The 576,716-nt window shown below is 37.1% G+C and overlaps 2 protein-coding genes across 2 annotated transcripts; both read right to left on the reverse strand.

Annotated features, from left to right (window-relative positions):
• Positions 1 to 153,726: 153,726 nt before the first annotated feature.
• SIM1 (SIM bHLH transcription factor 1) lies at positions 153,727 to 200,138 on the reverse strand (the record flags this gene model as incomplete). Its single annotated transcript, XM_084203608.1, has 11 exons — positions 153,727 to 154,457; positions 157,117 to 157,522; positions 164,820 to 164,985; positions 185,646 to 185,793; positions 186,670 to 186,776; positions 186,886 to 187,085; positions 188,254 to 188,339; positions 188,448 to 188,556; positions 188,669 to 188,758; positions 189,766 to 189,848; positions 199,964 to 200,138. The coding sequence occupies 11 exons, from the start codon at positions 200,136 to 200,138 to the stop codon at positions 153,727 to 153,729; spliced, it is 2,301 nt and encodes a 766-aa protein (XP_084059734.1).
• A 20,066-nt stretch (positions 200,139 to 220,204) lies between these two features.
• Positions 220,205 to 471,457, reverse strand: ASCC3 (activating signal cointegrator 1 complex subunit 3). Its single transcript, XM_084201554.1, has 42 exons — positions 471,366 to 471,457; positions 457,184 to 457,327; positions 456,380 to 456,530; positions 452,921 to 453,504; positions 429,292 to 429,412; positions 426,309 to 426,516; positions 425,441 to 425,582; positions 424,752 to 424,877; positions 404,867 to 405,067; positions 404,283 to 404,423; positions 377,440 to 377,604; positions 366,185 to 366,361; positions 362,976 to 363,047; positions 346,895 to 347,029; positions 319,160 to 319,351; positions 318,610 to 318,834; positions 312,209 to 312,328; positions 308,055 to 308,219; positions 307,115 to 307,201; positions 304,726 to 304,902; positions 302,517 to 302,742; positions 298,656 to 298,810; positions 294,886 to 294,984; positions 294,269 to 294,437; positions 292,205 to 292,425; positions 290,764 to 290,849; positions 289,151 to 289,317; positions 288,867 to 289,012; positions 288,659 to 288,779; positions 286,498 to 286,640; positions 276,460 to 276,597; positions 276,236 to 276,356; positions 272,684 to 272,816; positions 269,989 to 270,114; positions 260,758 to 260,869; positions 260,360 to 260,494; positions 242,114 to 242,338; positions 229,816 to 229,967; positions 229,154 to 229,304; positions 223,009 to 223,212; positions 221,046 to 221,221; positions 220,205 to 220,953 (listed from the first exon to the last, which is right to left on the reverse strand). The coding sequence occupies exons 2-42, from the start codon at positions 457,271 to 457,273 to the stop codon at positions 220,818 to 220,820; spliced, it is 6,621 nt and encodes a 2,206-aa protein (XP_084057680.1). The 5' UTR covers positions 457,274 to 457,327; positions 471,366 to 471,457; the 3' UTR covers positions 220,205 to 220,817.
• Positions 471,458 to 576,716: the final 105,259 nt, after the last annotated feature.

Consider the following 576,716-nt stretch of genomic DNA (forward strand, 5'->3'; position numbering starts at 1 on the left):
ATTCAAACTATAAAGCTAATGGATTCACTTCTGAGAAAAAGAATCCTTCTGTAAGACAGGCTCAAAAATAGGTTTCTCATATCTCAGACAAATGACCTACCATTGAACCTGCTGATTTTCTTTTATAGGTTCATTTTGATAAAGAGTCAAATCAAATTCCAACATGTAGAATTCATGACATATTTTCTTTTTTGCATGGTAAATGGCACCACTCTTTAGTTTCATGCCATTTGACTTAAAATTCCCAATTTCAACTGCATAGTACATTAGAAAAGTCTTATTTTTTCCATACATTACAAATCTTGATTTTTTTCCATAGGTGACTGAGGCTGTTTCTCCCTTGGTCTACTCTGCTCTTCTGTCCCAATGAGTTTTCCCAGCATGGTTTCCATGCTTGTCCCCAAACATGCCAACACACCAGAAGAGACAAAATAATGTATGCATGGCAGTAATAGGGGGTTTTCAGAATCATGCAAATAACATTTAGTGTATCAGTGTACAAACTTTTAAAAAATACATATTTAATATCAAATAAAGTTAGCTTTTATTCACAAAATAAGGAACATATGCCCAGCTTCTTATGAAATGTCATCCTGCTTATTCCCCCAGCAGGATTTTCCTGTAACACTTCTTAAAATAGAAATAATTATGGATTTCATCTACTTGTTCTGCAGTGACATTTTTATTTTTCATTTCTCAGCTTTGCCTCCTGTGCAACAGGCGCTTCACCTTCAGCTCCAGAGGATTGCTTAAAGGCTTTTTCATTTAACTGCTGCTACATGCCAGTGCACAAATTACCTGGCAGGGATGATGTGGAGTGTTAAGGCCCACATCCTACAGCAAGAGATTTACCAGCTACCTGGGTTCTTAGAGCACAGAGAACCTAGTTCCACACTGGATGTGGATCCAGGTGTTTTTGTAGCATGATGTGCTGCTTCAGAGCAGTGGAATTAGTTTAAGATGTCAATAACAACAAGTAAGTGATGACCAAAAAAAAAAAAATTGAATTGCACTGTCTGCTATTTGTGTTTCCGTGATCTGGACCCTCCAAAATAATTTATAAAAATAAACCACTATTCTGATGCTACAAAGTTTTATCCAGAAAGTTTTCAAATATCACTGTGGCACCCCAAACACAACACTGGGATGATTTGCATGAAATCAGAGAATGCAGCACCACAAAGCCTACTTGTAATCTTGATGCTCAAAGATTTCTGTGGGTGTATAAGCTGTGCTACCATAAACGCCCAGAAAATGTTTTAGTTGCCTTTCTTGTAAAGATGTTCAAAAAAAAAATCTTCACTGCTTAATACCTATGCTGAAGCTTTTGGTTCTGCTCAGGACATAGCCAGATGTGCATTGTGTGGTGCTGCTCTCCCCCCAGCTTTGGCTAAAGCAAACCCTCTAGTAAGTCTCCAGGCTTCAGGGGGTAGGAGAGACCTTCTGATTTCATACTTTGCCCCATAATTAAGAAAGCAATTTTTGGAAGCACTGCCACTGTGTCTAAACTTGTGTGTTTTCAGACTCACCCACTGCTTATTTTTCACTCTTTTCTCCTGAACTAATAAAAGCTTGAGCATCTAGTTGCTTTTCCCCCCATTTCCCAGAATAGTATTTTTGCATTACTATCAAGTCATTCTGCAACTTTCCTTTTAGCATTAATAATGGAGTTTGGTTTACAGCCAGTTAAAATATATCCTAATCATTCTTCTATGTAAGTTTTCTAATAATTCTTAAAACCAGAATTCTATACTGGTTTTCAATAGCATGCCAAACATGGTACTGGTATGTGACCATTTAAATCAAATTAATTTTCTAGGTTTGCTTTTGTCAGAGATGGGTGGACAGGGAAGGGGTTCTGTGCTGGTCCCACCTCCAGGAAGTGTTCTTAAATACTCACCTGCAACATTCAGCTCCTTAGAAAGCAGAGGAAGCCTGGGTTCTGGTGGACAGTGCTCAAACTTGCAATCCTACAACTGCTTAATTTAAAATAAAAATAAATATTAAAAACCAAACTACAACAACAACAAAAACAAAAAAAAACCCCAAATAGCAAAAAACACAAAACAAACCAAAACAAAAAAACTCCAAACCAAACAAAAAACCAAAGCAACCAACCAAACAAAACCAACAAAAAACAAAACAAAGCCGAAAAAACTAACAACAGCAGCGCATAAACCAGAAATCAGTTTATAGGAATACTTTTTTTGCCTTATCTAACAGGCTCCTATTCAATATGCCATGAGGTAAAGGCAGAAATAATCCACTCATGTCCAACTCTGGCTTTCATTTTAGTGTGCCAGTGTGGAGGAGAGTTTCTCCTGCACTGAGGAGTTGTGGCAACAACATCCTGTAACAGAGTTTTCTGAGCCCATCAACCTAGAGGACACTTGCCTAGACCAAGTCATATCCTTGATAGGTTAGTGTCACTGTTGTATTTGTTAAAGACTCTGGAGGACTGAGCTCCTCTTCACTGTTTATCTTAAGACATTACGTTAATTTTGGAATGGATAGTATTGCCTAATAAATAACAAAGAAACAGTTGTAGGAATTCAGGGGGAAAATGAAGGTTCAGGCATTCCTCCTGCCTTCAGGTATTCCCCATCAGCCTGACAGAGGCAGTTGTCTGCATACCATGCCAACTTTCCAAACTTTTGCTTAACAGTTCTTCCCATCTAATAGATTGGGAACCTATGTCTTTAAGACTATGTCTTCTCTTTGAGACACTTTCCAATGGAAAGGTGTCTTTTGTATATACTGAAATGACATTTCATGCCTTCTTGTATCTTATTCTTAGTTTCTACAAGGTAATTTCCTTTTTTTTTTTGCCTCAGTATAATGATTTCAAGATTACTGGTCCTTCAAGCAACCGCAGATATCTAGTAAATGAATCTGTGATATCTGTGTAATGGAATCCAGAGTAGAGTTACTTTAGATGTAGTTGTCTGTCTTGTTACATTAGGAAAATACCAGCTCAAACTGACATCCCCCAGACAGATATTTCTAGGTAGTGCAGACAGGTGCTGAAGGAATAAATTGTCTTTTTCTCTGACTTGATTCCATGTCCTCCACCAAGCCCCACCTTGAGTGATGTTAGTTAATACATGAAGGCACAGGAATAGATGAAATGTGTGACAACATTCTCACAATAAAAGGCCAGCTCAGCACCACCTTTTATGCATGCTAAACTTCCTTATCAGATTATGACCAGGACTTTTAACTACCCAGGTATGTGGATTGTCCAGTTAGGTTTCAGAAAATGGCAATTGCATCAAAATTCCTTTCATCTGTCAGACCATTTTTTCTTCTTTTCATTTCTCAGATGTCTAGGAGTAATACCAGTCATTACAAAGCTTCTCCATTTTATGCTCTTTTCCAACTTGTGCTCAATTTGTTCACCACATGCTGAGTTAGACTCATGACTGTGTTAGCCTTTTTTTAATGGTTAGTCTGATGCTCTCATAGCTGCTTCTGATAATATTCCAGTGTGATTAACTATCATTGTGATCAGATTCAATCCACACTCTTTGCCTCACCTACTATTACCCTGCACTGTGGTTCTGTGGTCCTTTACTGCCATCACAATTGATGCTCATAACTGTCTGTTTTTTTCCTATCTTTGTACTCATGCAAATCATTGGTTTCTCAATTTCTTTCTCATTATTCAAAAATTCCCACAGTCATCTTTTAACCTTAGTGATAGTAAGATTCTTAGCCTTTGGTATGAATGTGTACTGTCATCTGTAGTGGATGACAGCATAACCCCCTCCAGTCCTGCAGTTGCTATTCATATTTACATTCCAGTAGATAACACTATATGGTTACCCTGATTTACACTGCTGATTTTGTGGCTCACTCTTCTTACTATCCTGATAACTAGAGCCAAAGAAAACAATTTTTAGAAGAAGTTGATATGCTAAAATATTTCATTTTATCTCTTAGCTGCCTACAAATTAAAGTAAAATTTATTGAATAATTTAGTGAGAATGAAGAATATAAATTAAGTCAAAATATGAGTACCAAAAAAAGAAGGAAGGGAGAGACTTCATTCATTGAACTGTTCCCCAGCTGTAAGCACTCTAAACATTTCATTTCCCTTTCACCTGAAGAGATTAGAATTCACATCATGATGCCAAGCATCATCATGCTGTTTAGCTTTTTGCATTAAGGCTCCAACAAGAAAACAAACCTCAGAATATCATGCAGCCTGTAGTGGTTACAGCCCTCAGTTGGGTGAAGAAAACAGAACTCCAGATCTCCCTCAGAGGCATTTGAATGACAGTGTCTGACCTCCCACTCAAGTGCTCTAACTGCAGAGAATTGCAAGGTCCATTCCTGCCTTATATGCTTGTGTGAGTTATTTCTTATTACAAAGCATTTTTCAACTCCTGTTGGAGTTCTGAACTGATTCAGTTAGCTACTTCCTGGTCTTCTTTACTAGTGCTTCTCCATTGTGTATATATTGTTTTGCTTGAAATTGTCTCTTCCAAAGATAGAAGCGATAAAACCTTTTTCTTTAGGTTCAAAAATTTTACACACAGGAAACATGCACTTTGCAGCATGGAATAGAAACTATTTTCCTCTTTTCAAACTTGTGCTGGCTGTGCCTTCCTAATAGGTAGACAGTAAACTTGAACAGTGCTCTTTTACGTTACCTTGTCATCTGCAGTGAAGTTGTTTGAGTTTTTCCTCTTTCATCGAGCTTCTTCTTTCCCAATTTGCAATTATAAGAATCTTACTTGTTCCCTACAAGCATCTAAAATATTTTTACAGGACTTGGGATCTGTTTCTCAAGGTCTTCAAGCTGCTTTCTGCATACTGAGCCGTGGGTTGTCACCACGAGCTTAATCAGGGCAATGTGGAGCTCCTACTGCAAGAACACAAGCTTCCACTGCTCAGTGCCCATTTTTTAGCAATGCAGAGAGAGAACAGTGTTAGAGGAGGATGTCAGTAGCTTACGCACATAATAAGCTCCCTTACAGGATGCTGATTTACATATTTTAATTTCTTCACATTTCTTTCTACAGAACTTGGTTGGTTTCATTCCAGCAGAGGAAAGTACAAGAGAAGAAGGATTGCTTTACCCTGGCAAACACAAACTACTGACAGGTACACAGCAGCTGTTCAATCTTAGCATCAAGATTACAGACACACACACACGAGGCTCAAGCAGGCACACTTATTTCAATGCTGGTCACAATGCTCTGACAACAATATGTTATAAATCCTTTCACAGTCAGCCCAGATAAGGTGAAGGCACTTTTGCTGTTGGTTTCAATTTTTGCTCTGAAAAAAGAGCTGGGAATAAAGATTTCTAGGTTATTAAACTCCTAGGTTTAGGTATTTATAAGCCAACACCCTTCCCTCATCATCATCAAATTTTTCCTGTCATTAGAATATTCAAAAACTCATGACTATTATAACAATGTATGCAACCTTCACATATGACTTCCACATTCCAATGTATTAGGCAAACACTAGGTAATTTAACAATATCACTCTTGGACAAATAGGATTATGACCACCAGAGTTAGTGCCTGCTTTCCTGTGCCTTTCTGTCTTGTCACTGGCTTTAGTATCTAAGCCATGCAAACACCCAGTTAAACATTTCCCTGCCTGGGGTAATTGGAAGAACTTTCTCCCATGTGAGCTGTCTTGGCCTTCAATATCACTGGATATGGAGTTCTGGAACTGAAATTCACCCACCAGCCCATTCCTCCATTCTCACTCCCATTCCAGTCCCTAATCTAAAAGTCATGCTTCCATAAGAAATTTTTGATATTATTTAATAATATTTTTATTATATTTATCCTTGAATATGTGTAAAAACCAAAACTACACTTACCATTGCCTTCTTGTGGTTAATATTGTGAGAGATCAGTCCTTTGGATCAAGTCAAAATCAAAGTGGACATGGCGGCTGGGAGCTGCCAAAGATGTCATTAGCTCCTGTCAAGGCACTGTTTTTGAAAAGACTTCTGGACTATCTGTACAGCAAGTTCTGTGAACTCTTAACTCATCAATACCCAGAGAGTCAGTGTGCAGCAGTGAGAGCTGAGAGAGCTATGATGGAAGTTACTGAATGAGCAGGAGATGAAATGGCAGATTAAATTCAGTATCAGCTCAATGCAAAATAATGCACTAATGGTAAACTAACTGTAAGCAATCAGCCAGAGATGGGACAATGGACTATAAATCAGATGCTTTCACTTGTGAAAGGGACCTCATAGTCACTATGGTTTTCTGACTTTATAACCTCAGTATTCATCAGTGGCCAAAGAGAAAGCAGGGTACTAAGACTTAATGTTATGAAGACAGAATAGTCAACTAAGCAAAAAAAGTATTTAATGCTTCTTGGAGTAGAGGCAGCACCATATCAAACAGGATACTGTAAAAACAGTACAGAGGAGGATGAAAGGGATGACAAGGAGATAAAAAGAAATTAAATAGAGCAGAACAGATCAGTCTGGAAATGACTCAACAGAACAGGCAATAGATACAAAAGAAAAATATAACATCCTGAATGCCAGAGAGAAGATGAACGGAAAACAATTATGCGATGTTTCACATAGCTCAGGATGTGGAAGACACTAAATGAAATTATAAGATAGCACGTATTAAAAAAACCAAAGGAAGTTCTTGTTACTAAGTAAAAATCACAGGCAAAAAGTATAAGTGAGATCAAAAAGATAGACAATATCAAAGAATAAAACTCTGTTGAGGGCTATTAAATGACATGAGCCTGATACAGTTAGGGTTCCAGATACCTTCCAGGCTGGGAGCTAGGAGAGACTATCAGGGAAAGGTTGTTTTGGACTTCTGTCATTCTGTGGTGCGTCCCTTACTGGTCACAAAGCTGCATGGATTTCTGCTCTTATCCATCAAGTTTATTCCTATGTCCTTCTATAATGTAATAAATGTTTGACTTGAAACAACAGAGTTTTGCCAGCAGAGACAGTGAAATATTTACATGTCCAATACCTGGCTCGGTCTCCTGTGATACAGGAAACCTTCTTCAGACCAGGCTCTATGTCAGACAGAGAAGGAATTCAGGCAGGGGTATCTCCTAGCCAAGGCATGCATATTTTGGGTATTACAGTGTTTTCTACAGATTGCTTTAAGAAGAAGCAGGTTATAGTTGTGTCACCCATGTAATAAAGTGAAATTTTAACAAGTTCTCTTACAGAGTTTGATGGAAACAAAGGAAATATTGCTGACTTAAAACCATAATATTTTGTGTTTCAAACTTGGAAAATTGCAATATTTTAATCCTATTTTATTGCTCTTTTAAAGAAAATGAAAATGAGTAAATATAGAAAGGCAGCTGATATTTTCATGCATTCAAAATTAAACGATCAGTAACTTTTCTGTTATTTCTTTCTCTCCATCCCCAATATAATCAAAGTTTTCAAGTTAAAATATGAGAGAAATCATAGAAATAAGGATCTCATTCACCTGACCATGTTCATTGACAATCAGGTTGTGCTTATAAACTCAAGAAAAAATTATTGGTAGTAGGTTTCTGTTCTGAATTAATTGGACTACTGTAATTTCTTTCCAGCTGAGCCAATGGTGTGTGGTTCTTTTGTGTCTCTTTATTGCTGGGCTAGAATGCTGCAAATCATAAAGCTCATATTTTATACCAATATATTGCTCAACTAAAAACTCATAAAAGAAATAGATTGGAATATATGTTACTTTTAAACTCCCTCAAGAAACAGATATTAATAGAAAAATGCAGTTAAAATTATAAATCAGAAACAATTTTATCTATCTGAAGTGATCAGTCATATAAGACTTGAAAGGACTTTAGCGCTATGGAAAACAAATTTGAAAAAAATTCCAAAATTATCAACTGAAATTATTTTGGCAAATACTAGAGGAACATTGTTTCCAGAGAGCATGGCTGGTATGGAAATTATTTGCTAGCCAAATGTTGCTAAGCAAATAATTCAACCAGCTTTGTTTCACCAGTTAATGACACCCTCTGAATGTTTTGACAAGCAAAGGGTGTTCACAAAGCGTATATTGAATTAAAAGTCCAAAAGATATTTTCACACAAGAATAAATATTAGTAATAAACTGATCATGCATCAAATTATTTTCATTTTAGCCTAGACATATTACCCATATTTCTAACAATTTCCCTTTTCATAGCTGTGAAAACAATCCATGCAAGCTGAAACACCATCAAAGAATGTGTCATGTTTCGTAATGTGGGTGAAAACTTCTTCCAAAAGCATAGTGGAAAATGTGTGGGTTTTGTTAATTTTGCTAGTGCCAACACTACTTTCCAGTGATGGACAAAAACTTATAAAGAAGAATCTAACTTAATTTTACTTAAATAACCAGGGCGCCTCTGAAAGGTAAACAAATACTCTTCTGTGGCATTGCTTTTACCACAGTATTTCCTAAATTTAGAATGAATGTGTGCCACGGGACTGTATTTATATCAAGTAAGGGTAAATTTTTGCTTTTTAATCTGGCCGGTTCACCATGTATTTATAAAAAAAGTACTGAAATATAGAATTAAATATGGATAAATATTTGGGGAGAAACTGAATATGAAAGGAAAATCAAGCTATACATAGAGAGCAAAAATACAATGTGTATTTAGCTGCAAAAATAGCCCATGAATATCACCACGTACAAATTACTCCACGGTGGAAGGTAGCATAGCAACTTCCTCTACAAAGCAAGATAGGTCCCTGCAGAAATAATTCAGATTATAACAGGGGTTAAGTGAGGCAGAAAGTGTCAAGAAGAGAAACCAGAGCAACTTTACCCTATTTTGAGTATGTATATTTAGCACATGTCAAAACGTCTCCACTGAGTTTTGCAGTCTTGAATATTAGAAGAAAGCAGTCACATGGTGGGAAATTTATCACAAAGTCAGTCAGCTGTATCATAAAGACTAATTTAAACTTTAGGGACTGGAAAAATATTAGTTTTTCTTCCTCAAAGCCATCTTTCAGAATGAAACAACCATCTCAACAGCTTGGAATTCTTCTGTTCATGCCTTGGAACCAGCTTTTGCAGGGCCTGATCAAAAATTAGACATCAGATTCAGTAGAAAATTAAAGGCAAAAAGTAGCACTCATGCCCCTAAATTTGGATATAGAAACTGCCTGGTAATTTTCCATGGAGAGAAAAATCCAGACATGCCCTAACATTTACATAATCAAAATACTTTGTTCTGAAAATGTAGTCTCAGTTATAGTTTTCAGCCCTCCTAGGACTAAGAGGAATTGGCTTCACAGGGAGTGAACCAGGATGCCTGGGTACCCAAACACTCAGCTTTTTGACAGAGAGACACAAATCCCAGATGTCTCAACTAACACATCAGGTAAGCTGGCTGGACTTCAGGCTCACCTGGTGTTATTTCCACACAACAGCAAGAACAAAAAGAATTTAGTTGTGTTAGCTTCAGAAGTTTTTAGAGTTACTAAGACTAAGATTTGGATGCAGGACAGAAGCTGTAACCCTGAAGAATCTTGTGCTAAACATCCCTCTGATCCTGAGAAAGTGAGGACATGATGTAGGACGCTGTAGTCCTATCCCCCTGCTTCCATAAGAAATAACTATGAAAGAGGTTGAACTGGGTGAGAGACTACTACTAAAACCTGTGTAGGTTTAAATGTTATGTCAGGGCCTGAAAAGCCCATGAGGGTCGTTATTTCATTACTTCATGGTATTCCATAAGAACAAAGTGCTCAGGTGGCAAAAATCGATGGCATCCTACTGAAGTCCTGGGAGGCACTCTCTGACACAAGGCCAGACTACCTTGCTATTCCTTTCTCCTTCTCAGGAGGAAGGTATTCAAGGGATGCTTCCCAAGAGTGGAAAGCTGTCTTTTGGGCACATGGCTGTGGCTAGACAGGACAACAGCAGGGCATGTGTTAGGTTTATGTGGCACCATTGCCACTGCCTTGACTGATAGCCGGCGGTGGCCTCAGCTGGCCAAGGCAGCAGGTGCCACAGCGCTGCTTTTGTTGCCTGCTGTGGCAGTAGCTATTTCTTCTGGTTGTGAGAATGGCATCTGCTCAGCTTGCTGGAGCAGAGGTAGGGGCACAGCTTTGTAGCTTGTCTAGCATAGCTGACACAGCACACAAATCACTGTTAGCAATGGAGTACTGCCTCTTTCCTTCATACCGCTGTACTAGGTAAAAGGACTCAGAAGCAAAAGTCAAGATGGATCTTTTGGCTACTATTGATCACATCAAATATAAAATTAAGCTGAATGCTCAAATGCCCCATGATATCATTTTTGTTAATTTGTTCTTCTATTTACATGGACTAATGACCCAATGTTCTGTCTTAGTTAGCAAATGGTGTAAATTATATAATATTTGATCATGATTTATTTTCTCAATCTGGAGTCCTTCTTTTATACACAGATTTTCCCAAGAGGCCATTTACAACCATGATTCAATGGGCTATAATCACAGCTCTAGGAATGCTAACATGAACTCTTCTCTACTTTATACTGAATATTCACCAGCATCTGCTATGAGATTAAAATAAAAAGATTTTGCCACACATGGCAGACAATTAGCAAACAATATGCTGATATAGTTTAGGGCTATCCCTTCATCTTCCCTGCAGGATCTGTTGTGGAGATATCTCCAGGGGTTTAAATTGCAGTCTTCAGCTTCTGAATTTACATATGGCCTTTCATTGACTCTTTGTACCTTAATAGTATACTTTTTCATTTTTATACAAATATTATATGGAGGTTAACCAGGATTTCCTGTTGTGCTCTTTGAATGTCTAAGTCTACAAGGATGATGAATTGTTTTTTCCAACTGGGTGTCTTTAAATTGAAATTGTTCTGTTTAGGAAGGTAGCACACAGAGGAATGAGCATTGGTTATTTTTGGGTTTGAGTTGATTTTTCTTTCTTCTCCATTTATAGTAGAAATAATTTTATATTGTGTTTCAAAGCTCAGTAATGCTGCTGCTTATTTAGATTTCATTTTACTCAAATGAAATACCATTATTCTCCACTTCTGCGTTAGTTTGCCTGAAATGTATTTTTTACTATGCCTGTTTTAAGGTTTATTTTCAAATTCCCTATTCTTTACTACCTATAAAAGTAGATTGCTACATAGATGTATTTTTAAACATTGAGGTCAGTATAATTTTCAATAGTCTCCCACTACAAAATTGGCTGCATCATTTATTCCAGTTTTCAAAACTTTTGATTCCCCATTGGCTTGCCCCCACTTTCTCTCACATACAAGTGGCCTTTTGACTTGTGCAAAACTACAAATATGCAACATATTTTTGTTCTGCCAAGATTTAATTTCTCTTATTGCCTCTATCAGGAGTTGAAAATGCCAAGGTTTAGGAGTATCAGATTATAATTTTTTAAAAAAGAGCTAGGTGTAGCTGATTTAAATATAAGATTTAAATGTAATCTGTACTCATTGTTATAATGAAAATATTTTTGCTTCCTTTTCAGAAACTGCAAGATTGGGAATTGTTTATTTGGTCTTCAGCTACTTAAAATTTAGGTACTGAATATATTCTATATCTTTAATTAACAACAAAATCAAATTTTGATGAAAGTTTTCCATCATAAATGAGTAGTTGAATTTAAAAATTAATCTGGGCTCAATTGACACATTTTAACATGTGATATCGGGAAAGAACTCAGTTTTGAAGTTCTATTGAGAGCAAAAAATTGAGAGGCTTTGCTGGAAAGAATTTGAAAAGGTTTATTACCTGAATGGCTCAGCTGACTTGTGCTCTTTTTCCATTGCAAATGGTAGGCAAGAGAAAGAGGAGAGGAGGAAAACATGAAACAAATGAAAGGAGATTAAAACCAAAAGCTAGCATAAGTAAAAAAAAGTAAAAAGTCCCCAAAGGGAAAGACTCAGAATGCATATGATCTGGATCCAGTTATCAACCTCCAATGAAAATAATGAGTTGTTATTATTTTTATTATATTGGAATGAATAAAATGAACATCTTTAACACTGTTTATTTATCTCAAAGCTAGGTCTGAAGGGAAATTCTCTATGAAAACAGAGGACCAGAGTCATTTAAAAGCGAAATGTAAAGGCACTCATTGTTGCATGTGACTTTGTTTATGTTTATAGGGACATGGGCTTGGTTATATCAGTTGCTAAACTAAGCAGAATTCAGGAAGACACATGAAATAGAAATCTAGACACTAAATATGAACCTTTGAAGAGTTCAGGGAACTTCCATTTTGAAATAAAACAAAAGTAAAAATAAAGCTCTACTGCCCTGGAACAGTTTCATTCCCTTACTAGATACCCAGTTTTCTTCACTAACCTTTTTCCTTGCAAGCTCTGAAAATGAGGAACCACCGAAAAAATGGTTCCAGCAAGGCTTGAGCATTTGCTCAGGAGTCACCTGAAGCCTTTGCATTCACGTTTTTAGAGAGTACAGTGAATTTTGAGCAGCCGTTCTCAAACCCATCTCTGGCCAGGTCTGCTCTCACTCTGGAAGGCCAACACACAACATTCAGCATTTCCACTGAGCTATGGCCAAAGTCAAGTAAAATTTGTTCCATTTGTCCCAAGGTGTCCCATTTCTTGTTAAACGTAAAAGGTTTTGCAAAACCATAGTTTTCCTGTGCTGTGAAACAACAGAAACTACTCAACTGTAACTTCTAGTGGAATGTGACAGCAGATGATGAGTGAAATTATACTTAAGTCTCAGGGGAGAAGTCTCTTAGGAAAGGGGAAGAAAAGCCCTCAAATAATTTGTTCAAGACTCTTGAGGAAAAACTATACATAGAATTATCAACATTGTCTGACAAGAGAGAAGAATAAGGAGAATAGTCTAGCTCAGAGAGAAGAGCTGAGTAGAAGCCAAGATCCAATTTCAACTTCTTCAGGTTTAAGAACTGAGAGGTGCCAGGGAAGTTTATAAGTGTCTGTTGCCTATTGTTTTTATTCTGCTCAGTAAAATAAAACTTAGCTGTGATGGGATTTCCATTTGACCATGTAGGGAAGGGAATTTAAACTGTAACTTAATATTTACTTAATATTTAATGTTATAATTCGACATGCCAGATCAATCATGTCAATGAATGCTGACTCGTCCCAGTAGCATTTGTTACTATTACTACAATAATGAAGACAGGTGGAATCATTTGATGATGTCTGTGGGGAAGGAGAGCCTTTGCCAAAGGTTGAGGTGACTTAGATTAGGATGGTGCACTCAGTCATTCTTATGGTAGTGACAAAGAAGTTTTCAAAATTCTCTCCAGTTAGATAATTTAATTTTTTTAATACATTAAAATTATGGGCCAAAGACTGAATGTTGATAATACATCTTTACTTTTAATAGGAACAAGGATGTTGCACTGTGTTACCCGAGCTGTAAAAATTTAAAGTTTAAAAAAATTTAAAATGCTATTTTGTTCTACCTTTGCCAATATAACTCTGCTTTTGGCCCTAATTCTTCTGCTATATTACTCTGTTTTGGTCAGTGGAAGTTTTTGAGTCTAGACTCATTTCAGCAGGCATCTCAGTAAGCTTTGAATAAGCCTAATATTTAATTTATTTTTCTGGTGTTCCTTGTTCAAAGGATCAATAGATCCGCACAAAATTTTTTAAAAAGTGTCAATCTATATATAATCATTTAATATATCAAATAATCATGGACTGAATTTTCTAATTTAAATTTTGATCACTCACTGTTTTAAATGCTGTCCAATGCATTTGAAAAATGTTTTCCAAGTCAGGAAACTATTAACTTATTTAATACCTACAGATTATAAAATATTACTTCATAAAACTGTACACTTTGGCATAGATGAAGAGAAATCACACCTTTTATATTATATCCTATTACACTATGACTAGCATAGTTTCAAGATTGAAAAATTCTATCCCATTGCAAAAAGGAAAGCTGATGGGCTTTTTTTCCAATCCTGTTTTTTCACTTTATTTTTACTTGTCCTTCCTTCATTTGATGCCTCCATGATACCTTGTCAGAGAGCACAGGCCCCAGAGGATTTCAAAGATTTCCTGAAAGTTCAGAATACAGGAAGAGCCTTGAGGGTTTTTAGTAATGGCAAAAAAAAAAAAAAAAAAAAAAAAAAAAAAAAAAAAAAAAAAAAAAAAGGAAATAACAAAAATTATGGGATCACTAATACAAAATGAAAGATGTGGTTGTATAGTCCTAGACCTTTAGAATTAGTGAAAAAGTAAATGTCTATTTGGAGCTAAACACTACAGAAAGCTCACTATTTGAACTTAGAAGAGACTTTTTTACATCTATTTTGCCTCAGCACACATCTCTTCTATAAGAGCTGCTTTGCTCTTTCCTTCACATCTTACCTTTCCTGTGTCAGTTTGATGCTGAAAGAACTGAGAGTTCTAAATAACTAATTGTTTTCTCAGCCACAGAATAAACATTAAAGATGACTTGTGTTTTATCCTATAAATTGTGGGGTTGTGTAGGGTGTGTAGGGAAATTTACACTGGTGGGTTTTCCCAATGTTGATGCATATGCATGCATGTGTTCAAAACTTAAGTTAGAAGAGTACAGATTTTTTCCCATGGTTTGGATGAGCCCCCTAGAGTTTCCAGCATAAACTACTCTGCCTGTGGATTTAAAGGATTGTTTCTGTCTGGAATTATGCATATCTTTCTGAAATCGGTTTTACATTTGTGACATTCAAATTCAATTTTTCCAATGTTTGCAGTAAATCAGTGCACACACAAAGCATATTCATTGTCATATAAAATAAATTTTAAACCAAATATTGACGGAAAAGTTTTGTCTCATTTGTCAAGCTCTCCTTATTTTTATTGTTGTAGAAATGCCTTTTCATTTTATTCAGGCTTCTGTCTGCTGGAAATTAAAAATTTGACTATGTGCTGATAACAGGACCTTTTCAAACATAGCTTTACCTTTCACCTTTTCACCTTGTGAGATATAGCCTATCTGTGTTTGAAGGCTGAACTAACTTCAAATTAAAGATTTTCTACAGGAAAAAGTAGGGTTAAAAAAATAAAGGAGGAGAAAGTTAAAATCTTATCTTGGGTTTATTAATCAAATTGCTGTAGATTTTCATGTATTTTTCTAACTCAAAAATGAAAACTGTGAACCAAGAAGCTATAGGCAATTTTGGATGGTTACTGCTCCATAAATTAAGCATTGAGTGCAATGCCCAAATCCCCCTACAACTTTATGAGATAAATTGATGGAAATATTAGTGCAAATATATAGATAACAAAGGTGTACAGATGTTGAGGATGGGGACAAGTATCTTCAAATAAAATGAACACAATTTTATTGAGACTTTAGATTAAGACAGTTCCCGTTCTAACAGCAGTTCCTTCCTCATGGTAAGCTTCAACCAATTATTTGATCTCAGACTTAGCCCTGTACATTCTTATCAGCAGCTCTGTCAAACCAACACTGGACATTCTCTGGGTACTACAGCTGTCCTAGCCATGAGTGGTGGATACAGTCAAGGGATGAATGGTGCATAAGACCACTCTGACAAGATCCCAGCATTCCATATGCTGTATTGATTCTGGCAGAGTTGCTTGGATCAAACTGAGGTGGGAGCTGTGGCTTTAAAACATGAGTTCTCATATTAGCTGGGAGCAGCTGTAATTTGCTCCACCCTAAACAGTCTATATGTGGTCTTCCGGTTTGCAGCAAAAACCCAGCATATTCCCCAGCTGGAAAAAATATGTGGATACTTCTACCCAAGACAATTTTGAAAGTGTTGCCTCCTAGGTAAAGCTGTAGAGACAATAAATAGTGATAAGAAAAGCAGAGCATGCTGCTATAGGACACCTCACTGACTCCCTCAAGCTGCACACAGATATGGTTACATACTTCAGTGCAATTTTATCTGCATGAAATGACTTGTGCTGGAGCAGCACAGTAGGCTGCCAGTGCGTAAACAGTCTCTTAACATTTTGCAGCCCATTATATTTTGCTGCCCAAGGCAACCTCCTGCTCTGTGTGGTTATACAGCCCTGTTTTTATTTTCTGTTGTTGTCAGATATGAGCCTATATATCACTCCCTTCGGCAGAGGCTGGGCTAAGCCTCTCCATACGTAGCTTTACATCGGCGACTCTGATGGCAGGCAGCTACTCAAGGATCCTGCTTCACAGTCCAAAGTTACTTTGTGAGAAACATGAGGAAAATAGCACTCATAAATAGATAGAACAAGTGAATAATATGGTTTACTAACTATTTTCATTTCTATAAATAAGATGTGTGGGTAATAAAAGTCTATTTCCCATGCCCTGTGCCTGAAGTGCCATTTGCAAAGGACCAGCCCAGAGTTGGCAGCGATTCCAAATATGTTGTTTTCATGTCAGCAAGTCCATCTTGGGGATTAAAATGACCTTCCCAGATGGAGAAGCATTTGGTACTTCCCAAACCTGCAGTCAAAAGGATTCTAAATGTAAACATGAAATTCAGAGAATGGGCGAGCATTGGTTTGGACAGTAAAATAAGCAGATTAGTGAAAGGACACAGTCCTTGTGCTGAGAAATATTGAAGCCTTTACAGCAAAGCTGCTACTAAAATGAATCATCTGCTAATTGTTAACACATGCTGTGACACAACTGCTATCTACTGTTCTAAATGTGACAAAAACATGGTGTCTTAAGATATATGGGCTAATATTTCATCCTTTTCATCTTGAACCACGCACCAGAAGTATCAAAGCATCACATCAGTAGTTATTGACATATAAAGAAAAGCAATAGAAAGATTAAAAAAAATAAATATTTTAAGGGAGAAATGTTTAATTGCACATTAGGGAAGACATTCTAATATCTGTAAATAAGAAGCTGAATGGGACATATTATCATCAGAAAAATGTGATTATTAATTAGATTAAATAGTTTCAGATAAACATTTAGGCAATAGTCAGGACTCTGTGGGCTGTGTATTGGGAGGAAAAAATGCATCAGCAGTGTTCCAGAGGTCTTCCTGTTTATTTCCAAAGGAACCCAGACCTATTTCCTCAAGGCAGCAAGAATCAGGCAACAGAAAGGAGTTTTCATATTTGCAATTGCAGGCTCCTTTCACGGCAGTACTTAGCATTCAGTGCTCTGTCTTTGTAACTGCCTCTCCACTGCTCTTAGTTCTTCCACATTATTTCTCCTGCTTCTCTCTCACATGCACAGGCACATCTGTTTCAGTGTAATCAGTTCCCAGCCTGTGGATCAAATGACACAGTCCTGGAGGAGATGCTGTGGGTTACTAGTCCTTGTTTTTACACTGTGTAGTCAATAACAGAACTCAATGTCTTCTTTCGCCTAGTTAAAGATGTTAAGAGTTACAGTTACGGACAATTCTGTTAACTTAGACTCAAAATCCTCTTTAACAATTGTTTTTCTGGTGAACTTATGATTTTTGACTGTGTGTGTTTTCATATGCCTAAATGGTAATACTTTGAGGTCTACTGCATGGTTGGTGCATATTGTTCCATAAAAATCATGGCCACCTTACACATTAACAAGTTTCATATTGGCCACACAGGAATTTCAGCATCAATTCTTGGTTTTGAAAGTATTTGTTGTTGTTTTCAAAACTTTTATGTTTACACCAAGGGCAAGAAATATTTCTCTTCTAAAGAGAAATGTTTTTGAGTCACCAGTCTCTAAAGAACCATTTAATTTGAGTCTTTTAACTTTTGTCTAATATTTTTAGACTAATAACTACATGTTAGTCACCTCAAGTCTTCCAGATAGTAAAGCACCCTGAATAATTTTTTTATTTGAGTAAAGGATTTTAAAATATTTTTTAATAATTAAATTCCTACAGATATTTCCAAATCAACATCTTATTTCCCTAGAATCAAAATAATTTTTCTGCCACTGACTTCAGTGTGAACAGGGCTCGACTGTGCCATGTAAACTATGTGTAGCTCAATGGAAAAGTGAGGAAGGAAGGAAGGAAGGAAGGAAGGAAGGAAGGAAGGAAGGAAGGAAGGAAGGAAGGAAGGAAGGAAGGAAGGAAGGAAGGAAGGAAGGAAGGAAGGAAGGAAGGAAGGAAGGAAGGAAGGAAGGAAGGAAGGAAGGAAGGAAGGAAGGAAGGAAGGAAGGAAGGAAGGAAGGAAGGAAGGAAGGAAGGAAGGAAGGAAGGAAGGAAGGAAGGAAGGAAGGAAGGAAGGAAGGAAGGAAGGAAGGAAGGAAGGAAGGAAGGAAGGAAGGAAGGAAGGAAGGAAGGAAGGAAGGAAGGAAGGAAGGAAGGAAGGAAGGAAGGAAGGAAGGAAGGAAGGAAGGAAGGAAGGAAGGAAGGAAGGAAGGAAGGAAGGAAGGAAGGAAGGAAGGAAGGAAGACCTCTTTTGTGTGAATGCTTCCAGTTCCTCAGTGAAACCATACAAACAACTGTTAGAATATATATTTTTAAGTTATTTTTTTGGTAATTCTCCCATCTAGCACCTTCAAGTTCAACAGTAAAATGCCACAGAAGAACTGGAAGCACTTCAACTAAAATCTCAAAAGTATTCAGGCACCTAACTCTGTTGGAAACATATTATTTTAAATCCCTGAAAATTCTTAAGGTCTCTTCAACTCCACACCAGGTAAGTTCATGTCAGTGGTGTGCAATTCAGGACAGAAATGTACATCCTCTGAGTTTTCTGACTTGTATCTTTAAAAAGTTGTCCCGGAATAAAATCTTCATACCTCCAATGGAATGTGTGCATGTGCATCTGAGTGTGCATGTCTGTTTTATTCTATTTTACTATTCTTGGTATGAAGATTCAAGGCAGCTTGTGTAAATTACAGTCCTAATTGCAAGAGCCTCTCTTCTGAATGGACCACTGGTTTTGGCTTTAATTATATAAAAACAGGAGTCTACCTATTCAGAGTTAGTGGGGCTAGTTCTAGGAAGGATGTGATTAAGACATTTGTAAGTGTTCTGTCCCTTCTTTATCTCTTTATGATCATTTTCTTGCTATCCCCATACATTTTCTGCAGTCCTTGAAACTAAGCAATAGGCAGGAGGCGTGGGTCAAGGCATGGCTGAGACCTAAGGCTGATGGATCAGTTGTCTGCTGGAGAGATGCTGCAGAACACTTTCCATATGCCTGTGTTTACACATAAGTGATTGAGCTCTTCAAAAAGGTTGTAGTGAAAACTAATTTCTCCACATTCATACTTTTCATTGTAAGTAAAAATCTCTACAGCTTTACCTAGGAGGCAACACTTTCAAAAAACTTCAAGCTTCAAGATATGATGCAGAGAAGACAAATGCAGAGTATGGGAAAAAAATCCTTATTTACTATTAATAAAAACTGAACAGTCCATGGGTTTTTTGTAATGCTAAAGCTGAAGTTAAAGCATAATGCTACATTAACAGACACATGAGGTTAAACTTTATTACAAAGTCAAGAACTCAAGGCACAATCACCTGATCAAAACCCTTTGTCAACGCTTAGGATGACATCCACAAGTTCTGAAACACAGTTTCTAGACATCCCAAATTAATCTCTTTCTAAACTGATCACAGTATTTAGTGAAAGTACAGACATTTTTGAAATGAACAGAGGAGAAAAAATTGTTCCTCAGAATGGTCCTAAAGTTTTTCCTCCATGCATACATTGCCCTTCTACAGAGCTGTCTATACCTTAAATTAGCCTGGGACCAGTGGTACCTTTGTACCTTGCTGCTGGAGGTGAATACACTCTGGCAAATTTAAGACTTAGGAGGAAAGTGCTTTTTTTATTCTTCAGTCAGTTCCCTCTTTAGAGATGTGTAGCATGAATTTTATCACCCTCGTATCTCTTCTTTTTATTATGCTGAGAAACAGCCAGGCCACAGAGCAAGAGAATGGTTCTCTGATGTGTTTTTCTATCACTTCCTCACTGCCCTTTGTTCATATAACATTATTTTCCTATGACACTCCTCTGTATCTCTATCATTTCCACACTCACAATTCCACATCTCCTCCATACTACACTTTTCAATTCCCATATGCCTTTTATAAATGTTATGCTAGAGGTTTTATTACTTATTAACACTGTAGGCTATTATTAATTTCTGTGTTTATAGGATTGAACATAGGTCTTCAACAGGGTACTTAGGAAATGAAATGAGAAATGTTAGAAAGGGCAGCATGGTTACCAAAAACTAATTAATCAATGCACAGAATACTTGCACAGAGATGAGAGGAAAAATGTTGGTTATGCAGTGCTATCTTCAACACCAAACTCCTTCTGTTTAGAGAAAAGCATTCAGTATTAAAATATGCTGAATTTCTTCTCTCTCTTGCCTTTCTTACCACATTGCATTGCTGCCTCTTGAGCCTCCTCACTGCTGTATCCAGCTCAAATAGACAGTGTGTAATAACTTTAATAATAATCCCTGAGATGTTTATAGCTACATTTCATCCTTCCCTATGAAGGACAAACAGCCAAAGTTTTTCTTTCATCTCTCCAAATAAGAAGCAAGGCATCCTACAGTTGACCACTGCACTTGAATCCAGTTTGAAGGAGATTAACAGATTGATACTCTTTGGTTGTTCTTTTCCATTTATTCCACTTCCTTCGTGGGAATAAATGCCAAAATTAAGGCTTCTATTTTTAGGGCTATTCCCTACTAGAGAGAGGGAAAGGCATCTTCAAAAGCAATTCAGCTTCCCTGAGATTTGATCTGTACTTGATGGTACCCTCAGATCAGAGTCCTAATCAGGTAAATGCCCAGAGAGGCATGGGAAGAAGATGGTTTCCAGCTTTGGAAGAGTCCAAAAGAGAAAACAAAAGATGATATCACTAGTGGTTTCCATTTTGATTAATATTATACTTTTTTTTAATATTACTTTATGGTAGGCACTCTCAAAATTCTAGGCGTAATTTTTTCTTTCACGGTGTTTTTCTTGTCTCACAGATTTTCTAGGTAAGGATTTTTTTTTTTGGTTTAAAGCTTATACAACTCCTAGTTTTCAGTATTTCATTTCAACATTATGAAAAATATGTTATGTTTTGTTCATTTTACTGACCAATATTTGACAAGCCATCTCACCCTCAGGGAAGGCATGTCATGCAGGTACATGAAGCCCCCTGATGTATGTGTAAATATTATTGGCAATTCATCTTGTGTATCACACATTTTCACTGCCACCAAAGGCACTTCAGCTTATTGTCTAAATGAATAAATTAGAAGAAAGGAGAGGAATGTCTGGAGCAGTGTAACAATTGTTGGAGACTTATCTCTTTCACTGAGTGTAGTCTTGAGGGCAGCTCTTTTGTGAAGGTATTTCACATCTCCTTTTCTTTGTTCAGGTGCCAGTGATAGAGGTGGGTAAGTGGCTCATAATAAATCATGCAAAAATATTTTCAGGTATTTACATTGCTGTTCTGGTAGAGTCTTAGAATTCTTAGAAAGCCTACACCTAGCATGAGAACTGACTTAAACCATATCAATTGATTGTAGTTAACTTTCAGATATGTTCTAAGTTACTCAGCTCATGCCACTTGGAGCAGAATCTTCCTCCATTGACTCCTTGAGATATACCAACTAAAGGACATTCCAATGTTTCTCATTAATGTCTCATATTTTCTGTGAATATAGTAACAAATTATGTGTAATGCCAGGAATATCCTCCAGAAAATAATTTGGGGGTTTTTTTTCCCCTTTTGTATGCTCTTTGTTGTGCTACTGTAACACCAAGAATCTCCTACTGGCTCTGGAGCCCTACTGTGGAGTGGAAGATGTGAACCCCTGAAACAATTAGCAAAATATTTCAAACAAGCCAGAAAAGTAAAATCTAAAGTTCTGTTAATGAGCATACAGATCAGAACTAAATCCTCATAGATTTGCTCACCACTTTAAATTTCCTTCACAAAAAAAACCGATTTGGATTTTGAGTGTATTAATTCTGTTTATTCAGCAGGTTATGGATTATGCCGAGAACTAATGAATAATCTTGCCAAAGAAGATGTGAAAGTAAAGTTCTTGTTCAAATAATTGGGGGTAGGGGGCAGGGAACTACAGTTATTTAAATTAATTATTAATTAATTCACTAATCATCATTCACTGAACTCCATTTTCTACTGAAATGGAATATTCTATTCTATTCTATTCTATTCTATTCTATTCTATTCTATTCTATTCTATTCTATTCTAGTCTAGTCTATTCTATTCTGTTCCTCTCATTTTTCTGTTTAAGTTTTGCAGCCTTGAGAAAGGGGAGCTACTGTTAGGTGTCATTTAATATCACAGATGTAGATAGCTGGGGTGTAGGTGTGTATTTAGCACTGTCTCTGCCAGGGCCATTAGGAAAGTTTTAAGGAAAGCAGAGCAGAGCTTTGGCACAGCCACAGGAGCGAGCACCAAGCACACAGGGTCTTTTGGCTGATACAGACTTGCACAGCAGAGCATCTGTCATGCTGCCTGAATATGAGGGATGAGGGAGATCAAGGAAGTGTACCTTTTCTTCCTGAATATTCTCCAGGATGCCATGCACACTACAGCTCCTTACGGATGAAGCACATTCCTGTATGCTTCATGTCAGTGGATTAGGGGAAAAATTAGTTTTGTGGTAAAAGACATTTTCCACATGAGCCCACTTCTCTGCATAACTTCCATGCTGAGCAACCACTTCCAAAATAAGCTGTGTCTTACCACCTTAACTGCCTTTACTGCCAGTCCATCTTATTGCTTAACAGGGTTTGTCATACATGTTGTTAAATATGTGGCAGGCATAAACCCACTAGAAATAATCAGGAGATCACAAATACTTTTATTATTACTATAATTATATACCAAGAATCTATTATAGCTGAGAGATCTTGTGACACTGATTAAATGAATAGTCTAGGTTCTGGTGCAACTTCTCCAAACATCCATGAAAGCAATCAAGAGTTTTGGTAAAATAAAACTAGGCAGATATTAAGGCATCATATTGAAAAATACAAACATACTTGCTTATGAAATAAAATACAAACAACATTTTCAAAATACATTTTCAACATTCAAAAATGTATCTAAAGTTACTCTGTTGAATGCATCTCTGTTATATTCCAGTGGAGAAACAGCAAGACTTATCCATATATTCAGTGCAAATGCATGCTTACCTAGGGATCTAGAAGTACAGCTGAAGTAGTTCACATCAGGAAACAAGCTCCAATCATACAGGTCAATCATTTCCTGTTTTAAAGTAAAAGTTTTAAATCTCTAGAAAGCAACATGGTCGCTGGAGAAATGCAGGCACATGGTCCCCATGGGACTAACTGAATGCAGACCTTGAAGAAAATAAATAGATCTTTATGACAACAATGAAGTTCAACAAGTCATCACTGCTCTGAAAGAGCTTTTATTTTATTAAAAAAATACATTGGCTATCAGGAAAAAATATGTCAATAATCATATTATGGTGAAACAGTTTAAAAGTAAATGTAGATCATCTCTTTTATACTAAAGAAAAAGCTAAGCTAGGGAAGACGGTTTCAATAAAAACTAATTCCCAAAAAAATTCTGTGAAATAACTGAAGTGGAGAAACTTTTAAGCAAAGTACTACTGATCAGGAAAAAATAAATCAACTGGTAGGTTATATGCACTAATAAACAGTCAGCACAATTGCTCACACTCCCTAAAATTGCATGAAAGCACAGTTTAATGACAAACCATGAGCTACTTCAGAAATGAAGAATGGATGGCTTTTCATAATCCTCCCAACTTTCTAATGCACTGTGAAGCTGACGAATATAGGTCTTTCTCTGAACTGTAGCCAGCCATTACTCATTAATAAACAAATTGTCCTTTATCACTTGTGCTTAGTGACAGAAATATATAAATCTATATAGTGAGATAAAAAATAATCAAAGTACACCTGGTTATTATTTGTAAAGACTTAACTGTAAGTTTTTAATGATTAATTTATCTGGCATCTAATACCTTAATAGATCATGAGAAACATCAAGGGAGGAATGTGGTACTGCATTTTTAAAGTCTCTTTCACTCTCACTGAATGATAATAGGCATGGAAGCCATCATTAGTCTTGTTAGATGATGGTTCCTTTAGGAATCTCTTATATGTTACCTTTTAGAGGGAAGGTCAGAGAAAATCCCCCTGGGAGTCCCCTTGCAGGATACAGCTAACACAAGCGTAAACTGTATGGAAATGGCTAAATTATCTTTAGAGAGACCTTGGTCTTTCACATCAATCAGACCTTTCTGAACTAGTAAAACAGATAAGCATCCTGCTTGTAAGACTGTTTTTATCCATATGTTTGTCATGACTGTCACAACAAATTTGGAATAAAAAGACCATTGTCTTACTTTTCTAGTCTGTTGATAAATATTAAAGGTAAGCTGCAATTTATTTTAGTAGGAGCTACATGAACTGCTACAAAACTGTAATATTTTGGGCAATAGTTAAAATCCAGAGAGTCAGGAAACATAAAAGTTAATGCTACAAGAGCAACCTTGATGCTACCTCTGCGCATATCTTGTATATTTTATGGTCTAGGTTTTACAGCAAAATCAATAATCTATTAGGATTCACATTTAACAAGGAAACTGGATTAGAAATGGAGTATTTATGATTGGTAATTTTGAAAACTTAGTGGATTTCTTGACTTTTCTTGACTTTGGTTATATAACCTTGATGTTCTGCACTCAAGTTTATTTCAGTTTTGAAGATTTTTTGGAGAATAGGCTACCTGCAGTGTTTTGGGATATTTTTGCTTGTAGTTTTTGTTTTGTTTTGTTTTTTTAATTTTATTTTGTTTCTTTGTTTTTAAAATTCTTTGTTTGGTTGGTTTTTTTGTTTTTTCTCTTGTCAAAACTTTTAGTTTCCTGTGCCATCAGAAAAAAAGATGAAAGAGGAAAAACAAACTTTATGGTCATCCACTCTTTTTGCCCTATCAGAATACCTTAAATGATTGCAAAATAAAAGTAGCAATAGGTCATTTGTATTTGGCCCACAGTGACTGTAAATCTGCTTTGGTGAAGGAATTTCAAATGATGACTTAAAATTTTCGCTGTTGCAAAATCCAGATGAAACTCTGGAGAGACTCTACCAAATGATTGAAAATGCAATGATAAGTTGTGTTTTCAAAGCAATACACTAAAACTGATAGAACAAAGAATAGTTTTCCTATAAATATCACCACTTTGGCAAACAGCAAATTTTTCTGTAGGGGAATTCTGATTTTGTATTAAAATTTTGCTTTTATTTTAAGTTTCAAATTTCTGCATCATAGGGATTTTCAAACAGCATTTTCAAATTTCATTTTTTGTCTTTACAGTCAACATGTGAGATATTACCAATCTTCATAATTTGGGCATTCAAGCATTACAGAAAAAATAATAATTTCTTAACCAGCTACTTTAGGGCCATACTTGAATCCTATTATGGCTTCCAAGGGGAACCTAGCCATGTGCCACTGAGGGGATGAATAATTTGAGCCAATAAATAATCAGGGCTCCTTGTTGCCTTCTGGGGAATAATGAGGAATGCTGGACAGGCTGCACAGGTTTGTATGAGGAACTCTGCATATGAGGCATAAAGGGCTGCTCTTATGAAATCTTGGCTATTAACCCATCTCTTACTTGTAAGAGTAACTTTCATTTACAGAATACTTTAATTTCAAAAGGAAGCTATCCCTCCTTAAGTGAATTGTGAATTTTCTATGGTGTACCCTACTTCTCTCTGATGACTTTGGCCCTGTGAACTTATTGAGCACGCTCATATTTATTGGGTATTAAGGTTATGCTGGCAATATTGCCTAAATAAGTGTATGGCAGGTGCTACTCCAAAAGTATTATGTGAGTAAGGTAATTGCTAATATTATATGCAGGCTGTGTTGGGACACATCAGAGATACACCTTATTCTGAGAACCCTACCAACATTAAAACATAAAATAACCCTGACATGTCTTTCTGTTATGGCTCAGGACGTCTTTGTTTGCCTCTGGACACCCTTTCCTGTTACATTTTTATCATTTTTGCAATATATGAGGTATTTGTAAAAAATTTGGTGTTTCCCAGGAAAGATGAATTCTGAGAGATTTTATTTATTTCTCACCTAAAGTAGAAGAAAAATTCTAAAACGACATTTCCTGAGATTCTGTGTTTAAAATAGTATGATCTGCGTATGAGTGGCAGTAATAAGCTTTACCAAATCCACTGAACTCAATCCATCTTCCATAATTCTCCATGTATGTGATACATTTTAGATTCCTTAATTTAATTCTCACCATGTCCAGATATATTCTCTTTCCCCTTTTCTCATTCAACATTTTAAAGGTATCTTTTCTCTACCACCCCATGAGGTAATGGCTATTATAAGGATTTTTTCAATGGACTAGAAAGGCTCACAATAACATTTTAAAAAAAAATCTCTCATCTTTCCTGTGAGAGATGTTATAAGCAAGCTAAAAAACTACAGAAATCTAAAAGCAGACTTAAGCCCAGCGCAGTGTTTTACTCAATATTTAAATAAAATTAACTTCTTGATAAATATCCTTCACAACAGTTCTCTGGAATGGAAATATATCCAGGTGTTGATATGGAAATGAGGATGATAATATCTTTTTCAGCTATTTTTCCATTAAGTCTTCCATCTTCTAGCTGTATGTGATCTGATAGAGAATTATCATTTATTCTCAGGGTCTTGGCCATTGGCTATTTTGACTCTTTCTCCAGCCAAATAATATGCTATAGCTTAAAGATCAGGAACTAAAGAGACAACAAAAAGAAACATTTTTTCCCATTTCCAGGATACTATTATAATCACCTTAGCCAAATGTGAATTGGGCTCCTTTAAATCAGAAGATCATCTCTAGGACATGAGAGTGAAGACATGAGAGTGAACTTACTTGAATGATTAGACCTTGCACCAACCCAGCACAAACATGGATAAACTCCTGGAGCCAGCATCTCAGCATCTCTCCCTCAGTTCATGTATGGCTAATTCTGCTTCTTTTTTTTTTTTTTTTTTTTTTTTCCTTTGGATGAACCCACACTTTCTCATCTCTCTCTACCTCTTTTACTTGTTAGGCAATTACATGGCACATGGGGCATGCTCTGTCCACAAAGGACAGTTCTCCACTTCTAGGAAGAAGACTTATTTTGTGCTTTCAGCATGGGAATCTTCCTGTGATATCAAAAGGAGTGCTCTGTCAGAAAATGTTGCTGATGATGTGGCAAAGAAAACTAGAAAAAAGAAAAAGAGAAGGGAACATACAGGCAAAAAGAAGAAAAATGGAAAAAAGGAGGATAGAGAAGGTACAATGAAGGAAGAAAAGAAGGCAAAAAGGGGGTGGAAGAAAAGAGAGAGGGTGGAAAGAAAAGTGAAAAATCACTTGTCATTAAGATCCCCAAAAAAATCTTTCTTAAAAGAACTCAGATACAAAAATCTTTATTTCCTTGTGACTCTGCTTACTTGTCAGTGAACTCAGTGAAAATATTTCTCCATGTCCTTCACTTCAGCCTAAGAGAACACAAACCTGAGACTGAAATAGGATCTCAGGTAGTAATTGGGTATCCTTGGACTCCAATATTGCTATTCAGGGGATATTCCTCAAATTCGATTTCTGTCTCAAGGTACAATAAGTGCCATTTATTTGTTGGGCTCAGAGTTCAGCCTGTTCCTGACAATGGCATCTTTTTCCCTGAAGCTTTTTCAGGGGGCTCCATATGGAAACTGAAATAAAGATAAATGTCCTCCAGCAAGACTAGGCTGGACTATTTTGGTTCCAGTGCAGATGCCCAGACATTGCCTCAAGTCAAAATAGGCTACCATCAAGACTGTATTTGTTCAAATAAGGCTCAAGATCTAAAATAAGTACTACTCCATGAGAAGAAAAGAGGAAGTCTTTCAATTTTCCTTGTAATTTCCTACTGTTGTGTAACTGTAGCTGTTTTATATATAGTAACAAAGATTATTTTTCTGAAATTACCAATTAGAAAAAATATTTAAAATGCCATTACCATCTGCTTTGACAACTTAGATTGGGACTGTATTTAATGTAAGAAAAAAAACATTCTATTTTAATGATGGCAGCCTCTACATTACATCTACATTGTTTTCTCTAAGGTTTTGTGTTAAAATATTCTCATTTTTTCAATGACAAAATTTAATATCAAACAAAAGCTTTCTCACCCATCATGTAAAAGGCCGGGTATGTTTTACTTCTGGATTATTACATACATTAATAAATTAGAATTGTATCCGCATAAAACTGAATATAGAATTATGTTAAATGAAATAACCATTCTTCCATTAAAACCCCATTTTTAGTAAAATTATATAGTGAAAATCCTTTTGTATATTTGCAAATAACACATAAAAGCTCTTCTTCCTCAAATATTTATAGCATCTTTATATGTCCTACTACCATTTCCCTAAAACCGTATTTAAACGAATGTGTGAAATGCAACCAGAATCTGCAATTTAGCTTCACAGAATATTCAGTGTAAAGATTTAAGGTGCAGCTGTTTCTGCCATTCATTTGGGTAATCGCTCTAAATAAATTTATACACCATGAAAAGCTTTATTCATGTTCATATGGTGTGAAAATTGAAAGGAAAACTCTAAATTAATTACCTTTTTAAGCAAAGCAATTTAGATTTATCACACTCAGCAAGGGAATTTGTTCACATATTATAAAGTTGCTGTGAAATAGTGAAACGAAATATGAGTTAGGAAAAAAGGTTTACGCTCTGTAGAGACTTTAGGATGTGAAAAGCAAATTAGCTGCCCCTGACTTCAATCAGCATGCTCTCATGAGTTTGGGCAAAGCCTCCCTTCCGCAGCAGCCTGGTGCCCTGTGGAGGCTCCGGAGAAACGCAGAGCGGCACAAGTGTTTGTCCAGAACCGCCTGAGACTTCTCCATCCCCAGCAGCAACTTTGAGAATATGAACTTCAGCTTCTGAGGTAGCACATTATTATTTTTCCTTCACACCTTACTAATAAATGTCAGTCTAAAGCCATTAGATAGCAATAAGTCTGCCTGAATACAATAAAAAGAACTTGCTCTCTTCTGCCAGAAAGTGTCATTTTCTTCCACATGAAATAAGTCAGTGGGTATGTAGAAAGAATTGCATCTTTGATTTCTGCGAATCTTCCATTATTTCTCATTATGAGCCTCAAGTTCCTCACTGCATATGCTTGATTATATCCCAGTAGACGACCAGTTATTTATTCAGGTAGTGTTTGTCAACATGCATCCACCTTTAATTTACACTTGGAAAAGGAAACATCAGTTGGTGAAATAATTTGCAGCCCAAAATTGAACTCCAAGAAAATAAAATACACTCAAAGTCCTTTGCCATAGGAAAACTATGCCATAAACAAATAGTCACCAAAATATGGAGAGTTAAAGAATTATTTTTCCGTTTCTTTCAAACACAGCCATGTTTGCTTCATAGAGAATATAAAATTACCAGAGGATATCATTCTGGGAAGGAAAATATTTTAAGACTTAATTCTTCAGCACTGTTGTTCCAGCATGCTAACAAAATCAATGCTAACAAAAATAATCTCCTTTTAATCTGTTATTCTTTTGTTCCATTGAAGTAACTCAAGATCAATAGGTATTGATTTGCTCCCTAATTATATTAATTTTACTTTAGAAATTAGGGAGGCCATAATGAGAATGTGAAGTTACTTGAAGACAGTACATTATAGGTAGTCTAATTTAGCAGGAGTCTGTGCATGAGATTAATTCATTAAAAGAAGCCAATTACCATACAAATAGGGGAGATAAATAAGATTTTCTCCTTTAATTTGCATTTTATATATTCCTTTGTAATTTTTAAAAACTTAAATGAATTTACAACCTTACTATACTTTTAATGTATATCCATTTTATTCCTGGGGAATATAATTGCATTTAATTTTAACCTTTAGCTTTGTCTTTTAGACAGACCATTTTAGAAAACGAGATCCTGGCACCTAGGTAAAAGACATTTTATGTGACATTTTTATTAAGAAAAATAATGAAATATTAATGCTTTTAACAGTCCAACTTTTCTTTCCACTAAACTTATCTCCACTTACAGATGGTAATACATTCTGTTGATAGATAATCATACAGAAGATGAAGGTAATTTGGCCTGTCTTGGCTGAGGATTTGGCTCATTAATGTGTCTCAGCCATAAATGACTATCTATAAATGTTATAGAAATCACTATATCAGCTGGATAGCCACATATTTTATCGATGCAAATTATTGCTTGATTATATGATTTCTTTGAAGACCTTTATTTGTTCTTTTATGAGGTTAAAATGGAATTGCTTATTTTTAGAATGACTCTCTCCTTGCTGATTTTGCATTATACACCAGCATAATCCAGAGAATTGACATACTTGATTCTTTGTTGCCTTACAGCTGAAGGACTGGGAGTATCTCCAGTGAAATATCAGAAAAGTAATCACACTTGTGTAATTTAGTGTCTGTAAAGACAGAATCAGACCCAAGGGATCTTTAAAAGAAACTTACTCTGACATTAAGCCATTTGTAATTGTCTTAAAAACTTAACAAAAAGTCCTTTAGCTAACTGCAAAAGGACTGCTTTTGTCCAAAGAAGATAAATGGTGTCATTCATTTTTTTTTGGGAGTTAGAAAGCTGACAAAAAGAGGAAGAGAAGAGAAGAGAAGAGAAGAGAAGAGAAGAGAAGAGAAGAGAAGAGAAGAGAAGAGAAGAGAAGAGAAGAGAAGAGAAGAGAGAAAAGAAATGTCATTAAACAAGAAACAATAATTGAAAATGTGTATGTCTTGAAATCCATCAATAATTGTTTGTGTAATACTGTGTGTTGATACTGGTTGTTGCCACCCACTCATGATGCAAAGGTTCAACGCAGTTGATTTTCTTCCTTATCTCCCTTTCCAACTCTGTTGCGTTAAACCTGTAAGAAAATTATGTTTGAAGGTCTCTCTACTCAGGAGCATTTGAGGAATTAGTTGCCTCTACAAGATGTGGAACTTGGGAGAAATCCATGGAAAATACATGCCTTGGACAAGTGGCAGCAGTCTCTTAAGTGGGAAAGTGAAGTTCATATTTGGTTTCAAGCATGTATATTCTTGAAAAGATGACATTGAAATGGACACTCAGTGAAACCTCTGACACTATGCTACTAAAACTCAATGCAAAATATTTTTAGAAAAGAAAAGAAATTTTGTTTCAAAATTTTCCAGCTCCTTACCTCAAGCTGAGGTATCCTTTGGTATTGGTCCCACTCAAGGTCGTTCTTAATAAGGTAGATACTGGCTGCCATGAATATTTTTAATTGATACCAGTGGACCACAGAGAAGACCTGGATGAAATTTACTGTCTTCCTTGGATATCTATGACACAGACATTGGTGCTAAAACATGACAGAAACATCTGAAGAGATTAGGCTACCAAATTGCTGCAATTTCTCTGTATGCTGCAAGCTCCAGGAAGCAACAAAGAGGAATTTAAAAGCAGTTTTACCAACATCTGGTGCCTTCTTAAATCCAAGCTGCCTTTCTCTGCCAGCAATAATTAGATGCTTCATGGAAAAACACGACCAATATGAAGAATTGTCATTCATATTGCAAGCAGATTGCCAGATAGATAACACATCATGATAATAATGATGACGATAATGACATATAAATGTTATACATACTGCATTACTATTACATTCCTGCACTGAATGCTGCATGCAGAGAATAAAGGAACCCCCTTATAGAGGAGTTCAGTTAAAAACAAGGCTGAGATTTTCAAAAGTAATCAACATCTATTTGTCACAGGCTTTTCTACTGTTGCCCATGAGTGTAACCACTGAACACATGCTCCAGCAGTGGAATGATTCCACTGTATCTGGGTGCAATTTGAGAACAATGAAAAATGTCATCCTATTAAGCTTTTCTTCCTTTTTTGTTCCTGACAGTCTCAATAAGAGACTGAGGGTGTATCTTTGCTTGACAGACCTCAGTTGTAATGTCAGAATTATTGTTAAATAAGATAGAGAGTAAAATAACTTGTGCAAACCCTTGGATTAGGATCTCAGCGGCATGTGGGTTAGCTAATGTAGAGTTTCAGCATTATTCCTTGTTTCATGTCAGGACTCATCCTTATCATAGCCATTTTGTACAAAATTTTATGTTTCTATGTGCTTACTCCAGGGTAGTCACAAAGCAGCTGACAGCAGCATTTCATCCTTCTTTAGCCTGTTCATCCAAATTTCCAATCCGGTCAGATCATAGACTTTTTCCAACGCTGACTGATCTGGTCTCTTCTTCCTAGTGCTGCTCCTGTAAACCAAAAAAGACTTGCTAAGGCATCCATCCATTCAGAAGGAAGGAGTTACACCCTGCTCAGGGCTTTCAGATTAACTTCCAGGAGTAGCTTGTCCTAAAAGTGAATACAGTTCCAGTAATGTAGCTGTGACTTGCTCACAGTCAAAGACAACTTGAAATTTACAATAACTTTGCAGTTTCATACAAAGTACTGAGGGAAGCTGGTGTAGAAAGCCTATTATTCTGATTTTATATCTTCTGTCTTTGCTTACTACCTTCTGAACCATAAACTAATTCAGGTTACAAGGGGCCCACAAGATGTCATCCAGTCTAAACTTCTACAGAAGTGCCCCTAGCTAAGCTTTCTGTAACTTTCATGTCAAACAATAGGAAATAACTGTGGGATTTCAAAAAAAATTTAGGATTGCTAGTGAGAGGCACCTCTTAGTGAGGTAGAAACCTAGCTATCTATGGAATCAAGTTTTTAAGCTATCAGCTAAATTAATGAATGAAACTCAACAGCTACTTCTCAAAACTAGCTTTGTCAGGCCACTTGTCTGCTTGGGTGCCAGACTGGAAACCTCTTGATCTCTTAAGCAAGGGCCTGATTCTCTGCAGTCTGCCAATTTGTTTAATCTCCACCCAAAAGCAGCAAAAGCAATTTCAGCAAACAAAGGAGAAAAAAATCAGGCTTTCACAGGCTGACAAGAGTTAGAAAGGCTGCTTTTAAGCTTTAATGCGCAGATACTATGCACAGTTCTTGGATGAAGATCTATTGCTGGAAATTCTGCTCTTTTGCCTTCTGATTCATAGCCCATTCTCTTTATTTGGAACCATCGGGGCACATTTGGGTCTTGGTATAGAAGTATTTCTGTTTTTGTGAGTTCCTAACTTGCAAAATTATAGCTCTGAATCCCTGTTCCTCCACGTACAGCCCTGAGTGAGATAAGTCTGATGTATTTTGAATGATCTTTCTCTTCCTTTACATTCTTCTGCTGTAACCAGAAGATCTCTGACTATGGAACTTGTACAGCTGAAACCTAAAACAAAATGCAATTTAACCTCCACTTGTTCAGCTCCTGGGGCAACAGCATATAAAAGGGCCTAAGATGAAATACACCAGTGTTTCAGGAAAAAGGAACAGAAATGGAGTCTGACACCCCTAGCTCTAACAAATAGGCTATGGAGGCATGGGGCTTGTTTGTTTCCTCCTCTTCTGGCCTTAAGATCCTTGCACTCTTGCCTGTGCTGATGTTCATCTTGAACATCTAATAAATGTAGTAGTGAAGCATCTGCCAGTGCAGACTACCCTTTTACCTTGGTAGATGAAGAAGTCTCATTTGAGTTGTGGCTTTAAAGCCATTTGGACTGAGGCTGGAGGGGTTAACACAGGTGGAGAGGTCTCTCCAGCTGCATGGATTCTTCTGTCTGGAAGCTGCCATGCAAACTACATTTTCCACTGCTTTCCCAATAAAACAGCAATCAAGTTATACACAGGTCTGCAATGATTGTGCTTCTGTCCAGGGTGTACCCTGAGCTGCTGCCACATCTTCATGGTTTTGTGTGTAGAGTCTCCATCCCCAGTGCAGTCACTGGGGGCTTTCTAAATCTGTGCCTCATGTGCATGGAATGTGCTTGTGTGATTATGGATAGCAGGGTCTGGGTAAGAGCAAGTAAATGAAAGTGGAGAGTTTTTTAAGGATGTATGGCTTCCTCCATCACTGGACTTTGTGAGTGATCATTTGTTTGGACAATCCCATCACGAAGAATGAAACCAGAGTAGTCTAAATCACTGCTGGGGGTTGTTTGAAATAACCAGAATAACCTGCTTGACTTTGCTGTGACACATGCTGGAAGAGTTCCTCAGGCTGCTACAGCTGACAGGCAATTAGGAAATTGTTCCTTGCCATTTCACAAGCTGTCAGTTAATGACTCCCAGCTGAAGCACAGACACTGCTGAGGGGAGTGCTAACCCCATCTCACCAAAGACCACTAAAGGAGCAGAGCTGGAGACGAGACTCACTTGGAGATTTGCAGGAAAGCAGTAATGTCACTGTTAAAAACAGTGGCTCCTGGCCCTGACACCTAAGACAGATTGGGCTTGTGTCCATCACCTGTAGCAGCTTGCAGGGGGACAGGCTGGGGGAGAAGCATGGATGCAGTTAGTTCAGCTGGAAGCCATTAGTGTACAGCTGAGAGGCAACAAGGAGCAGCTTCCTAAACTGCTTCCCAGCAATACCTCTAGGAGCTTTTCCTTTTCAAGGCAGAGTCAAGATGACAACATAAGACTAAAACTGAAGTTGAATTTGCCTTGTGCCAGAATCAAACAAGCAGGTTGGAAGTGCTCATATGTTTGGGAATAAGTGAGAAGGGGTTTATGGACCTGTTTTCTATCATCTCTCAGCTGTTTGATCCTGGCTCCCAGCTAAGACCTCGTAACTGACTGTGAGGATGCATGCATTCCCTTTGAAAGCAAAAATCAAACAGGTGAAGACTAAATTGAATGACTTTCAGTGATTTAAACTTGCATCTTTAACTTTGCTCTGAAACAGAGCAGAATAGCTTTTTCAGAAACCAATAAGGAAAATTTAAGAAGTAAAAAAGACCAACCTGTTATATGCTGCTCTCAAAAATGGCACAGAAGTTCCCTCCAGCTGCACTCTACAGTAAAAATACTGAAGTCCAGTTTAGAGAGTGAGCACATGTATTTTTTTCTCCAAATTCTCCTCTGTGCTCCGTCCCTGAATAATGTTTTTTTTTTTTGTGTGTGGCAAAGATGGTGAACTAATAGAATAAGCTTGGTGATTTACTGATGTGGTCAGTTAGAGCAGACTGCCAGATGCCTTTTCTTCAAGACTATTTCTAGGGTTTCTCAGTGTAGGTGGTTTTGTTTCTGAGCACATTCCCTGTTGTAGTACTCATCCTTCAGCTCTACCTTTCTAATTTTTCTAATTCATAACAATAGAAGGCACTTAACTAGAGCCTTGTGTAGCCCACCTCTAGTAGCAAAAGCTGTTATAGTGGCGACTGATTGGCTTTTGAAAGCTGGGCAGAAATCACTCAGCTGGCTTTTCAGAATATTGAATTTTTCTGAATGATATCTGACATGCTTGGTACTGCTGTTTAACTTTTTCTTTTAAGTAAACTGTAAATCAGACACCATGAGTTTTAGTCCTGCAAAATATTTGTGAATTTGAGTAAGAATTTTTAGATCCATATTGATTGGTCTTGACAGATACATATTTATGACAATTTTAATATATCATGCTCTCTTCTATTTTCAACCATATTAGAAAATTATTTCTCCTATGAGAATGAATATGTATAGTACTTTGTTCAAGCATTCCCAAACCATAAAACCAAAAAGTTCATATTTATTTTACTAAAGATTTTAGGACAATTCATCTGTCACAGAGCATTTCAATTACAGCCCAGGTACACTTTCAAGCAAACTGTAATATTACAAATTTTTATTTCTTTCTTTTGTGGTAGAAACTGCATGCATAGAACACCACAGGCATATATCAAGAGTGCATATTAATGTTTAATTAATTGTGTAAACCAGTCAACAAAAGGATTTTCAGGCCTGTTTCTGATTTTTATGATGACAGTATAACAGTACAAGATTTTATCTTCTCACTAGAAAATTTGAGGCTTGTTGTGTGAATCTTAACACTGAATTAATATGAATCTGAACACACTAAACGCTCTTCAAGCTTAATTATTTTGTCCAAAGATTTATTTTTTCTGAAGTCCTATGTGAATTCCTAAAAAGATTTATACAGTTAAACTTATTCCCAACTGGCTTTGATCTGAAATATCAGCTTCAAGACATAAGTTCTATTATAAGCAAGTAAATTTTCCCTTCTCTTGTTATGAAAAAAGACAACTCAGCTATAGTTTTTTGCTCTACCATGATTTCCTAGGAGCTAGGTGCACTATTCTATTTATCTACACTTCCCATATGAACCTAAATTTTTTTTTTTTGTTTCAAAATGCATTATACCAAGCTTAATAGTTTTTCAGCTTATTTAGTATTTTACCCTTTAACATTTTACACTTGGCTAATGTTTCTGTCAGTACATCTTGAGACAGATATTCTGTTAGAGCAAACTACTCATCTTCCTTGTATATTGAAAGGTCTCCTACTGGTTGACTCTACAGAATTCCTCCTTCAACCAGACTCACATATGCTTTTAAATAGTTTGGTTAAAATTAGGAAGGTAGTTAGTTATACTTAGAGGCTGCTATAAGCAGTATAAACACTAATTAAAAGTACCATTCATTCTTGTTGTTTTGATTATAGTCTCATATGTAAAATTATGTTACAGTCTTATAAGCATTAATTTAATTTTGCCAAATACTACCTCTGTGGAAATACACCGAGTTTCAGTGTGAATGGATTGATATTTATTGGGCATTTTTCCACACTCAAATGAAGAAGTACCCTTAATAAATCCAAACTTGGGAATTTAAGGCATGGCTCACAAACAGTTTTAATCAAAAGGAACATTTGAGAGTGTCAAATAATTTTTAATTGTTTTGGAATAAAAGCTTCTTGGCTTTGAGTCTCAAAATTGTCACTATGAATAATGATAAAGGAAGAGCAGTTTTCCTGCACATGCAGATGAGATAGCTCCTGAATAGGGGCTCATGAAAAAGACTGAAGATCAATCCCTCCTTCCCTTTTTAAGATTGTGAATCTCAGCTCTGGACATTCAGGCTGAAAAGCTTTATCACAACAAATCCATAGTATTTGAATTCTTTTTAAAAAAATATTTATATAAAATTTTAATACTAAAAAAACCCCTTGTTTCAAAATTCTCTTTACAAACATTTATACAAATGTGTCAGTCTTCAAAGAAAAGCAGTAAAAATTGAGTTCAGAGTTTTTCTTTCTCATTCACATGCAATGACAAATTCAGAAGAAGGAATAAACTTCTTTGTCAGTATCTGGAGTGTTTCTAGGTCATAAGAAATCAGCTCATAACCTCTGGCTTCCATTTTGTGAAAACAAATAACAGGATTGGAAATAACCTCAGAGTGATATGAATCTTCCAAGGTAGAATATCAATAGCAGTACTCAATCGATATTTCAATTATCACCAGAATTTTCTCAGTATTTCTAAGCCATTTTTCAATCAAGTATTGTGAAAATAAATAAAGTAGCTCAGGGATTATGGAATATTGCGAGACATAGGTGGAAATGAACACTCTAGTCCTGCAACTTTGCTGTGTGAAATCACACACCAGTTAAATCAGTGCCCAAAACAAAGGACAGCTTGACCAGTGCAATCCCTGGCTCTGGGTTGTAGCCCAGTGATGGCAAACAAGGCACTAGCCAGCACTTGGATGGCCTGGGCTTTCTGTGGTGAGCCAGAGCAACACCGAACCATACAGAAGCCAGGTTGGAAAGTGGAGGCTAAATGCTGAAAGAAAGGGTTGGGTTTTTTAATTTCCCCACTACCTTCATTGACTTGAGGGGAAAGGGGAGCACTGGACCGAGCAAGGAACTCTCAGTCAGATGCCCTAAGGACAGAAGAGAGAAAACTGGAATAAAGAATGCTTAGCTGTTTTTCAGCAGGTAGTTTCTGTCCTCTTTAGTGCTTCATGAGATGGCTGCTTGAACACAACTGTAGAAGGCCACCAGAAACCCAGGCTCAGGGTCACCTCAATTAACCAGGAAAATATCAACGAGGCACTGGCACAGGCAGGGACTGTATTTATTGCAGGCAAAGCTTTTGTGATTATGAAGAGGGCCATAAGAAACCTGTGCAATGTCAGGACTAGATCATAGTGTCATTCTTACTTGCTGCATCAAGGGCAGAAATTTTGCATTGATGCAACAGCAGGACAACATGATTTTTTATGAGGAAATGGCAAAAAAAAATCACCAATTAAACACTTTCCAAATTTCCCCAAATGTTAATTAAAAAAAGGAGATGGAGATCTTATCTTCAGAACTATACACAACCAAGACATAATTATGAAAAAACCACAGCCCTGTATGATGTAGCATTGTTAAACACAACAGAAGGAAAGGGCTTGTCCTTTTGAGTATTGTCTAGGTACTAGGCAGCAATGGGGTCATGGAAGATGTATTTTATTTAGTAGTACTGATAAATGAAACCAAATGCAGCTTCTTACCACAGTCACTGGAATGAGTCATTCGGAAACACAATATCTTAACAACTTCAAGTCAAACCTTAAGCAATCCAAGAATGCTATAAAACAATGGCCTGTTTATATCCCCATTCAGTCATTCTGTTCTGACTTACTCATGGGTAGCATGGTACACAACTTTTGGATGGAGTCCTATGAAAACATATTTTTACTAAAATAGTAAATTAAAAGGAAATAGAAGAATGCATAGATTTATAAGGTCATCTCTGGGAACACTGTGGTTCTCTCAAGTGGTTCTATGCTAGCACCTATTAGCTGTGAGGACTAAAATGCTGTTACTGGAGTCAAGTGCCTGTGTTTGAATATATTGAAGGGAGAATATAATTGTGCACTAAAGTCATGCACAATAGCCAGCATGTTACATAATCCCCTTCTTCTCCACTTTTATTCTTTAAAAAATAATTAAAAAGTATAATAGGACAATGTGGAAATGTTTTTCCCGTAATAAATTGGGTATAACACGATTCTCTCAAATGAAAACAAGATGATTTCATGAAAAGTAGACGGGCCATTTGTTGCTTATAGATTTTTCCAAATTAATCTCTTCCGCGTCCTCTATAGTTTTGAGTTTTTCCATTGTATGAACACTACTGATCACATCAGAGGGATTATTCCTTCTAGAGTAAGGCTAAAATGTTGCCAAAATTTTGTTAATATTCTTATGAAGATAACAAGATTTGGTTTGGGTTTATTCATATAGAGTCTACTCATCAAGTTCCAATCCATTAGTGATACTGGTTCTTCAAGGAATACCAACTTTTCCTGAGATTATATACCTTCCTTTCTGGAAGGATTGTATACGTTCTAACTTCTTATAGTGCGTAACAAGTTGTTAGGCAAACAAAAACGCAACAGCAAAATAATCTGTGTCATTGGATAAAGGATTTACATCTTCATAATTTAACCACCATATAGCTCTTTAAAAGTACAAACCAATGAATTTTTGTCAGTCTTTCACTTTTAAAAACAATGTAGAGAATGATAAATCTACAGTTTCCAAGGATTTTGTTGATTTTACCTGATGTTTTCCTGGAATGCAACCACTGTTTATTAATAAAGTGGACTAATGATATGGTTTAGGAAATAGTAGTAGGCTTTGGTGTCAAAATCTCAATAACAAAAGGAACAATGTTGGGTTTCCTCTAAGCACTCTTAAACTAAGTACAAGTTATAGTGAAGCAGCACGTATTCTTCCTGGTTTGGTCAATTAATAAAGCCTTAATTTAAAATGTGGAACCTGTAGATGGCAGAAATTATTTGCAAAAGTTATTTTCATTACCAGACAGCAAGGGATTGCAGCTGCTGATGCTGTATCTGACCTTCTCTATGGATATTCCTGGATGTTTACTTGTACTTATAGTGAACAATCAGTGGCTTATCTTCTGCTCTTAGTCTAAGAGAATGCATTTGTAACAGGCAAAGAAAATAGATTTAGGCAGAGATTGTACAATATAATGGAATTATTTTAGTTAGAGTAAAATTTTAAACAAATATAGCCTAGCTGAAAATGGGAACAAAATATGCTGCATTTCTGTTTAGTTAGAGAAGGAAGAGATCTCTGAAATCTCCCTCTGTTCTTAGTCTACCACCTTCTTAGTCTATTTAATTTATTTCTTTTTATGGCACAGCAAAAAGCATTTTTTTAATCCAAAGAAAAAATTAATTTCTGGATGTGCTGGGTTGTCTGCATTTACAGTAGTCCATTATCAAATTCACACCCCATAACACTGTAAACAATCAATCACCAAATATCACCAACTCTTCAACTAGTAGAATCTTAGATACATGTGAAGGATAACTTCTCATCAAGGCACTTGTCTCAATAATAATAATACATGACATGACAGGGAAAGCAGTGGGAATGAAAAGACAGATGCCGATGAGGATCTTTTGCCACACACTCTGTCATATTATAATTCTAACAATTTGGTACGGAACACACAACAGGGATGATTGCTATTGTTTTACTGATTAGCCATTCTCTCCCTTTTTTCCCAGAGGGCATCCTGGCCAGCTCTACTTAGTAAATATTGACACCTGTAAACCAAGCTGGCTGATGCCTTTGGCTCTTCAGCTCTCTTCCCATCTGTTGCCTGGGAATTTTAAGTGAAGTATTTTGGGACACTTGCTCTCTTTGCATTGAAAACTGTAAAAAAAAAAAAAATCACTACCCAAAAGCTAATCCTAGAGCCACATGGCTCTAGAGCGGCCTGTAGTAACTGAAGGGAAAACATAGCATATGTAAAATGCATATGCCACTGGCCTCTTCTGACTACTCTTCTTTAGTTAACAGCATGCCAGGGTAATCTGCTTAGTTACCAAGTGGAGCTTTCTTCCCTTTTCCCCATGAGATCACCCTGACCACGATCAAAGTCCAAACACATTCTCGGCTAACTCTATTGTTCCCAAGAGTGGGATTAATGACTAATTATGTCAGGTCACTCATCCAGATGGCCTCTCAGATGTTCCTTTGTCATTGCCTGACCTTCCATATGCCCCTTTGACCTTGAGGTTTATTTCCATGGCAACATGAAGCCTCAGTTTCCTTGCTGAGATTGCCAAGAAGTGGCCAAAAGGGGGAATATGGGATAATCTACCCACACTTTGTATTCTGCTTCCATCTCATGCCTTGTTAAATCCAATGAATAGATAAAAAATGCTATCTGATCCCAGCTGAGTGATGACCATGGTCATGATTCTATGTTACATGCTATGTTTTTTAAATTAGCAGACAGCTTTGTACATGGAAACGTGCATTTAATTTGAAGAACATCAATCGCCATAATGTGATCTTTTTATCTCATTAATGTTAAGCAAGGGTAATAGAATGGAATTACAAAATATCACTGTGAAAGGAATACAATTCAGAGAATTATAGATATCCCCCATTAAAGCCCTAGAGATGTTTAGATAAGTCTACTTGTTCAGTTTCATAAATTAAAGATTCTTTTACTTTTCCCGAGATTTAAATTTAGCCTTAGGTGTTGATCTTATTCTAAAGAAGGATTTTAATGTGGTTAATGCAGTGAAGAAATTTTCTAAAACAACCAAATAAGTAAGTAAAAAAATAAAAGGCTAGTGGGTGATGAACTCAAAAAAAAAAGGGCTGAATGGTAGTTCTATGAGTAGAACTGTATTTTCTTCTAGCATTTAAAAATTAATATTCAACAAGATATGAATTTACTACTCTGTGCTGTCAAATGTTGCAAAACTGGTTAACCCTCTTACTAGTTGTCCATATAACAAAATTATAATTTGCTCCTTTATTTTAATCTTCTTAAATATTATTCATTAATTGGTTAAAAACAATGTTGCATTTGGAAGAGTGAATATCAGGTTTACTGCTTGCTCACTGTCCTAAAAAAGCATCTCAGTGGAACACTGACTCTATTTACGCCACATCCCTAATTGTCGTCACTGATTATGTTTTGGTTTTGCTGTTTTTTTTTCTTAAAGAGCCACTTATGTGAAATAAATAGGACATGGAATATAGGAGTCAATCTGCAGGGTCATATGAGCCCTCTTTCTTCCTATATTTAAAGAGTATCAATACATACTGTATTATAAATTGCTTTGCAAATGCATTCCAAAGATATTGATTGATCTTAGTACAAATTATTTTAAGATTCAGAAACACCTACAAAGCTAAACATAATACAGTGCCCTCAAACTCCTTATTTGCTGTTCATTTCTAGTCTTCATTTCTGCAATGGACACCGATAGTATGTCAGGGAAAGTTATCTCTATGTATGCATGTCTGTATATGATTCCATAAAAACTAGACTGAAATAATAGTATGGCTTTTAAAGAAGAATGCAGACAGGTTCAGAAACAAAGTTGGCACTTTACTGCTTCCAGCTCTGGCCTCTATATCTATATGTGTGTTATCAGCCAGCCTTCATCGAGGTTATAATTTCAGTTTTATAGTGGTATAACTCCATTATAGGGTCATGGCATTTAACTGAAAAAGACACATTATTCACATAAAACAGTTCACATGATTCCCCTCTCAAGCACTTACATTCTGTAATGAGAAGAAGGATGAAACAGTAATGTGTCATCAAATTTTTCATTGTTCCATACAAGAAATTTCTCATATTTTGTCCCCTGCACAAGACCAGCCCTGATGAAGAGAAATAAAGGATCTCTGAGCTACAACACTCTTTCATAATTTCCCCTGAATCGGTGAGCTGGACAAAACCAAGGACCTGAACAGAGGCTGATACATCATCATAGCTTCAAAGACTTTACCATAATATTTCTGTACAGAGGATAAAGTTAACATTGTATTCAATACCTGCAGTCTGATCTTTTCAATTTTTAAATTCTCCACTTTCCAACCTTTGCACTCTAACTGTTTTTACCTGGGATTATAAATGTTTCTAAGGAGAAATATGGAAATATTTCCATGAAGGAAATTCCATTATATGCTACAATTCTCTAAGTATCAGTAGCATTTCCTGTTCAAGAAAAAAAACAACCTTAGTGAAGCACAGATGTACAGTTCATTCAGTAGGCAAGAAGCCCATTCTCAAAATTCATACTGTGAATAATCTTGTACCCTGGAGTAATGTACCACAAATACAGATTAGAAATGAAAAACTACTTCATTGTTATATACACAAATACATAAACCCTCTACAATCACTACAGCTTGTTCACTGACAAGCTTAGGCATAAATAAGGGAGGTAGCACAATGGCAGTACATTGTACAATACAAAGAACAAGTTAAAGTTTTCAGAAAATAAAATAACATTTTAAAATACTACAAACAGTACCAAATTGACACACGTATTTGCATACATTTAAAGGCATTGTATAAACAAATAAATACCAACATACATTGTAAAAAGAGTTACATGGAATAATGGGAATATTTTGGAGGTACTTCATAGTCCTGACTACATGTCTCAGAAGCCAAGTTTGAATTGAGTAAGAAGAAAACCCCTATATTTTCCAAAATGGCCTCTAATCATGGGTATGAAAGCTCTTTTGACATCCAAATGAGTTTGGATGTGTGCACATTCTATTGATTTTTCAGGAAGTGACAGGGTGCTGAAAGACCCATAAAAATGATTAGTGTGTAAAACTTTTGTTCATACAAATGCAGGCTCCATCAAGGACCAGTGGAAAGTTTGCAGGATGACTAACAGGCTCAGAACAAATTACTTAATCAATTCATCTACTGGGAATAATGAGAATAGTTTGATGATTTACCGTAAGCATTAAGCCAATATATAATGGCATCCAATCTTTTAAAACAGAGAAGTTAACATGAACGAGATGTCTGAAATATAGCAACTAGTTGTTTAGTATTCAGAATATCAAATTCTTTAGAAGTAACTCTCACGCAGAATTGCCTTAGCAAAGAAATTCAGGAATGATACATAGAGAAATCCATATAGTAGATGGGAGAGACAATTCCATCTTTATAACATAATTAGTTACTTACAAAGTAATGGTAGTGGCCAATCATTAATACTTTGAAAGTGTCTGTTTCATCAAAGTTTAATGGCGAGTGTTTTATCATGGTCCAAGAAGTAATTAAGTAGAATTCAGTATGTCTTTTTCAGGTCTGGCAGAATTATCATGTGTTTTAGGATGGATGTAGATGTTGTTCATTGCTTTTCCATTTAGCTGAGGTAAGTCTGAAAAATTGCACAGATGTTCAATGTCTGTTTTCCTGCATAAAAAATAGAGCTGATAATGATAATTGTTGATGTTATATAGATATGCAGTGACATTACATTAAGTAGTGAGTGCAAGGCACAGTAAAAAATAAAGTTTTATTGCAATTATAGAATTGTTATTTTCCTATGACATTGTAATCTTCCCATGAAGTAAGGACAGTTTGGGGTGTGCAAGGACTGTAGGACTTTGCTTCCCATTACTAAATGATTACATCTTTTACAATCTAACTGGTTTTTGTAGGATACTCTGTTCTGTGTAGAAAGAAAGAAAAAAAGGAATAAATAGATGTGTAAATGAAAGAAATATGCAGTTGCACATCTAGGTTCATCAGGAAAACCCTGATGTAATGCTGAACAAAATGGAGGGTACTCATATCATCAGCAAAATAATTTCTGAATGTTAAGTGGGAAAACACTTTCTACAAATTTGCAAAGCAGCCAAACTTTTTCCTTAGCAAAATGCAATGCCAACAGAAAAAAAATAGAGGAAAGTTGTTTTATCTCAAAAATCTGTATGTGATTTTGAACATTAACTGTGCATCAGAATGACCAAAGCATGCTTATTCCAGACTGTCAATGCATTAAGGCATATTTTCCAGGTATTTGATCAAAGGAATGCAGGAGTTTAAGCGAGCTGTTTTGAAGTGTATAGAGTTGGTAAGTCTCTGCAATGTTTTTTCTGCAGTTAAGAACATTGGAAAGCTGTTTGGTATGTTGATATATGCGCAAGGATATTCTGTACACTTTGATGTTTACTAATTCCATTAAATTTATCTTTAATGAAGTACTAATAAGAGTAAGAAATACCAGTGACTCTCAGAAATACTCATGCTACAATACTTGTACTTTTGCAGATGTACACCCCTTAAACTATGTGTATAGAATCATAGAATCATTTCGATCAGAAATGACTTAACATCAGTAAGTCTGTTAATCCAGAACTGCCATGTCCACAGTAAACCATGTCTCTAAGTGCCCCACCTACACATCCTTTGAACATTTCCAGGAATGGTGCTTCCTACACTTCCCTGGGCAGTCTGTTCCAATGCCTTAACACACCTTCAGTGAAGAAATGCTTTCTGATATTTAATCTAAACCTCCCCTGGTACAACCCAAAGCCATTTTCTCTCATCCTATTGCTTGCTACTTGGAAGAAGAGACCAACCACCACTGGACTACAGCCTCTTTTAATGTTTTTGTGGAGTTGTAAAGTTCCCTGGAGTCTCCTTTTCTGGGCTAAACAACCCTAAACTGCTCCTCGTACAACTGGTGCTCCTTCATAAGGCTCTTCACTAGCCCTGCCCTTCTCTGGGCAAACTGCAGTGCCTCAACTAAAGTGAGGGGCCTAAAACTAAGGGAGCATTTGAGGTACAGCCTTATGGAGCCAAGTATGGAGTGACAATCACTTCCTTGATCCTGTTGGCCATGCTATTTCTTTTAAAAGTAGGATGCCTTTGGCCTTCTTGACCACCTGGGCACACTGGTGGCTCATGTTCAGCAGCTGCCAACCAACACACCAGGTACTTTTATTCCAAGCAGATTTCCAGCCGTGCTGCTCCAGCCCTGTAGTGCTGCATGAGGTTGTTGGTAGCCAAGGGCAGGACCTGGCATTTTGACTCTTTGAGCCTCAAACAATTGACATTGGCCGATTGATCCAGCCAGTCCAGATCCCTCTGCAATGCCCTTCTTCCCTCCAGCTGATCAAGACTCCCACCCAACTTGGTCTCATCTGCGCTTTGACTGAGGGAGCACTCAACCTACTCATCACAATCATTCATAAACCTATTAAATAGAAGCAGCCCCAGTACCAAGCCCATTTGTGACCAGCTGCCAATTGGATGTAACTCCATTTCTTTGGGATCATCCATCCAGCCAGTTTTTCACACGGTGAGCAGTGCTCTCGTCCAAACAGCCAGTTTCTCTGTTAAGATTGCTGTAGGAAACAATGTTGAAGGTTTTACATAAGTCCAGGTAGGCAGTACCCAAAGCATTCCCTCATCCACTAAGCAGGTCACCTTGCAAAGGAAGGAGATCAGGTCAGTCAAGCAGGACATACCTTTCATAAACCCATGCTGGCTGGGCATAGATACTTTCACTGAATTGTTTTGTGATGAGCAAAGAAGGAAAGAAAGACAAAAATGCCAACTTATCGCTGCCACACATAGAATACTTGTTTCTCTAACTTTTAGTATGCATATAGTCAGTTTTCCAAGTATTTTTATACATAATCTTACAGACAATAAAGAATAAGACACATTCTATGCTAACAGCTATTCATTCTTCCCCTTTTCCTACCTACAACACATGCAAAATGTTTTTCTAGAAGTACTTTTAACATTGTTTACCTATAACATTATGTGGACAATATAACAACAACACAATATTATCTTCATCACTTTACAACTCAAGGTTCTGATCCAAAAAGATGCTGTAGTGTACAGGAAAATATTGGAAATCAATTCACTTGGAGACACTAAAAAACCTATGCTCTAAGCTGGGACTGAGAAGAACAATATTCCCGATCCTGCAGTGGTGAAATCATGTTTTTATTCAGAATGAAAGAAAACAGAATGTATCTTGACAACAATAGCACCCCGAGTACTCATCTGGGATGTGGGAGACTTCATTCCTGTGAGCTGGATCACTGGCAAACTAGAAATTCCTGAGCAAAGGCTTCAACCAGAGCTACAGGAAAGGCAATACAATAAAAGATTGTCTTAGTCACTCAAAGGATTCACAAGATGGTCAATCACATAAGAAAGGTATTTGGGTTTGTTGCCAAAACCCATTTGGATTTGTTGCTAAAATAAACAAACAAACAAAGCACATGGAGAAATCAAATCCCAGTTGCCCATACCAATCCCTTAGCCAGAAGCTAGGTTAGAAGTTAACCTTCTCTTTTTAAAGGAATTTCCTTTTCTCTGAGGGTCCTCTGTGGGGAAGGAGCCAAGAAACAGAAGTGCCTCTCCTCCTGAGGTAGCTGGTCAGGGAAAATTGGATACTGGTGTTGAAGATGTTCCTCTAAACCTGCCTGTTTGAGCTATGCTGTTTGGTAACAAAGGGTCTCAAAGCAGCAGGATCACCATACTGCCTGATCATCAAAGCAGCAGGATTACCATACTGCTAGATCATCAATCTGCCTTGTCTGCAGAGAAGCCTGTGTGGCTTTCATGTGGGAAGAAAAGGGTGTTGGAAAAAGGGTGTTGGACTCTCTCCTGTCCCCTTTACAGGAAGCAAATCTATCAACTGCACAAATAGGGTACAAATGTGTAAATGTACTACACATTCTTGTTCAGTCTCAGCATTACTGATTCTCAGTGCCAACAGTTAACTTTTCTAAATATAAATCAACCCTTAATGTGAATGAAACATTGAAATGGTCTCATCCAAACACCAGGATAAAATGGTCATAAAACTAGGCTTAGGGATAGGCCTGATTAAAGCATAGGTACTTATGCCTAGCCTACAGACTAAATTCCTGACTTCATATGGTTATATCTCAATCTCAGTTTTCATTTCAAAAGAAATTTCATCTTTTCACTCCCTGCAGTTTTTAAGGAAGAGTTGAAATTTGAGCCATCTATAACCAACTCAGCGATGACTATCTGCGTTTTGAAAGAAATTCTATGAGAGGCAAGCTATGTTCTGCAGCTTAGTAGGATTTTACTCTCAAGACCGCTTTCTTCTGTAGCCCAGAAAGTAATACCCTTGCAGTGAGGAATGACATGGTGTCAGGTGGAGAAAAGAAGGCTCTGAACATTCTCATCTAAGGTGTTGGGGTGAACATCAATCTTTTCTTTCCCATCAGAAGAGGACAGAACTACTTCTACAGTTTCCCAGGGCACAGTGGCTGTTTCTGCTCTTAGAAGGAAGAATATATGCCAATCTTCAGACACACATTTATTATCACTCTAGATACACACCAAAGCCATGATGCTAAAGTGGAGTCATGGGTTTGAAAAGTATATGCTTGTAACTACTCTTTTATCTATCCAATTGTCTGAAGCATAATACTTTGTGCTTCAAAGGCTGTCACTGTGTAATTAAATGTATAAACCAGTCAGAAGGTTTCAATGCAATTTCTCTTTTATCTTAGTGGCATTGCTGAAATGGCCTAGCAGTATATTGCTAATCTTCCCAGCCTCTCATATATTACTGTCAGCCTGGCCTATAGTTAAGAAGCTATTTATTTTCTCTCTGCCTCTCTTTGTCCCATTACAGTTACTCACTCCTCTTTCTCCCAGCTCAGACTCACCAACCACCAGCCACTGCAAGGCATGAAATAGGGAGCAATACTTTTTCACTGAAGATTTCACCAGATGACCCTCACTAGAGAAGTCAGGGTTTTTCCAGGAAGAAACATCTCCAGCATTTTTCCCTAGCAGTATTAACTTACAGCTTCACGGGAGGACCTAACAGCTTTATGGAACTTTGCTAAGATGCAGAATTTTCTTTAACAGCTCATTTTAAGCATTTGATAAACCTGTGGATGAGTTATGGAAGCTTAAGAACTAAATGGGATTTGACTGTTTAGTAAAGAAGCATTTTTTCTCTACTGAAGACATAATGATTAACTCCACTTTATGGCTTTGTTTTATATTGCAGTTTGTGACATAATTGTTTGAGTCTACAGTTGGCAATGATTTATATGTTGTTGTTAAAAATGCTCTTGATCCACTCTTGATAAAGCTTATTTCAGGAGCTAAAATCTTCATTTCCACTGTTACTATTGGAAGAGATCCTGTTTGTAAAGACTGGGAGAGAGAATTTTCTAGAGGGAAAAAAGGTTAGTATTTCTTTCAAGATGATAAAATATGTTTCAAGCTGCATAAAGTGAATATATATCAGAATTCTTTGTCTGTAATAACCTGTGGAAAATCCAGAATATGAGAAAATATGAGAAAGAAATGATTTTATCAAGTGCAGCAATTAGAATGACGGTGAGAAAACACACCTACACACACACACACAGACACACACTCACAAGTAATTTAAAGGGCATATATTTCTTTCCCCCACCCCAGAAAAAAAAAATATATATTCCTCAAAGTAGTTTGAAACCCTAAGTGTAGCCAAGAGTATAGAAAAGGATTAGCTAAACTGCCAGCTAAATGTAAGCATTTTCCTTTCCTAATACTGCAGGTGATAGGAATGTGTCTATCTTTTTCGACCTAAGGAGTAATAAACAATTAATGTTAAAGTGACAGCTTGTTCTCTCAACAGTGTTTGGAAATTGTGGCCATACTTTATCCTCTTTGCTACTCTCAGCTTCAAACTGAGGTCCAAAACTGTAAAGCGAGGTTTTGGAGTTACTTGGTTAGGGATGTGGCTGACAAAATATTCCTTTGAATGGTTTCATCATGAAGACAATATAAATGATGACTCAAAGACCCATTAACTGAGCTGCTATGTCACAGACTATTTTACTGAATTCTCTTGGGCCTATATATTTTTGAGGCAAATAAGTTAGAGGTATAGCTGAAAATAGAAGATATCTAATTTTTAATTCCTCCGCACAAGCTTTAAAATTATGACTGCAGATATGTTTTTCAAGTCCTAACATATTCCTTTGAAGAAGAAAGGGATTACCTTGAAGTTGTTTGTAGTTGTTGGTTGCTGTGAAAACATTCAGATGTTAACTCTGGAATTCTAAAGTGGGAGAGAAAAGAAAGAATTGAAATGGATTGCGCGTGGTTCAAAACTGCTGTTGTCAGAGAGACCGGTTTCATCACCAGGCATCTGTGGGGATCTCCGTCTGTAAAAACAATAATAATAATAGTAATAATAGTAATAATAGTAATAATAGTAATAATAATAATAATAATAATAATAATAATAATAATAATAATAATAATAATAAATAATAATAATACCACACAGAGTGAGGCAAAATAGACAGACACCCTCATTTTATCTGCGTGCACACAAAGAGAACCAGCCCAGGCTGATGCAGCAGGTAACTGGCCTGGCCCTTCCCCGAGCCCAGAAGTCAGATACAACTGACAAGCACCCATCAAACCCCTGTGCTGCTCCATCGGTGATCAGGTTTCCCCCTGTACAGTGCATGTGCATTGATTGACAGCGCTTCCTCTCCCCACGGGCAGGGCCCCGGGGTGGCAGCTTGTTTTGTCAGCTGTGGCTGGCTGCTGTCAGCCTGGGCAAGGACCCTGCACCCTGCGGGGAGCCTGCGCCAGGGCTCGCCCCGCCTGGGCGGGCACGGCTGGGGTGCCCCCAGCCCTGAACCCTGTCAGAGCCCCCGACACTCTGCCATAACCTCAGAAGGCACAAAAGGCAGAGGAGAGGGAGGGCGACAGCAAAGCCTTGGATATCTGAATTTGCAGCTAAAATGCCTGTGCAGACAAAGATGAAGTCTAGAGCTCCATCGCTGCCTATTTCTTTGAATACTTGTTCAAGGCTTGTGCTTACACCTGCTGTATATCAGGGATAATGCCTATAAAGAAGAGATATTAAACCCCTTGGCATTTTGCACTATAAAATGGAAAGAAGAGAATGAACTAGAAACTCAATAGAAACATTTTGGGGGGTCTTATAATTGTTTTTCCCAATTTTCCATTTAACTGTGAGCACCAAATTCAGAAAATAAGCTGGTCTCCTTTTTTCAAGGCCCACAGTGATCTTACTTTTAAATATGCTTATCTACTCTTTACAGAAATCTAAAAGGTACAGCTGGTGTGCTAAAAACCTAGGTAATGGAACTCCAGGAAACAGATGCTTTTTTCCAGTCTCTTGGAAGATAAATGAAATCAACATAGACTCTTCAAAAGGTGTAAGAGCTCTGTTTTTGCAATACCTTCTGTATTATTTCTAAATTCAATGCACAATTTTCAGGTTTAAGTATTTGCACAGTGCTATCTGCAGCTTAGACACCTTGAAACAATTCCTTCAGCAGCAGGGCACAGCGTGGTAATGTTCTCCTGCCCCCCAAGGAGCCACGTCCTTCCCCATTCTCCTCTCCAGTTATTTCCTAGCTCTCCTGAAAATGTTGCCACTCAAAATTGCCCATGAAATACTGTCATTCATTCTCCTGCTTCAATCTCAGAGGTAGGGATAAAACTGGTCTGAAAATTTTGGAAGAATGCAAAATACCTGGGCCTCTTTTAAGCACAATTGGGTGCTAGCTAATGGAGGCAAGGATTTACTTTCTGAAATAATGCAGCATCACTCAAACTACTTTTAAGCCTTTTACTGTATAAATAACCTTTTGCACTTCAAGGGTCATTAGATCACGATAGTTTGTAATGCAATTATAGTCAGCACTCTGCTCTTATGGGCTGCCTGGTAATTTGCTTGTTAATATATTAGCACAAAGCATTGATCAAGTAGCTAATCCAATCACACGCTTTTTATTGATCCCTTATTGACCATCCTGCCAGTGATCACTTTTTGCTCAGGCCTGGTCAATAGCAAATGCCAAATAGGCTCTCCCACACCTAATGAGCTTACGAAATAAACCAAACATTTTCCTTTGCCCTCAAGGCTAGGATCAATTGAGAGCTTTTAGAGCAGAATTCAGATGATTTTTTCATCAGCTTTCCCCCTTTCTTTCTGTGAGCATTCAGGTTTGCATTAAGACCTCTATCTGAGACTTTCATTCTAATTTGGGGACATCTGAAAAGCAGCTGCCATGTCTGAAATGCTCGAACAGCTGTAAACAATAAATCACGCGGGTGAGGAATTCTGGGCTGCACGTTGGCATGCGGTCTGTCAAGCCAAAAAAATAGAGACATACAAAAGATCAAGAGGTTAGGGGTACCTGAAGTCGACAAAAAAATGCACTTTTCCCATATTTCATCCCAGAGAGTTGCACTTTGGTGGAAGGCCTACCCAGCATTCTTTAACAGGAGCATCATGCCTTCATACATCAGGGTTGGGGGGAGGCTTGGGGGTGCTGCAATGAATTAGATGTGAGCCTTTTCATGCTGCTGCCATTGCATTAGGCGATTCCAGTATCAACTAGTGGAATTTCACACTACAAACACAGATTCTTGCTGATGAAAAGCACACCCAAATTATGCACGAAGAAACAGTATTTCAGTTACATGCATAAGTGCCAAATTCTAGCTCTTTAACTTATAACAGTTCCCAATTGCTTACCATGCAGTACGCAAATGTGACTGTAATGGATTTACAGTTACTCAGGAAAGAAAAGAGTGAGAGAGAAAGGAGGAGAGAGATTTTTTTGGAAGAGGTAACTTTGACTTATCACAAGAATTCTGTAACTTTTATCAGATGTCTTTTCAGCTAAAACAGCTTATTAAGTCTCTGAGGAAAGTTCTTTGGAAAGAACATTTTCCATTTACTCAGAGGCCGTATAGCAAAACAATAGTGCTGTAATAGTAGATTCTATTAGATCATAAAAAAAGAATGCAAGATCCTTAGATCTTAAATACCCTTGCTTCAACTATTACTATTAGCACTGTTTTATATAGCTAGGTTGCATTTTCACTTTAATCACTTTTATTCCATGATCTTGTTTTCATTATTTGGCTTAATATTTTCCTCATTAGTGTAGCAGATTTAAATTACAGAGAGGCACAATCTGAATATAAACCAGGTACAGATTTAAAATATTTAAAAGCATTTGTAACATGTAAGCATGCAATTTAAAGCCATTACCAAAATCTGATTACTTGCCTGGGGGAAAAACAGGTCAGTTAGAAACATTGGTGATGATATCTTTTCAGAATTTTTCCTTGAAATTACTCATAATTATGCATTCCAAAAATATTTGTTCAGCAGACCTCTTTGATGTCAAATGAAAAGGAGTGCATCTTGTGACTCTGTATTTTGCAAGTTTCCATTATTTTTTCCTGTGCAATCCTCTTAATAACCAGCTGTAGAAACCTCTACTGATGAGGCTGGACCTTATGTAAGAGGATTTTCCTTTATGTGTTGAGACCTTGCTCATGCTGTTAGTAAGTCTTACGTGGTCAGTGTCCACTGACAAATACATTACCTCTGTGGTTTGCTTCTATTTCTCACCCTCTTCTTGTGTCACTGTCTAAATTCATTCTCTGGCTTTCCTTTGGAGTCACCCAGGTAATTCCCCCACGATCAAGCTGCACATGGTTCCTGGGATGATTCAACCCTGACATCATTCTTAAAAAGACTGAGAATATCAGCAGCATCCATCTTCAGCCTGGACAAGGTTTACCTCCTCAGACACGTACCTGCAACTTTATGCTGCAAAAACCCCCACTGGTCTTTTTAAGGTTTTTTTGTTGAAAGACACTCATGTCTCCAGAATAACCATGGGAGGAGTACAGCAGGCCTAGGGGACAGAATAGGCCATGTGATTAGTATGCCATTCACTCTGCTCAAAAAAGAGTAGCTGAGCACAGTTAGGAGTGTGGTGCTCACAGGAGGATTTTGCACCTCTTTGTTTGGAGGCAAGGGACTCCACCCTCCGAGCCAAGCAATGTCCTTGACTGCACAGGCAGTGCTATCCAAATGATTTGCACCTTATGCAACCTTAAACCATGTAAGCCAATTGATTTAGAGCAGTGTAAATGCTTTTTGAACTCACCCCAAATGTGTAAGAACTATTTGGATTAATTGAGTCAAGTCAGTAGCCTGCAAAATTCAGGATTTAAGTCTTTGTGACAAAGTTCCTGAAAGTACCGCATTTGTGAATGAACAGTAATCTAGTGTGGCAACTCTTCTTTCAGCTAAATCTCTTCAGGATCAGCTGTCTGCATCAGGGATTTTGTTTATATAAATACTGTGATTTTGCAAGCAGCTAGAGGTAGCTGTCAAAGTTAGACAGGTATGACACAAAATGTGAGCACACATCTTATTAACATACTCAAATGAATCCAGAGGAGGGCTTCAAGGCTGGTGACAGAGCCAGAAAATGTGTGTGAAAAGCAACTGAGGACTCTTGTCTGGTTTGGAGAAAAGGAGGTTGAAGTGCCACCACTTTGCACTCAGCTTCCTGAGGAGAGGAAGTGGAGAGAGCGGTGTTGAGCTCTTCTCCCTGGAATTCAGTGGTAGGATATCTAGGAAAAGTTTAAAGTTTTGCCAGGGAAGCTTTAGACATTTGGACATTAGGAAGCATTTCTTTACCATGAGGGTGGTAAAACACTGGAACAGGCTCCCTAGAGAGGTGATCAATGTCCCAAGCCTGTCATTGTTTAAGAAGGATTTGGACAATGACCTTTAAAAATGCGCTTTGACTTGTTCAGTCCTAAACTGCTCAGACAGTTGGACTGGATGATTGCTGTAGGTCCCTTCCAACTGAAACAGACTATTCTATTCTATTCTATTCTATTCTATTCTATTCTATTCTATTCTATTCTATTCTATTCTATTCTATTCTATTAAATTTAACTGAAAAAAGTGGTCTCTGATGTACAGTGGGACTATTCAGCTTGGTTTGCTCTTTAAATGTTATTTCAATATTTTTTCGGAAATGCAAACTTTCACTTTTTTTAAAAATCTGATTGACACATGTCAAAGAAAGAAGTCAGTGCCCAAATACTGTATGATATCATGTCCTTGCATTTTTGTACTCTCAAGTCTGTAAGCATTTAGATTTTCAGAGCTACATATTTGTGCTTTAGATAACTCTGCTGGTGTAATCAGCCCTTTTGGCCTGCAAAAAAAGATTGCATTTCCCTTGAATTTGTATTATTTATTGCTTAAAATGCAGAACATTGTCTACATGGTAGGGGCTCTCATGGTTCAGTAACAGTGTTCTGCAAGGTAGCACTCCTATTAAAACCAAGTCACTGCTCACTTCCTCCTGCTCCCAACTGGAGGCACAAAAGGCAAAGATCCCTAGTTGAGGTAAGAACAATTTAGTGGAAACAGCAATGAGATAACAAATCAACAAGTAACAGCAACAGTATTAATAACAAAAGATGTAAGACAAAGAAAATATTTACACAGAAAGCCCACAGCAGCAAACAGTACCCTCTCCCCAGCCACATTTTCTCGACCTGGAGGAACCCCTTCTCCTCATTGGAAGAGAGGGATGCCCTTTTCCTTGCTGCCAGGAATGAAGGGAGCTGGTATAGAATAACACTGGAGCTTTAGCCATACCCCCTCTGTAAAAAGGGAACCCTGTCCTGGATGAAACCAGGGTAGAGGAAAATGGGAGGGATTTCATAGTCTGGAGAGAGAGAGAGTTTCTAAGTCCTAATTCCATGTCTTTATCAAAATCTCTAAAGAAAAACTTCTTCCTTTTTTTTTTTTCTCCCCCAGAACTTTTGTCATTGACCACTAGAATATCTTTATCATCAGCTAACCCATTTCCTACACTTTTTATACAGCACATTTTCCTGCTTTACAGCTCTCTGAAACAATGATTAAAAAATGGGAAGTGACCATTCATATTTTCCACTTTGAGCAGAAGCTCTTGCAGGCATCTGGCCAAAATACTGTGAATTAATCATAAGTGTATTTATGGCAGCAGAAATGCTCTATCTTTTTCTCTTTACTCAGGCAGTCATGTTCTGTATAGGTATTGGAACTAGTCATACGAAATCATTACTAACACACTGGGAAAGAGAAGTTTCATTGTTCTGTTTGTCTTTCTCAAATTGTTTTGTAACTCCATATTTGTAATTCCAGCTTTGTTTGGACTGCATTTTATGCTCTCTTGAGCACTTCTGTGCCTCTTGGGGAAAGAATTTTTTAGATACATACTTTTCATACTGCATCTCTTTATCTCTTTTTATAAAGGCATGTATAAGAAATCATAGTAATTTTCCTCTGACCAGGGAAAGACATGTAAGTTTGGTTTTGTCTTCTTTTGATCTGTTTTTTTCTCTAGTAAGGTCTGTACTTTCAGGTGCACCTCACTAGGCTAAATACAATACATAATTAAGCATTTTAAATTAGAGATTAAAAACAAGTATTAGATGTGCCTTCTACCATAATAATTTCCAAGAAAGAGGCTGAATTGACAAAAATAAAAATCCAACATCTAAAGATGGTGTTTTCATTTGTAGTCATTCATTCTTTAACGTCTTTAAAGTAGTGAAAGCTTTATGGTGAAAATGAGAGCCATTTTTAGACAGCTGAAATAAGATTTTAACATAATATACATACAATATACATATATTTTAAATTATTTGAATTGGCATTGTTCTCAGTTATTTCTTCAGCATTGATGCAGGCTATTCTGAAGTTCTATTGTGGAAGTTCTCTAGGAACACAAAGGCTTATTGGCTACACATTGCAAGGCAAAGTACTGAAAGTAGTGAAAAAATGCAGATAATCAGTATATTGGCATTTTCATGGCACTGGCAATGAAACTGGAAGGACAAATTTAATTACATATTATAAATATTTTGTTAGAAGCATAAGCATAAGTGGAAATATTTATTTTTCTCATTCACCTATGAAAACTGACAAGAATGTTAAGCTTGGTCAATACAGAAAGGTGTGCTTGTGTAGGAAGATGCTATGAAAATGCCCTTTTTCCACAAATCACTTAGATGGGTATTTTTCTAAAGCAGTGGATAAGAAAGAAATTCTTGGTTTTGATTTGAGTAACCACGAACATTTGTTATAGAACACTGCATGTGATCATTATCTATTTCTTTATAGTGTTTCAAGCACAAAAAAAAAAATATTACAAAGACATACTCAGCTCGGTTCCCTTGTGAAACAAAGACATTAGACAATCAGAATTGTACTCCAGGGAAGGCTGATGTCTGTAGAATATCAAGGAGTTTCAGAGAAACAATGATTTCAAACACAAAGCCTTCCCTTCATGTGATCTGACAGTGGCAAAAATTAAAGAGGCAAATATGTTTTACACGTGCTGCTTTTGAAGTACATATTTGAAAACATTTTGTGTAAGAAAGAACTGCCTAAAAATATTCTGTGTGCTAACAGCTGAAATTTAAACAGCTAAAAAAATCCCTATCCTTTTACTAATAATATGAAAAAATCAGTAAAACATGTAAAATTAGTCTCTACTGTGCTTCTTATCTACTATATTTTAAAGGCATTTGTGTCCTTTAAAATATCTTTTGAATTTCTCTTGTAATTATCAATAGCAGAAAATTTACAGATTAGAACACTTTTTAAAACTCTCATTCAAACACGCTAAAGCAGATACCAGAACTCTAATTAATGGCGTTAAAATGCAAAGAATGAATGGGATACCTTCAGGAAACAGCCTAACTAAATGTCACTAAATAATCCAAAATTTCCACACTAGACACTGAATTTATATTTTAGGACATTGAAAAAGACAGGCTTCAGAATTGCTAGGCTGAGTTGGCTGCCACTGTGGTGTCTACTCCAAGGAAAACAGCTCAAGAAAGCCTGAAAGAATTATACAAAGCAATTTCACCATCAGTTTAGTAGTTGTGACACACAAGACATCTCTTAAAGGATGTCTGATGTGCCTTCCTTCACCTTTGCTTCTGGACCTATGCAGAAATACTCTGCTTTCAAAATTTAGACCTTTATTTCCTATATGGAACTAATTTGAGCTTAACTGAAATTTATATTTTGTTTAATTACTCTCCGCAGAAACAGAACTCAGAGCACAAGATGTACTCAGGACTAAGATGTCTTCTGGCGATTCTGAATACCCTAGATATCACACCACCAACAGGTATAAGTCTTGTCCCTCCTTGCTTGTTCTTCTGCTTCTAGGACTGATGTGTTCCATGGTGGCCAGTGTGAATCAGATGAGAAGAAGATCTCCCTTGAGCTACTGTCTGGGTTGAATGCCACATACTTGTCAAGTGGAGGATGTAGAAAATATTTTATATTCTCAGGCTATGAAAGAAACTGTCAATCTTTTTCTGCCTTCCCAGGCAGTTGCTAAAATCACTAGGTCATTGTATAAAAACAAAGTCACACTCTAACCCTCTTCTTTTCCTTTTCTAGCTGCGTTCACTGTGCTGTTAGTCTTTTGTAACCAGTGGGGTTTGTTCTCTCTCTGCTAGGCTGAGCATTACTAGTGCAGAGTTTAGCATTTCTCAGAGGTAACGCACTCATGATTTTCTGCTTTCCAGGTGGATGAAATTGAGGAGAATCTGGTCACCCAGTTGTTCAAGTCAAAGCATTTATGCATATTTATAAGATAAGATACCTAGCAAAGTTTCAAGACTACCAGCGAGACATCTAGAAAGCAGTACGTGCCTGTGCAGGGTGTATATTCTGGGCATAATCTCTAAGTCACCTCAATGGATTAGGTGCTGCATTTCCCATGTCTCAGCTCCTGGTCATATACAGGGCAATCCCATGGGTTTTCTTCTTTTTGTGTGTCCACAATTGTTTTGCTTTGGGAGCATATACAATATATCAAATAAATCACATTTACATGAAAAATGGACCTTTGTCCCCACAGCATAGCAAGAAAACAATAATTCCTGCCAAAAAAAAAGAAAAAAAAAAAAAACAGATGGAGGGAGAATCCCAAATCAGTCTCTTTGGTCATTAGCCCTATCTACAAATGACTAATATGAAACCCTAGACACTTTGGACCATGTCCATTTTATGCACTGAATATAGAAATTCCAGAGTCAAACCTTCAACTGAAACTGCCTTGCATTATCATTCCCTGCCAAGCTCTACCAACACATCACCTGAAGAAAAATCTGTCAGGACATGGAAATACAGAGAGCAAATGCCTATTTTCCAAAGTAAATTCATGAATGATAAAGACTACAAATCACTGCTCTAAAATGCTCACTGAAAGAAGTTGTGTTTAGTGAAGTCTCACCACAGTCTGGAGCACCTGAATGTCTGTTCATCCTTGGAGCAGAACCTCCAGAATGGCACATTAGAGTAGGCTTGTCTCACAGAGTTCTCTGTAGGAAGATTACTATCTAATATTTTCAAATATGTCTTGGCAAGAACACATGTGCATTAAGATTCCTACAACGTTTTCTGAATGTGGTTCCAGACGGCAGAAAAGCAGAACTTTTTCTGCACACTGATATGTCAGCAGGTCGACAGATAACATCCACCTTTGACACAGTCACAGCGAATCTTTTATTTAGGAAGGAGATATTCTTTAGTGGATGCCTGAAATAAGCAATAACAGTATTGCATGTTCTTGGTTTCCTGCTGTAGTGGTAATGGGCAGCAACTCAGAGAGTTATTGTTGCCATATGCATCAACAGTCATATTGATTTAATTGGTTGTCATAAAAAATCTGACAAGAGGGAAGCCAGTTCATAGCTGGGTATGGGCCAGAAAGTTACTAGTGAATGGACTACTGAGAGCTCTCAAGAGTCTCTTTGTCTTTTCCCAATGTTATTGAACTGCTTGTCTTGTTCATAATCTAGAAATTATCCTTTTTATGGATGGAAATGTAGGCCATTTACTTTTGGATCCAATTTATCTTACAGAATGGCAGAAAACCTTTTACTGTGAGGAAACAATCTGTATAAAAATATATAAACTTCCAGAAACAAAAAGTGTTTTCACTGAGGGCAGCAGATGGGCTGCCTCACCATTTGTCTCTCTATCATCCATCCTTAATTCTGTGCTGTATTTAAACTAGTTCAATCTTTGCTTAACATCAAAAGACAACCACAAGCAAGAACATCTATATTACATAACAGAATATTTAGCACTTGCATGAGAACTGTCATACAGGAATCTTAATGCACTCTTGCATATCTGTGGTTGACTGCAGGATAGCATTGCTACCCACATTTTATGGAAAGGGAAGGAAAGCAGAGATGCTTGAGAAATGATGTGACTTGACTGCAGCATGAGATAAAACCAGGAGTGGAGCACAGAGTTTCAGTTTCAGGCTGTGGGCTTTACTAAGAAAACAGCCTGTCAACGTTTTTCCTGCCACCCTTGGTCTGAAGTGCTATAAAAACATTCCCCCTGTTTAGAAGAAGAAAACAAAACTACAGCTACCTCCCTCCTTGTTTAAACAGCAAGTACATTTTTTTTGGTGTGTAGCTTGTTGTTTGTATCTTTTAGGTTCATTCATGAGGAATTTGTGCCCAGCCTGTATGAACCTCCTGGGCTGCCTCTGCGTTCAGTGTCTTCTGGCAGCTCTTTTCCCTGTAAGATAAATATACCTACAAAGAAACAAGAATATATTTATGTGTTGAGAACAACAAAGAATCATGTAAGAATAGAGTTTGAACAAGTCTGAAGCAGTCAGCTGTATCAGTGTAATATTCTACATCTTTATGAGTGCTTTCTGATGCACCAGAACGGCTGTAGATTCAATGCAGTCTTGTTTCAGTGAAAATACAACTTTCAATATTCAATGGGTAATATTCGATTCAATAGATTACATTAACCTATGAAAAGGAGGGACGTGCACTTAAAGAAAAAGTTCCCCTTCATTTTTATTTTGAAAGCTTCCTAATGATTATTACTTGTTTTAAAACTGAACGTAAAAGTGATAAAAAAATGCTACACTAAAGAGTATGGTGTAGTTGATGTTTTCCTGTAATAAAAGATTCACCAGACAACATTCCTCAAAACTCACTATCCAAAACATTAGCTGAATTTTTGTGGGAGGGATCAGAGGTCTATGAATGTAGACAATTTGTAAAGGTATTTTTCCCAATAAAATTACACTATGCAATAATCATATTTGGCAAACTCATCAGAAAAAATCAAGTGAAATTCTCAACTTTCATGCCCTTGTAAACAGTCATCTAGTTGTGAATGAATTTAAATATAAAAATGAGCATCAACCTGCTCTTGAGAGATGATTACAGAAAGCAGCATACCACCATGGCAAGAACTGTACAGCCGAGGAAACTTTCCACGCAGCAATTAAGCTGATAGGCAAAGGACCATGCATCCAAGCCATGAAATTGGCTTGAAACAGATTCTGTGCAGCAGCTCACTCCTATTTCAAAGTGCTCAAGTGAACAATCATCTGATCAAATACATTAATAATTTGAGGAGACTAGCTGATTTTGGCTGCCATGGCACAAACCTTGAGAAGAACCTGTGCCCCCTGAGAGTTTTACTCAGTTTCCACCACAAAGTTGGAGATTGAGTGACTTGCCTTAAGGACAATATCTTATGTGGTAGCAAAAGATAGCTGGTGGTTTCATAATCTTTGGTGATTTGCACCTGTGCAATCCTACTGCTGTTGGCTTGTTTCAGATAGTACAAGGCTGTGTGTTGAACATTTGTGTGTTCAACGCCTGATGGGTTTTTAATTCCTGAGACCTTACCACACTCTAGCACATATAATAACAGCATTAAAGCAATACTAAGCAGCTCATTGAAGAAACTAATTTGCCCTTGTGGAAGGCTTATCTGAAATTGTTTTAGGAGGTGACAACAAATTATTTTCCATGAATGCAGATAAAGAACTTCAGATCCCAGCTATTTTATCCAATATGCATGATAATGCATACAACTTTTTTGGCATCTGTGGAAACAGAAAAATCTTTATATTTGTTAAAGCTAAAAGAGAAGTTGATGATATTTAAGCAGGAAAAATTGAAAATGTCTCACCTTGCAGATAATGCATAAAATGCTACATTTGCACACACACAAGTAAGTACAGAGAACCTCCAAAGAAGCGCTTTTTTACTTCCAGTCAAGTGCCTAACAGCAGATTTTGATGTTTTCCTCTTCTCTGGAGGTGTTAGATGATCTCTATGCATTCAAGCATACTTTTCTGATTTTTCTTCTATTAGATTAAACACATGAAGTTGAGGACCTACATGAAACTTTAGGGATCCAAGACTATTTCTAAATAACAGTGAGACGTAAAAGCTAGCAAATAGCCACTTCCTAAAACACCACATGCTTTATAGTACCTGCATTTTCCCTTTTCAAATTTCTCTGGTCAGAATTTTTGTTTTGAAATCCAGTAAGCAATCACTGTCCCCCAGGCACTTTGGGTATTTAGCCTCATCTAAGACCACATGTATCACAAGAGGTCAATTCAAAGCTGACTGTACCCAGTGCTTAGTGCTAGAGGATAGTACAGGAACAAGGTCCCAAAATTCATGGGAGCTAGGCAACCTTGTAGGATATCATTGGCTACAATAAGTCCAAGGCACTCCCTGCCAGTGATTGCTAATCTTATGAATAAAGATTAATGTCAGCTATTTCCAGACTCATGAATGACCTCATTTTCTGCTGAGTTCCTCTAAGCCCCCGGATATCCCATGCAAGGCAGGAGCTGCCACATTAGAGAATTTTCTGTTTTCCCTGTATGTTCAGTTTCCCTGTAGGTCCAGTTGCCCTGTTTCCCCACTTATGTCCATTGCTGAGCTGAAGAGCTATGAAGTTCAAAGCTGGCCAGTTGCAGTTAAAACTTTTCCATATTGAAAAAAAGCCAAGTTAGTTAATGTGTTTTGGGAACCCAGCAGGAAGATGAACCAAAGTTAATTAGTTAACCAGCTATGACCAAATAAAATATTGCCTTTTCACATATCACTACACTTTTGCTGCTTTATTTTATCCTTTCCATAAACAAAGGAAATTCATATGACCAGGAAAAAAACCCAAAATAATGCTTCATTATTATTTAGAGTATTATCAATTATCCTTCTGCAGAACTTGATCTCTTCCCATGGAGTAACCTTGTAATTGCATTCACTCTCTTTTCCCTTCTCAATAGCACTGCTTTGTGCTGATCAGGCTAACAGTACTGCTCATCTCCTCTGCTTTTTGCATTACTATTCTGAAAAATAACATTAGAAACTATGCTCTTTCAAAGCATTTTATGCATATTTAAATTCTTAATGTATTTTGACTCTCTTGGGTTTTACCCCCGTCCTTTTACTTTGTTTACTTTGCTGCTTTTAAAAAGATTAAATCATGGCAGCAATCAAATAAAATGCTCCAAAGCCACATTTTGCAATGTTGAGACAAATAAAAAAGCACATAATAAAGAATTTTTGTAGTGTCTGGATTGGTTTCAAACCAATCTTTAGAAAAGGGCAAAGTCCCTGAAAACTGTCAAAGGCCTTTGCAATTTATCAGGACTCATTATTTGATTTTGATTGCTACTCCACAATTTTTCCAGCATTTTATCAACAACAAATTTTATAAAATTAGGCAAGTGCTACTTACCTAAATCTAGCTCAAAAATACATATAGTAAATCAAAGTTCACAGCAAGAAAGCATTTGACTCTAAGAGAAAAAGCTAAGCAGGGCATCATTACACTCTATCAGAAACAATCATCACTCCTCATGGTCTCTTACCGATGCACTCATGCTACCAGCTGCCACCCAGATTGGAGAGCTAAGGAAAAACTTTGGAAAGTAGTCCAGAGGCAAAAGACCACAGCTGCTTTCCAAAGATTTCGCTGTTTCTCGGCCTGCAGGGGGTTGGGTTGTGAGGGAGCAGAACAAAGCAAATGCCTCCACAGGCTTTTTTACTCACTTAACCAGAGCCTACAGTATGTGGTCTCCATCTTCTTCTACAGGTAGTATGAAGTCTGGAAGCTCCACTTCAGCAGAGCAGCAGATACATCTGACTAAAAGCCATGAAAAGTTCAGCCCTATTTCCTATAGTATAACCATTTTGAGAATTTTATTTGGAAAAAGTACAATTCATACCAAACCAACATGAATAGTTATTTCAGATGTGCATGAAGTGGTAGAGGCTCTATAATTAGCATCAGTGGTTAGTTCTTTATTTCAGCTGGAACATGTCACCTCCAATAGTAAATGGCTCACTAACTTCAGATAAATCATTGATTCAATGAGATTTAAAAAAAAGATAAAAAAAGCTTAAGTGCCACCTACTGAATGACCAGAACCACTTCCTACATCCTTCCCTTGGGTCTAGCATCTAGGCATGGATCCTTTGCTGCTAATTTGGAATTCAGGAGCCAAAAACCACATTGGTACAGAGGTTGAAAAAATATTAGAATTAAGTTAAAGAAACTGAAATTTGTTTGATTTGGTTTGTTTGTTGTTTTTTTTCCCCAACATTCATGTAGTTCTTTCTTCTCAATATCACAAATACATTTTTCAAATCCTTCTACAGTAATGAAATTAAATTTCTGATACAAAAAAAATATTTCTGTTTTACCTCTTTGTTCCAATGAGAATCTGCAGGTACACTGAAATTTAGATGTCTTGTCAGCAATTATCAAATTTCGAAGTAATTAGCAAACAGCTCAAGTATTTTGACAAATGAGTCAGTCATGTAAGTAAAAGGCAACACTGGACAAAGAAAATAGGAGTTGCATTGTCAGCATGAGGGATTTCACTGCAGGAGAGTTGCTGTGGCTTTCATTATTTCAATGGTCAATGGAGGTTGCTATAGAAACTACATAGTTAGCAAGCCATGCAAGCAAAAGAAATATGATAAAACCAAAACTAAAATAGTAGAAGGATGAAAACCCCAAGGATTTGTCCAACAGCTTAATATAATTTGTTGGTTTTATCTTTCAATCATATCACTGATTGACAAGATTCCTAGTAACAATATCATATATTCACATATCACTTTTATATAAGTCCCATTAGGTGTCATAACATTTAATAATAAAAATCAGCATCAAACAAACCCCCTTTATATATCAGTTAAAAAATGAAATAACATCAAGTTATTTCAAAATGTAAAAATAGTATTTGGCTTCACAATATGTTAACCTTCTATAATACTAAGTAACAATATATCTCTTGTATGGCATATTTTCTTTGCTTAGAGGAGAAATAACATTTTAATATTTAAACAGCTTTTTTTGTGTGCCAGAAAGTACTTTCAAATAGTTACCTGCCTGAAGTATGTGTGCACTGGTGATCACCTGCATAACAGGTTGACTTCATTCAGTTTATGTCACAGTTTACATTGATTTGAATATTTGCACTTAATGAATGTAGTCCAAGATTCTTCCATTTTGGATAACCAAGTAAATAACCAAACCAAGATGTTAAAACAATTGGTATTGAAGGCCCTTAGAAATCTAATAATTCTAAAAAGAAGGATGCATATGACGGGCGATTATATATCATTCCGAGTGTGTACAGAATCCCTGGGGTCTATTCTGCAAACATATCGGGTTTTTTATTTCTCCATAGCCACTCTGTCCTCTAAATTAATTTCTGTTGTGTACCCTTCCAGTAATAACACAACATGATTTTTTCTTTTTAGAAATGACTGCAATAAATGTATGCAGTACACACCAAAACCAGAAAATCCTCTTTTTTCATTTTCTGAGTGGCAGAACCTTGAGTTTCTCATTCCAGCTACAGCCTGAGTTTGTTGTCTTGGGTTTTGTTTTGTTTTTATGTTTTTTTTATACAGGAGTCCACAGCATCAATCACCAAAAGAGATGCATTAAGTAAGCAGAAGCCAAGAGAATTAAAAAATCTGATAAATCAAGATTTGAACTGCGCCAAGTAACCAAAACCAACACGAATATTAGTGTCTTCCGGACAAAGAAAAGGGACTTGAGGAACATAGCAAAACCCCAAAACATTTACCCTCTGTTCAACTACAGCTTGGTCCTCTAGCCATCACAAATAAGTCTTTTACCATCACATTGCTTTCCAGGTGTATAGAGGAAAAAAAAAGCTAGCGTACAGAAATGATTGCTTGCATGTCCATTGAAAGCTTTGGCACTTTTAACTCCAAAGTCTCTTGAGAAATGTAGATAGGCTCTTGCCATTAGGTCACATTAGGAAAAAGAATACCAAGTGTTTCATAAATGTTTGCACAGGCATTCTAGGAAAACAAGCAAGGGTGATAAACTGAAAGAGAGATATAAAACTTTTTTTTTTAATAGAGAAAGCAAAATCCCAAGAAATAACAATTTAAATAGGACAGTTCTGGTTTGCACTGGTCCATGATTTGGTCAGTTTTGTCATTTTAGCTGGGCTATTAAAAACAATTCTCAGAAAAGGCAATGAGACTTCAAGTGCCTCATTCCCTTATCATCCCAGAGGGCTGAGACTAATGTCTGCTATGGGACTGTGCCAGGAACATGGTCTTTTCTTGTTAGTGCTGCTCCTGGGAAAAGAAAGAACTATTGTACACCTCTTAACGCACATTCCTCTTGCCGTGTCTCTCAAACCTGTCACACAATTTGAAAGAATATTAGAACAGACAGAGAGTGCAGAGTTGAAATCAAACATAAGTCCTTATTTCATGAAACCTTTGCATATCACAGGTTCTGTGTTATGAAATGGTCAACAGTTTGCCCCTGAGTCCTCATCCATTACATCCGCATAAAAAAGACCATCCCGCAGTCAGAGCTGGGCAAACTGTTGGATGCTGCCTCAATCTGGCAGGAGGGAAGAAGTTCACTGCCCAAGCCCACTAGCTCAATATATGCCAGGGGACTCAAGCTGAGCCAAGGCAGCTGAGGGACAAATATAAAATAATTTCTTCCTTTGCAGAAGAAAACATCTGAGGCTGTATTTGGTTGTGCTTAAACTTTGGATTAGGGGTTTCTCAGGCAGAGAGAGCTCTGAGATGTACTTGTGAGTGGGGCAGAGGATACTGACATGGCTGGTGATGAAGACCACTTGCCAAGGCACAAATTCCTTAGAAATAGAGAGACTATGGCATATTCCTGGAAAAGGAAATTATGTTGTTTAAGAACCTTTTCTTGGTGTAAAAAATTTTTATAGATAAACCACCCAAGGAACAGGCGTCTGGATCTGTCTTACTCAGTTCACGTTCTTCAGTGAGGAGCCTCACCCCAGACTGCAGTGTAGCCACTAGAGGAAAAGGATCATCCTGGAGAGAGTTGGCACAATTCATACTAGGTCAGGTGAGGAGATTCTGGCCCCAGAAAACAGCTTAATTTGGTTGCCCAAAGCCACCCACCAGGATAATGTCGAACCTCAGAGCAGAACACTGTTCTTAACCTTTTTCCTGATGGTGTCCGTCAGACACGATGACAAGTAGATTCAAAATGCAGGGCATTCAAAAGTGAAAAGGGGGAAAAATGAGCTAATTTTATGTGGCAGTATTGTCCATCTCTGTCCCAGTAGACTTAGTGTCAGAATATTCCATGTTTAATTTTGACTGTGCTTATTGGCACTGCTTTGCCAGGGCCCCATAGGTGCAAGAAATCCTCTGGCACATTCAGTAAGGGGCACAGCCCTGGCCATGTCTGAACTCCAAGTGAAGTGGAATGTCACTATTTCGAAGCAACAATTCAAGTAATTTGAATGTAGTTTCAGCTTTGCTGAGTTTGGGAGAATGTGAGATGTTGAAAAAAGATTGTGTTAGATTGAATATCAATCCAAGCTCAGAAGGTTTTCCTCTAGAAGCTTAATATATTTTATTTATCCAAGGAAAGGTTAACAAATGGCTGAACCAATAATTCTGGTGACTGTTCTAAAATTTCAGTAGGTTTTAAGTTTCCTTTTTGTACAGTGGATTATACTTTCAGTAAAGCTGCCTGTTGTGCTCTCTTCTAACCCTCAGGTGATATTTCTCATTCGTTCTTCTGCTGATTCCTTACTGTGGCTCTGGGCCCTTTTTCATGTCACTTAAGTGCAGATCAATGTCTCTCTTCTGGTATGCAAGGCCTACTTTGGGGTCCTGTATTAGCAAAATTAATTGGAGAAAAAATGATGGCTGATGTTTCTTCTGAATATGCACTTCTATCATAATAAGGATTATCCTGTAATTACATTCTGGAAGAGAGATGTTAGAGGCAATGATGAAATTGCAGCTTGAGAAAAAGATAATTGTTTTTTGGGGTTTTGGGGGATTAAAAAACCAGCTTGTATTAGAATTAGATATTAAATTAAAGCAAATGTAATGAAATAAATTTTTTTTAGGTTTTGTTTGGGTTTTTTTATTGCAGGATGTATAAGTTCATAGTATAAGTTCTTCAAGCAGATTCTCAGATCTTGGTTTAATCCACATTCCATGCAAAAGAGGTTCATTGTTAGGCAATTTTTTCCTCACACTTTTATTGTTATTCAATCTTTTTATCATCATTTCCATAGCCATAATCTTGCATTTTAGATTTTTTACTAGATCATGATAGAAAGTGAGCATATGTCAATCATGAATGCAACCTGTCAGAACCTAAATAGAATTTTTGCCCCGTTTGGATGCAGACTAGCTTAATTTCTTTTGTATGAACTCCATGATATTTTTAGTTAAATTATTTTTAACCATAACATGATGGGGTAGCGAGCCTTTACATTGTATATGATAATACATTTAACCGCTTTATCTGACATTGGTTATGTAAATGTACTTTAATTTGTTGTTTGACTATGCATGACATGAGCTTTTCCATGGCTTTGATTAGAAGACTATTCAGCTTGAATACTCAAAGTACCTATCTCTTTTCATATCAGGACTGTATATGTTTCTTACAAATCAAAAATTGTGACCGAGAAATTCATGAGTTAACTTTGATTTATGGTAGATGTGGGCTTTTTAAATTTTGTGCTGATTCAAATTGCCTTTTTACACTAGATTTTGGTTAACATTCTTGTGAATTGATAGTACTTTTTGCATTGTATTTGATAGCTGTTCTACCCTTGTCTCCTGCTGAACTATATGAACAGCGGGATTTTCTTTTTTTTTCTGTTATTTTATAAGCATTAATTCTTAAATATCTGATAGTTTCCCTTGCCTGTTATCAGTCACTGGTGACATTTATTGTGGATAAAGCATTTATATATCCTTATATGCATAAACACGTTTCTATGTCTTTCTATGTCTACATATACTTGATGCATGACATTTCCATATCTTTTCCGAAACAGGATGACTTTCTAGTCACAGAAAATATTTTGGTTTGTTTAGGAATTGCAATTAATTTTTCCAGAAAGCATGGGTCAACAGTTCCCAGTTAACAAGTTTAAACCAGTCCTGACATAATGGATATGTAGAGCAAAACAATGAAAACACGAGAGTAGAGTCAGAATTTTGCAGACCATCAGTTTTCAGTGCCCAACTCACAATATCAGGGCCTTGATTTTCAGTGGTACTTCTTGCTGGCAAACTTACAGTGATTCCAAGAGCTAGTAAGATATTCACAAGGGCAGCCTAGTATGTTGCATGTTTATCAAATATTAAACGTTAATTGTTCAGATTATAAGGAATGGAACCACATGTTTAGATTGTCTCCACTTCCAGCAAGGAGGGCTAACAATAGTGTGGAGTTATGGCCAGGTTACTAGCAGGCTAGTAACACTGCACCATGGTTCCTAGATGAAAAACAGATCCTAACAGAATGAACACATCTTAAAGGGCAAAAATCTCTTCAGACACCACCCATTTAAACAGTTGCCACAAAGGCAAAGTGTATTAAGCACAGATGAGTGTCTGCCAGGGCCCTTGTGTGAAAATATCAGGCTGTCCATTTTTTCCAAGGCTCAGTGACTGAACCCTACATGCCAGTCAGTCCAAAAGACCCCTGTGAAACAGATATTTGCATGGACTTCTGACTCCATCAATACATTACACGCTCAAATCTTATTATGTTAACAAGACTTCTTGCTGTGCCAGTTCCAAATGGGCATTAAAGCTCAACACCAGAATAAACAGCTGGGGCAATGAACTCCATCACTGCAAACACCTGATGACTACTTCCACCAGCCCTTTCTTTTCTCTTCCTCTTGCAGACTGCCCATTATTTTTGTCCTCCTGGCAGCAATTAGCTATCATCAGGCTCTCTCTCTCAGCCACCCTTTCTGCTGGAGACTAATCCCCCTCAACACAGTCCATTCTTCTGGCTGTTGAAATTCTTTGTTGGTTACACCGTGTGTACAAATTAATTAGGGCTCAGTTTAAGGACTGACTCAGCCAGTTCACAGCACAAATGAGAGCAGCTATTTTTCTGCCTGAAATTTTCAGCTTCTTCTGGGGGGCTTTTTTTCCCCCTCTTGGTTTAAAAATATATTGTGCATATAGGTGTGTGTATATGTGTGTGTGTGAATACAAATTAAACGTGATTTTTGGCAGATGCAATTGTCTAGGGAAGTTGACAACATGGATCTGTTTAGCCCATCTGCCCCTGAGGATCCAAATGAATTTCTTGCAGAGCTCTAGGGTTTGGACTATTGAGTTTCCAGTGTCATAGGGCGGATTCTCTACCTCAGACATGTTGGCATTCTGATCCTGGGAGGTCCCCTGCCCCACCCCCTCACCCCTACCTCCCCCCCCCCCCCCCAAAAAAAAAGAAAAAAGACAAAAGACAAACATCTGGAATCACAGGGGCAGCTTGTCTGCTGAGCTCAGCAATAAGGATCCCTGTAGCTACAGCTCCATCCCACTGTTAGGGGACTCAGAAGGCACTTAACAATTACTGTCTTTACTATAGTATTACAAGTGCATTTGATATCATATGTATAGTATGGTCCTTTAGTTTTACACATCAATATTTTTGGGGTGTAGTTCAGAATGAAACTTATCGACAGAGAGATAAGCATCACGATGTTTTAATTTAATTTAGTGACTAGTCCTGATATTAAAGGATATTTTACTTAAGTAACCATGCTATGTTTATATCCTCTTACATTTGCTTGAACTTTAGAATTCTGAGTGATGATTCAACACCAGAGCAATAACGCATCTCAGGTGATTGGGAAAAGTGCATTCTGAACATGCAAATATTATTCTTCACTGTTCATTTCAACTGGAAGAATTTAGTCTTTGATCATGAAACTGGGGTATTTGATTCTGCTCTCACTGAAGTCAAATAAGAGCGTCACTGTTGGATAGATGTCTGTAAAATGTTAGGATATATGTGTTGATGAGACTGCAGCTGAAATTGTTTGCAGCTTTGGGTTTTCTTTCACTGTTACTGGGCTTTAAAGGCAACAACAATATATAAATGCCGCTATAACTACTTGGTGTTGGAACGAACAACACTCTTATTGACTTGGAGTTTGGCACTCCCTGTAGTCAAATGAGGTTGTATTTTACTGAGACATATAATTATTTTAGAATCCCATTGTGTAAACATTGCTGAAAAACAATCAAGTCCAGGTGTAAGCCTTAGGCCCTCTGGAATTTTCCACAAGCTAGAACAATTAATTTCTATTTTATATCTGTGTGTGTGTGTGTGTGTGTGTGTGTACATGTAGATGTACACACCTGTTTCTTTTACTTTCAGATTTGTATACTTATGGGGGTAAGCACTGACCAAAGTGTACATACCATTCAACAGGGACTTAAGGGTGGGCTCAGCCCCTCCACACTACCACAATACAAATAGCAATAAAGGCAACTTGGTATTTGAAACCAGAGGACTTATATACTTGGAATTAAACAGCTTCTGAAGATCTTTATTAGAGCAGGTTGATCAGCTCCTCACGAGAACACACCATCATTTCAATAATGAAGTCCTGTGCTCACATTCACTGAAGCAGAATTCTTCACTCTCTTCCAATTTTTAACAGAAAGGAAATAAATATATGTTATTTAGTCTGTTTTCTTTTTTTTTTTTTTTTTGTAAAAAATTAGATACTCAGTTGCCATCAATTCGGATGTAAACTACTACCTTCGATGTCGAATACAAATATTACATAAATTATATTTTTGAGTCACTCTTGGAATAGATATGAAATTATTAGACATGCAGAATGTAAACAGTAGGGCAAAAGTCTCTGAATTGACCTTTGAAAGAAAGTTATTTAAATAAGTAGAGTGAAAACAAGAGGTAAAAAGGGTGCAATTCAGAAGAGAAATGTGATTCATAATTTCCTAGAACAAACATGTACATTTAAATTCAGCTGTGCTAAAAAAGGGCAAATATTTACGTGATCAGAATCTCACCCAGCCCAGTCCCCACACTTATACACATGAATAACTTTACACACTTTAGCAGCAAGAGTTTCTTGAATGGCATTGCTCAGGTAAGAAATGTATTGTATCTGTCCATCACCATGTAATTGTTACACACTGTGAGAAAAGATTTACAGTCTAAAGAAAATAATATAACAATCTGAAACGAACATTTTTAGAAATAAAAATAAAAATTAAAAATTTACCTTTATCGGTAGATTGTGCTATTAATAGCCACTGATTTTTAGGTCATACCTCATTAAGAGCTTCTGTACCAACGAAACCTCTTTCTAGATTGGCAGGTGGCTGCTTTAACCAAAAAAAAAAAAAAAAATCTTATTTTGAAGGCTTTTTATCATGAAAAAACCTCTCAAGCAGCCCAGTGCATTGTGATTTCCCTGGTTCTTTTCCTTCTGAGCTGTTCAATTAGTTGGAAATCTCTCTCTGATGGACTGAAGCAGCTTGAGTGAACGCCTGAGCGCACAACCAATTAGGCTCATTTGAAGTTGCAGAATTGCCTTCTTTGGTGTTAAAACCCCATGTCAAACACTGGGTCTAAGATCATTTGTAGTACAAAATGAGATTGACAGAGCAGCTGTACCAGGGGGCATGCCTGCTGGACGACTTAATTGTGGGGACTGAAGGGCCATCATGAACTGGCGTGTGGAGATTGTATCACCACTGCTGCATTACAAATGCTCTTTATTAACAGTGATCTGTAATCAATGAGCTCAGGCTTTTTGCCAGAGCTCCAAAATCAGATAGGCAGCTCTCCTCACAAGGAATAGGAGGAGTCACCGGGGCAGGAGAGCGGGAGCGGGGATGCTCTTCCCGGCACCTGGGCGGTGCGGTGGAGCTGCGGGGAGAGAAGCGGACACCCAATAGCGCTGAGCTCTCCGCGGTCCAAGGCTGGGCTGGGCATGTGGCACTGCCATCCAGCTTAGACTGGCGTGAACGGAACACGGCTGCTTCAGCAGAATGATGTTTTAGGAGTCAAAGAGACTACACCAACTCACGCTGGTGTGAATGAATAGTCTTGAGGGCGGGCTAACGTCTATAATTTAAAGTTAACCGTGTTATAAATGATTGAATCCGCAGCCAAATTAAAAAAAATGACAAAGATTTATTACATTAATTACAAATTATCAAAAAATCTGCCACAGCCAAGACAGCGTCAACTCCGGAATTTGGCGCTGGGTGAACCTGGATCCGACTGACAGAGTGCCAGCGTCTCCCCGGTGGTTCACCCCGACGGTCGTACAGTCCGCTTATATCCCCAATATTTTCCCTGAGGCCTGAATAACAGGATGTCCCTTGTGTTTGTTCATATGTAGAGTTAGAACATAGGGATGCAAAAGTCAATCCCGGTGCTTCCACAACCATCTAGGTTCTTCCTGGGTGTTCTTTTCACACGGATAACCGAGCCCATACGGATGCAAAAGGCGTGCCTCATGTCTGTATGGCTTTCTTTCACATGTACTCGGGTGGTGCCAGTGTTTTGGGATAACTGATGTAATCAGCTCCTGGCGTCATCATCGTAATCGTTCTCCTGAAGGAAGATGACATTCATGGCCTGGGAAGGTTTCATTCTTAAACTAAAGACTTGACATTATCTTTAGCGTGTTCCGGGAACTGATTGAATAGAAATAGGACTCTGCTCCCAGCCGGAGTGGTCAAGGGCATGGGGTGGATTCATGTAATATTTTATACATACACATATTTACTTATAGCATGAATTAACCATACATATTTAACAACTGCATGATACAAATGACACAAAGGAAATACAGTAGGCTTATTTTCAGCAAATTAACAAATAAACCCACAGTATACTTTATTCTCTTCATAGAAAACCTTTAGTATTTTTAATAAGGCATATTGCTGTTGGAAAGAGTCATTGCTTTCCACTGATGCTTCCAAGTCCACAGTATTGTTTATTCCTCCATTATTACAAGCAACATCCTCTTAATATAACAAAGTGGGTTGTTTTTCTGGGAACAAATAGATGTATCTGAAAAAATGTTCAAAGATTGCCTTATGAGGAGACAGATATAAACCCAAGGTCTAAGCCAACCTTAAAGCCAAAGTCAGCAATAGCTGATAGTAATTACCTACCCAATGCCTTTGCTATGAGGACAACTTTGCTTGTTTTTTTTTAAAGGCATTTTATTCTTCTCTCTGTCACTTTCTGAAGGAATCCCAGAAAGGGAAGTAAGAAATTGCAACTAGTGGGGCAAGTCGCATGCAGATGAGCTCTAGTATAATCAAATAATTTGTGCCCCTTCACTATAAAAGCTGTTCATTTTTAGGTGCATAATCTAAACTTCCGTCTTCCCATATGAGTCAGAGCAACATATTTCATTACAAGCATTTTTTTGTTTGGTTTATTTATTTATTTTACTACAATATATGATTATCTGTTCAGGTATTTATTGCAAAAATATTTTTTTCTGAAGGGTTTATTTTGCTATTACCAGTAATTAATTCCCACATATTTCTGAAGTCTGATTTGCTCTGTGGCATTCTGCATCTGTTGCAGCATAAGCAGCGGGCAGCTGTAATCAAATAATTTTAAGAATTGTTTCTGAAGTAAATAGCTGCACATGCAATCATATTTTAAATTATCCTTAGGAACTGTCTTTTACCATAATACATATAGGAAACTGAACAGTAAACTTGACGTTGTTTAGACTTCAGATTGTATCACTCCTACCTCATGGTTCTTATATGATTCCATCCATCTGCTCACTCTTTTCTTACAACTAGAGAGTGAGCTCTGAGGTGGGAATTGTATTTCTGTTCTCTGTACATTGTCTAGCTCAACACCAACATTGCCTATGACTTGTGCCCCAGAAAACTACAGTAAAATCACTTACTGCTACTGTCACCAGAAATTATAAGAAAAATGCAATCATCTCACTAGTTTAATGTTGGAAACAAAATGTCATTTTATTCTATTATTTATGCAGTGGTTATTTAGCTGTTGCCAGATCTTGTGAAATGATTCTTCTGTGTCAGCAATTTCTGAGAAAGGTGGTGAAAGGTACAGAACATGGATATATAGCTAAGAAAAGTTTTTAGTATATTGAGATAATAATAAAAAAAATAAAAAGCTCAATCCTTTTAAAGTAATAGAGTGTTTATTCATTGTATCCATCAGTACACTTGACCATCACATTTCATATTTGCTACTATTTTTGCCTTGCTGCTAAGACAAGTTCAACAAAAACAAGTGCCTAAACCGATATTCTACTGCAGCATAAGGAAATAAGTAACCATTAAATATGTGTCTGAAATAAACTGGCTATGTGTTTGCTCATACTAATATTGTTGCAACTAAACTAATGCCTCACCCAGTCATTAAACATATGAAATGAGAGTTTCTTTTTTCCTCTCACAGTTTCTACATATTCACCTATCATCTTTACCACATATCTCAGAGTATGGCCTTACATAAACTGGTTGCTGAGCCACTGAAATCTGGTTCTATTGTCTGTTACTTTTCCACTTCCACAATTTTTTTTTTTTTTTTGTCTTGCTCACTATATTTTACAAAATCTTACTGCCAATGAAGATCAGAATATGACACACATTGGCTGCAGAAAGGACTGGATGATTACACCCAGGCACAATTATTCTGCAAATTTGCAAGCTATCAGCAGCCTGTAAATTTTTTTTCCAGGTATGCTGGCGAATAGGTATGTACTGTGCTGTCAGCATCAAGCAGAACTCTGGTTTCAAATACCAGCATGGAGATTGCAGAACTCTGGGAGAAGACTCCAGCCTCCTTGAACAAGTGGCTGTCCTACTTGTCCTTCTAATAGAAAAGAAAGGTTTCCTTTCTATATCCCAGGGATTCTGGGGAAAAAGAGAGAAAGTGAATAGTGTGGAAAGTTGTACGAAACTCCTTGCTACATTTTGAAAGTAAGATCTAGAGTTTCATTAAAAGCATATATGGAAGCATTTCTTCTCAGGCTTGTTCATGTCAAAGTATTTTCCTCTTCTCCTACTCACTGCTGTGAAAGATGAGACCATGGATTTATTAAAAACATACCTTGCTTCTTTAAATCTGTTAAAATTCCTCCATGCTTATTGTCTTTAAATGATTTCACAGATATAAAAGGAATAAGTGCTGATGCTTTTAAGTTTTCATGCCTGTTTGTATGCTAAATGTTTTTGTATAGAGAAATCAAATTATTCACACCTGTGGAAATGCCAAATAATATCTGTATTTCTTTTTAGGGAAGTCAAGGATTTTTCTGCAAGCCACAATTTCTTAAGAAACAAAGAAAATTAAAACAGGATATACAAATGTTTTTGCATTGCTAATCAATAATCTGTGACTTTATATCTGGCTATCAAAAGGACTTTTCCTGCAACTGGAAGTAAAGAAGAGACTAGGGTCACTGATATTCTCACCATGAATCTTTGAAAGAGGAGTCAAACATTACAAGATAACACTACAACAAGAACAGATAACACCGCTGTACCAGCAATTGTGTCTGGAATATACAAACATATTTTTGAGACTAAAAAACCCTTGCCAATCATTAGGTGGATTCAAGACTTCCTAGAAGACTCATTGTTTAACTAGCAGGCATTGGTGTTTTGTACCTTTCTCTCTGGTGACACTGTTAAGCAATCTTTAACTAAACAGACTGGGCTTCATTTTATCATCCAGAGAATGATAAATAAGGACAAGTTTCAATCTAGTTTTGAAAGTTTTTTTGCATTTCTTATCTCTGTTACCTTTTGTTGGTTACCACAATATAAGAGATGTCTTGAAAAAAATATTCTGCTACTGAAGTTACATACAAAAATTCTAAATATGTAATATGAAAATAATACTATTATTTGCAAGGCTCTTTTTTCCTAATAAAGCCAGCAGACTCAAATACCAATTGATTTGTAGCAATACACCCAGATTGGGATTCATCTTCCGTAATGTAAGGTTCCTCTTTTCAGTAGTCCAAGTCACTGTGGTCTCCCTTAAGATCAATAGAAGAAAGCACAAAACTTCAGAAAACAATTCATGTGGCCTACCTTAATACAACCACTTCAAGATTAAACTAATTGCTTGTTTCTTTCTTTGGCTAGATACGGCCCCTAGAGATGTTAAAAGCAACTTTTAACATCTAAATTAAGGAAGATGAATCTTCACCCCATCTGTAAATCTGCCTAATTTACAACCAAGGCAGAAAATCTGCTGCTCTAGCTTCATGAGACAACATTAAGGCTGCTATGGTGACCCTGAAAGATTTTACCTTTTCAGTTTTGCTCCAGTAGCTGTAAGTCATTAATACATCCCAATTCTCCACTATCAATTTCTTTTTTCATTGATTACCCTTTTTCATATGTGACGATATGTTGACATGCTTCTCTGAATAACATTTAACATTAGCAACAGCAATTGTGACCAAGAAGAATTTAAAACATAGGGAAGTCTTTACTTATTTATGGTTTAGCAATTCTTTTTTTCAGGAGCCAACCTGCTAATCATATAAAAATTATAAAATGAAGAGTGACATCCAGGAGAAACTAATATCCTAAAAGCAGTAGAATCTCCAAAAGAAAACATGTAGAACATGAACAGGCTATGGAAAACTTCAAAGTACCATATTCTGAACCTATTTTGTTCATTTTATGGATCTATTATAAATCCTATTTATAGATATTTGCAGTGATAAAAGACCCAAAAATAGGAAGTCAAACCAACTTAATGAAAAAACATGAAAGAACAATAATAGTATATTTTATGAGTAGTCCAAATTATCTTCAACTTTGATGTGGGTATTTGCAAATTATTGTCCATTTGGATTAAACGTGGGGCATTTAAAAACATTTCTTTAGTATTGTTTCTTGAGTGAAAACTGTTGTTACTTACCTTTATATAGAAGCAGAACCTTTCCTACAATGGGAAAAATACCTAAGGAAGCAGTGATTCAGTTTATTGCTCCTATCAGGTGCTTTACTTGCTGTAATCATTTAAGCTGTTAACAAAACTAGTTTACTTATTTATCCAAGTGGAAGCCTGATCTGTGCATGTTTTGTATCACACATAAAGTGTGCATGTTGTGTCAAGCATTAATATTAAAACTTCTATGATATTTTTAATGCATGCACTCTTTTGTTTCTTGCCAAACGTCTAGTCATGCAAATGCTGTTTCAAATTTCGAATGCTTCAAGTGGATTTTTCAATGTTATTGCACAATTTATCATAAGATAATGGTAGCATATAGGTTGCTGCTGTAATTTGGAAGCATCCAAGCAATTATTCTGTAGTGCAAATGAGTTCTACCTTGTTTCTAATATCAGTGAATGTTTCCACTGTTTTTCACCACAATCTTAGGTAGTAATGCACTTAATGACTCACATTAAAGACACTTCTCCTTAGACTTTTTCCTGAGAAATGGAATAGAAACATCAGGTATCAGGGAATGCAGCTGGGTTTTTTCAGAACCTGAAACTGTAGACATTTGCACTTAATATGGAGAGATATCAGCTAGGTTTTTTTCTCTAGTTTTTCATATCGTTAATTATTACATTTCTTCATACAGTCTTCATTCTTTGTTAACCTCTTGTACTTCTTCCTCCTGGTTTGTGTTCATTTGTTTATGTTTGCTTGATTTCTGATCACCTTCCTTCACACTACGTTCTTTCCTCCTCGTCTACCTTTTTTGATCTTGTCAATATCTCTCTTCCTTTCAAATTTTGCTCATCATACTGAGAAATTTGTCTCACCATAGAAATGTTAGGTATTTTGTCTAAGGCCATTATCTTAACCTTCTTTACGGTCAACAGAGAATAAGTGAGTTGTCCAAGGTTATTTATAATGTGCACTTTATACATCAGCCTCTGATAGGGGCATGTAACACCTCATAGCAACCTCCACAACTTAAGGACAAAAACAGGGATTAAGAAACTGATTACTGTTGGTTTCCATTATCCTTTTTTTTTTTTTATTTTAACTTTCTCCATGCATGGTTTCAGCGTGGCAGATTAGATTGTGAATATTGCAAATATGTTTTTGTCCTGTAAGTCAGCTGGTACATTTTAGATGCTCTCTCTTTTTACTAATGCTCTCCCAGGTGTTAATGGGATGGAGTGTGGGCTTGAGACACAGGTTTTCACCTGAAAGAGAAGACAGAGAGCTTTTCTTGGGATGGCTGAGCAGCAATTCATAGGTTACTTACCAAGGTAGGCATTCATTCTGATGAAGAAAAGACAGAACGGCCTTCTAAAGAAATGCCATGGACATTTCTTCTCCCTGAGATTCGTTCAGAGTCCTATTCCCCCAAGAAAGAAAAGAATCAATTTCATCAAACATGCTGCATTTAACTGGAAAAAGGAAAAAAAAAGGAAAAAAATCTCTGTGACAGTTTTATCTTTCCCATGTTTTAATAAATTTCCTATACAGATGACATGTAAGTTAAATTCAATTTAGTCAACCACAGAATGATCAGTGATTTAGAGAAATAATTTTTTAGCAGCAACAGAATTTCTGGCAAGTCATACAGCTTTTCTAGGCAATTAAAATTGACATGCACCCTTGGTTATCCTTTACATCACTTAAAATATAGCCTAACTCCCTCCAGGAAAATGTTAACTACTTTTTCTGAGACAAAATAGAAAAAAAACCCCTTCATGCATATCAAGCAACTTTATTTTATTATTTCACAGTAACTTCAAAACACTGAGGTTCCAAAACCTGTTTGAGTAAGTGGAACACTTCACTCACTAGTAAATACCTCTGAAATTACCATTTAGCATCACATAGTCACACACGAAAAAATCATTTTTCAACTAAGTCTTCTTTCATTGCCTAAATAAAAGCAAGAATCTGAAAAACTGGGTAGAGAAGTTCAAGAACCATTCCATGTGCAGAAGCAGATGAAAAGGAAAGCAGAACATGCAAACTAGGAGACATGAGGGAAGGCAGCAGATAAGCAAAAAATCCTCCTCACTTAAAATAGCTGGGACACCCCAACTGTAAAAAGTCTTTTGGAGCTGTAAAAAGTCTCTTGGAGCTTTACTGATCTTAGGAGCTCAGTCTCAGTTTTGAAGGAGAAATATATTTCTACTGTTTTCTGTCCTGAATTATACTGTCACAGCTGCACTGACAGTGCTGCAGTATAATTTTTTCCAAAAAAAATATTCATAAGAAAGATCTTGTTTGCTATGTTTGAAGCACTTTCTCTGAAAGTTCCTCCAGCCAGGCAAAAGTTATTTCAGAATTTTACATCATTGTGCAATGCGAGTGTTAAAGTGTATGAAAGCACCCCTTCTGACTTCTCTAACTGTCCCACTTCCTCCAAAAAAATCAAACCAGATGACAGTTCGATTTCTTTGTTATTAGGAGTCTAGAGAAGAGTCTAGTGTTGTATACATCCTCAGACCATTATTTCTCTGCCAGCTTGAGTTTCATAATTTAATTCAATTCCAGTAGAGCAGAGCACAGCAATACATTTCATAAAAGAGTAAACTATGCAAACATGACATCGAAGTTATAATGCAGTATTCATATGCATGCTGAGTTGTCATTTTTATAACACAGCATTTTCACCAGAGGGACACTTAATTAAAAACAGATTCTTTGTATCTGGTATCGAACTAGTACCAACAATTAATTCATTCTAATGCTATTTTTCTATCAGGAGCTAGTCTTTAATTGTGTTGAAAAAAGCAGCATGCACATTTGATTTAAATTAAAGAAACCATACTAAGGCTCAGCTGGAAGCAAAAAGTGGATAACCATTTTGTAAGAGTGAAAAAAAATCCCAACCATATACAAACTCCAGGAGACCATTGCTGAAGAGAAATGAGGCTGTCAACATTATACAATATAGAGGATGGACAGGTGTAAAAGTAATCTCTTAGCATTATTGCCTCTAAGTTATTTAATACTAACAGTATCCTTCATAAGCCAATACCCAAATAAAGGTGTTCCCTGCCTCTAATCTCTGACTCAGATACACAGGGAATTGGAGCCAGTGGAAAATGCTAAGGCTAGAAATTTTGGGTTTGAAGATTTTCTTTTCTCACTCTTAAATTCATTTCTGTGCTTTTAAAGAGAAGCAGTGCTTTAGCAGGCTTTTGAATAAGGACAGGGTGATGTGTTCTTAAATAAAGGGGCTAAAAATGATCCCTGTATTGTAAGAAACATGAGATACTACAGAGAAAAATATATATGGCTGCTGCTGGTGAAAACGCTGGAATGAGTTAAGTAGGGATTGGATGTTTTTAGGCAAGAAGTTGTGTTCAGAAAACCTTTTCACAGGAAATCTCAGTACGATTTGGACAAACACTTTTTTGCAGGAGATTTTTGGGAACATCTGCTGCCAGATATGTCAGGATGCCACAAGCAGATTACTGTCCAGACATGAGCCAGAGCTTTTTACCTGAGAAAGATGCTTTCTTTGTGCCAGTGCTTCCTGCCTCAGGGCCTTATATCACATCCCTGAGGCGACACACAGTGCAAAAAATGCTGGCCTCTGTTTTGGGGAGCTGGTCTTCCACCCGTGTTATGTTTTGTTATGAAGTTTTTTAAGATGTTTGTGCCTCCTTTGTGCATAACTCTCACTGAAGTCAAAAGAAGACTAACAACCAAGTTGGCCTCATTAGCTTTTTCCTCAGTCATATCATAGTAATTTCTCACCTGTCTGTGGCATCGTATGTACTTTATTTCTATACAGCTCTCTTCAGTGAACTGCTACTTTCCTCTACAATTTCTTGATAAGGATTTACTTGCTTTATGATGTGTTGTTCTTACTGCTTCTCAAATATGTTGTCCTTGTGTTCCTATTTTGAACTATTTGGAAAACTATTTCATCTTTTTCTGCCAAAAAGCAGAATAGATTCATGGGTCCAGTGTTTTTCCTATATCTAAACTCTCAAATCATGCTTTCATCTTCACATCTGAGCTTTCAGTTGTGCTTTTGACCAAAACCATAGAGAATATCAAGCTAAAAGTCTGATAGAAAAGTCTGTAGCATAGACTACACAGCCTATGCATCACTGTTTGTGTTAGCCAGCCCTTGCTCAGTAAGTGACGTCTTCATCTCAAGAGCTGGCAGGAGTGCAGTCAAGATAAAAACCATAATGTTAATTTATTGGGAGAAACAAAGTGTGGTGGATTGGTGCTGGCTGGATGCCAGGTACCCATCAAGCCACGCTGTCACTCCCCTCTGCAGCTGGACAGAGGAGAGAAGATATAAAAATGCATTGAAACAAAGACAGGGAGAGATCCCTCCCCAACTACCACTATGGACAAAACAGACTTGGGTAAACTGATTGAACTTATTACCAGTCTAACCAGAGTGGGATAATGAGAAGTAAACCCAAATCTCAAAAGATGCCTTCCCTTACCTCTCACTTCTTTCCAGACTTGACTTTATAAATGGGTCTCCACCTCCTCCTGCCAGTGGCTCAGGTGGGTGGAGAGTGAGGGTTGTGGGCAGTTCATCACACACTGTCTCTACTGCTCCTTCCTTCTCAGCTGGAGCACTCCTCACACTCTTCCCCTGTTCCAATGCTCTTCCTACTGGTGACAGTTCTCCATTAACTTCTCCAACATAAATCCTTCCCACTGGTTCTTCATGAACTACCCCTCGCAGTGCATCCCTCCAGGAACAGGCTGCTCCCCTGGTTCCCCCACAGGGCTGCAGGTCCTGCCAGCAAACCTGCTCCAGTGTGGGCTCCCCTCTCCATGGGTACACAGGTCCTGCCAGGACCCTGCTCCAGTGTGGGCTCCCCTCTCCATGGGTACACAGGTCCTGCCAGGACCCTGCTCCAGTGTGGGCTCCCCTCTCCATGGGTACACAGGTCCTGCCAGGAGCCTGCTCCAGTGTGGGCTCCCCTCTCCATGGGTACACAGGTCCTGCCAGGAGCCTGCTCCAGCCCAGGCTTCCCACAGGGTCACCGTCTCCTTTGGGCATCCAGCTGCTCTGTCGCGGCTCCTCCACAGGCTGCAGGTGGAACTCTGCTCTCCCTGAGCCTCCATGGGAGCAGGGACACAGCTGCCACACCATGGTCTGCACCAGGGGCTGCAGGGGAATCTCTGCTTCAACACCTGGAGCACCTCCCGCCCATCTCTGCTTTCTTCTTCTTTTCTTCTCCCCCCTTTCACTCCTCTCTTCTCTGAAATTGGTCCTGCCCAGGAACACCTTTTGTGTTACCCCAGAGATATCACACCACCACTGATGGATCTGCCATGGCCAGTGATGGGTCCCTGTAGGAGCCAGCTGGCATTGACTGTATTGGACATGGGGGAAGCTTTTGGCAGCTTCTCACAGAAACCACTCCTTTAGTAGTCCCGCTATGAAATCCTTGCCACACAAACCCAATACTCATCACAGATAAAGTGAAGGCAGAATTTAGATACCTGTATAAAAAAACATGGAGCGAGTCTACTCCTTTCTCTGTCATCTTGTCAATGCAGCTTGTTTGTCACCCAGGTTCTTGACAAGAAAGATATTTTGCTAAACAGAAAACATTCCCATTTGGCTGACTTGATGTAAATATGGTCGTGTCAAAATAAACCTGAGTGTGTTTTTTATTTCCAAGGCCTAGTCTGAGCATGCCCAAAACCACAGGAGCTTTTGGTGCTACCACACTCTTTAGTTACTGGTAATTTAAATGCTACAGACATGAATGAAGCTTGTTGCAAGAGTTACAACTGACCCTCAAAGAGGTGTCACTTTTGGTCATTATGAATCTGCAGTTTTTGAAGGCTGTAAAGACAATGTATCCACCATTCCACACTAAACAGTGTGAATTTTCCTCCCATGTTTGAAGTGCAATCTCTCTATCTAAAACTGAACATCACCATATGTATCAACTTACATCTGAAAAATAAAATATTATGTCCTTTAAGCCAAAAAATGGGTCATTTTCTAATACAGACTGAAAGACTTATTGACGTCTCAATTTTTATTTTTATCTATTTTATTAAAGAGGGGAATAAGCAGTCACAGCCTCTCCCTCCACTGATTATACAGAGAGCCAGGGGGTGCACTTCCAACCTCCCATAAAGATGGGTGAGATTAATCTGACTCTTGATTTCTGAAACTTAGGCATAGCACCAATAAGAGTTGTCACATGCAAGTTCTGGCTATTAGTTTGAACTTATCAGAAAATTAGTATTTTTCTGACCTAAAAAAAGAAAATAAATGTTGAGCTACTCCAATGGTTTTGAGGGTTTTTTTGTCATCATAAACATTTTGGACAACCTAGCATGAAATCACTTTGTAGATTAAATGTGAAGAAGATATGCAACACCAATAGTTGTAATTTTTATAGACATGGTAATATAGAGCTGTTATTTTAGTGTTGGTTTCATTTTAATATATTTTTGGCTGCCCATACCAGTGTATTTGTGCCTGTGGTGAATTCTGGCCAAGGCCTTTGGGCAAAGAGACGCCTTAGAATAGCATTTGTTTAATAGTCAAAGGAAACATTGTTTCTCACAGTGGTCTAATAAACACAGGTAGCTAACCAAAGTGGAAACAGCTCTGCAGAGGATCCAGGAACCTGGCTCTGGCCTCCTTGCTGCAAGTTAGTCATGACCTTACTGGAGGCCAACAAAGATGAAGAAATGGATCACATGTCTGTGAGAAAAGGCTGAGGGAGATGGGGTTGTTGAGCCTGGAGAATGGAAGGCTCGGGAGGGTCTGATGAATGTGTGCAAATACCTGACAGGACATGAGAGATGAGAAGGACAGAGCCAGACTCTTCCCAGTGCAGCCCTGTGCCAGCAGAGGAGACTGTGAGCATAAACTGAAGTTACATGTAAGCACAAATAAGTTTTTCTGCAGTGGAGGTGACACCAATTGTGCAGAGGGTTGTAGGGTCTCCATACCTAGAGATATTCAAAACCCAGCCAGACACAGCTCAGAGCAACCTGCTGCAATTGGCATCACTTTGAGCAAGGAACTGAGACTAGAGATCTCTATAGGTACCTTCCAACCTCAGTCCTTCTATTATTCTACGATTCTGTAATTTACTTAATTTACTTTTTCAATGAGAAACAAACATTATTATTTGGCTATAATAGCCAAAATTTTCATTAAAAATAGGAATACAAATAAACAGCTTCACATAAAAATTCTGATAGAAATTTCTGTTTCTAGTGTTCAGGATGATGGCATTTTTAGAAATTTTTTTGTTGCTTTGCAGAGGGAATAGATACAAATCTAATCTATTTTTGTTACCCAGGGAACTTAATACGACAAGGTTGAATTTATTATAAGGGAAGGCAAAGAAAATTTACTGTCTGTGTAGGCAAACATGCACAAAAGAGCATAAGAAAGTAATTATGTAATGCTCTGATTTGACATGCAAGTAAGTATAAACTAATACTGACTTGAGCCTCCTAATCATGTTCACACTGATTCAAATGAAAATGTATGTTTTCTATTACAATGATTTTACCACTGATTTAATGGAATTTCTCTCCAGCTAAGAGTGATTATTAGTCACAGAAGTGCTGTAATGTTCTGACCCTTTCAAACTTTTGCTATGAAACAGTTGTTATTGCATTTCTAATGCCCAAATAGTTGCAGTTGGATTCACATAATTTGACAATTACCTTGCAACAGAATGTCCACATGTAATTTAGGGTTTTCTTATGATGTCCATTTTCAGAAATACAGCAGAAAGTACTTAGTCTATTGATTGGACTAAGCAGTTAACTGGTTTAGAAACATTCCTCTCTGCAGATCTGACAGGATCATTTGCAATAGCATTCAGCAAGGCAAAACAAACAAAGATAAATCATTTAAAGACTGCTATTCTTAAATATTTTTATACCTTTCATCCAGCTGTAACTCTGATAATATATTTTTCAAACAGATGACACCATATAACTGTTTCTTGACATTGCATTCCTATGAGGCAGTTAAAGGATTTCCTATTATCTCACTTTTACAATATTCTTGTTAGTTTAGGTTGTTTTGTACTATGCTTTTTTCGCAGGGAAAGCCATAGGGCAAATTTGTGATAGCAGACCTACATAGGATGTAATTATTATGTATCTTTTCTATAGATATTGGTGCTAAAATATAGAATTGTAGAATCATAGAATATCCTGAATTGGAAGGGGCGTATAAAGACCATTGAAGGTCAACTCCTGACCCTGCACAGGACACCCTAAGAGTCACACCATGTGCCTGAGAGCATTGTCCAAACTTTTGAACTCTGTCAAGCTGGTGCTGTGACCCCTTCCCTGGGGAGCCTGTTCCAGTGCCCAACAACCCTCCATGGGAAGAACCTTTTCATAATATCCAACCTAAACCTCTCCTGACACAGCTTCAGGCCATTCCATTGGGTCCTGTCACTAGTCATGAGAGAGAAGAGACCAGTGTCTGCCCCTTCACTTCTCCTCATGAGGAAGTTGTAGCTGCAGTGTGGTGTCCCCTCCGTCTCCTCTCCAGACTGAACGCACCAGGTGTGTTCATTTGAGACACCAAGCGGCTCAGAGGGCTTCCCCTCAAGGCCCTTCACCATCTTTGTAGCCTTCCTTCGACCCTTTCTAATAATTTAACATCTATCTTTTAATGTGATGGCCAAAACTGGGCTCAAGGTGAGGCTGCCCCGGAGCAGAGCAGAACAGGACATCCCCTACCTTTCCTGGCTGGGGATGCCTTCCTGGCTGCCAGGGACTGCTGGCTCATGCTCAACTTTCCAGGACCCCACCTCCCTTTCTGTGGATCTGATTTTCAGAGATGTAGGTGGGTTGGAGATGTCAGTAGGTTGGTTGGAGACACTGGCCCGTGGATTATTGTGTAGCTTTGCATACACTGGAAACTTAATACCAGCAGTGAAGGAACTGCAGTCACAGCACTGCCACAGCAAGTCCCTGTGCTCACAGTGAGAAGAGATTTCACATATTCCTGTGGACTTATGTACGAGGTTAGCAAAGTTTGCTTGGATAACTTTGTGACATTCAGCACAACAATGAAATGTGGAGGTAGAGTGGTACTCTGAAGTGACTCAAATGCATTATTGTTGTAGGTCCAGCAGCAGCTGCTCTGGTATTAGGGCTGTTCATAGATCTTCATCTTGTTTTAATGCTTAGCAAAATAATAATATTTTAGTTTCTTGGACATAATGAAGATAAGCAATATTTTCCTTTATTTCCTTTTTTTTTTTTTTTTTTTTTGTACAAAGACATGTTTATGGAACTTGGTCAACTGCCAGTTCAAGAGAAATACTAAATGTGAGAAGTACTTTAGACATACATTAGCTAGATAAATTAGATAGCTTGAAAGCTCCTTTCCTCACTGTAGGATAATCAAGGAACTTGGTCAACCTCCAATTCAAGATATTTATATGACTTGCTGCAAGCTGCAAAGGGATATAAAACACCCCATAGCATTTGAAAATACAGAACGTAAACAGCCAAGCCTGGAGAAAAATACACTTGTGAATACCAGCAGCCAGGGGTAATCCATCACTGATGCAGAACCCCTCACCCCTGGCAGCCTGCATTGATTTGGTTTGATATTTGTAGTCAGATCTTGCTCCTGAAAGCAGTGAAGCCATCCTCTGTGACGCTACAGTTATGACAGCAGACCAAATTACTTCATCTTCCAGAGGTGAGACCCTAATCTGGCTTGCCAAAGGCTGGAAATACCCTCAAATATTTATTTCTTTTAACCATGGAAAGGGTTTAAAATTCACTTAGTCAAATATGTGCAGCATATACTTTCCGAATTTGGTGTGCTTCATCACAAGGCTTCCCATAATCATTTCCTCGGTTTTACACTGAGGTATTTGAGAATAGGCTGCTGAAGAACTGCAAACAACCTGTTCTTCACACACAGGGCTGTAAAAAATGAGGAGTTGGTGAAAGAGTAGTTGTGCTAGTCTTTAGTTCCCCACTTGTGTTTTCTGTCTGTTGTCTTTGCCAAGCTTTACTTTCTATGTCACAACACGTAAAACTCCTAGGAAGACTTTCAAGTTCTAAGTCATGTTTGTTTGTGGACTTTATTATCTTGATTCTAGATTAAACTTTATAAGATACAATGAACAACATATGTCTAGTTTTAGGTTCTTCAAGCAATATTTTGTCTCTTTCAGTGTCTTGATATGGTCTCAGAGGATCAGGAGGATGTCCTGGCCCTTTTCCCAGTGCTTCTCCTCTTGCTGAGAGGGGCATCAAACCCTCTTCCCTGGAGGGAGGCACAATGTACAGCACCACCTTCTTGGACCTGAACATGTGAGCAACTGACTGGGCAATCCACACTGCTGAATTCACCTGCTCCTCATTCCAGACACATGCAGACAGCCTTCCCCTGGAAGCGTCTTTGGCTGAAGGGAAAACTCCAAGGATGGCACTAGACTCAGTCTAAGAGTCACAGGATTTGCTGCACGTAATGTTTAATTCTGACTTTTTGCTCAGACAGAGCCAGAATATTTCACGGTACCTTCATAAAAACTTTTCATGGTCTCTCAGTAGATATTTTCTGCTTTTAAATCTCAGCTGAATTATGTGGATATGGGTTTTGTAACTCAAAAGGGCCTGACATATAGGTGAATAAGAAGGCTAATCATTTTTGCTGTAAAGAAGAAAAATATGTATATTTTCTCATGCTTAGTAGAGTGTAATAGATATCCTAGATGATAAAGGCTCACAATTGTAGAGTAGTTAAAGCAGGCCTGGTCAGTTTAAATGAATTAAAACCCCTTTAATTCCTCTGAGGCCTCTCAATTTCTTTTCAGATGTAAACTGTAGTCACAGCCTCCTGTTAACTAATATGCATGCTGTGGATTTTCCATCCTATTCATCACAAATTTCTGCAGTAGTGGGAAGGGGGGAGAGGGAGAGGAAGGACTTCAGCTCAGTTATAAATCACCAAGAAGTGACTGACAAATACCAAGGCAGACCTTTGCACAGCCCTGTGCTGGAGATGGCCCATTGCCAGGCAGGCTGCAGATACACATGGTGTTATCTCTGAGCAATTTTAGGGAAATGATATGTTTATTCTAAAGTAAGGGAGGCAGGGGGGAGGGAGGGGTGGGTTTTGATGGACCTCTTTCCATTTCAGCTTTAAGACAATGGAAAAACTATTAGAACTGCTGCTTCCTGTTTTCTTTCATATCCAAAGAAGAAATTTTTTTTAAAAAGTCAATATCATGCACAGTGAAAGATAAAAGACGCAATAAAATTTATTTAGTTTGTTCTAAATATGTTGTGCGTTTAATGTTTCATCTCCAGGCTTTGGTCATATTTCCATGATTTTATATGTAATATATTTGACTTCCAGCATATTTTATGTTTCTGAAGAAATCATTTTTACTTGAAGTAAAAATCTGATTTCCAAACCACTTTCATCTAATTAATTACATATGTTATATATATACTTAATAATGTCTCTGTAAATATGGTCATTTATATGATTTATTCACACATCTGTCTGGTCACAGTTTGGTACTTGACTTACAGCTACAACATGAGATTTAAATCATAATTCTTCAAGTCTGTGCCATTTTTTGTTGATTGTTACAAGAGGACAGGTTGCTCATACTTCAACATAGACACTAATATATGCAGTCAGTGTGTCTACTTTGCATTGATTTACTTAATGGGCCACAATAATATATAAAACTGAATAGAAGAGGGAAGAATTCAAGAAAAATCCAACAAGAAACAGAGTCTGGCTCTGCACATTTTTCTCCTAAGGTGTAATATTATGGCTCGTAGGACATGCAACTCACATTTATACCCTGCCAAAAAGTATCATGCATATCACACTCCTAGAAAAATTATATATTGCCTTTTTCCTCTGATTCAGTATCAATTTTTTTCAATCACTTTCTTTTTGGAAGAAAAGTTTTTTTTTCAATCAGTTTCATTTATGCTAATAGCAGAAAAATAAGTGAATGAAAAGGAATACAGAACTATTTTCAGGGTTCAAAAAAATACAGAACTATTTTCAGGGTTCAAAAAAATACAGAAAGGAAGCATTCAAATTGCAATCCCTTTCATCTTTTGCAGCTTACTGATCACAGGCAGAAGGGAAAAATGTGGAACATATTCCAGATTTCCTACTTGACTGTTGTTTCAGTGCCAAGAGGAAAATAAGTAAAATATTATGTAAAATATTAAACATTATGAGCCAAATATTTTTCAGGAGGTCTGGAGGAAAGACAGCCAAAAGAAAATGTTTTTCAGTGGGGGTAATGGTATTGACTTCCTTTCTCAAAGACTTTGGAATACATAGCTCAAAAGTGACAAGTATCTCTAACAATTAATTAAAAAATAATCCATTCAGCATTCTTCCAAAACTGACTATTCAGCACAAATCACAAACATTAAGGAAGCCACTTTCAGGCAAATTTCCAAAAAATTAAAACCATTGAGTTTCAGAAGTGATGAAAGTGAAGTGTCAATTACTAAGCAGATCGTTCCTTCTCTTCATATCGTAAACATGGTTCTTGAAGTTACACAAGCAGAAGTTTGCTCTCACTGGGGTGCAGAATAAGCCAAGCACAGGGACCTTGGCTGGCAAGTTTAGTTATGCCAATGCCTAGTTTTCATTGACCCTGTGAATAGGCATTGGACAAGGTTAGAAAGCCATCACTGGGATGAAAACAGCTTACTTTTTAACAGATAAAAGCAAATATAAGAACTGAAATTTCAGAAGTCAGCAAGCAAAGCAAACTTTAAGATTACTTACACAGTTGGTTAAGGCAATTTTTTGTTGTTGTAGTTTTATCATATAAATCAAATTGAAAATAGGCATTGTGAGCCCATCTTACTTGATGCCAGGAAAATCTACATGTTCAAGTAAAGAGACAAAGAGAACGTGGCAGGGTGTTTGTTTTCAAACAGAAAGGAAAAATCCACAACTGCAGTTCTGCCTGTCTGTCATCCCTGCCTGATTACTTGTAGCATCCAGCAGAGATGATCAGAAAGGGATTTGAATGAAAGCATCTTAGCAACTTTGCAGTTTTGTTTAAGGAGAAAAACCTTTCTGAGCAGAGGCATGAGATAAGCCATGGAGGTGATCAAGAACAGAAGTGGATACATTGACCTTCAGTGTTAGGAAGACTGGAAGTAGATGCATTAAACCCCAAAGGGTAAGTGACTTTGAAGAAGGATACAGAAAGGCTGGACTGCATACTATGGAAACCTTTACAAAGTTTCTTGGACAGTCACGGTTTCTTCAAGAGAAGGGACACGGAAAATCACTTTACATGCTCAGATTGGCATGGATTATTTGGACCTGAGAGGAGAAGCGGCAGAAGAAAAGATTGACATCTCTGCAAGACAGGTCAGAAGAAGGCAGTGGTCAAGGAATCACACACCATCCTCCAATATCATACAGGAGAAAGTGACTTTGCCACCTCCATGAATAGCCAGACAGACTCTTTTTTGTTTACTCCTTTTACTCATGAGCAGGCATGGGCAGATCCATCAGACTTTGGAACTGTGTTGTGCTTTAAACCATACACATAGTCCAATACACATGTATCACACAGAGCTGCTGAACAGTTCAGCTAATCTGGAAGGAGTCAGTGTTTTAATACACATTGCCATAATCTTGGCAGGCAAAGTCCACTCTTTCTAAGAACTAACAAATTGGATAGTTGGACTGTGTATATGCAAATCAACAACTTGCTGAAATGAGAGCAGCGTGTCTGCGGCCGTGCCACAGCAGAGCCAGACAAAATGCACGAGGCAACGTGAGAGCTCCCTGTGTGCCTCCAGAGCGTCTCCCAAGCTGAGCAGGGCAGGCCAAGCTGCAGGAGATTTTGTGAAGTGGAAAATCCCTTAGTGTTCAAGATCAGGTCAGCCATGTGTCGTTGCTTGTTGACAAACAATGAGCTCTCATTTTGGGTCAGAGCTCCTGCAACTGAAATTTATGCAACACATGACATCTTTATTCACCCAGACTAACCAGAAAACTGAGTCTTAAAGACTAATTTCATTTTACACTTAATTTACATTCCAAAAATTGTATCACAGACTGTTGCTATTTGTCTTTTCATCAGTGAAGGGACCCAAATGAGCAGACTTTTATTAATTATTATTTAAGCTTGTTTAAGAGCAGAAAAAACCATACCTCAATAATTTTTCAAGTGAATGATTTCCACTTAGGATGGTAAATATTTCTGAAAAAGTGACCTGATCATCTTGGTGGTCTATTGGTCTATACTTATAAGAGATGGTCTATACTATTGGTCTATACTTATAAGAGATGAGAGAAATTTAAAAGAAGGCTGACTAACATAATCAGTTTCATTATTCCCACTGAAAAAAGTGAATTTCTAGACATCATTTTATCAAGATGTTTCCAGATAAAAAATGTTTGAAATCACTGTTCTCAATTAATCTGTAATCATAATTCTGCCTGCATTTTTCCAGAATAAATGATAAAAATCTCACACATTTAGCATGATACTCATTTACACTGAGGACTCATCACTTTATGGAATTTTCTTTTTTTTTTTTTTAAATAACAAAAATGGTATTATAATTCAGCATATTAAAAATGTGTTCATGTGAGAAAAAGAATTGGACAAAGAACTAGGAGGTGATACTTTTTACTTTATTTCTTCATTTTATTCTGAAAAAAAGTAGATTTTCAATGGTATTTTATAAAATAATTTTTTTCATTAATATCCTATATTTTTAAATGTAGTGAATTTGACAGTTTTAAAGGAGCTTTTCTCAGCAAAGTGGCATGGTAGGTAGGTAACCATAAAATTTATAAATTATAGAAGACAGATAGATAGATGATAGATAGATAGATAGATAGATAGATAGATAGATAGATAGATAGATAGATAGTTTTCTGCTTCAGTGTGATTGGATACTTTTCCAAAGAACCACAAAAATATTTTTGAGGTGAAAGACATCTATTTTAGCAAAGGAAAGACAATGAGGGGGTATGCAAAACCAGTATGACCTAGCAAAGCAAGGTATCATTACTTGTTTTCTTCAGAGCGCATACAGAATACACATGTCAACATATGACTTACTGATCTTCAGGATTTGCAGTTCTAACCTGTGCTTCTAGCTTCAGAAAGGCTAACTAATTGCATGTTTGCTAACATGCTAGTTCAGTCTCATTTAATGAGATAAGCAACATGATTTCACTACAATGTCTTAGGAGGCTTCAAACCAAACAAAATTTTTGATATGGTGGTAAGATTTTTGTCTCTTTGGGTGCCACTTGTTTGAACCATAACGGCACTCTCAAAACCCTAAAATATCCGTACAAATAAAACCAAAAGAAGCATCTACCTTTATTTTTGATTCAATTATGTGGAACAGAGCACAGCACCAGAAATGGAGCAAGATTTATCAACAAGCCTGGAAATACCTGGAGACTCGCAAGTAAAATGCGCACAGCGACAAAAAGGGCCATCATGACACCACACCATAGCTGCACTTGAGATGATGCTCAAAAAGGACATGCAGTCATGAATATCCTACTGGTTCAACCAAGAATTCAGTTTTGTACAGATGAGCAGCTGATAAAGGTTTCCATAATGGAAAACGTAGCAGTCTGGCCTTGGTGATACAGCAAAACTGAGCAGGCCAGCCAATTTCCACCCAATGGCATCTCACCACAGAAGTACAGAGTGGCTACTGAGGAGCTGCAGTGGAAAAGTGAGATTTCTGGACTGTACATAATGATCGTGGTTGATGGACTTCAGGATCTCAGAGGCCTTTTCCGACAAAAAATATCTCTATGATTCTATAATCTATTTGCCATTAATAGCTAGCATCCTTCCAAAAATGTGGGCAATCTTTGGAACTTTTTACTAATTTTGGAGTGACACAGTAGGGAGTCTTTATACGAAGTCTTATTACAGAGCGCGACAATGTAAATATATGCAAAATTAATAGACGCTTCCAAAATTAATAGGTGTTTCCAGTGTTTCTACTTCCTTTCCTTACTTTCATGTTCCTGGGTGAAACATGGAATATTTTCTTAGGAAGTTTCATAAATATGAAGGGAGAAAAGAGAAAACATACAGGTAACCCTACAGACTTACTGGTTGCTTTTCTTGACACCTAGTTCATGTTTGTGTAACTAATGTTTCTGTCCTGTATTTGCACAGGGACAATTATGGTTGGTTTTTTTCTTTCAGCAAATAAAAAACTTTTGTTTTAATCAGAAAAAATGGCAATGTGTCACACAGCAGGTAATAATTTACCATGAGAAGAAATCAGATATATACAATTACGTGGGCAGCATTAAATATTTGCTCTAAATTAAGATGGGAATTTTTTTTTTTTTTTATCCCTGGTTTTCATTAATTTTGTTCTCATCTTCTATTGACCTTCTAGCCAAAAAAGCCAGAAGAGACTGATGTACTGAAGAAGGGGCAATAGCTGACTCTGGTTTCTTGTTCCTAGACTTCATGTAGAAATTTGAGAGAACTTTTGAGCCAGCTTTGCACAAATGATAGAAAGACTGACAGCAGCTCCTTTCCCTTGTAAAAACCCTCAGCCAGCATGAAGCCTACTTAGTACAATAAACAACACAGTGTGAACTATTTTTGCAGGTGAGATGTCCTGCTGGTGGCCCACCCATAAATCAAGGACACTGCCTAGCTGCAAGGGAAGCAGCCAGAGCTAAAAGAAGGGGAAATGAAGTGTTGCACATAACCCCCTACTGACTGAAGGTCACAGACCCGTTGAGACTGACAATTTATTATAATTTATTAGTGTTGCATTTCTTCTCTAAACCAGCAGGAGCATCAGAATCCGTATGAATTCTGAAAAACTGGAGAAGAATAAAAGGTCTTTTGACAATGTGGAGTGTGTGTGTGTGTATGAAGTAAAGGGAAATAAGGCAAAGGCAGGTAATTCAGTCAACTTGCTTTTGACAAATGCAAAGCTTGAATGACGGGTGAAAAGCAGTATTTGTAAATATTTTGAGATGGAGATAAAATATGTCTGAAATTATTAATAGAGTGGTCATTGATAGAAATATGCCAAAATTTTACTTTCCCCAATGCCTGGTACTTATTTGTTTGACCTGATATGAAAGACCTCCTGGAACTGTTACTGTAAAAAGTAATTAAAACAACCAAGTCTTTTGTTTTTATTAGGAAAGAGATTAATACCATGTGAAGGCAGTAAAAAACCATGGTTTTGAAAGCCCTTATTTGGACCAATTTTTGTAGTCCTTCATCTAGAAGAAAATGAAGCCCACAGACATCTGAACTTCTTTGATCACATATTTAAATATTTCAGCTGATGCCAGGTTGCACAGTCCCACAGAAACTGTTCATCTGCCACATAAAGAGACAATCCATGACCTATAGAATATCTGCATTGTTTCTTTAACAGTACAGTGGGGAGTAATGCACTAGCTTAAATATTCTTTTAAATGTTCCTAACAAATGGAAACCTATTTTCCTACTTTTCTTACATTTTCCCCAAATTTAGATACTACATTACCTAATAAATACTGCTGCTTTTGAAATATTTAAAATAGGAATTTCCACATTTCTGACCCCAAAATTGTGATTTTAGGAGTTATGGTCGACTCTATGTAGACACAGAAACATTCAAAATGAAATAACAAACCTAGCCAAGTGAACATTTACTAGCTTCACATGGCTGGATTGATAAATCCTAAAGATTTCCTGGGAATGAAACATGAATATCAAAGTCATGTGTTGGGGAACATTTTTTTAATCAGTCATACCATTTAAAAAACTTCTAAACCAGAACAATACAATGCCCCTCAGGAAAAGGAATGATCAAAAGAACAAACCCCTCTGGCAGATATAAATCACCCCACTTAATGCATTACTGGAGGATTCTTATTTTTGGGCAATGAGGGCAGTTTAAAAATACAGTTTGGCCATACGATCCAATCTCTCATGATTTTTGCATGCCAGCTTCTCCTCTTTCACTACAGAACCCAAATTCAGCATGTTCCCCCTTCCATCAAGGTTCAAATAACCTGTTGTTGTTACTTAAATTGCTTAATAGTGAGCTACCACTTTCTGTCTCTGATCTGTGTTACTGAAATTTGAATATAACAACAATTTCCCTGCTACATTCTTACTTAACAATGCTCTCTTACCCTACATGGTTTCCTACTTGAAATGATCAGTTCTGAACTTGGAAATGCTATTTCCTGCAGCACATGGGTGAAAGTATGCTCCTTTAAGAAGCAGGTACAGATGGCAAGTCCATCAGCTAAGTTCAAACTGGAGGTCAAGAGAGGAAAAGGAAATTACCCCTAGTACTCATCTAAGACTCTGCCCTCTTTTACTGTCTCTGACTGCTGGTAAATTTAGCTCATCGTTTCTCCAACCAGCACCCAGCTTAGCTAGTGACAGTGGGAAATCAATATATCCACCACATTTGACCTTATCACCTTTGAAGCAGTATTTTACAAATCACTCAGGAAAAACAGTCATGATCACAGAGTTAGCTAAAGGTAGGATCAACTGCACCAAAAACATCACTGGCAGATGTTCGTCTAATTTTTCCTAAAACTTCTAGCAATTGAGACTTCATAACTACCCTCAGAAGTCTCTTCCACTGTGTAATTATCCTTACTAATAGAAAATATTTTCTCTTGTCAAACCTAAATCTTCCTAGCTGCATTTTAATGTGCTATTTCTTGCCCTAAAGTTCAATGGATCAAAATCCTAAACAATGCCTGGAGACCATCTTGTCAATCTCGCATTGGCAGCAGCCATTTAGACATTTGAAGACTTACACTGACCCCTCAGTTTTCTATTCCTTGTACCCCACCACCCCAACACTTTCTTCAAGGCCCCATATTCTAGATTTCTGATCACTCCTTTTGTTCTGCTTTGCTCTCCCCTTCTTTTGGTCCACAAACTTCTGGAAATATGGTGCCTCTAATTGGATGCAGTAATGCTCCAGCTGAGGCCAGTATTCAGCAGAGCAGCTGTTTTACATATAATACTCATGTTTATACATCCTGATACAGTGTTCGCTTTTTAAAAAATATTTTTGACAGAAGTTAAACATTGAGAATACATGCTCAGTTTGCTCATTTCTAGTTCTTCTTTTCTGCAGAACTACCAGCCAGGTGGAGATCCATCTTCATAGTGCGACACAAAACCAGTGAATCCTTCCCTTCTGTGTTGGAGGACTCTGATGTGAGGAAAAACTGGGCTGGTTTGACTATTTATGTTACCTGTTATGTAACAGGTTTTTACTTTCAATGTGTGTACATGCAACTTGTTTCATTATTTTTGTCTTGTTTCTCTAGGACTCTATTTATTCCAACTCTTCAGTAGCTCTTTCCTCTAGCAAAATGAAAAAAAATTTATCTGTCTTGCCAGTCTTAGGCCAAGGTTTATGCATGCATTACATGAGCATGACTCTGAAGAAAAAAATCATTCAGATAGAGAAGATAGTTACCTCTCTCTCTCATAACTAAAGAGAAAGGGAGGGCTTTTCTAAAAGAGGTCTAGGTGGCCTAGGAACTCCAATTCTACTAATTATATCTCTGGGCTCAGAAGTAAGTCCTTGTTTAAGTAACTCCATTGATTTAATCCAATTGTGATGTAGAACTATAGGAAGAGGCCCAGAGCTGTTTTATGTGCAAATAATACAGTCTGCAATAGTAGCTCAAAACCAAAATAATTTACTCAGAGATGCTCCCAAACAGAAACATTAAGCTGTTTTCAATGAATCATGGAGAGTTTTAACCTTCAGATATCCAAAAGGATGCTGTGTGATTCATTTTAATTTTTATGCTATGTTACCTGGCAGCGCTAGCCAGCACCCAGGAAAAAATATCAAACCCCACGTGCAGCACGCAGACCCCAGCAAACAAGGACAGTTTTTTTCATGGCTCAGCTAAGAAGCACCTGCAGTCACAGAGCACACTGATTTCAAAGGCTTCACAGTCCATGCATGTGAACCTATGTTCCTCCTGCTCAGCTTTAATTCATTTTAATTGATATGTTCAGAGTAGGCATGAGCACTCTTAACTTTCTTCTGGAGTCAATTACGAAAGGTCAAAAAGTTGTTCAAAGTCTCTAAGATCTGAATCGTACCACAGAGGTATTAATCTTCATTAATTATGCATCTGCTTAAGAAGTTACTAGTCTTTGTGTTCTGAATTCCACATGTCAGGTGGTACTGGGTTTTCCACGTTTTTGGCACCTAAACTGCAGAGACAATGGTAAACATCAAAATTATGTAAATAACAGGTGAAACACTTAATGTGAATGGGGAAAACCCCACTTTTTTATCCCCCTCAAAATTTGACCCTGTCAGCTAAATTTCTATCTTCACCAGAAATGTGCTCCATAGCAGAAAAGACAAGGCTGTCTTGACCAACACGACATTTTGGGGGATTAAAAAGCAGTAATAAAACTGTTTTGATTAGAAGCATAATGTTTTTGAACATGATAGCTTGCAAAAAGATGCATATGGGGTTTCTTTTTACAAATATCTTCATAATAAAAGCATTGCTCTTTGCATTAAAATCTCTTTCATGCTGAAATATCAAGGTATTTTTATAGGACTAAAACAATTAGATCAATTGCATTTGGTTTCTCTTTTTTTCTAATCGGTTTACAGAGATTCTATAGGCTGATGTCTCATCAAGAGTCAAAGTCAGGAAGGTTTCACTTTTGCTGTAAGGACTAGAAAAATTCCAAGTTGATCCAAAACTGCTTTGTGGCCCTTCTGATTATTTTACATTCTTTTCCTGATGCTGACTTTTTTTTTTTTTCCCAGGACTTATTTCTGTTATTTCATGTGCATTTTTATTTAAATAGCTATAAACATCTTCACTCCCCTCATCCCTAACTACTTCTTTGAAGGAGCCATTATGTCATGCATGTGGCATAATTTGGAATGAGGGAAACAATTCTTAGTGAAGACCAGGCCACTCACCAGAATTTAATACCTAGTGAACTCCAAGGATAAACTTTTGAAGTATTACATATTGGTCTGATTTTTTCTACCTTAATTTCAAGGATGAGCATAGTCAGTGCAGCGCTGATTGATTTTGAGAATAGCCAGAAATCTTTCCAGTAAAATATATCATACTCTAAAGTCTTGTACAGCCACTGGAAATGGATATTGTTTGCATTTTTTGCCTGGTTTTTGCTCAGGAAAAGGCAGTTATGATTAAATTACCCGTGTTCATTAGTGTATTGGTGAAGAGCTAAATTTACAAACCCACAACTATGGGGATATTTCCAAACAAATTCTGCCTCTCTGGAAATGTCACTCAGAAATATGAACAAGCCTGTTCAATTCTCTGTGTGAAAATCCAGCCAGCAAACATTCTGCACAGTAAACTTAGTTTTCACTCATACAAAAGCAAACAAAGCCTGTACTGTAATGGCTTTTGATCCTATAATCCACACCAGAGCTCAGAGGTGAGCCAGCAATTTGCAGAGCTTTTTCCTTGAGCCTTGGTGGCACTTTTCTGCTATTCAAGTACACACTGTCCTGGTGTCTGATCCAAATTACAGATATGGTAGAAAGCAAAGGAGCTTACAGACCATACTCTGAAAACTTTAATTGCCAATATTTTTTACCAATTTTTTTTTTATACTTTTCCCCCTAAGGAAAATTCTCACTCCTAGAATTGTCGTGTGATTCAGTTCACCACAACATTATGCCTGCCAACAAGTCAGCATAAATGTGGAACAATGAAAAAACATCTTTTTCCCATGCTTTTTTTTAAATTTCGCACACACAAAAAGTTTATTTTCTTCTGGTATAGTTTCCAGTTTCCAAAATCCCAGCATCTACATTATAAGCCAAAACAAACTCATAAATTGCATTCAACTTGTGAACTACTGTGCAAATCTATTTTGAGGAATTTCACTGCAATATTCATTAAAAAAATGAGCACTGTTTGATTTTCATATCTTACTGAGACTATGTTCTCTATAACGAGAAAGTATTTCTTATGGAAACTTTGGTTATAAAAAAGGACATTTTTCCCTGGTTGATTTCCTGCCTGTATTACCAAAGAAATGCCTAAAAAGTTAATTTAGATATGGAACAAAAAGGATGTCTTGTCAAAAAAAGTGTTTAAGGCCAGAGGGGAAGTATGATCAGTCAGACAGGATTAGAAAAGCTTCTTATTTGTCTTACCCAGAATTACTGGTGGAAAAAAAAATTAAAAATCACCAGGAATAAGAGGAAAAAATAAGGATGAAATAATCCAGATTAGCTGCTAATCAATTATATTGCATTAAAATGTTAAGGCAGAGTTACCTGCAGAAAGGCTAAACCTACTCAGGACCAGGCAGCAGAGCATGTAGATCTCTGCTCAGGGTTCTCACATGAAGCAAGTCCTTTTTCTGCTTTTGGTCTTGGTTCCTCATCAGAGAGATAGAGAGCCACTGCTGTCTGGGCCATTTATGCTAGCAAATATTTTTTCTGCGCTGCATATTTGTTATTCCCCATAAGAAGTTAGCCACTAATCAGGCATACACAGAGACTCCTCAAAATATATCAAGGTTTGACAATAACCACGAGGGGTATAATCCTCATTTAGAAATATAGAAATCTGGACTGAGTTGCATCCTGAGTCCTGCATCCTGATCCAGCTGTGACCAGTGCCAGATATTCCACAAAAGTGCACAAGATCCCAGAAGTGTGCAAAAGAGGGTTAATGGGAGAAAATACCTCATAGGTTCTGAAGAAGCAATATTTAGGTCTGATACAGAATCCTCAGATTTTACTTTAGTTTCTTTTATTTAATTATTTTTCAGATTGCCCAAATAAATAAAAGATTTTAAATATTATATGGGTATTTTGCAAGTAGCACTATTTTGTAGCAGTTAATTTCAGAAAGAAATTATACATTATATAATGGCTTGGGTCACACTTATCACACCTTAAACATTCATGGCACCTTAGTTTTGCCCTGGATATAACAATGCATGGTACAGTGTTCCCAGTAGGGTGGACTTGGCACCATTCAGGGTTCCCTGAGAAGCTCTTTTCCCAGTGCTTCCCAAGAGCCTTATCCTTTTTCAGTCTGGATCCCAGTGAGCTCTGCTATGTGCAAATCCACAAGTGGGAGAGAAGAAACAAAAGCAACAAGTATTCAGCATGGTAGGGGCCACCAAAATGTGTAAATCACAGGGGAAAAGCAGAATTATGAGTTTCTTGGGTTTCTATCCCCAAAAACATCAATGACTTGCTACAACAACGCTTACTGCCCTGAACTAGTTCAAGAAGTGCATTCCCAGACTAAACTACAGGAGTCCTGGACATGTCTGATATTAAGGCAGTTTTTCCTTCTGCCACATGTCTTCATTCCCACTACAGAACATGGGCTGGGAAAATGGGAAGGCTGAAATAGAAGATTATTGAAGCAAACAAAGCTTGTTTTACAACCTGACTGCACACTTTGGAGATAGGAGATGCTGGGACCTGGTGAAAACAGATCTGGGTGTGGGAACTGTGCAGAGGGCAATAAAACAGCAGCCAGGGCTGTGTTCAGTAAGTGGTCAAGGCATATAATCGTCATTTAATTGTGATTAGCTCCCATCATCCAGATACATGAGGTATACAAAGAACTGAATGGTATAAACTATGTAGATCAACTCTTCAGGTAGGGGGATGACCTGAACAGTGGAGATTTCTGGAAGACCTGACAACCCTCAAGTGGCTCCTTGAGTGTGCTCAGTGGTAAGACCAGACTCCTCATTCCTCTAGTAGGAAATTGGAAGGAGAGGAGGATTTCCTGAGTCAGATGAAACCCCATATAGGGGACTGGTGCAAGGCCAGATCTGAGGTTCTCACGTCTGCAGAGTTCCCAGCACCCCACTCACAATAAACATGGGTCAAAGCCCCAACACAAATCTAGGGAACCTTCTCTGAGGGAACCATGTGGGGGTCCTTACTAGGATAATATGATGTCATTTAGAAGAAAAGAGCAAGAGACATCACCATTGCAATATTTTTGAGTGTTGAGGGCCAGTGTACACAACATGGTAATCCCTTATGGGGACAGCTGACAAAGCACCTCGGGAATGAATCTTGTAAATCACACAGGGAGTTTGTCTAGGAATTAGGCTCCAAGCTTCTCAGTGCTACTGAGACTAAGATACTCCAGGGTCCACAGAGACTATAAAACTCAGAAATTACAGTCTCTTCTCATCTTTACTCTGCCTTCCACATTAGGCAGTGGCTGAATAGGGCCTTTGCAGCTTTTCACATTTATAAGTAGGCACCTAAAACTTACATCCTCTTGCAGTATTTTTTAAAGCCATTTGGATAGTATAATCTGGTTCTGGTAGTTGCTCCTCCCTGAAGCACCCAAAAGTTCTGGTAACTTATGTATGTTTCAGTCTATGAAAAAGTCTTTACCTTTCTTTTATTATTATAAAAAGAATCCTCTGATGTTCTTTGCCCTCTGACACAATTAAAAGATAAAAGGACATGTGAGAGTCCTCTTGGTGGTAGCTATGAGTTATGTCTACTCCTGACTTCAATGGGAGAGACCAATAAGGAGAGGAATTTGCAAGAAAGAACAGAGACTTAAAACAAGTTGCTGTACACTGATATAAAAAGCCAGTAACTCTCAGGATTTACTTCTAATTTTGAGCATTAAATAATTCCTCATACTGCTTAAAAATCCTTTGAACTTGAGCAAGAAATTTGCAGGCTCTACAAGCATACTCCATGAAGTCAATCTTCTCGACCCAAAAGTTATAGCAGTGTATTTGGCTGAAATATGATGTATTGGCTAGAAGCAGTGATTCTGCTCATCAGACATAGTGCTGTCTCATCAATAATTGCCATGCTTATTTTGCCAGATACAGTATCTTCAAAGAGGTGAAGGGGTATTTTTAGAAAAAAAAAAAAATCTGATCTGAATTTCTGGACTTGGAATGTTCCCTCTTACTATGTTTTGCGTTGCTGGTTTGTGCTGCTACTGAAGGATTTCGTTACTAATCATAATTACTTACTATTTTATTTAAAATACTAGTTTAAACAACCTTTTCAAGTTTTGAATGAAATTTTCCTAGTACTTCCATTGTGTTTGTGATTTAGCTGAAATTTCCATAATCTTTAGTTTAGTCTACTATCCTAGCAGTTCATAAACCAAGTCTCTTTATTTTCCTTATTTTATTGAAGACACAAGATACGTAGTGGTTTTAGACTCTAGAGGATTTGTATGTTGTAGATGCATCATATTTCCTTTCTTTATAACATTAGAAACATTATAAAAAACATATAAAACATTATAAAACTGATCCCAGGGGAAAAAAAAATCATTAATCTGTTGCTTTTATAACAAGACGGTGTAAATAAAGTAATATGGTAATAGCTCTGTAATCAATTGAAAAAGTATAAAAATATGTAACTAATTTTGCAGGCTAGATTTGCACTATTGCAAATGGCAACAACCCACCAATTGTTATTCCAGATGGGTCTTTTGTAATATTAATTGGTTACTTTTGTACAGCTTTGAATTAATACACTAATTCAAGTCAGCTGCATTAACTCTCAAACTCTTATTTATCTATTAACTTCTACCCAGCCATATCACAGCTGATAGAGACAAGCCCTGACTACAGAATGCCACAGAAGCTTGGATATGAATAATACAACTGGACTCTGTTAAAAAGAGCCTGACTTAGAAGAATTAACATAATTTTTAACCTAAACTGCTGACAATTTTGTTTATTCAGAGATTGAGGCACATGAACCTAATTCTCACATATTGATAATACAATCATAGAAAGGTTTGGGTTGGAAGGGCCTGTAAAGATCATCTCATTCCAAGCTGCCTGCCATGGCCAGGGACACTTTTCACTAGACCAGGCTGCTCAGAGCCCCACCCAGCCCGGCACTGAACACTTCCAGGGATGGGGCAGCCACAACTTCTCTGAACTAATGATAGAATAAAAATTTTAAAGCAGGAATGAGAGTTGGGTCCTTAGCTTTTTCTATGTTTGATCTCCTACAGCTATAGTTTCCTTAAAATAGGGTGAAATACAAATTCAAGTAGCTGCTTTTGATTGTGAGGTTTTTCCAATACCTAAATTTTTATATGCACACTGTAAGAATCATTAGCATAAATCTAGTTATAGTTCCAGCTAAACTTTGCTAGAGAGATTTTCTCTCAGTTCACCATATCTCTCTCTGGAGATATTGCTGTGCTACACCAATAGCTCAGTCACTGGTCCTAATGGGACAAAGTTAAAAAGCCATAAAAGGCTTCCCCTTATAAACATTCATGTGTGGGGATATGAGTATGTGTAGGGAAGGGAGGGAGGGTCATTCTGATTCTTACATACCCACATCTGTCTGCAAGGTGTACAATTCCTCAGGGCGGAAGACCTGAGTCTGACAACTGGTAAAAGCCAAAGAAGCCACCCTAACTGCAAGGAAAAAATAGCTAGCAAGAAAACAGATGGTTATACATTTGTGGTTTCTTCCAGAATTTCTACTTAAGCCTTATTTGTTTTGTTTTCATAACAAAATAGAAAAATGTGAATGCATACAGAAAAAGCCACAGATTTATTTTCTGATTTTGGTCACAGTGTTCTTAAAAAAAATGAAAACCTTACAGATCTGGAAACAATCTTACTGTCACATAGCTAATTTCAAAAAAGGAGTGTAGACTGTAAAATCAGCGTGCAGTTTCTCACAAATGTTTCCGTGTGCACAAATGGTAAGACTTTATGGGAACTCTATTTACACATGTGAAATTATGTGGTTACCTAGTGATGCAAATTTGCAGGTGTAAAATAAAATACTACTACTTCACACAGGCAGTAGTCACATGCATACTGAAGCTACAGCCTAGCATAGAGCTTCTAAACCAGCTCGGAAATAAAAATAATTACAATTTTAAAATTTCTTTTAAAATCAAGTCAGTGGAAAAAATGGCTCAGTCTTCATTCACTGACGTGGTTGCTGGCCAAGAGCCATACAAGGTGTGGGGTTCAGGTGAACTACTTAAATAATATATTACCTTAGTATTGGTTTGTCTGTCTTAATTCCAATACCTTTGTGCTGACATAAGGCAAACACAGCATGTGACAACTAAACTGAGTGGGGGGAAGGTAGCAAGAAGGAAGCATAAAACTGACATGATTAATAGAGCTGCCACAATTTGTTTACCAGAATGACTTTGATGAACATGTACTTTTTTCAAGACTGTTAGTTCACTGCCATTTGTCTGTTGATTCACATTAAGAGTAAAATCAGGCCATCAAACTGTCTGGAAAAAGAAAGTCCCACCCTTGCAAGCTGGCTGAAGCAGCCAAAGGTATTACAGGATTGTTTAAATGCCCTGTGATCACTGAATGGTGTATTTGTCTCATCTTTGTATGAAATAATAAAAGCTAAGGACAAAATGGGACACTTCAATTTCCTGGACATTCACAGATAATATTCCTCACAGACAAAAATTACATGGAGCAAAATGAATTGTTTGAATGCCACAGAAAATGCCTTGTTCTGGTAATTAGAAAGGTTGACGGTAAAGTAACCTTGGGCCAAGCATTTCACTCTAATCTTATGTACAGACTAAAAAAAAAAAAGTCTAAATTAAGATGCTCTTCCACTTAAAGCCATATTCTTGTCTTCCTTTGATGTGAACAACTAGCCAAATTTAACAGCTTTGCAACTTTCTGTGATCAGAGGAGACTCCGATTCTGTTAAGGTGATTTTAGATCAAATCCTGTTTACTTATAGAGCATAACTGAAGTCCTAAAATATCTCAGATAGGAGACAGTTGATTTGCCCACATATACAAGCTGGTTTTTTCAGGCAACACTTGACCCAAAAGTTACATCTCAGATTTTATCAAGGTCGTACTTCCCAAAGCATCTTTGCTCTTTCCAGCCATCCTGTTTCTGGCACTTCTCTGCAAACCCTGATTTGCCCATAACCTCTGAAGACATCCAGTTTATCTAACTGAGAAGTTTTACACATAGAAAATGTTTCAGATGAAACTACAGACCAACCAGCTAACTTCACTGAGTGATTTGTTTATTCCACCAAAATATTCCTTCAAGAACATTTCTTCCAATGCTTTGCACAGCAATGCATTATGTAAAATTTTGTAATAATTTAAAACCTCCCACATAACTAGTTGCAATCCATGGCCTCAAGTATAAAAAATAGGTAGGGAGGATTTTTTAGAGGTAATAGCTCAGTAAAGCTGAATTTGTAACTCCCACAGTCTCCCAAGCGGCAGATGTCAGGATTTTTCATGAAATCATTGATTATGAGAAATGCAGCTAAATGACTACACTTTTTCAATTTTCTCCTGTTGGTTTTTCTTCAGCATGTCTTATAAAATCTGTGAAATTCATTGTGAACAAATGGCCCTTGTGTGGCCCATGGTTGTTGTCTCTCAAAGTATGAATTCAAGTGTCCAGAATAAAGGAATTCTCTTGGGACAGTTCTGGTCAGACTTTTGAAATGTGAGACTTCTGTTTCTCTTGATAGATGACGTTATTTCCATGCTCTCAATATCTGTAAATCTGCAAGTGAAAGAAAAAAAAGTGAAAGCCCCATTAGCTGTTAAAATGAAAAGAGAGAGAAAATCTTAATCAGTTGTGTTAAAAAGAAAAGTAGTCACTGCAGTCACTTAAAAAGTTTAGAGACTGAAGTTCTCAGCTGATGGTTTCAGTCTCACAAGTCTCTCAAGGGTTGTAGTCACTGGAACCCATGGATCTTTACTGAGACTCCCAGTCCCTGGGCATTTTCCTCCAGACAAGAACAAATATATAAGAATAAGTCTTTGTAAGTAATATCTGAGAACATACTAACTACTAAAATGTGGGTCATTGAATATTTTTATTTTTTGTTGTCATTCAATTATCAAAATTTAATTCCAGATTCACATAGTATTTGAAAGATTTTTTGGATCAATCTAGTATTTCAGTTTTTAGGAGCTAATTTATTCACATGTGGCTCTTTTGTACTCTGGAAAAAAAATAAAGCTGAGAAATGCAAATGCAAAAATTCAAGCCATTTTAGAAAATTTAGAAATAGAAGAAATAATTAAATTAATTGGGTTTGTTTAAAATTATTTCTCCAAGTTTATTTAAATTCATTACATAATAAAGGACAGAGATTATTGTATGTAACATGTTACTCCTCCTTGTTGCATAAGTCAAGAAGCTCAAGGCAATATCTTTCTCTAACAGAAAGACAGGGTTCCTTTTTTAATACTTAATGCTTCATTAAATAGAAAAATTGCTCATAATTTATAGATAATTGCTTCTAAAAATTGTATGATATCATAGTTCATCAGGTTAGAATCTCTCCCCCTTTGTAAGCCTTGAAATTTAAGCAACATTAAAAAGTTTCCTATACATTATGGTTGAACTGAAGTAGCACCCAATCTCCTTTTACACAAAGTTAGCATGGATGACTATAATACTAAATACTCCAGTTCAAAATTTACAGGATTGTAAATTTTGTAAATTTTGTAAATTTTGATCCTGTAAATTTTACAGGATCATTAGCATTGAATAGAATTTTAGAGTTTTTGAAGATTAGGTGGGGAGGTTGGACAATGGCTTTTCTCCTTCATGAAAAATGAATTTTGATATAATATTGATTTGCCCTTTTTTAGCCAAGTGCTCTTGGTTATGGGAACATAAATGCACATCTGAAAACAGAAAAAAATAGAAGCCTATTCTCCAACTGTAGTATCAGAATTGCCATATCCCAGTGATATTCATAGTTAATCAACTTTTTCTACTATACAATGATGGGCAGTGGTATAGAAAACATTCTTCTACAGAATTTTCACAAAAAAAATTGTGAAAGCAAAATGTCTAGATATGTTGACAGTCAATATTTGGGATACAGAAAAAATTTGATGGTCATGGATGAAATCTCACGCTACAAGTCAATAGTTTTGAATGAGAAACCCGTGCATAAAATATCCTTTCAGAGAAATTTCAAACTCCTCAAGCATCATCATACTTACAGAAGAAATTAAAGGCTAAAAATGAAGGAAAAATATCCTCATTGGTCTCTCTTTACCCAGTTCTTCTTCTCTTCATTGTCTAAGGTACAATTCTTACAAACAACTAAATAACTTGTATGCACAGAAGCAGAACAAACTGTGCATTAAATACAGCAATGTAAAAATCCAGAAATCTAGTATTCTAAAATTCAGTCCAACCAATATATATTTCAAAACAGGATAAAAAAAAGGAAACCAGTCCAACCAAAATATAATTTGAGTGAAATTAGATAATAATATTAATATTAAAGCTCAAAATAATTGTGCATAAACACTTTTTAAAATGCTGTCTAAAAAAACCTACCATGGTCTGTTAAGAGAACTGCTTTTCATTATTTCTCTGCTTTTTAAAGTAAATCATAATGAGCCTCTAAAAATAAGTTTTAAAGCCATATATAATGACCCTATATCACAAAAAGGCAACTTGCCAGTATAGCATTTGGACTCCCCTCTTCTCAACCCCTTTATGAAATGCAGCCCCTTCCCTCATTTAGCCAGACAAAGACACATTTTCTAACTGTAAATGCTGATTCATATTGTATCACGTTCACTCTAGAGCTGAAAAAATCTCCTCATCATTTTTTGAAATGAATTTTAATAAGATTTAACATGATAGCTAGCTAAGATTTTTTGGGTCATAGATAATGCAAGTGTAGTTACTGGTGGTACTTCATTTGCAATTGTCTTTCTGAGAGCTTCATATATTGTTTAGTTTGGACAGCTGGTGCTGAGATATGTTTTGTGACAGTGAATGCTGATCCCACATGGAGTAAAGATCTGTTACTAGTGAGCAATGAATGAATAAGGCATTATTACTTAAAAAAGAACTTTAAAAACCCTTAAAAACCCCCAACAAAAACTGTTTCAACTTTTCAGTAATACAATCTGTAAAAGGTACAGTAAATAAGAAGATAATATCAAACTGAGGAGATGGGGGAAGTAAGCAAGCTCCTTGTTGTAGCTAATGATCTAATTGTTCTAATATTCCATGTCTGTCAAAAACTCTTGCAGCCAATGTTGGAGAAGCCCAAATGAAACACATCTGCAGAACAGAGACACTGTTACCCACATCCTTCTTCTGTAGGCTGCAGAACTCTAGTAATTTTATTGCTTGCAAACCCTTCCAGAAACAGTAAGTCTGAATAACTTCTCCATTTCAATATATTGTTTCAGAGAAGAGGGCTGGGGGTGAAATCAGGAATCATTTTCAAGACACAGTATTTAAAAATCTTAGAGGTGGGCGATGAACACAAAAAAAACTTTTACAGAATGTTTTTTCAAAATAGTCACTCTAATTTTGTTTTAGTTTTCACTTGTCCATCAGCACACATCTCAATGAAAATCCTGTTTAATTAATTTCAGACAAGAAGAAGAAATCTGTTCAATAGTCTTTTGGGCTGGTTCTTGTAAAAATCTAGGAACATAATCTGAGAATCAGGCATACAGACCATATAGAGTGATTTATTTAACTCTATGTATCAAATTACTTACGCAATACTCAATTTTTACATAAAAAATACAATAAAATGTGTACAAATAAAGAAATCTTTCATCAAACTATTATTAAACTCTTTTGCATTGGAGACTACTTCACCCAGAAACTGAAAAAGATAACCAAAGAAAATTGCTAGCACTGAAAAGATAAATTGCCCCACACTGTATTAATTAGCAAGGTATTGTCTTTGAACTGACTTCCCTACACCTGAAAAACAGCATTAAGAACTCAGATTTTATTTCAAAAACTTTCATTTGAAAAAGATGTAAGTGCCAAGAGGTAAATTTGTTCCAGAAGATCTTATGCAGGTAATCGTCATATGAAATCCTTTGCATGCAATTGTATTGCAGAAAGTGTCCAGGACAAAATAAAAATATTTTGGTTTAAACATTTATGAATAGCACCTTTAACTAAGAATGTCTGAGACCAACAGGACAAGATCAGTTTTTCAATATCTGGAATTACTGCGGCAAGTTTCTGCTATTACAAGGTGAGTTATCAAAAGCCATTTATGTCAAATGCAACAGATAAACTAATTGAAAAAAAAGGACAATTCTTTCCCCTCAAATCTACCTTTAGTTGACTCCAGCTGCAGTTTCAAGAAAGAACATAATTTTATTCCAAAAGTAAGAAAGGAAAAAAAACCCCCACTTATGTCTGCCTGATGGATGAGACCTGAGTATTGCCACGGCATATTCCTTGGCAAGTTCCTGATCATCAACTTTTCACAAACTGATTTCTCTCTCTCTGGTCAGCTGCCAGAATAATTTTGATTCTTCTGAGTGTTTTTAATGTGTTTGCGTCTGATTTAAGAAATTCATTCATTAGTGAAAGACGCCACTTTACTTCAATGTTTCCAACAAAAATATTCCTATTTTTATTCATCAGGAGATATGAAAAAATTTTTAAATGCTTCTGTAATGCCACATCCTAAAATTCTCAATTTACGTTTGTTAGTATCATTGCTTTCCCATGATTTGTACATATTCCTGAATTAGTCCCAGCCCTTTAAAACACAGCAGAAAGAGAAGTTTATGAATATGTGGAAATATAAATATAAAATATTTTTGCTTTGTCAATAAACTGTTGTATTTGTATTTCTATATTGTATTTTCATTGTATTGTCATTCAGGATAACATGTAGCACAGAGTGTCTCTGCTTCTTCCCTATTCATTTTCTATTTTCATTTTTAAAGTCTCACATGCAATATTCAAACCAGCAAAGGATCTTTTATTCATCTTTACGTTAATGCTTATGCTGTATCCAAATTGTAAGTCATGCTGCTTTTAGGAATTCTAATAGTATGATGCATACTTCATACATTACCTCTATTTACCTCTTGCTCTTTCAACCTCGTTTATAGTTTTGCATAATTTGTAATCTGTTCAGGAGGGTGAGATAATTGCCTGGTGAAAGTGGAGAATATTGAAGCAGGGCTTGAGCCTGAAAATCCTTTCTTGGGTAAGCAGCCCTTACTCAAATAAGTATTAGCCAATGAATTCAAGAGAGTTTACATAAATGCAGTGCAAGTGTTTAGTAAGTGTTTAGTGTTTGTAAGTGTCTAGTCTAGGAGGATATTGAATGCCATGTCTGTAGTTTCCCCACAAAAATGGGCAATAGCTATACTTTCATTTTCAGTACAGCTGGAAGAGAATTAGGCCATGATGGATCATCCCGCTCTTAGTGTTCTACGTTACCACAAATTTTTAAGGACAGATAAAACCAGTACATCTCCTGAGACCAGCAGTACTGTAATGCTACTCATGAAAAACTCCGATTCCTATTTTACAATAAATCTTATTATGATTTCCATGTAATATTGTATTCCACAGAAAGAAAGGGAAGAACAAGAAGCATAACACAGTTTAATAAATCATTGCAAAGGCCCAAGAGTTCAAAAAGAATGTATAGAATAGTAAACCATAATAATACTTCACAGTTTTTATGTATTATGTATATGTATAATTAGGAGAATTGAAATTTATAGAAAAAAATATTTCTTATATTTACTTTGTTGTTATGCAGTCTTGAAAATGAAAGCAGGTAAAACGTCTAGCAAATTTCATTGTGAATAAGATAAATCAGCTCCATTCCATTTATTTTTCTTTAATTTAATGGAAATGTTTCCATTTCATTTCCAAAGGGAAAGGGGTAGAGGGGCTTTAGTTAGTATTCCACAAACAACTCCAACACTTTCATTAGAGGACAATAAACAAACAACAAAGAATGTAGATCTTCAAAAGTACCGAAGTGTTTGGAGAAAGTCTGTGGAAGCAGTGGGAACAAAAATAAAAAAGATCCTAATAGATGAGGTATAATCTCTGTAAGAAGAACAAGATGCACAGAGGATAGGCTAGAGCATAGGTTAGTTGGGGTTGTTGGAACTGACACATCTAATCCAAAAAGTAAACTAAACACAGAATATTTGTATTTTGAAACCATTTTAGGTAACAGACTTTTGTGTGCCTTCTACCTTTTTAGTTTAGAAAGGAAAGTTAAAAAAAAACCCCAAAAACCTTTTGATGGAGAGTAAATGGCATACTTTAGAATCTCAGTAAATCACGATTGCTTTCCTGTTTGATTAGAAATGCATTTGAGAGTCTGGACACATTCTTTGAAACTTGTTTGCTTTTCTTCCTCTCTGCTTCTCTTTACTTGACATTGTCTGTGGTGCCAAGATTTTAGAACTCTCTTTACCCTTTAAACTGTTGCTGTCAAAGACAACAATAAAAGGGAGATTCATACTATGAAGCTCATTCTGCCAAGATGCTTCTCCAATATATATTGCCATTATATATCTTGACAGGCCGTCGTGGTTAATACTGTCATGCTAAGCCAATGAAATTGATCCTGTCATCACCTTTAGACTAGAAGACAACCAAAAGAAAATGTTCTTTTCTAGGGTTTACTCAGGAGATGAAAAAAACCCCAAACTTTTGAATTGTCATCATGCAAAAGGCAAATTCATTCGTTTTATGTGCTCACCACCGACTACAGCCGACCCTGCCGTACACTCCAAAGCACTGTGGACCTTATCACTCTAAATTAGTGTCCCTGATACACTTCCATTAGCTGCATTTTCCAGCAGCGCAGGTTTCTTTTGCACAGCTTGGAACAAACCGTATGCTGCTAGCAATTTATCATTCTTGTCTTAAATTCTTCTGCTCCTATAGACACACAGTAAAATTCTCAGGCCAAGTAAAAAGTGTTGGAGAGCAACACGAATCAATCTAACAGGCAATGGAATTATTTAGTTGATCAAAATGCATAATAATAAAATTGATAAAGACATAAATACTACACCTTTATTAAATTCCTTTCTTCTTTGTCTAGCTCATCTTTTTTTCATTCCTCCTGCTCACATAAATGTACATAAATGTCCAGAGAAACTACATCTTCTTTGGGTGTGGACAATCTTTTTGATAATAACTTGCTGCTTCCTTCCTTTTCCTTCATTGTTTCTAGAATGAAAAATACCTCTACAAAATTACATTTTTGGCTGAATTGATTGTCTGAACCTTTAATTCTAATGTTTCAATACATTGACTCCTGGAGATTATATATGTGTCTTGTATTTCATAGACTTAACTTGTGATAATTTAGTCTTAGATTGCTGATAATGCTAGACCATTAGAGAGTATATATAGTCTGACAGCAGTCATAAAACAGGCATTTGTTACTGCATTGTGTTTTATGTTGGTGTCCGCAAATGTTTGTGAAACATAAAAGATACCAATATTTTAATGATGCAATACGATGGAATCAAATAAAAAGCCATATCTTTGTGACAAGAAAATTTATTCCAAAACAATGGCACCAGAATTTAAATGAAAAGTTTTATAGAAAAGAATAGTATGCTTGTCAGAGGTTTATATATGTATGTATTTATTGGTGTGCTAAATTGATTATATACAGTAAATGGCATTGCTGCTATTACACCATATTCTGATCATTTCCATATGCTCTAGGCTTTTATTTTGACTTTGCAATTATGAATGTATAATCACTGTTATTTGAGTAGGTTACATACTTCAGGGAGAAAAAGTGATTGATCGAATAGCAAAATAACACATGAACACTGGAAAGTTTAGGAAACAATCTGGTCAGAGGGAAAACCAAAGTGCTGACTGTTTGCAGGCTTTGAAATACATGCTGCAAGTTTTTTAACTTGAATTTTACCAGCAGTCAAGGCCAAATAAACAGCCTAGAATAACAAAAGGTGAAGCTATTCAGGTTTGAAAGAATAGCTACATTGACAGCAGACTTTCTTTTTTGTTATATTGGTGTTTCTCAGGTAAGAAATTGAGATTGGCAAGGGATTAAGCCACTTTCCCCAGATCAAAATTTTGTATTAAATTCCTTCTACTTCAAATGGGCTTTGAAATGACAGCAAAGCAGAGAAGCAAAGAGCTGCTGAGTGCTGCCATAGGAGCATTTGCCAGTCTGTGCTGGATAAAGTAATTTCCTTCATCTCTTTGTGGTTTTTCCCCTTGTGTAGCTCTGGGGTCGTAGCTCTGGAGCAGGGAACTCACTAACCTCACCACAAGGTGCCCCTAAGCAGCAGAGCCCCAAACCAAGTGTGAAGATGGAGACGTGGAGCATGAAAGAAAGCAAAGGAAATGACTCTGCCTCATATGTGCTGTACAGCTGGGCATCACGCTGGTGGGACTGCAGCTGCACTGCCATGCAGGGTAACGGGATCCCCAACCAAGGCAGAAATGCAAGCACTACTCTCATCATTCCTCACACCTTTTTTGAGCTCAGAAATCAACTAAGAAGCAATAGCACGGCGAGGTGATACAGCAGAGAAACCAACCACACGAGTGACAAAGTGCAGGGAAACCCCTCTCTTTTCACTCAGCCTGCAGTGGGACAGACGGACATCAGCTGCCATTCCTCACTCAAGGAAGACTGCCCAGAGAATGTGAACCAGTGAGCTCTCCTATGCAGCATCCCATGGGAGCTGGTAGCAATTTTCTGCAAGGAGAGAAGGGCCTGAAGGATTTCTTGCTGAAGAAGTCAGCGTGGTGAGAGACACAAGTGGCGCTAAAGTCCCACCACAGGATAAAAGAAGAAATATTTCTGGAAATTCACAAGGCATATTAATGAGCATGACAGCATAAGATAAAATGGCAGGAGAGATGGGGTTCTTTATTTTCTACCTGAACCACATTATCCTACATGGGCCTATTTTGCCTCCTTTTGCTTTGTGCTTCTGCAGAGTACTGACATTTACCATTTATGCCAGTATTTTAAAAAGTGATAATTTCAGCCTTGCAGTTTATAGAACTATGACAAGACTTTTGGGATAATAACTCCCCTGGTATTTAACTATCCTTTAAAAAAAATCTTTTGCATTATCAGTTACAACAATCTTAATTTTTTATGAATAATTTCTTGAGGATTTTGCTTACAAGATGTAGAGGCACATTCTGTTTCCCCCATTGAAGAGTCAGAGACATATAAATCTATACTGCTTTCAAAGAATAGAAACATTTCTCATGGGATCTTAAAAAAGTACAAAGACCTTAGTGGTCTTATAAGTTTTTCATTTACTGATAATTTCAGTGGAAAATCTGGACATTTTCTAAGCAACATTTGTCTATTTTGCAGCCTGTTTTCTCAAAAATATATTTGGTTTCTGTGCTGATTGTGTCCTGGTTGTAGCAGGTAAGGAAAGGGGCATTTGGTTGATGGGAGCATAGTTCCCCTGAGGGACTTGGACAGACTTTGGACACTTTGGTGATTGATATTTCTCTGAGTCCAAATATGTAACTGTGAGAGCAAGGCACACAACACATAGGCATCAGCCATTAAAATCTATAAAGGGGGCATTAAAATAGTAAGCAACCAGTTGTATTCTTCTGGTTGTATATCCTTAAAGCTAAAAAACATTAACTAGAATTTCCTACAGGGAAATAATACTTGACATTAAGCAAAAGGAAAAACACTTTATAAATTTATAGCATGCAAAAATTAAAATTATAAATTTATAAATCTATAAATTTGCATAGCATGCAAAATCCTGGTTGTACCAGGAAGTGTTAATCTAATTTTTATAAAGTGAGGCAAGTTCTTCTAAATTTCTCCAAGTACAGTAAAGTTGTTCATATTTCATGGGGAGGACACAGCACATCTCTGGTTCATGGATGAGCCCAAATAGATATTAGAGTTGAGAGAGAATGTCTGAGACCATGTGTTATGCCAATGTGCCTCATAAGTGTTGGAAGTCAGACAGAGCAACACAAGCAATTCCCAGCTTGTATTTTGTGTTACAAATCTGATCCTATAATTTTAAAGAAATGAAAATTTTGGTGGGACTGGGCCCTGGCAGAGTTATGGTGCATTCAAAAATTGGTATGGTCTACAGCACACCTTCAAGAAAACTTTTGAGAGGAACAGGGGCCTGTTTTACCTCCTTCAAAAATCCAAGAAGCTAGCAGAAAATTCCCTTTTCTTTTTACATAGCTACAGCTCTGCAGCTAGTGCAAAGAGATGTACAGTTTGGTTTTAAGGTAATCTTTACCCAGCAGCGGTTCTCCCCTCCCCAGTTCAAAAAAGCAGCTGTGGTGTCAACAGGCACATTATGTAAAAATAAAACATTTGATAAGTGGATGGAGAAGAACAGTCTTTGATCAGCAGAATCTACAGACATCCACAAGTGCAGGGGGCACTGAAGGAATGCCTAAGAAGTAAGTTCCAGCACGGGTGAATTTTCTGGAAGGGTAATTGCGTGAGAATCTGTCTGGCAGCAAGAAAAAACTCCGAGCTTCTGAACCATATGATCCAAACCAAGGAAGAAAGAAAAAAAAACCTTTTTCTTTCAAAAGTCTCCCAAAAGGCTAAAAATAGATGATGAAGAGATGAATCAAAATAATAATTTATTCAGAAAACTAACTTGCAGACAGAATCCTTTGATGCTTGAAAACTATTCAAGAAGGTCAGTCTATTTCAAAATAACACAACTTGAATGTTTTCTTTCTTCCATCTTATTTCCAAAGTTTGCAATGTGGGTAAACTTTGCTGCTGCTACTGTATTTTCAGGCATCAAAAAAAAAAAAAAAGATAAACACATAGTTCTGGGTAGATAAGTAGATAATAGATTTCTGTCAGCTGTAAATCCAGCAGAATACACCCACAGCTAAACAATCACCTCTAGGATTCTCAAAGATAACATTTTGTTCAGCTTCTAGGTAAAGGTCAGCTCTTGTAAGTAACTAATTTTTACTTTCTCCTGAGGCTGTCAACTTACAAGTTTTCATGTACACTTCAGGAAAAAAAAATCACATTAGGTTTTATTCTTTAAGATGTCCTACTTGTAATGAAAAGCAAAGGTTTTAAAATGCCTTCCCCTGATAAACCCTTCACACTGAGAAGTCAGACTGTGCTTTTAAAATTATGAAATCAGATGGTCCATATTTTCTACAGTAATTTGAAGACAAAATCTTAAGCAGATGAATTGTTCTCACTGACAAACACCCAGTAGCTGTAATGGTGAAGTCCCATGTTATTATATTGATTATCTCATTTTACATTTCAGGATTTGAAATGTGCAATTGAGTTAGCCAATCAAGTGGCAAAAATTTAGTAAGCCGTTTTTCCCCCCCTCACTTTTTGGGTATATTTTCATTCTGTGACAATAATTCAGTTTATCAGGAGATACACTTTCAGGAAAAATAATGGATTGCTGGTTTTAAGGACTGTCAGCTATTACTGAGGATACCAATCTTCACTGAGAGAGGCAAATCCAACACCTGCAGAAAGATAACAGAGGAACCCAGTGTCTTTTCAGAAACACCAGCAGTATCAGAGTCACAGCTAGATAAATATCACGTGACACAAAGAGATAACAAACATACTGCCATAACCTCAAGAAGACCTAAGTTTACAAAGATTAAGGGGAAAAACATGAGGAAATGCAGTTAAACAAAGAGCCTAAAAGATACTTCTATTTCACATCAGTTGTGGAAAAATCAATAGAAAAATACAAAGAATGAACTCAGTATGTTGAGATCCTTATAAAAATAACTCAGAGCAAATGCAAGCAAGCTGGAAAATCAGACCCACATGAGCGATGGTTAAAGTGCTACCAGGAGGATTTAAGCCCTGCACTGTCTTGGCTTTCAGCTGCACAGCTTGCTTTACAAAGGGGTGGGTCTGCTGCAGCTGAGTGCATCAGCTTCTGTTAACTGGTGACAAAGTGAGAGGCACACAAGGAACTCCTCAGGTCAACCTGAAGGACTCCATCCCATATGACAGAAAATGACATCGCCCACCCCCTGCCCCTCATTTCCCAACAGTGCTGAGATAAATTATGCTTCCTTCACTGAAAAGTGCTGCCTTGGCTGTTCAGGAACCTTACCAGACTCTGTATTAATATTGACATCTTCACTTCCAGCCAGCCTCTATGTAATATGTAAAATCAGAAAGAGAATTCAAGGGGAAAAGTGTCATAATTTTTTGAAGTTGCTTGCCCCATATTTTGTGTTCTCACTATATTAAACTTATACTACCCTCTTGCTGCCTGTGTGAAGCAAATATGAGACTAAATCATCTTTCTTAAGTTGTTTGGTATATGACAAGAAAGAATAACAGGAAAAAATTAAAGTCTTTGAAACAATGAGCATAATTTACTTCACATTTTCATCCAAAACTTCTGAATTGGATTTTTATATTATGTCTGATTATATTGGTATATATAAATTTTCTAGATATATTTTGTCCCAATAAAAAATTATTCCAGCTTAGATATCACAGTCCTTGCTATCATTATTGGATGAAAAATGTTCTGAGTTATTTGTTACACATGATGCAAAACTTGTAGAGATGAGCCATCCTTCTGATAATAATGACACTTTTTTTTGGACTGTATACAACAAAGATGGGGGAAAATGTAATAACCACTGGGCTATTTGCTTAACAAATGCAAACCTGTAAACACTGATCATATGAACCTGGAATTTATTTTTGTGAAACAACAGGATGCTTTGTAGATCTTAAGTATGAACATGTAAGCAATCTAGTAGATCTCTAGGGCCTTTCCCAATTTCTTCCCAAACAAATAGTATAAAATCCAAATTTTGAATGAATACTTTCACAGATTCTTGTAGTCAGGGATGTATCCCACAGCAGAGGAAAAATTGTGATGTCTTCCTTCTCACCATTGTTGAGATTGTGGGATTTCTCAGCTGACTCTCTTGCAAGAGGAAAGTGTTGCGTCTTTAGTGCTGCTGACTGGCCCTCAGCCTTAGCATAAAGCTGAATACATGTTCTCAGCATTTCTTGTTCTCCCTCTTCAGACCAAGGGTGTCTGTTACAGCCCAAAGAATGTCTGTTATATATATCTGCCACAGCAGATGAGACTTCACATGTCTGCTGGATATGGTCACACCTCTTGTGTGCAGCATTTCCTTTCCTCCTGTATTTCAAAGGCCAGCTGAGAAGGTAAAAAGGTGTTTCCACTTGCACTTTTCTAACCAGTTATAGCTTCTAGGTATCAACTATAAACTCTGGGATCCTTTAATACCAAACAAAGCTAGTGAAGGATTTTAAAGGTCTCTCTTGACATTGCTTTCAGTTGTTTGAATTAACTGATGAGTCATGAACATCTGCCTGCAATCCTGATCAAGACAGGGAAACCGTTGCTTGCTATTTTACTAGAGTGATTTCTAAGGTATCTGCTTTTGAAGAATACCATTACCACCATTACCACAGACTCCAAAGTCATTGAGACTGTGACCAGATTAACAGCGTTAGGATCAACAGCATATCAAAGGGCTTTTATTGTCTTACTGATGAAACAGGTTTGAACACTTCTTCCTTCACACAGAATGTACCTCCTAGCACTCAGCGGTCCATTGCCCCCAAAGCCATTGAGGCACTCAGAAGTTTTATGACCAGTGTTCCAGCAGAAGTTACTCACTAACTGAACCTTCAGGCATGGGAACCGTTCTGCTGAAGTTGGTCGCAGATTTCAAGTTTCGCACCCATGTGTCTGTAGGATGGGGGTACTTCAGCGTCTTCATGCCTCTTGATTAAAGGTAATTGGAGCCAGCTTCTGGTAGTAAGGGTGACATTTCCTTCTGCTGCTCTGAGGGCTCAGGATGGGGCTGATCCTGTAACAAAAAGTGAAAAAAGGACAGCCCCCGGGAGCCAGACTTATTTTTTCTGAGAGGGGTTGTCTCCTGCACTTTGGAACAGCAGCTTCTCTAGGAATACAGCTCAAGCAAAAGGATAGCTGTGGGCTCTGTGCTCTCCTCATCTTGCTGCTGCAGCAACTGCTAGGATTTTGTGCTCCTGGAGGTCCATGAAGTTGCAGTCGTCGTTCTCAGCACTGTCACTGAGGTGTCATGAGCCGAGATGCAAGTAAAGGGAAAGATAACTTGATACCTCCAAAATGAAAGGAAGCAAAGCCTACAGAACCTCCCACTGAAGAAACAGACATTTCTCTCTTTTTTCTGGAGCCAAACATTGCTTAACATCTTTGAGGCCTCTGAAGAGTCAGCTCCTTGAAGCCCCTTCCACAGGGCTGGATATGAGGTATAACTGCTAGCATATTTCCATCTCAGCTTAAACCCCTAAAAAAATTATGGAAGAAAGCACAAAGGGAGTAAAAAATGATGGAAACATCTGACTTGGAAGACAAAACTAGAGAAAGTTCAGGTATTTGTCATGAATGAGCTTTGGGACCACAAGCTATCTCTATGAAGAAAAATTATATTTGCTCCATTCTCAGTAGTGAAGACATTTGGACTGCATCAAATAGCAAAGTGGGAGAGGATTTAAAACAAAATTTTGCCTGCCAGAGATTGTGTGTAAGGAAAAGAGCAGGATTGTCATAAACTTAATGTTACAATGCTTTCAATTAGTTTAAAAGCCTTTTTTATTGATCTTTTTTATTAGGCTTCTTCAGTAATTTTGTAACTTTAATTTGGAAAAAGTCTCAGTTTATTTGAAACATTTTTTAAAAATGCATTATTTTTTCAAGTGTTATCAAGTGTGAGTACTTTGCAGGGCCCAGTTATTGTACTTTCAACTTTCAGTGACTATTTTTGATTTATATATTTTTTTAAAGTTCGTGTCGCATTTGCTTTTAATCTATTGATCTGATTTTGCAGGGCTTTGTGTGAGGTTTAGCTCCAGTTCATATGAGGCCCTAGGCACCTCGCAGAATTTTAGCTGTTTTTTAATTGAGAATCAACAAATAAAGACACTACATCTTCTGTTAGGTCTTTATTAAAGGTTCTAAATTCTGAAAACTGCTATGTTAAGAATGATATGTGATGATAGCCATGCCACATACACTTTGAATACAGAAGCACGACAGATAAGTCCCTAAGCAAGACCTATGTTGAAGGCTTTTTATGACTGAAGATTTGGTATTAATGGGATACAAAATTTTGTAAAAAAATTATCCTAAGTACTTTCAGCTATTTAATATAAGTAACTTGATCTATTTCTAAACCAATTATAAGCTGCAGGGAGTTTGGAGGAGAGAGGGAGATGGCATGGAATCACTGGAAAAGAAGAAAGGAAATTGAGAAAAGGATTCATTGGACATAAACAGATGGTTTGTATGAAAGCAAACATATCTATAATGTTGTCTAGAAGATCTAAAGGAGACATGGCATCCTACCTGCCATATTTGCTAGTAATTTATAACCCAAGATTACTTGTAAATCTCACCACACTATACATGTAAGAGAAGTGTAAACAACACTAATGAAGTTCCTTCACTGATTCTGATCATCTCTGCTTCACAAAAGAGATGGCAAGAGGCTGTAACTAGATTAATGGGATGTTTCATTCCTAAAGCTGATATCACCTTTATTTTTTCCTTGCTACTACAGCAACTGTTTCCCTGCAAAGCAGCTTCAAGCCCTGAGTGACACATCAGACAGATATAAAAAGGGACCCCACCATAACAGAATGACATTACCAAGCAACCTTATCCCACAGCTGGGGTTATTAGGCTGTCCTTTAGCAGAGAGGAGACATCATGAAGATGAGATTAGTTTATGCACATGCTCAATAATTTGGCATTTATTCAGGTGTCTGACTTTTCCTCTCTAAAGGCTATTTGCTTTTTTTCTTTTCCTTGTTTTTCCCCTCCTTATTTTCTAACCCTATCTGGCTTTTTTAATGCTAGGCTTATTTAGAAGGTTTTAACAGATAAAGAGTCTGGGACATATTCCACTTTTCACACAAATTTCAGGGGGAAGAAGAAAGCAAAGAAAAACAGTTATCAAAGTTTTGTATCGTTTTTTCTGAAAAAAACCTACTTATCTCAAATCACCAGAAAAGTAGAAAAGGAAGAAAAAGACTGTGATAGGAAATGAGAATTAATGATTTTAAGTTTGTTTTAGACTACAGAAGTAGCAGTACTCTGAACCTCTTGTCAGAATCCAGCATAGAAGTGGAAGAAGGAGGCTGGTGGGAGAAAAGGTGAATTCCTTATTGCCCTTTTTTGACTCTCATTTGTTAATATGAAAAATTTCTCATTCACCAAGGTATTTGAAAACCTACGTGTCCAAGTGACTTAAAATTTTTGCAATATGCTTCCCACAATTCCATGATTCTTTGTAAGTAGGATAGAAAAGTTGAAATACAATTCCACATGAGTAGCATTGGCTTAAAAATACGCATTTGCCAAAACTGAAGGATAAAGATTTCAGCAGCACTCAATTTGAAGCAAGAATGCTAAGCTTTTACCTTCAGACAGTTCCCATTTCTGATTAAATTCTGTAGCACTCTGATTTCCTTTCCCAGAATATGAAATCAGATCACAGAAAGGGAAAAAAGAGATTCCAGAGAGGAGACCATTACTGACGGAAGCCATGTGTCATTAATTCAGTTATAAATTATTAGCTGAAAGCAGCCTCTCAGCATTTGTATTTGATGAACAAAAATTGATTGCTTCAAGGGCATTTCAATTCTTTTGATGTTACCATCTTTTAGTCCACCACAAATCTGAATCCTTAACAGAATGATTATAGCATTATAGTAATCCTAAGAGCCAATACTAAAGGATTTGGAAGAGCAACAGAGATCAATAGATTGAAAAAAGCATGTCTTTTTGAGTTGACAGAGCTGTCTAGCCTGATAGTGAACCTGAAAAAAATAAGTGGAGACTAAGTAAACAAGCAATCGTGCAGACTGAGCTAAACTGAGGTGATGAGCCACTTTTCTGAATTGTTGAATACATCGGGAGGCTCTGAATATTTCCACGGGATTTGAACAAAACTAATGGCAACCAAGGGAGATTTTGGCCACAATAAAAATAAAAGAAGTTTCATAAATATGTTTGCATGTGTTTTCAGAGCTTTGTGAACTGTTCTGGAGGTTGGGGTGTTCTGCAAGGTCAACATTTGTGTTTTGCAAGGACTTTGAGATTATTTGAACTGGGATTTGAGAGAACATTGTCTTAATGATTGTCTTCCTTTTAGTTGCTTTGAAATCCAGAATCTGGGCCATATTCCAACATAGAGATGAAAGTGCAGTCCTCTCAGCAATTAGATTGTGAGATATACAGTAGACAGGACCATGCATCCTTATCATGTAATCTCTATCAAACTATAAAATAATGTTGAAATCATGGAAGTAATAGGCAATTTGCGGATAGTTCAGGTTGTGCAGGGTTGTAAGTAACAAAGTTTTCCTACAACAACAAAGCAGAAAATGAGCTGAAAGCTAATGCCCTCTTCAACGGCTCAAGGATTAGCATAAAATTATACTTTGAAGAAGGCAAAAGAACAGCATTGCAACAGTGGAGTATTGTTGAAGATCAGTGGAATGGAGAGAGAACAGAAAGAGAATAAAAGAATCTTTACACCAGAATACTGAAAACTTCTATAATGTTTAGCAGGTATTTAACAATTCTTTTGGTGTGCTAAACAACAGATTAACTTCATAGTGCTCAAGTGAAAATTCAGAGATATTCAGATGCAACACATCTGGAGAGCATCCCATGGCAAATGGTGAATGGCTAAGTAATCTGTTTCAATAGCAAGACATGCAGTGATAATTTATTGTTTGTAACTAGAGCTGTGAGTCTACCAATAATTCTAATTCAAAAACGTCTAAAGTTACTTAAAGAGTAAATGCAGAATTTCCAACAGTCGCATTTTTTCTTGAGACATATGTCACTTATGCATACTATTATTAAAAGAGTGAGCCATAAAAGTCATTTGAAGAAGGGTGTGTTTTTCAGTTCTGTACGATTGTACATATGAAGACTAGCGAAAAAAAGCCCAGCATGTACCTTTTATGCTACTGCAGATGATTTTCTTTATGGGCCATAGCTTTTTAGCTTGGTTCATGTTTTCACATTTCTTACATCTGAAAGAGTGGCACAAATTAAATGCACATTAAAGGCATGATTTTGGAACATTGTGTTGAAGCAGATTTAACCCATTATTTTGAAGCTGTGCATGATAACATGTGATCTTTAAGCTTAACCTTTATCTCAAGCTGTTTAAAATGTTTTGTAGCTGTTCTTGTCTAAACGAATAAAGAGGATGATAAGCAGGGACTGGCATAAATAATAGCTGCTTTAAAATGGGCAAAGAAATTGATAGCTCTACAAATGGTAGCCACCTGTATCGGGAAACTAAAGAAAGACTGAGTATTAAAGGGAGAGGAAAATACACCAACCTTCATTTTTCCTTTTTATGGGAATGAAGTTTGGACCATGCTCTGTACTCCTTCCAACACAATGCACTCTCTCTTGGGCAGAAATGGAGATGATGAGCATGGAAGAGGAAAAAATTCTGCCTATGTCACAGTTAGTTCTCATGAAAAACCTGAAAGCATTGATGGCTTTCCACAAAGGTTCACAGAAGCAGAGGTGATAAGCAAAGTACAGCTGGTTGGCAAAGGCAAGGACACCATGCGTAAACAGCAGCAGGTGAGCAGACAAAAGGAGATAACAGTATAACTGCTGTAAATCACAGGATGCTGTGACATGCAGGTAGACTTGTGGGGGGAGGAAAGGAGATTTTGAGAGGCCTGAGGTAAAATCTACACCAGTGCTTTCAATAGGAAGAGACAAAAAGACAAAGATCTATCATAGGCCATTTTACAGGTTCTGGGGAAACATCCTACTTGCAAGGCCAAGTCCCTTTCTTTCTGTGTGATCCACATTAACAGAAACACAAGACAGTTTCTGCAACAGGACAGGGGCTTCAGCTGTCCCGAAAACCCAGAACTTCTCTGTCTCCATCTGTTCTAAAAAGCCAGAATATCTCTGCCTCTATCCGCATGGCATAAACCACACATTTATTTTCCAGACAGGAAAAAATGTTATAATTCTCAACAAAGCTTTTCTTTGTCTTGGCCCATAATATTTTCTGCTTTGATACAGTTTAGACAGAGTAAGTAAGGAGTTCTTCAAACATGAAACTACTGCAGAAGTTTTTACATTTACAGCCCACATTGAACATTTCCAGGGTTGGGACATCCATATCATCTCTGGGAGACTTATTGGTTCGTGGCAGTTGGGTTGTCTAATTTGTATGTTGAGTAAAAAGGTTGCCGTTCCAGATAATAAATGCAGTTTCATTGCAAAAAAGAAATATAATTAACCAAAAACTTTACATCCTTTCAATCTATCTATTCTGTACTCCCCACCAATGTAGATCTCTATACAGACTGATGTTTCCAAATGTCCTGCTGATATTGCTGGCAGTTGATACATATACAGTTTGTTCTACTCACGAATGAAAGTTAACTAGGAGTAAGTGAAACTTTTTGCAAATATCAACAGATTTTGTAAAGCTTGAAAAAGAAATTAAAAACACTGTGATTAAATCTTAAAAATATTCCAGATGGAAAAGACTTAAGGACATGAACCCGTCTCTCTCTTTAGACAAGTGCTGCCTTTCATCAAGACCAACTTGTTTCTACTGTGATAATCAATGAATAACTCATTCAAGTTAATGTTCTTCACCTGTGATAAGACAAGGCTCAAAATGCAGTATGTGACCTGTAAAAGGTGTTACTTTAACCTCCTCAAGAAGTCAAGAAGGAAACCTTAGTTTCCTTCTTGATTTTATCACTGTCTCAGTCCTCTATATGTCACTATGACCCTCTTCCTGCAAGTTTTGGTAGTTGCCTGCTCACGTGCAAAGTCTTACAGTACATAATTTATTCCCTCTGTGTTCACACAAAGGAACCTGATAACCACTGATAACCACTCTTCTAGAGAGGAGCTTTGCTCTGCAATACTTATATCGAGTTTTCACAAGTATTTTAAAGGTCTTATGTGCAGATTTATATGTTTCCTTTTTTAGGAGGATTGCTAGACAAAATAGGTGAGAATTCATGTTGAATTGTGTAAAATATTATTATATAATTTTAATTCCACAGTGATTTAAGTTATATTACATGGACTCCAAAAAAACTATCTCATTTTAAGAACTGTACATCAGGTACCCTAAGGACTTCCCGTCTAGTTTTGTTGAATTGAAAGATAATTACGAATATATATTTAGGATGTTTACCAATTAAATTTTTAATTAATAGGGGTGAAAAATATCCAGTGAAGGTCACTAAAACTATAGGGATTCATCCACCAAAAAGTAAACCAGAAGTTTTTAGCCAAATGGGAAACATTTTGAAGCCTGGAAGGGAAATAAATCATCACCATGAAAAAATAAACTGTTTCACCTGTGGGATTCTGAGAAACCATAGGGAGATGACTCATGATTTCTGAGTCAATGCATAAATGCATAATAGAATAATTGTCTTTTTTGGAACTTTTTGACATATTTATGATGTAGGGTCAATTGAAGGATTTTGACAAATCTGTTCTGATATTGTTTTGTCATTTCATTCAAAGGGAAATGCTGATCATAAGAATTAGATCAAGTGTAACCTATCACAATTGTCTACTACTATTGTCTATCACTATTTCTATCTTAGTGTTGCTTTGTATCTGTTATCCAAGAAAACTAAATCAATATCTTGAGTACTTCATGACTACATGTTGTATATACAAACTACACATGGAGCATAGGGCTGGAAAACATCTCAATCACCCAGCCTACTCAGCTGCTACTGCAGGCAATCATGACTACTCACAAGTTTCCACACATTTTAATTGTTTCCTCAATTGTCTTTGTTCTAGAACATTGCTGTCTTGTACACTTGTCTTGGATCAAGGTTGTTCTTTTACTGTAAATAATTCCTTTCCCTCCTGAGGGCTTGTTTCCATCACACATTTTGAGGCAGAATTAGCATTTCCCCCAGCTCTTGGTTTGCTATGTGACACAAAGCCTGTTCCTCTGGTTTGTTGTCACACAATAACTCTGGATCTTTTGATCATTCTATTATCCTCACTTTGAATCTTTAGTTGAGTTGTAGATTTCTAGAACATGGATAATCAGATCCATGCACAATATTCTGGAAGAGTACCCTGGATAACTATAAAATTACCTCCTCACTTCTGTTGAAAATCTTTCCATAATAAATCAAGTGATGGAATTTGCCTTTCCCATGATTATATCCCACCTGTGGATTATAGCTGTTTTCTGGTTAAGTAATACAAAATCTTTCTTCTCCTCTACTGATGACCTTTGAATATTTTATTAACCCCCACAGACACAAATTTGTAATTTTCTCTGTTCAGTGCCATTTCTCTGTGATTATAACCCAGGCTGGTAGTTCAATATATTTTCACTTGAATATTTTTAGTTCATTTCTTCATTCCAAAATCTCTTCGTACTCACTTAACATAATCTTCATTCTAACATGTTCTGTCTACAACTACCAGTAATTTCTCACAGTGCACAGTATCAGCCTACTCAAGTTAGATATATTACACCTACTACATCTGACTTATAAAAAAAAAGACTAGTTCATACATTTCCCAAACTTTTTAAAAGCACTGCGTACCTTTTTATCATTTATACAAATGCATCTTACCTCTGATATTATAATAACAGTGGTTAAATTTATTTTTAAATATCTTGACACTAATCTTACAATTTCATATTCTAGTCCTCTTAGAACTCTGGGAAGAACATGAAACTCAGAGTTTATTCCCCCCTACACAGAGTAATATCAATCTTTTTATTTCATGTAACTGTCTTGCCCTTTCTCACCTCTAAATCATATCACTTATTAGAAATTGAAACAAAGTATTACTTTAGTGGCAGAACATCCTTCCAATCGTTCCTAACCTTTCTGACTGCAGTGTAGTCTCCCTACTTCCCTCACCCTCATTTTATTTATAAGGCAAAAGGACCTTTTGTTCTTTGTTTTTAATTCCTTTCTGCTGTTTAACTTGGCTCAGGTTCTGCTATCTTATCATTTTAACTGCTCACTCTGTACCTAATGAAATCCTTTGCTTAATAATCTTTCTATCCACCCATATTCTCTTACTTAAACCTTAAATCTAATACCTTTTCTCACATTTTGTTCTTATTTTGAAGCTGTTTATTTTTCAGGCAGGATGAGAGTAGGATTCTCCCCTTGGTTAAAGTTCCAATGAGTTTTTGCCCTGTTGCCCCAAAGTAGAAATAAGTCTTGTCTGTATTCTGCCCTCCTGGCTCCTTAGTCCAGTGACACCACTGCTGGATTTCACTTCATTTAATCAGTGCAGAAGATTTCTGAGATAAGCAATCAGAATTCAGAAGATATATGTTCTAAACTTTTTTGTGCCATTTTACTCCCAAATCTTTTCATATACACATTATAAAATAGTCTCTATGAACTGCATCATTATTTCATTCAACCTCATGATACACATGAGATGTATTTATTTGGTACATCATTCATTCATTTATTTGGTACATAATCATCAAACAGTTTTTTAAACAAATTCTTTGGGTTTCTCCCATAATTACTTGGTGTTCATCACCCAGATCCTTCTCAGAATACAGACATATTTACTTGCTTCTCTGCTTTTCTGTTGTGCTCATCACCTGGTTTAGTAGAGATCCACTGCCTTCATTTTCAGTAATAAGTTACAGATACTTTATTAACTCAAATTCCAAGACCTTTAGTAGGAACTGTCAAGAAAGAAGTTTTTTTCAAAAATGGTTTGTAATCAAACATACTAAATAGTTTTAAATAATTGCCTAAGGAATTGCTCCTGGGAATTGTCTCATAAGGGAACAGATAGGAAAAAGTTTTATAACCCAGCATTTAACACAGGTAATTGCAGAACACTCCATGTCCCTCTACATCTTTTTCCTTGTTCTGTGCACAAGAAATTAAGTTCTCTGCTCAGGTCCAGGAAGAAGCTTTGTGCATTGGGTAGTGAATTCCTGACGGAAGAATAAAAGGTTAATTACAAGAAACAATTTCTTTTTAAATTAATGATTTGGCTTTTTCATGATGGAATGAGAAGGCTCCTTCCTAGTTCACTAGGTCCTGCTGCTAGGTACCTGACTTCAGGTTTCCACTGGATGACAGACCCTCCAGGATTAAACATTAATCTACAAAAAAATTAAGCTGGCATTTTTTAGTGTTTCTTGCTGAAAAGCTACAGGTAAAACTGCATAGCAGAAAAATCTGTCCCATCCAGTCCCATTTCCTCTCTGCTGCCATTCAGTTACCACTTAACTAACTTTAATGTAGAAAGGACTGTAATGCAGCACAGATTGCCTTCTCTGACCAGGGCATTTCTTTATACCTTGAACCAAATCCAAAGAAGAATTATTTCTCAATAAGACACATAAAACATTGGTAGGTATCTCAATGAATCACTGCAAAACTGAGAACAAAATTGCATTGAGTTTCTATGTTAACTGTTTAGTGGGTCTAATAAACTCTCCACAGGATTTTAGAAAAACCCTTTATTAAATTTTCTTCTCAGTGTTTCCCTCTCCCTTAAATGAAAGGAAGTAGTATTAAGTCAATCTATTTTCACTGGAAAAGAGGACCTACATTGATCAGGTTTTTTGGTGCAACTGAGATCACTCATTGCTGACTTATACAGTGAAGTCAACAGCTATTTTTTCTATTTGGACTTTAGTAGGTCCTACTTTATTTCTATTTTGAAGGCTTATTATTTCACTAGAAAAGTATGAAGATCTGATAAGAACTGAGCCCAGGATAGCCAGCCAATTCCATGGAACACCAGGGCAGTATGCCATACTTTTTTCATTGGAAACCCACTTTAGTCCCACAGATGGGAGACAGGTCAGAGGGAAAAATGCCAATACAGAAACATAAGATCTTAGAAATAATGATCATGGACTATGACTAAAAATATTGTGTAAAACATAATATTGTTTCAGGGGACATTTAAAAAAAAAACAGTTCAAATGCACTAGAGCCATTCCAGTAGGAGCAATAAAGAAATGACCACCTTAGATTTTCAATATCTTCTCTATTACTTGGCTTACTCCATGAGATATTGGCCTTTTGCCACACCATTCACGAGGTTAAAATCCACTTTATGTTTACCTCTCAGTGGAAGTATCCTAACAAGTTGCCTGTAGGGAACATTCATGTGAACCTACTCCCTTTCTCACTCTACATAGGGTAAACAGTTCCCAAGATAGAATAATTTGCTCTCCAGCCTAGTGATTAAGACAATTCTTTCCAAGCCCTACAGCCTGCTGATTTCAATATTTCCTTTGTTCCTTGGGGCTCTCAGAGACAGGGGAATGAGAACATTAAGTCTGAATCTGCGTCTCACTCATTTTTGAGTACCCTCTTAATTCACATATGTGTGCTGAGAGCTAATAGACCTTGAGAAACCAGGTCTTAACGAAATAAGGTTTTCAAAGCACTTTACAGAAAATAATTTAAAAATTCAGCAAATGAATACATCATAAAAAATTATGAAAACATGCATAATTAATTTAGGAAAAAATGAGAAAATAATTATAATTCAGAAGTTATTATAAATTTTAAGATGTTCAAAAAACACAAGTGGGCAGCTTGTTAAGGATAAATCCTGCTCAAGACTTAGATGTTAAGAAACACCTCTGTAAATTACATTACTGCAAAGAAATGGAGGTGTCATTGCGCTTTCAGGTGGAACTTGGTATGAATACAAGTTCAGTGTCACTAACATTAAGTTGAACTAGTACAAGTAGGACATATGAATGCACTTAATATCTCTGAGTGGGCTCAATCTGACTTTTGTCCTAAAGCATATCAAATCATTCTCACCTGAGTCTAGAGTTACTCTGTAGTCACTTTTGGCTCTGTGAATGTGAAGCATTAGTTCAGTGACCATGTGTTTTGAGTCTCATGCCCTGAAATTAGTTTGTGGCTCAAAGGCCAGTCAGAATTTGACCAGAAGTCTTAATTTATAAAACTTAGGCCTTTAGTATTCTAGGTGAATCCTTCCTTTTTATTTCTGGAAGCAAACCTTTTGCTCTATTTACAACACCCCTACCTTTGGTCCTAGAACTGTTAGAAGTTTTACAGGTGAAAAAAATTCTCAGAAGGAAATCCGAATCTCATTCCCTGTTTTCGTACTCTTAATGCCCCAAGGTTAACTTTTATCTGTTTCATTCCAAAGGACAGTAATTTCAAACATTTCCGTTTGGAAAGGAATTTCTTTTTCTCCATTATTTCACTTTCTTCTGCTCCACTGAAAAGAGAAGAAACCCTAGAGAACTCATAAACATGGAAACATTGTCTACTAGGTGCTTCAAAACTCAGACTATTGGTCAAGGTACCTAGAGTTCTGACTTCAACTGGACAATCAGATGAAGCTGACAGAGTTTGGAGACTGTTGTCTCCATCAAAGAACGTGAGGAAACAGACAAACAAACAAACCTGTGGGCTCATAGGAAGTGTTTACCAAAAATATGAGAGAGTAGGTGCTGACCACACATTCTCAATAGATGGTATGCTGGTCCTGCACGAGAAACAATTTTATTCACATTAGGTTTAAAAATTGCAACCTGAGCAAAGCTTATATTCTCTTGAACTCCTCAAGGTCAGAATGTATTTTTGATGAAATATTGACTTTCTTTTTTCCCTATTTTTGATTATAAGGAGGCCAAAGATAATTCATTAGGCATAATAACAACTGCATTGTCTGCCACTAATTTAAGCCACTAGGAAATTACAAATTCTTGCACCCCACCCCATTATACTCCTAGTAGATGTGTGCATTTTACTATCCAGTGAAAAAAGGTCATTTGTTGGGTATAAGTATTCTAGAACCATATTTCAATAAAAATATTCCAGAATTTATCCTTAAAAGAACCATAGTGCACAAAAAAAAATTATTTTATGCTTAACAAAGTGTGGCCTGTACATGTCTAATCTGAAGATCATTGCTCACTCTACTATAAAACAGAGTGGTTAGATCAGAAGAACTGAGGGGTGAAAGAAAGGGCAATCTATTCTTCCTCAAATTACTAAAAGGACCATTTAAATTATTTATATAAAACCTTTATTACTGTACTGAACATTAAAAACTCACAAAAACCTGCCCAGTGTCAAGAGTTATAGATAAATATGCAAATTTAAATATTTGGGAAACCCACATCATCTAGATGGAATAAAAATCTTTAAGTATTGTTCAGACACTTATAAGACTGTCATTATCATTCTAGTTATGGTCAACTTGTGCTTGTCATCTTATTGCACTTTCCAGAAAAATCCATTAGCGATGTCTTGATTTAAGAAACTCTTCTTTTATACTGACATTTAGGATGTTTACCACAGAAAAGAACATTTTTCATCAGTCCTTGATGGCTGGAAAGAATTTGATTTCCACAAACCATCTTTATAATTCCTTCAAAAGAATTATTTGGACAACAAATTAATTGAACTGAATGCTCTGCCAGATGAGTCAGTTCATTCCCAAACTCGCTATCCCCACAAATAATTATTTTGTCTCACAAAATTAAGAAGCACCTTCACAGTGTTGGTACAAGGTTAGCCATGAGTTTGTGCTGTAAGAAGGGGTTCCATTCAGAGACTATAATTCAAAAGTGTTTTGTATGGAAACACAGATTTTTTTTGACAGCACTGTCACTCTGATAGCACTGCTAATGGTGGGAATCTCTGTCCAAGGTGCTTGCTCCTTCCACCACCAGCCTCTCCTCTAGCAGCTTCACAGTGAGCAAGACCAGTGAGCTGATCCAGTAGAAATACAACTTTCTTACACAGATAATTTCCCAGCCAAATCAGTTCTGATTCAGTTCTCTTGGTGGTTATCCAGCAGACAGATACCTACTAAAGGACAAGGGCAGCTCTTAAGCTGTTCTAAGCATTGGTGCTTGTCAATGCTAGATTAATGTATTTTTCTTCTTTTTAAATTTTTTTTTCTGAATTCTTATCAGGGAAGCTCTAAAGCATTTTATTTCAGAATAGGTTAATGCAATACTAAAAGCTTGGCCAATGCCCAGTAGTGTCGTGAACTGTTTATCTGGAGAAGTGACAACTCCATATGGTTACTCTTAGGGGCATCAGCATTATGACTAGTTGAGGATGAGAATGAATAGTAAAAAAATGTGTAAACTCCTTCCCTGTTACCACAACTACTGACATTTGAGATTGAGCACAAGGAAAGTGAAAAGTGGTGGAATTGGTTCAAATGGCTTTTCAAGAAAAGCAGGTCTCCAGGCTGGATCCTTCTTCCCAGATCAACAGAGAGATATGAAGCTGAAATAGAAGCAGAAGCTGACATCGAAGGTCCTGTGGTTAGCTAACATTTGGTCAGCAAAATCATGAAGGGTGAAAGAAGCATTTGGGAATCTTCCACTAAGCAGATCTACTAGTGGAATTCTTTTCACATTCAGTCGCCTGTTTCCATGAATTTTACAAACCCCCTAGAGGAACGAGTGATAGAGAGGATGAAAAGAACCTCTGTATTTGCTTTGTGGAAACATTCTGCTGCTCACTACCACTGTCTTCAGTATCCTCATAATGAGGTGATGAAGCAAAGCAAAGCAAACTCTGAGGAAGGCGTGAAGTTCTAACATAGAAGCTCCAGCTCCTTCCAAGTGAGGACCTTTTGGAGCTGAATCTAAAAATCTCCTATACCACAAGAGCATATAAGTCCTGAAGACATACAATCAGAGTATGAACAAATATTTTTATAACAATATTTTATAACAATATTTTTATATAAGCGGTCTATATCTAAAGGATATTATGAAAAGAAACAGATATTGAGTTGAAAAGAAACAGATATTGAGTTGATGAAGGAGTATTGAAATTTTCTGCACATAGTGTCAAGAGAAAAATACATTTAAATCCTCATTTTCATTTAGCCAAATGCTTCAAAATAATCAAGTAGCGTAGATTTAGTTGTTTTGTCATTTTTGCCAAAGGTTTAAATGCAGTTATGAACAGTTTCTGCTAATTGCATATCCACTAAAAGGCCCAGTTTTTAGACTTCTTAGAGATTTTCTCACCCTGATTTTTCAGAAGAACTTTATCAGATTCTCCATTGCTTAGTAATTACACTGAACTCAGGGAGTACACAGTGAAAATAGTCTATGGACTAATGGTGAGGTTTATGGTTTTATATAGACCATCATTACATGGTCCCTGGCCTTACAAGAGGGAAGAGAAAAGGTGTTAGAATCTCATCTAAGCTTTTGGAATTCCCTTTTACACAGATGAGTTTAATACCATGCTCTGCTTCTCAAAACTGTTATAACTTACTTCAAGGAGGCAGGGAAATTTGAAACAAATGTAGAAACAATAACTACAAAAAATATATGCTAGGCAGCTGGAAAGGAAATGTGAAGCACTTTAATATGCATAACATGCTACTACTACTTCTTTCACAGAATTAAACACAAAAAAAATAGAAAGAGGCATATCAGTAAAGGCAAATTTGTATTAATCAATTCCCTGGGTGACAAAGGAACACAGATCATGAAAAAAGGGCTGAAAAAAATCACCATTTTGATAACAATACCCAAGACATTTGATAAGGAAGAAACAGAAGGAAAGAAATGCTCATTGCACACTTAACTTTATTTATGTAACTTTTTTCTCCCTGGTATTTAAAGGAATAATTACATTGCTCTGGAAATTTAATATATGATTAATATTATTAGCATCCATTGTAAAAATCCAGTGAGCTTTGTAACTTTAATGAGTATATGATACAGATTTTCTTTTCATAGTTATTCTGAAGCAAATAGATATGTGGCTTTTGTGTTTTCTGTTTACCTAAATGGAACTTTCCCTTATATATGACAGAGGTTGGCATGACACAAATTTCAAAAGTCACCTTGCAACATGCAGAATCTCCCATCATCATGTTACCCTTACCTTGGAAGTTAGAGAACTTCGTAATTTGGCAGTGTGAGATTTTTGACCTTCCATTCTGTAGCCTTGAGTTTCATAACTGCCCCCTGTTAATGATATAAAAAGACAGTGCCTCTTTCAACCATGGCAAACAGTTATCTCTGCCACTTTGTTACAAACCTTTGTGCTTCAGCTCCAGATTGTGTCTCAGTTACTCAAATCACATTTTACATGGAGGCATACAAATTTCCCAGAAAGAGGACTTAGTGCACTCCTTGCCAAAGAAGTGCAGAAGTCTGCACAGCTATTTGGAAGCATGTGATATTTATCTATTTTATATACATTATATATATATATGTATGTATATATACACAATTTAATAGAAAATCTATGGGGTAGTTCCTAACTAGATAGAAGTCAAAGCAATTAATTTAGGGATTTGAACAAATTATCTCAAGTTTGCAGGTGATAAAACCACCTGCAAACTTCCTCTACTCTCAGCCTACAGGAAATGCTCATCAAGAGCTCCTTCAAAGCAGTTTATCCATTGCTGACCTCAAGTTAAGACCATTCCCACAGAGATTAAGCCCTGTGTGACTGGTCCTTAACACAGCTGAGCTAATCCAGGCAGGTGGTTCAAGAGCCCAGGCTCATGAGGATCCCTGCACAGCTGAAGTACTTGGGAATTCATCACAACAGAAGATTCAGCTCCCAAGGTGGTGTGAGGTTTTTCTTGAGAAGAAAGGATAAAACTAATATTGCACCCTGCAAATGGAGAGTATACAATTCTCAAATACATTTGTAAGGAAAGCCTTGTGCTTGAAACATGGAAGGATGCCTGTTAAAAAACAGGAAATGTACAGTTTGTTCTGGGCTGGAGGCTAAGGTCAATGGAACCTTACTGGTGCTAAGAACGTTTTACACAGAGAGCTGTCAAAGGAGGATGCTCTGATTGCTAGCCAGCTCTGGGGGAAGGTCAAATCAATGCTGTCCTAAATTTTTCTCACATGGCCAGCTTTAAAACAGGGTTTTTCTCCTGTTACTTTTAACTAGTGAGAATTTTCTTTTTCGTAAGGGACATCAGGCCTGTTGGTGTGGAGAATCAGTTTGGGGAGTCTGTATGATGCTCTTGCCAGCAGTCCATGGTGCTGATGGAGAGATTTATCCCTGAGTATGGTCAGTGTCCTCGGCCTGCAGCTGCAACGGATTATTTCCAACATTTTTTGAAAGGTCACTTGGTGCGTTTCTGTGTCGGCATTGTCAAGGATTTATGGACAGCAAGTAAAGGTCAATAATGCGCACAAAATGGCCTGCCAAAATGAGTTGTGATCTACTAGTGGGTTGTTGCCCTCCAAGGTTCCACTAAACTGGAGATAACATACAGAAAACGCACTTGTTAGTTTACCATGCTGTTTGGTAATTGCTCGGCGTAGCTCAGGTCTCCTGCTGAGCTATGAAATAGTCCACTAAAAGTCACAATAGGAAAAATTTCTGTACATATCATCTTCATCATAGTCCATTTTTCTTTCATGTACTTCCCCATCATAATGTAGAGGATTTTCATGGGTGTTCAGGGTATGCATGTTAAAAAAGAACTGGTTGTATTCAGAGATGAATTTGCTGATTCATGTTACTGTGCTACAGTATCCTCAACTGTGCAATATTTTCATTAAAAAGATGCTGCTATCTATTAAATTAAGAAATTAAGAAGTCTGGCAAGTTGATATTATGGGGTGTTTTTTTCATGACTAATGGTAAAGGCTGGACTATGCTGTCACATCTTACAACTGTAACAGCCAGTGGCTTCACGTGAGGAGCAGAGCACAAAGACAAACTTCTCCCCCCAACCTCACCATCCAGATTGCATCCAGACCATCACATGTATCAGCAACTGACTGACCTACCCTCCATCAGTTTGGATCCATTTAGCTTTTGGCTTATAGTCAAAATCTATAGCTCTAGGAAATACAGAAGAGGAAGACTGTCTAAGTCGCCTGTCAACACGCACAGTGATCCACTGAGCTCAGACCCTGTGCAGCAGCCTTCATCACACACTGCTCAGCCTGCCATGCTAGTGGTAGCACTGTTCTCCCAAACCCTGCTAAAAAACACCATCCCCACAGTAAAGATGTGTGATGAGCACCGAGGTACTCCCAGGATGGGGGGGTCACCAAGTCTCAGCACAGTTACCTCCTCCCAAGTTGTCACTTCCCCTTGTACAGAGAGACAAAACCCAGACTCCTCTTCTGTAATCCAGCCAGGAGATCCTGCAATAAACAACAGAGTATTGTTCCTCCTAAAATCCCTTACTCTTTCCCCAGGAATTTGACTGCCTTTTCCTTCAGACTTTTCCTGCCTCCTTGAGACACCAGAAAGGGCACCCTGCTCTGACTCCTCTCTTTGGCCTTGGGTGAGATGGCTGAGTGACTGCTTTCTGCTGTCACTGGTACCTGTTTAAAGTTGTAAAAAAGACACAGGCCTCCAACTAGGAAACCCTTTGGGGACACGTCGAGTATCTGTGCCCTGCCCCCCAGACAAGCGTGCAGAAGTCAGCACAGCTACCATGTTTTGCATCAGATGGAGGTCCCTCCCTCAACCTGCTTGTATTTTCTTGTTGCTGTTACTAAAAAAGTTATGGAATTACATCAAAGACTAAATGAAAGTAAAAATTCCTTTTTTTCTTCTGTATGAACCCTTTAATACAGAATGTTACCCATTTCTGTGTCTATACTCTTTTTAAGGAAGTCAGGCAATCAGAATTCTCCTGGTATGCTTTCATTCCTCAGCCATTGTTTGTGCTGCTGTTCCAGCATGCCCCAGTGTGACAGTCCACTAGGCAATAACTATTGTATTATATTTTATATTACTTTTGAAATGTAGCAAGCAGGCTTGCAATGGTGTTCTCTCCATGAGCTCCAGGAGTGAAATGGAGAAAATTAATACGAAGAGAAACTACTTTTAAATATCAGAGCAGTACTTCATTTTGAGTTTTGTTCATTGCTGGGATTCATTCCAAGTTTAATGAAACAGAATTTCTCGGTCATATTTCCACATTACATTTCCATCTTTCATTAAAGTAGAGCCAGAAAAGCACTTAAGCACATGCTTAAAACTTCAAAATGCATTCTCAATGTATTGCCTAATTCCTGTGATATTTTTGTTCACTGGGGGTCTTCACAAGTTCAGACTAATACTAGAAATTGGCTTTGATTTAGATAAAAGCATTCTTGTCCTAAATGAGGTCAAATACAGCAAGGCCAAAACCTGAAATCTTCACATATGCTGTGGGAGACAGATACTATCATTCTTCCCTATGCAACTAAAACTTTGGCCAGTTACACACAATATGAAGAGAAATATCCAACTCCTCTAGCTTCCTTGCCACAGACAGCTGCCCCATTTGCTGGCCCATGGGCCAGGCTGGCTCAGATTCTAACACCAAGGGCAATGACTGCTTCCAGCAGAGTGGCTTGCCAAGCACAGTGCTATCCAAAATGAGTTTTAAAAACAGTAAAAGTGTCAGGTCCCGGGTTTTTTAAGACAACCCTCACTTTTTGTTGTTATAACCAGTTTCCCTCAGTCAAAGAAAGGGCATTTTGTACTCGAGGATGTTCTCTCAGTTACTTCCTTAGGGACCCCATGTCCTCACATAAATTGCAGAGTTTCCTAAGTGGTTCATGGTTAATCCAGTGGTTAATCCAGTTTCAAAACAGCCTTTTTTTCAGTAGTCTTTTTGAGGAAGGTTCAGCTCCCAGCAAGCAGGAATACATTATTTCAATACAGTGGAACTCAGAAAAGGGGTTTAGGCTGCTCTTTATATCTTCCAGAAAACCTTGCTCTGAGCTGAATCACATACTCCCAGAGTCTGTTCCTTATTCTCACCTATTCTCCCTCTTTCACCTGAGGAGTTGGGTAATGTCTGGCCCCAGTACAATAAGACCCCCGCCCCTTTTAAAGACCATCTTATTCTGGAACAACATTGTTTATGTGTTCCATATGGCCTATCATTAGTGTTATCCTTGATTCTCTGTCTCCCACTTTCCTCTTGTGCAATAAAAGAGATGAAGTAACACGTTGTAAAAGAACGTGTTTGCAAGATAGAATAGACATCTGCCTCTCTCTTTCAGAGGCTGCTGCAGGCACACAGTTGCTACCTGTTTTGCCAATTTGACCCCAACATGTCTAGGGCCTCTCAGAGCAATTGTGTGTGAACACATCAATCTGTTCATGAGCAATAGCTCTGTGCCTCAGGTGGCCATTGGTTTTTTTTGGTTGGTTTTTTTTTTGTTTTTTTTTTTTTTTTTTTGCACGGTTACTGGCACACTTGCCAAAATCTGCTCAAGTTATTGTTGGTATTGCTAAAAAAGATGTTAAGGAACTTTTGAGGAAGATGTGACCTGATCTTCCTGGAATATTTTATAAATTTTTGTCTTGCTTTTTTCAAAGCCCAGTATGCTCAGGCAAGGCCAAGAAGAGGCCTCTACTTGAAATTGAAGACAATTTGAACATTTGAACATTTCCAAGGAAAAAACCAATCCACTCCAACTAGGCCACAAGAAATTGCCTTAGATCTGTCTGTGACAGCTTAAAAATTAGTAAGGATAATTTCAATTAAAACCACCTGCTGTTTGTTTATAACAGCACCTAAGAATCGGTGAGCGCAGTGTATATTGTTGTAAGACGGGCTCATTTTGCCTTCTCTTTTACACATTGTGATTCAAGAATACTTTCTTTATTTGCTTCTATTAGTCTGCTGTAAAACTGTACAAAGGTGGACAGCTTCTGGCTGCAGTGAAGGCAGCCTCCCATCTTGTGCTGCAGTGGCTGGGGTGGGAATCAGGAACAAAGACTTCAAAACTGGTCTATAACCACATACTTGGTGCCCTGTCAAGGTTAACAATGTCTGGAAATCAGTTTGTATGTCTCATTTCACTGTCTTCTAGCCATAAGGCCTTTGGGAAAAAAAATATTGATAGTATGTCTTCTCTTGTCATTGCATGAAAAAGGAGATAGAAACATAAACAGCCCCAAAACATCTGTATTTCCAGATTGTTTGAGAATAACCTGATCTTAATGAAGACGTAAATGATATCAGAATCTGAAGCACAGACTCTGATGGAAAGAGAAATAATTATTTCTCTTCTGTTTCCTTAGTGATCAGACTCACAGGCACTTCTCCTTGTGTTTCATCCCAGACATACGAAAAAGACACTTTTAAAAAACCTTTATCTATTCTTTCCTCTTCACTGAAGACCTGGTGTATCACTGATTGCATACTAGTTGCTAGTAAGTCCTCTCAATCTTTCTTTTTAAGTTAGAGTAAGCTTAGGTAACTGTGTTCCTGCCAATTTCATTTCGTGGTCTTGTGTCTGTGCTCCTTCTACACACATCCATCTGTTTCCAGGCAGAAATTTATTCTGTAGCTCTGTGTGGCTCTTTGTTATCCTTGTAAGGACTTGAATGACTCTTGCCTTGGTCATTTTTTCTTTTGTCTGCCTTCTGAAATCTCTTTTATTTGGATTTTTCTACAAGGTCAGAAAAAAAAAAAAAGAATAAAAATCTATGGGAAAATCAAGATGGTTGCTCAGATTGCCACAGGTTTTGGGAGTAAAACTGACCAAGACAGTGACTAGATCCTTCACAGCTGCAGTAGTTCAGCAACAGGTAACCACTTTCCAGGGAGTGGAGGTGTACAACTGGAAAATATGGAATATGGTACAGTGGGAGACACGCTAAAGATCTAAATCTAGATGCATTCATATAACCATTGAAAAACCTCAGGTCAGCTCAGGTGCTTGTCATTTTAATACTGTTGCCTCTGACTGACAGCAAAAGTGAACTGGAAGAATGTTTTTGAAAAACCTATATGTATGATACACTTACACTGAGACATAGTTGGACCTCTACACTTCTCTATTTCACACTATTTAATTTAAATTACATACTGCAAAAGCCTTCTTTCCTCCAGCATTCCCACTGCTGTGTAATTTGTAGTGTCATGCATCTCCATTCTGTTACACATAAATTAGATGTCTGAGGCAAATAAAAAGATAAGTGCAATCCATATTGCAAATGCATTGTGCCACTAAATTTGCATGCTTCCTCCTTGTTCTTCTTCGCCTCGTGGAATTTATGTGTTCATTGCAGCAATGTCTGATATCACAGTGCATTTCCTTTTATCAGTTATATTTGGATTTTAAAACTAGCTGTTTACTGTTTATGACGATGAGCTGTTTATGACAATCGAATACATTTTCATAGCAGTCTTCACTATCTTCCCAAATAAATTCCAAGATATGGTAACAAAAATCCATTGAACTGAAATACTACAGTAAAAGTAAGGACACTGCTTGAAAACACAATTTTTTTCTCTAATTTTATTAGTATTCGAATAAGTCCTAAATCAGGTTATTATTTTTAAAAAAATAAATCATTTTACAGATTCAAATCCACTAACAGGACATTTTTTAATCTTAGTTTATTCCCTGATGCAGGAGACCATCTAGCCTTTTCAAGGCACATAAAATGATCTACTAACTAGATGTGAATACAATCTTTAAATACAATAAAAATACAATCTTTAAATGCAATTAAAGTACAATTTTTAAATACAATCTTTACAATACAACTTTAAATACAATAAAATAAGCAGTTCTGTGAGAAGATAACCCACTGAATTTCACTCTCTAAGGTCTGGAGTCTTGCATCTAAGATTCCATCTTCTGATGTTGTGAAAAAGAAAAGCCTGTGTCTCACTTTATTTGAGCTCTGGCACAGAGGGTCTCTTGCTTCTCTGCAGCATCCTATTTTTATAAAATTTTTGAGAATTTAGATTCACAAATGGCTGCATGAGCTTCATTCTCTTAGGAAATTATGGCAACTAGAAAGAGAGGTTTTGAGATTTTTTGCTGGAACCAATCTGTACAGCCTCACCTACCTCAGTGAACTGAAGTGACTTGCTGAGCAGCTGAGTGCTAAAAATAGATAGTAATTAAAATGGAAATATTGGGCTGGGCAAACTCCATCTGAATGCTCTCTCTCCTCCGCACCTCCTTGAAATACAAATACAGTGTAAGTGAATTTGAATGAATTATTCACACGTGCATAAAGTAGCATGTAAGTGAGCATTAAAAACAACAGCACTTAAAAACAGCCATTCTACATGCACCCTGTAACGAAAATACAAATTCCTTTAAGGCATAAGCAAAAAGTTCAGTTCTCACTCTTGACTTTTTGATAGTATTTCTGTAACAGTGCAGTTCTGGTGCAGGAAAAACAATGTCATGAAAAAAAATGCAACTGTAGTTTCTCTGTTTCTTTCCATCACCTTCTGATAAACTACCAGGATATGCTCACAGTAATTTGCAATGTAATGGAGTATCTGTATTTTTCCCATCCCTGTGAAGCTGTTACCTAATCAAGTCTTACATAATCAGTAAATAAACTAAAACCAAAATATGATCTATTGACAGTGTTTGAAAATTATAATATTGAACAAAGTCTGTTTAAAAGTGTTTCCTGTGATAAATCACAATTTGTTGAAAATTCAAATGAATGAATGTTTTTAAAAAACAGAAGCAGAAAACGGAGAACTTCAGTCCTTTTTGTCTCCATAATTAATAACTTCTTCAATTAATCAGATTCAGTACATTAATGAAACATTATTGATCAGTATACAGAAAATGTGACGTGCTGATGTGGCTGGTGAGGGAGTTGTTTAAGCTATAGAAGTCTTAAAAAAATTCCCTCCCCCAGCAGGGTGATCTCAGGTGGGATGTTAAATGTATGCTCAGCCACTGGTTGCAAGAAGTCACTAAAGCAAACACTGAAGCACCTTGGTGAAGGCAATCGCAGCCTCAAAACTATCAACTGGCAGTTCTGCTCGGTGACCCTCTCAGATCTCAGGAAAGGTCTTTTCGGATTCTGGGTCTTGCTGTATTGATTTCAATCAGCAGCTTTTCCTAAGAGCCCCACTTCAAAATAGCCCTGCCAGAATTTCTACTCTCTAACCCAAGTTTTATCTCAGGGTTTTTGTTCACATTTGACATCGTTCAGATAAATTACAGGAGAGGATTTTTTTGTGTGTACTTGTTTCCCTACCCACATTTCTTTTTAATTATGTTTGTTCCCAACACAAGTAAATCTTTCTGTTTACTTATGCTTTCAGTCACTCTATTGAGGGAGATACACTGAGCTGCCTCAAGTGTTGTTTTCAAAATGTTTTTACATTTTTGGCCATGCTTCAGTGAGACCAAAGTATTTCTGTCAACAGCTTCATTAATGCCAGGATTTTACCGCTGGCTCTTGAGCACTGGAGGCTCTTACCGCTCAGACCCCCGTGCTTTCCTCTCATCCCTAACAGAGCAGCAGAGGCTTTGGAAGCCCACACACTACAGTGGCACAGGCTGGAGAGGGACCAGTCAGCTGCTGCTCTGCAGCAGGGCACAGAATTCAGAGCAGAAGGGCAGAAAGTCAGCCCCATGGTGCTTCTCCCCGTGGGAGGCTGCGCCGCATCGCCAACGGTGCGGAGCAAGGCGCGCGGGGGGAGGCAAAGTCGCTTAAGCCATGTTTGCACCTCTTAACTTCTACAGCTCTTGGCATAAATTAGAGCAACCCAAAGAGCTTTTTGATGGTTAATGTTCAGAGAGAGGGGAACGAGTATTTCAGACAGCAAAATGTTTCAAAGTTTTTCTCATTTGCTGTTGCTTTTTTGTTGATGCTTTTTTTAAATTAAGAAGGCTATCAGGAAATCCTCAGCAGAAACTGGGAATGGGTTCCTGATGGCTGGCTGGATTTTGCCAAAATCCATTTTAAGGTTTACTTAGAGTAAGCTCAAATCAGGTTTGCCATATGGAATTACTCTGTGCAGCAATCTGACCTAGAGCAAAACTGAACAAAGCTGAGATTATTTACTAAACTCCTAAACCACTGGCTGCTTTGCATCTCTCCCACACTGGATCTAATTCCATAAGTAAATAAGCACATATTAAGTTAAAAACCCAAGTCAACTAATAGACCAAATAGTTGTACACAAGGCAGGCTATTTCATGACACACAAAACACAGCCATGGGTCAACATTCAAGCCTGAGACTGTCTCAAAGCTTGTTGGCACCTGCATTTTAGCATATTTACTGCTGTAGCCAAGAAGATTGATCACAGGAAGCCAAGGCTGTTCAGTAAAAAAAATAAAAGTAAGAATCAGCTGTTTTCTATGAGCAGCCTGTCAGATAACCAGCCTAATGAAACCATGAGCATTTCTCTTGAGCTCAAGAAACATTCATGCTGAAGAGGGTACTGGAGTCATTCTAATACTTTGCAGTTGTTTTGGAGGTTAAATAGAAAGCAGCACAGAATAAAGGCTCTGCCTTTGTGATTAGAGAAAAGTCAGAAACATAACATCAAAATGCACAGTTGTGCCCTTGATGAAAATAGACTTAACACTTGGGCTGTATTTTTCACCTCACTAGTGCTCTTCAAATTGAAAACACAAAGGATGCCTTTCACTGGTATTCTTTAAAAAAACTGACACAACTGTCCCACAGAGAAACCAGACAGACAAAACACAGTCCTGTTTTTGTTAAAATAATTCATAACCTGATGAAATGTCCTGTGTCAGAATCAAGAAGCTTCAAATGAAAAATGCATCTAACTCCTGTCAAAACTGTATAAGCTGTTTGCAGTCTTGGCTCTCCCCATCCTGGGCTCCAAATGGATGAATAGTAAAAGAAAAGGAGCAAAAGGCTCAGCAAACAGTAATCTTAATGTCTTTTGACAGGACACATCACCAATTTAGAAAACACTGACATTCATGCATGGAATTTTGGCTAGTTTGTACACACCAGCATAGTGTCACCAGCTCTGGCAGAGCAAAAGGGCATTCCCAACAAAGTTGCCTTACTGGTGCATACAGGCAGGACTCCACTGGGCAAGCATTTCATCTGTGTGATGACAATAACCTCTTGCATCTTCACTGAGTCTTCCTAGACAATATAGGAGAAAATGTATAGTTTCACATCTTCTGATACCTTCTTCCTTGGTTTTCTTACCACTTGTGAAGATAATAGCACAGAAAAAGGGTGGCAGCCTAATGTGCTTTACCTCACAAAATAGACAGTGCTAGTGTAAAAATGTGTTTTTAAATGGCAGTGTGGTGCTGTTTCAGCTCTCTTGCACTTGATAACTCTCAACAAGCTAGAGGGCCACCTCTTTTGCTCTGTGATGAACAGGTAGGCAGGCAATCATGGTAGGGAGCAGAAATCAGTGTAACATCAAGGCTGCTCTAGCAGGTTCCAAGTATATAGATGGTTCTGAACTGTCTCAAGCTTCAAGGGAGATAGAAGGAGTTATAGAAAGATTACAGCTTGCCCTTTGAAAGTGAATGAGATTTTCTCTGGAAATATATCTTGAGGATAAATTGAAAGCATCCAGCTTGAAAAAGTACCTTAAGCTCTTATTACCCTATTCTCACATTTCCTTGTCAGAAAAAGTTAAAAAAAGGTCCAAAAATGTAGTACATTTAATAATGTACAAGTTTATCTACTTACAACAGAGCATTGATATAGCTTTGAAATATGTCATACTAACCATTCCTGGGAATATGGCTGGATGTGAAAATTGGCTCCCATGTGAAACTTACCACCTGATACACTGGGTACAAAATAATGGAGCTTAAAGTCGGTTGAAAGCTTGAAATATGCTGATACTTTCTGGGTTCTATTTTCCAGGTGTCGGATTCTGCTCTGCATTTTATATTAATACTTTTATTATAGAATACTTTTATTTATAGATTAAAAAATAGTCTAGAACAAAAAGGAAAAATACAGATAACATGACAAAAATGACAAAACTGATGACAGCTCATTATAATAATGCATAAATGAAAAATAATGATGAGATGAACAGCAATAATGAACATTTAATTATTTGCATGTAATTTATGCACATTTAGAAAATTACCCAATTTTTAAATTTCCCTCTCAGATGCATCTGGTTGTTGATTTTGTTGTTATTTTCAAATACAGATGTATGCCCTCTGGTCTCAGTTTTCATCTTTACCTTCTGTTTGCAGGCCAGACGTGGCAACATTTAGCAATGCATCTAAAGTAGCTTGCACATTTGGTATGCTGAAGGCATCTATCATCTTTTGTCTGTAGATTTTCTGAAAAGTTCATCACCTCCATTCCCTCAACCAGTAGCTTGCCTATAGCAGAACTAATGCCTGAGAGAAAAAGATTGCAGGGTCCTCAGAATGACATTGACACCAGCTGCATAAAGGAGGAAAAGGGAAAAGGGAAAAGGGAAAGCAAGTAATGGAAAATGTTGCCATATAGCCATTTTCCTTATCAAAAGTAACACACAATTTTCAGCATCAAGAGAAGAAGCTAGAGCTGAGCAAGCTAGAACACAGACCAGGGCTTGGGGCAGAAGGGAGGAAATGGAAATAGAACAGCTAATTCCTGTGAAAGACAAAATCAAGATGACAGACTGTGGGAGAAAGACAATGGCACACTGTGGCAGAGAGAGGTGTCTGCAAGGAAGAGAAATCTTGGTAAAGGTGAGGCCGAGCTCTTTCCATGTGCACCCAGCCTTGCACCTGGCCTGGGGACCGCAGTCCAGAATGCTGCATGCATGCACAAGCCATGTAGTCCATCAGGGTTGGTGGTGTGGTGGACAGCCCTTTTTACTCACACAGGCACACAGCAGGCTATTTGTGACCTTCTGACCGTCAGAGGAGCTGTATCAAATGAAATTGCTGATGCTGAAGCCTCTGATGGCCACCATATGTGGATAGAGGAAGTTCCTGATGGTATTGCACACTTTTATTGCAATGGCCATGACAGCAGATTTCCTCAGCGCGGAACAATTTGCCAATGAGCATGGAAATCAAGAGTGAATAGACACAAGTTGGCAATAGCTAGCTTCAGGCACCAGAAAAGAGACTAAGGAGCAGGCATGGAAGTGGCGGGACTTGAAGTATGCAGAGATGAGGATGACACTCAGATTTGTTGCAGTGCTTAACACGGAGAAGCTAGGACTACTCTTGTCCTAGGGAGGACAGTGTGGTCTCATGACTGCCTGTGGATCTTAGTGTGGGCTTCAGAGAGAGAGAGGTAGGCCAAAAAAGGACATTTCTGAAACCCCTCACCTATGAAGAGAAACAGAGAGAGAGACAGAGAGAAAAGAAAGAGAAAAGAAAGAGAAGAGAAGAGAAGAGAAGAGAAGAGAAGAGAAGAGAAGAGAAGAGAAGAGAAGAGAAGAGAAGAGAAGAGAAGAGAAGAGAAGAGAAGAGAAGAGAAGAGAAGAAAAGAAAAGAAAAGAAAAGAAAAGAAAAGAAAAGAAAAGAAAAGAAAAGAAAAGAAAAGAAAAGAAAAGAAAAGAAAAGAAAAGAAAAGAAAAGAAAAGAAAAGAAAAGAAAAGAAAAAAGACCCGGCATGTTTTGCACTGCTAAACAGCGTAGTTTGGTGAAATGATAATGCCATTTCCTACCTGCATGAGAACCAGGACCAAAATTCAGGCCAAGGAAAAGGGAAGTGCCTAAATTAGCCCATAGGAAATGCCAACATCATGAATGCAGTTTAAACTTCTAATTCAATGCTTCAGGGTATTCCCCAGTCCCAGGAGTGTCTAAGAACCGAGCACCTACATCCATGCAGGAGGAAAGGGCTGGTGTCAAAACTGTATCTCCATTTTATGCATTTAATTTACCTGAGACTCAGAACTGACTCTTCTGTGCATCACACCTCTGATGCTCATGTATTTGCTCTGTCTTGTGAGCGGGAAAGATGTGGACAAACCCTTTCTCTCCAGAGAAAGCTGCTCCCTCACCTGACCATAGCACCAGTGTCACTCTCTGAGACCATCTGTCATGCATTTGTTCCCGGCAGGGAAGAGCCTCAGCGAGAGGACAGGGTTTGATGGCTCAGAAACTGCCCTGGAAAGTAAGAGCTGTGACTTAGAACTCAAGCCCTGAAGGACCCAAACCCCAGACCAGGCAAGGGTTACCGCAGCTCAGATGCTACACTTTGGCTCCTGTTGCTCTGGGTCGATTGAGATGTCCAAGCACAAACCCTCAGGTCAGAGGCACTCTCAGGCCCGAGGGCAATTGAACAGAACTCCTCCCCTGCTCCTGTGACAGAACACTGCTCTCTGAGCACACTGCTTTCAGCACCTGATGGGCAGCATGCTCCAAGGCAGCTAGCTGATTTAGCTGAGGCACAGGGGTACCTCGGGATGGCTTCAAAAAATAAGGCAGGTGATTCACAAATAGATAATTAACCTTAATTAAGTTCTTCCTTAAATAATAGCATTTGAGCAGATTGAGGCATCTTGAATGAGGTAGCAGTGTCTTATCAGGGTCTCTCATGGTTGATAAACTCCATTCAAGATTCAGGGAACATTTAGGATTGACAGGAACCAAAATAAATTACTTTACCCTGTCCCCTCCCAACGTTAAGAAATACTCTCATTAATTAAAATAGATTGCTGAAAATGTATACTATATAGGACAATCCTTAGTTTAAAAATCTAGAAAAACAGACAAAAATTGCATATTGGTAGCTATATTTTAAACAAACAAAAAAAAATCTTCACATAATAAATACATCTTATGCACATTAACTTCAAATTTACTTCAGAAAGCTATTTACAATATAAATAATTATAAATGGGAACACTTTGCAAGATATTGTTGACATAACTAAATTATATTTTCTACATTACATTCCAAAGGAAAACTACAGATGTTATGCTACAATGTCACTAGACCCTTTACATTGCAAAGCATGGTATTTGAAACACTGGCAATCTGTGTCTTTTTGTCCTTAAAATGTAACCATTGGCTTAAAGCAAACATGAAATTCTTCATCATGTCTCAAGTGCTTTCTTTTTATTAGATTAGTATATTTTATGCATTGAAATATTTACCTTGGAAAAAGTTGCAGTGCCCTAAGCATACTTTTTCTCATAGACTTTATTTCCTTAGAATGTAAAGGTGCCAACATTTTGTATTGTGTGATAAAGACTGTTTCTTGCACCTTGAAACTTCCCAATGTATCAGTAGCTGAAAAAGAAAATAATAAATGCAGTCCAAATTGTAATAAATAAAAATGCTTAAAATGACACTTGAAATCCTAGAACAATAGGAAAGATTGAGAAATTTGTGTGGGAGTTAAATAGGGAATGCAACCAGAAAAAAAAAATCATTTTTCATCCCATATTTGATCTTTCAAATACAGCTTTATAGGTGGAGTCATAAATTAACTCTTTTCAAAAAGGGATGTATTCCTAACAACTTAGAGCCAGATTTATCTACAGAACTCTTGTATATATAAGCTAAATGCTGCAGTGAAGTTTAACCTCACAGCATTTTTATTTTTTTAATTAATAAATGCCCTAAGGAAATGTGAAATTGAATCACACTAGTTCTCTCACTGTTTTGAACAGAGGACTATTTAATTTTTCTGGTCTTCAAAAAAACAGCTAAATCCTCAGCTATACGTCTTCTTTGAAAGAAGACTTTCAAAACACCAGACTGAAGGGTTACAGAAATCTGGGGGTTTTATTTGTTTTTTTTTTTGTTGTTGTTGGTTTGGGGTTTTTTTGCATCTCAGTGCACACAGCTGAAATATTTAACCATCAATACTAACTGCAAATAAAATAGTTTATGCTCCACACTGTGGAGCTATCTGGAGTTAAGCCAGTATACCTACAGGAAAGCATGTTCATCCACCATTGTTCCTAATAACAAAGCCTGTATTGCCTTAAGGCTCTTAGGTGCTTTAAGTAAACTTGCAACTCAAGGAAAGAGCAGGGCCTGAATCCATTTGCTGCCAGACATTAACCATAGCCCCCTTAAAACAGACACAGCCAGGTCTAATCCTGGAGCTGTGTGCTGCAATCCCCATTACAGGCAGGTTTGTGTGCAGAAACCAACGTGTATGCCGCAGCATTGTTCCGTGACTGAAAGGTTACCTGACCTTTGGAACAGCCAGGCTGGTTTTCTGGGGTGGCTGTGCCTTTTCCAGAAATAATATGCCACCTTTTATTTTTTCCAACTCACTCAGCATGCTCACATAAATGAACATATGGTGGTTAACATACTAAGGGACATTAACGAATAAATGCTGCATGTGTAGAGACAAAGATGAGATTCAGATAACAGTGATTAAAGGACTTTAAAAGAGCAGAATTTCACTGTGAAACCCACGGCAGTATTGCAGACAGATCAACAAAAGCCATTTTTAAAGCTTAAGAAATACTTTTGGGGCTGGGAGAGATGCACTCATTTTTCAGAACAGAAATAACCTGTTTTATAGAAACACAGCCATTGGAGTTATTATCTTCCATAGTTCCATACACACATCTTGAGATTTAAGGAAAAAAGAATTACAAAACAACCCTCAAACCTGTTATCAGAAGTCAGTTTTCCTCCCCTTGCATATGCTAAGTAGTACCTTACATCACAAATATTCACAAATATTTGAATAAATGGGACAAAATGCTGAGTAAGGTTCTTCTTTCAATTTAGGAATTGCTTTGCAAATTTGTCAAGAATCACAAACTCTATGCCCATGGGGTGCAATTTCATATAAAGACTAGAGGGTTTTTTTATTTCTTTAAACAAAAGAGATGTACTAAGTTTGTAATGCACAAAAACCATAATGCACCATCCATTGACATCAGTAAGAAATGGTTTGAAAGAGCTGTGGTCACTCTGTATTTGCAGTAGTTGCAAAATATTAATTTTGTGTTGCTAGCAAACCAGTATAATGTTAAAGAAATGATGCAATACAGCAATTTATATTGTTTCTATTCCAAAACACAACATACATACCTTATTTAAAATTATAACCTTTAGCTAATGTGATACATTTGAAACTTATTTGGTTCAAATGCTTTGCATTTTTCAATTTCGCAAGATATTTCTTCCCATCTGATTTGGAAAAGGGAGAAACATAAAAACAGAGACGATATCCTTGAAGGATACTAAATGAAAATTTGAATTACATAAATATGTAATGGAAAAAACAAGCTTTATATCATATTGAAAAGCACATGTAATATGAGCTGCAGTGATATTATATGCTATAATTAAGATTGCAGACTTGCTTTCATGTAGCATGAAGCATGCAGAGTCTATGTTTGCAAAACTCAATGCTTTCTGTCAATTAAGAAGAAATTCCTGGCTATCTAAAGAAGCAGGATAGCAAACAAGCTGACAAGAGGCATCCATCTCCAGCATACTGTACTGAAGTGCTAAGGACTGCCAGTTGCTGGAATCCCATGAGGAGAGAGAGCTTCAGCCTTTGCTTGCAGCACAACATGGCTGCATGTAGAGACATCTCTACTGATTTATTCCATTCATTACATGCATTTCTTGCCTTTGTAGTGGACTAGAACTATTGAAAATAGGAATAAATAGCTACAGTCTTGGGATGGCTGTAAATAAGGATGGGGGACTTTTATTGCATAGTACACAGGCCTCTTTTCCTAGGTGAAGTCCTGTAGAATCTTATGCTGTGCCTGTTGGTCTTAAAAGTCTTCTGTTTTTCAAAGGTGCCTGTCAGAATGCAAATGCAGCAGTCGCCAAAGTGTGGTTTCCTGGCTACTTGTGGCCATTAGGCCCCAGCCAGGGAACTGCAGCTGGTCTGCAGAACTCTGCTGCCTTCTAACTAAAAGCTTGATAGCAAGAGTGCTTTGTGATACCAAGAAATTTGAGTGCTGAGAAAACCCCATTCATTCAAACAGTTTAGGAGACTCTTTTCAAATACAGAGTAATATTGACACTTAGGCGTGGTTTCATATGTACTTGTAGGGATAGGATGATACCATGTACCTCTATTCTAATTCGCTTTGCAAATTGTATTTTAATACTGTAAAATGAGACTCCAAGTACAATTTTATTCATATTATTCACAGGAACAAGAGAAATAAATATGTATCCAGAACTAAATTTATCAAAAATATTTTCTTATTCCTAAGCTTTAGGAATATATACAATTGTTGGGCTGAAAGAAGTCCATTTTGGTCCATTTCTTCCTCTGAGTTAACAGTTGTCAAGGTTTTTCTTCCCCTCAATTATTTGCTTTGTTATCTTCAATCAATCAAACAAAAAAATCTCTATCTGCTTTGTTTTTTGACCTTCATTATCCATTTGGCATGAGTCAAATAAACTTCTTGCCAAATAATTTTGTTCTCATTTTGCCTTTGCTATCATTCAGTGCCCTGCCTTTCATTTCTGCCGCTAGTTCAAATAGTTTTAGACCATTATTTATCTCTCCTCTGTGCAGAGTTTGGTGCACATCAGTGACATTACCCCTTACTCCTTTCCCTTACAGAGATGACAGACCCAGTTTATTTAAAGCTTTTATTAGATCTTTTAGTCTCTTCATCTTTTGCTGAGCTCTGCTCCACCTTTTTTGTTACGAGGTTTAGATAATAAAGACCAGACTGTGTCGTTCTCCCTTGTGTTCAATGTGCATTTCACCAGGAGCGATCGCACTGCAGTCAAAAAAGGTTGCTTATGGAGTAAGGTACCACTCAATTCAAGATTCACAATCTGCTTTGGAGTGATCAGGACTCTACACAGTATTCCAAATTCAGAGAGGTAATTTCCTCTCCTTTCAAGTACATCTCTACTTACGTGGTTTATAATGTTATTATTTAGCTTTTGCTTCTGATTAGTTTTATTTGGAAACAGTATTTTTAACCCACCCATAGTATGCTGGTTTATATTTAGTCCCATTGATGACTCAGTCCCATATGTTGAGCTTCTGAATGTTACAAATTAAGCTAGTCTTAGAGCTAATCTCATTTTGGTAACCACCTCAGGTCCCCTTTCCTCCACATTGGCATAAGAGGGAGCAGTGGTCCCTCCTGTTGCAGTCAACTTTGGGACCATATAAATGCCATACAAAAAAGGACGGGTCTAGCAATTGTGACTACAAATGCCCCACTTTACATTTTTAGCATATGTTTGCATTTATTCTTTTCCAATTAATCAGTCTCTTTGTGCATGAGGTTATTAAAAATTTTAAAAATGTTCCTCTGCCTCTTTTGATGTCTTGTATAACTCCAGGACAGGCCTTCATAATACCAGCATTCTTAATGCAATTTAATTCCTCAGAGCATTGATTTCCCTCTACTTTTATAATGTACATATGGCTGATTTTAATATCCAGAATATTTTCTGATATTCATTAAATTATCTGTTGCAATCAAGAAGAGAATTTATATTTCTTTATCAAGGTCGTGCCTGTTACTTCGCTGTGCTTCAGACAGTGTAGTTATGATACTCTATACTCTCTTAATTTACTCCAAAACTTTATCAGAAGTTAGACAAGCTGCCAAAGAGTTTTTACCTGTTCTTGACTCATGTATTTATGCAACTGCTTTTGTATTTTACAGCAATATTTCTATGATTCTACTGAGTTCCTTCTGTGTTTTAAATTAATTCTTAGTAAATTCAGCCACTTTTCCTTATTTTATAATTATTACTAAATGGCATACTTAGCTACAGGGTTACGTGTTTACCTTGGACCACTCCTAATTCCAGTCTATTCTCCCTGTTTCTCCAGGCAATTTTCTTCCATTTCACTCCACTAGCCACCGTGGGCACCCTTTCAAAAACATGAGAACCATCTCCCATCTCTACAGCAAGACAAGCAAGCCCTTTGCGTTTCTCAAAACTACAGTGAGAACACCCCTTTCTTTTTAATACAGTAGAGGTAAACATTTGACCATACTAATCATAAGGACTCTTCAAATCAAGCATATGTAAATAGCTATGTTTGTGAGTACACAAGGACACAACAATTCGAGGAGCTCTCTCTTCTTTCTCCCTTTTTTGATTTTATATTGGTCAACCATGGATGCTTTATACCATACAGCAGCATAACACACTTGGCCTTTGGGGAGTAAACAAATCACCAGAAGCACACATTTTGTTGTGTATTTTGAAGGAACACATCCCAGCTTCCTGTGTAAAAAGAGTGCATAGCAGTTCTGTTGCCTGGTACCTATGCAGTTCAGAAGATCTGCCCTTGGCAGCGTTTCCAAACAACACCTCTTACACAATGTGGATAAACTGCTCTGCCACAAATACTGCCACAAAGAACCTCTTCTATCCTTCTCAGCATGCATGGCACCAACTTTGCATTTAGCTCCATTTACTCTAACCCTGCATGCCAGTGCATTTGTTTTTTTTCCTTCAGTAATGTGTTTTAGCTAACTTATCCCCTCAAACCTTATGTTCTTCTTTCTAGTGCACTGTGGTATGGGAAATGCTGGTAAGGACAAGGGCATGAAAACATAGCATATCTTCCAATTAGATCTCAAAGGTTATTTTTTAAAGCGCGAAAAATTTTTAGAAAAAAAGTGTCAGCTTCCATTGGTTATTATAACAGATGTTCCCTTGTGTCCTTGTGCTGGATCTTGCTGCATCCTTAAGTGAGAAGTCACATCAAAGTGGGATCCATTACAGCCTAGTGAATAGTTTCTAATTGTTTCAGTGTCATATAGATGCTCCAGGGCATATCCAGTTAGTGTGTAAGCATGCTTATCAAAGTACTGCCTGTGGGAGCTGTAATAATTTGGAGAGGCTGCTGGATGGTCTCCTTGGGTTTGATGAGGGGACATGTCTGAATGCAGGTAGTCTTTAGCAAGTACCAAACTAGATTTTGATATTCGATCAGAACTGGGGCTGCTTATCCTAGACAGCGCTGTGGGGCTGTTGTCGTAGTCATTTTCGTGTGGGCTCATAATCTTTCCGTCCCGCTGCTGGATGTGTTCGCAAGGAGGAGTGTTGGCAACCGTCGGCACGCGGCAGACGTCCGCTGCCAGCTGCTGCTGGGGGTAGCTTGCAAAACAGATAGTGTGCTTCTTCCCTGTGCCGTTAATGGAGACCAGTGGGTCAGGAGTGGTTTTCCGCAGCTGTAGCCTGTTTTCTTCTTCTTTAATCATTTGCTGGGTGGCTCTAATGAGAGTTTCAATTTTGCTGGGCTCATGCGGACTGTTCTGATACTGCTCGGTGCGGTATCGGTCGCCTGACTCGCTGGCAGAGCCAGGATCGGGTGAGCTAACAACACTGTCCTCATCCCAATGTCCTCTTCCTAGGAAAGAAAGAAAGGAGACAAGCACTGAAGTTTAAGATGATCTTGAAGAACATGTAATCTGAACCTAATTTCACACACAGAAAATCAAGTCAGAGGTGGGTCATAACAGTCAGCAAAAAAGACCCCTTGCTTTTCAGTGACAAACTCTAGTTTCCAGTGTCTCCACTTGAAACAAGTAACTCAGCTGAAAATACGCAAAGAGACCTAAGCACCTCAACACAGGTATCTGGTGCTAACTCATACACTCTTGGGTAGCCAAGTACCTGCATAAGCCCGGCAGGTATGGAAGCAACTTGAAAGCAACTCTTTCGGAGTAGCTAGAGACCAGGCAGGATATCCTAGGGCATGTCAAAGTGCCCTAAATGCCAGTGTTCAGGCCCCTGGCCCCTTACTACCTCTTTGCATCAACAAGGTCTGAGTGAACTTGGGCCATAGTAAAAATAAAAATCTCAGGGAATTACAAATGTACAACATTCCAGCCTTTCCAAGAGCTAAAACAGAGACAGTCTTTAGAAATAGCTTGTGGTTATGTTGAGACTTGATGCAGGATACACAACAATAAATAACCACAAGTAGTGAGGGAATTCTTTTTCAAAAGCTCAAGAACCCATAGTTGTTAGACAGGGACACTGTAAAAATGTGATGTCATATCCCCATGCACAAATATTTTCTTTTGAAATGGGAAAATATTACGACATTCTTACATCTCTTTAAAAAATAAGGCCCATATACATATCAGAGAAGGTGTTCAGCTTGTAAGTAGCTGAAAAGACAGAATCATACCTGTCAGTCCTCACCAGAAAGAAAGTGAGAGGCCCCAAAACTTGAAGGGTCAACATTATGATAAAGGGCTTGGTTTGCTGAGATGCATTCCCACAGGAGGGCCTGTGTGGGACTTGCACATGTTACTTATCAATGCCTCTGCCTTGGCACACACAAAGTCCTCTTTGGGGATGAAGCACTTTGGGTTGCCTGACAGTACTCCTCAAAGCAAACTCATTTTCAGACCAGCACATGAAGTTTCCCCTGTTTTGTGTTGGGTCAAGGTATACAGATCTGTTTGGGATGCAGACCAATAGCGCTGCATTGCAGAGTTCACTAGAAAAATCAGTGATAGGCTTTTGCAAGAAAAATATCCTGCCACTGCTGGGGAAGTACTGCACTGTGGACTATCATGGACATGAATTTATCCTTCAGATCCTCTTAAGAGCTGGACCCAAAATGCTAGTCAAGTTTTTCCCCCAAGGCTACATGCAGACTGAAGACCTACTGAAAAATGTAATACTTGACATAAAAAAAACCCAACAAAAAAAAAGCCCTGCGGCAACTGAAATTACAGCAAAGCCAAACAACACAATAAAACCAAACATTATACACTTGGGTTAAATATTCTTGATAGAGGTATGGAATTAATATCTAACACTTTTTCATTTGTACCTTGGTATGCTATTTCTATGTTCAGCAAGAATTATCATGCATAAAATTTGCCAGCAAATTATCATAATTTGCTAGATTCTCTTTTTTTGAGAAAAAAAGCTAGAAAAATTCAAATAGGGCAGAGGAACAGAACAGACACAAGGAAGGAGGCATGTTGTCACAGGAAAAGTGGAGAACAGCCCTCATCGGGAAAATGTTCTGTATTTTCCTCTGGTTGTATTTCCTGAAACTTGCTATTTAATAATTTTTTCTAATTTCAACATAATTTTCCTCAGATTGGAGCAAAACAGGACAGCTCATTTTGTTTACAAAGCCTTGTTCTGCAGATCAATGGAAAAGTACTAATGTAATCTGCTTTTATGAATTCTTTAGAGGCAACATTTGTTTTGACAGACTCTTTTGTGGAAAAACTTTTTTTTTAATGTTGCATGCATCCTTAAAACCTTGAATCCTGACTTTAGGGCCTGTTACTGTCTTCCAAGACTAAGCCTATAATTTTAAAACCAAGGGCCTTTGGACTTTTCCAAACCCAGCATCAGGCTTTCACCGTGGTTTTTTTATTAGCTTCAGCGTCTGAAAGTGTGCTAATGCACTGAGTTGCAAGGGGTCAGAAACTAAAACAAATTTCAGGCTTCGTGCTGAAAGGATGGAGAGATTTAAATTGGCTAAAAATTATCGCTGAGGATAAATGTCTGAAACCAAAATCAACTGTCAATTTCAACAGCCAACTTTAAATAAACATCAAGTCATACAGAATCTAGTAATAACCAGTAGGGAAAAAAGTCACTCAGAGAACAATTTTTCCAACAGCTTTCAAGATTTTTTAATATCTAGCTTGGATTTACCTATAATTTTTTGCTAAATATATTCCATCTGAAGTGTCTTGATCCTAAATCTAATAAAAACCCCTTTGCTATCAAGTGGATTCTTTTGTTTATATTTTTAAGATCATTCTTAAAATCTCCTCAGTCACATGTTTCCACCTTAATTTCACAATGAAAACGCAGCAAAACTATATTTTGCTTCATATAAACCAGACTATAAAATTCGTCTCAGCTTGAATTTTAAGTATTCCTCATCTCTGCAGATGTGAGCTCTGAGACAAGAGCCTACACCAAGAGCATCTCATTTTCCATCTCTCACATGAACAGCTGTGTGTCTCTGTCGCGTCGCTTTAGCTGAGACGGTGTCGCTTCTGCAAATCCTTGTTGTGTCTTACCATGGATCCTGTGCGCTGACGTTATGTGGGGCATACTGTTCTCATAGGCTTCTCTGCTCTCAGGGGACGACTTTGTCAGAGGCAAGGCTGACCGAGAGCCCCACCAGCTCTCCCTTCCCGGCTGCGGCGTGCCAAGGAAATACCGGCCAGCTTCGCATCTGCCTCCTTCACAGGCCTGAGTGTGGAAATGCCTGTCATCAGCCAGCCTGGAGTGGTCGAGTGCAAAGCCGTAGCAGAGCGCGCTGCGGTCTGAGTACTGTCTGTAGGCACAGGAGACGTCGTGGTGCTGGGAGCCGGCTCTATCCGCAGGCTCCAGGAGCTGCGGAGAAGCCGTGTCGGTCAGGGGGCTCCCACCCCACTGGCTCTCGTGGTCAGACTCGGATCTCTCCGTGTGAAACCCGGAATACTGCAAAACAGGAGAAGCAGCATGGGAATTACCACACCTGGGTGAAATCTGCAAGTAACTGCTCTGGGAAGGCAGAGTGTGTATGTGACAGTGTGTTTTTTGTGAGCGTGTCTGCACCTTCTGATTGGGCTCCTGGTCCTTTCCTGTACAACACTCTGTAATGAGCTCGCAGATGACAGGACAGACCTCATGAAAATCTAAAACATCCCATGTCGGCCCTTAACAGCCATCTCCTTTATGATGTGTAATATTAGGCTCAGAAACATCCATGTTGCAATTCAATATATTTTTAGTATGTCCAGGTTTTTCTTGTTGCTTTGAAAGCTGTGCTTATGCTCAGCCAAGGTGCTCCAATGCACTTCAGCAAAACACTTCCAAAAGGGACTGAAATAACAACATTGCTCCTGGAGCATTCTCACATGTCAAATTGAAACCGAATGTATTTGAAGGATTTTTTCTAAGGTTCACTCTCTTTTTCTCATATTTTGTTTGTTGATATTTTTTTTCTTATTTGGAGTTGCATCTTTGAACTTATTTCCTCTTATTAGGAGGGAAAAAAGTTGGCACCACCAACAATTTTGAAAGGTAAACTTTAAAGTGATGGCAGATAGGTAGGAAGCTAAAAATCCCAGCTCTATTGCAGTATGGGAACAAGGAAAATCCAGAAACTATTTGCCAGTAAAAGTGACTGCTAACTGAAGCAGGCAGTGTTCACCCTCATTAAAGCAGGGCCCTCTCAACATAGAAAAGCAATTAGTAAGTTGTTGGAAAATTAGTCAGGACGGGAACATGAGCATTTGTTTAGAGAGAAGTAAGGGTTAAGTTAAATGCCACAGATTTCTAGATATTCATAATGAATGCCTTCAACTTTTAGATACCTTTTGGGAAAGGAAAAGAATGTATATTAAACCTCCTAGGATTTAGCTATCTCATTTTTAAATCTTTTTATTTATTGGAACTGTCAAACTTCACGGAACATTTTTAAATCAATTTCACCCATGATTATGGGCTGGGATGAGACCAAAGCTGTACATGCTCACCTCTTCAGCACTGCACACTCATGTCACAAATCAATGTATTACAACATGAAGCTTTGGAATTCTCCCATTCCATCACTCACCTTCCATATGCCCACTCTGCCTTTTCTTTTAATAGGCCTAACATAAGGTTACCTTCCTTTTCATTAGATTAAGTTGCTATGAAACTCCTCATTATCAGCCAGGATCAAGGTTTTATGCATTTACCAATAGAAAGTACTTACCAGATGTTTGACTGAGAGAAACCTAAACCATGTGTGCAACATCAGTGGAGTTTTTGGCATTTAATTGGGCATTGCTTCAGTATTCCAGTTTGTATTTGTGAGTACTGTTTAGGTTGTGAACATGATAGATTATTTAAAGGAAACAAAGAAAGGGTCATGGCTTTGAGGAAGTCAATTATATTTTGTTATTAGTTGTCAGAAGAATACCCATAGGCAACAAGCCTACCAGTAGACATGGAGGAGGTCAGACAGTTAGTGCCACGATACTCATCACAAAGGTTTAGAGATGAAAGGAAAAACATGAATTTTCATGAAGGTTAGATACTTACAGAGCCACAAAAGAGCTCTTTTAAATGCCAGTAACTCAACATACACTAACTAGGAACTTTATTCAGTCACCACAGTATTATTGTCATCAAATGGAGCATCTGTCTCTTCTATTATCCTTTCAGACCTAACATCTACAAACTGCTTAATCACAGAGACACCTTCACAAATAACAAATTATTGTAAGCTTTTTTACAAAACAAAAATTACTTTAAGCTTGTTTACAAAAAAGTGATAAAATTAAGTCTCCAATTAAAAAAAATAGAAATTATTAACAAGATTAACAGTTAGTAAATTTTATTTTGAAAGAAAAATTTAAAAAAAGAAAATTATATTTTAGTCTGTTTTTAATTTCAGAACTGGTTTTAATGCTCTGTTTGAATTTGACTTGTATAAACCAGATTTTTTTAATTTTAAAAGTTAAGCAGAAATATTATACAGCATAAGCCTAAATGCAAATATAGAAAAGTCAAGAGTTCATTTATTTTCTTATTAAAAACAAAACTCCTCGTATGTATTTCTTTCATGAGAAGGACAAGGAAAATAAATTTCCAATAATATTATAATGAAATTTCTTTTTTGGACTATTTATGATGATAATAAATGCCAGAGAATCTTTCAAACTGAAAACTCTTAATTTTCTGCCCTATCTCTACTAGATGTTCTTCTATTAGTTCTCTTTTCCTAAGGACACTTCAGTGTCCAACATAGCTTCTCTTGAAGGGAATATCTTGTGCAATTTCTGTTTTTATCTTGAACCTAATCACAAAAGGCCTTTGTGCACTTTTCTTAAAGAAAGGGAAATTACCTCATAGGGTTTATGTCTAGTATCTCAGAAATACACTGTGTGATGTCATATAACCATGTATCAAGACCAACAATACTTGACTCATCTTCTTACTTGATGTGAATGAAGATTATCTGAGATCTGACCCATGGACAGAATTAAATTAACATAGTCAGTTGCTTGTGGCCCACATTTTCTGCCAAGGCTTGATATGACTACTTACTCCTAAGGTGCAACATAAGCAGACACAAGGCAAAAATATGCCTAATTTCCTTTAAAGCCAGCCATGTCTCTATTTGGCATCCTCAGGCTGCCTCCACTGCTGCAGTCCAACCACTGCCTCTTCTGGGAATCTGATGTTGACAGGTGGAGACTTCAAATATGGGCATGTGTGACATGTTGATGGGGGAGAAATGAAAGGGTGATCAAAGATATTGCTTTACTGAAATGGGAGTGGAAACACTATCTCTCAAGTCAGAATTAGGCTCCCATATGTCAAGTGATGAAAGACCATAAAAAATTGAATCAGATTTAATGAAAATTATGGCAAATTAAAATCAGTTGGGTTTTTTTTCAATCCCAGTCATGTCTCAGTAGAAACACTTTATTTTCTGTTAATTTCTTCTCTCTGACTTCTATCAGGAGTCAGACGGCAAAGCTAATTTATTACTTTTGGGTTTTTGACAAAGTTTAATCAGTAGATAGTGATAAAGAGCTTCAAACTGGCAATATCTGAATTCCCTTCAGGTGATTTCTGAATTGTCATCTGGCATAAAAAATAGCAAAACATAAATTAAATGTCCCTCCAGCTGGTCCCTGGAAACTGAATTGTCACCTCTGAAAATTAGAAATGTCTTCCAGAGTAGTAATTCACTATACAGTCAAAGTGAGAGCACGCCAGCAGGATTAGCACTGCCAAAGAAAAGATCTGCAGGCCCTCACTGATGCATTTTCATTCGAGGAAAAACTTCAGGAGAGCTAAAGAGCTAAGGAAATAGGAAGATATAAATTCCATGTCTAAGGAAACTTACTTTATGAGAGTCCATGGAAGTGTATTAGGCCAGTGGACAATTTAATATTTCTCATGTGATTTTCTTTTGCCTGCCCTTCCATTCCTACAGGTGTCTCACTGGCCTGAGGACTTGTCCTGTCATACACAGCAACATCAGCTTGCTCTACACACCACCCTAGATGTTCAAACAACAGATATTATAGATATATAATTTTCTGGCAGCCTACTCAGGTTTTTATCATTATAAACATTAAATATATGGTGAAACCCTCACAGAGCCCTCTTTTCCACAAAAAACTTTCACTACATCAGCATTAACAGCTTTTCTCTTGATTTGTGTCTGAACCATGAGGAAAAAAAACATCACAGATGCAGGCTGCATTGTACTAAGAACATATGCATGATTTAAATCACTTTTATCTTACATTTTACTAATGTAATCCTGAAATGAAAAATATGCTCTTTTCACATTCACTATTATAGGCACAACAGATGGTGAAAGGCTTAGATTAAAGTAATACAGCATGTCCATTAAAATAACCCCCACTGCTGGTGACTCTTCACCAGACCAGGAGTTATGTTTACTATAAAAAGAGGGTTTGCTTTGCTTTTGAACACAGTAAAAGTTGCCAAAGCTTTAGGCTATGGGAACAAAACAAAAGCCAGGCTGGCTAGAATTCTGCCTGATTCTGTTGTCTTAACTCCATTCAGTGATATGCCCAAATAGTGATGGATTGCAGAATTAATCCAAATTACCCATCTAAAGGAGAGATAAAATTAATATATCTCTGAAATCTGATGCATTAATATATACACCAATGTACCTACCTATTAATATATACCTATACCACCATCCAACAGCTCTTGGGTACATCCTTACTTGTATGTGTGTTTTCATGAGATACATCTAGATATATATATAAAATCTTTATCCAAGAACTAAGATGAGATATGAAGAAATAAACATTTATCCAGATCTCACCATGAAACATTTCCACTGCAGGCAGACAACAAGCAAGTTAAATATTTTTTTATACAATCATCATAAATGGGACATTAAACTCCAAAGCAGTTCAAATGATCATAACTTAAATGTTTTTCCAGTCTTGCTGCTATTGCCTGCATATGGAATAAATGAGGTCCTGGGCTAGTTTTTGGGAACACAAAGGTTCCTGAACCTAGATTTTGGGAGGCCCTCACGACAATGATGATGATGTTGTGGGGGAAGACTACAGGCATCTTTTCACCAAGTCGTGATTTTCTTTTTCTGCAAATATCCATCAAACCTTCATGTGCCTTTTTGGGTTTTTTTCCCACCATCTCTTTCAGCTCTGCACCTCTCTGGTGGGACAGGACTAGAAAAGCACTCTTCAGACTCTCTGAGAAAATTCTGCAGCTGGGCCACGAATTTTGGGTTCTCTCTGCTTGCCCTTCCCCTGCCTGAGGGTGGTTTCACAGAACCCCCTAGCCCAGGGTACAAACAGCACACCATGTTAAGCAGATGCTGACCAATGCCTCCAGTTCAATGTACTCAGTTTCAAGATCCACATTATGCTATGTTTGGTTTTGCATAACAATTGAGGAAAAAACATCAACACTGTCTTAGATGACCGAAACACCCACTTTTTGCCCTAGTAGTAAAGATTCAGCTGAAATTGATTAGTATTATTTCATACTGTTCACATCTCATGTACCTATCTTAGGGACACACAGCTGGCAAGGTGAAGGATTCCCAGTCAGCACCCAATAAAGCATATGATTTCTTTTTCTGTTCAAGAGGGAAGCAAATTTAATGGTAAGGGAACAAGAGAAAAGGAAAAGAAAAAGGGGAAAGAAATTATGTACATTTAAAATCTCGTAGATGTCCCTGATTTTAAGAAGTACTTTGCCCACTGCCATTATTTTACTGATAAACTTTCTGCTTCCTTTCCTCACCACACCTCAGGCTCCTGTGTAAGCCAAAACCCGTGACCTCGCTCTTCAGCTGTGACTTTTAAGTCACACTCTAATTCTCCTCTACTGACTGGCAAATTACATGGGCAGGAGACTGAGGGACACAGGCTGTACCACCTGCTGCATGTTCTTCACAGCAGCTTCTCTGAGTCTTTCAACAGTTTATTCAGCGGTGGAGAAGGATGACAGAGAGGCAAAGCCAAGCTGCCAGCATTACTTGTGGTGATGGGCTGCAATGAATGGCATGACCATTTTTCAAGATACTGGCAACTAACATGGCTGCTTCTTTTTGAATGATGAAATATGTGACTTTAATATCAGGCAGTTGGTAATGAGGAAGCAAAATGAAAGTGGAGACTTTAATTTTGCTTTTAGGGAATGCTCTTTTGCTTTCACCGGGCTTTCAGGCAACAATCCCTGATAAACCAAAAGTCACAATGCTGAACTCCTCATTCAGTATTTTTCTTTGGTGACAGAAAGAATAAGGAGGTCATACTTTCAGAAATCAGATGTGGAAGGATAACAGGCCTTCAGCTGGGATTGTCCTGCTAGCAAATGAATACTTTGGAAAGGATTTTATAAGACAAGATGAAATGTAATTACAATGTATCAAAGATAGTCATAAAAACTGAATTTAGAATTATCCCAAATTCTTTTAAACAGATTGATTACAATTGTTACAACGATGTAGTGCATTCAGGAAAAAGGCTTTTTTTAACAACCCACAGAGACAAGCATGAACAAGTGAGCTATAATAACCTCTGACAAATTTTAGATTCTTAAAATTAGGAATTCATATTTAGGTGCTCAGTTAAATATTTCCTGTGCCAAAACCAGATGTCATTTAACTGAAATTCTTATCCTTGGTACTTTGAGAGGAAAAAGAAAGAAAACAAGGAAGTGAGGTAGATATTTGGGATCACATTGGACCTCTCTTAAAGGTCCATTCAGAAAACGTTGCACCTGCAGAGAAACTGCAGTTATTTAGGTCATTATTATTATCAGTTAAATATTGTGGTTCTTTAAATATTCTACTAAATATTGGGCTCTTTAAAAATACATAGCTCTTCAATCCTATATCTTGAATACATACATTTATATCCAGTTTGTTTATATATCGATTTATATCCTGTCATGTAGAGGCATAAGAGCAGTACGACTTGTATCTTTAGTAAAGATCACAGTTATGTTAACAAACGTTTTTTGAGCTAAAAGTTTGATAGTGTAAGGATTCAAGTGCTGTGATATTGCCTGCAGAAATCAGTTGCATAAATGTATTGTGTAAATTTCAGTTCGCAGATCCAATTGAGTCTGGTCCATTCTCCAAGCTGGGACATGTTCCTTACAACTTAGACTTGAAAATGAAATCTGGGAAATTAAAATCTACTGATGCCAATGACCACCTCCTACTGTTTTCTTCCTTTCAAAGCTTTACACACAGAAAAGAACACATATTCTTGTTCCAATTCACCAAGTTGGCTGACTGCCTTCCGTCATCAAAACTCATTCCTCTTGACTATAATTTCAGTATTAACTGCTATCTACTATCTGGCATAACTGCTATCTACTATCTGGCATCTTTCTAGATTTGTTGGAATTAGTAAAGACCAAGTAAGAAAAAGCAAGATTTCTCAAATGGCAAAACTCACAGTCTTTTCAAACTAAGTATTTCAAAACCAACATTTTCACTTGCCCTTCTGTCCACTTCTCATTAACTCTGAGCCCTGTGCTGCTATTGTTGTTGATAATGATTTATTATGCACGCTGAAACACAAATGTTTCCAGCTTTTTAGAAGCATTTTAAAGAAACATATTCCTGTCTCAAGCTCGTATAACCGGCTGTCCTTTTTTTCCTTTGAGTAAGAGGTTCTTTGGCCCATTCTAGTTATTTGGGTAAAGTAGCAGCCAAAATCAAGATATTCAAAAATATTTAATTCAGTTTTTCAAAGACAGCTACCTGTGGGTATGGTGATGTCCTTGATTTTGACTTTGTGCTCGAGAGGCGAGATTTGCTTCCCTTTCTATTATCCGTTATGGTCGGAGCTGAATTTGCGTATGAGAACGCCGGCTTGGTAGCAGTGACCTGATCCAGGGAGAGCTGTAGTCCTTTATATTCAGTGTCCCTATATGAAAGGCAAAAGTGAAAAACAAACTCACTTCATGTCTTAATGGGAAACATTCCTTTCTTCTTAGTGGGGGGTGGAAACGAAAGATATTTTTTAAGGAAAAAGAATAAAAACCATCCAGGGCACGCCAGTATATCCTCCTAATACATTTATGGAGTATAGCTTACTAAGCAATACCGCTATTTTTATACTGAAAATATGATTGCTTTTTGCATCCAGCTGTTATCATCCTGATCTGCTTTCTTCAGTAATAAAAAGCAATGGGATGGATATTTCTGAGATTTGTGTTACAGTTCTACATTGGTCACATAGCTAAGCAGTAAATAGGATACATTTTCCTCACAACTCTTTTAACCCCACAGCTACAAACTTTCTATGTGTGTATTATGTGTGTGCATGTGTGTGTTCACATGTGTGTATGTGGGGTGCACATAACAGATGACTAAATAAACTGAACAAAATAATTTTTAAGGGAAAACACTTGATCTCAAAGGTTGCATTTTTCATTGCTTAAGAAGTTTCAGGCAATTGTGTAAATTTTTGGTTTGTTTTTTTTTTTTTCTTCTATGGGTCTTACTGGTGTTTATTCATCCATTTTTAGTTTCTTGTACCAGTTTGCCAGTCAGAGACAACAGCTAAATAAATATAAACCTTGTGATTTAAATAGCCTGTCTCTCACCCACAAAATAATAGAGATTTTCTATGGGGAGCTATATATAATGTCAATTTTTGAAGTTTGGCATTAGTTTCTTCAAACTAATGAATACATAAAAGTAAGGAAAACTGGCATTGTTCACAATGTCTTACTAAGCATAATGAGGGCATATGCATAGGACTGCACTCCTCTGCACACATCTGCATGTCTGCTGATACCCGGGGGAGTAACAAATGAGCTCTCCAGCTTTCATGTAGTCATACGGAACCTATTCTGACAATGATTTATTAAAAGAGAGCAGAGCAAGAGCTTCTTCCTGACCTACCTACCTGGAGGAAAAGAGGAAGGGTTCATTTTATTTTTCCTTTGTATTGTCAGTAGAGAAGTAAGGGATAAGGGAAGAATAATGCTTCTCTTAAGCAGTCAAGGAGGCAACACATTCATTCACACATTATCCCATACCCCATCTAATTCTAAAGATTAACACTTAATGAATTATAGTTAAAATAAATTGTTTACCTAGCTTTAGCAACAATATCTCGGTCTATAATCACACAAATATTGATGTGCAAGCCATAAGAGTCCAATTTTTTTAGAAAGAAACTGCATCACAGCCTAAACATATTACAGCTTAGAACACTGAAATTATTTTGGATTCAAGTCAGGGGTAGAAGAATAAACTTGCTAAATCACTGAAAAAAGTTAAATAGGATGAACCATTGAGCAGCCACAGATAAACCTGCATAACCAACAGATTAATTCATCACAGTTCTACAATCTTTTTTCTTTTTCTTCTGATAAAAGAAGAGGTTTAGGTTTTTTGGCAATGCAGACAATGTATACGTGTCTGCATATATAGAACACATGAAAGTAAATCCCTAACATAGAACTGCACTGACTATGCTGTTTCCAGTCCACAGCAGACAGAGATTTGTCAAATATAAATAGTGCTTTGTAGTGCAAAATTAGTTCTTAAGGCAAGTTCTTGAGGTAGTTCCAGTAAGGTAGTTCTTGAGGTAATTTCTTCAAATTTTGGCTTTAATAGAGATAGGTCTCTGCAAGAATAGCTGCATTTCAAATATCCTGTCTGCAGTGAAAACATCTGAGTATAGGGATTTGCTTTGGTCTCTTTGACAGGTATGGCCAATCCACATAAGTTGAAAGCATTAATTTTTCCCATGGTTACCCTCAAAATTGTCATCCAGACACCTTGCCTTGACATGCAAAGCATCTGTCTCCATGACTGATTCCTAGGAAATTATCTCCATGTATCATTAAACACAAAAGATGTCAAACAGTCTTCATACTTAACTGCTACAATGCATGAGATTCTATCAATAGCCCTGAAAAAAACTATTAGTCTCATCCTGATATATACACTCCCCCTGACTGATTATAAGAAGAGGAAGGGCCCTGTCAGATGCAGAAAATATTCCCACCAGAAACTAAAATTAATCAAAACTAAGTAGGTACATTTTCAGAGCCTCAGGGGCATGAGAGGGTTGTATTTTGGTTTTGAACCTACCAACGCTTTTACCTCTGGTTTTGCTGGAGAGCCCACAGCTCTGTGCTCCTGCCGTTAACTCCCCATCTCTGTTTTTTGCCACCCTGCAACCATCTGATGCTGTCTTGTGTCAGTGAAAAAGTTTTAAAACACTGGGAGAAATGCTACCCTGGTATTCAGACCACACTGTCATTCCAACACTGCTTGTCTGCTGTTATATGTGTAAGGGCCAAGCATTCAAGAATATAGAGACTACTCTCTAAAATGTTTCTAGGTTGTGGGAACCAAAAAAACCCCAACAAAACAGTCAAACCAGACTCACCAAAACCTTGCATGCCATTCCATGTTACTTTTCTATTTCCTTGGTATTGTTATGGTGAGGGCACACCCTCCCAGAACACCACACCTTAGAGTAAACAACACAAGCTTGTATTTGCAGCCAGTTGCTTAGACAGTAACTTCATCCAAAAAATTATTAAAAAAACTACCTGAAGTTCTTGCTGCCAGATGCAAAGTTTTCCCTTAGAAAAAGAAGGCTCCTTGCTCTCTTTGCTGATGAAATACTGGACTTTTTTCATCACTGAGTCATGATTCAATACCATCTCAACCCTGTCCTAGAAGAGTTACCCTTCAGAACGACCAAGAGAGATACCAGAACACCATCAGCAGCTGCGCAAGATAAATACCAGAAGTTAAAAAAGAAAAAGGAAAGAAAACATGGAGGACGGGTCCAGTGGCCTCAATATCAAATGCAAAAGATGTTCAACTAAGAAATGAAAACATTTTTGAGTATATCCATATGCACTGTGAGACAAAATGCTAGAGAAAGCAGGACTCCTAGTGATATACAAACTACAGATGGAAATTCCGACAGCTTCCTAGAGGAATTTATAAAACTTTCACCAACATGGAACTATAATCTCCACATTCCTATTCTCAGACTCCTGAATCCTCTATTACACAGTAACAGCCACACACTAGTACAGCATCTTGTGTTCTATGCATAATTAAAAAAAAGGTGGTGGATACAAGCCTCTTCCTCCAAGGTCCTCACCTTCAGGATCCCACAGGGATCCATACAATCTACATCTATCTACAAGAGACTGCTGAGAGAGAGAGAGTGATATGGCATGTGTTCAATTGCTAACAGTATGTTGCTGACAATCTACTATTTATCTCATTTTCTGATGCAACTATCATCACTATAAAACATCAGAATAACTACAGGAAATTAGCTCTTAAATGAATAACAGATGGATCAAACTGAATCCAGACAAGACCAAAGTGATGCTTCTTTGCAAAGGGAAACACATTGAAGACCTCCACCTTTTCATGATGGGAAACAGCCATTCTTTCCACAGTTGGATGGAAATTCTAGGTCCTCTTTGACTCCTCAGAGGACGTGAATGCATATGCTTTTGGTAGCACATGGTTCAAAAATTGTATTATTTTTCCTCTGTCCTGTCGTTCCTCCCCATATGAGAATCTGGTTGGTATGGTCAATGTATCAGGCACCTACAGACTGGATTACCAGGCTTCACTGTAGGCAAATTCAGAGGACAAAGCACAAAATCTCCTTGCTACAATATGCACTTCCCATTTTCTTCTCAGATCTAACTCCCAGAAGCATTTCTACTCTATGCCATGTCTCTGGCTTTTTCAGTGCTCTTTATAAAGCTTGAACCTAATTTTGAAAGTATTTATAGGTATACTACATGTACACCATGAAAAACCAAGCATCGATGACTGCAGCAACTGCATTTCTCTGCAATGAAGCATCTGAAATCTGAGTACAAAACATTCTTTACTAAAGACAGCTACAGCAAACTGCAAAGATGGTGAAGGACAAGGGCTGAAGGAGCAGAAATTTTGGAAGGGGAAGCCAATCTGTATGTACATGACTTGGAGGCCAAGTGAATCTGCAAGACTTATGTGAAATCTTCTCAAAATTCAGCTTTAGAACACACTTTTTGCCTACTACTACAGCCAAAATGTACTATATGGAAAAGGTAGCAATAGTCTAGCTAATCAAAGTTTGAGTAAAAGATAATGAATCACTAGCAAACAGACACAAAAAAAAACCCCAGTCAGGGAGTAGCAGAGGACCACAAAACCTGAATTCTCAGCAAACAGGAGAGTTTGCACAAATACAGTGACAAAGCATTGGTTAGAGCTCACCATCAAAACGAAGAGAAAATGAGAGGGGTTTTTTATGTGGGCTTTTTGAAGGAAAAAATGTGAGGAAAGGGTGAGTCATCACTGACAGAAACAATGTTGGGAAGACAGAGGTCCAGAGTGGCTCACAACAAACTAAAACTACAGACAAGCCGGGCTTTCATTGTAATTGTGTTTCTTCAATTAATATGAGGATGTTTGGGACTACTATAGCTCACCATGGAAGTGTGACTAGGCATTAGCATTACACAGCTAAAGGCACAAATAGTTTTCAAGATATTAATACCCCCTACTTAAAGACAGTGTTGGCTATGGAACAGAAGAGAACTTAAGCCCTGAAAAATGCTCTCAAACAGAAAGAGCAGAAAAATAGGATGTATCCAGAGGTAGAAGCAACAGTGTGACACTCATTAGTAAAGAATAAATAACCAAATTCATCCAAAAGTACTTAAGAAGGGCAACCAGACTGAAGAATACAGATCTTATTTAACCAGAGTTATAAGCAGCATAACCTTCAAAATAAGAAAATCTTCAGAAAATAAGAGAAAATGCTTAATTCAAGGAAAATTCTGCAAAACTGTAAGGAAAAGCATCTTTTTTTTACATTAATACCACTACATGCCAGAAAGGGAAAATAAGGTACACATACAGTAACGGAGAATACACAGATAACCAACAAAGAGGCAGATGTTTACTGAGCATTTAATTCCTTCAAAAGACACTAAATTTAGACACCTTCAAGGAAATGAACAAAAATTCCATTTTCATATGTGGAGTTACAGCATTGGATGAAAAGGTATCATGGGAGCATCAAGACCTGACAAACACTGGATAACCTACCCCCACATCAGTCCTCACGCATATTAAATGACTCATGAAGTACAAGTTGAGAGTAAAAGCATTACGTGATCTTAGTGTGGCAGATTCTTACATCATTGATACAATCATTCACCTGACTGAAGCAAAGCAGAAAATACTGTTCATGACAATGAAAAAGGTTTAATTACAATTGGTTGCACTATTCTTTCTCTTGAATACAGGATAAATGTTCTTCATTTCCTCTAGTTTTACTCGAAAAATCTATGGATAGGGTCATACACACTCTTCATTTCTTTTAATTAAAAATCAGAAAAATTGTATTTCTCAGATGTTTTGCCAGTCTAGCAATAGAAACTGTGAGATTAACTAGAGGTGTTAATGTCATTAATGTTCAGTCTATTTTTCTGAGTTACTGCAGTTTGGCTAAAATCAGACATGAAGGTGGTAAAAATCAGGCACTTTCTCATGAATATCTGACCACAATATTGCAATATATCATTCTTCTACTTTTACACATTGCCTGTGACTTTTAACATTTCCACACTCCAGCTCATGCAATGCTAACAGAGCACTCACTATTCAGCAGATGAGTGAAAAGAGAACAGATTCTGGTTGTTTGTCATCTTCATGGCTTCCTAAATCAGCAGATGGTACAACAAAACAGACAATTTCCTCATCTGCTGTGTCCTCGGTTCATGTACAATGTGTCTCAGAAATGTTTACAAAGGCCTCGGTCTGCTCACACGATTTGTGAGGAGGAGCATATGCAATCCCTTTAGGGATTTATCCTGTCAGAATAAGGTTTCACTGAGGTTGTACAGGAAGCCAAATTTCAGGACAAAGTAAGAAAAAAGCTACTGAACCTCACTGCTTGTTAGGAAATTAGGCTGACATTCAGTTGTGAAACCACAAAGTTATTCCCTGCCTCAGTTGTTCCATCAGTAATAGGGATAATGTTGGTAAATCTCCTTTCCAAAATTTCTTGAGTGAATAGTCCCATATAGGCCAGACCTACTGCTCACCAAAGTAATGAGAAAAGCCCTCCAGAAATCTTTCAAGTGGTTGCTTATTACTAGTACACCTAATGGCTAAGTCTACTCAGAGAAGTATGAGTTCTGTGTATCAGATCCCTTCATGAAGTTCCAGGCACCCATTTATCTCCATAAATAGTACAAACAACAGGGGCTGTTTACATCTTGTTGAGTCAAAGTTTACAACTTGTCCAGCCATGAGATTCATTTACATTATATCATATTTCCATATTTGCTTTTAAAGACGAAGTAATCCAACTGAGGAAGTTTAATTAAATTATTTTATACATTCAGAAAAACTGAAGCACAAATTTTACTGTATGGGTCACTTAACACAAATTTCTGAGGATTCCCTCTAGAAAACTACTGTGAGAGAAATTTTACATATATTCTATGATTGGTTTTTCATCTCATAATGCACTCATCTAACTGCCAGTTGAAGTTATATAAAACATCCTGGCCTCTAGATAATCATGATGAGGCAGATTTTTCAGCAGTCTGAAGGCAGAGTTTGTCATTCTAAACTGCTCACCATCTTTGGCTCCAAAAAGGAGACCTGTATTTGCCTTTATTTACTAGTCCATTAAATCAATGTTACCCCAGTGCATCAGCAATTAGGCAGCACATCTTTAGGAATTAGTGTCACATAAATCTAAGTTCTCTCATATCCCTGTAGAATAATTCCCATATTACAGAAGGCCAGACTGATGACAACTGCAACACTGCCAAAGACTGCTCTTATACAGACTAAATTTTCACATCTCAGATTAAAAAAATATACCTTGAATACCAATGACACCCACCAGACACTGATCCAATAGCCAAATAACCTGGATCAATTCTCAACCCTCTCACAGGCTACTGGTGCCACATTGGATGAATTACATATCCTGGGACTTCAGCACTTGGCACTTCCCTGAGTTTGCCATCGAGGCTGCCAAGAGGACTTCTTGTTTTGATAGAGTCACATTTAGCCCAGCACTGACTGCTTCTGAGAATCCCTGCCTAAACTTTGCTGAATATTAGCTCTGAAGATGAGGATAACAATATGCTATTGTAACTAACACACATTTGGCAATACATGTTTTTCTGTCTAACCTGTTAAATCTCATCTTTTTCTTGGAAGGAACAACCTCCTTCTATCAATGTACAATAGCTAACATTACTGCTCTAACTCTCAGCTTCAGCCCCTAGCTGCACATCACCACAGATAACAGAAAATACATTTCCCGAGAGCGCCCATGTCACTATTGGTGCAAAACATTCTTTTATTATTTCAGAATTTCCATGTATTCAATGCAAATGTTTTTAACTATGTCTTATACCATTTATCCTTGATTAAACCACTTCTAGATAGTTAATCATTAATGATTTCTTTACAGTTGCTGTGCAAACAGCTCATTCATGCCTATGACATATCAAGTTTCACAGACGTGTTCTTTAATTGGATTAATTTATTTCTAATCTACTGAAGTCCTCACTACAGTAATGCTTGACTAAATAGACATAAAACTCTCTTGTTTAAACTGCTAAAATAAATTTGATATATATTCTATGAATGAAAATATTTGACTGAATACATGTAATACCATTTTTAATGTGTACCTAACTAAGCAGAAATTATTGGAAATAGCACATTAGACAGCTGTATGATATGCTTGGGTGGGAGAATTTCAAAGGATGCTGATGATTTTTTGCCAGAGATTATATATTAACAGTTTTCAAATGCTAATAATTTCTACACCCCATTAAGGGATGTAATAAGGAGAACCAGTGGGAGCTCTTCTTGATTTTCGTGAAGGTTGCTGGATGTTGTCATTTTTAATCCAAGGACTTTTTTAGAGGTAAGTGCTTCATACCAGTCCTGTCCCCTCGTGGCAAGGGAGACCAGATAAGCCAGCTCTTTTGAAGATTGATTGCTCTATGTTTTGTAACAGTAACTGAAGAGCTGGCACAGAAGTGGATAAAAGTCCTATATCTGGGTGTTTAGCAGCCACAAAATACAATTATGTAGCTATAGACTATGAGTTATTAGGAGAATATATAACATTAGCCCTAACTATAGGGCTTAAGTATAGTCATAAAACTCCACTTTCAGATTTTTCTTTCTAAAACTAGTAATCTTGAACTCTATTTTGTTGAAGACTCCTCCGATCTATGAGTCACCACATAAACTGAGAAGTTTCCTAAAAAAAAACCAGCATCACATTGCAGAGAGGTAGCTGATATAACACAGACTGTCCTGTGTGTAAGAAAATGCACATCATGGCATAATTATACCATACATAAACCCCTCATGCACTGACATTTCAAATATTGTATGCTCTGACCACCTTATCAGAAAACTTGAAAAAGCTCAGAATGGGTTAGCAAGGATGATGGGCTTGGAATAGCCTTTCTATGAGAAAAAATTAAGGACTCAGGTTGAAAAAAAGGTGACTGGGAGAAGAAAATAAGATCAGTAAGTTGTGAGTGGCAAAGAGAAGGAAGACATGAGTAGGAAGCAGTTTTTCACTTCTTTTTCTAAAGCAAGAATTATGGGCTATGAAATGAATTAAGAAAAAGCAGACTTATTGCCCCATTTACTTAACCTTGAGAAAAGCCAGCATGGTGTCAAAAAGCAAACTGGTAAATTTGTGGAAGGAAAAAACCCACAAAACATTGACAACAAATACATTCAAAGATCTCATGTGTTTCTAGGAAGACATTTGAATTTCTTGGAGACTAGGAGGAAGTGCTAGGGAAACATGGATGCATGGACTGCATGGTTGTCCTATTTTTAACCTCTTTCTGAAGTATTTCCCATGGTCACTATCAGCATGTGTCTGACTCTGTATTTCTGTTCTTATGTTACACTCTATACCACAGTAGTTAAGCAGTTTCATACTCCAGTTCCTCTGAAACTTTGAAGAGAGATACTGAAAATTTGCTGTCATCACTTTTAATAATTTATTCTAAAATTTTGTGATGTTTCAGGCTTTCTAAACTCCTCTGTGTTCCCCATAATTAAAGTTTTTGTTGTGACAACTTTCCCAAGATCTTAAGGTGAACACTTAAAAAATTAGCTAGCTTTTCTGTGATGACATTCTGGATAAACTTCTGTGATCTGGGAATAAAATATCTGAGGGGAAAAAAAACCTGAGCTTGAAAAATTATTTGCTGTTCACTCTATTTATTCCTCTTTGGGAAATTTTCTATCTGCAGCATAATGAACTTCCCCATCATTCCACACTGCTTTTTCTGATCAGCTACACCCCATAGTGAAGAGGCCAGTCGAGTGCAAAAGGATTCATGAACTCCATCTGGAAGGGTGTTCCATTTACAATAGACGCCTTCCTTTTTCATCAGATAGTCCTTTCTTGTTTAAGACTCTCACCTTCCTCAGAAGAACCAGTATTTTTCTACAATAAAAATCTTTCTGTTTCACTAGTTCAGAGTTCCTCAGGTTTGGCCAAGGGAGGGCCCTTTACCTCTGAGGGCTGTCACTTGCCATCAAGAAAAAAAAACATGCTATAATACTTAATAACTACTTTTCAACTGGGAACTTCTTTTCACCCTTCTTTGGCTAAAATTTTAAGATAGGTAAGGGGAGGAAGACAGGCAAGGACTTGTGTTGGAATTTCAGCTTTTGGGGAGAATTTTTTGGGTTTTTTTTTTCCAAATTAAAACCTATTTTCTCATTTCCTTTTTTGGACCAGAGTCAGACTGTTTTTTAACTCCTTCTTATCTACAGCCAAGCATCTACTGCAGCCAGATCCCACACACATTACTTGCCACTTGGATCTAAGTCTCTGTTCTTATTGGACTCAGCTTGGTCATCCAGCTTTATGATAGACATGCAACACAGACTTTTATTCTGATTAAACAGGAGACAAATAAAAAGAAAAGAAAATATCATGAGGTTATAATGTAATGAAAATATCATGAGGTTATAATGTAATACATAAGTCTCCATTTTATTTGATAATTTCCTAATAACCACTGAGCCTGTCTCCTCAAAGTGTACATAATAAGTGGTTATATTTGTTAGGTCGGTCCATTAAACATTTAAATTTATATTGGATAACCTGTTTGACTCCCTAGACTCTCTGGACCACAGAATAAGTTAAATCACCATCTCTTGCACTACTGCTGTTATCCCACATTTTCTAGGAAATTCAGAAAACTTTTTTAATGGCAATTTTTTTTTTTTTGACAATGTTGGAATGACAAAAACTCTGCATTAATATGTACAGTTCAAGAAATGCATGCCCATGTAAAAATCCAGCTTATATAAGTCTCCAATGGGTTGAGTATTTATAGGTAGTCAAATACTTAATAAGCATATCTAAAATTTCTCAAAAAATAAATGAAAAAAATCTAATAAAACACAATAATATGCAGCTATGGTCTTCTTTAGAAATCTTAATCTGCCTAGTACCTTTGTCCCCTTGGTCATAGCTTTGACTAGAGCAGTCAGGGCCTTAGTTGGCTTTAGCCATTCTGTTGTCACTGCTTCACATGCTTATTCATCAAGGGTTTCCGGATGCTTAGGACTGTCTCTGACTAAACAGAGACACTCTTATTGTTCCCATAAAACTGTCCACAGCAGCATTCATGCAGATCAACTCCTACAACTGTCTTCCAACCAACACTACAGCCAATCTGCAGCTGAAGGAACTGAACTTGATTTTGTTAGTGCAGAGTCCAGCGCATCACATTGCATGAGATTTGCTGTGCTGGTGGTGGCCACTCCTGTAGCCCACATAGCGCAACTCAAGGGCGTCACACTGTGCAAACAGCGCTGTGCACCTTCTCTCCTACTGCTTTCTTGAACTCACTAGACAGCACCATGGAAGCCCCAGTTGCCTGCTCTCATGTTACACCATTGTAGTCACACTGACAGGCAGTTTTCTTTGGTGTGAAGCCACGTCCATAAACCCATTGCTGTTTTTCACAGACCAGAGAGCACTAAGGAGGCTGATTATCTTTTGAAGGAAAACTGTTTAACTATCCTACCAGAAGCTTAGGATCAACAGAATTATTTTGCAGCCAAACACCATTCAGAAGTTTGGCTGCAAAGGGGAGAATGCTATCAGGTTATTTATCCCCAAATCCAGTGTTTCTGTGAGCAAATACTCCATTGAGATAGGCCTCACAAATCAGTCATTAAAGGTTATTATTTTGTTCTGTGTGCAAAACAGCCTGTGGAAACAGCAAGAGAAAAATAGCATGCAATGCCTTTGGATGGATTTCAGCAATCCAGAGCCTAAGTCAGAGTTTTCTACAGCAGCAGCCCAGGCTATCAGTTGCCAAACATAGTACAGAGACAATCAAAGCTACAGGCTACTTGGGAACAGTGAGCCTTTGGGGCACGTTCACTTTGTCACTGACAGCACACATGTAAGAGCATTGAATGCTGGATGGTTTTAAAGGTCTTCACTCTAGGTTATGTCAAAATATCTGCACAATGCTATGGGTATAGCCAGGCTTTAGTTAGCCAGGCATTTGAGTTTCCATAGCTGCACTGAAGCTTCTGCAGATAATAGCTGTTATTTTCAACATTGCTGTCCCCAAGATTTATACACAGTGGTTTGTAGCTGAAAAACTACGGCTGTTCTCTATTAGGCCCCAATTCAACACAGTAACAAAATGCGTCCTTCAAGCCATCTCTATTTGGCAAAGCCAAGGAATATTCTTATTTCCACACGTGTGCCTAAGGGGCTTTTTATTTCAAAATTGAATTCACCAGGATATAATCGTGCACTGAAAGTTATGTCTAAGAACTTTCAAAGCCTGACATGTGCTCAAGTGCTTTAGTAAATCAGGACTTCTGCAATTTAATTGCTCTAAGTGGATGATAACAAAAGACAACAACAGGAATAAATCATCTAACTGTGTTAAAGATCATGAGATTGACTCCAGACTTCAGCCATCCCAAGCCTTCCGAAGGGTCAGACGCTCTACCCTTGTTCACACAGAGCAGTGCCTGCCTCCATAAATAGTGTCATCAAAGTGAAAGGGGCTGCCTCTGAAGTAACCCACTGAGTACGAACATATGTGCTGGAGCCTGGCCCACACTGTAAAGGACAAAAGAGAGGTGAGGGAAGGAGAATTAGATTTCAAACAGATACTTGCCACTGTTGAACGGACAAAGGAGATTTATTTGTTAACACTTAATTTAGGCGGTGTCAAAATTTCACATTTGTGTTCGAATTAAAACCTAGCAAGAACAACATAATGTAGCAGGAAGATCTTGCCCCAGAAACAGTTTAGTAACTTATCACACCTGTTGCACCTCATGATAATTACAGTGAAACAACATGGGAATGGCAGCAGTGCTAAGATGCAGCACAGAGCAACAAGAGCAAACATGCAACGGATTAAGGAAACAGAAGCAGAGCTAGTAAAATTGTAAACCTACTTAAGGAACATACTGCTGTTATGAGAGCAGGAGCCAGTTCTGCATCCGGTTTTATGCAGAGTATTAAGAGGGTGGGAGCATGGAGGAGAATCCTTTGATAGCAGTGGACTGTTTAGCATGTCTCTTCTGCACATCCACTAACACAGTCCACAGACAAGCTACAAATGTGGTGTAGTAAAACCAGCAGACACTCTTCCAGCTGCCTCCTCAGTTGTCTGAACTATCACAGAGCAGTGAATATAACCCTTAACTCCATGGTTCACTATTTCCCTGGCTCTGCCACATAGGACCACTGAGACACCCCCAAAAGGCATTGGAACACGCAGCTGCTGGTGTGATGTTCACAAGCCACACTTTTGCCATTCAGATTGCAGAAGAGCAGAGTTAGGATAAAGTGTTAACAACCTCTCTAGCAAGAACAGCTGTGCCACAGTGTACAGTCCAATCCCTTCATGTAAAGTAAAATCTGTGGCAGTTTACCTTAAACCATAAACCATGGCATTTTAGGAAGAGTCCCTGGAGCAAGCCCTGTACCTTTCATCAGTGGAGTGAGGCAGACAGCTGGAGATAGTAATTGTTTCAGCCATTGAATGTGTCTCAGCCCCAGACAAACATTTTACAAGATCTGTAACTCAGTATTTGAGAGGAGGGTGTTTCCAAAGGCCTGGAGCAGCCCACACTGAATGGGGAAATGATGAAGTGGAAAGCATTTGAAGTCACTCTTCTTCCTTGGAATAAAGACACTTTTTTGCAACCTTGAATTTCATGCCATGTGAGACTCTCAGTGTGCATGCATTTAAACTAACAACGGGGGGGATTTTTTCCATAGGTCTAAGCTGCAATCCTTTAATCCTTACTCTAGCAAATAAAACTCTTCATATGAACAGTGACTCGGCTCCAGCCCACAGTTTTAGTGCCTTGGCCATTACAGTCACCTGGTTTAAATACAAGCATAGAAATTTGGAGTGAATTAAACAAATGGTAGCTGAGAAAGCCCCTACATGAACAAAGAAGAACTGCAGAAATGTATTGTGGACACCTGGAAAAGCCTGTCTCCTATTTGCAAGAAATATATAAACAATGTTCCAGGGAGACAAGTCTGTAATAAAAACTAATGGTGAACAAACAGAATACTGCACTGAGTAGTTCAAGAGGAGTCCTTTTATTTTTTTTTTTTCTTTGAGACATACACTCCCCAAGCATTTTGATTTATTAGAACAATTTGTCTCTGTTTTTACATTGCTATTCAAATAATGGGAATGATGGTAGGTTTTCCAGTCTTAGGAAAAGCACATTGCAGATTAAACAGAAAAAATAGGACCCAGCTCTGTGTACTACTAGGCAAGTGGCAAAAGTTCCCATTAATACAGACAAATATAAAGGAAAAGCAGTAGGTCAAATTTTTTGCTACTCTTTACAACTTTTTAAGAAAGAACCTGTCATGGTTTGACCCGGAAGAGAGTTTTTTTTTTTGGAAAGTTATGGTCAAACCAATCAGTGGCCAGATGTGAAATTGGCATTTGGTGTGGCCACTGAGGATTTGGGTACGCCTCCGAGAACACACTCAGTGGGTTAAAAAGCAGAGGATTTAGAGAAGACCTTCCTCTTTGGAGTCCGGCCGGTGAGTTGCTCTGACCTCTCCCCTGCCCAGCGGCGTCTGGGCGGGGGAGGGGAGGCCATGCGGCCTGAGGAGGAAGGCCGGAGCCCCGGCAAGGTGCAGGGGTGGAGGAGTCCTGGGATGGTTTGGGCAGCCCCCCCTGGGAGAGAGAATGATAGAGGCTGTGCAGGCTGAAAATTTGTTATCTTGTGCTGGGAGCACAGCCAGGAGGAGAAAGTGGGGGGGGCGGCAGGTGCCCAGCTGCCAGCAGACCGGGCCGAGCTTTTAACCTTTTTTTTTGTGAATTTTTGGAAGCTATAAAAACACTGATCCTCCCCAGCTGAGGAGTGAGAGGGGAAAGAGGATGGGAAAGAAGAAGAAGTTTGACTAAGTGAAGGAATGCTTGCAGATGAGACTGCCCTAGGTGGAGGAGATGATTGGAGTGGCTTTGGGCTGGACTTTTCTCTTACACAGCCATGGGCGAAACCAAGTTCTTCTGATAATACAGAGACTGCTCCTTGGGGGAGGCGGTTGGCTAGAAGCCAGGAGTGACAAGGCCGCGAGCAGAAGCGGAGAGAACAGAGACTGAGGGGGAGGGTGTGGTGGAGCCCTCTGCCTCCAGGGAAGGATCTCTGTTCCTGAGAACCCCAGGCCCCAGGGGAAATAATATGGGGGGGACCGGCGTCCCAAATGGTGAGAGGCGGCCACTTCTTGGAACTAGGCAAAGCATTCTTAAAAGGACCTAAGGAGCAGTTTGGATCCATGGACAGTGGTGAGAGCGCTGGACATGGAAGGAAGATGGTCACCGCTACAGATTTTCTTCGGGCGGCTGCAGTGTGTGACATGGAAGCACTGGGGATTTTGCAGTGTTTTCCTGGGGAGGCCCATGGTGTGAGAGGAAGACTCTTCTCTCCTGATGAACTGGGGAGAGTGTGTGTGAAGGAGGGTATTGGATTGAGAATTGATGTGTTAGAGGGGATTTGTTTGTTGGAGAGGTGGGGGGAGGAGAAGTGTTTTTGAAGATGTTTCCATTGTGGATTGTTGTGTGTAGTTTTTCCCTTTTCCCCTTTTGTGTCTATGTAGATTAATAAAATGTTGTCTTTTTTTTCCCCTCCATTCTCAAGTTGGAGCCTGTTTTGTTCTGTTCCTGGGTCACATCTCACGGTAACCATTTTGGAAAATCCACCTTTCATGGGGGCGCTGGCACTGTGCCAGGGTCAACCCATGACAGAACCCCAAATATTATCCAGGTGAAGTCACTAAGCCATATCTCTAGTATTTAAATATTAATACTCATACAACTAATTACACTAACAATATGAGGTAGGGTAACTTTCCTAGGGTATTCCCTGTCCTACCTACTCCACCACCCACTTGAGAGATACCAGGGAACAAGTATCTCCCTATGACTAAGGAAACAATTCTGTGGGAATTCCAAATGGGTCAGTTTGAGAGAAATGCTCAAGAAGGGGAGGCCCACGCTGTGGGTGTGAAATACAGTTTGTGGATTCTCCCATTGACTAGGAAGAGAAAGAGGTGAGACAAAAAGAGGATTTCTATGAAAAATGATGAAAAGATATAACTGTAACTGTCCACAAATACGGGGAGAGCTTTTTCACACAAAACACAAAATTCCCTAAAGTCCACTTAATATGCCAAGAAGGACATATGCCAGGACATTTTTGAAGTCTGAGCCATCACACATAAAGAAGCACCTTTCTTATACCATCATTTCAAATCTGGTAGTACACAAAGCTATGAATAGTATTAATAACAACTTAAAGATTAAGTGAGTAGGTACAATTAATGGTTAATTTATTCTAAATTGTAATTATCACATTCTTTGGTAAAACATTTGTCAATAAGGCAGTTATTTGTGAAATAATTATTCCAATAAATTGCATTCAATTTGTGTTTCTAATCAACCAGTTACACAATGTAACATGAAGAGGTCAACTGGAATGATATTAAATACATGCTGTATCATTAGAACAGAGATTAGTCACAATTATGTACCTAATCTATGTTATCTGTATATGACACCACTATTGCTATTCTTTTAAATGCAAAAGGACAACAAAATATATGTAGGAAAGCTTCTCTAGCTTTCTCTGGGGACAAATTATTATAATATTTGTTCATGCTCAGAAAGTCAAAGGATTTGGACTTTTCATTATCCATTTGTTTAAAGGAAGGTTGTTTGCAATCTAAATATAAACTTAACTTCAGCAGTTTCCATCTCTATTCATTGACTCATACTTGAGTCCATTTATGTGATAAACATGCACAGCTAATAATCAATGATATGGTAGCTGTGTGTACAGAACAAATAAGAAAAGAAACAAATATTCCATGCCTATACTCACATATCCAAAACAGAATATAATGATGACGTGCTTTAAGGTTGAGTTCTTAAAGGTCATTTGTATTAATTTTTTATACACTTCTATTAGACAAAAAAATCACCTTCCATTGCCACCATGCTTATTTATTTCAGCATATATACTTACTGCAAGCATTCATTCTCAAACCTAGCATTCATGTCTTCAAAACTTGGAATTTATGGAAGATTAAAATCACCTCTTTTTAATTTTCTTAACTGGGGTGTGTGTGGGCCTTCTTTCCATAAAATCTTTCTCATTCCTTTTTTTCTTTTTCATCATCACTCTTACCCAGGGGAGCTGGGAAGCTGCAAGGTAGAGATTCTTGTTCTTCCTGCCCAGCCTGCACTGAAACTGCTCCAGACCATTTTGGCTCTTATGGCACTCAGTATCTGCTCTTTTCCAAAAAAGAGAACGCAGATTCCTCTCAATAGTGAGAAAAAGCTCCTTATCCCATGACCAAACAAAACAAAACAAAAAAAAACAAACCTGGGGTTTTACCTGAGTGAAGAATTACTGTATGAGAGGTCCTGGGACTTATCAGTCAAAAATTTGCACTGCATCTTCCAAAACTTATGACCCCTTCTGTGATTTTCCCTCCAAAAAGACCAAAATTTCCTATATTCAAATGATTTTTCAGCAGGAGTCATCCCACCTTTCAAGTTCTACCCTGCAACCCCAAATGTGTGGGACTGCGATTCTCTTATTTCAAAACTCAAAAGCACTAATTTGCACCTCTTTTGTTTTTCCTCATCTTAAACATGCAAGAGTCCATATGGAAAGGTTTGTATTTCTCTTTTGGAAGCACGTTTTTCTCTGCTGAGTTTATAAGAACACAACCTGGCTGCAGTGGGTAGACCTACTCCTGTCCCTCTGCCAGGAACTGCACCAGGAGCTCTGCCACACACCAGCTGCCAAGTGGGAAAAGCACAGGAGGGCACACACAGACTGCTCATCTCAGCCTCTCTTGGGTTGCAGGAAAAATCCAATGCCATCCTTAAAGAGCAGCAGTTTCTATGAGATTTATACTGGCATAAAATATATTAAACACTTGCAGATTTTGAGTGCTACAGGACCTCTGCCCACTGCTCCTACAGTAGAGCCCACCACTAGAGGAAAACCACAGGTCCCTGTAACCTTACAGTTTCTTCTGTATTTTCCCCAACTGCCTTCCTCATTTGAGTGATACTGCTGACTCTGAATAGCTCATTAAGACAATTAAGCCTGCTCTAGGTAGGAGTTCAGCATCTCCCTAGCCAACTCTGCTACCATCAGCCTTTCCCTAACAGTTCCCTCCTCCTCAAGTTATCTGTTTCAGAGGCTGACTTCATCACAGTTTTGAAAACCAGACCTTTCTCTACTTACAGTCACCTGCAAATGGTAGGGCCTGGTCTTCACATATATTTTCTGAACAGCTGGCTAGCCCAAGAAGAATAATGATAATAATTATGATGATGATGATGATAATGATAATTATCTAATTATTCAGTGGAAGCTACACGCATCTCTTGGAGACAGCAATTTCAGCAGTGGCAGCCCTGTTGCAGAAGTAAGCAGAATGTGATCTTTTCTGCAGCACCCTAATGAAGAGCCAGCCAGGCTCAACAAGACCTCGAGGACCTGTGTATATCAAAACTAGATTTTTATGCCGTGGCAGTGTCTACATTGCAGCTGCCAGCAGAACACAGCAGTTGCTGCAGCCGGTGCTGGACCTCCCAACCTTCAGCATCCCTACTTTAGCCAGCCTGGCTCCCTCTCTGCCCTCCCACTGTCCTTCACACTCGAGGCAATTAAGCCAAGAGTGCGAGGGGAGACTTGGAGATTTACACCAAGGCATAAGGAAGTTGCCCTATGGTGTAATTTCATTCTCTAAGAGAAATCGTGAAAGCACAGCTATAGTCCTCCCACATGTCAGTTTGGCTGCAAGCAGGTTCTGAAAATCCATATACAAGCACCAAAGTATAAAGACTCTGCCTCCACCGATAAATCAGCTGGAGAGGAGGGGTCGTCCTGTTAGGGTACCGCTCCTGAGGGGGAAATCGCCCTCCCTGCAGGGCCGTTTTGGGAGGTGGGGAGGAGAGTGTTGAGGCGCTCCGAGTGCAGCTCCCAGACTGCCGGGGATTCCTGCCGGGGCGGGGCTGTGGAGGTGCGGGCGACCGCAGACAGGCTGCCCACCATGGCCCGGGGGCAGCCGGGGGCTGACAGGACACAGGCACATGGTACAACCTGCCACGCTGCTGGGACGCAGCTCTGACGGGTCTGTCTGAGCCCCTACAGGGAACCAAGGCACTCCCTGCTCGCAGTGCCAGCCTGAAATTCTCGTGCCATGCAAGCAAGGGACAGATCCTGCCAGATGCCCAGCTGTGCTTTCAGCAGGTCCTCTGGGGTGCTTCATTTCGACTCAGATCATTTGAGGTAGAATTCGGTGATTGATGTTCACACTTTGGGGATTAGAGAAGAAGGAAACGACCGGTAATCTCAAATGATTGTAGAAAACCATAGAGTTTCTGGAGCTAAAACCACTCCAACATGCTAGTTGCCTTAGGGTTCCTTTTTTCTTAGCGTTACGATGCACTAACTTCTGTCTTTGCTGCTCCCCATTCACCCAAAGCAGGTGCTTGGACTTAACTGGGAAGCATAAACCGCAAAAAAACACGGAGAGGGACTGGTATGGGGGAAATGGACATAAAAATATGCAGAATAGCTAGAGCAGAAGTGATAACATCTCCGCTGATACCTATCCTTACTGAGGAAATGACACCCCATACCAAATAAAACAAAATAAAATAAAATAACTTTTCTTTAAAAGGGAATTGCAATTTGCTGACTATAGCAGGGTACTGACCAAAATGTCTATTTTTTCATGCAGGTGCAATGTCCCATCTTAGAGCACAATCCCATTATCACCTTACATACCAAAGGGATTACACCCTAGAAGTGCAGGTGCCAGTGACCTGCAGCACTTTTCCCACTCCACCAGCAGCCCCTCCACCCATGACCAGAGCCGTGGCCTCCGTGTTGAGCCACTTCATTTTGGAAAGCACTCCTTAAACTGGGCTACCAGACCACTCGCCACCTGGGCATGCACCAAAACCGTGATGGCAAGATCACGATGCTGCCATCGTTTCTTTTAGGAAAGGGGATGGTTGTGCCTCTCAGATGCTTCCAATACCTACATTTGTCTCCAGAGAGAGGAGAAAAAAAAAAAGGAAGAAGTAGCAGAACTGAGGAATATTCAGTCCCAAGGATCAGCAAAGGACCGCCTACCCCACTGGTCCTACGATCCTAATGAAGCATCAGTGCTGCCGGCAGCAGCTACTGCCGTGTCCAGAGGGGATAGTAATAACTACCATGAAAACATTTAAAAATAGTCCAGCCGAGCTCCCTTTCCCTCACTGGGCCTCTGCGTTTCAGTACAAGCAGGATAGCTAGGGCACAACCCAGCCATTCCAAAATGCAGGGAGATGTATTGAGATATGTGGTATCTCAGCACTTACTCTGATTTTTTTTCCCTATTTAATTTTAATATTTAAGTTCAGCTGACCCTTCTGGTCACCAACTTTCTTTGTGGTTCACTGTAAGGATCGCTCTCCAAGAACAAAAAAGAAATCTCCAAGCTTTGATAGAGACTCTGGATGAAATTAAGAACTTCAAACCCCAGATTTTTGAAAAGAAAAACAGATGTCCTGTTTGTTGAGTATAAATAACTCCGTACGTGGAAGCCTTTTCTTTTACGCCGCATTAAATTTTATTTAATGCTGGGTGCATTTAAACTAAAAAAAAAAAACAAAAAGGAGGGGGGCAGCAAAATATGTGGGTGACAAACCTCTAAATCTTTTCCTCTCTCGAAAGAGAAAGAAACAGGCAGACGGGAAACCCTTCATCTGGATGAAAGCTCTCAATGTGTTTCCTAGCAGACCTGGCGAGCCTGCCCTGGCCAGTGCGGCGGCGGGGGAAGGGGGGAGAGGAGGCGGCGGGAGGAAGGGAGGAGCGGCCCCGGGCCCGGGGCAGAGCGGGGCGCGCCCGCAGGTGCCCGCCCGGCGCTGGGTCCCGGCCGGCCCCGCCGCTCGGAGCGGCCCCGGGCTGACTTACGTGAGCACGTAGTTGACGCTGACGATGCAGTGCGGGCGGGAGGAGCGGCTGTTGTGCACGATGGTGGCGTAGCTCTGCACCCACACCCAGCCGCCGTGCTTGGCCAAGAAGCGGTAGTACTTGGTGGTCACTTGCCCTTTCACCAGCACTGCGGGGACAAAGCGAGAGAGCCTCAGCGTAGCTCCCGCCTCTGGTTTGATCAGCACCGGGAAGGGGCGCACACTGCCCCCAGAGCCCTGTGGGCGACCAGAGGGGTTAGAACCTCTCAGCGGCACTTGGGGAAGCGGCAGGAACAAGGGTGGTGGAGCCCCCAGGCAGGGCTCGTCTCAGTACCTGTGATCGTTATCACAGGCTAATCGGGGAGATTGGCCGGGGTGTGTGTGTGTGTGTGTGTGGTCGTCTACGGCAACCGAACCCTACACACCCCCATCCTGAAGTATCATCATCGAGATTTTGTTCTATAAATCCGTCTTTGTGTTTTATCTCTTCTCGTTACATTCTCTGTAAGGAAACTTACCGGAAATTGGTATCCTATCTATACATGTATTAATGTCATCATGGTATCAAAATAGAATAAAGTACATCTCGCCGAATCAGGCTTACTACTGCAGTCGAAATTAGATCTACAGATAAGATTTGTGAGACTTGGTGGAAGTGAAATAAAAGTATTGATATTTCACTGGTATGGCTTTTTGGAGCAGGAAAAAAAGGGTTTTCCTAATCAGAATTTAAAGAGACAACAGCTCCTGAGATTTTTGCAGGGCAGTTCTTGTCCTACAACCAAAAGAAGAGGATGGAAAAATAGCCTTTCATTGCCGATCCCCTACATTTACCGCCTGCGTCCAGAGTTCAGTCTCTATCTAAACTTGTTTCACTAAAGCCTGCAGAAGATTTTGTTATTCTGCCCTCCAGAGAGCTGGCTTTTCACGTACTGACCTAGAGGTAAATCCCAGCAACCCCAAATTCCTTCTGCAAAGTGACAGGATGGGGGGCGGGGTTTTGAACAAGAAGACCATCTCCTTACACAAGTGATGTGCGCAACGCAGGTGAAAGGTGTCACAGCCATGGACGTGGTGGTAAAGGGTCTTCTCTATCAGGTCCTGGGGCTCGTAACCTGTTAGCTCAGCTACCCTGCAAGAGGCATAAGCAGCAAATAAAAGTGGGTGAAAGGACAGAAGAGGAGGCCTGGGGAAGAAGGGACGGGCTAGGGGAATAGATTTGGAAATAACCCCAGCTCTACCTGGAATCTAAGAATATGAGCTTCATGTCTAGGCTGGCCCGAAACATGAACATATTGCTGTGGAGCTTGATCTCCGTCACGGCGCTGGGCGGCAGCGAGTGGCCCACGGCGACCAAGCCAACGTTTTGGTAGCAGCCGTCGAAGGGAGACATGTCCAGGCTGTACTGGCGGATCTTCAGGTACCCGCTGCAGTGAATCACCTGCCGGAGACACGGGAAAGCTCGGCGGCTACTCAGCAGGGGGGAAGGGTGGGCTGAGCCCCTCCCCACGAAGAGGGCCGGGACAATTCCCCCCATCCCGGTGCCGGTGTGGCTGCCGGGCTCGCGGGAGCCGCTGACCGGCGTCTCCGCCCTGGCAAAGCGGCACCGTCGGGGAGTTTTCTGCGGTTTTATCGGGGTTGACTTTTTTTTTTCCCATACTAGAGTTCAGCGTCGATCTAAGGCCCATTAGAGTCAACAAGATTTTTTTTTTTTTCCACTGGCTTAAGTGGTTTTTGGCCCCCCTCCTAACTGCGCTTTTATTATTCTTCTGAAAAGGAAAGACGTGGAGCTGCCAATCCAGTTTCGACTTTGTAATGAAGAGTGTATGCGCGTGAGAAAGGGCTTACATGTGTGCGCATGTCACATGTGTAAGATACGTCTGTTATATAGATGGAGCAGGCGCAATCCATCGCCAAAAAGTACCTTTGATTTAAGTATATCTCCTAAACGTTTCCTTGCAGACAACTGCTGTCCACTTCCACTATTACTTCTCTATTATTAAGATGTTTCTTCTTGGAGTTCAGCAGGTGGGCTTGGTCTACGGTATGTCGTGACACGACGTCTCCTTGGGTTATAGGTACAACCCCCTCCTCGGCGTTGTGTGGCTGACACGAAGCAGCGAGGAGTTAAGAGACCGCGCAGGGCTCTCCTTACTGAGGAGCCCCGAGCAGAACTGTGTGAAGCACCTGGTCAAAACCCTTGACTGGGAGAGCTACCTCTGCAGCTGACGAATTACCTAATTAAGGGATAAATTAACCCAGGGCTCCGGTTGTATCACCTGAAAGCTGTCACAGGGAACATCAGTGGTTGTGCGAGGTTCAGTTCAAAGAGTACAACAATAATTGAAAAAAAAAAAAAAAAAAGATAAAAAAATCCCACAAACAAACATCAAGGGGAGCTCGATTGCTTGGTTTTGGTTTTGTGGTCTGAGCTCTTCAACCTGAAACTCTGAGAGAAATGGACCACATGAAAGAGTCCTGGGCTGGGAAAACCCCCGCGAGAAGAGGTCTCACCCCCTCTTCTCTCCTCATTTTCACAACCTTGCCGGCACAGGAACACGGGAAGGCTGGTGCGGGGGGGAACAGGGAATCGGGCCGCGGGCACGCACCTTGTAGCCACCGCAAGTGAGGCCCGCGTTCCTCTTGGCCAAGACGCACTTCATCCTCAGGAAAAAAGATCTCTCGATCTCGTACTCTGGGAAGGGGGAAAGGCAGAGGTGGGGTGAGCCGCTGGCTCTGCGGCTCTGCGCGGTCCCTTACGCGGCCGCGGCGGCCAGGCGGGGGTGGGAGCTGTGTGCTTTACCCTGCACGAAGTGCGAGTGGTAAGGCTGGTGCGCCGTCAGCACCGCCGTCATCTCGTCATGGTCGGCGGGGTGGATGTACTCGTAAATGCTGTTGCCGGTCAGCTCTACCTGTGAGAGAGGAGGAGGAGTAGGGGGCTCATCGCCGGCACCGCGCACCCTCTCCTGTCAGTCGCGGGGGTGGTACAGGCAAGCACAGGGGCTAGCAGGCCCCCCAGCGTACCTGCGACAAGCCCAGGTGCACCGAGGCAGTCTCTGAGATGTACATGATCTTGCCATCCGGAGCCACAACAAATATGAAACCGTCCAACGTCTGCAGAAAAGAGTAGGGAATATAAATAAATTAATAGATAGACCCATTCTATACCTGTCCCTCTGATTTATTTTAGCAAACAGGCGTTGACGTTCAGGCTCTGATTATTCAAAAAGTTGGAAGGAAATGGGCAAATCTTGGACAAGAATCTCTCTAAAGCTCCTGGACCCCTGAGATACAACCCACTTCTCAGAGGGGCTGAGCTCAAAAGTAACGCCTTGAAAGTGCCTTGAAAGTATCTGAGAAGAGGTCCTGGCTATCTGGTGATAAATATGTGGGTCCCAGAAATCCAGAATACTTTTATCCTATTTCAAATGTCACAGAGGTTTAGTGCTTGCCTACTTTATAAGGAGAATTTAAGCGATCAAAGAGAATTTAAAACTCTCCACAGTGTAAATAAGACAATTTGTCAGGTACATTTCAGTAGGCACAGATGTGACTTCTGGGTGTAGCAAGAACAGAATAGGCCCTCCAAAGGCCACACGAGTCCACCAGAAATACGTGGTGATGGTCATCACTAATATTCTTTAGCATTTCAGAGCGCTGTGAGTTTTCAGATCTGTCCTCTCTGATTTGTGTCTCTGCTAATGTCGGTGCCCGCTGAGCCCTTCTGTCGCAGACAGCCTACCCTAACCTGTCGCTAGAACCTCTCCCTGCCACACCACTCTGAGCTTCACGACATTGATAATATGTGTCACCTTGTTAATAAATCGGGGAGAAGTCGTGCTCCTGTGTCTCTGGCATCCTGGGACACACTGTGAATCCTTCTCTGTGGATGCAGTGTTAGGTGATTCTGAGGCAAAGGACCCAGAGGGACCAAACCACCAATAAAACCCACGACACTGAATCACAGTGGTTCTCATTTCTGAAGTGGTTCCCCTCCTGCCTACCTTTCTATTAAACACTTGAACGGTTAAAAATTAGTCAAGGTGGCAATTGAAAGCTCAGAAGAGGGAATTATTTCTTTAATCATTAATACCATATGCCTGTCGTTTCCAGACCAGTACCTGCAAAAGATGGGATCCCAGTTCCCGTCCAACATTATCCAGTGGGCTGGTCCGACTGGAGTGGCCCCAGGCTTCTCCAAGTCCTGTTATTTAAGACAAACAAAAAAGAAAAGTAAGATCAGGAGATGAAAAATTGACTCGTGTGGGCCTGATGGGGGGAGGGGGGGGAACATTTTTTCCTTTTTTACACTCTAAAACATATATACAAACAATCTTTGGAAAGCTAGATGTGACTTCGTTGCAGATAAAAGCCTCTTTTGTGCCTTCCCCCCCCCCCCCCCCCCAATATCTAATTGGGAGTAAAAATCCCCCAAAATTTTCCTCAAATTGGGGGAAAAATTCCCCAAATTTTTTCCCAAATTGGGGGAAAAATCCCCAAAATTTTTTCCCCAAAATGGGGGAAAAAATCCCTAATCTCTCTAATTCCTCAGAGAGAAAAATACCCAAATACTTATTTTGAGTTAACGGTGAAGTTAATTTTCAAGACCACGGTGCAGCAGCATGCCAGATCCAAGTGCTTTTCAGCGCTGCTTTCAGCTACTGGGAACTGTCCCCCTTGAACTTGAGGGGAAGTGTCCTAACCTCACGATTTCTCGTCACTGTCCAACGGCACGGACCGCCCTCCCTCCTGCCCCACAAAGTCTGCCTCCAGGATTCATCTCTATCTCTTCCATCTCTCCTCCTGCTGCTCCGGTGGGCGGGATGGCTGCCGCTGCAGGGAGGGATGATGTGCCTCCATAGAGCCCATTCCAGAAATGAATCTTTCCGGATTTGTCTAATGTTTTGTACGCGTCTTGTTTTCTCCTATGCAGAATGAGTAGTAATAAAAGCCACGTGGAAGTTACTTCACCGAAGTAAAGCTATTCATGGACGATGTCTTTTTGCGGTGTTGTTGCTGAAATAATTTAAACGGGTCACTTAAAACCTTTGAGGCTTGTGCCATGAAATAAGTCTCATTCCGACAGGCACAGGCAGTAAAATAGAGTAAAACGGAGGGGAGCCTACAAATCCCGATAGATGGCTGGGGTGCAGGTAGGAAGGGGACTCGAGCCGGCGGGATGTGTTCACTCCCGCAGTGCGGGTTGGGGAAAGGCAAGACCTCGTTTTCCAGTTATTTCGAGACAAACAGACGAGATGCTGACAGCAAGCAGCCGCGGGCATCCCTCGCTATTGACCGGCCTCACCCAGGTGTTTGCCAGTCCGAGCAAAGCTAACGATTTCCTCCGCGCTCTTTGAACGGGGCATCCCAGCGCGGCCCCTGCGCGCTCTCCCCACCGCCGGAGCGGTGCGCCCCGCTCGTCCCCGCCTTTCGGTTCCTTCTCTCCCCTTCCTCCTCTGCCTCTTCACAACAACTTTTCTCTTCACCACCCCTACACTTTTCTCCTTCTTCCTTAACTTCATAGCCCTACAGGAGATTCTCTCTCATCCTGCAGCCTCAGCATGTAGCAGGTCGCCAGTCAGAAACAGACTCCCTCCCATTAATTCCACGCCAATTAAGGGGGAGCCAGCCGCCAGGATGGAGGATCACCTCCGCCCCCTGTATTCAGGAAGGAGCTGGCAAATCTTACACAGCTTCCTGGGCAAGAGAGAAAAACCCACGGTATATTTGTTTTTCCTGAGCTCCTCGGAGGTTTCTCTGCTGGGGAGCCAGGATGGCCCGTTAGCGCTGAGCTGGCTCCTTGCCACGTCCCCCACCCGGAGGGAAATCTGAGTGACAGGTTTCTTTATTCAAGACTAAATCTGCACTGCCCGCCCATGATTTAAGTTGCTTATTAATCTAAGTTTACGGCTCTAATTATTCTTCTCCTAAAAGGGAAAATAACCCTACCCCAGCGGGTTAATGAACAGCTCACGGGCATTGCAGGTTAACCTCCCTCGGGAAGGCGGTTCTTCACGGCGCGCTGAGCTCCTCTATATGTTTCAGGTGGAAACCCCGCGCTGCTGGGCTCTGTCTGCTCATGGTTTATAATTAAACGTTTTCACTTGTCTACCTGAACCGGCTTTTTGAAATCCTGTCACATGAGACGATCCTTTGTGCTGCCCAGATGTTTTCAGTGCTTTCAAGTCGGAGACTATTTCTAATCGTTGCCAATCCCAGCCTCTCCCAAATCGACGGCCTCTCCTGATGCCCCTTAAATACTTTTTAAAAGATTATAAGAGAAAGCCCCCTCCACTAATTTTCCCTCTCCCCTCTCCCCCCACACCGCGTCTATTCGCTTTAATATCCAATTTCCTTTTATCGAGGGGCAAACTGTGATTTCTTGCACTTGACCTACCGCAGAAAATTCTGCAAATCCTTTGATTGTCTATTTAAAACAAAACAAGGAAATCAGCTCTCCCTTTTGCTCCAGGATTACGCTTGGAAACAAGATCTAAAGATTCCCTTGTAATTTGGAGAGCCAACAGCATAATAGCTTTGGAATAGAAACAAGCAGCTTTGTGAGAAGAAGGATAACTAAATCGTTTTTAGGCAAAGGATTTTCCCAGCTAAAGTGGCCGAAGACAAAGCAAAACATAATCTATTTTGGAAGATTTCCAAGTTATGCCACATTAACCTTAGCAGATAAAATTTGCTTTCTTCCCTGCGGCCCCTCCCCCACCGCGGTCTGGTTTATCATATTTACATAAGTAGCCTTAGAAGGGATGTATCTATTATGGATCTAAGGAGCTAGCGAGCTCACGTTTCATTTGGAAATAGAGGGGAAGTTTTACTCTTGCTTAATACTTGATGCATTGTAGAACCATTTCCATTTAAATACCCCCGACCCACGGATTACCTCCATGGACTGGCTGCATGGGTTTTGTAATTTCCTGAAAATGAGATTTCGATTTATAAAACAAGAAACCAATTAGTAACCAAATGAGGCGAAGTAGATCCACTAAAATTGACCTAATCCCACAGGCACCGTTTAGGTCAGTTCTTGGCGAATGAATGATGAGCAACCGTCTAACATAAGCTCAAGGCATCACCCAGCTGTGTTATTCAAGCAGAAAAAGAAATATTTTAAAAATGGATCGAGCTTTTATTTCAGAATGAATTTGATACTGTTGCCAAAATATGGATTATATGCTCCTGCCTAACAAACTCTTCCTCATGTTTAACAATCTCTTTCACTCGATGAATTTTTTCCTGAGAAGAGAAACTATTTGTGCCGCGAGATATTGTCTGCTGTTGTGAGAGGGGGGAAAGAAAAGGGAAAAAATGAAAATAAGTAAAAAAGAATTTTTTTTTTTAAAGAGAAGAAAAGAAAAGCATTTTATCCAGACTGTGACTCATCGTTACCCAACAGCCTTCACCAATATTGCGCGGAACCTGCGCGGAGTGAGTGTGCTGATTCATCTTTTCTCTCAGCACTCTCCAGTGGAAAGCCACTGTGCTTTCCACATCAAAAAGCATGTCCATCGGTTTCATGGGCTCGCTACAAAGGCGGGTCCCTGTGAAATGCCTTCTCCCACCCAGCCGCGCCCACCCCCGGCACTGAGAGCCGCTCGGCACCGCCAGCCTGTCCCGGTGCACCGCCAGCCTGGCCAGGCACACAGCCAGACCTGCCGCGCTGCACTGCCCTGGTCCTGTCCTTCCTCCCCCTCATCTTTTGATTGATGCAAGCCTTGATGTCGACAGCCAATGGAACCAGGGGCTGGGTGGGCACCGTCCCTATCCAGCGGCGATACTGTTTCAAGAAGCTCCTCTGTCCCACGGAAGGGGGAAGAGATTCCTGAATCGTTTCTAATTTGATCTAGGCAAAGACGGAGGAAGGCAGGCGCAGGGAAATGAGACTCCGAGAAGCCAGGGCAGCTCCTTGGCCCTGGTTGATCTCCGGGTTACTTGTCCCTCTGTGAGCATCTGCAGCGCAGAGCCCATCTCGACCCCGTCCTTTGTCTAGCAATAGCAAAGGGGGGCGGGGGTGGCCGTGGGGGTGGGGTGGCCAGAAGATGCAAGCCCTTATCTACTTTGCGCTGATTTGCCGGCTTTTAAAAGCAGTTACGGCGATTTCCCCAGCGGGCTCGCAGTCATGAAACCTCAGCGCAATCCGGATTCACTGTAGCGGGTGACTTGACGCCCCCGTTTAAAAATACTTAGTGGAGAGCCCACCCTGAGCTCTAGACCCGCTTCTCTGGGGGCCAGACCTTGAGGCCAGCTCCCTCCGGGGCTGGGGAACCCTTGGGTACCCCTCCGGAGGTTTGCCCCTGTCTGGCTCACCGCCCCACACGGCCGGGCGAGGCCCAGGGAAGCTGGCTTGGAGACGAAGCCCCGCAGTCAGGGAGTTCTTTCCTGTTGCTGTGGATGGGCAGAGCGAGACGCTAGAGCGGCTCTCCCGGAGGCAGCCCGCTGCTGTGGGGTAACGCTGGGAGCCTGCCCGACGGGGCAACCGCAGGGAGTATTCCCTAAGTCAGGTCCCAGCAGGTCCATTGCGCGTTTCTTTTCCAGGAGTTCCTCAAAACTCCCTCTCTGAGCAGCGGCCCTCGCCGCCGCTTTCCCAGGTCTCTCCGCCGCCTCCCGGGGGCCTTGGCCCGGACACGTCTCCGTACGCTTTGGTTTCGCTGCATTTTCTTTGCCCTTTCAAGAGCCGCTGTATGGTTATTAAAAAAGGACGAGCAGCAGCTCACTCCTCGCCCGCCGGCGCCGACGGGATGCTGACCCCACAAAGGGCGCGGGACGCGGGACCCCCGGTCACCTCCGCCCTGGGGCTCGCCCCTTCCGTGCTGGGCAGGACCACGAAGGTCGGCCCGGGCACGGGCAGAGGCTTCGTTCAACCTGCCCAGCAAAACCTCTCTGCAAGGGAGGACGAGAATGTCACCTTGTGAGCGGCGCCCCAAGCAGCACCTTTCCTGCCTCCCACCGCCCCTCGCAGGCGCTGCTGCCTCCTTAATACTAAGGGACAAGCACAGGAATACTAAGGGCACAGGAAATGTTTGGGAAGAGGGAGACAGGAGAGCTCAGTCCTCATCTCCCACGCGGTCATTCTCCCTCTCTGTCTAGGGGAAATGACAAACACCAGCTCCGGGAGTCGTGGGAGCAGAACCTGCACGTCCTAGTCACCGGCAAGCCAAAAGGCAACTGGATGTTGTATCGAGGAATTACGTTGATTCGATTAACCATTTAATTAAATCGTCTGCCGCCAGCGCTCCGTTCTGCCATCTCCTAACGCCAGACAGAGCTGATTTCCCAGTTAATTTAACAGGCAGTGGTTAATGATAACTCAAAATCTTGGCCAAATGAGGCTTCTGTGAAGGACTGGGTCGCCGTCGGAGGGTTCAGATGGAATAGAATAAACTGTGCTAAAAAAAAAAAAAAGCTGCTCATTTCCACTGCCTGCGGATGCCATTAGCAAGGTTTTGTAAAGATTTGTTATCTCCGTAAATCACACGTATTCATTTGAGGTAGAGATAAATTAGCATCCTTATTTATTTATAAAAATAATAATAACAGAGAGGAAAAGCCCTGTTGACTAAACAAACATCCCTGCTAAGAAAATGGTAGTGGAAATAATGCTGAGGCTATTTCACTATAGAAAGAAAAAACAGGATTTTGGCAAACACAAGGTAGCCGAACTGCCCTTTGAAATTCAAACAAACGGAACTATGTCCAAACTGGAGAGAAGGGGGAAAAAAAAAAAAAATCAGGGCATTTTCGAGCACCAACTTCTTATTCGTTTATCCAGAAGACTCAAATTCAAGTAGCCCTTATTTCGAGGAAATAGGGGAAGGAAGGAAGGATTTGCGCCAACGCACACGAGGTTTATATGCAAGTTGAAAAATATTCTCCAACGTGAAAACGGTCGTATGTTTCCAAAGGAAATATGATTTTTTCCCCGCTCTTCTCTTTAAGTGTTCCGTCTAAAACATAAATCTGTGGGGTTTTTTTCAACGATCCTGCTAGTAGTTTAGTTCTGCTCTTCACATTTTAAGTTCACATCAAAACTGGAATTAAACAGAGATTCAGCGTGGAGAGTAAACTGCTGCTTAAATGAGAAAAACTTCTGTAAGAAAATAAACATTGAAACCTAATGCTCAATCATTTCCCTTTGCAGCAAGAAAAACAGCATTAAATCACCTATCCACGTGGGAAACGGATTTTTTTTTCTGTTGATCTCTTCCCCCCTTGATCTTTAAAATAAAACAAGGTTAAGGGTTTCAATATTGAAATGTTAACCATCCTGATTCGGCGAAAGTTTATGTAAACGGAATCTCTGCTTTTGTCTCGAAAAGCAAACGCCTCTCTGCGCCAAAACGATCCCTTCCCACTAGGACAGACTGCAAACACTCTTTTTGCATCTCTGTTCGCGGATGAAGAATAGGACCTTTAAAATATTCCTAACTAAAAAAGAAAAACAAAACACAAACAAAAAATATTTCTTGTGCCACCTGTTTTTTTTTTTTTTTTGTTTGGGTTTTATTAATTTTTTTCTATCTCTTCCCTTCTGGATACCGCCGAAGGTCAGTGAAGAATTACCCCGCTATAGTAACAGTGATCACATCGTTTTTGGCGGAAAATTCTTTTAGTCCTTTGACACTCTGGAGATTTTTCTACCTATTTGTTGCATCCACGTTACTTGCCATTAGCGATTTACTGTTAAATTAAAATATTAGTATTTATTTATAAGGAACGTTAAATCATGAGTTAATTAATTAACTAATTCTGCTTGAAAAAAACCAAACAAACAGCCCTTAAAACTCTTCCTTAATGTCCTCAGAAAATTAGCAGATATTCACTCTTTCCATAGGTGTCTGATCACCGGAAAGCAGTATAGGTCTTATACGCTTTCTCCTCCTGAAAAGAAGTGTTTTAAAACTGAAACGATGCATGAAACCTGTCTTGCACTTTCGTCCTTGGCAGTTTGAATCTGCTGAAGACCTAATGAAGTGAAATTAGGGGTAGAAAGAAGAGCGTTTCAATAACTTATGAGATTTGCACAACCATTACGAGAGAGAGCCCATAGAAAAATTTCTGCCCGGTTTGTCAAGTTTGTCCAGTGACACTGCCTTAGATGTCTGGGGGTAAGAAGGAAACCCCATGTGCTCTCCTGACATTTCACTCCCAGAAAACTCTTGTTTCCAAAATGAACCCGAAATCTACCCACCTTCTTTTTCTATAGGGACCTTTCAGACACAAAAATATGCAGACAAGCGCACACCGATTCTCTCCGCCCTGTCCCCAGCCCCGTGTGTGCGCGGCGATGAAGAGTGTATATCTTTCTGTACATGATTATTTATAACCAACTCTATGCAAGCACTCTATGGGCAGATGGAAATTCGCTCTTGTACCGGGGAGAGGGGACACGAGTTACTCTAAAAGTGCAGCTCGCTCTTACAGAGACAACGTTTCTCTACCCTGACTCCTCCAAGATCTCTTTAAATGTACGACATGACATTCTGCCGAGCTCCCGAGCCTCCCCAGTGTTTTAGCCAACTCATCGGATCTGTCCCAATGCATGTATCGCTTTCCCCCCCAGGGAAATACAAGCTAAAGGAACTCCAGCACATCCATCCAACATCCCTGCCCTGCCTCCTCCGTTCAGAAAGACTTGTCCTTTTCGTGCATCATTTCCCCGGCTGCCACTACCCGTTCTCCTTCCCCAGAGAAGGGATTACTTTTTTTTTTCCTAGGTGGGCGCCCTGGAAAACCAGAATTGCCCCCCTACATCCATACGCAGCAGGACAAACACAAGCACATCCGCAACGGGAGCCCAAGACGCTCCGCCGCGTTCCCGGAGCCCGCTGCGTCTCCCGGGGTCCCGAGAAAAACCACCCGGGCTCGGCTCCCGCACGGCCAGGCACAGGCGCAGCGCCGGGAGGCCGCTCGTGGGCGCACCGCTCGTGTTTAATAGCGGCACGGGCGAGCGCAAGGAAACCCTGGGGGCCGGGGCCGAGCCGGGCCCCGGTCTCTGCTCCCCGCCTCCTCGGAGGTACGTGGGAGGGAGAGGGAGCCGGCGTGGGACCCCGGGGAAGCCTCCCTGCTCCACGCCACGTTGCGACTCCCGCTCTCGGGCCTTTGTGTCCCGGTTGCAGCGCGTCCCCGGCCGCGGCCCTGCGCAGGGATGAGCGGCCCCGGGGATGCGGGGGCGGCGGTCCCGCGTGGGTCTGCAGCCCGCTCGGCGCCGGGCCTCCCGCGGCAGCGCCTCGGAGGGGCGAGCCCTTCCGAGCCTGCTCCCTGCCTTTCTTTCTAATGCGCAGTTTGCCTTTAATGAGGCTGCGAAGGCTCCGCTGCCCCCCGAGCCCCGCTCAGCCGCCCCCGCTGCCTCCGCACTCAAATTAGCATCTGCTGCGGCCGGCAGCGGCCCCGGCCCCGGCGCGCTTCGCCACACGGTTCCCCAGGGCATTCAGGCATCCTGCGCTGCCACCGAGGGACGGGGATCAGCTATTCTTCTCTTCCCATGATTACTCACAGCCTACAAGCAACACCATATGCTTCTTCTGATCAAACAACCCGCTACATAGGCACCAGTAATTGACGAGACCTGCTCGAAATCACGCAGAAAGGTAGCCTACTGAGACCGCAGGAGTTGACAAATCATTGCTAATAATCCTTTTAGGAACATCATGGGCATCAGGGTTTGCAATAGCTTTATTTTTATAAAGTATGCGCTGACAGCATAAAGGACAACTCCGTCTCCTTTGAAATAGAGGATTGTCCCGCATAATGATCTTCAAGGTGGCAGAGCAAATAGAAGAAGAAAGTGGCTTGATGAAGACTTTAATAATATTTTTTAAAGGTTTCATTTAACCCTTTCTTTGGTTACAAGTGATTCGATGATATGGAAATCATCGTAAAATGCACTGGATTGAAAATTACTGCCGTGGACTTTAGGTATAAACGTTTATCTGTAACCTGGGGCGGGGAGAAGGGCGTGAGATTACCTTCCCCATCCAAATGACTGCCACATTGCATATTTATTTTAAAAAAGTAGAATTAGTACCAGTAGTCCACACACTTAACGGGGAAAAAAATTTAAAACCCCTCAAAACACCAAATCAGACAAAACTAGAGCAAAACAAAACTAGGCCATATACACACTCTTAATTTCTAAAAAATATAGGCCAACCGAGTCGAGATACAGCTACAGAAAACTCGTGGGGACATAGCTGTGTTACGTTGTTTCCTATGTACACTCGCTTTTCAACAAAAGATGCAGCGAATTTTGTGTTAGGTCAGGGAAGAAAAAAACCCAAAAACCTCTCGATACCTTTTCTTTCACACAGACCACAACTCCATCGAGTCGATCTAAATAAAAGGTTTGTAATTTTAAATAGTTTTTTTCCCTACGTCTTATAAAATCAATAGAGTGAGAACACGGAAGAACTTTATTCTGACTCTCTTAACTTTGTGCTGTTTGTTTTTCTTGGCAGCCGGTCTGAAAGACCAAAGACGATCGCTTTAGGTCCTGATACTATTTAAAAGTAAGAGATACTTCAGCTCGCTTAAGTTTTCTTTTGCTGGACAGGCGGGTTGTTGCTGCCGTGGAAGTCAACGTGAAGAGTCATGTCTAGGCTGGCCCACTGGTTTTGCAGCGCAGGGTGGTCAGGGGGATTGAATATGTCTGGGTGCAAAACTACTGCTAAAATTTTCCGAGGTCGATTAACGCCCTCAAAGTGCCTTAGTGATCCTCAGAACGAGACACAACACACTCACATTCAGTGTGCTCGACTTATTTATTTACCCTGGGTGTGAGCACACCTGCACGCGTGTCCTGTACCTGTACACCGCACCTTTCCTCGAGAGCTGAACTAAGGCTTTAGGACTTTGCATAGACTTATGTAAATATTTACCCATATACTAACTCGCCCTCACAGAATTACTATAAATAGGGATGAATCATGCCCTCTTAGGCCTCGCGTGTGCTTGGTGGGGGATGAACATTTGACTGGAAGACTGGGGGAAAAGAAAACCCGGGTTTGCTGCAGGAGAACACGCAGCAGAGCTCAGTGCCTTCAAGTGTTGACAAAAGCACCATAAGTCTCAAACCAAACCTGTCATAGGAGCTAAAGGGAAAGTATTTACAACAGAGGAAAGTGACAGCGGAGGGCACCGTGTCTCCGAGCACACCCCGAAGAATTGACCTCCTTTTTTTTTTTTTCCCTTTGTTTTTCTTTTCTTTTTCTTTCTTTCTTTTTTTTTTTTTTTTCCGTAAAAGTGATAAATGACAAAATGACATCTGGATCAGAACGAAAACAGAGACGAATAGGCATTCCCACCTACCTTCTGGAAAAACCACTCTCATTTTTAAATAGCTGGTAGTGAGTCTGATTATGGATGCCTTGTCCAGCTGAGAGGTGATAGCGGAGGGCAGGGGTAGTAATTTAGCCAGTTCATAAAATTCGCTGTTTTCTTTCTCCCGTCTAGTCCGGGCAGCATTTTTGGACTTCTCTTTCATCGTGTTTTTTTCCCGCTTCCTTGCTACAATTTAAACTCCAGAGATTCATCCAAAGGTGGAAGGGAAACTCATCTGCAATTCATCTCTCCGGAGCATCAGGCGGTGATTCTGAGCGCGGCCATTACTCAGAAAAACCGTTCTGTTGTGTAAATGCAAACAAACATTGAAGAGTAGAGGTGTTCTTTAAAAAATAAAAAAAAAAAAAAAGAAAAAGAAAAAAAAGTAAATATACTCTGAAAAGCAGAGTCAATTAGATGGGGAAGGAATTTATCCAATGCAATTCAGCACTCCAAGCAACTGCATTAAAAAAAAAAGAAAAAAAAAAAAAGGAAAGAAAGCTAGAAGATTGAGGCACCAGACAGCAACCAAACGATGTATTTCTGGCCCTTTTTCCTACTCATGGCGGGCAGCATAGCTCCTCGGAAGAGGGTCATAGTAATCCCGTTTTTTCCCGTGATCCGTTGTCAATCCGACGGCCCAAACGCACGGCCGCGGGCTGCCTCCCAGGACGCTGGGTGACTTCCCCGGAGCCTCTCTCTGTGAAGACAAGAGCAGTCCTGGAGTGAGAGAGCCGGTACACGGCGCCGCAGCGGAGCCGCGAGAAATAATAATCAACAACCAGCCGCCGGCGGGTGTAGTATTTTCTCCCACCAGAGGGGAAAGAAAAAAAAAAAGTGTATTTTCCCATCTAGCGCGCCCGTGGGGAAGCCTGCCCCGCACTCTCCTCCCACAGCCCTCTCACTTCCCAGCCCAGGTGTGCACTGCATGGCCAGAACGAAAGCGCAGCAGAAAGCAGTCCCCGGCTCCCGGCGTTAACGGGTTTGGGGCTGCCGGGGCTGCGCCATCCCCTTCGCGCCCCCGCGGGCCGGCACCGCGGCGGCGGCCAGACCTCCCCTCGTTCCGCGCTGCAAGACCCTCAGTGAAGGACACATTTCCAGTCGCGGAGTATTTCTGCTTTTTTCCCCTTTTCTGTTTTCTTTTTTTTTTTTTTTTTTTTTTCTTTTCTTTTCTTTCTTTCTTTCTTTCTTTTGAATTTCTCCTCTTCTCGGCTACTGTCCTCATTCCTCAGCTGGGATCGGGGGTGTCTACCTCAGCTGTACCCCAGCCAGGGGAGGCACGCTTTGCCCAGCCCTGCCCCGAGCCGGAATCCACCCAAACATCACATTTTTCCAACCAAATTATCTTGTTTTTTTTTTTTTTCCTCCTCATTTTTCACCGTGGGGAAGCGACCCACAGCCTAGCACCGCACATCACTGCGGTTCTTCGATGAGGCTGGCATATTGTGGTGGGTTGTGATCTTCTTTTCACCTACCTTGAATCCCTGAGCCCGGCAGCCTGCAGAGAGCTCTCCCGGGGTGAGGAGCCCAACTCTTTAATTGGCTCATTAATGGCACGGGGAAAAGTTTGCGCCTGTCACTGCTCCTCGCACCGATGGGCAGACAGACATTGCCGCCTCCCCATCCCCTTTATCGGCTCCCAGGCTCTCCGTCTCACATAACGAGGGGTGGGGTAGGGTGGGGTGGGGGGGCGAGGTTGGTATTAATGAAGAATCCCTAATTTGCGGCTGAGAAATGCCTAATAACTTCTTGATGGCTAAAAGCCTTTTAGCACAACTTCATTTCACTCCAACTCCCCCCTTGGCCCCCCTCCCTCCCACCCGACCGAGCCCGCCCTTAATGCCACTCACGGACCCGCCTCGCGTCCCGTTGGCCGCCGCCACCCCTCGGCCGGCCTCCCACTGGCGGAGGGGGCGGTGGCGTCACGCGGACACATTCCCACCCCTCTCCCGCCTCCCCTCTTTCCCTGTGTCCGCCCTCTGACCTGGCGGCGCCGCCGGGGGGAGTGGGGACACACAGACCTCCACGGGCGCACACAGACACACACACATCTTCTCCCTGCGTACCTGTTGGGGGATTATTTGTGTTGAGGTGGGTACATTTTGGCCATCGCTTCTCCGCAGGGCAGCGGGCGTTAGCAGCCGAGGTCCCGCAGGACTGCGGGTGGTGAGGATCGCCGCAGTTTTACACATCCGCGCACATTACCCCACCCCAAAGCCCACCGAGCAAGTGGTCGCGCTTGGGAGAAATAAGCTGCGGTCACGTCCCATGCTGCCCCCCTCCCTGAAACCCCCAACTTTAACCATGTACGGTTTTCCCCTGGGCTGATGCGCTGCGGGACAGCGTGAATTGGGTCCCGCGGCAGAGGGGAGAAGGATGGAGAAAGATTTTAAATAATTTTCTTGATACACCTTGGAAAAAAGCCCAAACCAAACCAGAACAATAGACAATCCCACGAACAGGGAAGAGGAGAGGAAAAAAAAAAAAGAAAAGGAAAGGGAGGACCCCAAACCCAAATTCTCCTACATTAGGAGACAGAGCTGCTTTAAAACTTTAAAACTGCCCGCAAAGTGGACACGGGGTCTTTTTTTCCCGGGGAGCGGGACTACTCCTAATCTCGTGAGTCCCCTGGGGAAAATAACCCTAAAAACATGACGCTGCTCCTAAAACTACTGGCTCCTGAACAGAGTAGATAGAGCAGAGTGCCTGGAGTGGTGGGAGAAGGGTTGTAGAGTAATTTCTAAAACCATAGCAGACTCTCAAAACCCTGACATAATTGGCAAACCAGTCGGTGAGAGATTTCTGCTAAAATAACTGTTTAAAATGAGATTGCACTGGCAGGCAACAGTAGTCGGAGTATTTCGAGGAAGAAGAAACGGTCTCAGTTTTCTAAAGAAAAACATTAAAAAAATAAATTAAAAATTATCCTTTGAAGCATCTCATCCCTTTTGCTCCTTGGCCGGCTCTAGTTCGAAACGCAGGCTTGCAGTGCAGACCGTCTGTTCGCTGCTTATCACCTTAAATCTCCTCTCGGTTAAAAGCTTTCCCTGAGTTCATTTGGGTAAATAAAGGAAAGACGGAAAGAGAGGCATTCAACAACTCCTCTGGGTGTCCAGGCGTCTACAAGCATCAGAGAAATGTATCCACGTAGTCTCAAATGTTCTTTTGATTGTCTTGTTTACCGAAGCGACTCGTCGTTAAACAAACACGAACGCAAGGCATTTAGTGAAGGTAAGGGGAAAAAAAAAAAAGAAAAAAAAAAAGGAAAAGAGTGCGCCCTTCCCCACGCCTTGACCTGTTGTAAAGCGATCGCTGCTGTGGGGGAAGGTGACACTGATTTTACAAAAATCTTCCCTGTATGTCACAGCCCTCAGGTGCAACGTGGCTTTGGGGGTTCAAGAAAAGAATTTTTTTTTAAAAAAAATCTTCCTTCTGGTTTTCATTTGAGGGAATTCTCTTCCTAAACGGCACTGACGTCTCTCGGAGGGCATTTAGACATATGGGCAACAACTGGACTAACACTGTCAGGTAGCTCACGACTTATTTGTCAACAAGAGCAAGAAAGAACGTCTTCTATAACACCCTGGGAAAAATAAATAAATCAGTAGGATACACTTCTGCTAATTTATATCAGGGAACGTGAGCATCCACCTTACCAACCCCACACAGCCCCATCGAAGCCCGTAGCTCACCGAGGATTCTTTCCCAGTGTACCGGGACTCGATTTCAGCCCGGGTGGGTGACAGCGACCGCACCGGTTCTCCCCCTGGCCGGGGCCCGAGGGCTCTGGCTCGACGAGCCCCTATGTAGATTTTGAATGTGTAGACGCTACGGTAGATAAAGCACAAGATGTGAAAGGACTAGCGGATGAAGGGCAGTCATTCAGCTCTGGAAGTTACAGCAATCGTGAACAAAGTCACCTCTCCACAGAACCACCAGCGCGGGGTCAGTACACTGGGGATATTTCTCAGCAGATTTCAAGAGGCATCTCCCGAATGATGGGAGAATTTGGCCGTTTCAGAGATAGTAAACTTGTTTTCCTTCGTAAAAAACAAGTGACTACTGCAAGCGAAGATCAGACTTGGCACTGCCCCGTTCCAGGTGTACAGGCAAAGGCAGCCCGCAGCAGCTAAATTCGTGGTTTTCATATCAGCCGACAGCCCTCTGTCCCCGACCCCGGTGAAGCCCGTCTGTCCTGAAAGAAGGGTGCATGATGCTGTTGAACAAGTGAAGCGGAGGCACCCCTGCGGGATGCCCGCACCCGGCGTACAAGCCGTGGGAGCGGAGCTGAGGGCAGCGAGCGCACCGGCGGCGCGGACACCTGCGGGCCGAGGGGCCGGACCCCGGGGGCGCACGGCAGCTCCGGCCCCTCCAGGCGGGAGAAAGGCACTCCGGTCGCCTGAGGCTATGGAGCTGTGCTGAGCTGTGCTCAGTTCACATGCAGTTATTCTGGGGCGAGAATCTCCTGAAAAAAGAGATAATACTGGAAAAATTAAATAAACAGGTACTGCAGTGCAATTTGATTTTAAAAGGAGCATAATAAAATGGTGCATCTGAAGAAAGGTTGAGCGAAAACAAAGGGTTTCAGAGACAGGTTTCCAACTATAGTAGAAAACTTGTGTAGGCAGACACAATATGCAGCGTGTATTGCAGCATGTGTGCGTGAGCGTGTGTACGTGTGTGCATAGGGGGAGGGGGAAAAACTGTACAAATCAAAGCAAGGGAAAAAAAAAAAAAAACCTACCGGACCATTTCCCTATAGGACAGATCAGATCCAGTTTCTTTTTCAGCACATTCGGGCGTACTCTGATGTATTTATTAGATTTTGAATTCGGACGCGTTTATTAATCACCCCTAAAGAATAAGCTGGCCATTTCTTATGCAGAGAGAAAAATCTCTTTGAACGTAAGCCATCACTTACACACCGCTTTCGTTGGTGAATTAACGATGCGGGTCGCTCTCCCGATTTCTTTTAAAAAAAAAAAAAAAAAAAAAAGCACCAAAACCAAACAAATGAAAATTCGGCCTGGTATTAGTTACGGGCCGATTTCCACACTCCAAGCCTCCCTGATTTTTGTACCGGCGAGAAGCGGGATCCCACCTCGCAAGGAGCCTCACGGCCGAAGGGAGCGCCCCGCCATGCATCGCCTCTGCCTGAGAGGCGGCTCACTCGCCCAGCCCCGGGGGAGCCTGAGGGAGTGCGGGCGCTTGGAGACCGAGACTGTTTTTTTTAGAACCCAGTAACTTCAGATACACGCACTTGGGTACCCTGGTGAATTGGAGTGTGATATGAATTTTCATCCATGCCCTCATCAAGGCTTTATTGACATAAATATACACGGCAAATGCTCTTTGAGACCATTCAGAAGTAATTAATATGTTTTAACTGATCTAGATCTTAACCTTCAAGATTCAAGCCATGCTCTAGGTACTTTATTCCTGCTCTTTTGCTAATGTTATTAGGATGTTCAGGGCAGCAGGACAAGGAGAAAGCCGATTCTCTAACACAGGAAATAGTTAACAGACCCGTGGATACCAGTTCGCAGATTCTGAGATGCATTTCTGAATGCATTTCTCAAAAATAATTACGGAAACATTGCAAAGTTTGAGTAATCGCCACTAGTGTGATTGTTAGTTATTTTAGGCAACTCCTTCAAACAATTTTTGGCGACATATCCGTGTTAAAAGATACTTTGCAGGGAGGAGAGACTCTTCCCTTGACTACGCACTCCTTTCAATCTTATTGTTTTTGGCATAAATGTAACAAGATGATTTATATTCATTTTTCCAGGGGAGGCAGAGGTCAGTACCTTTTAGCCCTTATCTTATTGAACACACTCTTGCTAATGATTGGAAGTCAAGCTATCTTACTGTGACACGGAGCAGCGAATGAAAACATAAACTAAATATAAAGAAACGCTAAAAAATCTACTTCATGGCTAGTAACAGTTACCCCAAGGGACGTATTTTCTTATCTTCTGCATTTCCAAGGGAGCCTGGTACACTGAATGCCCGAACCGAGCTGAAATGCCCTTGTCAGGGATGAGAGGTTCGGTAACGACCCGGGACTGGAAGTCTGATGAAATTACAAACTTCAGAAAGTGCTTCCTGCCCTCCCTGTGCCTTCACAGACATCCTGCCTAGCTCTGATAGTGCTTTCTGCTGCACCGGTGTGCTTTCTTTTCCTCCTGCTCCCGGACGGTACCGGCGGCCCGGGCGGTCCCTGTCCCTCCTCACCTGCTCCGGACTCCCCAGGGCGGAGGCGGAGCCGAGACCCGCACCCGGCTCCCTCACAGCGCCCCTCGGGGGCACCCTGCCGGCGCCTCCTGGAGCCCACCCCCACGCAGGGCTCGCCTCCCGCGAGATCCCTCTCCCCTTCAGGTCGCCACGGCGCTATTCCTCTTCCTCCTCCTGGAGGAGGCGGGGGCCGGAGGGCCGGTGGCGGCAGCAGCTGGGGACGCAGCCAGCCGGGCCCCGGGTCCGCCGCCGCTCCCTCGCGGGACGGCAGGGCCGGGGTGCCCGTGCGCTCCCGCCCCGCCGAGCCCCTGCAGCGTTTCGGGGGAGGCCTCCCGGCGGCCGAGGGCTTTGTTCGCCTGCGGGCTCTCTGGGAGCTCGGCCGCGGCCTCGCCGCGCTCCGCTCCCCTTCCCTTTCCCTCCCCTCCGCCCCTGCCCTTCCGCGGCCGCGGGACCCGCAGCGCCCCACGCGCCGCGCCGGCCCCCGGCACGAGCGCGCTCCCCACAGCGCTCCCCGCCCGCGGCCCCTCACGGCGGGCACGCGCCGCGCTGCAGCGTCCCGGCGCTGTCGCTGTGCCGCCGCCACAGGCACTGTCCCCTCACCTGCGAGGGAGCCTGGCGCGGCCAGGAGAGGGGCCCGCACGTTGCCCACCACCGGTGCTTGTCCCGTCCCGTCCCCTCCCCGCACCATGCTTGTGGTTTCACCTAACTGGGGTCGAATCAGCCCTCCTCAAGTCTAAAGGAGATGGGGTCTGAGCTTTGCACGGGGCAATGGGGAGGAAACATCCTTTTTGCATTATTTTATCTGTTTTGGTGTGCCACGTTGGATTTTAATAAGAGACCGTGTGGGGGCTTTGCCCAGGTACCGGCCGACGGCAGGCAAGCCAGGGGAGCTGCCTCATGGCAGGGGGAACCCTCCTCGGGAGGATGGGCTGCCCCAGGCCCCTGGTACAGCGTGAGACCTGCACTTGTTCATGTATGCTGATGGAGCTGGAGCTGTGTCAGGCTTCCTCTGTACACTGGCTATCACTGAAACCTCCTTTCCCAAGGCCTGGCTTTGATTAGCAAAGAAGTTATTTCATTAGTTGGGGGGGGGAATCTGTCAGCAGAAGCCTGTTTAAATTTCAGCACCCCAAAGAATAATGCTTAAAATAGTGGATCCGTTCCACAGTCTGTTCTTACTATCAACCTGATAATTAACAGGTCACAAATAGACTTGTATCACTGCTTTGTTTCAGTGGAGGAGAGCAGCTTAACCCGCCTTGAGGACACACTTCGCTTTGAAATAACACATGCCCGTTTCAGATGAAATCAATAGAAGAGGAACCACCCCCTTCTGTTGCTCTGAAACTCTTGTCTTCAGCCTCCTATTGCTTCAGAGAATAGGCTTGATCAGACCAAAAAAGGAGGGACGCAGAGTGTGAGGCTTCCTGACAGCTCTGGAGCTGGTGCCTGTTCCACTTGGTGTACATCCTAATCATTATGGTGCTTATAGCTTTGTTGAAAGGCAAGGTGGGGAGCATTCCCTGCATGGGTTTTAATAGAATCTTTTCTTGGTTTAGTCTCATACCCATTTGTGGTTGCAAGTTTAATTGTTTTTATGAGCATTGCATGCTAAGCTGGGAACAACCTCTCTTTTCTGAATTACTTGGTCATTTTGCAAGCCTGTCACTACTCTCCTCTGCATTCCCCACGTGGTGAATAGATGCCTTCAGAAATAATGTGGAGGAGATGATGTCTTTGAGTAAAACACTGTGAGATCAATTGCTTATATTGGGTGGGGGCATAGGGAAACAGCACCAGACTTGTAAGCATGAGTCCAGCCTGCAGACTGTTTCAGACTATGCAAATCTGTTGCTGAGGGATAAGGGTGTTCCCAAAGCTGGCATATGCCTGTGATTAATATTTTTGTTATTTAGGTTTTGCCTCACTGTTGAAATGTTTTGTCTAAACCCTGATTTCTGACTGTTATTCACTGGTAGTGGGACTCCATTTACATGTGATGGCTGGATGTACCCAGCTGAAACAAGAGCCTATTCAAAGGAATTTCCCCGCAGCACCTCTCCTGAGGAGTGTCCACTACTTGCAGCTGGAGGAAGTTTCAGGACTCTCTTGCTCTGTGTAAGACTTAGCTGGTAGATAAAAAAGGAATTAGCATTTCTTTGCTCTGGCAATAGCTTGGTGATGTCGATGACATATTTTTGCAATGTGCCAAAGCCTTAGGATATACCGGAGTCAGGTTTTCATTTTGGCTTCAGCACAAAGTGCTCCTGGTGCATGGCACAGCCCAACCACTTGTCAGAGCAGACATAGTGGAGAGTGAGGAGAAGACTCAGGGTGTGAGGCCCCTGAGTGCACCAGTGAGCCTTAACAGCCCTGACCAGCCTCACCTGGAAATTCCCTGCTGTGCCCTCAGTGCTTGCCTGAGCCAGGCCAGAGGGGTTTTCATGCCCAGTGCCCCTGCAGCCATGCCTGTACCTCACTAAGCACTGTGCTGTTCTAAACCTTGACCCACAGACTGACTTCCCACCTTGACCTTGGCCTGCCTTGCTGCCTGGTGACTTTGGCTCTGGCCTCAGCCTGGCTGCCACCCCTGTGCCAGCCCTATATTCTCCTCATTCAGGTAATGTGAGGTGGGCCCTGGCTAGTGAGGAATGTCCTGGCTGTCACACTTGGCTTGTGGTTCCCTCTCCCAGCCCCACAGCCCAGCCCTTGCTGTTTACTGACATTGGGCTGCATTTATTCATTAGAGGGCTGCAATGGCCCTTCTTCTTTCCCTCTAGGGCAAAGGATTTTCTGTCTCTAGTGGGCTTGTCTATATTTTTTTGATTTTCTAAGGGTAGTGCCTGTCCAAGAAACTGTGGGACCTTCTTGAGAGATGCTGCAGTCCTCTCCATGAGCTTGTCTGCAGTTATGGGACCTTAGAAAACACAGTGTTGGAGAAGAAAGGCTGTTGCACGGTACAGAACTTCTTTTGATTCCCTAGAAGGAGCACATTTTTTGAGTTTGAGAGATGCGAATGAGGGCCCAAAGTTCCATGAGATGTTTGACTTGTCTAAGTTCAGGTATAGTTCAACTGCTAAAGGGTGGGAGCGGAACAAATTGTAAGGTAAAGGCTCCCTGCACCCAGAGCTCGCTGGCCATTTTCCATATAGGAAGATTGTGCAGGAAGCTCTGACTGCCTTGGAGGGCTGGGGGGCTCCACAGGGGTGCAAGAATGATTCTGCCCAGATCACTTTACAAGGCTGGGACCATACAATATAAGCTCTTGGAGGCAAGGGCTGTGTGTATCTCCATACAGTGCTGATCACAATGGGGTCTTATTTCTGTTTAGGGCTTCCAGATGCAATGCTAGTCAATGTCTATAGTAAACAATAATATTAATAATAAGTATTAACATGCCAAGCTACAAATCACTGGCATAGTTTTCCAATGTTGCTGGTTGCTTTCCAGTATTGTCCTCCAGCCTCGCTGCAGTATATTGTATACAAAAGAATTGAAACCCAATAATTGGCATGTCAAGAGTTTGAAGGCATGATCACATTTTTTCTTTTGAAATCTGTCTATTGAAACAGACATCACAACAAGTAAGTTCATTGGCCTAATAAACCCAGTGTCCAGCATGCACACACTGTTCTGTATCCCAGAACATCAGTAATTAAGCTGGTAACAAAGCTGCTGTTGCATAGAATAACCAGTTTGAAAATGTTAAAAGTTAAGCATAATGGGAGAATAATGTAGGAAAAATGCAAACAGTAGAATTCAGACATGACACTTATTTTCACTTATGGGAAGACAGCTGAAAGAAAAGCTTTAGCTAAAATTTGTTTTCTCTGCTTTACTGAATCTATAAAAAGTCTACAATGACTTAGTTCTTCTGACCACAGTAATGTAGCTTTACACTTGAAACAGAAATACAGATTTAAATTTAGATTTTAATTTCACGTCTTATTGCAGCCACAGTAGAAACTTTACACTTAAGTAACATTTCTGCTATAAGCTAGCTCCTTTTGTGCCACTGAAAGAAATAATAATGAGAAAGTATTCCAGCAGGAGGAGCTGGTTTAGAAGCAAATGGATTCCATGGCAACTCCTGACTCTACATGACACCTAATAACTAGCATTTATGTTGGAAATTGTCTGTGTTATCTTGTACCCCAGATCTGATCTTTTTATAGGGTTTTCCCCTTATTTTAAAGCAAAATACCAGTCGGTGGGTGTTTTTTTAATATAGATCCAAAAATAATCATGAAATATTATGAGTTTGTCTTCCTCAAATATGTGCTCAGGCAAGTTGTTTTGAAATGGATTTAATTTTTTAAAAAATTATTTCCGAAATAAAATATTTGCTGGGAAAGGTATTGATCTGTCAAGGGAAGAGCTTTATAGGAACAGAATAATGGAACTGTGTATGTTTTAACATCATGAGATATCCATATTCAACAGTTTGAAGCATAATAAAAGAAGATCCAATTGAATCAGACCAGCATCTTGGTTCTCACAGTGCTGAATGCACCAGGGGAATCTCGTCATGGGGCAGCTGGAGAATAACCCAGTCCTATGGGTATCCTGTCAGCCAGTCTGACTGATTTATGATCTGAAGAATGTGGATTTATTTCCTTCTCTGCCGTGATCCAATCTAGTGCATGTGTGGGGCCTGACAACTGCTGTTGTTTGAGTGTGGCGTATTTGTACCTGCTATTTTATACCTAAATTGAAAGAAATCTGTTCTTAAACTCTCACATGATAAGCAACCTTTGCCTGTGACTGTTTCAGTATTACTTCACGACTGAGAGAACATTAGCTGAAATTAACCCTGAAGATGAAGAATTCTGTGGATGCCTTGTGGCCTGGTTGTTTTCTTAGCCAGCTGTTCCTTGAAGGTTTCAGATGGTAGAAGAGCATAGTCTAGGCTTGTAAAAAAAGTATGTGTCTCCTGTGGTCAAATAAAAGCTGATTCAAGTTTGTGTTATCTCTTTTTTTGGTATCAGTGAAAGAACAAAGAAAGTGTGGCTGAAGAAAGCCCTGTTTTTGTGATTGGCCAGGGACAAGTGCAATCACAGAGGGTGTTCTAATGTGCAGAAGTAAATGGTGGCCAAAATGAGAAAGATGAAAGTGTCTGAAGTAGTCTAATCCTATTGCTGTGTTATTGGTAGCATTTATATTTAAATATTGCTGCCTTTTGAAGATGTCTAAGACCATTTAATTTTTGCCCAGGGAAAGGAGTGCTTTTTACCCCTTCCTGTCCATAGAGATAAGATAGGTCTAAAAAACAGAGTAATCATTCAAAATGGGTATTATTGGTCAGCAAATATACTAAATGAATGGATGGAAAATGTGTCCTGGTATAGCTAATCTTTTAGTGTAACGTACGATTAGATGCTGGCATAGATTTCCTTCAACAGAGACCCTGATCTCACACGAAGGTATTTGTGACTAGCACTTGGGATCCAAACCAAACTACTCTCAGAAGGGTTGTAAAGTAAATGTGATTAAAAAAAAAAAAAAAAAAAGGTAAGGCTACAGTCATACTTTGGGAATCAATTTGATGATAAAGGCATAGAAATGGAAAATAGAGAAAGCCCAGAGAAAGGTGCTCTGAGTAGTGACAGCAGTAAGAAAATTTTTTAAATTGTGTAGGTGTATGTCTTTATTTTTACCTACAAGAGAGAAGTACACTACAGACAAAAGAATGGATATAAATAAAATAAAAGCAGTACTAGACAGATTGGGAAATTGAAATGGAGGTGAGGTGAAGGCTAAAACAGAAGAGAGGCCATAGTTGTGGCAAAGGAAGAACAATTAGTACAAACAGAAAATTCAAACAGGGAATTACTTGATCTGTTCTTCTTTTTGTACCTCCTTACATTGATGTTTCTCATAATCATAAGATTTGTGGTTTGGAGAGGGCAGAACAATTTTGCATTGGTGATCTCAGCTGGAACAGTATTCTTACATGAAAATAAAAGTGGCAGATAAAAGAATCAAATCATGATTGTGGACAAAATATTGTTGTTTGTCTTATTTATGGTTGACTGTTCAATTGCAGAAAAATAAAAGGGTGTAAGTAAAGAAATGAAGCAGTAGAAGTTAATTTTAAATGAGTTTGTCTTCTCCAGTTACACATAAACCTGATGCATAGGCAGGGATCTGATTCCAGGCATTAATCTTTTTTGCTCTTTCAAAAGATCAAAGCAATATTTCTCTTCTGAAAGTTAGTTTTGATGGGTTCTTGCCCTCCTTCAGTAGCAGTGGCATCAGTAACTGCTAACTTCAATGGTTTGCTATTTTAATATTAGTAAATAACACGTTCATGTTCCTAAAATATTTATGCATATTATATAGACACACACAAAATCCTACCATGAATCTATTCTTCCTTCTCTGAGAAATGTTGATGTAACTGACTCTTATTTTATTAATGTCACATGCCATACTTCCAAATGCAAGGAAATGGATCATTTTTAAATGCAGACCAGTTAACATCAAGTTGGTGTAATATAACATGAGAATTCCAACTGCAGTTGTGTAAAATGGAGAGAAGAGCATATGCAGTTTATAAAATTAAGACTGTACACTTTTGGGGATATAACAAAGAAAGGCTTTTGAAACACAAGAGTCTCACCCCAAATGCACCTAGAGCAGAATTCAAGATGTGAAGTGCTTAAATTCCCCTAACTGGTGAATATGTAAAATGTGGTGTTTCAAAATAGACTGGAAAACTGCACATGAAGAGGGAAGCATAGCACAGAGATGGAACACATACATACCAAATGTAACTTACCTTTGGTATGACGCCTAAGACTAACAGACATATGCTTGTCTATTTAGAATGTTACTTGGAACCTTCCCCTGAACACAGAGGCTTGCTGTCTTTCAGAATGAGGCATAGGGCTTGTGCTTTCTTGTTTAAAAATTGGCTGCATTCCACCATCCCATCTGTTCCCATACAAAATTCCTTCCATCGGTTCTTTCTTCTCTTTTCTGAACACATTTCCCCCTAGTGTGCCCCCATCAGCAGGTAAATACTACAGGATGCTTTTGTGGAAGCTGTGCCATCATGCAAAATTATTTGGTGTAATGAAAGCAGATGAGATAATAGAATAAAACCAAACAGGCCTGTTGCCTCACAGCAGCCCTATCTGCAGGACTCAAAGCTCTGTCCCTCCTTGGAAAGGAAATTCTTTTCCTGTTTTTCTCATCAGGGGTATTTTTTTAAAATCTAATTTCATCTTTTCATGGTCAAAAGTTTTTAGTCTGCTACTGTAAAGTCAGTGGTTCCTAAGAATTAAATAACTCTAGGACATTACCCACCTATCCAAGCCAAGAAAATACAATTTATCCCTGAATTAGAAATGTTATAAAATTTGCAGCTGTTAATCTTTGAGTCCTAGGTTTGAGTGAAGGATTAGATAATACTAATGCTGCTGTCTGTTTACCAAATCCTTTGAAAGTCATAGCAGAAACTAAATTAAATCTACTAATAATATATGTTGGGAATGTATTTCATCCTACAGTCTCCAAAGCAAAAGGGCAATGCACCAAGGGAAAAGAAATTTCAGTGTCCTTTTTGGTCTCTTACTGTTGGGATTTCTTTCCAGGTTCTGTTCATTTCCTGAGAAGCACCCGTATGTCCCAAAGGTGTTCACTGATAGAATTAAATTATTCCAGCTGTTTCCCCAAGACTTTCAGACAACTAGGTAGGACTATGTTGTTGAAATGAAGAAACAAAGCAATTGGATTTCTTGTGAGTATCCTCATGCTGAGATTTCTCCTCCTTTTCTCATGTTTACGAATAATAGAATATTCAAGCAATCCATCTGGACCCATTCTAAAAGAATACCCTTATTTATTAAAGGGATTGGTCCTTTAAGGTCAGCATTCCCTGAAGATCCTGGTCCTGAGAAAAGCTGGTACATGGTTCAGTTATTTGAAGTGCCTTTAAGTTTTGAATAGAAGTGTCAGCTCCTGTTCCCAAAGCAGTGCATCAGAGCACCCCTCTGGGCATACTGTCTTGCCAGTGAAGGAAGCTGAAGCATGACCTGGAAGGCTGACATACTTCTCTCCTCCTGTAGGCCCTGTAGGCTCAGGAGGGGGTGTGAACTTCCTCTGTAAATTTTGTAGTGGCTGTGCAACGCCCAGGACCTGGCACCTGACTGATCGCCTCCTATAAAGCACATAGAAAGGGAACTGAATGTGCAGTGCCAGCCTCTCAGAGTGTTCCTGAGGTTCAGAGACTTTTATCTAGCTGTGATTTCTTCTGCATTGCTGGAGAGTTTTGCAAAAGATGGCACTGCAATTATACATAACAGGGGGAAAGCAAGGTCCTAATGCTGTATGAACGTGTCTTGCAACTTCTAAACCTTTTGCTAAGATGTCTGTGAAACCTTCTGATATATATTCTCTTGTATGTAAACAATGGAGGCCATCCTCTCTTGAGGAGAGCATTTATTTTGCAAGGAGGAGGCTGCAAGGTATTGTCAGTGTTTGCATGTAGGAGTCAAATAAACATGTATGAGAGGCACAAAGGCAGGATTTGTACTTGACCAGATATGTATGACATGTGTCACATACAATCTACAACTATTTCACTTTCATCAGCTGCGAGCATTTCACTAATGAGGAGAACTGAGAAATCTCCACATTCCTCTTTTCTCAGATGAGCTCATTCCCTCTTTCAATAAAGTCACATAGAATTAAAATTGAAAATTAAATTGTCATTTGCCTCAATCATACAGTAAACTGTGATGCATATTTTGCACTTGTCTTATTTGCTCAATAAATTCTTGAAGTAACATTGAGTCAAATTTTGAGTTTAGCACAGTAGGGCCTTATGAGGTTATTTGTAGATTGTATCTTTCAGGAATCTAATAATGGACCAGTACTTCCTCTCTGCTGTGTCCTATAATCAGAGAATGAAACTTCCATGAGGGTCCTATCCCAGAATGCTTAGTGCAAAGCAACAGTGGGAGATTCTGGGAGGTGGGAAGTGGAGGGTAGGACGGGACACAGCAGAAGCATGTCAAGGAAATGGCAACATCCCATAACTGGGGTAAACTGTTAAATAGTCACTCAGTTTAGCTTTGTAGAATTTTACTTTAAATAGGATGAAAAAAGAAAAAAAGAAGAAAAAAAGAAGGGGATTAATCTTGTTTTGGCATAGGTGAATGAAAATGTCTTTTTATGGAGGTGACAGAATCATCTTGATGTTTTTCCCAGCTCTTCCTTTAGACATTGTTAGCATTTGAGAAAATAAGGCTTAATTGCAGAATCTTCACAGCTACAAAGGTGAAAGTTTATCAGAACCTGATCTTACAGTGCTACCACAATCAGTAATTAGTTCCTAATTAGTTGGATTTGCTGAAAAATACATGATGGGGACTCACCATGTGTTATTGGCATCTGAAACAATTTCATCCTGTTAGCTAGAAGAAAGTACTGCTGTCAAGAACGTAAGCCTAATTTTCCCACATTAGCACTGCCCGATATAAACTGAGTTGTTTCCAATCCAAGGTGCAAATTTGCTACCGTGTGACGAATGTGGTTCATCACATTTCACACAGAGATTTAGAGTGCAGAAGAAAAGGACTGTGATTTGTCGAGACTCCCTTTTCTACTGGTAGTTAATAGCATCTACTTAATAGCTCTGTAACTATTTGTACACATATCATGTTATTGAGAGTGTGATTTAAAAAAAAAATGCCCAATTCACCTCTGCTATCATTACAATTAGTGGGAATCCTATGACTTGGAATGATAATATTCATCCCAGAACACTTTTCCTTCTTTATTTCATGGGTTTTCTAGCAGATGAATAATAGCTAAAGTCTTTTACTTTCCTTTCCCTTCCATATTCAAATGCACATTTTTATTGACAGTCTTGGTAGGACAAGACTAAGCTAGAGGAGAAGAGCAGCAGTGAAGGCTAATGCATGGCCTTAGTGAAGCTTTAATGCTCCTTATTTTCAAGGAGACATATTAATAGAGAAGGTTGTGGTTTTCTAGAAATAGCGATGCAGAAGGAAGATTTGGAGAGCCCTGGATTCAAATTCCATTGATGCAGTATGGAGCTCATTAGCAGATCTAACAAAAAAACATATTGTAAACATATTTAATTGCAGGATGGTGTAATCACTGTGGAGGATCCCTTTACTATAGAGCTAGGAATTATTTATGAAGAGACTCATTTAGTCCAATTTAATGAAGTTCCTTTAATACAGAATTTCCTTTCACACACTGCATGTGAAAGCAGCTTAACCTCTTACTGTTACCAACGTATGACATCAGTAACAAACTTGGTTTGTTCACTGCTGAAGTGCAGTGCAGTCTGAGAAGACATTTAACAAGATACATTTTTAGAAAGGCAGGTGGGAGTCAGATATAGCTGATAGAAAAGACATGGTATGTAAGTAGAAATAGACAGCTCTCAGCAGAAGCCCTACTAACCTTTCTGTAGCTCACCTCTCTGTTTGGGCATCCTAAGGCACCCAAAACTTTAGTCAGAAAATATTTTTTCTCATGAAGCAGGAGAATTCTCCTTCTCATAAAATTGCTTGGAAGAGAGAATTTAGAACACTTGCATTCACCTCATGCTATTGGGCCCCTGTGACATGGGGATGACAGAAGTGACACATGACCTTTGAAAGACTTCCTGTCTTCTGGAGTGACAACCAAAAAATATATTTTTTATTTTAAATTTCATTAGACGCAGTTAAGCAACTGAATTGCAAACCTGACTAACGTGACAGGGGATCAATGTGGTTAGGTTGTGGAAAAAATATATACACTTTGCTGGTATTGCCTTACTTTTCTCTGTTTCAGTACTTACAACATAGGCTAAAAAAGTGTTCATAGAAGAGCATAGAAAGGTGATGTTAAATAATTACTTCTGTGATAATTTACTGCCACTAATACAGATAGTGTCTCTGAACAGGTGAGCTGTAGGGTTTACAGGTAGCGGAACGGGCTAAAGAGAAGTTTGCCTTAAGTGGGAGGGGTGGAGGCAAGACAACAGAGTGATGATTCAAAACCCATTGTCCATAAATAAGCCTCTTCATAGAGAACTGATGCCTCCTGGAGTAGTAATCAAACTGTCTTAAAAAATACCATGGCCTCTTTTTCTTGACTGAGGGGGCAACATAGGAATTTGGACTCAGGCTGTGATGAGTAAGGGCAGATGCACATAGGATACTTCTCTTTAGGTCTTCTCCCCAGAACTAGAAAATTTGAATTACATAACTTACATTACTTTTTAAATGCATCATGTTCTTGGAGTGTTGAAATCTTATCAGCCTCCAGGGTGAAGGCTGATAAGAGACTTCCTGAAGGTACCTTCAGGATGACCATCTGGAGGTGATCTCTAAAAGCAGTGACAAGAGGAATTTTGGGTCATCAGCATAAACTCCTGAATTCATCTGGGTAAGATTTGGGCCTTCAAAGATTCAATTTACAACAGAAAAAGACCTGCAGCAGTGAGGATGGCTTCACATCCACTGACACATTCAGTACCTGGGCTATAACAGAAATCTTAAATAAGGTTCTAAGTAACAAACTGCGCTATAAGAGCTCTTTCAGAAGAGATGGGGCATGGTGGTACATACCCAAATCTCCTCTAGCTCCTGCTGGGCAATGCTGTGATGCTGTTATCAGACTAGGACAGGAATGATAGGAAAAGAGGAAGTCACAGAGGCAGACTTAAATATGTCTTGATGTACAAGATGTGCCTATTTTTTACTGCTTTCCAACTCAACATTAAAAATTTCTCTATGTGCTGTTTCTTTCATTTATCCATAAAGGTGATTATTACGTTACTGAAGTATTTTTTATTTATTATTATTATTATTTTTAATTCTGTTTGGTATTCATACTTTTGTTAGACAGCTATTCTCACTTTTCACCATGAGATATCGCTGGATCGAACACATTCATTGTTCCTTCTAACCAGCTGTTACAAATGTATCAGAATTTTTCTCTCAGATTTTTCAGCTAAATACTGATCTTAAACAATTTGCCTAAATTAATTCTGTATTACTTTAGATTTCGTCATCATGAATCCAATGCTTTCATTAAAAAACCCCAAAAATAATTGAAATATGTTATTTAGAAATGTCACCAAACTATTTCTAAAAACAATTAATACACTAGGAAATACAGTATTTCCAAACCAAAGTACAGATGGCACAAATGACATTACAGAAACTCTTTAATTGATTAATACTGAATACTAAAGCTATTGTCTGCTACTCTGCAGTTAGACTTTCTGTGATGTGCATTTACAAAGCAACAAGAGCTAGCATCACTCTATTGGTATGTTTGACTGTGGCATAGTTCTTTTTTCCTAATTAATTAGAATTGTTGAGGGACAATGTATTGTTTCAGCCAAGTTTTCCAAAGAAAGGGCTTTTTTTCTGTGAAAATTTAAACTTCCAAATTAGATGAAACAATTCTCTTTAAAATGGACTAACACAATGTGTTAGTAACCAAACTATTGCCTAACTATTTGAAAAAAATCTTTCTTCTGTGACACAACACCATATTACATTGATACAGTCTAAATGGCAAAGGTAGCTTTTGTATCATCTATCCATCTCTAAATTTAGTGACAACTTTTTCTATTATCGCCCCACGTTTTTAGGCACATTTCTATAGGTAATATATTACCTATAATAATGAAATATAACATTTTTAGTATGACCAGGGCATGCATACACTCAAGTACAGAACTGTTAATTTTAAAATTGCTTCCCACAATTTAAAGGTGCCAGATATGAAATAAATTACTGGTTAACTATTGAGCCTTTGAAATCAGGCAGGCTTCTGCTTGCTGCAGTGTGGTGCTGCCAGCAGGTCAAGAGGTGATCAGCACTGGTAAGGCCACACTAGTGGAGCACCGTGTCTGGTTTGAGGCAGAGACTTGGAATTGTTGGAGAGAGTCCAGCAAAAGGCCACAAAATTGATGATGAAGGGGCTGGATCATCTCTCACATGAGGAAAGGATGAGAAAGCTGGGATTGTTCAGCCTGGAGAAGGCTCAGGGAAATCTTGTCAGTGGGTATCTGAATGGAAGATGTTGATAAGGACACAGCCAGGATCTTTTCAATGGTGCCTGGTGACAGGACCAGAGGCAACCGAGGAACTGCAAGAAATACCTTTTTCTAAAAGTGAGGGTGACCAAACCCTGGCACAGGTGGTGCAGGGAGGTGGCAGAGTCTCCATATTTGGAGATGTGATCCTGGCCTCTAGCTGGCCCTGCCTGAGGAAAGGTGTTAAACCAGATGACCTCTAGAGGCCCCTCCCAAAATCAGTCATGCTGTGATTCTGTGTAGGTGCAGCATCACCGGTGTAATTTTTTCCTGGAAAGCTTCTAGTAACAACTCCGCTGTACTCTTTCATCTGGTGAAATACAATGGAAATGACAGCAAAATGATCCCTTGGAGAGGTAATGCTTATCAGCTCAATGCAAAGCTGAGCAAGTGCAAATATTAATATTCAGTTTAAGGTCTAGTCTATCTGAATGAAGATGCACTGATGTTTCTTTAAGTATGTTGGCTCCAAGTACTTGCTCAGCATCTTGAATCCTCTTGAGGACTGGCCTCAGGATGCGTAGTCTCATCACAAGATAGATGCTGCTGCCTTCTGCCTTCAGATTTATGCCTTGCAGGTACTATCACAGAGCTGGGCATCTCTTAGAATTTATTCTGCCTAGCAGAACCATTCATTGCACACTATGCCTACTGTTGCAACCCCCATTTTTGGAGCCTCATGCCCCCTTATTTACAGAAGTTAGTCACCCACTTTAGCACTGAGCCCTAGAACAGGACACCCAATTTTAAATGCCTTAGTCCTAAGAAATTCAGGAAAGAACAGTAAGGAAATTGCAAGTATGTAATATACGTGTATATGTATGTACATACATGTAAAGAGTAAACTTTAATAATTATCTACATAAATTGCATCATTGCTATACTGGAAATATTTTTTCTGATTTAGCTTGCCCTTATAACTACATTAACTGCTCATATAATTAATATAAATTTGCGACATTTTCCTTTAGATTATAATTTTCAAAACGTACTATGCATGAAGAGGATTTGTTACTACATCTCCCATATTTTACACCTACAAATACAGTGCAAAACATTCTGGGAATATTTTTATTAAACATGAAATATAACACATCCATCAATATTTTCAGCAGCTCTTAGATCAAATTTTGTATTTTCCCCTATAAATTAAAAAAGTTGACTATTTAAATGCTATTAATTGACAGGCTATATAACACTTTTCAAAATGAAGATGATAGCCCTGAATTTGCACAAATTACAGTACTGTTCAGTCTTTTATTTTGATGTTTTAAAATTCAACTAACAATCTGACTTCTGAGAGCAGAAAGATAAAACAAGAAAAGACAAATCTTCATAAAGGAGTAAGGCCACTGTGGCTAACTCGGTGTCATCAGAGTTAATACAGCAGTCACTTTCGGTGTCCCCATTGTCTTGAGGTTTGAAGTTGGTTCCAGTAAGGCAGATGTTTTTTTGGATGTCCCAGAATGACCAAATGTCTTAGCTGCAGGACCAGTTCTTTTGACTGAGTGGACTTTGCAGAGAGCCTTACTTCAGGGCCATGTGGCTCTTGGCCTCAGTCTCCTCCGTGGTGCCTTGTGCTGGTACGATGTTCAGGTAAATGTCATACTGTTGGTCCATGCCAAGGTAGCTGTCGCTCATGAGATACAGGGTGTAGATACACCTGAAAAGTAAAAGCAGCATTGTTAGTTTGGGAATTGGGTCTTGACTGCTTGGAAAACATAATAACTAAGAGAATTTGAGAGTTTGTCATACTTTCCAGGAGTTTCTGGAGTATAAAAAGCAACGGAAACAGTATTTCGATTTCTGACATATCCAGTTCTTTTCAGGGCGATGAGTTCTTTTTTATCAACTTCTCCCAATATCAAAAACCATCCTTCATCCTTAACTTTGGGGAATCGAGGAGCCATTGCTTTACTGTCCTGCTTTCCCTGTTGGGGAAAAGAAACAGCTTAGGAAACCTAGAAGTAACCTTTCCAAAATGACATTTTTCCTTGAACAAAGAACACCTCAAAACCATATTGCTGTCAGTTGTTGTTAGGTAAGGCTATAATTCAGCCAGACTAAAATAGTGTTATTTCTTTCCAGAAGAAAGGTTAAAGAATTTAAAAAAAAATTACAGTCCACAGAGAAAAATTCAGAAAAGAAGATAATATTCCACTTATTTTAAAAACTACTACAACTTGAATGGAAATACTATTCCCTTTCTGTAATTTTATCTAATATATTCTAAATATAGAAGCATGAATTGTAAACCTAGCATCTTTAAATAAAGCTAATACATTTTATTCAAGATTAATATAAAGACAAAAGCAACACAGCATTTATTTGAATTTGGTATAGCAAAAGGAAAGATTTTTTCAGTGATTCTTTAAGACAGTGACTTTACTGCTGGGAGCTGAAGACAGAATGATGCACACTCAATCAACATTCATTTCGTGTTTTGTAAAGGGAAAGGTTTTACTGAAGATTTATATGGAAGAAGAAACACCATCACAGCAATGAAGCTTTAGGAACAGTTTGATCCAGCTGTTTTTTACAAAAGAGGGATCAAATTCTAGGAGAGGTTTATAAAATAGTGATCACTGCATGAAATGATTCTGCTCCTTTCACTTCCATGGCTTCTGCTTAGGAAAAGTCTCTGCCAGTAAACTGGCACAGCAAAAAGAATGATGTATGGATGAGCTTTGGCCCTTTGTTCTTCTGAAAATAAGACAGTTTCCCCTGGCAACTATAGTGAATCTGCTGTAGTCATGAAAAAAGTCTTTTGAGAAACAAGAATACTTTTAAAATATAATTCTTAACTAATGTAAGATAACTTCAGGATTTTCAACAGTACACATATATCTCCACTATTATTAAGAGTCTTAAGAGTCTCAGAACGAACACCTAAAACTTTTCTCTAGTTTTATCTTCAGCTCTTTGCATCTTACCAATATGCTGGTAATTATAATTCTTAATTATTTGAAATGTTAGAGAAATTAATTACCAAAATTATAACCATGGTGGTCCATCCATCATTCATGGTATGTAAATGACAGAGAAAGGCCTGGATAAGTGAGTGCCAGCTCCAATGTCAGCAGTGCCTGACATGAAGGCAGGTCCAGCTCTCTTCAGATCTGACACACAGGTACAGCTAGGCACTGGTGCTGGGGCATAGCACCTGAAAACAGTGCAGCTCCGGGAGTTTCTGACTTGGCACACCAAGATTTACTGAGGGCCCAGCGAGCTGACCAGCCCAGGAGGCAATGAAAAGTGCTTTAATGGTCAAAGGGCTGGGACTGAAATGTAGTGGGAAAGAACTGTATGTGGAAGTTGTTCTAGGAGCTGTTCAAAAAGGCATCAGATGTAAAATATGGGGAAAATATTCTCAGTAAAGGCCTGAGGATGTGTTACAAATAGAAACATATTTATAGGTGTGAGTCTGTATGCAGTTTGGAAGCACCTGTGAACATAACTGGAAAGCTTATAAATTAATTTGATTTTTTTTTCATTGACTTGGTCTAGGATTTTACCTTAAGAGCCTACTTACTATCCTGTTGCAACCCAAAAAAAACCCATTTTCTTCACTATGAATATGGAATAGGCTTTGAAAATGTTTATAACTTACATAATACTTAAACCATAAAGAAATCTATTATACTGTATAAAGTATCATTGACAATGTAAATGGATTATTGGACACTTGTGCAGGGAAGGAAGTGATAAATAAGTGTACCTGGTACCCCATCTGGGTTCTGTGCAGGTTTATTTGGAGCACATACTCTTGATCAGCATGCAGTTTGATCCATCTCTTGTCATCTCGTGCATCTGTGGTCCAAGGAACAGGTACTTCGTTCTGTGGCTGAACTGCCTCATCCCAACTGCCCTTAATGCTCAGACTGACGTTTAGAATTGGCAAACGGCACAAGAAATTCCAAGCCTGTAGAAAAAACAGAACCCTATGGATTACGAGACTATCTGTACAACCATTACCACTCTAACAATAACAATTCAATGTGCACTCTACATATTTATTCAATAATAATAATAATAATAATAATAATAATAATAATAATAATAATAATAATAATATTGTGGTTTAGATATATGTAATTGTACAACTCTCAATCCTAAGCATAAAATACTTTTCATTAACCTCTCATGCTACTTTCTACCTAGCAAATAAAACAAATGTGAAACTCCTCAAGCACGTTACACATGCCTTGCTAAGATTACTGATGTCTGAACACAGAAAAAATTCCTTACTGCTCCCGATTAAAGTATTTTTTTCCCTATAAGCCACTTAAAAACTAGTATAATTAAGTTTTAAATTAAAGTTCCTTAGCATAATCCATAAAGAACAAGTCACTGCAGTGCTAATTAGCAATAGGCAAACCTCAGAGAGTTCAGAGGATCAGTTCAGATAATTAACCAAAAGTTCAACTGCATATCCAAAGTTATCCCTATTTTTTTTTGAGGTTTTTCTTCCATCGATCCTCATGAACTCTCCTTCTTGGAGGCTTCCTGAGGAATTTTAAGACTCTGCGGTCTCCCTTGAACTGCAACAGGTCCTCAACTTTCTCATCCTTGTGCAGAGAGCTGTTGTTATAGGATACAATCTGTGTAGCTCAACATGACACTCTTAACCTTAAGAAGGCATCCTGAATATGCAGCCCTATGTTTCTCTCATTTTGGTCTCTATCAGACAAGGAAAAGTAGCTCTGAGAAGTTGTGACAAAAATGGAAGGGAGCAATGTAGGCTTTCATTTAGTAAAAAAGAAAATCAGCACGTTCACACAATGAAATTTGTTAGGAAAAAGAAATGGGACTGGCTGTGGAATGAAGGCAGTGATTTGTGGTCTTTGGTCTTTTTATGGCTGAAAAAGATAGATGAGGATGGCCCTTGAAGAAAAAAACTAAAAACCAAGCATCACCCTCTGCCCTGCCATCTTTACCCTCCATTCCCAGAAAAGAACAGGAATCAGCATCTATTAAAAGCTAGAGGGTGGGGAGGAGAAGAAGGAAATAAGAATATTGGTCTTCGAAAAGAACCATCAGATACCAAAATGGAACTTGTGGGAATGAAGAGGGTCGGCACAGTCACATGGGCAATAGCATGGAACAGAAATGTTTTATCTGGAAAAAGACTAAAGCATATTTTATTTTTCAAGTAAGGGTTTGACGATGTAGTGTTTCAACAACATGTATTTTCATTTAGATTGTGTCTGATGTGTCTGATTGTCTCGATGTGTCTGATTACTTTTTCTGTGCTAGAAGGCCTAGAGGCCTAATGAAAGCTCAGTTTGCTTTTTGCAGACATCATTGCCACGAGTCATACTGGTAATAATAGCACATGGAGTCATACTGACAATAATAGTGTATGTCAATACGTGATTAGGGATGCAGCAGTCAGAGAAAGCAGAGCTAAGGTCGTGCTGCCCTAGGAAAGGAGGTTCTGTCTCTCTCTCCTGCTTTCTCCCCACCAGCTTGCTGTGCCCATCTCCATCCGCAGTATGTTGGCATTGCCATGCTGGGATTGTGCAGCTAGATGGATCAGCTTGCTAATCATTATGGTGACAGCATGAACTTAGATCAGCTTAGAGCTGATTGCGGCAACATATTCTCTAATCCTGCAACTCTGAATAAGCATGAGCCTTCAGTGCCACTGAAAGAAGTGGTCCAGCCTCCTCCCCTGCCGGCACTCGCATTCATGTAGCCACTTGGCTACGGGCCACTTTGACTGTCAGTGAGAGGGTTGATCGGATTCTTCCTCCTCCCCTTGTCCCCAGATGCTCATTCCCACCTCCTTGCCTGAGGCAGACACAGCATTTGTGCAGCTGTGCGGTGAGCTGGGTCAGAGGAGGTGAAAGCGGCACGGGGAGGGCAGGACTGCCCATTTCAGCCACAGCACAAGCTTATTTGGATTAAAATGGCTGCATTACCAGAGCTTGGCTGAACTAAATGAGAAAACTGGTTTCAGCTACAAACTAATCTCTCTCTCTCTCTCCCTCTCTCTCTCTTCTGTGTATTGCATGGACAGCTGTGTCCGTTCAGTGCAGAAGGTGGGGAGGGCCAGCTGTGAGCGCTCAGGAACTGCTGTGTAAAAGCAGGGGACACAGATGAATTGCACCAATGTTCTTAATAGTGTCCTAGCTATGAAATGACAGGAACATTGTAACAGAAACTAAAGAGACAGGACTTTAAGGAATTAATACATCTCTCTTCTTCCCAACTCTGAAAGCAAATGCGGAAAAAAAGACAGCACTTTGAAGAAGGTGAAAAAAATACCACTGACATTCTTAACCAAGTCATTGTTGCTAGGATTTTGATACATATCATACACAAGACTACTAAACCCGCTTCCAGCAGATCACACCAAATGATAACTTGAGTAGTAACATCTCAACTGGAAAATGATTTTACGTTCACTGTAAAGATTTTTAAGAAGAAACTTAGGGTAGGAACTCTACAGACTCTACAGAGACTGTGTCTCTGTGTATAAGCAGGGTATTTCTGCTGAGATAGGAGAGGAACCCTGATATAAACCAACCTGGAGATCACCTCTTTGGCTGTACTTTAGATATCATTTGTATCAGAAGTGCATAAAAGCTTGAAAGCTTTTATGTTTCTAAAAGGACAAGACCTGTTACAAATATGTTAGGACAGTGTTTAATTTCAACAGAGATCATAATTTATTAACTCCTTTAGTGCCATTACCTGTTAGCTTCACCATAGATTTGAAGATTATGATTTGGGCTGGTTTATATCATAGAATCCCAACATAATCTATTTTTCAAAGCCTGTCATATCATCATGCAGTTTTCATAACACAAACAAACCAAAGTTTGTTTGTGTTATGAAAACTGCATGATGACATGACAGGCTTTGTGTTGTTAGTAACTTTCTAATAGATAAGAAAGTAGATTTAATATGTCATCCTATGATGGCTAGTGACAGTTGTATTTGACGATCTTAAGGGTCTTTTCCAACCTAAAGGATTCTATGATTCCTTGATTTATCAAGTCTTGTGTATTTGAAAATTATAGGCAAAGTTAGTACTGCTTGATCATTGATACAGTATGCACAGCAGGCTGCCTTTTTATCATGCATGCAATGTGGGGAAAATGAAGAAATGCTTTTCTAACTACGGAAAAAAGTCAAGTAGTACCAGATGAAAATGAAAAAAAAGATTATAGGAACACAGATACTTCCAGAGTAAAAGTAGATTATGCTATAGTAGAGATAATATTTATTTATTTTCAATCTTAAAGTTTCTTTTTTTCTCTTTCAAAAACATCAATATCAACTCAATATTTTAAAAGGTGCTTAATACCTACCTGACTTAGAAACTGAAAGGGATTTGTTAAAGAAATATGATTCACAATGAATCACTGAAACATAGAGCTTTGACCAAAGAGTGGGGTTAGTCTGAACAGTTTGAATTTAGGTTGTCAGCTTTTAAAGCTCCCCTGACTTTCAGTGAGGCTTGGCATTATAATACTAAACTCTGTAAAATTAAACTCAGGCTCCCATGGGGCATACGTATTTTTTGACAATTTTAATAGGGTTTTTTTCGCTGTATAGGAAGACACAAGCACATATCACCTCCTTTAAATATATCACCATATCCAATATATACATGCACATATATACTGTACATACACATTTATCTACCAAGCCCATAGTTCAAATTATAATCAAATCAAAATTCCTCACAAACCTTTGGGAATATCATTAGTATTTTTGCCAATAATCTGTCTCCCCAGAACCTAGCCTAATATTCCAAATCCATGAGCAGCTTCAAGAGCTGCTATTTAAAAATTAATTACCAATCTGCTTAAAAGGCATTTCCTTCTTTCCAAATGTAAAATTTCTTCCTTTTCCCATCTGCATGAAATTATTGTAAAGCTTAAGCTGTTTTTACCAGTGTCTTGCTAGTAATCTTTAGCTTTAAGATATGGGTTCAATATACTTAGAGTGAGAAGTAAAAGTTTTTTTAGGAAAAGAATGGTTCTAGCAATTTAGTGTCATATTTACCACTTTATTTGGCTCTGTTCATGTCTGGTTCCAGAAGGCTAGACTTAAATTCTGTAGTATGATATTCTTTCTTTATAGAAAACATTGAGTACAAATGCTGAAGAATTTTTCTCTTGGTTGGCCCCTGTCTATGTGAGCACTGAAAGACTTTACACATGAAGACACTCAACAGGCAGTCTCAATATGAATTTTAATTCTCTGCAAGGTATTACAATAGTTTTAAACTTTTTTTTTTCTATAAAAAGTACTGCAAGCAATATAACATATTGGTATAAAGCTTTCACATTTGTAATGCCTTGCACAACACAGTCATGGCTTTGCTACACCCAATACAGCCATTCTCAGCTCATGGAAATGAAAGTTTCTCCTCACATGATGGCAAGACATTATGTTTTTCCCTCTTATATGCATCTGTATTTACAAACATAGATATATAGAGGCATAGAGTCATTCACAGTGTGAACATACACACCACATACACGCAAGCTATTTTTGAAGAAACTGCTAAGACATTTCAATACCAGCCAAACATATTTATCTGAGGATTAATCTTCATCTATTGAATCAGACGAGAACACTGCCATGCATACAATTATTTAATTAGCAGCCAAATCCTCTGCCAGTCAGCAGCCGTTCCAGGCATACTGATGGGGCAGTAGATGCAAATCTCACAGTAGTACTGCTTTTTCTCATTACTACTGCAATTAGCACTTAAATTGATGCTTTAAACATACTAATTTCTGGAATAATTCAGGATTTGTATGTTACCTGGGATCGCCTCACTGCAGAGACGACACCAGATTGCTACGCAAATTGAAGCACTTTTGAGCCAAATAACCATCATCATATCAGACAGAGCCAATTTGCATTTGCTTTTAAAGATAACAGAATGGCAATTTATGCAAATAAATTAAGTAAGTTTACTTCTGAGTTCTCCCTGAACTAATTATAACAATGTTCTAATTTTTTATCACATCTGAAAGTTGGACTGAAATCAATGTGTATTATGTTAGAAATCTGTTGTTAAAGGAAGCCTTTTTTTGATGTCAATACATTTTCTTAATTCAAAATTTTGATGTTAATTTGGTTACAAATGCAGATGTCTGTTACAGACATTTAAGTACTTTTCTTCTTGTTTGCATATCAGTAAAAGGTTTAACTGAAGCTGAACAGTCAAACTGTCCTTTTAAACATTCAAATAAAAAACATTTGAAGTATCTCTGTTGAAGTTTTCATCTTTCCTACATTTATTTGAAATCAATAGGCTTAGAATGTGATGAATGCTATGGAATATAGCTATCCTTTGCTGCGAATGCCTTGAAAACGAGACTTTAGCAGCTCAGCATTTTGGAACAGTATTTTTTTTTCCTTCCCCTGTGAAGTATGAAATTTTCATCTTCTTTTTCTGTTTCAAACAGAAAATGAGTGCTGGATCTTTTACTAAGAGTATTCTCAGAAAAAATGGTGTTTGACAGACCACTTCAGAAACCAGCTATGATGACATTTGTAATGCATGTATTCCTAGTGCAGAGCTATGAAAAGGTGGATAACACTCAGCAGATTGAATGACCTAGAGAAGCATCTTTAGAGCAGAGAGATGTGGTAATATCAGCCATAAACCAGAGTCTGTTACTGCTTAGCAGGGAATAAGTGAGAATAATATTAAGAAAACAGGCAGAGAAGAACTTCTGTAAAGCCAGCAGTACCTTGAAATTAGAGCAATGAATGTTTCACTTTTATACAGAACATCACATGGTATTTACTGAAGGAGAGAGAGTATTTCTTTGCTTAACTAGTCTTCCTTTTCAATCACAATGATAATGGTCATAGATTGAAAGCGTTACCTGTGAAATGTGTGCTGCTGGCAACTCACTGTCCACAATGGAAGCAAAAACATTCTCTTTTCCTTCGCAGGCAGCCATTAGTTCGGGAAGACACTCGATAGGTCCTTGGTAACCTCCATGCACACTCTTCCTTTGGCCTTGGCTCCATTTCCTGATACAGACAGCAAAACATATGCCCAGGAAGGGAAAGCAAACATTTATATTCAGTTGTTTTGGTGGTAAAACTCAATACTGCATTCTGTTTTTAAAGGGTGGTCATTTATTTTTGGTTAGCATTAATTACTGCATCATCTAAGCATCTATAGAGCTTTGCATTATCTATGATGTTAAGATGGATACTAATGTAGTTTTATAATGGATTAAAATAAAGAGATAATTAACATACAGAGTTAGATTTGTTAGGACTTGGAACCCTTCCAGTGGTCTCTTGTTAATTTGTCTGGAATCATGGTTCTCAAAATAATCTGTGGGGGTTAATTAATCAATGAATATTGAAAACAGAAACAGAAAATCCATTTGGGAAAGCATCACTGTGAAAGACAGAGCTCTGCTTCTGATTTGTTAATGAACATTCTCGGGCACAACAATGCCATTCAAAGACCATCAGCAGCAGGAAGTAGAAATAAATTGGAAACCTGCTAATGCTTAAAAGAATTACATACCGAAAAAGGTAAAGATGCTGGAGCTCTACATTTGGCAAAGTAAGCAGGGATGAGTCATGTATCCATCTACCCTGAACCACCATCTGCACCAGGTTGGTTATGTTCAGAGCAGTCACCAGCCAGCCATGATGCGCTGCTACATCCAGCATTGCCTAAGAAAGGGAGACACATAATAAAAACCCCCGCAAATACCTGGTTCATACAAGGAACGACATGCGATTAATGTTTAACATACAGTGATTTCTAGGCCTGAACATAAGAATTTACTTCAACCTCTATTGATGGCAGTTAGGCACTTTTGGAATGGTTTTGGGGGTGAGAACTGAAGGTAGACTCTTTTCCTTACAAATAACTGCTCTTTGACACAACTCAACTCAGAATGAAGGGAAAAAAAATTCAACATTTACTGTAACAGGAAAGGTTACAATTATTGGCAGTATTTATTTATATTTTGACATGAGAGCTTTCTCAGAATTACATATTTATTCAAAAATCCTTGAACTATTTAAGAAAAACACCAACATATTTACATTTGTTCAAAAATTAATACTAATGCCATTTACGAGTAGCAATTATTATTTTCATTTGAACTTAAAAAACCCCTGGAATTGGACTAGATAAAAACACTAAAATTTAGCTTAATAACATATTAGAGGTTTTGTTCAACACTGACACATAAGTTGAAATCTTGAAGAAAGCTTACAAAATAGCTTATATTTTACCTATAGTGAGTGAAAGTGATCTGAAACAAAATGAATTTCACCCTTTGCACTGTAAACAGTTGACTGTCTTGAGAATGAGGGATATTTGGCTGTCTCTCCTTTGCCATCTCTATCCAGATCCTGAAAATCTTCCCCAAAGTACACAGAAAACACAAGCAAACAAAAACCCCCTATGCAGCTACACATCAGATTTCAAACTGTTAAAAATCATCCTGCCCTCCATGCCTCATGAGTTTCTGTTCCATTTCTACTTCCCATGTTTTGACAGTACAAATAAGAGGCATACAGTTTACTAACAGTTTACCTCTTATTTGCATAAAGATCTCAAGCTAATTCAGTATGGACTTTGCACTGCAAATGGCCCTATGGACATGAAAAAAATGGCTCTGCTTGCTTTTTTTCTTGACTGGACTTACACTATGTCTGAAGTCTGAAAGGCAATTTAAGAGTTCTTCCAAGGGAAAAAGGACCAAACGTGAAATTTTTGGTTTCAACTTTTTAAAATAGTAAATGCAGCTATTTGGATAGATACCATACTTCCCACCCTGTCTACAGTACATTGAATGAATTATTATCATTTATGAAAACATTTCAGCTGGTGAAAAAAATAATGCTATGATGCATTAGTTGTCTTGCTTATTTTGTTGTTCAGTAACACTATGATCACAATAAAGTGTGGATCCTCTTATTAAAACACTCTAATTCACATTGGAGTAGGAAGTCATGTATTGAACAGTGGTTCGCCATGGAGGGAATTTAATGTTTGATTAAAATACCAGAAAATATTTTTTTTAAGAAAGCAAGGAACATTGATATATTGAATCTGGTGTACTGAACAGTTTCAACATCTTTTTAAATACCATCTTGGTGTTAGGAGTGTTGTAGTTTGATTTTAGGACTAGGCTTCAGAAGTTTCCATGGGTTTTTCTTGTAAACACAAATGATATTGTTTGATACTTACTTAGGTAGCAGATACTTGCACCATTTTAACTTATTTTCTAGCCACTAGTGTAATGAGGAGAAGCCGTCTGTATAAGTCTTTACACAGTCTTTTAATCAAATGTTTTACAGACAAACAAAAGGCAGCATTTACTTAAGGCAAACTAAACAGTGAAATCTTCTTTAAACAAAGGAGTTGTTTACATACGCAGAGCTATTTCAATTAAATTACACTGATTCTGGAGAAATACTGACTTTAAAGACACAAGTTAGTTTCACTCTTGGTTGAGTCACACAGTTTATTTTAGCAGTTTACAATGCAATTTCAACAAGTTTTTTTTTTCCAGATCGGGGTGATAAGATCAGTGACACTTAGAAAAATATTTGAAGTGTTACCCTGTATTACCAAAATGTTGTCTCATTTCTCATGAATTGTGGACAAAGGGCCTTTCAGCTAATAAAGATCCAGATTTAATATTGAAGTTTCTGGAGGAAGAGTCATAGCATCCTGAAACTCTCTAACATTCCTAGTGACCCTAGGACCAGTACCTCACAATACAATCTTACTGGTTTCCATTTCCTGTCTCTTCACTTGGCTTGCCAAAGTGATTTCCATGTAGGATTGTTTTCAACAAATGGAAAATAAAATTATGTTGGAAATCACATTTGAAAGAAGAAGCTTTGTGGCCTGCAGATTTATATGTTGGTTCACATGACATTTACTTGCTTAAGGAGGGAATTGTTCTCAGCATCAGACTGGAGTCAGTCTTTGAAACTTACAAGTTAGTTGCTCTTTACCCGATTTCACATTTTAAAGTATATTGAAAACTATCCATACAGTACAGTCCGTGTTTCTGAGCAGTCTGTATTGCTGAGACAGTCTGGTATCTGCCTCCTGTTCTCCACTACCTGATTCTTGTTCTTTTCTGCTATTCTGACAGCTGGAAACATCACGTTCCCCAGTGATGACACTGCTGTATGTATGTGAAGAATAACCGGTGCACAAATATGCTGTATCTTCCATGAGCAACAAGAAGAATAGAAGAATATAGCAAGTTGTATTTTTAGCCAGCATGAAGCAGTGGTATTTCATAGAATGCTTCTGGAGATGTACACATAACACTGTTTACATTGTTTTGGTGTGGGTATTTTTTTGTGTTTTTTTTTTTTTTTTTAAATCTATCCCTCTCCCCCCTTTTAAGCAGAGGTTTGAAAAGGGGAAAAGAAGAGTGAAGATGTAAGAGAAAGATAAATCTAAAACAAGCTATACTTTGAAATTAACTGGAGGATCCTTTCACATAGAAAATCTCCTAGAAATTGATAGAGGCCTACAGACAGATATCCCGTAGGGAGTAAGGAAAGCCTGTGTGTGTGAGACTCTGTGTTCCACATTGTTATAATGAATCCACACGGCAAATCCTCTTTTCCTCCTTATTTTCTGCTTCTTTACCCATAGAATTTATTCACAGCATCTCTATCTGGATGTGAAATCCAAGACAGTGACATTGTGAAAAAGTCAGAACAATGGTAAAGTTGGCTTGTTTCATCTGCTGCCTTGGAAACCTCCAGACATTTTGTTTTCCTCTAAGTGTAAAACACAGAGATGCTTGATACTTAAATGGTTACTGAAATTCCTATAAATACTCAAGGTAACAAACTGAGTTATTCCCCTATGTCCAAATGTAAATATAAGCAACTAAACAAAGAATATAATACACACCACAAAAATTTAAAGTATTTAATATTTATATTATCTGATGAATAACACATTTAGTTTCTCTGGTTTATCAAGTTGCTACCTGTTTAGATTGTTGTTATTTTTAAGTCAATACCAGTATAATTTTATAGAAACTTATGGCTTTTTAAGCTCTTATTTTGCAAAATAGTAAATAAATTCTAAATATCTTAGAGTAAGGTAATATCTTAGGGTAAGATTTGAACAGATTAAGAGTATTATTCTAAATTGGGAAATGGCACAAACTGGTGTACCTGCCTTTCTAGCCTAAGAATTTAAAGCAATACAGGATAATTTCATCACAGAGAGAAATTTAAAAGAAGAAGACAGTGAGTGCAACAAGTGAAACAGCTAACAGGAAAGATGCCTTAACTACAGAAAAAAAAATACATGTATTTTTTGGTAAACCAACAAATTAAACAATAAAAAACCAATCCAAAACAAAAAACATCCCTCTAAGCCCACCACTTTTTAACCTGAAGTAGAATAAATGGGGTAAATAGATGGAGTCAAGGGAATTATTGGTTGTTATAACAGAAAATATGTTTACCATCCTCTTATTTGGGGCTCCTTCTGCACTTAGGAGAATTAAAAGCAGATGCCTGTACTAAGATGGGTTTTCATGAAAGATTCAGGCAATAGTTCTTAAGCCTTCCCAATGTCAAACTTGGACAGTTACAAGTAATAATAACAGCAATTAGTGACACCTCCTTTACATTTTGTCTGTGCTATCAAAACCAGCTTGGCTTGTGCCAATGTGGGAAGCAACGAACTATTAACCATGGCTGGGGCAGCACAAAAATGCCAGTGATCAGCAGCTCACTGATGTAGATATTGTCAGGTATGGCAAAACCTTTCATTCTGATGGTATTCGAAACTGAGTGCCAAAATGTTTAGATCAAAACCTTGCTATTGCTGTCATCATTCCAGGAGTGCATTAAGACAAAACCATCAGCATCTATGATCAGGTTTTCATCTTCTGTTTTTTCAGGAGCAGCAGCTGCAGCTGCTTATCCTTAGGTACAGAATGATTTAAACTTATCAAACTGTACCTTTCTAAAATTTAACAGTCTGTCTCTTTCTAGCCAAAGTTATTACTGATGCTTGGAATTTACATAGTGGTTTATAACTCCCTAGTTTGAGGGGAAGCAAAGATGGAGGCAGGATGTGGAAGAGGTGAGTATGTGGCACTCTCACTGACAGCAAAAACATTGCATTTCTCTGGTGTTATTAAGCACTCCCTATATGTGCTCAAATTGGAATACTAATTGTTCTCAATAAATTGGAATACTAAATTGTTCCATAATGAACATACCCCCCACCCCCCCTCCACTCCCACTCATTTAGGAGATTTTTCAGACTACTAAAATATCCTGGTTGCTAAATTCTTTCTTCTAGAGACTTTTAAACAAAGTTTTTACAAACACTGTTTTTGGTATTACTTCCACACCCCTCATTTGAAAGTCAGATACTCTGGATCACTCTTGTACGGCTGGGTAGGTGGCAGGGGACCAGACTAAAACTAGCAGAATTTCTGATCTACCCAAATGACTTAAATAGCTTTTTCCTTTAAAATAAGCTATTGGAGTGTTAAAAGTGATAGAGCTTGCATCTCATTAACAAAATCTGCATACTGCTTAGAATAATTTCTTCTTTTTGAAGTCACCTGTCCTATAACTCTGAATATACTAAGCATTTTGACTTAAATCCTGTCAACATAAATATTAATATTTTGTGGATAAATTATATTTAAGCAAAGTGTCAATGAAACTATAATGATAATTGCTTTGGATACAGAGGCAAGATAAAGACATGTAAGAAATGCCATTTCAGTGCAGAATTACACCTGTGACTACTCAGCTGAAAGCTGAGTGCCTACAGGGATGCCATAGGTGGCAATGACTTCATGGATAGGGATTACAACTTCAGGTGTATTCAGGGTGAGTTACATGGCTCAGATTTATCTACTCATAAAGATTAATCTTATTTTTTGTATCAGAGCTTCACAGACTATGATAGTTTTTTAGTGCTTTTATTAATGAACTTAAAGTTTAGTCTAGAACTAAATTTCAGTTATATGTAGGACTTGAAATCCACAGGTCTATAAAAATTATTATAATTGTGCCTACTTAGAGCTGTTTAAGACTGCAGAATTTATGTGACAAATATTTATAGATAATAGACAAAAGGGTATGCATTTAACCTATTTTTCTAAAAAACTATGAATTCAGAATAATAATAATTATTTTGCACATGCTTCAAATGTAGGAAGCCTTCCAATACATAAGATTATATTATGATCCATGTGTGACTTGATATTCTGCTAATAGAAGTAAAATATTTTTTCAGATGTTAAAGCATGCCATGTACTTTAAGTTTCATGTTTTTATATAAATCATGACTGATGCTTCAATTATATAGCTCAGAAACAGCAACTGACTTGAAAAGTTGGAATTTATTTGAAGAAGTATTACAGGGAGTTTAAGGTCACTACCTTTGGTATGTTATATATCAGTAAAACAGGTATCTACAGCACCTCTGAAATTCAGAGGTCTAGTTCAAAATTACTTCTTAGAAATGTTTTAATCTGGGGAGAGTTCTTTCAGATCAATTAAATCACCCTTGCACAGCTGCGTGGTTTCAGCCCACAGAACATCCCCCCTGTACTTCATCAGACATATAGTGAATAAGTTGTAATTAATCCTATTCAGGAGGCACTCTTTTTATACTGCCCTCTGTATCCTACTTCTCTTCACTTTTTTTTTACAAGCATATTCAGTCTCCTCTTCCATATGCTCTGCTACCCCCTATGAGAGACTAATTCTTCATTCTCCCATCATCATAAAGGTCTCACTGATGTATGCAAATTACAACCTTCCTAGCTGCTTCACAAGATTCCTATCCCTGTATTCATCCTTTAGCCTCCATAGTAACATTATTAGTATTTTCAGAACTGGAGAAAGGACAAACCATTTACTGTCCACATTTAGTGGAGTGCAACCCTTGGGTTCTTCCTGATTTCTTTTAATAGTATTACAGAATAAAAGCGGCTACTAAGTGTGATATCAGCAATGTAAACTTGGTGGGGCAGAACCCATTACTCAGAACTCATTGAGTCCCAGTAGCCAATTTATTTTCAAATTGCTAATTAATAAATTGATATTTTCTACTATACCAGTGAACTGTAAAAAGAAAAAGTGTTTTTGATAAGAATAACTTTGCAATAAACCCCAATTTCCTAACATGAACAATGTTTTAATGCCAGCACTTGTTTCAAATAGTACACAAATCTACCAAAACCACGAAAGATACACAGCATCTTTCTCATAATAAATCTGTTCTCTTTACAGTTTAGAGTCAGTCTCCAAGTAGGTATGTAATATTTTGCCAATAATCAAAATTTTTTGAGTGGATTCACAAGAATCCTTTTCAACAGCAACAGTTATTCCCAGTAACTTTCTCCTGAACTTTTAGCCCCTTAAGGTTAGCATTCAGGAAGCTCAGCTGCTGTCTAACAAACTTAATTAATCAAAAAGTCATTTCCGAGCTGTAACTATGAGTAAAAGTGCTTCAAGTGTGCTAGCAAGCCTACAAGTTAATCAAAATGCTAATGCAGTACAAATTAAAGTTGTGATTAACATTTCACAGTAGCTGCTTAAGTGAATTGATCACACAAATGGGTTAAGCATTACTCATTTCCTCCAGCCCCAACTGGGAAAAGGTTTGTCATGGGTGGGGGAGGGATTATGCACAAGCAACACCAAATCATCATTAAACCGTCACCAAGGTGCTTCCATATACCCACTGATTATCCACAGCAAGCAAAACTCCAGCACCACAAAGGTAACCCTCCCTTCTCCCATATATATACCTACACAACACAAGCAGGCAATATTTCCAGCCCAACATGTCCAGGTACTTTCCCTACAAAGTGATCCATTTATGTTTAGTATCTATAAGTGAGTGTTGCCACACAGTACAAGCACGACAAGATTTTTTGATTATTCTATTATTTCCACACTCCTAATGTCCAATAATAGCCATACAGCCATGAAAGCAGCCAGTATTTAAGTAAAATTGCAAACATTGTGCTATCACTGGAATATTACTGCATACACAAAGAATACGTGTAGCAGCTGAAGAGATGTGGCCTCTGCTCTTCACTTGTTTCTGAGTAATCCTCTGCATTCTCAAGTTAATTTGATTCCCTTCCCTTCGTTCAGTAAAGCTGCCCATTTATTTATAGTTGCCAATGCAACCATGACACAAAAGCTCTTTCCCTGGACACTTCTGGACAAACCTTACTGGCACGACTGTAAAACATGCCTTTCCTGTAACTCCCACCACCTTCCAGCAAGCAGTTGGCACACCTGCACTACCAACAAGCAATACATAAATACATGAGCCCAAGCCACTCTTAGGGCCTTTACAATTTCTCCACTTCCTCATAAGCAGAAAAACAAAAGATCCAAGGGACATGGCTCTCCAAATCAATAGTTTTAGTGGCTGTTATGAACTGAGGAGATTTTGGGATGATGCGAAGTGCAGAGCCAAAGGAAATTTTCTTTCTTTGAGTCTCAAAATGGCAACATGGGCTCCTTTGCCTTTGCATGGCCAAAAGTACTTTTGTGTTCTTCTTCTCCTTTTGAGGAGCCACCACCACCACCCAGCACAGCTGCAGTTTAGTACAGTATTTTGTACATAAGCCAGCTCTTAGCTGAACTGGGCAGCGTATTTGTGCAATATTTGACAACTCTGAACATGTGCCACCAAGATGATTCTCTTAAGAACTACAGCAAAAGTTGTAGTTTAAATGACCAGAAACAACTTTAACTGGTTTAGAATGGCTAAAGCAGTATTATACACCTCACCATCTAGTTAAGGAAACAGAGTGCTTAACGCAAAGAGTATTTGGTATTTTTCTTTCTTGCCAAAATCAGATTCTCCAGAGGACTAACATGATGGAGAACAACAAGGCATTAGTGATAGCATTACAAGGTCCTTGTTACAGGGATAGGCATGTTTCCCATGCAGAGTAGTCTTCTGCAGTTTGGAATCTGTTTCACCCTCTCTCAATGCCCAGCTACCCTACTGAGATGTGTTTAACACATCCATAGGTAAACACTTCTCAAAGGTTAGGGCTGAGCTCCATGGCAGTTCTACTCCTGGCAATTTTAAAATATTTTATCAACGATTATAGTACAAGTGGAGGCTTGTGGCCAATTCCTATGCAAAGCCAACAACTGTCACATTATTTCTGAGAAGAGACTGCCCTGTTGAATCTGAGAGTGACGGTATTACTGCCTCAATTATCCATTCCAATTAATGCAAATATAGGCAAAAGTCTTGGAACAGCAGAATAGGAACTGATCGCTGAATACACAGTCACAAAATATAAGGCTTGACAAAGGAAGCAAAAAAAGAGATTAGATTTCGTTTCATGTATTCTTAAATAAGATAGGAAAAAAAGGTGGAGTATAGTCTTTACAATAATAATTATATTTTATAAAACTGTTAGAAAAATATTTTCATTAGAATTTTTATTATTTAATGTTCATTCTCCTAAAAAAATGGAGAAATGTTTGATTTTGAGAAGCTACTGGAGTTTCAGCACCATCTTAATGACACCTCTAGCTTTTCTCAAAAAATAACAGAGAATGCTAGGCTTGAAGAGAATATATTGTCTGTTGTAACTGTACTAGTGGTATCTGAGGCAAAAATTAAATGAGTTGGCCAAGGTCACCCAGGAAGTTGAGGCAGTTTTTTTGAGCCATGGGAACCTCCTGTGTTTTATCTGTGAGAGCCTGTCACTGGTAACAGAATAGATTTTAACTTGAGGTTTTCAGTGTAGAGAAAGGGTCTTTAGCCTAGTCAATGCCTCAGTGGCCATTCATTACAGAGATGGGAGTGTGAGCAGATAGGCATTCACATTCTGAAAGGTTATATACTGCTATTTCCCATATTTCTGCAGTAAAAGGAAAAGATTCTACTTTTCATCCTAGGTATATAAATACTAAATTTTATCTTGCTATAATTCCACCTATAATTAATTCCACCTATATCTAACAATGCTAACCACAGGAATATTGTAAAAGAAGATATTTCTTCCTTTTTTTTATGCTAAAAATTACATTCCCCTATTAAGCCAGTATTGTAACTCCTCCAATTCTGTTAAATGCTAATGACTTTAATATTTCATTGAAAGTATAAACAAGAGAATTCTAATGTAGAGACAAAACTTTAAAGATGTCCAAGGAAAAATGATTTAAGAGTTGTTTCATAATTTTTTCATTATAGTGGAATCTTACCTGGAATCCAGCAGCTACATTTACCTATGTAATGCTGGTGACATGGTTTTCTGCTGGACCAGTAACAATACTCAGCCTGAAGTCACTAGCAATGAAAAATCCCAGAAGGTTTTGGAGGAGTGGAAGGGAGAATGAAACATGTGGGATAGGAAAGGAGTCATGGGAGGGAAGGCTGATTCAGGTGAAGGACACCAGAGAAGATTGGAGAAGTTTAATAGTCTGTGATGGAAAGAGGTTTGCTTACACATCATGGCTAGAGATGGCAAATCTGCACTGCAGGGGACCTGGGATAAAGGCCTGCTGTATAACCACCTATAAAAGCTCTTTGAAAGATCTTTCTTTCTTGCAACAGAAAAGTAATGCTGATATGAAAAGTCTGTTATTCATGTACCCACCAGCAAAAAGAACAGTTTACGTTCAGGTCACAATCTGGAGGTTAGCTATACAACCTCAACACTAAAATAATTTGTAAGCAAATAAAAAAGAATTCAGCGCAACTCAAGAACCAATTCCCGCCTCGCTGCTGTGTCTAACGTCTGACGATGCGCGAGCGTGTGCTCACACACACAGGGAACAGCACCCGCTGAATCTGCTCATCAGTGCATCCTCCCATGCCTCACTTCCTTTTCTCATAACTAACATTTTTTTTCCTACCTCTGCTGACCCAGAGTTCATCAGCAGGTCAGTGCTAAGGAAAAAGGTAGCAACCAGTATTGAAAGTGTAACCCTGTCTATTGCTTAGATTCTGGGAACTTTAACCTCCCTTTGGAAAGCGTGACTAATAAGATGGAACCAATAATCTCCCGAGAGATGTAAACCATGTGCCAACTTTAAAATACAAAAGTGCTTGCATGTTTTCCTTTTTTTCTTTTTTTTTTTTTTTTTTTTTTTTAAGATGACTGTATATATATAACATGATATAGTAGTTAACTGAAGGTTGGTGTGCCAAGGCATAATATGGAATGGCATTTTTCTGAACTCTACTTCGGTCTAAAGGAACTGTTGAATATTTTGGATTTTTTTTTCTAAGTGACTATTGTTTCTGAAATACCTATGATGCAGTAGCAGGATTAAGAAAATACATTTCTTAGCAAAACAGAACAAAATAATTACAGAAAATAGTATTTAATTTACATTTGCCCCAAATATGTAATTAACTCCCTAATGCTTACTCCACAAACATCTAAATGAACTTTTAAGTATGTGATTCCTTTGAAACAAAGGTGAATTTTCTCACCTGAGCAAGTGATGCTTTTCTCTGTTAAAACTGAATATATGGCATAGCTGTTTCTACATTTTCAGCACCCTGATTTTATTGATTTGAAATATTTGAAACAGACTAGCATACAAGCACTGCTGGTTACCAAGATTAGGACTGTGTAGTGGTAATGTCTGTGGTGTTATTTGCTTCTTACATTCCCTAATTTCAGTTTTGCTTAATTTGATATTAGTATTTTAAGCTTGTTTTTATTAGCGTAAGGTTGAGCTTACCCAAAGTGCTGGACGGAACTGCACACAGTATTTTCTCTGTCTAGAGCACTGATTAATAGTTTCTCATAGAGCAGTTTTACAAACTGCCAGGCTTGACACAATGATGTTTGCAGTTACCATATTGCCAACAGGCTTCAAACAAGAGCAAAGCTTCTGTCTGATAGTTGACAAACAGATCACTGAGGATATTAAAATTTGAGCAAACAAAAACTGTAGGAAGAAAGAAGTACTGGCTCTATTGTAGAGATATTGAACTCAGAAACAGAAAAACAGCAGTTTGTTGAAGGCTGCCTGATCTTCAAGAACCTGGGAATGAGTATTGTGCAGTTCTGCTAAAGAGAAGAATTCCTGTTTCCTGTGACATCTAGAGCTCACCTTTCCTGCTGTAACTGTAACTGAGCTTTTCAGTATGGCAGCACTCTATCCCAAACTCCAGTTGCTACTTTAAAATTCTTTTGAGGTGGCAGTCTTTTTTGTTTCTTTGGGCTGCAACTGCAGTACACCTGTAAAAACTCACAAGTCTCCAGGGTGAGTTTAAAAATCTGCATTTAAAAACATGCTTTTTGATTCTGTGATCATTGGGACATAGAAGACGTGTCTTTACACTAGCTAGAGGAGCTTAGGCAAAACCTCTGCATCTCACCCTGAATCAGATTTCAAAACACATTATATTTGTGCTTGGGAGTGACTATAGTGCTTTTGGGTGCTAGAAAAGTAGAAGTACCCAGGGGAGACAGGTTCTTGGGTATCAGCATAACAATCTGCAGGGATCACAGCCATGCTGGAATGATTCTCGTACAACATTCCACAATACAGAGATAAAAAGCTGTTGCAAAGAAAGCAGAGGCCAACATATGGCAGTAGATGCCTCCAGGCAGAGCATGACTGTCTTTTACTCTAAGTTTGTTCACTTCCAGTTCTGTAAAGTGGGAACCATTATGGGCATCCAGTTCCTCCCTAAACAAGGTGCTATAATATCGTGTGGTACCAGCTCTCCACAAGATTGCAAGACATCTTCGATTCTTCTACATTCAAAATATGAGAACACTCTCACAATAAACAGTAAGCACACAAGAGTTATATGCTGAAATGCATCACAATACCTGGCATATTCTGATTGCTTGGTCCAGCACTGTCTTCGTATCAGTTGCATAATCTGGACAAGGCAGCATGGCATGACTGAAGTGGGCTTGCAGCAAGAGGTGTGTTTTTGTGTGTGAGCTGTCAAATGAATGGGGATTGACTTCGATTGGAAGGTGTTTGGCCAGTTCACTGTTCATCTGATCTTCATTGTGCCTCACAGGCAGATCTGTGTACTCGTCAGCATTCTGTAAAAAAATAAAAGAAAAATTAAGCATTGTAATTAACTTCAGAATAACTATTACTGCTTACTGAGGCATTCAGACTATGCATTTAATTTACTGCAGTTAGATTTCAGCACAAAAATAGTAGCATTTAAATATTTAGAAATCGTACTTATTTATCAAAATCACACATGGGAAAACAATAACTAATATAATATTTTCAAATATTGACACACTTACAGATTTTAAACATTTTTCCTTCCACATAGCTGATAAAAACATTAGAGAAGATGAAAATAAATGCAATGAAATAAATATATTCATTGGATAAATTCAGTAATAGAAGATGACCCACAGGTATCCTACCTCATTGGGTCACAAAAACATTTTAACGTTAGCTATAAAGAAGTCACAACCTCATATTTCCAATTTTCAGGTTTTGAGTTTTTCTATTGATATTCAAAACCCAGTAGCTTTGGAATAGCTCTTATACTCTTATTTTCAAATATTTTTTCAATATTTTGAGCAGCCAGTGTCTAAGCAACTGATGATGAGTGATCAAAACAAAGTGCAAAATTTTAAGTATGTGCTGAAAGCATTGTCTGTGTTCGAGAATGGTATTAATGCTATTCATGCCAGAATGCAAGCTGTGTAAGAACTTTCTCACTGTTGCAAAAAGGAGCTGCCCACCAACATGTAATCTAAATTGTAGTTATAAGTAGCAACACCATAGTGGCCAAGAGGAGCAAGTACAACTGCTTAGGTATCCCAGGCAGAGAAGCCAATTCTACACTCGGGAAATTCACTGTCTTTGAAAAAAAGTTCAACAGAAACATCCTAAGAACGATAATTTAGGCTAAAGAATCACTTTTGTGACTTAATCTGCAATCTTTTCCTCCATAAAATCCTCTCATGCATGTAAGTGTGTACGTATCCCTTGGAGTGAGAACTATCTTTCTGAATTATAAAACTTGCAAGTAAGGTAAGAGTTTTATAATATGTGATGTCTCTTCCATCTGTAATTTATGAGAGCGTATTTCTTTTGTCATAAAATAAAAAGTCATTTGGGGAGCCTGAAGGGCAATGTCTTTGAAACTACAGGCTTAGCAGAGACCATTAATTTAAAGTGTTCAGGGTTTTATATTCCTCTTAAACTATAGATTCAATATTTTGCACTTTAGTCTTCAATTTCATCAGACTTCCTGCAAATCCATATTAATGAAATATTCACAACAGTAACCAGTGAAGAGTGAGGTAAAGAAAAATGGCAATTTTAGAACACCTAATTGAACTACCTAATTGACTTACAAAGAACCATATCCCCTCATTAATATCCTAAGACATAGAACCTTTTCTGAAAATTCCTAAAAGCAGTTAGATAGCTGGTTTTACTCCTTGACAACTGACAGCACAAAATTTTCTATTTTTTTAATGGTGCGAGGAAACTACGTCTAAACTGTGATATCAATGTTAAAGGAATGGTAACCATTAGACAATTTGAGGTTTGGAAAGAAAATCAGAATGTCATTAACTTATTTCATATCTCTACTGCAGATTAGAAGTGAAGACTGAATAAAGACAACTGCTGCTTAATCCTGGATGTCTCTGCTAGATCTCTTGTGAAAACTGTGGTCATTTATTCTCTGAACCTAAGGTCACAATCTTTTTAAGCCCTATAGAAGGCTGCATGTTTGCTTCACTCTTTTTATTTAACTGGCTTCTCCTTCAAAGATATTTTAAAGAATATTTACCAAGGAGATTTTTTACTTAGTTTTGCTTTGCAGTTTAAAGTAGCAGAAAGAAGGAGGATCAGCCAAGTCAGTCCAGACCAACTGGTACCCCTGAAAATGCATTTTCCCTAATTCTTCCCCAGCACATGTTTTATTTACATCCAAAACACTCCTCTTATTTTAAACAACTTGCCTACTTAATTTCCTGTTTGTGATCATTGACTGTAAGTAAGTGAGGTTCATTTTCTTATCTGCATCATGTAGGTAATTAAAGGAAATTGAGAATGGGTAGTGAAGCTTTTATACAACTGAGAATGAAGCTGAATGGAGGGCACCGAGGTCAGCAGAGTCCATTATATTTTTATGTGAGAGGCCGGTATGTCTGCCCTGTCCTTGTTTGCTTAGTGTAGGCTGGACAGACTACTAACTGCAAATCTGTTTCTCTGATTTGCCCAGCTGTCCTTGAATAAAGACATCTTCCATTGCAAAACGTTAAATGACAGTGATTGACAACTTTGTGATGAACTCTGCTTGTAACCCCCTGCTACTGTTTTCAGGTTGCATAAGAAAAGACAGAATAAAGAAACATCCTTTGTAATCACCTCAAATGGGCCCTGCTGTTCACTCAATATTTTTTCATTTTAGTTTTCCTTTTCATTGCAAATCTCAATCTGTGCTGTAAAGGCTGTAGCTTCAACTATACCACAGAACATATAATATACGTTGTTTTAGTACATCATATCTGAACGCCGTTCTTATTTCCATGGGTGAGGAAACAGATCAAACTACATATCAATCATTAATCTTCATTCTAAAGTCAAGAAACTTAATACAAGCTTCATAGTTAAACCACAAAGCACTTCTGTGCATTTTTCACTTTCCCTTTGTCTCCTCTTAAATCAGAGCTGTTGCAGGCCATGTACAATAGTAGGTTTACAAGCACCTACACAGTTAAGCATAACTTTGTGTATACCAGGAGATAACCAGGAATTTTAGCTACAGGTTCTGCAACTGTGCATTTGGTAGTCATGTCACATCTCTCTCTCCTACATTTCTGTGATGGACTTTCCCAATAATGTCTCCTTTTGGGCATTAGAGACTGCTGCATCAGTTCAAGGGTGTAGGAGTCATCTCAGCCTTACATTTCAACCTGCATGCGACACAGGGTGCTCGTATAGGAGACAGTAACTTGCACTGCCGGTGAGAAATGTCACACACAGACCTGCATAATCTCGACAGTTACATTTTACAAGGCCAAAGGGCTATTCTGGTAATTGAATTCTGTTTCCTGCATAACAGCAGCCACAGAATCATCTTAAAGTCCTGTCTACAACATCATGCTCCAAATATGCAGCTTACCATCACCCTTTATTTGGACTGTTAGAATAGCCCTAAAAGAAAACAACTCATACTATTTTAAAAGATATCTTTTCCAGTTTTATGGTACTATCAGGCATTTGGGGAGCCAGACCAAACTAAAATTTAAATAAGGTATCCAGCATGGTGAGTACTGTGCTTCACAGAGTCCACAGGGTTGGAAGCCCCCCAGAATTTCTTTCTACCCACAAAAAGTGGAAGCTCAGTTGAAAGTACTGATTTATAATGAGAGCTGAGCTATAAACTTATACCACATTTAGATCTTCTACAATATTTTAAATCTTGAGTAAGTACATTTCGCCACTTTGTCTACAGGAGAGGATACTTGTGGACCGCAGACAGAAAAGGAATCAAGGTGAGCTACTAAAGCAAACTTGAATATTTTAAGTGAAGCTCAGTCATGGGAACAGTAAAAGTTTTTAAAGTTAATGAGTTCTAGACTTTAAAGAGCAGTTGATTAATTTGTAACAATGAGGGTCTAAACCAAACCAAAAATAGTTTCTCACATTCCAGAGTTGAACCAGCAGTATTTTCTTTAGCAATGTTATTGAAACTGCCTTAGAATTGACTGTCTGTATGTTCCTTTCCTTTATATAGATACTGTGAACCCAATCAGTACATGAGGTTCTCACCATATTTTCAACTTTAATAAGCTTGCAACATATTTTGCTCTCCTTCAAAAGAAGGAAGAAGACACAAGACAAAAGAATTCTTAGAACATTTTGCTAAAGAAACAAGAGAAAAGAATTCTTAGAACGTTTTTCTATAAGAATAAAGTTTTAAACTAAAGTATGAAAAAATATGCAGCAGACTAGTACTAAAATTAAATACACAAAAAAAGAGAAAAGACAAGGATCATTTTTAGCTAGTTCAGTAATTCCATTCTTTTTACCTGAAACTTGATTTAAATTACATAAACTCCTCTAATAGTCTAAGTACATGCTGAAGTACTGCAAAAATGATGCCTTGGTGAATAGAATTAAGAAGCTACAATAAATAAATGTGGGTGATTTTTTACAGCTGTTCTGCAATTAACACTAATAATGCATTATGATTTTTAGTTCTCTGCTACCAGAAGTACAATGGTATGCCAATATCCAACTTATTTTCCCAAGTGAAAACAGCACATTCTGATCTTTGGAAAACTGGAGATGTGAATATAAGCTCAACAGTAATATTATTATATAATTGGATTTTGTCTTTTGATCCATTGTACAAAGTGATACAGAGTACTCTAGTGCAGCATCCAGACCTGCCACATTGTGTTACACTCTATAGGAAGATGCTGGAATACAAAATTTGAAGAAAGCTGTCTTCATTTAGGTGATACCTACTTACCCCTAACATAGGATAGAGAAAAGAAGCATGGTCAAAATAGAGACATAACAAGGACTGATTGTTTGTGAATAGCTAGGTAACATCTGACTTAAAACAGGTTCAAAAATACTAAATTTTACTTACTCGAGGATACTCGAGCTTCTGCACTTAAAACTATTTGGAATTATTTCCAATTTTATATATATACACACATATGCATCTTCACTCGTGTGCTGACAGAAATCTCATTTGATCTTGTTACCTATATCATAAGGAAAATTTAAGAAATTGGTTAAGTAAAGCTCTCATGCTAATCTTCCTTGGCCCATGATTTTCCCAAGAGAAAAAGACCATATTATGTGACAAAGGAATGGCACAAGTGCATACTGTGAACATTATTTAAAGTAACCAACATATCCATAGTATATTTTATTGTCACATTTTCGAGTGTGAGCTTGATTTATAAGGAAAGACATTACATTTACACAGATGTATCCTGACTGGCAGCTAGAAGATAATCAAACTTACATTTATATTTAGAAAACTAATGAAGGTGAGGAAACATGCTTTAAAAAAGAGGGAAAAAACCTAAAAAAAACCAAAACCAAACCTAATTTATAAGTAGTTTTTCAGCTCATACAAAAACGTAACGTAGATTCAGAAACAGAATCGGAGAAGTACTTGCTAGAATTACTGCTCTGAAAAGTTTATCTTTGTAAGTGATTCCATTATAAACTCCTATTTTAAGGAATTTATTGGCAACCTCTAAACATATGTATTTTGGTCTCAGTTTTATGGAATATAATTTAAACTTCCAAATGCTTGGGTGTTTTTTTTTTTACTCTTAGATATAAAAGGTCTATGACAATATTCCAGTTAAAAGACACTTACAGCCATATGTTACTAGTTAAAAGTTTTAAAAACAAATATGACATGTGTTTTCAAAATTCATGTTATAGACTGAAAGGGAAAAAAAAAATTTCTGCCAGTTCACTCTGTTTTATGGATGTAAAAATAAACTTTTAAGACAAACTTTTCAGAAGAAATGCTCCAGATTTTCAGGGCAGGCTGGCAGCCTCTGCTAAACCTCAGAGCAGGCTTTGTAGAGATCTTAAAAACTGGCGAACATGGTACAAAGGAAGATGACACCACTTTTCAGGCAAGATTAAAATACATTTGCTACATGATACTGTCACTCACAGACATCATGTTTACAAATAAACTCCTTGTCTTCACATACTGTACAACATCTCCCCATAAACTGCATGTGTGGTGCCATCAAACTGCATGTGGCAGTGCCATCAAACTGCATCCAGCATTTTAGAGCCAACCCTGCAGTGCAGCTCTTTCCCTTCGGGGCCTTCCCATGCCTCCCTTTCCAAGGGCTGGTGGCTGTCAGGGAGGAAAGGCAGGAGGCAGAGCCCTCTGCCAGCCCTGAGCCACAGGGCACAGAGTCAGAGCCACAGCCTCCAGGCAGCAGCTGTCCCTGCCTGGGGAAAGGGGGTCCCCTCTTGGGCACTGGGGGCACTCACTGTCCTGACCCTCCTCTCCAGCTCAGGTTATAGGAAAATGCTCCAGTCACTTTTAAATTCCCCATCCACTCTTCACCCTCTGGAAAAGGATGGAAACAGATGCAAATAATAGAGAGCATTATCCAAGGAAAAAGACCTGCTCAGTATCTTCAAAAATAAATAGAAACCTTTAAAAAATTTTTATTCGATTAGTGTTTAATGAACTTTTGGAGATAACAGATATACATTAAAAAAAATAAAAGGTATGAATTCAAAGTGTAACATTAACCCAATTAACTGGGTAAGAGCAAAACAGTGAGGCTGGGCTACTCTGGGCTCTGTCTCTACATTTAAGACTCAACAGAACAAACACTGGAAATTTCCAGCTGGACAAGAGTAGTTAAAGAGAGAAAGTTGTAAAATCCATTAACATGCAATTATGCAAATCTGTTATGTTTTAAACATTAATTTGTAACCATCCTTCATGATTTAAAATGGGCCCATTTCCACCAGGAGACCCACAAACATATTTTATAAGAACATACAAGTTAAAAGTTCTTGCAATTCTTAGTCCTCATGTTAGTGATCAGAGAAATTAATTATTAATAAATCTTTTATTATGTTAATATGCAATATATTAATTGTATTCTCAAACTTCTAACTTTAAATAGACAAGCGTTTGATTTTTGCTTTTAAACAGCCATGTATGATAAACACCACAAATTTTACAATTACAGACATCATAAAAAGCACAACCTAGGGCAATGAAACAGTTGAGTGATCACTTAAAAACACCCTAAAGGGTTTAGATTTCACAAGTTCACCTCTTACTTAAAACATCCAAACTACAAACTGCTGATGACATTCCTGATGACCAGGGGTCAGGAGTCTGGAAGACCTTTGCCACTGCTCACAGAGCAATAGGAGGTCAGCAATATTAGCTACCAGTAGCAAAGAGTGACCTGGCAGATCTGGGAACTTCTAAACTACAAAGTTAAATTACAGACCTCTGCCTCAGCATGGAGTTGATGAAAGAATAAGCAAGCATGCTAGCATACAGGAGGGGGAGGATTATTATAAAGTAACAATGGTTGGACATGGGAAAGAAGTTCTTAGGACTTCTAGACTAACTTGAAAGTTGGTGTTCCTTTTTTTTCCTCTAGCTTCCTAAGCACATTAGAGAGAGACGCTGAGTTTCAGTGTAGGGGAAGATACAGTAATAGATAATACAATCACTGTAATTTTCTTACTAAATGTTAAAAAATATCCTTATAGAACCATTCTTTTTTGGGAAATTTTCCTATTTAAGTTACATACTTTACTAAAACATAACAACAAGGAATGAATTCATGATTTTAATTCCTACCTCTCATATTCCCTATTTCATAAAGGTTATGATCACAGTCATAATTCAGTCCTACTTCTTCTGGCCAGTCTTAATAAAACCAGTTCTAAAAATAGATTTTCCCTGAATGTATAGGTACTTTCATAGTATTAAGCCTGTACAACTTTGATAGATGTGGCTTTAGTTTGCTCTTAGGTTTTTAAGTTAAATTATTGCTTATAAGTATTCCTGTAATACTTGCACAGTTTATGAAAAAATAAATGCGGAAGAAGACTAAATTAGGACAAAAATAAGAGCAAACATCTGGTACTGAATACACATTATTCACCTAGAATAAGATACTCTGACCACAGCAAATAAATGTAAATGGAATGGTACAAATTCCATTTATAAAGTGAATTTTCATAATGTGAGAGAATTACTGCACTTTATTGCTGTAAATGGTATATTAGAGTTTTTGCCTCTCCAAAATGTCTGATTTTTCTGATTATTTCTCATGAGAATGCTTCAAACCTGCACATTTTGAATGTGTTATCATGCTCCATTTTCTTCATCTTAAAACCTAGATGGGGCAGTGACCCACAGCTTACTTTCCCTGTAATCTCAAGTCATGTTATAGAAAAGATTTAAAATTGACTGGTTTTGGCTGTACGGAAACGAATTGTATTGGACTACTACAGCACAGCTTTTCAGTGCAAGAACTCAGCAATCTGCTAACAGGAAACTGGGAAAATCTCTCTGAGTATACATTCAAAAGTCTCATTGTCATGAGAACTCTACTTCAGATCCATTTGGACGTCTGTCCGCATTTTGAAATTGAGCTTGGCTGAATCAGCTGGGCCAACTGCTGACTGAGATGATGATAGCAATAAAAACTGGAATAGAAAATCCTGGCACACAGCTTTCCCTGGGAAAGCAATCAGTCATTTTCCATCTTTGGCTTTGATCCTCCATTGGGATCTTTCAGTGCAGAGCTCAGACCCAGGGAAGAAGTTAACAGATCCCTGCATTAAGTTAATGCCACTCCGCATGGGGACAGGAGTAAGCGCTACTAATTCTTCATGTGAGATGGGGCCCCTACGTACTGTATATGTTAATGGCAAGCTGTAAAAGCTCTGTGTGCTGAAAACCAGATTTCAAACCTGCTGACCTGTGGCAGGTCCCCTAGTGGGGAGCCACAAACGCACACTGCTGCATTTTTGTACTGGATTAAATTCCGGATCTAGACTACTATGTGACCAGAGACAAAGGGGAATAAAAAGTTCACAGGCGTGAATACCTGTCATCATGTGGTGAAATGAGTAGCAGCCTGTGTTCAAGAGAGGCTCAAGCCCAGAATAACAGAAGAACAATACAAACTGGCAGAAATATATGGGAAACTTGGAAGGTGCCTACATGCACAATGTCTTTTCAGCAAGCCAATGCTACTGGTCTCACTCTGAGCACTTTTAAATGAAAATAGTTTAATATAATAATAAAAACCCACAACTCTAAGAGGAAATGACAGCTGTTGCAAGTAAATTTCAATAAGGGTAGTTCCCTGCTGATAAAAACTGGCACATCTCCATTCATTTCAGTGTAACTATGTGAATTAACATTGCCTGAAAATCTAACCCAATGTTTTGAACAACTCAAGAGCTGCAAGGAAATTCGTAGAAGGAAAACACTGGTAATTACAAGGGTGAGAAAGAAGGGTAATTATTGAAGAAACAAAAAAGTCAGGAAAGGGAAAATATGTGAAGTCTATTATACAAATAGACAACTTGTGATTTTTTTGGGATGCTTGATTTGCGTTCTATCAACATTTCTGTTACAAATGACAACAGGTCTGATACCAAGAATAACATGGGAAAAATGCCCTTGTACCACAGTGGACCTTAACAGGACATGCCATTACCAAAATAGGATGTACCATGCATTACTAAGGCAAATCTAATCCTTTTTCAATGGCAAGTGGTAATTCTTCTTGGTGATTGTCACTGCACACAAATTTGTGAAAACACTGTAAACTCAGTGTTCCTACAGAGACATGTACCATGTCTTGCCTACATGTAAATAAAGACAGTCATCTAAAATACACTGTAAGATCTGCATATATAAAAAAAAAAGTGGAATGATAACTGATGATTAAGAGAGTTGAAGATATTTTGCCTCTGGCATAAAGTTTTAAGAACTTCTTTTAAAAGACAAAGAAAACCGAGATTTTCAGGACCAGATGTCTAGGAAGATCCCATTTGGATTTGAGCTACTTAAATTTGCAATCATGTATTTATACATCTAACAGAGCTTCTGTTTCCCCTAGAATCTGAAAATTAACTAGCTTTGTAGCATCTTCCTTGATCTGCCACCCGTGCCCCGAGGATTAGAGACTCCACCTGAGCTTGTTTTACAAGCATAACAGAAAAAATTAATCTCTGCTGGCAGCGATCCCACTGGGATACTGATGAATAATGATATCCCTCTCTTGCTGCCCTCTCAGTCCACTAGAAAAGCCACTCTAACCCAGCAACGTGGAAACCGCTGAAACCATTCCAGCTGTGGATTAGCAGGCAGTCAAGCATCCATCTGTTCTGTGTGAATCAAGAGAAAGCAAACATGCATTCTTACAGCTAAAGAAGTATTAAAAATTAGCATCTTATATGACTGCATAGAGTAAATTAAGACAATCATATAGAAAAGAAAAAATAATCTATTATCTACATATCATGTTGTTTATAGATGCTTGATGCCTGAAGCAAATGATAAACCAATTGAAATTAATCACCTTAACCTACAAAATACTGTGCATTCAATGATTTAATATGTTTAAGATAAAATTTCCTAATACTGTGTGCATCAGTTGCACCTAAAAATCTTTTGTCAAGAGACATGTATGCACCCATTTTGTAAGCAAGCATGGTGACATCCTGCCAGGAGAAACATTTAAGAGGCCTGTTGTGAGAGGAATTTTAGCTATTTTCTCACCCTATAAGGTGAGAGGAATAGACTTGAGATAGTTTCTGTCTCTGAAAACAAGTAGTTTGAGTAATCTCTGCTGGCTTGCTACTCTTTTCCACTGGATGACAGAAAGGAAAGGAGGTGGAAGTGGAAACTGGAATGTGGGCAACCCAATCAAATTGGTGATGTCTGCTTTGCTTCTTCCATGGAAAGAGGACGATGGCCTACTATAAATGAAGGAAAACCGAATTTGAGCACTACTCCAGTAAAAAGTACTTATAAAAGTGCATACATTGACAATTTTCCCATACATCAATTCTAATACTTTGCTTGATGCCTGTTTTACGTTTATTAAGTTGCAGAGGTGAAGAAAATGTGCAACCATTTGTTCTCTAGAAGCAACCTTTCTACAGTAAAATAAATTTCCAAATATATATACAACCTTTTTCAAACGCTTTCAAATTTTTTCAAATTCTAAGGCCTTTTTGTAGCAAAAATCCCTCTGCAATTTCTTCTAACTTTACAGGTAGCCTCCCTAAGTAGCTGTGAAATAAAACATCATGTAAATATTAGGCAATAGGAGAGGCCTATTTCTTAAATATTTCTAAATAGGAGAGGTAGATTTCTTAAAAGTTCATCTCTGATAATACATAACATCAACATTGAAAGTAAAATTCAATTTCTGAAGCTAGACAGACCCCCATCAGGAACAAAAATAAAAAGAAAATGAGACAAAGAAAGAATCTAAATGCAAATAGGAAAATACAAGTGTCAGATACTTCATTAATGACTGATCAGTAATCCTCTTATGTTCTTTTTTTTTTCTTTAACTACTATGCTAAAGGAACAATATATGCTGGATATCAATCTTCTACGATGTAATCATTTCAGCCAAACCAATCCTTATCCTGAAATTTCTGTTCAAATCAGAGAACAAGCTACAATGTCATCCTATTTCTTAAGTTTTACAAGCAATATTTTCTATGCTGACAGAGAAAAGTATTTTTGTGCCTTTGAACAGCAGTCTGTATGGCCCAGTTGGTGTCTAAGTGAATTGCATTTCATGAAAACAAAGTAATCAATATGACTGTTAACTGTTACAACTTGTAGTACAATTGTATAAATCTATCAAAGGCAAAGGCATTGTCTAGAAGCCAGTTTTGACAAAAGAACTGCAGCGTGCAGAAGGACTGAATTTGCTTATCCTGCTTCAATTACAAAATGAGAGGAATAAAGCAGGTAGAACTTGAACTGACTTGCTAAAAACAGAGTTTGTAAAACTTCCTGCTGGAGCATTTGGGACATGAGAACATACGGCCATTGGTCAAAGCAGCCTTATAGATTATACCAAAGCAGCTTTACCATAATAAAGATGCTCTTGGGAACTTTGGTTCATGTTCCAACAAACACAAACAGTATTTCAACAAATATATTGTCTATTTGAAAATATGACTGCTGAAAAAAGCCATTCCATTTCCTGTATGAACACTTTGCATGCATACAACTCTGCATAATTTGAAACCTTGCATGACGGTGGCTATGATTCTAACTGTCAAGCAGTAAGTAAAACCTGATTGTGCTAAAAAAGACAAACAAATGAGTGGTCCATGGGTGAACTGCAGTCAGCTAAACCAAGCTTGCTAGCACTGAACTTGCTCCTACCATAGGAAAACACTGATTTGCCACAGATGGCAGCCAATGTTCACCTTCACCAGATCAGGACACTATTTCTGTCTGCCTGGCTCTCAGAATACTTTCCATTGATATACATGAGTGCTTTGCTGCTATAACTGCATCCTGGTAAAGGAATTTATTTCCTCATTTTTCAGACAGAAATGGTTACTAAAGCAGGTGTTTGAAATGGGGATATAGCCCGAGGCTACTGCTTTCTACTACCACAGCTATATACACTTTCAAAAGTTTCTCCCTTGGATGCTGCACTGCAATCACAGCAAATATAACAAAAAACCTGAAAAAAACCCCTATTATATCCAAGACAACAGTTCTTGTTTTATGAGTTTTGTCGTGGCAAATGTTTTTCAGAAATGTTTAGCTGCAACTTTAAAATAGGGTTTAAATAGGTTTTAATTTAGCTTTTGTGAGTATTGCTTCAGTTTGGTGCGGTTGGTTTTTTTCTCCTTTGTTTTTTTCTTTTTTGGTGTTTTGTTTTTTTTTTTTTTTTAACAGGCATATGATGATAGAAATTAAATAAGATTGGATGTGGAAAAAAGGAGACCTGTAAATTGGAGGTTAGAAATTCACGTATACTGGAGACGGAAAGGATTTGTATTTTCTGACTGTAATTCTTTCTTATTGATGCTGTAAAAATGGAAGACTTATGCCATGTTGAGTTAGCTGTCACTGGTGGGCATTGCTACCTTGATTTAATAATGGACTATGCTTTCCTGGAAAGGAAGCCAGCATATTTGCCTTCAAACTAAAGCTCAAACAATCATTGGAAAAAGAAGACCAGGAAACAGTTGTGTCATGATGTTAGAAAAAAAAAGACTAAATTCAAGTACTACAGCAATATTAAAAACTGCTCCATCTACTGGAACTAGAGAAAAATCAAGACTAATTAAATGTGTGAGTATCCATATAAGTACTTCTTCTGCTAAGTACAAGATTTTTTTGAATACAGATGATGAAATTTGGATGCTATTGAAATGCACTTTAGTATTTTGTTTTATTTTCATGAACCCCTACATAATTTTAAAATTTAAACTATCAAACATGCTGCGACACCATCTAGATGATTCAAATGGGAACTGAAGCATAAATGCTTTAACATCTTAAACTCCAGAGAATATGGACTATACAAAAATTAATTCAGTTATCCAGGAAATGTCTGTGTTTAGGATGAACTTTATGTATTGAACGGATTTATTGTAAAGAAAAGATTTAATTGTAAGAGGCAACAGTTTTCTTCTGTAAAAAATATACCAAAATATTTCATATATTACTAAAAAATGAATAATGGCTAAGGCCACAGCACTGATGTTCATATTGTTGTGTGTACCATAGATGTGAAATAACACATGGAAATTCTTTAAAGGCTAGCATGTAATTAATTGCTTTCCATCTGACATAAATATTACATTATAAAACACTTCAGTTATTGACACTGAAATGCCATATTCAAAAAGAATGACTTAATGAATATAGTTTTGCTGTGCTTTTATGCCTGGAAGAAAATTATAGTAGCGCCTTTACTTTCTTCTAAATTAAATGCAAATCTAATTTTACACTAACTGTAAACACTGACTGACTTAGAAAGAGCGATCTGATTTTTTTCTGAAATGACTAAAGAACAGAGACACTGTTTAAGATATTATCTTAAAAATTACTAAAAGCAATGTTTCTGCTATGACATGCAGGGAAAATACTAAATAAGACAGATCACATCAGCTTCTTTTTTTGATAGTATTTTTGTGAGGCATTAATTCCTCCTTCCCTGGTGTTTAACTGGAGACCTGTTGAAAAGATGGTTTATCACTGACTCAAAAACCTTTGCGGCCCCTTCATGGGAGACCAAATCAGCAACAGAATCCCCATTGAGAAATAAAATTATTTTAGATTGTGAGTGTAAATACTCTCAAAGAATTGCATATTTCCCTGGTTGGAACAGAAATTGCCAACAATGATGAAGAGGAAATAAAGCTACAGTTAACTGAGTTATCTAGGTTCTCATAGTACAAATACCTACCAGGTAATGAAAGACAGATAAGGCATTAATAACTCTACTCATTTGCTATCTATGGATCGTGAATGGAGGGTGCCTGTTTCATGAACTTCCTCCTTCTACCTTCCAAGTCTGTGACTCCAACAATGACAGATTTTCTGCTGAGCTCCAAATTACTTAGTCTAATACAAGCCAGTGTCACCATATCTATTTTCAGAAAGAAATAAAGGCAAGAGGCATGTGGACACCAAATTTGTGTGTCCATGTTTGTATCACAGAAAGTCAGACACGGATGCCCCACTATAAAAAAATACCATGTTCTTTCTCTGAGCTCCCTTTTCTAAGGAAAAAAAACCCTCTTTCTTATTAACAGTTTACATGAAAGACAATAGGCACATGAAAACCAATCAGTTCTCTTTTATAGGCAGAATAAAAAAAAAAAAGAAATCAGAGACAATATGGAGCTAAAACAAAGGATGAAAGATGGGAATGATGTTCTCCCCTTCACTGTCTGGTATAGACAGGTATGAGAAATTTTTTGCTCTGTAAATATTAACCAGATAACAAGATAAGCTAAAAATCACCAAAAATCATGAAACTAGTGGATCTAGATGTCACAACCCTGATCAATTTCTTTCCTCAAGGTACAAAAACCTGCTATTTGATTTTAAAAACATTTGTGCAGAAAAAGACAAGAATTACCCTAAAGTATCTATCATTGTTTTTTACCTAGACCTCTTTTTTAATCTCTGCACCTAACTATCAGAATTAAAGGAAACAGTCTTTAGGCACCTCAGGGAAATCCAGCCTGTCAGTAATAATTCATGAACACTTCCTCATCAATAATACTTAATGCAAGAAGCACCATAACTCAACAGTGATTAAGCTCATTTGGATTACCACTGCCTAAGCACAGTTAGGAAAGGTTTAAAGAAAGCTCTATGAAAAAACATCAAACATTTTCTCTCAGAAAAAAAATACCAGTCTACTAGCACAAGCCAGTGACAAAAATAACTGAATGTGAAGTTCCACCTGCTAACTGCAAACCCAAGATAGCTCAAACATCTCAGGTACAGATTTACTGAGAGGAGCTGGGAAACCACGAGGGGGTTTTTGCCCACCTATCTGAATCACTTATTACTGTATATTTCCAACATTACTGTTGGGCTGTTCCCATGTGCCATGCTCCTGTTCATGTTACGAATACTCAAGCCCTACACCAGAATGGGAAAAAAAATTCATTTGATCTTGTAAAATTCTGGCAGATGATGAAAATGAAAAGGTAAAATAAAACCAGAGAAAAGAACAGATACTGGAGAAGACTATGCGTGATCTTCCACTAAGTGAAAACAAATCCTGCTATTATGTGACTTTTTTGAGAGATCCACCAACACTAGAAACTGATGACTCACAACTACTTTTTCACATGAGTTGTAAAGATTCCTTGGTCATTCACTGGTGATTAACCCTGAATTTTGAACATTTCCATTTAGCATGCAAAAATATCAATCTGAAACTCAACATCCCTTAATAAAACTCAGATTTAACCCCCTTAATACAATACAATCCTAAATTTCTGAATTGTTGAACAAAATCTTGCTTTTTTCCACGGTTTGTTTTAAACAAATTTTGCTACTCTCCAAGTTAATTATAGATTTGGTATTTATATCCCATTTGAAAAATCAAAATCAGGATTTACTTTCATCTAATTGTTCACGTCTGTCTTCCTTATATACATCAGGAACTTGTAAATATCGAAAGGTTTGCAAGCTTGTTAAAACTCCTACTAATAATAAGTGTTACATCTATGAAATCCTGCAATCCACAGTCAAAAATCTGAAACTTTAAAACAGTGATCAGCAAAATAATCACAATTATAATTATTTTTGTAATGGTAACAGGCCTTTTTGTACTATAGCTACAGCTTTCAGTTTCAGCATCATTAAGAGATTCTTCAAATTACTTTTTAAACATCCTTTTCCCTCAGGATTTTCACTTATACCTAATTAGACTACTTACCCCATGCCATGTAATTCCCTATTGCCAAAACCGCTAAATGCTTCAATAAGAAGGAGGAGGGCAGCAGTGGAGTGAGGCAGATGTAATGTCATTGGTTAACAATAGAGGTGTGAAGCAACTGCTGTAATTACAAAACTCATTAATGTGCAGTGTTTATGGGGGAAAAAAACATCCTTGGCAGTAACTGTTGAAATGGCATTTCTTTTCAACACTACATCAGACTGAAAAAAACCTTTCATTTTGCACCTTCAACGAGACAGAATAGTAGTTCCACTAGTAATTATGAGAATCAACATCCACATAAAAAGTAAGCAAGAGCTGTCAGCTCTAATGGCATCCAGCACTAGTAAATCCTTTTCATCTTTAAAACTGATACATATGGCTCATTTTGACCCCTAAGCAATTTTATTTTTAGTCTCATTCCTCTTGAGATTGTAAATGGATAACTTCCAAAACTTTATTATCAGGAAATCAAAAATTTTAAAAAAAGCAAAGCAGGATTAATAAACCTAAAATTTTACAATCTCTACTCAACATTAGGGTCCTAAGTTTCATCTACAATGGAAACATTTGCCAGTTAATTTTGCAATTCATGAATGCACACAGACAAATAGACAAATTCAAACAGGCAGCACTAGGTTCTTCTTCCATCGTTCCTCTCCCATATCCTGCTCATCAGCTAAGGCAGTGTTATGAAATACCATTTCTGCTAATATTCTCAAACTTTCCTTACCAAATTTGTCAGAAAAATAAAATCCTGACATGCCTAGGTGCAGAAAATTTCCACTAGAGACATTTTAAAGAGACAGCAGCTGGTGTAAAGCAGTCTTCTTGAATACTCAACATTGAATTAGTTAACTTCTGTTCACATGTGGGTATTTCTTTTTAAAATTTCAGCATATCTAGGTATTGTGGATGATTACCATCTTGAATTCACCCGAATACACTGAATTTCATTTAGTGTAATTGCAATGTTTTCTGGCAGCAGAACAACAGATACTGCAGGGTCAGTGATAGCAATTCCCCTATTTAGGCTGTCTAACAGTTTCCATTACAAAAGATTATTGTGGCCTTTATTTCTGAGCTGTAACACTCTGAATGTTTGCAGCAGGTGCTTTAAATTTATCAGGAAGAAAAGTCTCTGTACTAGAAAAGTGGTTTTCCTAGTCTCATAAAATGCTGATCAGGTTTTGTTGAGTTGCAAACTGTTGAATTGTGTACTATTTTAACTTCTTGTACTTCTCTCTAGAGAATTTTTGGCAGCATGCCGAAACAATAATTAATACAAGAGTAAGATATATAAACACTGTAAGATAGGACTTCAAATTTTGAAGGTAACATTTAGAAATTAGAATATTACTGAACTTGGGCCACTTGTATTTAATGTAACAGAGACTATAATCATATAGGGGTAGAATAAGTTTTCCTGGATAATATTCAGGCACTTCTTGTTTTGAAATATATTTATAGAAGTAGAATTACACCATGTTGAAAAAGCAAATCTGTAGTTGCAAGTACGTAAGTACTTAAAAAGGAAAATGGAGTAAACCTTGATTCTTTTATGGTGAGAATGTAATACTAACACAGTGCATCATACATGGTGTCTTTGGCCTTGCATTGCACTTCTCTGTTAAACAGCCTCTAGACTAACTGTGGGAGATGCTGTTATTGCAGGTTATGACCTCAAGGACTGGGAGGTGGCTGGGAAAAGGGAAAGCAGGCATTTTAGGAAAATGGTGTTTCCCATATGTTTCCCCTAGTCCTTAAAGCTGTTTGTATCTTCCAGATTGTCCCAGGACAAAGTGATGGTCCTGCTACAGATTTAGTGTAAGCAGTCATTCCTGTGGGATTTTAGTAATATATTCAACTTAGAAAAGACAAATATCAGATTTGTATAGATCCTGCAGATTATAAAGGGATGTAAAACCAAAAAGAAGTGTAATGTTGATGTACTGATAAGATGAAACACTTGAAACACCAAAAATTATTCAGGTATCTTTCTCAAAACAATAAAAAAATTAAATTAGAGATCGAGGAGATCGCTCTTCTTTATTTTGCGTGTTTTTTTCAAATACTTGTGTTTTTAAGAGTAAAAAAAATGTATTTTTAAGAAATATCAGAACTTACTGTCAGAATTAAGAGCAATTCTTCAATATTGCTTTCAGGCTTCAACTGGTCCTTGAACATCCCAATAGTTGGATGCTTCAAATAGTAATAGGAGGCAATACGGCCGTACGTCAGCGGCTCAATGCTGCGATTATCCTGTTGGGAGAAGAAACAAACACACTGAGCTCCCAAGTGCTTCAGTATAACATGCTCCTACATAACTGTGAAACATGTTCAGACTACTTTTAAGGGAGAACACAGAAAACAATTTAGCATTATAATTTAGCCACAAGAGTTTTCAACCTAAGTCTAACAAAGACAAACTCTAACATCTCCCATCAAGGAGTATGCATCTTGCTGTTCGCAGCTCCTAGGAGCGTGTATCTTACTGAATCTTGTAAGGCACAGATTAGTCTTACCTCCCCAACTTCAATACAGTAGGAGCCTTCCAAATCAAACAGGGATTTCTCAACAAGGCTCGAGAGGTACTTATTCATAGTGTCATGGCTCACATCATCCAAGTTATAGTAACTAGATAAAATGAGAGCAGATGCATTACATGAATATTTTTTACAGTCTGAAGCTTTTTAACAACAGTGTCTTCTAGGAAAACTTACAAGGCTTCTACAACATACACGTGAAACAGCAAATATCCACATTAAACAATTAAACACAGTCCTTTATAAAGATTAACAAGAAATCCATGAATCTTAAATGGTTTGTGGGAGTAACCAACATAAGACAAGCAAGTACATTTGAAAGATGGCAACTGATCCATCTATTAATAGAAAGATTGATACAAACAGAACTGGACTGACTCTGTTTTGTTAGTGGGAAAAATTTCCTGCTTTCAAGGTAAACTTTCCTGATAAGAGTGAAAGTGAACAAGCAATGCTAACACAAATAACAGTATTTTAACTTCAAGATGAAGGAAGAACACCCACCCAGGAGTGCAACTGCCCTTACATTCTGCAACTCTGAAAGTAAAACTAGGCATATAGTGACATCTCCTGAAAAAGTAAACTTATACCCATCCAAATGTTGGTGTGTGTTGTTATATTGCTGTGACATTTTATTTTCAAATTTAGAATTGCTAAAAGGAATAGGGTATTTGTTAATGTTCACTGTCAGACAAAATGTTTAGGTAAACAATATCATCATAATGGCTTAGTTCTCTGTATGAAGGAAAAATGCTTATAAAGTAGGCCAAAATATATATTTTTTTTATGTTAGCACGTAAAAAAGACACGGTGACTGAGGTTTCTACTCCTTCACTGTAGAGCTGGAGGGGTATTGTAAGATTTTACTCATATAAACCAAGATGATTTCAGTGAGAACTTTTACTCCAGATAAAAATGCAGTAAGGACTTGTGTCCCTAGATTCAGCAAAGGCACCAGACCAGAAAGCAACAATTAAGTTCTATTAGCAATGAGCATGCTTAGAAAGTTTTAAAATTTTGAATTTAAGCAGAGTAATTAAACCATGCAATTTCAAAGCAGAATTAAAACAAACATAAAATCTGATGATTTACTGAATTGTTAAAAAGCAGAATAAAAAAGGTAGTCATTGCTCATCCAATTCTGTCAAATACTGTGGCAGAAATTGACTACTGAGATTGTGCAATGGTGAAAGATGCTTCTTTGTTCTACCTGCCTTGCTTTACTAAAATTTACTACTGTTATGATGTACTCAGCATTCCCACTTGAAATAACCCCACTGTAACTGAGAGTGGGTTCTTTCAATGCTATTTTGTGCAGGTGAACAACAGGCTGCAAAAGAGCATGCTGAGATTCATTTTAGCCAATTTAACAAAGTTACTGTTGCACCTGAGTTCTTTTTTTTAAACTCCTTTCACTGTCACTGGAAAAAAATGTGCACCTGCAGAATGCTAATCATCTGAAGTATTTTAAATATCTACTTCAGGATGAGGCAAAATGTAATCACTGATTAAAAAAAGAAAACTTTAGATAACCAGTTCAGTTGTGGATGTTGTATTTGGGCAGATAAATTCCATTCTCTGAGTAAAATTCTACATCATTTACTGTAATGCTGCTGTTTGCAAATTTCAAAAGATGGAATCAAATTTTATAAGCTACAAAGATCCTTACATAGCTGCTTAATTTACATAATCTGATTTGCATTATTATTTTCTTAAACAAAGTTTTTACCATACATCTCTTTAAAAAGCAGTAGCATAACTGAAAAAGCCTGATTGCTAAATAGCAGTATTGCAACGCCCAAAGATTTCCCTCTTCCTATTAATTCCAAATTATGGGATTAAGTCTCTGAAGCTTTGAATGTTCACTTATAATTAGGTAAAGTTTGAGTAAACCAGTACTTTCATAATAAAAAGTTTTAAAAAATGTGTTTTGATACCAGCCAGCTCCATGAGACAACAACAAAGCACAGATACATGGCAGTGGAGTAGTCAGCTCTGTGACTTTTTATATGGTTCATGCTGAGATGATATGAAATACTCACAACACACCTATTGTCCAAAACCAAACCAAACAAACAGAAATATTTGTATTGAATTACATGTTTTATGTATTATATATTATCAGCCTCATGCAAAGAAAACTCATTTATTGAAAAATTATTCTAATAGTGTTTTTGATGCAACCTAAATTTCATGAGTGTCCTTTTAAATTAAGTGATACAGTGATAATACAAAATGGTCAAAATTTCTACCCGCCCATTTTATTTGCCTGACATCACCAATCACATTTATTTTCTGGTTATTAGCAGGAATTACTTTGTCAAATTTTGTTTACCTTCTGAAAATAATTGAGCAAATTAGCTAAATAAGTTGTTTAAGGAGGTGAAAAAAAAATTCCATTTTATAATCCTAAACCACTAATGATTCATTATTAGTTCTCTTAAATTGAATAGAATACTTCTCAAATGCTTATAATTAAGGCACTTTGTTGTCATAGTATTCAGACTTCCACCATATAATTTCAGCACCTTTATTTGCAATACCATAACATTCATGATGAATACTGATAAAATGAAAAAAAGGAACATGGACAATACACTGAAATTCTTTCCTGAGAATGTAATTTAAGACACCAATTCAAACAGGTTTGTGCTCTTATTCTCTGCCTAATTTGCAATATTTCACTGCAGTTAACTGAAGTTATCGTCACAGAGGAATTTATAATATCTTTTAAATTTTTTGGTGAATTTTATATTTGCTGCTTTGTAACTTGTAGTTAAAGGAGTGAATATGTAGCTGCCTAGTGGAAATAAAACAATGTAAAGAAAAATCTTAAATGGTTTGTAATCTTGAGTGAAGTGGTACCAGTATGTTTTAACTACCGTCTGTAATGAGGCAGATATAATTTTGAGCACACCCACAGGAGCTTCTTGGTCATTCAGCACATTTTCCCCTAATAAAAATCAAAGCCATTCATCTTGAAAGACTGTTAAAATCATTAGTGAAAACAGAGGTATCATGACATTAGATTTCAATGCTCAGGAACAAATGCAAGTTGAATTCTGCATGTTGGTATGTTCCAAGTATAAAAACTGCATAATACGTGAGTTCCTCTATGAAGCAATATTGCCTAACTATTTAATTACAGATAAAGAATAAAAACAATGCAGTTTCATGCTCACTGCATTGAATCATCTAGTCATTAGTTCCCCTTTGCTATAAACAGACAGCCTACCTTTTTATCAGCACACCATTTCATTTATTTCACAGTGAAGCCCAGTTTCACAATAATTGACTTGTCAGAAGCTCTAATTTATGAGGCTGGGCTCTGTAAGCCTTCTCCTATATTGGACTCAACCTGCACACAAGCAGGGTTGAATATTTACAATGCTGTTAACAGGTGCTGAGTTGTTTAATGATTCTAATAGCCAGAAGCGTACTGAGAAAGCCAGCGGGATCACAATTACAGGCTGTTTGAACACAACAATTACTCGTCCCCTGAGAGGTGTGAAAGTCAAAGGCAGTTTTATCCTAACAGCATCTAGCACATGGGCTAGACAGGCTAACTTCCATTAGTAGTCCATAGGGAAAAAGCAGTAACAAACCCCTAGGTATCATAAAAATTTACAAAGTATGTAACATTTAAACAATCAAAAGCTGAAGGAACTTTTTATTGTCTATTAAATACCATATTTTAAATCCCAAAATCTTGTAGAGCTTAGCAAGAACAACAAACTGTGAAACATGAACTTATTTCTCAAATCTAAGAAGTGTGGAATTTCATCAGCTGAGAGAGACAGAGAGACGTGCAAGAACATAAAATGTAGATGAAGTTACACAAAACATTTAGGATTTAATGTGAATGGTGGCAATCATTTCCTGTTTAGCTTATGTAAACCTGACCTGAGATCTCTCTGGGAAATTTTTCATCAGCCTTGAAATGGTCCTGCTATAACTGTCAATGTTGTGGAGTCATTTGTTACAGCACCATGTTTTTATGTTCAGATTATACGGTGGTAATAGTGACACACATAATGAAAATCGGTGACAAGAGTCAGCCAAAAAATATTAAAGAAGAAACTTGCTAGCCAGTAGGTTTTTTTAAACAAATGCACGAAACAGCAAATCCACAGCATACTCTTGATAGCAAGAAAGTGTGCTTTCTGAGATTTTACAGTTCTGAAAGCAGAATTTTGTTATTAACAAGTATAGGGGAGGATAGATAGTAATTTTTTCTAGGTCCCTTTACTGCAGTCATAATTTATATTTACTTTCATCAGCTTCAGCAGCTGCCATCTCCAAATAGCACCATGGAAATGCTACAGAGTATATGGCACAACTGATGAATCTTCATAGCCAGAGAGAGATATGACCTTAAGTACCAACTCACTTCTGCTGTTAAGGCATTACTGACTGACTCTGGAGTCCATGACTGGCCTGCAAAAAGGCATTACAGAGTGCACAAATGCTGCAGACAGTAATGCCACCTTGTATTTTACCTCTATCATGTTTTCCTGTATCCATATCTTTGCATATGCCAGGTGGGAGAAACAGACACATTGCTATCTTTAATCAGCTTTTAGTATACTGTACATTGTGGTCATTTAAGAGGAACAAAACCAAATTCAATTTCTCTGACATCAGCAAAGTATTTACCCTCACATCGGTGCTTTTGATTTGCAAGACCGTTTATCTCCCAAGATGCATTCATGAGAGATGAGAGGTCATAGCCAAACATAAATTTGCTCACATATTGATAAGATTTTTTTTTCCTATCATATATTCCAACAGATAATTTTTACAGGTAAATCATATCCAAGAGTAGGAAGAAAATGCTGTGAATTTTCTTTCTAGATGGAGAGATGTGGAGTCTCACCTATTCTCACCTAAGATTGTAGCAGACTGGGAAGCAGGAGGCAGTTCAAATACTCAGCAGCCTGGGGCTTTCCTGTCTGACAGACTCAGCAAATCTTTATTTGTCTGAATATTTGATAAAACTATGCTGTGAACTACATTCCTGTACTTTTCACATCTCTAATGACCAAAGAATGTGACCCTAATAATTCTGAAGAACAAACTCTAGTTATTAAATTCCTAGTAATGCCTATAGGTGTCATTTATTAAACATATATACATGCATTTGTATCAGTACATGGATATAGGTCTAAATGTCATCGTAAAAGGAAGAGTCTTTTGGCAAAGTCCTTTGTGAAATATCTGTTTACCAATTGAAAATATGGTTATTAGTAATCACTGCAGTACAATATACTCGCACATTCTAGCTTCTGTTAGTTTAGCTACTGTAAAATTTTTCCATTTTATCTCTTAATCTTAGCTAATTTAACTTCATAATCTCCTTTCTGACACACTTCCAAATTAACCCTAAAATTCTGAATAACTGTGATTATGTCACCGAAATACATAGGTATTTCAACTGGACTGTCTTCTGCTATGATATTACTGCTATCATAATACCAGAAAATATATTGGACCAGCATATAACCATAATTTGTATTCATATGTTTTATTCACATGCTCAGCTAATCATAATGAGAAAATGAAATTGAAAGTAAAACATGATAAGGGCATCATCAGTTGGGAGACTATAATTTATGCTGTATTATTCATTCACTCCAAAAAACTTTGCAAAACAGTTATCAAAGGAAAAAAAAACCCTCAATAATAATTCTCAGAATGAAATAATATCTTTTTTCAGGTTTTCCCAAGGAATTTACATAGGAACTGGTTTTGTAAGTGTGCACATGTACACCGATGCACTCTCACATATAAATATATAAATAGCCACATACATTTTAATAGTGATGTGATGTGCACTCTTAGAATATCTAAAAATTAACTTTCCAAATGAAAGCTGATTCTGCTTAACTTTACATATGTTGTAAATTTCTATTTCTCTTTTACTGCACATGTATCTGGAAAATATCATAACCTGATTTACAGAAAATGCTTCTCATAGACATTTCTCTTTTATAGAAAGTCGCAATTATAACTTTTTATAAGGTTAAAAGAATGAAATACCCAAGGCATTTCAGCCAAGGAATGGAGATAGATGAGCCTGTCAAAGAAGCCCCTTGCAAAGAACAGGGCCCTTTGCTGATCTGTGTGATATGGCCTTGACTGAGTAAAGAACATGGTGACTACAGCTCCATGTGGAAAGGAGTACATCTTGTACTACTTGGCTGAAGAGGTACAGAAACTGTGAAAAGCTCTGCACTTAGGATTAAATGTTTTGAGGGAAGGGAAGAACAGGGAAGAAACTCTGGATATGGAGACTGAAACACTTTGATAAATATTTCATTTGGACCATGCCTGTCATTCATGTGTGATCTCCTGAACAGGATGAGTGTGACTAGTTGTCATGCATCCGAACAAAACCAGCATTTAGCTACCCTCCTTCCCCGAAGGAACGACTCCATTACACCTCTTATCTAGACAGTTATAACCCATTCCATAGAGTTTGAGAGGCAGGAATTTATCAAACAAGAAAATGAAAATGGTTTGATGAAAAGGAGTATTTTAACATGCAATGATTTTCCACACCATTAAAACAACTATCATTAGAAGTTTAACAAATTATCTCAAGTTTGCCAGGAAAACTTTCACGATGACTTCATGTTTAGAAGAAACCTGGATATTTAGAGGAAAAAGATACTTGGATCTCTACCCCACAACAAAGGTAGATTACCATTATTTCAATAGGACAAATTGCAGGCATTCAGTAAGGCATTTTATGATACTGGACTGGAATAGGATGATCCTACGTTTGTTTATACAGCTTTAATATACAAGTAGCTAAAACTGGCAATAAATGAGAATATAAATCTTCTGCATATTATCTAAGCCCATTATTTTGGGGATTTACAGCATCACATGCAATGACTTTTATGCCAATGAATCCCAAGGCATTTTAATTATCATGCGTATGGGAATTACTTATTCACCACTACGGTAGAATCACCTGCTGTCTGGAAAATAGGTCTTGTTTCACAGTGGAGAGAAAGTCAACAAAATTGCTTTGGGGCAGGACATGATAAAGAACAATTCTGTCAAACGACAAGGAATGGGTATTGCATAACCATCTAGACCGAAAACCAGCAATTGTACTCTTATTCTTTTGAAAAAAAAAAAAAAACCAACAAAAAAACCCCAAATCCTAAAATCTTTGGATTGTTAAGAGCCACAAATATTTTTTTGTTTGATAATATCAATCATTTCATATGCTCTTTTATGGCACAGTAAAACTCCATTACCATAATGCAACTTTATTCAGAGTTATCTCAACAATCACTGACTTGTGTTTGTAAAACTCTTCAGTTAAGGAAAACTGAAGAGTCATTCAAACACTGACCATGCTGCTTGCTTGGCTTTCAGAAGGTCTGAAAAAACCACAGACAGCAGGTCCAGGAAAATTACTAAGTTTAGTAACTTTGGATGAAACTAAAAACTGCAATCATGTCAAAGAATGGAATGCGTGCACATCCCTTACATTTGTGCTTGGCATCTAGAAATTATTTGACACACTGACAGAGTAAATAATATCCTAAATTTTTTTCCCTGCATGACTAAGTACAGAAGGAATGCTGAGTACCTGTGTGGATAAAGAGCTTGTCAACTGTTCCAACCTCTGCGTGTGGTGTTCCAATGCAAGACTCCAATTCCATTAGAAACTTCATTTTTCATTCCTATCCTACCATTATGGGCATGACTAGTCAAGATCTGTTCATCTTGGTTCTCACTACATCTCATTATGAAGTTCCTTTTTTTTTTGCTCCCCACTGCCCCCCCCAACTTTCTTCCCACCTCAGAATAGCAGAACTTTTACTTTGAAGTTGTAATTGTGATAACTCCAGGTTTAGCTGTCCACGGCAATAAAGAAACTGCTGAGAAAAACTGACCAGCAGTCAACATGCCAGCCTCATACTCAAGTGGAAATCTTCTTTTATATTTGGAAGTGATTGCCTATTTAATCAAACAATATTTCTATATTCCACATTTACCTTTCACCTATATGTTGTGTCTTAAAAAAATGTACCTACTACAGATACCGCATGACCAAAACTTACCAAAACCAAATCAACTATAGCACTTTACCAAAGCAAGACATTTTCAAGTAATAGTACTTAATCTTTATACTAAAAAAAGTATAAAATATAAGATTTAAAAATCATAATTTAACTCTCAGAGGAGAAATACCCTTCCCATAACTGTTTGCAGTGTATCAGCTATAAAGTAAGAAAATTGAAAATGCTTTCTTTAGTTTACAGTTCTAATGCTCTGCATTTTTTATTTCCCAAGAAAACTAGATGGAAATTTGGTTCATTGTGTGGGAGATTCTCAGCATAGGACCAGATGCAGAATTAAAAACTAATAAAAGACTTAAAAAGAATTAAAGGAAATTATTTTATCACCTGCAGGGTCCCAGCAGCACTTGCCCGTAAAGTACCTGGCAGAAAATCTGGCCAAATGCTATGGACATTAACATGATTTCAGAAATACAACACTCTGGAGTACATCTAGAAATATTTAGTGATCTAAACAGTTAATTCTTTATTTGCCACATTATTTTAGTGAGTGAATGATCACATGACAGGTAACACACCATTTACCCAAAACAGCCTTGTGGCAAAGGCAGGCTGTACTGGTGGAACAGCTCAGAATGATCTGCATACCAGCTGGAGCTAGGCAGGATGATAGCAATCATTGAAAATATTGCACACATGGTTTCACCAGAGTACCCTAATGAAAGCAAACGTTATCACAGAGAAACAGCTGATAGTTATTCTTTCATTTATTAGGAAAGTCCAAGTCTTAATAAATTTTCTAAAGAAAACTGAGCAGAACATACCAATGTGGTAGCTAAAAAAAAGGTATTGCATTATAAATACAATATCCGAAGGAATGTGGTAATCTGGGATTTTATTTTAGGGAAGCTGATGTAGCCCTCTCAATAAGGTTATTTTACTGCTGTAATTAAGTTGTAAAGTTATCTGCCAAAAAATGCATTTATATTTAGAGTAAAATTTATAAAAAATATGTGTTCATGAGTTTTAATCCACATGTGGGCCAGCAATGCTCCTGCACTGGAGACTGTTAAGTATTTCTAGGCTCCAACAGCAGACAGATCACCTTTGGATCAACTCTAACCTCAAGTTACCTTGAGATTAAATTGCCTCTATATTGTATACTCACGTTGGGTTCATTATAAGTCTACGGAAGAAGTAAGTCCAGGTGATATAATCCATTGCATCCTGCTTAGATGTAATAGTTCCAGCAGCAATTTCAGCATTCAAGTGGTCAGCCAGCACCTCTAACAAGCTGAAGAACAGGAAAAAAAAGGATTCAGCTGACTTTACAATCACAAAGACAGGTAATATATTTTGCAGAGTTGTCCATTAAAAGGTTTATTACTTTTAATTTGAAAATAGTATATATTTGTCTTCCAGTAAAAGGGAAGAGGGGAAGAAGGGGGAATGTAATTGCAAGGTCAGTCATCTTCTTTACATGATAGTGGAATGAAGCCCAAATTATTTTTTGATTGGACCAAGAATGCACAAGTTTAAATCATTCATGGAACATATTCAGATGGAGCTGCTCAGTGGTAACTTCTGAATATTGTATGTTGACCATATGATCATGCTGATTTAATCCAATAGAGAATCATATGGAAAGACAAACAGGAAATGAAACAGTGGCAATAGCTTAGCTAATACTTGACAAATACTTCAGGGCTATTAAAATTACATCAAAACTGCTTCCCCCGGATTTTGCCTCATCTTCATCCAAAAAAAACCCAAAAAAAAGCAGCTACTTTTACCCAGAAACAGAATAAAAAAAAGCAGGTTAAAATGATTCTTAAAAAATAAAATAGTCATTAAACAGAACAAAGACCTCCATTAGGGTATCTAATGAGATCATGCCTGGCTAGAGTTCAATCAGAGAACAGCAAATATCCTTAAGGTTCAACTTAATTTTTCTTGTATTATATCCTTTTTCTTCTCCCAGTGTTCTTTTCCTGTTGCTAAAAGTAAAGAATAATCTGGCATGAGTAGCTGTTTTATTGCTCTGTACTGGTGACTGCATGCTTCTAAGGGTCACAACTGCAGGCATTCTACACAGATTGTCCAACAGAAGCTGGACAGATGATTCAATTGCTATTCCACAGTAATGGATTTCTGGATTTTCTTTTGTTTCTTATGTGCTGTGTTTCAGGCCCATAATCAGGGAGAGCACAAGGACTGTTATGAGTTGAGTACTCAAGTCTTACAATTAAATATGTAAACAATGGCTTTTAGAAAAAATGTTAATTAAAAAACTATGGAGTTTACTTTTACAAATTGGAAATACTACACAAAGCTGATAAATCTGCTCTTTGGTAAAACAGATAGGCAAGCATTCCAAAACTAAAAACCCTCCAAAAATCCCAACCAGTATCCCTTTGAAGATATGAAATACTTGATCATAAAAGAGGCCAAGACAAACCTAAGTTACATGGTTTACAACCTACTTAACAAGGTTGTTATTAATATGTGACTCTTCACATGCAAATTTATCAAATATTCTTTTTTAATAATAAAAGATGGACTATATCAGAACTACAAAGTCAATATAAAAACACAAATGGATTTACTAGTAATATAGAGTATTTATAGTCTTCCAAACATGAACAAAGGTGTGATTACTACTGTTATAAGAAAGATATTATTTCTTTCTTTAAAACACCACTTCCCAAGGAATAGAGATATTTCTTAGTTTATGCTAATGCCATGCAGTCTGGATATATCATCAACATTTTAACCACACCACTCTTTTCACTTATTTGCTATAATTTTGAAGAAGTTAACTCCTAGACTTCTGTGCTAAGTGGAATTTCTATGTTAAAAAAGTGTGGTTTCCTAAGGAAATGAAGTATGTTTCCATGTTCTTTGTTTGCAAAAATTGCATGTCTGTCTGTGCACCACAGAAATGAAGTTTCAAATACATCAGCCCATTTCAACTACATTTCAAAGGTGGATTGCACTCTCAAACTCCAACAAGTTTCCTGAGCATAGAGAGGTCCCATTATCACTTATGTTGAGGGATAAAGTTTCCTTAGGAGAACAATACTGTGAATTCTTTGCCACTGAGAAAAGCTTTCCATAATGTTCATGCTTTATTAGATGTCTGAGCATTGCTCCATGAAACATTCCTCTACAGGAGACCAATGTAACTAGTTTGGCTTCTCAGTGAACAACTAAATAAGTTAAAATGTCAAAATCAAGGCACAAATTAGATTATGCTGGACAGCAAACTTTGCATCAACTAGGTTCCAAGAGGCTACAAAAAGGTGCTGTTTCTACACTTCTCACAAAAATCTTGCAATTTTATAGGGAAAGATATGTTAAAACTGTATTAGTAAGAGTTTATCCCATGTAAACTTGAACTTTGAACTTTTTGAACTTTTTGAACTTTTGACATTTTCAAGAATGTGTTATCTATAATGATACAAATATTCTAGGTAAAAAGTGCTAGAAACTCACATTGTTTTTTTCTACTAGTAACTTGCCGCAGAATTTCAAAGAGGGTGTTGAGGATCATGGATAGTTGTCCTAAACACTGCCCTTGAAGAACAGTTTGTGCTTTCACATGTCTGGGACTACACCCCCTAAATGGAGAGGCACTTGCAGTATTATTTGGGAATGGAATGACAAGCTCAGCAGTGTTCAAAACTCATGGAAAAAAGGATTTTTCTACAGAAAGGTGGGTAATTTCTTTTTTTAATTTGTCTTCTTCTTGACCCCAGTGTTAAGGACTTATCCAGCACAGGAATTTTGTTTCCATTTCCTCTATCCCTCATTTATAGTACTGCTTATAGTCTGATCAGCTTTTCTGATTGCTTTATTGTTACCTTGATTCCACTGGGAAAGGTTCATAAAGGAATTTTTTGTAGAAGTCTTTCTTGATATCATGAACCAGAATGACAGCTTTTCCTTGGTCATCAAACTGTGGTCTGCCAGCACGCCCCATCATCTGAAGCACATCTGCCAGAGAGACAATAATGTATAAATCAAATATTTGTTTGGATGTATAAACAAATGTGATAATGTCTGTATCATGTACAATATAGGTTTTTTGCATTACTTTGGCCTTGCATGCCCTATTGGCTTTGACACTTCTAAACTTTTTTTCCATCTCAGATAAAATGATGATGAACTTCTTTCAGTCAGAGACAATCTTCTTGTATACTTAAAGACTGCCCATTGCAATAGAATCTAGGCATATATCGAATATAAACTGCCTTTACTCTCCTTCCATTCCACATCCATCCCTCATTTTATCACATGCAATTAAAGATGATGAGTAAGAGAGCTCATGAAGGCTACAATGACACTTGTCTATCATTTCCTAATTTTCAAATTCTTCACACTTACACAAGTTCTTCATGTAGGCTTTTCTGCTAGATACGATTTCCTAGGTTTTGAGTATTTTAGAGATAAAATGGTATAGGCAATTTCTAATTACTGAGCACTACTTTATATTTACCCCTTAAACAAGTTATATTAGTTATTAGCACTGGAGTAGAGATGGTTTCATATCATATGTTGTCCTTACATCACAAAAGCTGGTTCAGACACACTACCTACACACCATTATTTGTAAATACTAATTAATGACTTCAGTAAACATTGAAAATACTAGTTTAAACAATACATGCTCAACTTGCAACCTGCCCCCAAGGATAAGCATGCTTATCATGTATTTGTTTGTCTTCTCTTCATTTGAGAAGTGCATCTGCATAGGTTGTTTGGTGTCTCACTCACCATGGCTCTGAATCCTTCTGGTACCTGCAACGGCTATTTAACTTAGAAGAAACAATGGAAAGCAATACCCAATTTTTACATCTTTATTTTACAAGTTTTAATGTTTTGTGTGTTTTGTATGAGTTCTATCATACTTGCCCAGTATGTGGCTTGCAGCACCTGGCACTTTGAAATTATTTATTTAACTTAAGAATAAGTAAGCTTTTGGCCCAAAGCTCCGCTGAGGAAGGAAAATCCAGAACGTAAAGAATGGGATACATAACTGACCATAACAGGAGAAACAGACAGCCCAATTGTGAGCTTTTAGTAACACGTTTTCACTTGTATATAGAAAACAATATTTTTTATCAGTTTATTTCCTTTTATCAGTTAGCTTGGGAGTGACATTAAGATGTAGAATGAAACTAGTTTTAAGTCTGCTGCTTCTGAATAGGTGTGTGCACAGGAGGGCGATGAAAAAACTTCTTGCTATTCTGTGTGGTGAATTAAATTGTGCATAATACCGTATAGGAAATGGACTTACCAAAAAGCGTCAGGAAATTATTTTTGCCAATGCCCACGATGTAATTATCCAAACTCAATATTTTCTTTACTGACTATATGTTGCTTGGCTCCTTTTAACCACTGGACTAACCTCCTGAAATATTAAATATGATCCAACTGGCTGACTAAATAAATGACTGTTAACTGAGAAAAAGTCCTCCCCAAAACCTCTGACTTCAGTCAAAGAAGCATTCTTGTTATTTTGAAATTGCTGTACACTCCAGAGTGATTCATTCTGCCCTCAGCTGTTTTCTTGGAGCCAAATGCATTCCTGACACAGAAAGGTAACCTTAGTAGGGAGAAGCCAAGTAATATCATGATGGAACATTGAAGGCATAACTTGAGGGCAGCATTAAAGACAGTACTGTGAAACTTTTGGAAGTATTTCAGAAAGAAATTAATTACATTTTCATTTTATTGCTGCAGCAAAACTGTACTACCTATCCACAGAAGTTCCAGATGCATAAATACTTCTAGAAAGTTAAAAATAAAATGCTTTAGGCAAACCACACCACATGTTTCTTCATAAAATAAGGAATCTGCATTTTCTGTTGCAGTGCAGACAACAAAATCTGAACGCTTCCATCACAGATGGTGGTATTCCATCCACCCCCTCCCCTGCCCCAAGTCTTACTGAAAATTCAGGGATTGAACAACACCAGTGTTGAAGATACCCGAATTAAAAATGGCAATAAAGAGTGAAAGTTTCAGCATTCCCTAAAGCCTTTGTGTGAACTTGTACAACAGATTCCTACAACAGCATAGTAAGTCTGCACTGTTTATTGAGTCTCTGATTTCTTCTAAATATATTATTTTTCTATTACTGATTTCTGACAGTGCCATGGATCCAACACAAAATGTAAAACTTCCGTTGATTTCTTCCCTTGCCACTCTTCCCCGTTCAGTAACAGACGATCACCGCCGCTCTCCCGGTCGGCACGAGCGCGATACGACTTTGCTGCAGACACTGCTTCCACTAAGTTTACATCAGCCAAAGGCTGTCACAAAATACAAGTGTGCATGGCTAAGATCCCAGGTCAGACCAGAATCTTTGAAAAAGAGAGTTTGGTCTGGAAATTGATCCCAAGTTTCCTGCAGAGCACTAACCACTAAATTAAGCTCTATGACGGGTTACTTGAAGAAGTAACCCCTGTAATATTTTCAGTTTGAGCTTTTTTTATGTTACTAAGCTTCTCTCAATAAAAAGACAGCACATGGCTAAAAAGATGCAAGCTCTGTATTTACCTAACTAATACCATTTAGGTTGTCCTTAGGTGTACACATTGCTAGCGTAGCATAAGAGCATTTAGTAATAAACTTTCTCTTCAGAAAAGAGAAAGGGAAGACAGAACAGGAAACCTGGAATAAATTTAGCTTGTCCTCATTCTTCAAACTTAGTACCATCCAGACAAATATTCTCCCTGCCTGAACTCTAAAAAAAGTTCTTCCATGGTTCACGTTCTTCAGCTTGTTGAAAACACTGCAGAACAGTTTATGAAAGCTGGAGTTTACTGGAGCTAGAAAGCAACGAAAGTCTGTATCAAGCCAGAAATTCACATATTTATTTTAGCCGCTTATTTCTGAAGTATCCCTTACATCACTGAAGATACCAGGCCAGTTAAGGTTTTTCATTTACTACCAAGTGACTATATATACATTTTATTTTCTCATACGTGTGTGATTCCACTGTTGCATTTCAAACCATGGCTAAGTTTACTGTTAAAGATTTGTTTCTATTTAGAAGAGGTTTAAGAAATGAAAAAAAAACCTCAACACTTGAAAAGTTCCTTTTATACAATTACCTAGTTTAACTAGATATAAAGCCTAGAGACAAGGCTTTATATTGTCCCTTTAACTGTTTAATGTCTATTTTGGGTGATACACATTAAAGGAGTTTAGATTTGTGAAACAGAAACACTTTCATTATGGCATAAAATCTTAAAGAGTTTTCTTACAACTTGCATTAAACAAAGAAAAAATCCTTACTTCATCTCTCCTAGTCTTTATCCAAATTCAGTTACTAAATGATTCAGGTCATTTGCATACACTTGAAATAAATTTCAGTATTTGAACATTTCCATAATTTATGTGAGTACCTGTAATGGGATAATCCACGTAACGCCTTGTTTTTCCATCGTAGTATTCTGTTCCTTTAACAATTACTAAATGAGCTGGAAAATTTACACCCCAAGCTAATGTGCTTGTGGCAATAAGAACCTAAGACAAAAAGAAAGATTAATGAGGTATATGTAACAAAAAGCCAACTTTTAAAATTCCATGTAAAACTCATTACAGCAGGATTCAAAAAGAACACGTGTACCTGGATTTTGCAGTTCACAAACAATTCTTCCACAGTTTTCCTGTCCCTTTCATGCAGACCTGCATGGTGCATGCCTATTCCAAAAGCAAGTGTCAGCTTCAGATTAGAATCTCTAACTGTGACTATAATGTCATTCATCTGTAAAAAAAAAGAATAATTGCATGCTTTAAAACAGATTTCTAAGAAATTTTAAACTTCTGGGTTTCTTTTTTTTTTTTTTTTTTTTTTTTGTTCTTATAGCAAAGATAATTTGCTTTATGCTGTTTATACAAGCAGGAAATCAGAGCCTTCTTCAGTCTCTGAAAAGACTGGTTTGGTCTGAAAAAAATACTATATTAACAGTGGGGGTGGAATACAAAATGCACATGACTTTATTGACTTGCTAAGTAACACAGACAAGGAAATGAAAATGCTGAAAATATCTTGACAGGACTGGCAAATACTGTGTATTCTGTTCTGTGTTTGTTTAATGCAATCCCTAGTATCAAAGGGGTTAGGACTGTTATAAAAACACAGCAAATCCCTGCAACCAGTAACATAATAACAGTCATGAAAAATAAATTTGGCTCTCTCTAATGCCTTTGAACATTAGAACATTGATCATTATTCCTCAGTTTGATAATTTTGCAATTATTATTCATTAAGAAAGCTTTCTATTTACAGGTTGAAATGCAAATTAATTTGAAAATTTTTTTGAGTGTTTGTAATTTATAGTGAAATTTATAGTGAAATTTATAGTGTAATTTGTAGTCAAATCCAACATCTAAGTGTGTTCATTTAAAACTTTCAGAAGTCCAGATAAAAAGCTATTTTTATTATTATTACTAATTATTTCAAATTGGATGTCAATGACTCTTGGAATTGTTTTTACTATAATTTTAACTATCTTTCTTGTCTACATTTTTAAGTCATAAATTTGATAATAAGCTTATTTATTTTTGTAGATGACCTCCAAGAAAAGCCTCTTAGTAAAAATGAATGAAACTGTCTTGTTAATGATTCTGCCCTTCAAAATTATTTGTATTGTTTTATTTCTAAGGCTATTTATTATTTTATGTGATTTTAATATAATTATAGCCAGGAACTTTAAAATTTATGCTCTTATTAGTGGTTTCCTGGTGCCACCAGCAGTGGCATGATGATATTGCATACTTAAGGCATGGTCATGGGAGGTATAGCCAAGGTTAGAGAAAAAACAGTATTGCAGAACAAATTAATCAGGGTAACTGAATAACTTGGACAGCGTTCAGCCTCATCTCAGACTGACTTCTCCAAAGGATTGAGACACGATAGCATCACATGACTACAGTGATATTTTCATTTCTACGCAGGACTCTGAGGTGTTTCACTTCTGATGTTCAAGATTGTAATCTCTCTAAACATTTCCTGTGTCTTATAATTCTCAGACCTTAATGTGAATAAAATGATTCACATCTCTAGACTCAAGTAACATGTTGCTGCTATTAAAAAAAGAATCCTTAAAAGGATTCTACAGAATATAACAGCCCATATTGAAGATTTTAAAACAAACAAACAGCAAACAAACAAATAAGATTTTTTTAAATCAATCAATTTTGTCAGGAAGAGTAAATTGCAAAACATTAAAAAAGTCTATTTGTTGAAGTAATCTCGACTAACAGAACCACAACTGATGGCAGTAACAGGGAAAGTAATTAAAACAAGAAATTTTTCAACTTTTGACAGATCAATCAACTTCATCTGTCAATAGAAGCTCCTAAACTTTATTTCCCCTCACAATGCAGTTGCCCGGATGTTCCTGAGAGTTTCCTATACTGTAAGACATGGAAGGTTTGTTGTATAAACTGATCTAGCACATATGAAAGAGGAGGGGGCTTACAAGAGTGAAAGGGTCCATGAAACACAGCAAAGAAAGGGAGCAGAAAGAAAAAAGCCCAATGAATTGAGAAGTGAAGAGGAGATAAGTCCATTTAGGAAAGGGAAGCAAGAAGCGGGGTAGATAAGTTGGAGAGAGTTAAGAGATGAATGAAAGGAGGATATGTTAAAGGATAAAGTTTATCTATCTAGATACAATCACCAAACCTTTGATTTCTCTAGTCAACATGTAGACATGTGACTTCAGTGTAGACAACATGAATTATGACCCATCTTACAGAGTTTTTCTTTAAGACTAAAAAATATCTGGATAAAATGGGAACACATATACTGTTTTCTCTACAATTATGACCATCAATATACAATGCTAAAAATATTATCAAACCTGTTCATGATTTTTTTACTGCAAGTTTATTAATTGGTACTAGTACTGCATAGGCTCCTTATGCCTACACACACACTTTAAGAAATAATAACTATATGTATATATTAAACAGGAAATTAGGATGAAAAAGTAGAAAACAAAATTGGTAAATATGCAAAAAACAAAAAATGCATTAGATTTTAGTCAGTTTCTGCATTCAAGAATTGGTAAAAGATACTACATGGCTTAATTAATTTTTCTTATCCCCACCAAGAATCAGCACCTTATGATAGTTATGTCTTTAACTTAAGGGAACCAGCAAATTCCAAAGACATTAATTTCATTATTCACATCAAAAGAATGTGATAGTGGGAAAATAAGGAATTTAAACCCCCTTTTCCTCTAAAACAGTACAGGGATCAAATTAGCTGATTGGGATTAGTCTATAGTGATTAGACTGCTCCTTCAGCACATGCAGTTTTACACTGGGAGCTATTTCCAGTACACAAACTGAGCTAAACCTTTCTGCCATAGAGTTGCCAGCACAAAACATCCTAAATTCACACTGCTGGTAATTTATTCTAAGATGTTCTTCTTGCTTTTACAATCAGTGGTGGTTATTTTTTTTCCCCTCTGACTCGTATTACAGCGGCGGCCTGTGGTGCTGTTAGTCATACCTGCAAAGCAGTGTAATTTACCACAGGAAAACTAAAGAACCCTTAGCAGGAGCACTGGCACATGTACTGCTCTCCTGTCATTTTAGCAGCAGGGAATCCTAGTCATTTTTAGCTGACCCCTTACTTTCACATAAATCACTGTAATAAACATAACTGTTTTACCCATAGGCACAATCCAAGGCTTAAAATTCTCATGACAATTTATTTAAAAATGTAACTCCCTTATGTCAGTGTAGTGTAAGAATATTATAACTTTCTATTAAGAAATAATGGCACAATTAATAGGTTCATTAACAAGAAACAGACACAGCACTGTGACTATAAAACAAATCTAACATTTCTGAATTGCTATTCTGAGTTACTATTTATCTTTCTGAAAACAACTGTCATGTAGTTTTACTCACAGAAGGATAAATGAAATCCATGTTATCTTAAGAAAAGGAAAAAAAAATTAAAATACAAGGAAATACAAACTGTACTGCATTAAAAAAAGCCCTGTACCACACCAATGAAGAGAGCTTAATGTCAGGAAGGGATTTTTCCCTGGACTCATACACAAGCAGGATCAGGCGCATACTGAAAGGTTGCCTATCTTTCATAGCTTTTTTTTTTTCTTTTTTGATGAAAAAAAATAAAATATCTCCTGAAAACCAATTTGGGAACCTGGTAGCACTGCAAAATATTTTAAAATAAACTTTATTTCTACATTTTCTATTCTAATTTCTAAACAAACCAGATTTTTGTCAAACTACTAAGTAGTAATTTTCTTTGTTCCTGCACATATGTAAACTGTTGAACCATTTACTTTAAGCTAATAGAACTTTTTTTTTTATATTTTAAATTTATTATACTTAAAAAGCTTTTGTAGAAAGATAGGATTCCATTTAAGCAGATACATTACCCTGTGCCTGAAATACATTCCAGTCAGAGTATAATTCAGCAAGTTGATGACAATGCTGGCTCCAAAAGAAAGGAGGAGACCAGATTGGACAAGAATGAGCTAACAGATTGTGCAGCCCAATTCTGTCCCTTTGAGTGTGATATATTGTTTCAAGATGCTAAAACCCCATACTTTCTCAAAGCATATCTGTTGTGCTGGTTTTCCCATTTTCACAGAATCCTCATTATTAGTACTCTCTACTCTTTTCAAAGCACGTCAGACTCAGACCATATGCCACTGAATAATGCTTATCAATTGTCTAAAATGCCCAATAGAAGAAAGATCTGCCAAACAAAAGAATCGTGAAAGTTATGAAGTCTTTTACAAAAATAATTACATATTTCACATCTGCTACAGATGTTAAATGAAATAAAAACATCTCCTTGTTATAACTAAATGTTAATTTTTATGACACACTTTTGTGTCATAAAACCAACATCTTGTAGAAGGAAGTTGAACTTCTATAATGACTGAAACGCTTAGAAATCATTCTTGGGTACCCTCCTAATCTTAAAAGGCAGGAAAAAAAAAAATCTCACAAAATTATTTTTGATGAAGAATTGGCTTCTACTACAGAGCTATGCCACACAGAACTAGCTGCCTAAAAAAACTCAAATAATATTTTTCAAGGAACATTTAAAAATGTGTTTTAAACAGTTGAGATATATTATTAAATCATATTTAATAATATATAATAATACAATAAAACATTTAACACTAAAAGACACCTTTAAATGACAGCAATATGCCTGTTCATGACACAGACCACATTCTTCTATTCTTGTTTTATAGCACAACATTACCTCAAAACATTAACATGGAGATAATAGGTTGTTTGATTTAAAGGTTAGGGAAGGAAAAGCCATCTTTTGTCTTTCCAAGAATTTTTAAGATTTTTTTGTTGGTTTGGGGTTTTTCTTTGTTTGTTTTTATTAACAATGCAAACTGACTATTGGTAAAATTTAATTCCCTTTCACACATACAGCCATGTGTATTTCCACACTGTACAAACACACACGTACTAATCCATAATTATTGCACACATGTTTATAAACTCACATGTCTAAAATGGCAAAATCAGGATTGGTCTGATTCATTCTTCTGAAGTCAATGAATGTCCTTCATTCAAGAGCCCTTGAATTCTGTAGAAGCAAACTATTGCCTGATATGGATGCTATTGAATATTACTGCAGGTATCTTTGTGCTAAAAGATAACAGTTATTTCTAGAAGTTTCATAAAGAACAGTCTTAACAAGATGCAGATGGCCAAATGATGCACAAAGCAGAATGCAAAACCCACTGTGGTTAAGTTAAAACTATGTACACTGGTACATTCTTCTCCCTCCTTGCACTGTAAATATTAAAGAAAAATAAATCCAAGTATCTGGACAGGGAATAAATTTTTAAAGAAACCCCACCAAACAAATAAGAAAACACCCTGCTTGTCTGCTGGTGAGAACTGCATTCTAACTTCAAACAATAAACCATAAATACTACTTTTGTACTTTTGTTTTAGGTTAAAAACAAAAGGCTGTAAAAACATTAGAGAAAAATAAATAAACTGAAAACTTGATTCTAATAAATTATGTTGTAAAAAGATTGCAACATTTTCTGCCACCACAGATGTAGATGCATTTTGTGACAGAGAAGGACTTGTTCCTCTTTAGTCAGCTCCTAATGTAGAACAGTATAACTGATCTTAGCCAAGCTGACCATCAGAAACTGGTGGCACTGTCTGTCTCCAAAACGGTAATCTGAGCTATTGTCCCTTTTAACAAGATAAGTAATGGCTCACAAGCTTGAACATGACAGTCCTGGCTGACAAGTCCAAATTAGAATTTTAGCTAGTAAATGTATAATTTAAAATCCCCTAATGAATATACAAAAAAAAACCAGGGTAAGCATAACATTTTCTTTTTCCATGGGCATGTTGGCATCAAAGAACAAGAAAAAGAAATGAAGAATCACTCTATTTGCAGATGCAGTCTCCTCTTTGAGATGGCACTGCCCATTCACATTTCTGTCATGATGCACCTGTGCCTCAAAAGCATGGCCAGGACAATCTTTACAGAGTGATGTCTAATGAAGAATCCTTGCTATTATTGCAGATGGCAAGGAAAACAGCTTCTGCTCTTGTGTCTTCAGTCTTTGTTGAAAAATAAGCTCAGTCTTGGGGCACATTGTAAGAGAGAGAAATTTTTGAATGCATATGGACAATGCAACTTACAGAAAAATTAAAAAAACATCATGAAGGTACTAAAGGGAACTATTCTTTTTATCCTAGAGACTGCCCACTCATACTCTGGATGAACTGTAGCAGTGTTGCTTAAATCCTGAAGAATGTCTGCACGTGCAGTTGGAAAATGTAGGGGTGAGCTTTAAAGCATCAGCTACAAATCCTGGTAAGTAGGGTATTTCAAACATCATTGGAGACTTCCCTGGTAAGACGAAAGTATATGTAATGCATCAGGTCTTTGAGTGGCCATTTCTTCACAAAAAAGCATGCACAGAGCGTGAAACTTAGTTGGATAGAATCTATGAAACAAATTTAACTATTTTAGTGCAGCAACAGGCCCAGCAGAACTGCAAAACTGAGCAATACTAGAAACAACAATTTTCATTAAGTACTGGCCAGTTTTATGAAGACTGACTGCTGCCTCAACTTTCTGAATGCCTTTCCACTTTCTGAATTTTGTAATGGGTATGAGCCAAAACCTGCATATCAGACATGAAATTCAAGGAAAATGTCCAGGAAGAACCATTCCCAAAACCTAATGAAGCTGCCTATGATATCTATTTTTCAGTAGATGCCTGTATGACAAAATTCCTTCTTGACCATAATTCAGCTGCACCTGTTAGATAATGAGTCCCTTGAAGGAAAGAACATCTTGCATTCCTCCATGATCCAGGCACGCTGTTATCTACTTTGGTGGCAACAGTAGAAGGGTTGTTTCTATACGTCACTTATACATACAAATATGTTTTCCAGAAGGTTCATGCAAGTTCATGTCATTTGAAATATAACTGATTGATATGCTGCCTGAATTTGATATTTGGAGCCGAGTGGCAGAAATGGAAGTGGATTTGCCTGTTATCTGAGAGCACTGTGAAAAGCAGCCCGGAAGTTTGTGAACAGAATCATTCATCACAAGCTTCAAACAAGAGCCTGGTTTACCACCACAGAGAGAATCTCTACAGAGAAGATGAGTGAAGCTAACATGATGGCATAGCTGATAAACAAAGACCTAGTATAGCTAACAACACATTAACAAAGAATCAGTACTGGTCTCTGCTGCATTCCAGTCTCTTCCCCACAAGGCCTGAATCTCTCTGATACCATCACAAAGAAGAACAAAGAAATAACCTATTTAATGGCTGTAAGAATCTGTCTCTACCTCAACATCAGTCCTTTAGAAGCTATTATGGATGGCACTGCTTTAGAACATTTCAAGAAGCCTTAAAAAATCTACTGGGAAGCTAACATAAACAGATGAACTTTCAGCCATCATGCAGCAAACCCAATTACACCATTAAACAAAACTTACTAACGAGTTCTCAAAGGAATCTTATGCCAGCCAAAATTAATATTAAGCATAATATGTATTATGTATAATAAGGCTGACTGAAGAAAAATGCCATGGTCTGCTATACAGCTTGCTAACTTTCTCTACACCCATGAAAAATCTCTTATATCTCAAAATACTTCACAGTTAAGAATTACAACTATTTTGAAAATAAAGTAATTTATCTGTAACTCTCTGTAAAGGAATAGTGGTTGGCAAAAAAAAAAACCCAAATGTGAAAAACTGACAGAAAAAAAATGTTGTTTAAAAGGCAACAAAATTTAATTATTCTGACTGGTCCATTTTAATCCCATATGGAATTGAGAAACTTTCCAAAATTGAGAAAATTTCCAAAATTGAAATTTTGGAAAAGGCTTAAGACATGAAACGCCTGCTATAAAGTATTTGCTAGTTCTACTTTTCAAACTTAAAAATTTTATAGTGGTCTGGAGAGAATTTGGTCTATTTCCTGTCTAATTCTGACTTCAATATTACTTGAGATTAATTTTTTAAAATTAAAACCCCCTAAATTATTATTAATTTTTATTATTATTAGATTATTATCAAAAAATTGGGTAGGATATATACTACGTATGCAGCACTACTAGAGCTTTGTCCTTTGCTTCAATGTCAAATGAAACTCAGGCTAATCATGCTCATTTAAAACACAAAACTACAAACTAGTCCCATAATTGCCCAAAGAAATGTCCACTTGAAATTGTGGGTACTTCAAACAGAATTGTGTTCTGCATAATAGTGGTAAGATATAACAACTTAGAACTTAATCCTCAGTCTTTTACATTTACGTAATCAGAACCGAGTAACTCGGTAGGTATCTCATGCTCCAAACATTCAGCTTATTAATTCAAATACAAATCATATGCAAATGTTATTAAACTAATAAATGCAAAGTCTGCTTGTCCTTGTTGGCTCCTATTTCAAAACCTTCAGAGGCTTATTCAGAAACATGAAATTCAAAGACTCCTAATAGAAAACCCTTTTCCAGCGAGTGAAGAAGCTTCAGTTACAGTTCTTTTCAGAACAGCAGTGGCTCCCAGGACATGGGGAAACTATTCATATTAATGCAAGTCATGTAGGGCAAGCTGCACAGTGCATGTTCCAGCTCTAGGTGAGATTACTGCAGTAAACCAGCAGCAGGTACTAGAGTACTCCACTAAGTAATAATAACAACTTGGATATGAAATGTTTCTATTAGGTACAAGAAAACATTAAATAGAGGCTATACAGCTAGAAAAGCACCATCAGGTTGAGATATGCTTTAGTAACAGGGGTTTTTCAGCCAAGACAGCCATTTTCTGTTTTAAAATCCATCCAAAACAGAAAGGATAAAGATGTTATTCTTTATCTCTGGGAAATCCCATTTTATTTTTTTGGCAAAGAGCAAACAAACACAAATAATATAATCTAGAAACCTATGCTTTTGTGTATATAATATTTATAATTGCATAATATTATATATAAATGATCTATTTATATGATGTATTTATATTCATATTTATATGACATAAAAATATACATACAGTATTCAACTTGTACTTTATATTTATGATTCCTGCATTTTGCTGCGTTCTGATCCTAAATTATCACAGAAATTCCTAGTAGAAGATTTGCAATAATTAGAGAAAGCTAGTCTCCAAAAATCTAGTAAATCTGAGTATCGATCAGAAAAACCTGTTTTGCAGCAATGACATACTATAATCAGGACCATTAGTGCAGAGTAAAATAAATAATACTGCATTCAGAGCAGGTGCTGAACTGAGTGAATTAAATATAATCTGGTATACAGTTTCAAGAATACAGATAAAAGAGAATATTGAAAGGTTGTTTATTATTTTGCCATCATTCATGTTTTGCAGTAAATAAAAGAAGATTAAAAAAAAGAAAATGTAATTAAAGATTATATTTCTTGAAAAAGAGTAAAAAATAAGTCTTTCTGCTAGTATTGTTTAACATCTAAGTGTTCGACTTTGCAACCTTTAAATTTAAAAAAAATCTTGGCAGAAGGTTTCTTTACTTTTTAATATAATTGATTTATTTCATTGATATGCAAGACTGAACCATTGCTAAATGATTGGTTCTGCAGTATATCTATCTATCTAGGAATATAGATGGATGCATGTATATACATAGGTACATATATTCACAAAGATATATATGCAAATACATATACATAATGCATCTTATGAGAAGGATGATTTTTCTCTTAAAACACCGAAAGAGATTTGGTTTAGATTTCAGCTTAACATCTATAAGTCACAGATGTCCAGCTGTAAACTTTAGAGAGCACTAGCCCTCTTTCTTTTAGTCTTTGTCTTATCTTGGTATCAAAGACTTGCACCATGTGATATATGTTGTCTGGGACCATGGAACTAGCATTAATAAGATATGCAGGAAAAAACAAAGATAAAAGAGTTTGTGTTCTGAAGTTCAGCTCTTGCACAGACGCTTCTATAGCCTTAATGATGTCACTACTTTTAATACATAGGGAAATTTAGCATATGCACAACTCTTTCAAGATCTACCCTCAAACGACTCTTTTGTTTCAGATGTATTTTTTTTTCAAACAAACATCAGTAAGATAGAAGCAAAGCACAAATGAGGAAGGTGAAATGATTCTACCTCTCTTTCATCCATCTTCAGCCATTGTTTGGGATCATCCTCTGTGGCTAGGAAAGCTATGAGATCTAAGGCAGTAAGCCTTGTCTGACGTCTGGATGACACAAAAATAAGAACAGGCTTGGCTGGAGAATGACTCCGAATTGCTGTTGAGCAAAACAGAATTTGAGAATTAGACCCTTTAACGACAAAAATGAGAGTTTCCCTTTGCAATCCCATGACAGCTGATAGACCTCCCTGCAGATGACATTGAGGTATGTCTACTGAGCCTTTTTTCTGCTGGATGGATTCAACTGAGGTGAGAATACACCAACTCTGAACCAAAGGCCATAAAACTACACTTAGCTGAGTCCCAGTTTCCCTTCAGCTACTTCAGTGAACACTGTCAGCTAATTAAGAGAACTAGTTATGGGAAAAAACCCAACAAAATACCACAACATCTAGACAAGCTTCCTAGACATCAGGCTTGTGAATTTCTCTGTCTCATAAGTCTAATAAGTATGTAAATGCTTTTTCTACACTGTTGGGGTACGTTGTCTCAGACTCAGTGCCATGAAGGTCTAAAATTTGCTTTCTGCCTGACCTAGAGCTTGAACTGCATAAACTCATGTCAGCCTACAGAGGATCACTTCAATCTACCAATATCAGAAAAGGTAAAAAAAGCAGAAAGTGACTTTTCACCAGCTGCTGTAAAAGCGGGCATTACAGTATAAGAGAACTTGGTTTCTGTGCCAGCTAACTAGTCTGATATATTTAAACCAATTATGATACATTTAAACCAATTAGGTTTTAGGACTTTTTAAAATAGCATTATCTTGCTCAGCCCATCTTTGAAAAGTTTCAGGTTGCAGGGAAATTTTTATGGTCTCAGGAATAAGTATTGCCATGAAAATGCTAAAATAACCTTGACTGTATCATGTCAAACAAGTCGGGAACAGAGCGCGCAATAAATCATATTTATACATATTTTCTAACATCAACAAGCACTAGAAGCGTAAAGAGGTGTACCTAGAATTTCAAATACTCTCTCAAAACCACTTATAAATCCCCGTTTGTGTGTTTCCTCATGTAATTCTCATTCAAGCAATTAAATTTATGTCTTGTTAATTTCTGAAAACTATTTCATACTGCCCACCAGCACATACTATTCTGCAGTTCATGAACACTACCCAGCATGTGCTCCTGCACGTACACACGCAATGCAGTTGTGAAATTATTGAAATAGGATAATTCATGCGTATTTATATCTTACAACTATATACGCCAATATATCTAAATATTTTAAAAGACCAACATCTAATGGATTTTTGTTGCTCCAGGAACAGGTGTAGCAGAACAGCCCAAGACAGATTTATTGTTCATTAGTGTTTTTGTACAATGCTCTTGTGGAGGTGTAAATAATCCGAGCTGTCAAGATTGGTCTCTAGTCCACAATCAATACTTTGCTTCTGTCATAAGGCTAATTAAAGCAGCTAAAAAGTCCCCTCACAAATGTCACCTCACAATCAACAGCAGTTCACACCACAAAATTTATTTTGGAGGTTATTTTTAATTGATATAATAAATATTCCTTATGTAACCAAAACAAAACATGTTCAAATAAAATACAAGAGAGCTTTTCTTAAATCTATAGTGCTTGCCAGCTTGGTTAAGAATAAAAAATTGGAAACAGAAGCATATCTGGATGCACTACAAATTTTAAATTTTATGGTTATTGCTTTGAAACTAGAATTATAGGAGGTTAGCCTGACTTGCAACTTCTGTTCACAATTTTTTTAATGCTAACATGCAGTGGTCCATATGAAAATACCTCAGCAGATTAATAATATGAATGATTTTATTGCTTTCTAAATTTCCAATATTTTTACACGAATATTTCTTTCTGGTGTCAAACACTAAGAGAAAACACATTTTATTTCCCCTTCACTAGCACTAATTTTATTCTTCTGTTCTAAATACATTTCATTCCTCTGTTACATGTTGCATTTGCAGCACACTTTATGTTTCAGACAAATAGCTCTGGGCCATTAGCGGAGCAGATTCTCCCAATACATGCCAAGAGTACATACACTAACACATGTTGCAAATGTGCTGCAAATGAACTGTGCAAAGTCCCTTTTTCTTTTAGAGAAAGAAGGAAAAGCTCTGGGAGCTGGTTGCTTACCCTGAAAAGCAGGTTTGTTCATGCTGGCCATGCGAGGACAGTAATGCTGGCCAGGGAAGCCCTGGATGTGCACCTCCAGCGGAACTGGGCGCACTGATGGTCGGAAGTTGAACAGACCCATCTATAAGAGAAGATTTTTTTCAAGTTTAACCTTGAATTATCTTACCAATTGCTACTTTGTTTTCCTGCATGTAAATTTTTTTCATACCTGATTAATGTTTAGCCAGTCAGCAAGGTCTCTGGCATTTGCTAAAGCAGTGGATAAACCAACCACTCTTACTGGCTTCTCAGTGTGAGACGAGATAAAGTTTGTTCGAGACACAATGACTTCCAACACTGGGCCTCTCTCATCCCCTAGTAAATGAAAAGTAAATGGAAAAACAGAGAAAAAGGAAAGGTTCAGATGTCAAGATGTATATTCACATCATAAGTACCAGCACACTTCTTCAAATTTAGCAGTGATTCTGATCAAAAGCAGGTAAACATGCTCACCTAGAAGATGTATCTCATCAATGATGAGAATGGCAACTTTTTGAACATAGCTTCTGTTCTGCCAGCTTCTGCTGACACCATCCCACTTCTCTGGGGTAGTAACAATTAGGTCTGCTTGGGCAATAGCTCTCATATCAGGAGTCACATCTCCTGTCAATTCTACAACCCTGTAATCAAGAAGGACAGTGGCTTGGCTTTACAGAGCTTTACAACATAATGTTAAAATATTTACACCTTAACTTAAATTCCTAAAAGAGGAAAGAAACAAAATAAAGCAAAGTAATTTTCCTTCTTGTCAAATACATTTAATAGGATTTTCAAAATTGTTATAAGTAAATAAACCTGCCTCTTTGTTTTCCTAGTAAATACTGTATAAATACCAAATACCATTCCTTAGGAAAACCATACAGAAAGAAGAGGAAGAATATGAGTCCCAACCAACAGTTAGTTCTTCAAAATGAAGATAACATAATACTGGTATGATGTAATGTGAACCATAACATCCTGTCACAGACAGGATGAAAGCTTTCATGGAGGCTACCAAGTTGCTGCCTGCTGTTCTGCATAGATCTCTGGTTTGAATAATGAGGCTAAACTGCAGTGGGTATTGCATTTGTTGGTGAAGGTCCATTAAGACTGGTGCAAAGATTAGCCTCAGATTACTTTTTGAAGAAGATTAGCAGATTTTTTCCAATTGTTTGCAGCATTTGCAATGTCCCATCATTTTAGATGGATCCATTATAATGGGGTTTAGACATTTCAATGACACATTCTAAATCCAGCTGAACATCAAACAAAAATTCCTAAAAGTGATGTGTATATTCTGTTAAACATTATAGTCACAAGCAATTGTAAATTTCAAAAAAAAATATAGTACCATAAAATATTTTATCTCATTTCTGTGATAACAAAAGGAATATTACTGATAATTTCATTGACACAGAGCAGCATCTCTTTCTCTTGTGGTGTGCTTTGAGCTTAACGTAGGAAAAAGACTATATGTGGAGAAGGTGAAGGCCCTAAATAATGCATCCTATGCATACAAATTTTAATTCAGGACACTATAATTTTGGAAAGCATCAACATGACTGATATACCTTATAAATCATAAAGTAATGGCTCAACTCCAACACCTGGGAAGATCAGCAAGAAATTAATGTTACTAAGGAATAAAATTATATTAATTTATATATGAAGGGCATAGTGTGACTCTTATTATATAGTTCATGCAAGGCCTGTATGCTCCTTGCAGCTGAAGTTTCTAAGGAGAGTTTAGTTTGACTTACATTTTCAATTTCCAAGGATATTGTGGAGTAAAATCTGAGCTTTTTTTTTTTTAGACTGACAAGGAAGGAGAAGGAAAATAGCTGGGTATCAAAGTGTATCCCTTTCTTAGTTCTGATTTTGATCTATCACTTTTGATCTATCACTTTTGATCTCAGTTTTGATCTATCAGTGACTATTGATGGAACTTTTCAAGTGCTAGAAATTTGAAGGACAGTATAAAACCAAAGCCCTTTTTGAAATACTCATAAGTATTTTGAGATTTTACTCATACTAGATGAGCCGCCCTTTTGTTTCTCATTTCTCTGATTAGGTAAGGAGAAACATACTTTTTACCAAGCTTTTCTTCAATCCTAACTTTCCAGTCCTCAATCCTCTCACGGACGAGTGCTTTCAAGGGTGCAATATACACTGCCTGCAAAAGAAAAGCACAAAACTAGAAGTAAAACAAGGCACCTTTATTAAAGTGTATCTACAACACATGGCATTTGTGAGATTCGAACATACTTACGATCCATAAAATAAATAAGGTCCGAGTTCCTGAAATGACCTACAACCGGATTATATTTAAAACAGACATAATGCCTGAAAATAATGGGGTTTTTTCTGAGCAATTAAGAATATTCAGATAAAGAATAATTTCTTGAAATTGAAGTATTTATCACACCTTTTAAAATCCAAACCCCACTTATGTAAATAATGTTTTTTGTTGCCATGAGTATAAAATCTACACGTTAACATTCTGAAACAGAAATAATCTGAATTTCTGGCAAGTGACACCTTACCTGATTTCTAATTATGTCATTATATTAATAAAAATTTTTATTATCTCAAGCAAAATGTCACAATATTTTTCTCAAAGAAGCCTGCAGTGCAGAGGAGAATATGCTTACATGTACAAAACATATTTACTTATAGATATATGCTTAAAAATTCTAAAGCTCTTGAACAATGAAGAAACTGCTACATGAAGAGTTCACATATATCCTTTGAAATACATAACCAGGCTTCCAGCTTTATTAAAACCTAAAAGATGCATTCCTTTGAGAACTTGACTATTTTTTATGTCTCACAGATAAGTTGAAAGTGTATGAGTGACTTGTTTACCTAATTTGGACTAAGAAATTACATGAAGATATTTAAATTCAAAGATGATTAAGGAATTTATGTATAGAATTTCTGTTAATAGAAAGGTTGCACTTTTTAAAAAAATCTCCCAGTCAGATACAAAGATTTTTGAAAGACTTTAAAGCTAAAATGTGGTTAACTAAGACAATATGGCTAAGTTGAGAAGCAGATATATATATTCACTTTGAAAACAAAACTCCAAAGGGCGAGTTGTCCAGCTTTTAGGCAATTTGGAACACAAGGGGAGCTGGAACAGAAAATTGGCTTGTAGTAATTAATTGCAACTTATTTGTTTAAATAATAGAGAGACTGGGCTAGCTGTACTCACATAGAAGGGAACTAATAGTTATAAAGCTGTACCACTGCTAGTAGAAGGAGATTAAAGCAGGAAATGCTGTTAAGTAAGGAAGAAAAGGAAATCAGCATGCCTGCATGTCATTTTTGTAGATTTAACACTAGCTGTCAACTGATTAAAATAAATAGTTAAAATTAAAGCATTATGCACATAATGCACTACCATTTTGTATCCACACATAAAAATTGGAGAAAGTAAAATTCAGTCCCCCATAGTCTTCTCTAGTCTCTTTTATTACTGAAAAAATGCTCACAACAAATTTATACTAGTCGACCTATTTTACAAACCTTTGATGTGGGATACTTGTTAAAAACTCTGAAGATGGCTAATTCAGCTGCAACCGTTTTTCCAGAACCGGTAGGAGCTCCAAGAAGAACATTGCAGTCTGTGTGATAGAGGGTATGGAATATCTGTGTCTGAATAGGGTTGAAGTGTGTGAATTTGTACAGGACTTCATATTCAGGATGTCCCAAGGCTGTGATAGGCAAAGGCTGAAGATCCAGAAGCTCTAAAACCATAAAATAATAGTAAGTGGATGACAAGAGATGCCATGACATAGCTTGTTATGAAGATAAATATATTAACCAGTAATTTAGTGAAAAACAGTTTACATTGAAAAACGTTTTACTTACTATCTCATATGCCAGAGTACACATTTGGGTAATTGCTCACTTTGATGAAGAAAAATGAAAAGTTGTTTTATAGCTCTGAAATAATTCTACAAGTAATTTTTAAACTACTCTGATAGCTGTGAACCAGCTATTTGCATATCAATCTTTTTCTTATACTTGTTTTCTTTTTATCCACTTGTAGTAAGTTCTAAACTCACTCTGTTAGATCATATGTATGTCCGGCTTCTTATGATAACAGAATGTGGAGCATTTCAAGTTCAAGGGAAAAAATCTTTTTAAGAAGGAAGGATTCTTTGGGGGTTTCCAAGTTGATGGAGTAATACAAATCAGATGAGTACAGCTAAATTTTGCATCTTATCCTTTAAATGTATAATTAAAGACATAATAAATAAACAAACAGCTTTTCAATATACGATTCTCAATATATCTTGAGGGCATCTGCTATCCAAAGAATTGGAGATTGTGGAATTTGGAAGATGATATATATAACCAGATTGGATTTGGAATCCTACCAAATTAAGGAGACTGCAGTGATTCTGCTATGCAGATGCTTGCTTTGAAGTTTGGGTTTGGTTTTTTTTTGTGGCTGGAGGTCTCCTTGTCTTTTCAGGGTGCTTCACATTAAGGTATGATATGGGAGTCATAAAATCTACTGAGGCAATGATGCCTAATATTCTTCACATGCTTTTCACTGATACCTTATGGCTGTTTTATCATTCCCACTGAAACAGTGATTTCTTGGGCTCTGTTGAGGAGAAAGAAGGGTTTTTTGCCTAGCAGAGACTCTACGTACTTCGTTGTTGAGTGGGAACCAGATGGGAATTGAAATCAATTACCATAAATCCTGGAGTCTCCATAACTGGTGATGTGTAAATATCTTTCTGTTTCTTCTGAATAGTAGTCAGTGATCAGTCAATTAGATAAAAAGGTTACACATGCTTTTCCAGACAGTGTAGGTACAGTATAACAATAGCTAAACACTTCACAAACACATGTGAATTTATGCACGCCAAAGGACAACACCGTATGAGAACTGTGCATTTCTGAAGGCACTCAGCAGACTGTGAGATGAGCCAAATGTAATTACAGAGGAAAGGTTTTACAATGACATCAGGCCCAATGAATGCATAAAGCAATTTATGTATCCAGAAAAAAAGAAGCAAAACACAAACATATGCTTCTGTGCCAAGTGTTAAAAAAGGAGGGGGAGGGAACGGCCACAACTTGATGAGATGAAATGTATGTTCAGTGCTGCAACAGTTCTTGCTATGACAAACATTTCTCAGCAAAAGTAGGAAAATGTTTCATATTTTCAAAATTTTCATTGTTTGTTCTTTGCTGAATGCCATTTATTAGACAGTCTAAGATTATTTTTAGCCAGTCCAGAAGAAAGGTAATGCTTGCAAGCACTAAGCTAAGACATATTGTAACACAGAGATTTGCTTACTTTTATATGACAGGTTCAGTTTTCTTATGGTTTATAGAGAATCTGGACTAACTAAAAAGCTGGTGTTATACTCAGATAAAACCAAAATTCCTGAATTTTGTTGAGGAATTGAAAAGCTTAGAAAGCAGGAGAATAAATATCACAAAGTGAAATTCCATACATTTTTCTCCAATGAAACAGAAGTAAGACCCTTATTGTACTACTATTAAAAAAAAAAGAAAAACCAATATGAGCAATATCAATTAAACCAAAATGATCAAATTTGAGGTTACCTGTGTGGGGTGGATGTCTCTCTGGAAGAATCAAATGTTGAAAATTTATGATACATACAGCCTCTGCTCCTAGCCATCTATCAGACACAGCTCGAATGTAATATTGAGAAGGAAGAGGTTCAAAAATTGGGATTGTGAACACCAGCAGCTGAGGTTCTTTAGTAATGACCTAGTGCAAACATGTAGAGAATAATTACTGCACAGAAAAATCAGTAACTTGAAAAATCATAGTTTGCCTCACTTCCATAAGCATTTGGTAACACAAAACAATAGAGTATGTGTGCAAATATTTACATCTTTATAAAATATTTTACTTCCATAGTCTTCCAAAGATAAAAATAAGGCTGGCTCTTCATTTTGTTCTTTAATAGACAAAACCATTACAGTCTTTCTTTATCACCTGAAAATAAGTGTCCCAGAAAAGAAGGAAGAGAAAAAGGGACATTTGAGCTTAGAAAACTTTGTAGAAGTCCAAGCTGATCAGGTACATCTGAATTTGACAGCTGTATTGCTGATCTGAAAGTCTGCTTAGGTCAAAATGCTGTTTGACCTGACAAATCCACATCTCACTAACTTTGTTTTTGTCATGCTGTGAGATTCTGGATAAAGTCCATTACCTGTTTCTTTTGAATGATGAAGTACTCTGAATGATAAATGTGATCATTAGTAGGGTCTTCTACCCAAATCCACCAGGGCTCTCCAACACTGCCATGTACCTTTATGAGTAGAAAAGATAGATTTGTTTCAGTTCAAACAAGATTCTCTAGGTTTGCTAGAAAGAGTGGATGTATTTCTGAATGACATAGGCTCATAAAGGAATACAGAAGTACTGAAATCAGAGGTAACACAAAAATAACATTTTTAATCAGATGAGTCTGCCTAAAGATTATGCTTCAATTAGAGTTTGCTTAAGGTACATATAATAAAAATGGACATGATACAAATGCAACGGAAGGTAGTGCCTCAGCTGTTTATAATTTCACTTAATCCCAAGGGTTCCCTCTAGGCTCCTAGGAAAGAACATGTTCTCTTTACCCCTCCTTATACTTTTGCCTTTAGGTTCTGTATAGAAGATTGTCATTTGCAGTTGTCTGTTCATTTTTCAGTCACAAACATTCTCTCAGGAAAAAAACTGGACAGGGAATTGTGATATTGCTCTCCTCGCTCATCCCATCTCCTCTAGAGAGATCCAGCAAGTGCATTCAGAAGGCTGTAGATGTAGCCACTGTTACAGGTGAAGTGAGAAGAACATAAATAGAGCCATCACTTGATGATTTCCCTGCCACCTGGAAACATGTCTTTTTAAACCTAGACTTTTGTTTGCTTTGTTGTGTACCTCACTTTTCAATGCCAGCAATGCCAATTAAGATGCTAAATTAAGATTTTTTTTTTGTTTTTTTGTCAGAATAAATAACCTTTGCCAATGTATAGATATTTTACATAAATATTTCAGAAAATAAGAAAAATGCATGGTAAAGGAGAATGGAAGACATTCTACTAAATGAATGCAGATTTCTGGTGCATCTGATGAGGACTGTGACAAGTTGCAAAACCAGGAGATCAAAGAAAAGTTGGAATTTTTCCCTAAACTTAACAGAAAAAAGTCAAAGTGCATGGTTGCTTCTAATGGCAATTTTAATGCTCCAGGAATCTGGTATTGATTCACACAGTACACATTATTTTCAGCATAATTCATTACAGTGTCTGTGTCAGAAAACAGTCTGTACTCATTTGTGAAGACAAAACTATGCACAAAGAATAAAACTAAGGTGCTTTTCTTTCTTTTTTTTACCACAGCTGCACAATAGACAAATAGATGGACAGTCATTCATTTTTATTACATTTGAATTTCATTTGCAGCTTCATTGGGAACTGAAGCAGTGAAACTGAAATGACATGCAGGTGACATCTTGAAAGTGTCAGTGAGACTATTGTTTCATTTGGGTTTAGGGGCATTTAAGAGAGATAAGAAGAACTAAAGAAGGAAATTAAGCCCAAAGCTCAGAAATTTTATTATTAACTGTAATAGCAACCTAATTTTGGAAAGTCCCACGAAAAACTTCATGGGTAAGCAGGACAATCTGGGAACAGGAAACAACATCTTCTCCCGTAATGATTCTCAAGGACTGGGGCATAAAACTGGCACATACCTGTGCCTGTATTTTGGGCAACCATCACCCTAAAACTGCATTTCTGATATATGACTCAGCTAATTAATCCTACTTGCATTATTCTGCATTTCTGCTGGACTCTTCCTGGATGCATTAAGACTTAATTGCTCTGTCTGGGTATGTTTATAGTCCTTTACTTCTAACAATAGAATAAAAATCTGGGATTTGGCTCACATGCTTTTACTGAACTTAAGGGTTCCCTGTACTGAAAACTAAAGATCCAGCTGATGTCATTTTTCACAAAAACATCTTTCTCTTCTAACGTCAAGCGCAGTTTGTGATGAGATCATTATAGAATTAATTATCTGGGTAAAGGAACAATCTTAAAACCATGAAATGTTAGCCAAGCAGGGTATTTCAACTAAGCATGGTATATAAAGTTTTCATAACTGGTTTTATTTGATTACTGCAATTCTTTAGATGGGATTTTTTGGTAACTCACTATTGTAGCAAATACAGGTATAGTGGTAAGTTTCTGTAGCCATCTTCTGAGAAGCTTGTTAAAATAATGTGATGATAGAGAAGCAGTTTAAGAGTGTCTATGCTTGAATTTGAGACAGCTATTAATTTTCAGAAACTATTAAAATTTAACAGCTTTAGTTATTTACTGTGATAGAAGCTTCATTTACTGAAGAAACAGGTAAATCAACACCTCATTACAGAAAGAAAAAAAAGAAAAAAAAAACTTTTCCAAGTTTTTATGATTACCAGTAAACAAATTCACATAAAAACATCTCCATAGGCTTAATTGATACAACAATCATAATGTTTCCAAAGCAATCATGAGAAAAACTGTGTAAAGGGGTCATGACAGAAAACAGACTTGTGACAAACTTTTGCTCTATATTTAGAAGTTCAGAATAAAAACAACGGTATAATTTTGTGTGGATCCCTTTTCAATCTGTAAAAATATAAACCTACGTTTTTTTAGAAAAACCTAACAATGGATTGAGAAATTACTTTGTATTAACATAAACTTTAATATGAAGAACAGTAATTTTTTTGTCTTTAGCAGACTACAAGTAAAGTGGATAAACTGAACAATAAAAGCTTGTTTCAATCATAAAAAGTAATACTTTCTTTTCCTTCTGAAGTATCGCAAATAAACAAGGCAAAAAAAAATATTCATGTTATAATTTATATTAGGAATCCATTCAAATATTTCTTCAATAAATCTAGGTGGCAAGTAAAATCAAACTTTCTACGATTGCTCAAGCTCTATATTTTGATTGCTAATATTCCATTTATAAGGTAACCCAATGAAACTTCCACAAGAAATTAAAACACCTTTCATCAGAGAAAATAAATTCTAAAGTAATTTAAATATTTGTGGAATAAAAATCTCATTTAATAATGATTAAGGTAAAAATTGTAATATAAGGGATCTTGAAATTAATTTTTAATAGAAGAACAGATACTTAATATCCACCTTTCAAAATAATTTATCTTAAGCATTAATTTCGTAAGTCTAAAAGAAGAAAATTATGTTTGCCCATGGAGGTATCTTTTTTTTCCTGTAGAAAGTTTCAGAAGTAACAGCAACAATACAATGCCCCCATGTGGACATTTATGTTTCATTTAGATTTATCTTAAATGTATTTCTAATGAAGAGATTCTGAATCAAAGGATGTGTGTAGAGCTAAATGTGAAACTGGTACAACTCCTTTCATATAAATTTGCAGTATAAAATACAGATGAACATAATTCCAAACATATATAATTTGGTTTTTTTTTTTTTTTTTTGTTCAGGCAAGTCCCAGCAGAAAAAGGCACTGATATTGTGAATGTATATTTGTGAAGCCAGGAGGAACAGGAGAACCTGGCATACATGAACTGCATTTCAAAGCTTTTCTGTATTTGACATTCGTTCATAGTTCAGAGAGCCATTCATGTCTCCCTTTCTGTTGCTTCTCCTTTCTGGGCACATAACTCTAATCTGTGTGTGACTGCTGTAAATATTCAGTATTAAGCATTTGCCACAACGTGTTATACACAGCCCCATCTTACACGGCTTAACAGAAATGAAAAGATGATCCTTGCCTGCTTTCTTCAACAAAAGTCATAAAAATCATCCCATTCCTATTATCAAATTTGCTTTTTAGCTAAAATAAATGCTTTTAAAAAAACCCCAAAAGCTATGGACAAGCAGTGATCATCTCCTTTACTGAAACTAAACTAATGCTTCCCTTCTTGCCTCCTGCTCCCTCCGTTTTTACCTGGTCATTCCAGGTGAAGTCGGGAGCGATGTTCAGCCGAACGCGGAGCACGGTGCGGGTGATTGGCTGGATCGTTGCCTCCATGATGATGGAGGGTATTTGATGGACACACTGTTTTACCTTTAACCCAATTTTCACATGATGCAGCATATGACCTGCCAAGAAAACATCAGGTGTAACGAATTTGCATTTCCAGGAAACAGCATACAACTCTGACTTTCAAATAGGCTTTTAGAGAGCAGTATTATTGCTTGCTTGTTTTGCTCCTGGCTACGTAAATGTCTGACTCTCTTGACCTAGCATGTCTGAATATTTTGTAATACTTAACTTGAATTAGCAATTTAGAGCCTTGAAAAATCAGTATTAACCCCCTAGTTGGCTATAACTAAGGGGTTAAAATAACTATTAAGAATTCAAACTGAAAATATTATGTCAAGCTAGTTCCCTCTCCTTCACTTACTTTTAGACCAGGCTCTTATCAAGCCATATAATTCTTTTTCAGAGCACAAATACCAACTTTTTACTTAATTCAGCTTCTACAACTTCTGTGTAGTGATTCAAAACAGACAGATTGCTTTTATAGGGTAAAAATGCACATAAGTTAACATCTCACAGCAGCTCTGATCTGTGAGAATATACCAGTGTGTAACTGAGACAAAGGAAAAATTACACGCTGCAATATTTTTTTATTTTCTATTGTAATCATGGTAACTAGGGCAATAAAGTTATTGTATTTATTTAGAAAAATGTCCTACTTGTATTTTACAGCTCAAATCTCTCTTCTCTTGCTCTTCATTTTGAATATAAAACAAAGTATGTAGCAGTTATTTCTTTTTTTACAGAAATTATTCCACCTTCTGGCTTATTTGGGAAAATATGGCTTATTTACTACATTTTCACTGAAATTGTAATGTAATTATGTGGAGCATATTTTAGATTTTAATTGTGATGGTCATAAATACTCCCTGTTAAAATCTACCTTACCAATTGCTACTGATATTTTTCTGGTATTGTTATGTGGTATTGTGCATACTTACCCATTAAAAAAAAACATTTAAAAAATTCAAAAAAGGATAAGTCCTATTATTTGCATTATGTGCAAAGTGACAAAGTGATACAAACCTTTCCTTGCAATTACAAGACATCTATGAGCATAGCATCTTGAAATTGGTATTTTTTTATTGATACTGACTTTCTCTTTTCAGTTTTTCTAATTTAACAAATTGGCAGATAGATTTGTCTCACACAGGTGTTTATACTCTGAAGTAATGAATGGTGAACTTGCTTAAGAATCAAACCCCTAACCAAAAGTTTTAACACATATTTAATCAGTTTAATTTGTTTGGTAAAACAACTGCACCTCCAACATGTGGGTTTTTAAAACCAAACCCCTTATGTTGGATGATACATGCAGCATTTCAGCATACTTGCACAGGGACTAGCTTTTGCAATTAGAGGTAAAACTTCAGAAATCATGTTAAATAAAGGCAGATGACATTCAAAGATATGACTCAAAAAACCCATGTAGCAAAGTACACTTTCCATGGAAAAAAATCACTTTATCTACATGTGTGAGGTGAACTGTGTTTGTACAAGACAGCACTGAGGTCCTTTTACAGTTATGTGCTAGGGGAAAATAAGGCTCCTCTCCCAACTTCTACAAAACATGATAAAACTCTCTCCTGCCTAAGCTCTCTTTTTTCTTTTTAATAGTCACATTATGAGAAACCATCAATGGCATTTAAAAAATATGAAAACCCTCTGAACAAAAGCTGACTAAGAAAATAGGCACGTCTTAAAAAAAAATTTGCTTATTCTAAAATGTTTGTCATCTGCATTGTGAAAAAAATAAAAAGGGACTGTTTATCTCAGCTAACACAGCGATTTCCTGGCTTTCTGGAAACTCCATGGTTACATTGCAATAGCTCATAGAGTGGTGTTGATCCATTCATGGTACCCTGGAATCCAGGATCTGTGCACACAACATGCTCTCCACCCATCTATTGCTCTTATCTCCCCCTAAGCCATGGGCTGAGTTAGCCAGCTAGCTCCTGTCTTTGTTACTCTATCTCCAAGGTCTCCATAACATTTAAAAAGCAAGAAACACTAGGACTGAAACTAGCCCTGTGGGGTGGGAAAACAAGGCGGCACCTGGAAGTTGTGCCTTCCCTCATTTCAACACGGCTTAGAATTTGAAATAAAAATATGGTGGCTTCCTTCACACACCTTGGAAAGAGAGGGCAGACAGGAGGAAGTGTGCCAAGCAACTACTTCACAGAGATACACAAATCAACTTTCTTTGATATTTATAAGGCTGAAGAACATGAAGTATCATTATGTATGGTCAGCAGTGCCCTGTTTTTACAGTCAAATCCTGTGTCTCATCTACTTTCAAACTAAGTTAATATAAACCAGAACCAGAAAAATTGCAGGTATATATAGATACATTTCCATCTTGTCAATACTGGTTCCAATACATTGAAGGAAAACTGGCTTTATACTTTTATACAAAATTTCCTGCTTCTCAAGTGAGGGTATGGGAAGAAAGAACAATTAAAAAAATCCAAACCCAAACAAAACAAAAGCCAAAAAACACCCCAAACTAAAAACATCTCTACAAAACCAAAAAACAACAACAACAAAATAAAAAACCCACTAATACAATTAATGGAAAAGAATACTAAGCACTAAAAGACATCACAAATATACAAAAAATTGATAGAGGTGAATTAAAAAGCGCTAAAACACTTTTGAATAAAAATTTATAATGCTAGCACTTCAAATAAAATGCAATGGTTTTACTACATTTAATATTAATATATTAAAATACAGTTAAAGTAAGGATCTAGAGTTTTGTCATAGTATTTTGGTTTGAGTTATTAAATGAAAATATAGCCTCTAATTCTGCAAGCTTTTACATATTTATTTAGGTTTTTCCTGCCTAGATTAGGCACATAAAAGTTTTCCAAGCTAGCAGTGTAGTACTCCTAAAATGAAGAATGAAAGAAATATTGAGTTAGACATGACAGCTTCTAAGCAGTGAGTATGAATGGCATTTTTTATTCTAAAATTAGATTTTTCAAAAAATGGCATTTTTTTTATCAACAGGTTGGTTATAGCAGGTGCAAATGAAGTCCAAATAAAAAAATACACTAAGGAAATAGAAAAGCATTACAAGTGATTTTTTTTTTTTTTTTACTTCAACCAGCTGGTGGGCAGTTTATGCACAACAGTTTATACAGACTTACTGGAAATTGTCATTATGTCTATCAGTAGGCTTGTGGATTTTCTCATTATTGGACTGTCAAATCCTTTAAAAAATTCCATTAAGGTTTTGTTGCAGTGACACCAGTGACAATGAATTCTCCATGTTCAATGAAAATTAATGCAGTCTTTCAGAAGAAGGCCATTTACTGATAGCATACCTGGATGTAATAATCTGGTTTTATTCTTTTCCATGTTAATAGTTAAAGAAATAAAGCCACATTGTGCCGACTGGCAAAAGTAAACAGATGCCTTTTATAGTAGTGTGCTGTGTAAGGTGGGCAGAAAGGGAAGCACACAGGTCAACATAAATATGTATATATACACATATATACTGAAATACTTATCAATAGACATCTCCCTTCTATTTGTGTTCTGTGACTGCCAGGATATGGGCTGGCCTTATCCTCAGAGCTGTGCCATTTTACAAGCTGTGGAGACTGGAAAAAACCTTCTTTATTGGACAAACCATATTAATGTGTGGTATGTGGCTACAGGGCTTCTAGACCAGAGAGGGAGTATTGATGCTCAGATTTAGCTCTTACTTGCCCATTGTTTTCTAACAGTTTAAACAGCTCAGCCTTGCTGGCTTCTCACCTATTTCATCTTTTCTCATGTCCTTCATCTTGTCTATGGTGAGATTCTTCTCTTCCAGCTTGGAGAGGACGGATGGTGGTAGCACTGAGAACTGCCTCAGAGGGCTCACCCAGCCCCAGAGCCGCTTGTCAATGACTTTGCTGAGGTTCAGTAGCCGATAAGTCATGGCAGGCCAACGTTTCCTCAGGGCAATCTCAAAAAGAGCTCGAACAATACGAGCTGCATTCTGGAAAGTGAAAAGGAGGAAAAGAAAAAAAAGCAAAACTGTTGTAATTCTCTCAATATTCTTTGTAAAATGAAAAGAATCCCATAGACTCATCTCTGACAAACCGTAACAATAGATTTTTCTTTTCAAACTGATTTCAAACATTTTTAAAACTATTTTTTCCATCACTGTCTAGTGGCAGAACTACCTCATTGCTGCGTTCTGAAATTATGAAAAGAAACATGTGCAACCAATTAAAATTGTAGTGTCAGGTCTGCCATAGAACTTTGATCACAGTTATGCTAACATTATGGAGTTCTAAATTTATTGTGTATCAATCTCTTCTGAAGCAAATTCACTTAATGTACCCCCCATAACAGACACCTGCAAATTCACTTTATATGGAAATTCAAGCTTTGTTATTTTCTAGTTTATGCTTCTATAATAGCATCCCATCTCACACTGAATTTCATAACATTTGCACAGAAGCTTAACAGTAGCGAATGTTTAAAAAATATTTACTATATTCTAAGAATAGTGTATAACCAAACTGTACAAATATGCTTTGGACTTGGAAAAATAATTATTAACATGTTTGAATGAGGTCAGTCTTATCCTGAAAATCTAAGTTATGATATTTCTTTCATAAACTTTTCAAGCTGCATTATGAAGCTATGTTTTTTTTTTTTTTCGTTTTTGCTTTTTTTTCCCCTACCAGTACTATGTCTGGATCAGGAATTATGTTCTTGATTCATTGAATAGAATATAATCATTCCCTACTGGCTTTGCTATACCAATAGGAATAAAAAATAGAAAATTATTTGGTTGTGATAGGAAGCATATGTTACTAAAGAAGCACATTCCTCTTACGTAGAAAGGATGAAAGATTTTCTTAATACTCACTATCCAAATAAAAAAAAAAATCACATTTTGTAGCACTAATTCCACAAGTACATTTTATGAAGATCTAAGAAGAAGACCATGTTGCCTCACTAAACATGCTATAAATGAGACAGACAAATAAAAGCAATTGCTGTGAAAGCAAAGATTAAAAGGATCCTACTGAAAATGAATTTGCTGTGCAAGTGCCACAATTTTTAGGATGTGTACGATCAATTCAGCATTCTCTCATTTACAGTCATACGTGCTACAAAATATAAACGTTTTTGAACAAGGTTATGCTACTACGAAAATGTTGCTAAAGACTATGTATAATTTGAATATTTAATTCTCCTCTTTAGCACCAACTAAATGCAAATTTTAGATTAACTCTTTCCAAAGCAGTTTTGTAAGGATGAGACAAAAATAATTCCATGCAACATCTCTGCTGACTATTAAATATAAAACAGAAGAGTGAGAATGAGATGGGATAAAGTTGTCTAAATAGATCTCTGTGTCATGTCCCCCTCTGTACCTGCCTATGTGTGGTAACTAAACAGGCTGTGTTACAATCAACCCTTTAGGTGTCAAACAAAGCCAACAAACAAATACATAGACTGGTATGTCAATCTGCACAGTTTTGCTTGATTACATCTAGCAACAGAATTACAATGGCACATCTTTTGTGCGTAAACCAAGGTATGCAAATCAAACACAAAATATGTTTTGCGGAATGAAGTGTAAAAACACACAGAGCATAAAAATAGATTACAACAGTTTTTCACATTTAGAAGAAAACTCTGAAATTTAGAGAATATAATTTCTGTGCAATCACAGTTAGAGGAACTAAATATAGTAAGACTATGTGGGTACTACAAACAAAAAAGGGCATTCATAATTAACAAAAACTGCCATAGTCTCCCAAAGTAGCCTTTTGCAAAACTTTTCTACTCAAGTGTTACAGCTCACACACATGCACAAACACAAGGCTCTGATTTTCAAAGAAACTTGCACAAAAATGTACAAAAAAGATGCAGATCAGGGCCTACTTGTATAATTGTAAATATATGAGACAATTGAAACAGCAGAAGTCAGCAACAAATATGTAGAAAATACTATTTTTACCTGTGCAACATATGCAGAATCCGAAATAAGGGAGAAGCTGTCCATCTCCCCTCTGCTAATGTATGTTTGAAGGAGGATATTAATTTTTCCATAATTGTTTTCCACACCTCCTGGAGCAGGAAGTTCACAGAAATCATTTAGTAAGGTATCTAGCTCTTCTATTTCTTCTTCTCTTACCTACAACACAATTATACATTATGAAGAGGCTGAAGCAATTCGATAAAAATTTTTACACTGAAATCAAATTTTCCTTATAACATAGTTATATTACTTTTAAATGGAGTCTCTAGTTTTAAGGAGAAAAAAAAGAAGAAAAAAGCAGTAAACCCATATCTCCCACAATGTAGTAATAGACCATAATTGAAACTATCTTAATAGGGACACAATTACATTTTGTTATTCATCACCATCTATTAAGGTTGCCATTGACATACAAAAATTTGATATGCCACAAAAATTGAATCTTGTGACCTTGCCATCCTTCATCTGATGAGATTTTATTTTTTATTTGACCAGAGTAAAACTTCTGTCCATCTGGATTAGGGCAATCTTGAATTAACATTAAATGTACTCATTATAGTTACGCAGTTTGCATGTGATATAATACATTTTTAAACTCAAAACTGTGAAGTACTATGATTCATCATATTAAAATTTCCACTGTTAATAAGATTAAGTCTTAATATGAGTAAAGAAATATTAATATCTATGGTTTGAATAATGCATAACATTTCACATTCTAACCGATGACCCTTACATGGCAAAACTAGCATAAATCTACATATTCTTTGACTTACTGATAGTCTGTTAGTGTAAAACTTATTTGAAGAGGGTAAATGTTTGGTCCCTGCAGGGAACCATCTGAAAGTAATTTTCATTTGGACCTGACTACCTGACATACAAAAGACCCTAAGACAACTGGGTTAAAATCCCCAACTTTCTAGTGACTAGTCCCCCAGGAAAGAAAGACATGAAGTACAGAACCGCCATAAATGACCCCACTTACAGGGGAATACTACGCTCTGCTTACAACAGCATTTTTGATAATTTTTTCTGCTCTTGCACAGCACAAGTGCAGGTCTTATCCAGATCTGTATTTCAGCTACTGATGAGTTACATATCTCAAAATTCAGAATATTTAAAGGCATTATGGAAACGTGATTAATTTATCAAAAGTCACAATTTCTATCACACAGAGGGGCAAATCCTGAGCTATTCTTGTGGAAACCAGTTATTCATTTTAACATTCAGACCTGCACAGCAAATGAATCAAAAAAATCTGGAAGTGACAGTGCACTGATGCCATACCATATAAATCTGAGAAAGTAAACTAGAAAACCTGTGCTTTAGTCAAGAAGCATCACTACTAACTTTATTAAAAATATAGAAACATATCACATGATATTTTCCATATGCTTTCCTTTTAAATATTAAATTACGCTAAATTTAGACCTAGTCAAGCATTATCACTGTCATAAAAAAACCCTTCTAGCTTGAAAAATGTTCCATGTATGACTGTGAAACCTCACTGCTTATTATCTTCTATAATAGAAGAGATTACAGCAAAATAGAATTTCTCCATTAGATAAAGAGATGGTAATACCCAGACAATGTGTGCAAATATGTAAATATGTAGATGGTGAGGGATTCACGCTGTCAGCTCGCAGAGCCAGGTGAATGAGAGCCAGCTCTGATCTGCAAGTTGTATAATTGTGGTAAAATGGCAATGAGCCCAAGCTAACAAACCCTGCGGAGTCTGGCTCATACCTCTGTGAGATGGAAGCATGGGCAAACAAGCTCATGCCAGCTTGGAATGTATTGCCTTGTGTCCTACCCACATAGGAGGCAAAAAGGGAAGTTGGAATTGAACTGAGTACTACCGAACAGTAATCTTCTAGCCCGTGTAAAATCTCTTATGATAACTTTCCAGATTTCAGATTTGAATTTATGAGAATTTATCGTTCTGCCAATCAAATAATGCTCCCTGCAGAAAATAAATCCGAGTTCACTTCAGTGAGTCCTGCCTCATTCCTGATAAAGCAAACTGTTCAGGGAGACATCCAATAATGCCTTTAACTTCAAACAGAGAAACTATCTCATCCTTCGGCACACTATTCAAATGGACACTTAGCTTCACCTGTTAATAATTGAAGAGCTGAAAAGTTCTTAAAAGCATTTTAAAGAATTACGCAAAGGTCCATAACTAGCTATTAAATGTGCACTACAGTTCAAGCTGAACTACGTACAAATTTGAGCAAGAATGTATTATGTTTACTCAGAAAACATTTTATAACAGTGCTTAGCATTTAACAAAACTTGTGTCTGTAGACAGTATTTATGGAGTAAGTACTACAGAAGTGTCTAGCTTCAAGAAATTCTTTAACTTTACCTTTATCTGTTCAAACTCTTCAGCTTTTGATACTATAGCAAGAATATCGCCTTCGGTTTTATGAGCATCAAACAATTCATTGAAAGTCTATTAAAAATAAAAAGAAGTGATTTGTCACTGGAAATAAAAATACACATATAGCAGGAAACGAAGAAACCTTAGCCAAGAGTTTAAAAGGCATGTAAGGTTAAAATCAAGTTATTGGAAGACGGGGGTGATGCAATTTAAACAGGAACAAATTGCACCATGACTTTTTGTCAGCTTCAGAAAAACAATCCCTGCCAATGCCTTGGCCGCTCCAACATCAAGAGACATGCAACGTGGCCACTTAAGAAAAAAAGTCTAGGACATATCTGACGGAATAAATATGTGTGACTAATTATATACAGTGACAGTGCACAGTTAAAAATTATTAATGCTGAGTCTTTAGCTTTTATTCAAGAAAATTACTTATTTGCTAAGAAAGAAAATGTTTTAAGATGAATGTGTACATCAAATCAAGTTTCCAATACCACATACTTTTGTACATGTTTACAACACAATCTGATTACAGCACCAGAAGTTGTTCAAGGCTGCCAACATGATAGGACTTTCTCCTGGAGAAGGTCATTTGTTATCAAACACTACAGTACAATGTGCTGTCATGTACTAATGGTTGCACTCACCATGAATATCAAAACGTTTCTTATAATTCTTCTACAAGAAGTCAAAAAGACTATAGACATTTCAAATCTCACCTCACACTGAGTCTAAATTTTCAGTATTGCTTGATATTTAGTTTCTTTCTTTCTCCTACTTCCTCTCCCCCCATTTCAGGAAATATGATTTGAAAATACAATGAACAAATCAGCTACATACTCTGTAATATCTTACAACTATTTTAGACATATGTTAAAAAAAGAAGAGAAAAACCCTCCAGAAACAGGACATCATCTTTTACCTCTATGGTATTGTATTTAATATAGTAGTGGCTGGCAGTTCTGCCTAAATCTGTAGAAGAAAAAAAGCCAGTCCGTTCTTCAAAGCGAATCATGCGGGCTTTGTCCAGTTTTCTGCCAACTTCAATCACCAATTGTTCTCTGTGCTTTTCTAGACCTGGATCCATCTAGACACAAACCACACACATTTATTTGCAAAAAAAAGTATTAAATATATAATTTTCTTGAGGTAATCCAGTCACACAAAGTCAAAAATCTGATAAAATGAAGGTACAGTTATTAAGTCATAATTTCTTGTGATCTCACTAATAACAATTATATTGACATTACTGACCAAAACCTGCATGTACAGGGCAAAATAACCAGAATAAAATTTCTTTTACAATTATTTGGGACTATCCTTACAATGGAGACCAATATTATTTATGAAACAGTAGTATGATTATGAAACAAATTTACATTGAAAATTTTGAAAGATGTTTTAATGATAACATATTCTTCATTAAATTATCATTACTGTATCACTTAAAAAAAAGTCATCTTATGGCACCTTCTGTTTATGAAAATGGCTGAAGACATACCTTCCTGTGTAGCTGACATGAGGCTGGCTTTAATTGCATAGATAATAGATTAAGTTTCAAATTGCATGGCTTAAATGTTTCATAGCAAAAAAACCCTTTAACATTCGCAAAAGCCTTTGGCATGTTAATTATTCTAATTAGTGAGTTACAGATGTACAGTAACATTCATGTTAAAAGCGCACCAAGGAGCTTCCTGTGCCCAACATCACTTCTATTCATATCAAAGTTCAGGAACTTGGACATTTTGTCCTACTAATAATGCACATTATCTCATTAGTACATAAAAGGCTGGGCAAAACTCCCATCTGAGTAGGACTGCTGAATAATTGTGCGTTTCCACATCAGGCACCTGGGATACCCACACTGACAGGCATGAGTGAAAAGGGAATCATTGTTATTTTAACCTTCTGCTATGTGTGCACCTGAGCTATGGCTCTAATTACACAAGCAATAATTAGTTTTAAGGACTGAAACACCGTTCTAGTCCACAGGCAGTATTCTGATTTCAGGGCTCGTGTACAGTTCAGATTTCCTACAGAATAAGTCATACCAGCCCTCTTGGTAAATCTGAAAGAGAGATACATGGCCAAGACAGCAAAAAGGAACAGGCTTTAAGAATTTGTTGTGCCTTGGTTTGCTCTGGTTTTCCCTGGGCCAGGATTCAGTTTCACCTTTGTGCAGAAGTACATCATCCCACGTTTGGTGAAGTTGCAGACATATGTAGTCATCTCCACAGAGCAGCTGGAGACTAGTTCCTAATATTCCATGTTTGCCAGTTATCCTGAAGCTGTTTCTCCTTAGTTATGGCTTGCCTTAGCTTCAAGTCAAAAGCTAAGATAGCAAAGGTCTAGACTTCTTTTCTCAATAGTAAGTCATGCATTGAGGTCAGATTTCAGAGCAGAGTTGGTAAAAAAAATGTGATCTAGATGCCAGATGTTCAACATTTCTTACAACTATTGTGGGGGAAAAAATTGAAAAAAAATCAAAATAACTCCCTACTCCTTTGACAGTCCAAAGTACCTGCCAATCTTTTGCCTTCCATAAAAGCTGAAGCTGCAACAGCACACTAACATTTTTTACAAGTTTTAACTTTAAAGGAAAGGTCACCAACTTGAAAAAGCTGTGAAACAATATTTGAGTTTAGAGAATCCATGGTTAGCACCCTTCTTGTTGAACTTGCATAATTAGAAATCTTCAGAATAAAGGATCCAGCCTAGAACAGCTTTAAGCCATTCTCTTTAAAATGAGCCTTGGCATGTCCACAGTAAGAAACTGAGCAGGTCTGAAATATGCATATGGAAATTTAAGAATGCATGATAAAATACATTACTATTCATAATAAAATACATTATTATCCACACTATTTTCCTCTAACTTACTGAGAGAAATGTTGGGAACAAGCTACTCTAGTTTTTATATCTAAACATAAGTTTTATGGTGATAAAAAGCTCTGCTTAAATGTGGGAACACCAAAGAATGGAACCAAAAAGAGGAGAAAATAGACAAAGAAGATTTTTTTAATTCAGACACCTTTTCATTGGAAGTATGAGAAAATGCCTGTAACTCATACTACTGGCTTCACTAATACACCATTTGCATTTGCTCCACTTTTTTCTTCCACTCTTTGTTTTCTCTTGCTGCTCATCATTAATTTTGGCCATTTTCATAAATCAGTAAGAGACATTATTGGCATTTCTGGCAAACAACTTGAAAAATCACGTATCAAAACAGTGGACCTGCAATAGCTTGCTCCTGGGTGTAGCCCAGAAAGACAACATGAGGGGTTCCAAAGATGTGCACCCTACTGTGTGGGTGCCCTGAAGTATAATTACTGGATGTGGTGAGCACCAGTGGAAAGGGAATGGGGAATGAGTGTGCATGATCTCAGCCTCCACAAACAGCTAGGAAATGTGATCCACGAGGGATATAGGGATTCTGAATGGGTAACACTGACTGTCAGTGAAAAGAGACAGAAACCGGCATACTGCAACATTACTAGGATACACTAAGACACCAATTACAAAAATTGGATACCTATACCCAGAATGGTCTAACTGACCAATGCTTTGCTTATGCCTGCACTAGATCATTCATATACTCTCTATCACACATAAGCTTTGATGTCTAAAACTGGTTTATCTAGGAAACAAGAGGATTTGCATTGGTTTTGCTCCTACATGAATGTGTAACACTTCACATTAATATAATTTGTTACTGCCTTAACTCAAAAATGTGAATGTCTAATAGTAGCACATCAAATCCAAAGGAGTAGAAAGAAGGTTAGTGGAACAATCATCACTTTCTCAGCAGCTGAACAGAAAGACTAGAGGAGGGGGAAGAGGAGAATGTCCTGTTCATTATTTTAAAAATTTTTTAAAGATATTTCTGTTACTGATTTTTTCACCACTTATTATCACCAGGGTTACATTTCTTTTAATCTAGAATTCAATAGTGAAACAAAGACCAGAAGTGTCCATTAGTGAGACAACATTCTTCTCACTAGCAAATGAATTTTTGATTCCCATTTATCTATTACTCTGTGGTCCGTGTATATTAACATGTACAGTCTTAATTAACAGTCTGTGTACTGTTATATTAACATATGGTAATGCAATATATGACTTTTTATAGAAAAGAAATTTGAGATGACCAGAGGTCTAAAGGTGTCTGCAGAAGCTTCCTTAAGCAACAGCACACCAATTTCTACTGCAGTTTCCACTATAAGAGACAAAAAAATATCTGTCTGCTGACATATATCTCTATATGTTACCATGACCTAACAAACTGCTGCTCACAATGTCAAAATAAATTACGGAGTCACAAAACGGATCCTTGACATGAAATAAACTGCAGTTACCATACACTTGTGAGTTTGCCCTGCATTAGGCTCAATTAACTGTGTCTAGCCATGTTAACATTAAATGCTTATAAACAACTGTACAAAGAAAAAGGCAATAATAGTTAGATACCCTGTAAACTATTAATCTTCCTAAAAATTATCCTTACAGATAATGGAAAAAACTTGGAAAAACCCCCTTATGTAAATGTGCTCTGATTCATATCAGAGCATGGAGTGCTTTTAAATACACAAAAAAATTTCCAAACAAATGAATAAAAAAAATCTTATAATTAATAAATCATATGAAAGAAAATAACACCCAATTAAAAAATATTCTATAGTTTATAAATTATTATACCAGGAAACATTCTAAAACAAAAGCTGACAGGATAAGCAGGAATCAAGCAACTCAAAAATGCTTTCTTCCATCATTTCTATCTAGTCTACAAAACTGAAACACTGAAAACAGCCTAAGTTACAATAACTGTGTGATAAGAATGAATGGTGTCCTTTGGAGCATAACTTACCAGTTAAAATGTATTTTAATGTGAACAGAAGGGGCCTCATAATTCAGTGTTAAAAACACTCTGCTACAGAAAATATCTTCCTTTTTCTAAGCACTTTAAAAGAATTGCTGATGTCAGGTTAAGTAGAAATAGCAAATATTTATCCTCACATCAGGGAAGGATTAGAGATTCAGAACAGGTTACAGATTTTTTTAAAATGCATTTTATACCTGATAAGCTTTGTGACTGATGCCATATACTAATGGATTTGCTCTCATCCGTACATAAAGATAAGTGTAACTTATCCACTTTACTGCTTCTTCCACATTAGTTACCGTGCCAAGAGCAATCTGGAAATAGGAGAAGAGACAAAATTAAGTATATATGTTACAGCTGTACATAAGTACTTGCCTGAAAACACATGGAATTCAGAGTATTAGCACGAGATTAAAGAAAGTGTTGGGATTTGCAATTTACATAATTTTGAAACAATCCTAAAACAATAACTTTACCAATTTATGCAACTTTATCTTGTGAACATGCAATAAAATGGGTTGCTTTAACACAATACTATAGATACAGTGACCATAAATGATCTTTCTTACACCACTTACAATTTTTGCAAGTAAAGGATGTTATTGAGCACAAGCTTGTTATAAAAATTAAAAGACAAACCAAAATTATTCTGTAGTGGATATGGTCAAGGCAATTTAAAGAAGAGTACTTGAAAAGAAAAGAATCTACATTTAAAAGATTAATTTTATCATGCCAATGTGAAAGCATGATCAGGTCCTAAACAAAATTATATGAAGAATCTTAAGGTTTTTCCTTCCTCATACTCGGCAATCCCTTTATACGCAGTCTTTATAAATAGTTTTCTCCTTTTGTAGCTGCAAGTCAAACATACAGGTATCTGCTAGATTTTTGTTATATTAAAATATAACAAAATTGAACAGATAATATTCACATATATATACATATATAAACATGTTTATTTATATTTCAAGGCTAAATCAGGTACACCAAACCATTTTTTGTACTAAGTGACTTTTTTTCCTTGAAAATTCAATACTTTTATCACCAAATTGTTGACCACACACATATTTTTACTTGATAACTTCAGCTCTATTTTACCAGAAGAATTTACTATTTCCTAAATGTCCCATGAACAAACTTTTTTTGGTTGCTGCCGGTTGTTAAAACAAGAAAAAGTCCCTCTTACCAAAGTTTTGTGATCCATTACTGCATTTTTAAAGCTACTTTTGTTTTATTGGTGTTTGGATTTCATATAAATCTTCCATGTGACTTGGCAGAAATAATAATTTTAAAAAGCCTATAGAACTGAGTACATATGCATGTTCAGACTGAAGTATCAAGACCTTTATAACAATTCTGACATTCTTTTTCATATAACATAAATATCTTGTAAAAAAATAACAATGAACGACATATCTGCCTTGAGTAAACTCGAATCCAGTAAAACCTTGTTAATATCAATGTCTAATAGCATGGATAACCCTAGGCATGGCTTAACACACTTTTCAAGTGGTATTTTATTGTTCAAAAGCGTAAGGAGGTTGGGGGAAGCCCCATAGTATTGCTTTTCAAGGCAATAGCTACATAATGCACTGAAGTAGCTACAAAAGCACTCAGTTCTTCCCAGACTGCTACAGGGATAAGATAGAATAGAGCCCACACGTTACTGTTACTTGATTTGTACACAGGTTATTTGGAGCATTTGATTTCTTTGCATGACTCAAATATCTTTCAATGCAGAACTTAAAATAGCTTAAAAACATAGTCCACTAGTAGCATTTTCAAGAACCACTTTCACAATCATGAGAACATAGCATTCTTGTTACTGAGGACCATGAAGTCTGACCAAAAAAACCCCAGAACATGCCTCACTTTTTATTTACCTCATTTGCTCAAATATCTGATTCTATTGCTATTCTATTCTATTCTAATTAATCATTTTAATAAGTTAAAAGCAAAACTGAGGAAAAAAGCAATTGTGAAATACAGTTGAGTTTCAGATATGGCACTGAAATCTAATACTGCACTTTCCTTCTTCTCACAAATTCGATAATATGCCGTCAAAAAAAACCAGAGTAATTTTTAAATATTTGCTGCCATCTAGTGTTCATGTAAAGTTCTTAGGGACTGAAAATTTATCCTACATTAAACAGTATGAATGATCCAAGTTTCCAGCATTTCCTCAACGGTGTATTAGACATTTAGTTGCAGATGGAATATTTGGTGACTAGAAATATTTACTATGTTGACATGGTATTGTCCAATTGCACCAGTTTTCATAAAACAATTTTGATTTTTCACAGCTCAAATGTAAATAATGGTGTTTCATCATCACAGAATGCAAGTTTGAGTACCGCTCACTGAGTAATTTTAAATTACAGCAATAAACAGCATCACACAATTTAAACTAATTTTGCAGGGACTGACGTTGCCATCCTTGAGCAATGTGCTTAGCAGCATTTATTATTATTTATTTTCTTTTTGCCCCCTTTTTTTTTACAAATGCTATACCACAAACTTTATCAAGTTGAATGATATTTCAGAGGAGGTAGTTTTGATTTGCAAAAAAGTGTCAACAGATATAAGTAGCATGGCTTTCGGGGGGCAGCTTTTGAAAAATGAGGATTTTTTCTCTGATATTTCTGATGATTAGAAAATGGCATAAAAATATTACACATAATACATACTGAACTTATTATATAGCATAATACATTCTCTTTTACATATACATGCCCTTTTTACAAATATACTGTCTGTTATTGTTGTATAATTGATTCTGATTACACCAAGAAAAATTTCAATATATATATATATCAAATATTTGTTGTTAAGGTAAGAGAGTAAGGACCCTTTCTTACAACCAAATAAGCCATTTTCTATTGCCTTTGGAAACCAGTGGATTTTAAATTACTATTTCAGCCCCATAGGACTATGGTCTCCTTCCTGTGAAGCTTTTGAAATAATTAATGCTAGTAGAATTGTCCCAAGTCAGACAGAATCTCCTGTGCTTGGCCCCATACCCAGATCTGCCATTCAGTCACCCAGCTCCTGAGCGGATTCTTTTTTAGGAAGGAATTTTTCATCTCTTCTGAGAACCCCTTCTTTCAAGGCAAAAGATTAAGAGGTTTGTCCAGATCTAAAAAGTCACCACGTTCTACATTCCTGTCTTCAGAGGAAAATCGCAAGCACGTGCAAGTGAAGGCACACACCCTGGGGAAGGTATACCCACTGTCCAGCACTGCAAATCATTTCCTAAGCTCTCTGGGGAAAGGAGTCATCCCAGCAAACAAGCTGGAGTCCAGCTGTGGTTGTCAGGGAGGGCTCTTTCAGGTGGAAACCATTAGGGAAGGAATGGGGACCTGCATCGTATGAGCTATTGATGATAGTTCCCAGATAAGTTAAAGTTTATGGTCTAATTAAACCACATCCCCTGCATCTTATCTTTCTTCCTGTATTTCCAGAAAAGACAGCCGTAGGTATTTTCTGTTTGCCAGCTGGTCAACTGCCCCAGGACTTGTTCCTCTCAGCTAAGTACCTTAACTAACTGTTTTATTCCCTTTTACATCCTATTATTATGCCCATTGGCAAAATCTCAGCAAAAAAAAAGGAAAAGGGCATCTCCATGCCTTCGTTGATCATCACTTATCATTTACTATTCTGCTAATTTTTAGGAGGAAAAAAACACACAAAACCAAACCAAAATTCAGATCTGTAGGAGAGAGTTAACGGTGAACTGACATGCTGATAAACATATTCAAAATCTTAATTTTGGTGTCAACTCAACAAAGTTGGATATATTTCAGGTTTTCCCACTCTGTAGTTCTCCTAAGAACAAAAGCACTGAAGCATCAAGATCAGCTGTCTCTGAGGTTAGGTAACAACAAATGCTGAAGGGCAAAATGCAGCAATGAGGAAGAAGCACCAAATACATTTCTCCCAAATTCTTTAACTATTGCATCTCAAGGTCTTTAGTCTTGGCTTTGCACTTCATATCTTTAAATGGATTTTTATTCCATTTATGGACTGTTTTTAAAGTACTTTTCTGTTTAGAAACATCTCCCTGTAGAAAGTTCCACTCTTTAACCATCCAGTTGACACAATTTTATTTTCTAAACCTGCCACTGGCTCATTGCAGCCAAAACATCCTGGTTCTTGTCCCAGGAGAGATGCAATCTTTTGCCATATTACTTCATTTATTACTTCACAAAACTCTGTCATATAATCTTGATTTTCTTTTCTTCTCTCCTGAAGCATACAGAAAAGTTGGTGGGTTCCTTTCACTGAAACTGATTTATTTCTTTGCCCATCCTCTCTGAAAATTTCCTGCTTCTAGAGAATTATTTTTTATATGGGGATTAGAAATACTGCAATTTTTTTGCACTATTGCCCAAATTTTCTCTCATGTACCACGTAAATCTAGGTATAAAATTCAAGGCCCTGGATTCCACTTAGCAATTGTGTGGCAAGGATTAAATGCTGTACTACCATAAATATCTGAATCATTCTTAACATCTACCTACTTCTGCCAAGAGACCTGGTCTAGATAAAAGCAATTTCATATTGTGGAAACATGAAGTCTTCTCATACTTCCAACTGCTGCCTTCATTTTATCAGCTCCTCTTTCAGCTGTTGGTGTGTCCAGAACAAATTAAGAATTTAAGCAATTCAGCAGTGTCAGCAATGCTTCTGGCCTTTAATTTGTTTCTCTTTACAACTAGAGAATAAGCATTTGGATTTCCTGAACTACTTGTAATAAAAGCAGATTCTGCTCCTACAATATGTTGTTTTATTATCCATCAGTGCAGATTTCCTGGTGCCAGCAACAGGCTCTGTTATGGAGAAGCTGTCATCAACATACTTGTCTTTATTTCTGTACCAAATGAGCGAAAACCCATATATTTTGTATCCATAGCAGTGCTTTGTTACTACCAAAGGGCAGAAGATGACTAAAATTGAATGTGCTTCCTAAGACTACATACTTAATCATATGACAGCATATATTTTAAAACATGTTTTATTTTTTCCAGAATGGTGCAGCATACTGGAATAGTCATCTCCAGATAAACTTACAAATTTCTTCTAAACCATCTGTATCTTTCTCAGAGAATCCCACTATCTTAGATCAAGTCAGCATACACAGAAGTTTAGACTGACTCAAATTATAAGGAAATGATAAAGTTGCTTTCCAAAAAACGCTGACACAATAGCTCCTTGTCAGTATTCATAGTATTGGTTACCTGTAATCTGGCAGGTACTAATTTTTCCTGCATGTTGTGACAGGAAGATAAGTAATGTCACATATGTTGTTTTCATGCCTTTGCTATACTATTGTGCTTCATTGCTATTTCTACTAACAATAATTTATCACTGTAATTAACAAAATTCTGATTGCATCTTCAGCTTCTGTAACTGTATCATTTAATGGAATAGGGGGTAATTTTAAAGCTATGAGTACACTGTTCTTTTCAGATTACTATCATTACACAAAATAAGAAAAAAAAAAGACTAACTTCCTAATATTTTATAAAATGTAGCAAACTCCTCTGCTGTGAAGGAAAGCCTACCCAACCCTTGTTTCACTGTCTGCTTCCTGTGTCTCAAAAAAAAGAACAAAGCTCTTCTATGAAATATGGCTGGATTCTTTCCTAGGAAAAGGCACACAGTATCCCAAAACCAGATCACTCTCTCCCGACTTATTGTGGTGCTGAACAATAACCACAAATATTCCTGACTTACACAATCAACTTTAGGAAGTAAATTTTTACTGCTAATGTGTAAAGCTGCTACTATGCAATCTATGCAATTTTAAATAACTGAATATCCATCCAGTTCCACTTAGAGAATATTCAGAGGTGTCTATTTCAAGGATCATTAAGTGTTGTCAAAAGGAAATGGTTGAGAGCAATTTATCTACCCAATGCAAGTATGCCTTCCATTTATTTTTTCTCCTTTTTTTGTGTGTGGTAGAAGGAGAGATGGGAAAATTGAAAAAGTGATGAAAAGATAAAATAAGCAAATATGTAAGAACTGTGCAGATAAAATAACAAGCATCTTTAAAAGGCTATTCTTAATAGACCAAATAAACTTCATATCTTTCAAAAGGATAAGCAGTTGTATGTCACTGGACATTTCAGTTTAGCTAAAATGCTTGACTTCAACCTGAAAAAATGTCTAGTGCCTTTGAAAAAAAAAAGTTAAAGCCAAGTCCATTATTCTTCCTATGCTGCAGTCAAATATGTGAATTTGGTTACATACAGAATGACAGGCTTTAATTTTTTGTGGATTTTACTTCTCAGTTATGCAGAGCATCTACTAAATTCTAAAAAATCACTTCTGATTAGGTAAATACTCCATTGCTACAGTTTTATCTTAATTGTATTTTGACCCTCCATCCTACTTTGAATACCTACTATATTTTGTAAAAGATCCCCCCTTTTCACATATGTAGCAGTTCACTTAAACAAACATACCTACACACTAACTGTAATAAAATATGTACAATGAAAATTTTATCGTGTGAGAATATTGCATTTTTGTTTCAAATAATGTCCATCCTTTAAAGTTTGCTAGTTTCTCTAAACAAATCAAAGGTTACCTCTGCATTTAAGTTGTCTGCAAGGCTTTCAAGAAACTGGCTTTCAATTGGGTTCTGCTGTGTAAGAAGAGTCAGGTAATGACTGAGTTTATCATGAGTTGTAATAATGATGCCTTCTCCGAATTTGTCAAACTGAGGCCGTCCAGCTCGACCAAATATCTGCATGACATCTAAAATTCCAAGGTCAACAAAGGAGCCTCTTTTTGCAGCATATATTTGTGTTCCCTGGTTGAGGAAAAGTTAATAAAAATTAACATAAATACACATGAATATAATCCTGATGAGCTGAATACTGAAATTAGGCAAATATAGTATGATTTCAGAAGTGTACTTTAACTAATCCTTTCATAATCTTTGATATATTTAAATCTTTACTATACAAACTAGACTCCCACTGGAGAGAATCAGTTTAATGAGATATAAATAACATTTCAAGTCAATCAGATATTTCCCTTCCAGGCCCAAAACTCACAAGAGATCTTGCTATCTATACTTCTTCACAGGTTTGTTTTAAGACAGATAACCCTTTGCAGTGTATGGAAGCTCTTACCTTAATAACAACAGCATGAGCAGGCAGATTGACACCCCAAGCAAGTGTAGCTGTACAAACCAAGACTTTGATATGTCCATTAGAAAACAAGTTTTCAACCAAACTTCTGTCTTGCCGCAGCATTCCTGCGTGATGAATACTAAATCCATCAGGAAACAGCTCACGTAATTGCTTATTTCTGGATCTCTGTACCTAGAGTGGACAAGATTAACAATTAAATTCACTTCTAATTACAGCACAAGAAGTATTGTATTAAAAAAAATACAGGTAAAATTTGGACATTATTATGAGTCATAAGAAAGAAACTACTTCTTCTAAGATTGGACTTTCCACCAAGGCCAGATGATTTTCTATAAATTAGTATTTCTATACTTGCATTTCTATAGAAATACTAGTATTTCTATACTTGCAGTACTTCTATACTATACTTTCTGAAGAATACCCTTAATTCTATAAAAGACTGTAGGAAGTTTAATCTTTGTACAGAAGGGTAGTTTCACTTAAATGGAGATTCTAGGTAACCAACAGTGAGTACATGGAAACTGAGATTTCTCTTGTTTTTCCTTAAAATAAATTCTTTCAGACTGTGGAGGCAGCTTGGGCAGGCTTGAGGCACCAGGCCACACACTATACTTACCATGAAGGAGGGGACACCCTTCCCCACCACCAGCCATTGCAAGGGTGCAGCACAGCCTAAATCAATAATTTCATAGTAAAGAATCAAACGGTTCATCTGCCCCTCATTTTCCCTTTCTCATAGGCAGGAGGCTGGGATCTCAGCCTGCAAAACCTCCAGCCTCCTGCAGGGTATGAACTCTGTGAGCATTATTTTTGGGTGCTGGCTTTATCACGCTTCATCTGTACTGAACACTAAGTTATGAAAAAATAATATACTTCCCTAATTTTCCACAAACACTTCTGATTTTCTGCCTGTCTCTTCCACATTCCTACCTGCTGCACTAACTGCCTTCCAAAATCAATTGCCACTAAATATGATACCAAAAGGGCGATGGTGATGACAATTCTAATCTTTTTCTAAACCAGATTTCTTTAACTTTGTCCAGGGAGAATCTCTACTTTTCCAAACCACATGAAGGTTAAGTAGTATTTAACTCTCACTATTTTCAGCCGTTCGTATTATAGTGAATTAATTCTAGATAAAATTAGATTTTTAGTGTTTTTATTGTTGATGTTATCTCTTCATATTTACCATTTCCTGACACACAGCCACCAGAAAGTTGATTTATGGGATACAGAGTGGGTAAAGCAAAGCAAAACATGGTTCGCAGTACTGGCAAACTGCCAAACATGAACAATAAATCTCTGCAAACACAGAAATAAATAGGGAGATGGGAATGCAATTATAAAAGGAGGACATGAAAAGAAAAATATTGTAGGAAAAACACATTTCTCAGTTTCTCAATTATCCAGCTTTTCAATATCTGATCTTTCCCGCTTTAGCAGTAATTATTTACTATTCGTTTAAAGGAAATCAAATTCAGCTTTTAAACTACACATGACTTTTTGGCAAATTTAATTAACTGCTGTAGCGCCTAAAAATGAATAAATAATAAATTGATAAAGTGGCCCTGCAGTTCATGAAGCTTATTCTTCATGAGCTAACAAATAGAACCAAATATTTCATAAAGAGCACAGATGCACCAGGCTTTGCCTTTACTGATTACCAACAACAAAATTCACAGAAGGTTGTGGAAAATTCACTTCAACTGCATACCTAACTGTGACACAGAAATTTGGATTGCTCTTGATTATATCTGGAACTTGGTGTAAGCATTTAACTATGAATTAGCTCTTTTCTTAAATAAGTGATTAAACAACCATCAAAAAATTCACTTTTTTAGAAGAACTTTCTGTGTTGGTGTCAAATGCCTATTTTATATGCATTAAAGTATCTACTTTTCAAAAACCACAATTATTCAATATAAAAAACATGACACTTTAAATATTATAATCTTAGCTAAAAAGCAGAATCTTGCTCACAATTTAAAAACTTCATACCTTCGTAATTTGATCGCTTATGTCATTTAATGTATGGAAAGACAGGGCAATATACAAATGGAAAGCTAAGAATAGTAGAATTGTGTACTATATATAAAAGAAAACTATTTGTTTATGGCTTTAGGAAGTACAATTTCATCAATTTAAAAGAAAGGAACTTGTGAATACAGTAAAAAGAAGAGGAAGGAGAAAGGTTTGTGACAGAAAACGTGTAAAGATATGGCAATGCTAGTCTGGCTATAATTCAATACTGACAAGCTTAAGCTTAATCCAAACTGTTCAAAAATACATAGGTACACTCACATGTTGCATTTAGAAAGAACAAAAACCTAGTTCTAAAATCTACCACACATTCTAAAACAACATATTTGAAATATTTAATTTTTAAATTTTAATTTTTAATTTTAAAAAAAGGTTTATTTATTGAATCTGTGAAGTGCTAGACTTCCAGTCTACACAGCTAACAGGTTTAGAAATATATGATTTTTTTTCCAAGACAGAAGATGATGAACTTTTTTAAATGAAAAAAACCACAGCTCACTTTTGACATAGGAAAATACCAAATGCTGAGGAAATAAAGTTGCTAGTTATTCTGCATGATTCTATTAACTGCACAGAAACAGAATTAATTTTCTTCCAATAATTTGTGTTCACTTTAGATTACAAAGATACAAGGCAAGTTAGTTCAAGAACAATGATATAATCCAATTTTATAAAATTCACCTGAGAAAATAAAATAAAAAACTGATTTCCATATCTCAGTGATGCCTTGAAGGATTGCCCACACAACATATTATTTAATGGCAGCATATCTACTTTTGAATGAACCTTTTAAACTCTTGTGAAAATGAAGAGCATGGCCCTTGTATTTAATTGGGATTTTAATGGTTCCAGAGACAGCAAAACCAAGAACTACTAAATAAAGGAAATGAAACTATAAAAAGTTATATTGCTTCCACCTCGCTCTATTACAGATTAAAACTAAGATGTTTTACTTAAAATTTAAAAAATGTTACGAAGTGCCTCAGGTGTACGGAGAAGTTGTTATTATGAGGTATAGCACAGGTCTCCTGATTAGAATTGATTTTCTTTCCCCTCTCTTATTGCTCAAGACAGCTGTAGATTTATGACCTTTGCTTACATGTGTGTGAGCATCTAAAACAGTATGTGTTAAATAAATTCCCAGTTTAGCTTGCTGCAACCTATATTTCTCCTTTAAATGTCTTGAATTTCATGCAATTCTTGTTTAAGACACATGAAAAATATGATTAGACAATTAGACATAGAAAAATGTCTTTCTTAATTTTAATGAGAAATGATGCATACATACCAGGAAAAAAGAAATCCAACTTTTCTACTAAAGACTTACAAAAGCTAACACCCTTCCTTACCCTTTTCATGCATCTGGTATCACAAAGGAATCATCATTCATAACAACTATAAGGTGTTCACTCTTTGAAATACTCATAGAGTGAACCAAAGAATGAGATTTTTAGTAGGCCTATAGATATCTTTTACTTTATATACAAAGAAGATAAAAAAGAGCAATAAAGCTTGATTATGAGAAACAGCTGCCAATAGATTGCTTCTTGATAAGTGAAATATGAATTTATGGTTTGTTTTGTGGGTTTGTTTTTAAATCTCCAATTGTTACCCTCATCTAGGACAAACAAAGTAGATCACTTTGCTATGGTAATTTTTTTTCATTCTGTAGATTACTCATTTTTCTTTTATGCATGCTCATTTTAAGATATTGCTTGAAATTCTGAATTTGGGTGGATTTTCCTACTATATAACTTGGGTGTTTTTTCCCACTAACAAAGCAGGTTTTGACTCATGTATTTTCTTTCAATAACAAAAATGGCACAGGCTATTCTAGCATTTTTCTCACGATCTCCTTACTACAGCAAACTTCATGCTCGTGACCATTTGACTCAATCATTGTAATTTCCGTTCTGTGGAGTTCACTATAGGGCAGCACTTGCACTTGGTTCAGAATGCACCATTATATTTGTTCACTGTTTTGAGCAATTCTGAGCAATTTATTCCCACCCTCCATTCTCTGCAATGTCCTGACACCCTGCAAAGTAGCAGCTCTTAATTTTGAGGCTTCATTAGCCTCACTTGATGAGTGCTGGAGCTCAGATAGCACAGACATCAAAGATCCCTACCCCAAATAAAGTAAGGAATCTTTTGCTGCACCCTTCAATGAGCAGCAGTTTTCATTAGTACTATTACTGTGTGATGAATACAGGTCAAATATACCCAAGTAACTATTTTGTAACTTTGCTCAGGACATCCAAAAATGTAATTTGTAGGCAGACCTAAATTGTTTAACTCCCACCAAGACAAAAGTCTCCGCTGCCTCATTCATATTACTAAAACTGCTGAATCTACTCTGCTGGCTCATTTTAAGAATACTGACTGTCTTTCAAAATTTATGAGATCAGGATAGCATGGAAAAAGTGTCCATCTGCTCCAGAAGTCAAGGTCAGCTGACAGAAACAGAACAACAAATGGAAGTTGAAGAGTCCATCCAAGGGCTTATTGCTGTTTCGTAAAAATAAAAGAACTAAGTATGAGAGAAACAGAAAGAAATGATCAAAGGATTGCATGATCATTCCCCATTTTTGCTCTTCAGAATTTACTACATCCATGTTGCATATTAATTTACCTATATATAAGTTTTATTCTTTTATTTTCAACTTCTGTTTCAAAGGAGAGAGATCTTGGATGGTGTAAATAAAATCACTAGAGGTTTGGTTTTTTTAAAATATGAGTTCAGAATACAGTAATTTTTTGTTATAGGGGAAAACATGAGACTCCTCTATATGCAGTTAGAGAAGTACATGAAACCTAGAGAAAATACTATGAAAGATAAGCAGTAACATTATCTGAGAGTTTATGACAACAATTGTATGGAGAAATGCAGATTTGAGTATAAAAGGAGAAAAACAGTAAGCATTTGAGGTACAATGATTTTACCTGAGGACTGCCCTTTTATGAATTGGAACTGTTATATGTATTACTCCACTTGCATTGTCTGCATAACAATTATCAGCAGCTGTTTCTGGGATAAAGCAGCATTTTTTGGGGTAGCAGTAAGATTACTTGCCTTGCTCTTTCCTGGGAACAGAGGCATTAGCTTCACTGACTGCTCATCCTGCAGCTGGGTCCTGTGAAGAACCCAAAAACTGCTGAGAGCTCTCCTCACCAAGATGACACAAATGACCCAGCAGACCATTTCTGGAGGGATGCAGGCTGCCCAATATGCTATTCTACATAATGAGTACATGTGCTCATTCGCTACACCTTCACTTTTTAAATGTATCTAAATATTCACTTTGTATAGTTATCCTGAAGTAGTACCTCTGTTCAGCACTTATTCTTTTACTGGGATATAACTAGTTGGTATCTGGCAAGATATTATTTGAAGATGGCAATTCTAACAAACAAATGTGAATCAGTTTAAATCTCTCCTGGAAGAGTCAATAATCTAATTGTCTCCCTCTGGAAATTTAAGTTCACTGTATCCAAGTTAGAATTTTTTAAAGCTATGAGTTACTGTCTGATCAATTTACTGATATCATCTCAGTTAATTCTGTAAAGTGCTTTAAAAACACCCCTGAAGGAGAAGGAGAGTAGTGGGACTGCTCCAATCAGAACAGTTTAAAAAGAATTCCTATAAATTATACTTTAATTCTCCTTTTGATTCACAAAAGAAGGAAGTTTAAGGCAGAATTTCTGGCAGATTTTTCTTCTATTGTCCCAGCCTTACCACTGATCCTAACCTATTTACAGCATAAGGTTGGTACCTTAGGGAGTGATGACTACCAGTTAAAGAAACGATTGGTATGGTGTCCAGAAATGTCTTGCTTTTTTCAGTGTGTTCTTTTCACAGTACACTGTTACATCATACCAGCCCCATTTTTTTTTCATTGGAAAAGTTTCATGGTTCATAGAGAATGAATTATTCTGCAGGAAAAGGAGGAACAGCCTTCAGATTTTAAAATTTGTGCAAGAGCATTTAATGTAATCTTTGATTCCTCAGGTCTGTAATCTATAATGCATTAGACAGAAGTGTTTACAGACCTCACTGATCAGAGAAGCAAAGGAAATGTAGTATAATGTTTAAAATGTTGCATTTTTGAGCCAGACAGACAAGCCAAAAATGAAAGAAATACGAATGCAAATCTGACCATGCACAAATGATGGATTTTGGATGGACAAGACACTGAGGATGTACGCATAGTTTCCAATTGCCTCACTTACTGCCTAAAAAAACCCCTATAAAGCAAAAAAATGAACTATTTGTATAGACAATACACTACTTCAACCTGAGCCAGAATTTTATAACATGGACCAAAGTAACCTAATATTTTACTTCAAGCCAAACTGCAATGCCTGTCTTAAAAGTGAATAAATTACTGATTCTCAGATAAAAGGGTTTAAGAACTTAGATTGAAAAACAATTCCAGGAGTAGATTTAGACAGAAAGGAAATGTTCATTATAATCACCACCAGCTTAAGCACCACCTCTGAAGATAACAACATTTTTTATATATTTTACAATGATAAGCATATTTCTCTTGTTTATAGCAAGTAAAATAAAATGATAGAGAAATTTTTGTACTGATTCAGTGTGCTGAAAATCTGGACTTCCTCAAATCTGTGACACCAATCTGTGACTAAATAATCTCAAATTAAGACAAGTGTCAAAACAGTGTAACAACAACATGAAAATGCATATCAATTAAGACTGAATTAATTATATACTATCACAATTTTAAATTGCATGCAAAATAATTCTAGTCAAAATCTTTCTTTCTGTCTCATCAATTTAGAATTCAACCACTCTCATTCTGTATGAAATGTGTGAAATACAGCAAAGTACCTATTTGTCTACAGCCTTTGAGACAGTAAGTCCTGTTGCCATATTTACTAACCACTTGGAGTACACAGATGAAAAAAACATCAATCTTGGTCTGTTTTGCTGACAGCAGAAGTTTTCAGTATGGTGTTGCTGGTGGGGAAGATACACAGCATGGAAAGAAATTGATGGAGAGAGAGTTTGATGACATGCAAGTATGAATTTTTACTGGTTTCACTTTGAATACTGACAACCTCTGGAGACCTAGTTAAACCTTTTGTTGCTGTGCTTAACTGTGCAAAGATTTCAATATTTCTGCCTCAACAGGAAAGCGATACTGCATGGTGTTTATAAAAACATTTGTTATATTTGAGAACACAACTTTTACTTTGTAATACTCAAAATTGCCACTCTGCTGAGCCATGACAAGACTGAATGCATTTTTAGCGAGAAACAACGAAAGCAGAAAGTCTTTTAAAGTTCTTTCCAGTACTGCTGCACCTTACTTAATACATATCATAACTATTTTTACTGCAACTGCTCCTCAAAGGCTATACTGACTGAGACATTATTAAACCTGCAAGAAAAATATTTTGTGAACATTAGGCGTATTTCTCATTCCGTAACTAAACCACAAATGTCCACTAAAATTCACAGCTATGCAAAGTGACAGATTGAGGATTCTCCAGAAGAATGGAATTTTTCTCACAATTCTTATAGGTAATGGGGCATGTGCAGTATGAATTAATAGTTTACATGGCTTTTAAATAGCTGTAGACTGAAATCATTACGCATGACCATGAAAAGCTGAACCTTATCTTAAACCAGGAAAGTAATTTCTAGGGAGATGAACACTATTAAATATTAAATGTCTTTTGATTAGGCATTGTGACTTGGTTTCTCCACTCTTCTAATATCTCCCCTACACAGCATGGAAGATAAGCCTAACAATACTATGCAGGCACAATAAAAAAAACTGACAGTCAGTAAAAGTGACAGAAATTCCTACACTAAAAAATATCACAATTATATTCACCACTCATTAACTGACTTGAACTATGTAACTTGAATTTTAACAAGAAAAAAACAAAAAAGAACTGGAACATCAGACCATCTGCAAGACTGTAAACCAAAGCTTTTTTCACTGCTACCAGTGTAATATGAAAACCCACAAGAAAATTCATGATGTAACTAACATCACTTAAAGGTTTTTTTTTTTAATTGGTATATTGCTAATATTAAATAAGTGTCAGAACTAAAGACATTTTAACTTTATTCCTTCTGTGCCTTTGCTATTACAGAAGAATTTCAGGGATTCGTTAGTAACCTTTGCAGTTCAGGTTTGTTGGATGTTAAATCTCACAAGACAAGCAGCTTTCAGAGCTCTCTAAAGGATTTGAAGGATCACACATGTTTATGTATTTTCATATTGCAATGTTTATACAGTAACATCTGATTAATTATACTACGTGGTAATTACTTGCTTTATTTGATATAGTACTAACAAACAAAAAAATCTATTAAGAAACTAATAGACCGTTAAGGGGTGAGACCAGTAAAACCTGATTTCCTATGAATTTTATATTCCTTGTGCCTCTGGCCCAATTCAAATGCTTGCTCCATCTGGTTTCCCTAACCTCATCTCTCCCAGAATTATTTCACTGCATTATGGTTTCATAAACTTTTCCCCTGCACCCTCAGGACAAAAAAAAAGCATCTTAAAAATGGCATCTGTAAGGCTTATGCTGATTTTCAACACAGCCATCCAGTTGTTACTAACACCTTGACAATGATGTTGTCTTTTTCACTAGTTTTATTCCAAATTACTTGCAGACTACTCTTACGTTCTGCAAATCCAGTGCACAACTGTGAAGACTGCGGACTATTGAACATCATTCAAAATCAGTTTTAAAGGTAATGATGTCTTTATGCAAGTGAAAGGGTGCAAAAGCAGCACCTAATAAGTGACAGAACAAGAAGGTTTCTATTACTATGCTCTTATGGCCAGCAGATTTGGGAATTTGGAGTCAGTTGGTCAGCTAAACTGAGGCAGCTATTAGGCTTGCTGCCAGAGGAAAACAGCAGATGCAACAAATGAGCATTGTTCAGTCACCTCCAAACAGCTTAATTTTGCCCCAGATCCTGTTCAAATGTAGGGTATTTTCCCACAGACCTCTGCTAAGTTACAAGATCCCTGATAGTTTCAAACTCTACTGAAAAAAAATCAGGTATTTTTACTCTTCTCTCTTAAAAAAACCCTCCCCTCAAATTCAGCCATTATAGTACCAGTATTTTATGTTACCTACTAACATTTTATTTGATATTTCATGAAGCCTGCAAGATAATTGCTTTGTAAAGTTTAGAAAGCACAGAGATGAACATATTTATGTATAATTAAATATGGTTTGAAAGACTGTTTTCTACATCTACAGTTCTTTAAGCATTTACATAACCTAGCACGTATACCTCCCACCCAAGGCTGATATTTTGAGCAAAGGAATACTTCATTTTCTTGTTCAAGTAATTTTTATAACATATTTACAGAGATTGGGGAGGAAAAAATACTGCATTGATCTTAATTTATCCATCTGCCTTGGGGTTTATAAACAAGATTAGAAACATCCTGCAAAACTGAGGAGCTTGCAATTGTTAAGCTATTGTAATTTATTTACTGTTATTTTAAAGCAGGATATACAGTTTCTTCATCAAGCTAACTTTAATTGTCTTACATAGCAGGTAAATCTCTGGGGAAATATAAGAAAATATCTCACATATCAAACACACCATGGAGACCAAATTATCTGGTATGGGAAGAGGTAAGGAGATTGTTACTTTCTCACTTAACACAGTACATAGCAGCACAAAAGAGGTGAGAGGAGAGCTGCTGTGCAGATTGCTTGCACAGTCCCTCTCCAACCCTCATTAATTTCCATTTTTCACACTCTGTTTACTTATCTTGCATACATTAGTGCTAATGACTGTTCAAAAATGTCAGATGCCACACTATGAGCTTCATTTTCTTTAATATTTTTAATTATATTAACATTCTTCTGTAAAATTAGTAGTCATATCTGTTAAAATCATTACATCCTTCATGCATTTAGTCTTCTTAAATGAGCTTTTCATTTCACAACTCCACCTTCTTTTAAGAGCAGCCTGTGAGAGACTGAAATGTGAAAGGTAAGTGATTCAAAGCAACTGGCCACTTGTGGGGCTGGGGGTGGTCAGGTTTGCATCCCCCAGCCAAGGCAGAAGTGTTTTTGCATTTGTGGTGGTGAGACCTCTAATCCCCATAAGGCAAATAGTAGACAATGCCAACCCTTGTCTTAAAGCAGTGTTGTGTACATATTTATTAGTACATATATTAGCCCAAATAATTTATCACTTGAAGTAATAACATTTTAGAACAGAGCATCTTTTTATTGTTTGAAGTAGAAAAAATAACCGAGACTGAAGTAAAAGCGCATTAAAAAAAAATATTTTCCTATTTTAAGACTGAAAGCTAATACTACTTACATAAGAGAGTTCTATAGATATCCCTGCAAACACATTCAAAACACATCAGTAGCTTTCCTAGATAAAGACAACCACTTGATCTGTACAGAACTGAACCACACACCATGCTTCAGCGCCAAGGCAAATATCATGTTTGAGGCATTACGTAAAACATGCATACTACAGGGTTATCACCAGGATATCAGTCCTCCATGGCTTCAAGATGGTAATACTGAATTATGAATTAAAATCAAAATTAAAAGAGTGAAGAATCTTTGACTCCTGCCCTCTGAACAAACTTTTAGTTAGAATCAGTGTGACACATAGTTTTAAAATTTTTAGTTGCACTTGTTTTTCTCCTTTTGCACTTTGCAAACGCACGTAAAATATGCTATATTGTATATAAAATGAATGTAAACAACATCATGTATAAGTAATAATATAAATACAGAGTCAGAAAGGATGAAGAAGACCTCCAAGATTATTGTCTAACCTTTGACCTAAAATGACCATGCCCACTAAACCATATTGTGAAGTGCCACATCCAATTATTTTTTCAATAATTCCAAGGATGGTAAGACCACCATTTCCCTGGGCAGCCTGTTCCAATGCTTGGCAACCTTTTAGGTGAAGAAATTGTTTTGCAACCTGCAGCCATTTTCCTTTGTCCTCTCACAGGTTGTCTGGGAGAAGAGGCCAACTTTCACCTAGCCATAATCTCCTTTCAGGCAGCTGTGGAGAGCAATAATGCCCTCCCAAGTTTCCATTTCTCCAGAATGAACATCCCCAGCTCCCTCAGCTGCTCCTTATAGACCTTCACCAGCTCTGTTGCCCTTCTCTGGACTTGCTCCAGCACCTCAATGTCCTTCCTGGAATGAGGGGCCCAGAACTGAAGGTGGGATCTGAGGTGTGGCCTCACCATGCCGAGTACAGGGGAACGATCCCTGCCCTCGTCCTGCTGGCCACACTATTGCTGATACAGGCCAGGATGCCTTCTTGGCCACCTGGGCACATTGCTGGCTCATATTCATGCTGCAAAGCAAGGCTGGATATCATATCATCACTTATCTTTAGGAAATGGTTTACATATCTAAGAATATTTTCCTTTGTGAATTCCAGTCTAAATGTCAGAAGTTATTCAACAAAGGTATCTCCTTCTGTTCATTTTATGTTTGGATATCAGCAATTTTTTAAAATTGATTTTTGAGTGCCAAATATAGAATTACCAATTCTGTTGTCAAAGAAATTTTACATGGAATGGAAAGATAGGGGCTACACTGACCTGTAACACCAGTTGTATCTCTGCTAACCCCACTGACCACTTGCTAGGGAGAAACTTGCTGAGCCTGTTTTCTATAATATTATCAGATAGTCTTTCTGATAGTACCTATAGAAATGGACTGATGACTTGTAATTCTGGGCATAGCCTTTTCATTCATGAGATCAACCTAGAACATACTCCCTACTCTATTTCTTCTTTAAGAAGGCATCATTTAAGCTAAGAAGTTCGTTTCATCATACTTGTTTAATTTGCAGGCTGCTAGTATGAAAGGTAAGAGGGCTAGCTAATGCTGTCTGGTGCAGAGAAATCTCTAAGTAAAAGCTAAGCAACTCAGTGACCCTTTGAGACAGGCCACTTGACATCAGCTTGGTATGGCAGCGTTCAGTTTGAGATTAAAACCCTGCAGATGCCTACACAGAGATCTGAGCACCCTGCACAGCCTGTGGAATCAGGCAGCAGAGCCTGTGCAGTGCTGCTGCTCCCTGCCATGTCTGCTCGTGGATGAACTCAGGCTCCACTGCCTGAAGCACACTGAACTTCACCAAGTGCAACAGCAGCTCAGACACATCGCGCGTTTGTAGTTACCATGTGCAGCCTCCTAAAACCTCTGTGCTATAATTTCAGCCAGAAAAGCACTCCATGTTTCAAATTTAGACTAATGAACAAGAATTATCCTGGAAAGAATAAAAGACAAATTAGACCTTCAAATAACTTTCCATTGCAACAAATTTCTATTGTAACTGACTCAGGTGGCATTTTCCCAACACTCCCAGATGGCACATATCAGTAATAGCTCTTAATTATCACTCAATATTCCACGTAAATTGGAACTTAAATTATCTGCCTTCACACTAATCTCTGCTTATTCTGATACTCATACATTAAAATTAATCAGATCATACTGTGTTTTAAATACTGAACATAACAGAACTAAGAAACATCATAGTAAAAGTAGGAATGGAGACTTTACATCCTTTCTATTGATGACAATGGCAACTTAATCAGGGGACATTATTTATCACAAACTCACTTCAGACTTGTTAGAACCCTCAAATGTAATTATGCAACTCTAAAATTGCATTCCTATGGCCCTTCCTTTGCAAAGGACAAAGAGGTGCACAAATTCACAGTCTGGCATCACCAGACTCAGTACTCAGGTCATAGTGCTACTTCAAAGTATGACAAAACCCAGTTTTTGTCCGTGTGACAAAGCTGATAGGAACATACTCCAACCAAAATGCTCCCAAACTGTGGTCAGATAAATAATGGGATTAAATGCCTACTTAATCTTAATTTTTCCCTAAGAACAAAAAGGATAAGAGTTGTTAAGTGATTTTTTTTCTTATCTGTCCAATTTTCTACAGTTATTGGTTTAATTTTTAGTTTAAAATCAAAATTCCTGACTATTTTGTATTTGATAAAATGAGTTGACTGTGAAATCTCAAAGTTGTCTGAGATTCCTGAGTATAAATTCAGTCATAGAGGAAGAGAGATTTCCATTAATACCAGAAGCAAATATAAGCTTTATGAGGAATGTCACTCCTACCCCCTCAAAACCCCACAAGAAAATGCTTTGTGGAGTATTGGCCCTCTTTCAACCTCCACCATTACACACAGCATATACTTTAAATTACAGAACAGAAAATTGAACTCAAGGAAATCTAGACTATGGCTTTAACTCATGAACTCCCATATTACATCAGCCCCTTTACAGTCACAAAAAAAGCTGATATTTATCTCTCAAAAAAAGACAGAAACTCATAGAACCCTTTGGCAAATCTGTGTTCAAGTGTAATCAATTAATCCTCATGCATCTTCTCCATCTAATCCCTGTTTTGATGCTGGAAGCTAATTTCATATATATCTTCATATATATATATATATATATATATTTGAAAGATACAAATATGGACTTTTCCTATTCACTATTAAGTGTTATTCTGGTAATCAAAACAATGACTAAAAGACATAGACAAATAAATCCTTAAAACTGTAAATTTTTTAAGCTTCCTAAAATATGCGTTGTTCAAGAATTTTTATATCTTTTAAGAAAAAGTGAGTGCAGCCTGTATTACATTACTATAAGTAAATATGCATTGGTACCATGCAAGTAAATGACAAATTATAATTATTACACTCCTACCTTATCTGTTCTGTGTTTATAATATCATCTATTACTGGATGCAAGAAGAGAAAAAGGAAAGACTAAAGAAGTGAATAAGAAAAAAATTATCTTAGAAATTTCATACAAATCTAAAGAATATTCTTTTAAGTCGAGAAGAGTGCTGCACCTCAGGCAAATGCCTGGAAGTCGAACGCATTTTAATTCTCAGTCACCAAAATGCTCCGAAGTGAAACAAGGATCAAGGGCCTTTGCCGACCATAAAATCAGCGTCGTTTATGTGCATTAGAAGGTACTGCCACAAGGTGGCTCTTAATACTCAGGATTGAAAACTATGACTCCAAAAATGAAATAAAAATCTCCATTTGCTTTGTTTTCTTAAAATTGTAACTGATATGTTTCACCTCCCTTATTCTAGGACACATTTATTTCCACACTAGAAAAATACTTTGAAAATATTTTAAATTCCAACTAAGAGGTTTCTAGGCTCAATCTGTAACAGCATAATTTTCCTGTAGTCTCTTATTTCTCCCTAAACCAAAGCCTTTTTTATAGTTGGAATTCATATATACATAACTAAAATGACCTTATATACTGCTTTTGATTAAATTATTTCTCAACTATTTACTAATACTAGTTCTGTTTCATGACGAAAACCATGAAGCTTCTACCTAGAACATGAATTTGTGTATGGACAGCACCTTACAGAGCTTGGTTTTTTTCTGAAATGCTCTAGCTATATTATTTATGTTCTTCAGTATCACTTTATCACTTATCCTTTTACAGGCTTATTAATAGTCTTGGGTATTTCTGGCTATCTTTCACCCTTTTCTTATTATTTTAGTTATGAAAATATCTGTTTTCATTCAATATCTGTTTTCCTCACAAGTTTGAAAATCTGAAATTTAAAGAAACTGGAACAGGCAGGAAAAATTACTAAATAAGGCTATGACTGCCAACTCAGTAAATGTGACAGTACTCAGTAAATATGTGATGCTGAATCAAAGAATTGTAGACCTGTACAGCACTCTAAAAAGTACAGAAGTCTCTAAGGACAATCATCAATCATCTTGGATATTTTCCTTAGACAAGAGATCTTAGTAGTTACTTCAAAGAATATGCCTCTTCAGAGGAACAAAATCTATGGAAATACCTGAAAATAACTATTACAGCTGTTTTGTAACTACAGGCCAATGGAGGAAGAAACTGGGTATGTTTTCAACGTTACAAGGCAGTAAAAACACTTTTTAATTAAGCTGCAACAATTGAACAAAAGCCCAGAAAATAAATTCTGAGTGTAAGGGATCATTAAAAGAATTATATGCAATACTGGTATATCTAAATACTGGTGTATCTCTATACTGGTGTATCTATGTAAGTGTTTTAAATCTTTTAATCACTGGGACAAATTTGCATTTTCTTATTGCTTTCAGTTCCAGAAGCTTGCAGAATATCCACACCTGCAAAAAATTAAACAATGTGCTGTGTTTTCTCTATGAAACACTATTTTGTGCTGTATTAAGTTGTGTCCTCAGGGCTTACTCCAAAGCAAACAGTCTATTTTCCATTAGTTTTAGTATGTTTTCCAATGAGATCCTTCAACTGTAAACCAGCTAGGGCTCTGTTCCATTATTCAGCAATACCACAGTTTAAATGAAAGCAGGGAAATACAATATTAACAGCTTCAAATACTTCAGATTTCTGAATGTTGTCCTTGATAAACATACAGAGCACAATACTTGGAAAAAGTGATCACTAGAATCAAAGACTTTGCCCTAGAATTCTACATTTGATTACAAAATTCATGCATATCAAAGCTGGAGGTACCCTCACAGAAAGAAAATGTGCAGCATTTTTTTCATCCTTGATGCAACGGCCTTTGATTCTCCAGCTTTTATTATTATTATTATTATTATGAGAGTTTTGAAAGGCTTGGAATGCTTTTGATACTCCAAATTCAAGAACCTCAGGGTTTGCCCTCCAGTACTAGGTTTTTAGCACTTTGCCAACAGTTCTCAATATTTCAAAACTTCCAAATATGCAAGTCACATTTTTTGTCTTAGAAAAAGTAAAAAAGACAGAGAGGAATCCCTAGCACATTAATTACTACCTAGAGGTCATAACCTTAAACACAGCAATAATGACAGCAAATTCAAGTTTCATCTCATAGTGTTAGCACTCATAGCTCATACAATATCCCCAATAGAAAAGGACAGATCCTCAGAGTAGTTAGCAGAAATCAAGAAGGCTTCTTAAAAATGCTGGCCAAGATCTTTATTTACATTTCCTTATTTGGAAAAAAAAACCCACTATAAGTGAAAACTGAGCAGCAACCAGCAAACATCACCCCTCAAAGAACCAAGATGCTGCAAGCTCTTCTGGTCACAAATATTTTGCTGCTGTGTAGGGTGGATTATTTCAGCTCTTTGCTCAGTTCAGGCAATCAGCAGATGTACACGTATCATCTTTCCCCAGGTAATAAGTACTTATTTTTCTTGTCTGAAGATATTTTTTGATTGTTCTTTTTTTTTATTAGTTTTAGCTATGAAAACTTTATTTTGGTTGTATTCCTGTTGTATCTACTGGAAAACATGGACAATTTGCTAACAGTTTTTTTAGAACCCTTGCTAAGCTTCATCAAAGTCTCCCCATATTTAAGGAATTTTCTGGCTGGCCTATGTTGTCATCCATTTCAGCGACTCATATTTTCACGATTTCTGCCTTCTGTCACTGAAAAGACTCACCAGATGAGTTGTATACAAAATTTTGAAATCCCTTCTGCAGTTTTCTTACAGAGGTGGCAAACCATCAAAATACTGCAAAACATACATACAAATAGCTATTTTCAGTAATACTTCAAACATGTTTCAATATTCTAATGTTTCTCAAGTTCTAAAAATTTTAAAAAAATTCATTTTTTCCTTTTCTGGCTAAAATTAATTCTTTATCTACTTGCACTGGTATTGTCCAGAGATGAAGGTCTGATAGGTGGAATGGAGAACATTGATTTGTTTAAGAATTCATAGTTCAGCACTGAAATTCACAAGCCTCCTAAAACTGACGTCTTCCTATCTGCATTCTTCCAGCATCTTCTCACAAACTGTAAACTTCCAAATCGCCTCCCATATTTTTAGCAATTTTATTTTAAATTCACAATACACAGTAAGCTTAATTTTGTCAACTACCAGTTTTCATTATAGTTCATGCCCAGCTTGTGTATACTCTACACTTGTCAAAAACATGATGTTGTTACTCTAGTTTCCATTAGCATAATACATAATTTCTAGTTCTAGTTTTTTACTCAAATAAGCCAAAAATTACAACATGGTACATTTAGAAAGATTTATCTAAATGCATATTTATATGATGTTCATTCAAAAAAATCTCAGCTGTGGGGAAAAAAAATACTGGTTTTCAGATTTTTATGTTTTTGGGAAACTCTATAATCAGTTTCTCTTTGTTTTGATGCAACAATAAAAAAGTTTCTGAAATAACTGAGTTGGTGAAAAGAGATTTGCCAAATTCAGGCAAAATTCTAACTTTACTTTGATAAAGGTGACATGCAATGGTATCTGTACATTCTAAAGAGCAGCAGTTTGTGCCTTTATACAACAAAATGCTTTCCTACAAGACAATGATTCCCAGCAAGCAGGATTCTTCTGATTCTTGTCTAACTTTTGAAATTCCAGCTCAAAGGATCTTAAGATGAATTCAAAACAACCAAGATAAAAGAAGATACAACTAATCTTGCAGATACAAAGGCTTCCATAAAAGATTTAAAAGACATGCTAAAAAACAGAGACTGACTATACATGTAATCAAACTTAGACTACAGAAAGAAATATATGGCAATAAATATTTGGCAGTTCTCGAAAAATAAATCTCCACAACTTTCCAGAAGTATGCTTAATTACTTTTTAACTTATTTTGTTTTCTTCAAAGCACCTCTGGCCCTCAGTATGTGGGATTACTGGAATGCAGATCCAATTGAAATCACTCCCTCTTTAGGTTTTCTTCTAATTACTCTTTCATTTAAAAGTCTTAAAAGTGTGTGCCCATTCTACTCATTATTTCCCAGTTCATCTTAATTAGATGTCATTACCAGCTTCAATGCAAAAACACTTTTGTCCAGTTCTGAATGACTCTATATCTTGTGCAAATAACCTAAAGGAATTGTTATAAAGCCCAATGAAATTTGCCTACATGATGGTATTTGGAGGAGTTGGAAAGCAGAAAGTGAATGACAACTGAAATAGCCAACATATATACCTAAACAATTCCATCAAACCATATGAAACAAATATTTGAAAAGCTTTATTATTTTGAAGATAAATGAAATCAAGAATATGAACTGAAATTAAAAATTTTTCCCACTAAATGAAAATCTGAATCAAGCATCTAAAGATATCTTGGTGAATCTCTTTACTTGCACTGATTCTAACCTTATTTTTAAAGAGACATCGTGAGACAGTTTCCAATATTGCAGTGATGTTTTCTGTCATTTTAGGTGTTTATGAAAATGTACTTTTTCAATCATAACAGGTCAGACCCTTAATTTTTTTTAAAAATAACAGTTCAAAGATATTCTATACCTTCACTGTTTTACAAAAAAAAGAATAAAAAATTACATGAATCCTCAGGGAGCAAAGGAGACACAGTCAGTTAACAGTGATACTCAGAAGGAAAAACATCAAGCAATTCCAGAAGAAAGCACATATATTTATTCTACAGGATAACTGTGAACTACAGGTTTTGTTCTGAATTTTATTTCAGTAAAGACAACTACAAAGGGTGTTCTCTGATGGTCTGAATCTTTAAAGCAATCTCCAACCATTTAAAAAACCAAGACTGCATCCTTCATTTACAATCCTGAAGAATAGCACTTCATGATGAACTTTGAACAGTCAAGTGTGATTGCGAGAAAAAAAACTAAAATAAAATACAATTCACTGGGCCTTGCAAAATTTACTTTCTTTATTTACTGTAGAAGAAATCAAATGTTTTCTAAAAGAATGTCAATCACTGAACAGCATCAAGCCTGTTGGAGGACAATATAATCACCATGAAATACAAAGTACAACTGATCAACAAGCAGCATTGACTGTCAGCGTGCAATGCAGAAACCCTTCCAATTGTTATTAACTTTTCAATTATTACTCTTCACTGCTAATAATTACTGTAGCTACACTATTTCCTGACAAATGAAATGCTAAGTAGATAGGATCTCTTTAAACACTATTTTTTAGTCAGCATATCATTTTCATACAAAGGTACTAAAACTGCAAATGATCAGAATCATTTGTCAGTATGGTTTGGTGCATCTTATACAAAAAAGATGCCTGAAAAATTGTCTACAGTCTTACTGTGAACATATTGCATAAGGTTACACACTGTACACTAGAACTAACTGGCATATTTTGGAAAAGCAAGCAAGACCTAGGGGTGTAGGGATTGAAAGCAGCTGAAAACTGGCTGAAGCAACCAAGCTCTTTGGGCTCAAAAGGGGCTAGGGCAGAGAGCAGTTATGCTGACTTGAATATTTCTTGCTGGAGTGCTCACCTCTAACCAGGTAGTGCCTAGGTAGTGCCTGCCTTTTAGCCTTAAATGACAGAAAAAAACGAAGAAAAGGGAGCTTTATCCATTCAAGATACCTCACACATTTTTAATATACACCTGACCTGATTACACATGGTGAAAACAACTGCTGGCAAAAATGATAAGCAGGTAGTAGGCTGTGCTACTGAAGTACAAAGAATGAAGTCCTGGCCCCCAAACTTGTGAAAATTAAAGCAATCATACTGGGTTTGTTTTTGTTTTTCCCTCTCAAATGTCTCAGAAGTTGATAATTTGTTTCTTTATGATTAGCACAGCTATTCAATATCCAAATATACTTGATACAATGAATGAGATTTCAAATTGAAATCTTCTTATCCAGGGAAGCTGTTGATAGTAAACTTTTTGATCTGGATTACATGTTAAAGCATCCTAATAGCTAACTGAAGGAGATTTTCACAGTCAACGGAAAAAGGAATGTTGTGGGGCTTTTCTCTCAGTGCCCAGAATGAAGTCAAAATTTCAGGAAAGACAAAGAGATCACAAATGCTAATACAAAAAAAAAAAAAAAAAGAGACAGCTAAGAACGCATAGGAAAATAGGAAAAGATATTAAACCTTTTTAAAATCAGTTAGTTTTACAGTAATATCAACATTTATGCTGATTTTAAAAGAAATACACATATGCTGCTACTGACTGTGCAAACCCCTGTAACTGCAGCATCGACCAAAGAACTTGTTAGAACTACTCATTACAGCAAGCAATGTCATAGCCTGACATCAAGGCACCTCTATTAGCCTAATATTCTTCCCATATCCCACAGAGAAAGAAGTTTCAGTATATTTAAAAAGAAATCTTAGATTTAAAGAGAATTACCTATTAAAGACATTCGTTTAAACAGTATAACTTTGAATTTCAGTTTTTATATTTTGAAGCACTAATAAAACATTTAAACAAATCTATTTTCCTTAAGGTCTGAATTTACTGAATGCAAAGACTGCACTACCTTGCAGAAGACTGTGGTAGACTTCATTTAAGGAGAGACGTTTAATCATGTTATAAATATGACAACAGTTTCAAATGATCTTACTAAGCACATTTAGTATTTAATAGGAATTTTGTCAACAATGAAAGGGGATGCTATAGGCACCACATTATCCCAGAGTTTATCAGAGCATTTCCATGGAGGATTAGTAAGAAAAGGCATTAAATCTTATATTTACAGCGGTTAAATCCATTACTGATTTTAACCTGAATAACTCTGAAATAGCTGAGAAGCTCTGTACAAAAGTATAAAACCTCTTTCAGTAGTTCCTTGAAGAAAAACATCAGCACCCCTGTCAGCTGTATTTGCAACCTCAGAGATCATTCTAGAAAAAGGTTTGCTAACCCATTTTTCTTCTAGGAGATCCATTACTAATGCAGTGCAGCTTCTGGAAGTAGAACAAATATTCATGAGGTGGCTTTCCAGTGATAAACAGGACGAAACTAAGCATTGTTGCATATCAAGTTGACACTCATGATAGATAAAACAGAATATACAATCAAGCCAATAGATTAGTGGGGGGAAAAAGTCCATTTTATTTTTTCACAGGATAGCAGAAGACTGTTACTTGTTACGTCAGCGCTGTACTATCAGAGCCTGAGAGACAAGACGTCTGAAATCCTTGGATAAGACACTGGTTTTCAGAAATATAGTTGATAACAGAATTCAGTCCATACCATATAGTTTATACCTTCTCATTCATAATAAAAACACTAGAGAATTCCAGCAGACTGTAAACAATACACAGGACTACACAGAGCATCAAGCTGAAAATAGAACTACAAACTTAAAGCTGTGCAAATACAATTTCTAGAATGACACACAAAAAAGTAAGTATCATAATAACAAAAATATGCATCAATCTTCAAGCGGTTTTCCTTTTTAAAGGTCAGGAAAAGCAAAAGCAAAAAAGAAATTTATTGTTTCTGTCAACTTTTTATTTCAGTTCACAACAGCTAACACTTAACTTTAATATCTAGGAATACTGCTAAAAAAAACTGAAGGCAATATTTTTCTATTGCTCACAATATATCCCTCTGTAAAAAGGCCTCCCCAAAATCGAAGTGTCTATCTGAATAACAATGCTAAATTCCACAGCTCAGGATTCATTAAAACAGTGGAATTGCTATATACAGAACACATTTTTCTTTAACACCTGAATTTTTAGGATCACATCTTATTGTGACTTTTGTCTGACCTTCAAGCAGGAAAACTGAATAAACTATCCCATGAAAGAAATACAGAATGCTTCACTTCCTTCTCTGAGAGACAATTAGCAAATATTTTTCACAAATAAAAAAATATAGTAATTATAAAACAAATAGGAAATTTCAATATATGTTTGACATTTATTATAGCCTAATGTATTTGAATACATATCCTCATTTTATTTTTATAGTTTTTTTAATGGCATATCAAATATTAGATATGTTATTAGTAAAACAAAAATAAAATTAGGATTGCTCTGAAATAATTAAATGTCAGGCAAATGATTACACATTAAATATTTGATGAATACTCTCTAAAATTAATTTCTAATAGTTTAAAAATGTTTGAGAGATAATTAAGAGGATTAGTAATTGCTTTTGGATTTTTAAGGCCGTAAAGAACACAATGCTTTTAACTATTCTATTTTTTCAGTTCATCCTGTGAAGTAGCCTTTGCTTCCATTTGCTGTGTCTAGACTAGAACATGCATGATTTGAGTATTACTTATTCTTGTAAGTCATATACTGGATTTCAGATTATTCTAAGTATGTTATTTATCCATTACAGCAAAAACTGCATACGGAATACAAAATAAGGACTGTATTACATTATCAAGATTATTCTCTGCCAGGTATTGCTAAATTTCATGTCAAATGAAATGGCAAGACTGAATGGCCTGTAGTCTGCTAAATTTGGGAACAGCGCCAATAAACATCCATTTATACCAGATAGCTCTTGTCAGACAAACATGATATTATCATTATGAAGCTTAGATTAATCACTCTGCATCACACAGCAGTGATATAATACAGTTAAACTTCTGTCAGAAATTTCATTTATATGATCCAGCATTGGGAATTAAGTACTATATAAAATTAATTTCATTTATTGAAGAGATTAAAATCACATAATGATGATTGAAGAAATTTATTGTATATAGGAACTTTCACATGACAAATGTCAATGTCTTCAGAGATCCAATTTGACCTATGGATATTTAATATTTGTACCAGTGATCAAAAATTTAAAACATGAACATGCTGATTAAAGGTACAGTTTGGAAACAGAAACACTGAAGGAATGGTAAGTGCTTGCAAGGAAAGATCAGTTCCACACCACTACTTGGCTGACCTACAGATGAGCTTGGAGGTTTCAGGAACAAAGAAACCAGGTCATGTTTGGAGAATGGATTTTAAAAAGAACCTAGAAAAGCTCTTAAAAGTCATGTATTATTGTGTTAATACTCAACTTATTGCATAAAATGTATGTAATTTATGGTGTAAGGTGTAAGAACCGCTGTGCCAGGTCAGACACACATTCTGTCTAGAGCAATAGCTCCTTTGAACAGCAAATGCCTAAGGAAGAGGAGTGTGAATGCTCTTCCCAGTATAATCTCTCGGCCCCTCTAAGTTTGCCACTGAAAGACTTTCTGAGTGGCTTGATCTACCTCTAACAACAATAATTTGCTATTTAAATGAATAAAAATTTTCTCAGGGAAAAAAATTTAAGTCAGTGAGGAGAACTAGCATAAGATCCTGGGTCTAGAGCACAAGGCAAGCCAATTCAGACATGAAGAATTACACATGTCAAGGCTATAAACATTTTAGAAATTGTTACTGGAGCTCAAATAGAATTTTGTGCCTTGCTCAATTCCCTACATCACATTATAAACATTTCACAACAGCTGGTCCTTCTTGTACACAAAAACTATGAATTCATTAGTATATCCCTGCAGTATTTCTACAGCTCTGACTTGTTCTGTTTAGAACCACAGTCGTCTGCAATAATGTTTTCTTTTTTTTTTCCCCTAACAGTTGCAATGGTAGAAAAACGTGCAGATACAATTCCTGAGGACAGTCACTTAAGCCTGTAAATGCAGGCTCTGTGTGTACACCTATGTGGTGCTGAAGTTTGTACCTTAGCCAGTAAACCTCTCCACCATTAGAATTACCACTGAATGAGAAAACTTCAGCACTTTCAGGCTACCTGAAAGTAGCACTCTACTTGATTCAGGCACTGCTATTCCATCCTCTGTTTTATTTCCAGGACGGGTTATTGGAAAGAAAGCAGAAAGTTAAGGAAAATAACGAACTTCTTTATACCCAACTTGACTTCACTGTGCCTTGTGTCTGTCTTTATCTGTTATACTTTTAAATCTTTAAAAATACTGGTGCTGAAAGTTCCTATGACAAAATACATGATGGTAAGATGCACATACATTACTGCTCTTAATATAGCTACTTCTGTTGGAAATATTTACTGCTAAGAAAGAAAAAGAAAATTTAGATTGAACAGTAATAGTTTTAATAACAACCCACTACATGCTCTAATCACTGAAATCTTTGGTGTACTCATAAGTCTTCATATGTAAGAGCTTTAATTGCTCAGAGAAATGTTGCTGGTGTGTTACTCATTTTATGATTATTGATGGCTGTTTATGAACGGTTGCTGCCTTGGCAGACTATAAATCTTATTTGATTAGTATCTTTATTGTGCTAACTGTATATAAATAAAAATATGCCTCAAAGATGCTGTGACAAAATTATTTCAACACAGTATATTCACATAAATTTAAACAGCAAGTTTCTGATGAACAGAGAACATAAAGCCACAAATTCCCTCAATATCTTGAAAACTCCTTTTGTAGACAATAGGTATTAGGTAACAGAGCCAGAATCAACAAAATAATTAATTTTTACTGTAAATAAAATGAATATAATTTAGCTTTGTTTGTTGAATGGATCCTGAAAGAGGACAAATGGAAGTATGTTGGGAAAAGTTACTGGGGGTGTTTTGCTACTGATTTCAGTACGACTAGGCCTTCACTCTATTTTTAGTATTCCCATTACTAACTTATTTATATGTGACAGTGAAGGAGCCCTTAAGTACACTGCATGTAATTTGTGTAAAATACTAACAACAGTAATAAAAAATATTTTTCCCCAATATCTAGATTACTCTTACATGCACAAGAAGTAAAATAATCCGAATTTACACTCATGTAATATGTGCATATGACATATACTGATCACTGGAAGAATTTGAAGTTCTTCTGTCACTTCATTGCAAGCCATCGCAAGACTCAAGACAGACACAAGAAGGTTATGTGATCCTTGGTGGAGAACACAGTTCCCTCTCCTTCATTGCTATATGTCATGGTTTAGGGATGATAGTCCCCAGTTTACTGCTCCCCACAGAGAGTCTCCAAACCATGCACTTCCTGCTTGCTTCTCCCCCTCCCACAGCCTCCCCTTGTGCTGGAGAGGAGAACTGGAGGCAAAAAGGTGAAGATCATGGGTTGAGAAAAAAACAATTTACTGGAAACAGCAGTAAGGGAAGAAAACAAACAGTAACAGCAACAACACTAATGACACAGGGCACAAGAAAGAGGGGAACAATTCACGTGGGATTGCTGGAACTGGTGTTACCAGACTACTCTGCTGCACCTATGTGACCAGAAGGAGCCCCTCCTCCCCAGAAGACACTCCCTTCCCGCTGCCCCCAGCAATGGTGTGAGTTGGTATAGAATAACCTCCAGGTCCCCTCTTGGCTACTGAAAAAATTAACCCAATCCTGGCAAGAACCAGGACACTCTGGTCTTCACACCTTTTCCTTCTTATCTGGTTATAAATTTGTTTGGTAATTGACAGTCACACTTCTTGTTCTTGCTTTCCCAGACAATCATCACCAGCCTGGTTTGTAAGCGCATTTTGCCTCATCTCCCACACTCTTCCTAGGTACTGGTTTATAAAAATTTTTAAAATTCTATTGGGAAAGGTTCCATAATTTTGCACATTATATTTTCATGCCTCAAGTTTCTCTGTAAGAACACTTGGAAGTGTGTACCATTAGTACTGATCTTGTCTAGAGCTTTTCCTGAAAAAGGGATGATTCTTACATTTTCATATTAAAAGAGTAGTATTCCCACACAAGAATTCAAATTCTCTTAGGAGTTTGCTTAGAATAACAAGTACATTTCACATAAACCTATATAGTGACAATATTTTACTTGCATTTTTTATGAATAGCATGTAAAGCTTACAATATAAGTACTCACTTTCATTTACCTCTCTCTTTCCCAGTTTCTTCCTCACTTCCTGAATCATGATGCCAAGTCATCACTGCTTTCAGTGAAGGTGAATGACTATTCAAGCCATTTCTTCAAAAAATGGAGAGAGATTTGTCTGCTTCAAGGCAGCTTCCCAGAAGATTCTATTGTGCAATTCTCTAAAAAGGCCAAGGACTGCTCTCCCAAAGTCCTAAGTCTTACTGCTTACCATCACAACCTTCCTCTGAATACTGAGCTCAATCACAACTTAATTTGCCTTTCATGGAAACGGTTGTCACCAATTCTTGAGCAGCAAAGTAGGGGTCTGGCTGGACTCAAAAGCAGCCCCTAAGTGTAGTTTTTGAACCTCATGGGTGGCCTGAATAATGCCACCATCCCAGATAATGGTTGAAAATGAAGTGGGGAGACTTCTGCCACTATCCATTAAAGTCACAACCACTATGTCTGCCTGGATAGATAGTCCACAACAGATCTCAACCAGAACCTCCCTGTCCCTTCCTTCCTGCTCCCACCTTGAAGCAGACAGGAGCTGCACATGTCCAGTTTCACTGTGGGGCTCTGCAGAGTCGAAGATCAACCTAACAGAGAACACAACTCCTTCTCCTCCACTTCCCTGTCTGTGCTTTCCAGTTTGGTGCATTCCATGCACTGCCTCAGAGATGAAATCTACTGCTCTATCCACAAGTAATAAGCATTACAGCACATCAAACCACATTCATATCACACATATTCCAAACAGGTTTAGAACTTTTCACTGTGACAGTTTTGTGGTTTCCATTGACACAGGAATATGCTTTCTAATTAATTTAATCTAATTAATTAATGAAAAGTAAAACTAAAGATACAGGAGCTGTTTTCACTGACATACACAGCAAGTTGGATGAATACTTCTTTGACAGATATCTTACAAAATATGCACTGCTGAAATAAGCATAAAATTTTTCTTAATTTCCTTGGCAATAAGTGTGACTATCTAAATAAGTACTAGCATTTTCAGTAGCTTAATTTTTTTCTTGTATTATAATTTAAAAAGTAGTATTATTTTTCATAAATGAAGAGTTTCGGGTTTTTTCTAAGAAATCTAGTGAAAAAACGTTCAGCATTAATTAGTGCTACAGTAGAAACATGGGGTCTTCAAGTTCAAGTTTGATGTTATTTGTGTAATACAGCAGCTACTAGCATCTACTAGAAAAAGAGGGGCTTTTAAATATGCTATGTTATGAAATATAATGACATCAATTTATAACATATTTTTAAAATATTTATTATAGCTCTCAGAAGCATCTTGCCAAAAAGAACATAATTTACCCCGAATTCTCCATTTTTCAGAAATCTGATTCTGCCAGCTGTAACATCTATGCTCCATTCATAACTACTAAGACTGAATGAATCTTTTCACATTCTCTTCAGAGGTATATAATAAAGTAACATATTTATTATAACTAACAACAGACACAAGAACCTAGAACCCTCAGAAGACTGTAATTCACAGGTCCAAAATACTGAAGAGTTTATAGATATACTTGCCAGTGCAAAAAAGGATTTCCCATATGTATTAAAATTTTTACAGTAAGTATCTTCTCTATGTTCATGGGGAGAAATCAATTGTGGAAAGAGAAAGAACCTTATTTTTCATGTGATCTTAAAAAGACACTGCTAAATCTAATCTTTAGACTTCAGTCGACATCACCAAATATAAATGCCACACATAGCACAGAATTAAGAATTGTTATGGAAATATTCTTTCAGCAGATATAATGGCATATTCCTTGAAACTGGTGGTTAAGAGACTTCCTTAGCTGCAAACATGAAGGTTACTGTCAAGTAGCGCAGGTTGCATAAAACACAATTATCAGCTTTATCTTAAACTGAAAATAACAAGACTTTGCTCTTCCTTTGCTATTATTCCTTCTGTTCCCCTATTCAATTCAGCAACCTTATATGACTTTTCAAAGCAAAATCTTCCCAGAAGCTCAAAAATGTTGCATCTATTCACATGCTGGACTGTCTTGTAAAAAATATCAATTCCAAGACTGAAAAGACAGACTAATAGCGTAAGTTTATTCACTTACCTGTTTTTCAGCTTGTCCATATTCTGACCCTTGGGGTGACAAGAAGTGACAAATATGACCACTGTTTTTTGCCTTTTCTCGAAGAGCCATAGCAGTTCGTACTGTAGCATTTCTAGCATGAACAAACACCATCACCTTTAGACAGAAAGAAACAGGGCCAATGAGAAATTTAAAAAAAAAGGTTTAATCAAATAATGAAAACACTTTAATTACAAAATTTTGCCTATGGGAATGACAAAAACGAGTTAATACATGACATACTGATGAAAACTAATGCCACTCAAAGGCAATTAAAGGAGGATCCTGCCTACATTGTTATTTAGTATTTTCAAAGAGCTTTTGAGAAGATTGTATTTTAAAAAAATTCTTAAGTCTTTAAAAAATAGAGAACAATTGTTAGCCATAAACAGTTCACGTTCACAAAGTACTGAGATTAACATTGATATAAAGAGTTGTGTTATTTGACACATCCTAAATGATCTGGAAACAAACACTGGGCTGATAAACATTCTGATGCTACAACTTGGCTATGTGAGAAAAGAACAACCAATCAAACAGAAGAGAACTACTCTGCAATGCTCACAGTTAAAAGCCCACAAGAATATGACCACTTTTAACAGCAGGACTACTAATGCAATATTCAAAATCCATGAAAACACTAATCAAACTGTTTGAGAGAAATGTTTTTACTTTTTTTTCCCGCTGCTGAAAATGTCAAGAGATCTCAAAAAAGAGTTGGAGTCTTTTACCTAAAAACAACTAAAATATTCTTTCTTTCTTTCTGATTACGGCCTGCCATAATGTATGTCTAGATACAGTCCTGTGAGCTTCAGAAACTTTGATAGTCAGAGGCACTCAGGATACACACTTCAAAACCTGGAACGGGACAGATGGATTGGGACCACAATGAGTTCCCTTTCTCTTCTGCCTATTATGCTCAATAAATTTCAATAAATTCATCAAGTATAAACAAAAAAAAGCACATGTTTCTGCTTTTAGCTAGCAGAGTCTTGGAATAAAACTTCAGTTATGATTTCTAAAGCTTCTGCCTACATGTATGACACTCTCTGACACCACAGCAATCATTCATCCACTAAGACCTTAGTATGCAGACAATAACTAAGAAACAAGCATTGTGAAACTGTCCTCTACCCAGTAGCCTTTCTACAGTTCTTATAGACACTTAATTTTCAGATGTGCAGCACTTTTCTTTGATATTTATCTGCCACTGGATTAATAATGAACAGCTGAATTCATTGGCTTTTATGTATTAAATGATCACGTATCAACACTTGAAAAAATTTAAAGTGATTGCAAAATTGTTGACTAAAAAACCAGAACTTTTCAGAAAAACAACAATCTCTGTACATCTTGTTACATCTTGTAATCTCTGTACATCACAACATGTTTTTAAAGAACCAGCCCTAGTGAAAAATTGACATGTAACACCTTCTTGAATGTTTTTCTTCCCAATGAAGTCAGTAAACATTAATCAAATATACTGTAAGACAGCAATATAGTCATAGGAGGGTTAATTTAGCCTGTCCTAACTGTGTCAGAGAATATTATATTTCAGTGGCAAAATCTCTGTGCATTACATTATGCAAATAAGTTAGGAAAAGTAATTTAGAATAGAGAGAAGTGGTTCCACAGTTACAAGCTGTGTAATTAGATCTGTACTTTGCAGTTCAAAGCCAGCTCTGGTGTATATAGCCCTAGTGCTGAAAGCGTCTGCTGCTGCTCTCCTGAAACCAAACCTTTTAAATAATAAAAAATACACAAGAAAGGAGAAAGCAAATGTCTCTAGCTAGGTTACCTCCTCAGAATTTTCACAAAGTATAAAACAAATCAAACCTTTTACCGAAAACTTTGTTTAAAATTCACATCAGGAACTGCTTGCATTCCCCAAGGAGTTGCATATTCTAGGTTTTAATCTTTATGAAACATGTTAGTACATCACCAAAGCACAGAGAAGTGTGCTATTATTACTAAAAATGTATAATCAGGTACTTGAAATACCTTGAAATACATTTCTTCTGCCTTGGACAGCAAAGATGCTTGGATTAACTTTTCCCATTGGAAAATACATATCTCAAACTGACATTCTCTATGACAGCCTTAAAATGTGGCATGATTTTTCTGGGGAAACCTGCTGACTCTTTCAGTTATCTTTCCATCTTCCTATTAAAAGTGCTGGTTACTTGAATGCTTGAGTTCAGCAATTCTCTTACTGAACACCTCTCCTCGATGAGAGAAGGCCTTGTTTCTGCCAGCCACTTTGCATCATACCTTTCAAAGAAACTAAGACTAAAGAATGAATTTATCCATTTCAATGTTGATATTAATTATGTGGTAAAGAAACAAGCATATCTTTATTTTAGCCTCAAGACACTGTTTGGCTTCACACAGCTAAATCCTTATAAGATGTTCTTTTATGTGGCTCTTGATCTGGGTATTACTTCTACTGAAAATGAACTGTTAGGGATATTGATCAACAGATTAATCTGTCCAAACATCTTCTGCCTTGAGGTCAGCATGAAAACTCCTTCAAGTATTTTACAAAACTCAATTCCTAAAAAGGTTTCAACACTTTTCCCCAAGGGCTGCTAATGGCACCTATTTATGTTAAAAACATCTCCCTCCACATCAATTAACGAAACCACCTTACAGACTAAGTAAAACTCTAACACGTAGCCTAGTTCTAAAGAGTAATAAAACTGCTTTTCTCTCCTGCTGTGATTTCTCCCTAACTGCCAAGACACAGTTCAAAATTGCAATGCCCAACATTTACAGAATGAAAAATATATTACATCCAGAATATACATGAAAACAACACACAGAGTTCACTAATGGCTCTTGATCAAAAATGATGTAAATTAGGATATCTTAGATTACCAGATCTAACTGGTAGCATAGCAGTATATAAATGTGATTTCCCATTCCTCTCACCAAACCAGTAACTCATGAAGAACTATCGAGAACTAATAACTAAAAAACCAGCAATAAATAAGAAATTTCCTAAGCTGATCTATACTAAAGCTTAAAAAGTTTAACTTAAAATCTTATTTTTGCTTTAGCAGATTTTTGTATTTTGCATATTGAAGTTCTTCCGCATATTAAACAACACCATGGGAATGGAAAAAGCTGAACAGGCTGTCACTTACTAAGGCAGCAAGAGAATTTGAATTTACTTTCTAATTATTTTAATTAATGTTAGTACATCTTGTATTTAAAAGAAATATTGATATAATTTGCATGTGTACTAAGATCTTTTACTACACAAAACTGAAGGATTACTAAGCTGCCTACAAACTAGTGCTAATGAGACATTTTTTATATCCTTCCTTTTCTATAAAAAATTCACAATGTAAAGGCAGACTGCATTTACTCATCACATAACATTAAATAATGTGGATTGGAATATATGAATTTTCATTCAAGGTTGAGAAGTCAAATAAAATTAAAGAGAAATATTTAGGAAACTGTGCTGAAGAACAAAGCTGCACAATACCATACAATAATTTAACAGAAAACATTAATTAATAACAAAGAAATATATAATGTTTCATCAGCTAATCAAAACAGTAAGGTGATATATTTTGAAGTCTCGATAGATTGCCATTAATCGCTCTCTAAATTTTGATTTATTCACTCAAAAAAATTACTTCTAATCATTCCTGTTTAAACAAAACCTAGGATTTTTCAAAACACTCTATATCATCTCATTAAAAAAAATCTATTTAACATCACTATTTATCTAACTATCTTTCTATTTCGATATACTAGGTTTTAAGGGGTAATTACTCCACTGTGCAGGTATTTTTACTATTGCAGTGTGCTCTTGCTCATTTATTTATCTGCAATAATAGTACTGTTTAAAGGCATGTGTTGTATAATTTCAATTTCTCTATTTATTTTAATGTGGAAATGTATATTAACTTAAAATGTGACTACTCTAGTGAATATTTTATTGCACAGTCCCATCTAATTTTTTATTGCTTATGAATCACAGAATCTTTTGAGTTGGAAGAGAATGACAAGGGTTATCAAAGTCCTCCTCCTGGCCCGGCACAGGACAACCCCAAGAATCCCACAATGTGTCCAAGAGCATTGTTCAAATTCTTTTTGAATTCTGCAGGGATGGTGCTGTGACCACTTCCCTGGGGAGCCTGTTCAAGTGCCCAAGGACCCTCTGGGTGAAAAACCTTTTCCTAACATCCAACCTAAACCTCCCCCAGCTCATCTTCATGCCATTCATGAAACTATGTAAAGGGTTCTGGTAGGGACATTATATTGGAAGTTCTTTAATTTCTTCCTATCGGCCCATACTTAATTTTGCCTTGTGTGTTCTACATCTATCCATAAAAAAATGCTTTATTACACAAATTTTGAAATACGATCATATTTCTTATTCTTAATTTCCATTTCTCTTACAGTGAGGGTGTGACTAAGGATAAGTCTTTGTTATGATCTTTCCCATTTGCCCCAGGGACTCTGGGATTACTAGGCAAATCTTACTAGTAAGACCAAGGCAAAGAGCACATCGAATAGCTCAGTGTTACAGATGTTTTATGTCACAAGGTTTGCTACCCCATTCAGTAAAGAGCCACCATTTTCCTTAGCTGCCTTCCTGCTGCTGCTGTACTTGTGGAAGCCCTTTTTACTGTCGTTTACACACCTTGCCAGAGTCACCTTCAAACAGTTTGGCTTTCCTAATCCTATTTCTGCATGCTTGGACAGTGGTTTTATATTACTCCTGGGTCTTCTGTCCCTGTTTTACCCTCCCTTATCATGTTTGTCAGGGGTTTCTCATCCACACTTGCCTTGGGCCATTTTGCTTGATTTCCTGCATATCAGGATGGACTGTTCTTGAGCCTGGAAGATCTGATTCCTGAAAATCCCCTAACTCTTCCAGACCACCTGTCATAGAATTCTTTCAAGACTTCTGAAAAGGACAAAGTGTTCTCAAGCATCCCAGGACAATGCAGCTTTTTGCCTTGTTCCCTGTATTAGAACCTTGAACTCCACCATCTCATGGTCACTGCAGCCAAAACGTTCCCCAGCATTCAGATTCCCAACCTGTCTTTCCCTTTTTGGAAATACAAGGTACAGCACAGCATTAACCTTCAGCAGCTCCTCAATCATCTATGTTGGGAAATTGTCATCAATGCACTCCAGAAACTGGATTGCTTTTGTTCTGCTGTGCTGTCTCTCTAGCTGACATTGCAGTGGTAAAGTCCCTCCAGAAGGCCAGGGAGTACAAACATGAGGCTTCTTCTAGTTGTGCCTCATTTACTTTATTCCTGAGCAGTGTCAGTAGCAAAATCAACACTGCCTATGTCTATCTACTGGCTAATCCTCCTCCTAAACTCTCAGCTGGCTCATCATCCATCCCTAGGCAGAGCTCCAGGTATCCCTGCTGTGCTCTCAAACACAAGCTTCTTGCTGCCCTAACCTTGACCTTGATCAAGATTCTGTTTCCATCCATTGCAGCACTCAGTCATGTGAGGCACCACATCCCATCTCTGATCTCAATAACATCTTAGCTCAGCAATTAGGGATGCAAATCCCTAATTTCTCCCTTTTGTTCTGTGTGCTGCATGTCGCAATATACAGGCATTTCAGAGAGGCACTCAGCCATGCCCATGTAAAATGTGACATTGCATCCTCTGCCACTATGTAAAACTGAAAGATATAGGGGTGTGCTGTCATTTCCAGGCTATGGATGCATGGATGTATTTCAAGGCTATGGATAAAACAGCTATGGGCTTTAAGTGACACTGAGCCTCTAGCATTAAAATAGGAAACTCCCATGACATCAAACTTTTGCATTGGAGAACAGCCAGTGTTCACGCTGCAGTACTTATGGGAGGATGATTTAAGTGAAAATTACTTGCCCACATGAAACTTGATGACTCTGCCTTTAAAAAACAGTTATATACATTTTCCACTAAAGAAAACCTGTTTCAGAACACTATAATAGGATCTGTGCTATCTTCCATTTGTAGCACTAGCCAAAATATATCACAAACTGCAGAGGAAAAATGAATAGAGTGAAAATTAAAGCAGAGGGTGAATTAAAAATAAGACAAACAAACAATACTTTACTGACTTCTACAGGTAGTGGAAATTATTCTGAATTTTAATTGACAGGATAGAAATAGAAATAGCAATAACTATTCTTGTATAGAAAATTAAGCAAGAATAGCTAGTCTATTACTATGCAAATATATGTCATTAAGCAGTTAACAATTGCATTTTTGCAGATGCCAATGGACTTGAATGACAATTATTATTCAAAATTATAAGCAGCTTTTCACTGTATCTTTTTTTAGAAAAAACAAGATCATGCAATAATTTGTTTCAAGCATTCCCCTTTGTCCTGTTTTGACACTAACTATTTTGACTTTATATAACAAAATATGTTTCTGTGGTATAATAAACTATATTTTCAACACATATCATTCTAGATAAAGAGTTGTCATGTTCATCATGTCTCTTCTTATGTTTTTAAACCTATACTCACATGTCCGACATTCATAATATGCAAAAATGACCCAGGAGTCGGTGGTCATAAGCAGATTCTATTCAGCTTTACTAAAGGAAAGGAACAAAGAAGATACTGGAGAAATCTTTATATCTATTCCTGTTACTTTTACTTAAGCAAAAAAGATTAAGAAAGCTGCCATATTGCAAGTTGCCATCTCTATCTTCTGGTTTTGGTAACATAAACCTACTAAACACCTAAAAGAACAGTCATGATTTCTAATTTATTTTTTATCAGCATTGATTTAAAGACAGACCTTTATCCAGATTTTTGCTCCTAATCAACAGGTTTTCTATATCATCAGAAAAATAAAGAACTGCTTTCAAGGACAAGCAGTGTTTTTCATATGAAACTTACTAATTTATGAAGAACTTAAATGATGCATTTATTGCATCATTGAATCTTGTTCCTAAGCCCACATGCTACATACCTAGTCCTTCTCAAAATATCCTAGCCTAAATAAGAGCATCATAAATACCTCATGATTAAAAGGCATGCAATTACCCAAATGCAATATATTCTGGAATCATCTTTTCACCAGTAGCCACAAAGAAAACACTCAACACCACAGAATTACATAAATGAGAAACTTCATAGTCTGGAAAGCGATTAGAAATATAAAGTCAAAAGGGATTTTCTGATGCATTTTAGTGAAAATGTATTTTCCATCCTCATGGATTCCTCAAAATACCTTATTTTCTACAGCAACCTATGTTTCTGTGTATTTCTAATTGAAACCCACCAATGACATTACCATTGGATTCTCATTGGACCTGTTAAAAGTCCGTGACAAGCATAAGGTCTTGGTGGGCAGTAGCTGCCTTGGTAACAATTTACAGATGTTTTGACAAAACATCATGTATTATTTCCATAGTTGATACTAAGATGATAAATTAAGCACACAGATCCATTTCTTTCAGAGCTACAGGGCAAGAATTTTCAAAAGCTTTGAACCACTGACAATGCCTAACATATCTTTTGGAGTATCATTTAATCTTGCCATTGAATTCTTACTGAAAAATAATATGCAGCTGGCAGAAATGCACAGACTTAACTTCCTACAATCTTCTAGACTGCTAATGGTCTGCAGTGTCAAATCTGAAAAACAGCTTTTAACACAGAGCTACTAAAACTCATTGTATATGGCTGCAAGACTGGTCAAGCTGCCTTTGCCACACTTGCAGTAAATCTGCAGTAAATCTGCAACTCAACACTTCGGTCATCCACAAGAGGCCAGCTGGCTCAGGATGTAACTATCAATTACTTCATTTAAAAAATATTTTACGCTATGAGAAGTTGCTCATCTGGAATTAAATTTGATCCTTTTTTTTTGTTTTAATGATTCAATGCAAATTCATAATATCAGAGGAACAGTAATTCTAAACAGTAGCACTTGCTACCTCAGATAGCTGTAATTACCAATACTGACAACACTGAGTAGCTGTGCAGGACTGCAGACATAAACTGAACACCTCAGGTACTCAGAACTAACGAGAAAATATTACATTGGTGTTTCTGGTCTACATAAAATCATTGTGAACACCTGAGTGCACATATACAGACAAACTATTAGATAAATACAAGCATACATGCAAAATTTAGCATACTGCATAGAAACATTGCACATAAACATTTAGAAGGCTCCCTAATTGAAGAATGATGGGGTTTTATACACATAACTTGTTATAGCATCCATTTCTAGCAATTGCCTCAGTGGTTCATAAAGGCAGCTGACAAGGTATACGTTGAAAGTCAAATGAATTTGGCCAGAAAATATAGAGAAAAATAGTACATACATATAATTTGACAATAATATGAAACATCTGGTATAAAGCACTTTTTGAAGTGCACAGCACATCAATATACTATTTTCAATTAAAGTAAGAAACAAAATTTCATTTAAACGGGCATAAGATTATATTAACTATTATATCCTTAAAGTTGAAAAGGCAGTTATTGTGGAAATGAAGACCATAAATAAATGAGGAAGAGGCAGAACATAAAAAATAGTGCACCATCACTGAATTACTTTATGATTTTTTAAAGAAACCACACATAGAAATGGGCCATAATTGCGCAAAAACTGCAAAAGAAAATGATCTAAAACCTCAATTCTTCATTTAATCAGTTGACTGAGAAATAACATTTAAAATAATCAGTGATAATTTAGTTATCCTGCCAGGTCACTTTACCTTCTTTATTTGTCTATTTTTGTTCATACATGTGCACACATATAAATGTAGAAGCAATATATATACCTATATATACAAATAAGCTACACCAGGTGATGAAAGAGAAACAATCTGTGCAGATACAGAGGTACAAAAAATCAGGCTGAAATAAACTCTTTAAGCTCTAAAATGAAAATCTAGAAGAAAGCCCCAGTCTAGATGAAGAATGCATGCTAACAAACTCTGTAAATTCTCAGACTTATTTGTCCAAAGCATGCTATAAACACTATTTCACCAAGGAAAAAAATACTAGGACAAGCTTCATTCTCAAGGTACTAAGTCCCAGAGAGACCTCTGAAGAAAATAATGTTTTATTAAATCTTATCTCAAGACATGGCTATAAAAGCATTGTCAACAGCTCCAGTAACTAAGCTTATTAAACTTTTATCTTCACACGGCTTCTGCAGCCAAATAACAGCTGGAAAACTGATAATAAAGAAATTTAATCCATCATTTTTACGGATGAAATTAATACCTGTCAAATTCACTGCTGACAATTTAATATAATAGATTTAAATTAACTACTCTGTTTCTTTTTTAGTTTAAGATAACTCAGAAAAACAAGATGACACTTCTAAGTACTGCAAAGTTCAAGTCAATTGTTGTACATAGAGAACAATTACAAAGTCAATGCTTTATGTGCAATATGCATCACAGAACCAGTTCTGACTATATAAGTTTAAGTACAATTTGTTTCTTATCTGAGGAAACAAAAATCCTGATTTGAAAGAGTAAACTATTAAAAATCTGTGGAAGGTGACACTTAGAAATTATTCCAAAACTTTTAAAAAATTTAATGCACCTCAAAATTATTTCTAATGAACTAAATGTGGCCCAGTAGTGTAAGACATCATCTTAATTAAGAACATAAATTCTAAATAATAAAGCAATCTTGATCTCCAGAAAACTGCATAGTAACCACCCAATGCACAGACTAATTAAAAATGTTACAACTCTACATGGCTCTATTCTGCACATTCATTTAATTTTAATAGATAGAAGGTAAAGGCTTGTGACAGGTAAATCAGATGGAGTTGAGACAATACTGCAAAAGCAGAAGAGAACACAGTCCAGCCAAACCTAAAAAACTAGCTCAAAGGAGAAGTGTAAAAGCTCAGGAACTAACAATGTACTTCAAAAAGCACTTTCTTCAAAAGGTGAAAAAACTGAACTGAAATAAGCACAAAATGGGCAATTCAAAATCACCACTCACAGTGCCTCAACAAGAACAGATGGTTTGTATAAAGCTGTCCATTGTTACTTTTCATCCACATTTTTCATCCCAGTAGTGAGACTTCTAGCATGTTAATTCAAAAAAGGGTTGTTGTATCTCTACTGGCTTGCAGTTATTAGCTTTAGTTGAGTTGTTGCTAGTTTTGTACAATTACTACTTCTGCATTACTTTTCTGATGTGTTGAGGCTTTCAATACCGTACAGCATTTCAAAAATCCAAGTTCTTTGCAATAGACAATTCGACATCTTTTCCCGCTAGAAAAGCTGTTCCTTGCATACTGAAACCACTTCTTCTAAAGCCATGATGCCTCCTCAGTATTTATGTACTGACACCTTGAACCTCAATGTACTTATGTACTGACACCTTGAACCACAAACAGCTAGGGAATGAGAACCACAGAAAGGTGTTAGAGCTCCTACAAAACAGCCAGACTTTGCTATGAACTGAAAACACCAAGCTCAGTGACAAAATGAACTTTCAAGAAATCACAGAATAAGCTGAGCCAGAAGGGACACTCATGGATTGTCAAGTTCAGCTCCTAGGGTTTTTCTGAGTACCAGAGCTAGTGAAAGAAAAGATACTGTCATGTCAGACTTACACAGAAAAGTCACAAAAGTAATGGGAAAACAGGAATTATTGTCTTGAAAAGGAAAAGGGGTTTCAAAAGATAAGTGAATGCCAAAGGCACTCCAAGTTAAAAACTGTTATAAACAGACAAAATGGCAAAGGAGCAAAGGGCATTGGATATGTAACCAGGACTGAAACTTAGATACCTGTGAGTGAAGATGAGTAACAGAGTATATTAAGTCAGCAAAAAAAGCCATACAGGAGAACAAGGTGCAGAGAGAAAATCTTAGAGACCTGCTGAAACAACACCAAGGGCAAAGAAAACACAGGATTTCTTTTGAAGGTTTAAGCAATATCAAAGAGAATCACTTATAAGAAAAAAATAACAAGAAAATGAGGAAACAAAAGAGGTGCATAGACTGAGGAGAGTAGCAAAAGGAGTTTTATGACTGCAGTTTGAGGAAGAACCTTTCAAGAAAGCTTTCAAGGACTTCAGCAACAACTCTTCTAATTGATAATATAAGGAATTCATGGGATTTTTTGCTTGAAAGAATTTCAGACCAAAAAAAAAAAGAAAGAAAAAAAGGAAAGATAGCAAAGAGCAAGGTTCTGACAAACTCATAAGAGCAAAAATATTTAAGAGAGGATGGGGGCAATAGGAGAAATGTGAGATCATCTCCTGGTAAGCAAGCTAATGAGATAAACCAGCAAAAGCTCAGTAACAGGAGGAGACATAATGGATGTGAATTTATGAGTCAAAGTGAAAAACAGTTAACTCCCCAGGATATTAACTTAAACAACGTAAACAACTGAACCTTGACAAAGAGAGCAGCAGTTCAATATCTTAGACAAAGGAATTTAACATGAAATCAAAATTTACACATGATATGTTTTAGAGGAATACCCAAAATCTTACACATACTATCTTATTTCTCAAAACTCCTAAAAGTTTCTCAAATTTCTCAAATCATAACATGACAAGGGTATCATGTTATTGTCATAAATTGTTGATAAATACAGTATGATACGAATTGTCCTAAACTGTTATTGGAAGGAAAAGATTAAAGTGGAAGAATGGTGAGGAGGATGGCAGATTCACTCAAGTGACCTTGCAGATGGGATTTCCTAGGCCTGGAGATTAACAGTATGGGAAATCTCATATATTATGTCTACTGCTGTTTATCCTCTGTTTTGAAAAGCAGAATATCTGTGTTGAGATAACATAGATGCTCCCAGAGACTTGGAGGCACTCTCATGGACAAGCCTGAGATTGCTGTCCTGAGAGAGAGATCAAAGCTCAGAAATCATAAAAAGCACATGAAGATCACAGCAGGGTGGTACAATATGTGATAAATGGGTGCAAACAGCAGCCCCACTGCCCATCAGGAAGGGCTGAGCCTGGCAGTGACCAGGTGCTGCCTCAGGGTCCTCCAGTTAGCAAGGTAATGAAAAAAAATTAACACTTCACATTTCAGCCTGGGCTTGTGGTTGTTCTGGACACCTGCCTGTGTCAACACACACTGGCCAGTAATGTAATGTTTCAGTTTATTATAAAAATTATACTGACATGTGCAGTCTTCAGTCACTGTCTTTGCTGATCTTGTGAGGTTCTCCACAGGTTGTCTCAGAAAGGTGCTACTTGCACCCCTGCACTTGTTGCCATTAGATGCCCTTGTCACAATAAAATGTGATTTTTTTTTTTCAGCTTTGTATCTGAAATAATCCTTTTGGTTGATATGGCCCACTACTGGTGACTGTCTGAAAAAATACAGCTGTAATAACACTGAGAGAATGATAATTTTCAGTCACTTAGCCTTCACCTAGTTTTTAAGTGAAGAGCATCCTGGAAGAGAAATGCTGGAAAAATACTCCACCTGCACACCTGCAACTGAGCATGGAGTCATATTTCCTGAAAAAGGCTGCACAATTTTTTTCTTTCTTAATTTAAAGTATCTTTTGTTTATTAAGAGGTAGAAATAAAACTCTGACAGTGCAAATTAGTCCAGGAAGACTCAACATCTTTTTAGATTATAACAGAACATAGCAAATTTGAAGTATGACATGAAAACAAATATTCACCAACTAATATCAAGCATGGAAGGACAGTCCCAGAAAAGCAGACTTAACAGTACCAGAGGTTCTCACTTAAAGCTGTCTTAGGACATAGGATCTGCCAGAGAAAACTTCCAACCGATTTCTATACTGCTAGCAATCCTTCCAAATGAGCGCACTGATTTGAAAAGTACTTGGAAACCTTTGGGACATTCTCTGATCTTTTTCAGTCACAATAGGAAGTTTCTGTAACAAAAACCCCAGAAAAGTCAGTAGGGCAAGCCACTTATCAAACTTCCTCAAGTGAAACAAGAGGAGAATTGTGCTATAAGACAAATGTTATTGTTTCAGTTGCATTTGGTAATTCAAAGTGAAGCCTACAAATGAGACATCTCATTAGTTTGAGCAGATGGATCAAAATTAAAGACTGAATCACCAATTCTTAATTTCCCAGTAGCCAGGAAGAGCTGGAAGTCTTGCAGAGGATGAATGTTGAAAAATCAACATAAAAAGCATCTCTCCATCTGTCAAAACACATGCCTATAGAATGCAACTACTCCTACCAACCATAGCCTTAAAAAATGAAAATACACATACATCTAATAAAAACACATGGACATGTAACTCCAGCCAAACATCACACTGCAACCTACAATATGACATTGACACATCAGCATGAATTCCGTAAGAGTAAATTATTTAGTCTTGCTATCATAGAATTCTTTGAGAATGAACAGAACAATAAACAATGCTGAATTTAATTCATTAAAACCTTCTTGGCTTCTGGTCAAGAATCTTAAAAGAGACGACATTGTGAAAACTTGATGGCCACAGGAAGACCTACATTAACTCAAGCAACTTCAAGTGAGGGAAAGTGCTTTTCTCTGGTTCTGGTATTTCTTTCTTGCATTTCAGCATAAAACAGAACAGAAGTTTTAGGCTCTCTGGAGCATTGCTAATGAGATCTGTGTCTGTCATACATTATTCCTGAACAGATATAAAATCTCAACCGTGTCCTGAATGTCATACAGATACACAACACCTATGGAAATTTTTTCTTAAGTATTTGATGGAAAGAGATGAAAACACCTTTTTAAGAAATATATTTAGAAGCAACCACAGCTTTGTTAAAAAGCATAGGAAGTTTGCACATTTATGATGTAAATAAATACAAATTTTTTTGATAACACAAGCTAAGAAAGGTAACAGAGCATGATGATAACAGCCTATGGTGAATGTGGACACAAGGTAATGGGTTTCTAGAAACTTAGAAAATCAAAGGGCATTCTCAAAATTGTGAAAAGACACTGAAGAAAACCTTCCTAGTGTAATATTAATCATATTTGCTCACAATATTAATCTTCCACTATGGGGTAAGCATCTCACTGTAAATATATCTACATGACCTTTTTTTTTCATCTTTTTAAACATCTGCAGTTGGTCTAATGATTAGACAGATCATTTGTCATAGCAGACTCAGTAAATGGAAAACTCGAATTTTTCATGTGGTACAGTACTACATATCATAATTAGTAAATAAGCTGATGTGCTTGATTCTGCATCATCAAAGCCTGTATACTGGTACTTGTATATAATTAATCCCAGGTTATGATATTTTGCTTAATAAATATCAAGACCAATATGAATTAAAGAGTCCCGAGAAAAGTCCAATGTAACTGGTTGCTATTTACATGTTCTAAATGAGAGTTCTGCAACACAGCAGAATGAACACTTTCAAACAAAGAAAATTTACAACCATGTGAATCAAATTAACCAAAGTGTTCTGAAATCAAACTGGCATTTATATAGCAAGAGAAACCACACTTCTGCTTTGTCCAAAATTACACTTATATGGCTGTTGGTTTGAAATACAATTTTCAGAAACTGAGATCAGCAACAGCATCCTTTGCTGAAACTGAAACATTAAGTAGATTACAGTTCTTCTCTTCACTATTAAAACTGTAGCTCATGCCTTAAAACAAAACATTCATGCATCCAGCTGCTAGCACAAGATTCAAAACTATTCTCAAGAAAAGCTACAAAAACATCTCCTACTAGAATTGAACAACTTACTGTATTTCAATCTTTTCAAATAATATCATATATGTTTGCAGTCACTTTTTCCCCCAATATGAAGAAAAGAAAGGGGAAGAAAGGTTCAATAAATATGCCAAAACAGTATACAGACTCCCTGCTGGGAAATCCAAGATACATTACTTAAGTACTACTGATTTAAAGACTCTGCCACTTGCACTTGAGCAAGTGAAAATAAACAGAATCAAAACAAGAAATGAAAGATAAGAAACTAAATGCACTTCAGTGTTAGGAATTTGATAATGTTTTTGCATAATTGACAATGAGAAGAAAACAAACAAAAGTTCCCTTGGTGCTGCTAAAAAATTTAATTAACAGTCTTCACTCAGGAAAATAACAGTATTTCCATAAGTAATCTTCATGAAAGTTTTCTGAACATAACAACCATAACTGATATCAACAAGAGAAGATAAGTGGAAGAATGGAGTTAAAGTAAGGCAGTGGGGCAGGAGGACTAGGAGGCTGTTGCTGAAGCAATTTTTTCCTTCTCAAGTCATAAACCAACTGTTCAAAAAAAACCACAATGAATTTTTTTGTGAAGAGCAAAAAATGTGCACATCTTAGTGCAACTGTACAGGACAGAGTTTCTCTCTTTTATATAAATGTTATTTACTGAAAAGCCCCTTCAAGCATCATAGAGCACTAGCATTTATTCTTGCTTTGAAGAGGTGCCATACTTGCTTTATGTGCAAAGTTCTAACAAAAATGAGACATTGTGTGGGAGTAATTCAGGACCACAATCATAATAGAATGAGAAACTATTCAGGCAAATGAGTTAGGCCTGTATTCTTAGTTGAGGGGAATGTCAGACTTGAAAATTCGCTGCAGAAACCTCTATTGTAAAGCAAAATGAAGGATTACTTCCCTTAAAAAGAAAACAAAACACAAACCCCAGGATATTTCAAATGACTTATGCTGAGCCCTTACATACCATGTCTTGAACACTGAGTAATTCTCATCTCTCATCTCTAACACAAAAGACTAGAATTTGAAAGATATAGGAAAGGCTAAGAAGAATTATTAAGTGCTTCATTTTTTATTTTTTTAATCTTTTAGAGACTTGTAAGGTCTCTAAAGTACTGACCTAATTTGCCTTGTAATTTAAAAAAAAGTGACATAAATACACATTAATTACTTTACAGATATATAAAGAACTGGGAATTTTGACCTCTGTTAGAAGCTAACACTAATTAGTCAGTTTACGTTTTCTTGCATGCTATTTCTATGAAGTGTTTCTAGGGTTAGAGGCTACCTCTGAAGTGACATATTATAAAAGAATAATTCTCAAAACATCACTGTGATGATTTAAATTTTTTATGTATATTCTGAATGGAAAGTAAACTAAAACATAAATACCTGGTGTCCAGCCATTATTTGCTTCAGCACACTTTCATAACATACTTCATCCATATGATTCAGCTGCTGCACCTGAAAAACAAACATCACATCCATATTAAAAAAATCTCTGTCTTTACAGATTATCTACTATGTATCAAGCAATTTAGAGCGATCCTTGAAAGATGAATTTGATTATACAATTAAATTTATAGTATATCAATTCCCATTCCAACAATAGCATTTTGCTTTTAAACTCAGAAATAAAACATGAAAACACATAGATAAAGTATGAGTAAGGGCAGTTAATACAACATTTATTATGTGACTTTGCTGGTGTTTCTTAATGACCAAAGAGAAGTAACCCAGTTTTTTAATTTATCTGTTTCATATTAAGGAATCTTACTTCTACAAGATATTGAGGAAATATCAATTTAATATATCTTATCTAGAATTAAGGCTTTCTATCTGGTATATAAAAATAGTTTTTACATTGCATACATATGTATTTTTTTATCTCCAGGAAATTACTGATAGTTTTTTTGCCATAGAGAACAGAAATTTTTTTCATAGTTGGGTCATACACAGAAAACATTTTGAGTACCATGTAAAGAGTTTCCAATTATAGGTTAAAAAAATGTTTAAGAAAGATTTCAGGTGAAATAAAGAATATTCTTCAACCTATTCTAAAGATTTTTTTTCAGTTTCTTTAATGCATTGCAATATAAATAGCGTATATCTACTTGAATGCACCTCAGTATTAACGTTGTGACAAATCAAAATAAATAAATTCCAATATCATAACAAGAATTCTATTCCACATTTGTGCATTCGTGTCTTACAAGCAAATTGTTTTGGCACAAAGAAATGTTCTACAAAAGCAAATCAGGTACATATTTCAAAATGGAAATTTAATACTTGGACTTAATACTAGAATAGATGAAAGGTGAAAAACAAAGCTTTAAAACAGCTTTATAGGTAAGAGAACATTTGTCTTTGAAACTGCACAAATATAGTAATTAAAAGATGAGAAAATATGGGCACATCTGCTAAAGACAAGCACTTAGTCTAATCATTCTTAAATTGAGAGGTTAGCATTTTACCGAATATTTTTTTCAAATAATACCAAGTGCAAATCATTAAGGAGAAACTTACAAGAGCAGTGCCTAAATACACATGAACATATATGCATACGTACACATACTAGAAAATTAACTTTACATATTCTTTGCATTTATACCCAAAGACAAAAACATAAACATGCATGAAGAAAGAAGACTGATATTAAAGAAAAATGTCTGACATTAACAGACCTTGACTGAACAAGTCAAACCTTAGTCTTCGTGCCATATGCTCCAAGAATTTCAACATACAGAGTTTTAAGAGCTTTTCTGGATAACTTCTATGCATAATAAATACATCACGCTGTCCCTGCCTTTGAAAGCTTGCCTAGAGTTTGCACGTGGCTCTGTAAATTGCTAATCAGCTCCAAATTTTGGAGGAGTTTTTTTTTTGGATGCAGGATTCCAGCAAACTATGGCAAAGCATTTACCTAAAGTAACTAACAGCCTTCCATCTCCTTGCAACTCCTTAGTGTGCCTATAGACATAGCTCTGACTGCACTTGCGGATGGTCTGCAATAACAGCTTTTGATCCTGGACTTACACTGCTTTCCTCCTCTCATGAAGACCACAAGGATGTTGAGATTGGCAGTAATTAGGCAGCTTTAGTATTAGTATTATCCTGAATACAATCCTTTTTCAAAGAGGCTTAATACGTCTACATTTTGCTTGCTGTAAAGTGTATTATCTCGATTGTAAAATATATTTTGCTCTGTGAAATTGTAATGACAATCTTCTGAAAAATAAAATAATATCTCCTGGCTGCCGTATTATCAAAACAGTCTGCCAGGTATGCACATTTCAGAATAACTATTACCTCCTAATACTTCCTCATCTCCTTATGCTTCTTTGGAAAATTACTGGTTTTTAAATAATTTCAAATTTTAGAAGATTTATTTATATCTGATTTTTTGAATCCTAAATGCATTGTAAAGTGAGTTGGAAAAAAGGGAGTGTTTTCTCTTTTCTTATTATATAGTGAAAATAAACTAAATATTAGAATCAAGTTGCAGTGAAAGATGAATTGAAAGTAACAGCAAGAGTGAAGGTATTAAAAGCAATTAATGAAGACTAAAATATGCAAATAATGGTAAGCACCATATGGTAAACTAGTCTTATAGATTTAAATAGATACAGATTTGAAACATATCCCACAGTTGTAAAATAAGTTCCTCTCCTGCACTACTAATGGAATGACTACTTAAATAACCTAGTAAGAAAGGCAATGTCCATTTTTACAAAAACTAAACAAAATGCTATGATTGATTAAGCCATGAAATTACCTTTTGATTGAAAATGTCTTGATTTCTATTAATTTAAATCACACGTGAACAATATTTTTTTGAAAAGTTTAACTACATTAACCTTAATTATAAGATAACGAGAGGCATGGGAAATCTATGTAAAATGTTTGTATAAACTCCTGTATTTAAAACTCCTGTATTTAAAGAACTATCATTTACATTTCAAGTGTCACTACACTAATGATTTTTAATAAGAATATTATAACCAACTGTTGTCTTAATGCTTCCCAAAACGAGCAATAGCACAAGGAGTAAAGAAGCATATTTAGGGATTACTTTAAATACAGTTTCTATCAATACGTACATATGATAATTAATGGCTTAGTATGCTAAGGTTTTCATCAGTAACTTTAGTATTAACGCATGTTGTGTTTATATATATATATTCGGATTAAAAAAATTAGTATTTTTCTTATAGCATTCCTCATGCATCCTTACAGCCAAACAAGATTCACCACATGGAAACCTGAAATGAAAGAGGCAGAATAATCAGCTGCTAATGTGACTCTGCAGTTGAAGGTGATGATTTCTTCTTCACCGAGCAAAATTTAGCAGTGAAGAAGAGGCAATGCAAAGTTAAATAACTTTGTATCTAACTGCAACGAGGCCTGCTTACAAGTATGGTAAACTGAAGAAGATTCTAAAAGTACCTCTCAATTATGTATAACTTTATACAAAAGAAAATATGCTTCAAAAAAAAAATTGTAGTACAATAAACAAGTACCCCATACGCATACATACATGAAGCATGATCAAAAAGAGACCCCAAACAGCAACCTTTTGTTAGGCATTCATTATTCCCTACCTTATTGGTTGTCTTGATCCCTATAAAGGTTTGTCCCAGAGGTACGGGTCGGAAACGGCCATCAAAGTAGAATAATCCAATGTAGGGATTGACATGCAGAAATGTAGCAACATCAAGATAATTGGGTAATGTAGCTGAAAGGCCCAAAATCCTGATCATGCTTTGTGTAGATTCAACCTATTAAAAAATCAGAAAAACTGTAAATTTTCCAAATGTTGTAAGCCAAGGAATCAAGAACAGGGTTTTAAAACATCCCTTATAAAACATTAATGTGAAAGAAACAGTTAACACTTTCTACAAAAGGTGAACAATACATGTGAGTTGGTGATTATCCTGTATTGAAGGAACCGGTGCATTCCGCAATTCCATCAAATCTTGCTTATTCACCTTTCTATTTTATTGTACTTTTGCCCTCCAAAAGGTGAGCTAGTCATTAACTGACATGGAGGAACAATAGCAGAAAACTGGCTTTGTTAAGAAGGAATAGTCCAATTTATAGGCAAAACTGTGACACATGATTTGGTGTCTTTTCTTTCTTACTCCACATCAGACCACTATTCTGGAAAGAAAAAGAAATCTTATTTGTGCCACTCCTCTGTCTTAGCTTTTTGCTTCCACTACTCTCTCAGACAATGTATTCTAGTTCTTTGTAACTGGCAGTTTATTCTAATTTCTTCTTTTCAAAAATCTTTAATTCCTCAAATGTTTGGTTTACATGCCTTCCCATTTAATAAGGGACAGAAATGGTGCTTTACAACTAAATGTTCTGTTCCATACAAAAGCCTGCATATTATATGTATTTTCAGGTAATTTTCAAAAAGAATGAAAGCACTCAGAAGACCTGAATGAACAAAGTACACAAAAATTTTCCCATTTCCTTCTGGAACATTAGGAGCTGTGTAGGCTGGCTCACAACTAGCATAATTATTTAAAACCAGAGTTCACAGTAATTTGATTATAAAGCCTTTTTAGACACTGTAACTGAAGCCATATATAAGGTTCTCAACTAGTCTCAAATGGGTGAATGTCTCAAGATGAGTAAGGCTGGTAAATTCCACCTGGCTAAATCCTATTCAAAAAATATGAGGCTTTACTTAGATTTTTATTTACTCACCTGTTTTGAGTTCAAGTGAAAGGAATGCAATTAAAACAGTTAAATTTAAAGTTTTCAAAATAGATGATTAAAAGAGCATTCTCAAGGAAGATAAAATAATACTAAACCATAACTCAGACCTGAAGAATAGGAAGCACACCAAAATATTAAACTAAATCTCAAAATGAACCATGGACCCAAACACCTGGACATTAAAACTGTGGCTGCAAACAACTAAATGACACAGAAAAGCTGCAGACCAATTCTGCACTTGCACAAGAGCAGTTTTCCAAAGGAAAGCTCCATGTACAATAAAATATGATATGTAAATGCCAACTGGGACAAATGAGATTTCATTTTCTGAAGTCTTCCATCTACAACAGGGAACAAAAGCAGTGTTCAAAAGCACAAGGAAGCTTTGCCACTTCTTACACAACTTTTTTTGGCCGGATTATGTGATAACCTGAGGGTTACAGTCATCATCAAGCACACAGTTTTGAGCTGTTTGAGTTTTGGGTTTTTTTTGAGAGGTGGGGGAGGTTTGCAGGGTGAGTTGTTTCCTCCTTTGTCTGTTTGGCTTTTTCTGGTTTTGGCATGCTCCCACGGAGTACCATATCCTTCTGCACTGACCTTAATGTCTGCAGGGCTGTTTCTCATGTTTTTTTCCCTCCCAACTGCTGCACAGTGTTTTTACTCTTTCTTAGCCATGCTTTACCAGAGGTGCCACCACCTCTGGCTGGTCAGAGCCCGCTGTAAGTGGCCACATCTTGCTCATTGAGCTGCAGCCACCCCTCCCCACAGACACAATGCAGCCCCCTCAGCCAACACCTGGGCATCTGTGGTGCAAAATTTTCTTTTACTCAGTGCTTATACACTCTATTTTTAAGCTTGAATCTGTAAGCACAATTACCACTTGCTGATATATGCACCCTGTAGATTGTTCACAATTGCCTAATAAGTACAGCAATCTTAAAGTGTAACTGAGCTCCCATCTGGAAAACATTACTTGATTTTGCTAAATTCAATAACAATATTTTTTTCAAATCTCCTAAGAGCCTGAAAGCACTAGTTTGAAAGTATGCTTGCTTCCATCTGAAGGCAAGAAAGCATTTCAAGTATTTAAGCAATTAACAAGGACATTGCTTAATAACCATGGACATATGTATTTTTACAGCAATTAAACGTAAGATATTTTTTCAAGGATTTTTTTAAAAATAAAAACAGTGCCTAGAGAACAGTTACAATTTACTGATAGTTGCCACTTTCAAAACCTTAGTAAAACAAAGAAGCCACTGAATGTTGCTGACCTGGCAGGTGACCCTGGAGCTAAGGATCTTATTGAAAACCCCGAATTAACAATCCACATGACAACTGAAGCTGACAGTTAACACAAGCAAATAATTAAGATTACTAATATATTTAGAGCATATTTTTAAAACCCCTTCCATCAGACCAGGTTGTTCAGAGCCCCTACACTTAAAGAGATAGGACATCCACATCTCTGGGAAACTTATTCCAGTGTCTCACCACCTTCACAGTCAAGAACATCTTCCTAATATCCAAACAAAACCTACTCTTAGTTTAAAGCATTTTCCCCTTGTCTTATCACTACGTGCCCTTGTAAAAAGACCCTCTTCAGCTTTCTTTTAAGTGCCCTTCAGGTACTGAAAGGTAGTAAGATGACCCAGTTGCTTCGTTTATCGAGGCTGAACACTCCCAGTTCTCACAGCCCTTCCCCAAGGGGAAGGTAGTCCATCCCTCTAATCATCTTAATAAGACTCTAAATCATTCCATCAATTTCCTTAAGTTCTTTCAAGGCCATGAAAACAAAACAAAAAAATCTTTATTTTTTTACCATCTACTTTTGTATTTGTTCATGAAAAAGATATATATAATTTGTATACATATATAAAATAACCAAGATGGAAAAAGAGGGACACTTACACTAAAATAAAAAATGTATCATAACAATTCTTCAAATTATTTTATGTCCAGATCAAATTCAAACCTATGTGTTTAGTTTATGCATATCATTGCATGCTGATAGAGAACAATTCTCTCAATTATACATGGCAATATAAAAACATCAGTGACTGAAACTGCGTTAAACTTAAAAAATAAAAAACCAAGACTACTTGAATATGCGACCATAACGCGATTTATTTTTGCATTTTCTCTGTGATTATAATTCAGTTTCAACTATGTATCTATTATTCATCTATCCAAGCACTATAGAAACTTGATTTTCCATAATGGTTTATAGAATTCTAACACATTTTTATAACAGAGTTCTCTGCATACATTTTTTGACTACTTTTCTGACTTCGCCTTGAAGAACAAGCACTAACATCTTACTCTCAGGTGCTTCTAAAGAACAATAAGCCTTGAAAATCTACAGATGCCTTTTGTAAATACAGATCATTAAAAAATTAGTATTTTTCAACTACTGGATCACTTATTATTTGATCCTAGAAGTCCCAACTAGAGATTATACCTTCATATACAAGAAACCATGAACCCACAGCCTTTTCCTGAAACGGTAGTAGAAATTACTGATAACACAATTAGGAAGACAAAATTTTCTGTTTACATTGCATATTGGTGGCTGGTGGTAGGCAGCTAAGTGCCTTTTCTTCACTACTAATACTCAGCCTCTAACATTTCATTCTTTACATGTGTTTAATTATCCCAGTAAAACAATAAGCACCATTTGAAATTTACGAGGGTTTCCTTGAAAACCTGAACTGACACAGTATTTGCACAACAGGTTCTTTAAAAGCCTCTACTGTGTTTCACTGGTTTGATGTTACACTGGAAGTGAGAAATAAAATTGCCATTGCTATAATTAATTGACATATCTAACTAGTATATCTAATTCAGATGCATTCCTGATGGCATGTGGAGAATTGACAGCATTCGTAGAACACAATTACTACACCATGAAATTCCATGTATACAGAAAAAAAAATCAGAAGATAGCAATGCCAGTATTGATTTCCACACAAGCATCATCTGCATTTACGCTGTAAATGATAAAGGATCAGGTATGGGAAGTGCCCCTCTGGACTGTAAATTGATCACAGCAGGATCATTTTCTTCTAATAGGGTTTTACATTTGCATATCGTTACATTACAGCCGCCACTTGAGAGCATACAGTGTGTGCATAGAGATACTCTTTTATCTGACTTCTAAAGTTCTCCCTGAACTTTGTGATCTTGGCAGCTTTCCCATTTCCATGTATTAAAATATCACATTCACAGAATGAATTACAGTCACGCTGGAAATTGTATCTCTGATTGTTCAACTTGAGCACAGAATTAAGTGAAGCAGACAAGTTTACACATTTTAATCTTTGAAGAATTGTCTGCTGGTTAGAAATTAATCTGACATTCAGATGACCCAGGATCAGTTCAACACACCCTCTACAGTCAGCCTTTATGCCCTTCACATCTACACTAAAGACAAGATACTCAGAAAATTAGACAAACATTTCTTAGCTTTTAGTGCAGGTGTGCAAAAAGATGAACCTTAAATTAGGTTCTTGGGTCCCCTGTTCAGTGGTAGTAAGAATGAAGTACTACATTAGTTATTAGTTACATATATATATATAACTGTTATAGATATCCTACCCACAGAACGGCTCTGTCTCACAGGATCTGTGCTATTCATCCAAAACAAAGAAGAAAAAGAGATGGAAAAATAATTGAGTAGGGCTCAGAACATTAAAAAAAATAATTAAATGTTTTAAAATTACTAAGCAGGAAGTTTGTTAGAATGTTTCATCAGCGTTTATTTGCTAATGGCTATATTGTTTACTAGTAATGAAAGAGTTAAATTGTCAATAAGGTGCAGTTGTCTAGTTTTAAGAACAGAAATGGAAAAAAACAGTGAAATTGCAAAACCTAAGTACATAGTAAAAATGCAATTACTAATACAGTTTTGAAGATTCTATATAGGACGTTATCTACAACTCACTTTGCACAGAATGCATTTGTTACTAGGCAACCATCTAGTTAAGTAATTTTATTAGTTTTACTCTGCATCCAATGAACCCTGAAAATACTGTGATCTCAGTCCTCCATTTAGAATATACTTTAAAATCTAGAGGTGCTGAGAAAATGTAACCAGACAGAAAGCACCATTAGAAGCCATATTATTCTCCCTTGGCTAAATATTAGGTATGCATGACTTTGTCTTAAGAAATGACATTTTGCATATACCTATGAAGAGATTTCTATACCTGGCACAGTGTCAGTTTTTCCTGACTGACAGAATGCCTTTTCATGCTCTGCTTACTGTTTTGTTCCTAAACTAAGAAACAAAAAATATCTCTGAACCTTTCTACAAATTAGTTTCACTGCTTTACCATAATATGAAAGACCACAAAATGTATGACAATCACTATTACATTTTAAACTCCACAGGTGTATCACTAAATTGGAAAAACAGTAACCTATCAGTAATAAAAAATGAGATGCAGAATGACTTCCTGACATCCCTTCCATGCACAGTAAGAGAAAAGCTTCTGAAGATTAATCAAAATGTCTGATATATAACATTTTCCAAACAATAGAGATTAGGTTTTGTTTTAAAAAAGTAGTTTTTAAAAAGTAATTTTTTACACAACAAAAGATAACAAGATAGACTCATGTAAGACTCCTTAGACATACGGCTGCACGACACACTGCCTAAAAATAACACCACAGAGTAGCAAGAAAACATGTATTAAATTTATCACAAGCTGATGAACTGACAGATTTTAAAAGAGCTTATAATTGAAAAATAGCCATTAAAAAGGGATTCCTCTAATTGCTTTTTAAGCCCAACTCTGTTCAATAATTTTATTGATGATATGCAGTACAAACTGGTGACAAGAAAGGCAGGTGATTGGCAGAATTGATATAACTGATGTGTGTGTCAGCCATACAGATAAATCCAGGTTGATAGCCCCATTCAAATTAAATATCTTTTCACTTAGCTCATTCTATAATAGGCCATAGCTGCAAAATGAAACACGGTTCTCAGGAAACATTCTTGTATCAATGAGCTAATCCTGCAGCAGCTATTAAGAGGTTTGTACCTGAATGCAAACTCCGAAGAAGATGTATGAACAAATTAAGTACATGCAGTTCTTAAAGGTATCAAAGGGATAGAACTGCATAATTGAAGGGAATCTCTCTACCTCTGTACCTGCCAGGACCAAACTAACACAAAAGTTCTATCTATAACCAGTTCTGCTGACATGTTTTACAAATAAAATTGTGAATATAGGAAAGTCCAGTGAAAAAAAACCCCACAACACTATAGTTTGAAATGGAAAAATTATTGCAGGAGGCTTCAGTAACCTTGCTTGGTTTAACCTTTAATAAAAGATGCTGAGTAATTTGATTAGCTTATATATGAAATATCAAAGAGACAAAGACCAGTAGAAGTCACTTAAGATGAGAACTGAAGAACCAAATGAAATGCCACTGTCATTCTAGTCCCAAAAGACCCTTATAAGAACTACAGTGGGCCACCCTTTGATAAAAGATAGACAAATCTAAGCAGCTGGTTTTATGTCATTAGCTATCAGTCTTGACCATTTTTTTTTTTTAATGGATCAAATTATCAAAATCAAGACTGGGATTCCAAGCACATAAAAATTCCTAATTTGATAACAATTAGACATTTGGCTTCGGGTGAGAAACATCTGAACTTGTTTGCCAATGATCTCTAGCAAGAGGTAAAAGAGTCAACTAAAGGGGCAGAAAAAAAAAATAGGTAGAGGAAATAATAAGGCACTACAGATATTGAAAATGTAAGGAAAGACCAAAGAAAACTACATTGCAGCTGAAAGGAAAAGGTCCTTAAATAAGGGAGCATGAGGAAAGAAATCTCAGAAAGGAAACATGAGAATTTCCAGAGGAAGCAGAGCTCCAACATCTCGTGGCCACTGCAGTCACAGCTGCCTTTGATCTTCAGTTCCCCAACAAGCCCCTCCTTTCTTGATGAGTAAAGGGTACAGCACAGCACCTCTGCTGGTTGAGTCCTCTACTGCCTGGAGGAGGCCTTTCTCATCAGTGCATTCCAGGAATCACCTGTATTCCTTGTACTGCTGTATGAGCCCATCTATAGTAGCTTTGTTGATCTAATACGAAGACATAAAGCAACTAAAACTTTAATTTGAAAATTGAGACAGTGCTGAGAACAAAATTGGTATGTCTAAGATGGGAGCTTTGGAATCCCAAAATCTGAGAAAGCTTTTAATATGGATTTTCTTTTATTTAATTTATCATTCACATTTTAGAACAGGTATCAAAACTTGTGTATAATTCAAAGTATGCTTTTTTGTGAAAAAATACCCATAAGCAGCAAGGAAGTAATCAAAATCTCTGAATAATTATAACAAAATACTTCAGTGGCCTGCAAAAACTATAAATTTTTTCTTTCAAGCTAATAATCTTAGTATATTACAGTAGTGTGGAAAGTTTGATTAAAAAGTTTAAGCATTTCAGTTTTACATCTGCATTATGCTCTGGACTAAAACTTTAAACATCAAAGCTATAAATTGGATTCAAATAAGTTGTTTGATGTTATACCTACAGTATATAACAGAGCTTAGAGCAATTTTCCCACCAAAATGTTTAGCAAAGTCAATTTAAATCACTTGCAAAAACATTCTCTAAAATTTGAAAAGTGCAAACATGCACAAATATGCCCTTCATTCTGCCACGAGTAAAACTGTCAGCAATTCCAATCTATATGCTCCTTCCAGGTTTAAATAAAACCTAATTCTAAAAAAAATGCCATAAGTTAAAACGAGCGTGTTAAAGTCTTACAGTAAGTGGTGTGACTCAGTGTTCATCTGGGGGAAACTACATCAATCATTCAAGTATTTTGAGGTACAAATTAGGACAGACCTGCTAATGCATCAGGATATTCCTGCTTTAAGAATGCATTTGGATAGCTGTATTTTTACCTCATATCAATACTGATCTCAAAACATTCTTTTCTGGCACAGTTGTGGGCCCAAGGATCTAGCTGAACACTAATTCTTAAAAAGACAAAAAAACCCCAATCCACTGTCTTTTTTTCTGTTGTACACCATCTAATCAAAATACCCCTCATACCTGCAATGAAACAAGAGAGATGCTTTTTCTCTAAGATGGGATAACAAGCCCTGCAAAAGGTAAAAGGCACTACACTACACTACACATCCTGCCCCACACAGGAATCATGACATTGTCTCATATACAAGCTAGGGAAGTATGATTCAGATGGAACTACAGGAATGTGCATTATTAGAGTTGTTATTAGTGATTTATGGAAAAGGCTGAAATAGTATTCAAAGGAATTTATTACAGTTCTGTTCTAGAAGTGATACAAGAAATGACTGTTCCAGGTCAGATCAAAAATTATACTGTTTGAATGCATTGTCTCCTGCAGGAGCCAAAAGTGACAGTACAGAAAGCGGGAAAATGTCAGTGATATTTACCAGAATAGATCTCAGTTACTATAGCCTCCAGTTCTGATCTAGTGACTACTACTCTGCAATGGATTTTCCTTTGAATTACTTGTCCCTCTGCTACAAATGAAGAAAAAATAGTCAATATTTTGGATCTCTGAAACCAGTATACAAATCAGGTAATTGATTTCAGCAATTTCTACAGTGCTGTAATTGACATAAAGACATTTCAGATTAATATTGTCCTTGGGGTGCTTTTTGTTTTTCAAGAAGTGAACAATTACTCTTACTTCCTGTGTGCATGAATACTGAACAAGCATGATATTTCTATAGATACCAATGAAAAGTAGGTTCTATAACTACTTTCAGAAAGATTGGAGAGGAGATTGAAATCATTGAAGACAGAAGGACATTCTCCAAGGATGAGCTAAATATCCTGGCTTTTTTTCATGCTCCAGGGACATTTATGAAGTTCTATCAAAATACATAAAATGGAGTTATAAGCAAGAAACAAAACCAAGGAAATGCAACAATACTTTTTTTTTCCTCACAAAGTAATATTAAAACATTAGATATGATTGGTTTTTTTTTTTACACTTTGAGCATCTACAACAGTATTTTCACTAAACTCCAGGAAAATTCTTCTGAAATCAGATACATTGTGTTATCTTTCTTTATTGACTGCATAAAAGTTCCAGTAAGTTCATACCTGTGGATGCATACTGCAAACTTCATAGAACTACTATGCCTGCAAGCTCAGATGCTAAAGTATAACATTTCAGTGTAATTTTAAAAAGTAATCCTCTTATTATTTGTTTTCATATTTAAAAAAAAAAAAAAAATTGTACAAAACATCTCTTGTTTCTTTGTCTCCGGGCTCTCTGGGAAGCTTGCAATTTGAAATATTTTTGTCAGCAATTGCTTTCTACAGCACAATTCTAAAAAATTCTACAAGTAATTTTGCTTTCTTTTTAACTGTGGGTTTTTTCATGTACCTTTATATGGTAATTTGCCCTCTCCTAAGCTACCTACTTGTAAAGATACATATGGGTCTCCATTACTGTCTTTCTTATCAAGTTAGAATAAATAAGGTGGTGAGATGGTCAGTTTCAAAACTTGTATATTGCTTTATTTCCCAACTGTTTTACTTGAGGAAGGGTTACAACTGGGTAGCTTCAGCTCCAGATGAATTAAATTCCAACTTGGTAGGTGAAACAAACCTTGAAACCTTAAAAGAATAAACCACCCTTTTTAAAAAGAGCTATTTTTTTAAAGGATTGCTGAAGCAAGATACTGCTATATTACAATAAATACACTAAGGATAGGATTTAGTACCCAAAACATAATTGCCTCAGATTTTATTTTCCTTAACTTACCTGCACAGGCTTGACAGACACAAAAGGGAAGGATCTAAGGGGGATTTGTGTCCAAACAAAGCAGAAATGGAATGCCAAGCTGAGTAATGTAGGAGGGATAAAATGGCTCTCAACATCTCTTTTGGACAGCTGAAGCCTATCTTACAAGTCTCACAAAATTTCACAGCAAGAAATGAATAAATCTTGCAATCTGATGTGAAGAAAATGATTATCATGGTCACTGCTAAAACCTGAGAGGGTTTACTAAAAAGAAACTAAGGAAAAACAAGGTTATCAAAACCATTTAAGAAAGAAAACACAACATCAAACAACTCAAGTTTAATGCCTTTGAGGTACTCTAAACTTAGATTCCTCTAAAGAATTGTTACTTATATTGTTCTTTAACAGGAACTTTACACTTGCTGTACCAGATTAGAGCAGACATTAATTTCATTCTGTTCTTAGCAGAGTTGGAATCAGATGATTCAAAAAGCCTTAACAAGGTTAGAGTAGCCTTACCAAGAAAAAAAGCATCTTGAAAGCTAAGTGCTTTAAACATGTAACATGCTACAAATAGAGCCATAAAAACAAGAATTTCATTTGCTACAGGTTACTTGTATGGATAGGTTTTTTTCTCTTCATGACAAAATTTATTCATCCCCAAATTCCATGTTTTACTTTATTTGTAGAAGCACATCTTGCCATTGAGGCCAACCTTATTTATTGCCTAACTCTGAATTCTTGTTTTGAACAAGATTCAAGAAAAAAATCCCTTTTCTCCTTTTTTCCATTTCTAATCTTGGTATTTAGAAAACATCACTAAATCATAGGGAAAAACACAAGAACCATTTATGCTAGACTAAAAATTATGTAGTATTATGTAGTTTTTCTAGCAATACTGAAAGTTTTACCTAGATTTAAGACACTACTCGTAATTAAAACAAAAAAGAAATTTTACTAGGAAACCTGCTAATTGAAAATAAGCATTCCTGGCAAGAAAATAATTTCAATTTTGGTTGTGTTAAAACATTAGCCTGATTATTATTTGCTTAAAAATGTTTAATTTTCTTGTTACTTGTACAGAAGAATAAAATAGGCAAATAAATTATAAGTAAAGAAACAGAACTGTAATAAATTATGCATCCTAGGAATCTGATAGTTGATATAATACAGAAAGAACAGTAGAAGACAAAAAAACTCCACATTCTTAATACACAGCTTTAAAACAGAACAGCTGTAAAATAAATTGTAAACTGCCTAAGCATTTCTATTTAATTGTCCAAGCATGTTATCCTTTGCAGTGACATCTATCCACTCTTGACCAAAACAAAATTATTTTGAAGATTTTTTCACTCTTACCTGTCGTAAAGTACGTGCTACTATACTTTCGAGTACTGGTCCTCTGTCTTCATGCAGTAGATGAACTTCATCAAGAATCAAGAGTTTTACCAGCTGAGAGAGGGCTACATCACCAACACTTTTCCTTGTCACTACATCCCATTTCTCTGGAGTAGTCACAAGCATCTAGTAGAGCAGGGAAAAAAAAAGACATATTAAGCATATAAAAATAATTTATAAAAATATAGTAATTTAACATACAGCAGAGTAAATCCAATGTAGAACTTGAAGTTATATTAAGTTTTACCCACTTTATATATGAGGCAGACAGTTTGCTGCATCTACACATGTTGGATGGCCATTAGTAGAATTCAGTATGGAAAACCATATGGAAATATTAACTAATAACTTCAAGCTGTGCCCCATTTGTATACATTTTCCACATGAAAACATTGAAACAGCTATCCAGAACGAACTACTTATATAATCATTTAATAGCTGTGTTTCACTAACATGATCTGTGATTAAATATATTTAACCTTCTTCACAGCACAGTAAACAACTAAGATCCTCCCGTCACACCTAAGCTTGACCTGATAGTTCCCAGTTGCCTATGAAATGCTTCCTCTCTAAGGCATACTTTCAAGTTGTACCTTTGGATATCTTAATCCTTGCACTGGTAAAACAGATTGAACAACTTTCACCAGTCCTGGATATGGTAATTTCCAAACTTCATTGTTTCATGTAGATATGTCAGGCCATTTCTCCAGCCTGTCAATGTCCCTCTATATGTCAGCACAGTCCTCTGGTGTGTCAGCCTCTCCTCACTGTCTGCTCAGTCAACCCACACATCAACAAGCTTCTTTATGAGGATCTTATGGAAAACACAATCAATGGCTTTACAGAAATCTAGATAGACAATATACACAGATTTTCCCACATCTACCCCGTCAGACATTACTTGATAGAAATTTATCAAGAAGGCCAAGCATGACTTTCCCTTGGGGAAGTCAAGCACACTATCCATGACAGGATTTTCTTGTCTTTCATGTACCTGGAAACTATTTTAAGATTAGCTGTTCCATCACTTTCCCATATGAGGCTGACCAGCCAGGCATTCCATGGATCCTACTTTCCCCTGTTGAAGACAGGAGTGACATTTGCCTTTCTCCAGTCTTTGGTCTCTTCTCCCAGTTACAATGGCTGATCAAGATTATCAAGAGTGACGTTGCAATGAGAGGAGCCGGCTTCCTCAGCACTTGTGGATGCAAAGCAATCAGACTATGGACATACGTGTCCCCTGTTCTCTTAAGAACAGGGGACCTGATCTTCTTCCACCAAGGGTACACTTTACTTTCCCCCAGTTGCTGGAACTCAGGATTCCTGAAGGCTGGCCTTGCTAGTAAAAACTGTGCAAAGGAGGCATTCATTACCTCAGCCTCTTCTGCGTCCTGTGCCATTCATAGGCCCCATGTCTCATTCAGCAATGGGCCCAGATTGTCCTTAGTCTTCCTTTTGTTGCCTATCTTGTTTTCTTTGATATTCCTGAACAGATTCTGTCTGGACTTCAGCTTTCCTAACTTCCATCCTGGATGGTCAGACAATGTCCCTGTATTCTTCCCAGACTGCATGGCCTTGCTCTCACTCTCTGTATGCATGCTTCGTTTTTGTGTATGACCTGGAGCAACTAGTTCATTCCCGCAGGCCAAGCTCCTACTAATTAATTTTTGCCCAAGTTCGTATTCACTGGGATGGGCCACTCTTGAACCTGGAAGAATATAAACCAGCTTTCTTGGTTTCTTGAACTCTCTCTTCCCTCCAGGACCTTATCACATGGGACTTTCCCAAGCAGATCTCTGAAGTGGCCAAACTCTGCTCTCCCGAAGCCCAGGGTTGGGAGCTTCCTTTCTGACCTGTTCCTCCTCCTCCTCAGGATGCTGAACTCCAACGTCTCATTGTTGCTATGGTTAAGTCTATCTTCAATTTTGACACCTCAAACAAGTTCCTCCTTCTTTATGAGGTACAGCAAAGCACCTCTCCTCCAAGTCCTATCTACGCAGGAAGAAGTTCTCATCAGCGCACTCCAGGACCCTCCTGGATTGCCTGTGCTGATGTTTCTTTCAAAATATGAAAAAAAATGTTTCTTACAAAACACACTTATGAATACTTTTTATTCTCTTGGTCTTCTCCACAAGATATATTCTGATAGTATTTATTTATTCTCCACAAAAAAATATTTTTCCCTGCACTGTCACACAATATTGTTCCAGTCCAATTATTTATCAGTCTTTACTAATTAACAAGAGCTACTCCTGAAGACGCTTTACAGAAAAAAGATGTTCATTTCCTGCAACATTTAAAACTTTACATATGAAAGACTCACTGAGTCACTATTATCTCAGAAAGTGGTGGTATCCAGGGGGGTATTTTCATGGTTTGTTTAAATATTACTGGGAGCATTTTGTTAACAAATAGAGATTTTTCAAATGCTTGTACAAAATAGTAGGTGTAAAAATGTATGTCCATAATTTATGAACTGAAATGTAACACTACTACAGATGCAGCTGTTAGCACTTTAAAATGAGCCATATCAACCACAAAATATTAGCAGCTGTACTTCCACAGAACATTAATTAGCAAACAGTGAGGAAATATATTTAGCAATGCATATTAAGGCTTTAAGGTGTGAAATACTACAAATGCAAGCTACTTAGCTAATTTGCTAAATCTAAATTGACAACATTCAGATCACAGCTTTTTTTTTTAATGTCAGCCATGTTATCAGGTTATATATTTAAAATTGTATCATTAATTCTTCTGTTTCTGAGTGATGACTAAATATCCGTTATAATGGTGTTTTACTTTGATCTTGTTTTAAAATAGCAATGCATGCAAAGCAATGACCTGAATTAAAAGCTATACCAAAGGAGACAGTATATCAAGTAAGAAAAGAGATCTCCAGAGAATGTTTTGCAAGAGAATATTACAATTATTTTTCAGACAGAAATTACAGCTGGGGAAAAAAATTCTCAAAAACCCACCCAAACAGATCAGCTTTGTAGCTGCAAATTATAAAATGAATTCAAATATATAAAATGTTATTTAAAAATATCAGCTAAAAGAAATTGCTATCAGCAGACTAACAAAGATTATTTTTTTCAATTAAAATAATAAACCAGACAGCATTATGAGTCATCTCATTATTAGTTTTACATGCAGTAGTGGCATTTCTTTTTATAATTAATTTTCAGAGACAATATATTTTATCCTTTAAGTTTTACAATCAAAACTCAGATTCAGGAAGTGTTTTCTGCTTTTTGTTTCGGGGCACGAGAAGGAACACAGAAACCAAATATTAAAAAATCTTTTTAATATTTTTTTCTTTAACATGGACTTGAGTTCTCAGCACACTGAAAAGTGTGTTCATTTATATTGCTATTTCACCACTTCACCTCTTTCGGTACTGAAATAGCTAGAAAATAAAGTGTCACATTTGTTTAATGAACTGCAACTCATGCAAGATATTTCAATCTGGTTTTTGTATTAGGATATGCCTGAATAGAAATGGGTTAACTGTCAATATTTTTACTGTCATGTTAAGGTTCTCTACACACACACACTCCTCTTTTCCCAATGTGTTTATGATTATCGTTTGTTCTTCCACACTGATTTTTTCTGTTAGGGAAACATGAGCTTTTCACAAAGCCTTCAGTCTTAAGTGAGCATTGTCACTCAATTTCACTATTACACCAAAGCAGTTACCTGTTTAAAAGAAATAATCCAAGTATTTAAAGTCAAATTTACGTCATTTAGCATTGGGGTTATTTAACATATCCCTAGATGGTTTTACATAATTTTCAGGTAAGAAGTCAAACAAAAAATTTTAACTATTTCACTTTGAAAGATTATGTCAAAAGGGACAACACTAACTGATAACTTCAACACCAATTTACAAAATTTTAAGAGACAGTGAAAATGCATTTTTCTATAATTGCATGATTTGCTAGTTATTTTTGTCAGATTCTCTTCAGTCCCCTTTGAAGCCAGATTTCATGGTAAAAGTAAGTTACATTTTCACCACAGCTTCAGAAGATCAACATGTTGAAAATGCTGGGATTTTTCATTGTTTGGGGGTTTTCCTAATCTGAAAAGGCTTATTGTCTTACTAAAATCAAATGATCTTCCATTTATTTGCTGTGGGGTCAACATTCATTCTAGCAGTTGGCGCAGGCTTGAAGGTTTACGTTTTCAATAGCTTACCCTCAATTCTTTGAATTTCTTTGCTACTTTTAAGTTCTCCCAAATATATTTTGCCCATGACTAGTATCTGTTTTCTGCTTGAATAATTAGGACACACTCTGAGAGTAGAAAAGTTATTGTAATCCCCTCAAATTTACATTCCCACAGATCCAAACCACATATGAAAGTATTTCAGAACAAACTACATAAAAAACTTTGTTATAACATGCCATACTACAAAATTCACTGCTTTTAAGTTCTTCAAGACCATTTTAAAGAACAGTTTTAAGCCATTTTGGCCTTCGTCTGTCACCCATCTGACCTGTCATCCCTTTCACATACACAACAATAAATCAAAACTCAGATGCACACCCTACCTCACCCCCAACTTCCTGACTGCTGTAATTGCCATAAAATAATCAGAAAAGACCTGGATCACTCTTCCTATGTGCCAAATAATTATCAAACCAGGTATAAAGCACTGGTTGACTCAGATCTCAGCTTAAACATCAACTAAGATGATAGGAAGAATGTTTATTTTAATATGTGGTTACACAGATTTCTATAACATAAAAAGGAGGTATCTTGTACTCAGACTGGGTATTCTGAGTATCAGCACCTTTCCAAAAATAAGCCTGCCTGCTGCCATACTGGAAACAGAGCAGCAGCAGTACAGTGCCTTTACTGTGCACAAGATGTAAATATGGGTTCCTTTATTATATCAAAACAGTGAAAACATAGAATAGAATGGTACACACACACTTTTAAACATTTGACATATAAGTTTGAATTCATGTTATTATACATGCTGAGCATTAGAATCTATCATTCTTTCTAGAAAGAAACTGTAGAATAAACTCATGAAAAAATCCAGAGGCCTTTGCATAAGGAAAATATTATGGATGCCAAATGATCACAATAATAAAGGCTGCATGTTATGGGAAGTTTCCAAAATGAAATTATCTTCCCAAAGCTGGATCAAGATCCAGAAACATATCATAACCATATGTCATCTCACAGCTGCAGCACAATAGAGATATTTTCATATTTAAGATACCTAAATAAAAGTACTACTTCCTCTTTGAAACCATCCAAATTCTGATAAATAAACAGCAAACATTTAATTTATTTATTTCTCTGTGAAGTTCACAATATTGCTTCTCAAAACAAGGATTAAATCTGCAAAAACTACAAGTTTCTACTGTAATTTCATCCTTTATTTGCTTTATCCTCTTAACAGCCACTTCTTATTCATTTTGCATTAACATTTCTTTGTACCTTTCCCCCTTTCTATTAAGTAACTCTCAATATAACAGTATCCTTAGGAAAGAAAAAAGAAAACTGAATCTTATTACACAAAAAACCACTCTGATGCCTGCGGCTATGTGAGCATCTGTTCTCTAAAGGCTTCCTCCTGTGCTCCTCCTGCTCAGTGACCAATGATGCTGGAGTTACTCACTTTGTTATTAGCACAGAAAAGTCTCATTGAAGACATGACAGCCAAAACTAAGGGGAGGCAAAGAGACAGAAACAGCTGAAATATAACCTGGAATTAACTGAAATATTTATTATACACTGGTATTTCAGAAACTTGCCTTTTAACAACATGAAACAAAGATTAGACACAACTGGAAAGAATTTTATCATTTGCAGATTAGAAGGAATTCTCTTGCTAAAATTAAATGTGACAAAATCAAGCATAATGCAAAGCAGGGGAATTCACTACAGAATTCAGTAGGGGAATTTCAAACAGAACTGTTTCTGAAGTGTCTCAATGACGCTAGAGAAGAAACAATTTTAAGGCCCAATTCATTAGTATATACAGGAAAAGAAAAAACATAGCATAGGTACAAAATACAAGCCCTATGGATTGAATAGCTTTGTAAGGGATGGAACCAGCCCCTTCCTATGTCTGTCTGCAGTAAATTTGTCTCCAATACATTCACCATGAATGGATAGCAAAGAATTCTGCTCCAGCCACTGCTGCTTTATTGCTACTATTCAAAGACACTTTCTCAAAGATCTACTTCTGTCGATTTCTATTAGTAAAACTTCCTTGTCTTTATTGTTTTCACCTTGCTATCAGTCTTCTCTATGCTCCTGCTCCTTTACACACATCTACAGCTTCCCCTTACCTCATCCTAGGGGAAGCTTTGCTCAGTCACAGCCAGCACTCCTCATCTTCTGACAGCTTTTTGGCAAGGGGGCATGGGCAACCTACACAGTTTACTCAATTCATGCTGTAACTATTTATCTTGGTGGTTTGTTCTGGCAGGGAACTCACTGCCAGATCTTAACTTCTGCAAAAATGGATACACGTAAAACTGCACACAACTATACATGTCCACCCAGAGCAGACACTCATTGGAATGCAGCATATTCTGCAATTCTGTAGGCAGAGCTGCTATTCTGGGGCTTCATAAATTTGAAAATGTTTCCCTTCTAATAAGTGATACTTTGGAGTTTCTCACAATTTTTAATATCAGATAGCTGATATCACACCCCATGAGAGACTCATTACCAGTTTGGCACTCTTTGAGGTAAAACTCCATCAAAACATGTTACAAGAGCAGCAACCTGCAAGTCATTTTCATAATGCTGCTTTTATTCCTCTTTTTATTGCACTCTTACTCTGTGATTTATTCAAGCATTTAAAAAACCTCATGTGAGCTGGAGCTCAGGCAGGGAGTCGAATAAACATAGAGAAAGTAAAGCAGAGGGCAGCAATTCAAAACAAGAATCTGAGGTAGGAAGTAATAAATAATAAATCCAAGTATTTTGCTCCTCTTACATCAGAAACAACCATCTGATGATGTGTTTAACACAATTAAAACAGAATTATGTTTCTAGTAAAGCAGATTCCTTACCATACAGATATGCAGATGAGCAGTAGGGCCATTTAGTTGAACACAGGATGTTCTAACAAATGTGAACATGTATTTGTGGTTCTAAAGTAAGTCAATACAACACCATATATACACAAATAAAGATTTATATATGTATGTGCATCTTAGGCACATTTAACAATAGGGCTACATTTACAAGAAGTATTAACATAAAAGACTTGAGTTCATCACGCCAGGAAGACTTACAAAAGAGGTGCATTATATTGATGCATATTAGAAGCAATTAGTAAGTCACCAAAGCTAACAGCAATTGTCAATCAACAACAGAAATCAACAAGGGATTGTAACAGCTGTCACTCAGAACTTAAAACATCCAATGAATTTTTAACTAAAGCAACATAACTCTGTTCATCATGTTTTATTTTATAATGAGTCCTAGGAATGCACAATAGTTTCACTCCTTTACAGAACCCAGCTATTCCACCTAATGAAAAGGCAACTGACTGAAAATGTACCAGCACATTGACTTAGCAGAGCAAGATACTTATGACATATTCTGTTGAATTGATTTTTTTTCAACATTACTTTATTTGTTGTATACTCAGTTTCATAACTATGAATAACAGATTTAAGTTCGTATGTGAAGATTTAAACTTTTATGCTTTCAGCACAATCCCGGATGTCCCAGAGATTACAAAATTCATTTAGAAGCTCCAGTTCTACTTTTAGACCTCAATACAACAGACGGTAAAAATAAACTGGATAAGACAGTACGACTAGCAATTTCCTTTTGTTGTCGATGGGGAAGCCCTTACCTTAAGTTTTCTATAGTCTCACTAAAAGAATATGGAGCAAATTTCATGTGAAGTAATTACATTAATCTGAGATGAAACTACAGAAAACAATGTATATTAGAATCACAACAGTTGTACTGAATAATAGGATATAAGCACCTGTTCTCTGTATTCTTTTTTCCCATGATAAAACAGTCTGTTTAAAGTCAGTACAAACCTTATTTTAAAAACCACAGTGAGGAGGAACAGTTTGCATGATTTGGTGAAATTCATCTCTTATATTGTAAGATATATAATTAGCTACTCAGATTTCAAGTTTAAATAATAATCTAAATGTTTTAAAGGAGTTTGATCCAAAACATTACCCTCTTTTCCTCTTTGCTGTTAATCAGTTCAGCAATTATAGTTTTACTAACCTCTGATATACTACTGTCAGGTCTGATTGATGCCAAAAGCTCCCTTAATCAAATCTGACAACTTTGAGCAAGTGCCTGTCTCTTGAGACACTGCATCCAGCTTGCTTGTTTTCAAATCTGTACAGTGTTATTTTGCATTTCCTTCTCCCCTAGCCCCTTTTTCATATTTAACAGAAATACAACAGAATAACAACAAAACACGACTGTAGAATACATTGGCATATGTTTTTATATATCATTATAGCAATACTTGGGCTAAGATTGTTGGTTTGTTTAAGAATTTACAAGGAAAAAGAATAAGGAGATTTCTTGGAAATTGAAGTTTTTGAGAAATCCAGTATTGTTGCTTGCTTGGGGTTTTGTTTGATAATTGTGGATTTTTAAAGTTTTTTCTTTTCCTTTTTCTTTTTTTTTTTTCCATAGCTGCAAGGAAAAGGGTTTCAAAGTCATTACTCCTCTGTTCTACAAGGAAAGTTTAGGCTCTGGTTGCACAGCTTCAGGATACAAAGATAAAAGACTACCTCAGCTCCCAGTTTTTTCAAGTTATGTATATTGGTATGCTTTTAAGACTCATGACAGGGGTCCTCCGTACCTCATTAACTGTAAATATTAAAAGGTTCAGAATAACTTTTGTTGACATAATGATAATATTTTATTTATTTATTTATATTTTAAGACTACCCAGATTTTCCCCCCGATCTGCTCCTGTCAAGCCTTACTCCAAGATGTGGATTAACCCAGCTTTATGTGAAAAAGGACCAAAGGGCAACAGTGACATTTTGTTCCAAATATCCTTTTTCACACACCTTTACTCAACAGTTTTATTTTCTATCACAGATTTGTATACAACAGGGAGTAAGTTCATGTTTTTGTCACCAATCAGGTTTTTTCAAGAATCGATGCAAGCCGATCACTGCAATCACTGATATGGAGGCATACTAAGTGTAGGATGAAGAAAAAAAGGCCTTGGTTCAGCTGAGATGCTAATATTAAACAGATACTGCATTAGAAGCCAATTTTGTGACACCAGTTTACGAAATGACAACTCAAACACCAATTCATTTGCTTGCGTGCAAAATGTGATTTCATGAAATTTTCCTTTCAAGTTTACACTCCAGAGAAAATTATGTCTTCTAAAATTAAAGATAACCAATGCTGAAGGTTATTGTAACAGACAGCAAGATTGTCAGATCTATATTCTCTGGTTACATTAACTAAGAACTAGCATCCCCTTTGGATTTCAACAGCATTCTTCAAGCACCAAGAGGAACTATCAACAGTTTGCTGTTGTAATGAAAGGATCAAATCACACAGAATTCCACAGGAGTCTATGCACCTCAATATCATTGCATATTTTATAAGTAATCCTAGTAACACACTACAGTTTATATCCACTACACATTACATTGATATAATGCTGGACAGAGCTGGAAACACATTGGATGATGGAGTATGAATTTTAAAATATCTTAATAAGTTAAAGAACAGATGCATTAATGCATGAGTCAGTAATATAATTTCAAGATTCTACACTGAAGATAGGATTTATCTTGCCTATCTTACCTGCTAACTTACAAAATCACCGTCAAATTAGATGTCTAGGCTCCCTCTAGCTGGTTCACTTCATCCATCCAAGTATGAACCAGACTTGGAGGTCTTTCCTCTACTGCGTTCTCCCTACGAGTCTGGGCAACCAGTTTAGACCAGTTGCCTAACTCTTACATGGCTAAAGCCAAAGCAGATGAATCTGACCCTTAGGAAAAATTATCCAACAAATGCAAGATATAAAACAACTGGCAAGGCAGTAGCTGGACAGCAAAAAGAGAAAGAGTGGATCAGTCTGCACATCAACTAAAAATGCTCTGCTGATGCAAAAATTGAAACCTTGGAGCAGAAATGCTGCTATTTGGACATGCTAAATGAAGCTTCCACTCTGTTCAGCAGCAGTATGATCTTGGGGCAATACATTATGTTCTGGGCAACTTATTTCAAGAAGTGCAAACCAACTGAGAGTCCAGAAGTGAAAAATGAGAATGACTAAATGTAAATGAAGCATGACCTTTACAAAAAGTTTATTTAAACTGATGCTTAGGCTAAATAAACATGTCTGAACAGAGATAACTACAACTGCAAGAGACTTCGGAAAGCAAATAGCGGTGACTGGGGAAGACACACATTCAGGTAAAGAAAGTGGTAATAAAATTTGATTAGGATTTAGGTTGAAAATAGGTTTCCATTAAAAAAAAAAATCAATCTTTTAACAATGAAGAGAGGTAAGCCCTGAAGGAAATCTATCATGAAGTTTAGGAAAGCTCCGTGATCAGGATGTTGCAAAATGAAATAAGAGCAATATTTATCAACAGTGAAATATATATATTACATTTGTATTCTGAGAAAGACAAATTAATTCTCATACTTTGTATAGTTTTAAGATCAGCTTACAAGGTAAACAAAAACTTTAAAAAACACATTTCACATTTCAATGATAGGTAACCTAGGTAACTATGTATAACATATAAACCTAGATAATATATTCTAATCTATATTAATAATTTAACATGCTATTAATACATACCCTGCTAGTACTGCATGCTACAATATAAACCACAAGGCACTTCATGATAAAAACATATTTTTTGCTATAATAAGAATAATTTGTACTACTATTACATATATTCTAATTTTATTCTAAATTACATTACATTTTATTGTAGTTATTGCATGTAAAGTGATTCTTCAGTGTTGGAGGCGCTTAAAATTTTTCTTTGCTGTAGTATAGAAAAAGCTGTATTCTAAATGCAGTCAAATTTAGCATTATCATCGGCAATTATCTGCAAGCATTAATTTGAAGTATAATGTCTGGGGTTTGTTCCACAAATAAATCACAATAAATGCTAGACAACCAAGATAAATAAATCATAATAAATGCTAGACAAATTCAAGATATTCTGGTATGTGCAAAATGACAACTTAGAGGACATAAACTCTCCATTGCCCTGATACTATTTTGTGATTTACTTGTATTTTCAACTGACCAGAAGCAGTTAAATTTGAAAAAGATCCAAAAGAGGCAAACATACCCTGAGCAACCTGTCCTCAACTCTGCTCAAATAAGCTATCTTTTTGCAGAGGAATATTCACTCAGCAGGCACAGCTGTTATTCTGCAATTTTTACATCTAAATCAAAGATAATTGGACTTCTGAGTACATTTAAATTGTACTCTGGGAAAAGGGTCTAACTTAATGCATCATTTGCATTAACTATAAAAGACTGCGTTTTCACCCTGTAAAATTTACTGTGCTTAAAAAAGTATTTGGAAGTGCAAAACAGTTACTAAGTAATTTTAAAGACGTGTAGACACCTTTTGCACAGAACCTTTTCAGCTATAAAAGGCCATTAAACCAAACAGAAGTAAATCACTCTTCTAAATTCCTCATAGATAAAATATTAATGGTAATAGAAACTACTGAAAATTACTTTCCTCCAACTTTTACTGAAAATCCTCACTGACAAAAAAGCCTGAGACAAAACCCATAATATTTTATTTGGTGTTTTTCATAAGTTCATTAGTTAATCATATGCAGATGAGCAGTTAGTTCATACCACAAAGTACTTCAATTTCAGATTCTCCAAAATTAGCTTAACAACTTAAATTGAAGCATTCTTTATTGTTAGTTATTGAGATCCATTGTACTTCACAATTTAAGATTCAGACAAATGTATTTTAAGGATTTTTAGTCTTAATTTTACATAGAAAAATATGAAAAGAAAAATGCTTATTAGCATTTCATCACTAGGAAAGAAAATCTGAACTTTTTCTGACAAAATGTCATCTTTAATGATTACACGAGAACATTTTAACAGGCAAAATAGTGTCTAAAATTTTCCTTGCTCATCTTTTACTGATACATGCAGTATATATCAGATAGGCAATTCCATCAAAATAGACTAGTTTTGATTTTCACAGAATTACAGCAAGGATAAGGTTGGAAGTCACCTCTGGAGATGTACCAATTCAACCTACTGCTCAAATCAGGGTCACCTAGAGGAGTCTGCTGAACACTGCACACAGACATGGATCCAGTATCTCTCAGGTGATACTCAAAGTCTTTGAAGACTCCATAGCCTGTCTAGACAAACTTTCAGTGTCTGAGCACCCTCACCAGAAAAAGACAAAGTCTCACATTTACACAGAATTTCCTGTATTGCAGTGTGTGCCCACTGCTGTTTTTGCACTCACTGGAAGCTGCTGAGGTCTGGTTCAGTCTTCTTTATGCATAAATACACAATGTGCTCAGATCACATCTATCTGAGCTTTTCCATACCCAGACTGAATGACTCCAGCTTGCTTTCCCTCTCCTCATGTGACAGATGTCCTATCCCTCAATAACCTTCATGCCTTTTTGCCAGACTTGCTCTAGTATGCCCCTGCTCCTCTCATAAAGGGGAGCCCAGAACTGGACCCAGCAGCACAGGTGTGTCTCACCAGGGCTGAGCAGAGAGGAACAGACACCTCCCTTGAGCTGCTGGCAACACCCTTCTGAAATGCAGCCTGGAATGAAGGGGATGTTGCTCGCTCATATTAATTTTGTTTTCCACCAGAATATCCGTTATCTTTCCTGGGAAGTTGCTTTCCATCTGATCAGCCCCCAGCCTGGATGGGTTCATAAAATTACTCCCTCACTCCTATGTAGGGCATGGCACAAACTCTGGAACTTCATGAGATCTCTGCTGGCCCATTTCTCCAGCCTATCAAAGTTACTCTAAATTACTGTGCAACCCTCTGATCTGTCAACCATTCCTCTCAGTTTTGTACCATCTGCAAAATTGCTTTGTTTCCACACAGAGGATCAACATGACTTTTCAAAGGTAACAAAGAATGACCTCATGGTAACTTTGACTAGGTCCCTGAGGACTTGTGGGAAAACATCATCAGATTGCATTAACTTCTATCATACTCAGTTTGTCTGCACATTCCCTAACTGGACTTTATTTCAAGTGTTGCATTTTCCTTCTCTAGATTTTCCCATTTGTCTCTAGGGCTTGGGATTGCTGAAAACCAGGCCTAACCATAAAGGCTGAAGCAAAGAAAGCATTAAGTACCTCAGCCAACTACATGCCTTTTGGCATCAGATACTCTGCTCTATTTAGCAGAGGTTTTCTCCAATTTTTCTTTTGCTGTATAGAAGCCTTTCTTGCTGCCCTTCACACGTGCTCCTGGGCTTTTTCTTACCTAATCCTGTCCCTTCATGCTTAACATGTGCAACTACAATCCTTCCAGGTCAACTGCTCCTTCATCCACCTCTTGCATGCTTCCTTTTTTATATTTGGTTTTCCTCCTGTAGGTCTCCTGACACTCTTCTCTAACTTGCTGATCATCAGGATGAGCCACTCCTGAGTTCGAAGGCATTGAGGAATACGATGTACAAAGGATTGCTAGAGAGTTTTAGTCTGAAAGACTTTGAGTTTCCATCTAGATTAAAAAATACTGAAGTAGCTTATTGAACTCATTCACTTGCTAGGCCATTTACAATGGAGTGCAGAAAATATTGCTGTAATGTGCTACATTACATATAATACTCTTACACACAATGCAGTTTCTGAAGGACATTAAGTGAGGACTCCAATTCAAGAATCATGCTGCATGACACAAAGGTATTGAGCTAACTGAACATATTATAGCTATAAAACTGGATCTATAATTTTTGTATATCAGCACACAACTGAATTAAAAGTCTTTGAAACTTTCTACTACACTATGAATACTTCCCTCCCTCCCCCACCCCAATAACAAGGTTGCCCAGTAAGTGGTACATTTATCTCTTTTGAGAGATGTAGCAGCAAATACAACTTGGCAAGTATAAGATGGACTGTCTGAAACACAGTAAAGAAAGACCATGTAAATGGAAGGAGCAACAAAGAGATCTTGCGCTTAGCATTGTGCCTTTGACATGAAGAAGTAACATTTGGTTTTCACTGTCACTGTCTTGAGTTTTTCTTAAATGACAAAAAGCCACAGTAAAATCAGCACACATCAAAACTGGTGCCTATGACGGCACAAGAAACAGTCTCAATTCTATTACTGAATCTTATGCAAGGTAACCTCCTAACACTGGGGTCTCTAAAAGCAACAGCTGACATGAGAATCTACACAAAACCATTCAAATTCTTTAAGCTCAGAGACCATAAGACTGTGATATACATACATACATACATACATGTATATATGTATGAATAGATAGATAGATAGATAGATAGATAGATAGACAGACAGATAGATAGATAGATAGATAGATAGATAGATAGATAGATAAAAGGAAATAAATAAATATATAAATATATATATATATATAAAAGGAAATAAATAATTTTAAAGGAATATAAAGAATAGAAAGCTCAAAGGCAACCTCCCCTTAGGAGCTTCATCATTCTGTTGCAGAAGTGGGAGCAACTTACCAGCTCCAACCAGGCTTTCTTCTTCCCACAGTCACACATCTTTATTACACAGCAGCCTCTCTGATTATGCCACTATCTTAAAATATGCTTAATCAAGCTTAAAACATTACAAATACTTTGCAACTCATGTGATTCAGCTGTCACTGGATGGCCACATCACTGCAGCAATACACCAAAAAATACATCATGTCAGGACAGAATTTGATTCAACTAGTCCCAGACATGCAAAAGTGAAGAAGGGCCTTTTAAAAAGTAATAATTTAATTACAAACCTGGCAACAGAGAAAGGAAGATGCTGAACCCTTAAGAAAAGGCTGAAGAACAAGAGTCCTTTCTCTTAACGTACATTAATTTTGTATGTTCCTATTTTCAGAAAAACTTCAGCATTGTTAATATCTGTTATATTGGAGAAACGTGTAATAATCTAAGAGCAATCTTTTACTGACACAAATTTAAAGAATGTTTACTAATTTGATATTTTCAATGCAATATCTTTAATATTTTACTTCATATTCACTTCGGCAACATTCTGCCACAAGGAATTGAGATGAATCATTGACAAACAATGAATTTTGACCTCTATAAAAACAGACACTAAAAGTACTTTAATGTCATAAATAACATGTATTTTCAGTGTAATTTGACTTTAAATAGCAAATAGGCAGAATATTACCAATAATCATTTCTATACATATTAATAAATGATTTCAAATTTTTTAGCTAGTACTGCTTACAAAAATATTTTTAATTATGTATTTGCACTTAATTTCATAACAACAATAAGCAGCAAAATTGATTTAAGATATTAACTGTAAAGCTAGTACATCAGATCTTCCCATTTTCAATAACTAACTTATCTTGTGTGTCTGATAGCTCCACTAGAAAAATTAAGAAATCTACTTGATTCACCTGTAGGTGACACTGTTGGTCTTAGCCATACAACCAAAGAGCAACAGCATTCCTGCAGTCTGGAACAATGGCGTTTCCAAACCATAAATCTTTTTTGTTTTTGTTTGTCTTTTATATTTTTATGATAGTCCTTTTCAGTTCCATTGATTTAATCTCAGCCAGCAACTGAGCCCCACAGAGCCACTTGTGCAGTCCCCTGTGCTGGGATGGGGTAAAAGTGAGGCTTGAGATACAGGGTTTAATAGGTAAAGCAGAAGCTGTGCACACAAGGAATTCAAAGCAGAACAAGGAATTATTCACCACTTCCCATTGGCAGCAGGTGATCAGGGGACCCATCATGTGTAACAGTGACCTGGGGATACAAATGGTCCCTTTGAATGTCCCCCCCTCCAATTCCTCCAGCTCTGTGGAGGAAGGCTTGTGGCATGGGATATCCCTGTTGGGATCAGTTGTCCCAGCTGTGTCCCCCTCCAATTCCCTGTGCACCCCCAGCAACTTTGTTGGGGGGTGGGAAAAAGGAAGGAAAGGCTTTGACTCTCTGAAAGTGCTGCTCAGCAATAACAAAAAAAACCCCTGTGTCATTTACATTGTATCTAGCAAAAAACACAGTCCATACTATCTGTTACAAAGAAAATTAACTCTATCCCAGCCAAAACAGCACAAATTTTAATATCAAATCTCTTCAGAGACAGTGATTTATGTAAGTGCATAAAGTACAGATATATTAAAACTGAATATGCTCTGATAAAGCCTAAAGTAATGAAAAAATGTGCCCACTGGAGAGGAAAAGGAAAAAAACCAAGAGTATATACTTGTAGCAAGGGCTCTTCATCCAAATAGAGTATTTGTATTTGAACATTTATGTGCTGAAGTAAAGTGTGAAATAGCTTATTACTTATAGGGAAAAAAAAAGAAAAACACCCAAAACTTCTGGTTTTAAAGCAGTTTAAAAAAACTTCTAGTAGCCAAGTCAGGCATGAAAACAATTATTTCCAATAAAAGGGAGCACACTACCAAGAATGCAATTACAAAACAACTCCACCTTGTATCCTTTAGCTACAGAATACATAAACCAAACTTTTTCCTGTTGTTCAAAATGTCTGTAATTTTATCTAGCCTCATTTCAACTAGGTTTTCACTGCTAAACCAAAAATTAACTCCCACCTTTCCGCCCAATCAAAACAGAGATTTTAGCCAAGTGAGTCATAGCAAAGAATGCCAGTCAATTACACACTTTATCATAGTATGTGACATTTGATTATTAATCACAAAGTAGGTTAGTCAAAGCCTGCACTAAAACTCTACAGATTATGCAATTACAATAAACAAGTAGGCATGTTAGCAAAATAAACAACTGTATCTGTCTATTTCAAAAGTAAATGATTTCTAATAAAATGTAAATGCATGTCTGAAGAGTAGTGATTCTAATTTCTGAAGCATGGAAGACTGATTTTACTGAAATCTGTCATAAATGCAGAAACTAATTTAGATCACAGACAGCACCTTCAGTTCCTTAAAAAGGACTACTATTTTTTATTCAAACTGCTACTGTTTGATGATGTATAAGTACTTTGCCCCACTGGCAAAATCTTAGCTGTCATAGGCATATATATTAATGGAAGAGTCATAAATCAGAAGGGCTTCCAACAATTTCACTAGGATACTGGAAGACTGATGCCAAAAAAAAAAAAAAAAAAGTACAGTGCTGAAAGCATAGAATGGTAACATCAGCCTGAGAAAGCAATGTAGTTGTTCCAGCACAAAACAACAGAAACAATGCAGACAACATTTTAACCAAGCAACAAGCTTATTAACTGAACCCACTGGAAAAATATGCAGCAATCTCTTATACAAGTCAAACTTCATTTATTTTCTAATAGGTTTCATCAGCAGAGACAATCAAGAATCTTACATGTGATGTCACAGAGTTTACTGCCTTTATTTCTGAGGGTTAAAGAGTTCAGTTGAAGAATTAACATCAGAGGCCCAAAGTTACCTCTCTGCTGTTTACCATCAATATTTTTCATCTGCTTTACTATTTGCCCAAGTTAGTGTAAGGAATTAAGAAAACTGGGAAAGCCACAGACTTCGTAAGAATGGGACCCACAAAAGATGTCCTTCCTTGTCTTTAAAGGTCAGGAAATAACACTACAGTGCTAAAAAACTGGAAACTCATTTCTGAGGCGAGGAAGATGGGCATATCAGCATCACATAAATGAGCCCAACCTGGAAGGAAGTGGGCTTCGAATATAAGGATTTTCCTCAGCTGCAGACTGTAGTAAGTGCAGATTCATCTAATCCAGGTTATGTCGTCATTTCCCTTTTGTTACTTCCTATTTTGGATCTCTGAAGAGAGTAACTTTAACTTTTCTTCCTTTTGCTTATCCATTGAAACACATTCAGGATTCCATTTTCTCCCTCCAAAAGCTGAAAAGAATGAATTTAGCCTAGCTGAGGACTTGAGTGTTACTGGTCACAAACCTGAGTTTTACTGCTGTCAACTGGGAGTGTACACTGCTTATTGGTGAAGAGACTGCCACGATCAAAACTTTAAAACACCCCACAGTATTTAAAATCTTGCAGATGTACAAAGACACATCCCTTCTGATAATATTTTAATTATCTTGCTTTCAGAACTAATCACTAATTCAGAATTACAATTAACATTTACAGGAAAAAAAATTAAAAGTGAGACAGAAAAAAAAAAATGTAACTGTCTGTGGCATGTCATCAAGCCCCCTTGCCTCAAAGAGATCCTGGATAGGAAATTTTTTAAACACACTTTTCCCTGAAGATAGCATGATCAATGCATTAGGTAGCAAAATTTTATTTTGCACACTATGAGAACTTCTCAAACAATGGAAGTACATATGGAAACAACAGGTTGAAGTGGAGATGACTTTGGGACACAGAAATCCTACTATATAAAAAAGATTTTGATCCTTCTTGACTCAGACCTCCACTTTAGCAAGGACTTTGTTCTAAATATTTCAGTGTATTTTTTTTTCATTTGAAAGGTAAAGCTTAACCTGATTTAGAGAAAGAAAGACTTTTTTTAGATTGTGCATAACTTCGAAAATTCAGAAGAAAGTTTTCTTTCAGCAAGGTTGTACTAAGGAATATTCAGTAAGTTCTCTCAAAATAGAGGCAAGTCCCTTCTTCTTTCTTTCTTTCTTTCTTTTAAATAAGATTTTGATATCTTCCTGTCACAGTCCAAATTTTGATCAAAAGAGGGTATTTTGCAATTGAAACCAGGGGTGTGCATAGAATCCAGCACTACTTTACATTCTAGGTGTACTGGAAGACACATTATTAACCAGGTTAAACTCTGGTTTTGAAATGAACAACTTGAAAAGCAGAGGGTTTTTCAGTATCTGTGAGCTTTATAATCTCTGGATCACTTCTGAAGGCCACTTCATGAAAGTTTAACTCCTCATACCAAAGATTTTATTGCATCTAACATATCCAAAGCGTCATTTTGTTCCTGGAAGGAAACAGACTGGCATCTAAAGTCAACAGTAACACAGATGTTTGCAACAGCTCCAAGTAAAAAAACCAATGGCATGCAATAGGAGATGAAGGCCACTTGGAGAAGACTAACATCAGAATAAGTGCTTACAGGGATGGACAAAATATACAGAATAAGCAAAAAGGAGATTAGATAGGGACGAAGCACCAAGAGACAAGAATATAAAATAGCACTATCTTGCTTCAAAGACACTTTAGATTGTACATTTTAGATTCTACACCATTTTTGAGTGAAGTTCTCAATATAATTTTCACAAAATGCTGTAGTAATACAAATGGGATAGCAATTGACAAATCAACCTTTTAAAAAAACGTGTTCCACAGTTGATTTCTGTTAAAATGCAGTACAATAAATATCCTGTGAATTACTATTATGGGAGAAGAGCTGTCGATATTCTGAATTAAAAACATTCATAAATCTTGCTCATAAACTGAAATATTTTTGAATGAGTGTGATATGCGTGTCAAGATTACATCATCTTTATTACTGTAAAGAGCCACTCATCTCATGCACTTACTATATGAATAAGAAAAGTAACAGTATATGCATATTCAGCCTTTAATAGTGGGCTTTGTATATCTGTAAAGTGAAAAGCGCATACATTGCAGAATAGAGTGAATAGAATATAATGCTCTCAAATTTAATAAAATGTACACAGGAAAAGTAGCAGGAATCAACTTCACTATTTGCTTTTACTTAGAAGCATCTCTATACCCTATTAAAGTGCAGGAAATGAGAAACAGTAATATGAGAAAAATAAAGCTGTAGATGAAACAGCAGGCACCTCAACTTTATAGCCCTCTTTTGCTTCAAATAGTTTTGGACTTGATTAGTTTTATATTGCAGTTAAGAACTTGAGAAAAAAGCATTATTCCATTTTATTAGTATCAGATTCCAATAGGGAATAAAGCCTTCATGACTTAATATCAGAGTCTATTGGCTGACAGAATCTATCAGAGTGACCATCCATATTACTCAGAGGTCCTAATGCCATTTGTTGTTCTCAAAACTACTTGCCCTATTCAGCTCTGATGCTTTTGTGGTCTCTGCTTCACTTCTCACTTCTGCCTTGCCATCAAAAGTAGAATTAATCAGCTAATCTTTGAGATGTCAAAATACACTTGGTCCTTCAGGCTATTTCCTCTCGTCAAGAACAGCATTCTTTTCAGTAATCAGACAAATGTATTTGCTAATGCAAATGCAGCTTACACAAATTCTCTTTTCATTTACAACACTACTGTTTACAAAGACACCACCAATACTGTTGTATTACTTGTGCTCTTCAATAAGAATTGCCCTTTTGTTCTAAATTACCCTTATTTCAAGTATAAACATCTGGGTAAAGTTAAATAGAAAAATAACCAGCTAATCATATTTGCAATAAACAAAATTCACTTGGATTTTAAATACCAAAATTAAATCACCAATGCAAGCAGTAAATTTATTTTTAAAAAATCCCAAACTAAAACTAACTGAGCTAGAATTAAGAGTGGTAAGTCAGCCACTGCAGCTGGCAGATGCCCACCCAACCACTCTTACTTCCCCTCCTTTCCTGGACAGGGAGAGAAAGTAAAATGGAAAAGTGTACAGGTCAAGATAAAAGACTGGGAGGTCACGTACCAATTACTGTCATGGGCAAAACAGACTTGGAAAAAATTATTACAAACTAAAAACAGAGTACAATAGTGAAGAAACAAAGACAAAACCTAAAAAATCTCTTCCTGCTGGATCCCTCCTCCCCAGGCTCAACTTCACTGCCTTCTTCTAAAGTTCTCTACAACTCAGGGATGGAGGTTATAGTCAGTCCATAAGTTCATCTCACACATTCCTTCCTCGCATTTTTTCCCCACTCTGCTGTGTACCCCTACTAGAGGATACACCTTCACAAACAGCTCCAACATGGGTCCTTTCCACAGGCACAATTCCTGCCAGGCGCCTGTTCCTGCACGAGCTCTCCATGAGCCACCTTTTCCTTTACTGCACCATCCACCTGTTGCAGTGTGGGATCCTCTAAGAGGTGCAGAGTGGACATCAGCTCCACCACAGCCTTCAAAGGGCTGTGAGGGAACCTCTGCTCCAGTGCCTGGGGCACCTCCTCCCCTCCTTCTGCTCTGACCTGGGTGCCCGGAAATCATTCACATTTTTGAACTGCTCATTTTTGAACTTGGCAAATTAAAGTGGTATCTTTTCTAAACCTATGGTTTAGATGGTTTCTTAGCAAAATGTGAAGATAGCGTTCATATAAACTGTGACCAATGTTAAGAATCAACTCTGAAAGCAACGTGATTTTAGTTTATAGAGGTTGATGGGAAGAGACCAAATATGACAGCCAGCTGCCCATTTTCTAAACGGCAGTGCAAGTCAGGTTTAGAAGGACTTTCTTCAGTACCCAGACATGACAGCAAAAAATGTAAACTTTGAATTCAATTTCTCGAACATTATGGAATTATTTAGAGTTCATAAGGAATGAAGGAGTATTTTTGGTTTGTTTGCTCTTATGTGTTTGGGGTACTTTTTAGTTGTTTTTTTTTTTTTTAAATGGGTGAATGCTCCTATGGTTTTCCGATTTTGTGCCTTCATTAAGGAAGAATGTTTTAGAAGCACATTAGGTTGAAAGCAGACTAAGGTGAGATAGAGCTTCTGATTTGTTTCTGATACCCCTTTTTTAAATCAGACATGAAATTAATGATTAATAATTAATAAATTAATTAAATTTATCAAACCTGTGACAGAAAAAAGACAGAGATATGTGGAGTCCAGCAGAAGCCTAGCAGTCTTGGATATGTCTGTTTCTGTGACATCTTTCAGGCCCATGTTGACAGGCAGAGACTTTAAGTTCAGTAAATGTATACAACTCTTTCTGTGAACCTCTAAGTACCTGAGTCCTATGTAAATGTTACAGAAAATGCAATAACATGTTTTAAATGAATGACCTTGCTTTCTGTATAATTAATTTTTTGATCAAGAAGAACCATAACAAAAATAAAAATGCTTTTCTTTTAAAAAAAATCTATATTCCTATAGAGTTAAAAAAATATTAAGTAGTTCAGAAGTGGCAGAATCAGGACTATTCACACAACTACAGTTTGATTAATTTTCTCATAACATTTAGTTAAAAGACATTAAATTTCTTTTTCCTGCTGTCTGAATCCCTTTAACTGAAACAATATGAGAATGAAGGGAGATACGCAGAAGTTTCTAGGCTGGAGAAATCAGCCTGCTTTCAAAATTTGACCAGATTTGTTTCCAACTACTGCACAATTTTAACAACACAGAAAGCACTTGTGATCTGGCCTTAACAATAATACATATATGTAACAAGTAAGGTTCATGACAGTCAGGCACTCCTCAAAGCAAAAGAAGAGATCTAAGACCAATAAAAGTAATTTTGCTTGTAACTGCAGGTCTGAGCCACAAAATAAAGTAAAAACATTACAGAAAACTTATTTCAACTTCAAAATGTGAGTCTCACTTATATGTACTTATTTGAATGCGAATGCAGGCTGTTGACAATGATTATACTAAAATGTATCTAATACAAACCTGCTGAGGTAACAGTTTAAAGGTGAGAAAAATTCACACTAGCTGAAGATGCAATAAAACATCAAAATAACTTTCCTTAAAAAGAAAATAAAATATATTTAACAGGGTAGTTTTCAAAAACTATTTTTAAGTTTATAAAGGTGGAAGAAACTTTGATAAGCTTTTACTGTGTTATGCTAAGGATCTTAACTTTGTTTTATGCTACGCTAGGCATAAAACATTAAAAAGAAATTATCTTCTACATTTTTTGATGCCCACTAACTTTGTGTTAAGGCCAGAAGGCATTTCTGCAGTCTGTAGAGGCTACCACTGTTTTGCACAAGATGATGCCACTCATTCATCAGCTTACAATACACTGTGCCCAAGGCGAGGCGCTGCTTTCAGACTTGGTGATTACCTTATAAATCTATACTGCTCCAATTCCATCTGTATTCTCCAAACTTTCAAAAGGTAACTATAACTACATTGTATTTGTTGCAAATGCAAGGTCAAACCATTCTATGTTTCTATGAAGAGAAATTGTCTCAGAATTTTAACACACATCTCACATGTTAAACTTCTGTGGCTTTCAATGCATAAGATATGCATTGAAGGAGCAGGTTGGAAAATTGACTGAAGAGACAATAAAAACTATTTTCATTTTTCTTTTTAAGTCAATTTCATTATGGATAAAATCAGAAATAACTTATTTTAAAAGCTTATGAAGTGTGCTGGAACCATAGTAATGTTAGCGAATATTCAATAATGGCATTGGAAGTAAAATCATATAATGGATAATACCACAGAAGTATGGAGCAGCAAGAAACATGGCTACCTTCTGGATGGGTATAAATGACAGCATGGAAAGCATAGAGAGAGTTATTGCTGGAAAAATGTGCTATAGACCTTTCTAATTGGAATTTTTCAAAAATATTTAAAAGATTTTATTCCACCATAAAGGGAATGAAAACTTAAATTCCTTGTTACCTTTTCTTTTTGCTAGTATTTATATCCTTTAAAATATTTGTAGAAAAAATAATAGAGGTAGTTCCCACTGTACATTAAGGGTGCATTCCTGAGAAGGGAGAGGGTTACCAATTTGTCAGATAAAGCAATTTTTCCTCATCAGGATAAGCACTAGAGCTACATGTAATAACTTACAAAACACATATCTTTAAATATACACAGGCAAAGTATGAAGAATGAAGCAAGCAGGATGGAAAGGAAGCAGAAAATGATCAAGATTGTCACTTAAGCACTACTTCTAACTAATACCTGACAATCACCTTATTTTTACATCTTTCATCGTGACTGATTTGATTCACCTGAGGACAAAAATAAAGATGGTGAAAATGCAACTGCTCAGAAAAGAGGCAGAAGACAACTGTCACAGGAGATATTTATCAGGCCTTCAGCTGCCTAGAAGTACCAGCTGAGATCTTGTGAAAATGTTATCAGCCTGAAATACCAGCATCTACTTCAGCTGATGATCCTACTCTCTGCCTTTTACTGCCTCATATATATACACAGTATAGATATGATACATACTGTCCCTGTACATACAAATTGTGTGCATGCATCCACCTGCTGTAGCATTAATTCTTACAGGAAAAACTGCTATTCTGTTAAACAAAGGTACTTCATTACTTACACTACTAAAGGCTAGAAAACAGAGCAATGACTGGCAAAGCAAATCTGAAACTATAAAGAAAGCAGCAACACCTATCAGAGTATTCCTTTCTGAGAAATGTGTGCATTAGAGAGGCTGACAAGTAAAATGAAGTTTTGTAGCAAGAATCAATTTAATACAGGGTAAAAAATGGTGAAAGAAACCTGCTTGGATGAAGTGGTTTAAAGTGCCTAGTTGAGCAAAGAAAGCTCATGAGTTTTGATAGAACAGTAAGCAAGATCCAGCACAAGCAAATGCTCTTTCCTCAGTCTCTAACATGCTACATATTTGCTGTGCCCTTCATTATGCCGCAGTAAAACATTGCACACTGCTGGGCACCAGAATCTTCAATAAAAGTAGTAATTACACTGGTAACTCTTGGATTGGCATCATCTCTCATCCTCACCTTCTACATTTCTAATCATAAGACTGACTAGATACGACAAACAAGAAAAAACAAAATACTGTTATTTCACTGTCCCAGAATTTTAGCCTTTATATTTTTTTTCCTTTTAAGCTTCCCAGTGTTTTGAAGACCAAAGGCAAAAAAATGAGCACAAGCAAAACTGAAATGAATCAAGACTTTACAGTTTCTTTGGAAATGTAGGAACTGAGTTTTGGGTCACAAATACAATGGCTTCCAAATTTTTCCTTGACTGGAGACCATTTCTCTTTCACCTCCACTCTCCCCAAAGGTTTTGAAACTACAAATACATTCCAGATTAGTGTTTCTATACTATGACATACATAGGAAACTATAGAAATCCCTTGAAGGTAAGTTTCAGGCAAAAAAAAAAGCTAATTTCAAAGCAATAAAATGAGTCCATGGCAGGGGGAAAAAATATTTTACCCACATCCTCCCTTTTCCATTTCTTCTTGATTTATATACATCAATCTGCTTTAGCCTCTTCCCCACAACAAAATTAAGAATTATGCTAGTAGTGGCATGCTGGATGAAAAAGAAGAGCCTGATGAACCAGGTGGTCTTCCTACACTGAAGTGACTAAGTTTCTCTAAGTTAATACTCTGTAAATTCCCATTACTAGAGTAAAAATTTTCAGCTTTGTAAACTATTTCCATACAAAGTTTTTAATAAAGCCTGAAATATTTTTTCTTTCTTTTGTTCCCTTACTTTTTTTGCTGGATATAAGTCAGAGTACAAATAATGAGGTGAGATTGTAGGAATTATATTGCTGTCTAGAAGAGCAAGCATAAATAGCACTTTTCCATTCTACATTCATTCTGTTCATCCAGCTTTGTCCTTACATTCAGAGCAGGCTTTTCTACTGTCACTTTCAGTTTCAGCAGTGATTACACATTATCTCTCTCTCTATTAAAACCATGATCTACTTGATTATGTGCCCTAGCTGAAAAGTACTGTGAAAACAGGAAGCAATTTTAAATGGTAATTTGGTGTATCTAAATAATTTAAATTACTAAAAGCTCCTACCAAACTTTTTTAATTTTGTAAACTCAGATTTTAGGTAGATGGTGTTGCACAGTCACTCTGATAAACTACCAGTGATTTTACTGTCACCCACTGATATTGGTTTGCTATTTATTGGTCACCCCATTATTGTGACTGTATGTACCAATATATATGCATATACATCTTCTAATTGCTATTCACAGCTTCATACTGGATAACCACTGCAGTGGTCCTCCTAATCATTAATTACCTACTGACATATATTCTTGTCATGTGAAGGGTTTTTTTCTCCACTCACCATAGAATTGTTAAATACCTCAAAGCTAAGCCTGCTAAAATATCACTCATCTGGATCAACAATCACTACATTTATAAACATTCATATTGATAATATAACCAGTTCTTTTTTCTGTTTCTTGGACCAGGCAAAAGGGGAAAGGGTAATCACATGGAACTGTATGCAAGAACAAGTATACAAGTATCTTAAGATTTTTGAAAAATGGTATTTCACTGACACAAACAGCATTTGCCTGAAATAAATATGGCAAAAAGTGTCTGCTGAAACAAAATAATCTCAATTTATGCAATCCTATTTAAGAGGCCAAAAACCCCACAAATTTTATTCATTTCTATGAATGTTCAAATGTTTAGTCTAGTGATATCTTTACTTTTTAAGGACAAATGAGGAACAGTAAGATCAGCCATTAACAGGAACCTACAGTTTTTGCTTGTTGCTGGTTTTTTTGGTTGGTAGATTTTTGTTTGTTTCTTTAAAAAAGAAGGTAAGTGTTATTTTAATATATTAGCAACAATGTTATTACAGCATTTTGGATTTATTTGGAACTTATCATTTGCAGACCAAACTTTAAACTTCTCAAAGATGGTTTTTACAGAAGAATTCTGAACTTATATCAGGGTACATAATCACTATAATTACAAATGTAATTACAGTGCTGCTTCACCAATACTGTTACAAGGAGCTTGAAGAGCAGTGTACCTATGAAAAGGTACAAGCACACACACAGAGAACAGTATTTGGAAGGATTGAGCATACCTGTGTTCGCAGAATTTCGCCTTTTGACAGTTGCATATCACCAGTCAACTCTTTCACAGTAATGCCAAGTGGTTCCAGACGCTTGCTGAAGTAATTTGTCATTTCGGCTGCCAAAGCCTTCATAGGAGCAACATACACAATCTGCACCAAAACAACACTCACTTGATAAATGAGCAAACCCCACCATGTCGTTTGTTTCATGGCAACCATTACAAATCCCAATTTATTGTGAAATATGATGTCAGGCACTTACAGTGAAAAATCTTAATAGTGATATATGAAAAGTAGTTATCTTTGTTGGATAAGTGTGCAGCTGTTTAAAGGACAATGGATTTTGTTTATACAGCCTCATCGCTTTGAAAATTGGTTCTGCATGAAAGCTAAATGCATTTTCATAGCTTTTTATTCACATAATAAGATTTTAAGAACACAAACAAGAATAGCTTTAATAATAATGAAGTAAATGAAAACTAGCCTTATCTTTAACTTGGAAAAGTCTAATATCCTTGAGAACTTGCTGATTTCATATACAATGCACAACATATAATAGATTTTACCTGTTATTTGGTTCATTAAACTCCTACCTTAAACTCATCCTTTTTGATAACACCATGCTGGACATGCTGGCGAATTTCATGAAGGATTGTCAGCATGGCAATGTTAGTCTTCCCAGCTCCAGTGGGGGCACAGATCAGCATGTTCTCATTTGTGTTGTAGGCAGTCTCAAAAACTATAGACTGGATTCGGTTCAGCCTTTTCATGCCTTTAAAAGCAAGTTGTCCAATCTGTTGAAACAAAAAACACGCATATCTTGGATTTTTCATAGATGTGTGTACATGTGTGTGTGTATCTATGCATATATTAATCATAAGAAAAAGAGCACATGGAAACAAACCTTCAGATACCTGTTGCAATATATTTATGATATATATTTATTATTCTACGTTTTTTTTATTCTGAGGGTACCGCTTCCAACCCAACCCTCAAATAAGGAATCAATAAGGACAACAACTTATAGCAGGATAACATCTGCTAAAATTAATCAAAATCTTTAGCCTCATACTATTTCACCACTGAATTTTTTCACTAATTTTTTTTAGTGGGACCAAAACTAATATGCAATAAAATATGGAACTATTAGTAACTAAACATCAGTAAAACAGCATTAACAGGAAAAGAACAGTAGACATCTCAAAATCTAAGATGAAAAACTATGACTACTCTACTGGAAGAGGAGGCAGCAAAACAACTGAACTCAATAAAATTCAATTTTGCAAAAACAGACAGTTTCAGTAAAAGCTTTCTCTTGCATCTCCTTCTTGCAATTTCCCTTGTTCAGACCTTTCTCCAACAATATTCACAACAAGCTGCAGTACCAAAAGAACATAAAACTTGTATGTGTAGTCCAAAACAAACTTAGATAATGTTTTGAAAAAATAAATTTTGAAATTGATACAGGAAATTATGCTTATAAGAATTTAATGCATGTTTAAATCTTATAAAGTACAAGTCATCAGTTACAGTAACACTTTGCTCCCATTGGTCTCTCTGAAAAATTATATTTTTACCAGGAAAGAACCACTGTACAGAGACAGTGGCAATTCCTACATTTGAAGATTATAAAACCTTCACAACTGAGGAACAGCCCTTAAAATATAAAATCAACTTTCTAATAAACTTACTTTTTCTTAGTTACTTTTCACAGAGGTTTAAAATAGACTGCAGAATACATAATTATTTTCTTTCTATAGATTTAATTACCTGCACTGCTTCTACTACAAAGAATGAAAAGTATCTTACTGATACATTTAAAGATCGTAATTTTTACTTTACTTGTAGGAAATGACAAAAGTACAGTAAAGAACAGGCCTCAAAGAATCTTCTGAAGTTCTTCTCCATTATTCTGGGTGCTTGAATTAATATACAGTGCTTTTCTATGGTAAAAGCCTCTCCAATACCAAATATTCTTCCCAATTCATTCCAATACTAATCAATTATTTGAGCAGGACCTCCCCAAGTAATGCAAGCTTAGGAATGAGGGCTTCAACAACAATTACATCAAATACTTCACTTAATTTTGCAACAAACAAAATTAAGTCTATCATTATGCTGCAGCTTCCTTGTAGTAGCCTCATGTGAGGGACTATGATACAAATTACAAATTCACATTAATAGACCATTTTCACAAAAAAAATGAAAATGCTCTACTCTTAAATCTATAGGAATGATGTACTTAATGACTAACCAACTGTAGTATTATTTGGCTTTGAACATGAAAAAACAACATTCACTGATAAAGAAATCAATGAAAATGCTATGCAATCAACACACTTTCTTTCTTTTTGAAAATGGTCCTTTTCAATTTAACAGTGCCTTTGTCTTAGAGCTTTCGGATTGAAAACTTCCTACGTCCCGCTGAAAAAGTAAGTACTATTCAACATGAAGTTCATTTGTATTTGTAGGATTGAAAAATCTCAAATATATCCAAACATCTATTTTAAAGCATTGTCTTTGGTGAAGAAAAAGAAAGAATCTAATGCAACTAATTTGTGTACTTTTCATCAAGTTTCTACAGATTTTTAGAGGGTGAATTTCAGGATTATAACAATTTTCACTGTCACTGTTTTTGCACAGTTTATTCTGCTTGCAACACTACAGGAAGAAAGCTTATTTCTTTTGCACCAAGTTTTGTATACATAAGGGCGTACTTTGTGTGTCATCTTCAAAATTAATTTCATCTTCATGTATGAGACTCATTAAGTATTAAAGGTTTCTGGGAGACCAGTTGAATATCTCAGTGCTATCAGGGTTCAATCAGCTATTTGTATGGCCTCCTTAGTCATTTTAGGTTTCTAACTTGCCTGTTACTTCATTTTGAGATTTCTTGAAAAGTCTTTGTAATTGGTTGTGTTTTTCCTTTCCCCTCCCATTCCATCGAGTTGCTTTTAGAAGATATTATAAACACTGCATCACATTGATGACCACCATTTAGAGCGTTTACAACAAAGAATCTACAGACACAAACTCACAAATACAACTAGTGATTACAGAACTGAACTAATAAAACACTACATTACACAATATTACTTTATTTAAAGAAGCAGTTTTTAAACAAAAGCAGAAACATTGCTGTCTAAATGAAGTCCAGCCTAAGTATCTTCAGAAAAGGATGACAGCAATTTTTCACAGTCACCCAGTTGAATTTGGTTGGCTTTACACATATAGATCACCTTACAGCATTGTGATTGTTAATACCCTTAAATAGATCTTAAGTTCTCTTAAACTACTGCCTGTAAAAATATGCTGTTCCAGCTTCTCTTAAACTTTAAGTGTACAGCAAAAAGCATCTTTTTCCTTTCCTTTTGGCAGATATTACATATACTATAGCCCTCGGACATGCAATTGTAAGCAAAAAATAAACACATATTTAGAAAAATAAAAATAATTTCCTGCCTCTTTTTCTATTGGAAAATATGAACACCATGGATTAAGACTGACTTAGTAAGCAGCAATAAAATACCAGATGTTCCAGAAAAAAATAGAGGAAGCTGTGTAGGAAGTTAGAAAAATTAACTTCAGCTTGTTTTCTAGAAAGATGCCTGTTGAAACAGGAATATTAAGAGTAAAATAAAGATCAACCAAAAAAAAAAAGCTAAAACCAAAACCAAAACAAAACCAAAACAACACACACATAAAAAAAACCCCAAAACCAAAAAAATCCCACAAAAAAAGCCTGGTTAAGAACTAGAAGTACTTTTTTAAAATAATGGTATTCTGAACCAGAACCTAGTTTTTCATTCAACGCACCAATTAATTTTCAAGCCAGCATTCACAAATCAATATACAACATGCAGAATCACAAAACAGTCGATGAATAATCTTTGAAAGTTGGCTCTGCAGGAATATACTAAGGATTAAAAAAGCTACAAGAGAAAGTACCTCCAGAGGAAAAAAATATCCTGAGACATCTTCAAACTAAGTCCCCATTAACTTAAAAAATATCATCTTTCCTCTAAATTCCATGCAGTAAGTACAAATGCATAATCCGAAAGCAATAGTTTTGCCCTTATAAAATAGTAAGGAAGCATACGGAAATGCAACAGTATGCATGGAAGTCCACAGTTTCACAGAGGTACTAGAAGATTTGGTTTTTTAAATTGTCATTTGCACATACTACATATTTTTTAAATGGAAAACATTTTTTCCCCCTCTGGCACAGAAACATCAGCTTCTGCAGACCAACTCCTTTTCAGAGAAACCAGTGAAACCCTGTCTTGCTTAAAGGACTGGTAGCCACTGGATGGCAGAAAGTGATTTTTACTGAAATGGAATGAGATCAACATGTTTAGCCTTCTACAGCTGATTTATCCCTAGAATTCAACACAAACCATAGGAAGTTTGAATAGAATACAATCTGAATGTAACTCTCAACTAAGAGGATTTCAAGCCTAAGATGATGCCATTTTTACACAAGTATGAATCAATATGAAAAGCCACTGAGAAGCAACGCTTTCCACAAACCAGATGATACTCAAAGCAGCTGTGACGTGAATGAATAAATCCCCTGATTTTACTTCAGTAAGCTTTCCAATTCTTTCCCACCAAATTTATTGTTACAACTAATGCATTTAAGAATAAATGAGATTACACTTAATCAAGATATTCTAAACCAGGAATTTAATCAGAAAGATATTTGTGTGTTGGTGCTCTGACAGCAATTTAAAAATAGGACAAATTTGTTTAAGTCATTAAAGAAATATTCATTAACGAGTCCATACAGTTCAGTCTGCACACAAGCTCCAGCTCAGAAACACAACTGCTTTAGCAACACAATAGTGACAGCATCTGCTCTAAACAGCACAGACCACCAGCATTTAAGACAGAGTTTTAGTCATGCAGTTCATCACCAAGACCTTGTAGAAATGCTCTGCAATGATGACTTCTTCTGTCACATTATAACAAAGTAATAAGATTACTACCTATTTATCTTAGAGATTATCCATTGCACCCATAAACCAAGGCTGAGCTTTCAGTATTTTCTCTACTCACTGGCTTAATTTTAATGTAGAATTATTTAATGCAAAGTACCTTATGTATCTCAGGTGAAACAAATCCCATTTTGCAGTCAGCTGTTCTACTATACTTTCAGTTAAAAAGCTAATTGATCTAACTGGTAATAGTACGACTAATCCATGCTTTTTTACATAAAACCCATGAAATTCAAGATGCGAAGTTCTGATGTTCCTTGTTCTGACACATAAATAATCTCTAGGTCATCCTTCCCCTCCACTGTCCCCTAGAATGTTGTTGGTTAAAACACATATCTATGCATATATACTCATATGCACACACATGTTTTTATATATATGTATGTACACATACACATTTTAATAAATACATTCCCCATATCCTTCTGAATTATGAATAATTAGTAGTTCCCCCCTGGTTTCTAATTATGCATCTATTCACTTAAAGCACTTTTGTGCCAGTGTAAATCCTATTTTGTTACTGAAGGTACAGCCAGAAATAAACATAGATGTTATATCTGGGGACTTCCACAGCTTCCCTCTCCTGATGATACTTTTCATATTCTGCTACTTCCATGAAAAAGTGGTAGCTCGTGAGATTTAGGAAGAGAAATAAATAAAAATGTAACTATATAAATAGCATAAAAGTAAAATTATTTTTATATCATCTTAGGAGAACTATTTGAGAATATAATTTCCTACCTGCCCCAAAGACTGAAATGTTGTCTTTCAAAGTGTGCATAGACATTTTAAGCAAAGGCTCATAACACGTAAAAGAAAAACTGCATGATGTTTGGATCTGCTCCATTTAGCACCAAATCATATCAGTGAGATTTCATTGGACTTAGGGGAACAATTTCTGCAGGAACAAGTAGCATACACAAAGATATGAAAATTATACAAGCGTACCAAATAGAGCTTATGACTGGCTTTGGGCCATAATCAGCATTACAATTTCTTCAAGTAAGTACAAATTATACCTCATCCAGATTGTAGTACCTGAAGAGTTATGTGCTATAAAGGAAGCTTGGAGTAAAACATGTTAGACAGATGCAAATAACAAAGGGCATCAGAGACCCAGCAGCTTATTTCAACACCATACCTGCTACACCTGGCTAGCCTAGAACTGAAAGCAATTCTTGCATGATATGGGCTGTTGGGGTCATTATTAGCAGTAACCACAGATCACAGAACCATTTAACTTAGAAATCCCCTTCAGGCCCTCTGCTCAAAGCAGAATCATTTACACCTATGCAGTTAAATTTCAACTATCAACCAGGATGGAAACTCCACAACATTTCTCAGCAAAATGCACCAGTATTCAACCACCTCACAGTAAAAAAATTACTCTTCTCAGTTCAAATGAAATGTCATGTGTCTTAATTTGTGCTCATTTCCTCTGGTGTTGCCACTGGGCACCACTGACGAGAGTCTGGCTCCCTCTTTGTTAATCATTCTCACATCAGGTATTTATACACACTTGTCAGATTCCCCCTGAGCCTCTTCTTCAGCTCTCTCACACTCTCCTCACCCAAATGATGCTCCAGTCTCTTAATAAGATTAAGAAGTCAGAAGAATTCCTAGAAGTGACAAATAATGAACCATAAGGGTAAAATTATACTCTGATATTTTAGCCCATATTAGACTTCTTTAAATATGTTCCTAATTTGAATGAAACATCATCTTTTAGAAAACTACAGAGTCTTTATTTTAAAATTATCACCACATTCACTGGTTAATGCAGTATTTAAGTAGCAGTGGCCATCAGAAACCAGGGGAATTTCCATACTTTCAACTATATTAGGATCTTTAAACTCAAAATGAACACTGCAAAATTCTCCTGGATTATAACTGAGTTCAACAGAGTAAAAGGAAGTATCCTGAGAAGAAAAGAAAGTTATATATTCATTCTTTATTAAAGGATCACCCTAGCTCAAAGTGACCACAACACAAAAATGATGAAAATTATTATGATTTTGCCTTTTTTGGAATGCTTCTAAACTGTTATTAAACATTGCCTCTCCAAACCTTTTATACTTCACATTCGCCAAACACTAAGAGTTTCATTGAATTACTCAGTTCTCAGAAATGTCAAAATTCTGGGCAGTTCATAACAGTGAGTGCTGTTCAAGAAACAAGCTTTCACTAAAGAAGATCCAGACTCCACCCAGAGAAGTCCAGAATAGTTCCATTAAAAAACAAATTGTAGCAAAATTTAGGAGTATAATATTCTCCTACCAACTATGGAAGTGTAAGTCCTCCTTGAAAAAAAAGAGCAAGTGAAAACCAAAAGAAGTCAAAGAATAAAAAGCCTCTATCTCTGGTTTTGTGTGTTTGTGGTTTTGTTTGGCTCTTTGATTTTTATTTTATTTTATTGTTGCTGTTTGTTTGTTTTCTCTGTCATCAGTCCTGCATTCTGCACTCTTGAAGAAAGAAGAACGATCTATTCAAAATCAAAAGATTTTAGGGAAAATATTTACCTTCATATATGACAGCTAAAGGTTTACATGCCTGAAGCAATTTCAACAAAAATCCTTGTTAAGTCTATAGTTACATTGTCACCAACTTTATTATATATCAACTATTCTGTTGATCAACAACACTATACAAACAACTGCAGCAGTCATACTTTTCTACAGACTTCTGAATTATTCAAGCACTAACTCTTGTACTAAAAAGACAACATTGAGAAATATTCTTGGGTTGAATGTACAGATTAAATCCAAAGACATCTGCATGTATATATCCCAAATCAGTGTGAAGGAAATGACAGAACTCCACTATGGCACTATAAGGCTTTCACTGCTCTGAGTTAAAAAACTGAAACAGCTTGGGGGATCACCCCCCCTCACTGGGAGAACTGTGTTGTGTTCATCAACCTAGTTATAATATGACAAAAGATTATAGACAGAGTGATTATACCCTCTGGTGATTTGATTTGAGGAATTGGATAACAAAGTGTTTCAGAAAGATTTTTCCATAAAAGCAAAGCTTTCTACAAAAAATGTGCATAAGTTTTGGCATCCAAACAGACACACAGGAGAGATTTGGATTTCAGTGACACTACTGCAAACTCAAAAGTATCCAATGTCAAGAGAATTATTCCAGATTATAGCAGTGAAATGGAGATCAGACCACAGCCTCCTCTTGGAGCCTTCTGATGCCATTTGTGAATTACACACAAAAATTACCTTGAATGCAGCTGAAGGAAAATTGGCAACAGTTGTGGCATATCCTAATAACCTCAGAAGTTAAAGTCTTATGAGGATAGAAGGATTTGGGTTTAATTTGATCACATTTCATCCATATTAAATGTAACTAAATAAAGGTTTTCTTCCTCATAAAATTAAAAAATATGCTGTGCAAAGCTAAAAATATGGGAGAGTGAAACACAAAAAACTGCATACATTTAAAAAATATTTAAAATCTACATTCAAAATATCTACAATTTTTTAAGAAACATTTTAGATGTCTTGGCCTGCTATGTATTGAGCTGTATCTATCTCCACTATTTCCCTGACTTTTCTACATGGAGCAACAAGGAAACTGATTATGTTTATATGCTACAGTTTATTCTTCAGTTTTTGTTGGGTTTTTTTCCAATTCAGAAAACACTCTCATATTTTCTTATACTTAAATACAACTAAAAGAAACTCCTAGCTCTGTTGATGGCATATTGCTCTCATAATTTACTCTCCTGGGAAAACACAATGCATCTCTAAGAGGAAAAAACCATCACTATTAGATTCACACTAACTCAAAAGCAACTGCAATCAAAGAGTTAATATAGAAAAACCTTTCCTAGTTGTTCAAGAATATAGACACTGCAAGGCAAAGGGAGAAACCCAAAAAATAATAAGGACAGACAACAAAGGCATTGAGAAAGTAGCTACATACATTCTGGCAATTGGTGGAAAAAAAAGGCTACTACCATGCAGCACAGGAACTGAAGACTTTTTTTCTAACCAATAGAAAATTATTTCAGCTAACATTTCCCAAATAAAAAGATTATGATATGCTATGAAACTACATAAAAATTACTTTTTGGTAATTGAATCACCATTTTTGAACTAGCTGGAAGAATTTTGTAACAATCGCATCATATCAAGAGAAATTTATCCTTTTTCTTCTTTTTGCAGTTTTGAAAGAATGTCACTACTAACATATGAATAGCCCATCAGTTATGGAGTCAATCTTCTAGTCATATAGCTCCTCTACCCCAAAATCTTTTAAAAACATTTAAAATTATTTGGTGATTTCTAAGTAAATCCCTTGAAGAACCATCTCAGTCCCATTTCTATCACTGAAAGACACAGCCCATCCTCATCTAAGATGAAAGATTAATTTCTTAAGGGGCATACAGAAATCGGTGCTAATTAAAGACAACATTAAAATCAGACAAACTATAACTTGTCTAAAATAATTTGAGTGAGAGGTAATCTTTGAAATGTTGCAGCATTTCAGAACTAGCACATACCTCCCTCGACTTTCAAAATTCTCACTTTGAGATTACATTTCCTAAAAATTAAAACCAATTTTGGTCTTTGATGCAATTTGAATTAGAATTTAAGATACTATCCTGTATTTCACCTTTAATGAAGACCAAATACTCCAAAGAATGAAAGGCTGCCTTTGGGGATGCTATCAAAGTAAAGCAGACTACTGCATTCTTCCAGACATGTACTGTGAAATTCCACTGAGAAGTGGCTATTCCCTAAACAGGATGCAGCAGAACACGTTATTCATTCTCCAGTCTTAATTACCAAAACGACTAAAACTACTTTGAGTTGTTTTAATTAAAAACTTTCCAGATTTCTGCATGTGCTTTATACTGAAGTCCATATTCATGTCAATGACTAAAGAATGAAAAAAAAACACTTAAAAAGTTGCTTTCTCAATTTAAATATTTCACTTGTTATAATCCTTTAAATGAGGCCAAAAAAACTATAACAGCTGCAAAGTCACCAGGTAGACATAATTGGATTTCAAATATTACAGTGATTAAAAAGAATGCTGTGAACCAGAAAGCTGCATTTCTTTTGAGCTACATGCAGCTGCACTGTGTAAGAACATGTCTACCTGAAATGCTTCTTGGATTTTTACCAGTCATTGGGTTTACTCTACAAAATTCAATACACAAAAGTCACCTAAATTCCAGTCAGTTCAACTTCACAAACTGGAGCCTAAATATTATCTCCTTGGAAAGCAAGGAGCCCTGTTTTTAAGAGCAGGGTAAGAACATTTCATATTACTGTATAGTTTTGAAGCACAGATCTCTTTCAGTAGTTTATTTTTAAATGACCCCTAATTAAGTCAATACTATTTTATGCATGCAAAGGCATTAGTTCTAAATGTTCATGTAGAAGTGACTATTTAATCTGGTGATGCAGAAGGCACTTCAGAATAATGTTTTCGAACTATTTACTTTTGCTTATGTTAACACAACAAACTACTTCTTCCTACAAAACCTAACAAAACCCAGAAAAACTATCAGAATTTGGAAGGTAATTATAGCTGAAATTAGTAATAATTTTAACACATCAAGTAAAAATGAAAGAATGGCAAACAGAAGAATATTCCCAGAGGATTAACTATTGCTGTCATAATCTTTCTACAGCTAAATTTTCTTCTCCATTTCACTTAAATTCACACTTTTGTTACACAAGACGGCAGCCCTGTTTTACAGTATATATATTAGAAGACTTTTTCCTAAATTTTACAAGAAATGACTACAAGCATAGTCAGTAGTCTACAAGAACACAGCTATTTTGTCTTCATTAATTACAGCTAAACTTAGCAGTGTTCAGAGAACTTTTCCTACCACAGGAAAATAAAAGGTAGGTGAGGTATGATGACCTTGTGTGATAGGGTCACCCATGTGTGGGAACAATAAAAGTTTAAGTAACAAAACATAAAAAGTACAACAGTTTTAAAAGCTATTTGGAATATTTGTCTAATTAGTTCTGATTGTAAATTTTTTTTTGTTTGTGCATTACTATCGACAGTGAAAGAAATATGCTATAATGAAATATATATATTATATATGTTATATATATATATGTATACTCTAACAAAACCCCCTGAGATAGATCTCTCAAACTAAGCCAAACAAAAACCGAAAACCTCTAGCATAATCTCCTCCAGACTGACTGCATCCTGTAATAGCACACTATATACAGTGTAGATGAGTCTTCTGGCTGCCAAATATGGGTTTGTATTTTATTAAAAAAACAACTTAAACTAGTTATAAGAATGAGAGAATTGCTCAGAAGTGGTGCTCTTCTGCACAAAACAAACAAAAACAAAAGAAAAAAAAATAACAGCCTTATTTTTTTCTTTATTTAAGTATTCAGAACCAGTTTTACTGGAAGAATCTTTACACAAATTAAAATCCTGACAGGTAAAAGCAGGTACTTTGTTAGATTACTTCTAGGTACAGGCAGATGCATCTACTCCCACAGTGGCTCAGCAGGTGTCTTTCAGCAGCTGGTGCCCTTTACTGGTTTGCCTTTGTAAGCGCTCCCATCAGATTTTCAACTATTTCAGAGGCACCACTACATAATATACACACACTTGGCAGCTGTGTAGAAAATGAAACAGGCTTAACATTTTATTCAAATCAGATGCAGTCAATTTTATCTCATGTTAATATTTTAGTCCATTTCCCTATTCATATTTACTACTTGCATGAAAAGGAGCAACCTAAACAACTATAAGAATATATAAAACTCTTACAAGACAGTATCTAATGAATATTTTAAAGCAATTTTTACTTTGTGTATTATACACAGCCATGCTAGTTTAAAGAACAGGCTAAAAGAAATTAGGTTCTCTATATTCACCAGTACAGATGTCCCTATTATACTTTGACCCATATTATCAGTTAATTGCTCTTGTCTTTGAACTTCTCTGCTTGAGAAGAGATAACTCCAGATTTTACAGAGCTCTTTTTTTTTTTTAAAAAGGGTTGTACATAGAATAAACAATGTCTCTCTAAATGAGAAGATCTGTTAAAGTTTCAATTACAACCTCAATAACAAAAGGACATTTGAAAACATTACTTTTTATTCACAAGGATTTTTTCTTGCTTTATTTACACTTACTAGTGGGTTTTGCCTGCTGTCATTCGTATCAAGCCCTTGAAAATAAAAGGGTACATAAAAACACAGTCCAGACTGATAGAACAAGGAGCAGATTTACCAGTTTTTCAATAGCATCCTTGCCCCTCTCAACATCTCCAGTGTCTTAAATGTGGTTTTTTCATGTAACACCATCAAACTTACAAGATGTTAAAAGGGTCTTATTATGAGTATGTAAATAAATAAGCTAAAACAAAAAATTTAAAAAAAATAAACAAAAAATCTTTAATGTGTTTGTTGGGACAAAAGGGTTCAAACTGGAAAACAGACAATTTGACAAGGATGTAACAGTTTTCCTTAAAGTTACCATGTGGCTGGGGACTGCTAAGAATGTTGGTGTGGGAAAACTCCATTCATTACGCCTAGTGTTGTACTTCCTCTGCTTGTTTTGAAAAGTACTCTGAGAAGAGTCCTGTGTTGAGATAACACATTCTCACAGATGTGCTGGAGCCCCCTGCTGCGAGAGAGATCATAAAGGCACAGCCCTGTGACATACTGGGTTTGGTAGTGGGGCTGCTACCTCCCCCTTCCCCCTCTGTCCCCTAGGATGAGCTAGGCCTAAGGGAGCCTGTGTCTTTGTGTGTCTCTGTCACCCAGCCTTGGTGGCAAAGTAATGAAGTAAATTTACTCTTTGCATGGCAATTGTGGTTTGGTGATCACCTGTATGTGCCAACTCACTCAGTATTATACAATCTACTATGTCCCAACAGCACCTGGAAACTGATTTTTAAAGAAAAAAGACAAATGCCTTGGCAATCTTAAAAGGATTAAAAGCACAAGACTACAAAAGGTCTTGAACTAAACTGCACATGAGACTAGGACAAATGCAATTGAAAGAACAAATGATCAGATCATATTTTAAGCACTCCATTTTAGGACATTACAAGTTAGGTAAGGGCATTATATTACAGCTGAAAAGCAAGGAGAAGCCTATTGGCCAAATAAAAAAAGATAGTCTTTCAGTGAAAAGTCATCTGAAAAATTTGTGTAGATAAGCCAAGACAGCACATGCTGCAAAGGAAACCTTCATTCAGTCTGATTCTAAAAGGATCCAACTTGCCCAGTGTCAAACCAAAGCAAATAAATCTGCTGTCAGTCTACCAAATGACAGGTTTATGGCAGAAGTAGAAAGAGAACACTATTTTGGAATAAGAAAAGAGTTACATTGCTACCTTGCTATGCTGGTTGCTTTTTTAAATCAGAGACATATTGTACAATCTGGAAAGACTTGTAGGTACAAGTGGTTATCTATCAATTTTTTCAGCAATCCTGGAAAACTGAAATTATAGGAAAGTATCTATAATACTTCCCCCCATTCTTACGAAACAATAGTAAAAGCCTGTTTTCGTTATACTTTTCTGGTGAAAATCCTTCTAGTTTGTATAAATATAGTCTGTTTTAAAATGGCCACATTACAGTGATTTAATCCACATCATCATACCAAAAATAAAAGCCACATCATATAAATAGGCCAAGGAGGATGTAGTTGGAGCAAATACAGGCTTCCATCTGATCAATTATATAATGTCTACCTCCAAAACTTATGTGAGATGTGACGTATTTGCTTCCTTTACCTTCATTCCTCCCTAGCCCAAAAGAGGTGAAGTGTTTATTACTTCCACAATGGTGGATAGACACATATTGTTCCAGTAAGTGCAGGCTGCTGCTCAGTGAAAGCCGTCTTTTGCTTTTCATAGAATCTGACATAAGATCATGCTTCAGTTCTCATCTACCTCCAATTATTCATCATACCCTATTTTTTTTTTGCATCCTACATACATTTCTTATGAAGACAGAGATTGGCTTGACTATCTCCTTTGCATACAGATCTTTCTTAAAAATAAAATAGTAGAAATCTGGCAAGCTGAGGGAGGCATAGAGAAAGATATATAAAATAGTGATCTATTTAAAAGACCCTGTTACTTTAATAATTAACTCTTAATGGGAAATATATATATACACATACCCCATATACATGTTGTACAAATGTGTTTTACATATATAGATGTAGTTTAAAGAGATATTTTTAACTATGTAAAATGTATATATTACTGTCTTTTTTAAATCTGTGATAATGTTGGACTAAGAATGGATGACAGACTCCAGAGAAGTCACACCTGCCAAACATGGAGATGCTTCAGAGAAAATAGTTTCAATTTCTTATCCTGCATTAAGAGACAGGTCCTCTCAAAGACTGTAAAAGTATCAAACACATTTTTGGTGAGTCAAAAATCACAGTTTTCAAATTCTAAAGGCAAACTACAGTCCTTACCAACAAGCATTTCAAAAATTAAAACAATAATTATGAAAAATATAAGACTATTCCCTTTTTTTTTTTTTTGTCTTTTACTACCATTACTTTAAAAGAGAAAATCTTTATGGCCAGTACAGCTCTTTTGAGACAGTTCACTCTTTTCTCTCTTGTTTCAGCACTAGTTCAAGCTCTTATTCTGATATTCTAGGAAACCTGCTTTATATATTTTGATACAGACTCCAGATATGAAAAAATACTCTCTTATTAGGAGAAAATAGATATAGGTGGAACTATGTTTGGAACAATAATCTCAAATTATGGGACAAAATTATCCACCTGTAAAGTATTTCTTAATCACATATTTATTCCTTTATATCTACCTACTTCATTACTAATCTTCTCCATTAGTGTTAAGTTTTCAACTTGTCAAACTCCTGGTTATTGGAGAGTGGTCATAACTGCTGATCCTCCCAAGCTGTGCTCCTGAGAACTCTGCCTCACGGAAGCTGAGACATCCACTTGTCATGTTAAATCAAGGAGCCCAGACTTTCACATTTCATTATGCAATTAATTCAAAGTTGTACTATAACATTCGAAATGCCTTGCTACCACTGCAATGTACCTGTATTTCAAATACAGTATCAAATCTATTTGACATGACCATATCAGGTTTCTTTTTTTCTACACTATTTAAATATGTTTTTCTGTTTTAAAGGTGTAACACAAAATAAGGTTATTAATCTGGCACTTGTTAAAATCAGTGATCCTCTTGAACAAAACACTTCATCTTACTGGCAAAGGCATATTAGAATAGTAGAAAATTTTTATGAATCCAGAAAAATGTTATAGTACCATATCTAGTATTAAAAGCTATATCAATAAAGTAAGACTTTTTTTTTTTCCAAAATACTTTTTGATTTATCATAACGGGAAGATGTTCTCCATTGCTGAAAGAAAAAAGAACTTCCTAGCTTTCAGGAAATCATATAGTCACATCTATCTGCAGTGAAAGCTGCAGTCAAGTAAGGTACATGTTTAAAAATATTGCATTCAATGAATTATATTCAAGCACAGCAAGTATCTTTCAAAGGTGAATTAGTAGCAAGTCACAGAGCACGCTTGCATTTCTGCAACATGAGATTACAGGTAAATTTTAAAATCAGAACACAACTTTACAGCTTGCACATCATAGCAGCAGGTCTTTTTGATGAAGAGTTAATAAAGTGTTTCTACTAGGAAACAGAATTTTCTTAATGGAAAATATGATAATTTTATACAAGATGGACAATAAACTGCTGTTTCAGCATGAAGCACATATTTTTGCTTGCTTTTAGCCAAAGCAGTAATATTTATTCCTAGAATTTTAATGAAACAATGCCTAAAAGCTTCATTTAAGGGTCAGTGCAATAATCCAACAATTTGATGCAGAAATTTTACATATAGTATCTGAAATTCTAAAAAAATTCTGAAATACCATTAACTCACATATTGAAGAAAATTAAGCCAGAACTTGTAGGCTTTAAGATCATCATCAGTGTTGAATCATAACTCCGATATTTTTGTTCACCTCATATTCACATATTCACATATTCAACCCTCATTGGAGCCCCTGCAATATGAAGACTGAGTGCAATCCCTAATATACACTACCAGCCATTAAAGCAATTGTACTTTGACATACATGGTTTTCCTTGTCTTAAGTTGGGGCTAATGATTACAGAACTTCTAAACTCTCCTCAGAGCAATTTCTGAGTATAATTCATTGGATAAATGACAAGATTTCAATAAATGCAATATATTTTTTAAAATTATTCCATACGGTTCAACCATCCATTGCTGTTTGGAAAATAAGCAACTGAAATATGTAGTAAGATCAACTTTGGAATTAATGATCCAATATTCTGGATGTGAAAAATGTAATTTATCCAAAACCACGCGTACTTTAATTCGGTAGACTTACCTTGTACAATTCTAAAAACAAGAAAACATTACAGGAAAAGAGAGCATATTGATTTTGTAATAATTCCTTCACATACTGCAGAGAGAAAAAAAAATACCTTTCTTATTTAGATCATTAAGCAGTGCTAGTAAAAGGAAATGGAAATAACATGAAGAAAAGAAATAAATCCTACCCTGAACACTCACTTTAGGTAAAAAGCTGAAGTAATTTTTCACGATCAGCAATTTTTTAGATAAAACATGTTTTCACAATCTTGAAGAGTAACTTTCCCTGGCCTGAGTTTATGACTTTTAAGGTACATTTATTTGGCAAAAAGCCTGGCACAAAACCACCCTTAAAATAAATACAAAAAATATATTTCACTAATGGTCAAGCTGCATGTCAACTGAGCAAAGATAATAAAGCTAAGCTTCTGCTTTCCCAATTTTTAAAATTCTTATTATTGAAACAAAGTAGCTGGCACATCGCTTGTACAAACAGTAGAACCATAATAATTTAGATTAAACTACTGTGACTGATAAGCTCCTTATGAACCACCTGTGCTTGAACAGTGATAAAACCACAGTTCTCTGAGAAAGAATAAATGTCAAGAAAAACAAAGGGGGCTGGGGGTGGGATTTGTTTCCTTTCTGTAAGAGCCCTTTGCAACTCCTTCCATGGGACACAGAGCACCCTTCCACCTCTGAACACCAGTGACATTCCATAGCAGCAGCACAGCTCCCTCTGTGCCACCAGCTCCTGCTCCCAACCCAGCACAGGTAGGAAATAAACAATATGAGACAGGACAGGTGGAGTGAGATTGCTGGGGGAAGTGACACAGCAGTTCAGATCACAATGGAGAAAGGTAGGAAGCCAAGCTGAAAAAGGAGCACCACAGAAAGCAGGAGAGTGCTGAAGTCAGCCGTTTATGACATGCTATGGAATGTTTTTATGGCTGCCAAACTGTGCAGGGTTGGTCACTCCTAGTCTCATATTTGCAGTGCGTAATGGGATTATGTAGGAATGGTAGCTGTAAAATTTTGGACCTTTGTCAGTTCATTTGAGTTTCATCTTAGCACCTGCGTTCTTTCAAGCAGTGATTTCACTAATCATGAAGTCATAAACTTTTTAGGAAAACTCTGACCCTTTGCAAGGAGGCCCTAACTAAACTAAATATTTACCTTGAAAATACCAACCATATGATTTCAGATAATATAGTACTAAAACTAGCTTAAATGTGTTATTTCTTCACTGTGGACTGCAGTGGCAGATGCACCCTGGCACCATTGCCAATCCTTTTAAAAAAGAGCCATGTGTTAATATCTGTCCTGGTTTAAGGCATTGCTGCTGCCTTTGGTGTTGGTTTGTAGAGGTTTTGCCATTTTGCCTTTTGCTTTCACATGAGAAACTATTTAAAAAGATAAACATATACATGTTTAAAATGTGGTTTGCTAGAATTAGTGTCTAGAGGAATACATTTCTCTCATCTCAACCTGTGTTTACAGGAAATAAGAAAATCTAAATCTTAACTAATATTTTAAATAATTTTAAATGCAAGATTACTTCCAACTTATATGATGCAGAGCTTTAACTTCTGACCAACAGTTCAAAATATAAATTAACTCCTTATGAACTCAGTTCTGACCTTAGGAGTTTTGAAGCTGCAATGCAATGGTGTATGATGCAATAAATGTTACACAGTCAAATACTCTCCCCAAACTGCTGACAATGTGATCAAAATCACATCGCTCGTGAGAAACAGATAGAGAGTTCTTAAAATTATTTTTGTGCAAATGAAAACACACAGACTAAAAAGAAAGGGAAGAAGAATATTTATAATTTTTAATGCATAAGGATTTCCCCAGAGAATAGCAAGTGCTTATAAAGCTCAATATATAATACTCAAAACCCCAGCAACAATAAATGGCTTGGTTGTTCTGTGCCTTTTTTCCCCTGTGGATTATGGGTTGCACGTATATTGATTTGTTAAATAGGCTGAGCACCTTTATGTCTAGACTAAATGTCTTACACCAAAACCCTACCACTAATGGCACCTCATAGTAGTCAACAGCAGCAGAACTGTCAACTTTCCTCATGATGCCTTTAGAAATTCCTAGTCATGAAATATCCAGTTATATTTACTGTCATCTCTACTCCTTGACCACCTACTCAAATTTTAGATAGTCCTGCAAAAATATCCATACAGAGATACAATAGAGCTATTTTATGAGCACCTATACATGCTAGGGAAACACCTGAAAATCATTATTTTTCTGCTTTTGCTTACACTACTTAATCCAAAATAAAACATAGTGACAGAAAATCTTCATGCTCTCTAAACTGACTCCAGTTCATTGGCAAAAATTTGAAACACCAACCAAGGTGTTTCTGAGCTTAGAGATTTAAAACAGCCATGCAGAGAAAACAAAAAGAAAACAATTCTGCCCTAACAAAGATACATCTTGACAAAGTATGTCTTAACTTATGCTTTGGGAGTTCCAGCCTCTTTTAGCTCCTTGATAAAAAATTTCTATTTAACAAATTTCAAATCTATGAGTCTCATTAGTGAAATCAAGAAGCTGAGAAGTCCTACAGCTGGACAAACTTCATAAAATTGGCATCTGTTGTTGCAAATTGATACTAAAGTTGGGGGCAGGAATTACATACACGTGTGCTCAAGCAATCAAAATTGGTTTTGTTGTTGACACTTCTATTAGATCTCATGTAATAAGAATCATATCAAAAAATAAAGTTCTGAAGAAGATTGTTTCTATTTCAAAATTTCACTGTAAAACTGAAAAACACACCTCGATGATACACAATCTGCAAAACACAATTACTTATTAAATTTGCATAACTGATTAATTTTTTAACATTTATTTTAAATACTATATATGCAAAAATCAGCAAAGTATTCCTTTTAGATGGTATTTTTCTGTCTGAACCATATTTTTTCTGAAACCACTTACTGCCTTTTGAAATATTGGTACTTCTCCCAAAAAGTTTACAGATTAGTAGGTAGTATTTAGCTTAGGAGAAAGACATTTTATTGCAGAAAGCTGTCATGCTGAATACTGTCATATAAAATGACAATAGCTGCAGTTTCTGTATTTTTCAATCTGGTTAAGGGCTGTCAGTCAATTCATAAACACAACATTAGGTACTGTCACCTTAGCAGAAAATAATAGATTCAGATTCTAAAACTGCATTCTGTTTTGAAAGAGTTAAATCTTTATTCAGAACCCAATAAAGTGCCCTGCATATATTCTCATTTCCTGCTTTCCTAGGGAGAAAAAGGTGGAAAAAATGTATACATGTTATATGCTGCAGAACGAAGAGACATAAAACATCTGTACACAGAGCTTGCTTTTTATGTCTCTGTTCAAATCAATACCAAATCTTCCCCTTTTCAACAGATTTGACATATACAACAAGTAAAAAGGTACCTGTGATGGAGTATTGCAAGTTCTAGACTGTAAATAACAAACAGAAATTTAGTTCTCTTACGTCGGCTTTTTCACCATTCTAAATCAGTAAAAGTTGAAATGTTAACATTTGTTTTATCCACTTTTTTCCTCTCTGCTCTTTACTTTCTATCATAAAAACACATTTTGAGATGACTTTGCACCTCACACAGTCCATAATACCATATTCAACACCCCTGAACTGCATCGGACTGCATCAGTAAGAATGGTGCAGAGTAGAGCTGTGCAGTCAGAAGCCAACCTGTGCAGGTCAAGGTACAGAAGCTCAGGCTCACTTTCTCCTGTGATCTTCAGAAGAGAACAGAATCACTGTAATGCTTTCATTTCATTGATTCAGATCACAGCTCAAAACCATAAATAACTGAAAATGTAATGCCAAAGGAATGGAGAACTGCAACTCATGAACAAGTAGTTCAGATCAGCAATTCCTTGAATCTGAGTCAACATGAAAGGGATTATATCACTGAACTACGTTCCCCAATAAATATTCTTCAAATTAGTAGTGAAGAAATTAACTGCCTGCATTTACCTATCAATATCACTGGAAAAACTGACAATATTTCCAGTTAAATTTTGGTAATACAAAGTAAAAACTAATTTAATAACTTTGAAATGGTACACTCACCTCATCTAAGTCTTTAATATAAACAATTTTCTCTTCAATACCAATAGGCATTGGTTCACTATGGGGGATCTTCACCTCTTCATACATTTTATTATTTTCTCGCTGAACTGACTCTGGTAAGAACACCTAAAAGTGTATTACAGGAAAATTAATTACAAGTATGAAAACAGGAAGTGTCATTATGCATAACTCACTTTGAACAATACTTTATCACTTTCCTCCAAAAAATGAATCCAAACAAAAAGCAAATCTCCCTCATCCTTTTTATAGATAGAACTGAACCCCCCAAATGGAAAATAATCAGTTTTACTACTCAGAAAATAGTCCCAAAACCCCCAAAAAGATAATTCTGTTTTATTAAATTTCAGAATCCATTAGGTCTAGAATTTCATAAAGCATTTATTTTGTTAAAGTCAATTCAAAGGTATTCAAAGGAAAGAAAAACAGTATCTTAAGAATTTAAATGACCCTAGAAATAAAAGCAAATACATCAGTTGAAAGTGATATCATTTCTTCCACAGTCGAAATAAAAATAGAATATATCAAAGCGTTTAAAACCCTCTGCAAAGGAGCGCTGCTTCATACATTGGATTCCAAGAAGGAGGAGACTAAGGAAACAAAGGGAACCCTGCTGCACATTACTCATGGGGAAAGATGTACTGTTCAAGAAGGGTCATGCACCAACATACCTTTGCACCCCCAATGAATGCTGATGTTTTCATAGCTTCAGCTCGGGAATCATAGACATGTGGATAACGAATTTTTTCAACGCTCATCTCTCTCTGTCTACCTAGGACTGGCATACTTCGAGCATTCAGAAGCGCTAGTTCTCTGTGAGCAGAAAAATACCTGCAGTAATTCTGCCCAATTCAGGCTGCCATCACAAAAACTGAACATGGTATATTAAAGTCAGAGCAAGATTTGAGGAAACGAAAGAAAAAAATTTTACAGTGTTATTCTCTGGCACTAGCTAGACCAAAACCTTAAAACACACGTTTTAGATAAAATTCAGAAGCGTAATCCAACAAGTGCAAGGCTTTCCTAAAATCAGTTTTGACTCTTTTTAAGCAACACAGCAACATGATTTCACAGTTAGATACCAGTCTCACTATATTTTTCTCAATACAAAATACAACAGCTTATTTGCTCCTTATTCTCTCCCTCCTCTACTCCTCCCACTACCTTCTAGCTGTCAACTTGGAAAATAGTACCCATTAATCTTGAGAGAGAAAAAGAAAGATAGTTCTGATAGATTTAGTACAGACTTCATAAATCCTAAGCAAGCAGTGTGCATACAGGAACTAAGAAAGATAGCCTACCCAACTAATCTGCAATTCCAGCCCACAGAGATGAGATCAAGAAGATTCTCATTAAGCAAATCACTGCTTTCTTTCCTGAAAATTAGGTTTTCATATTAAAAAAAATTCTACGCTTGTAATAAAACGTGACTTGAAGTCAGAATCACCTAATCACCAAAGCTAAAAGAAAATAAACTGTTATGATATGTTGAAGTAGCAATTACAACAGAAGCATTTCTCAACTTTTGGGATTTATTACCTTTGCATCCGCAGCTCTTTGGGATCAAAGCACATTTGTCCTTCTCCAGAACCTTCTCCATCTTCCACAGCTTGTTTTTCTTTTCTGGCATTTCGTTTTTCTTCCCGACGATATTGCTTCATTAACAACTTTTCTTGTTCAGACTGAATTGTCACTTGACAACCATAATTTGGTTTAGCATTTTCTCCTAGAAACTTCTTGCACTGTTCTGCAATATGAGAACAGACATGCATCTCCATAAGTACTGGATTCCATTTTTCCCCCCCAGTTTCATTCAAAAGGTTGGGGGGATTTGATGTCTGGTTTCATGCTTGTTTGGGGGGGTTTGTGTGTGCATGTGTGAGTGTATTGTGTATTTAAAAATAGTTGAGCTTTATGTAGACTATGCAGCAGTTGGGCTCAAGACATCTAGAAGTACCACCAGGTCATGTCCCAAAGGCAGGACGTCTAAAATACACTTAATCCCAAAGCAAGGGTATGGACTAACAGCAAAAGGAAGGACATTTTTTGTTTCCTGTATTTATAACAACTTTATCTACAGTGGAAGTGCCACTTTGCCTCTTATCACTCCTCTTACATATATGCACTGATAAGCAGGATGGCGTGACAACAGATTAAACAGGGTGATTTTTTTTTAAACAGCCTCTTCACATAACCATTACTGTATATATACTAGATAACATGACTGTATTGAAAGCATACTCACAATGCAATTTCCCTGCACAAGTGAGGAAATCTATCCTACTCTATACAGTCACAATGACTCCTTTCTTTTACGTTGATAAGCAGCAGGATCATCAAGAATCAGAACCACAGAACAATTACAGTAAACAATAAGTCCAGGGGAGCAGGGAACCCAAAAATCTCAGTTACATTCACCTTTCTGAGATCAGTACTGGCTAAAACTGAAGACACAAGCAAGTCTTTTATATATGACAGGCTGGGAGAGATTTATTTTGTTTTCATTTAAACAAAATATTGGTGGTTTTAAATGCCATTTTTCAAAATTCTGCAAACAGATTATTAGTTTATATAGGTTTGACTGTATATTAAATACTTAACTCAGTTATGTTTCATATGTACTTCTGCAGCCAAACTCTGAAGTGAAAAACTTGAAAACCTTTTTTCATCAAATAAACCCACTTGACTGACATTTTGAACAATTTGTGCTGCTTAGTTTTCACCTACAGCAACAGTGAAACTCCTACATCTCACAGCATGCATACTGGATAAGGCAACAATAACTCGTTGAAGAGCACTGAAAAAATTCTAATAAACTGTCAGAATGTCCACATTAATACCATCATGTCTGCAGCTTTTAACTCTCTCCCTCTCTCTCTCTCTCTCTGGTATTAAAAGGGCACAATTTCCTGACCAAATTTAATTCAGACTGAACACACCAGGGCAAAGAAATGTTGCTTGATTTGTCTGATAAACACAACAATCACCTTTACTGTCATGGAAGTAAATTACATAAGAAATAGTCAAATAACACAGCATGGTATAAAAAAGCAGTACATGTACAGTTTCTTGACTTGTGCTAATTTTTAAAGGCAAAAATTACTCAAAATTGACTAAATTTCTGCAGACAGAAATTAGCCCCTTCCCCAAGTGAAATTTTGGAAAGGTAAGACTTCCCCATTAGAAATACCATTTTGATCAACTTAAAAATAATAAACCTTATTAAAATTGAAATTCTGAACTCAGGGCCAAGAGCATCTTCAGTCTCAGAGAAAATACCCTGAATATCACTGACTTTTTTACCACAGTTAAAGAAGGATTCTCCCATCAGTGAAGAAAGCATTAAATCAGTTAATGCTTTTCTATTGTCTGAAAAACATAACATTGAAAATATTCTTCCTCCACATTCTAGCAGAAATTACTGTGATAGATTTTACTGATGGCATAATGAAGAGCAATTTCATAAAAGCTTCCAAAATATTAATTCTGCTAAGTGAGAAGAAAATACTCCTGTAATTAAACTCTGTACATAGGAGAAAAATGTATTAATTCAATTTCTACTGAATGTATTTCAATTTTTTATTTGATGACCTAACAAGGGAATGTTATCACGACAGAAAGCCTTGTCATATAGCAAGACACTCATCTTTGAAATCATGCCAGGGAACAGGTAAAACTAACAGTTGTTCTGATGAGTTCAGACTAACCATTAGCACAGCAAGAGATGAACTTCTAAACACTTTCTTACGTCATGTTTCATTGAAGACAAACATTAAAAAGGGGTCACTTGCATTTTAAAATTGTTGTGGAGATACCCAAGTCCACCATTACTGGCTCTATTCACATATTTTTAACTCCATATGCTGTGAACACGCAATGGGCTGCATGGTGCTATGTCCATGTAAGGTCTATCCCAAGTCACAACCCATATGCTATCAGATTTATTTTTGTCAGAGAAGAAAGTTATAAGACTTGTTTTAAAACAGTGATCTGTAAAACTTAGTTTAAAATAATTACTTGATGCAGATTTATTAACTTATAAAAGCAAAAATGACAGTACAAAACCTGAATTCCTTTTTTTCACCCTCTCACTTATTCACGCTTAAGTTTGACTCTATTATTTTCAGAAGCAGTTGTAACTGTGCTTTTCTTCCCCAAGGCCTACATTAGATGATAGTACAAAGCAGAGAGGAAGCAGGAAAGCAAATGAGGAATAATAAAAGATCAGATTATTTCCAGAGTAATCCATTAAAACAGGAAAAGTGCAACTGTTAATACATTCAAAATTTGCACATGCCCACAGGCAGTTGAAAACTAAATAAATATATGCAATCTATATTTGTTTCTTCTGTATAATCAGACTTTCTTTGCTTAAGCTCAAAAATACATTCCTCCATTGTCTCCTGGGATTTTTTGTTTGTTTTTTAATTATACATGGACAGTACTACTGTTGGAAATAAAACAGAACAGTTATAAATCTACTTTTTATCTGATTTGGAACAAAAATGTTGTAGTCACTTACCTTGGAGAGCCTGGAACCTGTTATCATTTGGACAAGTCAAAGATCTTTCCAGAATCAGAGATCTCTTCTGTAGCAGTTTCTCTATGAGTTCAAAACCTTCAGGGCCTAGTAGTTCAAATAACTACAAAGAAAGTAAAGTCATAAGTCATATCCTAATGTACATAAAATTTTAAATAGGACTGCAATATTTCTATCCTTGGCAACACTTTATCTGTTGACAATATCTAACAAATTAATGAATTTCACCTCCCAGTAATTCAGTCCAAAGGGTATAATTTCTAATACCATGTTCTCTATTACAAAAAGGGAGAATTACAGAAAGTTTTCGGCTGGAAATATTTAAAAATTTGTGATTTTTGTCTATTAAGTAGAACTCACTTTCTCTGGGGGATTCTTATAAAAAATTTAACTCTTCTCAAGACTAAACTTTACATGTCCTAATGATTATTTACACGTGCTGTGACTTTACTTCTCCATAATCTATGCAAATGAATCAAGAGTACCAATGCTTTCTCATGAAAGTCAGATATGCAGGAAGTCATTCCCTTTATAGTCAACAGGAAGTGTAGCCTACTGCATTTTCCAAGGCTCATCCTACCAAAAAAAAATATCATAGATGTGGAGTACAGCAGGAATATGAAGAAACATTTAAGATGACACTACTACTGACTTCAGTACCTATACATATAATCCTGTGTGTAATTTAAACACATAAGGTAAGTGATGTACACCAGAAGAGGATTCTGTACCAGTTAGTGGTATTTTGGCCCAATGATACTCTTACTCAAATGATTCTCTTGTAGCAGGTTAGACAAACACAGTTCCCTATTAAAAGTTCCATTTTCCATGTGATATTGCATTTTAATGGAAAAAACCCCCAAAACATTAAAAGTACTTTCATCTCTATCTTATCTATAATTATTTTGTCAAAAATCAAAGCATTACAGTAAGCAGTAAGTTACTCAAAACCCATTCTTGATTTTTAATACTGCTCAAAACAGTTTTTTTTCCATTTTTTTCTATTTCCAAAAAGAAAAACAGGGCCGTTTCTCCTTAGTGCTTTTTGAATTTGCTTCTAATATTATCCATATAAGTTCAGGAATCTGGTAAGAATAAAATGTATAATGTACTTTGATATGATGTTCTATGAAAGAGTAAGACTTTGGCACTGTAGGATTCAAGCATTTCTATTCTAACTATAAAAGGAGAGAGTGGTCCCTTACTGTCCTGTATTTAATTTGCCAACTCCTTTACAAAGAATTTTTCTGTGGCTCTCTATGACTACTGTCCTTAGGGAATACCATGAAATAACTTATGTTGCCTCTTCATGTATTTGCAAAATTCTGAACAGTGCCAATGGCATCAAATCAATGATCCCTTTTTTCCTGGCCAATCTGTATTTCATAATACAAGCTGTCATTTAAAAATAAGGGAGGGGGGAAAAAAGGAAAAAGTGTCACTCCAGGCCCTCAGGGGTTTCTAGGAAAACATAAGGTTTCTGCAAATGAGTACAGCGATGGTGCAGTTTGCAGAGACTATGAACAAACAGCTGAAAGGTATAAAGTCTTGTATTTCTTTCATTAGAGTAACCAGTGATGGCAAGCTGGAGAAGCAGTCCCCAGAAAATAAAAGAATTCAACAGATGTGGACAAATAGAAGATTTTCAAAACTGACAAACTACAAAAATATAGAACAGGGAACTGCTGGTCAGACATCAATTCTGCTGTTAGGGATCTCAAGCTATGATGGATTTCCCTTTATCCAGCCTTCACTAGCACTGATCAGTAATTCTTCTATTTTGCATAGCTCTTGACTGTCATTTTACAGACACATTTTAACTAATATTATCTGAAGCTATAAGATGACTTTATTCTTACATTTCAAAAGAAAGTGGCAATTTAGTACTGGTAAATTTGAGGAGGTATTTTCCAGGGTCATATACTTAAGAGAGGGAGGGAAAAATAATCACTGAAGCAGCAAAAAAATAAGTGTATTTGAAATAGCTTAATTGTACAAAGAACTGAACACAAACTTGTCTCAGCTAATGATTTCTTGGCTGTGAATACCAGCAACATGGGGAAATGAAATTCTTTCAATGCAACCAGATCTGGGCTCAAAGACTAATTTCTTATCAAGGCAGCAGACACAATGTAAGCCCATTCTGACTTAGCATGTTACTCCCCCAAAATGCCCACACCACCACCATCACCATTAGAAGACAAATAACACACTAGCTCTAAAACATCCAATGCAGATCTCTATCTCTGCGCAGGACTCCAAAACATCTCTCTCACTGATGTTGTTAAGAATGATCTTGAAAAGCATCAGTCAGAAAAGATAGTATTTGCTGGGGAAAGAGATTACATCCTTTTTTTTGAACGGGACAATATTTTCCCCCTCCTGTTTTCCCAATCTATTCTAAAATAAAAACCATCCATATCATACTCTTTGCCCAGTAAGAACAGCAGAACCTCACAAAGAAGCAGCAATGCTACACAATACATTCTACTTCAAGGTCAGGCATCATAAAGCAAAGACTCCAGCCCCAGTGAGACAGGGGCTCAAAGGAAGAGCACCAAGGTGAAATTGGACATACCGCTCTCCAGCCATCCTACCAGTCAGAGAGAGCAAAACCCATACAATACTACACGCCAGACTCTGCAACACCTGTGTGGTGAAAGTCACTCCATTTTGCCCTCTTGATGGGTGGACAGATATTCATTTGCTACCAGCAGTTTGAGAGCTGCCTTGGTCACCTAATTAACCTTGCTGTTCCTGAATACAAAGGAGGCTTTCAGGACACTTTAAACAGCTAAGACAGACTAAGCTCATTGCTCAAGAATGAGGGGAAAAGCAAAAGAATATAAAAAATCAGAAGCAATGACCTGTTCTTATTGACAAGATGTCTCCCATGCTCACCAGAAGCCTGGTAGAGCTCATGGGTGGAAAACAATGATTGAGAGCTAAGCCAAGCAGAAGTACTGAGAGACAGAGAATAAGTTACACAGCAGGATCTGTCACCACCTACCACTGATGGTAGCCATACTGACAATGCTAGAAAAAGTTTGCAAAGACCAGAAATAACTAAAATTGAGAACTTGCAAGACCAAAATATTATTAATATTCATATTTGTTCATACTGTAGGAGTAATCCATTGCTTTCTAATTAAGGTATTAATAACTATCACAGAATGTTGCTGTTTTAAAGTACAATTCTTTCCCTTATCATTTTTTGATGCTTCTGAAAACACATCCATGCAGAAGGCTTATTTCTATTAAAATCAGAGCAGGATAATGAGAAGTAAAATAAGCCCATAAAATTACCTTCTCCCCACCCCTCTCTCCTTCCCAGCTCTACCTCCTCCCCCCGCGGTGGAGGGAGACAAGGAATGGGGGTTATGGTCAGTTAATCACTGGCAGCTTCTCCCACTGCTCAGGGAAAGCAGTCCTTTTCCTGCTGCACCATGGGGTTCCTCCAAGGCGAGACAGTTCTCCAAGAACTTCTCCAGCGTGAGTCCATCCCACAGGCAACAGATCCCCTCAAACTGCTGCCATGCGGGTCTTCCACAAAGTGCAGACTTTCAAGGACAGACTGCTCCAGGCATGGGTTCCCCATGGGGTCACAAGTCCTACCAGCAAACCTGCTCCAGCATGGGTTTCTCTCTCCACACATCTGCAGGTCCCTGCCAGGGGCCAACTGCATAATGATAAATTTTCATCTTCTTAGATACTTTATCCCAGAGACATAAACACCATTTCTATCTGGCCCAGCCTAGATCCACAGCACATCCATCTTTGGCTCTGCCAGACATGGGAAAAGCTTCTAGCAGCTTCTCACAGAAGCCACCCTTAAAGCAGCCCCTACTAACAAGGCTTGGCCACATATTCCCAATCCACCAGGGTAGGCACTAGCATTTCAGATTCGATATGTTATTACATATACCGGTCTGAAAAATCAACATCCAAGACACTGAGAGCACGCAAAGGAATCTGGTAAATATTCATAGCTGACTTTCTATTAAGTTATAATGAGATAAACTAGACAGTGGTCAACAGATGGAGAGGCTGTGTGTCAATCAGCAGTTTCTTGAATCCCAGCCAAATTATTACACTCCTTAAAGTCAGTAATAGATTGTGCCCAAAAGGCAACCCTGACTGCCTTCACTAACAAAGGTCCTACATGACTTCAGCTACTACTCCGTAACCATGAAGACACAGATGAGTGAGATATATGGTAACTGATATTTTTTGGAGTGATTTTTACATTTCATTTTATGCGCCTAATATCTGGAAGAAAGCATATTGAGTAATCAATGTAGGAACAAAAGGACAAGATGTGTCATATTGCATTAGAAAGGTGAGGCAGGGTCCCCATGCAAATGATGTCTCTTGAATATATGCTAGTTTTATGGAAAAGGCAAGGAGGCAGACAAGAGTCTTACATATAGACAGCAGTCTATCTGCTAGAGTTACCAGAAAGGAGTTGAACCCAAATGAGACACATGACATAGCAAATTTTTTCAAGTAAGGCTCAGCCATAAAAAAGTACATCTTTATGTTCAAGACTGGAACAAGATTTTACTCTGAATATTAAATAGGCACTATTCTCTTTTCAATTCTATAAAGTACAATTTACAAGGAGCTTTAGAGGTCCTCAAATATGAGGCACGGAACTGTGCGTAATACTTTGACATCATAAATTGCCATCACAAGGGCATTTGCTTGACTTCTACATCTTCCCTGAGGTGGGAAAGAGCCCTATAAATCTCAGAAAATATTTTGTTTTACAAGTGCACAAAAAAAATAGACTATGAACAGTTCTTGTACCTCGCTTGAGTCTTAGTACTGTTTGACAGCAATAAATGAAACAGAAACCCAAATTCAGCCAACCAGTGGTTGTCCTCTGTACTTTTATAGCCTAACAGCAGGTTTTGGCTGCAGAGTCCCACCTACAAAATTAACTGCTACCCCTGCATTTTGTGGCTTGTTTGCAGATGATACTGCTTTACAAGGCACTGTTTTCAAACAGGTGTGGAAGAATAATCACCATAGCAAGATCTCAAGTTTCTTCTGTCCTAGTAGCTCTGAAGCAACTGAAATGATTGCTTCATTAAAAAAAAAAAAATAGGGTAAATAGAATATTTTTCTTGAGCTACAGGCTTATTGGAAAAGCTGTCTGGATATAGTACCTAGTATATTGCTTAAAAAGATTCAGTAACAAAAACAAGGACATTGAAGATAGAGGGTTTTTTAAATATAAAATAATCAACACAATCTTTATGGATATAATATATACACTCATTGCTAATTACTGCTGTGCTGAAGAGACTATCATCCCCTCTAACAACTACAGACTACAGAAGAAAATTTGGTTGAAAACCAAATCTCAGATGTTTTTTCTTTTCATGTTTCTTACAGGTTGATTAAAATGAGACAAGCCAGATAAAGCATGATTTCTTACCATTCTTGTTACATAACAGGCATTAAGAGTGCAAGAAAGTAATTCAGCTCGCAGATCTCCTTTTCTTTTTTTAAAGCCTGGCTTTTTTGAATAAAACACCTATTACATTTAGTCCATCTATACAGAAATAATCTTCCAACCCTACAAATCACCTAGGAGACTTGGCAGATTCTAAGCAAGCTCAGCTTAACTGCAGCGGTCTCACAACAAACAGAACAGTAACCAGACACTTCAAGGCCTCTTAAGACAAGTTGTTGATAACCCACGTGTATGCACAATGCTTTTCTGATGGCTATTCCTCAACACAGAGGCAGGAGGACTCTCACATGGCAATCTCACTGACCACAGGAAGGCTGACTCTCAAGCAGCCTCCCGTGGGATCAAACATCAGCTTCAAGAGGATGAATGAAGTTACTCCTTCTTATCAGAGAGGTCTTGAAGATCTGCCTATTAATTAGCTTTAATTTTTTAGATTTTACTACCAGTTGGCAACTAGAAGAAAATAATTAATGAAATCAAAATTTAGAAATAGGCAGATTAAAAAAAAAGCAGCAAAATTGCAGGAATTCCCCCAATACACTTAGAATTTTACTTATAGGAAGAAGAAGGCTGAGTAAGGAAGCTGATGGAAAAGTCGTCATTGGGAAAGACATCTGCACAAAGATAATGAAGTCATAACAAATTCTTACTCAACATTCAATTTTTGTTTACTTTTCTCATTGCAGTCCAACAAAAACTGATGGAAATCAGATCTTCAGTATGGGACACGTTTTTAGTCCAGAAGTATAGGTATGACAAAGACATGGCCAATTACTCCTTTAAATACCCTCTCTCCTCAGCATATTGGGATTATGCTCTATTTTTATGCATTTCTGTATCCACAGATGACTATACAATTTTACTCCAACTAGTATTTACACCAGTAAAAAGATAAGAATCACAGCAAGGAAAACTTCAAAAATAATATTAAAACATCAAAACAAGCATCTTAGAAGACTTAGCCTACAGGTTCAAGGTTTCTTTTAAATCAAATTGCAATCAATAGTTAAAACACTGAAATTGATCAGTTAAAGGAAGAAAAAAAAGCTTTTCTCGTAACAAGACTTAAAACAACCAGACTATCAGATTGAAAGTGTATGTAAATATTGCTTAATAGGCCTAAACCTATTTATTTGACCATCAGTTTTGATTACATATAATTCTTTACTATTTGTCTTATAAAAAAAAAATAGCACAATCTGTCACAGCATAATTTGAATTTGATGAAAATCTTCCACCAGGTCCTTGTGCAAATCCTAAAACTGCCTACCATATCTGAAAAAGAGACAAGTACAAAATCACAAATCACGGCAAATTTTCTCAAAAGTTTTACGTGAAAATAAGTAGACTGGAGAGATCATCGCCACTATCATCAATATTTAACAGAGACTAATTAAAAACTTATATACACTTATTTTGAAAATTTCAAATACATAGCTACAAGGCAACTTTCCCCAGCTTATTCAGCCTGAAGACTTTGGCAATTAGAAATAATGTCAAACAGCAGCTACAAACAGCAGAGTACTGACTTGCCTTATGAAAAGAAAACCCTGAAGACAAACTGAAATGTAGAAAACCTCACTGTTACATGATTCCTTAAACTAGTGTTTATCTTCGGAAGTATTCTGGGATTAGCTCTAAATGATTTTTGACATTAAAAAATAGTCCTGAAACTGGATAACCACTGCACTTGCAACTTTTCCTACTTGTAGATAATAGGGCAAGGAATTCTGACAGTACCCAGCAGAAAACATACATTTATGGAAGTGATTTCTGTATCATAATCAATTTGATTTAATGTTTTTTTTTTTAGGGATGAGGGCTAAAGAAACTTTTAAAATAGCAGCGGTTAGCACAGAATTCTATTCTGCAAAAGGCAAAAACCTGCAGGTTATCTCAAAGGACACCAATTCCCAAACCTGCCCATTTCAGAAAGAGGACTTAGCTGAGGGTGGATCCACTACCCCAATGTATACTGACAGAGTAAAGCAAAACATCAATAAGTCAAGGAGTTGGTTTATGTTGCTTAAAAGAGGTGAATGATGAAGAGTAGCATGGGACCCTAATACTAGAAGCTTGTTTTATCCCAATTAGCATAGTCAAGCCAGAATTTTAATATTCTCTGCGGGATCCAACAGGGTTACCCAAGAAAATCAACTATGACCACCAACCCCAGGCTGTGAACTCCAGCATCCTGGGTAGACATGCAGATGAGTGGGTGAGAAGAAAACAAGGCAAGCTTTGGCCTGAAACAGCATTTTCTACTGTTTTAGGAGTGTGCAGAAAAAAAAAAAAAAAGGATTTCAGAAGATAGATTATTTTAAAGCCTAGCTTTCCAAGGTAACCAGGGCTATCACATCACTGTGTGTTTAGTACTATGTGAACCAACAAGTGTTAAGCCCCCTCAGAAGTTTCTAGTTTTGACAGAGAGACAGAAGAGTTCAGGGCCAGCAGTGGAGACAGATCTGAATGACTGCTCTTTGTGCCTCCTGCCCTTATTCCCTGGGAGGTTGCAGCAGGAGCACGGCGGCACTGGCACGCACCAGTGAGCACCAGCAGAGCACCAGCACAAACTCCAGCTCAGCCAGCAGAGCTGCAGCGCTCGCACTGCGGCAGGCGCGGCGTAACAGAAACCAGCCCTGCAGCAAACCTGGCCCTGCCACTTCCACGGATCAAGCAGCTGTGGGCTAGGGATTTCTGCATGGGATTTTCCCCTCCCCAACTTCCATAAAATGATTTGAAGGAAAGAGATTTTGTGCCTAGTTAATTAGAGAGCCCTAATGTTTCAGGTGCCATCTGACTGAGTTTCTTACAGAACTCGTATTTCCTTATGTTTCCGTGTGGATGTGAGAAGAACTCAGCATCAAATAAAATAAAAAGGGAAAAGTTCCATCCGCTACAGACTTGCTCTAAAAAAAGATCTCATTAAGTTTAATAATGTATTGAAACTGATTCAAAAGGTATCATTAATAGATCAAGCCTCATACTGGCTCAAAGATACAACAAACTTTCAGTACAAAACTGAAGAGTTGACAGGAAAGAGGAAAAGTTATTGACAGGAAGGACAGTGAACAGCTCTCAGCACCAGGATTAAGCCTACCATTTCTTGTCCCTCTCTGCGCTCTTTCATCTTTTCTTAAGTCCCATCCCTAAAAAACAGCACTCAAATGCCGTTCAATTGGGTTTTTTATGAAGGGAGACAGCATGGTTCTGTTTTCATAAAAAGAAAAAGTTTCCTATTGTCTGTGGGGTTTCAACAGTCCTTGGACAACAACAAAGCTGTATACTTCTGGATTTAAAAAAAGAAGTCCACAACTGAAAAAGGGGAAAATGTATCCAAAATAAGGATTATTTTCTCTACATGAAAGGGGAGCAGATAAGCTCTATGGTAAAGAATAATGAGACACGAGCTTTCTATTACCTGAATATAAAACTCTTAGTAATTTTAATAAAATTACAAAGAAAATATGAGCTTGAAAAGCCAGTCTCATGCCAAGTTGGAAGCTTTGATGATAAGATAAAGATAAAACACCACAGGGGTGATCCACATATGCCTGAAATTTTCCTAAATGGATACTCTTTTATGAATGAGGCAATAGGGAATAAGCTTTGTGATATGTTAATTTGTTAGGGCTAGAAAGTCATTATACTGAACAAAAGGAAGTGCCACTTTGACACTTCAAACCAAACATGCTTTATGAGATAAGTTGCTTTAACATCAAAATATCATATGTCATGCGAGGGTACACACACACAAAACTAAAAGCTAATGTCATAATTTCATGGTACATTAAGAAAAATGAAGATTAAGGTAAATCAATACATTATCATATGCGAAGTTTTCACGTGGTGCAGCATACACATAGCAATGAACATTTAAAGTAGCTGGTTTTAAGTCTAAATGAATGTTAAACTGTAGCTTTTGGAAATGTTATCTCAAAGGAACCTCACAACAAGAGCTATTTCACTTCCTTATTGATTTTAACTAAGAAATAATTATAAGAACAGTTTGACTGTATATCAACTTCTATAGTAAACTTGTGTGTGAAGAGTTATTAAGAGATAAACTTCACAAATTAGTAAACAGTTATATGAAAGGAATACAATTGCAACAGAAATTTAGTCTGACCTCAGGATTGTTCCTTGGCAAAAACCTAAATTGTCCTAAGACAAAAGAGAAGCCACATTGCTTTCGAAGAGCTATGAAGATGAAATTCTAGATGAGTTCAGGAAGAACACAGACAAATAATGAAAGAATAGAAAGTATAAAAATTTACTATTAAAAAAAATTGCCTTCTCTATGAACACTTCCTCTTCTTCATTATGTTTCAGATACTTAAAAAACCTACGACATATTGGTCTTCCATGTTTTCTCATAAGCCTCTTATCTCTCATACCTAAGCTAGAGATTCATAACCACTTGTAAACATTCAGACAAGGATTCTAGATAAGTTTCCTAAACTTATAGCTAACTTTACAGTCATGGGTAACAACCACAATAAGGGCTAGGTGAAGAGTTCTTCTCCAGGAGCAATGATGAACATTTCTGGAAATCAGATAAGTACTTCCATTTCTTTCCAAAAATAAGCCATTTATAACCTTTGAAGTGCCTTATATGATTTTCAGATAACATTTTAACTATCACTTCAGACTTCATTCAATACTGCAAAAACAAGGTACCCAGTGAACAGTCGTTCATTAATAATGAAAAAATAGCATCAGCAGCAGAAAGCATGCAACAGATATCAATACAACCTGTGAAAATTTTCATTACTAAAGAGGGCTAGTAGTCCTCCATGACCTACATAAATTGAATTGAATTGAAATATTGAATTGAATATTTATTGAAAAAATGAATATTTATTGAAAAAATACTAATCAACTCAGCTGAATATTTATTGAAAAAATACTTATCAACTTCTGATTCTCAGTGGCTGCTTAAAGTCCTTACAGAAACTGAATAGCCATGTTCAAATGGAGCAATTAGGTATCTTAAAGCATCCTGAAAGACATCTCACAAGGACTAGACAATTGCTCTGTGTTTAAGAGCTCTGAGAAATGATTCTCATGTGCATTTATTTGGCTGCTGCAAAAGTTGTGCCAGAACTAGAAACCAATTTCCCTGGAATCTGAAAGTTAACTGAAACTCTTGGCAAGATAGTTCCTTGGTAAGATGAACAGACAATATTCATGAAACGTTTGTTTTATGCTGTCAGTCTATTGCTTTCTCCCTCCCTCCTTCTGAGTGCCTTTTCCTGCAAGCCACAGTCCACTGATGCACTCCTCCCACACTAAATATGTTTGTATTACTGCTACTTCTTTGCATCAAACCAGACCGGCAATCATTTTTTTCAAATTCCATTTTGTCAGTTTCCATGCTTTATTTCACGTTTTATATCCATGCTTTATTTCGCATTTCCTCAGTTTTCCATGCTTTATTTCACACATGATGGACCTCCTGTGAACCCTTTTCCAATTATTGCAACATCTTCTATATACAGTAATGATGAAGTCATCTCCTGAAACTGCTTTCTCTATCAGCAAGCTTTCTATTAACATATTCTCCACTTAAAATCAACTAAAAAATGTAGTTGCAATACTGAAAGTATCTGGCAGTGCTTACAATGAAAACCTTTAAAGTCTTTACAATGCAATATAAACACACAAATGTAAAGTCTTTACAATGCAATATAAACATACAAAAGTTGATGTCATTAAAATATGTTCTGTCACAACAGAAATCTGTTTCTCATGTCGGGGGGCTTTTAATGTAAGTATCTACACAGCTGGATAAATATTTTTATGTTTTCAGCATCTGCATTTTTTTAAAAGAATGATAATTTAAGTAGCATGTCAAGCTATTTAACATTTAATTTGATTACTTAGAACAAGGACAGTCAGTAGACTCCTCATTCTAGAATTCTACTTGCAAATTCCACTCAGCTCATCTCCACAGTTTTGTTTTGTCCTCTAATGAACTTAATATGAGTACAGAAAGGTTTAATCGTTACTTCTACATGACAAAATCAAGTACCACAATATTTTGTCATTCTTACAGAAAGTGTTCACAAATCAAATCTTCACAAAGTGAGGTCTTCAATAAACATTGCTGATTAATACAAGATATATACCTACCTATACAATATGCAGCATTCATACTGTATTTAATAGAAGTAAGAGTACAAGTAATATAAGATTCTGAAGCACAGAATGCTTTTGTTGCATTTCTGCAGAGCTCATGCCTAGCTCCAGCACAGCATTAACATGCTAAGCTCAGAGGCCTACAGCACTTCTGCAACATGACAGAAATACACGTGAGACAATCAACTTTAATACCAAATATCCAAGATTTTCCCTGTATTAATGAATATTGGAAAGCTGTTTCATAAGGTCTTTTATATTTCCATAATATAATTTTTGCTCATTAAAAAAATTGTTTATGCTCCAAACCAAAGGCAAAGGTTTTTTTAACAAAACTCCCAAATCTATTTTGCTTTTTTGAACAAAACTTGCTGTATGACTATTCTCTGTTCACACGAGTATTCAGTGTTTGTAAAATGGTTTATGTCATTATTACTACACCTGCTTATATAAGTTTTACAAGACTATTTTATTAACAGTGTAAAATTCAGCAGATTAACTACTCCTTACCATTTTAACTAGTTTAACTAGATACCCAGTTCCTCTGTGGGAAAGTCTCATAAAAATGCCACAGCACCATAACATCTTCTAAGTGGCAAAATTTTCCCAAGGAATGTAGAAACACATGTTAGCGCAATCCTATTTTGTAACACTGCTATTTTGTTGGCTGTGGGTGTATAATATCAGCTAGGTTCAGAAATCACCTCTGTGAAATAAGTTAAATCATGAGCCCAACCTAGTACAAGTAGTTAAAAAAAACCCCTTCTGAAATCAAGGAAAAAAAATCTCCATCTGATTTTAATGATGCTCATATTTTATCCCAGAGGTTTTTTGCCTTTGGACTTATATGCAAATAATTATTATTTTAAAATTGATTAAATTTTCCTATTTCTTACACTTTGGACAATCACATCAGCCATTTCACCACTGACTTCAATTTCTGGCCAATTTAAATTTCTCATTCCCTAACAAACTCTTTATTTATACTTCAGTACCTAATGATATTTATTATATTTCAGACAGTGCGTCCTAATAAATTTTTTAGCAATTGAGTATTAACTCTACTTATATTGTCCTCAAGTTTTTCCAAATTGCATTTTGACATCAAAGCTGACTGTCTTCCCCTAATAGTGGCTGAATGAAAACTGTGCAGGGAAAATAGCAGCCTTGTGCTGGGGCCTCAGAGCACCTTTGGTTCTGCTTCAGATGAGTGGGGCTGTGCCTGAGAGTCATGTGCCAGAAGAGAAGAGCAGCAGAAAAGCCAAGCTTTGGCTTTGACAGGGAACAGATGACCCTCTGGGAGCAATGAAGCATACACAATTCCACTGATGTGCCGAGCTAGTGACAGGTAAAACTGAGTTTCTGATATCAGAGCATTTGGAGGATCTTTGCAAAATCCAAAACTTGGCATTCTATTAAGCAGCAAGAAGTTGACACTTCAGGTCCTGTTTTGCTTAAGAAAAGCAAAGTAAACATCCACTTTCACACCTGCACACTGCACTTTTCTGATGGTGAAGGTTAGCTTGTAACTAGGGAAATGGCTGCACAGAACATGCAAACAAGCTCCACTTGCCCTCTGAGCCAAGCGATAGTATTAAGCAAATATTGAGTCAGAGCCAATTGCATTGTGCGCCGACAGTGAAGCCTGTTTCTTGAAAGCACTTTTGCTCGGGTCTGCACAGCATGTCAGACGAATGATTTCAAAACTAGCACCTGAAGAAAAAACTTGTCTGCAAAAAAATAAAATGTTGAAGTACTTTTCACAGTCTATGCTATAAGGTGAACTGTGAAGAGTTCAGAGCTCTTAACACAAATTACATATTCAGACTGCTCAGGGAATCGCTCTCAATACAGACCTGAGAACTATTGAACTGAATTCAGGTTTAGAAATGTAAGATAAGTATTTCTCAGGTCATCAGATTTTTTGATACTAACAGTTAGAACACACAGTTTTTACGTGCAAATGTTACACTGGAAAGCAATAAGCAAGATATAAAGAGAGAACAGTATCTGCAATGTTTGCTACTGACAGGCCCCCTAAGTCATTAGCACCGAACAAAATCTACACACACTTTCCAAGTTTTATTCTAAAACAAAATGCTTGTTATGTTGTGCAATGTTGTATAAGCTCTTCCATTCATTTACCTGAAGGAGTGAATAAGTGTGTAGGAATTAAAAAATTATTTTGTAGCTGGTTTTCCTTATGAGCTCTAAAATACACCTTTCTTATTGAACTGTATTTCAGTGTCATCTCAGAGTCTTTCATTTGTCTTAGCTTACACATTAAAAAAAATTTAAATATTCACATAAATAATGTCAGGCTTTTAAAGGGTATTAGAAATTCAGTCATATGAATCAAGACTTTATGTAATAGTCTCTTACAAGAATAATGACCATTACAGATTCCTGTTTAATGCAACAAACGAAATGAATGATTTTTCTGGACAACAAATGTCTGTTATTTGGATAGATACTTAATTTAGGAGACCAAATTAACACATCTGAAATTGAGGTCACTTTAAAGCCTAATTGAGATTACTTGCAACACAAGGACTATTTATTTCCTGTATACCATATTTCATTAATTAAGTTACACATAAGGTTAAAATACAAATACTTAAAGAGACACACTCCATTTGCTTATTATGAGATTCTACTAATAGCAAACTTGTTACAAAACAACAAGCTTTTAATTTAAATACACCAAAATATATCAGGGTAAGGGACTGACTTTTTGGTAAGAAATTCATCAGGGAAAGTGAAGATTTAAATTAATATGGAATTAGGTATAAATATAACATACAAATTTTCTCCAATTACCTCTATTTTATAATTTGAGAATCACAAAATGGCTGGGATTAGAAGAAACCTCTGGAAAGGATCTAGTCTCCTGGATGGAGATTCCACAACCTCTTGCGCAAACTGCTCCTGTGTCTGACCATCCTCACAGCAACAAAAGGTTATGTCTACATGGAATATCCTGTAATACAATTTCTGTCCACTGTCTCTAGTTCTGCAATTGGGCATCACCAAGAGAAGTCTGGCTTCATTTTCACCACAACCTCAGCACCAAGTCTGATCAGAATCTCAAGACTTCCCTTCTCCAAGCTGAGTAACCCCAGCATCCTCAGTCTCTGCTTGTATGTCAGATGCTCCAGTCCCTTCATCATCCCAGTGGCCCTTTGATGGCCTCAGTCCAGTATGCCCACACTGGACACCACTCTACACCTTCCAGATTTTATTTGTTCATTCTACTCCTCAAAGCCAAGCCAATAAAATGCATAGGAGTGTGATGTTAATTAACTAAGTATAATATTTAAGTATTAACTACAGACAGTTTTCATAGCTTTTGCTTTGTGTTTGTTCTCTTTTTTATAAGCAAACCAAACCAAGTTTACCTCTGAATAAAAGACTATAAATAATAAAGTGAAAAGATATGGGAATCCATATATTCTTCAGATTAAAAGGCAAGTACTGATCAAAGTCAGCCTAGACACACATTTTGTCATGATCAGACTGCCATGTGAAATGAAACGTCAACATTTTTTTAATTAAACCTTTTCAGATTCAGGGTGTATATGTGTATTATTCAAATAAGAGAGGACAGCATCAGATAAAGTAAGCGATGGTAATCTAAGAACTGTGAGGCTTTTTGAAAGACAATCATGATAGGGGAAGGTGCTATTTACCCAGTGTCCTGGTTTGAAAAGAAAGTGAGTTTTTTTGGAGTTTGGTGGTCAAACCACTAGGTGCTGAGATTTGAATATTGGCACCTGGTGTGGCCACTGAAGACATGGATACATCTCTGAGAACACAGTGGGGTTAAAAGCAGAGAACTCCCAGGGGGAAGCTCTCTCGGTTCTGGTGCATGAAAGGGGTCAGATTTTCCCCGCCCAGCTGCAGGAGGAGAAGGGGGGGGTGGTGAGAAGGCGCCCAGCAGGGCCAGCGTGGAAGTTCTGGACAGGTGAGCCTGAGACTTTAACCCTTTTTTCTTGGATGAAGGAAACCTTACAAATACTGATCCTCCTAGATCTGAGTGAGAAGAGAGATAGAGATGAAATAGGAGGAAATGAGCAAGTGTGATGAAAGTCCATGCAAGTGAAAGATGTCCAAGAGAAGCTGAGAAGAATCCTAGGTGGGATGGGATGATGGAGTGGCCTTTGGCTGGACTTTTCTTGTATAGCCATGGACAGAACCACTTTTACTGTGACACAGAGACTGCATTTAGGGGGAGGCAAGAGAGTGCAGTGATGTGATGTGAAGGAGTGTGTGAACAGAGATGACGGGTGAGGAGGGTGGTGGTGGTGCCCTCATTCTTCAGTGAAGAAGGAAGATCTCTGTTCTCGAGACACCTCGGCCCCAGGGGATGAAATCTGGGGGAGACAGGTGTCCCGAAAGTGAGAGACCGTGCTTTTTTTTGGAATTGGGCAAAGCACCCTTAGAAGGGGAACCCTAGAAGCAGCTTTGGTCCATGTGCAGTGGTGAGAGCCCTGGGCATGGAAGGAAGATGTCACGATGGCAAATGTTCTTCAGGCGGTGCCGCGTGTGACATGGAAACACACAAGGTTTTAACTCTGTTTCCCAGGGAAGCCTAGGGTACAAAAGGGACTCCTCTCTCCTTGAACTGAGAATTGATTATCTGAGGGTTGGTAACTGAATTGAGAATCTAAGGTTTTGACTTACTGTGATGTGTTGGAAATTTGGTGGGGGGAGGAGGAATCTTTTGGAAGGTTTTCACTCTGAGTTTTGTGTGTGTTTCCCTTCAGTTATAGTTGTAGGTTAATAAAGTTTTTTTCCTTATTCCTAAGTTGGAGCCTGCTTTGCTCTATTCCTGGTCACATCTCACAGCAGACACTAGGGAAAATATATTTTCATGGGGGCACTGGCATTGCGCCAGTGTCAAACCATGACACCCATCTTTACCACATACAATTTTCCTTGCAAGCACTGTGAAACACCAAGTAGAGTTTTCCCTGCAAAACATCCAGCAAACACAACAGTGAACATTATGCAGGAAAATTTGAGGGGTCTTACACCTTTAACAACTTATCAGTTTTTAGAGTACCATACTCAATATTAAAACATAAAAAGCTTTCTGGGAAAAAAAGGTCAGCTGTACCTAAAGGGCCATAAAAACTTTATCCATTGTCAAGCTCTTTAGGTGCCATTCGGATCAGAGCTAACAACACAGACCAGTCCCAGTTTACTGTGACTGATGCGTCCTATGATTTGCAAGCTGCAGTGGAAGGCCACTACTCCTACTGCCAAATCTATCCATTATGTATGGGTTTAGACAGGAGGAATTTTTAAAAACAAAGTATCATTGCTGCAGGCTGAGGAACATACAGTTTACGAAATGCAACTTAGTTTTCAAGTATCAAGAAAACACATTGAAATCCAGGAATCTTACTAGGTTCAACAAGGACAAGTATAGTCCAGGAGCGCAGCCCAGGCTGGGATCAATCCATCTGGGGAGCAGACCTGTACAAGTGGAGCTGGGGGTCCTGCTGAACAACAAGCTCAGTGAGTGAACTTTGCTGCTGGGGCAAAGAAGCCAACAAGATGATGGGTGGCATCACGAGGGCATTACCAGCACAGAAAATGAAGTCAATTTCCCACTCTGCTCGGGACTTGCCAGGCCACTCCAATACAGCGCTCAGATTTGGTCCCTTCTATATTAAAAATATGTGGGCAGGCTAGAGAAGGTCAGGAGAAAAGCCACAAATATGATCCAAGGACTGGGAAGCCTGCCATGCGAGGAAAGGCTGAGAGAACTGGTTTGTACAGCCTTGAACAATGAAAGCTTAGGGGAGACCTCATCACTGTGTTCCAGCACTTAAAGGGTGCCTTGCACAGAAGATGCAAGAATCCTATTTAGAAGGATTCCATGGAAAGGATGGAGCAATAGGTACAAGTTAATGATGGAAAGATTTTTATTGGACACAAGAGGTACATTTTACATAATAAGAAAAATCAGTCACTGGAATACTCTTTCCAGAGATGTGGTGGATTCCCTAGCATAGGGCACTTTTAAGATTCAGGTGGGCAAGCAGCTGAGTCATCTTGTCTAGACCACACCTTTGCCTTGAATGCTTGGACCAAATGATCCTTGAGGTCCCTTCCAAAGCAGCATTCTGTGATTCTATTTATTGGCTCATGCCCATACATCAGGAAATAATTTTAGTGTATTTTCCTTTGCAGGTGTCCAGGCATGTTTTCCATTTTGAGTTCCATGGACCAGCTCACTCCACTATCTAGGTCCCTTAATATAGTAAAATTTCCATTTTGAAAGGAAAATTTTGACTCTTCAAAGTTACTAAAAATACTTTAATTCAGTTCCATTTTAAAATTAAAATTCAAATGTTTTTTCTACAGATAAAATACTGTTTTGGATATAAGGATAAAGTGGTTAAAGAGAAAAGAGTGTGGATATAAAAATGACTGCACTGAAGCTAGGAACCAAATTCAGAGTTCACTGTTAAAACAACTTGAGTGCAATGTAATCTTTCATAAATCTTCAGAAATTGACATGAAATTGTAGGTCAGGGATCACACATCTACAAGGACAATAACACACTGCGTAAGAAAACATAAGTATGATTTGGGATAATTTAAAAGGATATATTTGGGAAAGAATCAAAAAGACTTTCAGGTAACTGGCAGATGGCATAAACATAGCATGGGCATACTCATGATACATCATTTGGTCTAGCACTTCATTATAGAAAATGAATAAATAGTAGTTGTCTCACATCTTGATTTCATTTACAACACTGAAATTTTCAACATGAGGATTTGTTAAACTTGTGAAGATGAGCGTTAATAGAAGAATTAAAAGTAGGCAAGGAACTGCCTGAAAGGAAGTAGGCAAGGAAACTGCCTGCTAAATGAAAGGAAAGGAAGTGTTTAAAAGGCATAGTATAATTTGGAAAGGAAGTTATAAGCACAGTTCTTAGCTGCTCATTTTTAAAACTGCTTTTAAAAAAAACAAAAGGGACAATTGTATAACAGCTCAGTAAAAGTGATCATAAAACCAGCCCTGAATAAAGTCAAAAAGCAAAAAACAAGGGTTCTTTTTAAACACCCAGGCAATAGGACTCTGGAGCAGTCTTCAGGGGAGAAGTTGGGACCAATTTTCCCACATTCTTTTTTTAATGACTCTTCCTCAGTTTCAGACACGGTATCAGTGAGGGAAAAGATGCCTGCTAGATTCTGTGAAAGTTTAAACAGATTTTGCTTTCCTTTACTCTACTGTACTTTTGTAAAAAGGCTGTTGGCAGACACAGAGGAGCTTCCTGTCAGTTCACTGAATTGACAAATTAGTTAAGCTCCCCTTGGTCTTGATCCCATGAGCATCTACAGGTTCAACCAACAAAGCATATTGGCAGACATTTGTGGTGGGATTAAGGTGAGGCAACAGAAGCAATGTAGATGAACTCATGTGGAGAAAAAAAAATCATTATCTTTCTGCCAGTGACAAAGGCAGCTAAAGAAAACTTACACACAGAAGCCTGAGAGACAACAGGGGTCCACTTAGAAGAGACTGGGGAAAACTGTCTAAAATCTGTTGCTACATCAAGCATTCAGAGGTACACAAACAATACACTGAAAAAAATTCCTACTTAATGAAACAACAAAAATAATCTATTATCTTCCATTCTGAAATAAGTATGAAAAGAGCTCAATTTCAGTAATAAAGCAATAACCTTACAGCTCTAAGGAAGAGCATATTACTGGACTGAACTAATAAGGAATACATACAAGAAGATGTGCTGCCCAACTCATGACCTCTTTATTCATCATAGAAAACCTATATTACACAACTTGTACTTCTCTGATTTCAGGTCTATTTCGATTTGAAATTAATGTTTTTCAGCCTTGCAGGAAAGACTGAGAACCTTCAAACTCCACATTATTACCTTCTGGCCTCTTACTGTAGTTTTCACTACCCACCTGACTATTCTCAGGTGCTTATGACAATAAGGAAGAAAACTTATCTCACATTTTTCGTAGGAGTGATGAATACTGAATTATTTATAGGAATGAAACAAAAAAACAGTGTTTGCTTCATACCATGACAGTTTGCAATGCAGCTGGATTATATTTACTGATAGAAGCCCTGGATGCCATAGTATGTGAACATGCTAATTTTTTTAATGCAGAGAGCTGGAAACAGCCACAACCATAAAGCAGATAAAAGAAGCCTTGTGCTCGGGCTTTTAAGAAGGCAATTAAGTGCATCATATACAGAGATAAGTAAATATAAGTACTATTACATAATACTCAAAACTCAAATACTGCTTACAATGTAGTTTTCTTGAAACAGTTCTGCTGTTCTTAGCCTAGTGTTTTCTAGTCATTTATACAGCATTTAAAGTGATTTTGTCTGGCAAACACCATTTAATCTAATTTTCTAAATGACATCAATATTCTTAATTTTATTTGGGCTAAGTACTTGCCTCTTCCCAAGAAGAATAAAATGCACAGTTTTTCATAATAGATGCTGTATTAATAAGGTCTTAATTCTGATTGCATCTCCTTTTTTCCCCCTAGTTATTTTATCTTTACAGGAAATATCTTATTGTTTTGTTATGACAAAAGGATAATATACCTGTGCCTTAGTGTAAAAATAGAGACAGATATTTCCGCAACAAAAGTCAGAAAAATTTTGCAGATAAACTAGACAAGAGTTCACAAAAGAAAGACACAAGTCCTCTAAGAATAGCACGGTCTAATCAGAGGGACTAAACTCTTCCAACTTTTTTCTAGTTACCCTGAGAGGTACTAGGTGGCAAAGCTGCTAAAATGCTCTCAGATGGCTCCAGTCTTCATTCATCATATACTGGAAACTGAGGGCTCTCAGAAATTCAAGAATGCACTGAATACTAAGTTTTAATACAATATAAAAATAAAAACCCATAACAGTTATTGGCCAAACTCTGTAGCTGGTTATTGGATTTTTCTTCTTTTTAAATAATGATGTTTTTACCACATCATTACCATCAACAAAATATACATGCTCATCAACAAAACCTGACACACTGTGAAAAGTGTGTAGCTGTCATTCAGTTTTACTAGACTTTATGTCCCCAATGAAAAGCACATGTCCCAAACACTTAGAAAATAAGTTATAACTCCCATATCACTCCAATCATAGGAATCAATTTTCCTCTAATTAAGAGTCACCAGTGATATGCTAGATAAACAAACTGTCCCAAAGGAAGTGTGGAACATTCTCAAATAGTGAAAACAAAAAGTATTTCTTCTATCTCACCAACCATTTTAAACATAAACTATACTCTGCTGGAAAGCAATTAACTTCAATTCCTTGTAGAGCTCATTAAGTAGATAAAAACCTAACTAGTGTATATGTGTGCCTATACATACACTACAAAAAAACCACAAAACAAAATGTCACCTCATAAATTATCTAAACTGTTCATATTATTAGTGTGATCTGGCACCTCAATAACATTTGCTTAAGGATCAAATAAAATTGTCTTACAGAAGTCCACTTGCCAATATCATCACCACAGTCATGTTCTTTTCTTGTTTAATAACAAACAGACAGTGGTATCTTCCTGTTTTAAAGCATAAAAATGTGGTTTATAGATGTGGATTTTTATTTATGAACACTTATCCTTTCATAGGTTTTATTTTGTTTTGTGGGTTTTTTTTTTTTGGTTGGTTTTTTGATTTGTTTTTTGGTAGTTTTTTGTTTTGTTTTTGTTTTTAGGATTTTTTTTGTTTATGAAGAAAAAAAATATTTTGTAGCTCACAGTTTAGCCTGTATTCATTCCAGCAAGAAATGTAAGATGTTCAGAATTCATGATCAATCAATTTGTTATGCCATCTCACATGGCAAGCCTCTGACATAGTTCCAGAAATGGGTTATCTTCAGGTTTAAAAGCACCATCTGCTCTTAATGATGGCACCAACAAAATTACTGTAATAAGAAAAAAAAAAATATCCCTAAGTGATAGTAAAATCCAAAGCCCAGAAGACATTTTCAAGTCATGAAAGTCATGCCTACAGAGAGCACAATTCAAAAGCCAGCTAGTTTTTAACAAAAGCTGATCAGGTTCAAGTTTGTTGTACTCCCTCCTTGACCCCCCCATTGTGCAATGAGCAATAAAATACCACTGTTGCAAGGAAAGGCAACAAAGGGGCCAAAATAATGAGAATGTGGAGATCTTTCTTTCATTATGAGGAATTTTTAAAAATCCAAAATAAAATGCAGTTTTCAGACACTTCAGAGAAGAAATCCTTTTCCTCTCTAGTGATGCAAACTGAAGAAACTATTCTTGCTAAGTTAGTTTTCAGTTCACTGGCAAACAATATTTTCATATTATCAAATTAAAACTACTGTAAAGCCATCAAATCAGATATTTTGCCAAGAATTCTTTGTTCCAGGAACTAATGGAAAGGAAGTCTTTATTGGTGACCTACATAAAAACTGATAGCCTGAACTTTCTGCCAATTGATTTAGTGATCTATTATGATCATAAATTTGCAAAAAAAAAAAAAAAAAGTTATTTCTTCTTGCTTCAAGCCAAAGGTTTAGAGCTTTTCCTTTAACATTTTACAAATTAAACTTAGACATTAAGTAAGCCTTATGCAGAAGTACAGAATTATTTCTGCATACCCAATACTGATATTGGAAATGTCTTCAGTCACTGATCTAGAAAAAAAAATTGAAATCTTTATCTCTGTACAATTAATAAACTACAGATACACTTTTTTAATGTTTCATTTGACATGCAAGTTGTTTATCCAATCTTCTTATCCAAGACCTGTTCAGTCTTGCATTTTTACGTCTTCGCTCAATATGACCACCCAAAGTATGAAACTGTTTGCAGACACGTATTAAGGTATTATTTTTCAAAGATATTTCAAAGCAGAAGAAATTAGATCAACTTCCATTTATATTTAGGATCTGTAAGAAAACATTCATGTCAAGAAAGCTCAAAGAGAGCCAAAATGTGGTCCACTGATTACCAAACAAAACAATAATATGACTTCAGAAACTATACCATTACATGTTAGATAGCCATACATAGTTATCTAAACCTAAAATGAAGTACACAGGTTCTCTTCTCTAACTCTTACTGTTTTTATTAGGAAGAATAAAATCCAGAGCTGAAATGGCAAAATTCCTGAAAACTTTCACTACCTTGTCTTTCTTGGGATTGTCTATTCCTACTATCAGTTGCATTTCGGTAGCAAATTTTCAAATTTAGTCTTTCTGAAAATTCAGTTTGAGAATTTAAGTTCTGGATGTTTTCAGGGAAAAAAAGCAAGGCAAGTTAGGAAAAATAAAGTAAACATAACAGAAAAGTGCAGAGAGAAAAAAAAATTACCAAATTACAGGAATTCTTCCCTAGATTAATCCAATCATCTCTTGCGCACACACCTGGAAAACATCTTCTCCAGGCTTTATTCCTGCTTTTCCCCCTTTCTACTGATATGCCTATCCTTCAACTCCAGCAACTGTTCCCTCTCCTTCACATTTTCTCTGCCCTTCTTGTAACAAACCCAGCCAACCCCTTTCCTCATCAAAAGGAACAGACATGATATGACAAAATTTTAAAGGAGCACCACCTGCTCAGCCTTCCAGCAACGGGGAGGCTCTGAAACTGGAGACTAAACCTGTCCAAGAAAATTTTCTTTGCAATTTCCTCACACTTTTATAGGCAGCTTAAACTGGGTTCTGCTTTAAAAGAAAGAATGGAGACTCTGAGCAAATTGCCACAAAAAAAAAAAAAATATCCTGTCCATTGTGGGGGAAAAAGATTACTCATATAAAATTGATGCTGTGTCCTTCTCCCTGGTAAATGATGATGCTGCCATGAGATTTTTCTCAAGACAGATTTAAAAAAAAATCATGGACAACAGTTGGAAAAAGTATATTGGCATAAACTAATATGAAATTATTCTATATTTCTGTGGCTTTCAAATATATGCAGTATGGTTAATGTGCTAGTGTACCTCATTTTGAAGTTCATCGGCACTTTTGGTAGAAGCAAGGATCTCATACAAAGTGCAGCAGAGGTCTTCTGTTGTTGGTCCTCCAGGGTTACCTCCTTGAGATTCCTTCAGGTACTTTCCAACTTCACACCATAAAAAAGAATCATCTATTTTTTCTGAAGATTTGATATTAGATTTCTCATCACAATAGTTCTGTAAGTGATTCAGCTGGTTATTCAAAAATTTGTTATAATCTAAGCTTATACTTTTCTGCATATCAGTCTCACCATTCACAGGCAGCTCTTCGGAGTGATCCAAATCATGCATGTCAAATGAAAACACTATATTTTTACCAAACAACACTCTGTTATCACCATTTTGCTCTTCAGCCAACTGTATGAGGGCTCTAAGCTGCTCTTCAGTGAAGTGAGAAGCAATCCGAGACGTGGCACTACAAGCTGCAGTAGCAGATGATGATGGAAATGGCCCAAACATCTGCTTGATCACCTTTGTCTCATCATGGCCAACATATTCTTTCCCATGAAATGTCTTAAAAAGAAAAACAGCTCCACTTTCAATCGCTTCTTGTCCATTTTCAGCTCCAACTGTTAACAAAAACAAATGTAACTTAATACACTTAATACTAAGAGTGTCACATAACCTATAACATAACTGTATTCAAATTCTTGCCACAAGTCTCATCAGCAGAGATATCAACAGAAGACCACAACAAGTAAGAATTGTTGCAAGGTACTGAATTACAAAAGGTATATGATAATAAACCATCTGTCTTCATTATGCTTCTACATACTAAAAATTTATAGTAAGAATTACCAATGCTTTCTTATCTTTCTGAGCTAGACAAAAAAACTTGCTAGAGGTCTTACTCACAATTGTATATTTATAAGCTATTTAACATTAACAAATTTCCACTTTGTCTCACTATTTATTCTCTGCCTAATCTGAATATTCATAATGGAATAAATATACAGAACTCAGCTGGGGATTACTGAATTCTTGTAGTAATTCCCAGTAGAATTACTTCTGAGTATGTGCTAAGTTAGAAAAACTGCTCAAAAAATTTAAAGCAAATAAATGTATGAATTTGGACTTCTAGCTACAAAATATCATGTTATGCAAATAACCAATTTATTATTAGATAAAAACATGAATTTACTTCTCACACAAATATTCACAAAGATAGTCGAGGAAAACATAAGGAAAACTCCATGTGATGAACCAGTATGTCACCACTACAAAATTTTTTAAGTCACCAAGCCCAACCTAAAAAAAACCAGCCAGCATAGTGGGGCTTTTGTTCATTTTAAACAAGGACAACTTGCAAATGTTTTTTACTTGTGATTGATTCAACTTAGATAAGGTTTAACACCAGAAAAAGCAAGAGGTTTCTTCCCCACAATCTAATGAAAGAGCAAAAATATTCTAGCATAAGCAGATGGAACAAGGATAAGTAGCTAGAAATGTAATATATAAATAAATTGAGGTGGCTACAAATTCACTATTTAGCTTGAATCTTCCTGTGGTGCACTTTGAAAATCTGAGAAGTTCAAGGAGAGGACTGGAGGTGATATTTACAAGATAATTATATACCTACATATGGAAGATATATGACATAAAGATACACACATATGCAATAGATACATAAACAGGTCTCAGAGGAAAAAGGTGGTTCAGACCCTCCCTTTTAGCATTAGCTATATAGGAAGCACAAAAAAAAAAACCCTACATGTAAAATCTTGAAGTTTTTCTGCATGAAGCTCACTCATATATTCCTAACATACAAAAACATATTATTTAGAGTCAATTGTCTCGGAACAGAAGTAAAGATTACTAAACTGAAAGAGAAATTGAAGGATTTGAGAAAAATCTTTTTGGGTTACTGTGTGGTACTTCTCCTTTATTATTGACATCTCCTATTTGTGAAAGCGCCTCTTGAAAAAATACTACTCCTTCCATCTGAACAAAATAAACCAGACAAGATGGCAAGAGATGCACTACTAGAAACTAATCTTTTTGGTATTTTGTATTGTTTGCCAGCCAACATTTTAGTCCAGTACCACTTGTGATTAAACTATACACAGTGGATATTTAAAACAGATTTCTCAATCAATATCTATTATCAATACAGATTGATAATAGATACTTGTCCTACTAACTCTATGAACTGACAGCTGGTACAAAGTCAATCCCCATCTTTCATGACTTTCCCTCAAGCCTTGTGTGTTGCAAGTGCCAACTGAAATCTGTGCACTGAAGAGAGGTACTTGGGTTAGGGCAGAGAGGTGCCCCTCCCCAGAGGCCTGTCTCAGAAAGACAGTAGTCACATGCTAAAATTCCAGCCCAAAGAGGTTAAAAGTCTACTAAAGGTAGTAATCAGAGTTTTAAACTGTCAGTAATTTGAGAAATAACTCAAAGATGTACTTCTGGCGACTGAAGAAAGAAATAGCCATTTACAACCCTTAATAGCTTTAACAGGCATTTTCTGCAACTGTACAGCACAATTGACTACCACCACACGTTGGACATGCATAACTTGCCTAGCCTTTTTTGAAAGCCTGTGTTTAAACATTGGTTTCTTCCTCAATTTACTAGGTATTTCCAAATAAATGGTCAAGAAATAGAAATGTAAGTGGGGCAGGTTAACATTTGTATTGCAATAAAAATCTCTGGTCTATAGTACTAAAACCAGGCAAATATATTTATTTTTATTAATTCTCTCTGTCTTTTTACTAATGTGACTATTCAAGATATTTGAAAAACAACCAGAAAAGGAGGAAATATACCGACAAGACTGAAAGGAAAAATCCTTAAATATGTGACAGCAAGAGCTTGAGCCATGCACTCAGTTTATGAGCTGATGAAGTTAATTTTTTCTAAAAGCAAAAGCTGTATTAGGTTTGTCAGTCAAAAACTAAATTTCCAATCAAAACTAAGTTTTCACACATTCTTTTCCATATTGTATTTCAGTATTAAAAGTTTAATTCCAGATGAGAGAAATATATTTTTATATATTTCTCAACACCAAACACTTCAAGGAGAAAACATTTCTTATATTTTTATCTGCCTGCACAGCAGTCCAATTTTTCATTATACCAGTTATGTGGAATTACAGCAGACAACATCAGGATTGTTTTTTCTTAGAGTACTGCTATTCCAAAAGAAACAGTTGGTTTTGCTTAATAACTGTCAATCACAAACCATACCACACTCTACAAAACAATACTATCAAACAAGTAAGAATATCCATTTAACAATGGAATCTTAAAATAAAACAGAAGCCCAAATTGTGCATATGTGCATCAGATTAAATGGAGTTTCAAAGTTATTACAAGGCAAAACTGGCATCAAGGTACAACCAAAATTGTACCAGTAAAGTATGCAGGCAGAAAGCAACTTGAACCTGCTCCCACCCCCACATAAAACAATGTATGATTAGACCACCAGAGAACAAAAACATACCTATTTGTTTTGCAGCTTGTAAGATAGTTTTTAAATCACCATTTACAGTTTGGTATTCTTTTTTGTCCAAATTGTCATCAACAAACTTTATTATCTTCTTCCAAGTAAGATCAGACTTCAGCAACTGGGCATGCTGTTTTGATCTTTTAGTCTGAAAATGCAAAATATTTTGGTTTTTAAATTTATTTCAAATTATTACATGAGGGTTCCTTTAAAATTAAACACCAGATAAAAACAATTCCTTCCAACTGCATTCAGTCAGTATATACTACTGACTGCAAGCACTTTTCCTTTTACCTGATCTTTAGACTCTTTCCTGAGCATATGAAAACAGGATACACAAAAGCACATACACTCTTTCACCAAACTCTTGCAACTTCAAGAGATATACAGTTCTCAAGATTCCAAAGTCATTTCACAGGTTCCCACAAGGCATCTATTGCTTTAATGCATTATTTCTCAGGAAGCAAAAGAAGTACCTAAATTCAGTGAACTCAATATTAGAAGGGAAATGTTTGGCTTACCAGCTCTATGTGAGCTCAGAGCTAAGAGCAGCCTTGTCCAACTTCTCGAAAGACAAATTAACACAACCAAACAAGCTTTGCCATATGATTGTAAGGGCTAAATATAAATCACAAAGTGACAGCAAATTTGACTTTGAGTGAGAACACTATGAAAGAATGTACAGGAAATTTTACACACTCTGCCCCTCTTGCTTGCCTACTCTTATAAAATATCAATGCAAATGAAGAAAACAGATGATTCTTACTATAGCTATGCTTTGTAAAAGAAAAAAATCTTTACCGTTAAGTCAGCTAATTCTTCACTGTAATCCTCATGTTTAGTGACATTTGAAAAGGAGCGTAAAGCGCCTGTAAGACGAGGCAAGGCCATCTGTTACTCATTCAGTGATCCATAGGATGAGAAATCAAATCCCAGTTCAAGCACCTAGATGACAACAAAACAAATAACATAGCTTTATTAATGTTATAAATACAAACTTGCATCATGAACTTGAAAGACCTTTTCGAGCTAGCAGCACTTGGCTGGAACTTCAATTAAGCCAGTTAAAAAAAGATCTCTTGAAATAATGATAATCAAAATTAAAGGAGGTGAAAGGCACAGAGCAGAGGCAAGAAATGGTAACATGTAGAGGTCACTTAGCAGGTGGTTCTTTTCTCTCCTCCCCAAACAAAAGTTACCAGCAATGAGGCAAAGTGGCAATTATTTCTTTAGCACCCCTAACACTGAGTACTACAGTGAAATGTATGTAACTGAACTTTAGCTCCCAATAGCAGTAAGTGATTACAACCTACGGGAAGATTTCCTCTGAGCCAGCCCATGCTGGGAGCTTTCAGGTCATTAACAGCCTCTGGCGCGGATGCAAAGAGAGGCATCTTTCTTGACAAGTGCTTAGCCATTTTTAACCAGCAAAACAGGGAAAGAAAATTATGACAGGAAATAAAGATTGTCAAAGGCATAGCATTGAACACTATTATAAGAGATAAAGGGAACAAAAAAAGGCTACCAGAAAAGTGCCTTAGGGTGTTTTCATCTCACAACTGGGAGTGCACACACACTTAGAGCAGGACTCTTCAGAACTACAGCTTATTTCCATGCAGTTTTATTTCCTCTGTGCAACAGGCTCATATCTATGCACCAAAACACAGCTGTTCTCCATCTGAAACTGTACTTCTTCCAAGCCTTTTACTGAAATTATTCTCAAAGTTATTTAATTTCAAAAGGTGCCCACAGCTGAAATATTTAATGAACCCTAACACACAGCTACAGTTTCTGATGGTATTAGATAAGATACAGATTTAGATTATTTTTGAAACAATTAATGATACCATTACAAACCTAATGATCTGCATCATTCTTAGCATGCCTGAAGATCAACGCCCATCCAGAATTTAAAGAACTTGTAATAGAGTTAATAGAATTACTTCCCCCCAGTCATACAGTACAGAATTCTCTACTTTCATCCAATTATCCTTAACGTTTTTCCTTATTTAATGACTGCATTTGTATTTTAGCTATCAGCTTTGCAATACAGCACAAAAGAAATCCAGATGCAGCATTCCAATCACAAACAGAGAAATTCCACTGACTTGTCAGGTCTGCTTGTTTTCCCACCTTGCCTTAAGATGCTTTTTGAGAATGATCTTACAACAGCAGATATTTTGGAGACAAATGTCATAACGATGAAGCTATAATATTTGGAAATACAAAATCTTTAACTGTGCAGAGCAAAGAGAGCATGTGTTCAAGCCTAGAAACAGACAGAGCCAAACACCACTGCAGCTCTTTTGATATACTCCGTGAATATATGACATGCAATTCATACCAGCATAGCTCCTAGTAAAAATAGTCCGTAAATATTATAGCCACCATCATTAGAAGGGAAGCAATGTGTCCAAACTTTGAGGGTACATCACTCTCACACTGTTCTAAAGACAGAACTGCCATCAGCTATTAGAGCTATTTTACCTCTTTATTTTATACCTACATTTAAATACCTTTTTCTGTAGCATTATGTGCCTTTATAAAAAATTAACAACATACCTCTAATATAACTTTAATTGTCCTCTCTGAAATACATGCACAGCAATTTGTGAAAGTTGGAACATACTTATAAAAAGTTCACTTTTCACACACACTTGTAAATTTCAATGCATTTCCAGCAGGCTCATTTATTAGGAAACTGAATTTTAAACGCATATTTCTTTTTCCTTTATTCAATTTCTTTATTAGCAGCTCCTGAAATAGAAAACCTGAAACACCAGAAAGCAAGAAAAGACACACTGTCCTGACCAGGCGTGGCCAAACAGCAAAATCCAGCCCTGCAACACTAATCTTGTACTAGTAAATGCTGCTCCAAATTGCCTGGGTGCTTTCAGAATTTGCAGGTGTCTGAGGAGGCTGGTTTGGCAGAGCAGTCACACAAAGCTTCTGCATCCCATTTATAGTCAAATACCACACAGCCCCTTCGCTTCTGGTACATGACACCCACTCTCAGCAGGGCACTAACGAAAACAAAAACAGGTAGTAAACAGAATGCAGGGGACAGGTGCAATTAATTACTCCACTGTTAACATAGAAAAACAAGGTAAAACTTAGAAATTTTGGCTATTGTTCTGCAGCATATTCTGAACACTAAATCAAAAATCATGTGGCCCTATAAGATGCAGTGTAAATTAATATTTGTTTAAAAAAAATATGTTACCTGCCTTCACATAAAGCCTCCTTACATAGATACCTGCCCGCATCACACTGCCTTTGAAGTAGATCAGCTACTCCTCGTCTTTCCACAGCCATCATAAGGGTAACTAATTCCTTATGGTTTGAAAGAAATGTACCTGTTTGCTCACAGGTGGATCTGAAACATCTGAACTACCGAATGATCCTGTTGAGATCTGCTAGTTTTGAAACAAGGACCTAAAAGGCAGTGGCAATTAAATTCTCTTTACCACGGCCCACATACAGAAGATGAACTTTTGCCATCCTTCTGCCTATTCCCCCTAAAGAAAAGTATGAGAAAGGTACCATCTTAAATCATTTCTGTAGGACAAATGCAATGGGAATTTAACCCTCATATGAGTGTGACTTTACATGGTAAAAAGATTTCTTCTCCCCCCCCACCCCCAATCAAGTAAGGACATTTTGGCTGCATTGTGGTAATGATTCCTAGAACAATCTCAGATTTCCTGCCTCTTTTAAAATACACTTAAATTTCCACCAAGCATGTTTGTAAATCAGAAAGAGCAATATCCACCCTTCTAAAGCTTTGTGAAGATGAGAGAAAGTAACTTTTAAAGTCTATTTTGCTTCTTTTAAAAACAAGTGTGATTTTAACACTGAAACTTTTTATAGGAGAAAGTAAAACATAAAGACAGATTATACTCAGAGTTCAGGTAAGCAACAATTCAGTTTATTGTTTGAAAGTAAACATGAATCATAATCTCAGCAGGTTTTTACTCATTAAAGTGAAACATGAAAAAAATTTCTAGCAATACCGCAAAGGTAACAAAAATTACTATAGAAGTTTTCCACTTAATATTTTCACCAGCTACTTAGGTTTTCGTCCAAGTCCTGGCCTTTCTATGTTTCTAATACAAGCAAATAACAAAACCATTTCTTTCTCTTCTTCACTGAAATATTAAAGAGATTACTGTAAAAGACACCTCTTTTTGAAATTTTCTGAATTCCTATGCTCTCTAACAGATCAAGCCAGCTGCCCGGTAGGGCTAAGAGAAGGCAAATGCTCAGATCAGGCACGTCAATGGTCAAGTTGAACAGAAATCTTTCCTTCCTTACAAAGGATGGAATAACATAGCATTAACACAGGTAAAATCCACAGTTACACAATCCTAAAGTACCAGTTTCTGTAGTCTATAATATTTTACTTTTTATTTGTCCTTTAAGACTTCACAGCAGTGATTCTGTTTAAAGTATTTAAGGAATATTAAGCCATATTCCCAGATTTTGCCTACATTACCTAGAATTCTTCCAGCTATTAATAAGTTTCTTGCTATGTAAACCTGCAATTTATAAAACCTAAAGAAGTTATTACTGGTAACTAATTTAATCAAAGAACATTATAAAGAAAAAGAGGCTTTAGACATTGGCAGGGAATAGCAGGTTGCTATTGACCACAAAGTATTTCAAACAGCATTTTCTCTTTCACTGGAAAAAGGCGAAACATTTCAAATGAAAAAGAAACTAATAGGGCAAAAGATATCCCACCCACAACGCTATACAAAAGCTAAAGGGATACTGAAGTAACTTTTTTTACATTTTAAATACATAATTCAAACAGTGCGACCATTTATCAACACATACAATATTTAGCTTTACAACTACTGTGTAAGAAGACTAAAAATAAATCCCCAAACATTACATTTTACTGATATGAACACATTTTTGAATGGCTACAATTAACTTCAACAGCTTCATTAACGCAAAGGTAAACTCGATATTTTATTTACAAATAAGACTCAATATTTAAAAAAACCCAGACAAGACATTCTACTCAGTATATATCCTTTCTACATCATACACATCAAAGGACAAATATTTCAAAGAAAACACTTTAAAGAAAAAAATTAAACCATTAGATAAAAAAGCTCTTTTGGACCTCTGAGAATTTTTATTAGATTCAATAAAATTTCTTATCCAAGCATGTTTGATGTCAACAGTACAAATACACACCTAACATCAAAATTGTTAGCCAGGGATAATAGTAGTTTAATAATGTCTGGGACATTAATCAGAAATAGCAGGTGAAAGCATGACACTAAAACAATAGTATTTTCAGACTTTGTATTTTGCACCTTTACAAACAGCGCTGCCCAATGTAGTACCAACTGTACACTTTCAGACATCTCACTTTCTACAAAAGGCCCAGACATCACCCTGGAATTCTCTCAAGTTGTCTGGGTCAAATATGACTGATCTCCAGTCAAGACTGGGTCAATCTTTAAAAGGGTGACAGCAAGATTAAGGAATATGTACTCAGGAAGAAACAGTGGCTTCCTGACACACAATATTTGCCTCAGCGAATACCAAAATTCAGACAAGTGCCTCAGCATAACAAGGAGGCACAACAGTGCCTCTGTGTGCCATTGTTCACGTATTTTCAGCATCTTAATTACAGAAGCCACTAAACAAACAAAAAACCCTAGAAAATCAAATAATGGAATTACAAGTCATTAATTCAATACAGTATTAACCCTTTCCACATTTTTTCATAATCTTGACCATGCACATGTGATCACCAGCTGCCTAACACTGTGCCTGCTTGCATCAGCTGGAGAACCACTTCCTGTGATTATGCCTGATACTGTTCTGGGATGATGCCAAACATGTGGCTTGGCTCAATACTGTGTTAATTTTACATGTACTTTTAGATAGTTACTGAGGATTGCTGTTTGTAAAAAAGAAAAAAAAAAAAGTAAAACAACACTTTCTTCAGAATAACTAATCTTCCTTTTCCAAGAGCATAAAATGTAATTCAGTTGTAAAACCAAAAAATGTCTCTAGTTCAACACCTCATGGCCTCAGGGAACTTTTAAGTTCCCTGCAGCGAGAGATAAACTGTATCCCAAGCAAGAGGAACTTTGAGACTTGCCTTACACATGGAGATGTACTATAAGCAAATTTCCAACTTCAACATATGTAACGTGTATATTCATTTAAACACTAGGCATAAGCCACAAATACAAGATGGGGATGATGGAGGTGTCATTAGTTTAGTTTTGCTTTAAGTTTAATAGGGGCCACTCTGTGCCTCTGTTACACACTGTGCCATCAAGAGAGGGTGAAAACAACCTCAGGGGTTTCATCTTACTCTGTTCTAGAAAGGTTTGTCACTAAAGGAAGAGATGTATGGAAGGTAAATAGGGATCTAAGTGGTCAAAGGAAGGAAAGGGAGGAAGAAAAATAGTAGGTAAGTGAGAGAAAGAAAAAAGTTTTCAGTTAATAACAGCTAGGTAACACACATTGCATTTCACTGAGGATGGCTGTGAGGCTGTAGGATGCATTTCAGCAAATATAAGTGCTATAACAATACATGTATAATACACAACTGCATAACTGCTGGGCAAAGAGCACGCTGGAGAACTTGCTCAGATGGTAGTAAAAAAACAGTCTCTGTAACACACTCCTGTAGTGAGCAGCAAGTGCATACACGGATAAAGCCCCCAGTGTGAACTACTCACCATTACAAAGTTTTTAAGTCTCACAGAGATGTGTTCAAGCACTCGAATCACTTACCACATTTACAGACAACTAAACAAATGCCTCGAATACTGAATTATCCCCCAGTTCTAAATAACTGGATGCTTATTAGCCACTCAACACCACATTATCCTTCATAATTAATGCTGATTTCCTTCAAAATAGGGTTTCAATAAGCCTCAAGGTGGGAATTGGATCATTTTGTACCTGGAGTATTCTCCCAAATGTTTCTCAAGGAAACACTTAACACTCCTTTTGAGAAAAACATAACCTATTTCAGCATTTACAAAGGATCTCAAATGCAATATAATAAAAGACTAAGTCATGTACACTAATCCTTAAGACCCTGCCTGTACATTATTACTCAAAAAAGAGAGGTGGTATGAGTAGGATTGCTGTCTTCCTATTAACCACTAAGTCATTCACTTTCTTTACAGTAAAGTTATTAGCAATGTTCATACTACCTGCAAAGACAGGATGTCAGTTCTGAAGTAACTGTCTTGCCAAACATTGAGATTCCTTCTCGAGGATTTCTTTAGTAATCAATTATGGCTAATAAAGTCTTTGCATCTTGCAGACAACACACAGTAGCTGTGTAAGCACAGTGTAACTTATGCCAAGATTCACATTTAATCTTACAGAACAATTATTCTATGAAAGCACTGAAGCAGGATTTCTCATTTAGAGAAAATAATTTTTTTTTTTGTGTTAAGCAATTTTATCAATACAACTGATAACAATAATGGTAATGCTAGCAATCTGAAACAGAAAACTTGCAAGTACCTAAACTACAGAATTATTTTTCAGAACAGAAATATGCAGAGTTTTAGACCAGTTAAGAAAGAAGCTGTAGATTCTACAGCCCTTCTAGTAATAGACAAGAAAATTGATTTAATTGTCATGTACTAAAAGTATGAAAATGGCCTTCAAAAGAAACACAGATTCTGGCCAATTCTGGCTATCACTAAACAAAATGTTTCCCAAACTATCAGCTATAAATAAAGTCATCCTATTTCCAGCAGCTTTTGAGTCAGACTTTTTACCAATGGTTGCAGTAAATAATACAGAAATATGTAGAAAATTACTCATTACATAAAATAAGAACCAGATGTCATTGTCCACACAAATGCATCAATTTAATTAAAATAATCCAAGTGTATTGTGCAATTTTAAGTGTTTGCTATGTTTTGCAATATTTGGATTTTTTGCATTCATTTAATTTTTATATAATAAGTGTAATATTTTCTAAAAAATGTCCTTTATGCTTTTTCTATCATTCAGTATGTTATTTGATACCTGTCATAATTTTCAAGGTGGGAAGAAGTAGGAAAGCCATGACGGAGTTTGCAGAAAACACTCTAGTTAGTATCTTTCCAATAATACCCAGGGACCCAAAAGCTGTATTTTATCCATAATTCCTCGAAAAAGTATTTTAATTCTGAATACACTACATTAGCTCTCAGTCTTTCTAACACTCCTCCTAAAAGCCTCTGTAAGCACATATAAAAACTTTTCCAAAGGTATGTCCATATTGATGAACCACTCATGGCCTAGCAGTCCTTTTATCCCTATTGGTCCTCGTCACAGCACACTAAAGGTTCAGTCCAACTCAGAGGTTTAAAAGTTACGAGTTGGTATTTCCTATCAGAAAAGCAGACAGAGGCACATTCATAAGGCAGCTCACTGACCTAATGCAGTGAAGACGCATAGAGAGTCCCAAAAATCAACCTATCAAGACAAGATTTTCAGTCCAAATCACTCCAGCCTTTTGGGGATGCCTTCCCCTTCAGAACTTCCTCCTACTGCCTGGAGGCAACACCACCTCCTCCCCCACAAAGAGAATAGTAAAGAAACCCAATGTTGTGACACACAATAAGCTGTCTCAAGCCAGACCACTTGATATAGCTTAAATACTACTTAACATTGGTAGGATACAGGGGTGAAAATTCAAAATTTCAGCCTAAACATTTATGCCAAAAAATTATTTCAAGGTCTGCCTTGCATTATAAGTAGACCCCTACAGCCTGAAAACATGCCTACTTCAAGGCAGAGACTCTTCTACAAAGAAAAAAATAAGTTAATTAAAAATACATTTAAGCAAGACTCAACTATTGGATAGATACATAGTCACATAAAGTAATTTTATTAAAGGCAGGATCCCTTCTCTTCAGAGCTCACATGCCACACAGGCACTTCAAACAGCACATCAGCTATTTGATGACTAGCAAGTAACAGCTTTCTAATTGATAATTCATCATTACTGCAGTTGAGAATTAGAACTTAAAAAAAGGCAGCTGCAATGTTAAAAGTGCAAATTAGAATCAAAACTAACAAATGCTGCTGATCCTTCCTGGGCTGTCTATAATGCTGGCCACATATATGCGAGAGGCTATTTTGAGAAAGATACCTGTACAATTTCCTACAGTGAGGAAAACCCAAACCGTCCTTTCAGAGCTTCCAAACATTTCTGCTTATCACATAAGAAAATGAGGGAAACATCAACTGAGGCATAATCTTATTCCTGGCAAATATAATAAAAAGGAAAATAGCCCCATTATGTCTCTAGTGATTTGAGGAGGTTAAAGAAGGATTTTTCCAGCTGTACATTTTTTAAATGGCTGCATTTCTCGAGTAATAGCCATATTCTGCTAAAATGTATGTAAAATTTCTTAAAATTTTTAGAAAATTGTACTGTAAGCTGATACATACATACATATTATACAAAAATCTCCCACTGAACAGTTAAAAGACTTTGAACAATTATTATGAGTATTTAACACGGCACATAGGCTGCCTGTTCAGACTTACAGAATCAACTTTTAAAGACACCTCAGAAACAAAAATGCTACCCTAACAAGAAAATTATACAACCAAGCATTTTATTTATATTCATGTTTTGGAAGCAACATAGATGGGTACCATATGATGTCACACTCAGCAGTAAAAGCACTGGGAAAGGAGAAGCAAGGGGTGTGGGGAACAAAGACACAAATCCACACTTATGGGGTTTGTCTTCCCAAGCAACTGTTGAACATCTGCTATTTTCACAGCCAAAGGGAATGAGTTAGTGAGAGGCGAGGGGGGGCATTTGGCTACTGTCTGGGATCAACTCACCACAAGTAATAAACTTCTTATAAGAAACGGAAGAGATGACTTTCAGAGATCCTCTTTACTCTTCCTGAATCTTTCAAGGAGAGGACACATTAGAGTAATGGAATCATTAAGGTTGGAAATACTTCCAGGATCATTAAGTCCAACCTTTGACCAAATACCACCATGCTCACTAAACCGTATCATGAAGTGCCATGTCTACTCAATTTTTGAACACTTGCTCCCCCTTAGAGCAGCAGCTAAGACTAATGGCTTCCTATTTCTTGAGCAAATTCATCAGAATCTAGTTTCCAAACAGAAACTCATTGAATTACACAGCTCAGCAGTCCTCACCAGTTTCAAAGAAAGGAGCAATTGTTTAAATGGTGGTATGGTTTACAGAGTATTTGTATGCAGGCAAAGAAGTCACAACTGTACAAAGTCATCTACTTATTCTGACAACAACTCAGAAGCCAGTTTACAACTGGAAAATGGAAATTTGCTCCACAATTCACCTGACAAATGCTTCAATCACCAACCTATCATTCCACAATCATCTATTCTTGATGTAAGACCTACTTATGTTTAAGATTCAGGCCTGTAATAACAGATTCTGTTTAATTTTTAGGCCAAACATCCAACGTGCCTTTGGGCAAAAAAGAGTAACTGACGGCTTAGAGTAAACTCATGCTTTATAACAGTAAAATATAAGGAAGAATATAATTTATACCCAAAAAATCCACATACAATGAAAGGGGAGAGCCAGCAACTTTTCTATCCCTAAAATATCAACTAGGTAAAACATTCGACACCTTCCTTTTAAAGTTATTTTTCACCAACATCCACTAGATTTAATGACACAGAAGAAGAACAAGAGTTTTATTTCGGATCTCAGAGCTGCACTCAGCAACAGGTTGGCGACCAAACTCTAGTCCACATGTTCATGTAGTGAATAGAAAACTGAGAACACCGACTGCCCTTTCTGCAATACTCATACATTGCTACTGAAGCTTAACTCTTTCTTGGCTTCAGTCCAGTCTCATGGATTTTCCTTGAGCTATACACAGCCGTGTACAACATCAAGAATAATATCTATATCTAGAATAAACTCAAGAAACACCCAGAATGGGGTCTTTCTCAACACTGGTTAATTAAGTGAGCACCACTGCCACAGAACCATAGGCTCTGCTATTGCTATTGCTTCCTTCAATCACATCTTTAGGTGTTTGTGCACTGTTGGGGTAGCTTGATCCTGGCCAGCAGCCATGTTGCTGCTTGCTCCCCCCCACAGTGGGACAGGGGAGAAAATAGGAAGAAGAAAAGAAAAAAAACTTAAAGGGTTGAGATACATACAGTTGAAGAAAAAGAAAAATACCTCTCAAGTGAAGGAAATAAATGCTCACCACATCCCACAGGGCGACCAATGCTCCAGTTTTAAATACCAGACATCTCAAAAGCAAAAAACCCACCCTCTCTTCTTCCTCTACCTCTGTTTTTATTTCTGAGCATGACAATACACAGTACAGCACATCCCACTGGCCAGTCTGGGTCTACTGTCCAAGCTGTGTCCCTGCACAGCCTCTTGTCCACTGCCTTGCCTAGCTGCTGGGTGGGGAGGGTGGAAGAAAGCTCTGATGCTGTGCAGGCCAGGAGCAGCCAAAACATTGCTGTGCTATCAACACTGTTTTACCCACAAATCTCAAGCACTTCTACTGTGATGAAAGTTAACTCCTAAACCCAGTATAGGAATGTGCTCACATTGGCATTGCTCAAACAGAGGCGATTAAATTCCTCAGAGAGAGATGAGCATAAAGAATGCCCCGACTGTGCATTTTCTTATGGGTGGTGCTTACAACAAACACAAATTTGCTCCTTTCTGTGATGTGATGAAGTATTTAAAAAGCAAGAAGGGCTAAATACACAATGACTGACTATTGCTCATAATGTAAGAATATGGAGGTATATGACAAAACTTAATAGTTTAAGGTGAGAATGCTGTTCCTGTAAAGAACATAATTGAATCTGGGAATTCATTGCCACAAGATGCCAAAAAGACTAAAAGTTCAGGTATGCCTAGATGAATTAATGGACATCAAATACCTTGATACTCAACAGCTTAGAAGGTGATAATCAGTCATTTAAATCATGGATTACTAAAGATAATATGAAAGTGAAGGTATAATTGGATTTGTCTTCCCTTTTTTTTCAGTCGATCACCTAAGACAAACTGGCTGCTACAGGAGGGAGACAATAGACAAACACCTTTGAAAACAGAGCTACAAGGTGAAATGACAACAGAGATTCTGATGATTACAATTTGGGATTTAGGAGTCTAATGTCTCAATCTGTTTCTGGGTTCTACCCTTGTTTCCTTCTCTTTTTAGTTCAGACATCAGCTGTTATATTTCTAACAAACATCCAGCTACACATTACATACAGATCATTTGTTAAATTGCTTTTGATTAGATAAGTTTTTCTGAACTAGAGAGTAAATTTTGGTCTCAGTTCTCTCTTCAAAACATTAAAGCATAATTCAGTTTAAGAAGATGTGTAGGCTAGAAAGTGCTCAACACTAACTTCAACAATTGTTACTACAAACAATTTACCCAGAAAATGGTAAGCTGTTATTTAGAGTAATGAGGACTTCAATTTTCTAAGGGAAAATTTTGTAGGAGGGAGAAAGAAACCTGTTCAGCACTCAAAACACCCATATGAACTAGAATTAATCCCACCTTTAACAGCTTCCAAATAAACTTAGTTTTATAACTAACCAGAGAAACACAACATGGGTCTTTCCTTCCCCCAACCACCTCCACACCCCATAGCAGCTCTTGTAACTACTTGTAACTAGCTTGTGTAACCGAAGAGGAATGAAACATGCAATAATAACAAGGATCAGCCTGAGCTCAGTTTAGTATTTATAAAGGATAACTTTTTCGAAGAAAGCACTGTAGGTAAACAGGACCTGCAGAAATATACACCAGCCTTTTATGAAGGATGAGTTTTCTATTAACTCTGTAAAAAAATATTTTTCAACTATAAATGTTCTTCCTGAAAATGGAACTAACACTACACAATAAAAAACTGATAATTATACTGAGAGGCAAGGGACTGCAACTACTTTAGAGGCCAAATTACAATCCTCTTGATCACATAATCACAGAATAGGTAAGGCTGAAAGGGACCACAGTGGATCATCTGGTTCAACCTCTCTGCTCAAGCAGGCCCATCCTAAAGCACAAGGCACAGTGCAGACAGTTCCTGAGTATCTCCAGTGAAGGAGACTCCACAGCCTCTCAGGGCAACTTGTTCCATTGGTCAGTCATCTACACAGTGACGAAGTTCTTCCTTATGTACTAGCAGAACTTCCTCTGCATGAACATCTCCCCATTGTCTCTTGTCCTAGTGCTTGGCACCACCAAAAAGAGCCTTGATCCATCTCTTGACACCCTCTCTTCAGACAGTTATACACATTTATAAGGTCTCCTCTCACTTGTCTCTTCTTGACATTGAACAGGCCCAACATTCCAGCCACTCTTTGTAAGAGATGTATCAGTCCTTTAATCATCTTCACAGCTTTCCACCAGACCTGCTCCAGGAGCTTCAGGTTTAGCTTCAAAGCAAGTTCTGTAAACACAGAACTGTCAGAATAAAACACCGTCGTTTGACAATTTCTTGCCTTCTCTCTGATTCAGTGGAAGTCATGACCTAACCTCTTCCAAAGGCCAAGCTAGCTTTTAGAGAAAACTGAGGTCTAACATGTAAACTATATATACAATAATATATATAGGCCTTTATACAATGCATAAAGGCCCTAGCTGGGAGTTGGTCTGTACTCCCATATAAATACCATGAGAGCTCCTCCAAATATCTACACATATAATTCCAAGATGATGCAAGTTTACTTTCCTCTGGCCAGGAGCAAGTCAGATCCAAAAGAAGTCATTTTACTACAGCATCTGCTGAAAAGCAGCATGTGTTTAATTAGACACACCACCTCAATGCCATCTTTAGGCAAAGGACAGCTTGCATCTGACCTGACAGCTGGCTTGGTTTTCTTCCTCCCAAAAACTTAGCTCTGCATCCTATCATGTGGACATAAATAACTCTTGCTGCCCTGTCTCTGAAACTTCCAATATTTTTTCTAGTCATTGCCTAGACTCAAGTCAAGTCTATCTTCTGGAAAGTAACTAAGACTCAAGTCAAGTCTATCTTCTGGAAAGTAACTAAGCATGACTATTAGATTTCTTCTCTGCAGAAATTACATTTACTGATTTCACTTCAACAGAACTACCTTACAGTCAATTGTGTCAATTGTTTAAAAAGCCGTAAGACTTAAAGGGTCTACAGCAATGTTAGTATTTTAAGAACAACAAAACCTGCATTCAGAACTCATAGAAGGTTTTAAGCAAAGGTATTATTTGAATTCCAATATGATACACACCACTGAAGCACCAGAAGTGTAAGCCGTAGTTGCTACGAGACTATCAAGTGTTTTATAAACAAAGCTGTCAGTTTACCACTACCAACCAAAAGGATGCAGTACCCGAAAGGAAAAAACACTCTACGTGACCACATGCTTTTTTCATTCTTCACTTCTGGTTCTCTACATTTATTAATACCAGTAGTAAGTACTGAAAGTACATTCGACACTTGACCACTCCCATCAGCAAGCCGTTCCGAGAAGCAAAGCGCGGAAGGCAGGGGGGAGCCCACGGCACCCGGGCCTTCAGGAGCGGCCTTGCATCACCCGCCGCGGTGCGCGCCGGGGCTGGAGCACGGCGAGCGCTCCGCCAGCCCCGGCCCCGCTGCCGGCCCCGCTGCCAGCCCCGGGCACGCTGCCTGCCCTGCCCGCCGGAGGTAACGCGTGGCACCGGCCAGCGGCCCGGCTGCCCCGAACCCCGCGGCCCGGTTGCCCCGAACCCCGCGCCTCGCCAGCAGCGCAGCGACGCCCCTGCCCCGGGGGCTGCGGGCAGAGACCCGCGCAGCGGCAGTGGCACGCCCCTCCGCGCCTGGGCAGGCCGGTCCCGGCGGTCCCACTCCCCACCGGGGTGCCGGACCGCAGCTCCGCAGCGGCGGCGGCGCAGAGCAGCGACCGCCGCGGGGCCTCCCCGGCGGCCCCCACGCCGCACCCGCCCGACCCCCGCCCGCCGCGCACCTGCCTTACGGCCCGCCGGTTCCGCTGCCGCCAAGAGCCGGCGCGGCGCGACACTGCCGTACGGCGGGCGGGCGGGGCCCTGCTCGGCGCGGCCCGCGGGGCTCCGCCGGTGCCCGCGGCGGGGCTGCCCCGGTGCCCCCGGCCTCCGCTGGCGCCTGCCCGGGTCTCCGCGCTCCGCCGAGCCGGCGCCGCGCTCAGGCCTACGTCGGCCACAGGCCGCGCCTCCGCCGGGTTCTCTGTGCAGAGGAAACGCGTCTCGGCGCGGTGCCGCGGCTGCTAAGCCCGGTCGCCCGCCCCAGTTATGCCTGGCGTGGAATAGTCTGTAGGGGCAGCTCCCGGCAGTATTTCACAGAATCACAGAATCAATTGCGTTGATAAAGACGTAATCTGTACCGAGTTCAACCTATGACCGAACACCAACCACTTTGTAACCTAAACCATGCCGCCGAGTGACATGTCCAGTCTTGCGCACCTCCATGGACGGGGCCTCTTCACTTCCCTGAGCAGCCCATTCCAATGTCTAATAATCGTTTCTGCGTAGAAATTTTTCCTAATGTCCGAACTAAACCTCCCCTGGCACAGCTTAAGACTGTATGCTCTTGTCCTGTGCCTGGTTGCTTGGGAGAAGAAGCTGATCCCCGCCTGGCTTCACCCTCTTTTCGGGCAGTCGTAGAGAGAGCAGTAAGATTCCTCCCGAGCCTCCTTTTCTCCAGGCTCAACAACCCCAGCTCCCTCAGCCTCTCCTCATAAGACTTTGTACCCCTGTGTCAGTGCCTCGGGCTTTCCTGGATGTGGGTGGCCTTCAGCCCTCAGTGCTGTTTAGCAGCTCATCCATCCCCTGCACAAGCAATTCTTGCCAAACCATGTGCGTACCTCAGTGTGGTTAGAGCTTTTCCACTTACTCAATTTTATAATTTTTGAAGCAAGCTCTTTAAATAAGTGGCCTATGTCCTCAGTTGTATATATACATATATATATACATATATATATACATATATATATATATATATATATGCACACTCTATATATGTGTAATGCAATACTTTTCTATAAAGATATTATCTGCTAGATATTTAGTGTACTAGAAATACTAGACATTGCATGGAATTAATTTTGTCAAATGCAGGTGTTATAATGTAGACTAAATATGTGCCTCAGGAAAAAAAAATTCTCATTTTCTTGAGCATGTACTAATTTTTTTGGAAGGCATATGACATTTGATGTCCATATCTTAAATAATCCTTTGCTTATTCTCTTCTGTGTTGCACCAGATTTTTGGCAGCATTTCAATATTCATTGCTATGTAAATCTACTGTTCACTGTCTTGTCCTTTATTTGACTGCTATGCTTCTTGCATGTCCAATAAAAAGGTGTAAATAGTCTTTCTCCATCTTTCGCATGAAATCCTTCTGGCATAGCCGCACGAGAAGTTCTAATTCAAATTTGAGAAAAAAGGTTTCAGTCAAGTAGGCTCAATATTGTAGAATCTGAGAAGCGAGGAACATATCTGATCTTGAGTTTGCAAAACATCCTGGAAATTTACAGGAGTAAATTCACCACTGTACTCCTCACTTCACGTGTTTGTTAACCAAGCAGTATTGCATTTGGAGTCAAACCAGTGTTATTCACCTGGAGAACAATGGGTACTCACAAGACCCAATCCCAGTTTATGGTCACTGAGTACTGCCAGCTGGTATTATTGTCTTGAATTACTGTCTGCTATTATTGACTTGAATTATTGTCTGCAAATGCATTATAATTTGTGGACTATTGAATTGACTCTTTTTGTTTCTTTTTAACAACATTAATGCTAATGTATGACCCATGAATTTTAGTAACTTGAGGAGTACTTCAGATTCAGAAAAGAAATGGATTAGTAATTAAAATAACCTTGTATTTACTTTGACAATGGAAAACTTATTAAATCATCGTCTTACAAAAACAATCAACAGATTCATTTTCTGTTGATATTGTAAGATGAACCTGGCAGACGTCCTTGTATCAGTTTTAATCTTTGCTGTGATGAGAGTATCAAGCATTCAAAACTAACTGCTCTCTGCAGATGTCACTGTTACCAACACTGGGAGAAAAATCTTAAATCAATGTTATTATGTGACAATAATGCAGGTTCCTCAGAAAACATTCCAAATCTCTATTGCCCATGATTACAAAGTAATCATATCATGCATGCTGCAACTGCAATGCTAGCAAAAGTCAGTGCGTTGGAGGTGCTGTTATTCAAATGAGCTGTAATTCTTTACAGTCATCTTGTTCCCATAGATTTTAATACTTCGTTTAAAAGTCACTGGGAGGAGGGACTGACCTTGGCTCAATATCAGGTGCCCACTGAAGCCACTCTATCAGTCCCCTTCTTGGCTGGACAGGGCAAAGCAAATATAACAAAAGGATTGTTGGTTGAGATAAGGACAGGGAGAGATCACCCAGCAATTACTGTCACAGGCAAATCAGACTCAACTTGGGGAAAAATTAGTTTGACTTATTACCAGTCAAAATCAGAGTAGAATAATAAGCTATAAAACCAAATCCTAAAAACATGTTTCCCTCATTGCTGCCTTCTTTCTGAGCTGAACTCAATTCCCTATTCTCTACCTCTGCTCCTGCCAGTTGTGCAGGGGAGCAGGGAATGTGGGCTGCAGCCAGTTCATCACACATTGTCCCTGCTGCTCCTTCCTTCTCTGGGGTTGGATTCCTCACACCCATCAACTGCTCCATAATGGGGTCCCTCCCACAGGAGACAGTTCTCCATGAACTTCTCCAAGGTGAGACCTTCCCAGGGCTGCAGTTCTTCATTAAATGCTCCAGCATGTGTGCCTTCTGCACTGCTTCAGTGTGGGACCCCCAATGAGATCCCAAGTCCTTCCACCAAATCTGCTCCAATTGGGCTTCCCACAGGGTCACAGGCTCCTTTGGACATCCACCTGTTTTGGTGTGGATTCCTCCTTGTCCTGCTTCACTGTAGACCTTTTTGGGTTGCAGGGGGATAGCTGGTCTCACCACAGTCTGCATCTTGGGCTGCCAGGCAATCTCTGCTCCGGTGAGTGGAGCACCTCCTCCCCCTCCTTCTTCACTGATATTGGCAACTTCAGAACTTTTCCCTTCATGTTCTCAGTCCTCTCTCCAGCTGTAGTTGCTCTTGCTCAGGTTTTTCTGTCTTCTTAAATCTGTTATCACAGAGGTGCTACCATCAACATTGGCAGACTCAGCCTTGGCCAGTGGTGGGTCCATCTTGGGGTTGGCTGGCATGGGATCTGTCAGACACAGGGGAAGCTTCTGGCAGCTTCTCACAGAAGCCTAACCCTGTACTCCCCCCCCCCACCCATGACCAAACGGGCCACACAGTACAGTTGCACAGACATTGTGAGTGGTGCAAGTTCTTAAAATTGAATATACAGTGTATCATAAGAAGATATTGCTGAGGAAGATATGAATAAGAAAACAAATATCTACCACTGCATAAAAATTCAGAATTCAAATTTGTTCCTTGAGACCTGAGCCTTTTATAATGTCATGCAGGCTACATGAAGGGGATCTATCATCTCCATTATTGCTGGTTCTTATGCATTGTTCTCTGACTTCAATCTATTTATGTTATCTTCTACTGGATATGAATGTACCTGGATTTAACCTCCAGCTGCTCTTCTTTAGCACAGTGAGTTTTCAAAGCAGTCTTAAATTTTGTCCATGGTTTTTCAAATTAATTAAGCAGTCTGATACTTCTGTGCTGGTGAATATCTATGTAGCTAGAATGGAAAACATGTTCCTTGTTAATCTCTGTTTATTATTTGTTATTTACGTGTATTTAGAAGTTCAACAGGATTGTTTGCTTCACAGTATGGATAAAGGGTGTAGAAACACACACATCATAATTTGACAGAATTCTTAAATGGTAGTGGACAAGTCTTCTTTGTTTTCTGTTTTTCTTTCAGTTGCTGAGCCTAAGTTTAAACAGTTACAAATTTCCTAGTAATCTCCACCACTACAATTTTAATTAATGCTTATAGAATTAATCATGAATGACTTTACATATATAGCAGTTAAATAAGGAAAAAAATATAATTTTGTTTTTTTCTTTCAGAAAAGAAAAAAAAAAGCCTTTTGTTTCAGAAAAGCATTTTATTTGTTTTTTAAGTAATTACATCATGATCTAATAGAAAATTTATACTGTTAGATCCAACAAGAAGCCTGAACTTAGAAAGTTTCGCAGATATTTTAAAAAGATTTCCCAATATTGATTTATAGAAGTATTTTGGGAGTCTTCTTTAACCATCATATTTCTGTACCTTGGTCATATGTCTAATCTGATTGATGCTTGCATAATTTGAAGACAAATGCTCTATGTGTCATGTTTCGTGAATTTGCATTGACGTATTTGCCAGCTCTTTATCAGAGAAAAATTAAAAAATAAAGTAACCAAATAAAAATGTCTATTAATTTCTAACATGAAACGAGTAACATTTATTTTCTGAAAATCACCATATGCAGCAGTTTAAAAATAGAATAGATATAGCAATAGATAGAATAGATTGGACTAGACTGGAATAGTTTCAGTTGGAATGGAATTACGATGATCATCCAGTCCAACTGTCTGAACAATTCAGGGCTGGCCAAATTAAGTCATGTTATTAAGGGCATTGTCCAAATGCCTCTTAAACCCTGACAGGATTGGGACATTGACCACCTCTCTAGGGAGCCTGTTCCAGTGTTTGACCACCCTCATGGTAAAGAAATGCTTCCTAATGTCTGGTCTAAACCTTCCCTGGCACATCTTTGAACTCTTCCCACATATCCTGTCACTGAATCCCAGGGAAAAGATCTCAGCACCATCTTCTCCACTTCCCCTCCTCAGTAAGCTAAAGTCAATAGCTTACTGAGCAATGAGGTCACCCCTCTTACAATGAGGTCACAGCCTCTTTGTCTCCAAACCAGGCAAACCTGACATCCTCAGCTACTCCTCACAGGATATGACTTCCAGCCCTTGCTCCAGCATTGTTGCCCACTTCTGGGAACATTCAAGGATATTCATATCCTTCTTAAACTATGGGGCCCAGAACTGCACACAGCACTCCAGGTGAGGCCATACCAATGCCAAATACAGTGGAGCACTCACCTTTTCTGACTTGCTGTGCTGTGTTTGATGCATCCCAGGATGTGGTTTGCTGTCTTGGCTGCCAAAACACACAGCTGCCTCATGCTGGATCTGCTGCCAGCCTGCACCCCACCCCCAGGCCCTCTTCAGGGCTCCCCATCCATTCCTCTCCCAATTTACACTTATGCAAATGGATAGAGTAAAACTTTGAAGAAGATTACAACTGATGTTTGTGGCAGACAAATTATTGACAGATTTTAGTCTTTGTGAGAGATATTAACAGGTTTGAGAACTGGTAACTTACCTAAATGTTGATATGACACTATCTTGCCAGAGAGTTGATATGTTGGAGAATATTTTTAGTAAAGAGTCATGAAGTATAGAACTATTAAACACTATTAAAAACAGTTAAACCCAGGGAGAAGGCTAGAACTGAATTCCAGGTTTCATCATTTGTTAATTTATTTTAAAAATTATTTATAAACTGAGAAAAAACTATGTGTGTGCCATGAATGGGACCTGCCCAGAAATACAAATCAGAAATATTGACAGTGTCTTATTTCTTGCTTCTTTTTAATTTCTTCATTTGTGTTTTTGAAAGAATGCGCATTAAATAATTCTTTCACATAGAAAATTTCAGCGTGGTGCTGAAGTGAATTGAGCTGAAAAGTTAAATCATTATGGTCAACGGGCTTCATAACCATTTAGGCTGATATTAATTGCTAACACTGTAGAATCATATTTGGAACCTAGTGGGTGAACCTTACCTGTTTCTCTATGCCCTGGTAGCATATAGGAAAAGTGGTAGAACTGGTTCTCCCTCTGAGTTGTATTTCTGCAATGATTCATGCTATTTGAGTTTCCTTCAAAGAAGAGTTGCTGTAGTGTAAGTACACTGTGGTAATTGGGAGTGGAGCTGTGTCTGAGCCTCATCCCAAATGGGTACAGCTGTGAAAAGCAGGTGAGCAGTATTGCAGGGAATGGGGCCTGGAGTGCCCAGGGGCACTGACCAGTCACCAAAGGGAACAGAAGGCACACAGGTGCAATGCATGAACCATGAGGGTATAAAAGGTTGGGCTGAAACACAAGAAGGGTGCCTGCTTGAAGGCTTCTGAAGTAGTATTGTGTTGCTCTGTATGGGTAGATGGTTGAAGCCTTCTGAAATGGTATGGTGTTGCTCTGTATGGGCTGTAGCCATCTGAAATTGTATGATGATGCTCTGTGTATCATGGCTGTCTGAACTGTGACATATGCTGTGACACTGAAGGAGGTAGTTTGTCAATGAGAGTATCAATATCTTATCTCTACATACTGGATAATGCTGAGGAAAGGCTATTGTATGTGATTAATTCACGTGGTTTGGGGGAGAATACCAGAAAAAGCATTATCATTATGTGCCTGTTGTGCCTCCCTGGGCCTCTCTCCCCTTCTTCCTTATGTCAATGAAAGTTTGTAGTTTCAAGCCAAGAAAGTTGAAGTTTATTCTTCTGTATTACTTATCTCAAAATATTAAGCACTCTACATTTCCCATGTGATACATTCCTCAAAAGCAAGGTGGTTGTGTTATAAGTTATGCAGTCTGATGGTGGCATTTACTTAGACCAGACCAAATTAATCTAGAATCGCCTCAGAATATTACATCTCAAGGAAGTAAGAAAAGGTTTCTCTTCTAGCCAGAAACTGACTGAAACATCCCTTTCTCATTGTAACTGATAATTGATCCTCTTAAGGCAAGTCCTGAGTGATCAAATCTGGAGAAAGACAACAGTATTTTTGCCAGATTCTGAAAGTGGGACATAGTCAGAATTTGTTCCATCAGCTACAGTTGCAAATGCCATCTCAACTCTGTTTTCTGCTTACCTCTTCAAAGTACCACAGCCTCACAGCAGGATATCCCTGTGAGTTCTGCTGAAAGTGGAGCATCTTTTGGAATGCCAGGTGCTAGGCTGTTGTCTGTTGTGCTGCTATGTGTTTGCCATTCTGGCTCATATCACTGAGCATAGTGCCCTGAAAAAGAGGTTGATTAAGGGGTTTGTTTCAAAAATGAATGTGTGAGAGGGATTGGTAGCTGTTAGAAAGTGGCAAGGATCTGCTGTAGCTTGATGGTTCACTCTTTACACAAACTGCTGACTTGTGTATGTGTTTGTATAACTAGACAGAGGGGGAAAAAAACCCTCTGGATATTATATAAGTTTCTTTCAGATATCCAGATTATTGTAGTGTCTTTTTTTTAATATATACTAGGAGGTTTCTCAGAGGCTTAAGTATCGAAAGAAATGCAGTATGTTATTGAAAGTTCTGCTGACACAAGATGGGAGAGTGCTGTAGGGATTCATGTCACATGCACTGCAGGGTAGGAGGAGGCCATTCCTACAGCAGCAAAGCCGAAGCACCAGAGACATGATAATTTCTAGCAAGGACATTTTAAGTCCTGCTTAGTCACTAACTTGGAGAATGACTTCAGGCAAATAACTTCAAAAGATACTAAAAAAATAGAGAATATTTCAACATATCAAATCAGACACAGATGTCAACATTGCCCTGTTTGGAAATGGATTTGTCAATGAAAAGGAAAAACAGTGAAGTTCAGAGACAGAAAACTGCTGCCTGAGGACACTAAACAACAGAGCTGTCCCAGTACAAGATGAGTAATATCTCATGCTTTGTAAATTGTTGAATCTGGTATGTTCACTTCTGACAAAGGACAGTTGGCAGAAAGAAATCAATAAATAGAATTTTGAATAGTAAGTCTTTTGTTATGGACACCAGAGTTTTTCTGGGTATTTCTATCAGCCAAAAGACTTTTCAAAGTACTTCTATTAAAAAAAGATATTGAGATGTTCCTGCTGAGGTTATTTCTTTGTTCCTCATAAAGGATATATAAGAATTGTCCAAGTGTCCTTTAAGACAAATAAAAAGCATGATTTTTGATGTGATCATCATGTCCCTTCTCCCTTTTGAAGACTCTTCAGGGAACCAATTACTTGTATTGGAGAGGACAATTGTCATGTGAACTGGACAGTGAGACCCTTTGACAGAATGGTCTTCTTTAAAATATTGCCAGTTAGTTTGACTGAGGGGATGTGATGGGGTTTTTTTGTCACATGCTCATGTTTCTGTTAGATTATTTGGTAAAAAGCTAGTCTGCACACACAGAAGGGAGCAAAGAGAGATGGAAGCTGGCAAAGGTACCAGAATTATGGACTTGGAAGTTTTCTTGCCCAGACTCCTGCCAGGGCATCCCAGGTAAATTTCAGCTATGTGCTCGGGTGACACCCATCAAGATGAGTATCAGAACACCTTGCAGATGGAGGTGGTCACTGCATAAGGGTATGGGACACATTGTGGGGTGCATGGGAAGAAACATTTTATTATTGCATGAAAGTTATAATGGGACATTTGAGGAAGGAAAGAAGGCAGGGAAGGAAATTACCCTAGGTGATTTGGGGAGGAGCAATCACAGAGAAATAGAAGGGTAAGGGGATCAAATGGGTCACTTTCAGATAAACAAGATAAGTGTACTTGTCTGGCCATGCCTTGTCTACTCAGTCTGTCCTATCTTCTTACAAAAATCCATTTTCTAACCCTTTTGCTGGGTTCCGTAGGTGTTTGTATCTGTGGTGCCTGTGAATGTATTAAAAAGATAGTAAAGATCAAGCTGGACTAGCCAGCACATAGGCACAATGGCCAGGGAGCCAGTTGTACCTCTCAGTGTGAGTCCAAAGGAGAGTTAAATACTGAGGACTGTGGGCGTCCCAACCATGTGTGTACGTGTCAGTGCAGGGCTCTGCATCAGCAGCTAAAGTGGGGCTGGGGCATCAGGTGCCAGCAAATGGGGAGCCTGGGACCTCAGAGCAGCTACTAGGTGCAATTCCTTAACTATAATCTTGTATTACTAACAAGTAAACCACACATTTTTACAAGAATGCATTCCTTGAATGGTGAATAAGATTTTTGAAGAAGTAATTTGCATTGTAATGTAAGATATGGTAGTGCAATAGGTAATGCACTTTTTTTTACTTTGAAGGTCATCATTTTCCTTTATAAGTGCCAGATCATCAGGTGATCAGCAACTTGTCCCATTTTTTCTGGCAGTATAGAACAAAAGCCTATTGAGTATTTTGAGTCCTATTCTTCTTTAATGAAGCAAGTAGCTACAGAAGAGCTCAGGTACACCAGGAAGGCAAGCAGTCGTCACTGATGACAGTGTTGAAACCAGAAGACAGACAATCCACCAGGCATTAGGGAGGTATTTGTAAGGAATGATGTACAGTGAAATTAGTTACATGACACTCACGTGGATCTATGCACTTTAGGAACCTTCAATTATCTTGAAGTGAGGCAGAAGACAAAAGCCAACATAATCTTCTTATTCTACTCATTCTAGTAGCCCTGAAAAGGCAGAAAATACCAGACAGTACCACTGTTTGCATAACTAGTATGAAAGAGAAGGTTTCAGTTTGTCAAACATTTATCCTGAGATGGCTGGATAATGAATACTACAGCTTCCTTCTCACAGAAAAAAAGTGGTGATAATCTTCTCCACTGGAGATTAGCTGGAGCAACTATGAGACTGTTAACACAAAAATAAAAGAGAAAACCTTATAAGAATGCAAATGTGGTATAAACACAAACTCGGGATGTTTTGATCAAGGTCAACAGATGTGGAAAGAATATATATTTCATTTGCTATATGGTGCTGCTGGAAGACAGGCAGGAGAAATTGAAAATTCTCACTGATTAGAAGAAATTTGATGTAACTAGTATTGCTAAAAGCTGATGAGTTGATTTGCATGATTAGAACATTAAAATCAGTGGCTATTACCTACTTAAGGAGAACAAAATAGTCAAAAGAGGTTACTGAGCACACCAAAGAAACAACGTGATGATAACTAGCACCGTCCAGAAGACTGAAGAAAAATTAGTAATTGTCAGTTAATGCTGTAATCTTTAGAGACATATTTAAGGTCTCATACAGGTCATAAAATAGTTTCCTTTAGCCTCTTTTAAGCATGATAGTTGACTGCTCTCTAACATGAAAAATTGTGCTCCCAGTTGTTATTTCTCTATTTTGGTCACCATTTTGCAGGTAAAGATGCTTTAGTCACCTGGCCTGAATCAAGACTAGTTCTTAGGTTTATATGCAGTCTGGCAAACAAATGAGCTAGAAGTTGGGCTTGATGATCCTTGTGGGCCCCTTTCAATTCAGGACATTGTATGATTCTATGAGTGTTTTCCATTAATCAGAAGTGACTGAAAATTTATTGGAGGACCAAAATTATTTAATCCCACAGTACAGGCAAGCCCCCTCTGCCTCACTGGTAAAGTGAAAGTTAGAATTAAATCACAATATGCAGCATATGAAATACTAAATAGATACCAAGAACTGCCTGGTAAAAACTGCCTTCTTATTGTAAGAAAGAAGATGAAGGAAAGTAACAGCATTGGGAAAAGATCCATGATAGCTGTGATAACATTAATAGAGTAATTTTTTAAGGGTATGGAAAACCAGTCAAGCAGTATGAATACAATGCATGGCTCACTGGTTATTGTCACTGAACATGTCTGTCCTGCATTTTGCAGGAAGTGCAATAAAGGGCTTATTTCACAGGAGGGCTACAGAGTTTTTCAGTTAGTAACTAAGAAGATCATAAAACACGTGTTGTGATAGACAATTCTGAATTTAAGTGGTTTGGATGGAATTTCAGAAGATATGATTAAAGAAATGTTTGAACAGCTGATATGCATTCTTAAGAAATCTTGCAGTAGTGGCTACTTTCCAGAAGACTAAGCAAGTGGATATTTTGTGACATAACTAAATAAGAGACTTTATTCTTGAAGGAAAAATGAATAAGGAAGTGCTTTAATAGTGAATTAGTAAAAAATTAAGGAATGTACGTCGCTATGGATTTTTTGAAACTAATCATGTCAAATAAACCTGATTTCCTTCGTTAAGATTACAGAATTGATTGCTAAAAGGAACTGCTTGGATATAACATACTTTATTTTTACAAATTATTTGACTGTGTCTTGCATTCTATCTTGATTACAAAATCAGCACTATACAGCTATGCATTTAATAAACTAGTGAACTGGCTAATAAATAACCTATGAACAAGTAGTTATCAAAAGAAAATCAACCCCTGTGAGGTGTTCTGCAAGGGTTGAGAGTGGGTCTGACACTATTGAATGTTTTCATCACTTCTCCAAAACTGAAAATTTGTCAGTGTTAAATAAAGAGAGCTTAGAATTATCCTGCATGACTTAAATTTCTTGGTGAGTTACATTCCATCAAACAAAAGATATTTAAATGCAACCAGCCATGAAAACTATAAATATGTAAGACACTTATTGTTCAAGTTACAGACACTTAAAACAATATATCCACAAATTTTCAAGTATCTACCCCATTCTGTGATGTTATGCTCAATCTTCTACTATCCCTCTGAGTCTTTGAGCTTCACAAGTCCGTCACTGGGAGAAGTATGATGATGATGAAGTCTTCTGCCTTGCTCTAGAATCCACTTGGCATTATTTTTGTGTATGCTAAAGCTGTCTCCACTTTCCTCTTTCTCCATTAATCCTCAAGGCAATTTTAGATCCAAATTCACTGTATTTGATGTCATTTATATGTCTATATGTAATTTATGTCTCAGACACTTTTTCTTTGCTTTCACACCTGAAACTGGTTTTGCCCAGCTCTGAATGTTGCATTTCTTTGAAAATCAGTAATTGATGACCATTGCTGCTGATGCCTTTTTGGGCTTACTTAGAAACAGAGGCCAGACAAAATGAAGAGAATAAAAAGTGGTTATATTTACTGCAGAGCCTACAGGTACATTTATGGCAGGCAAAGCCCCCCAGGGGCTACACCCCAAATGAATAACCAGTCATGGGTTTTCACACTTAATTAGTTTGTTCCATTTGCATAATGGGGATTAATCTTCCCGTTACAGCTTCAGGTAATGAAGTAATTTTACTCCAAGTTTGCTCCCCCTGAACTCACTTTTGTTTACTTCTCTTAGAGCCTGAGACAGTAAGGTGTCCTTGATTCCCAGGCCTAGAGAGGAATTGTTTTGTCTGATCAAAATGTGAAGACAGTAGCTAGCACTGTGTCTGGAGTCTAGAGTAATACACTAAAGAATTACACTACGGGATAACAAATACATGAAAAATATAAAAGCTAAAATCCTACGGCATCATTCCTTATTGCAAGTGGCTCTGCTGTCTCCTATGCCTGTCATTTTAAGGTTTTCACTATTATTAGCTGTCCATTCTCCTCTACACAGCTTTCACACTAGGGTCATGGATAAAGTATTACATAAGCATAAAGTGTTCTTACAATTTATAAGTTTCAAAATCTATCAAACAATAGAAGCTATTTGTATGGTTGTATGAAGCTCAGTGTAAATTTTAAAAAAACAAGCTATGTAGGACTACCGTGGTCATTGGGCAGTTTCTGTTACCTGGTAAAACAAACCTCCAGGCGGCCAGGACTAGCCTACACAAAGCTTAACCTTTCTCAGTGCCTGTGTTGTTAACCATAAGCCTGTGGTCTGGTGTAAGCAATGTTACAAGACCTCACTAGGCTACAATATTGTGCTAGAAATTAGAAGGGAAAACTACTTACAAGTCAATATTAGGGTTGATAAAACTCGGGGTTATTCAGCCCAGAGAAGACTCAGGGGAGACCTTACAGCAGCCTTCCAGTACCCAAAGGGAGCTTACAAGAGAGCTTTACTGTGAGGGTGGTGAGATACAGGAACAGGCTGCCCAGAGAAGTTGCCCAGATGATACCCCATCCCTGGAAGTGCTCAAGGTCAGATTGGGTTGGGCTGAGGTTGGATGGGGCTTGGAGCAACCTGGCCTAGAAAGTGTCCCTCTTCATGACAGGGGAGATGGAACTAGATGATCTTTAAGGTCCTTCCAACCTGAACCATTCTATGATGATTGTATGTTAGGTTCTGTTTGACTGACTATAATAGTGGTGATTTTGAAGTAATTTAATGGAGAGGATTTCTTCTTGATGGATTGAGATATTGTTGCCTTTTGTCTCAGAATGCTTTCTTCTGCTAAAAGCAAGCAAGCAAGCAAATAAAATTACTTTTTGAATGCACTGTCTAATATTTCCATGGCAACATTAAAAACTCTGTTTCATACTGTGAAAACAGAAAAAACCACAATATTGTTACCTAATGACTTGGTTCAAGTTAGTATACCACAGTTTTAAATCATCTAAAGAGAAATTTACCGTGAAACATCTTCAAGTCAGTTGTTAGCAATTACATGGGTGCTGCTGAAACAGATAAGTTCCAAACACCAACTTCTTTTAACTGTTTTAGTAGTGTGTTCTCTGGTTTGTGCCTATGTTTGGCCATTACTTCTCTAGTTCTTTGGGGTATTGTAGCCACAGCTGTCACAGTTTCTGCATTATTTTGGTATGTGAGAAATGGTAAAATACTCTCAGGTTTTAGAGGTGGAAAAACAGTATCTGAAAATGTTCCTTAATTCTGGATGCCACTTTCTCTTCTGGTGTCAGTTGAAAGAACTTGATTTATTTCAAGAATCGCTGTGTAAAAAGGCAGTGTATCTGTTACTGAATGGTATACCTGAGACATTCTCTTCTAAAAGGTGATTTAGTACTGGCATCTTTTGTAGGACCAGGGATACCTGCTTCTCCCTAAACAGTAACAAACCAAGCTTTCAGCAGCCATTCTAGGACTGAAATGACCACTAAGGACTATACTTAGATATTATCCAAGAGTGTAAAACAAGTGATAAAGCTAATGTCCTAGTTTTGGCTGGGGTAGTGTTAATTCTCTTCATAGTAGCTGATAGGGGCAAATATGCTTTGGATTGGTGCTGGAAACAGTCCTGATAACACAGGGATGTTTTAGTTAGAGCAGCTCTTCCACAGCATCGAGGCTTTTCCTGCCTCTCACCCCACCCCACCAGCGAGGAGGGCTGGGGGTGCACAAGAAGCTGTCAGGGGACCCCAAATGACTGCAAGAATATTCCATACCGTATGGCATCAGGCTGAGCTTGAAGCTGGGGAAAGAAGGAAGGAGCAGACATTGAGGGTGATGGTGTTTGTCTTCCCCAGTCACTATTACACATGATGGAGCACTGCATTCTGGGAATGACTGAACACCTGCCTACCCATGGGAAGTGGCAAATTAATTTTGCTTTGCTTGTGTATGCGGATTTTGCTTTACCTGTTAATCCATCTTTATCCCAACCTGTGAGTTTTCTCACTTTTAATCTTCCAGTTTTCTCCTGGATTCTGCTGGAAGGCAGTGAGCAAGTTGCTGCATGGTACTTAGGTGTTGGCTGGGGTTGAAGCATGACAACTAGACAAATTAAAACAAAAACAAACAACAAAATTGAGCAAAACCCTCCTAAACAAACAAAACAGATATCAAAAAACAACACTCCTCCAAAGATTTTATTAAAATATATATTGAGAAGTTAAGGAAAACAATAAAAAACCCAATATAGATTTAGCATTCTTCTGTTCATCCATCTGTCTTGAAAGAAGAAATGTTCTTTTGGTTTTATTATGCATTCAGATTCTATGCACCTAAATTTTACAGCTTGCTTTATTCATCACAGAACAAGAAAAAAATGCCTAAGAAGCCCATTTTCATGCAGGTTTTTTTTTCTGAAGAATAAGGTCATTAAGCTGAGATGACATCCCTATCATTCTTTAAATGTCTCTGAATATTCTGTTTAGAGTTTTTAATTGTTTTATTTATCTCAAATCCCTGTCATATGATAAATCAAGCCATGGTAATGTTTTCTTGTCATTCAGAAACATTTTCTTCATTATATGCATAAAATGCTTATCTGTCGTTACCTTTTGTTCTCTCTTTTTTACTGTTCATGAATCTCCTATTTTTTTACAGCTCACATTCTATTTCATTGGTAATATTAATAAGAAATATCCAGGGACAAAGTTATCTTTACCTGTTGCTGTAGTCATGGGGATTAAATGGTTGTATACATTTTCATATTCAGTAGCAGCACTGTCATCATCAGAATCCCAGATCTTCATGATGAGACTTTTTGGTTTAACTGATAGAGATGTTCATTATCCTTGCTTTGTTTCTGTCATAGTGTGCCACCTCATTTTCCTGCACAACAACAGAGCTGCTAGCACAAACTTTTACACATGGCAAAACTCAGTGTAGCAATATCTATGAAAAGGATTGTTGACATCTAAGTAACAAAACACCTTCCTGTAGACTGGTACTTGTCAGTCAGAGGGACTGGAAGTAGTACCATCACTGTGAATTCACATATGCTTGCTGCTGACTCCACACAGTGATTTGTGAAACCCAGCATTACTTAGAAATCAACAGGTTCTGACTTTTGCTGTCACTGGTGCAGTAGATCAGTTTAACTAATGTAATTGACTTTAACCAAATGACCATCTACTGCCATTGAGGAATAGAAGTGCAAATTTAGCACTATTGATTTTTGCCAGGTCACATCAGTGACTATTTGGATCAGCTTTTTCAGCTTTCCAAATACAAACTGTGCTATTTGATTTGCTTCATTATAAATGTAACGAGCACTCCTGAGGTGATCAGCTAATCAGTGTGGGTTTTTATGCTCATCAGGTCATAAAACTCATTAATGGATACATTTAGCTTCCTACTGCTGTTGACAGCATTAACTGTTTCATTTTGGTGCCTTATTTAGCCAAACACTGAAAAGAGAAGTTTCTGTGAATCAGATATAAAAATAAATAAGTTGTTTCATACTTAAGAAGGGAGCTGTAGATAATTAACTCACTCTTGAGTTCCATAAGATAAATTCAAATTTCTGTTGTTAAAAAAAAGTGTTTTCTTTATTGTAAATAGCCTTTTCTTTTTAATTCTGTAAAACAAATGGAGTAATTTTATACAGTTTCTAGTATAAAATGGACTTCTTCACTGCACTGCTGTTTGTCCTTCAGACACTGGCACTGAAGCACCTACTCATTTGCTGTTTCTCAGCCTTAGGAACATGCAAAGACCTGACAGTATTACTGGGAAGCCTGGTAAAATGATAAAGATTTGGTAGCAAATGAAGGTAGCAATACCCTGAGTTGAGTATATCTGGTGCCCTCTCACGAAGGGCAAAATTCTCCCCCCTCCTGTTCTCATCTCAGGAGCCCAAGCAGCCCATGTGCAACTGCCCCATTTAAATTTCCACTTAAGTGAAGTCATTGTGTTCTAATGGGGATGGATCTTTCCTAATGCTTGAAAAAAAAAGGAGGGCACTGAACTCACCCCTTGTGGTAGGAATATAAAAAATACGAAGCAAAGCATTGCAGAATTATGCTTCCAAGTTTTCAAACCCTCCCAGCTGAATATTTGAAACAACTGAATAGTACTGTGTGCACATAGGAAAGCCAGTTTTCCTTTCTGATTTAGGGCAAGTTTCTTGGAATCATGGAGGTACTTTTCTCTTCAGAACAAGAAATACACTTGTTTTAATTGCTCTCTCAATGTATGAACAAGCCAATGGAAAAGAAAAAAAGGAAAAAAAAAGGGGGGAAGAAAGGATTCTGTTATCAAAGCTCAAATGTTTCATGATTAAAAGAGCGTAATTTTTTTTTTTTTTGTTTGATGGTTGTTTTCACAGAAATAAAAGCCCATGAAATGGAATTCAAAGGTGCAACTGCTGCTGGGATATTAATATTGGCTGTACCTATACTAGTTTTTTTTGGCTTACTAGGTATCCCATTTTTTTTTAATCCACTGAAATAATATCTTCTAGCAAGCTTGCTTTGTCTGCCTAGTTTCTGCCTAGTTTGTCTTCTCAGCATCTACACTTCCATCCTGGGCACTGCCTTCAGAAGTGGCCTCATGCTGTGTCTTGGGCTGTATCCCCGTAAGCTTGTACTTTAGAATGTCTTTTACAGACAGCAGCGAGGACTCCTGGTACCTGATGTAGCTCCGGATGCTTTCGGGGCCCAGGGCTTGCCTGGGGCTTGTCTGCTTTTCTACAATTGAACTGGACTTACCAAGAACACAAGTGATCAGAGACTGTTCAGCACAGAAACTCCCTTAGACAGATTTTATATGACTATACCTTTTTTGCCCTCATTGGGATTCTTCTTTGTTTGGATACAGGGACATAGCACCTTCCACAGTTTAGTCCTGTAGCCTCACTGGGTTAGGATTTTAAAGACAATCTGAGCAAACTGCATTGCAGCATTTTAGTTTTCTTTATTGGAGCACTTGTGTCAGGCTTTATGGATCATCCATGTAACAAATAAATTCCCCATATATTTTTGTGTACATTCTTCACTCATACTTTTATTTATGTATCTTACTCCATATTTTTTTAACTATGATGTCTGACTCTCTTTTTAGTTTTTGGAGAATTTAAAATGCAGATGTTTACAAAAGATTATGGAAAACTTTGGTGCAATATGGCATTTCTGTCTCTAGTTTTGTTATTCATGTCTGAACCTGAAAACCAACAGCAGCACAATTCTCTGATGTTGCCAGAGGAACTACAATTATTTCAAATTACCTAGAGGTGACAATATAATTTGTCCTATCCTTTTCCAAACTACAAATGCAAATGTCTTATATATGTTATGCAATGCAAAAAGCCATTGTAGATATGGGCTTAGACAAAATCCCTAGGAACCATAGCAAGCCAGACAGATACTCCTCAGCAAAAATCTGGTGTTCTTAGGTGCTCTAAACAACATTCTGCTGATTCTAAAGGAACTTCTATATGTAAACTAAAATCTGTATATTCATGTAGCTAATATGTAAATAATAGCTTAAATTGACTGCTATGCAACTTAGTAATAAAATAACTTGAAATAATTTTCAATCTCTGTTGAACATGTAGTATTCAATTTATTTGTTTTTATTATAACATCGTTTGTGTACGTAGTCTTTTAATTTTAGAGAGTTTTTATGTAAGGAAGATGTTAAAAAGCTTCTCTGTAAGAGGCTTTCCAGCAATTTGATCCCAGCCTTGCAGACTTCAATTAGAATTGAAGGTTAAATGCAAGAATTGCTTACAGAACAACAGCAGCATGTTGTTCCCCATTCCTCCTCTACTGTCTATTAATTTTCATTTCATCCCACATAATCTTCAAAAAGTTTCCTTTTCTCAAATGCATGAAATGCAAAATCAGATGTCTGAAGAGAAGTTTTCTTTGAGAAAGAAGGAAAAGCTTAGAAAAATGACCTTTTAAATATTTTGTTTTCTTCAGATTGATTGCCTTTTTTCACTTACAAGGCAAACAGAACAATCTTAGTTTAAATTTTGATTCCTATGGTCAGAGTGATATATTATTACCCTCATGTAATTTAGTCTTTGCTGTCATGATCCCAACTCACACAGGTCTTGATGGACTGAAGAGTTATAGACAATGCAATTCAAATAACAACAACAAAAAAACCTTTTAGAAATGCCTAGAACTAATTTTCTCTCCATAATAATATCTCCATTTCAAGCACAAGTGTCTCCTGCCTCAAGAGGAGACTAGAGGTGAGACTGGAGACCCATGGCTTTGCATGTCACTGGAATGTGAAGATTTTGCTTTTCCAATAGAATAAAATTAATGATGTAAGATACAAGATATTAAGAAGAATGTATTTAAAGCTACTTGCAAGTGTAAAACTAAACTACATCCTGGCACTATTTACTAAGGGAGTAGAATTTTTATGTTTGGTAAAAGTATTTTAGTCAGGGAGGAATTAATGAGTGAGTATAAATGTAGAAGTGATACACTTCTTTTCATACCTTTTTTTGAACATCTTTGTGCGCACACCCACACAGACTCACACAGAATTTTACAGGTGTTGAAAATATTTTTCCTATTTACTTTTTTTTTTTTGGTGAAGACTGAACTATAAAATGAACTATGAAGTGAAGGATTCATACAGTTATTTTGAAGGAATATCTATGTATTCCTGCATCTCCCTGGGGTAACAATGAACTTGCTAAAAATTCAGTGATGTTGAACATTTCAGAATAACTATGAATGATTACCTCCGTTTCTGACTTGGAGGAGATCAGTTCCCCAGTGGAGAGTGCTGTCCCTGTGCAGTCTCTGGCCTGCAGCATTCCTGATATCTATCCAGAATACTGGCAGGTGACAGGAGACAATGATTGCTTGTTTCTTTATTAGCTTGCTTACAGAAGATTAGGTGCTGGCAGTAGTTGATGAAGTTGCTAGTGTCTGCTAAAGATTTATTTGGTCCTAGACAGGTTCCTGCATGTTTTAGGATGAGTAATCAATTTTCTGTCAAAAGAGGTGTTGGTCATCTGCCTAGAGAGAGGCTCAACTCCTCATTCTTGTATTACCCTGAAGATGACTGGGGTCATAAGGGGTGCTCTTAGCAATTTTTTGTGACTGTCAGTTTGAATGAGCTGGATATTTGCAAAGGTGGTACAGTTTCTCATACCACACCCAGATTTAATTTTTTTAATGAGCAGTCATATACCTATACTAGACTATATTTCAATTTTTCAATCTCAGGATGAGATCTAATAGTTGTATTAATATAATAAAATAATACAGATAGTATTTCACTGAAATGTTCATGGTTTCAGCATGCATCCCTCAGTGTGATGCAGAATTGATCATTATTGCCAGACAGTATTCTGAGCAAGTGTTAATAGGCAAAACAGTTCAAAGAGAATATGCTTACTGACGATACAGACTATTTTCCAGTAGTATAAACTCTATAATTTAACTGTAATCAATCTCTTCAGCAATGCTATGTGACAATATATTGCTTGAGAGGTGATTTAGTATTTACTTGAAATTATAAATATTGCTGGTAACATATCTAGTAATTTGCGCGTAGAGGGGGCTTGTGTAAACCTCAGGTTTAAAGACACTGAGTTGGCTCTATCCATGACAAATACACAGAAAAAAACCCTTGTTACCTCAGTAGGAGGCTGTATGATGTCACATGGTCTGGTCTGGAATGTCCCTTTGGCCAGTTTGGGTCACCTGTCCCAGCTGTGTCTCCTCCCAGCCTCCCAAGCACCCCCAGCCCCCTCCCCAGCATGGCAGTGCAAGAAGCAGAAAAGGCCTTGGCTCTCTGTAAGTCCTGCTCAGCAATAACAAAAACATCTCTGTATTATCATCCCTGTGTTCAGCACAAATCCAAAACACAGCCCCACACCTGCCACTGTGAAAAAAATGAACACTACCCCAGCCAAAAGTAGCACAGGGTATCACTTGAGAGGATTTAATTTGTGTTTAAAATCTAGATGGCAAGCAATGTCCATATTCCAGTAAGTCAATGAAGATATATTCAATATCGTGAATGAAACTCAGAAAATAATTTGGCCCTGTATAGGGCAGTCACCTAGTGGTTCATCACCTGAATCACACTCACAATCTATATTTTCTCAATATCTATTAATTGTAATTGGGGCTTAGACAGCTCATGTGCTTTCAGAAAATTCACTGAAGTTTTTGAAATTATGAACTGAATCTTATCCTTTATGTTGAGGACCTGTTATCTTTGCTAGGGTTCTCAAAACAGAAAAAAATAAACTAATACAATTATTCTTGTGTAGATTCTGTGGTTAGCTGTCATATATTTCTTGAAAGGTAATTCTCTTAAATTTACATTTCCTTCTAAGTGTACATCTCTTCCTGGAGAGGGACCCCAGATGACCTTGGCTTCTGTTTCCAAAAGTCAGATATAGTGCTGGTTTACTGCATTCCTCATATAGGGAGAATCAGAGCCTCAAGTTCTACTTTCCAGCCTCTGGGAACTCTTGAGTGTTCATACATAGATTGTTTCCTACTGATAAGTTTTAGCAGGACTGGCTGGTTACATGCTGAGGGCGAACAGCTTCATCCCATATGATTTAAGACAGTGATACTTTCTTCCATGTTACTGGAAAACATTTTGTCAGTATGTGGGTTATCATCTAGGGGTTGCAAGTGCTACTTTTCCCCTTTACACTTTGACTTACATCAACAACCTATACTAGCTTTCATTTGCATCTTTGCCAGAATAATAACTGGGAAGTGCTACAGCATCAGTCTGGGGGCATTTGAAAAATTTCCAAGTGTTTGAGTCACATTTGCTGATATTCTACCACTGAATCTCTAATACCCACAGGTATCCCTCAGTATTTTCCTCAGTGGTACAATCAGCCATGTCACTTTGTCCTCCAGTCTCTCTGCACTGACACGCAGTACAAGTGTTAAGATTTGCAGAGCTGCCTTGATGGGAAGCTCTGAAGTGTAGGCTTGTGCTTCAGTAATTGTGTGGCACATGCCTGCAGCAGACACACAGCCCAGAGGCAACTCAAACACAAGCTAATGTGCAAGCCAGAGATGCTCATAACTCTGTATTTGAAGCCACAGAAGCTTTGCAAATGCAAAAGCAAAATTAAGTCTCTGAACAGATGTACAGAGAGATTTTTCTGAGTTTGTATTTGTAATGTTCAAGACCGAGTAGCTGGTGTAACAAGTATAAAAGCCATTCCCCAAGTTGCTTTTGGAATTAATCAGAGCTGCTTTGGTTCAGATAACATTTACTCATTCAAAATTTACATTGCACCTGTCACTTTTATAAGGAATTCTATTTTAGATTAGAGTTTCTTATGTTCAAATGATTTATGTCTTCTGTAATTTTTCCTCTTACTTTTTGGAGAAACCTGTTTCAACAAAAAATATGAATGTAGGAAAAATTATTCCTCAGAAAATATTTAAATTATCTGTTCACCATGTGAGACAAATGTACTGCCCACCTTTTTATTTATTTGAATGCTATTTAGGTCTAGCTTATTTCAATCATGGGATAGCAATTGTCTATAACAAAAGGTTTAGCACTATTTCCCTATAAAGGTGTTCTCAATCAAATGAACTTTAATTCTTCTCTCTGTAGACTTCTGTTCACACTTAGATTATGGCTTCAGTGTAGACCTTCACTGGGGTTTGTTTTTTTTTTTTTTCCCCACTCACTTCATTCAGGTAATACATAAATCTATTTCACTTCATCTGTTCTTGACTTCAGTATATCTGTCTATGCAGGGAGTAGATGTCACAGCTGCTTCTGTCAATATTTCCTTTGTGCAGGTGAAACAATGTGGTTGCTATCCCAAATGAGTTAGTGGCCCTGAAGTGCCAAGACACTAGATTTGATAGTCGTTGACTAATTGGATAATCATTTAAATAATTGATGTTCTTCGTTCCATAGCTGAGCCTCTCTTCCAAAAATCTTTTTGAAAGCAAAAACTAGAGCAGGAACCTGTCAAATTTAAACAATCACACTATTTATATCAATAAAGTGGTGTTTACGTGAAACCCTGAAACATTATGATCAGTTTTGTGGACACCATGACTCAGGAAAGCTGCTAACAGAAGAAATATGCTCAAGCAAAGGGCAGACAAGAGAAACTGACTCAAGTGAAAACTAATGAGTTGCATATTTGTATTTGAAGTGTCACTTTCTAAACTTCCTTGCAGGTAAAAAATAATGTAATTTTGTATTATCTATTTAGTATTTACATGTGAAATATATCCCCGCATTTTAGATCTCTAAAGCACTAAGACAGAAACAAACATACTTGTAGTCGAATATTTGATTTTCTTAAAGTTTTGTTATATGCAAGTTGAATGGCTTTGTGATTTGCTCATTGTTCACAGTTTTACCTCATGGGAAGGAATTTTTTGGGCCTGGTTTACATAATTCAGTTTTGGGGAAAAAAGTAATGAACAAAATAGAGAATAAAACATACGGTTTCTTTAGGAACAGAGTGTATGTTTCTGAGAAAATTCTATTGGAAGGTGGATTGCATGAGTAGATCTTTAATATCCAAGACAGATGATGTATACTGAAAGAAGTGCAGCTTTGCTTGCTTTAACATTGCTTCATTCATTGCATACTGACTGAAAAACGTATGACTGTGGTATTAAACCTGTTGGAAGAAAGCATGTTTTCACACCTGAAGGGTTGCATCTGAATGCAAATGTCCCACAGGAAAAGATATTAACTTTAGCCTTTCAGACTGAAGGAATTAGTAACATAACTTGAAAGTGTAATATATATTTTACCTTTAATTTAAGCTGTTTCCTTACAGTTTACTCTAAAATGTAGATAGGATAGGATGAAAAAATACTCTTGCAAGGAATTTTCACAAAATCACAGAATGTTTAAGATGGGGTAGGAGGTCGTCTGGTTCAACAGCCTTCATCAAGCAGGGGGGCCCAGAACCTGTTGCCCAGGATCATGTTGAGATGGCTGCTGAATATCTCCAAGGATGGACACTCCTCCTTTCTGGACAACTTGTGCCAGTGCCAGGTCACTCTCACAGTAAAAAGAAGTGTTTCCTGAAGTTCAGAGGGCACCTCCTATGTCTCATTTGTGCCGTTGCCTCTTGTGCACTACTTTCAGAGCCTCAGCTCTCTTCTTTGCACCTTCCCTTCAGGTATTTATAACATTCTCCCTGAGTTTTCTCATCTCTAGGCTGAAAAATCCCATCTCTCAGCATCTCTGTGCATGAAAGGTGCTCTGGTCCCCTCATCATCATTTCGGCCCTTCACTGGGCCTGCTCCAGTAGATCTATAGCTCTTAAATACTTATCTATTTTTATCTATCTCTGTATCTATCAATTTCTGTCCTTTTATTCAGGGTATGTTTCTTCCATGTTGCAGAAGGCTGCAATGAACTCTTGTATCATTTTTTTTTTTACACTCACATAGAGAAAGCAAGTTGTAACGAGAAGATATTGTTCTGGTGCTCCTTTATTGATAGTCCTGCCATGTTTTTTCTGCTTCTCTGTCAACTTCAGTTCTATAGCACAGGGTTTGCTGACAGATGGGAAGCTACCCTTGCATTCTTGTCTCAAATATACCAGTGTGATCCTAGACTAATATGGGCTCTCTGGGACTACAGCAGATTTTTATGTTAGATAGAATTTGGTATAAATTTTAATTAGCTGTATATTACCTTATACAAGACTCCACAGTATTTTAATTGTAATCTCCTGTATTAAAAAATCCTCACACAAAACATTTAAAGATTATAATATTTATATATGGGCATTTCTTACAAATGATTTTGACAAATCAAAACCAGTCCACCAGCCTATTTCACTAAAACTTTTGCTCTAAAAATACTAATAAATATCTCTACAAATACAAAGACTTATAGGAATTAATAAGAGGAATCTCATAGGAAGGTGTTATTTTTAAGGGATCAAGGCAGCATCAGTATTTTTCTAAAATTAAATATAAAAGATGGAGTTGTTACAGGATCTGGCAAGCAAATATGCTTATAGTTTTTGTTAGCAGGCTGTTCTCTGCTCCTGCAATAATTTCTAAAAGTTTTTGCTGCTAGCAAAAGAATTATGAGACTGCTCTCCATTCACCACATAAATGATCATAATTTTGATCAAGAAATGAGCATGTGCCACATGATGAAGTTTGCCCTTCCTAGATATCTTTATCAGAGCATGCACATGGCTTCCCCCTCCCTTCCCTCTGTTGAAACCAGCTACAGTTTTGGCAGGGAAATGATACACTGCGTTCAGTGAATGCATCCTACACCCTGTGTATTATCTGAAACAGCTCTGTCAGGACTGCAGTTTATCATTCTTGCATGGCATGAAGCTGGGAAAACACCAGCTGCAGACTCTCCCCTTCTTTTCTTTCCACTCTGCTACAATAGCACATTGTTTTTGTGGCTTTCTCTTGACCTTGGACCATGCTTAAGGGGTAGGGTACATGCAAGGCGCTGGAAAACAATACATGTCTGATCATGGTTCTGAGCTTCTCCCACCCACAGACCCATTCACCAGACAGACTCTGTAGGGGTGGAAGAAGGGCTGGCAATAGTACAGCTGGTGTGCCTGGCTACCCTTCAGGAAAAAAACAGGACACTGGATTCTTTCTGTGTGACATATTCTGGGTCAGTAAGGAACAGGACAATTTGTGTGATCAGGTGAAGAACCTTCTGTGAAAGCTCCCCAGGACTTTGAGAAATTTAGGTTTTGGGATTTTTAGTATGTTGTGAATGGAAGGAACATGGAGGGCACAGGGCATCATCCTGGGTTTCTTCGTCCTGCTTCTTCTTCCTTCTTCTTCATGGGTTTGGATGGCATTTTACAATTGGGCAGAAAAGTCCGCACTGCGGGCTCTTTGGGATGGGTTATTGGGTTAAAAGGCAAAATAATCTAGGTGTCAGCTCTTAATTGGACAGTTTAGTCTTAAAAGACCTTGTAACAAGAGATTGTTAGCCATTTTGTGCTTTGCTAATGAAAAGCTGCTGAACTCACAGCTGTGAGACTATTTTAGTGATAAGAAATAATAAACACCTGAGTCCGAACATGAACTTCTGTCTCAAGTGCCTCCAATCCAGACCCAGAGAAACCAATACATGGGCACATGTGTTTTTTAATTGTGTTTCTGACCTTGGACCCTCCTGATGCTCAAAAGTTTGCACAGAGTAGGTTCACTTTCATGATAAAGGAAGCAAAGACACTTTACAGGTCAACACCTACATTTGAGATACATGAAGTTACATGTATAGTATCTGTGAAGTTCATGTGTAATTTTGTAATAATGATATCATTTTGAGTAGTTGACTTTAGAAACTGCTCACTTAAATCAAGTTCATTTCACATTGCCAGCTTTGCCAGGCATATTTATATCATATAAACATTGCAGTTGAAATATTTTTCTCAATTCCTCAGTATTCCTGCAAAAGTCACCTTTCATGGGTGATGGCTAAGGTTGGCTCAAAAAATAAAGCTGTGGAGGAAGGCATGTTGTGGCAGTTTTGCGTTCCCCTTGGGATTCCTTTTGCAGCTGCAGTGTGCCTGGAGCTCTGGGCTTTGTGGGTTTCAAAACCCTGACTCTAGGTGGAACCCTACCCCTAACCCTAGGAAGGGAGAGGAGCCTAGGGTAAGGCTTGTTCTAGCGAAAAAGCTGGGTGGGAAGCCGTGTTTTGGCAGTTTCCCCTTGGGATGTCTTTTGGAGCTGCAGCATGCCTGGAGCTCTGGGCTTTATGTAGTTAGTTAACTTAATAACCTACTGGGAAGTAGTAAACAGATCATTTTTTTAGAGGGATGAAACTGTATAATAAGTCTCAGACATGTTTATTTTCAAACAATGCTTGCATTTTTCTGTTTGTGACTGTATCAAGTTATGATTACCACCTTGGAAGGAATGTTTGGATTTTTATCAAAATAAAACTCAAAGGAAAAGACTTTTATCAGTCCTAACTAGCTTTAAGAATAATTATTCCTTCATTTAACTACCTTTAGGTACTGCAAAGTGTGATTATCTCTTTTTCATACAGGGGTCTAATCTTAAGATATCCTTGATTAATATATATTACAGCATTAAAATATCAAAAATAATCCTTCATTTAAAATCAATTTTTTCACCTGTCAATGATATTTTACTTGCTTCTTTTTTCCGAAAATACCAATTTCTTCAATACAAAATCACCTTTGAGAATAAAAGCTTAGCTTGCAAAAATAAGATTTGTAGTTTTTGTTTTGAACCTGTCTACATGTCTCACCAAGACTTCCTTCAATATCTTAAAATAAGTTTTCATGTTCCCTGATTTCATCTCCCCTTTCTGGTCTAGATCTGTGTTTCTGAAAGACCAAGAAAACACACCATTAATTTGTGGTAATGTATCCCATCCAGGGCATGCTTCCCTCCATTTCACCTTAAAAGGAGGTCTTCCTAGGGCTTATTCAGTGATTTTACCACTGATTTGAAGTTCAAAATATAGAAGACATTAAAAACAGCAGAGAAAGGGGGAAGTCAACAGGCATCTGACCACTAACTTAAGAAAAACTTGTGGGGATAAACTTTGCAGAGCAATGTTTTGGCAATATGATCATTTATTGTCTCCTGATTACTGCTGGGCATCCTCTTTAACAGGAGACAACTTGAATTTAGATTAAAGAAGCTGGACAGCTCTAGTTTTTACGTATAGAGTGCTGGGAAAAAAACCCCAAAAGCACACAACAGCTGCAAAGGACATCTGTGGTTACTGGGTCTGCTTCCCAATGCCCAGATGTCCTTTCTGGGGCATCTGCTGCTAATGGTCAAAACCAGTCATCAGGTTCTCAAGTTGCCTGATTCATCAGATTGCAGGAGTGAGGCTTTATCTGTTTGATATGTTTAGTGGACTTTTTACTCAGTGAACACATTTAAAAGTCTACGCTTGTATTAATATTACTTACATACAGCACAAGCAGCTAATGAAACCACCAGATCTGTCATTTATCATTCTCTGCTTGAATTGCTTTGAGATTTGCAGCCTGTATTGTACCTTTTTTTATTGTTTTGTCTCTGAGCTTATGTTGAATATCTGTCTGACCACTACCATTTAATGAAAATTACACATAAAAGAGCTATCTTAGTAAAGAAGCAGCAACTTCAGTATTAGGTAGCTCTTTTCCTCAAATGAACTTGTATGTGATAAAATTATTTTTAGACAGTTTTTCCTAAATATTATGAAATGATCTGAAATAATTGCAAAATCAGTGATGGCAATCCAGTGGCATTTCAAAGTTATGGAATTGCTTTTTAAATGGATGTTCAATGTAGTATCTTTGTTCCTACAGGCTGTAAGCACTGAGCTGAAACTAATGGTAGTCAGTTACCAATGGCTTTACCTGACAAGTGAAGATTTACTTAATAGTGTAATAGAACTGGAGCCAGTGATATTTATCATTTTATCTTTCCCTTTGCAATCAGCACTTGGTTTTATTCAGTCTGAAAGACAGTATGTTTGTAGAGGGTAGATAACAGACTTATTTTCAGTTTAGCCAATAACTTCTGCTTGGTAAGTCACTTAACCTCTGTGTCTGAGTCTCACTAGCTGTTAAACAAAGATAATGATATTTTTCTTCTTTTGTAAATTACCCTTCTGGGCATACGACAGAGCAAAGTAGCACTAACGTAAACAGGGGTACAAGGTATAAAAATTACAGAAAACAATGGCTTCCAAATTAAAAGCAGTTTTGGGAATACATCCAAATGGATGACAGAGACATGAATACACATAAGCACATAGAAAATGAAACTAACCATTACTAGGAGAAAAAACAGCGTGATGTAGGCTTATTAGAACTGATCTGAACAGTGTGTGCAGTTATGGGAGGAAAAATCAGAGTTCACTGAAGGCTTAAGGCAGTTGGGATGCTGATTAGGGTGGCAATATGCAGAGAGTAATGAACTGCCTGTCCTTCAGATGGGAATTGGAAGAGCTTGTCTGTCCCCATCTGCTACCGTCACAGGTTGCACCCTGCCAAGGGATAGGTTAAAAAGTATGGGAATGGAATGCTCCTCCCTCAGCAGTAACTTGGGTTTGCTCCCTCACAGGGGTGAAGTCATTCCCTCCAGGGTATCCCACAGCCTTTGGCATGGCTCTGGGAGCCTTGGCAGGGTGATATAAGTGGTACATATAAATTGGTAGAGGGAACTGGCTGCAGGAGGAAAGGAACAGCCAGGAACATCAAGTCAGTGGACCAGGGGAGGAAAGGGAATCCTGCAGGGGGTGGTCTTGACTCGCCTTTTCTTGCTTTCCTCAATTTCTTCTGTTTATTCCCATGTCACCTAATCTGCTATTGTATGATTTTGCTGACTAGCTGAAAAAGCCATCCTTGAGGCATCTCCAGGATAGTTAATGTGGGGATTAGTAATTAGCATGTAGAAATTTAAAAAATAAATTTTATAAAACCAAGTGATGAAACAGAAAAATCAAGGATTATAGTGTCCCTTAGGAATAGAATATACACTGCTGTTTTCTCAGTAGAAACTTTACAAATATTAGTCAGACTTTGGAGTATTTTGCGTTATTGATTGTAGTTGTCAGAGGAATAATGAACAGTAATTCACATTGTTTTATGTGTTGCACATTGATGAGATTCAACAGGAATTTTATTATTTAAGTTAGATCAGAGAGCATCTGCACAGTTCCCATCTGTGCTGTGAGTGAATGACTTGCCAGCTGGGTTAGCTACATCTATGGAGAAATGTGGAGCCTGCCCTCAAGGACTATTTGAATTTCACAAGATGAACTAAAACTAGCACATATGTAAGAGAAACAGAATATAGACTAATATCAGTGCTGAATATCCTTTTTCTCCAGCCTGTCAGAGCTTCCCAGCTGAAAGGAAAAACCTCAATAGATTTTAAGGACTATGATGGTTTGTGATTACCTGGTCTGCCCTCCTGAATAACACAGCCTATAGAATCGCCTCACAGTGATTTCTGCCTCAAGCTCGTAACTTCTCTTTGTGCTACATACACAACATAAGGGAAAATAAGATCCCTCCCAAACATCGTCCCCCCACTTCAAAGTTACTGGTGGGGGATTTCCCATAAATTCAACGAGGAGCTACAGTGTGGTAATAGTGACTCACTAGGTGGCACTCTTACTTCTAAATCTATACTAAAATAAATCCCAGGCATCTATTTTAAGGTTTTTTAAGGCTTTTGTATTAAGTAAAACACTGGGTTCGGGGGAAGATATTATTCATAGTCCTCAAATTCCTTAGTGCTTAAAATTTCAAAGTATTATTTAGAAGAACTTGGTAATCTGAAGTCCATTATCCTTTCACTCTTATGTCTTTTTTTTTTCCCACATTCTATAGCTTTTTTTCAAACCTTTAATCATTCCCAATGAGTTAAAAGTGTAGAACTCAGCTAGATTAAATTAGGCACATTTGGGCTGGGTAGTAGGCTTAAAAGAAAGGAATCTTGATTACCAAATGTTGCATAACCTTGGAAGCACTTTGCATGTGGGAAGTCTGGCCTAATTGCTAAAATGAATTAGATGTGACCTAGATAATTCCTTACTGTTCTCTTCCAGAGTGGGAGACCTGTGGGCTATAGCAATTGGCTTCTCTGTTACTGAGTGGGTTAAAATCTCTGCTGGGCCAAAGTCTCAATCAAGGACTTTAGTTTGGACCAAGTGTACACTGTCCATCCACTGTTACAGAAGACTGTAACATCTAAAGTGGAGGGATAATTCCTCTTTCTAGAGAACCCTGCAGGAAAACTGAAGCATGGTGACAGCATTGCAGAATGTCCTCTGTGAGCATGTGCCTTCAAGTGGCATCTGTATACAAAAATCTTCCCCAAGTTTAGTTTGTATGAAAGCAAATTGATTGGTTCTCAGTTTGTAACTTAGTCTGTAAAACACTTTAGCAAATCTAAGGTATGAAAAATACTGCAATTCCAGCTTAGTAAGGAGCTGACTATATTAAACAGGTCATTCCAGTAGTAACATTAGCATTATTTGCAAAAGCGAGCACAAAAAGAGATAGGCTTGCTATCCTATCATGTTACTAATGTTAATTTTTAAATTTGCAGTGTACCAGCATTTCTTACAGAACTACTTAAATGTACATGTACAAGGTTGCACTTGTGATGTTATTGAGATTTTAGAATTTATAGAGTTTACTGTGACACTGTTTTAGGGCCATGCACGCATACAAGAAAATAAATTTGTAAGTCTGTGTACTTCCATTTTGGCTGAGAGTACATCCACATGAGCAAATGGTGTAACTGGAGCAGATCAGAAAGAAAACCAGACAAAGATAAGGACCCAATGCCCACATCACAATCATCTGCAGGCTGTTGTGTTACTTCAGACTATCTCTGTACCACACTGAACACCAGTTCCTGGTTTGAATGCACTCTGTCTGTCACTTTTGGGCACAGCTTCTGTTTCAGTTCCATGTGAAAGCAGTACAATTTCTATGCTCCAAGGCTTTTTCACAATATGAATGTAAGTAAGGATGATCAGAAATTGGAAATAAAAGACACTCATATTCTGAACTAAAATAGTGATGCAAGAGCACCCAGGAGCACCCTGGGTATCTTCATTTTTAGTCCAGAGGTAGCATCTACAGGACAGTACTATAGGCCAATGAAACAGTAGGTAGCCAATATCTTTAGACTGAGGTGGTTTTTTTTTCTGGAAAAATCCTTTTTGGCAGGAATAATCTGGTCTTCTGAAGTTTAGTAGATTTGTTTTTAAGTTTTCAATGATTTACTCTTATCTTAAGAGAAAACTTGTGGTGATGAAACCACACCTTGTGATTCCAGTGCTTAAAAATATTGTTTCTCATTAGAGGGTAATGTTGCATCATTTTCCTTAAGTTATAGTTGGTAATGAGATTCCAGACCTCACTGTGTTTTCTAGTTTGACATATATGTCTTTATAAATATAAATAGTTGCATATTCCCAATGATTGGCATTAGCTTCATGTATTTTTGCTCCCAGTTTTTTGCTTAATAAATGCCGGTAAGTGACAACCACGTTTTGTAGATGTGCTTCTGTATTACAGAGATTTATTTGTTCAGATACAGCTGAACCTGCAGTGTGGCTGGAGCTTTGTTATAACAAGCCTGGTGCTGCAGGGATTCAAGGTGACAGATACAACTCAATTCCACATACCCTGAGTCTTCCTAGAAATGTCTAAAATTTGTAACTGCTCATTTATAGCCCGTGAATTAAATATATGTTGACACATTGAATATATAATTTTTCTTTCACCAAAAAATAGATTTGCTATAGTATACTTGAGTGGAATTGCAGTGTCTTCTGGCAAAGTCATCTAAGAATAGCCAAACCACTAATACAGGAGAATTTCAATGGTCTTCCAGCTCAAGCAACAGAATAAGTACAACACCTCCTTGACAGATACAACACCCCATTTATGGATAAGCTGCTATTACTGGCCTGTGCCTTAATTTCTTCTTTTCTTAAAGGTGACTGATGGAACCCACTGGGACACTGAAGAAGAATTTGTTTTCTATTTTTTGGGTTAAGATTTGTGGTTGGCAATATAGCAGATTTAGTTGTCTATTTTCTTTTACTATAGAGGTTGTTAGAGGTCTTATACTTGGGTCCTATGTTTACTGCAAAGCTTGTGCACTTTTAAACTTTTTCACTGTAAAAACTGTGATGTTCTGTTAATAGAATGACAGTGAAAAGCTTGCAGGATAGAGAACTATTTTATGCAAATTTTGTGCCTGTTTCATCTATTGTCACATTCAGTTCATAGATTCTTGTGGATAATTTTGCCCCAATGAGGTTGAGACCTCATAGTCTTCCTTCTTCAATTTTTCTTTCAAGAAGATCTTTTCAGAACAAAATTCTGATTAAAAGAAAAAAAAATATAATGAAGACAGGAACCTGTATGATGAAACAAAAACATTCAGCTGGTATAATTTAAGTAATTTCCTTGGAATACTGAAACTAAATGAAACCTTCTTTCTTCTGTGCTCTATGTCTGCCTTCAAAGCAATATTAGATTTTAGATGAAACTCTCCCAGACAGCCATTGTTTTATTCTGTTGCAGAGTTCCTTGCATATCTGGGCCATAGGGATGTCTCTAGTGAATGTTACTAGGATAGTAGGTCCTGAACTCAAAGAAACTCTAGGAATTGTAAATTAGGTTTCACACATATGAGACACTAAAATGAGAACCTGTTCAGAGCCTTGAACAAGATTTTATCTTGTGCCTTTGACTCCTTGGGCTCACCAGTGAGTTTTAAATGCAGCATGGACTCAGACTACCTCCCTGCTTGGAATGGTGTTCCACATATTCTCTCAACCTGAGTTTCATAATTTTTTGTTGGTTTTTGGGTTTTTTTACCCTCAGTAACCTATTAGGGAGTAACAATATTCGTGTGCCTAAGTGAAATTCCCCCAGAAAATTATTCTGACCTTCATATTATCTCCCTCATCCTCTTATAGTGCTTTGATCAGTGGCCAAATAAGTAATGTTGACAAGTTGATCTTTCAGTTATTATCAATGCACATCTGAGTTAACAACCCATTAAGCAATTCACACATCCCAGAGCCCTGAGTGCTAACTCATGCAGATGTTACAACTGTCCATGTTCTGACCTTGTTTTATCTGCAAGGACTGGAGAGGCGTGCTTGTTCTAATAAAAGTTTATAATACTGAAGAACATAATAGCAGTACCAGGAAGCAGAAGAAACAGATCTCACTTAATTAAAGTATTTGCCATTAGTAACTAGTTCCTTTTTTTAACTGGATCTCAAACTGTCCCTTGAGCCATCCTACTGTGAAAAAAAAAACCTTTACTTATTTATGAAGAATGCTTTAAGCCATGTTTTGAACTCAGCTGGGGAAAAAGAGAAGAATTATCTAAGAGTTACAATGAACTGTGGTAATTGAGATGTCATTGTGCTAGGATTTATTAGGAATAAAGAACTAAGCAGAGATAATTATAATATTATGTCATTGTTTAAGACTGCAATTTGCTCATAAATGTTTTGCGCAGGTCTGCTATAGTAGGGATCACTGTGTCAGATGAAAGCCGCTCATGCTCAGCTGCCTCCAGCAGTGGTCAACAGTGGCTGTTCACAGCAAGGGGAGAAGAGGGAAAGCATATCTGATCCTATCTTGGAATTCTGTCCCATTGCCCAGCGATTTCTACCACTAGAAATGGCTGGTAGATATTTAAAGCCTCGTGAACTTGTCCAGCCCATGACCCCAGCATTTTCAACATTCTGTGACATAGATCCTGCATATTATACGGTACCGGTTTTGGCTGGAATGCAGTTCATTTTCTTTGTAGGATATAATATACTGCTGGATCTTGGATTTGTCACCAAACACTGTCACCAAAACAGTGTTGATCAGTGTCAAGATCTTTTCTACTTCTCACCCTGCCTCATCAGTGAGTTGCGTGGGAGCGGGCAGGAGATTGGGAGAGGACATAGCCAGGGTACCTGACCCCAACTGAACAAAATAATATCCCATACCATATGGTGGTGTGCTTAGCACGAAATGCTGTGAGGAGGAAGAAAGAGGAAGTGGGGATGTTTGGAGTTATGGCATTTGTCTTTCCAAGTAACTGCTATGTGTGATGAAACCTACAAATGTCTGAACACCTGCCTGCCCATGGGAAACAGGGAGTGCATTCTTCATCTTTCTTTATTAATGCACACCTCTTTTATTTATTAATCTGTATTTATGTCAATACATTAATTTTCTCACTTTTACTCTCCTGATACTCTTCCCCATCCCGATGAGGAGGTGTGAGGGAGCAGCTGTGTGGTGCTTAGCTGCCTACTGGGGTTTAACCATAACATATACAATATAACTACACATTGAGTGAATGAATGCTTTTGGATTTGCCCTAGCCTACCGTCTGATGGAGTAATTTGTTGCCCCTGGTTCTTAAATGGGAAGAAAGAGTGAATAATTGATTAAAATCCTTGTCTGTTTTGGAGGCTGAATACTTACATCATAAGCCTTTCTGGGAGACTTTGTAATCTTTTTGCCCTTGAAACTTTTGCAGATCTGCTAAATCCATTTGGCTACGAGGTATTTTCACTCAACATTACAGATATAGGTAGCCTGTGATGTTGGTAACAGCATAATGTTATATTGTCTCTCTTCATCTCAACTTCCTCAGTCCTTTCTCCAATGACACTCGCTCGACAGAGCAGTGTTTGAAGTCTTAATGCAGGCCATGCTGAGGACACTGGAACTGAAGACTGGAAGGGATGTCTGCTTGGGTGCTTGAGTCTAGGATGTCGCTTGAGTAATCCATTTTGCAGATTCGTAAAATTGTACAGATCATCTGTTTTACATGATGCTAGCCATGCAAGGCCATGTAATCCTCTCCAGCATTATTTAACAAACATACGGCTGAAAATAAAACAAAAAATCCATGACCATGTGGTGCCATCGAAAGAAAAACAGAAAAGAACAAAACTGGTGCATCCTACTACAATGTGTTTTGAGAAGGGTTATGGGTGACCCTAGTCAGGCTGAATCAACCTATAAACATAATTACTTAACTAATTAGCTTAATTTTCTCTTTCTCATAATTCCAATTTTGTCACACAATCATGTCTATACGCCACCCAAGCATAATTCTGAAACATTTTAGCTTCATTTCTCATGCTATCTATCTTGGAAACTGCTCTGGAAATTAATTTCTTACTGGCCAGAAGCTTTATTCCAATTTTCTGTCATAGATATGTTTTCTGCTAATTATTATTGCTCCTTAATTTAATCTGGGAGACATTTAATTATTTTTTCAATATACTTGGCTGGACTTATGGTGAAAACTTAACCTCAGACAATTTAAAATGTTAAAAATACTCTATATGTTTTCTCCGTTTCAGGTTGTTTTTCTCATTGGATAAGTATTTTAACAATTTGGTTAGCTGTGAAGCTTCATGTTTAAGCACTTTAATAGGAACATACTAAATATATCTTTTATGGTACATATAAACAATGTGTTTTATAGAAAAATTCCCAAACCCAAATCAACTTGACCAAATGCTAAGGCCAAATATGTGGAAAATCCACTGCTAAAGTATTTTCAGAAAACTGAGTGATAGAAACATGTTGGTTTAGACCTCTTAAATGAATTACTAGCTATTGACACAACTTATAATATGGACAATATTACAGTTTTCCTATTCAATATTTTGGGGCTTTGATAGCTATGATTTCTTACAGGAAAAAAAAATCTTTTTTTGAATCAAGAGGATGCTTGAAAAAAGTCTAAATTTCAAACACTGGCAGAAGACTAATGAATGCACCGGAAAAACAAAAAGATTGGTCTGAATATTTTACAAGTTTAGGCTGTGAAATTCTTTGATCAAAGACTCTCAACTATGTCATAGCATTAAGTCAGTTTCTCAAGTGTTATATGAATCTAAAGCATTTCTATTGTTTTCAAAAGATAATTTTTGCGGGCTGGCTTTGAAGTGAGGAAAACACAATTGGGCCTGTAAGTAGGTAATCTGTAGAAAACACACCAGTTATAAAATCACATAAAGTCACTTTTGTTCATTGATAACCATGTGAATATATGATTTTACACTGAAGAGAGTATTTGTATATTAAAATATATGCAAAAGTGTTTAGTTTCACAGCCATAATCAGGAAGTAAATGAATGAAAATATAGTGCTTCAAAATAGAAATCAGTGTTGCCTTTTCCTGGGGTAGACAACTGTTGGTAAAGGCTGATCCAGTGTCAATATGACCTGATACAGCATTGAATTGAACTGACAAAAGATCTGTTACTTCAGTTCATAATAAAATTTAAAAACCTGTTCAGAGGTTTGCAGATTTGGTTTCAATATAACAAATAATTTTGGTTTCAGCTTGCCAGAGTATGCAGTATTCCAAATCTCACTCTTAAGCATAGAATATTGAAATCACTGTACAAGGAATTCATTCACTTTCCAAATGGTACTAGATAATGCAGCTAGATATGAAATACAGTAGTAGATGGACAAAAATTATTAAAGGCTAACACAGATTTTTTTCTAAGATAAATATAATGAATTGTTGTGGAACTCTGTGATTACTGTACTGCAACTTTTTCTGTCACTTACAGGAAGTTAGCTATTGTTTGGACTACACCTAAATTTCAGCTTACTGTATGATAGTTAGGAATAAAGTTTGCTATATGGAAGTGAATTTAACTATAACTTACACTATTTTGACTTTAACTAAAACTGAAAAACAGAATTTAATTTAATATGTTAATATAATCCCATTTTGCTGGCTAGCAAGCAAAATAAAAAGTGGGTACTACTGTTAAATTAAAATGTCTAATCTGTTTTTCAGAAAAAAACTATTTTTTTTCTTGAAGTAAAAAAAGAAGCTCCACAGAACAAGATGTCCCTAATTTGCTAAGATATGTTATAAAAAAATAAGGTGTGATAGATCCATCTCAGGAATTGGATTCTAGCTTCCAAAGAGAGGCATTTGCAATAGGTGTCCCACTTGACCAAATAATGCTAATGGTATACTAATGCTTTGATAAAAGATAGGTTTGAATCTTGTAGTAAGTAAAAGTTCAGCCTGTTCCTTATTTCTCCTAAAATAAGTCCTTCACTGCATCATAGCTTTAACAAGAAAGAACAAAATATCTGTGTTTTGTGCTTTCCTGCATTTTTACCTCTGTGCTGTTTGGAGCTCTTCTTCCTAAACTCTACCCCTCTCCTATTCCTAAACCCACCCAATCTACCTTATTTTTGCTTTGAGAACTAATAAATAGGAATGGATTGTCTTGAGTGAGCAGCACATGGACTATCCAGAAGATGTGAGAGATGTACTTGTCTCTGCCAAAAACGTCCCCTGGAAGCTCTGCCCCTGCTGGCCCTCCCATGATCTCCTATAAAAATGTCCCTCTCCTCTTCCAGTGACGTGCTTTCTTTACACCATGTCCTTCTGTCAGGGTGTCTTCAATTTCTGTGACCCCACAGCCCACCCGTCGGCACAATGCCCTACTGCTGGTAGGATGAGCTGCTCCATCCTGTTCACATCGGGGCCCTTCCCGTGGCACACACGGGGGTCAGACAGGGCTGAGATTGGTCATCAGGACAAACTTCCTTCTCTGTCTGCGCTGGAATGATGCTGGGTCATCACCCTTCTCCTTTCACTAAATGCACCGGGCTGCAATGTTGTTCCAGCTGACGTTTTATGGTAGGGAGGTGGCATTTCTGGAAAGGTCATGACCTGTGACTGGCTGCCTATCTGGAACACAAATGCCTATAAAGAGAAAAATGTGCATTTATAAATGGTTTTTTATTTCTCTATAGAAGTTAAAATATAAGAGTGTGGATATATGCATAAATATACATATGATTTCTTTATCCTTCACTTAATGTATGTATTTATAGTACATACACATGAAGTTACATACATTAAAACATATGTGCCTGAAAATGTAGGTACATCATGTACAAAACCTCCTTCCATAATAGCTAATGAAATTAATAAGTGACATTTTAATGTGAATGGAAAGAAAATATATAAAATGTATAAGGCAAGTGTGACGCCTCTCATTTTACAAGGCTGGTGAACAAGCTCTGACACGTTGGGATGAGGGAAAGTTCATGAGATGGGTGGACATCAACAGAGTGGATAGCCACAAGCACTTTGGCATGCACCAAAAGCTATGGAGCCATAGTCCAGCAAGAAATCGCTGTGCAATTCTTACATGAAAAGCAGAGATGTGCAGTAAACTGGTCCAAGAGGCCTTGCATCCAACCCCAGACCACTGTTAGGATGGCCGTGCACTAAGGTGGGCTTTGGGGCTTGGCATCTTTCTGGAAGACACAAACAACACTACCTGAGCAAATGGAAATTCTCAGCTTCAGGAGAGAATGTAAATTAGGACAATAAGGAAAAAATGCAAAGTGTTTCCTGAAATTCCCAAGTGAACTAGGAAAATAGTAGCCACTGATTCATTTCTGAATAAGAAATTCCAGAAACTGGTATTTTGAGGTAGGTTTCACACAGAAAAGGCAGGTGCTGGTGGTGGGGTGAGCTCCCTTTCCCCTGTGGGCTGTAGGGAGTTTACATCTTCCCACAGAACCATTACAGATTGCGGGTTGGTACCATACTGTTTCCTTATCTTTAAGAAAATTAGCTTCTAGAGCATTTAAGAAAACTCCAGCTAATTGACTGAGGTGTGCCACAGTCTATTCACCTTCCTGTCTGGGCCTAATGCAATTAAAGGAAGGAGAACAGATGCAGAAGAGAGAGCAGTCTTCAAGAAAAAAAAGGAAAAAAGCTGGAGAAGCCTGACAAGAAACCAACTGCCTTCATACCTTCTTTGTTCATGACTTAAATTGCTGGTTCAGTGTTTCCTTTCTTACATGTGTATGCTAAATGCTGGTTGGTAAACATGTTTGTGCCGCTACTTCTGTCAAAAGTTCAATATGCCTCTGGGAAGGTGGGAAGTTTTAGGAGCATAAATCCTGTGTTAGAAGCTGCTAAAAGCCAAACAGAAATAGCCTGAACCAAAGAGGCAAGAGGAAACCTGAATGCTTACAGCTTACACAAGGCTGCAAAATAGCACTTTAAAAGAGAAAAGGATTAGAGGGGAATAAAACATTGAATTCTTCTTGTAAATATTGATGTTTTTCATATATTTAGAACTGCTGAAACTGTGTGCTTTAACAATATGATTATTTTTCATTTTGTTTCCTTACATTTTAATGATCACAAAAAAATATCACTGTTTACATCTCTACACATTACCAGTGAATTTTTTTTATCATTTTATACGATTTATTTGAGGTGATTTTGGTCTGGAAGACTGATGGTAAAACCCAAACATAATTATAACTTCACTATTCTGATGAAAATAATCATTAGAACACATGCTTTTCCAGCACTGTGGGAAGATGACAGAGGATAAAACAATAATGGTCTGGGAATTATGGGGGAAAACACTGTTGCTACTCTGGATGGCATGTGGTCAGCATATGTGACCTCCCACACACGATGCAATCTCGGGGTCCAAATGAAGGGTGGGGTGGAGTGGAGTGGAGACACAATGGCCAGGCTCTGTCAAAACCCTTGTAGAAGAGGGAACTCAGTGGTACTTTCTAACTGATAAGCCCCACAGCAGCTGAAGAGCAAGAGAGGTAAGGGAAAATGTCCTGTTCTTGAACCAGCAGCTGTGGTGAAATTACTCTTTTTGGACTGATGCACGTCTCCATCCCAAGGTTATCTCGGGTATTATCCTCACCCCTAAGGTACATCCACCCCTCACTGGGTAAAAGGTATGACCAAAATCCCTCAGGTTCCAACAAAGCATGAAGAAATAGCATAAAAGTTTAAAATGGGGAGAAATGAGAGGGAGGACTCCACTGTAATTTCTGGGATCAGTTGATGGGCTGAACCTGCCTTCTCCTCCATAAGGAGGCCTATTGGGTAAGACCTGTTCTCTATGCATGCTGAATGGTTATCTAGAACTAGCTTTTTTTGTGGATTAGAGCTTGTTAGTACATTGCTTTGATTCAATATATTGCTTTAACTATATTTTTGCAGTCTGATACTATTATTGGCAATTCTCAAACCTTAACCTGTCACAATTTTGTTAATAAAGAGGGCTATTCTGTAAACTGTTAGTGAGTCCTCCAGGGGCACGGGCAGTTGCCAGCAGTGGGTAGAGGTGTGGAGACCCAAGAAGAGGTTTCTCTGTTTGGTGTCTAACCCTGAACAAGTCAGTGGAGCCACCCTCAGACCTAGTGAACTAGAGCAGTGAAGGGTGCCACAACAGGACACTGACAGACTGGTCAGGCACAAGGGTCATGGCTTTCCTGGGGCGCTGACAGACTAATCAGCACTAAGGGTTTGAGTAAATCTCCCCTCTTCACACAAAAAGCATGTACAGATTATTCTTTATTTTCATTCATACTCCTGACTTCAGAAGAAATATGAATGAATAAACTTTCAAAGTATTCAACACTTTAAACTTCCTATGTGTGATTTCAATTGCTTTGCAATTTACCATTCAGTGCTTTTTCCTTCCTTAGTATTTTACGCTCTAAGACAAGTAATGAAGTACTAATTTCTTCCTCAGCAAATACGGAAATCCTGCCTGGATAAAACTGTCACCAAAGACAAGATGGAAATAAGAAGTTTACATTCATTCTGTTACACTGGTGTGTCTGCCCAGGAACAATGTTTTCCTTCATCTGGGTTTCTGAATCAAAAGATTCTATTAAGATGTAACAATTCTGAAAACTGGATTTTCCTTTTGTCTAACAAATATTTCTGCTATTAAGCTTTCTTCTAGGCTGTAAAGGTACAAGAGGTATACTAGGGATTTTCAGAAGCCTCTGGAACACCTTTTAACTATATATTTATTTTACCTTTGTAAAAGTGGACTTTTTTATTTTACCTCTGTGTGGACTATAGTTTTTGGAATTGGATGACATTTCAGTACTGCTATGGAAGACAATAATCTTAATCAATACAAAGGCATGGAGAGATTGCTCTATCACTCTTTAGTGATTTATTTTAAGTATTTTTCAAGACTTACGGTCTTACATTTTTACCACTAGATTTTTATGACCATACTCATAGTTTGGAAACAATTTTCCAAATTATCTTGTCTGATGTTTAAATATTTGAATAGGCTTTTTTTCCTATTATGAAACATCTTTTCCTCCTGCTGAGCAGTACTACCAGAATGTAAGGCAAAAGATACACACATTGCATGAATGGTGAAGTTATGCTTCCATGTTTGCTATGATATGAAATGCTCTGTGGTAGAATCATGTGGGAAAAGCATTCTACTTATTCATATGAACTAACTTAAAATATCTGCCTGATTCTTGCAAAGTTTTCCCTTTAACATCCTGAATTCCTCATTAAAGGGATCTGTGAACTAAATTTTTTATTTACTATCTGCCAGTGTTTAATATGCTGCTAACCTGAGGAAAGAGGCAGCTGCCACTCCTGACTAGAAATATTGCATATGGAACTTGTGTCAAGATCTTTATCTGAGGTTAGGTGGCATCTCTATTGAAACCAATAAAGTTCTGATGAGCCAGTAAGGCAGACCTTGACAAATATGTAGCAGGACTGTCAGTGAAAGGGTACTATGGCATCTCACAGGAGGAACACTTATAATATTATTTAAAAATTAAAGAAATACTTATTTTATTACTCAACAGACTTGTTTCAGTCTGTTCTATCAATGGTAAACTTTTTTCAAATTTGTCTTGCATAAAGAAGAATGATATTACATGGGTAATAGAAACTGATAAACCAAAGTGGAAGGCCCACCATAAACCTTAACAGAATCAAATAAAATAGGGATAAAATATGACACTGGATTAGATTAGATTAGAACTTACAGACAAAACACTGGCATAGAAAGATGTGAAATTTTGAAATTCTGAGACAGAAAAGTGTAAAATTTACTACAGGTAAAGAACTTCAGTGGGAAAAAAAATGTGCAAAACTTACTAAGGCTGAAATACTGAGGGGTAGTACCAGAAGTTTGGAGCTTCAGAGGAAAGCTCATGAATCATAGAGAGCTGTCATTTTATTGTGAGCAGTACCAAAGAACTTAGAAAACAGTGCCCAGGAATCTCCAGGCCTGTGGAAAAAAGAATCTAAAACATTTACATTGACATGAAGCATAAATGAATATGAAGAGGTGAAAATGCCCCTGGACATGGTCCTCTCCTGGCCATGAGGGACATGTGGGGACTGTGGGACAGTCACACAAAAGCATTGTGGCTGACACAGTTTACAAATGGTTGCTCATAAGCATAAACTGGCTCACAAGCATAAACTGGCACCTATGTGCATATAGGGAAGGGGCTTCCCATGCTGGCCCTCCTCCTGGATAAGTGAGAAGGGGCAGCTGGTCCTGCAGGACAAATGATATGAGGCTCTGATCACATGGGGTAGGAGATTTCACACAATGGAGACCCCCAAAAACAGGTGTAGTTTCATGGGACACTGTAACTTGAAGATGGTAAGGACTTCTGGGACAAGGGAGGGGCCATGTAATAGCAAGAGGGCAGGGCTTTCCTGGGAAGTTGGCTATGAGACGTCTATTGCGGCATGTCTGGAAGCAGCTTTACTCTGCTGAAGCTGCCCATGTGCCCATTTGGCAGGGCTGCCTTTGGGGAATTACTGCCAGTAGCTGGCTAACAGGCATAAAGACTGAGTTTTTCTTCTCTCTGGTGCATGTGAGTTTTGTTCTCTCTCTTCACAGATTTTTTTTGTTCTCTCTCTCTACAGATTTTCATAAATTAACTTACTAGGCGGGTTACTTCTAAAATTCAGCCTTTAGATTTGGCTGAAACTGGCAGATGGGCGCAATGAGATAGACAGAACAACTGTTTTGTTTGGCATTGGTGCTAGCAGAAGTTTAGATATGAAGAAACAGAGGTGAATATCATCTGAGTGTCACCTGATTGTGTGACTGGGTCAAATATAAACTAATGTGGGTAATAGTGCAGATATAGTGAAAATGGATGAAAACACATAGCTGGACTGAATTCAATTTATAATTTCTGTTAACATTGGATGAATTGATATTTTGCAGGACTTACCTAAGGCTTTATCCTTCTCTAGCTCTAGATCCATCAGAAGTTGACTCATGGAGGTGGGGTAAATCATAGAATCACTTGGGTTAGAAAAGACCGTTAAGATCATCATATCCATTAACCCAGCACTGCCACGTCCACCACTAAGCCTTGTGACTAAGAGCCATATCTGCATGTCTTTATAATACCTCCCAGGCATGGTGACTCTGCCACTTCCCTGTTAAAGTGCTTTGACATCCATTGTGCTGGATGCAGTGCAGTGACATCCATTCCGATATGCTCCAAGTGAAACTTCAACAATTACTGCACTCAGTAATAATGTTTCAGGACGTTCCCTTACCACTCCAGTAAACATTTTTACAGCTTCTGCTCCCTGTACATGTTTTTTGTGGATCTCCAGACAGGTTAAAAACTGCAGGAACTATACATAAAACTGACTTCTTACATGATAGATTATGGGGAGTTAAGTAGGTCACTAGTGTGTTGTAAGGAAAAACTGCAGCAGAGAAGCTTGTTCATACTTGGAGTCTTCCTTCAACAAAGTATAAGAAATGTCAGAAATGGGAAAGAAGATGAGAACCTCCTCACTGCCAGCCCTATGCATGTTGCTCTGATTGGAATAGAAAATTATTTTTTGCTTTGCAGAGACACGTTGAATAATGTATTGTGCTATCTTTTAGCACTGCTCTTTTATTGACATTGTTTCATTTCACTTTGCAACTAAATATTGTGACAGTCAGTTATTTCTGTCAGCATTGCATAATTGCAAGTGAAATGAACAGACTCATATGTCATAGATGATTGAATGGATAACTGTCCTGGAAGATTGTAATAAGACCTTAGGAATAAGATAGCACAAAATGCATTGAAGTTGGCAAAGATGAAAGATGCAGCCTCTGCTTTTTGCTCACCACATCCATGTAGCTTGTATCAGCTTCTTCCACTATATTTAGGGCATATCATATGTACAGCTCTCCAGCAGGACTGCTATGGGTTTTTGTTTCCTACTTTCAGGCATTCACATTTTATCTCTCTAGCAGACTGGAGATAGAGGTAGAGTAGTGAAGTTGGCATGCTAGAAAACACGAGCAGGGTCCTCAGCTTTGGTCCAGACTTTTGAAAACAGATGTCTGCTCTAAAGTGGCATAACCATTGTTATCCACCAGGTTGCTAGCACTAAGCAATCACACGTTACTTTGACGCCCGTGGTTGAAGTGGATTTTCAATATCCTTTCTTTCTTGTCTAACCATTCAGAGGTAGTAGAGTCCTGATTGTCCAAGAGGGAGATATGCATATCCATATTTTGGAAATAACGGGCTATAGATTAAGTCCTTCTAACCTTTTTAGCTTCTTTTTCACTATTGGGGCAGTTGCAGTAGAAAAGGCTTAGCTTTGTGCTTCTGAGTTCCAAAGTTCTCCAGGGATGAACACCAGAGTGAAGAGAAGTTCTCAGCCATCAGCAGCAAGCCATAGGCAGCCAAATGCCTGCAGCTGCTCAGCTGCTGCTCCACCTGTCAGCTTCTCTATGGATGGAGTAAAAGTTGTCAGTTCAGCATGAAAGAAAAAGAAAAGGCAGAGCTGGCACTATACTAAACTGATTGCTTTTGAACACTGATGAGCTGTGCTGGAATCAGTTTTTGTTTCTAATAAGACACAGAGGTTCCCTGTTTGCCTTATTCCTTGTGACTGAAAACCAAGACTTCATTAAGATAGAAGATCCACTGATTCCTTGCAGGTGTGAGAGCAGATTTTGTGATTAATTTTGTGCGTTGCTGCACCTATTCAATCTGTCTTTAGTTTGCCTGGATACTTAAGTGGTACTGCATTTGTCACTACAATCTGAACAAACCCCAGGAAAAAGCAATCAAAGTAAAGACTTAAGAATACTAGGAGAGAGAATGGAAAATATCTCTTTTTCATGCAGAAGTTAATGTACTGACAGTAACAATTTTGTAATCTTTTCTGAAGCCATTGCCATCTGGCATTTAGTATTTTCTTTACAGACTTTTATCATCATGACTTAAGGATACCTATGCTGTGTAGTGAAGAGATATGCAACATAAGCCTATTAGGGCACTTGAAGAATTTTGTCATATAAAACTCTCCAGATGAGATTATCTCCTATGGAGATCTATGCCGCCAGGATTAGACTTTTTTCAGTAAGTTGTCTTTTTATTGCAATTTGCTAAACTTTGGTTTTCAACTTTTTTTAAAGACTTAGTTTCTGTGGGAAAAAGCTTAAACAGAAATGTTACAGATCAGCCCACACACATACAAAAAGAAATAGAAGAACCTTACATTTTAAGCCATTTCTGTAGGGCTTATTGAGATCGAATCCATGAGTTTTCTAGCTGAAGTTGATAATTACTGAGCATAAAAAAGGGCAAGCTCAAAATTGACTATATTTATGCAATGTGTGTAAATAAGACACTCAGAAATGCAATACTGTGTGTGCTGTAGTTGAGATTACCCAGCATGTGGAATATGTATGTACATATATTACATAGTAGTATGTCTGTTTTGTGGTTGTGTTACGGCTCTGGTGTACTGAGGCTCTCAGTGCACAGATGTACAACGTGCTGTTGCCTTCTGTCAAACAGATGTTAGTGATGTGGTAGTAAATGTGGTAACAAACGCAATATACTTTGTCACTTGATCAAAAAAGCAAGATCTACAGGAGGGAACGATGAAGATAAGGAATCCAGGAGTTAATCCTCTGAGTCTGAGAGGATGGCATAACTCAAATGAAAAATAGTGTCTCTGATCTGGATAGCTGGGAAATTCTACATGGCTAAATTTTGGAAGACAGAAGAAACTAAAATTATTGTACATGTTGCGGGCTTGAACTCTTCAAGTGTTTCAATTCCATTTTTTCTACCAAGGAAGCATCAAGTGAGTATCATTTGTGCATCAAATTGGCCCTCATGACTCTTACTACACAAAAACCAATTTGGCAATGTTGATACTAACGTTAGCCACCACTTCTTTTCCTCAAATAACATGTGAAAAGAGATACCAGAGCAAGGAAATGTGATTATCATCCACCATGACATAGTGTGCTAACAAGCCGTGTGCTGCCTTTAAACAATGCTGTAGGGTTACCATTAACCTGCTTAACTTAAAAAGACAAAATACTCTTCAAAGATTGGGTCAGTGTGGAGTGAAATAATGAAAATAAATGGTACACTTCACAGCTATCCAGTGTGGAAAAAGTGTTGACAAAAAACAATCTCTCTAAATTAACAACACCCAGTAATGAAGCATGTGCTACTGGAGTGTCTGAAATAATTACGGACATTGATATGCATGAAATTTTTCAAAATGGCTCAACATCCTAGGATAAATATGATGTGGCAGAGGATACTGGAAATTGTGCAAGTGTTATGAACAGCTTAGTGTCACCGTTCAGAACTGTAAAACACGTTTGGAAAAGTTACTAATAAACATGTTCCTATTTACCCCTACTGCATATTGATTAACTTATAAATTATATGCTCTGGAGCAATGATATCTAGTTCCTTTTTTTTCTATTTCGTTTTATGCATAGCATTTTCTTTCTCCTCTGGAAATAACTAGAATATGTGGTGACTAAAATAAAAGGCAGATGTGTATATAAAAAAATGTGATTTTTTTTCAGGCTATTCATTAACTACACAATGTTCACATCAGAAGTAGTACTCTTCCCCCACTCTCCCAAGGTTCCATACCATATTTCAGTGCTTGTAAGAAATTTCTGTGAAATTTCAGTCAGCTATTCCTGTAAAAACTGTACCAGGAAGAAAATTCTTGGTACAGTTCAAAGGAAAATGCTATTATTGCTGAATGTCTCTTTCTGAGGAAATTATATTGGCTGGATACATGTCCTTTTGTATCAGCTGCTTTGTGTGAGTCAGAACAAAAGTCCCCTATCTCTCCAAAACGGAGATAATTTAAAGCACCAGCATAAAAGCAATTGCCAGTGCTTCACAATTTCTCTCTGGACCACCTTAGGATGTGATATGTTTGGAGTTCTGACTTTTGTAGTTGGATTCCATTGCTCATCCTGGAATTTTACTTTGTTTTTATACATCTTTTTTTCCAAGAAGTTTACTTCTTCTGCCCTTTATTATGTTTTGGGTCTGAAAACCTCTTTTGAAACTTTCAACCAAAAAATGAACTTCATATACTTGCCCCTGGAAATAGTTTGCCAGTTTGGGTCCAGCACTGTAGATCAATGACCTCAGTCAATGTTCCCAGTGATGACATTATTTCTATACACAGTCATTCAGGGGCCTTGATGTTTTCTTGCTAGCCTCCATACTTGTCAGTCGTCTTGACACACTCCCTCAAAATGGTTTCAGTGTAGATTTAAGTTCCCCATTCCTTCAAATGAAACATAGCATGTGTTCTCCCTACAGCTTGTATATCTGAACTTCAAACAAAACCAGATTCTAGGAAAAGAAGGGATTACTTTACTGTGTTACTCTGTCCTGGAGGCTTCACTTCAGGTTACCTAAGGAAAGTTCATTTTATAACTCCTGAGCTCTGTGAACAAACTTTTTCTGGAGTTGGGCTATTCTCTGTTTGTGGTATCTGCAAGGTGCTCTTTCAAAGTAGTTACTGATGTCAATCTGAAATTGCACTCTTATATCTCTACCTGAAAAAGTAAGTGTGAAAAACAGATTTTAGGACTTGAATGGTAACACGTCCATCCCTCAGACTAGTTCTCTGTCAGACAGGGTAAAACCAGCCCACTGGTACTACTCTTAAACTTGGTTTCAGAGCAGGGCTGCAAAATCACAATGGCAATTTAGATAATGTCATGAATATAGTTGAAATAGTAGTGTTTGAATCCTTAAATTGCTTCTGAAATGGAAACCATGGGGCATCATATGTATTCTGTTGTGGCTGATACTGCAAGAGCTGTACAAGTGAAAATGATTTTAATAGGAAGGAAGGGAAGGGAAATAGGGATAAACTTGCTAGGGGAAAGAGGCACTAAACATTAGTAAAGCTGCAGCTTTCATCTTGCTGCAGAAGGCATGTTTTAGGGCATGAGTTATAAATTATTGTATAATCTACAAATTATGCTCCATAAACACGTAAAATAAACTATAGTGTGTAGAACTATGGGAAAACCTCTTGTGGAGCTAAAATAGATCCAATTTTCACTTCATTTTTGGAGTCTAATTTTCTGCTGATATCCAAGAATAGTAAAGATGTTTTGAAATCATGAAAGGAGTCAATATGAATTAGGTAGTTATGTACAATGACACCAGAATTTGCCCCTACATTACCTTGTTTATATTTTCTTTGTAATGCAAATAGGGAAAACAAAAAATTATGAAGGTGCAATTGTTTCTAAGTATAATTTTGTAATAATACTAGCTATGGTCCTAAATCTGTAACCATTATTCCATATGATTTCTTGCGAAGAAAAGAGAGCAGTCTTTTACCTTAAAAGAAAAGAAAAGATGTGCCTGTGAAAAATGATTGGTGTGTAAAAAAAGACTTTATAATTTTTAACTTTATAAGATCTGGCTCTATTGTAGATACTAAGTGATTTGGTCCCATTATTAATTTTCTTACCAATTCAAACTTCAACTTTTGTTTGCTTTGATACAATTCTTTAGTTAGGATTTATAATTGGAGAGACAGACAATTCCTTAGACTAAATAAGGATTGATTATTATTGGTGGCTAATTTGATTTATAACCAATTCAATACTGAGAGTCACTGCCCTGATGTATTTCTTGTTTAATTTAATATTTATAGAGAATAAGGATGTAAGGAACTTCAAAAGGTCGTATAGTTCAACACTGTACCAAAGCAGGAACACTATATCCATGTCAGTACTAATAGTAACTTAGCTTTGATGTAATATTTTCTTTATTTCTCATCATTGTGTTAAAAAATGTACAACTTGCATTTAATCACAGTATTTGCAATAAGCCACATCTCTTCAATCTTTTGTTTTTCAAGTAGTCAGTCTAAAACCTGAATTGCGCTCCTGCCCTTCTGATCTTCACGTGGAGTCCTGCCTTCTCCAGCTAATTAAAAGAGTGGTTTGGGGGGGAAAAATACAAAACCAAAACTGTTTATAATTCTGCCTATTTTCAGAAAAGATAGAATCATCAAAATAAATCAGATATCCTCTCACCTAATCTTCTCTACCTTTAAAACAGAGATATGGATAGCCTCCTTCTTAGAATAAATTGTCAGGGCATCTTTGCTCAGTGCCCCATTTTGTTATCGAGGCCAGTTTTGCTTCATTCTTATTTTGGCTGTTTAAATTTTGTCAGTGTGTGTATTGCAGGTAAGCTGATGAGGGTGGTGCTAAACTGGTGCCTGTATGTGGTGTTCAGTAACTGTGCAGATTTGGGAACTGCAGGGGTTTTTTGCAGGTAGTTTAGAGGCATTGCATTTGCACCTGTGCATGTTATAAGCTTATACACAATAATGTTTATATGCTACATTACAAGTGCTTTAGAAGAAGAGGGCATAAAATATAGTCTCAAATAACCTTGATATTTGAACTCAGAGTAAATTCTTTTGGGGACCCTTCAGCTGCATTTCACCAAGGTGAAACACAAGGTATTTATGTGAGGTTTTCTGTGTGTTTACATTTTAATTTTACACCAAGAACAAAAATTGGTTTAGAGCATGAGATTAAAAATGGAGTAAGGATTTATGAAGCTCATGAAAATCACTGAGCGGATAATCTTTGGCTACAACAAAGAATTACAACCCAAAGAATTCCAGTGGACAGCACTTTATCAACAGCAGTGGCTATTTCTTTTTGAAGAGTCTGTTTAACAAAACGTTTTCTATTTGGTGTTTTTTTATTACAGATTTAGAGATAATTAGCAAGAAAAGATCTATTCTTTTTTACACATGTGGAGATAATTAAACTGCTGGCAATAGAAGGACTTTGTGACACTTGTGGGCAATGGGTTTGCATCTGGTTAATACATGTTAATAAACAGACTTGAGTTACTCATGGAACTTACAGGATAGATAAGCTTCTGGTTACAGAGAGGAATTGTTGTGCTTCAGCTGATGATGTGGAGACTGAGCTAACACAAGCTGTAATTATAAATGCCCAGGCTGTCCATCATGCTTTGTTGTGTACTCAGAGGACGGAATAAGGTTTCCTATCAGACTTGAGATCTTCATAGGTTGATGCATCCCGGTTGCATAGCATGTAAGAAGTCCTATTATTCTCATTAATTTCATACACTGATTCAGTCTGTATACCATGTGATGCCACTGCTTTGACCTTGGAAGTATTACATTGCCACAAAAATTTTCTAATGTGTGGATGTTGGAAGTTTATGTTTAAAGAACACTCTGACAAGGAGAGGTTTTGGTGACTGTCTCTAAAGATGTAAGAAGAACCTGTTATGTAAGATGTAAGATGTGTTATTACCATTATTTTATTTGTTAATTAAAAAAAAAATTAAATGAGGGTTTGGTTTTTTTTTTTCTGCCACTGTTTTATAGAAATATATAGATTATAAAAAGGAATAAGGAAGTAACCCAAGTTTTCAAGAAAATGAAGACTTGGAAGGGTTTCCTTGCAAAGTGTGATCCTATTTTTGTAGCTTCTTGCATGAAAGATTCAGAGCATTAGAGGTTTAGATTTTCAAAGTTAAAGGAAATGCTGTATGAATATCTTAATTTTTAAGATTTATTATGAAGATGCAGGTATTATTTGTCAGCCATGGCTGCCAAAGACGGATGTTTGATTAATTCTAACTCAAAATGATAGGGCTTTCAGAATGTGAAGCAAACGGGAAGAGAGAGCTTCTCTTATTGTGAACAATCCTAACAGCACTACTGCATGCAAAACTTAGGCTGAGATTGAGGGAATATGGAATTAAGAGAGATGCTTTGATCAGGAACCCATCCAACATTTTTGGGAGATTTGGATGTGAACTAGGTCCTTTCTAGAGCCCATATTAGGACTTCATTGGATTGAGTGCTGAACTTGAAGGTGTCCCTGGTACTTGCATCTCTGAAGTACAGGAATACTTGAGATCTGAATTTGAGACTAAGGAATAACCAAAGGAAGAACTTTCTTTTATTTTCCTTAGAAATCATGAAACATGAAAAGTAATTTCCTTCTGTTGTGGCTGTAAACAGAAACTTGGCAACTCTGCCTTTGTCAATAAGTCAATCACAGCACATCATAAATAAGTAAAGCAGCAAAAAAAAAAAAATTCAAGATGAGGGAAAACAAGTAACACCTGACAGCTATAATCAGGCTGCTCACTGAACTTCAGAAAGAAATGTCACTATTAGAGTGCTGAGAACCTGGATGAGATAGGATTGAGCTCTTCTGTTGAGCTAAATAAAGAACAGCCAAAACAAATAATGGTCAAATTATATACTTCACCAAGAGAGGCTAAGGACTGATATTACCTGAAGTGTTTGCAAACCTTTACAGTTGAGGAGGGGTAAAGGCCAATAATAGGCTTGGACATTTTTTAATGAATATAACATTTTCACTCATATAGAGAATTTCATCTTCAATTTTTTTGAAGACTGAATTCTTTGATTCTTTCTATATAGAAGTAGGTACAGTCCTGAAAGAATGCTTTCAACATGCTGTATTTTAAGGGCTTCCACAATAATGAAAAATATATTTATCTTATGAAAAAGTTATGTATTTATCACATGAATTACAAATAAGAAAAACAGCCCAAACTTTCTTAAATCTGATACACCCTGCATTGTATAACCAATTACTAAGTTTTGTTATTTTTCAATGTAATCACTTACATGTTGTTAACTGGCTCTAAATATTCCTGCTGATTGTCATGTAAATTCATGAGCTGTAATCAGCCATAGAGTAATTTTGTTCAGATCATTCTCAATGAATTTTTATAAAGAAAAATCATAATTACAGTAATGAGCATTTTAATGCTCAGTCAAATTTATCTGGTGTGACAACTTGTGACAAGTTCTGTGACAATTGTGTTGTTATGCTGGAGATGAATTTATTCTTTAATAATTAGCACCCTGGTCAATGTTTTGTGCGTAGTCTTCAAAATGGAAGTAGTTAGAAGTGTGGCATTTCTATTACTAACATGGTATCATATTACTGTTCTCTGTGTAGATCAAGCTTTTCATGTGTGAAATATATTATTTTTATGTTAGTCTTGCTATACTTAATAAAGAAGCACTCTGGATTATTTTGGTTCTTCTGATTTTCATGTGTTGGTAACAGGCATAGACTGATGTCTAATGCATACCTCTTCCTGTTTCAGAAGTTTGCATTTTGCCTAAGTAAGAGCCTTTATATAAAGAATTGCAGAAAACTACAAGTCAGTAAGAGATGACAGCAGCCTCCTTGCTCAGTGTATGCTCAGATAACAGATAGCCCAAATATGATTCTCTTGTAAGCACAGCCCTCTACCAGGTCATAATTGTGGTTTCTTTGTGTGGCTGATACGTAACTGTTAGAAAATCACCTTTTCCCTCCCTGACAGATTTTATTCATAGGTAGAGCACAATAATAAAAAGATGGATAAAAAAGCACTGTTCAAGAATAAGAAAAAACACAATGTTTGTGATCTGTGTCAGTAAACTAGCTACTGGAATGTGGAACATTGCATCCATTTTTTCTGTCCACAAAGTAGTACAGGAGCCACTAAATGGTACTAAGTGGTTGACTATGGAATTACAGTTAAAGTCTCAATAATTTGATTTTCTGTAAAATCTTGTAGCCTCAAAATACCACATAAACAGTTGATCAAATAATTCACTTAATTTTTCAGCCTTGCTTCTATTCTCATTTTTAACTGAATTCTTTGAAGTAGTTTATTTTTTTAACAAATTATATCTCTTATTATTCAATACCCAGTTACAAGAGCAGTATTATGTCCCAATTTCCTTACATTCTTTACATATAAGAAGTATAAACCTAGAGATTTTATTTTGTACTCTTAAGTTTTCATGTAATATTGCTGATTTTCTTTGCTTGATGTAGCTGGCAACTGCTTCAGCAACTGAAAATCCAGTTATCAACTGTTCATGCTTAGACTTACATGGATTTTGCTGTTGTGACTCCAGTCAAAGTATCCTGGCATATAGCTGTGTACTGCAGTTATTACTGCAACTGTGTATACTATTTACATCTGTTTGAAGGTCCCTTTATGCCACTGGTACAGTCTAATGAGAAGCAGTTTCCAAGTTCAGGCATGAGGACAAAGTTTTGGCAGCTTCAAGGAACTGTATAATTTCAAGGGATGTATAGTATTTGCTCTATTTGCATTATTTCGGGATAAATCACATCTGAGGTTAATTTCTAAGGTACTAGGGTAATAGATTAAATTTAAGTATTGCAGCAAGAGTAGACCCATTATAACTATTGGAGAAGATGATTAGTAAATTGGTGAATCTCCTATTTTTTTAAATCTAACAATCCATTGGTTAGGTCACCATAGATATTGTAAACCTAGGTTCAGGTCTGATTTTCTAAGTACTAGGTTATTAAGAAGGCTTAAAGAGCAATTTTCCAAAGCCATGGGATGCACCATGTATAAATTATGTACATTAGTGTTTTGGTTCATAACAGATGTTCGTTTTCATAGAGAATTTCCACATAGCTCTCACTTGGATACACACTGCCCTAAGGTCCCAAGGCATATAGATTAAATTCTTGTGAGGTGAAATGAAGCTGGGCACTATCTGTAACAACCCTGAGCCACTTCTGGACTTAACTCTAATCACCAGTTCTTCACAGATCCCATAGCTCTACACTGCTTGCTGATGTGCTGCCATACCCTAACTTCATAAAATTATAGTAAGGTAGGCTAAATCCTAGTTATGCTGCAATATAATTTTATATTAAGAAGGTATGAAATCTTTTATTAGGTGTTGTTAGATAACTTCAGGTTTTTAGTAAGAATTTAACTTTTTCATGTTAAAGTTGATATGGGAAAAATTAGGGCCTATTACCTAATCTCATTTTATGCTAATGTTTTCTTGTCTCCTTGTCATTTACAGGAAATTTGTGAAAATAGCAGAATGGCATCTAATTCAGTTGGCAAACCTACTTTTTTGCACTTATGACCTAGTAAATCTAACTAAAATTCTTATATGAAAGAAAATGCTATTAAGATTAACTAGCTTTTTGATATTGTTTCTCTGTATTTCCAGTGATGAGGATTAAGATGTGTTCACAACTCTCTTGTGCCACTTTTATGACACTGTTTTAGGTCTCTATGCATTGGTCTGATCCTTCAAGATGGTATAAATCACCCTTAGGCGGTATTAGGTGATTTAAATGCAAAATCCATTAGAATGGTTGAATTATGAGAAGTGCATCCTCTTAGGCCACCTCCAGTATTACAGCTCTTGTGACACATCAGTTAAAACTGACTCTGTTTATGTATTTTGTTTGTGAAGGCACGACGCTAAAAAAAGTAGGTGGTAAAATACCAGTCAATGCTCCCTGTAATTGACTTATCTTTGGACTATATAGAGAGGTGCCAGGCAGTGTTTTGGAGACCTCACTATGCATTTATGGATGTACTCCAAAGAGTCTAAACATGGAAACAAAAATTAATTGTTTAGGATGATATGAAAAAAGTAATTATAATGAAATATGTTAAGTGGCTTGTGACTTATAATAACACAGGTTACATGTTTTTAAAGTATATTTGAAATAGGAGACGGTATAGATTTGATTTACCTAGTACATGATGTTAAAAATCCCTCCATGACTGCTGCAGAGATAGGAAGAAATTTCAAGAAAGAGAAACAAAACTATTTTTGGTAACTAGACTTAAAACTTATTACCATTTTTTCCTTTAAAGTTATTGTAATTTATGAAGTTTTTTTTAGAAAAACAATTTATGAAGTTTTTGTTTAGAAAAACATTTTTTTCTTATATTTATTTGTGTAGAATGGAGTGTTAAATGTGAAATACTTACTGCTTTTTGGCTATAGAATAGGTTCCAAAGGAAGCCATGTACATTAGATGTTTACTACCAGATGACAGAAAAATAAATTAAACTGGGTTGTTAAAATATCCACTGGTGATACAAAAATGCATACGTACAATAGAATTATGCTGGGCTTTAAATGGAGTTTCTCTAATTATTATTTACATTGAACATTATTCTTCCTGTGCAGTAGAGAGTAATGCAGAATAGCAGGTATTGAGCAGGTGATGTTGTATTCATCATGTTTATTCCCCTCACTCACAGCAGTTGGGCTTTTCTCAGGACAAATTTATTTTATGACAAAAAAAGTAGAGGTAACAATGTCCTCCTTTATAGAGCATAGTGAAAGCCTGGTCACAGTCTGGCTTAATGTACATCAAGAATTAGTATATTCAGTGGTGTTTTGACCTTGAGGGGGTGTTTGGTATTTTATATAACTAGTTTCATAACTGAGATTGTATCCTTTTGCTAAAGGCAATCCATAGTGCCAGAATAGCTTCTGTAAAAGAACTAACTTGTCTACCACATGGTGAGAAAATGGGTGCTTTGGAAAAGCTTCTCAGTTTTGAAGCATTGCATTCCCTTTAACTAGAATGTTTGTACATACTGTTAACACTGCAGAGATTTTCAAAGTTCTGGCCAATGAGAGACTGAATTTGGTCACTATTTACAGCTTCAGATAATCACTGTTGGGACTAAAAATTATATTCAGAACTGCATGTGTCTTTCTGCTACATTAGTGACTGAGTCACCTACTGTGTTTCCACACTACATGTGTCAAGTTAATTTAGGGAGGTGATAATTTAGGAAGGTGATTCTGTTTACTTTAGTGGACTCTCAAAGACTACTGACTTTGGAGCATTATTTCAAAACACTTTTGGCAATGATATAAGACCTGTACCAATTTACATTATGTTTTATATATTATTATTTTTATTGTATTTTTGGAAGATCAGCAACTCAATTCTTCTTTAATTGTTTTTTATGGTAATTCAGATAGGCCAATCCAGCTATAGATTATCTGTTAAGGATATAAACTCTAATTCCTTTGGAATTTTCCTTTTCCTGGTAGATGCTAAAGTTCAAAAACTTTTGCTCTTGTCACTCAAGTTCTCTATTAATACTTTGTATCCCTGATATGAGTTGGTGAAATCTTGCAGTTGATTGATTTGTGTTAGACTTTGGTCACTTTTCCTCCTTGTGCTGTCACTTTCTGCCATTGGCACAGTCTACCAGGCTATTTGGCCAGGTTAAACTCCAAATCTTGCTACGGACAAAAAGTACTGTTCTATATTAAGGAAAGAATTGATTCTTAACGTATTTGACATCTCAAGGGTCTAATCTAAGAATCTTAATTGTTTTGAAAAAGAAAACAAAGAAAAATCTGAGCACTTTTCTATTGAATAAGTCTCAATAACATGGTTAAAATTTCTATATATACACTTCCTGTTTTCTTCCCCTTTTACTTGTGTTATGGACACAATTTGAGTATGGAATATTGTACCATTCAGGACAAGGGTAAACTGCTGTATGCTCTTGGCTTTTGTACATTACTCCCTGCTCAACTGATTAGATGATGGGCTTTAGGCTTTCCTGTGCAGTCCTGAGGAACTTTCCCAGTTTCTGTGGAGAGTTAGGACCCATTTTCAACAATTTATCCAGATACATCCACATTTTTATTTTGAGACGGCAACAGAGTTGGGGAAGAGCTTCCATCCATTTATAGCTTCTTAAAAACTTGGTGCCTCTAAGTCTTGGTGCCTCTAAATCTGCACAGAAAGATACAGAAATGCTGGGATCATTTCTGCTTGTTCTCATGCTAGCCTTCACCAGCTTCACACATGTTGGCTTACTAAATGCAATAGCAATCCATTTTGCTGCAAAGCAACTTTCCAATGTTACAAACAATTCCTTGTACTTTCTCTACCGGCAAACTGTTAGGATTAGTATGCGCACAAAATGCCACATTCCTCTTGCAACCCCCCTGTTCTGTTACTGGGTACTGGGTGGGCAGCAGGCCCACCTCTTCATCCTTTTGTGTTGAACTACATCAACTGAGTGGCTAGTGAGCCCATTTCTCTTCTAATTGCAGTTTTCATCCTCAAAATGTTTTCCCAAAAATTAGGAGGCTCATTCACGGTCCTTGCAAACAGATACATTTTGTTGAGGTAAAACCCCCACAAAAACAATATTCTTAGTGCTTGGCAACAACTGCAGTCATGCAATACATCCTCCACTATTATTATAAATCTTTTAAGCATGATATAAAATTTGTGGAGTCACATTTTAATCTAAAACTTTTATATTTATGGTTTCAGTTTCTTACTAACTTAAGCAAACTGATTTTGAGATATTTTGAGATATTTAGAGTTTCACACTTCATTTCATTGCATTTTTATGATCTTCTGGGTAATGAAGAGGGAGAACTGAAACTGTTAAAACAGAGTAATAACATATTCCTATGATCACACAAAAATAAAATTATTGGGTACGTGGTACAAAAACTGCAACTGTCAACACAAAATAATGAAAATCTACAGCAATAATAAAATACTGGCTATTCAAGCCAGTAAACCATTAATTAATTTACAGCAGAATATTGTGGTGGCTCAGTATGAAATGACTATATTTAGATATTGTTTAGAGAGCATATTTAGGAAACTTTAAATACATTTATGCTTCTCAAGCATTCTAATAATCTATGAGCAATTTCTCCAATATCTTCTGTTATTCTGTGAACATGTGTCACAGAAAAGACAGTTTTCTAAAATACAGAATGATCTGTTGGAACATCAAGTTGGACTGCAGGCAGTAAATTATTAGTGTATTTAAGAAGACAGTTAATGTTAAAGAGAGGAAATTGTCCAGGGCTAGATATAAAGAGAGAATAAGTCTTCACCTTTCCAAGAAAAATAAATATGTTATTGAAAATACGCTTGCATTTATTTGTCAGAAGACAGACTCTTCCAGAGTTGACCACATTGGAAATTCAAACTCCTTCATGCATGTGTGATTGATTATTGCTTTTTATCTAAATTATGCTATTGAGTCTTATAGATTATTTAATCCAACATGTACCCACAAGTTTGCATTCACTATAAGGACATTTTTACACTAGCATTTCCAAAGATCTGATGCACACAGATGATCAAATTGGATCAGGATGTAGAACATCTCAAACTGTGTCCCATTTAATTTTGCGTGTTTACACAGAGGCTGAATTTGATCAAGTCTCTAGCAAACAACTAAATAATTCAGTCCAGTGGCAGCCTTATTTCACATGACTTGTGCATCTGTCTTGATTGTGAATATAGCTGTTTTCCCAAGGATGGAGCTTTGCTTTGATGAAATGTGTCTGGAAAAACAATTTTTAATACATTCAGTAAATAAGACTTTGTTTGTCATTCAACACACATGTTTTTCCATCTGTATAGAACCTCTTTGTTTTAGGCTAAATAATTCAGTCCAGTAGAAGCAGGACTTTTTCACTTTGGAAGTACAGCTGCTTGAAGCAGGAGAAGAGTGTCTTGTCCTTTCCTCCTGGGGTTGGGAAGGATCTCTCTCTGATGAATGGCTCTGGAAGAGAAGAAGCAAACAAAAAGGATAGATGGATTCTTTTGGAGGATTTAAGGTCCAGTTTTGAAAAATACTATAGCACTTCTTTGTATAGACATACACTGTTGAATTGTTTAGGTTCCACTGCATCATGCTGGTTTTCATTGAAAAATGAAGTGGTTGCAGTGTGATTGGAGCAACTGATACATTTCAAACAACTTGACAGAGGGGAAAAAAATTAGTCAGATGTATATATATGGGTAGCAGGACTGATCAGAGCAAATTGTGAACATAATTATCTTTGATTGCTATCCCTTTTTAAAATGTGAATGCTTTGTAATAGCAGTTTGCTTTGGGTTTATGATGGTACAGATCTTCTCTCAGTTTTTATTTTCCAGAAAGCCTATAACAGATATTAGTTTATGATATCAAAACATGCATAGATTATTTTTTGTTATATAAATTTGAAGCCCTTTTTGCTGATTCAGTTGATTTGATTGTTTGTAACTGTTTCTAGTAAATTAGGATATAAACCTAGCATCAACACAGGTTTTTCATCCACATTTTGATGGGGAATGTGTCTTCTCTACAGTTATTCTTCTTTTCCTCCAGGCCAAATGCAAATGTTCCTAACACATTACAGTTTTGGATCTCTTTCAATCTTAATCTAAGCAACGTAAATATCATGGTGTTTATTTTGATGGATAGTGTCCTCAGGGATATAGACAAGAATGAATTGTCAATGCAATTGTTTTTCAGTCTGCTGCGAATCTCTGAAACTCCCATGCAAAACCATTGGTCAGTGTGACTCAGCACAGATATCTAGAGTTAGGTAAAGCAGAATAACTCACTGTAAAACAGTAGAACTTGCTGGAGCATGATGAGAATATCTTCTTTCACTCTGGGTGTTTCTATCTCTAAGGCTAATTCTGTCTCCTCTCTGATTGAGCATGTACCTGAGGCCACTGGCAGAGCTTTAATGATCAAAGTATAAAAAAAACCACATGAGGTGACCAGTCAATGAGTTGACAGCTGAAGCATGTACTTTGCAAGTCAGGATCACAGATAATCTGTTTTTCTATTCTCGCCTTCTAAATAATTGCTGAAGCTTTGCACAAGGGCATAAGTGCATTTATCAGGGGAGAAGTAGCAATATACTGATAGAAGGTTTGAGAAATTTTTTCAAGTAAATTCTCCATAAAATAATGAAGACAGCTAAACCAAAACAAGTATAACGAAGTTGATTTTTTGTTTGCTAGCTTCTTTTTTTAAATTCAGTGATGCTGTAGTGAAGTAAGTACTTCAAGTGTTTGCTTTGGTGATATACCACTGAGATACATTTTTATTAATCTTCCCAAAATCATGACAGCAATGATGTTGTCATTGGATTTTTCAGCAGAAACTTGGAAAACCCAAAACAAATCAAATTTGTAAAAGGAATATCAGCAAGTAACAATTGAACGGAGTTAGCAGAACAAAACTCGGGTGCTGTTTTTCTGTTTAACATGAGTCATTGCTATATGTCTGTCTGTGGTATCAGTTTCAGTCTTATCAGGGACTCAAACCAACTGTGATGGATGTATATTTCCATATTATGATTTTTTTATCCTTCCTGGTGACACCTTAAAATAATTATTGCAATGAATGCTGCTGATAGAACAAATTTTGCAAAGCAGCAAGTAGAGAGCACTTTTCAATCCATAATATACCTTTCTCTGAAGCCATCCTTTGTAGTGCTTCACTGTAGGCAAGCTACACGATAGCCAAAAACTTCATATTTATGTATGAAATATTTTAAATATATAGAAGGCAAACCCATAAGTGTTAAAAGTATGGATTTTTTTTAAAAAGAATGAAAACTGTCTTATACAGTATTTGTCAATGTCAGAAAATAATGTGATAGTTTCTGTGTTATGAATCTGTGTCAAATTTTGAGAAAATAGATGTCCCCTGCCTATTTCTGTTTTACAATTAACCAATACTTAAGCAAGTGCTGTGCAGATACCATAAGACTTCTGGATTGCAAACCTGAACCATCGGCACTAAAACCTCAGATAAAAACAGTGAATTTAAAGCAACTCAATTCCCAAACCAAATTAATATTCTGCCTTGATTAATAAATAATGTCAATTATGTCAAGAGTAACCAATTCTTGTAAATCCTTTATTGCTTAACTTCCTATTTAATACAGTGTTAAATCTTACTTTTCTACCTCACAATAGTGTTTAAAGATTACCACATTTAAAAAGTATGACTTTTTCAGGAAGATGTCTCACAAGTGCCTGAGATCAGTCTTTTCTAACTTGTGTGGGTAAATGGGACGACAAAATAATCAAAGGAGATAAGAAAAGGATGTTTGTTTTAGAAAGAATATAAAAATAGAAGCTACTTGTTCTGCTCTTTCATCTTTAATGAAGGAAGTAGAATTTCAATGAAACAGGAACCTGGGAATTTCCTTGCTCTGAAAAGTCACAAAGTCTGGTGATGACTCCTAGTTTTGGTATCAAAGATTATTTCTTCCAATGACCTTTGTGCTGTTTTTTCAGGATCTGGTCTGAGCCTCATGAGCACTAACTGAGAATGCTTGGAAGAGGGCATGCTGATTTTTGGGCATAAAGAATTTGGTAATTTGAATATAAAGAAGTCTTAGAGATCTTTTGAGATGAAGAGAGGAGACAATTTTCAGGCACGAGAGTTGAAAAAAACCAACTTTCCCTTCAGCAAAACAGGCAAAAGAGGCTAAACTATTTAGTGCAATACAAAAAGAGGACACTTTTACATTCCTCCAATTTGACCTGCAAAAATTGTTTTTTCTCCTGGAAAGTGTAATCAGCTGGTAATTTAGGGAGGTTGATAGGTGCTTCACCTACAGACTGCACTTGGCAGGAAGTTGTTGAGGACCATTGTGGTTTTAGGCTGGCTGCTGATGTGAAACTGAAGAGAGTAGGAGAGAAGGAAATACTGAGTTATTTCTGAAGGTGTAATGACAGTGCTTTTTCCTCTTCAAGAGGATTTTCTTATGGTTCCCTTAGAACCAGTTGAGAGAAGAAGCATTAAGTGTCATGGTCTTAATTACAGATTTTATTTCACTCTGAGGAAAAAAGTTTCCTAGAGAAACCTTGGTAAATAGCAGGAGTAAAATGGCTTTGCCTACTAAAAAAAGGAAAAGAAAAACCTAAAGCCTAAAGGTCCTTCTATATCAAGATATCTTCCATGTTAAGGCATTTTTACGTCTACAAACATGTGTCATGAGGAGCTAGAGATCAAGCTTTACATTTATATAGTAATGAATAGGAGTCTGCCTTCCAAATGCCTACTTTTTCATGTAAGTTGCTCCCCCATAGTTTAAAATCCTGGGTTGAAACAGTATCAGAAACTCTGAGCATAATTATAAACTGACACAGTGCAGGAAACCTGTTTGCCATGCATCAAAGTTGGCTGCAGGAGGGAAGTACAGGATCTGGGAATTGCTGCCACATTGATGGTGTTAGGAGGAAGGCAGAACTAGGCTGGTTCTGTCTGTACTATAAAATGCTGGCATATGGAAGTACTCTAGATTGGAAATGTGAAACTTGGTTTCAGCAAATAAGTGGACATATTCATCTGTGAACAGCAGTGTGTGATAAAGTGTTATCAGAATCTAGTAGAACCTAAAGAAAATTGCTTCATTTCACAATGAGTAGTCATGTGAGTATTCAAAATCTAAAATGGCAATGTTCCCCAAGAGCTGTTTATGTGGCCTGTTTCTAAGCTCTGTTTCTACATTTGTTCTAGTCAAGAGGATGAAATCTGACTGACTTTAATGGAAGCAGAATTAGGCTCATATTGCATTTTTGGAACAATTTTAGCATTGCTGTCAGTGAGATTATGAGTTCTGCCCTCATGCTTTCCCCTGACATCTGCCTGTTTCAAAGTATAAATGAACTAACATGAGGAAAGTTTTACATCTGCCTGTACTGGCAGCTAGGAGAGATGTTGTAAAATACTGGAAGCTTGACAAATCCTGCAGCTTTCAAAAGTTAGATTGCAAATGTTTTCAGTTTAGCTTCATTAAAATGAGAATAGTAGTAAATAGGAATCCAAAATTTAGATTTCTTTTTCACCCAAGACGGCAAGAAAGAGCAAGTACTTCCTCTGAAGACCTATAAACATTTTAAAATACAGGTTTATGTCTATTTATGTAGTTAAACTAAGGGCAAAAAGACATTAAATTATATATTTGATGCCCTTGTAAAACTTTCTTTTAAAACAATAAGTTAAATGTCTGCAAAACTGTATTTTCTGCTTTATAATCCTTCTGCAATTGATATGTTAGCATTACTGCATACTTTCTACTCTTCTGAACTTTTAGTGCTTCATATCTGCTTCTAGCATTTTGTATGCAGACACAATAATTCTGTGCCCTACATTACCTGAGTAATATGTAGCAGATGTCTGTTCTGTTTTTCCTGTTGTACAAACTGATATAATGTAAAGGAGAAAAAAAGAAAAAAGGTCATCTGAAATATTGAAGGCAAACTGAATTTGTCTAGTCTGAAATACAAATACAAAGCCCACTGAATGATCAGAAGGGTTTTCATTTTGAAAAACAATGAAATATTTAATTCCCATTATGGCTCATTAAATTAATTCAACAGCTTGTTCCAGACCTTCCAAAGGTATTCTGTCTTGAACACAGCCAAGAATAATCTTTTTTCTAAAATGGATTGAGCTTTCTTTCTTTTATGTCTTCCATAGCAAGAACTGCATGTCCTTAACATGCAAGGTAATGTTATGAGAAGGAAACAAGAGGTGTTTCTTAGAAATTGCTCCAAGACTTAACAGTGTAGAGGTACTGAATGTTTCCTGTAAAGTGACATACTCTTTCAGCTTCTGGTTTTTCAGTGTGCAGGAATTGAGAGCCCTAATTATCTGACAGGATGTACTGAACAGTTCTCAGGTCATGGGATTAAGTTTTTACAAAATCTCCACTACTATAGACTGTACTTTGGCTGAAATATTAGTAGACATAATGTAGCATTTTCTTACCAAGATGATTTTCAATTTCCATGGTAGCAGACAGTTTGGACAGAATTCAAGACGTGGGGTGGTTTTTTTGTTTGTTTTATTTTAGCAAAAGGACTAATGAGAGCAGTGGGAATAAATTGAAGCATCTCTGTTTTGTTTGTTATACAAAGCTGTGGTATGTGACTGTTCCTGTCAAGAAGATCAAAACACGAATGTGATAGATATGAAGTAGAAAGGAACTAGAGGTAAAGGTGTGAAGTATCTTGTCTGGGATCTTTCAGTTGCAGAATCTCTAAGCCATAATTAGTGTTTGTCCACCTCCTGTAGCTTTATGCTATGGGTTTGGCATTTTTTTTATTGTTCAAGTTGTCTTAAAGTGTTGTGTCTTTAAACATGGTGCAATGTACATATTACATTTAATAGAATTCTTCTCCGTGCATTTGTTTATCCACTTCTCTTCCCACTCCACATTTCATACTGGATCTGAATTTTGAAGATGGTAACACATAAAACAGATTGCTTGCTGCTAGTCCTATTACTGAAGTTTCAACAAGAATTTGAGCTATTGTCATGATAAGGGTAGAACAGAGACTGAACTAATATAGTCCTCATCCTGGAATGGGCTGATATTATTTTTGCACTGCCATTAATACATTTGAAAAAACTGCTTGAATTACTAAAATTATTAATATTTTCTCTCAGCTTTTCAAGTTCCCACTTTCATTTAGTGCAAAACAACTGAGATCTCTTGCCATTTAGGTATTTTATTCTTTCTGTCAAGCTTCCTCAGTCCAATCAAGGCAAGGCACAACAGATCCAGGAGTATACACTAGGAGCCCAGACATGAAATTGTCGCTGGTCCTATGGTTAAATAGTCACTTTTTAGACTCAGGTTGAACTCTTCCCCTGTATCTTACACAACTGGGCATTGCATCATTTCTTACATCCTTCAGAACTGCTCTAGTGCTTTGCTGAGACCAGGTTTGCAGCCCTAGAGGGAGGAGGTGAGTTTTGGGGTGTGTAATGGCTGGTCTGCATATGACAAAGGTAACGAACTGTCTCCATCTGGAGGCTTCTACGCCAATAAGAGGCAAATCCTGCAAGGTTAGATGGTGCCTCTTACCATGACAATTGCCCTCCCTTACCCAACTTGCTCAGTTGTAAAACTCCCCTCTCTTCCCCAGAGGAAGGTCTGACTGGGCATTACTCACTCCAGCAGCTGAAAAGGTATCATAAGCCCTGAGAGAACCCCAAAGAGCCCTCAGGCTCATTTCTAAGGCTAGAGGACTGAAAGATCCCTTGCCCTGGGGAGGTTCCTGGGTGTTCCCACTGAGCCTGGGCATATTTAAACCCATCTGATTTTGTGTTTTGTGGGCTTCTTTACCCACCCCTAGGGATCAAGTTGGAGTAAACCCCCTATTTTGACCAATGGACATCCCAGCTGCAACAACAGAGCTTTGTCAGAGATCCATGGGTGGTGATTATGTATCTTTCTGCTCCTTTCTTTTTCTATCTTTTCCCCATACATTTTCTAAAGCAGTATGTTTATGCTTTCATATGCTATGTAACTATAGATAATAAGAGCAACCAAAATGGCTACATATGTGCTTTCCATTGCAACCAAATTGTTTAAAAATAAACCATATGTGTATATGTTTGCATTCATCCAGTGTCATTTCACTCTAATCCACCAGAAGAAATCTATTAACAAGAACCTGGATTGCCCTCACCTTTGTGGGCATGGATTGGAGCAGTCCCTTTCTGGTTGGGGGAGCAACTGTGGGGGGCATAGGGTTCATCTGCCATTGTTTCATTTTCCCAGGCCCGGTGAGAATTTTGCATGTAAATCAGCCTCTCTTTGTGCACTTTTTTATTACTATTGTTGCTGTTACTGTTCATTTTCTTACCTCATTGCTGTCTCCAGTAAAATTGTTCTTATCTCAACCCATTACCTCCATCTTAGCTGCCTCCAATTCTCAACTCCATCCCCAGAGTGGGAGGTGGGAGAAGTAGGGAGGAAGAGTGCATTACTTCTTTTTTGGGAGAGTCTTTCTGGGGGCACTGAACTGGGGAGTACCATTCCTAGACCATGACACATGGTTACAAAACATGTAGATAACTTCAATTCCCAGATCATACTGCTTTGTAGCACAAGGATGAATTCTTCTGGTACTAGAGCAAATCTAGGAGTCTGAGCAGTTGGTAGAAGATGTTGGTCCTTCAGTGGGCTCAAAAGGTTTGGAGGTAATGGCAGCAGCGAGTACAGAGGATAACAAAGCAATGGAGAAAAAATTGATCAGTTTCAAAGTTCTGACAGAAAAGCAGGGAGAAAATAACTCCATATCACAAAGACTGTTTCATGTTAAGACAAGTAGGTGCCAGCTTAGGCAGCTGACAAGGATGACAAGCAGCTGCCTCAATCACTAGCAGTATTTGTAGCATGCTGTATATGAAGTCAGCCATGTCACTACAAGCTCATGATTGCAAAGTTATGTCACATCACAGTTTATGCCATGTGGTTACCCCATCTTCTGCTGTAAGCAATAGCCAAAAATATTTTTTATATCTCTCTGGATTAATTATTGGCAGGTGCTGCTTAACATGAATACAAAAATGCTTTTCCAATGAAAATATTTTTTGCAGTATTATATGCCTGTGAGTGTCATTTTCATGGAAAACTTCTGCTTATAGTCTATGAAATGTAAGACAACACATAACTTTTTTTTTTTATTCCTAAATGCAAGGTTTTGGATTTTACATTTTCAAATTTTGAACATTAAAACAGAACATTAAAACCATCTTCTCAGATGATTTTAAACCTTTCATAAGGTAAGGACCTACCTTAGTGATGGAAATAGAGTGCCTGTAAAATTTTCTAGTGCCTTTCTGTTGAATTTAATAGAGTAGTTGAATCTGGCTGAAAGTAACACTTGAAAATCCCTAATGCTCTGAAAATTGCTTTCAACCAGTGTTTACAGTGTTATTATTTTACATTAATTTTTAATTTCAATGTCTAGTCTCATGCTAAATAAGTATTTTGCAAAGGTCTAAGGCTTACTGAGAATCTGTATTAATGATACAGAATTTTCTCTCAAAATGCTCAGGTAAAAAAAAATCTGATTCACAATTTTTAAACTGCTAAATGAAGGAAGTGCACTGCCATATGAAATTACTTATGAAGTGGAAGATAATTCTTATTCTATGTGAAGTGTTTATCTCCAGATTTTTTCCAAATACTGATGAGCTATGTTCATTATATAATTCTATGTGCTTTGCATTTCTGTTAACAGATTTGCCATTTACCAGTATTAGAATATATTTTCTTATATTTTGCAAATTAATAGTGAGATAGTTTATCTTTTGGCCTCCTGCTTCCCTAATTTTTATTTTATAGTCGCTGATAAAAAATTCCAGCCTTCATTTATTATATGTTACTTTTTATTATTTATAATGTCTGGTTTGGATTTTTTCTCATCTCTAAGCCAAAGCAAACATTAAAGTTTCTTAGTTGCAAATTTTTGAAATATATAATGTAACATTTTAGTTGAAATTCACATTCTTCTGTTCATAAAAGTAGCAGATTTAACTTACAATTACCTGCTAGACTTGTGAAAATGCTATTTTTAAGCACCAAATGTATGTGAAGACTTTTACTGTCCTATTCCACTTTCACATAGCAAATATATTCAAAACCAGAGCACTTGCTACAAAGTCATTTAAGTTCTATCATCATAACTAAATAGACTTGCGATTTCTCTCAATTAGGCAAAACTCTTCCCAAGTTAGGAGATTAACACATAAGCCATACATTGATGAAATAAATTGTATCAGGAGGGTGAAACCCGTTTCAAAGAGAATAAAGGTTGCTGTGATATCACTTATACCTTCTTATGTAGGTGATTGTGAGAGTTGGTATCAATATTCTCTGAACCTTTGTTATGCACTTGAATAGTGATTCATAAGCTTTTCAAGGATCATTTGCTTGTCAGATATGGATAACTGTTGTGGGTTAACACCGACAGGCAGCTGAGCTCCACACAGCTCCCTCTCACTCTCCCTCCACCCCCTGCTTGATGGGGATGAGGGAGAGAATTTGAAGTGTGGAAACTTGTGGGTTGAGATGAAGGCAGTTTAACAGGTAAAGCAAAAGCTGCATGCAACAAGCAAAGCAAAAGGAATTAATTTACCACTTCTCATGAGATGCTCAGCCATTTCCTGGGAAGCAGATCTCCATCACACCTGGTGCTGACTTGGCAGGGCAAATGCCATTGCTCTGAACTCCTTCCTCTTCTTCCCCTAAAGTGATGTGCTGAACGTGATGCCATATGATACAGAATGTCCCTTCAGTCAGTTGGGGTCAGCTGTCCAGCTGTGTCTCCTCCCAGGTCCTTGTGCACCCCCAGTCTCCTCACTGGGGGGTTGAGTGAAGAGCAGAAAAGGCCTTTACACCGTGCTAGCCCAGCTCAGCAATAATACCCATGTGTTATCAACAAAGGTTTCAGCACAAATCCAAAACACAGCCCCATACCAGATACTTTGAGGAACATTAAATCAACCAAATCAAGAAGCTAATAACAACCAATACTATTTTGATAGAGTGCTGCTTCCCTTTGCTTTCTCTGTTCTTTTTAAATAAATTACATTTTATTCAAGTTATGCAAATAATTTCACAAGAGTGCTGCAATACCAATTCTATTGAGCATGTTCATGTAAACAAACAGTTCTGATTAATCTTATTCATTACTCAAGCCCCTAGCTCAATATCATCGTGGGTTTTGGTTTTGGATTTAGTTCTAAGCAAGCACCTTGGTCTTTATCTTTGTTAATAGTTTAAAACACTCCTATCTATGCTAGCAAAGTTCATTTGAGAGATGAACATTATTATTGTACATACCATTATTTACAGAAGAAAGAGGTGTAGGGGACAGCAGTATTTTTCAGCCACATAACTGAAAAGCCTCTGGGAAATATTTGTGCTTTCTTTTTTTTTTTAATTAATTTTTTTATTTATCCCAGTTTACAACCCTTATCACAGAAAATTGGTTTTATTGTTGCTTAAGTAGCAGGAAAAAAACCCAACTTGTTAGGTTGTAAATAAGATTGGATGGAGCTCTGAGAAACCTGGTCCAGTGGAAGGTGTTCCTGTCCATGACAGGGGGGTTGGAACTAGATGATTTTTAAGGTTCCATCCAACCCAAACCATTTTATGGTTCTGTAATTATAATGAATATGAGTCATTATTCAGATATATTTCAGATCACCTCCTATTGCACATTAAAGAATTAGTAATGCAATGAGAAGAGAAATCTCGATATGTTGCAGCGACTGTATTCCTTTCTGGAAGAGGTGCTCAGCAAGATATCAAACCATTTTACAGGTTTTCCTTGAATATATTTAAAATGGCAAAGGCACACAAGCAACCAAAGAAATTGCAGTTGTCCTGTGTGGAGGCATTCAGGGCTGGAGATACCTGAGGCAGAATTGAGCTTGCTTATTCCAGTATATCTAAAAATGCCCATCATTCTGTCATTCCTAATCATATCAGTTATGATGAGCCCTCAGATCAACAGTACTGCTATAATTTAATGTAGATGCAGGCAGCACTATCATGTGATATACACCATATAGAAAGTTTTCCAGAACATCAGGTTTGGGAAAAATCTTCCAGGCTCTCCTGTCTCCAGCTGTGTCTGTGACACCACCCAGCAGCCATCAGGTAGCACTGGCAGTCCTATTGAACAGTGGAAGACAGGTGAGGAGAGGGGCAGAGAGGGTCATTCCTTAGCTTCTTCCATCCTTCTGAGGTACTTGCCATTGTAGGATGCTGGGGTAGTTTCTTTGACTAATAGCTGAATCACTTTAGCTAGAGAAAAGGAGTTTTCCAGAGACAGACACCTTCATAGCCATAATATATATACTTTTAATATTTCCAAAGTTTATACATTTAAGCAGTGACTCCATACTCTTAATACAGCTTCAGAGAAAAATGAGGAAATTTGGTTATTACCTGAAGGTCAGAAATTCTGTATCAGCTTCCTATTTTTTGATAAAATTATTAGCAAGAAGAACATATAAAACAATTTTTAGTCTCTTGATAATACATTATTTTGAAGTTAAGGGAACCTTAGGGTATAAATTAACTGCTTGCAGAATTCTAACTAGTGACTAAATATTCTAACAGAAAAAATTACTTTTATGTCAATACCTTGGAATTAGCAATTGCATCTTAAATAAACAATATGTGATGGAATGATTTATACTGTCTTGTTTAGGATTAAACTGTTGGTATTGGAAGCTATGCACTTCTTAGATACAAGAACATTTCTTTTTGGCTCAGAATTCTAGAAAAAATGAGCAAAAAGTACAGGACAATTTATTTTGCTTTCAAAACTGACAGATATACAATAACTTCTCCTCAGGCATCTGAAGATATGTACTTTATATCTGGCAGCACTCTACCTTTGACTTCTTATCATAAATGATCTTATACCACCGACCAGATGATCTGCTTTTATGAGAAGTTATTTCAAGTCAGTGATCTTCCTTGTCATCTAAAGACTTGAGTGTCTTCTTTTATCAGTCCATCAACTTTAAAAGCTTTTCTTTCCTCGTCAATTATCTTGAATTTGTGTTTGCCTTGGTTTGTCTATGATGGACAGAAACTCCATTTGAGGACTTGAATCCTGTCTAAAATACAAGTTAGCGCTACTGAAATATTTTTCATTTCACAGAATTTCTGATTCTTTTGCTGTAATTCAAATATTATAGATTTATTTTTATGTTCTAAATCCATTTTCTGTGTAAATATTTCTTTACACTTCCTCCTTACACTTCCTCCAAGCTTCTTTTCCTTCCTAATTAGAAAAACTTCTTCAAAATGAAGTCAGTAGCAACAAAAAACATTTAACATTTCCACATCTTCTATTTTCACATTTTGAAAGTAAATATTTTTTGCTATTTAAAAAATACTGAGATTAAAGTTGGTCTGGATTTTTTTCCCCTACACTTTTTTTTCCTTTCCTCAAGATGAAAAGCTTAACAAAAATGTCAGGACTTCAGTAGACTTTCATCAGCATTCTGTGGTGGTTCTGAATGAAATCTAATGCATTCTTCAGCCTCAGCCCTGAGGTCCCTAGCCTTTGACAGCCTGTATAATAAAAATGCAGCACATAGGAGCACTGTTTGAGATCAACATCCTTACGTCTCAGAAAACTGGAGAAACTTCAAAGAGTCTAAGTGAACAACTTGTACAAAAGAATTTACCAAAAATCGTTCCAAAGTATTCATGTCTGCTTTCATATGGTCCATCATATATTTCTTAAATATTGTAACTACTCTATAGTTCAGATAATGACCACTATTTAATTGTTATAGGTAGGTTTTTTTTGGCAACATTTTTCATGTGAAAGTTATCTACCTTTACCATAGTCCTAGATTTTTGTGATTTAAAATTCAAGATGTAAGTAGTTATCTCAGCAAGGGAATTTCAAGCAGAGAAGGTTGTAAAAGATTTTCTATCTTCTCAAAAATTTTGAAGCCTATAAATCCTATTCTACACCAGCATGAGGTGAAGGTATTTTGGGAGATACAAACTAGGTTAGTCAAAATGTTCACTTGTAACAGAGAATCTAATTTCCTTCTGTTTCTAACTGAGATTCTGACATTCTGAAGTTGCCAAGTGAGTCTATCCACTAGACAACTGAGGTGGTACAAAGTCACTTTTCCTTCTGTTGTACTGAAAAATTAATCATGAACCAGATTATCCAATGATTTATTTTTCTGGATGAAAATCTCATTGAAAATGTTTCTACATAAAATGTTAGTAACATGAACTAAATAATTGTTGTAAAATCTTTTGGCTGAGGTTTCTCAATCAGCTCCAACTCTGATGTTTTTATAGCTGCAAAGTATTACTTATTAATTCTCTTTCTTTCCCCCATCTGTTTGACTTGGTGTTTTCCAGAATTACTTCTCTTTTCAAACAATAAGACAAAAACTGTTGTTGAAGTATCTAATTGCACAATCTGATTCCACAGTTAATAGAAGTGCTAAGAAAAAAAATCAAGAGACCAGCAAGACTTTAAAAGATTAGAGAAATATGGCCAATTGTTCCATCCCATTGAAGGGAAATTTAGTCTGCTTCTTAGAAGGGAAATTGTAATTTAAAATCTAAAATTATGATAAAGATGCAGATTTCTCTATATGTGTATATATGTATCTGGTTTTGGAAGATGAACAACAAATAAATGTGTAGAATATATTCTATCTGTATTTATATATTATGCTTCAATATGAAAGAATTGTACCTCACGTCATATGTATGTCACACAAATTTGCTTATACAAAAAAAATGCTTTGACTTGAGCAATGGTTATTAATTAAACCTTTACCAGCCACATTTGGCACACTTCAGATCAAACACATTTATTTCCAGTATAATCAATCATGTCCTATCATCTGAGGCATCACCTTTAAAAGGTTTAAGGTGGTCGTTGGGTGAAGATTCAGCATTTCCAATATTCAGACAGAGATCCGTAAAGTTTGACTAGAAGGCTCACAGATGCAAATCACACACTTTGAAAATAAGGCAATAGTACTCTATCTGAACAGATATTTTCTTGCCACTTGAGCCTTTGTTGTCAAGATGAAAGGAATTTGGCAATATTTTCTATAGCTTTTGAGAAGCACGTTATCTGCAATACTCTGGTTGCTCTGAGGTATTATGGAAGCTGACTAGCAAAGGTATGGTTGACTTCAAGCTCCCCCTTCAATATTTTAAGAAGACTATTTGCTATATTCTTTCAAGGCATTTTAAAAAAAGATTAACAGTATTATTTCTAAGCCCTAGCTCTTTACTAGTAAATCCATTGCCCAAGGAATTCTTTTATGCATTCAAGAATATATCCATGCTCTCCAGTAAAGCTTACAGCTGTTTTAAGTTAGGAGATGTCTCACAAGAATAGCCTTTATCCTTGAAATACTGGTCTCTTTATTTTGTCTTTCATTCTCATCCTTCAGGAATAGATTTCCTTCTCTAATCAAATCATGGTAAAGTATGGAAAATCAAGTCATGGTAGACTAGGAGCTGGTGCATAAAGCTAAAGCTCAAAACTGCATATCATTGTAGTAACAAAAAAAATATTTGCAAACAAATGAAAGTGTTTTTAGGATGTTATATCTTCTGAAACACTATGTATTAATTAGGTTTTTTTTTGCAGCATTTCAGAATTCTAATGAGATGATTGCCTAATCCAGCACGCTAAACCATGTTCCAGTTCATCAGGATGTGATAGGTATGCTACAATCACACGTAATATGTAGTTAAATTGAAAAGTGCTTTGTGATAAAAAAGTACACTTTAACAGATATATTGACATCAATGGTTTTAAAAAGTGGGTTTGTTAGTCAACTATGCTATATTTATAACCTGCATCCTGCAGGAATATAATGGACTAAATTCTAATCGCAGCATCTATAGTAGTAGCAAGTGTAAAATAAATATCTGGAAGTTTGTGATGTGATATTTTTTCCTTGGCCTCCATAACCAGTAAAAACTTTTTTTGTCACTTTAAAAACTAATAAAAATGATTTTACTACCTGAATAAACTGGATACAAAAATTATTAAATGAAAGAAATAAGAACCCTTACTATGCTGTTTATGTCATACATCTCCTGTGTGCCTTTTGAAGTGTTTTACTTTGATTTAAATTGTCTATATTGGGTTATAAAACACCTCTGTAAAATAGAGCTGAATGCACTGGGTAGTATATTATAAAAGTTTTTTCTGCATTGTGGTTTGTGAGACCACATTTGCATTCATTATAGAAGTAAAGATTGAGCAGATTAAATTTAAAACCTATTAAGTCAGCTACAAGCAATATCAATCTGCTGATGATAATAAGAAAAAATAGCTTTGTTTTAGTTTATTTTACTGTATTTGTGTGTCTAAAATTCCTTGATTTATAGGGCATTAATAAGATCATATATTCTTCCTGGGCCATTTGATCCATTGTATTGACAGAAGGCAGCTGACATGATAGCAGCTGACATGAATGAGGATTTTATAGTTATAGAATGAATTATGAGGTTACAAAGGGGAATCTGATGAGTTATCATGACATTTCTCTCATCAAAAATCTAAGAGTGCAAAATCCTTTGGGTTGGTCTGTTACACTGAATGTTCTGGGGTTAGACGCATTTTATCTGGAGAAATGACAATTATTTGTACAAAGAAATCACACCTCCTAGGACTGGAGTCTCTAGGGAAAGATGGATAGACAAGGCAAAGCTTCTCTAAAAGTTTAGGATGCAAATTCCTGGCAAATATGGGAAGAAGGATGGAGGGTAAACAGAGAAAAGCAGAAATAATCTCAGGAATTCCAATCATCTGGCCTACTTTGTTCTTTTGCATACCAGTGTTCCCATGAGAAGAGTTGTTAGACATCCAACAGGACTGAATGGATTTTTGGATACTTTACCAGTGATCTAAAGGCACTTGAACCCAGCTGATGATTTGCATCAGCACAATATCTGCTGAGTGTAGGTTTGCAATCATTTATCAGTGCTAAATATTAATGATACACTAGATGTTCCTTAAACTCATAACCTTTTTGCTACAGCAGATTTCTTAAATAACTACTTTTTGTAATAATAGCCTTTTATAGAAACTTTGGTTTTGTTTCAGAATTTTAATTCTGCTATTGATTTGTTTCCTTCCTCTTGAATATCTTAATTTATAAATGTGTACCTGCACAAAAGAATGAAATCTGCTTTGAGAATTTGTTTCTTTAGCAGTGATAAAAACAGCTCCTTCAGGTTTTCACTGACTAAAGTTTCTAATTTTTTAGTTCTACATTTTTATGATTTTCATGATTTAGCAAGAACCATGAGCATCCGTGATTGTTGCCTATTTCCCTACATGCCAATAGAACAATCTCTGCAGTTGTTTGCTAATTCATTTGAAAAAAATGTTATGATAGTAACTCTTTTTTTTATTATGATGTATGTTCTTGACAATACAGTTTTCTCCTGTTTATTTTCTTTTTTTTTCTGGTTAGCATTTGGTCTAGTTGTCAGCAGTCTCATTTACATAATTTAACTTCTTTTTCAGTTACTTGTGACAATTCTTGAATTAATTTTGTTTCATTTCCTGTAATGTTTTTAATATTGGGTTTTTTTCATTAATCACTTTGCATGCAATCATATATGATGTGGACATTTGGCAACTCAATTCACAAGGCACTGTCACATGAATAATGTATTTTTAGACTTCTGTACATTCCTATTAACCTGATCGACCTCAAACCTCTTTCCAATTTCTAAGGCGTTTCCTTCTATAGCAATACTCTATACTTTGCACCTGAACCAGTCTTTTTATCCAATAGCCCATTTTAACCCTTATTCTTTACCTCAGCCACTAATCTCTAGTTTGGAACTTTGTCAAATACTTTTGAAAATCTGAGTATATTACATCCACTGAATTCCCCTTATCTCTTACAGCAGCAGTATCTTCAAAGAACTCCAACAGGCTAGATAAGCATAACAGTTCCCTGCCAGAGTCCTTCCTAGCTATCCTTAATCAAACTATGCTTCTCCAGGTGTTCTCCCTACTGCAAAAGCCTGTGTGAAATAGTTTAAATCATTTTCTTCATGAAGTACTATCTACAGTTTGCTGTTAAGCCATTTCTGATTACTTCAAATGTAAATCTACAGTTTTCCTTGGCTCCAGCTAATTCTGCTCTCCTTCTAACTGGTGTATAATGCTACAACAATACTTTCACTGTTACTGTGAGCTGTGTTTGTCATTTAGACACTTGCCAAGTAGTTCAGTTGTCTGTTAAGTAGATTAATTGCTGCTTTAAAAAATATTGTAGAGTGAATCTATTATAATGATGTCGAAATTTTAATCAAAATTTGAATTAATTTTTGCTCAGTTTTGGACCACTTCTGAATTCACAGCAAATTATGTCAGGAGTACTCTTCTTTGAAAAGCATTAGTAATTTGTGTGAGGGATAACTTTTCTTATTATTCATGAACAAAAGTTTATTCAGATCAGTTACTGTGTTCTTTAGCTTTTGCCTCTTACTCCTGTGTATACTGTTCTGACAACTCTAATAACTGAGTGCAAAAATTATCCATATATTTTCCTTATTTTGAAATAACTTTTCTGTGGACAGTTATGTAAATGAACATGACTCCACTGGTAGATACATAAGTATGTGATAGGAAATATGACAATAAATGACTGGGGGGAGGGGGAGAATGAAACCTCCCCTCCTCCTCCTCTCGTCTCCTCTCCCTTCTCCTTAGTCTTAGACAACTTACGGTACTGCTACATTTCGGTTGTCCAAGTCTTTCTACAACGTCAGTCTGTAACAGTCAGATTTCTCTCTGATTATTTTCTTTGTTTGGGTTTCACATTTTTATTCTGTACCTTCTGGAGGGATCAGTAAACACACTAAATAGTGCTTTTATATAACAGATCAGAAGTACCTCACCGACAGTTCTTCGGCAGTACCTGTCAAGGCATTAGAAATGAATGGTTTAGGAAGTTCATTCCCTCCCCAGAGCAGTCTGGGGTACAAGGGGATGGTTTGCCTCTCCTATTGATGCACTGTTCTACACTGCTGCCTGTGCTGCGGTGAGGTTGTCAATACAATCTCACTGCAGACATTTTTGTTCTCACCAGACCATGCCAGAGCTGCAAGGTTCATTCTGCAAAGTTGCCAGCCACAATTCTGTAATAGACTGGCACTAGATAAAGCTTAGACAATTAGATAATGGAAATGGCAAGTACTTAATCCCCCCTTCAATCCATATGCCTTTGCTTCCTTCTGTCTGCCCTTTCTTTCTTCTGTTTGGTTTCACTAAAAGTTTTCTGCCTAAGCAGTGGCCAGAGACTTTAGCAGACCAAGAACTTGAGTGACTGCAGCTGAAGCTGCAGTGGGCTTGTTTCTCAAAAATGGCATGTGACTTTTATCAAGCATGCAGCTCTGAAGCATTTACCTTACTGTCACGAGGGATGGAGTCTCCTGTGCACAAAAAAGCCTCAAAAGGAATTTCTGCCTGAAACAGAAAATTTCCTTGTCCTCCTGCCACCTTCATGTTCTGAATTGCTGTGACTCAATCTGGCTGTTCAATAGTTCTTTCTGCATCTGACATGCTTTATTGTTGCTCTTGATTGAGATAACACTAAGTGCCTCTGCTATCAGAAGAAGCCTGGAAATCAACAAGTGGGGTGTAATTTCTCTTGCTTAATAGTGATGCCTAAATTGCTGTTTGCTTTCAGCAGTGCTTAACTGCTGATTTTATAGTGGGAATATTTTTTTTATGATTCTCTCTCACCACTCTCATAGCTAAAAAAAATTTGCAGGTTATAATAATTTCTTTAACTTTGCAAACCGGTTTCTGGGAATTATTTATATTTGCAGCTCTCTGACAAGCCTATAAGAGGAGATTCAACAGAGCTTTGCCCTGAAAATCATGATTTTACTGTCTATGAAAAAGTTGAAGATTGTAAGGGGGCAAAAAAAATCCTTATTTTAATGTGTTTGTAAGAATATGGCTATCGTTCATTTAAACTGAACGACAACAAAATGTTTTAAATATAATAATTAGAAAATCGAGTGTTTGAGGAATAACTCTATAAGACAAATAATTCCATTTTCTTTTGGTTTTCTTTATGTTTATGGCTGTAATTTTTACCATAGGGAAAACATTCTATTTTCGTAGAAGACTTTGCCACCTCTTGAGCATGTTATTGGTTTTCTCTTCCCAATATATGTATGCAAGGTCAGTTCATACATTTCTTGTACTTTGTAGATATCTTGTGGCTCAGGCCTGAGCACTGGGGGAATCAAACTGCAGTTTAATATTGATTCTGTATGAGTGCACTCTGTCATGGAGAAATACACTCTGTAAAATGTGTTGTGTGTTCTCTGTCATGGTCTTTGGTGGTTATAACTAAAATGCTGTGCTGCAGCTTTAGTGAGGGTTTCTAAACAATCAACTGTTAAAGGTTCTATCAAGCATTACATTTTGAGCATTGACTGGTAGAATTCAGGGTCAAGCACCTTCTGTTAAAGAGTATCTTTATCTGAAATCTGTCCAGATTTTGTAAGGATAAATCCTTTATAATAATTACAGAGTTGAAAGTTACTTGTAATTTTTGTGAATTAAAGGGAAAGTTGGGTCTATTAAAGTTTTGACAAACATCACAAGTTCAGGATATTTTCCAAAAATAAAGAAATTAGTCTTTATTTATAACATAAAACTGTGTAATTATGTGAATTACATTTCAAGGGTGAGGGTCTTTTTGGAAGAAACTTTTCTTTGGTATCAGTCTCCAATGACTGGACTGACTGGAGCATGGGTACATGGCATGTCTTTAGAATCCTCATAGCACAAACACATGCTGTTAGACTCCTCCTTTGAGCTGGTAAGCATTTTTACTTATCATTTTGAAAGCATTTTCTCTGAAAAGAAAAATGAGGATAGGATGACCTCTAAAAAAGGGGGATTCATCAGTACATTCTCTTTCATAAAATATCATCTTTTTTAAGCTACTACTTCAATAGAGGCAAGGTCTACATCATGCTGAGAATGCATATTCCTTGAAATTAAAAAAACAGAAAATGCTTATATGATTTTAAAAGGATTATCCTATCAACATTTTCTGAAAAAACTAACTTTATAATTTGATTCATACAGCAGAACGTCAGTTTATTACCTTCTTCTCATAATATACATACACTTTATTTGTCCTTTTTTTTTACAATATTATCCTTCACATTACCCTGCCTGTAGCAGAGCTCTGCATCTTTAAACTGTCTTTGAACTGGATCACAAATGAAAATTTCTCCTCCAACCCCCATAAGCATTTTGCCTTCAGTAGAAGTATTTTAGCTTGGTCCAGTTTGCTGATCCAGTTCACTCAGTGGCCCTACAGATAGCTGTGTTTACAAAAGCAAGCGAGCAGCACAGATGTGGAAGCAAGCATAAGGCAGAGACAGGAGAATAACTGCTTCAGCTTGTACTGCTGCAGAGAGAAACAGCTATGGACACACAGCCTCAGTTAAACATTTATGAGGAGCTGTGTGGATATACTGTGCACATATCTCAGATCAGTGCAATTTTACTTTCTTTCTTTCATAAAGTACTTGTCATCAATCTTCTGCCAGCCGTAAGTGAAAACAGAAGCTGTCATCCATGCCCCGGTATCTGCCTTGTACCCTGCAGGCAGCAAACATCAGCTCAGTTTTCTTAAACACCAGGCCTTTCTACTTTGCTTTTTGATAGCCACAAGTTTTGCTTTGTCTGTCATACTGTCCAACATAAAGATGTGTTAGATTTTTTTTCCTTCCTTCATTTTAAGGATCCAAAGGACGATGTAGAGTTTTTCTCTGAAATAATGCCCATCTCTCATCCCAGCTGTATGTAGTACCTGCTAGGCATAGCAAAACAACTGTAGCTGGATAGCAGTCAAGAAAACTACATTCAGGACATAAAGATCTGATTTAACATATTATGCAAAACAAAATACAATAGAGCTACAGAAGAAAATGTCAGTGAAACATATGGCTTGACTTTGCAGTTTTTCAGAAAATAAAAGTTTTGCCTCAAGAATTGCAGGCTCAGGCTTTCAATCTTCATTGTCTGAGATGATTGCATGATATTAGGCATTGTGTTCTTCAGCTCTTCAGCATCTGGATGTAATGAGATGCTTTAAGGAGAGTGTCATTCTTGATGTTCTGCTTTAGCTCTAAATTGCATATTGTCTACCAGTTTGCATTACAGATGTGCTTTTTTGCCTAAAGTAACATTAAAACAAAATATATACTCCTTTTTGTTAGAAAACTCACCATTTGTATGTGTGGTTTACAGACTTATGCTCCAAATTATGAAATGAGTACATAACAATTGTCATGGGTAATTGAGAAAATAATGAAATTTTTCTCACGTTTGCCAGACAAACACAAAAGAAAGATTTTACAAAAGGGCTCTTATTCCTATTCCAAATTCCAACAGCCCCAAAGAAATCAGGACCTGATAAATCATAACAGCTATTTTTAGTCTCTTGTGTAACAACCTACTTTGTAGCTCTTAGAAACTCCTAACTCATACATGCCTTGGTGATCTGCACTATTTCTTTTGGAGCTGTTAGGATTGAGCTGGTATGTGCCTTTAAAAAAGGTTAGCAGATTTACAAGTTAGTGGTCCATTTCTTTAAATATTTTTCCAGCTTTCTAGAGACTTAAGTATGAGCAAATAAAATGTTAGTTTTAAGAAGTTATCTTGGTTCTGGCCAGGACAGGGTTATTTTTTCCTGTAGCTGGGAGGGGGCATGGCCAGAACCTGGAGGTTATTCTATATCCCCTCACAGCATTGCCAGGAGCAGGGGGAAAGGAGTCTCTTCTGGGGAGAAGGGGTTCCTTCCTTCTGGGGGAGTGAGCATGGCAGACCGAGTGGTGGTGATGCAGCCATGTGTGAATCATTTGCTTATCTTGCACCCTTTGTTATTGATAATGTAGCTGCTGCTGTTAATTTTTTTTTTTTTAATCTCATCTCTATTTCCAGTAATTTGTTCTTAGTCCAGCCTGTGGTCATTAAGTTTTTTGCCTCCAATTCTCCTCTTCAGCCCCCCACATGGGGAGAGAGAGAAGGAAAAGGATTAAATGAGCAGCGCATGGTTTTAGTGGGAATGCTGAATTGGGGAATACCATTCCTAAATCATGACAGAATAATTTGGTGCCTTGTCTGAGACTTGAAGGGTTGAGACAACAACAGATCTGACCAGAGCAGGTTGGAAACAAATTTGTTCTAAGTTTATTAAGTCCAGAGGTCCAGTCCACTGGACCCAGGTTGCTTGATCTATTCACATGGTTGTAGTACCTTACCCTGTATGTGCTTCCAGATATTCCTGTATGTGCCCATCCCATTCTCTTTTTCAGAGCAGGGAGAGGGATCAGGATTTCTTTGTTGCTGCACTGTGTGATACCAGCTTAGGACGTGACACAGCAAGGGCAATGAGGGTGGTTTGGGATGTGCCTTTAGTGCTGCTCTCCTGGCCTTACCTCAGGCACTGCCTCTGAGGGTCCATTGATAACTGTACCCAGTGGGAAGAACAGGAAAGGATGATTTTCCCCAGATTTTCCCCCCACCCCGCTTTTCCTCCTTCAGACCTGTTGCAACAGCTTTTGAGTCTCTTGAGTTCCCTTTGGGTGTGAAGGAAAGCATGTTTTTATTACTATATCTGCCAGGCCTCCTCAGTGTTTGGAGTCAAGATGGAGATTTCTAGGGAGGTTCTGTGGAAGATTTTGTGCAAGACTGGTTTGCAAGTAAGGGACATAGCAAGGAGGACTAGCTGACAGAGAGCACGTATACAGGCCTGACAGTCATCAGTCGGTGTCCAATGGTAAAGCTAGGTCACAGTGACCTTGCTGCAACATGAGGATGTAGGAGGATAGCACCTTGCCAGAATAGTGAGATCGGTTTCAATAGTTTACAATAAAAACCTAGAAGAATGTAAAAGTAGGTGTAACTAGATGATAAGTAAACTAACCAATCCTGAGCTCAGCTTTTGCAATATGTATGAAGCTTATTAAGAACTGTATTTAACCTGCTGTATTCGCCTAATAAATCGAGACAAAGATGATCTAATGATGTCCGGTCTCCCTTCGTCCCGACAAGGTTCCTCAGAGATCTCCCCCAAGTACAGATAGTCATGAGAAGCATGGAAAGTGGGAGAAAATGGGTCAGCTTTTGAAGGATTTTTCTACTCCAGTGGTTTGGAAGGTCACCCCTGAATAGCTACAGAACCCTGATTAAGTAGCAGAATATTTCAAAGAAAAATTCTGTGGCAGTTCCAGAGAGGTGGGAAGTTAGGCAGTAATGGCCCTGACAACTATTTATTGGACACTGCTCACTACTAGAGAGCACCCTCAGGGGGAACAGGGGGAAAACACCATGGTCATTCAAACTGCAGCTGAGCTAGAGGAACAGCCTGTGATGGTTGGTAGCAGTCACCCCCGTACAGAAAAAGAGATCCAAAACCAGTTCAGTTTGCTCAGTGAGGGATGACGAGGAAGCAGGACCCTCACAACAGGAGGAAGAGGCAGGACCAGGTATAATTAATTATTGAATCCTTATCCCTCAGTAATATGCAAAATATGCAAAAGGATTTCAGCCACCAGTCAAATGACCTGGCTGCTCTGATGCTGGGATATTGCAGCCCATGATTTAAAAGCAGATGGTAATGAAGCCAAGCAACTGGGGTCCCTGTTCTGGAATCTGGGCACTGACCAGGGGATTGGGAAGAGGACTGAGACCCTCAGCCTCTGGAGGCAGCTCCTCTCAATCATGAGGGAAGGGTGTTCTCTGAAGGATGATCCAGTGGTGTGCCAAGCAGGTGAATCTCCATGGAGAGAGGTATCCAGTGCCTGAGAGAATTAGCTGTGCTGCAGGTAATCTGTGGGGATTCAGTAATGAGCAGTCGCCTGTAGGTCCAGGTGAGGTCCAGGGTACACGATCCCTGGGACAGCAGTTTGTCTGGAGCGCACCCTTGTCGCGTGCCAACTCACTACCTGGGCTGTCAATGAAAGAAGAGCAGGGCTGACTTTGGCAATATGAAGATTATCTTTTTTCCTCCCTTAGAATGGCCTGAGTCCTAATTGTGCCCACTCCTGGCTACTGCAAAAATTAACCCTGCTCTGGCCAGAACCAAGAGAGAAGTGAAGAATGAGATCCTGGGTTTGGACCAATCTGAATGTCATACTAAATGCAGAGTAGAGAAGGAACACAGCTATTGGTTTGGATCAAAGTGAAAGTCCATATTTTGCAGCATTCTGTTTCTGTAAATGTACAGAATAAGATGCTGCAGAGACAGATGTGAGAAAGCTTTCAGTGGAGGAGTTTTGAATTTCTGTTCATACAGCAAGATAGGGTGTCAAAACTGTGAACAAAATGGAGTGGAATTGGAGTGTGTTGCTTTATTTCTAAAAAAATAAATACTTATTTTAATTTATTTTGTCTGTTCTTCCAGACAAAAAGTGCTTTGGCGTTTTCACTGAGCTATGCATAACCCTTATTTAAAAAAAAACTTTTGAAGTGCTTCTGAAAGTTCTGAGGCTGGGACACCTAATTCTCATTGAGAGGGATGAATATTATCAAATAATTTAAAATTCTGATCTGCAATGGCTATACTCATGCTGGAAGATTTTAGTGTCAAATACACAGGTTCGTTCAATGGTGTTGAACTTGGACAAAAATCCACACGCTTGCTGACCATGGAGCTGTTTGTTTTACTAGCACCAGTATCACAGAATCATAGAATGGTTTGGATTGCAAGGGACCTTAAAAACTGCTTTAGTTCCACCTCCCCTTCCATGGACAGGGACACCTTCCACTAGATGAGTTTACTCAAAGCCTCATCCAACCTGATCTTGAACACATCCATGGATGGCAAGTCCACAGCTTCTCTAGGAAACATGATGCAGTGCCTCAGCACCCTTGTAGTAAAGAATTTCTTCCTAATATCTAATCTAAAGCGATCCTCTTTCAGTTTAGACTAATTCCCTCTTGTCCTTCACTATGTACTCTTGAAAAAAAGTCCTTGTCCATCTTTCTTGTAGGCCCTCTTTAAGCACTGTAAGGCTGCTCTAAGGTCTCCTCGTGGCCTTCTCCCCTACAGGCAGCATAACTCCTGCTCTCTCAGCCTGTCTTTGAAGGAGAGGTGCTCTGGCCCTCTGATAATCTTCATGGCCCTCCTCTGAACTTGACTCATAAGGTCCATGTCCTTCCTATTTTGGGGGGCCCAGAGCTGAACACGGATCCCCAGGTGGGATCTCACAAGAGCAGAGTGGAAGGGGAGAATCTTGTCTCTCATCCCTTGACCTGCTGGCCACGCTTCTTTTGCTGCAGCCCAGGGTGCAATCAGCTTTCTGATCTGCGAGCACAAATTGCCCATTCATGTTCAGTTTTTCATCCGCCAGTACCCCCCAGCTGTTCTCTGCAGAGGTGCTCTCTATAACATAAATTGTCTTAGATTGCAAGTCTAGCCAACACGAAGAGTGCTTTTATGAAAGTATCTTTTAGGAGATGGCATTTTCAAAATGTATTTGATATTTGCCTTGCAATTTCAAGTAGAAGTCTGATCAAAATGTTGTTGCACTCTGTATAATACTGAAACCAGAACCTACAATGACAACATTTGAAAAACTTAAAACCATTACTAAAAATGAAATATAACAACTGGTTTGGTGAAATCATTCTTCAAATTTATGCTAAAAATTTTTATCTAAACTTCTCAGAATACATACAAATTTAAAAGTATTGCAAAAATCCTTTTGTTGCTCCTTTCTGAAATTACCTATATAACTGAATTGTTGTATTATTTTCCTTAATTCAAGGTCCATTAATAATCCATTATTGCTCTCTTCTTACTCTATCCCAGCTGCTCTAGTTATCACATTTTTTTCTGGTAAACCTGTTTCACATTTGCCTACAAAATAACTCCCTTAAAAATTAAATGTCAACAGACAACAGTAATTGATAGAAAATACAGGTTCACTGTGTATCCTTCTCTTTTATAACACCTACACTCTGAAATTGTTTAACAACTAAACCTTAAAATGATGCTTTTATAGCCTAGACTATGTCTACATCTGTAAAATTCAATTTTGCTGAAAAATACTGCTACACAATGTAGCATTGGCCTCATACTTTCCTGAAGTTCCTTTAACAAAGACCCCTGGCATTCCTTCTCAGCAGTATGCTCCCTTCACTGATCAGAAACAGTAACATACTGAAAATTAAAGATTTGTCTCAGCTGAAAATAAATTCCATTTATATAAAAATAACATATAGCTACTCTAATAATAACATTTATTTCATGGTCTGTGTATAATTTTTGCTTTAAGTTCAGAATACATACCCTCAGACTTATAGTGTTAGAAAGTATACTTTAGCATTTTGGGAGTGTGGGAGTGATAGGAAGAAGAATGTAATTATGTGTTATTTCCCAGGTTAAGAAATTAAAATTGAAATTTTTTTGAGAATTTAACAATACAGAATGTATTTTATAAGGTGATTTATTCTTTTCTTTTTTTCCCTAATCCTTTTTATTTCTTCAATTTATTTTTCTTGGTTGAAAGAAGGAAAAGAAGTGGATATGTGATGAGAGGTGATACAGAAAAATCAATTCTGTAGGACAGACATAAAAAAGCTTTTCATCTCATCAAATCCATGGGACAAAGAATAGGAAAAATGTACATTTTTAAAGCCTTCAATATGTCAGATTTTCTAGGTTGTTGATATTTCTGGCAAGTATCTTGAAGAAATCGATATGGGAAATATCTGTCTCTTTTTAAAGGTCTTCTCTAATTCCTGTTAGACTATTAACAGTTCACAGGAAACAACACTAAGTGACATTACTAACGTCTCTTCAGAAATTATTGAACATTTAACTCTGGAAAATGTAATGGTCAGAGGTATATACTTTCAGTGGGAAAATGTTTGGATAAGGAGTTCCAGCTTGTATCCAGAGGGAGCTCAGTTTATTTCCAGGGATATGAATGCATAAGAGGTGAATTGACCTGGACTATCTTTCAGATGCCTACCCAGCTGCTCTATCACTACCCCTCCTCATTAGGGGTGCAAGACAGGGTGAAAAGCTCATGGATTGAGACAAAGACAGAGAGATCACCTACTAATTACTTGTCAATTACTATCAAGAGTAAAACAAACTCAGTTTGGGGAAATTGGAGCTTTTGCAAAATCATGAAATTACTAGATGACATAAATGCAGAATCATTACTCACACAATGTTACTGTACTGGAACTAGCTAAAGGAAGCACAAGTTTGCCTTGAAACATTATTTAAAAGGTATGGATTTTAGGCAGCAAGTGGGGGAATGCTGGAATTTGTTGCCACAGGTAATTATAGAGACAAACAATAGCCACAGATGAAAAAATGGATTACACCAACTCCAGAACTATAAATATATAAATAAGTTTTAGAAAAGTATGTGCCTTCCAAGGTCCTTAATCCAATGGCCAGTGGTCTGAGGAGAGGGTCCTCTTTGAGGGCCTCAGGAGATGGTCAGGTTTATGTGGATTTCATGAATAGCATCTCCCATTCTCACCCCTCTGGGCAGAGCAGACCACCTGTCTGATGCTGTTAGGGCATTTCTAATGCTTGCATGTCTGTCACTGAACGTTCATACACTTCTTTTTCTAATTCAGAAAGAAAATCAAGCAAAATGTATTGCTTATGTAAATTCCCTTTTCCTCAATCCAGTCACACATTTGTAAGGAGATATGTCTGTCTCCTTACAAATATTTGAGAAGAAATTGGCTTGTAAATTTCAGGAATATTTGAAACAGAGAACTAGCTACATTGTGGGTTGTTTTGGTTTTCTGGGTTTTATTTTGGTGGTGTTTTGTTAGATTTTTTTTGTTTTGTTTTTGTTTTATTTTGTTTTGTTTTATTTTTTGGTGGTGGTGGTGGTGTTCAGTAATTCAAGCTATTGTACATCTTAGGTTTAGTCTGCTGTGTTGTTTTATTTCTGTTCATCTTTTACGACATAATTTCTGTTCCAACAATGGCATAGAGACAAGGGGATACTCTATAATAAACATCTGAACTGATATGTGACTGAAATTCCTGGAGTTTGTAGATGTCTATAACCATAGCTTCTAAAGACAGGAAACTGTCTTTTCACAATGACAGTTAATGTTGATGAATGGTTAGAAAATGGCTTGGATGATGCATGTGATAATGTTACTTCATAGTAATTTACAATGGCACAATAGTCCTATTAACAAGTGATTCACATGAGCTGGAGGCTTTTTGTTGTATTTACAACACAATAAACCCCTACTTCTCTTCAAATAATGATGTTCATTGCGAATCATTGTGCTAGTGTTTATATTTTAGATTTCTCCTGTATTAATTTTCTCTTTCCATACTTGCCCTTTTATATCTTGTCTAACACAATGGAATTATTGTTGCTGACAGTGACTTAACCACAGCTGCAGTCAACCTGCTGCTGCAGTGATTGTACTGCAAATGTGGACAAGGACTACGGTCAGTGATTTTTAATTTTTGAGGAAGTCTTGGGTAATGGCATAATCACTGACCTTTTTCCTGTTCTGTAGCTGCAGTTAATGGTTAACTGCATCTGTAGCTGAAAGTCACTCTTCTGCAGAATATAATAAAATATGTAAAGTTGATAAGAAAGAATGCTTGCAGCTTGTACATGTTATATATATTAGAGTTAATTCATGCTACATATGTGTATAAAATATTGCAAAAATCCAACTCATGTCTTTGGCTGGGAGCAGAGTCTTATTTCTATTCAATTAGTTGGTGGACATCGTTAAGATAATATCAAGTCCCTTAAGGTAGGAATGAAACCTTCCTGGGCCATGAGTGCTGACTTCCCAGGAATGTCTGAGCCTCAGGAGAACCTGCACCTGGAGAGATTGCATCTACCAACTCAAGCACCACTCTGTTACATGTGAAAGAAGGCTGTCCCGAAGAAGTTCAGGCTGCCATCCGGACACCTGGACTGGCTTTTCTATCCGTATGGTCCCAGTTATACACGTGAAAGAAGGCTGTTCCAAAGAAGCTCAGACAGCCATTGGGACACCTGGACTGGCTTTTGTATCTGTATGGTCCCAGTTCTACATGTGAAGGGACACAAAAGAACCTTCTGTCATTTCTGCCCCAGGCAGAATAAACGGGATTTAAGCTGGCTGTATGAGACAGTCGGTGTGAACCACTGAGGAGATGCTGGCACTCTGTCAGTCAGATCCAGATTCACCCAGCCCCAAATTCCAGAATTGACGCTGCCTTGGCTGTGGTGGTTTTTCGAAATTCTATTTTGTTATTGATCTAATAAATCTTTGTTAAATATTTTTATAAATTTGGCTGCTGATTTGATCATTTATAACAAACACAACTTCAGTTACAAGTATCTTCTGTTTACTTATTTTTTCCTCCAAGTGATTGCTGGGAGCTATAATATGTCTTAAAAATGAGAGATCTGTAATTAGCTGATGTTCAGTTTAGAAGATGTTGATTCATTACAGAATAGGGATGTTTACTCCACCCTTGATTCCATGAAGAAATCAAAGGGATCCTGAAGAATACATAAAGGAAAAAAAGACAAATTTATTTTTAAAAAATTGTTTCAGAGCTGTAATACTAGAAGGAAAATAAAAAATTGTGATCTTTGAATAATATTTTGAACTGATGTGAATTGCTTAAAGGATGTGGCTCTTTGTCTGCAACAAGCAGTTTAACAATTGATTGCCAAAACAATGTCTCAGCCATACCCTCTCTGTGTTCAGTTTCTCACTGTGCCATTGGATTATTCTTGACCTTACATAACTCATATTGAGTCATATGCTCACCTGACCATTGAATTACATGACCTCTGATCGATCAGTAAAAAATCAGTTACATCTTACAGTTGTTATTGCAGTGTTTTTAGTCTGTTAAGCAGATTTAATGCCCTATATTACTCTATAACTATGTCTCAACTAGACAAAAATTAATGTTTTATTATTAGAAGCCTGGATCTTTTAATTCCACAGGAGAAGTCTTATCTGAATATATTATTTTAGGTCTCCTTTGCCAAAACATCTTTCCACAGTTTCAAAGTTATTGAGTGAGCCTTCATCTGAGACATGGGATGTTGGAAAAAAAAAAGGGAAAGATTGAAACTGTATGGTCACAAAGCTAAAATAAGAGTTTGTTCCAGATATTTCAGCTTGATTTTCTTCCATTATGAAAAGCAGTGCATAGGGGTGTGTTTGTATTTAGTGCAATAAAGGAAAAAAAAGGGAAAGTAGGAAAAGAAACATTTATCTTCAGGACAGATGCTTTAGCCAATAAAAACTACCACTCCCTCACTGTGAGTACAAAATGTAAAAAATATGTTCTCTTCACCCATAACTGAAGCTCATAACTTCAATTCATACTCCTTGAGTCCAGCAGAATGCAGAGCTTTGGGCTGGGTAGTGATTTGACCCATACAGTCACTGCCCTCGTGGTGGAGAGTGACAATGTTCAAGGATCAAGGAACACATTTTAATATTTGCTGTGATCCTCTGTGAAGTTCTACTGTGCTGCAATTGTGGTCTATCACCAGGATAAGAACAATTATGAAAACTGCCATATTCATGGCAACTGAAGTACAATAAGGCAGAAAATGTCGTGGCCCTACCTCCAGATCAGAATTTAGTCAGTGGACTCTTGGCAACATATTTTGTCATTCTCAAACCTCTATTGCATACTTTTGTGCCCCCTCCTTTTCAGCACCTCGTTCTAGAACTGTCATCCCTTGGATTTCTCCTCTCCCATCTCCCTAAATACCAAATTTTTCTTATATACATATCTCTTTTATCTTCACACGACCCAGCTGAGAGCTACAAGCATCATTTATTTTGCCTTTACATCTTGCAACTTGCTATTTGCTCTACTGTTGCCCTACTTACCACTGTGTTCAGCTACACAGGCTCTTATTCTTGTAAAAAACATAGATACAGGCTGAAATCATTAGACAAAATCCTTTACAATAAATTTTAAAAAAAGCAATGATGATGGAAAGCCAACACTAATAGTCGGATTGTTTCTTAGAACACATATTCACTGGCTTACATTAGCATGTACAATTGTGGTATTAAAGTCTTGTTAACAAATAATTTGCATTAAAATCTTAAGCCTGCTGTGCCTAGATAAAAATACAGGTTGATTAACACTTTATACTTCTGTTAGTCTTTCTTACTCATTAACATCCATGTGTTTTCCTTTTTGTTCTTTTTATTTTTCTGAAGAAACATAAAAGATGATTAGTATTTTATCAATGAGTGAAGGCAGGACTAATTCAGGAATTTGGTCACTGCTATAGCTGCATTCAATAAATCATGGTAATTCAACAATAGCTGCAATTCTTCCATTACAACTGCTCAAGTACAAACTTGTCATTAAGAAATCTGCATGCACGTAGAGTAAATATACAGAAGAATTTAATAAAGTGCTGTGCGCTTCTTTAAAATACGATGCTAAAAAATACAAGATATGGAAGAATATTTCTTGATGCTATTTCTTGTAATGTGCAAAATGAAAGGTTGAGAAAACTGATGTGTTCCACCAAGAAAATATTGAAAATCATGCACCTCCCTTTCTCAGTAGTTTTAGGCAACCATTATTTCATTTATTGCAAATAGAATCTCAAATCTTCACATTTTTTACCCCAAAGAAATAAAGGAGAAAAACACCAGATCTGAATTTCTATTTATTTTTCCTACACCAAAATACCTTGATGGCATTCCTTATGTTTAAGGGTCCACACCCTGGAGACTTGCAGTATTTTTAAATACCTTTGAGGTCCTTAAGCAAATGCCTGTACGTATGTCAAGTAAATCTTCCCAAGTTTCTGTAGCAGCAACATCTGACTTTTAGAAACCTGAGAAACATATGCTGTTTCTAATTCCAGAAACATGGCTGTAACATTCACAGTAACCTTGTGAATCAGGACCATCCCCTCTTTAGGCATGAAAGCAAGGCTTTGAGCTATGGGCTCAAAGACTAGATAACCTTAGTCTTGTATCAGACTAGATGGTTATCTGTGTCTGGATAGCTCTTCATCCCTTCTCCACCTGTGATTACTATCCCTGTAACAGCAAAAATGTGGAGGATCAGGTCTTCACGCTTTAGCTGGAGCAGTTCTGAGCTGGGAGTATTATACTCACTTGTCATTACTTACAGGTTAATACACTTGACTGTGAAAGGTGCAGCTCAGGACCCTCCTTGCAACACATATTGGTTTTAACTGCCACAGCTGAGGCAGCTGCCAGCTCCCACTGTGGCTGGAAACATCCTTGTCTGTGAGAACAGACTCAACAAGGCTGTCAAAACACCAAAGAGAACTATGAAACTGCAGGAGTTCAGCTGCTGGGATTTGGCAGCAGAGATAAAATTCTGGCTGGATAAGAAGATAAAAGGCACACTTAAAAATGTTGGGAATCAATGAAATCTACTAGGGATATGATGTATCCATTTGCCCCATAGGGATTTTCATGCAAAGCTACCTAAGGATGCTTTACTTTTACATGCATTTGAGCACTATTATAATACCTTCTCTTATTATATCACTATTATAATACCTTATCAGATTCTGTAAATCTGAGTCAGTCATTTGGATGCTGTAGCATGTCAGGTGCCAAACCATGGAAAACTACATATGAAACTATAAATCAGACCATCCAGCCAGGTGCAAAGTGACACAAGATACGTTCACGTGGGTATCTCACATGCCAGCTCAGCAGAAATGACAATAATTTTGTTTGTGCTACATCTGATCCAAGAAAGTCTGAGGTAGGGAGAGTTAGCATTGCTATTATTCTGGAAGTAAAGTTCATTTCAGGCACAGTTTTAGCAATTTGTCTTGTGTCATCTATATTTGAAGTGTCTGTGTGGAAATACTCTCAGAGATCTTAAATGCAAAGGTGTAATATTCCTGTGCTTCCATGATAGAGAGAAAGCCCAGTCACACCTTCCATTTGCCTTAGATTTATGCACTGGGAAAGTGACAGTAATTTAGGGCTCAACAGTAAAAGAGGCAGATGGATGAGAGACAGAAGACTGAATTTACTTTTCCTAAGAAATAGGAGAAACAGTTCCATCTCTAAAAATGAACCCAGTTCAGTCAGAGAAGGTAGATGCCTTAGTGTCTCTACAGTGCCTTTTTCAATCTCTGTTGTGGTCCTCATGAAACTGGTATGCCACAAGCTTGATGTAGCTTAAAAGTCAGTCAAAGATAAAAGATTTCCACATGTTTTCTTGGATTTCTTGTATGGCAGTTATGAGAGGTGTTAGTAAACACTGCAGACAGTCCTCTACTGCTCCCTGGAAAGTGAGGAAGCGCCAGCAATTGCAGTAACCTCTGTGGAGAGTGGATTTTCTAGAGCTGGAGAATTATGTGGTGGTGCAGGGCATTTGCAGCATTTGACTCCAAACTTTGCTTGGGATCAGCTCTTATATCAAAACTTAAACCCATTCCAGTTCTTTAGAAAAGTACAAAATGCACAGTGCTCTTACTGCCCTTTAGGAACTTATTTAAATTTTGACTTGGCAGGATTTGTTAAACTTCCTAACATTCCTGAGGTCTTTCTTCTTGCAGAAGCATTTAAGTTAAACTTTTGTTGTAGGGGTCTTTGAGGGGTGCTCCAAGTTTGTTGTTAGGGAATGCTTGGTGGCATTTTCTAAGCCCACTGAATTTCTTTTTAAATTTTTTTTCCTTGTGTTTCTGTAGAAAAAAGTGGTTTATTTCTACATAACAGAATTATTTTCTGGTTAACAGAGTGAGAGAACGTGGGATTGGGTCCTTAGCTGATGCAGACTACTGGGTTGTGTGTTCTTTGTTGCCAAAAGGAAAGTATGTAGCAGATTACTTTATTCACAGTTTTAAGAGAGTGAGATTTTGACCAGTGGAATTTAAGGAAATTGGACTCAGGAAAATGAGCTAATTTTGTCTGTTTATTCAAGAGAGAAAACAAAATCTCTCAGATCCACTTTTCATCACTTTGCTTTCTTTAACGTGTCCAGTTTTTCTGCCTCCAGAAACACAAGTAGATTTTAGACAATTGTGTCTTGATTCGGAAGTTTTTGAGATCTGTTTCGAAATGAACCTTGGCCCATTTTTAAAGATACAAAAAGTATATTAAAAATGTTTTAAGAGGGATTTGCTACAGCAAAAGCAGCTGCTCTTCAATTCTCTTTGTGCCTCTTTATATTTACCAGCTCTTCTTGCAGCCACATCATCCATAGCTGTGATGGGTGTTTCGGAGTGGGCAGTCAGTAGCACTAAACAAAAGGTAACTGGGGAGAAGAGTGGTGAAGATGGAGAGGATTAGTGAAAAAGAAAGGGATGAGAAATAGGACAGAAGGAGAGCTTGCTTCGTAACATCTATTACAACAATTCAAACATGACAGAAACTTTTTTTTTGTGAGAATCATGCCTTGTTCCTTCCTACAAAACTATCACCATGCAAGGCTGTTGGGTTCTCTGTCTCTCCTAATAATTTTCATTTTGCTATCATATGCATATGTAGGTTGAGCAGCAGATACATGTGATGTCTGCAAGTTGGGGCTTTTTGGGTGGCTAGATCTACAAATTCCAGAGGATAATTTTAAAGGAGGTTGATTCAGTTACCAGCCACATTTTCTTAATCCCTTCAGTCGAATGAATGTAGTTCTATGGTGGTTGTTCTTGACATGTCAAGGGACTCTATTTTCAAATACCATAAATTAATCTGAATTTTTGTAGTCATTGATACTTTTGAAATTAAAGCCTGGTGTATTTTGTGCATTTTAAACTTTACTGGCTTCATTAAAATTAGTATTTTTCAGGAACTGCTGTCACAAAATACAGATTTGCTATTTGTGTAATCTCTTAGTGAAAGAAAAATAATTTTTAGAATGATTTATGACAGTATGTTTTTTCAAAGTGATTACTTGAGTAGTAGATCTGTGTTTTCACTTAAGTCTGCACTAGAAATGTAAAGGGGAGCATGGATGGACAGGAATTTTTATTGTTCCTTCATAACAAGAAAATACTTAGTATTAATAAAATGTAGGTAGTTTTGGAAAAGTCAGTTTAGAGATCTGGTGGAAAAATTTACCATTTCTCATTAAGGGGAACTACTTCTGGTGGGAGAAATGTGGGGTTTTTTTTCCTTCAAATCAGTCCAATTTGATTACAGTCAGGCAGTGATGGGAAAACATATCACATATAACTGATACACAAGCCAGAAGATGACTATGTGTTTACATTTTTTTAAAAAACACTTTCTGTGATTTGGCATACTTAGTTTATACTTGTAAGGATCTTGATGTTTTAGTATAGCAGTGAAAATGTAGTGTACCTTTCTTCAAAGGATCAGTGGCGTGCCCAAATTAGGTGCAAAACCACCCATGATGTTCGAGAGGTCACTGGGTCCTTTTACAGGGGAGTTAAATCCACACATCATTCTAATATCCTCATCTGAAGGTATTGTAGGAGTACAATCTCTCTAAATGCTTTTTAACCTAAGCTGTTTGATTAGGTGTCCTAAAACTGGCCCACGGAACATTATCACTGCAGTGCACAGGCAAGGCAGGGGATCAAGGGTAAGCAAATACCCAAACACTCCTGGGGAGGGAGAGAAGCCCTATAACTCTACATGAGACTGCCCAACTCAACTGCAAAAAGATATATTTTATTTTTAGCTTTAGAGAAAGGTGCATATTTATTTGTTTTTGTTCCATCCCTTAACTAGAATGAACAATGCAGAACACTGTATGCAGCTTTTGCATAAGCTAATCAAGAAATCCATCCTTGAGTCTCTCATTTAAATTGCATGAAAAGGGGAGTGAGAAAGCATTGTGGAAGAGGAGGAAGAAATGTTCAGCTGAAAATGAACCCAATTTATAAATGAGATAAATTAAATACTTCAGTCATATGCCCAAAAACAAAATAGGGATATATTTAAGGTGTTAGTATAATCCTATTTTTTTCACTACGTACATTCTGACAGCTAAGTGGGGGAAAAAATTGATACTGTGATTGTGTGAATTGAAAGAGAGGAACTCTTCCTTCTCCTCATGATACAGAATTATGTGTAAAATGGTTGTACTACCTGTTTTTTCAGTATCTTCTGTTGTAAAAGGTGTGAGGACTGGAGGGGGTGAGAACTGAGAAATTTTTGACTGAATCTGGATTTGTCCTGTCAAAGGTTGCTTTCTGTTTTTTAACTTTACATTTAAAAAATTCCTAGCCATACTGAGTATGTTGGTACTAAATAAAACAAAAATAGTTCTGAACATGTGGTCACAGGCATTTGTTTCCTGTGGAGAATTCCTCCCCATCTGAGCTCTATACAAATGCAGATGTTGTAGGTGCTGCCCATAGTACCAAAGACCAGAAGGAAGAGCTGCGGTATCTGGTCGCAATTTTGCACAGAAAATAGTGTCCAGCCCTGAGGTATGGACTGTCAAGAACCTGAGGGCACTGCTAATTCTTGCTGTCCCTGCCAACCTTCTCTGGGCTCCATCCACCATGCTCAGACCTGGTTCATCCCTCCACCAGGGCCCCTTTAAGTCCCCAGGGCCATCTGCCCTTGCTCCAGTGATGACACATCAGGGCTGCTCTCCATCTCCTAAAACCCATGCCCATGTTCTCAGGGTTGAGCCTGATGTGCAGGGATGAGGCCACCAGCACTGCCTTTTTAAAGCATCAGTTTTTGTGGGACTAGGTGTTATTGTGATAAGTGCTGACAGTAGGCCAGTTAGTTGAACATTTCATCCAAACAATTTATTTGATTATTTTAGTTATATTTATATCCTTGACAGCAGAATAGCTCAAAATATAAATCAATGTTTTCTCTCTTGCAGGAAGACACTATTTAAATTTAAAACTAGGCACATTCAATTCTATTATATCATAGTTTGCCCTACCCAAACAAGCAAAAAAATAAAAATTTAAATTGTTGGATGAAAATCTCTTTCTTTATAGAGATGCCACATGCAATCAGAATTTTAGCACTGTGATTAAATTATGATCCTTGGGCCTGATCTATGAGACCAAGCTACAAGCTGTTCAAGTATTGCCCATGGTGGTAACTAAAAACTTGCAGGTTTTTAGTCCTGTACTGCTACAATAAATAATAATTTTTTTGCACAGCTCTGAATAAATTTATACCTTTATGATATTAATATTTCTACTGGAATTGAAACCTGTCTTCTATTGTCATTAATTAATAATCCTGAGATAATTTTTTCCTTAATTGACACATTTCTACTAATCAGGTTCAATTTCCCACCATGCTCTGTGTGTCTCTAGGAGAATTATGGCTAGGCATTATACTGAATCTATACATAAAGTTGTAAGAATACTCACTGAGTGGATGCTCACATATAGAGATAAGATTGTAAAACAGGTAGATTAATAGATATGTGTTGCAGGACAGCAGGAAAACTCCTTTAAAAAATCTTCAGTCACTTATATATCACATAACATAAGAGGAGATAGTGCTTTCTAATAGCTAGAACAGACTTTGAAGGTTGAAGTTCCGCATGGGGAAATTTATTTTGTGTTACAGTTGCTGTATAAAGCAGTTGTGATTGGAATGAGTCACCTCAGTCCTACTAGGGCTCAATGTGAGGAGTTAAAGGGCAGCAGTTATGCTCGATGGGATTCAGCAGAGAAAGTCAGAGGACTTCTGGTGAAAAAAGAAGGGCCTCTGCTGCTCTTCATTTCATCTTCTGCTTTTTAAAAGTTATTGTAAATTTAGTTACTGGAAAAGCGTCTCCCATTGCCCTAACCTTTTCCTTCTACTTCCTGCTCCCTTGCCCTCATTATTGACTGAACAACAATGGCTCTGCACAACTGCATTCACTGGGAGTCGTTCATGCTTTGCCAGACCTTGTTAGTATGCCTATGAAAGTTAACTAGAAGTGTAGAATAGCCAGGAAGCACATAGCTGGCTTCAGCAGGAGCTGAAGGTAAATTCAATTATTAATTTTTTATTTGGAAAATATTTAGTTTACCCACTTCAGTTCAATGGGGAACAAAGAATGCAGCAAGGGAAACTTTGGAGCAAATGGATTTAAGGCTATAAAATTAATATTTAAACATGAGGCTATGAGGACAAACAATAGATAAACACTATAGATATGCTTACCTCTCATTTTCTTTTAAGCATAGAATGAAATGTTTTCTAACTTAGTAAACAGAGGCTGTAAGGGAAGTTATGTCTTTCCACTGAAAATCAGTATATTTTAAAATTTAGGATTAGTTAAGCAAATTAATAAGCCTCTGTCACCATTGCAGCTTCAGAAAGAATGCATGAAGAAGCCTTTTGCAACTGCATATAACTCTCAGATCCAGAGACATCTATTTTTGTCAGGTAAGACAGGCATTTCCCCAAAAGGCTCATAATTTATATTTTTTTTAGTTAGATACTTGAAGCTGAGCAAAATGAAGCTGGGGGGGCTAAAGGGTGGCAAGTCTGTGCATACAACACAGCACCAGTGGCCATATTATCCATGCTCCATTTGAGCTATCCAACTGCCAGACTATAACATGTTCAAAGCCATTAGTATTATGTCCATGCTATGACTAAATTAAGATGTGTTTGGTTTTTTTCTGTTGGGTTTTTTTGGTGGTTTCTTTTGTGTGGGTGTTTTGGTTTTGGTTTTCTTTTTTAAGAAGTAAGTTCCCAGACTATGGTGTAAATGCCATTAAGTGTGTGAGTTGATGCTACGTGAATTAATCCTCATGCCAGCTGCATGAACTCCTGTGAAATGTGAGGTGAGGTTTTTCACACAGTTATCAATCTGAGGAACTCTGAGTGCAGCTCAAGTGGATGCATTTTTACTGGTGTTTGCAGGAGATCTGTCGGTATCTCAATGGCTGGCAAGAGAGAGGGCACTTGCTAAGGTTGCATGGGAGTGGGGATTTACTCTGGCAGTTTGGTGATGAAAAGGTGAAGGTTGGAAAATTGGGGTACTAGGGGAAGCAGGAGGAAAGGAAAGCCTGATCCTTGAGCCTGAGCCATGAGACCAAGCTACAAGCTGTTGAAGTAGCAACAGCGACAACTATTTGTTTCATTGAAGGGAGAATGTGTATTCTGTCAAAGAATATTTGTGATTTCTCTGAGCATCATACATACCCTATTTATATTTTTGCATTTTAACAAAATAGTTGTCATTTATGTTGGAAAATGTGTATTTTTAAAGTGTTTTGCTTTGCTTGACTTTTTTCACCTTCAGGGAAGTGATACTCAAAGTTATTTAGAAAAGGTATGAAGAAAGTAGATTGTCAAATACTGCTTTCAGTAATTCACCATTTACCTTGCAAATGTAAAATTTAGCTTTCAGGAGGCTGATTTTTTTATGATTCATTTATGATCTATGACAGTCATCTCAAAAATAACATTTGTGAGATTGCTACATTGGCATCTTCTTTGTAATAAACATTTGTAGAGCAATTCAAATTTGGTAGATGAGTGGTGCTTCAAAATATTGAAACTATTTACTTTGGGATGTTACAAAAGAATCTTCTTAGTCTTAGCAGAATGAAGTAAAAGCAAAGTTCTTATCAAACACATGTGTGAGTTTTCTTAATTCCATTCTCTCTTCTGAAGGGATTAGAAAAAAGAGTGTTCAGGAGTAGATCCTTTTCTCCCCATCCACTTATAAATTTTGGGTTTTCAGCAATACTGAAATGTGAGCTGTAGGACTGTAAAGATTTATTTCCAGAATCCAACCAGAAGTGCGGCTGGTTCTACAAACACCAAGATCCATACAATACAAGTTTGAGCTTGTTTTCTAGACACTTAATCCGTTATTTATGTGTACTTCTGCAGGTGAAACATCAGATGTATTTTTGGACAGAAACATTTATATCAAACATATTATTCAATTGAAAATTATTTTTGACAAAAATATTAATAGATTAACATTTTCCATTAGGCTTGCTAATTCTGTAGAAGTTATTAAGAAATGTCTCTCTGCCTTGAAACAAAAGATAGAAAGTGAGCATTTCATATAACGAAATGGCACTTACAAGAAATGGTTTCCATGTTGCTGCCCAAATTGTGTTTTCTATGATGCACACAGCCCTGATCTCCTGTAATACACTACCTCTCTTAGTGGAAGATATCTTAATTAGAAATTTGAAGTTTCTATTGTGAGAGGAAAATAAGCTGAGGGCTGCTGAAATTCTGAAGCAATTTTTCCAAATTGGGATATTTCTGACTGTAATTTCAATTCAATCGGGAAAAAAAAGGAAAGAAATTTTGCTTAGGATCCATGTAGTTCAATAATGCTGTTATAAATGTGTTCTGCAATCACATCAATACATTCCAGTCTGTCACACAAATATATAAGAAAAAATAAACAGACTATGGAGCAGAAGAACCTTCTCTACATTTTGCGTATTTCTCTATGGAAAAGCTTGTGGCATATAACATATGAGGTGGCTTATTAGGGAAAATCTCTTCCTCACATCTGGCAGGTGGAAAGCTGAAGAGCTATGCATTTGTTTACAATAGCAGACAATAACAAGGACAGTTAAACTCAAAATCAAATCCTAATGGACCTGACAGAAAAGAACAGAAGGATTAATTATTTTACTTTGCCTAATGCACCTTTGAGACTTGCTGTAAAACTTAATTAATTGTTCATGATACACTTTGACATCATCATATGAAATAAGTTTGACATGTGTTGGTGCTAGTTTCTTCTCATAAAAGATATATTATAGTCTACTACTATATAATCTTTCTCAGCAAAATAAAGTAATGTAAATTTTATTTTAATTAACTTTCTGTTATATGGTAATTACTTTTTCTAATTATATATGTTCAGTGCATAAGCAAGGAGTTGCTTTGTAATTAATTATCTTTGCTATTTCCATAGATTAAAAAATACCAGTATAGGAGTCATATGCTGAAGGAGAATATGTGCTAAAAGTTGAGTGAAAGACTTATCAGTCAATACATAAGAATGATTAGCACAGAGTGAAAATTGTTTTCTCAAGCATTTATATCAAGTTATAAGCATTCTTTGACTTTACAACTCGGGAAGTTAAAGTAGCAAGGAGTGTCTTATAAGAATAAAGATTTTTTAAATGGATACACTCTAAAACACTTTAGCACAAGCTTAAGTATTAAGTCAGCAGAAATACTGGTATTTAGGCATGTAAGCATGATTATGTGCAAATTTCTATGGAAACAATAAAATAATGCAGCAGCACTCACTGGGAATGAGGATGCCAGGGAATTGGGTCTGGGAGTTGTGATGTACTGCTTTAGTATTTCTCTGGGTTCTAGCATTTTTGGACTTGGTGGTAAACAACTTAGAGATGCTTTAAGATCACAGGCTTTTTTTCAGGCAGGATTCTTTGGGCTTGTGCATCTCTGAAATTGCTTTTTTCTTTTTTCTCCCAGCATGCCCATGTTCATATATGTAGAAATGCAATGTTCTTAGCTCTTCCACTTCCAAACTTCTCTGTAAAAATTGTTTCCTACCACTTTGTCTCCATACTGTTGATCACATTTTCCATCGGTCTCCTGTCCTTTTTGCTCACCTCATATCTGATCTAAGTGAAAATCTAGGATATCTCAATATTGAAAATGATAAGTACCCTCAGAACTCAATTCATCCCATCTGCCTAAAATATTTGGTGTAAAATGGGATGATACTGATGGCTAGTTTGGACACAAAAAATCAGTGAAGATCCATCCCTTTGTGAAATATTTTCACAATTGAACAGTATTTATAATTGTACAATATTAAGATTTTAAAAGTGAAAGTAAAAGAAATCTTTCATTTTTACTAAATAATCAAAATAAGCAAGGACTAAATATAAAATTCAATACTAACACACAATTTTAATTTCTGAGGAGAGTAAAACAGTTACTGTGAAGAACAACTGATTTCACAATGCAATGTGAAAATGTAGCTATCAAGTATCTAATATAGATTTTAAAGTAATTATTATAGTTATAATTAACATTTATCAGGTAAATGTAGGTAATTCTTTAAAGCCTTATTTTTCTGTGGTGATCTGAAGATCAAAATAGTCTATAACATAATTAAGTTTGCCACCATCACAACCTGCGTCTGTTTATAATGAATCTTGTGAGAGAATATATTACATTTTATTAATATATATTCATATATAATTGGACTGATCATGTGAGGTCACCTAGATCTCTGTACCTATTTATCATGTAATGAATTTGACCCTTGTTATTTTTCCATTACTGAATGTGCAGGGGTTCTACTTGTTTAGATTTAGTACTTCATACTTTTCAACAGTCTCCTCCATCTATCACAGTTTCTCTTTACCTTCTTTTGGTTAAAAGTTCTCAATCAAAACTACTGAAATCAGTTTGAGTCATAGAATCCTAGAATGGTTTGCACTGGAAGGAACATTTATAGGTCATCTAGACCAACAGCCCCAGCAATAAGCATCTGCAACTGGATCACATTGCTCAGAGCTCTTTTGCACTGATAATGTTTCTGTTCCCCAAAAGAAGGAGGGACAGGGTCCAAAAAGCTCTTAAAGTTTATGGCATCTAGACATGAAGCAGGACAGAGAATACACACAAATTCTAATGGCTAGGAATAAAAAATAGTGTATGTTTTTCTTGTACTGAAAGGTAGATTTACTTTTTTTGTAGACACAAGTGGGAAACAAAATTGGGAAATATTTGTGTTTGAGTTGATGTTTAAAACCTGGACATCTCAAATGACCATATGAACAAAGTTTAGTCATACTACTTTTGGAATAAATAGACTAGAACTCATTCTTACTGATAGACACTTTTTCTTTTTGGTAAAGAATCTTCCATTTGCTTTACAGATTTCTCTCTGTGGTAAGAAGTGTCAAATTTAGCTGTACTGAAGACAGCTTGCCTCTCTGTTAACCTCTGTGGTGATTTTTGCAAGTATATATCAAGCTTCAACAGGAATTTCACATCATTACATATTACTGAGTCTTTGTTTGTTTGGTTGTTTTATGAGTCAAGGGAAATTATGTGCAATCATAAAATGTAAAAAATGTTAAGTTTAAATTGTTTGGGTTTGTATTTAAATTTATGTTTTCTCATTTAAAAAAAAATGTTTCTGTGAGGATGGTAGAATTGAGAAGAGATCTAATGCACTCAAGCCATGAAATCCTCAGGGGTGTTAAGGATTATTGTCTTCTTCCCTACACTGGAACAATTTAACAATGGAGTTACCCAATACAGCACCGCAGAAGGGTGTGGTGTTTCTTTTGAGTTGATACTTATGGCCTGAGTACCATGTCCACTTCATAGTCAGGAGGATTCCCAAATTTTAGGAGTAAAAGTCTGCTGTCAAGTTTATGCACAGGCACACATGCTTTCAATGGCTGTAAAAAAACCAAGCAACAACAGGTGACAAGGAAACTATGGGTTTTTTTAAAGTCCTGTGCTAGGTTTTAGAAAGTGGTCATGGTGGTTGCCTTCAGATATGAGATAAAACCTCATAGTATTTACTTGAGGCAGCGTGATGCCACACGTTACCTTCATGGGAATAGAGAAGGAGTCTTGTTTTGTAAGATTATAACTTTCAGACTCTAGTAAACTTTTTTTCAGACCTTCATGCCAACCATCTGTTAAAGCATCTCTGCAGAACTAGCCATCTGCTAAGTATTAAATCTTTTCTAGTGCTGTGCTTGTGCATATTTTTTCAGGAATATTTAAGTTTTCTGTTTCAGCTGATATTGTACCAACAAATATGAGCAAGTGCATTATTCTTATAATTAAAACTCTTGCAGTATGCATACTCCAGATGGGTAACTTTTAGTACATTAGTCACCGTTCATGGGCAAATGTCCCATCAGAACATTAGTGGATGATCCATTATCTAATTCAAAACATAAACTATATTTCTATTATCTTGTGATTACATAACTCAGGATTAATAAGGAGGTAACAGCCTTTTCCCACATTCTGCTCACAGTGTTAGGGGTAATTTAATAATGTTTACTTCTCTTTCAGTCATTATGTATAGAAAACTTGTAAACTGAAAGATAAAATTGACTTATACATCGAATTGGAAAAACAAAAAGTCTTTTGCATTACAAAAAAAGACTGCTATATAATCTCATTTGTGACATTGGCAAATATACTGTATTTTCTTATTATGGCTTTTGCAGTTGGTGGTACTATAATGAAACTAGTTTATCGATGCGCTAGCTGGATGACTGCTAGAATTATTTGTTGTCATAGATTTTTATGGTAACTTCAAATATAATTATCATTTGTAGTTAGCAAGAAAAATAAGCATAATGATTCTGTGCTGTATAAAATTACCAAAAAAATTTATCTGTTTAGTCAGCTTAGTGTTTTATTTCTTTGAAGCATAACAACAGTATACTGTAAAATTATTTTCTAGAACTATGAATAGTCAGTGAAGCACAATAAATGCAGGAAACTGCTAATTTCAATCAACTGAGCTTTTGCCCTAGTGAAAACTACTATAGAAAGTGGAAACCTCTGACAGTTGAAAAGTACAATTCTGATGGTTGAGGTAAACTGAGACATAATAACTGAGAGAATTAAATAGTGAAATTGCAGGCAAGGTATTTTCAAGAATTTTAAATTTAATTTATTTGCTTTATTGTATGAGGCTCACATCCATTTCCTTTAGGGAGAGTTCATGTCACATTAAGTTCTTAGTCTTCAGTCTGGGTAATCAGCAGCTGAAGTTCATTATTGTATGTATGGATGAGTGTTTTAGAATTTAGTATGTGTTTAAACCATTTTTTACAGGTGCTTTGGTCTGCTTACAGTAGGCCTTCTACTCTCCTTTACATCTGTAGCACCTTTTCTTAAATTGAATGATAGATTACAGTATTTATTTCTCCAAATAGTTTTTAGTGTTAGAAAGAGAAGCAACAGACAAATGGAAGTCTACCTACGCATCTTTTCTCATATTGCTCATATAATTAAAAGTATGACAACACTTACTATTTCTACTGTTGATCACACGTGAACATTGTGAATATTCGGCTCTTAAAGGGAAGAAAAAGTTCATATTGTTAATGAAATGCAATAATATAAAATGTCATCGTCTATTTCTATAGCATTAGAAGTACTCAGTACTTTTTGCTAGTTGTAGTGAAAATTTTTTAACCCTATAGCACTATACAGCATAAGAAAATTGGGACCCAGGAAGAGTAATTTGAAGAAAAAGTGTAACTTTCTGAAATGCAGAAAGGCTTATGAGTCTTAGAAATGGAAATAAATAAAGCTGGACAGACTACAATAAATTAAGGACAGGGCATACTTATGCAGTAAAACACTTAAGCTTTCTCAAGCCTCTTTTATTAGTTACTCATATTTTTCTAACTAAAGTCCTAGGCTCTTTTCTCACCATGGAAATTAGTTTGTTTGCAAAAATGTGAATGGTGTTTCTCTTATTGTTTCTGCTGTCTCCAATAGTAGCCTTTAAACTGAACAACTGCAGACTTATAAAATCATAGAATCATCTAGGTTGCAAGAGGCCTTTAGGATCCAGTCCAGCCATTCACCCAGCACTATCACTGTAACCCCTAAACTGCTGAACCACATCACCCAGCACCTGATCCAGATGTCTCTTCAACACCTCCAGGGGCTGAGGCAACAAGGATCCTGGCCAACGACCCAGGATCCACCTCCAGGATCCTGGGCAACCTATTCCAATGCCTGACCACCCTAAGAGTGAAAAAAACATTTTCCAATTCTTATTATGAATCTCCCTTTTCTCAGCTGAAGGTTGTTTCCTCTGGTCTTCTCATTGCAGGCACGGTAGAAGAGATTGACCCTCATCTCACTCCAACCTCCTTTCTGGCAGTTGCAGAGAGCAGTGTGGTCTCCCTAAGACTCTTCTTGAGACTAAATGAACCCAGCTGCCTCATCCTTTCCTCATAAAACCTGGTATCTAAACTTTTCATAAGATCTGTTACCCTTGCAGAGAAATTGAATTTTTTTTTTTTTTTTCAGAGTCTCATGCTATGAAAACACATGCTGGACTGATTACTAAGCAAATGTTGTGCAAGGTTATGTAGGGTGGTGCCTCTAGCCTTCTACATTAAACCCAAGCTGAGTGTTTAATGAACTACAATTTTTGGAGTGTCTTACAAAAATCAGGCAAATGACTCATTTAGGTCTCCACAGTTCAGTTGTTGGGTAACTGCATCTTTTGTGGTGCCACGTGCTAGATGCTTGCAGTGAGGATGTACATGCTGAATCTGCTTGGTGAAAAGCAGAAACCTGCCCTCTTGGTCACATCTTTTTTTCTACTCATTGCCAAGGCAAGTGGACGTAGCTCCCATGCCACATGTGTGTATGTGCTTGAGTATACTCACAGCATGGCTGAGTCTGGCTGTTTGGGAAGGTGTTCAGAATAATTGTTCTGATACTCTCAAAGATTTGAGTCAATTTTTTACCAAGACTGTGAATGCAGAAATGCAGCAATGGGTAAGAAGGATTTCCTTGGTCAAAAACCCTCATGCACTTATTGAGTTACTATAAAGGAAAAAAAACAAACTTGTTAATTGTAATCATGAAGTATTAACTTATTGCCTGTTACTTAATGTCCAATAGAGAAGAGAATGAAGGATCAAGAGACACTTTCAAAGCTATAAGACAAATTTGCCATGTTTTTGTGCTGGTCAAGCACCTTTCATTTTAAGTGCTATCCCAAGCTTATACCAGTGGAAGAAAACAAAAAGCAAGCCTGTAGTGTGCTAGATGTCAAAGTAGCTGAAAATCCAAAGAAACTATTTCACTGGTCTATCTTAACTGCATAATAATTCTCTAGTGATAGAAAAAGGCACACATGGGTCCAATGCCTTTGTCAGTTTTCCTTCAGTTTGCTGTCAGTTGTTTTATTTCCAGGGAGTGCAAAGAATTTACAGAGAAGTGAGGAATACATCACCAGATCTGTAAACATCCACATACTTTAGTGTTAAGAGAGGGATACCAGAATGATACTGATGCAGGACAAAGAGCTGCATGGAGATTGTGGGTCACTGACTGTGTGATATTTTAGTAGATATTGGTAATGGGATGAAAGGAGGATGGCTCCCCTCCTTGCTGCTAAATCTTTTTTGGACATGCAATCAGAATGATAGAGGTAACTTTGAAAGTGAAAAAACTTGATAGAGCTTTTTTGTAGGCTGTCATTAGGCAGACATTGGCAGCTCCAAGATTTTGGAGGCGTGAAAATAATTCAGAAACCTGTCAAAATTCTTTCAGGTCCATAATACCTAAAGTTGGACTCAGGTTTGTGAATTTTCCTCAGCCCTCATCTCTCATTTCAATGGAGTAGAGGTA

The sequence above is a fragment of the Fringilla coelebs genome, assembly GCF_963513975.1.
Source record: "Fringilla coelebs genome assembly, chromosome: 3".
Lineage (NCBI taxonomy): Eukaryota > Metazoa > Chordata > Aves > Passeriformes > Fringillidae > Fringilla > Fringilla coelebs.

Excerpts from the sequence above, each read along its gene's own strand:
- ASCC3 (XM_084201554.1), bottom strand. The coding sequence starts at position 457,273 with ATGGCCTTGCCTCGTCTTACAGGCGCTTTACGCTCCTTTTCAAATGTC. Across the intron at positions 456,531-457,183 it reads AAGAATTAGCTGACTTAACG|ACTAAAAGATCAAAACAGCA; the intron begins GTAAAGATTTTT and ends TTGCATTTTCAG. Across the intron at positions 377,605-404,282 it reads GCGAAATTCTGCGAACACAG|ATGCTTGTGACTACTCCAGA; the intron begins GTATGCTCAATC and ends CTGCTCTACTAG.